The sequence below is a fragment of the Vulpes vulpes genome, chromosome 2 (assembly GCF_048418805.1).
Source record: "Vulpes vulpes isolate BD-2025 chromosome 2, VulVul3, whole genome shotgun sequence".
NCBI classification, from domain to species: Eukaryota; Metazoa; Chordata; class Mammalia; order Carnivora; family Canidae; genus Vulpes; species Vulpes vulpes.
The window spans coordinates 133,658,093-134,151,631 of NC_132781.1; the positions used below are offsets into that span (position 1 = coordinate 133,658,093).

General features: G+C 37.9%; 3 protein-coding genes, 2 long non-coding RNA genes and 1 pseudogene across 14 annotated transcripts; 4 read left to right on the top strand and 2 right to left on the bottom strand.

Annotated features, from left to right (window-relative positions):
* Positions 1–48,795: 48,795 nt before the first annotated feature.
* On the top strand, positions 48,796–70,354 carry LOC112908159 (ribosome production factor 2 homolog pseudogene; annotated as a pseudogene).
* An 83,589-nt stretch (positions 70,355–153,943) lies between these two features.
* On the top strand, positions 153,944–230,259 carry LOC140597954 (uncharacterized). Its single transcript, XM_072750017.1, has 3 exons — positions 153,944–154,929; positions 164,169–164,202; positions 226,868–230,259. Exons 1-3 carry the CDS (start codon positions 154,106–154,108, stop codon positions 226,886–226,888), a joined length of 879 nt encoding a protein of 292 aa, XP_072606118.1. The 5' UTR covers positions 153,944–154,105; the 3' UTR covers positions 226,889–230,259.
* On the bottom strand, positions 155,363–156,912 carry HTR1A (5-hydroxytryptamine receptor 1A). The gene has a single exon (XM_025983124.2). The coding sequence runs from the start codon at positions 156,766–156,768 to the stop codon at positions 155,497–155,499; it is 1,272 nt and encodes a 423-aa protein (XP_025838909.1). The 5' UTR covers positions 156,769–156,912; the 3' UTR covers positions 155,363–155,496.
* Positions 230,260–239,902: 9,643 nt separating the features above from the next.
* On the bottom strand, positions 239,903–298,162 carry LOC140597955 (uncharacterized). Its single transcript, XR_012000028.1, has 3 exons — positions 298,077–298,162; positions 244,789–244,880; positions 239,903–241,096 (listed from the first exon to the last, which is right to left on the bottom strand). It is a non-coding gene; the product is annotated as an uncharacterized lncRNA (long non-coding RNA).
* LOC140597956 (uncharacterized) lies at positions 289,076–294,951 on the top strand. Its single transcript, XR_012000029.1, has 2 exons — positions 289,076–289,262; positions 294,630–294,951. It is a non-coding gene; the product is annotated as an uncharacterized lncRNA (long non-coding RNA).
* A 6,048-nt stretch (positions 298,163–304,210) lies between the features above and the next one.
* RNF180 (ring finger protein 180) lies at positions 304,211–487,368 on the top strand. Of its 10 annotated transcripts, none has more exons than XM_072750025.1 (8): positions 304,279–304,443; positions 335,465–335,599; positions 359,036–359,131; positions 360,751–361,710; positions 444,123–444,348; positions 452,185–452,310; positions 467,276–467,312; positions 486,349–487,368. In XM_072750025.1, exons 2-7 carry the CDS (start codon positions 335,465–335,467, stop codon positions 467,284–467,286), a joined length of 1,554 nt encoding a protein of 517 aa, XP_072606126.1. In that variant the 5' UTR covers positions 304,279–304,443; the 3' UTR covers positions 467,287–467,312; positions 486,349–487,368. The 10 variants fall into 10 exon arrangements, 8 of the variants coding, with proteins under 8 accessions (XP_072606120.1, XP_072606126.1, XP_072606124.1 ...); XM_072750022.1 differs by lacking the exon at positions 467,276–467,312 and adding an exon at positions 329,147–329,264 and having other exon boundaries at positions 304,317–304,443; XM_072750020.1 differs by lacking the exon at positions 467,276–467,312 and adding an exon at positions 307,997–308,086 and having other exon boundaries at positions 304,320–304,443.
* Positions 487,369–493,539: the final 6,171 nt, after the last annotated feature.

The window sequence follows — 493,539 nt, forward strand, 5'->3', positions numbered from 1 at the left end:
ATTCATTTCCAAACATTAGCTATTCAATTTCTACTATCTACCAGGGACCCCACTAGATGATATAGGGAGAACGAAAGTAAGTCTGACGATTGTGAGTCTCAAACCAAATACAATTGTATGAAATGAGATTAAACCCAAGAATTTTATATGTGAAAACATATCTGTCCTCCAAAACTCATCTTAGTTTATCAATTGTTCTGATATACTTTCCTTTTTTTTAAACAACATAACTAATCATCATAAACAACAGGGAAACTTTCCCCTATGTGCAGAGACTTTTAAGTCCTGGGGAAATGAAGCACTTTGAGGAATATGTGATTATTAGTCATCCTCAAAATTCCTGTGTGGCCTGCCTATATTCATCCTTCCACCCACCCCAACTCCTGAAAACCACTGATCTTTTTACCGTGTCCTCAGTGTTTCAGAATGTCTTATAGTATGAATTATACAGTTCATCACCATTTCATATTGTCTTCTTTCCCTGGGTAATATATGTTCAAAGTTCCTTCACATCTTTTCATGACTTGAGGTCATTTCTTTTTAGTGCTGAGTAATATTCCACTGTGGGATGGACCACAGTTAGTATCCATTCACCTACTGAGGGACATCTTGGATACTTTCAGGTTTGGGCAACTATGAAAAAAGCTGTTATAAACATTTATGGGGTTTCTAAGATTTTATTTATTTATTCATGAGAGATATACACACACACACACACACAGAGAGAGAAAGAGAGAGAGAGGCAGAGACATAGGCAGAGGGAGAAACAGGCTCCATGCAGGAAGCCCAATGGGGACTCGATCCTGGGACTCTAGGATCACCCCCTGAGCCAAAGGAAGACACTCAACTGCTGAGCCACCCAGGTGTCCCTGCTATAAACATTTGTAAGAAGATTTTTAGGTAGATATAAGTTTTCAACTCCTTTTGATAAATACCAGAGTGAAATTGCTGAATCACATTATAAGGATATATTTAATTTTATTAGAAACGGTGCAACTGTCAATCTTGAACTCCCACCAGCAAAGAATGAGAGAGTTCCTGTTGCCCTACATCTTCGACAGTATTTGGTGTTGTCAGTATTCTGGATTTTGGCCACTGTGTCAGGTATGTAATGCTACCTTATTGTTATTTTAATTTGCATCTCTCTGATGTCATATGATTAGAGCAGTTTTTCATACACTTATTTGCCATCTCTACACTTCTTTGTTAAGATGTCATTAAGGATGGCCCATTATGCAATCAGATTGTTTTCTTATTATTGAGTTTGAAGAGTTCTTTGTATATTTTAGAAAACAGATCATTATTGGTTATATATTTGCAAATATTTTCTCCTAGTCTGTGGCATGTCTTCTCATTTTCTAGGAAATTTACTTTTCTGTCTGGTTGACTTATACTGGATTTGAAGTCAGCCAAAACCTCTAGAGCAAATGAATTCATTGAATATGAAGACTTTCTTCCCCAAAAGTCTTTCCTGGGATCCACATTTCACTAGAAAGTTTCAAGGACTACTTTCAGAGGCTAATTTCATAAAAATTTAAGTAAGAACAATGTCATAAGTTAAGACTTGAAAAATATGACAAGATCGTGTATTAGGTTTTCAATACACTACTATAAAGTTGTAACACCAAATTTCTAAGATTAAAAAAAAAAAAATTCTCCCAAATGGAAATCCAGAAAGCTCTGTGTACTTCTATAATCTTTTGTAGATGGTGGGATTTCATAAGTTAGTAACAACATTTGCAAGAGGAGGAAAGGAAAGATATTTTTTCTCCTTTTTTATCTTTTCTTTTTCACAGCCAGGACTTTTAAAAATAGCATAACTATACTGCCATATACAGAAAAGAGCATTTTATGAAATGAAAGCAAGAACATTTGCCACCTTGCCCTGGAAAAGGGCAACCTATGTTGGAGGAAGGGGACAGAGATGGATGACACTTGTACTGGTCTGCTTGGGCTGCCATAACAACATGACAGGCTGGGTGTCTTCAACACCTGAAATTTATTTCTCACTGTTCCTAGAAGCCCAAGATCAAAGTTACAGCAGGACCAGTATCTGATGAGAGCTCTCTCCTTGGATTTTGGATGACCACCATGTCACTGTATCTTCTGATGGCAGAGAGTGAGCAAGCTCTGATATCTCTTCTTCATGAAAGGTCACCAGCCCTATTGATTACAGCCCCACCCTTATGACCTCATTTAACCTGCATCACCACCTTGCAAGCTCTACCTTCAAGTTCAGTTACATTGAGGATTAGGGGTTCAAACTATGAAATTTGGGAGAATGTAGTCCAGGATATGGAAAGAGCTTTTAAACTAAGAGAGATGACTGAGGAAAGGTAAAATATAATATTTTAAATAAATTTAAAAAAACAATTCAATGTAAACAAATGAGAATATAATAGCACAAAGGAAAAAGATTACCCTGTAAAAAATGATGAAACAATCCAAGCTCAGTCACTATCAGATGAAAGAGAAAGTCACACATTTAAAATATAAAACTGTACCATCATGGCTAAGATGAGTGTAAGCTGCAAAGGGCAATGTGCTGCATGTGAAGAAGCCAGATGCTCACTGATTTTCTCTCAGAGTTTCATAGGTAGTCGAGTTATAGGTTATGGCTAATTATCCAAAAGTCAGCTGTTACAGAACTGCATGACTACACACATCTGCATAGTGTACTTACACTATCCCTCAGCTCATTTATGTACATTGTCTTGTAAAGGCTGCAGGGACAATGGGGTCTTAGAGGAGAGAGAGAGAGGGAGGGATGGGTAAGAGAGAGAGGAGAGCTGAAAGGCAAAGAGAAGAAGAGAGAAAACAGGAGCAATACCTTTTTGGCATGTTTCCCAGCAGCCTAAACAAAATCATTTTGTAGAGACAACAGAATTGTTCACAATTATTAAATCATGGATGGTGACCTTACAGGACCAGAATACAGCTTCAGTGACAATTATTAAATAATGGGGAGGATGATCTATATATTCTAGCCCCAAAGTAAAATATTTGTAATGATTTTTAAAGTCAACAAATTCTTTGATTCCTCTCTAAAAGGGAGAGTCTAATTTCTCTTCCCTTGAATGAAAATCATGCTTGGTGATCCACGAAATAGGCTGTGGTGGAAGTAAAAGTGCATGACTTCCAAGACTATGTCACAAAAGGCATGTGGCTACATCCCTCCCCACCCCCCCCTCAGATCCTTTTCTCTGGGGAAAGCCAGTTGTCATGCTGAGAGGGCATGTGTCAAGGAATTGAAACTTCTACCAAAAGTCAGGTGGAGGTGGCATCTTAGAAGCATTTCCTCCTGCCCCGGTCAAGCCTTCAGATAATAACACCCCAGCTGACATCTTAACTGCACTCTCACAAGACTCCCTAAGCTTGCACCAAACAGCTAAGCTGCTCCTACACACCCTACCCACAGAAACTGAAATAATAAATGATCTTCATTCTAAGTTAATTTGTAAGCTGCTAAGTTTATTAAGTGAAATAATATATGTCTGTTGTTTTTTTTTAATTTTTATTTACTTATGATAGTCACAGAGAGAGAGAGAGAGAGAGAGAGGCAGAGACACAGGCAGAGGGAGAAGCAGGCTCCATGCACCGGGAGCCCGACGTGGGACTCGATCCCGGGTCTCCAGGATCGCGCCCTGGGCCAAAGGCAGGCGCCAAACCACTGCGCCACCCAGGGATCCCTATGTCTGCTGTTTTAAGCTGCAGTACTATAAAGCTAATATAATATCTAATATACATTATATATCTAATAACTGTTATATATTTTGTACCTAATGACATATCTAATATCTAATAACTAATATAATATCTAATGTTCAACAGAGGGAGGCTCAGTGAATAGAAAGCACATTGAGTACAGTTCCATTTGTGTTTCTGTTATTAACTATACTTATGTGTTTCACTGAACTCTTTCTTCTGACATTCATCCCAGTCAACAGTATCTATCAGTAAGCAAAAGGTGACTAAATTTAGTAAGTCATTGAAATCTTTGCCTTTCATTTTTTTGTAATAGGAAACTTGTCCCATAATTGAGAATCAAGTCACAGAGCAAAAAATCGAACTCTATACTAGGAAAAGAATGATCTCTCCCTTGGACTAATTCTGTCTCAGCCCCAAGAAATTTTAGGACCTTTGATACCATAGCTTAGAGAATCAAAAGCCAAACAGCCTGACTTCTGCTTCTGCTCTAACATTGGTTTTGAGCTTGATTAGGCTGTCCTCTTATTTTTGCTAGCCAAACTCTAGCTATCCTATTTTTTCTACTATTTATGTCTTTGCTTTGGTTTCCTGGATGATTCCCCACTCTTTATAAGATGAAAAAAGACATATTTAATTGATCTCCATTAATTATTGCTATCCTTTCCTTATGTCAACTCCTGACCTTCTTGAATTTCTGCCTGCTGTCTATTCCTCAAACTATCATTTGTTTGGTGGTTAATCTAATTCCCCCAATCTTTCTCATACCCATATGACCAGATCTAAAATATGGGTCATAGTCTCTTATTTCCCTCCTACCTCCTTATTCCTTTCTTTAAGACCCAAAACCTCAAATCAGTAACATTTAAGTAATTTCCCTTACTTAAAAAATTGTTGTTTTTTAACTTAAATTTCATCCTCCAATAATAAGCTTCAACTTTCTAACACACAGTTCTCATGAGACAGTTATATCTTATTATTTGTTTTGTCTTTGGTTAGGTTAGATTTCATTAAGTCTATTATACCTTATTATTTGTCTTGTCTTTGGTTAGGCTATAATCAAATGCAATAATTTTATGGTTGGGAGAATTACTGGAAAAGACAGCATGTATTCCATGTATCTTCAGATCCATTGAAAAGTCAGAATATTGTCAATTGGGGAGCTTCACAGTTATAATTTGAATTGCATATTTCACATTAATATTTATTACATTACACAAGATCCTAAGATGGTTTCTGTTTGTTCTCCATTTAGGTGGCTAGATAAGCATTCTCTGCAAACTGAAGGTTGTCAGCTCTGAACTTGATGGTATGCTGAGGAACAAGGGGTAGAGGAAGCACTAGGAACCCCATTTTACCATGAGATTCTGGCTAAATTCTCTAGTTCAGCTTTATAGGCAATAAATTGAATATGCTGGTCCCCATTTGTCCCCTGTGTGTGTTTTTCAGTGGGTCAAGTATATTACCAGTTATCTTCCTCAAACCACAATAAGGAGGCTTTAGCTCAATTGAAACTTCTATGTGGGAAGAGCACCTAATTAAACTTGAATGTTCCATTAAGTCCTTGGTTTTAATGGGTATATCATTTTCCTACTGAGAATGGGGCCCAGGGGTTGTACAGCCAACCTATTAGTGGGGCAGAGGCAAGGGAAGGCTGAGAGCTACTACCACTGGGTAGAGCACCCTGGGCACTGCGGACAGTAGAACGGTTCAGTTAGCAAATAAGAAAAGGAAGATGGATGAAAGGAGTGGAAAGACCCTAAAATCACAATTTACCATCAATATTCTTTTTTCTAGAAAGAGCTCTTATTTTAAGTAATAGCTAGCATCTCTATTTTTTTTTTTAAAGATTTTTAAAGAGATTTATTTATTTGAGAAAGAAAAGAGAGCATGTACATGTGTGAGCAGGGGGAGGGACAGAGGGAGAGGGAGAGAGAGAATCTCACGCAGACTCCCTTCTGAATGCAGAGCCCAAGGGGGTAACGGGGCTCCATCTCACAACCCTGAGATCATGACCTGAGCTGAAACCAAGAGTTGGATGCTTAACAGACTGAGCCAATAGCATCTCTACTTAAAGAAATTTGCACAGAGGAAAATTCATAAAAACTGTATGGAGTGATCAAAATAACTATCACAAAGGGAGAGTTGCCCCTCCCCCAAAAAGAAACAAACAAAAAGGAAATAAATAATAAAACTTTGAGGAGATTATTTTATGTTCCTCCAAAGCCTTCTTTCTCTTTACCAAACTTACTTACATTTACACAGAATAAGTATTTATTTTTACAGATTTTTACCTTGAGGACTAAAGAGGTTAAGTAGTGAACCTAAAGTTATAGTTAAGCACTAGTGAGCAAAGGACACCAGAGTTTGCTCCACCACCAGTGCTAAAGAAAAGATCCCCCAGCACAACTACTCTCATTGCCCTGGAAACTTGATATTGTGGCTACTACCTTTACAGAATGTATTTTCCTCAGCTTTTGCTTCTTTGTCTGATTAGCTCTTACTTCAAAGACTAGGGTGGGTACATCTTATTGGTTGAGCCTAGGTCATGTGCCACCCCCTAAATTCAAGGGAGGCTAGAAAAGCAAGTATCTGGGGCTTTCAATGTTGATGTTGAGAGATGAACTCTGCCTTCCCACAAGACTGATACAGATAATCAGGACGGTTTCAGATTACCAGAATCCAAAGAGCATAAGTATCCATTATAAATACTGAATAAATTCTTAAAAAGTACTCATTCAGTTATACTAACCACATTTCCAGGGTTCAATAGACAGTTATGGCTATTTGCTTCCATATTGGACATTGTAGATCTAGAACATTTCTGTCATCACTAAAACTTCCATTGAGCAGGGCTGGCCTAGACAAAACCTCTTATTAATATGCGAAGCCAGGGCCCTGGGGGCAAACTGATTTATCAAGGTCCTGGAGCTAGCTGGTGTTCAGTTCAAAACTAGATACCAAATTTCCTGCCTCCCTTTTTATTTGTCTATCCATCACAACTTACTGTCTTTCAACTTACAGTTGTAAATGTGATGTTTGTTTTGGTTCATTTCTCTAATTTGTCAAAAGCTGCTGATTCCAAAATCTGTGTTTTATTGTATTAATTTGAAGAACTGGAAAGCTTCAAGGAGAAGCTTTTAGGGTTATAAAGACAGTTATTAGCAGAGCCTGGATATAACATAGTGTTTTCTGACTCAGTCTTTAAATGATCTGTCGTATAGAAGATTGAGAGAATAACCTCGAAGTTTCTCATTCTGCCAGTCATAAGAAGGAGACAGGGCTCCTGCAGAACACTGAAGGTTAAAGGAAGGACATCTGTGCCTCTTTAGCACAGGTTAAGGAGAGTCTAGACACCCTGCCCATATCTGCAGAGTGGCAGAGGCATTTTCAGCCAGTCAACAGCGTTGATCTCTGCTGTGGAATGTGGCTCCTCAAACCATCCCAAAGGCTAGTGATAGCTAAAGAAACAGATCCAGGAGAAATATTTACACCCACACCCACTCGAAGATGCTGGCTCTCTTCCTGCTTGGAGACACACTTGCTGCACTGCTAACAACTGAGAGCCCCCGGTCTCTTCTCAGGCGACACTGTGGGCGTTCAAAGGAAGGCAGTGACTCTGGGGAGAGGCATACACTTTTCCCCCAAACCCAAAGTGTGAGAGAGTGCCTGCTGCCACAGAGGCCATGTGCTTACAGCACTCTAAAGGTGATTCTGGGGGAGTGGGATTCAAATGTTTTAGTTCTCAGACTTGGTATCTTCAAGAGGATTGAAATGCTCCTCTTCACACTCCCTGGAATACACTGTGATTGTTCAAAAACACTCCTTTATCTCTCTTCAGGCAGCACATAGAACAAGGCTGAAAGAAGGTGGTGAACAGAACACACAGCCTCTCACAGCTGGAGCTTACAGACAGTATGCACTAAGCAAGGGAAAAGAGTAGACAGCCCAGCTTATCTTTCTAGACTCAGCCCGTTAGCTCCTCCCAAGCACTGAGCTATGTCTTTTCCCTGTACTTTAAAAGTATTTCCTAGTCACTCCTAGAATTCCTCTTATTACCCTATAATTGTTAAATTCTTTTGTTTCCCATTATTCATTAAGCCTCTGGAGGGCAGGGAATGAGTCTCATCCTTCCCTCCACCTCCCCCCCACCCCGCCCCCGCTATCTATTCAGTACTATCTGTGAACACTACTCTAAGCTAGACTCTATTCTAGGCTCTGAGTATATAGTGGAGAACAAAACAATTTTCAAGGTCTCCTAGAATTTATATTCTATTAATGGCCAAATACAAATACCCACAAAGGAGTAAGTTTGGGGTGCCTAGGTGGTACAGACATTTAAGTGTCCAACTCCTGGCTTTGGCTCAGGCCATGATCTCAGGGTTGTGAGATCATGACAGACTCTACACTCAGTGTGAGGTCTGAGACTCTCTCTGCCTTTCCCTATCCCCCTCTGAGTGCTCTTTCTTTCTCTTTCTCTCTCTCAAAATAAATACATATTAAAAAAAAAAAAGTAAGGAGGTGAAGAATTGTGGGAGGCTGCTTTTTTAGATAGGACAACCAAGGGAGGTATTTCAGGTGAGATAATGGATAAGCAGAAATCAGAATAAAATGAGGAAGTAAATCATGTCACCTATGTGTGCAAATGAAGAACTTTCCAGGCCGAGGGAACGGCAAGTAGCTGATGAAATATATATTCACTAAACAATATAGTTGCTTGTTATCTAATATGTACCTAATATGTACATATAGGAAGGCAGATCCTGTGAGCAAGCAGATGAATGAGATATGCTAAGACTAAAACCATGGAAATGGAGATGGGTCTTACTAGCCTACCAACAAGTCCTTGTCAATCCTCTTCACAGCACCTCTCACGTTTGAGGGGGTCACAAGCCTTGTCCTTCACAACACCATGTAAATGCCTCACCACAAGGCCCATAATACCATCTGTATACCTAAATATCCAAGTCTATTTCTGTTTACTCAAATGTACATATTTAAAGTCTAGGAAGTGTCAAAAAGTCACTCCTACGATCCATGCTATCACCAACCCCCTAAATGGAAATTGAGTGTAAGACGGAGCATTTTTCTATTTAATATGGTGAATTACCTCAGCAAATCATGCTGGAAGCTAAAAATCAGTCACAAAAAAACACAAGCCAACTTCCACTTCAACTGGAAAATCAGCTAAAGTTTATTTATCCTTATAAGCTAATTTATCATAAATTACTATCTTGCTATCTTCTGCTATCTTTTGTTCCTCAGTGTACTGTAAGCCCCAAAGGACAATTATCACATATTATCACTGGTTGATCCTTGGTTGGTCTGGTAGGCAGTCAAATAATTGTTTATCCAGTGAATGACGCCCTTAGAAAATCAAGTCTTGATTGAGACGTCAAAGTGGGGGATCCGGGAGGGCAAGGAACAGAATGGAAGTTACTGAAGATGAAGAAAAGGAGTCTCATGAAAAAAAATGGGGTGCGATATAGTGGGAGCTGGCTGCATGTGTATGTTTTAAATATTTACTCCGAGAAACTAATGTGGATCACAAAATGGAATGTAATGAAAGAGTTAAGGTAATGCTGTAAGACTTGCCATGGCAAAGTTGGCAAACATTTGATATGCATCTGTTTTTTACTTGCTTATACTCCTGACATCATGTTGATGTCATGTATGAGATTCAAATCCCTGTATCTGAGTCCAGACACAATGCTGTATAACCACACACACAACAAAGATGATGGTCATATACACATAAATTATGATATGGAAAATATATATATATTTATATTCCAACCAACCCTCTATCACCTCTCCTGCTTCTGCTGGTCCAAGCCAGTACCTTTTCTTATTTGGGTTATTGAAATAGCACATCCCCCCGCCTCGCCGCGCATTTTATAGCTCACCTTTGCCCTTGTTTGGTCATTCCTCTGCTCACGACTGTCCAGTGGCTTCCCATCTCACCAAGGGTAACAATGAAAGCCCTGACAATGGCCTACAAGGCCCTCCATGGAGTACCTCTCCTTCCTTTTGATCTCATCTCCTCTTACTCTTTCCTTTCATGATTCTATCTCTGCCACACACCCTTCTTGCCAATTCCTGAATGTACTAGATATGTATTTCCTCCAGTGGAAATGTTTCTTTCTTCTCTCCCATTCTGTTCAAGACAACTCAAATGTCATTGTCAGAGGATTTTATCACTCCGTATAAACAATGACTTATCTTCTTCCTATGTCAACCCCGCTGCAATATTTGGCCTCCCATGTCTCCCTTGCCCATTTCATTTTTCTCTATAACACTTAATACTGACAAACTAAACATTTATTAGCTTGTCTGTTCATTATCTACCTTCCTTCATGAGATTATAAGATCTTAGCATCCAGATTCTATTTTGTTCTAGATAAATAAGTATTGATAAATGAATGAACAGTAAGCAAGTTAAGGAAGTAGGAGTAGAACTTCTACACTTTATACTTGAGACAGTACTAATTCATGTGGCAAACAGAATCAGAGAGGTAAAGTGATTATCATGGTGGTAGTGATGGGAACAATGACAAGGATGAGAATGATGCCAGTAACAACTATTCATTGATCTTTCATAAAGCACTGTCACTGTGCACAATGCCTCATTTAATTCTCCCTCAACTTTATGTAGGTCTTGTTCTTATCTCAATTATAGATAAGGAACCTGAAACCTTAAGGAATTAGATAACTTGCCCAAGAACATAGGGACAGTCAATGTTAAGACCTATGATTTTTAATTCCTATCCATCTCCAAAGTTTTTGTTACCACCTGCTAATCTAACATCTCTGAGATAAGTATGGTGCCCTGCTATGGTCTGCCAAAACAAAACAAAGCAAAAAACGACACAACTGAAAGATTGCCTAAAGCAGCAGTTCAAGAATAAAACCGGATTCATGGAGTTAATAAACAGAGCTCTTGATTATAATGAAAACCTGTAATCCTGATTCATTGAGCAATCCTAATCAAGAGGAAACAAATATAAGCAAATACAGAGGTAACTAAAATACATGTAAAAGAAAATAACTCTCCAGATTGTAATTATTTTATTCTTGGTCTCTACTATCTTTCAAGATGTTAGTAAACCGATCATTTGTTTACTTGTCTTCATGAGTAACTCTTAAGTTTACATTATGTTTCTGCCATATTCAGTTTCTTCATGAAATATGCCAGCATGGCTTCTGTTTCAGTTCAAGTCAATGCCCTTTTTCCGCAGCCACTTTATGGTTGCACCACAAGTCAGGGCTATTGCTGTCCACAAAGTAAGAGGGTGAGAATTACTTCATTTTTTTCAGTTTCACACTGAGAAGGTTAGTGTGAAAAATTTAAAGGGGCAATTCTATTTTTTTCCTTTTTGATTTTATTCATGAGAGAGAGAAAGAGATAGCATGAGAAAGGAGAGAGAGAGAGAGCATGAGAAGGGGGAGGGGCTGAGGGAAAAGCAGACTCTAGAAGAGCAATTCTTTTAATGAAACATTTTCTAGCAGTAGAATAGCAGTTTTTAAAATTAACTATTACTGGTTAGATATATCAAGATGAACGCTCTCATGTCCTATAACTGTAAAAATAAATTGATATAACCTACCTGGGAAGGAGTGTGACACAGTGTTCTTACAATCTAATAACTCAACTTCTACAACTGCAGCCCGAGGTTAAATGTGAAATAGAAAAATGAAAATCTGCACAAACGTGTATACTTTAGCTTATTTATCAAAGAAAAATATTAGCAATAGGAGTATTTACAATAATTACTATAAATATTTCTATTTACAGTAAGAAAAGACTGGCTAAGTGATTACATTACTTAGGATAAAATAAGCACACTGCCAATGAAAGGTATGCTGATGAAGAGTTTATATTCAAACAGGGGAAGCGTTTGTGCTGGCCTACTCAATGGAAAAGATTAAAGGATTCTAAATTTTATAGAAAGTTTAATTTCAACATTGTAAAAACATGCCCAGAGAAAGAGGTGGGGCACAAAAGAAACAGAACGTTTTTGACTCTCAGTAGTAAATGCAAGTGATAGTTGTCATGCTGTATCTTGCATTTCAAAAAGTGTATTAAAAAGGATGATTATATGCAACTGATGAGTCACTAAGTTCTAAAACTAAAAAAAAAAATACTAAAACAAAAAAAAGGATGATTTATTTATATAACTTAAAACTGTTTACTTTTTATTTAAGGAAAAAATGGATTAATAGAAAATGCAACATGGCTAAAATTTCAACAAACTATTTGATCATAGACTCTACCATACTTTCAAATGAGAACACATTTTTTTTTAAGATTTTTTTTATTATTTATTCATGAGAGACACAGAGAAAGAGGCAGAGAAAGAGGCAGAGGGAGAAGCAGGCTCCATGCAGGGAGCCCAGGACTCCAGAATTATGCCCTGGGCCGAAGGCAGGCGCTAAACTGCTAAGCCACCCAGGGATCCCCAAGAACACTCTCTTTCTCTGACCCTGAGATAAACAAGTAGACAATGCATTGTACTAATGCCAAACTGCATTGTTTAAAAAGAGAGAAGAAAGGGAGGGAGAAAAGACAAAAAAAAAAAAGGCATTTTTTGACAAAACGGAGGGGTCATGGGTTCTCCACTGGCTCTGTGAATCTGAGAAAGAAACCAAACTTCCTTGTACTCAGAAAAAGACATTAGATACCTAAAACTTAATGTTTTTAGAAAAATATCATGTGCATAAGCATTATAAAAAAAAGTTAACTTTTGTTTCTAACCTCACTCAATAATTAATCATACTTACTTAACATATCAGTAACCTTCTTCCAGTATTCTCTTACAGTTCTGTAGGTCAAAGTTCAACACGGGTATTACTAGCCTTGAACCAAGGTGTCAGGTGGGTTACATTAATTTCTAGAGATTCTGGGGGAAAATCTGTTTCCTTGCCTTTATAACTTCCAGAAACCACTAACACTCTTCAGCACATGACCCATTTCTCCACCTTCAAAGTCAGTAACTGCAAAGTTGAATCCCCCTCATGCTGCTCTCTTCTGTTTTCTGTAGCCAGGAAAGGTCTCCTGCATTTAAGGATGCAGGCTGACTACACTGAGATTACCACAATAATCCAGGATGACCTTCCCTTCTCACTTTCTTTAACCTCAACCATATATGCAATGTCCCTTTTGACATGTAAGCTAACACATCTATAGGTTTTGAGGCTGAAGGCATGGACATCTTTGTGGCCAATTCTCTGCCTATCACACCTCCCCACCCCATACAAATATAGATATGCAATACAAGCTATACATGCAAGGATCTTACCATACTTTCTCTTTCATTTCCATATAATAAAACAATTTTACAATGTCACAATTTTATCTAGCATAACAGTATTTTTGTCTTAACTATTATCTGTAAGAGAAAGAGAGATTCCACATTTTTGCCATAACCATTACTTATGAGCACACCAGAGCAGGGGCTACATTTTATGACCTTACTTCCAGGATTTATTGGATTAAAAAAGAGAGAGAGAGATGATTCTTGTAGCCTTCTCCAAAATCTATGATAATGCCTCTGCTTTTGCCTCTTGAGGCAGGTAGCCAGGGAAATCCTTAACAATGTACAGGAGAGACTGCTTTCTATTTCTGAATGATGTTTACTCCAATTATCTCCCATTATTTGAGGCATGAAATTCCCATTATGATATAGTCTTCATTCTTAAGGAAAAGGACCATTTTAAGAAAATAAATATATTATCTTAAATGATTAAAACAGTCATAAATACCTTGATCCAACTGCCCTTAGAGAATGGGGAAATAGGTAGTGGGAGTAGAGGAAATGATGTAGAAAAGATATGAAGAAAAGGTTATCAAAGCATAGTTGATTGTAGGCTCTATTAGACCTATTGAATGGGGAAATAGGTAGTGGGAGTAGAGGAAATGATGTAGAAAAGATATGAAGAAAAGGTTATCAAAGCATAGTTGATTGTAGGCTCTATTAGACCTATTAGGCCACACAGGAGATTGTGGAACTTGATGGAAGGAGGAGACTTTAAGAAATATACTCCATGAATTCAATATGTTGCCAGAGAAGGAGGAGTGTGCTAGACACACTCACCTTGGGCCTCAACAAGTTGCCAGAGATTAATACAATGGCTGCTCCTGGGCATGAAATCCTCCTAGTGGAGACTCTGCAGAGCATGAAACCGTATGGGCATTAATGAGAGCAACAGACACTCACTAGTCATCATTCTGTGCTAGATGCCAGCTTCGATTTAGGCAGGTTGCTCTTCCTTTTTAATCCTCAATTTCTGTGTGTGGACAATAGGATTAAAATACCTGCCTTGAAAAAGTACTGTGAGGATTATATGAGGTAATATCCAGTTCAATTAAATGTTTGGTACAACATGTTTGGATGAGAGTAGATGTTGCTATATTTTCTCATCTCCATACTATGTCTCAAACTCACCATGAAGGTAATAATTTATATTCTATGATATGTGGTTTGTATAGTCTTGAGAAAACACCATTACCACCAATAGAAAAAAAGGAAAGGAGGAAGGAGGAAAGGAAGACAAGAAAAAAGGACAAGGAAAACTATAGATATAAAGGCTAAAATGCATACTTATTTTTTCCTTAAAGCAAATTTGTATTTGTACATAGAAAAGTTTCATGAAAAAAATCTAGACAGAAAAGTGGTGTTCTTGCCTCCAAGTATAATTTTATATTAGTTTATAGCCCCTCAACACTATTCAGTTTAGTACTTTAAGCAAAGGTCTTTGGATAGTAGAAAACCCGCAGTGTAAATGTCATGGGCCATAACATTATATCCAATTCCATGCCACATATCTCACACACACACACACACACACACATACACACACACACACAAATCATTTTGGGTTGTGCCAATGTGAAGCAATGGAAAGAATACTAGATGGAGTTGGAGTTAGAATACCAATTTGTTACCTTCTCAGCCAATAGATTTTTGTGTATCCTTGGACCAGTCACTAAGCCTCTGAGGAGCATCTATGAAGGCTCAATTCCCTTATCAATAAACCTGGAAGCTGGGATAGATCATTCTTAATTGTAAAAATGTAGTACTTTCATGCCAAAACAAATCTGTCAACTGAATTCAGTTCTCAAAGCAGTGACAAGCTCTCAAGGTGAATATATATTATAAAGGTAACTGAACTTGAGCACATAATAAGGAAGTCATAGGTAATGAGAGAATAATAGACTTACATTGCACCTTCATATTTCTGATTGTCTTACTACCTTTAAACAATCCCCCAAAGTATAATAATGAGCAACACTTAAAAAAATAGAATAAAGGCTCTTATGATATGGACCGCCCACCTGGGAGGGCTCCTTCTCTACCTGACTACCTAGATCAAAGGTTTTTGAGAATATCTGAGGACTTATCCCAATTTTGCCGAGGCAAAACTCCACCTAAGCTACCCACCCCTTGATAATATTTTGATCACCCCAAAATACCATGATTACCTTTCCTTCACAATTCTTTACCCGCATGTTTTTGCAGACTCCTTCAGTATTATAAGAGAGTCTAAAAAAACCTTAGCATTCATCTTTAACAAAAAAGACTAATATCTACATTGTTTTACAGCTCTCAGGCTGCTTCTTATATAGTCAAGTTTGGTTATTATCACATGAGTTAAAAGAAGAAAATCACTGACCACATTGAGTTGGTCAGAGCAAAGTAAATACATCAATTTTTTCTAACCCTGTCAGATTTGGCTGTGCAAATGCATATGCTAAGTCTTTCCAAGTCCGCCTTTGCTGGGTTATAATCCAAATTTTCAAAGGACACAGTATTTAACTAGATGCATATCATTTTCACAGCCTTCACATAAGTCCCTAAATTGGGACCTTTTGAATCAGCTTCAGCGATTTGATGACTGTGATAAAGTGAATTTAAGTTACAGTTCTCTGAGTTTCTTCCTTATGAAATGGTAATTGTGAAATTTCAAGGTGAACAGGTTCTCTCTCTTTTAAAGAAATATTTATTTGAGAAATAGAGCAAGAGTAGTGGGGAGAGGCAGAGGGAAAAGGAGAAGCAGACTCCCCGATCAGCTGGGAGCATGACTCTGAGCTTCATCTCAGAGCCCTGGAATCATGACTTGAGTGGAAGGCAGATGCTCAACTGACTGAGCCACCCAGGTGTCCCCAGGTTCTCTCTTTAAAAAGTTATCCAACAAGAATTTCCTTCACACCCAGATGTCTCAAAACTCAGGAGTAAGGAATTGGGCTTATGGTGTGAGGATTGGAAGACACATCAAAATGTATTCGCCCATACAAATGTGAGATGTGAGGTTCCAGAAGGAAAACAGATGTGAGTAAAGTACTGTCATGATGGTTTTTCCTACTGGGAAATAGGAACTATGCTTATTCAAGAACAGTGACACCTTTGCCATACAACATTTGTTTAAAATATTGAAATACAAAAGAAAAAAAAAAGAAGTGCTCAGGAAAACACAAATACTGCAGGCCAGAAGCAGGTGCAGTGTTGCCTCTGGGAACAGATGGAAGAAAACTTGACAAGCCAACTGAGCTGGAATCTCAGCATGGTGCTTTGTATTTGCATTCCTCCTGCTGGTCTGGCCTCCTAGATCACATGGCCAGACACTTCCCTCATGGTGCTCATCACCTTGTCTCCAAAAACCTTTAGGACTGTGTTGTACCCAAACTACTGGTTCTTCTGAATTGAAAATCAACACATTAGTTTAAAGCTAAACTCATAGGGAAATGTTACAGCTCATTCACTTCTGCAATTCATTCCATTGGAAAAGATGAGAAAAAAAGCTCATGATGGATTAATAAATAAATCTGAACTAGGTCAGAGTTCACTAAAGAAGGTCTTCTGAAGCCGTGGGCTGTGCTGGAATAACTTTAAATGAGTCCTGTCAAATCCCCATAAAAGGAAGCGGCTTTCTTCCTCTTTCATAGAGAAAGAACAACGTGTACCCAGAGTAGATTCTATAAAGTCACTACTGGAGTCACACATTTCAGTATCCGTTTATATCATTGTTTGACCCTAAATCTGCCTCCTTTATTGTTAAATGCATAACCACTTTGGGGCTCTTGCAAAAGCCCTCAAACTGTTACCTGGTAAGTGGTGATTAAGCAGATTGGAGAGCATTAACCACAGAAATTAAAATAAAGTAAAAGCTGAGATCCTTCCATCTCAAAGGGACATAATGAAAAACCAGGAAAACTATAGACACTAAAAGTCTGGAATCTAATCTCCATATCTGTGATCCTGTTTATGTTCTATCCCATGCTCCCCATCAGAATATTCCATAATATACTCCTGCCTTCATGATAAAACTTAAAGCAACAATTTATTCTGGCTGGAATTTTTTTTTAAAGAGCTGTTCATTTTTCAAACTGCTTTAACGTTTTTTCCATACTGACTTCTCCACTAAGACTTCCCTTCCTATAGCTCTGATATCCAATGGATATCAGAATATTCCCCAATGGTTAAATTCCCATTGTTTCTCACCACCATTTGCCCATTCTCTCCTCCAGAAACTCTCTATTAGAGCTAGTTCCATAATCCAAATCTCTCCTGAATTTTCCTACCTCCCCAGGAGCTCTTTCTCAGAATTATTTGAAAGCATTCTATTTCTGCTCACTCCTTAAATGTTGGAGTACCCCAGAAGCTCATTTAGCTGCATGGTTTCAGATCCCAAAGCATTTTTCTTCAGCTTAGATCTCTCTCTTTAGCAAGAGAATCCAATTTCCTCTAAAAAAAAAAAAGAAATTCTGCTTGTAAATTCCACGAGTATAATATTTTTAGAGCTAAATTTCTCCTTCATTCCCCATCCTACCTTGCATTATCAGTCACCGAAATCAGAGAGATGGCCAGAGCAGTGCTTTGCACAATGTTAGGTACTCAGTAAATGCTTTGTAATACATGTGAATGAATGGGGGGGGGGGGGGGGGGGGGGCTAAAAAATAAAATTCATAGTTAAAGGGTCATTTAAAAATAATTTAAAAATTAAAAGTAAGATGTAGAAATTTTCTTAAATCTAATGTAGCCTAATTTCTACACAGCTAGCTGGTAGCCACTTTTCTAGAACCTAGGTTTTCCATCACTTAAGCTTTTGCTCTTTAATATACAGTAATTGCAACCAGTATTGATATAACAATGGTCAATCATAAATACTAAAAGTTTCTTGTTAAGAATCCTCTCCAGCGATTTCCTGGTCCTTCTAATTATCTGATATACTTTAATCAAGTTGGGGTAAAAATGTATTACGCTTCTATCTATTGGGCACTCGAATGTGTATTCTTTTCATTTTTATACCAACCCAACAATATATTTCCTGTTTCACTCTGTTGGGGGAGCAGAAGTCTAGCTGAGGACAAGGTCCAAGCTCACACCCTGCAAGGTGGAATGTGCGTGCCATTACTTAGCTGCCCTGAGCATTTTTATCAATAAACTAGCTTCCAGAAGGAAATGTAGATAGAATTAAATGTCCTTACAACCTGCAGCCCATTGACAGATACTTGAAGTGGGTAGAGCTTAATATTCCTGCAGGAAGTTCCCAACTATTTTAATGTTAATACCTTGCTAGAGGGAAAAGCAACCTTAACTAGGCAATGGCATGGCCTTTAGAATCTTGTGAATCCTAACATGAAAATCCTTTTGAAACCTCCCCTTTCCTTACTTTTCCCAACCCCAAGCATATTATCAGCCACCCCTCACAAGCCCTGGGCAGCAGCTCTTCCTGCCCACAGGCCCTGTCTTCCTGCTTTAACAAAAACCACCGTTTTGCACCAAAGATGCCATCAGTTCTGGACCCACCCCATGGAACCTCCCCTATGGTCAAAAACTACAACTCCATTTTACAGATAAAGAAGTAAAGTAAGTCACCCAAGGTCACGGTCTTGAGGTTTCCAAGTAGAACACAAACAACATGTAGTCTGTTCTCTTGCTATTATCTTCCGTAGAATAACTTACATCCTTTACTGGAGCTACTCATCCCTATCCTGGTCATATTTCTCATGATTTCTTAGGAGATGAATGTGCCTTTCTGTTTTTAAATAGCTGATTCCCCTCTCAAAAAATCTAAGAAATGTGTTATTCCTCATGATTGCCCATGGTAATGCCAAAGACCAGGAAAAAATTCTTTGTTCCTACAGTTTTGACCAAAACCTCCTAAGAATCTTTAACTTTCCACAGCAAGCTGTAAGCTCTTTTAAATATCCTGCAGAACTTCCAGTGCAAAACCAGTTCATTTACTGAGGATCAGATAAACGAAAAATAAATATCCTTCTAAAAAACTCCACAGCACCCATCTGCCAAGCAGGAGATATCTCTCCAAGATGCCTATTTCGCTGTCCCTACATTTGTACTGAGATGTTTCCTTTTTCATACCTAGTTTCCTGAAAACTCTCAAAAGCCTTTCTCTGACATAGGTATACAACAAAGCTTTTATATAGAGGAAAATAATTTATTTTCATGAAATCACAACTTTATATGTGTCAACTCTTACTTTTAAAACCCTTATAGCCTACAGTTGACTTCTAATAATCTTTTCCTTTTTTATATTCACATCTTATTATTGGTGGGGAAGAAAGCCAATTAACCTTTCCAGGGAAATAACATTACAATTAACTCTTCAGTAAATTAAGTAGTAAAAGCTTTTCAACAATGCATTTTCCTTTTGAATTGTTATAAAACCTTTGGCTAGAAATTAATGCAGCAAATTCACAACAAGATTAAAATTCAAAACAAGCTATTTCTCTTCTCCCATCAATAGAGAAACATAGTTTTGAATCCACATAGAAATTGTAGACACTGAATCCTTCAGCAGCAATTGCCATTATTTTTCAAAACTGTTCAATGCATTCTCAATTTATCTGTATCTTTTATTGAATTATGGATTCATCTCTGATTTCTACTTTTGCCTTAGTAGCCTGCACTTTTAATTTCCTTGTAATACCATCCCTCCAATTTATGCAAGGACATTTGAACATCATCAGAAACATCATCAAGTAAGGCGGAAACGGTGAACTTCTCAGTACTCTAAGAAATTGGCAGAAAGCAGATTTGTATTTTTCATGTCTTTTTCAGACAGGTAACATGATGGGAATGGATTTAGGAAAGGATAGATTCAAACTTGAATCTAGGCCCTGCTAGTTGATGAGGAGAATGTCCTTGGGGCAAGGTCTTACATTGTGTGGAATAACTTTACTCAGGCAAGGTGGGTAAATGTTTTTAAACCTTGAATCTTTCATATGTTAATGGAGCTAATTATAATGTGAGGATTAAATGAGATAACGTTCTATAAAGCCCCTGGTACATGATGGATGCTCAGTAATTACTGGCTCTGTCCCATTTCCTGTTTATATCCCTGTGAACAGAAGCCTATTTAAAGACCAAAAGCAATGACTCTGAATCAACTTCTCAAATCACCTTTTGTGATTGTTCCCTTTGGTGGGAAAAAAAAAAAAAAAAAGTGATATTACATTTCAAATAAGCATTCAGACCACAAAATGTAAAAGATTGACTGTGAGACTGAATGTTATGAGACTAGAGAGATTAATGTGTTATCTCCCTTAGATGGGGAATTTGTGACAATAATAATTATCATGAGAAACATGTTTGAAGCTTAAATATTAAGAAATATTACACGACCATCAGTGTTGTATACATCTGAAGTCTCAATAAAGCCTGTCATCTTCTGAGGAAGCCTATTCCTCCATGACCTTCTGCGTTTTCATCAAGCAAGTCCCTTGGAAATAATGTTTTACATACCTCACCTCTAAAGGATTTAGCATATGCTTTCTTTATCTCATCCAAACGTGAAGCAAGAAATCCAGTAACCACCTACAGACTAAGAAAAGATCATAGAGACCGTCTACTCCAGTCTACAACAGATGGTCACCAAGCCTGAAGACAAGTTCCACAGGCAGGCCTCTAACTTCTGAGTTGGGTTACTTCTTGTGAGTTCTAAATTCTTAGCTCTTGTTCCTGCTGAACTAAAATCTGCCTCATACTCATTTCTTCCAATTGATTCCAGTTCCATCCTGTGGAACAATGCAGAGTAAGAGGCCTCCAACTTTCATTTTATAGTAGCTATCTTCTCTTTCTTTACTTCAGAACACATTGTCCAGGTTTTCCTCTGGAGAATTATCCCTCACCAAGCTTCAGTACATTTAGATACGTGTCGCTGATTGTTACCATCTCCAGGAGTGGGCCTATGATTTCAACATGGATCTAAACACAGTTATCAACTCAGAAAAGAGTATGAAATCTAATTCAGGTCAGGACTTTTTGCTTTTGCATGATTGAGCAAGAGAAACACTCAGTGACTATTTCAGTAGACTTGAAATTGCAGATGCTCTAGCCACCATCTTGCCCATGGGAAACAAGAGCATCTCTGGAAATGGGGCCTACACAGAAAAAAGTAGTACAGAAAGAGTGACAGGGTCCTAAAATATCCAGCCAGGTATGAAGGTAGGGCTAGTTCCCTGCAGTTTCTCCTTATATAAATTAAAACATATACTTTTTTTCTTAAGTTTGTTTGGGTTGGATTTACTGTCACCTGTAGCCAAAACCCTAACCTTAACCCTAACCTCTAACCCTAACCCTAACCTCTACTGACATACAGATATCAACATTCTATGTATTTCTGAAGATTAATATTACTTCCTCTCCATAATCTTCTTCATTATTTTAAACCCACATTCTCAATTCTTTAAATTCTCACTATTAAAAAAGTTTACCTAATGTCTTTTGAAAGTGGTTCTTTTGTTCCTTAGCGTCTCCCGAGTAAAGTAAGAATAAAAACTAAAAAGTTTGTTTGTTTTTTCTTTCTTTCTTTCTTTCTTTCTTTCTTTCTTTCTTTCTTTCTTTCTTTCTTTATTTAAGATTGTATTTATTTATTCATGAGAGACACATAGAGAGAGGCAGAGACATAGGCAGAAGACTCCTTGCGGGGAGTCTGATGCTGGATTTGATCCCAAGACCCCAGGATCATGACCTGAGCCGAAGGTAGGTGCTCAACTACTGAGCCACCCAGGTACCCCACAATAAAAAGTTTATAAACAGTATGTAAAAGAAAAATAGATAGAGAAATTCTTTTCGTGTGTTTATGACAAAGAAATCCTTAATCTACTTTATGGCAAGAATCATTTTCAAAAACCTAAGAAATAGCACATCATGTAAATTAACCTGCCAACTTCAGTCTCTGTTATCTCACCAGTAAATAAGGTTTCCAGAGGACCTCCATTTGGTTACTCTTTTTTAGCACTGAGGTTATTAAAAATTTCAATCCAACTACATTTGTTTGCTAATAGTCCATTATTCTACTTTTCATGAGCTGAAAAAAACCCTGTCTCCAATTAAGATTCTAAGGATTTCTGCTTAACTAATTCTTTTTTTTTTAAGTTTTTTTTTTTTTTAATTTTTATTTATTTATGATAGTCACACACAGAGAGAGAGGCAGAGACATAGACAGAGGGAGAAGCAGGCTCCATGCACCGGGAGCCCGATGTGGGATTTGATCCCAGGTCTCCAGGATCGAGCCCTGGGCCAAAGGCAGGCGCTAAACCGCTGCGCCACCCAGGGATCCCTGCTTAACTAATTCTATACACCTTTTTGTACCATGTACAATTTTGACCCCATATTTTAAGCACATAAAAATAGCTAAGACATAATCCCTTCATTTGAGGATTTTATACTTGCTGGGTTAAAACATTTATGACTCATCATGACCACCATCACCACCAACAACCATAGGGCTCCTATTTATTTACTCAGTACTTAAAATATGACAGATGTCATGCAAAATGCTTTGCAGATAAGATCTCATTTAATCCCCTTAACCTCATGCCATGGTATTATTATCACAAACTTACGGACAAGAAACAGAGATAAGTTGAGAAACATATCCAAAGTCACACAACCTATAGATGACAAAGTCAGTAATGACTACAAATTTAAGATCATGTTTTTACTAATCATATGAGTCTGTCTCCAGTTTCTGTAAGTACTGTAAAGGTCATACAATATGACTGCCATGTTATTATAGATTTTATCCCTATAATACTAGGTGGAACCCATGCAAACAATGTTCTGAGGTTAATATAATGGAAAAAGCAAGCACTTCTGCTTAGTGGTAGGACTTCGTAAAGGAGCAGCATTTTTAATTTAAATTTAATTTGCCAGCATTTAATATAGCACCCAGTGCTCATCCTATCAAGTGCCCTCCTTAATGTCCGTCACCCAGTTACCCCATCCCCCCACCACCTCTCCTTCTACAATCCTTTGTTTCCCTGAGTTAGGATTTTCTCATGGTTTATCTTCCTCTCTAATTTTTTGCCTCTCAGTTTCCCCCAGGACAGCATTTTTATTTATTTATTTTTTTCGGGACAGCATTTTTAAATGAATTTATTTCTTTTCAAACAGGAAAGGTAAATGAATAAACTTAAGAAAAATCAACAGCAGGGGTGCCTGGGTGGCTCAGTCAGTTAAGCACCTGCCTTTGGGTCAGGTCATGATCTCAAGGTCCTGGGATGGGGCCACATCAAGCTCCCTGCTCATGGGGAGTCTTCTCTCTCTGCAGCTCTCCCAGCTTGTGCTTGCTCTCCAAACCCCCTCACTGTGTCAAATAAATAAATAAATAAGATCTTTTTTAAAAAAGAAAACACATCAAATATAGTCTTAGAAGTCATATTTAAAATATATATTTAAAATATTTATGACAATCAGAACTCTGGAAAGTCTGTTCTTCCTAGATTACCTCAGCTGATGGGTGGGGCTAGCCCTGAACTGACTGAAAATATTTCTTTGCATTGGTTTCCTTTTCCAGGTCCCCTCCCCACCCACATTTGCATACTACTGCTTCCTCATTCTCTGAGGTACTCACTTCCTTTTGTTTTTCTTCTTTCATTCCTAAAACAAGCGTTTCTTTATTATCTATCCTAAGGACCGAATCCTGGCATGGCAATCGACACTTTGGACTGGATTTATGTCATCGTTACCAGTCCCAAGGGTTTTAGTCTTATTTCTGCTGGTGAAATGAAAGCCTTTAAAATTTTTTTCAAGCAGATTTTTTTATGTAGAAGGAGATATTGAGGAATGCTTTCAAAGTCACAGTGCATAAGCAATCAAAGGACACACCCAAGAAGTACGCCTGGTGCTCATGACAGAGGGCACCCACCTGCTTTCCTCTCTCTCTGCTCTTCCTCCTTCTGCCTTGGTCCCATTTTCAAAGAGGTTCTTGCTTCCATTTCAGTGGACAAGATGGTGGTCAGAGACCAGACATAGTCTTTCCCAAATCTCCTGGTAACACTATCAGCAATGCTACCAACAAAGATGAGAAAATTTTTCTCTAACTTTGCGTTTTCCACCTCCTCCCTGATAAAGGTATTAATGAACAGTGAAATTGCAAAAGGCTTAAAACATGCAGATAGTTCACCAATTGAATAAAGAGATTCTAAATGAACAGCATAACATAATTTACAACTAGTATTTTGGAAAGGAGACAATCAAAGCATGATATTCATTACTAGGTATGCCAGAGTGAGGAGTACGTTAAAATTGGACAGAGTACAAATTTCAATATATAAATGCAGTATCTGTCAATTAAACATGTTTGAGTTCTTTCTTGTTCTTAAAAAAACCACACATGCACAAAATAAACAAGCAAAGAAAAATTTGGGGTTAAATAATTTTAACCAACTTTCTCCTTGACGTCCTGCTCTCTACAGGCAATATATTCAAATAGAATATTCATGGACAAATTCAAATAGAATAAACTGAAAGAGCCATTTGGGGGAGTACGAGTAATGAATATCAATACTTTACCATACCTGTCTCTGAAACTGAGTCTCCATTTGACATTGTACTAATATTATGAACATAGTATTCCTTTAAAATGTACAAAAGATTAATGTAAGACCTGAAGTAAAGACTTAATACTTTTTTTTAAAAGGTGTCATTTCAAAACATTATGTTCCACCATGACCTGAAAAAAGCTGATAATGTTCTTAACAAGGTCTTGCTGTTTGAAGATTTCCTGTCTGCTAGGACACTTAAGAGATACCACGAACAAAGCAACAAAGGCAGCAAAACAGGGCTGGAAACACATCCTGTCAAGCAAAGCATAGGTTTCTCAAGATTTTGGTGTGCCATGTGTGCATATGCTGCTTTTCATTTGGCAAGCTTTTTTAAATGTCTTCACAGACTGCTAAGAAATAACAAGTGTTCTTTTGTTTGTCAGATTTTAGGCATTCTGGGGGACATTTTAAAGCTACGTGGGTTCAGTTTACTCCATTCCAAGCTAAGAATATAACATCTTTTAAAAGAGCTGCTCCCTTTGATCTATGTATGGAGCAGTATGGAGGCTGTCATCTTTCACTGGAGGTTGGGTTACTTGTTAACAGGAGTTAAACATTCAAATCCTGAGCACATGTGCTGACATAGGTGCCTAATGGCACCTAAGTCCCTCCTGAACAGAGGAATCTCTTCACAAAGTGGAATTAATCTGGTAAGTATTTCTTCTTTCAGGAGCAATAATATTGTAAACCTAGAACATTACCTGACACATACTAGGTGACCAGAAAAATTTTCCTGAAATAACCCATTCCTGCCTTGAAAAAGCCAGGGCTGGAGTCCAAGGGGCAAGGGTGGGGGGCAGGCAGAGGGAAATCTAGACTAGAACTGGAAGAGAAATAATGCTCCTACACCCCACAGGATCTTGGGTTTCAAAAATTCATATTGAAGAGAAATTAAAAATTCCCATGACCACCCTGTTGGATGACATTCACAAGTCCTATGTGGCCTGCTTTAAATGCATATGTTTTTCTTGGAGCACCCCTATGCAGTGCTGATTTAATACAATATGATTTGCCTCAAATATTTTTTGTGTTTAAGTATGCAAATCCATTGTAAGATTTGCAGCAGAGCTCGTACATAGTTCTCATGACCACTAAAGCAGTACAGTAGAGGAAACATAAGCAAATGCTCTCTGGCACTGAACACGAAGGCATCATCATATTTTGCTCTTCTCAGCTGAACAAACACTCACTAAATTTGTTTACCTTACAGTGGCCTCATTTCCCGTCACCATTTTGTTTTCTGATGAACATTTAATCCACACTGGGTGACAGACAAGAAATGTGCCATAGAGACTGCAGAAGTTTCAAAGTGTATCATCACCCTGGATATTAAAATCCAAGTATAACAGCAGCTTTAGTCACTTCCAAGCAATGGTCAAGGAAAAAAAAAAGTAACAATTAGTAGATAACTGTGGATCGATAGAAGTTGTTTATATAATGAGGGGAAATATAAACATCACTGCAGACTTGGAAATTGCTAAACATTATTGTATGAATGAAAACTGGAATAAGCTTTAAATGAAGACGTTAATGTTTCAAAAGATTTGATGACAAAAGAAAAATGAGGCATGATCCTGGGAATACTTCCGCATAAGAACTGGGATAATAAAATTCCATAAAGCACTGATTCAGTTCATGCTTCAATTTCTAGGGTAGACTTCATTCTTATCCTCCCCAAACACCCTGTGGTACGAATATAGTCCTAATTCCCAACACACACAAGAGTAGCAATATAGTAAGTGGTAAGAATGCTAAGGGTAGGGCAACCCAGCTGGCTTAGCAGTTTAGCGCCGCCTTTAGCCCAGGATGTGATCCTAGAGACCCAAGATCGAGTCCCACGTCAGGCTCCCTGCATGGAGCCTGCTTCTCCCTCTGCCTGTGACTCAGCCTCTCTCTCTCTCTGTGTCTCTCATGAATGAATGAATAAATAAATAAATCTTAAAAAAAAAAAAAAGAATGCTAAGGGTATGAAGTTCAAGGCATTTCACTAGATGCCTCCCAAAATAAATGACTTATTTAACAACCTAGCTATTGAGATATATGCATATACACACTAATGTAAACTTGACTGACAAGGAAGCTTCTAGAAATGCTGGTTGACCTTTGGTCACAAATGCCATATCTCAGGCATAAACACCAGTCCACTGAGTTGTATGGTGATTGTTTTCTTTTTATGCTTCCTTTGGTGATTTTGAAACCTTTTCCAGGTGTTTTCCAACTTCAAATACCTTCCCACTCTCAATTTTCTCTGTCAGACCAGGTGGTTTGACTCCTCTGGTCCTAGTGAGTCCCTGGAACATAGGAGTAAGTTTTGAAGTCTCTCACAGGGATGTGATACTAAGACCCTCTCTGTTAACCTCCTTATTCATGGTCTGATGAAATTCCCAGCTAGTGGTGCTTAGTGATTGTCATGTAAATTTTTGTTATTCTGGTATAACATATTTTTATTTTCTAAAGTATCATATTTCTCTTGGCGTATATGCCATTATTTCAGCCATTTTTTTAAAAAACCTGGAGAAACCATCTAGAGAATTGTATTTGTCACTAAAGTTCAAATTAAACAAATTTACGATTTTACAAAGTATTCTTCTATAACCTCCCTCATCTTCAACAAAGTAGAAGGGTTGAAGGAATCCACAGAGCACAGTTTCCATTGTAAGAATAATTCTTATGTAACTCAAAGATCTCTGAACAAGTAAAATAACCACATGACTGTCCTAAAACAGATACAGGGAACGCTGTATAAGAATCTCTCTCCATACATGATGGAAACAAAACAAAACAAAAATATAGTTGAATAAAAACTGGAAATATTTCTTTTGAAACTAAACTACAACTTGATTTCAAAAAGTTTGCAGTTCCTAAAAAAAAAAAAAAGTTTGTCAAAAAGATCTTTAAAATATTCAAACAAATGAAAGTTTTTGAAGAGAAAAATATCAGGGAAAAATATCTAGTATTATTTTGTAACTCTCTTCACCATTGTCCTTCTAGTGTGGAATTGTAAAGGGCTGCTTCAGAAACTGGAAAAATTTATAATACACTCATGACTAAATAATGATGCTACCGGTTCATTTCGTTTTTTAAGATCACACTTTTTCAGAAGTTCAAATAATATATTCTATTGTCAAATAATATATCCCACCTGTATCTATCAAATAATATATTCCAATATATTGAATCATTATTTCATAAATGTATTCCATTTTTAGGATTGCTTTTCATTTTTGGTATGTCTCGTTTTATTTTTAGACTGTTTTATTTTTTCCAAATTTATTCTGCTAATAATCTTCATAATCCATCAGCTAATATTTAAATAGTTTTATATTCCTTGTAATCTTTAATTTTTTCATAAGTTATTGATACCTTTTTTTTTTAGTTTTTATTTATTTGAGAGAGAGAGAGAGAGAGCTAGCATCAGAACGATAGCATGAGTGGGTTGGGGGTAGGCAGAGGGAGAGAGAGAGAAGCAGACTCCCTGCTAAGATCTGGTATCAGGATCATGACCTGAGCCGAAGGCAGATGCATAACCAACTGAGCCACCAGGCACCCTCACTGATGCCTTCTTACACTTGAAATACATTAAGCATTATATGTCATTGGTTTTTTAAAGTAATAATTCTAGACATCATTAAAATAGTATGCCAGCATTAATATCCATACATTCATATTAACATAAAATAAATACTAAAATATTATCTTTTGATGTTGTAATCACTAGATACACATTCTTCCTCTGGTTCTCTTTAAGTTTAGCTTCTCCCAGCTATCTTTATCCCTCTTCCTGTGATATCTGGGCTTTGAGAGAATGCAAAGCAATTCTTTCTCATTTGCTATCAGACAGCTTTGTTCTAGGAGAGAGGAAGGGACATCTGGGTGGCTCAGCAATTGAGTGTCTGCTTTTGGCTCAGGGTGTGATCCTGGCTCTGGGGATTGAGTCCCACATTGGGCTCCCTGCAAGGAGCCTACTTCTCCCTCTGCCTGTGTCTCTCTCTCCGTGTCTCTCATGAATAAATAAAATCTTTAAAAAAATAGGAGAGAGGAAGTTACAGTCTGTCACACGACAGCCATGATGGGCAGGTAGTGAATAAGGAGTTATGAATCAGACATTTAGACCGTATTTTTCTACCTAACTTTCCAAGATCTTTCAATTTTCTCCAAAAGTAGCTGAGAGAATGGCATCTTGGAATAATTTTTGCAATGACCACTTGAAATGCAGTATTTATGAGAGGATCTCCAGGGGATGTCAACATTACATCATCCTCTAGAAAAATCAAAAATAATAAAATTAAATTCTGGATTCTAGAGTGTAAAGTTGCATCAGGTAGGATTCTCAAGTATAAGTAACAGACACCTACTCCAGCTATCTTAAACAGGAAAATTTTAATTATTATGAAATAATGGACTAGCTTGCACAATCTATAGGAAGCTTCAAAAATATTACTCAAAAATCCAGTAGGAATCAAAGAAGATCGATCAAGTACAGGAACCCTTCCATTGGGATATTACTCAGAATACAGCCAGGGTTTTTCCAGGGAATTATTCTACTACTACTGTAAATGAATTCTAAAATCATTCCTTTAATTTTATACTTTTTCTAAGTCCTGATCAGGAACACCCAAATGATAAAGCATAATTCATGTGTCTTCATCCTAGAGGTCTGAGACTGTCCAACTACAATGAAGAAATTCTCTTAAGTAGGAAAGAATGTGGTTGCTTGGGATCCAACTACCACCACCACCACCACCACTACCATCACCAAACGTCCACAGCAAGCCCTAGATTTCTATTCTATCATGTTTGGGCCATTAAAAAAAAAAAAAAACACGGTAGAATTAAAATAAACTGTCATTTCTTGAAGTAGGATATATTTTAAGGCACAACTTGAGAAAGAGCTAACCAGGATAGGGAAGGCAAAATGGTGATGGCTTCAGATTCTAGGAATTGGATGTCAGTGTTCTCAAAATATGTTGAAGATTAAGTCCAATTTCTTGTTTTTTTTTAAGTCCAATTTCCAAGAGACTTGGGACTTCTCTGCAAGATTAAATAATATATTTTTATTTTTATAAAATATTTTATTTATTTATTCATGAGAGACACAGAGAGAGATTGATTCAGAGGCACAGGCAGAGGGAGAAGCAGGCCCCATGCAGGGAGCCTGATGTGGGACTTGATCCCGGGACTCCAGGATCATGCCCTGGGCCAAAGGCAGATGCTCAACCACTGAGTCACCCAGGGATCCAATAATATATTTTTAAAATAGAAAGGAAAGATAATTTAAGAGCTATTAGCAAATATTTGTAACAAAAAATATAACAAAAATGTCTTATTAAATTGTCCCTCAACTTTGCCTTACATACAAATTCACTTCAGAGTAATTATGATATACAAACCCCATCCTATTAGGTATTTCTAGGGATGCCTGGGTGGCTCAGTGGTTGAGCATCTGCCTTTGGCTCAGGGCATGATCCTAGTCCAGGGATCCTCACAGGGAGCCTGCTTCTCCCTCGGCCTATGTCTCTGATTCTCTCTCTGTGTCTCTCATAAATAAAGTAATAAAATCTTAAAAAAAAAAAAAAAGAATTTCTAAAATCATTTCATTACTTTGTGTGAGTTATAATAAAGATCTAAAGTATTTTAGATCAATAAATCATTACAGCTTATACTAATAATTCATCTAATGTGATTTTAGTAATATTCATGACATATGCATTCTTATTTCTACTGTCTAAGGGGGATATTTTTAAGGGCATAATTTATTTAAGTTATTTATGATTTTTAGCTTATTTTTTAAATTTATTTTTGAGAGACAAAGCATGCAAGCCAGGGGGGAGTGGGGTAGGGGTAGAGGGACACGGAGAGAAAGAATCCTAAGCAGACTCCACACTCAGCACAGAGCCCAATGCGGAGCTTGATCTCACAACCCTGAGATCATGACCTGAGCTGAAATTAAGGGTCAATGCTTAATCAACTGAGCCACTTAGGTATCTCTAAATTATTTAGGATTTAAGTAAATCTTAAAATGCCATATTTTTTCATTTTGTTTATATGGGCCAAATGATATTTAAATACAGAATGAACATTCACTATAGTTTTAGCATCAAAAGAAGACAGAAATATGCTTTTATTATATAATACTTTGAATTCTTGTTTTCTGAATTACTTCTTGTAATTACCAGGCTTAGTTTCTGAAAGATAGCATGAAAAAGTTTCAGACTACTATTTGCTAGACCCTCTTATCAAATAACCCATTGAAGATATAAAAAAGTGTTATTTGCTATGAAAGAGTAAAGTCAATATAAATATAGCTTTCTTTTTAACATTGTTTTTTATGATACAAAGATAGCACATGCTACATAGAAATTTAAATCAGATGCATTTACAGATCTGATGAAAAGAATTATCATTTCATGCTCTCTATTAACATGTATTTTGCCATTAGTGTTTCTTTTGTGGCCTTTAAACAAGTATCCTACAAGGAATATAAAATTTTAAATAAATAGATAAAAATTGGAAATGACTATAACTGTGCATGAACTTATAGGATAAAATCCAGCTCACTCCATGTCACCAAATGTGGAATTAATTCATTTAAAAATTATTTTCAGGCAGATGTCATTTTCAATTACTTAAATCAATAAAATCTTGCCTGGAAATGGAAAAATTCTAGTCTCCTTTAAAATTATGTGTAATTTTCTTTCAATAGATTCTACATGTAGTTGTGTAAAAGCACAAAGTCAAATCCTGGACTGCCCTAGGTATTGGAGGCACAGAAATTTACCATCAACCATATCATCCTCAATGACAGGATTATTATGTTTTTGTCTGAGAATCCAGAAATTTCTAAAATAAAATGCATCATGTGTTTCAGGTGAGACTTTCTCTTTTCTCAATTTGCAGAGCTGCATGTATCCTGTGTGCCCACTGCTGACAAGGACGGTCAGTCACTTTTTTATCTCCACCCTTCCTTGTCAGCAATGACAGCCTCACTCCTCAGTGTGGAGAGGAAGCCCATCCATTGTGCAGGTTTTCAGAGACAGCCACCACATATAAACCCCTCCCCACACTTGCTCAAGGAATACAATCTGACCACGTGGGATGACTTAAAATAATGATCCCACCAATCATCAGAAAATTTACAGCTGCATAATCTATTTATACAGAAGTGAGTCCTCTGTATTTACAAATAGTACTGGGGCTGATTCTCAGAACATTAGCATATCATCATCACATAATGATGGAGAATCCTTCATGAGGCTTCTTTATTATTCCCTGTCTGCCTTTGATGTTGCAACGCATGTGAAACTGGTTTTCTAAAAGGAAAGGATGAAAATGATGAAAGCAAATGAAGCAAAAAGCCCCCAAGACTGTGGGTACAGGTAACCAGCAAAAATTTTGCTCATGTTGTCTTACTTCAGCTCACTAATGGTCCTCCTGCTGTGTTAAATGCTCTCTCCTCCCACTTCTAGTGAGAAATGTGGATTTGATTCCTACACATCTGAGCTAGAAAAATTTGCAAATTTTTAAAAAAGTTATAAAATCTGCTAAGCTCATCCCTTGAACAGTTCCAGGAAGAAGGCAACAGATTTCTGTACTTCTGATGCGAATATTGTCTAGAAAACTCCCTGCCCTGAGCCACAGCACCAAAGGGCGGATGAAATATTTCCACTACAATGTGCTCTGAATGGCAATAAGCCATTCTCAGATCATTCCATAATGGGCCTTTCTACACTGAATTCCAAAAAGTCAAGAGTTAAATATGTACTGGTTAGCCCTGGCTTGCTTAATTTCTATTTTCACCACAAAAAGCTAGGATTCATTCAGAGAGATACCATGTCATTTTGTTGTTGTTGTTGTTGTTATTGTTTTTCACTCTATCTCCTATGTCTAGACAGTTCCTTTATCAGAAAAGGCACTCATGAAATATTGATTAGTTCAATTAATGAATTAATTCATGGACAAATCATTGTACTAGAAGTGCTGTCAATAGAACTCTCTGTGATGATGGACATGTTCACATAATGTTCATCTGCTAGAGTAACTACCAGCCACATATGGTAACTATTGAGCACTTGAAATATGTCTAATAGAGCTGAGAAACTGAAATTTTAATTTCATATTTTAATTAATTTCGATTTAATTAGCCACAAGTAGCTAATGACTAACATATTGGATAGGAGAGTTCTAGATGCTAGGGATGTAACCATGACCAAAACACTATGTCTGCCCTCAAGGAGAGCTCCTTGTCCAAAAAGATAAGTTCAAAAATCATTGAAAGTCTTCACAAAAGGAAAGGGATATGAATTAGTTATGGAGGAAAAAATAGAGAATTGAACCTATAGTGAGGATTCAGTACATCACCTGAGACACAAAATGGCATGTCTAAGGGCTTAAGACAATGTTTTTTATTTAGCTTATAATAACTCATATGTAACTATATGAAACGCAGACTTGTTTTGAACATTAAAAGACAGTATTTAAAAGGTCCTTAGAATATATATGTATAGGGACGTCTGGGTGGCTCAGCTCAGGACATGATCCTGGAGTCCCAGCATCGAGTCCCACATCAGGCTCCCTGCATGGAGCCTGCTTAAGTCTCTGCCTCTCTCCTAAGTCTTTCATGAATAAATAAATAAAATCTTAGAAAAAGAAAAAAAAATATAGAGACACATAATAGCTTTCTATATTCTCTCTATATATAATATACATTTATTATTTAAAATTAAGTATAATTCTACCACTAAACCCCATGTTGCTCATCATTAAAAAAAAATTTAACTAGAGGCACTTGGGTGGCTTGGTTGGTTGAGCATCTGACTCTTGGACTTAGCTCAGGTCATGATCTCATTGGGCTCTGAGCATAGTACAGAGTCTGCTTGAGATTCTTTGTCTCCCTCTGCCCTTCCCCCCGCGCCCCATGCTTGCTCACTCTCCCTCTCTCAAATAAATAATCTCTTAAAAATAAAAAAATAGAAAATCAACCATAATTTATTTTAACCAAAATTTATCATTTATTTTCTACTTTTTATGCATATTGGACCAAAAAAAATTATTTTGTTCCTACATGGCATTTACTGGCATAGCTAGCTTTGGTAGTAAGGAAAAGAGAAAGAGAAAGAAAGAAAGAGAAAGAGAAAGAGAAAGAGAAAGAGAAAGAGAAAGAGAAGAAAAGTCAGGGCATGTGATCAGGAATCTCTAGCATTAAGCAATCTTCAAAAATTGTGGTCTAGAATCCTAGAAACAAACACTATTCCTTTGATTTCATTTCTTATAGCTTTAGTTTACAAGAGAAAAGGTTAAATAGCTCCATCTAGAGATACTTGTGGTAGATCTTTGGGATACACAGACTAGAAATCATCACAGGTGCCAAGTCCCGGGCTAATTTCTGTTTTTCCTTTAAAAGGGCTCACAAATAAACCACCCCCACTGATACTAGATTATGTCTACAGCAAATCTGGGAGAAACCCCTAAAACCAGTCACTAGAAATTCATAAAATTTTATGTTATTTCAATGTTAGGTTAAATGAATACAATGCCACTAAGAACAATAAGCCCCAAGAACAAGTGAGATTAATACATCGACAAAGCTGTATAGTGGCTTTCAAATGAGCTCGGTAGCATATACGGATACAACCAACAGAGTCATGCCAAGTTTGCTGACAGAGCAAAGCAAATTGTAATGTCATCCAGGCCTATACTATCCTGTTGCTGAGTGTGTAATGGTGTGCAAGAACAAACACATTTTCTGATTCTAGGGGTTTACATTCTAATAGAGGAGAGAGGCATGAATCAAACACTATAGTACTTAAAAATCATGATGCAATAAGAGCTTTTAGTAACAGTAACAGAATGTAAGGAGTAAAACAAGAGATCTAGAAAGACTTGCCTGAGGAAATGACATGAGCTCAAATATAAAGGTTAAGTAGGAACTAACACAGAGAATAAAGGACAGATGAGCACCGGGTGCAGAGGTAGAGGGAGGCATGAAGCCTGTCACAGAAAGGAACATTAAAATTCAAGAAAGTGAAAATGGACACAGGTGGATGAGCTGAAAAAGTGTGAGAGAGCGAGGAGGGCTGCTCTTCTTTTGTGGCTGACCCTCCTGTAAGATGAATGCATCATGCTTTCTGCTGTGTGCTGCGTTTCCCACTCTGCACTGACATTTATGGAGAGGTGATATACGTATCTTCCTATGGCTCTACCTACTATGGCTTTGGTTTCTTTACTAGAATGAGCAGAAATGTCTGTATCTTTCACCAAAGGGGCTCTGCAAACATGTCATGTGGGAAAACTCTGGGAATATGCAGTAACTACACAATGGGTGGTAGCTTTGAGGATCTGGCTGCCTACCAAAGACACTGAGAAAGAGTGACTCCTCAAAAGGGAGGCATTACAAAGAGCACAGGAAACTTTGGGGGTTATGGATATATTCATTATCTTGACTGTGGCGATGGTTTCACAGCGATTACTATGTCATAAAAAGTCTCAGAATGCAATTGATTTTTCCTCCATGATGAATTTTTAAGATGCTTACCCCAGTATAAAAATAAGAAAACACAAAAACCAGCAGACATGAGGAAAATGTCAATAAAAGTCAACATATATAAAGAATATCATCTCATGAGTAATAGGAAAAATACATATTAAAACCAGAAATCATCCTCACTCATTATACTGCCAAAATATATATATGCCTAAACCTCATAATCTAATCAAGTCCATTCTTCAAAAGTGTGGGGAATATAGACAGAAGAAGGCTGGATTTCATTTTACTAAAAAGGAAAAACATATGAATGTGTTATGAATACATATGTAACCCCCACTCAATTTCTCCAAATGTCAATCACTCTTAAACACTATGTAATATTTCCCCCAAAGATGTCTGCATAATAGGAAAGAATTAAATACCAATTATTTAATTATCACTTAACTCATTAGCAGATAAGTTTGTATACAATATTCAAATATCTTGGTTATGGAGCACTCTTTGCTTCTCATGGCAACAAATATGTACCATAATGTAACTAAATAATGAATAACATGCAAAATACACATAAGATGCAAATGGTACTTTGTGAAACACAAATTTAAATGACTTTTTACTTAATAACCTAATGATCTCACTTTTCTGAGTTTTTTCCCACAGCTTTATTAACAAATGACAACACTGTACAAGTTTAAAGTGTACTTTGTGAAGATTTGTTATATGCATATATTGGGAAATTATGACCACAGTAAGGTCAGTAAACATCTACATCATCTAGAGTCACCACCGCTTCTGTTTGTGTCTGTGGTAAGAACATTCAAGTTCTATTCTCTTAGAAAATTTCAAGTATAAAATATAGTATTTTTCACTATACTCACTAAGTTGTATTTTAGATCCCCAGAACTTATTTATCTTACCACTGAAAGTTTATACCCTTGACCAACATCTCCATGATTCTCCTATCCTCCACCATTAGTAACCACCAATCTTCTGTTTTAACCAGTTCAAATTTTTTTAGATGTCACTAAAAATGTTAAGATCTCACTTTATGAGTGAGATCACGCAGTATTTTTCTCAGTCTCATTTTATTTAGCATAATGCCCTCAGGTTCATCCGTGTTGTCACAAATGGCAGGATTTCTTTTTTTATGGCTGAATAATATTCCTGGATGTGTGTGGACACAGGCTATTTTCATGTCTTAGCTATTGTTCACTTTAAAAAAAAAATAGCTGTGATACATCTAGAAAACGTTCTAGATCCTTTTGCCCTTAATTTTGCTAAAACAATGTAGCATCTTATACTTCCTACCAGGCAACTGATTTAGATACTTGAATTGGGTTGAAAACATTAAAAGTCACTATGGGAATAACTGAAATAGTGACAGGAAATGATATTTACGTTTTTTTAATGATAGCTTTTTGTTTTTATGAAGGTGTAGTAATGAGCCCAAGTATGCATTTTTGGTAAAAGTTTTCATTACTGTTTTATACTCAGACATGTTTATAAAAGATGCAATTATATTGGGACACCTGGGTGGCTCAGTGGTTGAGCATCTCCCTTTGGTTCAGGTCATGATCCTGGGGTCCTGGGATCGAGTCCCACATCAGGCTCCCTGCATGGAGCCTGCTTCTACCTCTGCCTGTATCTCTGCCTCTCTCTCTCTCTCTCTCTCTCTCTCTCTCTGTGCCTCTCATGAATAAATAAATACAATCTTTAAAAAAATGCAATTATAGAAGCTGAAAGTTGAAATCTCTGGCCAGGACCTGGAAAGCAGTTATTTGGAGCTGTCACTGAAGGGCAGATCCATATGCTCTGGAAATAATACTGTGATCAAATTACTATTCTCAGAAAGGGATTTAAGAGTCCAAACAAAAATATGCCAGGCTGGATTTTAATTTCACTAACAAATATTGCTATTTCAGGAATTTCTTTTTTTAATACAAGAAAAATAAAAAAGAAATTTCTTTAACATAAAGCAAACAATTATTTTGCAATATGGAAACTCATTTCCATATGTGTTTGTTTTTCAGGTTTTCTTAAGCAGGAAATAGTAATTTATATAGTTTAACTATTTTTGACTTCAATTAAAAACAAAGAATAAGGCAAATTTGCAAGGCATAACATCATCACAGAGTATTTAGACACTCTGTAAATCCAGGGACCCGTATGGGAAGAACAAGCCCATTGGTAAAAACATATTCACACTTCAAAAATGTATCATATTTGGCACAGGCCTAGGGCCGCTCAGCACACAGTCCTCAATAGAAATTTCTAGAATACAATTTTTCTGAAAACCACTTTAACCCAAGGATTAACTGAAGGAAACTATAATGCTGGCATTTTACATAGACGGTACTTGCCTTTTTTTCTCTGCTCAGGTAGGTTCAGCTAGACTGGGAAAATCTAATGTATCCCTGTCAAATAGAAGTTTCTGATGGAAATGTTCTATATTGCTCCATCCGATATGGCAGCAACTAGTCCCATGTGGCTTTTGAGTTCTTCAAATGTGGTTAGAGAGACTGACTTATAAATATTATTTAGCTTGGGGTACCTGGTGGCTCAGTGGTTGAGCATCTACCTTTGGCTCAGGGCGTGATCCGGGGGTCTGGGGTTCAAGTACTACATCAGCCTTCCGCATGGAACCTGCTTCTCCCTCTGCCTATGTCTCTGCCTCTCTCTCTCTGTGTCTTTCATGAATTTTAATAAAATCTTTAAAAAATATCTTATTTAACTTACATACATTTAAATTAAATAGCCACATGTGGCTGGTGGCTATGGAGCTGGTCAGCACAGGTCTAACAAATGGTCCTTATGACCTAACTAGCCCAAATCTCAAACTACTCTAGACCTCTTGCTATCTCCAAGCTATCTGTCTTTCTCACCTATATGACAGTAGTACTATGGTCTCTACACAGTAGAGATCTATATGGTCTCTACACAGTAGAGATCTATAAACCAGTGTGCTTTGTTCATGGTGTTCTATGTAGACAGGACAAAGACAAAAGCTTAATAAATGTATTACAGATACTTTACTGGTAAAAGACGTGGGTGATGGCACATTTACAACAGTTATTGGAGATGACGTTAAATTTTCATCTTCCACCCAGAATTTGAATAATGAGAAAGCCCTCTATGGCCCTGATATACTCGCTCCCCTTCCCACAGCTTAGATATACTCATTAAAGGGCATCGACAAGAAAGCAAGCCTATTAAAGGAGATTATTAATTTTCGGGATCATTATCCCAACAGTTATTTTTCTCTGTTCTGTCTCAATGAAATATGTGGGTAAGTCTAGCAATGAGGAAGAAGAAAAGCTAGGGGGAGGAAAAAATTGTGGGAGCTGCAGCAATCACACATCAGGACACAGGAGAGGGCCGACAGCCTCTTTCAGGCTAATGACAAATTGTATCAAGTGAGGTTGAAGGGCTGAATAATCATATGTAGAAGGTCAGATGCAAAATGAGAAATTGTGTTTCCAAGAGCAGAGCCATAGGACTGGAATACCTATTAAGTGCTCTTCATCTTAGGCCTCAGCAATACCAGCCACATGACACGCACATTGTGTAAGACTTCAAAAGAACATGAGTTTGAAATATTTGGGAGGAAAATTCTTTTTAAAATAAGTCTCACAAGATAAAAGAAAAAAAAATGCAATGTTACTCTTAAGTCACAGGCTGCCTGTAAAGTCATACATTTCCCATTATCTGTTGATGGCCATAATATGGGTCAGTGTTCCTCGAAATGTGAATATGGATGGCTGGTATCAGGATTATTTGGAGAACTTATTAATGATACAGAATTTTGGGACCTACCCCCAGTTCTTCCAAATCAGAGTCTCTAGGGCTGAATCTTAGGCCTCTCTATATATTTTTTAAGATTTTATTTATTGGTTTGAGAGTGAGAGGAAACAAGTAGTGGAGAGGGCTAGAGGGAAAGAGAAAGAGAAGCAGACTCCCCACTGACCAAGGAGGCTGATGTGGGGCTCAGTCCCAGGCCCCAGGGATCACAACCTGAGCCGAAGGCAGATGCTTAACTGACTGAGCCACCCAGGCGTCCTTAGGATTCTGTATTTTTACTCATATTCCCAGACAATGCCTACGCAAACCAAGATTTGAGAAGCTCCATGGAGAGAGATTTTGTGAGCTTGGAAGCTCACAAAGTTCTCAGCCATTTTATTGGAAGACAAAGAAAAAGGCTTTAGAATTTGTTCAGTAGGTGGATGCCCAAATTTTCAAGCATCGCCACACGGGCTGAAAATTAACGTATATCCAAAATCTTTAAATAATTACAAATACTCTCATAAATTTTCAATAAAATTATTAGGAAACATGATAATTCGTTTTATGTTCAACTTGACTAGGTCACAGGGTGCTCAGATATTAAGGTAACATTATTTCTGGGTGTGTTGGTGAAGATGTTTCTGGGTGAGATTAACCTTTGACTTGGTAGATTAAGTAAAGCAGATGGCTCTCCCCAAGGTGAGTGGCTCCATCCACTCCTCTGGAGGCCTGAATAGTATAAAAGGCTGAGTAAAAAGGAATTCTCTTCCTTGCCTTCCTCAATCTGGGACATCAGTTTTCCTCTGCCTTCAGACTTAGACTCAGACTTGGTTTTCAGGCCTTCAGACTCAGACTGGAAATGTATCGTCGGCTCTCTTGAGACTCCAGCTTGCTGACTATAGATCTTGGACTTCTCAGGGGGCACCTGGGTGGCTCAGTGGTTGGGCATCTGCCTTTGGCTCAGGGGATGGAGTCCTACCTCAGCCTTCTCACAGGGATCCCTCTGCCTGTGTCTCTGCCTCTCTCTCTCTCTCTCTCTCTGTGTCACTCATGAATAAATAAATAAAACCTTAAAAAAATATCTTGAACTTCTCAGCATCCATAATCACATGAGTCAATTCCTATACACCAAGAAGGCAGATTAACTATAAGAAATTATATTCTATTTTTTTACTTGAAATTGCTACTGGTTCTATTTCTCTAGAGAACCAAGATGGATACATATTTTGATACTGAAAGTGGTTCTAAAGGAACAGAATTATAAGGATGGGTATTCCAAATTGGTTCCAGGGTCCCTGGAATTAGCTCTCTAATTTGATTAGATTTAAAGATGCTAATGACTATTTCCAGCAGTAAAGAGAGCATAGTACATATTACATAGTACATAGCATGACCTGGAAATGGAGATATAGAACAAATCTCCATTTGATGGTCCTCATCACTACACGAAGAAGCAAGGAGTTGGGTGACTATGCATATGATACTTTCTAAAGTTTTTTGAAATATAACAAATATTAATGAAATTAGTTGGTTGCTTTTTAATATCACTGAATAAAAGGATGAGTTAAGGATTCGAATCGCCCATTTAGGGCGCCTGGGTCGCTCAGTTGATTAAGCATGTGACTTCAGCTCGGGTCATGATCTCAGGGTCCTGGAATCCAGCCTTGAATCAAGCCCTGCATTGAGCCTTACATTGGGTTCCACTCAGCGGAGAGTCTGCTTCCTCTGTCTCTCTTCCTCTGCCTCCTTCCCACCATCCTGCCCACCCTTAAACAAACAAACAAACAAACAAATAAATAAATAAATTCTTTAAAACATTTGCCAGGTCAAGGACCACATACATGACCTGAACTCTTCTTCTATATGCACTCTGATGCAGATCATTACATTGTGTAACCACATGCTTGCAACTGCTGAAAATCAAATGCAGAATCTCATCCTGTGACAAAATTAAGACACAAGGCAGACTCCCAGCATTGCAGGGTGCCTATTGAGAAAGTGGGGCCATTGACTGGGAAAGAATGGGATACTGTAAATTGGAATGGCCACACTGAGCTTCCAGATTTTGATTATTTTTCTGTCAATAGAAGACCTGCTTTGGTTTAATGTAGAAGAAAAGATTCAAAGGATGAAGGAAACTGGCATGTGAGAGTGTATTTATCATCTAAGACCTGCTGACCTGTACTAGGAGTTTCCAGAAGACATAAGATTCACTAATACTGTAAGAAATACATTTGTGAGGGAGACCCTGGCATCTTTGAGGGATGAAGAGCTCTGTAATAGCTCTTCTCTATAGGCCATATCTTATGATGGGGAGTGCAGGCAGCAATTTGGAGAACCTAAATGCAATGAGAGTAATCAGATCCTGGGGTGGCAGGGGCCAAGGGGCAACACACAACTGCCAAAGGCAAGATGGGAGTGGGTACCAGAATGGACAGCCGAGCCAAGGCAGCAATCAGAATAGTCTGACTCATGCAGACCTATGGCACTGACTAGTTGATCACAGTGTTCCTGAAAGTAAAATAGAAGGAAGCCGACTAAATTCTTACTGGATTGGTATTAAGCAGAAAAGTTCTAGGCCACTTGGACAGAAATCTAACCTGAATTAGAAAAATACAGAACCATGGCGTCTCCGGCAACTCTCACACTTGAGCCAGTTTACAGATCCAGAATCCCTTGAAGGAATGGGATGCCATGTCTCCTTGAGGAAGGAGCTCCCACCTACTGCTGAAAATGTATACTGTTAATCTTACTCCCAGCCTCGCCCCTAAAAATCTTCTACTAGTATCCCTATAAATTGGAGAAAAGGAAATTATCAGACCCTCCAGGGACTACCAGACATTGGCTCTAAACTGGCACTAATTCCTGGAGATCAAAGCTTCAGTGTGGTCCACAGCCAGAGGAGGGGGTTAGGGAAGTCAGGTGATCATTGAAGTTACAGGAAAACCCACTGAGGTTATCATAAGACATCCTGTGGTTATGTCTCCAGATGCAGATAGCATAACTAAAATACGCTCAGCAGCTAACAGAATTCTCACATTTGTACTCTTACGTGTGAAGCAGGGCCCAAGAAGAAGCCACTAGAACTATCTCTACCCAGCAAAATAGTAAATCAAAAGCAATACTGGAGCTTTCCTAGAGGGATTCCTGAGATTAGTGCTGCTCTGAAGTTGAGAGATGCAGGGGTGGTGATTCCTGCCACATTCCCATTAAACTCACCTACTTGGCCTGTGCAGAAGGCAGATTGATCTTGGGAAATGACAGTGCATTAGTGTAAGCTACAAGGTGGGAGCTCCTGTAGCAGCTGCTCTGTCAGATGTGGTTTCATTGCTTTAGCAAATGAACACATCCCCAATTACTTGGTATGCAGCTATTGATCTGGCAAATGCCTTTTTCTCCATACCTGTCCATAAGGTCTAGCAGAAGCACTTGGCTCTCAGCTGGTAAGGAGAGGAATACACCCTCACTGTCCTGTCTCAGGGGTATATCAACTAGACAGCCCTATGGCATAATTGAGTTCACAGGGTTCTTGCTCTCCTTTCCTTTTCACAAGATACCATGTTGGTCCATTACATGGATCACATTATGCTAACCAAAACAGCGAGCAAGAAGCAGCAACCATTCTAGACTCATTGATAAGATATTTGCATGTCAGCGAGCAGGAAAGAAATACGACAAAAATTCAGGGATTTTCTACTTCAATGAAATATCTAGGTGTCCAGTAAGTAAAGCATGTCAAGACATCCTTTCTAAGATGAGAATAAGTTGCTGCATCTGGCTTCTCTGCTAACTGGAAAAAAAAAAATGGAACAATGCCTAGAAGAAGTCTTTGGAATTGGGAGGCAATATATTCCTTATTTGGGTGTGTTATCCAGCCCACGTACCAAGTGATCTGAAAAGCTGCTAGTTTTGAGTGAATCCAGAATAAGAAAAGGCTCTTCCCCAGGCCCAAGCTGCTGTTCTGGCACTTGGGCCATATGATGGAACAGATCCAATGATGACTGAAGATGTCAGTGGCAGATAAGGATGCTGTTGGGCCCTCTGACAGGTTCCTACAGCTCAGTCATACAGCACAGGCCCTTGGGATTGTGGCATCGAGTCCTGGCATCCTATGAAGATATCTACTCTTCTTTGAGAAACAGCTCTTGTCCTTGCTACCAAGTCTTAATAGAGACTGAATACTTAACCATGAGCCACCGAATATTACCATGCAATCTGAGCTGCCCATCACAAACTGGGTGTTATCTTCCTACCAAATAATGTGTGCACAGCAGCACTCTCATTAGATGGCAGTGTTTTGCATATGATTGAGCTTGAGTAGGCCCTGAAGGCACAAATAAGTTACAGGAAGAAATGGCCCCAGTGCCCATGGTCCCCATTCTGGTTACACTGCCCTCTCTCTCTCTTTCAGGGATGGCCTCATGAGAAGTTTCCTACAGTCATTTGACAGGGAAACTAGTTCATAGATGGTTCTGCATTATATGCAGGCACATCTAAAATTGAACAGCCGCAACACTGCAGCTGCTTTCTAGAACATCCCTGAAAGACAGTGTTGAAGGGATATCTTCTCAGTGAATAGAAATTTGAGCAGAGTAACCTGATTTCTCACTCAGTTTGTTCAGGCTGCTAGAACAAAATACCAGAGGCTGGGTGGTTTATAACAGCAGAAAGTTACTTCTCACTGTTCTTGAGACTAGAAGCACAAGGTCCTAGCATGGTCAGGTTCTGGTGAAGGCCTTCAGCTTTACTACTGACTTATTGTATCTTTATGTGGCAAAAGGACAAGGAAGATTTCGCAGGCCACTTTTATTAGGGTACCAAGAAAGGAATGCTTCTATCAGGAGACACAACCATGACCTCCCAAAGGCCCCACCTCTTAATACCTTCACCTTGGGGGAATAGGTGACAACATGAATTTGAGAGGAACACAAACATTTAGACCATAGCACTCACTTTGCTTAAAAGGAATGACAGATGTGTGGCTGGATGCTAATCCGTGGGCTATGTCCAATGGTTTGACTGGACAGTCAGGGATTTAGAAGGAACATGAGTGGAAAACCATTGGCAAGAAAATTTTGGGGAGAAGTATATGGACAGATGTCTCTGAAAGGGCAAAAACGTGAAGATGTTGGTGTCCCACATGAATGCTCACCAAGGGTGACCTCAGCAGAGGAGGGTTTTAATAATCACCTGGATAGGATGAGCCATCTGTGAACATCAGTCAGTCAACCTCTTTCCCAAGCCACCACTGTCATCACCCAATGGGCTCATGAATACAGTGGCTATAGTGGCAAGGATGGAAGTCATGCATGGGCTCAGCCATATGTACTTCCACTCACCAAGGCTGACTTGGCTATGATCACTGCTGTGCCCCAAATCTTCCAGCAGCAGAGACCAACACTGAATCTTTGACTTACTCAATGACCACTCAGCTACCTGGTGGTAGGTTTTTTACACTGTACCACTTCCATCATGGTAGAAGCAGCGTTTCATTTTTACTGGAATAGGCCATTCTGAATATGGAGTTGTCTTCCCTGCATGTAATGCTTCTGCCAAAACTATCATCCACTGGGGATCCCTGGGTGGCTCAGCGGTTTAGAGCCTGCCTTTGGCCCAGGGTGTGATCTTGGAGTCCTGGGATCGAGTCCCATATCGGGCTCCCTGCATGGAGCCTGCTTCTCCCTCTGCCTATGTCTCTACCTCTCTCTCTGTGTCTCTCTTGTGAATAAATAAATAAATCTTAAAAAAAAGAAACCCACAAAACTATCATCCACTGCTTAGAGAATGCCTAATTTCTTGTTGTAGTATTGCACACAGCACTGTTTCTGATCCAAAAACTCACTTTATAGCAAAAAAAAAAAAAAAAGTGCAGCACTGGATCCATTCTCATGGAATTCACTGGTCTTACCATGTTTCTGCCCATCCTGAAGCAGCTCGCTTAGTAGAATGGTGGGATGGCCTTTTGAAGACTTAGTTAGAATGCCAGCTAGATGGCAATACCTCACAGGGTTAGGGCACAGTTCTCTAGAAGGCTTTGAATGCTCTGAATCTGGGCCCAGGATGTGGTATTATTTTTCCCATAGCCATGAGTCATGGGTTCAGGAATCAAGGTGTGGACATTGGAGTGGTGCCACTTAATATCATCTCCAGTGACTTACTAGTAAAAAACACTTTTATCTGATCACAGGCTGATCTTTCCCTACTTGTACACTGCTGTTTTTAGCATATTTCCCAAGGCACATTAAGCTTGAGAACTTTGATTCTTCCAATCATAACTACCACATAAGCTATGGGTGATTTGCTCGCCTTTGAAAATACATTTCCCTGCTCTTGTTACAGAAATGACACACAGAGATGGAAAATCTTTCAAGACACAGAAACCAACTCACTCCAGTTACCTGTCTAAAACAGATACAACAGAGAGAGATGGCACATTTTGTGCCAGCAAGCCAACTTTGGTCAGAATGTGAAGTTCCCACACCAGGCACAGCAGATGTGATTCAGGGTTCAAAGTTATCCTCTTAGCAGACTGCAGGGTGTGTGTGACTGAAGGTGAACAACACACAAATAATGTACACGGAAACCAATACTAGGCAGAGCCAAATGATGAAAAGAGAAATAGAGATATCTGATGCATCCATATACCCAGTTCTGGAAATATGTGATAAGGCCAGGAGTGCACCTTGGGCCCAGAACAAGGTGCAGAGCATGAGTGGTCATCTTGCTTCAAGCCAAGGGTTATAAATACAGACTAGAAATAAATCTTGCCACTGGTATAAGTTGATATCAGGATAGTTTCTTGGTCTCTGTCCAGTTACTAGGTAGGGGAAACTGACTTCCCTGGAGACTGACTCAGAGTATTACTCTGTTTTAGGTAGATTGAATTCCACACCATCCACACATGCCAGAGAACCCAAAGCTTGTACTTAATGTTAAAAAGTAGTTCTGAAAATCAGCTTCTTTGAAAAAAAGAGGTACTTCTCCACTTATGGTACCACTGTTACAGTTTGAGTGCCTGGGGAGTAGACCCTAAGATAAGTATTTGAATGAATAAAGAAGGGAGTAGGTAAAAGGAAGAAAAGCAGGAAAAGCAGAAAAGCCACCCAATTCAGTGCATTCTCAAGTGAGTTTCCCCTCACTTGAGTAAGTGGATCTTATTCCCACAGGGGAAATCTGGGCACTAATCTAGAACATCTGAAAACTATCACACCCAATAGGCACAGAGCTATAGTGCTTATATACTAATTCCTGAGAGGAATTTTTTGAGGTAGGGAGTGTTCATTCTTACTCATTTCTGAATTGCTGTGCTCAAGGTAAGAGTAGATGGTCACAGAAAATTCCTGTACAAAGAGATATAGATTTTGGCTGATAAAAGTTGGTCCTGCATACACAGAAATGGTAAGGCCTGAGAGAATTTTGGCGTGGCACGAGAAGGGTCTGCTATGATCCTGGAGGGACTGGCCAAGTTACACGTGACACTTCCCAGATTTGGCTGCAAAGTATTATCAAGATTAGGTCATACCAAACATGAGATCCCTATCTAAAATTAGCAATCACACAGGAAAACAAGTCAGTATGAGCTGAGTCAATGTAAAGAATAACAGAAGTTGACTCCTAAGATCAGGTGATAGAGTATCATAAAATCCACATTTAAAATGAGTATAAAGAAAAGGTATCAGAAGAATAAGAACACAGAAACAGGCAGATCTCAGGGGGAAAAAATGCCCACTGAAGTTAAAAATTCAATGGATTAGCACATTGGCTAAAATTGAGGAGGTTACAAACTAGAAGACAGAGCCAAAGAAGTTACCTACAAGGGGAAACAAAAAGATAAACAGTTTAAAAATATGACAGAGTAATGAAGACATGTGGAGAACAAAGTGACACGGTCCATGAAATCTCTAAAAGACATTCCAGAAGCCACAAATAAAGATAATTCAGGGAAAAGGGAAAGTCAATATTTTAAAAGATAAGAGCTGAGAATTCATCAGAGTTTATTAAAGAATGCAGCATTCACATTTAGGAAGCCCTGAAAATATAATTTCTTAGTGGGCTTCAATCATTCAAAACAGCCTTGCATATAGGCACCAGTTAACCTTCAATATTGTCATATTGTGAAATCTCAAAGGTAAGTGTTAGTTATTATCTTTCTGGACCTAGAAGCCATATTTGTGTCAGAAGACAATCTCTTTTCCTTGATATGCTTTATGTACATGGCATACTACACTCATCTGATTTTTTGCTATCTCATGGGTCACTTCTTTTTAGTCTCCTTGGCTGATTTCTCCCATGTGTCCCAATCTCTTAATGTTAAAATGTCCTTGAGCCTCCTCCTTTTTCTAACTACACTGTATGAGTTAATGATCTCATCCAAACTCAGGGCTTTAAACACCATGAATATGGCAGCAATTTCCAAATTGATATCTGTAGTTCAGATTTCTTTTCTTTCTTTCTTTTTTTTTTTTTTTACAAAGTCACATATAAAATGACCTACCTACTGGAGTGCCTGTTCACTCAATAAGTGGAGCATGTGATTCATAATATCAAGGTTATGAGTTCAAGCCCCATTTGGGCCTAGAGCTTACTTTAAAAAATAAAATAAAATTAGAATGGAAATTTTTAAAAAGAAAGGAAAGAAACAAAGAAAACCTGCCCATTATCTCCAATTTATTGTCTTTTAACATCTGAAATATGACATGTTCTAAACTGAATTTGTTATCTCCCACTTACTCTAAAACCTTCCATCTACAACCTTTGATATCTCAGTTAATGACAACTCTACTCTTCCAGGTTACTTATACTAGAAACCTTGAAATCATCCTTAACATCTCTCTTTGGCTTAATAAATCCCATTGGTTCTACCTTCAGAATACATCCAGAATCTTATACTTCTTATTACTACCATAGCAACATGTCTGGTCTGAACCCCAAACCCCAAGCCCCTAGTCTGGAAAACTGCAAGATACTTTGTGATAAAATGCATCATTAGCTTCAATTCTTTAGTCCTTTGGCTATGCCTTTTTCCACCATGTGACTTTGTAGGGGAAGGAAGGAAGGAAGGAAGGAAGAAAGGAAGGAAGGAAGGAAGGAAGGAAGGAAGGAAGGAAGGAAGGAAGAAAGGAAAAATTAATTCACTTCCCTACCCTTTGATGTTGGGGATGGTTATAGGTCTTGCTTTGGCTACCAGAATTTTAAAAAAAATGACAGAGGGGACTCACATGGTAATTGTCCAATCAGGATGACTCTTGGACTTTGATATTACCAAGAGAATATACCTACCTCATATTCTCGTCCTAAAGGGAGGATGACAAACATGTGGAGCTCAGTGAGCTCAGCTGAGTCCAGCTTGAATGCTGCAGGTCCCCTGGCCAAACTCAACTACCAGAGTCAGGAGTACATGAGCAATCAGAGGTACCCAGCCAACCCACAGACAGAGGAGACAGAAATCTTCAGTGTTGTGTGCTATGGAAACTTCATGATTTTATTGCTACCAAAGAAAGAGTAGTTGGAGTTTAGCCTCCTAACAGGCCCTCTGACTTCTTCCCTTGACTTCTGAAGTAGTTATTCTATTTTTTTCTAGTTTTGTGTTACTTCTCTTTCCCATAACACATTTGCAATGTTGAAAACAAAAATACAAATACAAGCATGTACTTATTTTGACATTTAATCCATATGTCACTCCATATTTTTGGAATGTTTTGACTATAAAAACAAACCTAACCAGTAGATACAACAAACGCCAGATAACTGTTTTTTCTTCCCAATATTTAAGAGCTGTCAATAAAGGAATGCTTAAAAATCAAATGAGGATCAAAGTTGAGGCACATGTTTCTTTACATATACTAATCCATATAGTGCCTGTTGCAAAACTGAAAACAAAACCACTTTACGTGCAGTCTATTGATATCTGAATTTTACTTGTAGTAATTATCTATTCAAAGATCATAAAAAGGCCCCAGTTCACGTTGTGGTAGCCATGGACACTTTGGATGAAATTGTAAAGCCCAAATGAAAAGAGGCAAGAGATTCCTGGAGAAGAGAGAATCAAAACTCAGTGAAAATATTAAAAATGCTAGGCTGATAAAAAGAAAAACATTACAAGACCATCTGAGGATCAGACATCATTGGAATTCTTTTCAAAGAAGTCAGATCATTCTTTATTTGTGTTTGGCTCTCATAAGAAGAGGCCAAATAATCTAGTAATAGGTCATATGTATGATTACCATGTGCTGGATATGATTGAATTAGGTGTCGAGAAGTTTGTCTCTCTAGAAGATATTAAGAATAGTAAATGTCCCGAGGGAACAAAACCCATGTTAATATTTGCTGGTGATGATTTTGATGTAACAGAAGCCTACAGAAGGCTGAAAAATCTTATTGATTTCTTCAGAGGCCCCATAGTATCAAATACCCATCTGGCTGGTTTAGAGCATGTTCTGCACTTCACTGCACTGAATGGGAAGATTTACTTCTGAAGCTGTAAGTCAGTATTGAGGAAATCTCATTGCAGAACACCAAGGACTGAACTGGATGAGTTGAGGCCCTCACTGGGTCTGATTCTGAGGAGGACACACCTGGCATCAGATGATCTTTATAAATTATCTATGAAAATGCCAAAAGCCCTCAAGCCAAAAAAAAGAAAAAAGAAAAATGTCTCCCATGATACTTTTGGTACAACTTATGGAAGGATTCATATGCAGGATCAAGACCTAAACAAACTACAAACCGGGGAAATGAAGGGGTTGAAGAAGTGACCTGCAGAAAGGATAACAGAAGACCAGGAGAAAAAAATCAAAGACAATTTTAAAAAATTGATAGGATTTAGCCAATGCATCTATAATGTTATTGTAGTCTGTTTTCTTAAGAGAATTATTAGTCATCGGTCATTTCTAAGTTTCTTACAATATTTTATTGTATATTTTTATAACATGGTAATTTAGCTAAACTATGGATTATATATATTATGAACAGTAATATACTAGTATTAAGTTGAAAGTCAGCCTCTTACTTGAAAAAAAGATCATAAAAAGGTCTCAGTTTTTAAAAATAAACTTTAAATGTACATATTAACAACCAAGTAATTTTTTTTTTAATTTTATTTATTTATTCATGAAAGACACACAGAGAGAGAGAGAGAGAGAAGCAGAAACACAGGCAGAGGGAGAGGCAGGCTCTATGCAGGGAGCCCAATGTGGGACTTGATCCCAGGACTCCAGGACCACACACCCTGAGCTGAAGGCACATGCCTAACCGCTGAGCCACCCAGGCATCCCAATCAAGTGAATTTTAAAAGATGTACTCACAACTCTATTTGAAAACAAATGATCTTTCAACTTATTAAAATGTCTTCACGTGGCTAATGAAAACTCCAATGTCTAACTTCTTGGAAACTCAGACTAGACATCAGACACACATAACATGCACCAAAAAGCCTAAGGGTAATATTAATAATCAGCAAATTATAAGGATTAGTTAAAGATTAGGGGGGAAATATCATATTCATAATTAGGAATTTATAAAATGCTATCAAGATACAAGACACCGCTTCACGTTTTGGTGTTTCACCTTTTGTGTAAATATATTTGTATTTTTTCTTTAGGTGTAATATGCCAACACAAATATCAAAGACTTAACTCCAGGGTTGCTCAACTGAGTCAGGGGACATTTAAGCCAAAACTGTAATGTTTAAGGCCATCAGTAAAACTTAGAGAAAGTGTTCAGTTACTTTTCAGGGCTATCACATACTTCTGCCCTAACCGACAGAACCCACTACTTGTGATATTTAGCTATTTGTTTATGTTTTTATTTCATATTTGCCTCCTGTGGGCAAAATTAACCATTGATTATCACCCCTCGGGTCTCTTCCATGTCTCTGACCATTGTTAGAAGATTCCCTGTTTCTGCTTGCCAGAGACTGATTTTTTTTTCACCAAGAATATCTCCCTTCCAGGATTTCACCAACTATTCATTACAGGGCCTGACATAGAACCCCAAGCTAGGGAAGTTATCCAGATAAAACAGTCACGTCCAAGGGACAACTCCAGTCTGACTTTTTCTTGGAAGAGACCAAAAGTAGACGTGCAGGGTTGAGCAATCTGAATTTGTTCTTGCTGAGGAAGGCCCTGGCCTCCAGTATGGTCTGATTTATGATTATCATTTTAGTTAATGCTCAGCCACTTACATTAGAATCACCTGGAGTGCTTTGCATTAAAATGAAGATTCTTAAGAGCTACTGAAGACTTCAGAAGCAAAAATGTCTGAGTGGAGACTGAATAAGTATATATAAAAAAAGGCTTACCGGTAATTGATGCTCATAACAACCTCTCATTTAGAAGTTGTTACAATAGGGAAAACTAACTTGCTATTCAACAAGGAGAACCGGAGAGGATGGCCAAGGGAAGCTCTGTACCTGAAGAAAAATAAACCCTAAGGCATTGTCATAACTTGTAAACTAATCACAAACAGGAGCTGATGCTCTTTGCTATGGTGTGCAAAAGGAAAATAAAGAGTTTCACCAGAAATCTTCCAGCTGTGGCTAATCCCCAGGCAAACGCCTCCAGAATTACATTTATGCTTTTGTTCATGTTCCAGTAAAAATATAATCTATTTTATATGGCTTGCTATTTTCTACAGTCTTGGCTGGCTTATTCAGGCTAACATTTTTTTTTAATTGAATAATTCAAGCATCTGACATAAAATTATAAACTTACTTTGGCAACCAGCAAAAAGCAGAGACTGCATAAAATGCTTAAACATAAAAGCAATGAAGCAAATGTTACAGGGCATGGCTTTATTCCCTACCTCCAACTCCAAGTAGCTAAGCCTGTATTTGCTGATTTTTTTTTCTTTATTTCTCTTTTTGCCACATCAATAAACACTGAGTAATTTATCCAGACACTATTGTGCATCTTTGAAATCAAATTTATTTGGCTTTTGTGTGCTCCTATAAAGTTTCACCTTTAAAATGAGCAATAAGAGTTAATAATAAACAGCTATTGAACCCTGCCCAATGGGACACAGGCAGAGCTCTGGGTTGATGGCTCACTTGGCTTGTCACACTTATTTGAGGATTCATCTGAATGCCCATGACAGTGCTGTTGAGTGTGGGAAAATAGTAATGGGGTTATTCAGGCATGAACTGGATCCATTTAAGTCAGACTTCTGAAAGACACTCCCTACAAAAAGGCCTCACTAAAAAGAGGAAAAATACCCCATTATATGCCCAACACGTACATATAAAAACATATAGGCACCCATTCTATACCCCATCTATGAGACGGACTCCAATATTTTATCTCCAAAACATATAAATAAAAGATTAATACAAATATGTACATTGAAAATGCATTAAATATTTAACTCTATTTTGAAATTCAATTTTGAAATGGCCCAGCCATTGGTCTGGGAGAATCAATGGCAGAGTAACTTTGGCAGAAGAGAAAAAGATCACTGTCACCATGTGTGTGACAAGCCACTTTGCATTTCCCCATTTGCAAAATGGGAATAGTGGCCTGGACGGCAGTTTAATAACTGATAAAGTAAGATGATAAAAGTGAGAGTGGACTTGAAAAAATAACCCAACTAATTATTTTTGCCATTTTTAACATAAGATTGTATTTCTAGAAATGACTAAATTGGAGCTGCATATTTAAGACAAAATTATTTGAGATTGTGATAAGAAGGAAATAAACGTGTTATATTTTGATGGCTTATTCATCTATACCATAATCTTCAACACGTGTGCTTGTGTAAGTGTGTACTGATGTATCAACATATAGACATACATATGAAACTTTGGACATTTACAATAAATAAAATTTTATATCAATATACACATAATGAATACACATCCAAATAGTTCATGGAATTAAGAGAAAATCAAATAATCATGAGAAATGCTTGGCCTAGTCTATAAGACTGAGACTCTTAGTGAGACTACACAGTAACAATATTTTTTTTTATAAATTTATTTTTTATTGGTGTTCAATTTGCCAACATATAGAATAACACCCAGTGCTCATCCTATCAAGTGCCCACCTCAGTGCCCGTCACCCAGTCACCTCCACCCCCCGCCCACCTCCCCTTCCACCACCCCTAGTTCGTTACAACATTTTTAATACTTAATAAATCCAAACAAGGTCAAGGCAGCATTATTGACAATAGAAGGACGAAGTAGAAATAAGAGGGAAAACAAAAGGAAATTATTAACAAAAGTATAGAGTGACTTTAAACAGTAATGCCCTTCACTGTTACATGCTAAATTAAACTTTAATGTGTAAAACGGTATTTTAATATGGTTTTTTATTTTTTAGAAATACCCATTGGATTTCTTCTTTAATATATGGGGTGGAGAATTGGGCAAAAGAAGAGATATGAGGAAGAAGAGAATGAGAAAAGAGAAGAAGTTAAAAAAAAAAAAAAACAATCCCTTTTATTAGACTGATCTCTGCAAACAAATAGATACACACAAACTGATTTAAAGACTCCGAAACTCTTTTCTCCCATCAGAACTTCAACTGTCTCTTCCCACTCAGTAGAGACTCTAACCATCCTAAATTTTATTGCCTTCAGAATAGACTGTACCCCTCCTTAACTAGAGACTGTATCTTGAGCACTGACATGTTTCTAGCACATGGCACAATACCTGGCATATAGCAGGCACCCACTCACTCATTAATTCAACCAATATTTATTAAGCATCTACTGCATGGTGGGCATGTTTTAGGATCTCAAGCGGAATAAATGTCCAACAATGTTTGAGTGGCAACTAGATATTCACTACTGTCTGGAGCGTATCTAATGGTACCTCCTATTATTCCAAACAGATGAACCACTTGCAGACCAGACCACATTGCCGGCTGGACATAAACTGTTCTTGAAAAATACTCTGTGTTCATGAAATCCTGTTATCATTGCTGTGCTATAGCCATCTGCTGTTCTTCTCATCCCCCATCCCCCCTGGAAACTAAAAGCTGGTTCATGTATCCAGGTAATTATATTAAAGACTGAAGTGAATCACAGTCTAAAAGGTAGGGAATATTTTCACTCTGCTTCTCTGTATTTTAAAATAGAGCTCTTTAAAAATCACTGACATTTTTTTCCTCTATGGACTCAAGTTCAACTTTGTGCATAAATCGTTGGCCAGTTTTCAACCTATTGCCTCTCAGCTCCAACTCTACCCTTCATTATCTTCTTTTGATACTTGAGTGGTTCCGCCTTGCCAGCTGGCATGATGTTAAACTTTGTCAGTAGCGGGTAGTAGAAGGACACTGGAATAAAGTGTTTCCTTTCCTACTCCTAGTGAGTTTTGCTTCTTACTGCCCCTGTACTGTTGAGCTGAGGAGCAGAGCACACAGTGCAGCTTACCCCCAAGAGTTCAGAAGCATCCCCACAGCCAGTTTCCAAGTGACCTCCATGGGAGCCCCAGATGGCTTCACAGCAACACTTACTCAGCCAAGGCCCATGGACTTTGGAACATTTCTGGTCCCGATAACTCAGCAAGCCAGGGAACTTCACTCTCTAGTGAGCTGCAGACATATCTTCTCAACAGTCTGTACCCCAGCCTTGGAGAAAATTCCTCTCTTTCCACTCCTCAAACCCACAGCATTCTGCAGAATCCTTTTATTTCCTCTTAGTTATAAGTAGGTAGATGATAGGTAGATAGATAGAATTTTAATCATCTATATTAAAATTTCTCTGTTCAAATTATTGTGTAGTTTCTGTCTCCTGATGGGATCCTGACTGATACAGTATTACAAGTATAGCAGTGAAGCAGACTTAGTTTCTGCAGATTAAAACTAAAAAAAAAATCGTCAAAGTACCTCCATTAGAAGTAGAAATCCATTAGTAATATAGAAAGAATGCCGTTGTCATTCTTTGAATGAAAGTACTATGACCTCATTTATCCATAATTTAAAAATTAAAAATAATGGAAATGCTTTTCAAGGGTTCAGTTATTTGTTTGCACCTGAAATGTCAATAAGTCTTTCATAAACATGCTTATTCAGATGAAAGCATTTTCCTGAGTCCACTTTCAGTAAGAAAGCTCCTAAAAGGCACATACTAAACATTACATAATTTTATACTTCACACATATCTTATGTTTCTCCTCTTACATAGTAATTCAATACACTGACAAAAGTTTATTTTGTTAAATATACATATGACACAGCCATCAAAACCAACCACCGTACAACTTAAAGATCTATCATCTCATTATTGAAGGTGATAATCGTATTAAATCAAAGGGAACCACAAGAGTGCTTTACAGTAAGGTTGGACTATCTAACAAGACATTTTGTGTGTGTGGTTTATTTAATGTAATTGAAATCTATATTAATATCAGGGGATTTTGCCATCTGAATATACTATAAGCAAATGAGATTTGTAGAAAAGGCTCTTGAGTCACTTAATTACCAGGGCTTTGGCAGAAAAAGAATATCTTCACAGTGTCAATCTAAATGCAATTAATAATGTTATAAAGCCATATAGATTATCATAGGATCCTATAATATCTTCATATTTCTGTTCATGCCTTAAACAAATAGTGCCACCTTCAAAGAAGATGAAACAGACAACAACTCTGCCCATAAGGAGACAAAAAAATGAGGAAAATCTTCATATTATTTGAGCTCTATCTTAAAGATAAGCATGGGATTGTAGATGAGAAAATAAGACCCTTTGGAAAAACAACTCTGAGAAATGTGATAGGAAGGGACTGACGGATGAATGAGCAATCCGTGGTGAGGTCCTAGGTAAGGTTCTCTAACCCAAATTTGTAACATAATCAATGATCATGAAAGCAAAGAAAATAGTCTATTAGGATCTTTTGGAATCAGAGGAGGGCAACCAGGAGTAGTAGAAGCTTAAGGAAATAATGGATCCTGGAGCATAAGTAAGAATCACATGGAAATTATAAATAAAGATGAGATTCTGTGTGTGGACACAGAGATAATACCCAGAGAGGATTTCTTGATCAGAAAAAGATGGATTGACAGAGGGATAAAAGAAAAGAACAGGTTCATATAGCAAGAGATAGTTGGAGTTAAGGAGGTTGTCCACAGGGAGAATGGATCTTAGGAGTTAAAAGTCTAATTAATCAAGCAGTGCTAAGTCATTACAAGGACCCAGATGCCCTCACTTCATTTTTCCATTGCTTCAGGGGTCTGGGATGGGAGAGGTGCAGGGAACTGATGTGCCAATTATTCTATTTAACCCAATTGATCCAGCACATGATCTAAATCCATGGGGTCAGAGAAAGAAAAGGGGGTTGAGTTTAGGATTAAGCCAGAATAGCATAAATGTGATTTAGAATAGTTTATGGAAGTCTGAGAAAAAAATATCCTATAGAAGAATTAAAATAAGAGTTATACCCCTCTCTTTGGAAATTATTTTTGGTAACTTTAAATGCAGGGCCTCTAGAACAAAGATCACATCATGAAGTAAAAACACATGTGATCCTGTGGTACAGAATTTGATATTCAACTAACTAAATTTATGTCTGGTTGTTTTACAGATAACATATTTATCTCCCCAACTAGATCATATGCTGTCCAAAGAAAGGGGCCATATTTTCCTTCTCCTCCTACCCATGGCCCCTACTCATAACAGTATATGAAACATAATGAAGCAGGGAAAAGGAAATGGTCTCAGAAGGTAGAGAGTTCTTAACTCAAACCCAGGCACCCCTACTTACTAGCCATGTGACCTGAAAAAGTTACTACTCCTTTTGAAACTTCAATTTCTCCATCCAGTTGAATGCAGATAATAATAATTCTGCAAAGGGTCCCGTGAAATAAGTCCCTTGTACAGTTTCAAGCACATAATAAGTAAAAACTGATTGTTACTAGTGCTGCTACTACACACAGACTGAGCTTAATCAAGATTTTCTGTGAGTAAAATGGCTCATTATAAGCACTAGCTTTTCAATGTGATGATGTGGAAATCTTTGAGAAGTCCAGATTACCTGGTAATTTTTTGCCTCAAAATCCCAGGATGTTTCTAAATGGAGTAGTGGAATGAATTATCCTTATGGTCAAGTTGGCTGTAGAACAAGGCAGGGCAGGGACGCCTGGGTAGTTCAGCGGTTGAATGTCTGTCTTAGGCTCAGGGCATGATCCTGGGGGTTCTGGGAGGCAGTCCCCATTGGGCCCCCACAGAGTGTGCTTCTCCCTCTGCCTATGTCTCTGCCTGTGTCTAAATCAATCAATCAATCTTAAAAAAAAAAAAAAAAGAACAAGGGAGAGCACATTTTAAAGAACTTTTTAAAAAGATTTTATTTATTTATTCATGAGAGACGGATTGAAAGAGAGGCAGAGGGAGAAGCAGGCTCTCCCTGGAGCAGGGAGCCCAATGTAGGGCTCGATCCCAGGACCCCTAGATCATGACCTGAGCTGAAGGCAGATGTTTGACCAACTGAGCCACCCAGGCACCCAAGGCAGGGCAAATCTTCCAGATCACAACATCTGGAGATTCCTGGAAAGCAGCTCTGTCTCACATTGGGGTAACTTGGCCATTTCCGGGCCAGGCTGTGAGCCAGCACTGCCCTTCAAAGCAGATCAGGGAAAGGAGAGAAAATGAGTGAAAATATCAGAGAGGGAGACAAAACATGAGAGACACTTAACTTTGGGAAATGAACAAGGGGTAGTGGAAAGGGAGGTGGGCGGGGGGTTGGGGTGACTGGGTGATGGGCACTGAGTGGGGCACTTGGCAGGATGAGCACTGGGTGTTATGCTAAATGTTGGCAAATTGAACTCCAATAAAAAAAATTAAAAAAAAAATAAAACAGCAGATCAAAGCCAGTGAGTTGTTGGCCACAGCAAGGGGCCCTTCTTTCCTCACTCCAGTGCTCACTCTTCCAACCAACTTGTCTCTCTCTCCATGTTTTCCAACCATCACTTAGTCCTGCTTCCTTCCATCCTGAAATTACAAAAACTTTCCCTCAGAGAAGACATAAGCATATTTTGTAGCCCAACAGATTATTTTCAACTAAACCTCTATTTTAGGGCTGGCCCTGTCCCACCGATGATTAAAAAAAAAGGAAAATAAATCCACCATCTTAATTTTCTGGAAATTAAAGCATATGATGGATGAGTTTTTGGTTTCTTCAGCAGACAAATTGAAGCGAAAGCATTTGTTTAACTGTATTTAATAAAAAAAAACCTAAATAACAAGAAATAAAAGGAAGGGAGTTATAGAGTATGTATATTTGCACAGTTACTATGTTTTGAGTAGCTTCAGGGAATTGTATATAAATTAATCAGTACAGAGACTTGTATTAAACTGATGACAGCTGGGCTTAAAAGTTAAAAATACCTAATAAACAATAATTCTACAAAGAAGATACTTCTCTGGATACATGTCTGGATTTACTATTAAGAAACAAAAAGAAAAGAAAGAAATACACATTCCTTTGCGTACTACTTAATAATTTTCCCCGTATTACAATTACTAGAAGAACAGATTAACCTGCTTACTAAAAATATATTTCTTTAACTTGATGAAATCCCTTGTAGAAAACAAACATAATTGAACAGAATGTGGAACCTCGAAACACAAAGCAAGTTTCACCAGCAAGAGACACAGGAAGGGAAATGCTTTATTTAGCCTCCTAGTATGTAAAATCAACTGAACAGCAATAAAATCAGGGAATGTGAGTCTAGGGCCAAATCTCAACATTTTATCTAAAACTAAATCTTTTTTATTTGAGATAGAAATAGCCCACTCTTGTTGCAAATGAGGAAATACACAGTTGACTCAAAAGAAGATAGCCCTGGTACTTCGGCTCAGGTCATGATCTCAGGGTCCTAGGATTGAGCCCCCTATCGAGCTCCCTACTCAATGAGAGAATTTTCTTCTCCCTCACTCTCTGCCCCTACCCCTGCTCGTGCTCTTTCTCTCTCTCTCTCTCAAATAAATAAATAAAATGTTAAAAACAACAACAACAAAAAAATACCCAACCCTCCTAGGCAGGTTTTAACTTAGACAAGATCTTTCCATTTCTTAACACTGTTTACTTATAACTCTTCTTGGTAATTACAAATGTATGTTGCTTTTATGCAGCAGATGTGTCCTTTAAAAAAAATAAAAGCTGAATAACTTCACATTAATAAATTATAATGCAATGCCTCAAAAGGTTCCCTACTACTTAAAGAGATGTTTTTAGAATAATAATTCCTTTTGTAGAATGAAAAATAATAATAATTACCATAGATCTATCATTGGTATAAATTTCATAGTTTGGAAGGTTTTAAAGCAAGTTGCTTCAATCAGTATCGTCAATTAGTAGAACAGTTTTAAACATTCAAATATAATTGTAGCTGTGAACTATTCTTTTAAATAACTGTTATTAGGGCAGCCCAGGTGGCTCAATGGTTTAGTGCTGCGGGCAGCCCAGGGTGTGATCCTGGAGACCTGGGATTGAGTCCCATGTCAGGCTCCCTGCATGGAGCCTGCTTCTCTCTCTGCCTGTGTCTCTGCCTCTCTCTCTGTCTCTCATGAATAAAATCTTTTTAAAAAATAAATAACTATTATTATATACAAATTGAAATGTGTAGGAAAACAAAAAATAATAAAAGGAGTTTTTTAAAACATGTAAAGACAATGTACACATACACGGTATACAAACAAGCTTATTCATGGTGGACAGTCTTAAAGGGAATAGATAGGTTATAGTCACCATGATATCTGGGACTCATATATATTGCATGATTTATTTTTATTTTTATTTTTATTTTTATTTTATTTCTTTGAGAGAAAGAGAGTGAGTATGGGAAGGAGCAGAGGGAATGGGGAAAGAATTTCAAGCAGACTCTGGACTGAACACAGAGCCTGACAAAGGGCTTGATCTTATAACCCTGAGATCAGGACTTGAGTGGAAACCAAGAGTGCCATGCTCTATCAACTGAGCCACCCAGGTGTCCCTGTATACTGAATGATTAAAACAACAGTAGGGCCACTTAGTGGCCCAAGACATCCAGGGAAGATGTTTGAGATGCTCTTAGACAAACCAATCTGAGTCTAGAAAACATAAGCATCATGACTATTATAGGGGATAAAAGTGAATACGATCATTAAGTCAGTATCAAATTGGCATTAATATTTTCAATAGATCATTCAAGTCTGAAATAAAGTAAATCAAGCCAGTTTTTAAAAAATAATCAAATGAGTTATTGGCCAACCTGAGTTTTACATGTTTAAAGAACATGTTCTTTAAATAAAGTGACCATATTTTTTTTTAAATCCAAACTGGCAAACTTTGGTGTGAAAATGATCACTGAAATGATTAAAGTTAAATAATTTTTGAAATAGCTATTGATTGACTCCAAAATTTGTTTTATTGTAATGATAGCTCTATAAAATATTTTTACCCAAAAATACTTTCAAAGAAATGCTTTGTAAAACCTAAAAATAGGGGGACCTGCGTGGGTCAGTTACTGCATCTGCATTCAGCTCAGGTCATGATCCCAGGGTTCTGCTCCTTTTGGGAGCATCTCCCTGCTCAGCCAGAGTCTGCGTCTCTTCCCTCTGTGTGCTTGCTTGCTCTCTATTTCTGTTTCTCTCTCAAATAAATATAATATATAAATCTTTAAAAGCCACAAACTCAGCATCATACTGGATGCCAGGTCTTGATCTAGCCCTATGCTGTCCTGGGCTCTGGGCTCAGCAGGGAATCTGCTTCTCCCTCTCCCCCCTGCTCTCAATCTCTCTCTCAAATAAATAAGTAAAATCTTTTAAGACAACAAAATAAAAACTAAAATAGCACATTTTTTGTATAAATTAAGGTAGTATTTTAAAAATTATATTGGTTATTGGAAAGTAGCTTTGACATTCTTAGCTCATCCCTCGCCAGAGAGATAGTAGGCAGGTTGCTGAGGAGAAAGATCAAGGAAGATGGAGTAGTGAGGAAGTTGCTGGGGAGCCTTCCATTTTCCTTTTCTTCCTAAGTGAGCAGGGCTGCAAGAGAACCATTCAGAAAGCTTGCCACTTGTTACTAGGGTTTGAGATAGTTCCTGGCTCCTACCAGTAAAAGACAAAACTGTCACAACATGGCTAATTACCACATGTGACAGCAGAAGTGTGTGCCAGGCATGTTAGGAAAGGACTGTGCTTCCCAAGTTTGGAAAGCCAAGAAGTATTGATTTTCTGTCAACAAAGGGAACCCACAGAAGTTATGCAGTAAAGGAGCCCATGTACGAGCAAGAATCCACTAGTGGCAAAACCACTAAGGTGCCCCCACGGCAACACTGCCATTGTTGCTGGATATCTGCCATAGGCCAGGCAATAACATCTGATTATTACCTCTAAAGATCACCCCTGGGGCCTCCTCTGAGAGGGGGCAAGAACCAGCACCTACAAAGAAGATTGGCGATAAAGCATGAAAAATAATCTATCATCCCTCAAATTCACTATCAGTTTGGGAACCTGAGTCAGGGCAGAAGTAAAGAACTGAAGAATAATTTTTAATTGCAAAATATTGAAGTTTTGCTAATAAACTTGACTGGACTATACAGTGTCTAAAAGTGAACAGAAAATCCATTGAATCTGCCCAAGATTTCCCTGAGTAGCTGGGAAGAACAATTCTGCACATAATGGATTTCAGGATTAAAGAAACAGTGCTAAGATAACAATAACACAGTTGTGTTTATCTTGTTCTAGACTCATTTATGCTAAATGATAGTCATAGTCAGTTACATATCAGTGTTGCTGCCATAATAAAAAGTTATGAAATGACTGGGTTTTTTCCCCTCAAAATATTTGTTTAAGATCACCATTTCTCAGATTGGGGCACCGGTACTCCCAGGAGAGGTAGAGTATTCTGAAAGAACAAAACCACAAGATTATGACTTTAAAGCAAATGAATGGTCCATTCTAACCTCTGAAGGGTTAGAATAGATTAGAAAAGCAGCTCCGTGTGTACTGGGGGCCAAGATGGTGATAGAAGGAATGGTTGTGAATAAGACCAGAGAAGCTCTTCCATGAAGCCCACCTGGCTAAAAAAAAAAACGTTACCAGTTGTTTGGAAGAAAATATTTGGAAATTTAACATCAGAACTACACTACATATTATTACATGCCATGGTATCTAGAAATATGTCATTTTGTAAACTATTACCCAATGCTGATTGTTTAGGTTTTTTTTCAGTCACTTTTATCAGATCCTTTTGTTGTCTATATAAAGTTGCAAACTGGAGAACTCCTTTGAATACCTTGATAAATACACAAATGATATTGAAGTCAAGATTCTAATGCCTATTGGTGGCAACGCAGATACAGTGCAACTCCTGCAAATGGCTTCTAGAAATATACCATCTAAAAGACCTAACCAGGGAGAGGGGAGACTCTGGTCAAGCCCTTGCTATACATTTTGACTTTATGTCATGTTTCAAACCTTTGACAATAATAGTCAAAATGTCACAATTTGAATACACAGTCCAGCTCCAAAGCATGATAAACATATCTGAGCCAGAAACAGAATCCAAGGTTGAAGGCCCAGAGCAACAGGCCTATGGCAGCTGGGATGTGGAAACGGCGTGTGGTGGTCATGAGTTCTTTGCTATAAGACAGCAGATAACTGGAGAGCAAGGAGCTCTAAATGAGACAAGGAGCCCTTTTTCTTTCACTGCTACCAAAATTCTCTGTTGTCTTCATCTTTTAATAGTTTGATTATGACGTACATAGGTGTGCATTTGAGTTTCCTTTTCTTGACTTTTGTTGGATTTCTTGGACGTGCAGACTGATATTCTTAAATTTGGCAAGTTTGTGTCATGAGTTCCTTACATATTCTTTCTACCTCTTGCTCTCCTGACCTCTGGAATTGCCCTAATACGTGTGTTGATATGTTTTGTGATATTCTACAAGTTTCTGAGACCCTCTTCATTTTTCTTCATTCTATTTCTCCCATTGGATAATCTCAACTGATGGTCTTCAAGTTTGCTAACTCTTTCTTCAGCAAGTTCAAAGCTTCTGTTGAGTCCCCTTGACAACAGGAAATTTTTCGTTTCACATATTGTCATTTTCAACTCCAGCTTGTCTATTTAGTTTTTTTCTAATCTATCATTTTGATATTTTCTATTTAATGAGATGTCTTTTCCTTATTTTTCTTTACTTTTACTAGGCATGATTTCTTCTTTAGTTCTCTGAGCATGTTTTTAACAGATACTTTAAGGTTTTATCCAAGAAGTTCCACATCTGGGCTTCCTTAGGAGAAGTTTCTATTAATTGCATTGTTGTTGTTGCTTCTTGTTTATGGGCCTCATTTCCCTGTGAGTGTCTCATAATCTTTACTGAAAGGTGGACATTTGAAATAATATAATGTAGAAACTCTAGGAATCAGAGTCCATCATTCCCCAGGGTTTGTTGTTTCTGTTGTTTGTATTTGTTTAGCAACTTCCCTGAATTATTTCTGTAAAGTCTATACTCTTTGTCATGTACAGCCATGTACAGCCAATGATATTTCTGTTCAGACCTTTGAGAATCTTGGGAATTGGTTTAACACAAATCATGAGCAGTCTCAGAACTCCCTGAATGTGTCTCCCCTATTCATTTTCTCTAAACCCAAGAACTTCTTCTCTATTGATCAAAAATTCTCAAGTAACTCTGAAAATGCTCCTACTGCTCCCATTCTGCAAGTAGACAGAATACAGTCTTTGAAAAAATATGGTTGGAAGTTTGCTACTGGGTCCGAGAGAAATTATTCCATAGAGGTATACCTCTGAAAGTTGAAAATAAGCCATCAATGACTGTGATTTCAGTTGTCACCACTGCCTTTCTCCTCAATAGGGAAAATAGTAGGTTTGCAACATGGAGTTCCTAGGTCTTTCTGTGATAAAGGCAAAAAAAAGTCTGATCCTTTAGTGTTAACAGTCTCCCAAATTGATCCCCTGCAGAGTAGTTAATTTTACTTCTTCACCTTTCCACAGGCAGCGCCAAGCTACAAATAGGCATCCACTTTCTAACCAAGTTATAATTTATGGAGACTAGGGCTGGATTGACCCATATAAACATCCCTTTATCTGAAGATCATTTCACATTCCATAACTTATACCCTGGTACCATATTCAGTGCTATAGAGATGGGTCATCTGATCCCCGACATCTCCTGATGTATTTGCCTGAGGCCCCTGAATGCAGGTGCAAGTGACTTGTAGGCAAATGTCAAAGCATCCTTGTGGTTATGTTGGTATAATCATTAGGAATATTTGGCATACTTATTCCCCTGGTGACTTGTCGGTCATAACCCTGAAGTCCTGAGTGTGTGCTACTCATAAATCTCTTCCTAATTTTCTTGAACTTAGAATGTTTTTTTCTTGAAAGAGAGAAATGGTATCTGGGGAGAAGGGGAGGACAGATGCACTGCAGTTCTGAACTATCATCTTGTTTCTTCTCATAGACAAAAAAAGTTTTCCACAGCCCTTTAAATTCCTAAGCACACTGGACACTCTCAAATATGCTTTTCTGTATGCTAGTTGGAAACCAAACAAACTTAGAACCATGCTGACTCTTCAATTTACTTTGCCCAGTTTAATTCCAGTAATTCTTGAATAGGACCCAATCATGCTGGCTGAGGATCAACTCTGACATTCAGTAGCTTCTCTGTAAACCAGAGAAAATGCTTCTATTCTTAGTCTACCATTTCGGAGAATCATGACTACAGTTTGAGCTATTTTTACTGAGTCAAAGATTCACTAAATCTAAAGGGAATTCCTAATATCAGATGAAACACACACAAAAAATTTAACTGCTTAAATAAGACTCTACAATAAAAGAATCTTTACCACACAAAGGGGTCTGAATACCTAGATTATGCAGAGAAAAGTATTACCAAAAAAACTTTTGGTTACCTATAATGACTGTTATCCAATCCTTGCAACAAATATTAAATGAGTACATGAGTCTTATGTGCAAGGTATTATGTTGGGAGTTATGAGAAATAGAAGAATGCAATAAAAAAAAAATAGCCCGTGTTCTTAAAGAGTTTCCAGTCTCAGTGAAGATACATGAATCCTTCATTAATGCCTGTAGCACAAGGGGCCATTACCTTAAAAGTATGAGAAATTAATTGCTTTGAAAGCACAGAGAGAAGGATCATTCCTGGCTAGGGAAATACAAAGGCACAGTACAGTCAAGCAGATGGCATTTGAGTTGGATAACCATGATGAATGGAGGTTGAAAGGAAGTCTCTAACAACAACAAGAATAACAACAAAAACATACTTAGATAGATATACAGATATATAGCTCTTTTAGAAAAACAGACTGTCACAGAAAGTCTAGAGATGGTAAGAGTAATACCAAAGAAATGGAGTATAATACTCATATAGGCAGTGTGAGGTACAGGTTTCATTCAGATGTTAAGGAACATTCATTGATCCATTTGATACTAATTAGCAGCTCTTAAATACCAGGCATCATAATCATACTTGATACAGAAACAAAAGAAAGAAAGAAAAAAGAAAAGAAAAGAAAAGAAGAAAATAAGACATGGCTTCACCTGGGGAAAGCTGATAAACCAGAAGGAAAACATAGGTATTGAACAAAGATGATGGGGGAATGGACAGGACTGGCAGAGAAGGACACCCTTGGGGTTGGGGAGTTGCTATTTGGAGCCAGACCTGAGGAACATGTAGTAACAGAAAGAAGGAGGAGAGCAAGGTGGAACACACCAGGCTGAGAGAACTGCCTGCGGAAAGACCCAGAGCTAAAGTAGAACTTGGGACCTAAAATAAGACTGAAGGTCACAGAGACTCGCTATTGGAAGTAGAATGAAATAAATTACCAGGTAAGCAGAAGCACATGTGAATCATCACTCTCGATTAACCTATTCATGATGGAATAACTTGCATACTCAGATGTCTACATATAGATTTTGCTTTTGTTCACGTTTATTTTTTCCCTTCTGATTCCTAGTTGATTAACAATGCCCATATTTTTATGGCTTATAACTTTTTAAGAATGCTATAATATTAGGAAGCTGCTTCATATAAAACTTTGGTCAAAAAAAAAAAACTTTGGTCACTTGGCATCTGATTTTTTAAAACAATTAAACAAGAAATCTATCTTACCTTTAAAAATGCTAAGAGAGAGGACATGAGAGAATCTGGCTTAGCTGAAGTATTGTCTCAGAAAACAAAGATGTGAATATTCTAGAGAAATTAAAATGGATAAAAATCTCCAGCTGTGATGTTCATTATGGGGGAAAGGTGATGGTGATCTGGATCAAAATTTGAAATAAGCTTAAGGCAAAACCTTGATCTATCATTCAATGATCATTCTCAAAATATTATTGAGTATACCTATTTTTTGACTGAGTACTAAGCCAGACACCAGAGACACAATAATCTTTCAAGAAGGAAAACAAAACCAAACAGGGCGCTTCTCTTAATGGAGCCTACTGTGTCATGGAGAGGACAGATACACACAAAACACGTATAAAAACAAATGTAAAACTGATAACTGCACAAAGTGCCATGAAGAAGCAGCACATAGGGATAAAAATGCATTTAAGAAGGGTATTGGATATAGTCAGAGAGATTAAGGAAGGCTTTCTTGAGGCAGGCATAATAGACTTCAGAAGTAAATGATGAGAACGATATACCTAGGCATTGAGGAGAAGCAGCAGCATCTGAGACAGAGTGGGCAGGAAGTACAAAGGCTCTGTCAGGATCACACATGACAAATGCTTAGGCCTAAAGAAAACCGGAAATAAGCCAGGAATGGACAGGAGTAAACCAGATAGAAAGTACACAGTCAAGACAAGAAATAATGGTGATTTGAACTAGGGTATTGGTGGAATCACGATGGAGAGAAGCAGTCAGATTAGTGATTGTTCTTTCCAATCAAGACCTTTAACTGTGAACTGTCTCTGTCTTCTCAGCATTTCCTTAAGATACTAAGTAAACCGTGGCTAATTGTGGAGAAGGTCATGACACTAAAACAAAATCCAGGGCAGCCCAGTCTTCATGAAGAAAATGGAGATAAGCGAAGTTATTATTGACGGGGTGAGGGACAAGTCATAAAGAGCTAGATGAACCATTTTTAAGACATCTGTATTGTATTTTAAGGGCAATGGAGAGCCAACACAGAAAGTTAAGCAGAAAAAAAACCGCATAATCAAATTTCATCTTTTAATAAGTACATGCGTGTTTATGCTAAACATAAGGAACTACTGAAGGGTTTCCAGCATAACATATTTCTAAGAAAATTAATCTGACAATAATATGATGGTCTGGAGTTGCATATGGAGAAGAATCTAGTCACAAGAGAAACAACTGAAAAGCTATCTTGATGGTCTGGGAGTGAGGTGATTAAGTGACAGAAATTGAGTAGTGACAATGACAACTTTTTTTTTTTTTTAAGAATAAGGGAAGAAGATTCAGGAGACAGATCATTAATTTTTCTTCAGAAGCTTATACAACTGTTTGTCACAGTGTCTGAATCAATGTGCTAAAATATGATCCTGAAGCCTGAGAAAGATCAACAGAATTTATTTAAATTAAATATACATATTTTCTGTAACTACATCAATTTGTCACTGCGAGACCAAGAATGTGTAATACATTTGGTATCTCCATTTTTATTTTAAAATGAACACACTGATATTGCTTGGGTGGGCGGTTTACCTAAATTGAGTTGTGGGTGTGCTTTAGATTCCTGTGGATTCAGCACATCTCTTCTATGCCAGAGAAGTAGGAGTCTCTAATTCAGGAGCAAGGACACTTGGTGAAACTGCCTTATAGAAAGGACAGCTTCTCGAAGGGAGCCCTGGAGCAAGTGTCAAGTGCCTCAGAGCCTGTAAAAGGGCTTTTCATCACAATCCGCCTTTAGAAGACTTCCACTGAGCACTGAGCTGTATCACTGCTAGAGTCAAGCGATGCATCTAAAATTTGAGATAAATGAGAGTCCTTTTGACTTTCAGTTTTGGAAATGAGGACTTCCCTGAGCCCTACAAGAGCAGCAGAAAATCTTAGGAAGACCTTCTGGCAGCCCTCTCCTGTGCTTAGCCTCCTAGACATGGGACAGAGGAGGTCACAACCCTACGGTTTTAGGTGAGCTTAAGATGTTTTTTTCCCCACAGCCAGGGTCTCCTGAGAGCCATGATGTAACTCTACAGTGCTGTCCTAAGAGTCTAGGAACAAGCCCTTGACAAAGGTTCTTTTAGAAGTCCAGTGCTTGATAGAATATCCCAGCAGGCCACAAGTGGCCTGCTGCTCCTATTTTCCCATCCACTGTTCCACATCAAACAAGGATTTGCCTAAGAAGATTACCTTGGTGGGATTTCTCTTTGTTAGATATTTTTAAAATCTTCTTTATAGAAATAACAAAATTATATTTAGGTGGGGAAAATTGCTACTCCACGGGTTCAGTAACTGCTATATACTTACAACATTTTAATACCATAGGAACTCACCACCAGAATCATGGGGAATTCATTTCCAGTGGAGAGCTAGATGAATTTCCTTTGCACTGCTTCTTCGCTAAATTGTCAAATAGAAAAACATTTGAGACTTAAGTTGCTATAGGTCTCATTCTAAAACAAGGAAGAAGTTTGAGATGTCCAGAAAGGAGACAAATCTTTACTAAGGATTACCCTTGCAGAGAAAAAAATGTGGTTTTTCCAGTCAAGAAACAGTAAAATCTGCGTTAAAATCTGAGCAAGTGCTTTGTTTTTTTTTTTACTGATATTCTAATATAAAATCTAGTTAAAATCATTTTTAAAATAGTAAGCATACCAAATGTGTAGTCTTTGTAGTATTAAATATACTCTATGAAAATATGCTTTCAGAGATATGTAATTAAAAATGGAGTAATTAACATTCATTGCAACTTCTCCAGGCACAACTTGTTTTAACAAGACTTTGTATTTTTGTAGTGAGTACTACTCCCAGAAGATAGAATCTACTCAGAAATTCTCTGAGCCAGACCTTATATTATCCCCTTTTTAATAAAAAAAAATGTTTTTTTCACCATCTCTGATGATTCCCCCGATGAAATTAACTTAAAAAATTAACTTATTTCTAATTTTACAATATAAGTGCATACAAACCAGAATTCAATACACATGACTCCGCATTATTTAAATTTAACTGCTTCTAAAATACGTCAATGTCAACGTGATTGATAACTACACAAGATGAGAGTGACAGAAATATTAAAGTCTCCACGCGAGCAACAAACCAAAAGGTAACTTCTAATTTGTCACAAAATGATTAAAAGCTCATTCACAATAGACCTGTCCTTAATGTGATTGAATGAAATTAGCTTCACCTTCTCTATACAGGGAATTGCTTGTGCTTTTCTTATGCACTAATTCCAATTAGAATAACCACCCTCAGATTCCATTCGTCCAATAGCTTCCCCTTGATTGTAGTCATAAAATATTTACCCTTTGATTAAATAGCTATGGCATCTTCTAGCTGTTACAATCCTAATTTAAAGGGGAAATACATCAAAACTGTTCCAAAACATTGAACATTTTGTATTTACATTCCTGACAAAGGGGATGTGGGAAAGAAAATTTTACAGTGTTTTATAATGTGCTAACTAAAAACAGAACCGCGTAGTCAAAGGAAATTACAATGAAAGAAAACCTGAACATATTATTCTCCCAAAGGGGGAACAGAAATTATATTTTTGGATGACTTCGGCTTCTTCTTTTGTCAGGTAATAACTAAAAACTTGACAGGAATAATGAGCTTTTGTTAGGTTTTGTGTTAATTTTAATAGGATGATCAAATAAGAATTGTTATTCCCGATACTCAAGGAAAAATAAAGCTTCTCCATGGCCATAGTACTGCTCGAATATATAGCTCAGGTGGGGACTTCAAATGGCATTGATGCCAACTGCCCCAGAAGTACCAAGTGTTGAGAAAAATCTATCCTAAATCACCTTTCTATGCCCATGGGTGAGGAAACTCATGTCATGATAAATAGCCCAATGGACCACTCATTTATTTATCCACCCAAGCATTCATTCACTCAAAAAGCAATTCTCTAAGGCCTTACATCCAGGAACAGGCACTGGGACATCACAGTGGTAACTGGGATAGAGTCCCTGCCCTCTAGGTCTGTAGGGGGAGGCAGACTTGGGGAAGAACAGTAAGGATATATTGTGAAAAGTAGGTAGGCACGGAGTGTTGTAGGAGCACAGAATCATTTACTCTCTGAGAACCTGAGACAACAAATTGAGCTGTCTTGAAGAATTCCCTCTTGCTTCTTAGCCTCTCAAAAATATGTATATACATACATACATATGTGCATATATGTGGCCTACAGGAGGTAAGCAAATAATTTAAAAGAGTAAGCCTCTGTTCCTACCTGAAGGAACATTGACACTCTACTCTGTGAACTGTGACCTTGCAGGAATGACAGCCCAGCAATACCACACCTCCCAGTTTTCTGGAATAAACCTGAAATCCAAATTTTTACATGCTGGTAACCGATCAATATTTCTTAAAGCCTTGTATCGGGTGAAGGAAGTACCCATAGGCCTGATCAGCCCACTGGTCACTGTTTTGCAGCCTCTGGTTTTTCCCATCTGAATTACAGCACCCTCAAGTGACATAAGGGTAAGGGCTCCCTACGGTGTGTTTTGTAGACTGTTCCTGTCACAACAATCCTGAGCTATTATATTAAAACAAGTTACTCATTTAGGCGGTCTTCCTACAGACAAGCCAAGATGCTCCAGCAATGTGGCTTTTCCAAATACATGGCCCAACGGGAAGAGAGTAGGATTCTTTTTCAGGAGGCTTTTACTCCCAAACTGAGTACTATTTCATTAAAAATATATCTCTTTTGTTTCACATGGCACCAAGATTGAAGGTAACTCCCAAAGCTGAGCAATTCACTCCTTTTAAAGCTACAGATGAGGCCCCCTGGGAGCTATTGATGGAAGCAGCAAGCCAGGTCCTTCTCAGTACCATGCAGCCACCTGATTCACGTTGCTTCTCCATGAAGGCCAGCCTCTTTGGAAACTTAGGAACGACTCTAACTCAAGAAGAAGGAAGAAACGAACCATTTATGGACAATACAGCCTCAGAGGAACAGCGTTACTTGAATTTTCACCATTATAAGCAAAGCAGATGGGCGCAAATCCAGAACTGAGACGCTGGTAAGTGCTCAGCTGTATCAAGGGCCACGGTTTTGCTGCGCCAACCTTACTGTGATTATTAAATTTTGAGTCTTTAGAGAGGCAACGTAAGGGAAAAAGAAAAGCATAAAATTGGTGTAACATCAAACGAAGCACAATTCTAAGGCAGTTTTCGCATAATGTGTGAACATCCCACTCACACAGATGTCACTGAAAGGAACCAGTCATGGTGGAACTGGCTTCTGCAGAAATCCATATGACCACTTAGAAACAAGACTGTATTAACGCAGAAAACAATTTCAGATCCAGCTATCACGTTCTGGAAAGCTGTGAATATATTCATCACAGCTGGTGCTTGACAATTATTCTGTTTGCTCCTCCCATTAAAACTCAGGGTTTGCATTTCAAGAGCTCTTTGCAAATAATAATCATCTCATTGTAGCCTATGATACTGTCTGATTTCTGACTATGATCCCTGGAAACAAAAGTGAAGTGTGTCCCTCCAGGAATGACTAAGGACTTGGTAGACACGCAATATGCGCTAGTTTTGGCAGTAGTGTGGGCAAGGAGTCACTCTTTGCTTACTATTAGGGTAACTCTACGCTGATGGAAAGTTCAGGAAAGATAAGGTGACAGTGTGGATCACAAAACTTTTAAATCTAGTCTTTTAACACAAGTCCATGTCTAGAAATTTCTCCTGCATAAATGATTGAATTAATTATTTATTATAGCTAATAATAGAAAGCCAATTCTCATCGATAATGCATCAGTTAAGTAAATCATGGTACATCCATCCACACACGATAGTACGTCCCTGCAATGAGGTAGGTCCTTAAATGTTATAGTGTGAAGAGCCTACGATACATTGTAAGATGCCCATAATATACTATAAAATGAACATAGTAGCTTGCAGAACCGTGAGTGTGTGTGTGTGTGTGTGTGTACACATTTTCAGGAGGGAAAAACAAGAAGTGGAGAATTTTCATTCTCCTTTACTTAGGGACATTTAAATTTTGTAAAGCAAACATAACCAGTTTATCAAATGTGCTAAAATTGATGATACTATAATAAAACAGTAGTACCATTTTTCTCCTATCACTTCCTTCAGATATGACCTGTGGGGATTTTCCTCTCCATCTTCCAGTGATATTTAGGATGGACCCTCAATCTGTCTTTCTTGTCACTCGGGCATGTAATGATTTTTGTTTTCAAGTTTTAAAACATTTCCTCCATTATAATTCCGAACTCTACTGTGCCATCCTAATAAAGCATCTCCGTCCCCTGGCACAGTTCTGATCCAGCTCGGGGGGGAAAAAGAAGCCTCTTTATCCTCCAGAGTGAATATGAGGGAGAAAGCAACAAAAAGGGACAGAGCAGCTTATCCTAGCTGGTACTGCATATGGATCTCTTGACTGCCCCACCCTCTCCCTCAACTGGCCTCTGACTGCTGCTGTCTCTCACTGAAGGTGACAGTGTATTTTTCAGACTCCTGACAAGGCAAGGACAACCAGATGGCGCCTATGCAGAGAACTCTTTGGCTGACCCTCATGAGTCACCTGCAATCCATTTCTGCTATCTTCCCCTCACCCCCGCAGGTGGCAGGGGTGTTTTTTAAGACTATTGAATGAATTTTTTAAAGAGGATTCAATCCGAGAATTTACCCCAGTTGGCCTAATACAGGCCCTGTTTGTACCTGTCGTCCCAGCATAATTATCAAGAGCACCCCTTTCATTTTCAAAAGTGAATGATTTGAAAAAAAAAATCATAATAAGTAAAATCTTAAAAAAAAAAGGGGGGGGGGCAGCCCTGGTGGCTCAGCGGTTTAGCGCCAGCCCAGGGCGTGATCCTAGAGACCTGGGATCAAGTCCCATGTCGGGCTCCCTGCATGGGGCCTGCTTCTCCCTCTGCCTGGGTCTCTGCCTCTCTGTGTCTCTCATGAATAAATAAATAAAATCTTAAAAAAAAAAAAAAGAAAAATAAATCATATGATCAACAACTGGTAAAATCTGAACACAGGCTGCCACTGATAGTGGTCCTTTATCAACGCTAAATTCTCTGACTTGGATAATTATGCTGTGGTTATGGAAGTGAGGGTACTTATTCATTACAATAAACCCTGAAGAAGCAATAATGGGTAAGGGGCATGATGCAGCTTACTCTCTATTGGTTTGGCATCATACACGGGGCACATGGAGAAAGAAAGAGGAGCAGGAAAGTATAGTTTACAAAAAAAAAAAAAAGCAAGCAAATGTGGCAAAATGTTAACGATTTGGTCATTTCAGGGAAGGGAACACACTGTTCTTTATGCTAGACTGCAACTTTTTTTGGTGAGTTTTAAATTATTTCCAAATAAAAAGCATCAAAAACACTTTATGATTGCCCTACTCATGCCTGACTCCTCTACAGTACCCATGTGACCCAGAGGAAATGCGTACAGATGCGTACTCTATGCCCAAAGTGGCCCTCATCTCACTCTGCCAATAAGCTGCTTGTCAGCCTTGCCACTCAAAAGCCATCTGACTGTCCCCACTGCCCCTAATCTCCATGGGGCGCTTGTCAAACCATTTCAAGTACTCAGCTAGCAGCACAGGAGAGGCCTAGAAGTTACTATAGGCCTGAAAATCCAAGGCCAGTCTTACTTTTTCCAAGTCCTGTGTCTCCATTGGGTTTGCTTAGTTACAAGTGGGAGTCAGAAGGTATAAATAGTTGAATGCCACCATACTCTCTACTCTCAGAAATTCCTCTCAGAATGAATCTCCAATCCTCCTCCACATAGGCTCCTGGAGACAATGTCCCCTGGGACAATTTGATTCACCTCAGCAGTGCCTATATGGACTAACTAACTCTAACTCCTTTCCTCAACTGGAACTTTGATTAAAAATTCAACCCAAGAGGGAAAATCCTATTCCATACCCTGTTACACATATAAGACTAGTGGTACAAGCATTTATAAAGATACTTTGTGGGATTTTTTTTCATCACTGAGGAAGAATACAGTGAATGAGAGATACTTCTGTTTTATTCTACATTTTCTTTCTCCATGTTTCAAGAAGGTAGGGAGGTCTTTCTCTTATTTGCTAATGTGAAGTCTACCTCCTTTCCTGGCACTCCTTTGGGTGAGCCTGAGCTCATTGATTGGATTAAGCAAGAAACAGGGCAGGGAAAGAGTAGCTTAGATGGGGCAAAGAAATGGAAACAGAAAGAGATACAGGTGATATCCCCCCAAATTTTGAAGAATATTGATTTCTGAGGCTCCTACAAGTACTGGAGACTTATATCTGCTTGCCTTATCAATCCTTAGGGGAGTTCCAGGACCTCAGACAGAAGAGTTGTAGGTTGCATCTATAGATATTGGCCTCAAGGGACCAGAACTCTCAGCCTCATCCAGGAAAACTGTCCATCCTCCGTTTTAGCACCAGAACCCAAGAGGCATCTACTTATCATTAACTACATGGGATTGCACAAAAACAACAGCAGTAAACTTGAAGCACTTAAGATTAGAGATACTTCACCTGACCACTTCATAAAGTTCTTGGTGACCCTATGTCCTTTAAAAGATTGAGATTAAATTTCCCAACCAGACTGTCAAGATTGAGTTTCAAAGTGATGTTTATTTGAGTTCAATAAAAGGTGCCAATGCTTGTATTGCTAAGTTTGTAAGATCATTCATGCCAGTGACACTTTTATAATTAGAAAAAAAAAAATGAAGAGATTTCCTTTTTGGTAACAAAATATTTGCTGGTACTCAGTCACATTAAATAGATTTTTGAAATATGTCAGCACATGCCATTGTGCTAGCACATTTATAAAAGTCACTACTCTTCTCGATATGAAAGTCAGAGATAGGAAAAGTGTGATCCCCCCCAAATATATTGCCAAATATGTTAACATAGTAACGAGCCTGTGTGCCTACTTAGAGATGGACTGGTCTCCTTTGGTCTTCCTAGTGCATGTCATTCTCCACATGGTTTGGGGCCATAAGTTTGACTGAAAGCCCATGAAAAGGTGGCTTCTACAGAAAGTTGACTCATCACGAGTGGTTTCACCAGCCTAAGAGAACTCACCTTTGGGCTTGATGTCAGCACCCATCTGAGCATTAGCAGCCTGCACAGACTGCCAGCAGGGGTGGCTCAGCTGACCTCAGAGACCTCCACGATAGAACTCAGGGCAAGAGAGCCAGAAAACAGGAAAAATAAATGACAGGCACCATATGGAAACTAAAAAAAAAAAAGAATTTGAGGACACAGGATTTGAGCACTAGAAGAATGGAGGAATTTCAAAGCAGGTCTGGAAATTCAGGAATAGGACAGAGAAGGCTAGGGGGGGAGGGTGGCGGAAAAGACTGTGAAAGACAGTGTGCAGTGGAGTCCAAAACACAGTTCTGGCCCTTCAGCTACTGAATCTGGACATATTGATTCCCTGATTGAGCGGGTATAAAAGCACGCCATGTCCCCTGCCGTGGAAGAAGTCTGATGAAGTCTCTGGGCATGGCCAATAGAACCATCAACAGCTTCAGGGTCCCCGGTAGGAGGCACGGAGGGGCAGTGAAGCCGAAAAAGGACAGGGAAAGAAGTCCATGGATTTGCGTTCCTGCGCCAACTCCACCATTTACTGACTAACCTTGCCCAAGTCGCAAGAGTCACCTCAATCTGACAAACCTTAATTTTCTAATCTACTAATGAGAGATCAGTAATGATCCCTCTGAAGTTCCTGAATTACTGTTAATCAGTGAATATGCTGCATGTTTGCTATTTTCCAGTGAGCATGGTATCATGGGCCCAAATCAGGAACTCATGAGTTTCTCTGAACCCAAAGTAAGAAGAAACAGATGCTCCCCCCAGAAGAAGGATATGTTAGGACCCCGAGGCGTAGAAATCCAGGACACCACTCTTCACTCTCCACAGGGTGAGGCACAGCCAGGGATGTTCTAGGCAAGAACAAATGTGTGACACTTTCTCCAAGTCAACTCACATCAGAAATGAAATCCTTGAGATTCTTGAGAGCCAAGAGGCTAACAGGAGAATCTGAGTGGAGAAAATGACTGATTGCTGTTTGGAATGAGTATGAGAATTCACTGGAGACTCTGAGGGACTGCTTCCTAATTCACTGTTACCTTAAAATTATGAATGATAGTGAGATTATTTGAGAAACAGCAGAGACCCTTCCTATATCCCCAAGCCCTTGACATTCACGTTGTTTCAGAGAAGAGGCTAGAAGAATGTGAGGCTCCTAAGTGTTATTTCTTTTGTCAGTATTCAGGGTTCGGAACCCTACTGAATCTCTTCAGTGTCTAGCCCTGTCGACCTGACGGCACCAAAGGCGCAAAGAAACAGAATCAGAGATAGAAGCTGCTCTCCTTGAGAAGCCTTTAACATTTATCCAGGAGCTGATCATATCACCAGAGGAAAGAGTCACAGGATACCCTCCCTGGTAGTTTGTCATTGTCAGCAGGCATTTGGTCACCGGCAAAAAGGCGCTTTACTTCTGCTTCCTTTATTTCATTCTGCACAGAAGTCAACAGTACACCTTCCACCCATTGACCCTGAGGCAACACAATAGTCTTCCTGGTAAATCCCAGGATTTTGACCCCCCTACTCCATTTTCTGAGAGTTTCACAAAAAAATGCCACATCACTAAGGATAAGTTAGTAGTAAAAATTAAGTGGCTTCGATTCCACTCAGAAAATGCAAATTCACAGTCCTAAAAAGAGGAATATAAAAGTTCTTTAGGCTTTCCAGACTTCCCCTTTCCTTGGCTGTTACCATGAGTGGTGATTCTTGACTGAAGATTAGGGGCATGGGCTAAGCCAGTGCGTTAGCTTTTGACCCTATTGTCATCTATAGGTTCTCATGAGGCCTAATCAAAAATCTATGACCTCCATGATCTGTTTTCACCATAAGACACGTATCATGTATCACAGTCAGTAGCTTATGGTTAAAAGCAGGGACTCTAGTGTTCAAACTGCCTTCATCTCAATCTCAGTACTACACTTACCAGCTGCTGATCTACAAGTGACTTGGGTCTTTCTGTGGTCATTTCCTCCTATTGCGTATCTGTTGGGTGGGTCTGTCAGTAGAAAGAACGCATGTAGAGCACCTTTAACAGTGACTAGCACTCAGCAAAGTGATCACTGGCAATGGCAATGATTATCCTGATCATCATCATTACTGTCACTGATGACTACAAAGATTAGATAAAATTATAGAGTATTTAAATGCATCAGGAATACCCAAAATGTATTTTAAAAGAACATACTTTGGGGCGCCGGGGTGACTCAGTTAAGCAACTGCCTTGAGCTCAAGTCATGATCCTCAAGTCCCAGGATAGAGCCCCAAATCTCTGCATTGGGCTCCCTGCTCAGTGGAGAGCCTGCTGCTTCCTCTGATCTTCCCCTCTCTTATGCTCTCTCTCTTTCTCTCTCTCTCAAATAAATCAATCAAATATTTCAAAAAATAAATAAGTAAAAAGAACATCCTTTGAGTTTAGAGGCTTAGCAAAACCTCTTATAATGTATTTAACAATATTCAGAATACGAGATTTTTCAAAGGACCACAGCTATACTTGCATGTGTAAGGGCGATTACAAACTAAAAATGAGAAGTTTAATTCTCTTTGCCAGAATTGAGGGAAAAGACCCCAGTCCCTCCGCCTAAAATATTTACTTCCGAAAACTTGTCATTGTTTATTCTTCCTCTGTCTCTGAAATATATGTAAATCTTTTGAAAGTGAAATAAACCTCTTGCCAGTTTTAGGACCCATGAATATCTTTTTTGAGGACCTGGGGACCTTCTCTTTGAAAGAGAGCCCCTATCTCCTCTTTCTTTGGGAGGTGAAGAGCCTGACTTTAGTGTGTAGAAAACCTACCTCAGGTCAGAAAGATATGTGAAGTTTATTTTCCTTTGGATCAAGCTAAGTAGCAAACACAGATGGCATCAGTTAGGATAAGTATGTGTGACAAATGGTGCTATCAAGTCGTCTGTGTTGAGGACTAGTTATTGTTCATCCTGAGAACATGGACACTGGCTTTATCCACTTAGGTATATTAAAAAAAAGGTGAGATTCCTTTCTGTTTGTATTCTCCTGGTGGGCTGCCTCTGATGCACATCACATTCTGGTTTAATTTTTATTCAACAGTAAGTCTGCTTTATTTTTCTTGTACCTTTGTAAAGAGGTTTTCTGACTTGCAAGACATTTTTGTTTTTAATTATATTTCTCCAACACATGTAAGTCAATTAATAGATGGTCCCAGATGGGAAAATTTTTCTGATAACCATCTGACTCACAAAGTATCTTTGACTGCTAACCAAGAACACTTTGGCTTCTCAAACTTTATTGTCTCAACTCCATTCATATTTGGCCAATGACTTTGACAAAGTTGAATTTTCCTTGAGCCTTGTGTTACTGTAAGAAACAAAAACAGGGATGCCTGGGTGGCTCAGTGGTTGAGCATCTGCCATTGGCTCAGGTTGTGATCTTGAGGTTCTGTGATCCAGTCCCCCATCAGACTCCCACAGGGACCCTGCTTCTCCCTCTGCCCAGGTCTCTGCCTCTCTCTGTGTCTCTCATGAATAAATACGTAAAATCTTTTTTTTTTTAAAGAAACAAAAACAAACAACAAACAATGAGGACTAAGAAATCCCCCTTTCTTTTTTGTGTTCTAGGAAATGGCTTACTGCGAAGAACTACCTTCCCCATATGACTTAGATCAGACTTAAGGACACCTCTTTTATTTACTTCAAACAAGGCGAGACATAAACCCTCCAAATTCCCATTCCTTGTCTCAGAAATGATTAGATGACCGGTCTTGTTTCTACTGATCCATTGCAACAAAATACTTCTCAACCAAATTTTGAGTGGGGTTCTCTCCTTCCCCCCAGGTTCCTGACCTTTGATTAACCTTCAGCCTGAGCCAGCACACACCACCTCCTACATAACCCCCTAATGAGAGCAGGCTCATCTCAGAGTAAATCATTCTCTGATCCACTGTCCCATCAAGCAACCTGTACCTTTTCAGGGCCCTCATCCCCACTTCCACCAACAGGATGTTTCTAGCTCTTCCCATTCCTCTTCACTGTTGTGCCCAAGATTGTGAATCCAAGAAACCACCAAGGAGCCGACACCGATGCAAATACACGAGGGTTTATTTACAAGCTGGAGCTTGGGTCCAAGTCCCTGCTCTGCTGTGTCGGGTACACTTGGACCCAAGCTCGAGCTTGTAATTAAACCCTCGTGTGTTTGCATCAGTGTCGGCTCCTTGGTGGTTTCTTGGATAAGTAATCTTGGGCACAACAGTCACTAAAGAAAATCTTTTTGCCTAACCCTTAAAAGCATTGTGGATTTCATCATCAGATGTTCTTTCTATTGCTAAAGTCCCTTCCTCTATTGGAATAGTGCCTCCCCCCGCCCACAGACTCCCCCAAACCGCCCCCCCAATATCCTTTTGAGTAAAGTATCTTCTAAATTTGGATTTGTTTGACAACTTCTTCATTTGAAAAGTCATGCTCCGCCTAAAAAAGAAGCAAACACACAAATGAAAACCATTGTTGGATCTTCCTATTGGATTGCCCTCTTTATTATGATATAGTGTCCAGCTTCATCTATTGTTACAATCTTTGTTTTAAAGTCTAGTTTGTCCAATACAAGTATTGCTACTATGGCTTTCTTTTGAAGTCCATCTGCTTGATAAATAGTTCTCCATCCCCTCACTTTCAATCTGCAGGTGTCTTTTGGTCTAAAGTGAATCTCTTAAAGGCAGTCTATGGATGGATCTTGCTTTTCTTATCTTTCTGCTGCTCTAAGTCTTTTCACTGGAGCATTTAGTACAAAAACTACTACTGATTGAATCTAAATCAAAATAAAGGGACCCAGTTTGCTTTTATTTTCAAAATAAAATAGAAGTGTAATTGTCATACAACTTCTGCAAGTTTGCTTTCACTTTGAATATTATGATCACTTTTTTGCTTCTTGAAACAATAGTTTGCAAGAAAAGATAAATTAGTCAAATGCCTTTTCTACATATGTTTTATCCAGGCTGAAAGATTCTTACTTGTAGTTATCTTCCTTGCAGCCATTATTGACTTTGTTCCATTTCCTTCATAGATGCATTGAATTTATTTGAGCTGGTTGAACACTAAGTGATGAGTAAATTCGATCTTATAAATCCAAATAAAATAACTGATTTACTTTCCAAGAAAGTGATTTTTTAAACACTTTTTAAAATGTAGGTAAATATCCAGGGTGCCTGCGTGGTTAAGCATTAAATTATTGGTATCCGCTCAGGTCATGATTTCAGGGCTGTGAGATCAAGCCCTGCAACAGACTCCACACTCAGCAAGTAGTCTGCCTCCCCTCTCCCTCTCCCTCTGACCTTCCCCCTCAATCATTCTCTCTATCAAATAAAGAATCTCATAACAAAATAAAATAAATGTAGGTAAATATGTGGCTACAGAAAACCCATCAACCTCATTTCATACTGAAAGGAGGTAGTTTGTCTTCAGTACCAAAGAAAGGATGGAAAAGGAAGAATTTTAGAGAAAATGTTCATGTCCATCCAAATCACCTGGAGGGCTTATTAAAACAGATTACTGGAACTCACCCTCAGAGCTTCCCAGCCAGTAGGTTTGCAGGTGTGGGGGAGGGGTTGGCTAACACTTTGCAATTCTAACAAGTTCCCAGTCAGTTGCTAATGTTGGTGCTTTGACTACTACACCACTGATCAGAGCATTTCTTCTTTTATCCATTCCTTAAAAATATTTATTAAGTACCTACTGTGTACCAGGTGCTGGGAAGCACTAGTACACAGGCACTGTTCTAGGTGCTGGGAAGAGAGTATTGAACAAAACAAACCTATTTGTACTTTCAAAAATGTAAGCTGAGAAAGACAAACAGTAAACAAGATAATTGAGAAAACTATATAGGATGTTGGTGATAAGGCTAAGACGGAAAAAATAAATATAGGTATAGAGATATATGTGTTGCAGTAGGTATAATGTTACAGCTGTAATAGGTCCAGCAGAGTGAGTCTCCCCGATGAAAACTTTTGATTAAAACCTAAAAGACTTTCAACAATTGTTTCTGAAACCACCACACATCTACATGCAAATACACGAAATGAGACAAAGACCTTACTGGCTTCACAAAAGTTAACCCAAAATGGATCACAAACCTAAATGTAAAAGCGAAACCATACAACACCTTAAAAACAGGAGAAAATGTAGACGACCTTGGCTTGCTGATAAGTTTGTAGATACAATGCCAAAGGCACGATGCATAAAAGAAAGAATCAATAAACTAGACTTCAGTGAAATTAAAAACTTCTGCTCTGTAAAAGATCACCTCAAGAGAATAAAAAGACAAGCCACAGACTGGGGGAAATATTTGCAAAACACAGATCTGATAAAGGACGTTTATCCAGAATGTACAAAGAACTTTTAAAATTCAACAATAAGAAAACAAACAACCTGATTAAAAAGTGCATCAAAGAACTTATCAGATACTTTACCAAGGAAAACTTACAGATGGCAAATAAGCACAGGAAAAGATGCTCCACATTATACACTCTTAGGGAGATTTAAATCAAAACAATGAGACACCACTACCTACCAATTTTGTATGGTCAAAATCTAAAATCCAGGGCACTGACAACACCAAAGGCTGGCAAGAACGTGCAGCCACAGCAGCTCTCATATACTGCTGGTAGGATGCAAAATGATACAGCCACTTTGGAAGACAATCTCATGGTTTCTTAGAAATGTAAACATATTTGTACCATGAGATCCAGCAATTGCAGTCCTTAGTATTTAGCCAAAAAGAGTAAAAAACCTACATCCACACAAAAACCTGCACAAAGATGCTTACAGCAGCTTTATTTATAATTTCCAAGACTTTCAAGCAACCAATACGTCCTTTAAGAGGTAGTGGATAAAGACACTGTGGTATGTCCAGACAATGGAATACTATTGAGTGCTAAAAAGAGATGAGTGATCGAGCTATGAAAAAACAAGGAGGGACCTTAAATGCATGTTACTAAATGGAAGAAGCCCATCTGAACAGGAGGATGGATGAAGGTGGAGCACAGAAATATTTCGGGGCATTGAAACCACCCTGCATGACGCTGTAATGGTGGATGTATGTCCACATTGGTCCAGACCCAGAGACCATACGCCACCACAAGTGAGCTCTACTGTAACTACAGGCTTTGCGTGATTATGATGAATCAGTGTAGTTGTATCCACTGTAACAAATGGACCACGCTAGGGGACGAGGCTGGTAATAGGTGAGGCTGAGCCTGATTGGGGGCAGGGATAACATGAGAAATCACTCTACCTTCTGTTCCATTTTGCTGTGAACCTAAAACTTCTCTAAAAAATAAAGTTTATTAAAAAGAAAAAAAAACTAAGGGAAGTGAAATACTTGTCTATCACATACCTGAGGGAAGTGCACCCCAAAATCCCAAGGCCAGAAAGAAGCTGGCATGGTTAAAGAATTCTAGAGTGGCTTTGGCATCATGACAAAGGGGAGAATAGTAAGAAATAAAGTCCCAGAGGTGAGGAATGGGGGAGTAGTCACTGCGATCCTTATGAGTGCTTATTATACTTGAGTGAGATGGGAAGACTTTGGAGAATTTTGAACGCATTAAATCTAATTTATATTTTAACAGGATTCCCCTGCCTGCTGTGTGGAGAATGAAGAATACAGGAGAGGTAAGATGAGAGGCAGACAGACCAACGTGGAGGCCACTGTAATAACGATCTGCTGAAGTTTACTTGGTTCACCATAGACCTGCAGCATGCTTCAAAATCCATAGCCTAGTTTGGGCAGCACATGCATGATGGTACAGAGTTAACCTCCTCCCTAAAGCTCAATGTGGGGGACAAATACAAGTGGCATACAACACCTGCTCTTGTCATTGCAAAGTTCATGAAAAAATAAAAATGTACAAAACATACTGAAGTTATGTTTTGAAGTTTGTTACTGAACAGTAACAAAATTATCTGTCCCCGGAATTCAGCAAATAATCCCAAGCCTCTGTCGGTTTCCTGCAGAAGAGAAAAACTGCAACTCACTCCCCATATCGCACCCTTTCACCACCTTCTAACCCTAGTAAGATGAGCAGAGGACAGAAGCCAAAATGCCAATCATATTATAGCCAAATTTCATTTTCATGAGACATTACTGTGCAATATTATTGCTCTCTTATCTTTACCTGAGCAACAAATTCAATATTTTTTTTCAAGCAGAGCTGGATCGTTCTCCATACAAATTGATCTGTATATATGGTATTATCTTATGCTCCAAAACAATGCCTCTAACAAATTTAAACACATCAATTACTTTTGTAATTTTTAATAGTCACAAAGCAATAATTGTTCTATGTCCTTTAGAAACTCTTAACTACAACAAGGACTTTCTCAAGGGCAATCTCCATTTTTTAATTGTTTTTAAGATTTTATGTATTTATTCACGAGAGACACACAGAGAGAGACAGAGGTACAGGCACAGGGAGAAGCAGGCTCCATGCAGAGAACTCAATCCTGGGACGCCAGGACCATGCCCTGAGCCAACGGCAGATGCTCAACTGCTGAGCCACCCAGGCATCCCAGGCAATATCCACTTTAAGAAAACTATCTTTTGATATCTTCGTCAGCCAGCTGAATTATAAATGGACTAAACTCATGAATGGTCAGAAGAACTACATAAAGCTTCCAAAGAGGATTGTCCTCAATGATATTTCTTCCATTTCCAATGGACAAGATTTCACTTGCATCTTTGCCTATTACATGAGACTTAACTTTCCTAATAGGAATTTTAAGGGAAGTAGACCTATGACAAAGTTTCACAGATGTCATATGCTCAAGATACCTAAGCTTCACTACTCACTATGTGTTATATAGATTACTGACTTTGATAATCATACACATGGAAGATATCTCCACATTTTGCTTAAAAATTATAATAGATTATCATTTTCTTTAGCTCACCTCTCTTGTTCATCCTTCAGAGTCCTACAGGATGCCCAGTTACAGTTGAATTTCAGATGAACCAATGAATTTTCTTGTAGTATGAGCATGCCCCAAATATTGCCTGAGGCATATTCATACTGGAAAAAAAAATCATTCTTTATCTGAAATTCAAATTTATCTAGACATCGGCAGTTTTACTTCCTAAATTTGAAACACCATGATTGAGTAAGCTGCTGTCTCAATAACTTTGTAGCCATTGGTTTCAAACTTGGGTCTCAGCAGAAAAAATGGACAACAAATGTCTTTAAAGTAGCCTCCCTCCCCAAGCCTTTCATTGGAGGATACAAGTCAATGGAGTTCCTCTTAACTATTTCTCATAGAAGGTTCACTGAGTTCTTTGAAGACTAAAAAGGGCAGACTGGAGCTGAGCTAAGGCTCATACTGCCATTAATCACTTGCCAGTTTACCGAGTGCTGTGTTATCTCATTTGATCTGCATTGCCCTTGGAAAGAGTGGGCAAGGCCAGGCTCCTTATCCTGCTTCCCAGATAAAGGAATGGAAGTTCTGAGAACTGACTCTCTAGATGCTACAGGACTCAAAACCTCTCCCAATCCAGTGCTCTTACTTTTATAACCAGAAAAATAAACATTAGAAACAACCACCAAAAAAAAAAAAAAATTCTTATAACACCTATGGAGTCACCTCACTTTGTAATCTCCTATTCTTCCTATTTATAATAGATGGGTTACTTGATTCTTTCTCTAGACTCTTCCATTTCAAACATTTTATGGATTTGAAATGCATCTGCCTCATTTCATAGGATGCAGAAAAAGAGTTTCTACACTAATTCCTATTTCCTTATTGTAAACCAACTAGTTTAGTACTATAAACTATCGTAAACACAAGAATAGATGAGGAACTATAAAGTCCCTGACTACTTCAAAATAGATATAAGACAACAATAAAAAAGGGTACAGAGAATATCATATATCTGATATATATCCCTCTCATTTACATATATTATAAATATATATTTATATAAAGCAAGAATATAAAGATATCATGTGTGATAAATATCCTTCACATTTATACATGTATACATATACATGTATAATATAGATGTATACATACATGTATAAATATGAAGGATATATATCACACATGATATCTTTATATAATTTATAATATATTCCATATATAATTCATAATATATAAATATATTTATATTATTCTATATATAAATATCTATTTATGTATTATATAAAATACATATATTATATAAAATTGTATATATTACATATATAAATTATACACATTTATAGTATATAAATCAATGGGAAGGAGAAAAAAAGTTTTACACATTTCAAGTAATATACATTCTTTATTTATATTGATATAAATAAAAGGTATCTTGTACTTGTTAACAAAATAACCCATAACATTCCACCAAATTTGAAATTAAAAGGCTATTTTCCTGATCATTACCAAAGGAGTAAATACAGACAACCAGAAAATGACATTAACCACTTGAAAATCTTAACACATTCTCTTAAATAACCTCTAGATAAAAAAACAAACACAAAGACAACTTAAAACTATCTACAGAGTATTTTATTTTTTATTTTATTTTTTAAAATTTTTTACTGGAGTTCAATTTGCCAACATATAGCATAACACCCAGTGCTCATCCCATCAAGTGCCCCCCTCAGTGCCTGTCACCCAGTCACCCCCACCCCCTGCCCACCTCCCTTTCTACCACCGCTTGTTTTTTTCCCAGAGTTAGGAGTCTTTCATGTTCTGTCTCCCTTTCTCTACAGAGTATTTTAAAAAGAGAACAGTTTGGACAATTATGGGAGCACCTATACATGTATTTATCAATGAAGACTGAAAACACATAAGCTGAGTACTCAAGAAGTTAGAATATTTAGAAAAATAAGACATAAAATAAAATACTGACTGAAAAAATTTAAACTAGAACAGAGTACAAATCCATTAAAAGAAAGTTCCTAATAAAGACCTGCATAATAGCCAATCAATAGCAAACTTAATTACGAGAAAAAAAAAGCAAAACTGCCAAGAATGAAAAACATGTCATAATGAATGGATTAAAATATTATAGCAGATATCTGCAATTCTATAGCAATAGTAATCAACATTTAAGTGCCTGCTATGTGCCTCAGTCTGAGCTCTCAGCATATTATGCATTTAATTATCACTAAAATAAATACACTCTGACATTGACACTTAATCATTTTACACATTAAGAGACTATAATACAGAAAGGCACTCTGAGGTCAGGGAAAGTGGCACCCTCTTTAGGGGAGCTTTAGTTTTGGCACTGTGTTGAAAATAATGGCTCAAGCCTATACCTAAGTCCACTAGCACCTATCTTCCAGCTTGCACTGCAGTCCCAGGGAGGCTGGGACCGCCAGTTGGTCACCTTTAGGTGGGTGCTTGGCACAGAGCCCTGTGGCCTATACTAGCCCCAGGGCAGGGAAGTCTGCAGGGGTTTGGATCCCTACTAGGAGGGATCTTCCTTTAGAGTGGTGGGTGAGTGCTCAAGCTCCCTCCCTCCTCATGAAGCTAAGGGTGGGTGGAAGTGAGTGGAAGTGAGTAGTTGGTGAGTCCAGATGGCCCAAGAGTGTATGCTCTGTTTTGACCTCCAGAACTTCTCCACCTAAGCAGCAGAATAACTGGACAGGGGATCAAGAACCCCAAGGCAGAAGAGGTAAGGAACTGAATAGAGGAGGCCTGTTGCCTTCCAGTGCCCCATGTGCTAGGTTCTATCCATTCCTCAATTTCTCCTTTGAAGTATTTTCTGTCAACCAGCAACAAGGTTTCATGAACCAACTTCCTACCCATACCTCAAAAGCAGTATCAACTCCTCCCTGGTATGCACCCAAATAAATTAAATACTGCCTAACATTAAAAAAATAATAAACTGAAATACAGTTACACAATGTATTTATATAACAAATTCAAACATCTAAAGGATAATTTCTTATTAAGTATAATTTTCCAATACTGGCTGATAAGAGGTAAAAACATTAACAGACCAATAATTACAGAAGACATTGGGAAGGAAATTAAGTACTCATGATTTTAAAAAGTACCAGGCACTGAGAGTTTCTGAAAAACATTAATCTGACTTCTTTTTAAGATTTATTTGAGACAGAGTGAGTGAGTGTGGGGTAGGGCAGAGGGAGAGAGAGAGAAACCCTATAGCAGGATCAGCGTTGAGTGCAGAGCAGGGGAGGGAGGACCTCCATCTCATGACCCTGCGATCATGACCCCAGTGGAAACCAAGATTGGGACACTCAACCCACTATGCCACCCCGGGACCCCTGCATTAATCTGATTTTCAAAGAAAGGATAATTATTGTTTAAGTGATGGAAGATGAAAAGTTTCTTCATTTTGTAAAGCAAGTAACTCCAGTATCAAAACCCATTAATCTAGCATTAAAAAAGAAAGAAAAGTAGAACAGTGGTTTTGTTTTGTTTTGTTTGTTGTTGTGAACTCTGCTCCATACCTGGTATGGAACCCAACACAAGGCTTGTACTCACAACCCTGAGATCAAGACCTGAACTGAGATCAAGGGTCAGATGCTTAACCAACTGACTGAGTCATCCAGGTGCCCCGAAAATTAGAAGAGTTTTGAAAACAATGATGAAAATTAAAAAAAAAAAAAACCACAAAGTTTGAGAACTTAGACTTCTCAGTTTCAAAAGTTCCTCTAAAGTCACTTGAATAAACAGTCTGACTCCAGTTTCTGATGCTTGCTGATATCTTTTAAGCTTCACCCTTCCCTCCTTTTCTTTTGTCTCACATCCAAGCAAGTTGGTAAAAAAAAAAAAAAAAAAAAAAAAACCTGAGCAACCTCTTTGGCAGGAACCAGAAGGAGATTCAAACCAGTGAGTCTCTGCTAACCCCATCCCCTAACTTCAATAAAACCCCCAAGCCAATTTTCTTTCCTTGCTCTCAAGTCATTTTTAAATCAGCTTAGCATACCTGTCCTGCTATGCACAGAAAGCCTATTAACGTGAGAAATGAACTTTTTCCATGTCCTTTCTGGGGTGTGTGTGTGTGTGTGTGTGTGTGCGCATGTGTGTGCACACATGTGGCATCACCCATCTTAACATGTGAACCAAATCTTGAGTATGGGTCCATACTGTTTCTCTAGTGTGGTTAAAAATACCTCCAATCAGGATAGTGCAGTAGGTCATAAGAACCAACATATAGATCGAGGAGCAAGCATTTATGATCCACTGAATTCTGACCAAAAAGTCAAAGAAATTCAATGGTAAAAAAGGCTTTTCAAAAACTGGCACTGGAACAAGTGATTATCACACACAAAAACATGAATTTAGATCCTTCCACTATACCATGAAAGAATAATTAAAAACTAGTTATAGACCCTAAATGTAAGAACTAAAACTATAAAAACTTTTTTAAAAAAATAAAAGGAGAAAACCTTCTTGATCACAGATTAGGCAAATAATTATGAGATACACCAAAAAGTACAATGCAAAGTAAAAAGAAAATTAATAACTTAAATTTCATCAGAATTTAAAAATGGTTGTGCCTCAAAAGATACTAAGAAGATTAAAATTAGTACAGAATGGGTAAAAAATGTTCATAAATTATGTATCTGATAAAGGATCTACAACCAGAATATAGGAGGAACTCTTACAACTCAATAGTAGGAAGTCAAAGAACTCGTTAAAAAAATGTGCAAAACATTTAGATAGAAATGTAACCAAAGAAAACATACAAATGGTCAGTCAGCACATGAAAAGAGGCTAAATGTCGTCATTAGAAAAATGCAAATTAAAACCATGAGACATCACATCATGCCCATAAAATGGCTATAATAATGAAGCACACAGACGATAACTAGTGTTGGCAATGATGTTGACAAATTGGGACTCTCGACTCTCACATGCTGCTGATGGGGATGAAAAATAGTGTAGGCACTTTGGAAAACAGTACAGCAATTTCCTTAAATGGTATGTGTATACCTACCATAGGATTAGCCATTCTACCAAGAAATATGAGAACATACGTCTAGCAGGATTGTAGAGAATATTCATAGCAGCATGTATTATAAAAGTCAAAGAGAATAAAAAAGAAAAAGAAAAAAAAGTCAAAGAGCAGGAACAATTCAAACATCCTGTCAACTGGTAGATAAACAACATGTAACCAATCCATTGTGAAAAACAAAACAGACCCAAAATGCAGTTGTTTACACTGAGTCTCATGTCACCCAACTGAAAATTAATTTATATTTTCAGCATTCCCAGAAATGGAATCTTAAACCAGTTAATCAAGGATCAGCATTAGTTAGGTCATCTGCCTGGAAGACCCCTGCCAAACCCTAAAGGTAAGTAACTTTGCAATAATTGCCCCACATTTTGGTTGGCCTAGTATAGCCTCCTTGTTCCTGCTCCCTTCTGCCTGTAGGAGTCAGTGTATATAGCCCCTGCAGTCCCCATCTTCTAGATCGAATGCTGCCCCATTCAAATTGACTTTTCCACAAATAAACTCTCAAAATTTTAATATTCCTCAGTTTATCTTTTAACAGTTCTGGAGTCAGAAGAGCAAATCAAAAAAGAACCCCTCCCCTGGGACTCTAGGAACTCAGTATCTGTACCTATTCAGTCCTTTGAGCTCACTGCTTTCTTGCTACCTTGAGAAATGATGGGTGAGTCCCTCTAGAATCCTGGTTCCACAGCTTTTTCTTTTTCTGGACTGGGCCCAACTTAGAAGCTGGACTAGATCTTGGTTGGACTGGGTCTGAGTCTTACTAGGTGCAGCAGCTTAAGCTGGATTGAGTCCAGTGTGAGGCGTCAAGTAAATAAAATTTTGTTTTAAAGCTGAAAAAGATTAACCTTACCAAAGGTAATCCTGAATTACACTGGCCACAGTGCAGAACTGTTAACCTAGATAAGCTCATCCATTTATGAGATGCTCCATTGAAAAAGAGGTCTCACCGAAGTTCTCACCATAAAGGGTAGAGGGAAAATTATTTTTCCTCTCCAGTTTCTGGTGACCAAGATGAGACCCTGCCGGGACACCTCATTTTGTGTAGTTCCTCAGAGCTCTTTTCTATCTGCTAGATTGGATGCTGCCTTGAATCGAATCAGTATTTGCTCAAATAAACTTCAAAAAATTTTAATATATCTGTTTATCTTTCAACACCATACAATGAATGCAATACCATTCAGCAAGTAAAGAAGTAAACTATTGGTAACAATGTTACAATATAGATGAATCTCAAAAACATTAAGGCAAGTCGAAGAAGCCAAACATTGGGACGCCAGGGTGGCTCAGTGGTGGAGCGTCTGCCTTTGGCTCATCCTGGGGATCCTGGGATTGAGCTGCTCATTAGGCTCCCTGGAGGGAACCTGCTTTTCCCTCTGCCTGTGTCTCTGCCTCTCTGTGTCTCATAAATAAACAAACAAACAAATCTATCTTAAAAAAAAAAAAAGAAGCCAAACACAAAAGACTTCATACTTTAATATTCTGATATTTGTATGAAATATCCAGAAAAAGGTGAATCTATAAACAAGGAAAACAGTGAATGGTTGCCTGAGGTGGGGAGGGGATACAGATGGATATGAATATTTAAATGTTGGAAAATAGAAACAAATGTCCTTTAGATATGACTGTGAATCAAGCAAATAAAAAATCCCAGTGAAAATGGCATTAAAATTAATAAGAGAATATGGAAAACCTAACTACAAAATATAGAAAAATCCATTATTTCTCTCTGCTAGCACTAACCAACAAAAAATGGAAACACAAAAATATCATCCATAATAGTGACAATTATAAAACATATATGTATAACTTTAATGAAAAGGCGCATGATTTTTTGACCCTTTATAACCTAACGAAAGCATAAAATGGTACTGAAAAACAAAACTTGAGGAATCTACTAATATCTGTTTTTCTGAGATTAATTAATAAATCTAATATGATTTCAGAGTCCCAATTTTTTTTTATTTTAAGCTGTATGAAAAGCAATTTTAAAGGCCATAGATAAAGGAAAAGTCTGTAGGTAATTGAAAGGGTTTTTTTTTTTTTTTTTTTGGAAAAAAAATAGTGTAGGGACCCTTGTCTTCCTCAATTGTAAAATAAACATTAGAATATTGTAAATCATTTGCAAAAGATACTACACTTTTTTAGACAAACAGATCAATAAACACATGGTAGCATAAAAATTTCCAAAAATATAAGACTTAGTATATTACAGATGTGGTATTTTATTTCAGGGGCACAACTGTAATCTGTTTAATTAATAGTGGAGTAGAATCCCACTTCATACTATACACACACAAAAATATTAGGATGATTAAATATTTTAAGGCTAAAAAGAAATACAAAACATTCATATCAAGAAAATTACAGAAACTATTCATACATCTTTGGTGTTGAAAACAAATTTCCTGAGAAAGGAAATTTTGAAACAATATGCCACAGATTACACAAAGTTTTTTAATTTAAATTTTGCCCATAGATAAAAGACAAATAATAGACTGGTGGGGAAAATGCAATCCATATGGCAATCAAAGATGCCACTCCTAATATACAAAGAGTTTCCATAAATTAAGAATAGTAAAATAAAAAGATTACAAGTAGCTAATTTTGAAAAAAAAAATGAAAATTCAAATGCCAGTGAACGTGTGAAAACTTGCTTAGTATAAGTAACAGGGAGATAAAAATCACAATTAAAAATCATTGTAGGGGATCCTGGATGGCTAAGTGGTTTAGCGCCTTCCTTTGGCCCAGGGAGTGATCCTGGAGTCCTGGGATCAAGTCCCACATCTGGCTCCCTGCATAGAGCCTGCTTCTCCCTCTGCCTGTGTCTCTGCCTCTCTCTTTGTGTATGTCTCTCATGAATAAATAAATTAAATCTTTAAAATTAAAAAAAAATTAAAAGAGAAACCATTGTAATTCATCAGATGAGCAAAACCAAAAAATTATAATATTCACTGGCAGACAATAAAAGAAAATGGCACTCATGCACAGCTGATAGGACTAAAATGTTGCATTGTTTTTTAGAAATAACCTGACAATATCTACTGAAATTTAAAAAGATATAATATTCAACAAATTGGCTTTGAGGGCTCTACTTATCCTAGACGTAGACATACAAGAACGTTCAGTCGGTAGACTTGCTTTAACTCTGGGGTTAGGTAAATGAGGTTCAATTTGCCTATACAAAATGTTCTCACATAATACCATCAATTTCTTATAAAAATAGTTAACAGAACTAGGTATATATAACAAGATGTTCATAATAAATGGTATATAGAATCTGAATCCACCTAATGGTAACAGATCTGTCTATAGATGTGCCTTCGCTCTTATTTCCTGCATATGATCCTTGGATACTGAGGTAAGTGGAATGACCCACATTGTTTACATTTTTTTCTCTCCCATCTTAACAGAGATCAAAGTTAACGTCACCAGTAATGGGAGCCAAGAACCTCACATGCCTCCTAAGGTAACACACTGAGTAGGACCTCACGTTACGTGTGTCACACTCTAGTCATACATGCATAACCTGAATCATGGGCAAAAAAAATCAGATAAATCCAACTTGGGTGACATTCTCCAAAACAATAGATTTTTACTCTTCCAAGTGCCGGTGTCATGACAGATAAATAAATGTTTAAGCATTATTTCAGATTAAAGGAAACTAAAAGAATATGACAAAGAAATGAAGAGAGTATGACAATCGAATGTACTTCATGATCCTGGATTGGATCTTGGATTTTGGAAAAACTGCTGTACATAATATTGAGACAGTGGTGAAATTTGCATAAGAGCTATATCTTAGATACTTTTTTTTAATTTTTATTTATTTATGATAGTCACACACACACACACAGAGAGAGAGAGAGAGAGAGAGAGAAAGAGAGAGAGAGGCAGAGACACAGGCAGAGGGAGAAGCAGGCTCCATGCAGTGAGCCCGATGTGGGACTTGATCCCGGGTCTCCAGGATCGCACCCCGGGCCAAAGGCAGGCGCCAAACCGCTGTGCCACCCAGGGATCCCATCTTAGATACTTTTTGATATTAATGTATAATTTCTTGAATTTGACCTGCATACATGGTGGCTAAAAAGTGTGCATTCTCAGGAGAGGCAAGAGGAAATATTTAGGGGTGAAAGAGGTATATGCTGAAGTATTCTGCCCCTTATCTCGAATAGTTGAGAAAAAACTATATAAGTACATACACACATATACCTACACCGGAAGGTATGTGTAAGGTTAAAGTTACATAATTCATCATGCACACTTTGCATATTTTTGTGTTTCAAAATGTCAACAAAACAAAAGTGAGGAAAAAAAGTAGGCAACCTATAACACTTTTCATCATGCTTGGAGGATATAAGTTCCCCCAAGTAACAGGACCAATAGATATCTATATATAATGAAAGAGATAGATTTTAAGGAATTGGCTCATGCAATTGTGGGGGCTGGCAAGTCTGAAATTCCTTAAGCAGGCTGGCAGGCTGGAAAAGAAACCCAAGGAAGAGTTGATGCTGCCAATTTGGTCTGAAATCTGTAGGCTAGGAATTCAGGCAAGATGTCTATGTTGCAGTCTGAAAGCCGAATCTTTTCTTCAGGAAATCTCAATGTTTGCTCTTAAGTCTTTCAACTACCGAATGAGGCACACCCCCATGATGGAAAGTATCTGCTTTATTCCAAGTTTACCAATTTGTATGTTAATCAGATAAAAAAAAAAATACCTGCACAGCAACCAGTGTTTGACCAAACAAGGGGGCACATACACGTTAGGCATCAAAGGGCATTAAAAGCTACAGGATAGAATATATTTAAGAAAATTATTTTTAAAAAAGAAAATTATTGAACTTTTAAGGAATTACATGAGATCTGTATTGTTAAAATCTTCCATCACACACAGTCATTCTCATACACACACACACACACACACACACAATGAAGCTTGACAAAGGTCAGTCTACTCAAGTATCTGTGGTGGTTGCAGTAAGTCTGTACAGGGAGTGGTAGTAGCAATGTCCTCAGAAGCATCCAGTGTCATCCAGGACAATCTACCTTGGACCATCCAGCAAAGTGACAGGGCATTCTTCCTGAAAAAGTCCTAACCTCCAAGTACATTTCCCCAGAGATTGGTTCCCAGAGATTCCGTGAACCACCATCCTAATTTTTTTTTTCCAGTTCTTGAATCAGCAAAAGTCATCTTCTATTGCTTGCAGCTAAGAACACTGACTGATTCTGAATGTCATATCAGGAAAAAGGTGCTAATATTTGACTTTGCCTAAGGGATGAAGATAGGGTTTATGGCAGGGAAGATTCTATTACTATAAAGTTAGAAGTTGGTAAACTTTTGCTATGCAGCTACAAAGTGCTTACAAGCATTGTGAAACAAACAAAAACAAAAACAAAAACAAATTAAAAAACCCAGGATGACCTTGAGAGTTCTGCATGAAGGGAGAGGCTTCTGCCTATAGTGATGCCTGTACTGAAGACAGACACAAGCTTGGGCTGAAGGCTACCTCATTTTATAGCTGAGGAGGAGGAGGATGCAGATTTAGCAAAATATAAACCCAGGGCAAGGAAAAAGCCAAAGCTCCCAAGGACTTCTTAGAGACTCGTGATGGGTTCTCTTATTCAAAGAGGGGTCAATTCTGGTGGCAAAAAAAAAAAAAAAAAAAAAAAAAAAAATCAGATGGTAAAAGGGTATGGGTTTAAATTTCTTTAACAGTAAAGCTATTAAACTAAGGGACCTGTGGCCAGACATCCCAAGTTTCCAGAACCCAAGGGCTCTTTTCTGATCATGAGCCAGGGGAAGCATTTAATAGGAAATATATTAAATTTCACAGGGTCTTCATTGCCAGAGCAGTTTCAAATTTGGACTGTTACCATCTGCAACTCTTCAAGCCCAAAGCAATCCCCAGGTCCCTGAATCTGCACCTAGCTGAAGAGGTTGGTAAAGTTACGCATCCCCTCGAATGGGCATTCCTAAAGCCAAGCATATGTAAGCAGGGAAGTATTCCTCAAGACAAAACCAAATGCTTGCAGATTGCTGACCAAAAGCAAACAAAAATACTACAGTGCTTGGGGAGAGCAGTCTCACTTTTTTATCCAGGAGGATGGGATGTGTGTGTTGTTTCCCCATCTTCCCTTTTACAAATAGAAGTTTTTATTGTAGTTATTCTGTTCATTTATCACTATGGTACACTGAGTGTCTTGAGGTAAATAATGCATTTTTCTGTAGTCCCCTGGACTATGAAGAGTTTTACGAAGACTTGATGGATAGGGTTTCCCATCACCTGAAGACCCTAGACTTCATGTCCAATGAAGAAAATGGATGACCCTTGGAGCTACTTTCCCTTTTATCAAGGGAATGAGGGACTTCACAGAGGTACAGCTATTTAAACCTATTAAAGATGACACATGACAACAGGCACTGAGTGGGCAAGTAACTACATTTGTTCCCTGTCCAGAGTATCATGCCAATTTAAGAGAGAAAGAGATATGGAATATGCAGTTATACACATATGTACATATATGTATATTTTTAGAAAAGTCTAGAGAACAATGTGGAAGGGCACTTACCAGGCTGTAAATATTAGTTACCTCAAAAGGATGAGAAATAGGGGCATTGCTGGAGAGGCTACTTACTTTTTTTAAACACATATTTGTGTTTTCCTGTTTTTACAGTATGCATATGATAATTTATTATTTTAAATAATAAAGAAAATTATTAGATGTCTTAAATCAGCAATAAAAGTTACAATTAAATTAGATGAACTTCAAATGTCCCGTCAGAACTGTGCAAGAGAAAAATAAATATATTGGCATGCATGTTCTATGCTCTCTATATAACCGAAGCACATGTTTTAAATAAAAAACAGAAACACGGCCAGCATACTGACAACCTTCAACAAATGTAGAATCACCCTGCTACCAACTGAAATTAAAAATCTAAACCATCGCAAACCATGACTTCCAAATATGTCTCAAGACTTTCCTTCTTCTTGATTTCCAATTGCGTGCTCAATCTCCCTATTTACCTTCTGGAGCTCCCCTTTTTGGTAAAAGCGTTAAGCAGCAACAGAAAACAGTACTTTTGGCACTTAAGCCTAACACAATCATTTCAAATAGATCTAATGTTGGTATAAGAGGAAGAAAGCCACTGCTCTCTGCAATCTTATTATCCAGCTTCAGAAATAGAAACAGCTACTTTACCTTTCAAATGAAAGTAAAATCCCAAAGATGCAGGTCTCAGGTGAATTAGTTCTAGAAAACAGCAACTTTCTCCTCATAGGAGTGCTGACAACACTGACTCCATCTTTGGCCTTCCCTCCATGTTGTCCATGTCCATGCACTGACCTTGCTGGGGCTACATGTCTCAGGCCCCGTGGAGGTTCAGGTATGCCCTGACTGGAGCATGAGAACACTTGTTTTGAGCTTGCCCAAAGTGGGGCACAGAAGGCTCCACTTTAGATAACTACCCATTGACTGTACCACAATGCCCCTTGCTCTATAAAAGCTGTGTTCAGGCTTGGTGGAGAATAAGGTGGAGAATAGCTGTGGAGCACCTACGTGGTTTGTTTGTCCCATCCTCCCACCAGCAAATTACCCTGAATAAAACTCTGTGTAAACAGTATGAAGGCCTTGCATCATTTTTAGGTCTTAAAGTGTCTTCTCTGTCTGGAGGATACTTTATTAACCCTCCTCCATCTTCTAACACTCCTCCTCAAGGACCAGACAGGTCCTATTTGCCTTCACCTTTTGTCTTGGCAGAGGTGTGTTCCATATGGAATATCCTAGTACCGTAGGAGAGAAAAATGAAGGCACTCAGATACTCTGGCCACAGAAATCCATGTATGGATGGTGACACCCTTAGCCAAGAATGTGCCTGATTTTCTGTTACTAAAAGTGCTTCCTTCCCTTTCCCAAATACTTCCATCATAAAGGAATTCACTTTGTATTGCAAATGAGAGATATTTTGAGATGCCAGCAAAGTACTTCGTCTCTGTAAAAGGAAAAGCACTCTGCCTAAATGTGCCCCATTGCAACCTCTGGCAGGAAATGACCAGGTGACCAGGACACAGAGGTCACGGAAGAAAGAAAACTGCTCAGATGCAATCAGTCACCAATTACAGTTTACCAGCAGGAGAACAGATGTGAAATGAGTTTCTTTTGATTGGCATTCACTGTGTCTAAGTCAGGGGAGACTGCACTCCTCTAAATGAATAAATAAAACCCCTGCTATGCCATTCCCCTGCAACAGTTCAGCTGTTCAGTGATAGGATCATTAGAGGATTCTTTTTTAAAGGCTTTTATTTTTTTGACTTCCAAATATGTCTCAAGACTTTCCTTCTTCTTGATTTCCAGATGAGCCAAATTTCTTTCTCTGTGTTGTGGATCAAAGTTAGGTTTCTATTCTATTGCCATCGTTTCAGCATGCATAAAGCTCATTTCCTTAGATGGGACCATTTTTCCCCCCAGTATCTGATGAACTCATCACAGGGGGAAATCTAAATTCATCTTGAGATTGCTGAATGTATGAACCAGGACTTAGCAACCATCTTTGCAAATATATATATGGCAAATAACATAGAGTTAGCTACCTTTAAAAAAAAGTCTTGATTTATTGTACTATAAGTTTGTCTTCTCTATGTCTTGGATCCAGCCAAGCCACGCTGATAACCAGAAGTAAGTTTCTATTTAATGAGACAATTTTTTGTAGAGCCTAACCCTTGATTAATAACAAGCCACCCTGAAAGGCTAGCTTGGGAAGCTGTTACCCGGGAGAAGAGAAATGTAGCCTTCTAACCAAACCTTTTTATAACCTTGCAATTGCAAGAAGGAGCCTTCTCACCCCTTTGCCCCAAGACTAGATCTATGTCTGCAATAACAGTCCATCAGAGCCCTTTCACACACCAAAGTATGGACAACACAGCCCCATGATTCCATAAAAGATTTGGGCTGACATACATACCAGCTATTGTTTTATTAATTATGTTTATTTTAATATGTACTAAAAAAGCTCATATCATATTAAAAATAAATATAATTAGTACATGGCCATGTGCATATTTTTGTTTACGATATTCAATTATGTAAAATAACTGAGTCAATTTAAAGAAAAATATGAACAATAGGGCATAAATAGATGTGGCATAAATATAAAAGTGATAATCAAGTGGCTGATTGAGGAAATCATGACCAAAACTGTAGACACTCTGCATTGAGGCCACTAAATACTTCTGACTTTACACAGCCTCCAGTAAAATTAATGCATCTTCTCTGACATCTCAAAATTTTTTCCTTATTTTTGCCAAACTCATGCAGGTAGACCAGGTCCCATATCGGATTCTGTGACTGGCTGTGTGGTTTTTAGCAATTATTTAATGCCTCTGAAGTTCAATTACTGTATTAGAACATGAAAATAATTGCAGAGAATAGAAAATAATTGAAGAAAGTAAAAAAGCAGTTGCCAGGGCCTGGAGGGTAGGAGACATACAGAGAGGTCATAAAAAGATTCATATTTTAAAAATAATTCCAATACCTATCTCATGGTCAAAGTGGTAAGGTGAAGATGTAGCAGTGTAGGTAGGGTAAGTTCAGGTCCCGTATATAATGGGCAAACAGTTATTCAGTGTGTTGGGGCATGAGGGCTTGCTGCCAAAGCCTATATTCCATATGCTTGGGGTCACAGGTACTTCCAGTCCACCCCTTTCCAGCTGGTTCAAAAAATGATGACTGAGATTATTTTTTTGATCTTCTATCACAGTAAAAAACTTATGAATGTATTAGTTCTACTTCTGGAAAGTTGGAATAGATAAACTTTTCCATATTCCTTCCACGAGGCACAAATAAAATCCCTGGGTATTTAATATATAGGTGTACATATACATGTTTATAAAGTAAATGTAAGAAGACTCTGGAAGGTAGAGAGAAAGCACACTGGCTTGGGACCTCAAGACCTGGAGAACACCCTATGGTCCTCTGAGTTTTCTTTTTGTCTTAAATATCCCAGATGTATAATTTAAGAAACCAGCAAATAGCAAATGCGAAAGGGCACGGAAAAAAAACAGTGGGCCCCTCATCAAAAAAAAAAAAAAAAAAAAAAAAAAAGTAAATAAAGTCGGTTCTGTCCAGCCAAAGGACCAGGAAAGAGGCAGCCTAACGAGACCTAAAACTTTTAGAAAATAACTGTTCTATTCCAGCTCTGTAAAGCAGACTAGATCCCTCTGAGGCAGTAAATGAGACTCACTCCCCCAGGCAGGATCACTGCAGATCATTTAGGGGGCCTGGACTTATATCCCAGACCCATCAGGAATGGGATGGTGTCAGAGCAGTGGAGATAAAGAATTTTAACCAATCACCAGTGATAATGAGGTGATCAAAATCAGAATCCCAGTGGGGTTTCTTTAGAACTTAACACCTCAGTCTAGAATTCACATAGAAATAAAAGGACATAGAATTGGAAAACAATTTTTTTAAAAAAGACCCAAAATAGGAAAGTTGGTATAATAATGGAGTACCTGATTTTAAGACTTATAATCAAGTTTTGGGAATCTAGACAGTGTTACATTGAGATAAAGGTAGAACAAATAAATCAATGGAGAATAACAGAGAATACAAAAATATATAGAGACAAATGGTTTTTTTTTAAATTTTTATTTATTATTTATGATAGTCACACACAGAGAGAGAGAGAGAGAGACAGAGACACAGGCAGAGGGAGAAGCAGGCTCCATGCACCGGGAGCCTGACATGGGATTCGATTCCGGGTCTCCAGGATCACGCCCTGGGTCAAAGGCAGGCGCCAAACCTCTGCGCCACCCAGGGATCCCAAGACAAATGGTTTTTGACAAAAGTTCGGGAGCAGTTCAGTGGAGACAATCTTTGTGTTCTTGGGTTAAGCAGTTATTCCTTAGATATGATGGCAAAGCATGATTCGTAAATGAAAACATTAACCTCTCAAAATTGAACACTTGTGCTCTCCAAAAAGAATGTATTAGGAGTCAATTCAGATTGGAGAAAATATTTGAAAATGATACAGATGATACAAAGTTATATCTAGAATATATAAAGAACTCTCATACTAAATAAAAAGAAAGCAAACAATCTAAAAAAAAATGTGCTCCTGATTTGAACAAGTTATTTCTCTACAAAAGATATACAAACAGCAGATAAGCACCTGAAACCTCCCTCAAAACTGCTAACCATCAGAGAATTGCAAATTTAAGGCACTGTGAGATCCCACTACACCATCATTAGAACAGCTAAAGTTAAGGAGAAAAAAAGAAAAAGAAAAAGAAAAAGACTAATCCTATAAAGTATCAGCAAGGATGTGTGGGAACTAGAAGTCTCCTATCCTGCTGGTAGGAATACAAAACATCCCAATCACTTTGGAAAGCAGGTTGACTTTTTTTTTTTTTAAGTAGATAAACATACACTTAATATACGAGCTAGCCATCCCTCTCCTAGAGAAACTGTATGTCCATACAAAGTCTTGTATATGAATTTTCATAGCATTTTTTAAATATAACATTAGGTAATATTAAGTTTACTTGATAATAAGTAATAGCCCCCAAACTGGAAACATCTCAAAGATATATCAACAGATGAATGGATAAACACTTTGTGCTATGGTCAGGCAATAGGATACTACTTTGCAATATAAAGAAATGAATAATTGATATATGTAATAAACAATATGCATAAATATGAATCTAATCATGCTGAGTGAACACAGCCAGATAATAAAGATGACAAATTGTATTATCCCATTGACACAAAAACCTATGAAATGCAAGTAATCTATAGACAGAAAGGTTGCCTGGGGAGAGAGTAGAGAGGAGTGGAGTGAGAAGATGAGAGAAGGGACAAAGGGCCACGAGTAAACTTTTGGTGATGATGTGAACCTTGATTCTCTTGTCGACAGTGACAACTTCATGTGCAGATGCATATGTCAAGTATACAAATTGCGCACTTAAGTATATAATATCCATTGTATGTCAGTTAGGCCTTGATAAAACTATTAAAAAATTCTGAACAAAATATCCCAATATTAACATTACACTTCACACTAATTAATCAGGAACCCTCGGTTGTGGGGGGGAGGGGTGGAGAAGAACCATCCAAGATCGAATAGTTTTTAAAGCTCCCCAGGTGGTTCCAGTGTGCAGCTGATGTTGAGATCAGCATTGCGATGTGGAAAGGCCCCAGGAAATAATAAAAGAGAATGTAATAAAAGGAGAGATGTAATCAGCTCTGTATAATCTACTAGAAAATATCATCCATGGACAGTCAAGAAGAATTCACACAATCTGACTTGGAAGACGTTAACATTGACCTGAGAGAGAAGAGACACATGTCAAAAATGCTGTGACTTGCCATGTGGCCAACATTAGCTACTCTGGGTTCAGCTCATCCTTTATTCTAAGAATTATACAGAAAACCTTCAAGCAAGACTCTACCAGGAGGATTCTATTGACTCGGTGACAGAGTGATGAATGACTTATGTTCTATAACAAATTTGCCGAGTGGGAAAACATACACATATATACACTTTGTTTCTATTTTAAGTTTTCCCAAGGAACTCTTACAAGAAAGGAAAATGGTAGTTTAAGATGAAACCAGTTTCTTTACACCATAAGGCAAGTTGCCATAGCTTTTATTTTTTCAATTAAAAAAATTAAGGCAAAAAGTAGACATGTTCATTTTGCTTGCTTTTATGAGACACAGGAGACAAACACAAACGTGAGTATGTTTCTATCTAAAAACCTTGGAATTTCAAAGGATAATGAATGTTATTCAGACATCCAAGAAGGTTACCAGAGGCTTTTTACCTGTGAACTTTGAGCTTCAGAAAATTGTAAACAATTTTACATCGCATGTGTATGTAAATTTTGGAAAAGAGAGAGACCAGAGATTTTATCCACAAAGAGATTGCTAACCTGAAGTGTAAAGAACAATTACCTCAAGACAAGCATATTTAAGCATATTTTTATTCAACAGACTATATTCTTCAATTGAGAAATCATTTCCCTAGAGTATGAAGGTTAGGGTCTAAGTTTATAGGAATGCTTTTGTGGCAAATTGACTGCTATGGTAACCAAACCCACTGAAGAGCTCTTATTACCTAGTTGTGAGGATCCCATTTAATGTAGCAGCGAATCTTTCTGTCTCAACGGAAAGGCATATTTGAGGGATGATGACAAATCATCAGCTATTCTTACTGAGCATCTCCTATGTGCAGTTCTCTGCTGGAGTACTTGGATGGAAACCCAAGAGTCACGAAATTGGAACCTTTCTAAGCAATTTTAAGGGAACAAGTGTTTTAAAAGCTTTTTTCATTCTTCCCACAAAGCTAATTCCTCTATCAAGTAAATGGAAAATACATCTCAATGAGGCCCGTAGAACCAGGTTTTAAAGTAGAATGCTTTGGTTCCTTGAAGCTCAGTGGAGTAAGAGGCAAGTATCTATAGAAAGAGTGTGAGTGTTGGAAGAGGTCATGGAGATGGTCAGCTAGTGAGAAAACAAAACCTTGAGAGCTTGGGAAGAGAGATGGAAAAATTAATCTAAAATAAAGTTCATCCAAGTCTGAAGGAAAACATGAAAATGCAGTATTTTCAGAAATGCCATGCCTTTTATCCACACAGCTCACAAGGGGAGATATTTACAAAATATTTCTCATCCCCAAGCAACACAGAGACCTTCCACATAAGAAACACCCCAAGCCCAAGGCGAAGCTTGAATTTATGGTTCTACTCCCAGCAGGGAGTAACAAACCTCTCTGCATCAATACTATTATTCCATTTCCTTGTAAGTTTCTTCTCTCTCATCTTCAAACTTCTCTGTTTAAGTAAATACAATAATTATCTCACCATATGCACGTTTCTTCTATCTTACTTCCCTTATTACAAGTATTAAGGCAATTAATGCTTTTCAGTCAGGAAATCTGCTCCAGTGTTAAGACAATCATGACTCCCACATTTTTTTGGGGGGGGATGTTCTTTTCTCAACTTTTTGGAAGACACCACATTTTAAAAATTTTATGGAAGTGTCCTACAGTGAATATTAAGAGTCAGCAAAGGAACCACATTTAAATGAGAATGGTAGATTTCTGGGCTTGTGACCTATAATGACCAATGTAATAAAAGCAGCTGATATTAGATAAACATAGTTCTTAAATGGTCACAATTATTAGTGTTACAGACATAGATTTAAGGAATTATTACTGGGATCTATGGCTTTACAATGTTGCCTGATAAATTACAAGGCAAAGAGTAAATGACTTTACTCCTTGAGAATCACAGAGGCAGTGCCTTGGGATTTAGATAGAAAGAACTCGATGGTGATCTTACAAAAACAGGACCAGCCTATACAATTTCAAATAACTCATGACCTAGGCTAATTTAAAAGGTACTAGGGAGGGAACCCTGGGTGGCGCAGCAGTTTAGCGCCTGCCTTTGGCCCAGGGTGAGATCCTGGAGACCTGGGATCGAGTCCCATGTCGGGCTCCCAGTGCATGGAGCCTGCTTCTCCCTCTGCCTATGTCTCTGCCTCTCTCTATCATAAATAAATTTAAAAAATTAAAAAAAAAAAAGTTTAAAAGGTACTAGGGAGAAATGTATTGGGCAAATGGGATTAAGTTCCAGCCATTTCTTTTTCTGACTTCCTCAGTCACTACAGATCATGATATATCACCTCTGCCAGAAGGGATGTATTGAAAATGATTGTTTAAGAGAGTGACCTAGGACAGTGGTTCTCAAGGTGTGGTTCCTGGATGAGCAGCATCACCACCACCTTGGCAATTGTTTAAAATGCAAATTCTCAGACCCCACCCTTCACTCACTGAATCAGAAATTCTGGGGATGGGGCCTAACAATCCGTGTTTCAATAAACCCTCCAGGTAAGTCTGATGCTCTGTAACATTGAGAACCGATAGTCTACAAAGAACCAAGCCATTTTGCTGTTCTTGGTGGATTTAGTTTTTAGTTCTTTGTCTGAAGTGTCTACAGATTAAGTAGAGGCTGTATTTTGTAAATGCCTGCGCTTGAACACCGTGTCCTTCTCCCTAGAGAAAACTGCAGTTGTTAAAACCATATTGCCCATCTGATCCTTATTTCTCCCTCAAACATTGAAGAAAATCTATCTTTTCCATCCTCACTGACACTGATTTTGTTCAGACCCTCTCCCACGAATTTTTACCCCCATCAATTTTTTTGTTCAGGCCCTCTCCCATGAATTTTTACCCCATCAATTTTTACCATTGATCTGAGCTCCTCCATCATTGGTCCACCCTTAGCCCCAACTCTGCTAATCCAAATGCTGTATTTAAAACATAATTTTGATCATTGCCCTATTTCTGCCCTTCCATTGACTTTTCTTGCCCTATGCTCTTGGCCACAGGACAACCAAAATTTCCTGGCACTCTTTTTAACTACCTCAAGCCTAAGTTTCTCACCCTCACCTTGTGGACTACCCTGTTCTTCAAGCACCACCAACATCCTTGTTATTCCTGGAGTCTCCCAAAGCCTTTTAGGTGCCCTGGCCTAGCTAGCTACAGGAATAACTTATACCTGCTGATGGACTTATCTGGTCCCACAGATTCCTTCCTCCTGGCAGTTCTATTCTGTGCCTGTTCCCTCTTCTTTAGGAACTAAGGTTGTATCAGCTAATCTGATATTCTTAACTGGGCCAAAAAGAAAATCCACAGGAAAGTTTTCTCTAATATTTAAGTAAGTTCTCTAACTTTGAGTAAGACCTTATGAGGGAAGGGTCTCTGCTACTCTGTCCATGACCCAACAAGTAGAAATTTCAGGTTCTTTTGGTAGAAAAGGTAGTGATAATAGCATTTTACTGGTGAGGCATATTTGCACCTCCTAGCATAATCTACTAGCTAAGATCACTCCAGTACAGTACAAATGGAATATAGTATGTCAGACAGGTGCATTTGTCATATACCCTGAATTATCCAGGTTAATTCTAATTTCAGAAACTCTTTTCCACAGTCCCTCTATATTACCAATTTTAAGCTTTTGTCATGTAAAATAAATCTTAGATCTTGCATCGCCTGTTAAAGACAATGAAGTCCTTTGAGCTATTGAGTCATAGTTTTTCATTTGGAAAAAATATCTAAATCAAAGATCTTTTGCCTAACACATAAACAATCTCACCATCTCTGAGATCCACATAATGTCAGTATCAGAAAAGCATTTGAGACATCTTCATTTCTCCAATGAGAACAACCTCTCTGTAGCCTTTTTTAAGTCAGCCACAATTTAGGCAGACTATTTCTTACGAGTGTCTCAACAATACTGAATATGCTAGAAAAAATGGCTTTTTAATTTGCAACTTGAAAGAAACTGGCACTAAGCTCAATGGCTAGTGTCACTTTCCTCTAGTCTGTCTCATACAGAGATGAAAGTTGGCAAGGATTTTATTTCCTGCTGCAAGTATTAAAGCTCTTCAATTTTTCAGTGATTTTATTGACAGGATCTAATGCTGATTCCACTCTAATGTAATGATGCTGGTGCCTGAAAACCACAAGATTCACCAGGACTGAACTCTTGTGTCTGCACACTAAGTTCCTTTCTGACCTAGACAATTATTGCTGATATCCATTAAGCCAAAGGTAATGGCTCTTGGTTCCATGGCCATTGTTTGTTGTCGAATTTGAGTCTAACTGGCAACATTGTTTATTGTTGTTTTTTGAATAATTGACCTTTTACTATAATATAAAAAGAAGTCCTTTAAGAGGAAAATGAAGAAAGTGAGAGAGGGTTCTGATAAGAAATCATAAGAGATCCGCTCACAATATTTCTAAAACCATTTGAATGCAAGCTGTGATCAATATCACAGTTTCTCAGCACACATTGCAGGTATTTTTTTTTTATCAATATTTACAGCAATATCCAATATGTAGTCTGGATTCTATGAACCAAGTATTTTCACTCAGAAAAAAAAATCATGATATCAGACACTTAAAAACATCACTCCATCTGAAATCCACTACAGAAAGTGAAGAACTATGTCAAATATATTTTTACAATTTGTACAGTTTTCTTACAAATGAAAGCCTCTTATATTGACATTCTGTTTTCCAGATTATATCAGTAGTTTTTGAATATGTATAGGGATCTAAAGAACAAAAATACAGCTATAACACTTCTGTAATGTGCATAAAAGAACAATTGTTAGGTTATGTGGTGAATGTAGCTACCCAACATAGATGATGGGAGGATACAAGAAGAGGAGGTAGGCTTAAAGCATATGAGGATAACGCTTACAAAGCTTATAGTTGGATAATGCTTATGACATTCATGCACTTATTGCTTAGGGGATTTGTCTGTTACTTATCCCTCTCAAATATTAAACTAAGAAATTATCCTAAATATGGTATCAGCACCTAATTTGTCACTCTTTATTTAGCTTAATTTCATCTGAGACAGAGAGAGTTTATAAAGTTACCTCTGTAGATGAAGCTTTTACTCACTTGTAAGTTAAGAATATAGAAGTTAAATCATTTTTAAGAAAATGGAGGGGAAGATATTCCAACTTAGACAATCAGAAATGTGTTTCAGTTACAAAATGTTGGGGAATTATTGTGATAGATACTTCCCCTTTACCCCTAAAGTCTTGCACTTGATAGTTTCTTGGTATATCTTGATTAAACTTTAGGTTTCCCAAGTTTTTCAAGTTAAGCGATTCTCTAAAAATAAAGCAAAACCAAACCAAAACAACAAAAACAATGCTTTAAGTGTATAAGATTTAATGAATTTGAAATTGCTTCCAGCTCTCTAGTAGCTCTTCCATGCTGCTTGGGTATTTAAGTAGATTCACATAAACCTAAGACATAAACAACTGCCAATAGGGGCCATGCATTCTTAGAACATCTTTACCGTAGGAAGTAGAAGATTATCCAGCAAATCCATTAGCGACATAGCAGCTGAAAGATAATGAGGAATGATCAGAACATGATGTTATTAAACACATTCTATCATACCCATTCTTCAAAGAACTCATCCATACTCCATCTAAATCCTACTACCCTGCCCAGATGTGTCTACTACCCTGTCCCCACCCAGGTGCAAAATGAGTCATTGATTTTCACTTGTCCAGAACTGAATATATGCCAGAAAAAAGGGAAATCTCTAGGCTAAAAGAGTTCTAATAAAAAACACACACACACACACACACACAAAATATGCAGTCTTAAGGGAATCTACTTCAATTCTCTTAAGATTCAGCTGTTAATGACTAATGCAATTTCTCTTTTAATGTAGAAAAGAGATGTTAGTATCACATCTTGATGAATTTTCTAGGGCTCTTTCCTTCCTTCCTTTTTCTATAACGTGTTCCATGTTCCCCTGTCATATTGATATGTTACATTGTTTCTAAAATAAAATCAGATGAAATGTTAATGTCAATTTTGCGAGTATGGATGTGAAACAAAGCTGCTCCTTTAAAAAGGATAGTGAAATACTGTATTGTCATTCATTACAGGTTCAGTGTTGGCCACTGAGTATGCTTGATAAAGAAAGTAGTCAAAGTTTCCAAAATTAATAACATCTACAGTGTAATGGAGGAACGAAGTCAGAGGTTGGCAAACTATGGGCCATGGGTTAAACCTGGCCCATCATCTCTCTTTGTAATAAAGTTTTGTTGGAACACAGCCATCCTATTTACTAGAATAACTGAATTGAGCACTTCCAGAGAAGAACATATGACTCAAAATGCCAAAAATATCTATTCTCTGGCCCTTAAGTGAAGAAGTTTGCCAAACTTTGAGCTATATAATAAACAATAAATATATAATTATAAATGGTGATATGATATGATTAGGAAGGAAACAATGTTGTGATGGAAGAAAATGGGGTTGGGGAATAGGGCTGCTTAGATACAGTGATATTCCTCAGATGGTGACACTTAAACTGGGGGATTAAATGGTGAGAGGAGTCAACCAGATGAAACAAAAGAAATGAGAAGACCAAGCAGGGAGAACAATATTTAAGAAGGAAAGTAACATTGTGCCCAGAAACGATCATTGGGTCAATATCCTATAGCCAACAATTACTAGTGGAATGACCTTAGGATTCTCTTTGTGCCTTGGTCTCATTTATACAATGGACCTAGTAACAGTCTGTATTTCATTTTAAGTACTAAATGTATTAATATATGTACAATGTTGAGGACAGTGACCAGTATATAGTAAACATTAAAAAATATGGGCACCTCGGTGGTATAGTTGGTTAAGTGTCTGACTCTTGGTTTCCACTCAGATCATGATCTCAGAGTTGTGAGATCAAGCCCCACAGTCAGGCTCCACACTCAGCAAGGAGTCTGTATGAGATTGTCTCTCCATCTCCCTCTACCCACCCACCCCAGCCCCTGCAATTTCTCTCTCTCAAAAATAAATAAATAAACCTTTAAAGAAATATTAGCTATTGTTAATAATGTTGATCTTGCCACTATCATAAATCATCATCAAAACATTTTTTGACTAAGAAGATCTAGGCATGTTTAAGGATCTATAAAAAAATTATGATGGATTGAAGTGGACAAGTAGGAGAGAAACAGGAGAAGGGATGGAAGAAGTAGATGTGGTTCATAGTTAATTATATATTTTTAAGCATAATGGGAAGTCACTGAAGGTTTTTAGTCATCGGAGTGATTGTTGCTTATGTTGTACAAAGAGCTTCTGGTTGCTTGTGGAGAATACACTAGAAGAAGATAAAAGTAGAAGTAGGAAAACCAATTAACATAACCCTATAGTAGTCCATATAAGAAATACTGGTGATGTTCTAGGATAAGAGCAGTGGAGATTAAGAAAACTGTATAAATTCAAGATATTTTTAGGAGATGGATTCAACAGAACTTGATAATGAATTTAATATGCTTGGTGAGGGAGAATGAGAAATTAAAAATGCTCCTAGGCTTCTACTATAAGCCACGAGGTGGATTGTCCAATTTTAAGCAAATATAGGAAAAAATGAGAATAAGAAGATAAGGGGTGAAGTTTTCAGCTTTGGATATTTTAGGTCTGAGTTGCTTGTGAGGCACCCAAATGGGGATGTCAAAAATTTAGTTGGATACATGGATCTTAGCAGCCTATTACAACAGGTTTATTTACTCTTATAATAGAGATCTAATACAAGGTAGCAGGAGTTTTGTTAATTGTATTCACTCAGGGTATCAGTCAGCTCAGGCTGCTGCAACAAAATACCATAGACCAGGTGGCTTAAACAACAGAAATTTACTTCCTCATGCTTCTAAAGGCTGCAAGTCTGAGTTCACAATGCCAGCCCAGTCAGGTTCTGCTGAGAGCTCTCTTTCTGGTTTGCAGGTGGCCACCTTCTCACTATGCCTTCAGGTGGTGGAGTGAGAGCTCTCTGGGTCTCTCATGAGGACACTAATCCTATCACATCACAGCCCTCTCTTATGACCTCATTTAACCTTAATCCTTGCCCTACTTCCAATACAGTCATGTGGGGAGTTACTGAAAACTTCTCGATCCCACTGCAATATGCAGGGGTAGAAAGGGGACAGGAAGCCTCAACAGGCTTTTCCATTCAGAAACCAAGAGAGTGGGAGACACACGGAAATATTTGTCTTTGAAAAACCCAAACTCTCACTAGGCAGATATTTTTGAGAGCTCCTTATCCTAGAATTGAGGAGTACTTCTAGATGGGCCCCAATCCTGACAGGGTTTAATACTCACTGTGGCCCGCCACTCCACTCTTGGGGTAGTTCTCCTCCAGTGTCCTCCTTGGTTGTAGCTGAAATAAACATCGGCTATTGTGTCTCTTAGGAGACAACAACTTTACTAGATTGTTCCTGCCTGTAGATGTTTGATAGCTTTTAGTCAGATTAGCAACTTTTTCGACATTAAATATTTAAGCCTTTCTTATCAATTTGATTCAAGTCAGATCCACGTGCCACTAGCCACACCTACACATACTCCTTAAACGTGCTAGTTTATTTTCTCTTCCCCTTGCCTTGTTCCTTCTTTCTCTCTCTCAAATTAATTGCTGGAAACATGGGTCAGTTCAGCTTTAGAGAGAGTCATACCTTTCATGTCCTGTCCTTGAGCAGTTTTGTCTTTTTGAAAGGAAGTTTTAGGTCCTACAACCTTATCTGAACCTTTGTTCTAAAACACCTTAACCCACTCAGAGGTTTAAATAAGGTTTGTGACAGCTAAACCTTTGATTTAATTCTGGCCTAAGGCCATTTCAGTCAGTCTTTGTTGTTCAAAGCCCTTTTCATTTGTATTTTTATTGGTTGGGGTTATGAAGAAATCTCTGGGTCTGCACCCAAAGTCCCTGAATTTTACTTCTATGTTCTCTTTGTCTTGCGAAAGAAGAAAGAAAAGAAGAAAGAAGAAAGAAAGAAAGAAAGAAAGAAAGAAAGAAAGAAAGAAAGAAAGAAAGAAAGAAAGAGAATGCAAGCCTAATTTTTTTTAAGCTCATCGGTTTCTTGCAGCGTCCTGTTAAATGCAGCCAGCAATAACCAAACTTTGAATGTTCTACTTCCAGCCTCTTCTCCTGGAACTCTAAACTCATTGGATGTATGATCTGCCTTCTGAATGATCACAGGCAAGAGTTTCACATGTTTTGCACTCATAACTTATCCTTCCAACCTCCAGTAAAGGTTTCTCCACTACCCAGTGCTTAAATCAACATCACATAGTTAGACCTCTTCTTTTGACACCTCAGGACTAATACCAATTTCAGTATGAAGTAGGCTAGGTTATGCTGTAACAATCAATAACTAAAAGAATCTAAGAGCCTTATGACCACCAAGTTTACTGGAGAATCATAGTTTAAATCTAACGCGGGTCGGCAGGATAGCTCTATTCACGTAAACATTCAGGGACTCGGAACTGGTGGACTGACTGTACGTCCCAATGCTTACCTCCATGATCACTGCCGTCCCAGAAAGATAGTGTCACAAATCATATTAAGGCTCTTAAAGCTTCCACCTGCAAGTAACTCATGACATTTCTGCTCACACTTCCTTGGTTAAAACAAACTACATAACTACACCTCCTGTTAAAGGGGGTAAATAAGGGAGATCCCATTGTGTTGCAAAAATGTTGACAACCCCAAATATCTGTAAACATCACTAATGAGCACTCTTCCAACTTCCTTTATTACAGACAAACTAGCATCATTATTGAATGGCAGCGTGCAGCTTGTGCTCAATAAATGGTGAATAAATTAGTGAAATAGGATTCAATAGATAATTCAATATAGACAACAGTTATGGGGTAAAAATGTTAGTGGACTATATTTACAAAGCTTCATACTAGTCACTGTATATACCAGTTGGACTCTGACTTGAAATTTCTAACACTACATGTAGATGCACAGATGGAGGGCAGATGTAAACAAAACAAAAAATATTTATTGTGATCACATTTTTCCAAATGGTAAGGGAAAATGTGCTCTAATAAATTGAACTTTCAGTAAACTAAGTTTTAAGCACAAAACTCATTCACTTTACCTATTCTTTTAGAAGAATTTTTCATTTTGTTTTGTTGGAACTTCTTGCCTTTCATAATGCATATTCCTTAATCTTTCTGTGTAACTTTCAGGGATTCGCAGTCCTCATTCTAACTGGAAATGTTTGTTGCACCATATAGAAAATGTAGGAGACTGGGATGAATGTATATTCATTTCCTATGATCTGAAACTTGTGTCTTAAAAAAAATTCCTCATTCTTACAGTGTTTAATATAAACTCATTTTCCTGTAAAAAGGATGAAAGTCATTTAAATTGATTTGTTTGGTTATTTAGCATATTATTTTAAGTATTAGTTATTCTGATTGATGCATGAAATATACATGCCTTATAAGTTTTTGTAATCCATAGAATTGCTAGAGAGCTTTTGAGGTGATTGATATGACCCCAAGCCTCCCAAACTCTAAGGAAGCATTCTTAAATACCCAACTCTCTTTAAAAGGAAGCTCTTTGAGGGCAGGAGCTGTATTCTATACACTTTACTTTCTTTTTGAAAATAGTGCCTATGGTATGTTTTCTACTTTTCATTGTAAAAGGTTTGGAAAATTTAAAAAGATACAGAGTTTTATATTACATATGCACTACAGTTATTTTGACTCTTCCAGACTGGCCAGCATGTAGTCTTGCACAAAATAGGTATTTAACAAATGTTTGCTTGGCTTAATTCTAGGAAAGGTTTAGAAAGACGGGAGTACAGATAGCTCAGAAGAGTAAGAAATGAGACATATCCTGATGACCAATAGTAGGTTTTATAAAATGATTGATAATTAGAGATGAAAGGCTCTGGTTTCGTTTAATCCAACCACCCATCTCTTGCTTGAAATCCCCCCTACAAAATCTCCATGATTTAATGTTCCTGTAATGGGAAACTCTTCCTCCCTGAACACTCCTATTCATCTCTAGAAGCAGATGAGAAAAGAGCAAAATATTGAGATTTTGAAGAACAGAGAAAAAAAATGCTGGACAGAAGTCATTAATTGACATGATCCAAAATTAGCAGTTAATTCTTATAAGTGCATTTTGTGGTTTATTTGACCCATACTTTCCTTCCTTTTTTTAAACAGAAAGAGATTAGAGTATAGCTCAAATCAATATAATTGCTAGGTACACCAAAGAACGCAAAAATAAACTACAGAAACATCTCCTATCATTAACTAAGGAAGAATGATTTTAGATTTGACACAATATATTTCATTATATAGTTAGAAAGTTGTTCCATGTGGAAAATGAATGCTTTCATGAAAACACCTGTTTCCTAACCATTTGGTTCTTATTTTTATGATTAATTAAATCACCATTTAAAAGCAGAAATTTTTAATTTAATTTTCTAAGATAATATATAACTTATGAGAATAGCACTTGCAAAGTAAAAAAACAACAAAAAATTCCCTTATTTGAGTACTATCAAACATTTTAAAAAAATACAAAATCACTGTTCCACTCCGTATTTCTCTTCTCCCATCGCTCTTGTGACAGTAAGGAGAATATAGCTCATCTGTTAGTGCCATACTGGATTTATTGAAACCTCTTCCCGATGCTGTTCTTCCCACCTTGACTTGGTGTTGGACAGAAACACCACAAGAGGGCATTTCTCACTGTAAACCAAGATCCTAAAGCCAACTGCAAAATGGCCCCTGGGTGTTCTAACAATAGAAAACAAAAAGACAAATTTCCTAAGTTTGACATTTAAATGGACATCTCAACCCAGCCATTTGAAAAAGAGTTTGGCTTCTTATACCTCCTCACCAATCAGTATACTTGGCAAATAGTGAGTCATCAAGGCCACTACTGGTTATGCATATGAATACCTTTTAACTTTGCAGCACACACAAAGTTGTCAAGCCTCACTTTGGAGGCTGACAGGCCTGGAGCCATTGTACTGGGCACTGAGCTCAGCTATGGGCTCCTGCTTGAGGTTGGTAGGTGGTAGGCCCATTGAGCTGGGTTGAGGGCCTCCTTGGGCTTGAGCTTGAGGACAGGAGGTAGGACAGGATTGGCAATGCCCTCTCCAGCAGGCAGGGACTGTCCTAGGTGGGGATCTACGGCCTGGTGCTTCATCATCAGGGTCATGACCTCATCTATGTAGCCATGGAAATGCAAGTCAGCATGGCAGTCATACTTGGTGAGCAGAAGGTTGAAGAGGACCAGACAGCCTCCCTGACTCAAAGAGCACTGCAACCACTAGAAAAACAGATGGAGGACACAGAGGTAGGTGCATCAAGACAAACAAGCTCAGACCACTGCTAGTGTTTGGATAACTAAGAAGTGGCACATGATAGAACCATACTCAGTGAAAAAAAAAGGTTAGTGAGCAGGGCCATGAGCCAAAAGGGACTTGTCTGGTACACTCTGCAGGCTTGGTACAAGACCTGATATTAGGACACCTGGGTGGCTCAGCGGTTGAGTATCTGCCTTTGACTCAGGGCATGATCCCAGGGTCTAGGGATCAAGTCCCACATTGGGCTCCCTGTGAGGAGCCTGCTTTTCTCTCTGCCCATGTGTCTGCCTCTCTCTGTGTGGTGCTCATGAATAAACAAAACCTTAAAAAAAAAAGAGAGAGAGAGACAGACCTGATGTTTGGCCTAGAAAGATTCAGCCACCAGGGCTATGAGTGACGTTGGTATTGCTCTCTTGGGAATACCAAGATAGGAGATGGAATAGAGGTGGATTGGATACTGTGGGCTTCTTGCAGGATATCTCAACCAAACAGTGAGGACAGATGTTTTTACTTGTCAATAAGTCATTTTCTACAATACGGTTCTAAATCTGCTTGTTAGTTGTGAGTTTAACACAACCATGGTTATTTCCCACTCTACTGCCTGGTTTCCAGACAGCGCTTCAGGGTTATGGAAGCCTAATTTCCTTTCCCCTGCCAGTGAAAAAGCCTGAGTCCTTCATGCCAAAGCCATCTCTGACACCATAATTATCTCACAACTAAAGAAATTGATGGTCATGTCGCAGTTACTTCCTCTCCTTTTTGCCCTGGTGGCCTTAACTGTCCAGCTCAGAGCTACACTTTAATTTCCTTCCACACTTCCTATTGACATTAAGCACCAAATCAGCCTGACAGGGGGGCAGATCCTCTCTCCAATAAAGCACAGCTGACGTCCTTCGGCAACAGAAGTTTACTGAAACTCAGTCCTGATGTTTCTGGGCTATTGATCCCTAGGATGAGAAGTCACTGCTTATAATAATGTATCCCAAGCACTCTGCCATCCCATATTAATGCATAGGCTACAAATATATCATCTCTCCACTGCCAAAGAAAAACTTGATAGGGAGGGTCTAAGATGTTTTGAGAAATCCCCGTTCTGCTGGCCACAATGGCTTTCTATTAATTTCACCACTAACTTGCTGTATGGTGATGACCAGTAGATAGAACCTCTCTGGGCTTCAATTTCTTCATCAATAAAATTAGGATTTCTTTCAATTCTAGTAGTGTGTGATTTAATCCCTCTTGTAGAAAACTTGCCTTCGAGGGATTTTTGTACCCACACCTTAATCCTCACTTCTTTTACCTGCCATATCACTAAGCTTTGCTTTTTTTTCTCTAACTTGATTCTAGTCTTTAATTTTTACACACTGCACATTTTCCATTAATATAAGCATAAAAGGTTACCATACATCTACACATCTGTGTAGATGATATAAACTGTGAACGTTTAGAGAAGGTCTATTTCAGAATCTTTCTTTAACTTGATTATCACCAGAAAAACTAAAAGCCCACCTTTACAAGGGCATCCCTTCCTTTGTTTTGAATATGGCTGGATTAGAGAGAGGAAAAGAGAAAAGCAGTAAAAGGCCTTGAGGTGCAAATTTTGGAAATTAAGCCACAAGTTTTTTTATGCTCTCAACCCAAAATTTCCAAAAGATATACGATCTATTAGAAAATGCTTTGCAAATAGCATTTTTTCCCCATGACTGAATATTCCTACCTTCTTGATCACAAACTGCTGGCGTTCATTTTCAGTGTCTGAGCCAGAGAGAACAATATGGACAAAGGCCTGGAAATAAGAAGGAACACAATGTCATGCAGGAACTGAAATTATTTCAGTATGACTGGAGCACAGAGCACAGGCAGGGAATGCTAAGAGACGACATCAGGAGTAATAGGCAGGGCCCGGTTGTGATGGACCTTAAAGACCATTACAGGAGACCTGCACACAATGGGAAGCCACTACAGGATTTTAAGCCTGACAATATCGTGACCATCTTGGAGTTTAGGGGCAATCACTATGATGTGTGTACAGAAACTGGATTGGAGAGGGGAGGAACTGTTGGTCAGGAAAGCTGTTCCGAGTTGAAGGAGGGAGCCCAGGCAAAGGGCACTGATGGACTGAAGTATTCTTAGAGAAGATGAGTAGAAATGAGACACCTGGAGAGAAATCAGTGGGACAAGCTGATAGGACTTTGTTACTAGATTTTGTGTAAGGAAAGGAAAAGAGAAGAAAAGTCAAGGAATTCACCTTGGCTTTGAGCTGGCTTAGGCAGCTGGGAGGGTGATGGTGCTGTTTACTAAGTTAAGGGTCATAGAAGAAAGGGATAGTGTAGATGGAAGTACACAGTGAGTTGAGTTTGGGGAATTTGAAACTTGAGATTTTGAGACACTCTTTAAGAACCACTACAAGATCTTGGGCAAGGTGTGCACTGGTCTCACCAATGGTGTTCTCTGTCATGATCTCTCTTCCTGAAGTGCACACAAGCACAGTTGTGATCCCCACAACCTAAAGTACCTCCCTCCCCTCCCAGCAGCTACCAGAAACCTGTGCCGTATGGAAACATTGGCTGCTAACCAGATCTCCGCACTCCATACCTACAAGGTATGGTTCACAAGGTAGTCTTGTGGTCATGGCCTACCCTTCTGTCTCAAGAACAAATTTTTCTATGGAATCTCCAACCTATGGAATGCTGTGGAATTCTGTCATAAGACAGAACCACTGTAGTGTGTTTCTAACCTTTGCTGTTTTCTTCTTTGCATCTTTGTGGTGGAGCAAGTAAGACAAATGAGAACATTCCTAACTGGACACTGGAAGCCAATATATTGGGTTTGTTTATTCACAGAATTGGGGTCTGGCTGGGTACAATTTGTGCAGCACAAACACAAACCTGCTTTGCGGCAGGATTCTTTCATTCTATCAGGTCAGCTGTAGCCCAATAGGAAAATCGCCTGGTTTCTTTAGGTCAGACCTCCCCAAGACTGACACTCAGACTCTCACTGTAATATTTAAGATTTGTATGTGGAAAGGATATCAAAAAATCCAAGAATGTACTGTGAGTAGGTGGCATTTATTGATGCATTATAAGCGAGTAAGCAGCCACCCTGTCACAAACTACAGTATTCTCAGAAAGAATCAATTTGCCATGAGTTATTCAGCATTTGGGCATAAAATCATTAGTTATTAAAGCAATAAGGGTCCTTGGAGATCATCTGGCCTGATTTCTTCAGTTAGCACATAATGAAATTGAGCCCCCAAAGGGGCTTTGCTGAGTAGTGGTAGCGCTGTGCATAGGAGCCAGTGCACCTAACTCCACACCTGTACCCTAGGACTGCTAACCACACAACTTCTCTATAAAATAGCTCATAGGCTGATCCTACAGAATCCACAACAGAACATAAAAAGCCAATAGTATATCCATCTCATTCCACACTGTATGTGTTCCAAGAAGGCAATCATCATCATTTAACACTATGAAGACAGTAGTTCCCACCACCATCAATTCATTGCCAGCTGGGCCCTGTCATCATTATTAAGTGTCTAAAGTCACTTAATACCAAAAAACAAACAAAAATATTGTCAATGCACAGTCATGGTCTAGATTAAAGGTTCTCAGCTGGGAGCAACTTTGCCCCCAGAGGACATAACCAGAGACATATTTAGTTGTCACAACTTGAGTGTTGCTATTGGCAACTAGGGGGTGACGCCAAGGGTGGTTCCAAACATCTGACAATGTACACAGCAGCCCCTTCCCAAGAGAAATATCCAGACTAAAATGCCAGTAGGGCTGAGGTGGAGAAACCCTGGTCTAAATTCACTATACAAGCAGTAACTCAAAAGTCTTCCATCACGGGCTAGAGGTAACAGTGTCAGCCAAAAAATTATTCTAAAAATGAGGAGTGGTAGCCAGCTCTCTGGGAACAGGTCAGAGGCATTCCTGAAGGCAAATGCAACAACCTAGTAAAGGATAGACTCTCAAGAGGAAGCAGTAACTGAAGTCATAGAGCTTATGTTCATGTTCTCCTGGCTCTCATTTGTCTGTGGGCAAGTTACTCAAAGTTTCTAAACCTTAACTTCCTCAGCTTTAATATGCAGGTAAAAAAAAAAAAATCAGCCTTCCCAACATAGTTATGACAAAGAAATGAGATGATGTACATCAAGTGCTTATCACGCTGCCTACATCTAATACATGCTTAGGAAGTAGCTATAATTTTCACGAGATTTAGAGCTTGACAGAATTTTTTGCTAAATCCAAGGTTCCCATTTTACAGATGCCAAAGCCAGAAAGGTATAAATATCTTATATCTTCCCTACCATTCCAGAGAAGGTCTACACAGTAGACATTTGGTACATGTTGGTTTTAATTGTTATTAAGTTCTCAACATTGCAGAAAAAGAATAAAAACATTCTGGATATTGTTGTCCCCTTTCACAAATGGGCAACCGAGCGCAAACATTAAGTATCTGACCTAAGGCTACCTTTTTAATAAAGAACCTGACTTGATCTGCAGTCTGTGCATGTCACAGCAGGGTAAGTTTTAAATCGCCTCTGTTTCGTTTTTCAAGGCTTTGATCCTAATTTGGTCATTTGGATCATATTCATTTTCCCCTCAAAGTAGACGCTCCCAAGTGAAAGATGATTGACCAATTGCTGGCAGCATTAACCATTCATAGGCACTAGCTCAGAGGAGGCCCAGTTGAAAACGCATCTTCTTCATACTAAAGCAAATTAATCTACCAGCTCTAATAAAGCTTGCACCAATCCATCTAAATTGACCAAGAATAATATAATATCAGTGGTGACAATACTAATGAGCAAATCCCTTTCCTCACAGGGATTCTAGATTAGTTATGTCTTTGAAAGGGACTCTATGAAGCAGTTCAAGAGCCTCCAAACATGTGACATGCCCTACGTAGTTCTCCAAACTCATGATGGATCAAAAGTTTATCTGAAATCCACAGACAGGAGCTGTGGGAACCCAGGTCAAATGATAAAGTCTTTAATCCTAAAGGAAAATAGTAGGACTCCCTACCCTACTCCATATAGAGAAGGGTCAGAGTTGGTGACTACAGAGGCTGGAACCCAGCAGTTATATTTCTTCCCAGTTGGGAGGGAAATGCAAACATCCAAGAGAGGCCTTGGAATAAGACTTGAAGGCTGTACCTCCTCTGGGAGTCTGTTCTTTGTCTTGTTGACACCTTCGCTGAAGTGTCACCATTCCTTCGACATTCTTATAGCTATAAAAGAACAAAAGACTAGCCCTTCCAAAGGTTGACATGCCACATGCCTAGTTTTTAAACAAGCCTATTGATCCACCACTGTTAATATACAAGGGGATGCAGCCAGTGTAAAGCCCCCATACGGGCAGGAAATCAAGAGAGAAAACATAACCTCTACTGCACTGCTCTCCCTACCTTCTGATTTTCTGCTATGGCTCTAGCCATGGCAAGTGACCCCAATGATGCAGTTCATACCTGTCAACCTCTTGGAGGCAGAGGATGGAGTGGCAAAGGATGGAGATCACAGTTGGAGACAGAGGATATCTGGTACATTGACCTTGACCAAAGTCTCTGGCCCTTTTCACTGTGAGCACAATGGTCAGGACTGCACACCTGGGATCTTAGAACCATTGTGAAACTGGCCATCTGTATGGCCCTAGACAGATTATACCATCTACCCAAGCCTACTTCTTCATCTGAAAATTAAGAAAATAATCGTTAATTTTTACCATATATCTATTATATTCCAGGCACCGGTTTGAGAATTTTGGGTATTTAGATATTAACTCAGTGAATTCTTACAACAAACACCATTCTCATTATTACCTCTTTATAGATGAGAAAAGTAGGCACAGAAGGTTTAGGAAATATGCCTGACCTCACATAGCTAGTGTAATAAATAACAGAGCCAGAATTCAAACTCAGGGAAGTCAGCTCCAAAATTAAAACTTCCAAGCACCATGCCATGCTGCATCTCAGTGACACTCCTATTACCTATTTCATGGGGTTGTGTAAATAAATAAAACAAGTATATGTGAAGCAGTTGGTACTTAACATTTAGGAGGGTTCTCAAGATCTATTTCCTAAAATGAACCTTCTAATATTTTTTAATCTCCCAAGGCTGATTTTTTTAAAATATACATTGGCATCATAGACAAAAAATTTCCAAAAATAAGATTACATTACCATTTTTAGGGGCTCAGGGGAAGGTAGACTGGTAAAGAAGATGGCAATGGTGTGTTCCTCTCTAGTTACAAACAGGCTGAGACTTGATACTGGCCCTAGATGCCAGTTCCAGCCTGCCTTCCTCTACTTCTACTCCAGAATGGGCCAGAACCAAGGTCAAGAAAGTTACTGTCTCAAAGTCTTTGAGGGTTCAGTAGAGAACAATTACATTTCTGAGGCTCTGAGAAACACAGTTCCTCTTTTTGTTTCTGTAACTTTGAGTTCCCACCTTTTTAATTCATCTGCCTTGAAATCTTTCCCCTGCCATGTCACTGATTCGGTGAGACCCAGGTTCCCCCTATTGAGAGGGAATGCCATCCCTCCCCTCCCTGCCCTTTGCCTATGAGATTAAGAGCAACAGAGGTAATATTCAGGGAAAAGAGTCAAGGTGTGGCCTACTCTGATTTTGCTCTACCATACATCTCAGGAGAAGAGGAAAAGGAGAGTCCTAGGGTTTCCAAAGATGCTAGCGCATTTTCCCAGAACTTGAAACCAAAAGCTAGCAGCAAAGACCAAACATTTTCATCCCTGCATTCTTTAGGCTTATTACCTTCCTCAGGAACTCATGAGAAGTGACTGCTGCTCATTAAGATGTTCGAATTTGGCAATCCAATCCAGTTATCTTTTTAAAAAAAGATTTTTATTTATTTATTCATGAGAGACACAGAGAGAGAGGCAGAGACATAGGCAGAGGGAGAAGCAGGCTCCACGCAGGGAGGCTGATGCAGGACTCCATCCCAGGACCCTGGGATCATGCCCTGTCCAAGGGCAGACACTCAACCACTGAACTACCCAAGTGTCCCCCAATCCAATTATCTAATTCCACGTCAAAATAATGTACAAGACACCATTCAGAACCTAATTGTAAATGCCTGAACAGAATATTACCACTTGAAACACTGAGTCCTTTCACTGAAAAATGGCCATGTTTCTCATTAGCATCCTCTGGAAAAAGCAGTTAAGATTTTAGTAAGAAAATCATAGACATACATTCCTAAACCCTTCTGTTTTTTGTGTTCTAAGATTTTATTCATTTATTCCTGAGAGACACAGAGAGAAGCAGAGATACAGACAGAGGGAGAAGCAGGCTCCTCACAGGGAGCCCGATGCGGGTCTAGATCCTGGGACTCCAGGATCACACCCTGAGCCAAAGGCAGACACCCAACCACTAAGCCACCCAGGCATCCCATCCCTTCTTTTTATTTCTTTCATTGTCTTTTGCCAAATGACTTGTACAACCCTCATAAGACCTGCTCTCAAAGGTTCACTTCTATAATATATTTCACTGAATTTTATTTATTTTTTATTTTTTTAAATAAATTTATTTTTTATTGGTGTTCAATTTGCCAACATACAGAATAACACCCAGTGCTCATCCCGTCAAGTGCCCCCCTCATTTCACTGAATTTTAAATGAAAGAAAGCTTCTAGTCAAGAAAGCCCCAAATCTTGATGGGCTATTTAGTTTCCATCTTTGCTCTGCTGAACTTCTCCTCTTCTGAGAGCCGCCCACACCCAGAGGCTGAATCAGAAATAATGTTAAACAATCAAACACAGACATCAACTACAAGAATGACCAGTTGTTCTAGAGGCTCCAGTGATGCCAAATTTAACCTTTCCCTGGTGGGACTAAGAAGGGCTGACAGGGTACTGGGGTAGTGATGGGAACAGGGCAGCATAGAAGGAACTCATGGGGCTTGAGGCCAACAGGTATGGGGCTTACTAATTTTAAAACACAGAAACACCCCTCACCTCTTATCTTCAGTTCAATCAGCAGTATCCACCACCACCACTTATGCTATCATAGACAAGGCAAGTTACAGGTCCTATTCAAAGAATATTTAAATTACTAAGGCTGAGGAACTAGGAATCTGTGGCTTATTCTTGTTCGGTGGTAAATATTACAATATCAAGTAATGAAATAAGAGCTGATGTGTTCAAGTCCTGAGCTAAGGATTCAAAACATGTATGTAAGAACTAAGTCACAAATGTCAAATGATGGGATCAATTTTCATGTCAGATACTAGTAAGCCAAGTAGTTCTCAGCCTCAAATACACGGGATAATCTTTTAAGGAGCTTCATAAAAACACAAATACCCAGACGCCTCTCCAAACCTACTAAACTTGAACCTTCAAGAATATTCAAGGGTAATGCCATTAGGCCATTTTAAAAAAAATAATAATGCTGATAAGGTAAAGACAGCTCCACATATAATTCTCAAGTGCAGCCATGGTGAAGACCCACTGGTGCGGCCAAAATTTCTAAGTATATGCACACCTCTCTCCCTCCCCACTTCATTAGTATTATCTTCCAGACATTTCCAGATCTTGAGTGTTTGGTGTTGGGGAGACCAAAAACCAGGGGCAGGATCTCTCTGAAAAGCTGTTATTCATTCTGCACACCCTGACCCCACCCTATATCCATCACTGGGGCAGAATAGAAAGTAAATACAGCCATAGCAACAATTCAAATAGCAGGTTTCTTTCTTTCTTTCTTTCTTTCTTTCTTTCTTTCTTTCTTTCTTTCTTTCTTTATTTTTAGCAGGTTTCTTTAAAGACTCCTATTCCCTAATGCTAGACTCCTCTTGTATCAACTTTTTACAAGATGTATTTGCAGGAAATCAAAATGTTCTCTGTAGTTTAGAACTATAACAAAAATGGTAAGTCATAATAAAAGCTTTTTACAATCCCAAGCAATAATCAAATAAGTAACATGCACAACATTTTATTATGATGCAGGCTACAACATATTCTTCGTATGACCATGTCATATAAATTTCATGTCTTTTGGGTTTGATATTGTTGTCTATTTATTTGGTCCACCCAACCATTTTGGATCTAGATGGGATGAAAGCATCATTATGTCTGGTATTCAAGTCATGTTTTATAGCCCTAAGTAGAGCAGATGTTTGTGAGAACAAATAATGAGACTGGTCCATGGAGGGAAAAGGAAGTGAAAGAAATGTTGCTAACCTTTCTCTCATGCATGTGAAATGTGAAGACACCATAAGTGTGAAGTGGTGCTTTATTAAACTCAGGGAGTTGAAGTCCATTTTTTTCTGTCATGAAGGCTTAACTGTCTCACTTTAGCCTTGTAGGTGTAGCTCTTGTGGCACTCCATTAGAATTTGAAATCTGAAAACTTGCATATTTCACACAAAGGTGTGAAACAAATGAATCACACAATTAAATGAATCAACCAGAACTCTTCAGCTCTCATTGGCCTACTAAATGGAACCTCCAGTTGGATATTTAACTCATAAATTCTACAAAACTTGGTAATAAAACCAGTTAGCCATGTGTCAGCTAATTTACCCCTGATTTGCTTCATCTTAGACTTTTTTATAAATTTATTTTTATTGGTGTTCAATTTGCCAACATATAGAATAACACCCAGGGCTCATCCCATCAAGTGCCCCCCTCAGTGCCCATCACCCCCACCATCTTAGATTTTTTGAGAGTGAGAGGAAGAGAGAGAGAGAGCAAAGGGGGATGAAGAAGAGAGAAAAGGAGAGAGAGAATCTTAAGCAGGTGCCACTCCAGTGAGCCTGAGATCATGATCTAGGCTGAAATCAAGATTCAGACATTTGATTGACTGAGGTAGAACAAATGTGCCGTCTTACACTTTTGAAAATCAAATACTCAAAACCTTTAAAATCTATCTGTTGGAAATTTGAATTCCAATCAGGTAAGTGTAAGGATTCCTAGTATCTTACTTTCTGGTGATTCACAGTGTTCTGTTTGAGTAATAGAACACATTTCTCAGTAGAATGACTATTTTAAATGTGAAAAAAGTTGAATTGTATATGTGAATTGGTTAGTATTTTACTATCTATGTTACTAGATTAAAGCAAAAATTGTGGTCAACTCACATTTTGCATTACCCCCAAGAATCTTCTTTTTAAACTCACTCTTCCCCTTGCAGCTAACCCCATACCCATTAATGATGCTTCTCAATATAGAATGATAGAACACCAGACATTTAGAAGATTTCTGCCTTATATGGTCTGGATCAAATCACATAAATCATTTTGAGTCAACTAAGCAGAGGAGGAGCAATTTTATTGTGTCAACTAACCATTATTTTTGCTTTGTAAAATCATCCATGATTTTAATAATTACATTTTGGCTAGTCATAGATTTTATTTTGGGGTGGGTTTTTTTGAGATTTTCTGGACACAAAAAGTTCTCACAGAAAAATAAAATAATTTAAAAAATACTCCTTGCTGTCTTGTTTAACTTGCTTGTACCTTACAAATTATTTGTTTGTAAATAATTTGAGGTAGCCTTAAAGAAACATAAAAATAGAATAAAAAAAGAAAGAAATCCTGAGTCCAATAATCCAGAGAAAAGAAAAATAAAATCAAGAAAAGAGAAAAAAAACAAGAAATTAAGTTACAATAGAAACTCCATTGCTGAGAGACAACGATGAACTGGGCTCTGAGCTTTCTAGCAGCCAGAATAAGAGAAAAATTATCAGTTATGTGATCTGCAGTGTTGATAAGACAAAAACAAACTGCTGTGTCACATAATTAAGTGAAAGAGGTGTTAGCTAAGGCCTCCATGGCAATCAAATCGTAATATAAATGTTTCAAATCAATGTGTTGTACACCTTAAGCAGACCATTGTATGTCAAAGATGGGTTGCTCAGAATATAAAACAAAACAAAACAAAACACCTAGTAAGTATTCTTAACGCATAAGAGACTTCTTCCCCTGAGTCCTTAGATAGGAGTCTGTGTAAAATGTAAATAAGAGGTCTCTCAGCAATAACCCTGTAGCAAATACAAAAATAAGATGCTTAGGGCTGTTTCCCACAATGTCCCTCAAGGCAGGTCAAGAGACACACAGGCAAAAACAAGTAAACCCAGCTATGTAAAAGCGGGGAGGGGTGCAGGGGGACGGAGGTTACAAGGATGCTCTACAAACACGCAGATTTGGTCTGACAACTCTTGAATTCCTTGTATAGATCTAGAAGAATAGCCGGACTGTATATCTTTCAAGCCACACTCTAACAACTTTTGATAAATAGTGACCAGTAGCTAATTTAAGATATTATTTCCTACCAAGTAAAAATACAAATAAATGATTGAGTTTCACAGCAGATCCTTATCTGGATTTCATTGAAAGTTGCTATTCATCTAAAGCTTGTGTAGGAAGAGCTGATTACCAGAACTCAGGCCTCACACGTGCCACTGCTCCACATCTGCCCTCCCAACTGTGTGACATGACATGGCCCCTAATTCTCAACGCCTGCCTTTCCCCATCTTCCATAGGAAGATGAAAGACAAGACCATTGGAGACACTAATAAACAAATCTCTATCACCCTATTCATCTTCGTTTTTTAAATTTGGCATTCTGAAATTAAGAGAAAAGCAATATCATAGACTAGAGCACCAAACTCCACTGTTCTTATGCCTCAGGACTACTTGGTGCCAAAACAGTCACAGGTAACAGTTAACAAAGCTTGGGCACCAGATGGTAAGGGCACAGGTTGCTTTGCAAAGCACTAGAAAGCAATTGGAATCAGCCTGCTACTCAATGGGCTGCCCAACATTTGTTCTACCTCCATACCAACATAGATACAAACCCTACTCATCAACAGCTTCTTAAAATGGACCAATATTACTTGTTGGCTCTCTCCTCAGGTCCAAGGCTAGATCCCCATTTGATGCAGAATGAATAATTAGGGCTAAGTCACTGGACAAGTAGTACTTTCATAATGAGCCAGAGGTAGAGTGCCAATTTGGTTGATTCAGTTTTTATAATCCACATCCATTTCACTGAAGTGTTCCTCTCTTTAAGCCCAAGACAACCAGGCTAAACAATTTAAAACTTACTCTTGGAAAAGGACCCCAGTTGATACTAAAAAGTCATTATAAAATTACTACTCGCTGTCCAGGAAGAAATCTGGAAAGAGCTATACTTAAGAGTTGTTCCAAAAGTCAATATTCCCAATTCATCAGCCCAGTGTTTGTGGAAAAAGCCTAATGCTTTAGCACTCCATGTCTTGGAAGGAGTCAGAGACAGGCTCATCTGGGATTATTAAGACAAATTAATAAAGGGACTATTTCTTTGCAGGGGTGAGGCAAGTGTTAAGAGAACACACAAGGGAAGCTAAGAGAACACACGAGGGAAGCTGCAGCCCTCCAAAGCTGTGGAGGTGAGAAACTGTTTTCATCTTCAGGTCCCAAGAGAGGCTAGTGGAGAAAACCATTGTAACCAAAAGCAGGCGGTGTAGACTCCAGCTTTAACTCCTTTATCATCAAGGATGCACTGAGAACCTCATTTATTTAATTGGGAGGAAAAAGGAATAAAGACAAAAAGAGAAGTTTTATGGAAGCATGCTAGCAAAGACTTTGCACCTATATACCACCATTTTCAAATCGGAAATGTAATTTGCACATATTCAGTAAGGAAACATGTTTCAAAAACCAAAGTTAACAGCTGGTCTGAAACAAAAGCTAGCTTTCAAAGTTGTTTTTTTTTTTTTTTTCATGTGAAATGTAAAGTTCGGAAGAATACTTCCTGAAATGCCCCCCAGGACATATATTGTTTGTGGAAATTACATGCTGAAACAGGTCCAGTGACACAGTCCAGCATATATTCACCCAATATTGCTCCTAATGGAGAAAAGGTAAACTAAGATCAACAATAATTTAAAGACATTAAAGCTTCAGAATTATTCCAGAAACCTACACATTCCCAGACTGGAAGTTGAATTGGAAGCCTGTTTTTTCTTACCAGCAGGAAGGTTACCAGGTAAGAATGCTCTACACATCTGTAAAAGAACCTCCTATCCTTAGCAGCTTGCAACCAAGAAAAAAAAATTATGCAATCTATGAATTGCTCTGGGACATGTAAGGTATGTGTTACAACACAATCCTTAATTTTTTTCAGATTAATTAGGAGCTCAAATCCCTACCCCTTCAAATTGGCAGGAAGGCATAGGAGTAATTTTGAGCTCTCTGCACCCTTCCTCGGACTGCCAAAATAAATCTATAGATTGATAGATCAATAGAGAAATAAAACTGACCTTCCAGCCTTTCAGTTTCTGGGCAGAGAAGAGCCTCAGTCTGTGGTTGCCACAGTTGCCATTTGGTCTTGGGGCCACAAGATGCCACTGTGAAGCAGTAGTCTCTTACCATCTGTCCAAGCTGCTGAGCCATCTGTGGACCAAGCCAACAAGCTCTATTTATTGATGGGAAGCAACCTGGCAGCTTCACTCACTTTCAGGCCAAGCTGGGCCATGGGGAGGCTTTGCCTGCCCTTAAGGCCACAACTGTGTCTTCATAGACATCCCCTCAGAATCCTGACCCTCAGAGTCACAGCAACTGAGTTCACACTTTCTATCTCCAGAGAGGCCTACGACCCTTTCTTCCTCTCGCTTCTGAGAGATAAACCTGTTGTTGGAGAGAGAACTAACTGGTTTTCATCTCAGGCTCAGTTGTTCAAAATCATTACTCAAGAGACAAATGATGGTAGGAAAGGAAAGTGGCTTTATTCAGGAAGCCAGCAACCTGGGAAGATGGCAGATGAACAATCCAAAGGAGACTGAGGGTTTTAAAGGGGGAAAGAATAAGACAGGGGAGGGGGAGCAGGGAGCACTACCTGTAGGAGAAGCTGGGGCCCAGGTGCTTAGTCCTATGTTGACATGACCACAAACGGACTCATTGGCATCAGCAGCCATTGTTTTTGAATGTACTCAAGACTTACCTCCTGGGAAAGTTCAGTCCTTCACTCCTTAAGGCTGGGGGTCTGCAAATCTCAAAGAAAGTAGGTTAATTCCGTTGTAGACTAAGGGCCTTAGGTGGGCAAGCAAGGAGAAAGAGCATAAGCATGAAGCAAGTTAATCCTTAGACCAGTTGGAGTTCTGTTACAAACCCAGGTGGACTTTTGTTTCTCCTTTTAAGGCTGTAAACCATAATGGTTTGTCCCTCTCCCTTTTTAGGAAAATTAGACCTGATTGCTTTAATTGCCTTAAACACACACACATGCCACGCAAATCTCAGTGGCTTTTTTTTCAGAAGGTTTCACACTAATCTGCCAGTATCACCAAAGTGGTAGATCCTGAGTAAGAAAAACTCCGGCATTAGGAATCTACAGACATCTGGCAGAGAAAAAAAAAAATCTGTATCCACTTTTGTCCTGATGACGCTGCAAGGGAAATGAAGCACATAATTTTTCAGAAGCTCGCTCCTCTCTACTAACTTCATAATCAATCTATTTGTTCACTCATTATTCAAAAACTATTTCTTGAGTTCCAACTATGTTTCAGGCAGTGTGAAAGGCACTGGAGCTGGAATACTGAGAAAAAGAGTATTGTCCTACTGTTTGGGTTTAGAGTCTCAAAGTTACCAAAATGCAAACCAATGGACTCACCTCTGCAGAAACAGAACAAGTACAAGACATCGGCCCTGTGTTGGAAGGGTGTTTCAACATAGCTAAGAGAGGACACATACCTAGACTTATCTGTGCTAAAAACAAAAGGACAAATGAGAGATTCCATACATAGTTCTAGGAGTGTTGTAACAATTGCCAGATTTCCTGACATGAGACATCATTTCAGGAGGAACGGGCATTTAAGCCAGAACTTGAGAATGGTGAAGAATCTTCAAAAATGAAAAAAAAAAAAAAAAAAAAAAGAGCAAACTCCCAAATTACACTAATTTATGATTAAAAAGTGAGAAAATGCCTAACAATTCAGCATATTCAAGGAGCTTTTAAGTTATTAAAATGCCTAACAATTCAGCATATTAAGTAACTTTTAAGCACTTTAATTTTGCTTTTAAAGGAATGTTTAAAATACATAGACTCTGAGAGTCTATCATTGCATGCTTCAGAGGTTCTACTGTTAGTTATGTTTTCAATCTGGAAGAGTCATGAGTTAGAACCCTGTGTTGGGCTCTGCCCTGATCATGGAGTCTGCTTGAGATTCCCTCCCTCTGCTTGAGCTTTTGCGCTCTCTCTCTCTCCCTGTCATAAATAAATAAAATCTTTAAAAAAAAGTGACAGATGGTAGTTACACTTGTAGTTAACATAGCATAAAGTATAAACTTGTCCAATCACTAGGTTGTACACATGAAACTAATGTAACATTGTGTGTCAACTATATTCAGAAAAAAAATTAATTAAAAAAAGTTTATATAGACCTAAATGTAAAAAGTAAAACTCTCAAAACTCTAGAAAAAAATAGGAGAAAATCTTTTAGATTTTGAGGTAGGCAAGGATTTTTAAAAAAAATATGACACTAAATGTTCAATGCATGGAAGACAAAAGATAAATTGAGATTTATCAAAATTATAAACTTCTACTTCATGAAAGACACTGGTAAGATAATGAAAAGACAGCCCACAAACTGGTAAAAAAATATTTGCAAATCATATTTCCATAAAGGACTTGTATACACAATATATAAAGAACTCTCAAAACTCGCTAATAACAAAACAAACCCCCTAATTTGTTTTAAATGCACAGAAAGTCTGAACAGACAATTAACCAAAGAAAATGTCCAGCTGAAAAATAAGCATGTTGTAAGAGGCTCAGCATAACTAATTATTAATGATATAGAAATCAAAACCGCAATTTTAAATGAATATTTCTTAGAATGCCGAACAAACAAAAACTCTGCATCAAGTTCTGAGAGGATATGTAGCAACGGGAACTCCTGTACACTGCTGGGGAGAATGTGAAATATATAACTACTTTGAAAAACCAGTTTAGTAGTTTTCTATAAAATTCAACATACTTACCAAATGAGCCAGCAATCCCAATCCTAGGTATTTACTCAAGAGAAATGAAAACCTGTGCGCACAGAAAAACCTGTAAAGAAATGTATATGTCAGCTGTGTTCATACTTACCAAAACCAGAAAGCAATCCAGAACACAAAATGTGATTCATACATGCAATAGAATACTACTAAAAATTAAAAAAAAATCAAATTATTAATTCATGCAACAGTGTGGAGGAATCTTAAGTAAATTTTGCTAAGTGAAAGAAGCAACAAGCAGTTATGCGATTCCATTTGAGTGACTTTCTGGAAAAGTCAAAATGATAGGAATAGACAACAGATCAGCAAGGATTCGGGGTAGCGGGTGAAAGTGACCATGAAAAAACAGGAGAGAATTTTTGAGGTAATAGAAATCTTCCATAACATGATTGTGGTGGTAGATACGTGGTTCTCCAGATATGTTCAAACCCATGAAAATGTACACTCCAGAGAGGAAAGTCTTCTTTATGCAAACTTAAAAAAGAACTGGGAATGAAGGGAACACAAAATAAAATATAAATTGTACTAAGTGAACTTAACTGAATTACAAATAAATATAACCACAGTAAAGGGGTTGGGAAAAAAAGAAGTTACCTAATTTAACTTTGAAAAAAATAGTATTTTGACTGGATACTATAAGATTAAACACCAAAGATTTATACATGAAAACAGTACTCCTGCTGGTAAATTTGTTTCCCATGAATATATGTCAGCAATTTCTAAAATACTTGATGTACATCCTATAATTCAAAAAATAGGTAACCATAGATCACAAAAGCCCTATTTCTCACTGTTAGAGAAATAAGTTTCAAATGAGTAAAAGAGGAAGGCTCAGAGGACCCCATGGGACTGCACTGGAAGCAGGGGTGTCAGTATCAACTCATGTATACAAAGAGCTAACAGAAATAAATGATAAAGGTGCATAATACGATATGTCAACATCACCTTTGCCCTGACATGTGGCGCTGAGAAGGGCACGTCATTTCTGTGATGTTCTTACCAAAAATGGATAAGCTCAGTGTAAGCACTGGGAAACATTAGGCAAATTTAAATTGAGGGAAGTTTGACAAAATAACAGACTATTCTTCAAAAGTATGTGGTCAGGGAATGACCACAGAATGAAGCTGACCAAGGAACAATAACAGCTAAATGTAACACGAATTCCAGATTGGATCCAACCACATAAAAGGACAAGTAGTAGAAATACTGATGAAATCAGAACCAAGTCTAGAGTTTAATGAATAGCATTGTACCTATGTTATTTTCTTCATTTTGGTATTATGGTTACGTGGAATTTTAGCGTTAGAGGAAGATGGCTGAAAGGTATGTGGAATTCAGGACTCTTTTAGCAACATAAATCTAAAATGTTATTTTAAACCACTAGGAAGGAAATGACCCCTAGTGGGCTAGGCCACATAGCCAGAATGGAGACACAGCATCTTCAGTCACAGCAGCCAGGCTTATAGGATCATATATAACCTTGACCATTAAAAACTGGGGGTCAAGTTAAGGACAGATATCAAAGAATCAATAGTCAATTTTGTGGCCCAGATAATCAAAGTGTGGCATATGGAATGTGGGACAATTCAAGGGGAGTGTGTCACTGTGTAGTTCAGGAACACAAAACATACACCCAAGTGTCCTTTCATGTGGCGTCCAGCCAGGTCTTCACAGGCAGCCATAATGGACTAATGGGTCACATTACCAACTCAGAACCTGAATGATGTAGCCACTCAGGAAAACTCCACTGTGGATTTTCTTCCTTCTCATCTTCTAGGAAGGACCATCCTTTGTCTTTAAGCTTCATCTCCCATTTTCTCCAGGCTGGTTTCCCATGACCTCTTGTTCTGGAGTCTTTCTGGTCTCCCGCCTTTGGTGTACTAAGTACTGCTGACCACCCCCCCATCCTCCCAGGATGGTTTCACAGCCACCATCATGGCAAACCGTGTGGCTAGCACAGGCCAGTAGCTTTGTCACTGCTTCCTATCACTAGTCTCTTCCCCTGATTCCTCTTCCTTGAAATAAACTTACTAAAATGCCACTTATATCTCATTTCTCCACTGTTCAAAAAGCCACAATAATTTCCTGACATCTATTCCACTGTGAATTATGGATTCATAATGGAATTTATGAATTCTTCTGAGCTTATCCTAGATCTAATCTTATAACTTTATGCTTTTTAATATGCCAACAAAGTCTAATTACATCAACTTCTTTACTTCTTTCCCCATAAGTCATTAATCTCGGCATCCAAGCAGCTCCTTCTCTTATCTGGTGAAGCCAATCCTCCAGCCTTAAAGGTCAACCTCATCTCATTTCATGCATAAGGCATGACAAGCCAACTCCCTGGCTTCTCTATTAAGCTTCTGATGCAAATTGTATCACCTACACCACTTACATTGGGTTATTTATTTTTATTTCATTCCATCTAATCGTTTCCCGTGTATACTCTTGTCTCCACAGCTAACATATTATGGAAATAAATTTTTAATGGATTATCTACAAATAAAATGCATCTCACATGACAAAACATATTTGCTTCAGAATCTCAAAAGTTATCACCCACACAATAGAAATTGTCTGTGGAAATAAAGTATTTCCTATCGTTGATTAAGTTTTTCATTGTTATATCATGCAAGTTGTGAAAATTCATGACAGAAAATATTTTTTAAATCATCTTTAATCCTACCACAGAGAGATAAACATTATTAACATGTACGTATATATTCAAGCCTTTTTCTTATCATATGCCCAAATATTTTTTCATATACATTTTGTAACTTGCTTTTCTCAAAACAGTGCACGCGTGCTTATATACCATTTTGAGTTATTATATAGTATCCTATTATATTGATTACCATAATGAATTCACCCAAACCCCAGTTACTGAACATTTAACCTTTGTCCAGTTTTTCTGTATTATTAACAGTGCTGTAATGAACATCTCAATAAAGGCATACTTGATCAGTGGTCTGGTTATTTCCACAGAAGAATTTTCTAAAAGTCGAATTGCTGACTTAAAAATAACAAACTTGGAAACGTTCATGATATATAGCACCACCTGTCTTCGGGAAAATTGTACCAATTTACATATTATTAACTATGTATGAGTGTTCGTTGTCCTCATACTTTCACTAATAATGAATATTTGTTAGTTTTAAATCTCATTCGCCTTCTATGTCATGGTCTCATCCACTGGTGCATTTCTCAAAGTCATTAGGGGAATTAAGGTTTGACTTGCACTCACTGCCCATCTCCCACCCAAGCCTTGAGCTTGGACTTGGACAAATATATTTTAGAGATGCCATTCAGGTAATTTTTTCACTGGTCTGCCTCTTTCCATCTCCATACATCACTGTTCCAAATCACCATTTCCCAAGGCATCTGGGCAACTCTGAACAAAACCTCCTAAGGGGCCTCTTGTTATATCCCTACTCACCTATGTAGTCCATCTACTGGACAGCTGCCACAGGAACCCTTCTACAACATCCAGCACACACCAGGTCACAGCAGTACACTGCCCCAACCTTACCCTGTCAACAATAATTCAAATGCCCTTGAATATTTTTAAGGTCTTACTTGCTGAACTTGAGCCTCTGACTCAGGGTGAATCCTAATTTTGAGGAACCTAAAATTTATATATTATTTATAATAAATAAATATATTTATTATATATATTTCAAAAAAATCATGCGAAATTAGGTTTAGGGTCTTGTTGGTATTGATGCAGATAACGGACCCTGAAGCTAACACTTTGCTACCTCTGCGGTAAAATGGCCTTTTGATCTCACAGCTAGAGACTCTCTCCTTTCTTTACTCTTCTTTAGCCACATGGACTTCTTTGATTCTTCTTAGCCTTTGCACTTGTCATTGCATCTGCCCAAAGTGCTTTTCTCCAGATCTTCCTGTGACTGACTCGTTTCTATTATCTGGATCTCAGCTCCACTGTCATCTCTTCAGAGAGGTTTTTCCCGACACAATAAAACAAAATACATTTCCATGTCACCACTGCGGGGCCCCCCTCACAGGAATCCTCTTACCACAATATCCTATTTTGCTTTTTATAGCCCTTTATTAGTATTTAAAAGTATCTTGTTTATTTATTCATTAACTTGTGAACTGTGTCTTCCCACGCCAGATCCCAGTAGAATAAAGGTCATGTCAATACTGTGATCTCCAGTGCCTAAAAATGTGAGACACATTATATGCACTCAATAAATATTTTTAAATAAAGTGGGTAAAAGGATGGATGGATGGGTGGATGGATGATGGATGAATAACTGGCTGACTGGCTGAATTAATTATATTCTAGGTATGTAGATGTCGCCTTCAAATTTGGTACTATTTCTCCTACTTCTTTCAGAAATCCCTCAAAGGGGGAATCCCTGGGTGGCTCAGCGGTTTAGCTCCTGCCTTCGGCCCAGGGCATGATCCTGGAGTCCCGGGATCGAGTCCCATGTTGGCCTCCCTGCATGGAGCCTGCTTCTCCCTCTGCCTGTGTCTCTGCCTCTCTCTCTCTGTGTGTGTGTGTCTCTCATTAATAAATAAATAAAATCTTAAAAAAAAATCCCTCAAAACATCTAGCCTGCTAATGGTAGGTTTAGCTCTTTACCCCCACTGATATAATCGATGGGGGTATTTTTTTTTCTCTTTTTTATTTATTGCATTAGGAATTTAAGAAAGGTGCTTTTTCACAACGGGTTTGCCACCAGAACACAGGTGTCGTGAAAACCACCGCTAAACCTAAACCAAAATGGGAAAGGAGAAGACTCACATCAACATCGTCGTCATTGGACACGTAGATTCGGGCAAGTCTATCACTACTGGCCATCTGATCTACAAATGTGGTGGGATCGACAAAAGAACTATCGAGAAATTTGAGAAGGAGGCTGCTGAGATGGGAAAAGGCTCCTTCAAGTATGCCTGGGTCTTGGATAAACTGAAAGCTGAACGTGAACGTGGTATCACCATTGATATCTCCCTGTGGAAATTCGAGACCAGCAAGTATTATGTGACCATCATTGATGCCCCAGGACACAGAGACTTTATCAAAAACATGATTACAGGCACATCTCAGGCTGACTGTGCTGTCCTGATTGTTGCTGCTGGTGTTGGTGAATTTGAAGCAGGTATCTCCAAGAATGGGCAGACCCGTGAGCATGCCCTTCTGGCTTACACACTGGGTGTAAAACAACTAATTGTTGGTGTTAACAAAATGGATTCCACTGAACCACCCTACAGCCAGAAGAGATACGAGGAAATCGTTAAGGAAGTCAGCACCTACATTAAGAAAATTGGCTACAACCTTGACACAGTAGCATTTGTGCCAATTTCTGGTTGGAATGGTGACAACATGCTGGAGCCAAGTGCTAACATGCCTTGGTTCAAGGGATGGAAAGTCACCTGTAAGATGGGAATGCCAGCGGAACCACACTGCTTGAAGCCCTGGATTGCATTCTGCCACCAACCCGTCCAACTGATAAGCCCTTGCGTCTGCCTCTCCAAGACGTCTACAAAATTGGTGGTATTGGTACTGTCCCAGTGGGTCGAGTGGAGACTGGTGTTCTTAAGCCTGGTATGGTGGTCACCTTTGCTCCAGTCAATGTTACAACTGAAGTAAAGTCTGTTGAAATGCACCATGAAGCTTTGAGTGAGGCTCTTCCTGGGGACAATGTGGGCTTCAATGTCAAGAACGTATCTGTCAAAGATGTTCGTCGTGGTAACATGGCTGGTGACAGCAAAAATGACCCACCAATGGGAGCAGCTGGCTTCACAGCTCAGGTGATTATCCTGAACCATCCAGGCCAAATCAGTGCTGGATATGCACCTGTGCTGGATTGTCACACAGCTCACATTGCTTGCAAGTTTACTGAGCTGAAGGAAAAGATAGATCGTCGTTCTGGAAAGAAGCTGGAAGATGGTCCCAAGTTCTTGAAATCTGGGGATGCTGCCATTGTTGATATGGTTCCTGGCAAACCTATGTGTGTTGAGAGCTTCTCTGACTATCCTCCTCTGGGTTGTTTTGCTGTTCGTGACATGAGACAGACGGTTGCTGTGGACAAGACAAACAGTGGACAAGAAGGCAGCTGGAGCTGGCAAAGTCACCAAGTCTGCCCAGATAGCTCAGAAGGCTAAATGAATATTATCCCCAATACCTGCCACCCCAGTCTTAATCAGTGGTGGAAGAACAGTCTCAGAACTGTTTGTGTCAATTGGCCATTTAAGTTTAATAGTAAAAGACTGGTTAATGATGACAGTGCATCGTAAAACCTTCAGAAGGAAAGGAGAATGTTTTGTGGACCATTTGTTTTTTTTTTTTTTTTTTTTTGTGCGTGTGTGGCAGTTTTAAGTTATTAGTTTTTAAAATCAGTACTTTTTAATGGAAACAACTTGACCAAAAATCTGTCACAGAATTTTGAGACCCATTAAAACAAAAGTTTAATGAGAAAAAAAAAAGGAATTTAGGAAAGGTGAGAATTAAATTGGGAACTCAGCTAATTATGAGAAACTAGAAAATTTTCATACAACTTTAAAGTTTTCCATTTTTAATTTAAACAAATTAGATTGGAGGCATGATGGGAACAACCAACAACAACTTTTAACATCAAATTTATTAGGACAGTAAGGACAGGTACACTTCAACAAAATTAACATCCATCATGACACAGAACATGGGCTAACACAGAACACCTTTAAAACTACTCCTGTATTTCCCTCAGGGAATATCATTTGGTCAAATAATAAGCATTTTAAAATACAGTCCTATAAAAATGATGACAGATTAAATGTTTCACTTAAATGAGCCCAGATCTCTAAACAGCTTTTAAAAACATAGTTACCAAACATGTAGGACAGCAGGAAATCAAAATTGTATTTGTCCAAAAGAAACATACCAACCTACCTTCCTGCTCTTTGTTGATATTTCCTGTTTGTTCTTGGGTTATTCCATGGATCAATCATTGTCTTCATTCCACACCTTCAAGAATTGGTTTGTCCTTCATGAACTTGGATTTGAAAACATCTTTGTTCTTCTATAAATTTGATTTGTGCACTATGGATATACACCCACCCCCCACCCCACCCCCGACCCGAACAGTGCATTTTCTGCCAATGACAGGGCCTTGATCTGGTTTTCAGAAGATGATGTTAACCTTTTCATCCCTGGCAGTCATTTTTAACTCTCACAAGATCTAAATTGATGCATTTGTATGATGTAGATATCTGAAATACTGATCACTTTGCTTTTACGTCCATTTAGAGTTAGTTTCTATTCATTCTGAATTCTAACTTGTTCCCTCAAAACATATCTTAGTCAAGGGCATCCTCTGAAAAAGCCACTCTGTGAATTAGGGACAGTGCCAGTCATTCTTTAGAGTTCTGTGTGACTTACTCAACTACTGCTATGCTGGCTTCCAGAAGGCTCTCCAGGATAAGCAAAGACAAAGACCAAGCGTAACAGTGTATTGGCCTTTTCTCACTCTTGCCCAAAGGGTACAAGGTATGCCACATGTCATATACTCTGCTGTAAAGTCCCAGACCCATAAACTCATCATCATGAACCACACACCACATCTTAACATCTGATGAGTTTCTGGGTGCCATCATTTATTCTCTAACCTCTTTGTATTCGTGGTTATCTGTATTTTAGAATCTTTCATTGGGTTTTCTTAGTTTGCTTTGTTTATAACAATTTCTCAGGCTTCACCAGAGACCCAACTAATCAGAATCTCCAAGTGGGGGTGCAACCATTCATATACAGGAATCCCCCACTTTGGCATCAAATCCCTTCACTCTTATGAAAGACCCACGTTAGTACCTGTTGTCACCAACCGATAGAAATCAGAAGAGGATTTTCACTTAAAAAAAAAAAGTGAAGAACAAAAATCACATTCAGCGTTTGTTTTGCAGGGCACCAGTGGTGCCTCCAATCTCCTTCCCTGGAACTACACTCAGGATCCAGCTGCCATAGCTTTGACCTGTGTCTGTGAGCTTCTGCCCTCCGTCTCAATTTACTTTGTGCATCTGTCAGCAAGGTGTGTCCTACGTTCTCAGAAAAGCCTGAGAGGTTTTTTGGGGGGGTCTGATAATGCTCAAATTTTTTTCCATATAAATTAATGATAATTGCTTCTGTGCTTTATGTCATTTTGGCCTAGGAAAGTTTTCATAGGAACGCTGTACTTTCAGATAGCAGATTAAAACCTGCATTTAAAAGCTTCCCTGGTAATTCCAATTAGCCAGGATTAAAAACAACCATTAGAAAGTAAGCACTTACAAACAACCCCCTCCATCTTCAACACAGTACTTCAGGGGATAACATCACCAGTTTTGATCACACTCACTTCCTAGCTATTCAATTAAATAAATACCTTGGAAATGCTGCTGTGGGGTCATTTCACCCTCTGATTTTCCTTCCTCATCTCCTGACCTTTCTCTTAGACCTTGCCCACCCCTCACTAAGCTGTAAATTTTCTCCTGTACATTTAGACATCGTCAGCCCTCATCACTGAAACCGTTGCTCTTTGCTGCTAGATCACCTTCATTTATCTATGGGTTCTCACTCTGGAATTCACTCCAATCTACAGCCAAACTAACCAATGTTTCACTGCAAAGAAAAACTGTGTGAAGACCCTGTGTCTCTCTGGCGTATCCACAGTGCTATATTACACCTCGCAGAAACTTAGTAAATATACTGAGAACAAATCCCTCCTCCAATCTGTAGACCCTAAGTTTCAGGAAAACTTTAATCGAAAAATGAGTGAATTGATAATGCAGGATGGGTGGCTTTGTAACTTCTCTCCATGCATCCACTTTCAAAGATCTGTATGAGTTGGTGGAAAACATTTAAATAAAACCTATCCTAAATGATCAGTATTTATAGAGTTTGGATGACAGCTCTTCTTCATTTAAAATCAATTAACTCAAGTATTAAAACAAGATATTATTTTATAATATTAGCAGGTTCCAAGGGAAAGCTTAAAGGTATTATTTCCTGACCAAAATAACACAGTAAGAGCAAACCTGTGATGGAAGTGACAGTGGATTTCTCCTCCAGGTTAAATATTCTGAAAATCACAGACACCAGTATCGAAGGTTAACACCACAGTTATTAGGCAGCAATGCTAGTTCCATTTCTCATTTAATCCTGTACCCTGACTGATGGCATTCTGTGATAAATGCCTTTATTATTCAATAACTAAAAGAGGAGCCGGAGCTTCCAGAGAAAGAACACAGAAAGGCCATATTGCTTGAGCTGTCTCAGTTTTAGCCTGGCTCCATTAGAATTTATAGGATCCCTTTCGATTTACTTCCCTTGAAACTATGACTATTGCTAAAATAAAATTAGAGTTAATACAATTGAATTCTATGTCAACAGAGATATTTTTAATTAAAAATGATGATCTGAGATTAGTCAGTGTTTAATAAGAGAACAAGTGGCGATCTTATTCCTCTTGGATTTTTCATATTACTGAGGAGATTTTTCATATTGCTGAGGAGACAGGAGAAGCAGAGTGAAAACAGAACAGTCCTTTTTTGCACATTAGCAGTGCTAGCCTGTTTTCCTCCTGGGAAAAAAATCTCAAAAATCTCGGATTCTCAAAAATCTGCCTCTTAATTCCACTCCTACCATCAGACTGGTAGATAGATTTCTGTGTCAGAGGCTTCCACATTCTGTGGACAGGGAACTGGAATCACTAAGCAGTCATATAAACTTAAGATAATCACTTAAATTCCCTGTGTCTGTCTGCAACTATAAAAAGGCATATTTATTTGGAAACTCTTTCATTTCTACATCCCAGGGATGGAATAAGATTTATATGATATTCTAAGTGTTAAAGCTCCTAGAAAAGTTAACGAGCACTTACAAAAACAAGGTAGAATTTATAGCAGTTTTGATCTGGGACTCTTCCTACCTCTTTGTCGGCCATAAAAGTTCCTTAAAATGTTTTCTTTCCGAAACATGAAAAAATGATCACATACCCATTCATCTAGATCAGGGTTTCTCAATCTGGGCACTATGGATATCTGAAGCCATATTTTCCCCATATTTGTGGGGAGCTGTTCTGTGCTTTGCAGGATGTTTAGCAGCCTCTCTGGTCTTTCCCTACTAGAAGCCAGTTGCATCCCTCCGGCAGCAATAATGAAGAGTGTCTCCAGACATTGCTAAATGTCACAGGGGAGGGGCAAAGCAAATAACCCGGAGCTGAGAACCACTGACTTATATTCTATTTTAAACATGTGGGCATAAAAGTTATTTTGTTAAAAGTACCTCATACTTTATAAGACATACTTAAGTATGCCAAATAATAAATTATATGTAAATGCTCATGAAGAAAATCAGGATGTTGTTGCCACACCCGTTATTAGCACATTAGATGTTTTTAAAATATGATTAGGAAGGTAAGATGCATGTTAAAACAAGCTTCATGAAAAGCCACACAACAAAAAGTATCAAGGTGAAAGCATAATATTAGAAATTCATACCAATTAAATAGTTGAATATGATCAGATACCATATCATAAAGCTTAAATGCAAAATAAGAAACAGATAATTAGGTCAATTTGAAGTTAATCTTTTTCCTAAATTGCTAAAGCAAAAATTGTAATGTCATCAGATGACACCAATCAAGTGTGTGTGTTTGAGGTGATCAAGGCTTAATTATTTAACAATGAAGAATGAGAACAATAGTCCAGACTCAACATTTTCTGAATTTCACAGTTGGCCCTTAAAGTGCCCATTATTTGATGACACTCTGTCAGAGCTGAAATGTAACAGAAGAAAAAAAAATATCATTTCCTCACATTTTATGGTTTTATTACTGTTGTTTTGGCAGCTCAAGTATAGCAGCCATCTGGTTCTGGAGCTGGAGAGGCTTAAGAGTGGAAACTGTGTGGTCCACTGTGAACACCATCCTGAATTGAAAGCAAAGAAAAGCTCCCCAACCCCGCAAGAGCTGAAATTAGGGAGCAAAGGAGGCAGAGGGTGAGAGAGAGAGAGAGAACTTCAAGGTCAGGCAAAGGCAAAGCAAAGACAAAAAGCAAAGCAAATCGATGCCACATTTTCTAGTATTTTACCAGTTACCAAGTTCATTCTTAAGTTTTATTAATTATCTTATTCCTTTAAAATAAAAGATCTATTTTATGGACAGTGATAGTGTGTACGTGTCCCCTTACTTCTCCTTCACACATTTGAAAAAGTCATTAGAGACGGCTGGATAAGCCTGACTTCTACTTAACTGTCTTCTGTTTCATGAAATTAAAAAAATAAGAGCATGAAATCTGATATTAGCTACAATTTTTCTCCCTGTTCTCTACGTACAAAAATAATGAACGACCAATCACATGTCCTGCCTTGAGTAGAAATCCAGTAACAGGGATCCCTGGGTGGCGCAGTGGTTTAACACCTGCCTTTGGCCCAGGGTGCGATCCTGGAGACCCAGGATCGAACCCCATGTCGGGCTCCCAGTGCACGGAGCCTGCTTCTCCCTCTGCCTCTCTCTCTCTCTCTCTCTCTGTGACTATCATAAATAAATAAAAATTAAAAAAAAAATCCAGTAACGTTTGTTAAGTAGGTACTATATAACAGAACTTTTGCTAAATATCTCCAGATATTATCTAGTGTAAACTTAGCATGAGGTTAGGAGGAATTGGTTATATTGTGAGAAGTACACTTGAATATGGGGAATCTTTTGCCATGGGATATTAATTTAATAGCCATACCCAGGACTAAGTAAAAGAAGTGAGTGAGAAGGAATGAATGTAAGGCAGTTTAGGAAGCTGGAACAATCAGGCTACCATGAACTAAAGGTATGAACTAAAATCTAAAACTGGAATGTGGGAAATTAAAAAAAAATAGGAAGGGCATATATGAGAGACATAAAGCTAGAGCAATAGGGTGTGGCAGTCAGAAAAGTTGGAGAAGAACCATGAAATAATCTTGGAGTCAGCCATTCTGTGGATCTAGTTTAGTACAAAGCCAGACTGTCTACTCTCAGTGGGTAACTCGATAACTCGGAGCAGCCTGACAGTTTAAGAATCCCTGTTATAAATCACTAGTGAAATTTTAGTTGGGTTAACTGGTCTAGCCTTTATTTACCCTGCCGAAATCATTGTCCTCACTCCTATTACTTGTTACCTTCCTTCTTGAATTAAAGTCAATCAATCAATCAATCAATCATCAGGCACAAATTCTCTCCTGTTTGTCAAAGTTTCAGTAATGAAAGATTCTACATAAGAGGCAATGGTTAAGTGGAGGAAATCAGAGCCACTGCCCACCCTAGAGTATATCTGTATACTTTGATTTCCCATTCCCTTAATTTCAAATCAGGTCAAAGGTGATGAAGGAGCAGCCAGGCCAGGACGGACCAAGAAAGATGTCAAATATACACTAGAGTAAAGATCAGCTCATACTCTGGGGCCATTCTCAACAAGTGCCACTTGCGGCCTCCAACTCCATGCAATTCCAGCTGGCTCCAGGGTAGCAGATTCTCCAGTACAGGTGTACTTTCACTTTGACTGTTGACCTGGGGCAACCAGCTAGACATGTAACTCTGAATGAAACCACTGACAAGTTGACCCTCATATAATATCTTCCTTTCTCCTCAAAGCTGGATTATATCTCTACCTCTTCACACGGTGTCCATCTCCTGTCTCTCAGAATATCTCCACCTCAGAGCTCAACCCTCCAACCTCTTGCCTTCTTTAAGACTTTACTCCTTCACTGACCCCCTCATTCACCAGAACTTTCAGTTCTTCCTGCCTTCAATCTTTCTTCTTTGTTGCTTCCAATTTCCCAGTCTCTAGAGACATACTTTGGCCTCCTTTTATCCAAAAGAAAAATAAATGTGTATGTCATTCAACCTCCCTTTTAGCTCTCACCACAGCACACCCTTTCATGGTAGCTAGTGTTCCTCATGCAATGCCTGCATGGCTTCTCTATGTCCCTGAACCTCTCTTCACAGAGCTGCTATCTTTCTCTTCTTAAGACTAAAATTAGGGGCACCTGGGTGGCTCAGTTGGCTAAGCATCTGCCTTTAACTCAGGTCATGATCTCAGGATCCTGGGATGAAGCCCCTTGTTGGGCTCCCTGCTCAGCGTGGAGTCTGCCTCCCCACCCCCACCCCCCCCCAAGTAAATAAAATGTTTAAATCTTTAGAGAAAAAGACAAAAATTGAATTCTGGACATTTATCAAAGGTCTGTTTCTTCTCTCCCAACATAGCACCTTCTGTTCTTTATTTCCCTATTTCTAGTCTCTTCCAATCTTCTGACATCTTCAAATGCAGGTTCCTCTCCAACACCATTTTTCACACCTAGTCCATCTCCCAGGCCTCTCAGCTCTTTCCTTGTAATTCTCTGTTATTAATCATTCACGTTTCCATCCTTCCTCCATCGTACTCATCTAAACTATTCTACTGCAATAGCCATCTAAGTGTGCTACAGAATTCTTAGATAATCTCATGTGGTAATATAGGAAAGTTTCTTGACCATTTGTCATCTTATTGTTATTGACATATGTATAAACACACGAGCTTGGAAAACTGTCACTGTAAAAGCATGGTGCAGATGCTTTTTCATTCCCCTAGGGATAATTTGCACGTTCTATACCCAATGTAATACACCAAATCACAAGGTGTTCACTCTATAGTTCCTTTGTTTTTTGTATAATGTCATAATAAGTAGTAATATCTATATGACAGAGTATAGAAATCCCCCCTTTCATTTGTCCAGATGACAAAAGGAAAGTTGTCATTGTATTTCATGATTACAGTCAACTTAGTCAACTTTCTGGCCGCTCTTGGCCTGGCTTCTTCCTCCACCACCTTTGGCATGATCCAAAATTGAAAGAATGGGGAATAAAATTTGCAAGTTGGAAATTTCCTTCGGGAGACATGTAGTGCAAATTTTGAGAGCCTAATGGGGAAAACATAATGAAAGAAAAGGGATGCCTCAAAGAAAGGAAAAGCCATTGAAAATCAACTGTGTCTATTTAATAATTTTCCCAAAGACCCAAAGATGTGGCTAGGGGACATTATTGTAAACACACTCCATAAAACTAAAGCCAGAGTGAAACTAAATATCTGAACTGAGGCACCAGTGAGGGCACAAGGCTTCCTGATGGTTACCAGGTACTGTTCAAAATATACACTAAAGGTGTGTCATCTTGGCCTAGGTTCATCTCTCCTCAGCAAGTTTGTGACCTCTCCCAAAATGAAGAGGAGCTGGCAGTTACCTGACTTATCTAAAGATCCAGGCTCCTTACACCTGTGGCCTCATCCTCTTCCATAACTAGGGAGTCCTCTTCATTTACCTACCATGTGAGAAAAGAAGGTCATTCTGGAGGTCTCACCCCCAAAGTGATGATATCAATCTGAACATTTTATGTTAGCCTGACACCAGCCTTATAGCCACACCCTACAAGAAGAAAGTTTGGAAAATGTAGTCACGCTGTCTACTCAGGAAGAAAAGGCCTTAATACAACCACAAACATACTCTGATACCTTTTTAAACCATAATAAGATGTTGTTATAACCAAGTAGAGAGTATGAACACCAATGTTAACATGCTTATTAGGGCTGTTTCTAGAATTGTGGTGACCCACTCAGATCCTTTGCAGGAACTGAAATGCATTAGGGTGTTTCAAACACCTCCACACACAGTCAATCCCTCCTAAACCTTGAACTGCCTGTGCATGCTCATAAACAGGTCATCATTACACATTTGCAATGTGATATGTGCACAGTATGTCTAATCATCACTTAAAAATGATGGATAGGTCCAGTATTATCCCAATATCAAAACTGGACAGAGCTATAACAGAAACAGAAAACTATAGAGTGATATTACATATGAATATAGATATAAAACCCTCAAAAATACTAGCAAACCCAATCTAACAACATATAAAAAGAATTATACACTGTGACTAAGTGAGATTTATCCCAAGAATGTAATGTTGGCTTTACATCTGAAAATAAATTAATGTAATACACCATATTGATAGAATTTAAAAACAAACAAACAAACACACACACGATTCTCTCAGTTGATCCAGAGAAAGCATTTGATAAAATCCAACACACAGTTTCATGATAAAAACACTCACCAAAGTAGGAAAATAAGGAAATTTCCTCAACCTGATAAAGTGCAGCTCTGAAAAACCCATAGTGAACAACATACGAAATAGTGAAAGTCCGGGTGCTTTCCCCACATGACCAGAAAGAAGATAGGCTATCTGGTCTCACCATTTTCATGACATCTTGTTCTGCAGGTTCTAGCCAGGGAATTGGGCCCCCCAAAAATGAAATAAGGCATACAGACTGGGGAGAGAAAAGAAGTAAAACTATTTCTATTTACAGATGATACAATGCTGTATACAGGAAATCCTAACACATTTCACTAATAATATTTTAGAATAAACAAGTTAGCAAGACTGCAGAATAAAAGATCAGTATACAAATATCTACTGTGTTCTATATAATGACTAATTTGAGAAGAAATAAATAAGAAATTGAATGAGAAATAAATAAGCTTCCAGTTATGGAACAAATCAGTCATAGGAATGAAAGGTACAGCAGAGCCAATATGGTAAATGGTATTATAATAGCATTGTACGGTGACAGATAGTAGCTACACTTGTGGTGAGCGTAGCGTAGAGTCACTGAATCACTACGTTACACACCGGACACTAATGCAAAATTGTGTATCTACTATGCTTCAATTTTTTAAAGATTTTTAAAAATTGTTTAAAAAGAAAGCAATATTTTATTTACAATAGCATCAAAAAGAAGAAAATACCTAGAAACGAATTTAAAAAAATGAACGCAGGCTTGCACCTGAAAATCGCAATTAATTAAACAATTAAATTAATTAAATAATTAAATTAATTAAACAATCAGTTAAACAAAAAAGTTAAATTTTAACAATTTAAAATAACTTAAAACAGACTTAAATAAGTGGAAAGATATTCCATGTTCATGAATCCAAAGATTTAATATCGTTCAGATTATGATACTCCTCTTATTGATCTGCATACGTATCCAATGCAATCCCTATTAAAATCTCAGCTTCCTTTTCTTTTTCCTCTGAAACTGACAAGAGGATCTTAGAGTTCATATGGAAATATAAGGGACACAATAACTGAAACATTCTTTAAAAAACCTTATATTCTGAGTTCAAAACTTACTACGAATCTATAGTAATCAAGACTGTATGATACTGGCATAAGGATCCACATATAGATCAGAGTAAGAGAATTCAGAGTCCAGGAATAATCCCTTACATTCATGGACAATTATTGATCTTCATCAAGAGTGCTAAAAATAATTCCAAGAGGAAAAATAGTTGTTTCTTCAACAAATGATATGTGAAGTGCAAACTCTGAAATTGAGTACCTTGTTTACACCACACACAAAAATCAGCTCAAAAGGATCAACTACCTAAATGTCAAAGCTAACAGTATGCAACCCTTAAAAAATACTTGAGTAAACCTTTGTGACCTTCATAGACACAACACAAAAAGCATAAGGAACAAAAGAAAAAAACAGATAAACTGGACTTCACCAAACTTAAAAACTTTTTTGTTGCAAATGATAACCTAAAGAAAGTGAAAAGGCAATAGAACTGAAGAAAATAGTATGTGAATCATCTTCTTCTGCTAAGAGCCGAGTATCCAGAACACAGAAAAAAAAACTTAAAACTCAATAACAAAAAGATCACCTGAGTTTAAAAGTGAAAAAAGAATTTGAATAGCTACTTCTCTAGATAAAATATACAAATGGCCCATAAGCACTTCAGATGCTCAATGATCATTGCTTATTAGAGAAAAGCAAATAAAACCACAATGAGCTCCCACTGCAGACAAACTAGGATGGCTACCATCGAAAACACAGATAATAACAAGTCCTGACAAGGAGACATTTCCCATAGTTGGTGGGAAACAGAAAGGCAGAAAGGTGCAGACATGTTGGAAAACGTTTTCCTTTAAGTTCCTTAAAATGTTAAATATATGGTTGGCACGTGATTCAGCAAATCTATTCCTAGCCTTATATCCAAGATTATGAAAACAATTGCCCACGCAGAAATTTGTACACAAATGTTCATAGCAGCATTCTCCACAATAGCCAAAAAGTGCAAACGACCCAAATGTTCGTTAAAATGGATGAATAAATAAAACATAGTAGATCTATGAAATTAAATGTTATTTGGCAAAAAAAAGAAATAAAGTATTGATACCTAATACAACACGGATAACCTTTTTTTAAGATTTTTTTTTGAGATTTTATTTATTTATTCATGAGAGACACAGGGAGAGAGGCAGAGACACAGGCAGAGAGAGAGAAGCAGGCTCCATGTAGGGAGCCCAATGTGGGACTCGATCCCAGGACTCCAGGATCACACCCTGAGCAGAAGGCAGACACTTAACCGCTGAGTCACCGAGGTGCCCCACAACATGGATAACCTTTAAAACATCATGCTAAGTAAAATAAGCCCTTTACAAAAGACTATATATCATATGAAATGTTCTTAATGGGCAAAAATACAGAGACAAAAAGTAGATTCGTGGTTGTCTGGGGCTCTGGGTTTAGTGGGAAATAAGGAGTACCTGTTAATGGATACAGCACTTATTATGGGGGGTAATAAAAATACTCTAAAATGGATGAAGTGATGACTGCATAACTCCATGAATGCACTAAAACCCTTCAAACTGTATAATGGTATGAAAAGAATGTGAACTATATCACAATAGATCTGTTTTCAAAATAAAACTAATACACAACACAGCAAGGTGTCAGTGGTAGTGTAGTAGGAAGTTAAACGGGCTTGGCTTGCCAAGGCAGTTATTTTTTATTTATTTATTTATTTATTTATTTATTTATTTATTTATTTATTTATTTATTTTTACTACGTAGAGACTATGACAGTTTGGGGATTGTAGGACCATATGAGACTTAGTAAGACCCCCATTCAGGGCTTCTCATGACCTTGCCCCTAAGAAGCTGAATATGAACACTTTCAACTTAAATGAGTTGGCTGTCAAGAACTGAGAAAACTCTAAAATCCGAGCACACAAATCCCTAAATCTTCAATTTCCTGGTATTTCTTGTTGGAAATATACCCCTTGTAGTTTCCACAGTAAATTGTATCAGATTTAAGATGTGTTTGTTCAAGTGCTCATTTTCACCAAACCTCTACCTCAGGCCTCTGATAACTCTCTCAGGTGTCCATTCAAATATTACCATATCAGTGAGCCCTTGCTTGAACATTCTAAAAAAATAGCAACGCTCTTCCCCTCTATCTCAGCACTTGCTGAGATTATACTGTAGTTTATTATTTTTTTCATAATACTGATTACCATCTGGTGTGTGTGTGTGTGTGTGTGTGTGTGTGTGTGTGTGTGTCTGTGGTTTTGTTGTTAATCTTCTCGCTCCTTCTCTGGAATGCAAACTCCTTAAGGCATGAGACTGTATCAGTTAGCCTTTTCAGCATGACAAATTACCTTCCAAATTTAGTGCCTTAAAATAACAACCATCTATTTTGTTCACAAGTCTGTGCTTTGACAATTTGGTAATAAATGAAGGTGGGAGTTTCCTCTGGTGTTAGCTGTGCTCACTGTTGCATGCACAGTCAGCTTCTGAGTCACTTGAGATCTGGCTTGTCCATAAGGGCCTTAGCTAGGATGACTCTTCTCTGCTCCAGGTGATCTCTTGGTCTCCAGCAAGTGAGCTCAGGCTTGTTCACCTGTGGCAGGGCCGGATTCTGAGGGACCATGTGGAAGACTGCAAGGCCTCATGAGTTGCATGGTCACATCGATCTGGCCTGTTTAATTGGTCAAAGCGAGTCACAAGGCCAACCCAGATTCAAGCAGTGAGAAAGCCTCTGGATGTTTTTGTAGGAGAAACGAAAAGTCACATTGCAAAAAAGTGGACACAGGGAGGGCAGTCACTGTGGCATTTCTACAAATAATCTACCACAGGGACTTCATCTGCTTTGTTCACTGCTGTATCCCAAATACCTAGAGCAGTGCCTGGCCCACACGTTGTCCAGAAATATTAGTTGAACCAACGAACGAATCATCTGCCCACTATTTCTGAGCCAGAGGCTGTCCCATAAATTGCCCCTTTTCCATTGCAAATCCTTATAATGCAGCATCTGCTTGCAAGAAACCACATTGTTTATGAATATTTGCAATTGGAGTTCCGTCTCTACTGTTAAAGCTACAACCAACATTCACCATTTGCTTTCTCTAAGTTCTCACAGTGTCAGCCTAATTGTTCCCAGAGACTATGAAGTATACCCTATTTCATAAAATGCTTCTCATCCAAAGACCATAGACAAGTCTCGAAACACTTCCTCCTCTATCTCCACAGCTATACAACCTCTGAGTTAGGTGAGTCCTGCGGTCTACTCCTTCCTTTCCCCATCCCTCCCCCCAGCCAGCCTGTTTCCTTTGCTTTCTTCAAACTTGAATCCAGCTGAGACACAACAGAACAACCACTTGTCAATGCAGGACATCTCCTGGAAATCCTGTCCTGAGGAACTTCCTAGAAGCTGGACAATTGAGCAGTGTTAGAGATCGGCATTGTAGAAATGACTGGATATGCTACTGAAGTATCTGGGGACCCAACTCATCTCCCCATCCCTGTCATTGCCACAAAGCACAGTGAGATGGAAAATAGAAATAAGTCACTGCATATTCTAGCCTCCTGGGTCTAGATTTTCTAAGAATATCTGGTTTAGATGAAGATGAAGATGCGTGTGTCTGGGAGGATAATTGGGATGATGACAACGTAGAGGATGACTTCTCAAATCAGTTACGAGCTGAACTAGAGAAACATGCTTATAAGATGGAGACCTCATAGCATCCAGAAGAAGTGTTGAAGCAACCTAAACTTGAACTGTTCATTAAATTCTAGGACAGAGAACCCAGGATGGAATGCTTAAAAAAAATGTATATTTCATTACCTGTTTGGATTTATTTTTGTTTTTGTAACAAAAAGAATAAATGTTTTGATCTAAAAAAAAAAAAAGTTGTGTTTTTTTTTTTCTGGTTTAAGAATCAAACAAGTCTGCTATGGTTTTTGATAACTGGACTTGGAGAGTAAAGTGGATGGCTCTGCTCTTCACTTGGTCAACTGGATAGACTCAATCTTCTGGGCTCCATGTATCCTTAACACACTGCCCCTCATGGTCTGTTTGGGTTACCCTTTTTTTTAAAATCCTTAAAATTTTATTTATTCATGACAGACAGAGAGAGAGAGAGAGAGAGGCAGAGGGAGAAGCAGGCTCCCTGCAGGGAGCCCAATGCGGGACTTGATCCCAGGACCCTGGGATCACGACCTGAGCTGAAGGCAGATGCTCAACCACTGAGCCACCCAAGCGCCCTGGGTTACCCTTCTGGAAAGGCTGCTGTAGAGCACCTCAGAATTGTGGCCTCTCCAAGAAAACAACGTATTCCACTAAAAGACCAGAAAAATGCATCAATAATCATGGTATTGATCCAAGCATTGTTCTCTGAGGATCATTCCTCGCGTACTCTCCCAAATGACCAACTGTCCAAACGCTGTGACATGTATCAATACCTTTCCCAGCAGGCCCCTGTCATCTGGGCTGGAAATTCTCTTAGCAGAGAACAAAGCTGTTTGATATGTCCAGATAAAGCTAAAAAAAAAAAAAAAAAAAAAAAGCTAACACCTAGGGTAGAAGTAACTCCTGACTTCCCCTCTTCTGTCATTGGCCTCATCTCCTGGGCACAAAGCCTCCTCAGCATCTTCAACTCCCTCCCTCCTCACATGCAGGCACCAGGTCCTGCCAGTTCTTGCTCTGATGTACTTTTTGGAGCCTAACTCGTTTTCCATTCCTTCCGCTGCGACCTCAGTCAGGTCTTCGTTGGTCCACCCACGTCATTGAGATTAGCTCCAAACAGAAGGCTCCTGCCTTCATCCTCAGTGCTCCACACTGACTAAAACTGTAGCTGTAGCCTTTTAACCTGGAATTATAATGATTCTGCATACGATCTCTAGCGATTTGTTCCATATTTGCCCACTGCTACGGGAATCTTCTGCTTTGGCTAAAGTGGTCTACTTGGCATTTCTGCAGGGATCTGCTACCCCAAAGTTCGATGGTATATTGTGTGAAAATCATTTGGCAAAACCTTCAACATCACATAAGTATGAATTATTGTCTTGTACCTACCCCTGATCAATCTTCTGTCGACACTTAATAGTTTCATGATTCTCTCGTTCTGTGTAGGCGGTGCCCTTACTCTGTCGAAACATTCTTCCTCTTCTCTAGTTACCCCAACTGCCATTTCTCTGACTTGATAGATTCATCTTTGCTCTCACTTCCCAGCCTCTGCTGATACAACACACAGGAAGCCATGAACCTGCATCTTTCTCTAGGATCTCTACCTCCTCAACCAACCCAGGCCTCCCAGCATCCAGCAATCCAGTCACAGATTTCATCCCAGGCCCCCACTTGACAAGAAGAAGGGTTCAGGTTGTCTTTGACATCTCATAAAGAATGTCTGCGTTTTCACACCACCCCCATCCATGTGCCCACAGGTCAGTCCTGGATGCTTTATGCAACTTTCCCTCCCTAATCTTTCCTACTCACCCCTAACTTACAGTGACCTCGGTCCCCTGAATTCTTTCAGAGCCAAACTCTTGTGACTTGTCGTGTTCATATGACACTAATGGTCTACCATTAGCATTCGCTTAGCCTTCAGAGCTCGTTCTTATATAGCCCGGTAGGTTGGAAACACCTTCAAGGTGACCAAGGTATCTTATATTAATTTTTAATATATTCTTAGGCCCATATTTCAACATTATTTAATGGAGCCTGATGTGCGGTGGCTGTTAATTTGTTATCCAGGCTTGTTAGTCACGCTGGAAGTGAATGAGAACAGTTTTCTTTCTCAATTGGAGTGTTCCTAGAGACTCAAGGGAGGCCTAGAGAAAACAGAAAGCCATTGTCCCCTTGGAGGAATAGATGCCAGAGCAGAGAACAAGAGCCAAGGGAGATACCCAGAATCTAAAAGATGAATATTCCAAAAAAATAAAATAAATAAATAAATAAAATAAAAGACGAATATTCTAAACACATCATTTTACTCAGGATCAGAGACTCAATGTAACAGTTTTCAGATGAGAAATTCTAGACAGCTTTTTTTCCTCCATTGCCCTATTTTTACTTTTCATCATGGGGAGAACATGTATTTACATATATTACCTGCACAAGGCTTCATGCAGCTTCACAGTGCTCTCTTCTCTGGCCCTTGTATCCCCTGACCCCTGTTTTCCTGTGGCATGTACCTGGCCTCACCATGTGCTGCAGCCATCATTCTCATACCAGAAAGCAGTGGAATTAACAAACATATACCATATGCTGGCAAATTGAATTAAAAGAAAAAAAAAGTCTGGGAAACAAGAGCGTCACTGGTGATTCCAGTAGGGGAAAAGAGAGCATCAAAATTAATTTTAACATAGCAATAGATCAGGACACCTGGACGGCTCAGCTGTTGACCATCTGGCTTCAGCCTACGTCATGATCCTGGGGTCCTGGGATCGAGCCCCGCATCAGGCTCCCCTCAAGGAGCCTACTTCTCCCTCTGCCTGAGTCTCTGCCTCTCTCTCTGTGTCTCTCATGAATAAATAAATAAAATCTTAAAAAAAAAACCCACATAGTAATAGATCTTCCATCTAGAAGCCCACTATCAAACGAGATCCAGACAGAAAGGAAAATGCTCCTCCACTTTTAATTCAGTGACAAACACCAAAACAGTGAATTGCTTTATTTGAAACCAGGGGAGGCTATTTCCTTCTAGCTGGAAGTTGTGGGCAAGACAGAGGAGGGATGTCAGATTGTTCACTGCTGTAAGAGCAGTGGATAGGGCCTTGTTGCCTTCACCAGAGGCTGCATTTCTCTTCTTCATGTCCTCCACCCTGTCCATGTTAATTAGACAGATGTCTAAGTCTTAACTGTAGGTGTCAGTCAGGGAAAATTCATGGTTTTGTGGTTAAACGATGAGATGTGACCTCTTTCCAGAGATAGGATTTTTTTTTTTTAAAGACATCACTCATTTAGAATGAGCTTTAGCACTAAAAACTAAATTTATTTCTCCAAGTGTCACATCCCTGATCTGTATAGTAGAATCTTCTCCTGATCGTTGTATTTTTGAACTCCAATTTTGAAATAATACAAATAAATAAATAGACAGTGATTCTGATTAAAATAGAGATGCAGGTGTTACTGATATCAGTTTATTGTAGCATTACCATTAATAAAGTCCTTTATTGTCACAGAGAAAAGTGAAGGCCGATTTTGATGCATATATATTTTATCTTAATATGAATACTAAAAGAAAGAAAAAGCATTAGGGGCTGTTGACTGCTATGCACTTATTGCCCAAATTTCTCTATTGCCTTGGCAATTATACTCCAATTGGATGCTCCTTCCTCGTTTTCATGTAAGTCCTCCAGAGCAGGAAAAACAAATGTCCAGAAACCATTGCCATACAGTTCTGTAAAAGACACAAATCAATGGAAGACTCAAGACTTCAAAATGTAAAGGTTGCTGGCCAAGGCATAATTTGGATAAGCAAGTTTTGAGCTTGAATTATTATATATATATATACACATATACATATATATATATAATGTGTTCTAAAATTAAGGAAGACATACAGAAAAGTGCATTTTCTCTTCATACAGCTGTCCTGAAATTCTTGTGAGAAAAAAAAAAAAGAAACTGACTTTGCAGATGAATAATTTTTGGGCTGAAGACGTCTACCTTTTCACCCTAGCCCCTTATCAGCCTTACATATGCAAAAACAAGCCATCCACTGAGCGTCCAGAGTTCTTAGACTTTCTCGGTCTTAACAGGATATGATGCTTACTCTCAGTTTCAGTTCGAGAAAGGGATACCAGATGGAGGCTTTGCTATGTTGACAAACAGTAAAAATGGCTTCAGTGATGAAGCTGTCTTGTCACTTGCTTAATCCTAAACGCCAGTGAACTTTCCATCGGCTACTTCTGCAACACCATCCTCAAACCAGCAGACGCAATCATTCCGAAGGTCCAGTTGAAGGGAGAAGGGAGTAAAAATCAATACCTTTGTGCAATTACTGGAAAACACAACCGTTAGTCGTCAGAAAATTAGAGGCTACATCTAACTCACAAACCTCTTGATCCCAGTCCTGTGGTTGGAGATTTACATTCAAACGGAGCACCAAAAATAGCTTCCCTTCTGGGGGCAGTAGAGATTAGAACTGGTTTCTCAGCAGAAGTGGCAAGGTTGAAAGAGGAGCTGGGGGGGAGGAGGGGGGAAGCCTGGAGTGCTCTACATCTTCAAGTGGCCAAGAAAGCGGTGTGTCCAGGACCTGTGGCTCACCCCAGGCCAAGGAGCAAACCCAACCCTGTACAAGCTTCTCAGGGCCTCCCCAGCGAGAGCACCCCTCGCTAGTCTTTGGGGCCCCGTTATTTAAAGTGACTGCCCCATGAGGTCCCAGGCAGTGCTACACCTATGGGGACGCGTTGGGTTGGAGGCCTGGGATTCCTGTTTGGAAAGCAAAGTCCTGGCACCTACGCGCGCTGGACGTGGGGAGCGAACCCGGGGAGCGAACCCCGCGCAGGGGGAGGAGGCGCTTCACGCAACTGTTGCAATCGACGGGACGCGGGGGGAGTCAGGAGGAAAGGGTCTGCACCCTCGGCTGAAAGCGCCCTTCCGGGGTCCACGAGGAGCGCCACCTGCAGCCCGGGCCGCGCGCCCCGGCGTCGCCTCTCTGGGCCACGGCCCGCCCCCCGCCACCCCTTGGGCTTCCCGGGTCCCCTCCCCCCGCCCCGTCCCGCGGGATCCAGCTCCCGCGGCTGCAGCGAGCCCTGCTGACCCGGCCCCCTCGGCCCCCTCGGCCCCTTCGGCCCCCCCGGGCGCCACAGCCCGCGGGAGCAAGCGGAGCCCGTCGGGGCCCAGGGCCGCTGCAGCCTTGCCACCTGCCGTCAGGCTCTTGGGTGGGCGCGCTCGCCGCGCACCCCCGCCTCGCCGGGCCGGACGAGTCCACCCCGAGGCACCGCCCCGGGCCCCGCGTTTGCAGCCCGAGGGAGCGGAGCGCGGGGCGGGGCGGGGCGCGGGAGGGTTACTGAGCAAGTCTACGCAGGCGGCGAGTCCCGGGGACGCCGCGCGCTCCGGGGAAAGGGACCCTCCAGCCTTTCCCGGCTGGCAGACCAAAGCCCGGGACGAGGGAGGGCAGAAAGGGACGTGGAAAGAAGGGATGCAACCGAAATCAATCAATCAATCAATCAATCAATCAATCAATCAACGAAAGTGAGTTTCTCGGGGAGGAGGGCGGGGCAGGGCTGGGGGTCGGGAGTGAAGCAAACTCCTGAACTTTAAACCCAAGTTCTAGCAGCGGGGCGGGCAGGTGGGGGCCTCAGTGGCGCGGCGGCTGCGTGTACGGTTTAATGTTTCTATGTAGATTGATTTTTTTTTTTTTTTTTTTTTTTTTTGCCTTGAACGGCTGAGGCTTCAAGTCCCGCCGAGAAGATGTGGGGCGCAGAGGCGTGGGAGGAGGCCAGTGCGGGGGATCGGAACCGGTCCCGGGGCCGCGGTCTGAGCCGAGGTGGCCCCCCGCACGCCCGGGAGCTCCCCGGGTGCTGCAGCCGCTCCGCTCGGGGGGCCCCCTGCGCGCCGCGCGCTCCCTCGGAGCAGGGGATTGGGTGGAGGAGGAGGAGGAGGAGGAGGAGGAGGAGGGGGAGGGGGAGGGGGAGGGAGCGGGGAGGCGGGAGGAGGGCCGGAGGCCGCGGGGAAGTCGCGAGCTGTCCCAGGGGTGCGCGCCGGAGGCTGCGGGGGCCCGAGAGGACCGGGCTCGTCGGCGGGGGCCCGAGAGGACCGTCACCGTCGGCGGCAGAACTTGCACCTGACGATCTTCTTAAAGGCGTTCTGGAAGTCCTTGTTGAAGTAGGCGTAGATGACGGGGTTGAGCAGGGAGTTGGAGTAGCCCAGCCAGTTGATTATGGCGCCCAGCAGGGTGGGCATGTGGCAGCTGCTCTCGCAGAAGGGCAGGACCAGGGCCACGATGAAGAAGGGCAGCCAGCAGAGGATGAACGTGCCCATGATGATGCCCAGCGTCTTCACCGTTTTCCTCTCCCGGGCCAGGGCCATCTTGCGCTTGGCCTCGGCGTTGCGCTCATTCTTCTTCTCGAAGGAGGCGGGGGCGCAAGGGATGGCGCCAGCCTCGCTGGGCAGCGGCAGGTGCTCTTTGGAGCTGCCCACGCGGTGCACCTCAATCACCTCCAGGGCGGCGCCGTCGTCGCCCCGCCTCACCGCGCCGTTGGTGCACAGAGGCCCCCCAGCCTTGCTCCCCGGACCCTGCCTCCATTCTCTGCCCCCCGGCTCGCCGTTCACGCTCTTCCTGGGCTGCGGGGCTGGCGACACCCCGGAGCGGGCGTCCGCTCCCTTCCTCTCCGCCTTCTTGACTGTTTTGCGGATGCGGAAGCGCGCGGCGCGGAAGATGCGCCCGTAGAGGACCAGCATGAGCAGCAGCGGGATGTAGAAAGCGCCAAAGGTGGAGTAGATAGTGTAGCCGTGGTCCTTGCTGATGGTGCACGCGTCGGGGTCCGAGCGGTCTTCGGGGGTGCGCCAACCCAGCATGGGCGGAATGGAGATGAGGAAGCCGATGAGCCAAGTGAGCGAGATGAGCGCAGCGGCGCGCCGGGGCGTCCTCTTGTTCACGTAGTCGATGGGGTCCGTGATGGCCCAGTACCTGTCCAGCGCAATGGCGCACAGGTGCAGGATGGACGAGGTGCAGCACAGCACGTCGAGGGCAATGAATAGGTCACAGGTGACCTGTCCCAGCGTCCATTTGTTGAGCACCTGGTACAGCGCGGCCATGGGCAGCACCAGCACCGACACCATGAGGTCGGTGACAGCCAGCGAGCCGATGAGATAGTTGGCCACATTCTGCAGGGAGCGCTCCAGGGCGATGGCGGCCACCACGCACGCATTGCCCAGCACCGCGCAGAAAATGAGCGTGCCCAGCAGCAGGGAGGTGATCACTTGGTAGCTGAAGGTCACGTCGGAGATGCCAGTAGCGTTGCCGCGCGTCCCGAAGGGCCCCTCGGACGAGGTGGTGTTGTTGCCCTGTCCGGGGCTGAGCCCCTCCATGCCTGCGCGCCCGGCTGGGGGGGGGGGGGGGGGAGCGGGGGAGGGGGAGGGGAGAAAGAGCGGCGTCCGGGTCCCCCTCGCCCCTCCCCCTTGGGGGTCTCCCAGCCCTCTCTCCGGGGGAGTTGCAGGTGGAGGCAATGCAGGGACTCAAGCAAGAAGTTCTTACTGCTTAGGCGAGGGCATCTCCGGGGAGAAGCTTCCAGGCGTTCCCTGGGCTCCCTTGGTCCGGCGGGCTCCGAGACGCCAGCTGGGAAAGGAGTTGGCCCGAGAACGGCTCCGGGACCTCCGGATGTCGGAGAGGTGGCCGCCACGTCTGGGTCTCACTGTTCATTTTACTTTGCCACTGGGCCGGCTGGCTGCCCGAGCCGGAGTCTCCCCACTAGCAAGCAGCCCTCAATCTTAGAAGTATCTGGAATGGAGAAGCCTCATCGTGCAGGGTCCGTCGGCGACTCCCCTGTGTCTGCTCCCCTCCCTTCCTCTTTCCCACTCTCTCCTCCGGCCTCTTCTCTTTCTCCGGAGCCTTCTCTCCTCCCTTTCCGCCCTCTCGCTCCTGAATCTTTTCGGTTTCCTCCTTTCTTCTCACTCCGCTTTCCTTATCCCTCCGTGTGTGGCTCCGACAGCTCCTCCGACAGTGTCCCTCCCTCCCACGCTAACCCTCCCCTGCTAGCATTTCCCCAGCCCCGAGTGCCTCGTTCCTCTGGGTCCCCGCCCTCCCCGCCCCCCCCTCCCCTCCCTCTGGCTCCGCGCAGGTTCTGGCCCCTTTCGGTCGGCAGAGGTTCAGAACTCGCTTCCACCGCATCTGCCGCCGGTCAGACCAATATCACAACACGTAACTCCGCCTCTCATCCAGCCAAACTCGAGAGGGTGGGGAAAAAAAAAATCCTAACTATCCGTTGCTTCGTATTTCTGTCCAATTATGAAGCGGGGTAAGCAGCACCGGAGTGGCAGTGGGAGATGAGCAAAGGAGCCACACGGAGCCTGAACGGGAAGGTAGCCAGGCCCGGGGTCGTCTGTAAATTATTGTTAACTGATGGAAAGAAGACCAAGTGGTTTTTTTAGCTTTTTTTTTTTTTTTCTTTTTTAAGGAAGCCTGCCCGCCCGTTCATTCTCTGACAGTCCAGCCTGATTCTCTTGGGGGAGGATGTTGCCTGTGGCTTTATTTATTTATTTGCTTTGGGAAATTAGGAGGGAAAGGGCATATCAACGGACAGGTAAATACATCTCAGAGTGAAGAAAAAACTCAATTCCGTATGCATTCTGCACACATAGATAAACACACGCCTTTCCGTTACCATCACCTTTTTTGAATGTCAATGAACATTACCACGGTTCGTAGCTTCATGGCGGAGTATATTTAGGGAAGGGAGTCTTTTGCCTGGATTCTGTAAACAAGGTCGAGCGCTTGATCTGGCCTTTGGCTTGTCTGGCCAGAGCCTGCAAACCTCTAGGGGAACTTGGAATCTCGGATCGCGGGCCCGCGGTTTCCCTCAAGCGCGGATGTCGGCTTCAGCACCTGGGACAGCTCTAGGCAAGAAGGGCGGATGTCGCCACCTTCCGGCAAAGGCTTTGGAGCGCCTCTAGAAACCCTTGGAATTGCAGAGTTAAGCAGGTCCTCCTGACTGAGGCAATCCCATAACCTGGTGAAAGAAAAGAAAATGTGGTTATTAAAAGAAAAGCAAGATGGACTTTCATATTTCTTCTTCAAAAATCTCTTTTATTACCCTCTTTTGCTCTTAATATTGTATATCAAGCCTTGTCCATTCTCTAGCTCTCTTTGAAAGTCCGCAGAACCAGCTGTTGGGAAGTTAGGTCTAGGAATGAGATAGTAATAGACCCAGGCAAACATCATCATCGGCTGTTGTTGGTTTTGTGCTGACAAAGGCTGCACTTTGGAACTCATACGTTTGCACACATTCACCAATTGGGGGGTGGGATGGTTTTGGATTTTGCAAATTGGGATGACCACCTACAAAATAGACTACTACAGGTTGGTTCTAGGCTGTTTCTTTTTACCAGGAAAGGCAAATTTGATCCCATGTGAATAGATAAAGAATGGGGCTCCTAATCTACTAGAGTAAAAAACCATTTAACACAGCAAAGTTCACTGATATGTACTGATTAGATGACTAAAGTGAAGGCAAAGTGCAGAATGCAATCCTACAAGCAAATACGAGTAGGCATGACTCTACTTGACATGCACAGATTCTCCTCAGGTAGCAAAGCAATAGTCATGATATTGTGTTCAAATCTGAGCTGAATTTTATGGTTTTGAGTTCTCCAAGACCAAACAAAAGAGCAATCACCAAAGTGTCAAAGAAAATCTAATTGGGCTGATGCATACAGTAGAGGGCAATGTGTTTAGGGATGGATTGTTTTACAATGAAGTGCTGGGCACAGTTCCCACTCAATCATTTCAGCATGCCACAATAATGAACCTGACATTTATAATGATTCATGGCATTGAAAAGAAAGAGATAAGTATACACAGCAATAGTGGCAACAGACTCTGAAGATGCCTTTTTTAAGATTTGTGAAGGTACTGATTCCCCTTTTAAAATATCCTCACAAAAAAAAATAAAATAAAATATCCTCACAAAAACAGAACTAACTAGCTTTATTGAAGTATAGTTGTGGGTCCAGAAATTATAATGGGAAAATAATTAAAATCTGGATTCTCCGAAGATGAAATTTTGGAAATAGAGTTGATAACATAAATGAAGAGTAAAAATAAAAGGAATTTAAATTTTAAAAATATGTACATATCAAAGACATCCTTGAACAGGAATCATGTTAAATTTCGTGCATATAAATGTATGTCAGTAAACATGTCAGTCTGCAATATGTATTCATCTCTTGGACCCCAATGGTTTAATAACTGACAAATTTATGTTTTTCCTTTTCAGGAAAGCTAAAATGACTTAAATCTGGAATTAATTATATTGATGAGGTCTGGTATTTGCTTTTGTGCTATAATATTCTACAATGCAGCATTTTCATAGGTTGAAAAAAACTTAAGTGCCTCAGGTCTTCCATAGGAATGATGTACATAATATTTCAAACATTACGTTTCTTAAAATCCATAACAAGACTTTTAGGCAATCTAATGAACATTGGGAAGAAAATAGAAATATGAAAAAGATACAGCACTGATTATGTTATCATAACCTTCAAGTGACCAGTAGTTATATAACCTTTCGTTGAACTACTACTACCGTGATAGATACTAACAGCACAATGATAATGCATTTCTTCATGTCCACACGTTGCCATTTCTTCTATATTTAACCTTTAAAGACACAGGATCCCAGATATTCCAGAAGAAAATGGTGCAAACCAAACGTCTGGGTAGTTAGGCTTTTGTTCTTCAAGAAATTAGCCTGAAGAAAAGCTAACCTTAAAGCAGATGTTACTGATGACATCATTTAAAAACAATACTTGCAGTCATTCTGCTTTTATTTCTTGTTTGAATTTACTAGATGCAACTTGTCAGTTATGGATCTGGAGTATGATCCACCATCCATCATGTGAAATTTCTCTAAAATAGTTTATGAGAGATAAAGATTTTTAACATTTTCACAGGAAATTTGATACAAGCCCTGCATTTCAATGTAGTTCTTGGACCAGGGACATAAGATAAAAAGATATTAAGCTGATAATATACTAAAAAAAAGATATTTGCTGTGAAGTCTGAGTGTGCTGTCATTACTGACGGCTTAGTAATGGTTGGGGCTTCTCAGTAATTGATATGTTTATCCATAATCCCTAAATCATGGCTGATTTTTCTATTAATGAGGGAATAACTTATATAGTCAAGAGTTGAAAATGCACTTAGATTACAAACGTGATTTCTAAAAGCTCCTATTTAAAAAAGCTTATATTTTTTTCAAGTGGAAACTAGGATTGATTTTTTTTTTAAATAAAAATGCCACCATTCTGAATTTAATGTTCCCCAGTCATCAAGTAGTAAAGCAATAGAGCAATTGTAGTTCTTCCAGAACTGTGGATTTTTACTGGAAGTCACTAGAGGGAAAAACAAAACAAAACAAACAAAAGACTTCAAAGAGAGGTGTTTGCTTAAATAACTTAGGAAACATGGTCTTCTGATTATCATTGAAAATTAACTTGTCGCCTTTAAAAAAATACAACCAAAATGCAAGAGAAAACATTTTGTAAAACTGAGAATACTTTTTTTATGTGTCAATCCTCACCATCCTCCTTCCTCCAATGGTATCATTCCTTCACTGCTATTTGTACATGTCAGATACCTCTTGAGGCCCAGAACTGCATTTGGTTTTCAGCACCAAAACACAAACAGTGGATCTCAGTCTCTACTCCTGAGAACCACTTAAGATTGACTTGGTTCATTTAACACACAGGCTAAAACCACAGCATATGGAGAGTGAAAAAAATGTAACATGTATTCACTAGGTGGGTGACCTTGGGCTAGTTGATTAACCCTCTTGTTTCCTGGGTAGTAATAGTGATGCAAAGTAAAAATATTAATTCTCTCTCTTTTGACAATTGCTGAGCAATGTGGAGAAAGAGAATTAGGTAGGCTTAGTGAAAGAGCAAGAGCCTGAAAACAAATGAAGGCCCTCTCAGGTAAGAATTTACCGTGAAAACAATTTGACATGGAGGTGACATTTCTTCCTACTCCTTAAAGTATCTGGTAAGCTTACAGTTCTTTAGGAGATTCTGAGTATAAGATAAATGAATAAAGATGGGAGTTTTTCATTCCAGAACTTGCTGACTTAAATAAGAAGTTATTAAAAGGGGAAAAATGTCAACAGAAGCTCAATAATCACTGTTGAATTGGGAGTCTGCCCTTTATCTGGGAGCTTAACCATTTTTTCAAAAGCATAAAATAAATGATTGAAATTCATAGCCCTAATATAAGGTATAAAAGTACGGTAAATAAAAAAACAAAGTCAGTACTTTTGCTATACGTAATTAAGAAATTATAACATCAGGTGTTAGTAAATGTACTTCCTGAACTCAATCCTTCAACGCTGCTTTCTTTCTGAGAATATTTTCAGGGCTCATTTCTGAAAGAATATGAACATAGTAGAGATGAGAAAAATGTTTGGTGTTAGCTCAATATTTCTCTGTTCTTCTAAGGATAGCTGGAAATTAAATTCTGTCTAATGATTATCTGAAACAAAATTCAATTTCGGTATTAATCTAACAATAGTAGGTGGGAAATGCTAACATTTTTATTGGCTTTGGCAAGTAACATTTTTGTTATAAAACTAAAGCCAATATTCATTGCATTATTTTTTAAAGATTTTTATTTATGTATTCATGAGAGACACAGAGAGAGAGAGAGGCAGAGACACAGGCAGAGGGAGAAGCAGGCTCCATACAGGGAGCCTGATGTGGGACTCGATCCCAAGAGTCCAGGATCATGCCCTGGGCTGAAGGCAGGCGCTAAACTGCTGAGCCACCCAGGGATCCCCCTCATTGCATTATTTTAATCTTGTTTTAAGACATACTCCTTATATAAAAGCAACAATTGTGATTACAAAGTACCGATCTATAACTGGGCCATTTTATCTATTGAAACAGTAATATGTTAGTTGATAATAGTGGCTCAGGGGCACAGTTTCAGATTCAAATGACTACTCTGCCATTTGTCAGACTTAAATTTTTCCTTAGTTTTTTTCATTTTATTATGCATTAAATAAGATATACCAAAAATACAGAGGATAGTATAGTATAAAGATTACTACAGTAAATACTTATACGATTAAGAAAATCTGAAGAACCAGAAGAGTACGAGTCCACTGAAGTCCCTGTCTGCTCTAGAATTGAGTGTTTCTCACTCTCATGAATGACTTCGTACTTCTACATTATCTGCGCGCATCACTAAGCAGTACAGAAATGGTATTATTTTCTGTACATTCTTTTGCAACTTTGTTTTTTCCTCAACATTATCTTTGTGAAATTCATCTGTATTGATAGAAGCACCTCTAGTTCATTTATTTTCATTGTGTAGGTTTAAATTGTATGAATAATGCCACAAATTATTTATTTATTCTCTGTCTAGTGAATCTTTAAACCTCCTGTAAATGTTTGCTTTTATAAACAGTACTTCAATGAGCATTCATGTGCATATCTTTTTTTTTTTATCTTAAAGTAAACTAGATTAACACTTTTCAAGCAAAAATCACATGGGGATCTTGCTGAAATGCAGATTATGACATTTTAGGTCTGGGATGAGGCCCAAGACTCTGCATTTCTACCAAGCTCCTGGGTGACACTAATCTTGCTGATTTACAGACCGTACCTAGGGAACCAAGGATCTGAGTATCCAGAAATGGAATTACTGGGTTTTATGATACACCCGGATTCAACTTTGGTACATTTAGCCTAATTCTTCTCCAATCTGGCTGTATAAAATTGCATAAAATTGTGGGTTGAATTGTGTCACCCAAAAGGACAGAAGACTTGGTGTCTGTTACTGTGACCTTTTTTAGAAATAGGATCTTTGCAGAGGTAATCAAGTTAAGGTGAGGTCATCCACAATCAGGGTGGGCCCTGATCAAAACACTGATACTCATAAAATAAGGGAAATTTGGACAAAGACACAAATAGAGGAGAACCCACGAAGACAGATAGACACACAGGGAAGAACACCATATGAAGACAGAGACAGAAATTGGAGTTGTGCTGCCATAAGCCAAGTAACACCAAGGACCATTGACAATCATCAGAAACAAACAAATCTCCTCATTGGAGAGTCTCTGCTGCAGATAGGGAGTTTATGCCGACACTTTCATTTCAGATAGCTAGCATCTGGAATTGTGAGACGATACATTTCTGTCGATTTAACCACCCAGTTGGTGGCACTTTATTATGGCAGCCTGAGGAAACTAATACAACCCCTAAAAATGTGTGCGTTTTCATTGCTTCATCGAGATTGAGTGTTGTTTCGGGTGTCTGTGCTGTGATTTGTTGGATCACCATTTTTGCTTACCTTTAAACTGGGTTCTTTGCTGTCTTTTTTTTTAAACTTACTGATATAAGTCCATTATCTATTATGAATATTAATTTTATGTCATTTATATTATTGAAGATATTTTCTCCCAAACTTTGGCCCAGATTTTCACTTTTATATAAAAGTGCCTGTTGATGAATTTTTTTTAATTTAACATAAATGAGTATTTTTGTTGTTGTTCTGTGCATTTTGTGTTTTGCTTAAAAAGATCTTTTCCTACCTTGAGGCCATAAAGATGAGTCAACAATTTTTTCCAGTTTCATATTTAGTTCATTAACTCACCTAGATTTGGCTTTGAGTATATTGTGTGAGGTAGGAATCTGCTTCAATTTTTAGTGTAAGAGTTCAAAATTATTCAATACCATTTGTGTAATGGTCAATTCTTTCTTTCTCTGCTTTACAGTCTCCTCCACCATATATCATGTTTTCGCATACAGGTAAGTTTGCTAGACTATTCTCTTTAGTTGGTCTATTTGTCAATCTCTAGTCTCAAAATTACACTGTCTTAGTTTTTTGTTTTGTTTTGTTTTTTTAATTTTTATTTATTTATGATAGTCACAGAGAGAGAGAGAGAGAGAGAGAGAGGCAGAGACACAGGCAGAGGGAGAAGCAGGCTCCATGCACCAGGAGCCCGACGTGGGATTCGATCCCGGGTCTCCAGGATCGCGCCCTGGGCCAAAGGCAGGCGCCAAACCGCTGCGCCACCCAGGGATCCCCTGTCTTAGTTTTTAAAGTGAATTTAATATATAATATCTGTTCATTATTCTTCCTTAAAAGTTTCTTAGCTATACTTGGCTCTTTATTGCTACATATTAACTTTGAATCAACTCATCTATCCCACCCCCATATGTCTATCCAAAGTTATTGTAGAATTTTCTTAGAATTCTGATAATTTGGAAAGAACAGACATCTTTATGATGTTGAATCTTATATGTGAATTTTCTTATCCATTTATTTAGCTCTTTCTTGCCTTTCAATAAAGTTTTTATTTTTCTCCATTAATGGCATGAACAGCTTTTATCATATTTCCCCCCCTACATATCTTATTTTGTTGGTATTGTGGTTATGTTTGTATACGTGGTAGCTTTGTGAATCATATATTTTTAAAATCATATTTTCAATTGTTTTAGGCATATGGATAACTTTGTAAATTAGTTTACTTTGGGCAGACTTAATTTTAAACTATCTATAGATTTTCTTTGCTTTCCTATGTTTACAACTAAAGAATCTAGAAACATTACAATGTATCATTCTGTCTAAGCTTTTTTTCACTTAGCTTTTGGTTTCCTAATGAACTGTCTAGAACTGCAGTTTAATATTTCAGAAATGTGGTAATAGAAAGCATACTTATTCATGATACTAGAGATAATTTTTCTAATGCTACACCATATGTTTATTTCTGAAAGGTATACCTAAGCCGCTTGAAGAGTTCTATTTTCAGTTTTATTTCTAGACTTATGTCACTAATATTTTGTTTTGGGTTTTTCATCTAAGTTCACAAGTGAGATTTGTCTACAAATTTCCCTTCTTATACTATCCTATTCTGACATTGATATCAAAAGTTATACCAACCTCATAAAAATGCAGTATTCCCTCAGTTGGTGCTTTTTAGAATAGTTTTTATAAGAATTCCATTATCTGTTTGGTAAAACTATTTGGTAAAACTTGTCTGTAAAAACATTTAGGCCTGATTTTTCTTCAAGAGTATGTGATTAACTCCTGTTGCAATCACCTTAGTGGCTACAAGACAATTCAGGCTTTCTAATACTTCTAGAATCAATGTTAAGTTATAGTTTTCTTGAAAGAAATGTTTATACAATGGAATATTACTCAGCCATCAACAATAATGAGATCTTGCAATTTACAACAATGTGGATGGAACTAGACAGTATTATGCTAAGCAAAATAAGTCAGTCAGAGAAAGGCAAATACCATTTGACTTAACTCATATGTGGAATTTAAGAAACAAGACAGTTGAACATAGGGGAAGGGAAAGAGAAAAAATAAAATAAAAACAGAGAGGGAGGCAAATCATAAAAGACTCTTAACCCTAGGGAACAAACTGAAGACTGCTAGAGGGAAGGTGGGTAGGGGTTAGGGATAACTAGGTACTGAGCATTAAGTAGTGCCCTTAATGAAATGAACACTGGGTGTTATAGGCAACTGATAAATCACTAAATTCTACCTCTGAAACTAATAATATACTATATGTTAACTAACTTGAATTTAGATAAAATCTAAAATAAAATAAAATAAAATAAAATGTACAAACTTCCAGTTATAAAATAAATAAGTAGTAGGAAAGTAATGTACCACACTATGACTATTAACATTGTTAGATGATATGTAGGAAAGTTAAGAGAGTAATCCTAAATTCTCATCACAAAAAAGTTTTTATTTTTACCAAGTTGCTTAAAACAATGAACTTTTCCCTATCTGCAGTGAATATCCTGCTTTCATCCTTAATGTTATTTGTGTGAGACTTTTCCAATTTATTCTTGATCAATATCAACAAATGTTATTTATTCTATTTTACTGGTTTTGTAAAAGATGCAATCTTTATCTTTGTTGATCCTCTCTATTGACTGTTTTTTATTTGCTTTATTTCTGCTTTTATCTTTTTTATGCTTTGTCTTCTTAGGGAATACTGTTGTTTGTTTGTTTGTTTTTTCAAACTGGTAAGTTTTGCAGTTTGCTCATTAAATATGAAATGTTTTTTAACATCGGAATTTATAAATGTACATTTTCTTTGAAACTGCATTTTAGCTACATCTAACAAATTTTGACATAGGCTATTATCATTATTCAATTCTAGTTATTTTCTGTTTTCCATTATTATTTCAAAATTGGGCAATTTGGAAGCATTCTTTTAAATACCAATTAAATGGGAGGAGCTTGGGAAGATGACAGAGTAGAAGGACCCTGAGCTCGCCCTATTTCACACATTTAAAACTAGATGCCATCTACATCCAAGTCAATAAACCAGACTGTAATCTAAAGACTGGCATAACAAACTCCACAACTAAATACAGAGGAGAAGCTGCATCTGAAGGGTTAGGAAGGTCAGAAAGGCAGAGGGAGGCTGCCCACAGGAGACAGAGAGGTGTCTGATGGGGAGGGTGGAGAAAAAAGCCCTTGCACCAGGGAGCTCACACAGGGAAGACTAATCCCTATATCTGTTTGGCTTTTAAACCTCGAGGGGCTGAATTTCATGAGTTTTTTTTTTAAACTTGTGGTACTTAGAGCCTGGAGCTTTACAATTCAACTGATTCAGCACTTCCCGAGCCAGGAGACTGAGTGATAGCTGGGAAGCTGCCCTTAAAAAGACAGCAGCCTGCACAGAGAGGCAACATTAAAAAACAAACCAAAAAAAAAGGCATTTTACACAAAGCCCAGGGCAAACAGAGAACAGATATGATTTTGGAGCATGTTAGAGGACTTTGAAAATGAGGGAGCTGACAGGCACCATTTTCTTCCCCTACTACTAGCATGAACACAGAGCCACCTGCAGGAGGCAGAGCTGCACGGACAATATATCTAGGGCTCAGGGCAAATTTTGTTAAAGCGGCTCCCATACTGCAGTCAGCTACCAGGAGCACAGCTGCGGTCATGTGCCCCACCCAGCTGCAGCTTCCAGCCACGGGCCCCCAGCCACCAATGCACACCGTGTCCAGCCAGGCCAGCCATCATGGCATGGCATGTCCAGCCTTGCACTCTCGGGCACCCCAGCACACAGCCCCTAGTTTCCATAGCATTTCAGGGGACTCAGCATAGGACTAGTGGCCCAACAAATTTTGCAACCACTGCCATGCCTCCTCATTCTCAAATTTCCCAACAGGCATACCATTCTCAGACCTGGACTGCCTGGGTCCCACTAACACCACAGAGAGTAACAACAACCCACAAGAGGCAGAGAGACAGTGCAGAGGACTACACTGAGAGAAAAAGTGACTTCAGACACAATTGCGGGGCATGAGCAGTACACATAGGAAACTCCTGAAGGGCCAGGTTTGCAGGGCACCTCAGGACCTCTCTTCATAAAGTCACTATTTTCAAGATCAGAAGAAAGAAATAGTTGACTTTCCTAATACATGGAAAGAGGCCAAGAAAGTGAGAAGCCAGAGAAATTCATCCATGTGAAAGAATAGGACAAAGACAAGGCCAGAGATCTAAGCGAAACAGATGTAGGTAACATGCCTGATAGAGAATTTAAAGCAATGATCATAAGAATACTCACCGGACTTAAAAAAAGAATGAAAAACGTGAGTGAGACCCTGAACGCAGAGGTAAGGAATAACAGAGGAGAGATAAAAGGCTCAATAAATGAAATGAGAAACGTGCTTGATAGAATAAATAGCAGGATGGAAGAAGCAGAGGAACAAACTAGTGACCGAGAAGACAGTAATGGAAAGTAGCCAGTTGAACAAAAGAGAGAAAAAAGAATTACACAAAATGAAAATAGGCTTAGGAAACTCAGTGACTCCATCAAACATATAACATTCATGTTATACAAGTCCCAGAAGAAGAAGAGAGAGAAAATGGGGTAGAAAATTTATTTGAAGAAATAATAGCTGAAAAATTTCCTAATCTAGGGAAGGAAACAGATATCCAAATATAGGAAGCACAGAGAACTCCCATCAAAATCAATAAAAACAGGTCAACACCAAGACATATTACAATAAAATTAGCAAAATATAGTGATAAAGAAAAAAATCTTAAAAGCAGCTCAACAAAAGGAGTCATTAACTTATGAAAGAAAACTCATAAGGCTAGCAGGAGATTTTTCAACACAAATTTCGCAAACCAGAAGGTAGTGGCATGATATATTCAAAGTGCTGAATGGGAAAAATCTACAGCTATAAATACTCTATAAAGCAAGGCTATCATTCAGACTAGAAGGAGAGATAGTTTCCCAGACAAACAGAAACAAAAGGAGTTAATGACCACGAAACCAGCCCTACAATTAATATTAGGGCAGACTCTTTGAGTGGAGAGACCAAAAGTGGCAATATTAAGGTAGGAAACACAGAAGCACTAAAAATGAATATTTCTGTAAAAAAATCAAATCAAGGAACTCACACGCAGAGAAAGGATATAAAATATAATAGCGTATATTTAGAACATGGGGAGTAGAGGCAAAAAGAATGCTTTCAAACTTAAACAACCATCAGCTTAACATAGACTGCTATGTGCAGAAGATATTATATACAAATGTAATGGTAACCATGTATCAAAAATCACTAATAAACATGCAAAGAATAAAAACAGAAAAATCCAAATACATCACTAAAGAAAATCAGCAAAACATGAGAGAAAGACAAGAAAGGATTAGAGAAAATCTTCAAAAATAACCACAAAACAAGTAATTACTTTGAATGTAAATAGACTAACTGCTCTAATCAAAACACATTGGGTGATAGAACGGATAGGAAAAATAAGACCTGTCTATATGCTGCCTACGGGAGACTCATTTTAGACCTAAAGATACCTGCAGATTGAAAAGTGAGGGGATGGAGAAATATCTACCATGCAAACGGATGTCAAAAGAAAGGCGGAGGAACAATTCTTATATTGGATAAGACAGAATTTAAAACAAAGACTGTAACAAGAGACAGAGGACTCTATATAATAATAAAGGGGACAATCCGACATGAAGATATAACAATTGTAAATACTTATGCACCCAACATTGGAGCACCCAGATACATAAAATAGTTAACAGCAAACATAGAGGAACTGATCTATAATAATACAATATTAGTAGGGCACTTTAACACCCTACTTTTAGCAATGGATCGATCATCTAAACAGAAAATCAACAAGTAAACAATGACTTTGAATGACACACTGGACCAGATGGATCTAAGAGATATATTCATAACATTCCATCCTAAAGCAGCAGAATACACTTTCTTTTCAAGTGTACATGGAACATTCTCCAGAATAGATCACCTATTAGCCCACAAAACAAATCTCAACAAGTTGAAGAAGATCAAAATCATTCCATACATGTTTTCTGACCACAATGCTATAAAATTAGAAGTCAGCCATAAGAAAAAATCTAGAAATACCACAAATTCGTGGAGGTTAAATAACATGCTACCAAACATTGAATGGCTCAACCAGGAAATAAAGAAGAAATAAAAAAAATACATGAAACAAATGACAATAAAAACAAAATGGTCCCAAACCTCTGGGACACAGCAAAAGTTGTTCTAAGGGGGAAGTTTAAAGCAATACAGACCTACCCCAAGAAGCAAGAAAAATCTCAAATAAACTACCTAACCTTACATCTAAAGGAGCTAGATAAAGAACAACAAACAAAACATAAAACCAGCAGAAGGAAGGAAATAATCAAGATTAGAGCAGATATGAATGATATAGAAACTAAAGATCAATAGCACAGATCAATGAAGCCAGGAGCTGGTTCTTTGAAAAAATTCAATAAAATTAATAAACTTCTAACTAGACTTATCAAGAAAGAGAAAGGACTCAAATAAATAAAATCACAAATGACAGAAGAGAAATAATAACCAACACCACAGAAATACAAACTACAAACAATCATAAGAGATTATGAAAAGCAATATGCTAATGAATTGGACAATCGAGAAGAAATGGATTAATGTCCAGGACAAATAAACTTCCAAAACTGAAACAGACAGAAAAAATTTTTTGAACAGTCTGCTAACTAGCAAAAACATTGAATTAGTAATCAAAAAACTCCCAAGAAACAAAAGTCCAGGACCACATAGCTTCACAGATGAATTTTACTAAACATTTAAGAAGACATTTACTAACATTTAAAGAAGAGTTAATATCTATTCTTCTCAAACTGTTCCAAAGAAAAGAAAAGCAAACTTCCAAATTCATTCAAAGAGGCCAGCATTACCCTGATATCAAAACCGAATAAACACACCAAAGAAAAAGAGAACTACAAACCAATACTCCTGATGAACATACATGTAAAAATTTTCAAAAAGTACTAGCAAACCAAATTCAACCACATGTCTAAAAAAAAATCATTCACCAGTCTAGTGTCTACCCTCAACAAAGTAGTTTTAGGGGGAACATACCTCAACATCATAAAGGCCATCTATGAAAAACCCAGAGCTGACATCATCCTTAATGGAAAAAAACTGACAGCTTTTCCCCTAAGGACAGGAACAAGACAAGGATGTCCACTCTCCCCACTTTTATTCAACATGCTACTGGAAATCCTGGCCACAGCCATCAGACAACAAAAAGAAATAAAAGCCATCCAAATCAGTAACAGTAAGTAAGACTGTCACTATTTGCAGATGACATGATGCTATACATAGAAAACCCAAAGAGTCCACCAAAAAAAAAAAAAAAAAAAACTGCTAGAATTGATAAATGAAATCAATAAGGTACAGGATACACAATCAATGTATAGAAATCGTTTGCCTCTTGATACACCAATATGAAGCAGCAGAAAGAGAAATTAAGGTATAAATCTCATTTACAATTGTACCAAAACTAATGAGATATTTAGGAGCAAATCTAATCAAACAGATGGAAGAGCTGTACTCTGAAAAGTAATGAAAGAAACTGAAGGCCACATAAAGAAATGGAAAGACATTCCATGCTCATTGATTGGGAAAAAAAAAATAATGTTAAAATGTCTATACTATCCAAAACAGTCTACAGATTTAATATAATCCCTATCAAAAAACAACAACATTGTTCACAGAACTAGAAAAAAACAGTCCTAAAATGTGTACGGAACCACAAAAGACCCTGAGTAGCCAAAGCAACCTTGAAAAAGCAAAGCAAAATTGGAAGCATCACAGTTCTGGGCTTCAAGTTAATTACAAAGCTGTAGTGATCAAAACAGTATGGTATTGGCACAAAAATAGACGTGTAGATCAATGGAACAGAGCAGAAAATACATAAATAAATCCACAATTATATGGCCAATTAGTCTTCAACAAAGCACAGAGAATATCCAAAGGGAAAAAGTCTCTTCAACAAATAGTGTTGGGAAAAGTGAACATCTACATATAAAAGAATCAAACTGGATGACTTTCTTGTATTGTACACAAAAATAAATGCAAAATGGATTAAAGACCTAAACGTGGGCCTGAAACCATTAACTTCTTTGACATTAGCCATAGCAACTTCTTTCTAGATATGTCTCCTGAGGCAAGGGAAATAAAAGCAAAAATAAACTACTGGGACTACATCAAAATAAAAAGCCTCAACAGGGCAAAGGAAGCAATCAACAAAATTAAAAGGCAGTCTACAGAATGGGAGAAGATATTTGTAAATGACATATTTGATAAAGGGTTAGTATTAAAAATTTATAAAGAACTTATAAAACACAACACCCAAAAAACAAACGATGTGATTAAAATTGTGCAGAAGACATGAACAGATACTTCTCCAAAGAAGACGTCCATATGGTCAACAGACACATGCAGAGATACTCATCATCACTTGCCATCGGGGAATTGCAAATTAAAACCACAATGAGGTACCACTTTACACCTGTCAGAATGGCTAAACTCAACAACCCAAGAAACAGCAGATGTTGGTTAAGGATGCGGAGAAAAAGGAATCCTTGGATACTGTTGATGGGAATGCAAATTGGTGCAGCCACCGTGGAAAACAGTATGGAGGTTCCTCAAAAAGTTAAAAATAGAACTCACCTATGATCCAGCAGTTGCACTACTGGGTCTTTACCCAAAGAATACAAGAATGCTGATTCAAAAGGATACATACAGCCCAATGTTGATAGTACCGTTATTTACAACAGCCAAGATATGGAAGCAGCCCAAGTGTCCATCAATTGATGAACTGATAAAGAAGATGTGGTGTATGTATACAATGGACTATTACTCAGCCGTAACAGCCATAACAAACAATGAAATCTGGCCATTTGCACTGATATGGACAGAGCTATAATGCTAATGCTAAGGGAAATCAGTCAATCAGAGAAAGACAAATACCATACGAGTTCACTCATATATGGAATTTAAGAAACAAAACAAAAAGCAAAGGGGAAAAAAGACAGAGAGAAACACACACACACATAGACACACAAATCAAGAAACAGACACTTTAACTATAGAGAACAAACAATGGTTACCAGAGGGGAGAGGGAGAAGGTGAAAGAGGTGATGGGTATTAAGGAGGGCACGTGTCGTGATGGGCACCAAGCCTGTGTTGGATCACTATATTGTACACCTGAAATCTGCCACACTGTGTGTTAGCTATGCTGGAATTAAAATAAAAATTTAATTAAAAGTAGTAAATGGGGTGCCTGGGTGGCTCAGTCAACGCATCTGACTCTTGAGAGCAGCTCGGGTCTTGGTCTCAGGTCGTGAGTTCAGTCCCCACATTGGGCCCCACGCTGAGCATGAATCCTAGTTGCCTAAGAAAAAATAAAAAATAAATGTCACTGAAATGAGGTAATTCTTAGCTATCTTTTATTAGTGGTTTGTAACTTCATTTTACTGTTGCCAGAGAACCTGAAGTAAAATACACTAGTTCTTTTGAAATTTGAAATTGCTTTTATTGCCTAGTATACAATTAATTATCCTAAGTATTACATGTATAATTGAGAAAACATATCAGTCTAATTGTGATGTGTGGCTCTATTCACATCTTTTCAATGAAGCTTGTTAATTATATTTTTCAAAGATTTTGTATCCTTATAAAGTTTTGCATGGATCTGTCAACTTCTGATAAATGTTGAAGTTGGTAGAGCAAACCAGACTTAGTAGGAATACAGAACGGGATCGGATAAACCTCTCACAATGACAGATTTCTCAACTTCTCCTTGTAGTTCTCCTAATATTTGCTTTATAGAATATCAGGACATAATAATAGGTACATATTTGTTATAATTAGTATATCTTCCTACTGACATAAATAGTTTATCTTCTTTATTCTTAATACCGTTTGTTGCTTTAAGTTCTAGCTTGCCTATACCAGTTCCTTTTTGCAACTATTTGCCTGGTATATCTCACTCCATATATTAACTTTCAACTTTTGTGTCTTCAAGTTTTAGGCGAGGCAGGCCCTTGTAAAAATACTACAGTTATTTTCTTTCCAAATCTGAAAATATAGTGTTTTAGCATAAAACTTTAGTCTTAATTTTACTGCGACTATTCCTATATCAAAAATTATTTCAGCCATGTGATTTTATGTTTTTTTATTCATTCTGTCTCTTCTCTGCTTCCATTCTACTGTCTGAGTTTCAAATTTAGCTTTCTTCCTCATTGTATTAGAAGTTCTAAATTCTAGTCATTACCTTCACATTTTAACGTGGATAAACAACTTAAACTGTAAAGAGCTATTCGTGTTTTTCACTACTTCTCGAACCATACAAGTACATTTAAATACTTTAATACAGATTGTCCCCATCCGAGGTATTGTTTTAAGGTAATTACCTACATAATGATTTTGATTGTTTCTCCCTTAATTAGACATGACTATTGTGCTATACAGCATTTCCTTATGTTTGTCCATATGTTACCAATTTACCTGATCGTCATTCCTTCTGGTATCTCACATATTTCTTTTGGGATTATCTTTCTTCAGCCTTAAAAATATACTTATAATTTTTTTTATATAAAGACCTGTTAGCAGCAAGCTCTCCTAGCTTTTAATCGACTGAAATGATTTTATTTCACCCTCATTTAACTAAATACACAATTATAGGTTGACAGCTTTGTGCTTCTCAGAACTGGGAGATATTATTGGCATATTCTTTGCCTTGTGTTGTTGCAATTGATGAGAAATCTATTGTCAGTTGTCATTTGTGTACAAGCAAACTTCCTTTTCTCTCTGGCTGCATTTAAGACCTCTGGTTTTTAGTTTTTATTGTATTCTACAGGTTGACCTCAATATGTGTAGCTATGAATTTTTTTTCCAGTTTTCCTGGGATTTATTTTGATTTTTAAAACTGAGCATTCATAACTTCCATTAACTCTGGAAAATTATGCTTCCTTCATTCACCATTAATTCAACAAATTTTGCCTTTCCTTTATTCATTCTATTCTTTTTCCGAGATTCTAAATATGTGAAGAGGAGAACCTTCTCTTTATCTCCCCTGTCTCTTAATTGTTTGGTCTTATATTTAATTTTTCTTCCTATACTGCATTCTGGTTAATTATTTCATGTCTATCTTCTAGTCTATTAATTCTTTCGTCAGTGTGTTTCATCTACCATTTAACCAATCCTTTAAGCTTCCAATTGCAACTATATAATTTGCTTTGAGAAGGTTGGTTTTATTTTTCAAATATACCCAGTTATTTAATCAATACTTGTTTCTTGCTCAACTTTATGATTATGCCATTTCTGTTAACACTTCAAGCATGTTCATTTATATTCTGTCTTGGATTATTACCATGTCTGAGTCCCTAATTATTTTTCCTGCTAGTTTTCACTTATCATAGCTTCATTGCTGTTGTGTTTGGTGATTTTATATTCTGAGTTTATATTTGGTCTGTCTCTGTGTATGGGAATCCTGAAAATCTTGGTTCAATGGACTTTCTTCCAGGATGATTTGTTTTTCCTTTTGTTACGTAACACAGTGTACTACTAACCTATGTGAGGGCATCATCTATGACTAGATATTTATCAGAGGTGTCTTTATCCCTGTGTAGGATTCAAGCCAAAGATGCATGTTGTTTTTCCTGAAGTTCCTTGAGGGTTCTAGCTTTATGTCAATGCCTCCATTCCAACCCAACCCCACCTGCCAACACTGCCATCTTCTATATGCCTTAGGATTTGTTCTGGTTCACTGAAAAGACATTAAAACTTCACGATTTATGTACCCGTGATCAGCAGATGTCTCCAAGGTATCTGTAAGTTCCTTTCTGGCTTATTACACTAGTATTTGTTCCCAACATTTTGAGGACACTCACGATATTCCTTAATTTCTCAAGAGCTCAGCTCTGCCTGTTAGTTGCAACTTGTCCGTGATTCCTTGGTATGTTGCAGTGGGAGAAAGTTTAGAATACAGAATCTTCAAGATTTCCCAGAAGGAGAAGATAGGAAAATGTCCACCATATTAGGTTACATCAGGATTAAATGAGAAAACATAACAGAAGAATTTAGCAGATTCCTTTATGTCAGAAGTGTTTGATAAATGTTAGTTAAAAAAAAAAAAAAACTTAGTCTTTCAAAAAAATTTCTGTATTGGGCTTTCTTCATCTTTTCCATTTGTGCAAAGTCTATTTATTCTCCAAAAAGAAATGTTCATTCATCAGCATAAATATTAAATAAAACTTTTGTCTTATACTTTAAAAGTTACATACACATTAACTTATTTAATGTAAAATAAATATAGAGAATGCATACTAAATCATTATTTAAGCTGATAATCAATGACTTAAAAATTCCACAGGAATACATTCTTTGAACTAAAATTAGTAAAAAAAAAAAAATTGCTGTTAATATTATTTATTTATTTATTTATTTATTTATTTATTTATTTATTTAAATAGACTCCACTCCCAACATGGGGCTTGAACTCACAACCCTGAGATCAAGTGTTACATCCTCTACCACCTAAGCCAGCCAGGCATCTCCTATTAATGTTTTATTAAAGGCATTTTCTTACTTGAAATTATCTAAGAACTAATATTTCAAAAATTTGTCTAAAGCTCATTGTTAGCAGTTTAGCCATTTTTATAATGAATAATCTGTCTTCTAAGATTATTCTATTCTTAATGTCCAATTGCATCTTGAAAACTAAAAATAAGTAAATAGAATTTTTAAGTATGAACTATGCCTTTCCATGATTTTTAATGTGAATGGAAGCCATTTATGTGAGGTGCATATCTTAATGGGAAACAAAACAAAAACAGACAAGACAATGATTCGCCAAAGATGCAAATGTTCAAAATATCTGCTCCTGTTACAGAGAAGAGGAGATAAGTGCACCATAGTATCTGATTGTCACTAAATGCAGTGTTGATGTAGGTTTAATGTCAAACAAAATAATATCAATCTTTTTCTATAAGAAATCTAAAATTGAAATTTGCTTCCAGACTGAGTATCTCATGTTTTGGTTTATTTTTGGATTTTGCAGCTTTTCCAAATTGTTTGGGAAACACAGCTGGGCTTATTAATATACTGAGGCACTCAATTTGAAGATGACTGTCATCATGTGCAGTTCTGGATCTCTTTCTCTGGACTTCATAGCCAACTGCTCTGTCTTCAGTAGAAAGAAATGAAATCAAATGCCAGTATTTGGGATTAAATATTTTGGCTTCTAGTTCATAACTGGCATAATGTACTAAAAGTGGTAGCCAGCACAATCGTCTCTTACATGTGTGATACTATGCGAGGCCCTTTCCGTGCACTGTTTCATTTGATCTTGACAAGGGTATACGTCTGTTCAATTATTCAGATAGATAAATGGAAGCCTGGAAAGGCCTTTTGCCTCTTTCTTTCTTAACACTCGAGTACAATGAGGAAATAGAATTTGCTACCCTAGAAAACTACTTCCTACACACCGGGACCTGTTTAGTAACTATTGTTGATCATTCATGAAGGGTCACCACCTAATGAGAAGGTGCTGCTCAGCATTCAGCAGGCAGAGAGAGAGGACAATACAGATCTTAGGTAAAAAGTTCACTCCTCCAGAAAACATGCCCTCAGGGCTGCCTGGCTTATTCTTAGGGATGATGTTTTTAAAAAGTGGCCTCTGATGCCCCTTGGAGGACCCTGACCTGTACCTGAATTATCAGCTTGATAACTTCCTCAGCATCTCCATTTTGACTTTCTGTCAGTGGATATAAAATGATAAGAGACTGCAAACTCTTCTAACCCAAACTTAATCCATTTGCAGAAAAGGAAACTGAAGGTCTTCATGATTTAATAAGTGATTTGCCCTAGGTCATATAATGGATGCCTTATATTGGCCTGACTGCATCAGTCAGAAGACATGCAACATTAGTATACAGCTTTCAGACTAACCTACAGCCCACTCCAGTTGAAAATATCCAAAGGACTTGAAACAGACCAAAGCTTATGTTCAATAATCTTTTCTTTCCTTTCCTCTTTTCTTCCTTCCCCCTTCCTTCCTTCTTCTCGTCATTCATTTATACAACAAGCACTTATTGTCCGTCTACTCTGAGCCAGGCAATATGCCATCCACTAAGACCATGGGAAAGAAAGAATCCCTGCCTTAACTCATTCAGGGAAGCATGCTCCCGAGCTACTCTAGGGGAAGCCTCATCAGGAGTGGAGAATATCCTGGCCCAGTCATTTAGTTTTCCATCAATCTGTTAGGTACTTACATTTTTCCCTAGGCTCTTGGTACATGGTGATGAACAAGGCATGCAAGTATACCTGCACTCAAGGACTTTGTAGAGACAAAGTACAACAGGCAAATAGATAAGACAGACAGATAGATGAGATAATTTCAGGTGCTGATAGTGCTATGAGGAAGATAAAACTGAGTAATATGATAGAGTGGGTGGAAGGTCCTACTCTTGTGCCACTGATGAAGTAAGACTTCCTTCAGGAGGTGACATTTAAAATGGCACCCAAATAATGTAAAGGAGACAGCCACTCTAAGATCTCACTGGTGATATGTCACGATAGCATATTGATCATCTCAGCCTTTGGACAGAGCCTGGGGCAGCAAAGCCCTTGAGCAGTAGCCTCTAGCGTTCCATACCTTTCTCTCTACTCCAGCATGTTGGGTAAATGTTACCATTTTCTGTGTGTCCCATAATAGGAAAAGCATTGTGTGACACTATCCTAGCTGAAGGGAAAAATTCAAGCAGAAGGAAAGCAAATGAAATAGGACTTGGCACGTTGGAAACTGAAAAAGTAGAGGGCACAAAAGGCAAAGTGACAAAGAATGAGGTCAGAGCCGACAGGAGCCAGATCCTGTAATATCTCGTAGTTTGGGTATATGTGGGTGAAAGGTGGATGGGGATAAAGCTTACATTTGTTTACTTCCAAAAAGGAATAGACACATTGCAATGCTAAAGTATATATTAATTCAATTAATCCAAATACAGATTAAAAAGAAATATTGAAAATAATACAAAGCGTGGAGAAGAAAATTTTATCTGGAGTCTGGTGTGAATTTCTGTAACTCAGCACTAAAATTAACACTGAGTTTCCTAGTAGCCAAAATCTAAAATACAATATCATGGACCATATAGACCTTTTGTCTAAAGGAAAAATCAAATTGTATTAGGAGATAAATATTCATACTCGATACTCAAAACGGAAATTTGTCATAATGCTCATGACTATATAATTTAGTAGTTTACATACTCCTTGCCATTTTGCATAAGTTCAGAAATAATTTTCGAAGGTCACTTCATGAAAGTTAAAGTTTTATCTTAGTGAAGGCCTTTCATCAGAAATGGATATATATACCTGTATCCATATATCCATGTACATTGGCTTCTGGTGATGATCGTGAGTCAATTTGAATATACTTGCCCTCTAGGCCTCCCCATATGTCCATGGCTCCACATCATTGCTTACAGTTCCTTCAACTTGGCATATTCATCCCCATTTTCTCCACTAAAAACATCTGTGCCCCCCAAACACAATAATGCCCAAGCCTAAGCAGATAGTAACTGCACAGTAGTTACCTAGTTTACGTAGAAGCTCACAGGGTAGATTTTAAAATAGACAGGTACTACCCCAAACCAGTTGAATCAGAATTTCTAGAGAGGAGGGCCTGGGCATTGGTATTTTTGAAGCTCTCCAGGTGATTCTAGTGCAGAAGTTGTGTTAAGAATTGCTGAGCTAGTATAGAGCTCCCTTCTACTTAGAGTAGGCTCTGAATAGAATGCAGATTTTTTGCCTTTGCTGCCTTCTTCAGATGGGTCTCCCTCCTGAGAGAGGAAAAAGTAAATGACAAACCAACTGCAACAGAATGTGCCACAACAAGAACGTCTTTTCGGTCACCTACCAGGGAAAGTAAATGAGTGATTATCTCCTTGACCTTGCATTTAATGAGGAAAATGGCATAGCAAATCTGCTTTGGTTCTGGCTTTGCTCAAAAGCTGGGCAGAAATAGACCTTTCAGTGAGTCCTTTTCACCTTCTCATTGAGAAAAGAGGAGAACATTTTAGAAAGATTGTAGAAGGGAACAGATTAAAGTGGCTCTCAAACCTGAATGTGCATAAAAGCACATGAAGAGCTTGTTTAAAATGCTGATGCAGGGTCCCCACTCTGTTTGAGTAGTTCTAGGGTAGGTTCTTGGCATCTGCGTATTCATCAAGCAAGCCCTCTGCATTTCTGATACTGTGGTTTACAGGCCAAGGGAAAATAGGAGTTTACAAAAAGCTGCCCTTTTTGATAACATATAAATGCTTCTTCCTGATTCTCAACAAACCGAAGGGCCCTTTGATCACTTTTGAGAGGAAATAGGAAATTAAGAAAATCTAAGTTTGGAGGCAGATTTTAAGGACCACAGCAGAGTTGAAAGGGCAGGAGAGAGAGAGAACCTCAGCTTGCAACAGGAGACAGCTGGGGAGCTGAGGGCCCTAGCATGAGACAAGCATTCAGGTGAGGCCAGTCTGGGTTGGACTAGAGAAATTTGCTGTCAACTAGAGCAGATTCTAGGTGGTGGGCAGGCTTGAGAATAATATCCCAGCTGCTCTCCTGGAAGTCGGATGTAATAATCCTGCCCTTCTTAGCTGCAAACTCCTCTCATCAAGCTGTGAAAAATGTAACTTTGGTCTGCTATTGTCAGCCCAAGGCTAATTCGGTCGTATCCTGGGGCTTCAATTCTGAATCCCTATGGGAAACAAACTGCTTTGAGTTTAGGAAATATGAGCCTCAGGAAGTTTACTTAGACACACTGGGCCTCTCCATGAGGCAGGAAAAGAAAGGGGTGAGGGGGAGCAACCAGAAGCCTAATTTCTGTAGTAGAGCCATTAAATAGATTGTAGGTTGCCAGCATCCATTCTCTTCACTGGAATCAGCAAAACATAACAGAATATGAAGTGTCATAAACCCTAGCAGTGCCAAGTACAAAACTCTCCATTTCATTGGCTACCTCATTTGTTTATTCATCATTTATTCTTTCATTCTAAAAAACATCTTTAAACCCTGAATGTGCCTCAGCTTAATTGCCTTGTAAATAGAATCTGAGACAAAGAATCAGTTATGTGGAGTGTCTTTGGAGGCCAGGTCAAGGAAGTTAGGATGTGTAATGAGAGGGAAAAGAAAAGGAGAAAAGCCAATGGATGCAAGGGCACTTGTGGAGGATATCACTGTGGGCACTGGGAAGGAAGGCATTCTGCTAAAGGTCTCTGAGAAGCATCAGACTCTTTGCAGGGTTGTCTCCCAAAGGACATGAGGATGAAGCAAGTATCCGGAAGGGTTCTAGTCCTCCATGATGGCAAGTTTAACTGTGCTTGAAACTTCTGCATTCAAAACACCCCTTCATTTTCTTTCTCTTCCTAGAACTTACCCCCACTTCCCTTGATGTTATCCCACAGGAAGAAATTTCCATCCATCTGGTTAATTTATTTTCAAGAACCCAGTCATAATTATACTTTCAGCGGTCTATGTAGCAATTTTCTACATCTCTTCACCCAATCACTACCCCTTGAGCCAAACAACTTGATAATTTTCAGTTGTGGTCTGTATTTTACCAACCTCCAATAATGCTTTTCTCCCAAGACAGCAACCTTCCAGACCTCAGCAGTGTTTTAAATACAGCATAATCACTGAGTTATGGTCTTGAACCGAAATGAAATGGCCAGGCATCAGGGATCATTCCATTTCTCTTTCACTATCATTTTATTGTTACAGCTAACTTGTCACAGCTAGGGACAGTATCAGATTGCTCTTAAATTTTTCTGCTTTACCTTTACCTCCTTGCTCTCTTTGCCTCCAGCTGACATTTTCATTTTGTACTTACATAAGAGAGTTATTAAAGATTTTCCAACATCTGGAAATTTCAGGGCCAACTGGAATTTAACTCTGTTTGAAGAAAAATCAGTCAATAGCTATGACCAAAGAAAAAAAAATACATTGTATTTCAAACCTCTGCGTTTGTAGGGCTAAGGGGGGAAAAGGGATTCTTTTCCTCTCTGTAATAGCAATCATCATGAACAATCACTGTTGCTTATTATATGCCAGGCACTGCCAAGGGCCTTTCATGCATTACTTTATTTTTTAAAGATGAGGAAGATGAGGATACTGAGTTCTCAGAAATGTCAAATACTGTGTCTGCTATCAGAACTATAGTTGTTCTGGAGTCTATGCCTTAATCAGACTCAGGGAAGGATACTGATCTTCTTTCTCCATTACTTAGGCCATTAATTATTCTACTTCAGTATGTAATGAATATGAGAAAATATCTTGAAAAAGAAAAGATAACCCAAGTTTTTAAAACGTGGTCTTAACTCTGGAATTTCACAATGGCATTGCATTGATATTCTTGTTCCTTGTCAGTGGACTTCCTGTTTGCTGAATGTTACCAGTCTACTACCCTTTAGCTTTGGGATGTAATGATAGATAACTAGTACTAAAACTAGATTTAAGGTTAATAATTCTTATCAGTTCTCCTAAGAAGAAGAATATAGGTAAGTTGGGCTCCAAGTATAGGACCTAAAAGGTTAGGATTCTTTTTGTTAACTTTTTGTTCACTTTTGGATTCTCTATTAGCTTATCCCTCTGAAGTGCTTCCTATAGAAACTGGGGCAAATACTTCTTTAAAAAAATCTAGCAGCAAAAGAAATAAAAATGAAGCAAAATACAATGTTCACTCCAGTATAGCTGACAGGTTGCATAAAAAAAAAAAAAAACTCCTGATAAAATCCACCACTCATTTGTTATAAAATGATCTATTCAGACTTTATTCATAGGAAGCAAATCCTTTGACTGATAAAATGAGTTTATCCATAATTAATAGCAGTAAAAAGTAACCATTCTACTGACAAAACTCCAACAACATTCTCAGTAAAGTCAGTATTGTACTAAAAGCCCTAAGTGGTGTAATGAGAGAAGACAAAGGAATAGGAGTCATAGTAACTGGAAAGTTAAAAGCAAACAAAACATTACTTTTAGAAAATATCATCTACACAGAAAGTGAAAGAGCATCTATAAATGATTAGTACTAATAAGAGAATTTTGAATGTTATGGATTTCCACCTACAGATAAAAAAATGAGAGTATTCATGTACATCAGTAATAAAAAATATAATGCAAAATATTCATAGTAGCAGTATAGCAGTAAATATATAATGTAATTAGGAATAACTTTAACAAAGGATATTAAAAAAAATCAGCTCCTTATGGAAGAATATGAAAAATGACCCAAATGAATGAAGATAGAGATGTATATGTGATATTAGATGGAAAATCATAATGTCCAAGATGTTCATATTATGCTAGTTAAGTTATAAATTCAATGCCATAGCAATTAAAAATCTCAACACACCTAGATGTAAACTTAACTGAGGCTGAAATTTATGCAAAATTTATATAAAGCAAAAGACTTATTTTATATAAATCTTTAAACTTTTAACTCTATAGAAAGAATATTTATATATACAAATATAACTATACATATATTTATAACCGAGGTTTAATATCCTGAACACAAATAAAAATCCTCTAAGTCAGTCAGTATAACAAAAATAAGTTAAACCACCTCTTCAGCCCCTGGAAAGTAGACAAAGGATATGAACACATAAGGCACAGATTAGGAACCCCTGGTAATATCTAGTAAACACATCAAGTCTGCTTTTAGTTATATTGCAGAGAAACTCTTACACATGTACTTCCAGGGGCATGTACCAAAATGCTAACTGCAATGTTGATTGTAATTTAAATAAATAAATACCTGAAATGGGGTACATTACAATACTGTATAGCAGTTAAAATGAAATGAGATTTAAATATAGTCACTGAAGAGATCTCAAACAAATATTTAGTGAAAATCTATGACAAACATGGTATAATTTAGAAAAATCTGAATACCCACATACCCCAAATATAATACTATTATGGGTAAACCTATGTAATAAACATGGACTTGAAGAAAACATAGTAACTTCAGAACAATAGTCATTTTTAGGAGAAAGGAGAGACATGGGGCTTCTGGAATTCAAATAATACCTGAAGCAAAAATTAGAGATTAATACTTAGTAGTTTCGGTGATTGAATCATGGATATGCATTAAACCATCCTCTGTACTTTTCTGTATCGTTAAATCATTCTCAACATGTTTTAAAAGTGCTAAACATGTTAAATGTGATGATTATTGGCTCAAGACAAATAAAACAAAAAAACCATAAAATGCAATCTACTTTTTTTCCCATTCCTTTTTTCCCCTCATAATCTAAGCGTGGCAAGTAACTATTAATGTAGCTTGAATTTATCTCATGTTGGATTTGGAGGCTTGTAAACATAATTACATTTATCATATAATGCCTCCAGTTTTTCCAATATCAATGAAGGAGAAAGTATCCTTAGCTAACAAAGTGAGCAAGCTGCCTAAGAACCATTGTTTTACAAACTATTACTTCCAAGGGCCATTATCTTTGTTTTTGTTTAATTTACCATTAAGATTGAGTTCTATGATGCAACAGAAATGTACTTGTTAATTTTGAAAACCCCAGGATATCTCAGATTTTTTTTAAAAAAAAAAGCTTGCATTTCGCACATGGGAATCAAAACATCAGCAGCTCAGAAAACCCTCCAAAGCGTCTATGTCCAAAGAGGCCCTTGAGCTCTGTGCTTTTACTCTCAATTTTACTTTACCTAAGATTCTTTCCAAGAAAGGCAAAAATCACTTAGATAAAATTTGTGGGTGTATTCTTTCACTAAAAATCACACTACTTTGAACTTGATGGCATTTGTAGCCAGTCACAACCCAATAATCGGGGCAGAACAAGTCCTTGAACAGAATTCCCCTAAAAACAATCAAATTTATAACCCAGCAAAGCCTGCAGAAGATATTCTCAAATCCTTCCAATGGCTGCAAATGCCTTACTTAATTAATGTGTGTCCATCCTCTGAAAATCATTTTTTTTTTTGTAGTTTTAAAATTTTGGAATAATTTCAGGACTATAGAATGTTGCAAGCCTAGTACAAAGAACCCTTGAACACTTTACCTGGACACATACATACACACATACATGCACACACAGAGATCAAATTATCATAATTTTTCAGAGACTTTTGGCAGTAAGTTTTACAGATATGATGTCATTTTAACCCTACATGTATATTTCAGTGTGCACTCCCTAAGAACAAGGACATGTATTTACATAATCACAGTAAAAATATCAATATTAGGAAACTGGCATTGATATAGTGTTATTTTTAATCTATGAGCTCTGTTAACATTTTGCCAATTACAACAATAATGTTTTCTGTAGGAAAAAAAAAAGTCTGGTACAGAGCCTAGTCCAGTACCACACATTCAATTTAATTACCAGTCTGTTTAGTCTCTTTTAATCTGGACAATTCCTGGTGGTTTTGTTTTCCAATACTTTGTCTATTTTTTTTTTTTAATTTTGAAGAGTATAGGCCAATTACTTGGTAAAAAAATCTTTCTTGATTTGAGTTTATCTGATGTTTCCTTGTGAATATATTGAGGTCATGCATTTTGGGCAGAAATATCAGTTTTGTCATTGCTTCCTTTCCCGTACTTCGGCTCATCCCTTTGTATTTAGCATTTCTGAATGATTTGGTTCAGATTTGGTTCAGATGTGCCCCCTTGTATAAAGTAAGTAGTTGGATCTTGCTTTTTGAGACAAATTGTAAATAGTTTTTCTTTTAATAAATGAATTAAGTTCATCATATTTATTGATATAACTGACATAGTTGGTCTCACACAGTTGGTCTCACCTCTGTCATTTTACTTTATGTTATAAATACTATGCAGATAGTATTTTCTGTGTATTTTCTCAGCAGTTGCTCAGAATTCCTTGAGTTCTTGCAAGTTTGAAATGATTTTTTCTTTAGTCTTTCTTTTTATGATGTGTTTTCATTCTTTCAGTCATTGTCCTGCTCCTTTTCACAGACACTTAAGTTTTAATTTATTATTCACTGGACAAGTTGTAAATTAATCTTTTTTTTTTTTGTATTTCTTCCCTGAAAGACTCATTTCATTTCTTCTTTTTTTTTTCTTTTCCATTTCTGCTCTCAGAAGAGTAACTCAAGCTTCTTTTTTTTTTTTTCATAATGTCATATATTTGAGAATTAACTTGGTCAATAGAGTTTTATGACAGTATTCTTCTGGTTTGTGGTTGCCTTTCAGAGATGATTTTTATCATGAAATGTTTTTGTTCTGATTCTATATTTTCCTCTTAGTGTAGGTGAAGACTGCTGGCATTTCTGCAGTTAGTGACCAGGGATGATTTGGGAGGTTTACAAGATTCCTAGTTCTATATCACCCACTGCTGTCAGTGTAACAATGCAAACAGCTTTTTAGTGTTGGGGCAAAGTGGTGAATGGTGTGTCTTATGATATTTTATCTTTGTGTTTATTTTATAAGATTCTAAAATTTTCCTTCTTGTTTCTTTTACCTTTCACTATGAGGTTTCCAAAGAGCTCTTTCTCCTTGCTTTTACTCCCATCTCGACAAAAGTATGGAGTTTCCAAAATACTTGAAAGCTGTAAGGGTGGAATTTAAGTGGGCTTGATTAAACTGAATTGAAGTAAACATCTCAGGACAGTTTCAAATGGAATCATAGTTATGATCTAGTTCTTGGTAAGATATGCCCACCGTGAATATTTTACCCAGGAAACACCAGTCTGAACTGTGACACTAAATAGTTGGGTAATTTTGGAAAACTCATTTCTTGTCTCTAAACTTCAGTTTTCTAATCAGTAAAATGAGCTGCAGAAATAGATGCTTTCTAAGCAGTTCTTCAGCTATAGTGCTCCTCGGTTCTATGGTTCTAAATAGGTCTCTGAAATCCATCACATGTCACATATAATTTTTTTCCCTAATTTTGTTTCTTGGAAGTTAAATTATCAAGGGTGTCCATTCTAAACACCTATTTGGAATTCATTCAGATTTAGTTCTTATTCACCCAACCACACTTCATTTTTCAACGGTCAGTGTCTAAATTACTATAACTCACACAACACTAAAACACTGTCCCCATCATTAAGCAGAGATTTTATTCAGTGGGATATTATCTCCACCTAGCCACCCAAAAACATTTTGGGCTCTGTTTTGTTTTGTTTATTTCTGGAAACAAGAAGAGGTGACCTAGAGAAGACATTCATTTTGATCAATCTAAATGTATGGGCTGAATCTTCTCTAGTTATGTTGCAGGTGTCACATAGAGGAAAGGGTTTGTTAAAGATAATTAAAGTTGTTTTCTTTTCTCCTGAACTGAGAAACTCTGCTTTGAAACTGGTTCCTCTTGAGTGGAACATATTGATCCAAGGGAGACTCTGACATAGAATGAAGAGAAAGAAATCAAAGTGAGCTAGTGGAAAGAAAATGATTTAAATTTGTAAATTCAGCAGAGGGCATGCACACTAGCTCTTAAGAAGGAATAGAAGCAAACAAGAATAGGAAAAGGCAGCGTGTAGAATGGTTTGCATTATTTTAACCAAAGAGCAAAAAAAACTAACTAGATAGTAGAAATCAGACCAAATAATTTAAGAACTCAGATGAAAAAGCACCACACCTGTTTTGCTCACATTTGCCCCAGAAATTGAACCCTCGACTTATAGCCACAGATTGAAAAGAGGAAAATTACATAAAATGAAGCAAAGAGTTAATTCCTAATGAGGTCTCCTGGAGGAAGCTCTGGGGAAGGATTTGGGCAGGAATTTACAATGTAGAAAATGAGGATGCAATGAAGGAGAAGAATATAATATGTAAAAGTATTCATTTGAGCCTGTATATTCAAACAGAGAAAGATAGGGACTTTCTATTGCTTCTACTGATCACATTGGTTTTAGGTAATAAACAACATATTTACTATCTACACAGTCTGAACCAGCCTACTCATCTACTTGGTTCTTGGAAATAAGCCTCAGAAATCAGGAAGCTGAGATAAGAGAAGATGAATGTCATTCTCCTTGTGGGGAGACTTGGGACAACCTAAGCCTGCCACCTGGGTCATTTTCTGCACCTTTGCCTTCATCCTGGGGGTGGATCAATGAGTCAATAGAGTGATTCAGCAATTGCCATTACAATCTGCAAAGTATACGTTAAGTATAACATTTCTTTAGAATTGGGCACTAAAAAGTCATGTGAAGACAAGGAGCAGGTCTAAAAGCAAAAGGGGAACATATTTCAGTGAGACTGGACTGGCTTTCCATGTTCACCATGGTAGCTCATAATTCTCAGAGCTGCTTGGCCCCCAAGAACAACCTAACCTCAGCAGTCACAGCTGACCTCAGTGACACATGCCATCCACCAAAGGCACTCACTGTCCAATTTGGCTTGTTTTATGGAGCAACATTGCCAACATCTGCACAGGCAGAAAAGAAAAAAGAAAACAAATAAGAGAAATCAGGATGTAGGTTGAAATTAGTTTTCCAATGAACCAGCAAACTTGTTCCATCTAATTTTACTTGTGTACATAAAGTTTGGCAAATGAGATCTTTGAACAAGCTGATAGCTAATTAGAGTCATCTTGGTGTAGTGGCTGAAATATAGATTTTTTAAAAAAATCAAACAGATCTAGATTAAATTTTTGGTTTAGTCACCTTCTAGCTGTGTGATCTTAGACAAGTTATCTGATCTCTCTGAGACTTGACTATTTTTCATGTATAATGAGGATAATAATCCTTCCCTTGCCAGGATTGATTAGGAAATGAGTTTAAAGCACCTATAGAGCTTTATTAAATGGGACCATAAGTGGTAGTAGGAATGATACTAATGGATGTGTTAATATTAGAAGTTGTTTTATTTCTGTTATTTTGAGGATGTCATTGTCACTTTTTTTTTCCAGTGAACTTATTAGTTCATATATAGATATATAGACTGTTCTGATACTGGGTTTGTTTGTTTTTTCCCTGTCTCTTCCTCAGTGCAAAGGGAAGGAGAAGGAATATACTTAAAATCCAGCATTTGAAGGATTCTCGGAGAATAGTTGTCTAGTTATCTTACCTTGTATCTGGATGCTTAATCATTTAAGACTGGAAGTTTCCCAAGCCAAATCCAATTTCCAGTGCCACTAGAATGATAGACTGGGAGAGCGTAGTTTGGTCTCTTCACCAGGGTCTTCATGTAAATCAAGACCTGAAACAAAGAGACACAATATAGTTTTACACTGTGATCATGCTCCAAAGCAATCGTGCTCCAAATGCTAATTACTGTTGAGTATCTTAATGAATAAGTTAGCTTTTCATTTAATGGTAGCATTAGCTTACATAGCAAAGCCAACATAAAATGCCATGGCTGGTACTTAATAGCAACCTAAAAGTGAAAGAGAGACCAGCCAAAACATGCAGGGTGGGGAGCAGGAGTAAACAGAATTGTGACCTCAACAGCACTTGAGAAATAGGGAACAATACACAAAAGAATGAGACAATTCAAGTTCCATTCCAGGAGACTAGAAAATAAGATGAAGCCATCCAGAGTGGAGGAGCGGGTCATGGAGCCCTCTTCAGTGGGCAATGAGAATAATGGGGTATCTCATAGCAGAGTCAGGCTGTCCAGGGGAATTTGTCTAAAAATAAGGTAGGAAAGAACAGAAACTGAGCCCAATCACTGGGATACAAGACTGGGAGTATTGAAACTGGCAAGCAGGCCTTATTCTGGTGGAGAGAATAAGTGGGGAGCTGAAAAATCAGAGCCAACAATATGCTGTCACTCTGTCCTTTATTATTGAAGGACACATGGGACTGTTGCCCAGAGAATTGTAAAAATAAAGAGACTTGCAATCTCAGTCCAGGATCAGAAGTAACATGATACACAAAGGTACCCTGTTCCTGATCCCAGAAAATAGATGGCGTAACTCACAGCTCGTTAAATCCCCAACATGAACAGCTAAGACGGGGGCCAGGCCTAGGGCACACGCACACACAGCTAAACAGGACTCATTTCTGCATTCAGGGGCACCTCACACCTTCTCATTTTGATTGTTCACTGATGGTGAGGAGAAGGAAACATTTTACTCTGAAATGCTGTTCTAGAATCTAGAACATTAGGCTGAATAGTTTATGTTGATTTATGAGTCTCTTTGGGTGCTATTTGGCTATTCATGTTGGAAAAAAAAAAACATTTCCAACCCACAATGTATTATGAGGCACAACTCTCCATCTTCCAAATACGCTAAAAAGGAAAATTATTATAGCATAACTTCCCAGTGTTGAGCTACTGCAAAGCTATTTGGGGGTTCAAACTGGAAGGGAGATTCTTTTGGCTCTCACTCTGACTTCATTCACCCCCATCCAGAGAGATGTGAGGAAATGTAAGTTATAAAACAATTTTACCAAGCATGTGAGAATTTCAATATCTAAATAACTGTTTCTTTGTCCAAAGCAGTTACTTTGGACAGCTCTGTGCTAGTTTTAGAAGGCCCACTGGACCGAAGGTACCAATCATGTCTTCCCATTTCACAGCTCTTCCCTGAGAAACCTATGTCAGCTACAGCCTGGGGATGTGTAGCCCCTATGTGCCATGTGGTTTCACTCTGCTCCTTGGCTCTGGGGATGTGAAATGCAAAAATCTGGCTGGAGTTAGATATGTGGCAAGATAAAGCCAGTTCATCTCAGAGTCTACTTACCGAGGGACTGTGACATGGGAAATTGGAAGAAGCCTTATCAGATACACCTAAACCTTAGCTATGTTCACCAAAATAATTCCTTGGCAACTTTGGTCTAGATTTGGGCCTTAGAACTCCTATGACTTTGTCTTGCAAGTTTTTGCTAACATAGAACTCCAATAGCGAAGGATAGTTTTTCTATAAGAAAAAAAAAAGTCTATACAGTCTTTTTCTTATCTTTAAAAATCATGTAACATTTCATTGATTTGCATTGTATTAATGTAGATTTATTTGCTGTCATATTACATAATATTTTTAATAATATCACGAGTTGAACTTCTTAACTTTTCCCCCAAATCTTCAAGCAAAACTATGGCACCCCTGCTCCCAGGAAAACTTGTCCTATGGACTTTGCATACCTTTGCACCACTGTGTACCACCTAGAAAAGTTATCTGAAATTTCTTGGCACTACTGAAAGAGGAGGGGCAAAGAAAATATAGAAAATGGAAGGAAGACAGTGAACACTACCACACCAAGAAATTACAACTTCATTTTGTAAGATTGAGCCACACAGTCATCGTTTTCTGATATGTCCTAGGGTTAAGGTGACACAGCCTAATCTCAGAGCAGAAGGGAGAGGGTATATCCTGGTTTTGGTTTCTTCCTAGTCTCTGTGAGCTGTAGGTGGAAGGACAGGAACAGGGTCCAGTCTTATCAACTTCAGGAAAATCTCACTCTAACCATCAAAAAGCTCAAAGCTCACTGTCAGTATCAAACCAAATCAATTATCAGTGCCCTCGTCTTCTATTCATTCTAGACAGTCTGCCCTGGAAGTTAAAGCAGCTGAGATACAACCTATAATTTAAAAAAAAAATTGTCCTAGAGGAAGGTTCATGTGAAGATAAAAAAGCAGAAGACAGTGATGCTTCTGCTTTCTACATCACTTTAGTGCCTTATATCAGAGAATCCTGTAGAGAAAGTGACAGCTCCTGGAGCTGTTCTGAAAAAGTGTATCCACTTTAGAAACAATTTGTCAGTCAACTAGTTCTCAAGTGATGCAGTATTTGAATAATACCTTCATGTTACTTTTCTGTTGCCCAGTGTTGATTTCTCTTGTAATGATTTTGAATATTTGGTAAGCCCTAAAGCAATATTGGGCTTTTCAGAGTTCCTTTCATAGCCCTGAAAACAGGCATGAGAAAAGATTTCCCATTACCACCATAGGGATGAGAAGATTAGAAGCAAGAGTAACATTCTTTGAAAGATTAAATAAGAGAAATAGCGGTCTAGCAATTATGAATAATGAATTTTTTTAATATTATATGTTAGCATTTATCTTTTTAGAATTACAACTTTGCTGATAATCCCATTGAGCTGTGGTTCTCTTCATTGGTTGGGCTATTTATCATCTTTGACTGAGAATATCAATTTATCCTTCGAGATCTATTTGGCATCTGCAGATGCCAAAATCCTAAATATCCTGACTCCCAAGGAAAACAAATAACTTTCAAGAGAGGATCAGTCCCTCTGATGTCAGGACTCTACTTACCCTTTTACAACCCAACCCAGTTGGAATGCCTTTTTGGTATCTACTAATTTGGAAATCTTCTCCCCAAACTACCTGGGCCCTGAAGTTCCCATAATAACCTAATCTCTTTGAAAGCATTCCTACTTTTAAGAAAACCTTTCAAGCAAAACTAATGACATCATATAGTGTATGATATATCTGATTATATAGTTATAGAATTGATACAATGAAATTATAAGGGTGGTACTTATGGGGGGAAGGATAGGTTTCTACATCCCTGGCTTTCAACAGAAAGGGAAGAGAAGGGGTTATATAGAATTACCCAGTGAGTTTTCAAAAGTCTCCATGCTATGACAACCAAAGGCAATGAGAGCTCTTTGATGGCATCGATATATAAAGCAAAAAACAAAACAAACAACCATAAGGAATATTTTAGGGACAATTAAGAAAATTTGAATATGGTCTTTATATTAGAAACTATGATTTATCAACATTAAATTCCTTGATTATGATAATATTATGATAATATAGGACAATATCATGTTTAGGTGATGCATGCTTAATTATTTTGGCAGGGGGATAAACTGCATGATGTCTATACCTACATCCCAGTGATTGCTTATAGTTTCATTGAAACACAAATAGTTCCAAAAGCTTGGGCATGTTTGATTCTTTCAAAACAAACAAACAAACAAACAAACAAACAAACTGAAATCTGATTCCCAGAGCAATGTACTACCAGTAAGAGATTTGAGTGAAATAGGTAAGATATAATTTAAAGAAGAAAATCTCTGCACTAACATTTCAATTCATGGTAGAGGGAAAAAGACCAGAGGAGAGAGGCCAGTCCAGGGAAAATTGCTATGGAATCTATTTATGAGATGCTTAAAATTTACCCTTGAGCTGTGATTCTAAAGAATCTAAGTGACTCTTAGAAAGATTGAGGGAGAAGTGAAATTGGTGATCCTGCACATTGAAAGGCAAAGGGAGTTCAAAAGGGTCTCTGAGACCCATTAGACAATGAGTGAGCTCACTTGATAAATGTAGAGAAAAAAACTGCAGTATTTATTTATTTATTTATTTATTTATTTATTTATTTGGCCAACAGCAAAAATGTTGAGGTCTCCCCAAATGACCTACTTCCCCTTTTGTTGCAGTGAACTAGCTCTAAATACTTGTAGTTCTTTGACTCGTTTTATATAAAGAAGTTATATCAACTTGTACCAGCAAGAGAGCGAATTGCTTTCATATGTATAACAGTATGCCATGTTCCACCTTAGATTTCATTTTTCGTCCTGTATCTTTTATTCATCTTGAGGAATCATAACAACCAATCATTCATTGTAAACCCGTTGTGTCAGTCACAGTGCTAGGTATTTTCTATGTGGCTTACCAACACCTCTACCACCAAAGCCAACACCTCCACCACCATCCCATGAAGTAGGGCTAGCTAGCCCACATTTTGTAGCTGAGGAAATAGAAGATTTGGGAGATGAAGCAGTGTGCCTATATCCACCTTAGGAAGTTCTGGGACCAGGACTCGAACCCCAGTCTGCTGTCTATGACTTTGATCCACTAAACTTGCTGCTTCCTGTACGACTACTTAGACTCCCATGTGTTCCTGCCTCCCCTAGCTGGCCTGAGAGCTAACAGACACATATCTTGTATGGCATCCCTCCCTTGCCCTGCACCCTGGCTGCCCTCAGTCTGCCACCAACAGCACGTAGGACAAGCTCCCAGCTTCTCAGAGATAAGGATTCAGGAAATGCAATGACTCATCCCACATATATAGTTGAGATCCCGTCCTTGGAGGAAACAGGAGGCCAGGAGAGGCAATGCCCTAGTACACGCGGCCCTTCTCCAGATCTGCCTGCCCATAGCTGGCTCTATTAATCTTCTCTTCGTAATCATATCTGATATGATTTTCTGCCCTTTAAATAAAGGGGACTTAATCAATGATAATTATAATTCTCTAATTAGTTTCTTAATGATATTTTAATAGAAGAGAGCAAGCAAACCCTGGGCATAGTTTTCAGTAGTTGGAAATATTTTTCTAGATAAACTTGTATGCCTTACTTGCCCTTACACATTCCTGCAGGATATTTTTAGTATTAATTGAGTCATCGAATCAAGTCTATCCACATTTTCCACTCTCTAAATTTCATTAATTTCTTACCTTTAGCATATATTTCTTTGCCAACCTCTCACCCCTGATTAGGTTCAATCACTTGTCTCTGAGTATTTAGCATCACTTCTGCCACTTGCAGTACTTTAGTTTGCTCTTTTTAGTATTATTGACTCATCCATGCATGGCCATGGAATTGACCAATTTTTAATCAAATTCTTAGAGTTAATTGCATTAGACATGCTTAGGAGCATGCTCAATCCCTGATTTTTTTCTCTGAGAGTTATCCCTACTCATGACCTCTGCTGTGGCTGTGTATTCTCTAAGATCCCCTCCTCGGCCATCTCTGATTAGATTGGTGGTGGGCACTTCATCAGGTCAGAACCAATCCACAGGCCAATCTATATTATACACCAAAAGGCGAAAAGAACAGACTTTAGAAGAAGTTAATCCAAAAAAACAAGAATGTTGCAGACCTAGAGAGAGAGATGGAAAGATAAACAATGTAGCCCCAATAAGAAAATCCTAATCACTTCCTGGGTCACTGAGGCTTGGCTTTGCTTCTAGTAGAGGGATACTTCATGAGTGTCTTTGGTCCTTTCTGTAGTTATGCCTCATTCTTTATTTCCAGATAATCAAAATTACTATCATCTATGCCAGGGACAGAGTATAATAGGCCCGGGTAGCAAGGATAAAGCAAAGTAGTTTCAAGAATCTAGATGTGATCACAGCCAGGAGATAAGCCACGATATGGAAGAAGTGTTTTAAATTTAAGAAAAGAAAATGAAGTCAAAACTGGAGTTCAAAGAATCAGCATGAATTTAAAGGAGTAAGTGTGTAAAGTAGGTGCAAGCATGTGAGCCATGCCACGAAACAGTGATTAAGAAAGGCCAGGCCCCAAGCTAGAAGTTCAGGAAGCACAAAAACATGAAGAATTTCTAACTATACAGCAGACAGAGAACACAGCACAAAAAGGCTAACTAACAAAAGCTATAATGGAAGTAGATGGCTCAGGAAACCAAAATAACAGTCAGAATGATCTTAGAAAAAAGCTAGTATGTACCAAGGCCTGGAAGAGAGCACAGCTCGAATGATAAAAAAAAGGACAGAGGCCACAGTAGGGGGTGAGTGTCCATGCTTCAGTCAATTAGGTGGGACGAGACTGGCAAGGCAGACAGATCCTAAAAATTGAGGAAATAGTATGACTTTCCTGTAAATGTCATACCTTGGATGAGTCAGGATCCAGACATAATAGGTATTTGGTCACTGACGATAGGATTGGAGCCAGCAAAGTATAACTCAAGACAAAAATGAAATCTCAGTCCTTATTTTAGAAGTGAATATTTCTTTCCTGGAGAGTCATTTGGGCAGATGAGGTACAGCCAGAAAATTAGCAGTGGCTGTGGTCAGGAGTCCGATGTCGAGTGGCAAGCTTCCGGCCATCTATGTGTCTGTGGCAAATAGTAGTGTGATGAGAGATTCGTAGTTGCATCAAGGCAGGATTGTACCGCACCAGGCAGCAGCGTGGACAAGTGCATAGTGGAACTCGTCCTCAAGGTCAGAGGCAGCATAATCCATCAGAGCTGGTGTTGAGGGGACAACTCTACCAGATTCACAAACATGAACCATACAAGGGAAGGGGAAAGAAAGGGCCTGGTGGACCTCTGTGTTGATGTGGACCAAGCTGGTTCTCTCTGAAGGAACACATGCCTCTTATGCTTCCCAACAACTGGCTCCCTACCTCCATCTCCTACCAGGTCACCTCCCATTCCACCCCAGACTAGAAGGCAAGGGATAGAGGCCATAGTCTGGGGAGAAATAGTAGGAACTGGAAACCTTTCCTCATGGGTATGTTGTGGGCCAGGAAGTAGGAAGCACCACAAGTTCGCTGTACTCTCTCTGTAAGTAGTAACAAGACCTGTTTTCTTCAATGATCTTTATGCCGAAGGATACCCTACTTTCCTGAGTACAGAAGACACTACAAGTTTCAGTACTGACATTCAGTTTTCCCAGAGGCAGTTTTGACCACCTCTCGGAGTCTTAAATGCAAATTAATTCAGCTGGAGAGCAGACAGGCAGTTATTTATGGCACTTTCACACCTCTGCAAATTGTCCTACTCCTCTCCTATCTGGGAAAGGGGTTAGTCCCTCAGGCTTTTAGTACTTTGTCATCTTTAATTAACATCAAGTTCCTCCATGAAATGATGCCTCTGGTCTGTGGCTCAGAATCCTCACTGATGTCACAGACTGCACTGTATTCAGCCTTTCAGACTGTGGTGTCATCCCACAAAGGGGAGGTCTCCTCAGGTTTCTGGTGAAAAAAGTGTAAATAGGACTTCCTCCCTGTCCTGCCCTCCACCCTCCCCCCCCCCCCATCAGTGATACACACACACACACACACACACACACACACTTAACAACATCACCAGTTTAGAAACATCTAGAAGGGAATTATCTCTCCTGTTTCTCCACAGTGTATGTTGGTATACTATGCGCCATTGAATAAGAACTGGTTCTGAACAGGGTATTTTTTTGAGGAGTGACTGAATAGTGACAATGCCGTCTAGCTAAGGTAAAGCTTCTTAATATGTCCGTAGGAAATGCGCTATTGGTAAAAGTTGACAACTGCTCGCCTCCATAGAATCTAAGCTGCCACTCTGTGTTCCCTTGCTTAGTATTTGACATTTTGGGTTTCTTCTCTTTTTGAGACTGGAGGATTCCATGTAGACTTCCCAAACCATGTTTGATACAGAAGCAAGATTGTTAATGTTATGATCTCTCTTCCTCAGGTTTCTTCTCCTCCCTCAATCACTAACCAAACTATTTTACAGCCCCCAAGGAAATGAGGACAAGTGTCTTCTCCGCCCCCCAGCCCACATTTTAGGAGAAAAACATGGTGAATACACAAGGGAAATAGCCAAAAATATTATAAAACAATAATTGCTAAAGGCCAAATGGATTGTCCTCATTATTCGTGGTATAAGAAGAGATCAGAAGTTCAGTTTACTTGAGAAAGGTATATAAAACCAATCGTTCTAGGCTTGGCCTTGAAAAATGGTTAATAAGAACTTGAAATAGGGTGGTAGTTGTGAGAATGTGAAAGATGAAATGAATAAGAAAAACATCTTAGGAGCATAATGTAAAGACTCACAGAATCAGGCAATACAAGTGATACAATATGGATACATCACCACCCAGCTGACTTACATAGCTGTGTCAAAGCCATGGGGAAACACATTGTCTGTAGCACCCAGAAGTCCTGGAGAGCTCAACTCCTGATAATGTCACCATTTATGTATGGTTCAAAACCCTTTAAATGACTCTCCAAGTCATTTCCCAGAATGCCATTGGTTGGCCATGAATCATTCTGCCACTGATTACTATTAACATTATTTGCACGTGATTTTGCTTGGTCTAATGTGCTTCAAATAACATGTGGCCTCATGACCAAAGCAATCAGAAATTGCAAAAGCACAGTGAGGGAGGCTTAATCTTTGTCTCTTGAGCCTGTGGTGCATAGGGTCTCAGAAACCGAATGGTACCAACTCTACACCCAAGGTCCCTGTACTTTAGAAAGCTCCCACCCTCTGGTCATGTTTCTCTGTACCAGTTGGGGAGAAGGCATGAGCCTTTGCCCTCTAGACACATTTTCCAGATACCAAGGACACCAGAATTCCCAGCCAAAATGCCTGAGCTTATTTCCAGAGCCCAGATACCCATGGAACTGACCATGGGGCTGTTATATGCATCCTAATTGCAATGATTCACTTTTTTCAGTAGAGGTGTGTCCAGAGCTTAAGATATGTCCACATGACATATCTCTGCCTGTCATTCCTGACACAGAGCTTCTAAAATGCTTGTAAATAGGCATACTGGGAGAATCTTTTGTCCTAACATCCTTTAACTATGGTTCCTGGTGCAGAGCTCCTAAGACCTTTGAGATTTCCTGAGTGATAGGAGCATCTGACACAAAGCTCCTACATCTTTTGGGAGACCCTCAGTAATAGGAACATGTTTTAGAGGGCTCCTGTGGTGGGGACTGATCACCAGAAACATCAAACTGTGATTATAAGCTTGGGACTTCCAGCTCCACTCCCCATTCTCTGGAGATAGAAGAGGGACTGGAAATCGAGTTAATAATGGATCATACCTTTGTGATTGTGAAGCCTCCATCACAATCCCCATAGTACAGGGTACAAAGAGTTCCCAGATCGGTGAACACATCCACACACCAGGAGAGTGGCACAAGGACAGAAGCTCCCCCCAAATCACAGGGACTGAAGCTCCTGAACTTGAGACCCTTCCATTTATAACTATATATTTTAAGAGGGAACTAACTCATCTTGAACCAGGTTGTTTTCCTGTCATGAATTTAGGTATGGGGAGCTAACTGATGTTTACCATAACTAACTGGGATCTGTTTTGTCCCTCCTTTTGCCTCTTTCTTCAACCCGTGTAAGTGAGCTCCCACTATATCAGGCTAAGAAAGCCTGGCAGAGGTGGAAAAGCAATGGAATAGTGTCCTCTTTATTTAAATTTGTCTGTGTTTTCTTCATTCTAGCTCTCATCCAAAGACAAATCTACAGAGTAAACCATGACTAAAGAGGCCTCCAATAGCTCGATCCAATGAATTAACATTGTGCATACCATCAAAATTCCCCATAGAATGAGGCTGCAACCCCCATGTAATCTAATGAAGAAGCAGAAAGGTCAAATGGATAGGGAGCAGGGAGTCGTGCACATTGTCCGTGAGATGATGGCCAAAAGAATAATTATAACCAGCCTGGCTTTCTGGTTGCAAGGAAAATAATACCATTAACACCAGTAACCTGTCTTTATTGGTCAATAGGAAAGAAGTGAGGGAAAGAGAACAATCTGTGCTTCTTATTGCTTCTAATAAAAATAAAAATAGAATTAAAAAGTTCTAGAGTAATATAGAATATATGGCTAAATTACAATATGTAAGTAAAATTATGAAGGAAGAGGTAAAAATGGACAAGGACAACCAACTCAGGAAAAAGCAACTTTGTTCCATGATTTTTTTTTCCCTAAAATAAAGAATGCTGACTGTAGAACTAGTTTTGAAGGCGATCATATCATCTCTAGCAATAATGGCGGGGGCGGGGGGTACGATCAAAGAGAACAAATTCTAAGCAACTCCAGAGACTTAGAGGGGAGCTGTGTGCTGCACAAGAGCAGGGGTTTTATCATCGTCCACAGGAGGGCGCCCTCTAGATTTGTGCAACAAGGTGCCCTGGCAAGAGACCAAATGGAAGAAACAGAGTCGATTTTGCAGTCAACAAACTTCCTGAATTTGAATATTTTAAGAAATCCTAGCAAGTCACAGGCAGGGCTGAAATCCTCAGTGCCTACCAACTCTGAGGCCAGATCCACAAACGTGCTGTGATACTGACTAAACCAACAGATCAAGATAATGGAGCAATCTGACTTGATTGTTCCATTTTAGGTGGGAGTTTTGTGGCACTTAAACTCCCTAGGCAGTTTTCAACTATGTGGATAACACTTCCTCCAGGCCTCAGTGGCTCTTACTTTATGGGATGGAGGAATTAGGCTGTTACATATCACAAAGCTCATGGTAACTGAATGATCAAATTAATTCAAATTAGCTCAGATGTGAGCAGGATGCTGAATACCAAAGATAGCCTGAAGCACTGGGGGGGGGGGGGGGGGAGGGGATTCTGAAATGGAAATACATTGAGTTACAAAGAGGATTTTAATGTGTTATGACTGCAATCTTATTTAACAACTTCATTCTAATGAACCATAAGCAAGAACAAAAATTAAGGTTACCAAATTTGTAGTGCATGAGGTAAATTTGAAGTCATTAAATTAAAAGAAAAAAGAACATAAAGAGGGAAATTTCAGAAAGGAAAAGTCCAGAGACAAAAAATAAAATTGGATTCAAGAGGGTGTGCTGAAAACATGAGTCTAAGGAGAAGTAAACTTTCAACACAAGTCATAAATCTTGAAATAGAAGTCTGAACTGCCAGAGATTAATGGCCTGGCCACCATGATGCTGCGGTGCCCTTTACTCAGTGTTGACTGGGTTGCTGATGGGGAAGTGGCCCGTTCTGTCCAGTTTTTGTAAAAGACTAAATTCTCACATTTAGTTTGTGAGAATGTGACAGTGGCATCCTATATATTCCCACCTGAGGCTCTCTCCCTCTTTCTGTTCCTGCCAGGCAGCAGACCCCAGTCATCGTCACCCATGGCCTAGAGACGGTCCTTTAACACTCCCCCTCCCCACCTTGAGAGATCAACTGTGACTGTGAACTTGGGTCATGTGCACACAAGGGGTGGATTCAAATTCTTGTCCTTTCCTTCAAGCTGGTCCTGTGAATATGTTAGTTTTATGTGTTTGATTTTTTTTTCTCCATCACGACTGAAAGTTAAAACAAAACAAAACAAAGAAGGAAAGCAGTACTTGGAGGTATAGTGTTTAACCCTAAGGAAGGTGGTTTTAATGGTGAAATTTCAGACACTGTGACAGATTCATGGGGGTAATACACTTGGGCAGAGAGGACTAACGGGCTCTCCTAGAAACTTCCCAGAGACAGTTGTATTCCTTGCTTATGCAGAAACCTGCTGCCTACGTGCTAATACAGAATGGAAAGCAGCTGTCCATCGGAAAGATGAAGCTTTCTTCTGTTTGTCTTTCTTTGTTGGCCTGTTCTACCCTGTTGGAACCTGGACTGTAGTTCATGGCTCCACGTTCTATGTAAAACTCACGTCTAAAATACTCCCCCATCCTTCCCTCCTTACCAAACTGTTATTTACCTCTCAGCGAGATTGGGAGAGGGAACAAGGATGAGAAATGGAGGATTTTGGAACCTGCAATCTTGTCTTTCCAGAGGGACTTCTGAGTCCACTCATTCCCCAGGGCCTTACAGTTTCTTTATTGTCTTCGTTTCCTTTCGATTGTCAAGCTTTCTCCCCCTAGCCTTCAACAGGCAATGATTTCAAGACCACTCAGATGACATGAAGGTGACCCTGCAGCTCATTCATACCATTTTGGGGGTCAGGGATCAGGCTACCAGGCCTCCAGAACAGAGTCACTCACAGACTGTCAGTCTTGGATGTGGAATCTGTCCCATCGTCTTGTTGTTCACTGGTGCATTTTCCCAATCCTCTCTTCCCTTTCTCTGGATCTGCTCTATCAACCTGACGTCTCTTAATCTTCAACAGAGACCACGTTCCTATGATTGCCCACATCTGTCTCTATCTTCTCATCAAGTCCTTGAACAGGTGTCCCAGAGGCATAGGAATGTTGTGATGTAGCCCTAGGACTCCCCCAAAGTGCATTGACCTAAAGGTCTCTGGTAGAGCCAGATGCGCTCCTGGGTAGTGAGTTTTTTGTGCTGTCCATGTGGAAGGTGAAGGTGGGCCCTGCTTGTGTACACACACACACACACACACACAGAGGATCTAAATGCAGTATGAGCTCTATACCAAATACATGTATCATGTCCTGAACTTGCAGCTGTTTACAGTGTTACGTGTAGCGGGCATGTATGCGTGTTTTCGTTAACAGAGTCAACCAGGTCAAGAGAAGAAAGATGACATGACTTGGGTTTGCTCGTTCAAGCTACTTCCACTTCCCTTTCCAGGTGACTACGATAATGAGGAACTTAATTCAAGAAATATAAGGTATGGGAGATCTGGAGATGCACAAACACCTAATGCTAACAAGGTTATTTCTATTAGCTAAACAGCCGAGTGTAAAAACATCCTCGGCCTTCTCCCAAGTTAGGAAGAGCTTTTCGGGTGAGCAAATTTCAGGTCCTCTTTTCAAGGAGAGAGTAGAGGTGTAAGGACAAATGTAAAAATATTGGTAATTTGCAGCTGTTGGAGGGAGGTCAGCAGAAGGCAGAAGGAGGACTGAAGTTGTTGCCTCCAAGTATAATAAATAATGCAGTCAGACTGCAGGTGGGACCGGGCTCCCGGGCCTCGTTAGTACTGTCAGCTTCCACAGAAAAATCAAACATAGTACTTTAGGCTTTTGCTATTTGATATCCTTTCCAAACCCAAACAATGGCATATTACAAGTAAGGAGAGAAGAGGCAGGCAGTGAAACAACTACAGGGAAAACAGACTAGAGCAATTATCGTTTAAAGCAGCCAAACAACGTCGTGAAGCTGTTATTTTTTGACTGGGGCAGCATGAACTCAAGTGTGGAAAAAGAACAAAGTAAAATGCTCCTTTTTTTCCCCAGTGATGGCATGATGCTTTATTTGGCACCAATGCACAGTTTCTTATCAAGTAGCAGTTCTGTGTGTCACATTTGGAGCAGAAATGGTCATTACAGCCCTCGTTTCAAAAAGTATGTGCTCCCCACAGCTTTTTGCCCAGGGTAAAATGGATTCGTAGAACTATCTCGAGTTTCCAGTTGAGGTTTTTCTAAGTGTCATACTCCTGGGGCCAGCTCAATTCCCCCTGCCAGGGAAACAACACAAATTTAATAATGGTCCAAAATGGCCTGACCTCCGTGAGGACATCATGTCACCCTTTAGAATCTGATGTCTCTGCCTGCAGTGTGATGTGAAGAACCCTCCCCGAAGGACCTCAAGTCCCCAACCACTAGGGTGACCCATTTCCTTTAGTTTCTGGGCACCTTCAGCATGCTATACATTACGCCTCACAGGGTAGCACTAAGGAATTTACAAAATAGGACAGCCAGGCCCAGCAGAACCCTGACCCAGGGGACACAGCTCTCGCAGCCTGACCTACTTTATAGTCAGTTATTTACCAAATCTGTGATTCAGTTTTTTTTTTTTTAAGATTTATTTATTTATTTGAGAGAGAGAGAAAACACTAGCAGGAAGGAGGGGGAGAGGGAGAAGAGAAACAGACTCCCTGCTGAGCAGTGAGCCTGATGTGGGGCAGATCCCGGGTCCCTGGAATTAGGACCTGAGCTAAAGGCCTAACTGACTGAGCCACCCAGGAGTCCCTGTGACTCAGATTCTTAATTTGGGAAAGTAGGGCTTTTTTCAGGATCATTTGGCAATGATTTAAAATGCTTTAAAACCTAGGACACCCAGATGGCTCAGTCGGTTAAGTGTCCAACTCTTGATTTTGGCTCAGGTCTTGATCTCAGGGTCATGAGATCAAGTCCCACATTGGGCTCCACACTGAGGGTGGAGTCTGCTTAAGATTCTCTCCTTCCTTCTCCCTCTATCCCTCCTGACCCCCCCCACCCCCATGCTCTCTCACTCTCTTAAAAAAATAAGAACACTTTAAAACCTGACACAATTAAAGCTAAAGAACAATGGCTATTTTTCTTCTTACTATTTTTTTTCTTCTTAATCTCAATATTCAAAGTTTGGTTCTCCAACATTAAAGTGCATCAGAATGTTAAAGTGCAGATTTCCAGGCCCCAGCCCAGCGTTTCTGATATAGTAGATCTGAGGGTGGAGCCTGAGAACCTGTATTTCTAACAAGTTTCCAGGAGAAGCTGGTGTCATGGATCCAGGGACCATAATTCAAGAATCACTGCTGTGAAATGTTAAGACTGAATTTCCCCGGCCACACTTCACAGTGAAGCACTGTAAAAGGAGATGAACATATTCCCAAGTGTGCCCAACATTTGCATCACATCCCAGTTCTTACGTAAGTTCTTATCTTCTTTTATACGTAAATGTATAAAAATCTGCACGTGCTCGTCAGCAAAGCCCAGGATAATTTATCAGCAGAAATGGTGCTCGGTCATAAATCTATCCCTGGGGGCCTGGACCACAGAGTTGACTACAAGGCATCATGTGTGCTGATTTGAAGATAATTTTCTAAGCACTGATTATCCCAAAAGAGGCACACAATTTAATTTGTAATCCTCTGAATTCTCCTGTCATTCAGGCAGAAGAGTTATGTAACAGACAGCTTCCGAAATGGGTTTATCAATCAACAACAAAACAAAAAACAAAAAAAAATGGGTTTATCATTTTCTTTCATTCGCTCATTCTTTTATGTATTCCTTCTTCAAAAACTTTTCAACATCTAGTTTATATCAAGGATTATGATAGAAAGTAGGGGGCACTCGAAATTTTTACCTCAAAGAACCTTCCATTCTGAGACAAAGGAAACATGATTCTGAGACAAAGAAGGCATCATGACTAACATTTGTATGAATATTAAAGTATATAAAGCATTCTCATATTTTACCTCCTGTGACCATCAGTGGATACCTCTAAGGTAGGACTTTTTTAAAAAGAATTTATTTATTTATTTATTTATTTATTTATTTATTTATTTATGAGAGAGGCAGAGACATAGGCAGAGGGAGAAGCAGCTCCTCGCAGGGACCCCAATGTGGGACTCGATCCCAGATCCCAGCATCACATCATAAGCCAAAGGCAGACGCTCAATCGCTGAGCCACCCAGACGTTGATCTAAGGTAATTCTTATTCCTGGCTTTCTGTGCCATTTGGAACTCAAGGCTCTGGAACAATTGACTTCCTCATGCCACTTAGCTAGTCATGAATGGAGCCAACATGCCACCCGGGCCTTAAGATTCCAAAGCACATGCCCTTTGCCCAGCACTGCCGGGCAGTTCTGATCCTACACAGTGCGTCTCAAGGATGTCAGAGAACTGAAGTTAAGAAGAATTCCAAAGAGTCTTGGAGCTAGTGGGAAACCAAAGTCAATGATTGTGGAAATTAATGGAAGATAGCTGCCATGGCCAGGGGGAAAAAAGGCTGAAGCACCCCTCTCCAAAGTGCCATGAACTATGTTTATTGATCAAATCTCATATAAAGTTGTTTCTTCCCACTGTGTCTTGGCCCCATGAAATACAGTTGACTGCCTCACCACCCTTTTTTTTTTTTTTATCAATTATATTATTCTCAGCATAATAGAGAGAAACACAGTTTAAATCCACTGTCAGAGGAGGATTCTGCAAAGGAGCTTTAGTTTCCTGAACGACATAAAATATATTTGACAAAAGTGCCTGTCCCCACCTTCTCTGGCCTGCTAGTTCTTTTTCTATGAAAAAGCTTGCTCTATGGTTTTCCCCAAGGACTGCATTCTCAAATTTCCTCAAAAAAGAAAACAAACGTTGGCCTTAAGTGACCTCAAGCCACTCTGCCTTTCACTAGAAGGCAAGACCTCCCTGGAGTTCCTGAAAATAATAAGTCTGATTCTCTGCTATGCACCAAACAGAACAAAAACGAATGTCCTTCCAAATGCTGAGGAGAGCGCTAAGGTTAAGCAGCTACCTGAGAACAGAGGCCACTCTGATGGCTCTCATGATGTTCGAGTACTTTCTGCAGTCAGCACTCAGGAGACGAGGAGCTCTCCTCCCGGCATTAAAACTCTGGAGCCCAGGCCTTTTCAAACCTGTCTAGTAGGGAAGCCATCCCCCATCAACCCATGGTCCCCTATTTAAATCCAAAGAGCTATCACAACTCAGGATGTCTCAGGATCAGAGAATGAAGGAAGCAGAGATAGGTAATTGTGTATTGACCCAAAAACAAACCAGCAAATAAAATTGGCTGCTCTTCCTACCCCATCTTATGGTTGAGTGAAGATTTAGAGAGATTACGTTATGTGTCCAAGTGGTTGAATTAGGAGTTAAATACAGACCAGAGAAGTCTCAATTAAGGAGGAAGAAGGGACTGAGGAGAAGGCGGTGATAGGACAACAGAGCAAGGGCTCGTTGATGTCAAATAATATTCTCCAAACTCATTCCACAGATTACCATGCCGAAGTGTGACAAAGACTCTGAAACACCTAAGATGCCTTCCTTTAGGGGGACTTCCAGTAAATTCATTGGCATTATCTTTGCATGAGTTATGCCTTAAACTGAGAAAAGACTTCTCAGGTTCAGCTTTCGCTGTTTCTCTCAGACCTTCACAGCTCACCCCCCATTGAACCGGAGCTCCAGTTTCCAGCTGGTCAGAAACTGGAGCAAGCGAAGAGTCAATGCCAAGGGGCTTCAGCTCTTTCTTTCTCCTGTCACCCTAAAGAAGGAATCTCAGCATGTCATCATTCAATAAATTGAGCTCTGTACAGCGGCCTTTACAGAACTATAAAAGACGGGTTCTCATTAAAAGAACAGTCAAGAAGCATCACAGAAGTGAGATCAGTGCTGGAACCAAAGAGAAACGTGTGTGTAATAAAGTACACACAGCTGGATTCATTAGTTTTGTGTTTTCTAAAGAATTATACTAAAGCACCACAGATTTCTCAGCTCTATAAAACATGGAGAGCAATCGTCTTTCCCAATGTCCATTAGTAAACTTACTAGCAAATCACTCGGAAACTTTGGCACGTTCAACAATAGCATTCATGTCTTTCATCATTTCTGACAGTCAGGAGTTTTGGGGGAAGCTTGAATGAGTGGTTCTGGCTTAAGGATTCTCCTGAGGCTATTAGGTGATGGCTGAGACCAGGGTGCTTGAAGACTTCTTACATCATGGCCTGGACTAAGAAGAGCCAAACAGGGTAAACAAGACATAGGCTTTCTTAGGCATCTCTTTGTGGCTCCTCCTCATGGTTGCCTCAGGGTGGTGGCTTCAAGGTGGCCTAGGATATTTTTTTAAGACTTTATTTATTCATGAGAGACATAGAGAAAGGCAGAAACACAGAGGGGGAAGCAGGCTCCAGGCAGGGAGCCCGACACAGGACTCAATCCCAGGACCCCAGGATCATGACCTAAGCCAAAGGCAGATGCTCAACCACTGAGCCATTCAGGCGTCCGGTTGGCCTAGGATTCTTACATGGCATTTAGGGATGCAAAAGTGTGTGCCCTGAGCTGACCTATATTCTATAAGCAAACCCCAGAAGACACACAGTGAACTTTTGTCCACATTCAAGGTCAAGATGGAAAGAGGAACTGCCCAACTTCTCAATAAAGGGATGTCAACATCCCACTGGGAGAAAAAACTGGGATCTTCCATCCTTGGAAAGTACAATCCATGACATGAAGGTTCTTAGAATTCTAAACGGACTCAGTTCAAGTTTACAAATCAAATCCCACCTGTTGATTTTAGTGGGCTGAACTGGATTTGTACTTCTAATTATATCCCGCCATCTGACAGAGGGCTCTATCCAGAGAGTTTAGTTAGTAGGTCTATGGCCTAGCCATAATGCGTTCCACAGGGAAAAGAATGAAGTCACAGGCTGGAATCTAGTCCTTCTCTGACATAAGTAACTATGGGAACAGGTTTAACCACTCCATGCTTTGGCTAATATGTAAAATGAAGATCATACTAACTCCCCTTCCTGTTATCACACAACTCATGAGAATGATCCATGTATTCATGGGCCACACAAATTTGAGGCTCTAAGAGGAAACCTAAATGATAGCAGAACTGTATTCTCTCTATGATCCCATCTATAGAATTTCAGAAACTCCAGCCACATTCAAATTACTCTTAATTAATTTTGGAAGTTCCAGGGAAAGGATTGGCATCCACTGTACCGTTTCCTCCTCTATAGTTCCTGAATGTGATGTTTTAGGATAATGTTATCATGCTCAAGTGGGAATGCCACTAGCCATCTCCATTCGTGCTACTTATTCTCAAAAGGATGTTTTCTCGTGCTCCTGAGGACTCAGCCATCGGGGCTGTGGCAAAGAGAAATCAGACTAGCAAATGCCAGCTGGCTTTCAAAATCACTCTTCCCCTTTAACCACAACCCTTATCCTACAATCAAGCTCTTGTGTCTTGACCCCTCTTACGTTTGGAAGAACTCCTTTCCAGTAAGCTCTTTGTTCCTCCATGTAAATAGAAACACAGCTGTCTGGCCTCATGAGCCCTCCAAGCATGACCAGACTTTCTCAATCCCCAGATTAGGTTAGGTTTTGCTGATTTTATCATTGATTGCAGTTCTAACTCATCAGCCATAGCTGACTGAAATATCCTGGAAGAGGGTATAGGGTCAGAGGAAAGAGCACCTGCATCAGTTAATACCATCTGCCAGAGGTGCAGGAGGCAGTGGATGGTAACAGGAAATATCAGTGTTACCCAAGTTGAGCCTGAACTGAGGCCAGAGGGTGCAGCAAGATCCTAGCCTGCGAATCCAGGCAACTGAAGGTGACGAGTTAGGAGTATTGTCAGGACTGTGTGTATGGCAGCCAGGGGCATGGTGTGAGGATGAGAAGACCGAAATAGCAAATACGCTATGACCCATGAAAATGCCAAAGTGCTTTGCAAATAAAATATTTTTCCTGATTACAAAAATTAATCCGTGCTCAGTATTTTAAAAAAAGCTAGAATGGAAAAATACAAAGAAAATCTAATTATCTTTTAAATATCGATATTTACACCCATTTCTTTGCAGTCTTTTTTCTACGAATATACATAGTTAAATGTTTTCATTCAAAGTTGTAATCAGTGTTTTATTATAGCATCATGTATTTCTTAAAATAAGGAGTTTTGGATAGCACTGTAATCTTTCATTATATGGATGTACCATGATTTCTTTAACCAGTATGTTTTTGTGGGAATTTCTCAAAATTCCTTGTAGTTAGGTAAAGTCATATGACTAGGTTCTGGCCAGTAGCATATAGGCAAATGTATCCTGTGCAGTGAGTGTCCAGTGAGGGTTTTTTTTCTTTTTTCTTTTTTTTTCTTTAGAGAGATGGAGAGGGTGGTAGGGGCAGAGGGAGAGAGAGAGAGAATCTTAAACAGGTCCCATACCTCAGCATGGTACATGACACAGGGCTCAATCTCACAACACTGATTCATGATCAAGGGTCCATTGCTTAACCAACTGAGCCACCCAGACGCCCTGAGTGTCCAATAAGTATTCTTAAAGAGAAAAATATATTTGCTTTTTGTTTCTCTTTCCTGATGGCTAAACTGTGCATATGGTAGTTGTAATTCAAGAAGAAATTTTGAACCTCAAGGTGGAAGCCAGATAATGGATATAGAATAACAACAAAATAGGGAGACCTGGGTATCTAATTTTCATGATGACATTATACAAGCTCCTACTGCTTACTTTGCTTATGCAAGAGAGACAGAGAAAGGTGCTTTGTTTTGTTTACACTGCTGGTACTTTGAGTGAAGCAAATATAATCATAACCTACCATCACCACCATGACCACCACCCTAGACAGAGTAAGGAACCCCAGGCTATCTCTTATGGTAAAATCTTATTTTCTCCAGTTTCCTCACATTGGCATATTCAGTACCATCCTCCAGAACCTACCTTCCATTCTCTCTTTCTCAGTGGGAAGGTGTTGGGAAGAGATAAGCTCATGCCCTGTCCCCAGCCAGTGCCAAGTTCTCGGTAATATGGGACTGCATAGGTCTCATCATTCAAAAGCTAGTGTGATGACCTCTTTTGATGTGATATTGTACAAAATGATCAATGCTGTAGATTTACAAGTAACCCAACAATATTCAGAACATAAAGTCAGGGAGCAGTGACAAGCCAATAAATAAAAGGCACATCTGTGATAAAATAGGGTATTCGATTCAGCATACATCAAGGTGACAAAGTGTTATTGCTATTGAAGATATACACTATGTTTAATTTGAGTTGGTGCATAATTGGGGTAAAGAAAGAAATAGAGGTGTTTCAAGCCCAAACATAATTGGTGGCTGTCATCTGAACACATCTCCTAGGGATTTGTGATAGAGCCACATATGCTTAATGATAGAAGAGAGGTGATTTGGCAAGGCAGCAGGTAGTATGGTTACCACAGATGAGTCCCTTCGCATTAACTCCCTCCCTCAGATACAGGCAAACCTGAACTCACCTACAGCTCATGAAAATATATTATCCAGAGATTCAAGTGCCCAAGTTTATCTGAGTATCATTAGTTTATGCCCTTTTGTGCAAGGTCATTTTATTATTTTTTCTTAAAGAAATCAAACCAAATATGAATCCCTAAGAGAGAGTCCATCTTAGGATTTCAAAGTATTTTTTTATGCCAATACAGCTTGCTGTTAGTATAATAATGACCTTAAACAAGTTAGTATTATAAAAAAGACTCATATAGACAACCTAGAGTTCCAATCCAAGGCAAGTGTTCAAAACCTCACTGAAAACACTATTTCTTATACCCATCACTGATTCCCAGCACCACCCAGGTCTTTTGTTTTATGGGTGCCCTCTATATGAAGATCTTGTACCTGAAGCAAACTGTAATTATAAAAAATGTTTCCTTATTGCAATACTTTAAAAACCTATATAATTGCCAAAAATAGTTTCTATTATGCAGAGGCTGAGTAGTGTTGTCATACTGGAATAACTTAAAAACAAACCCAAAGAAAATGTCATTTTAGTGAATCCTTACAGATACTATTTTCATTAAGCTTTTAAAAATACAAGATGTAACTCCCAGATCATATGAATGAACCCCTGAGAGCTTCTTACCCCCAGATGAGCATCCAGACCATAACATCTGTAATATACTTCAAAATAATACAAGCAGTGTACAAACTTGTCCAAATACCACTCTATAATGTGTGTGTGTTTCCTGAGGCCATAACCTAGGGTATTGTTAACACTTGAAGTTATCAGGAGTCCACACTCCAGGCCTGGGGCAGTGACAAGGCCTTCAAATGGCAACATCTGAATCTTCCCCATGAGTTCATCTATTATTATAAGGAACCTCAGAAGTGAATTTTCACTAGTGAAATTAGTACTGTTCAAGACCTATGCTTGGGTAGGAAAACTATAAAGGCATCCCTGCCTTTGTCCAAACAAAGTCTAAAACTCTGGAAGCCCAGCAGGCTACCACCTTCAAAGGATACGCCTGGTCTGGAGCTCTATTTCCTCCTGTGTCTATCTATTTAATGTCAGATTCTCGTTCCTGATTCAACTGGGTTAGCTGAATACCCCTAACAGAATCTTGCTGTATTTTCCATAATATGGATGATTCACATAAGGTCCTTGTCAAATTTCCTAAAAGAACAAAAGTAGTTCTTTCCAAAAAGAATAGAAACCCTTTGGTGATTTTATAGGAAAAAGTTAAAACAACTTTTTCCATGTTTATTGCCTGCTAGATAAAAATATATATGTTATTTGGTGGGAGAAACTTATTTTCATTTTAACAGTGAAATGCCCTACAAGTTGTACCAGCATTGTAGGGGAGGAAACATACTTCCCTGCTCTCTCTAATTTTCAACGGCTTCCATTTCACCAACGTGAACTGGTGAGAGCAGTCAATTAGCCAAACCAATTTTCAAGTCAAATATAGCATGGAATTTGAATAAAACCCAAGACAGAATTTTTCTGTTTCTCATTAAAGCTGTTTATCAAGTGACACAAGTTGGCTAAATAGGAATTCCATTTACAATTTAGATCTAACACCTGATTTGCTATGACAACTGCCAAAGCGATAGAGATTTACAATCCTCAGGTAACAGCATCACGACTATTTTAATCAATATAATTAAAAATGTAGACCAACACAAGAAAAATCTTCTCCTTCCCCTTCCTTTTCCATGCTTGTTGTGTGATCTAAAGCAAAATTAGATGAAATGAGAGTTTCTGGCCTCAAGATGTCTATGATACAGTGTATGAAGTGTCATCAAAGCGATGTAAGCAGCATTGAGAAAATATAGAGGGTAAGTTGATCCACTGTAGTGGAGGCTTTGAAAGGTTTCATTGGAGGAGAGGATGGTTGAGTTCAACAATCTTTAAGGAGAGGTGAGATTTTATCTGAGAAACAGATTTGGGAAGAAACGTTTATAAAGCACATAGGTGACTTTAGGTGAGCGCACATAACAAAGTCATATATTTCCTTCTGGTTCAACCACTGGCCTGTGTTCAGGTTACCATTTTTATATGTGAATACGGCTACGGATTTATTCAGGGAGCATTTGAACAATTTACCAAGGCCATTTGTGAAAACCTTAATATTGAGACAAGAAAAGTAAAGAGCAGAGACAATCACAGATAGACTGAGACATCTTTATATCTGTTACTTACTGTCTTGATTTTCCCTCCTGAGAGAGGTACAGGCTGGGCAGAGACATGCTGGTATCTCTCGGCAAACAATGAAGAAGACAAGGGGGAAAGGAGGGAAGACGTTGCTAGCATTGTGCAGAAACATCAGCCTATGCTGCTCAAAGAGGGAAAAAAAAGCAGCAAAGGAAAATGTGTCTTTTTCTGTGTTACCATAATGCCTCTATGGAACATCAAATTTACTACCCTGGAGGTAAGAGAGGGAGAGGGTGCCATGGGGTTTCTCTGTATGTGTGACAGTGAAACCCAGACACTTTAATTTTACTTTTTTTTTAATTATTTTTTTTAAGATTTTACTTATTTATTCATGAGAGACACAGAGAGAGAGAGAGGCAGAGACACAGGCAGAGGGAGAAGAAGGCTCCATGTAGGGAGCCTGATGTGGGACTCGATCCTGGGACCCTGGGATCAGGCCCTGAGCCGAAGGCAGACGCTCAACCCCTGAGCCACCCAGGCGTCCCAAGACACATTAATTTTAAAGAGACACTTGTGAGAATGCTCCCTAGAGACACACTGCCCCCCGACATACACACAATACACAAATTGGTATATGTGCATGCACTGTCATAAGCACTGTAAATGTATTAACTTGTTTAATGCCCCCCTGTCACTCTACGTGGTAGTGATTACTAGCACCCCATTTTATTGATGAGTCAACTAAAAAGCACAGTAAGGTTAAAATAATTTGCCCAAAGTTGCTACTAGCAAATGGCAGATCCAAGTTTCAAATTCTAGAATATGCTCTCAAGCCCTTTACCCCCCACCGCATCTATGTGCTTCCCTTCCCAGATGCAGAGCCCCGCACTTGATGGGCCACATGTCTACAAATAGTGTCAAATACACCAGATGATGAGGTGGCCTCATCATAACACTTCCTTTGTCTGAGATCTATCGTCCCTGGTGCAAATAATCAGAAACTACATTTAAATTGCCAGGAGAAAAAATAAATTAAAAGTAAATAAATGAATAAATAAATTGCCAGGAGACTTCAGTCAAAAGCCAGGTGGCACGCTGCAGATAGAGGTCAGGGAAAATCTCAAGTTTATAGAGCCTTAAGTCTTTCTAGACCTAAAATTGTTAATGCGAGCAAAGGAATTGTGCTAAAGAAGATGGAGATCTTAAGCTTACCCCAGGGAGATTAAATTAAGAAAAATAAAAGCTGGCACGTACCAAAAATATACGTGGTCAAAATTGTAACAGTCCTAGACTATTAGACACAGTTTTCAAAACTTAAATCTTCTACCAGAAAAAAAATGAAATGATATGATTTTGACTGTCAGAAAGTAATAAAAACAATAAACGTGCCTGAAAAGTGGTACTGGCTGTGAAATCTTCTCAAGAATTCAATAATTGAAGTAAAACTGATAAAAATAGCTGGCATATTGGAAAGTGTCAGAATTAATAAGCTTTTCTAACTAGTGTTATAAAATCAGAAGAGTTGGTGAGGCTGTTTCCTGGTGCTTTCAAGTAATCGATTAAAAAAAGACCTGAAAATTTAACAATCTTGGTACTCAGGTACTTAGAGAAAAAGAAATTTGGTGAAATATTAGATAATAAGAATATAAGTGCGGTTTGGTGATTTTCTGACTCTATGTGTGTGAAAATTATTTCCTGGGATGAATAAAAATCAATATTAATACAAACCCCATTCTCAAGGTAAATTATTGCTATTTCCACTACTAGAAGCATCTGTGTAATAGGTCAGAAAAGATGATTTTGATAGCAATAATTATGTAGATAATTATAAACCCAGTGCCCTCCCCCCCAAAATAAATTATATCAAGACCTTGGGGCAACCACTTGATTATAATATCATTGTATAATTATCATTTAATCTGCAATTATGAATTATAGTAGCAATGAAGCCTTAGCATGGAATACATACTGTAAGGCAGAAAAATATATCACCTACCTTACATACTAAAAAGAGAAGATAGTGAGATCCCTAAATGAAGTGGACACTGGGCATACTTTTTTTTTTTTTTTTTTTTAGGGGAGGAAGAGAGGAGTGGAGGGAGAGGGAGAGAGAGAATCTCAAGCAGCCTCCATGCCCAGTGTGGAACTTGTAATCCTGTTAGAGTGATGAGACATATTCAGGGACATCTAAAGAATATAAGCAAATATTTGTGCAAAAGTGAGGAATGCAAATGCTAAGTGTTCAAAATGACAGAAATCAAGGAAAACATAAATTCGAGTGACCTATAAGGTTTCAGGGATGAGATAGGGCCTAAGGAGGATCCTGATGCCCAGGTAGGGTTAGATAAGTAGATGGACAGGAGTATCCTTTTCCGAACCAATTGGAACAGTGTGAGCTGGGAGTTGGCCCCGTCGTCCTCACGGGACAGGAGATGAGCTGCCCAGCTCACCCAAAGTTTAGCTTGGGAAGCTTCAATAACCCATCTTGTTGTCAGTTCCTTTCCTCCAGAGACGTTCACCTCATCTCAATCAGCTTTCAAATTTCCCTCCCCAGCAGGTGTGCCAGCTGGGGTCCTCCTCCTCTCAAAACTGCTCCCCACCCTGATAAAATGTGTAAATGGAAACAATAAAATCAACCGCTCTGGGCCAGGACTTTGAGATGTATCAGAATCCCTACAGGAAGGACCTGGAATGGGGGATTCTGAGAGCCTGTCCCTATCTGAGACTATCTGGCATAAATGAATCCTACAGAAATCCATAAGCCAAACACCAGCACCACATCACTAGAAATCAGATATATGAACAGATCTGAGCACTAGAACCTAGAGAAGAGCTGCATCCCATGGTGTGTGGTCCCCACAGAGAGCAGAAGACAATCTCAGGCCAAAGGCATCCATGCATGGTACCAAATAATTCATAGATGAGCCCAGAACACTGAACGTGTATTCAGGACTTTTTGGCACAAAATGTGACCTGCGCATCTGAAATTACCAGTTTTTCCTTCCAGGGGAATTCACTCCATCTGCATCTTAACACAGAATTATAAATGACAACCGACCTCTCAAAATTGTGGCTTTGGTTATATAAAGATTAGTCTCATGTGGAACGTGGACATGTCTGTTGATTCTGAATCTGTGATTTCGCCTCAGCTACACACCCTTACCAGACAGGGTGTGTGTTTAGGAGTTGCCCTCCCCTTGCAGGCAGCCGTGCAGGAAGTGTGCAAGGGAGAAGGGCAATGTTGTAGAGAGCTCCAGGTCGCTGATATGCATACCCAGTGTCATGTTTCCATCCTTAAATGAATGCAAATTGCCCTAAGTGCTTTTAGACTAAAAATAAACATTAAAAAATATGGTAATGGGTGTGCTTCCCTTTGTCTCTAAACATCTTGCTGCTGACCCAGAATTAGGAGGGCACACACGTAAGGCCAGTTTGCCCCCCTGGCAGTGATGGATTTGCGGATTGTCCATGGACGACAGCACGCATTTTTCATTTGATGGGCCAAGAAACAATGCAAAACAGGCCAACCTAAGCACAAATGGAGCTTAGGACATGGATGGTACTTAGGGGTCACAGCGAGACTCCACCAACCCCTTCACCCCTGACCTCACCCTCAGCCCAACGCCACCCCCAAGATTTGGAAATACAAGGAATTCCATTGTCCTTGGAGATTTCAGCTCTCATATTAACACACAGTAGCACAGAGCAAGGAGATGTTGAGTTTTTTTTTAGTGAGAATGGTCTCCGGGTCTGTAGGATCTGTAGGATCTATAGGATCTGACTGTGCTGGAATCAAAATTGGTAGACTTCTCAGTCATTCAAGCACAAGAATTTTTTCGCTTTCTGGTTCAGCTTCCCCATGGTGTCCGCACACATCCATCCTGTAAGGAAGTTCTTTGGCCGACTGCCCAGGCTTAGAGTGTCACAGAAAAGGAAGAAGAAGGTGAGAGAAGCAGATCCAGAGAGAGGAGGAAGAGTTGTTCGCTTTCTGAGTGAACACCGAGGCTTCCAGGCTCCCTGTCTTGTGCAGAATCTGGGTAATAGATTAAAATATTGGACATTTTTTTTAAAAGAAAATTAAGTAAAGGTCTGGGGATGGGGCAAAAGGTCAGAGAGAAAGAGGGTTTCATAGGAGTCTCTGGATTTGCTGTAGGATTCTAGAGAACTGGGAAGGCAAGAGAGAAGGTTTTGAGGAAGGTTACGTGACTCTTGGGTTGAATCCCATTTACTGTTGTTCTGAGAGATACAGGAAGAGAAGGAAATTTATTTTTCAATTACTTCTGGTTACCGGACAGTGCTTCTTTAAAGGGGACTCTATGTGTGGAATGACAAGGGAACCTTTTATAACTAGCTCAGATTAAACACCTTAATGTATTTAAAGAAAGACACGCATCTAAAGTAGGACTAGTCAGTCACAAAAACACAAGAAACCAAAAGGAGACAGATGACTGGTGCTCACAGAGCCCTATGACTGTCCAAGAGAGGAAGGCCCTGGCCCAAGGACTGCCCTCTCCAGCTCCAGGGAGAGAGAGCTCTTTTGGATAACCTGATAATTAAAGTGATCATAGTCTAATGTCAGTCATAGGTAAATCCTATAAGTCATCCCCCTTGTTCTGATTCCATGCTCAGGAGCCAACGTGTTCTATTCAGGCCTTCGACACATTGGATGAGGCTCATCTGCACTGGGGAAGACATCTGCTCTACTCACCCTACAAATTTAACTATTATTTCTCTTTGGAAAACACCCTTGCAGGCATACCCAGAATAATGCTAACCAAATATCTGAGCACCCCAGGGCCCAGCCAAGTTGATACAAAAAAGTTAGACATCGGAGTGGCTGTGTTAGCCATTAAAATTGTTCACTAGCTATGAACAGTTATATTTCTGGTGGGAAATTAATACATTGGTCTTCTGCTTTATGTGTTTATTTGTTCATTTGATTAATATGAGACAATATCTGAAAAAGAAATTTGTTTCCAGCGTGCTGATGATTTTAGAAACAGAGCCCCCAAGACTGATGTTTACTTAGCCACTGGTACCTTCATGAAGATAACTAATACTATCTAAATAGTCAGATGGCCTTTCTCTAGGGAGTCTTACTTTGCTATCTGCATTCTCTTCATCAATACACGTGCTAGCTTAAAGACCTCTTTTCAAGGGGCACCAGGGTGGCTCAGTTAGTAAAATGTCTGCCTTCAGCTCAGGTCATGATCGGGGGCTCCTAGGATGGATCCCTGCCTAAGGCACCCCACTTAGCAGGAAGCCTGCATCTCTTTCTCCCTCTGCTTCTCTTCTTGCTCTCTCTCTCTTTCTCTCTCTGTTTCTCTCTCATCCTCTCTCTCTCAAATAAATAAATAAAATCTTTTTGAAAAAAAACCTCTCTTCAAAATGAAACAAGGGATCAAGCAGCTACCCAGTAAATGTCAAACAAAGGAGACAATCACTCTGAATATTTGAAGTGCCATAACCCAAGAGCTGTTAACTTTTTTGTAATGAAATTCAGTGTAATGAAAAGAAGGCAATGAAACTTTGGATCCTGCAAATCAAATCTCTCACCAATATTATTCCAAAAGAAAATGCATCCTCTTAAAATTATATCATATTCCTGTCAGATGGGAAAAAAGCAGATGAATTATGAATTACTTGGAGGCACAAATACATATTTAATATTTCTTGATGTTGAGCTTTCACATACTTTTTCATCTCTAAGACAGGAAATCTCAAATTTGACGGTCAGCTATAAATTATTACATGTTGGATTAAGAATAATTTTTAAAAGTCCTGAACTTCAGTTCTCTCTGGTTGAAAATACACGGACACTGTAATTATCTCTTCATCTTTTTGGACTCCCTTAGTTCCAGCCCTGGGAATTAGAAAGATTCCTTATCTTTTTCTTGGAATTATTCTGTTCATGAGTGCAAGAGACCCTAGTGTAAGGGGTTATGCAATGCATCACCAAGGGCATACCGAGAAGGGTTATTATAAAAGTTCAAGTGAATACATTGCTTATATCAAGGAATTTATATAATAGGGTTATTTTTCAAACTCTCTGAAGAATCCATGTTCGGATCCAATTAAAGAATTAGACTGTAGATGCTAGATTATAATAGCGTCAGTGATATAATACTGTTACGCTTGTCCCTCTGATACCCATTTCCCCAGCCTAGCCCTACAGAAGCCAGAAGCAGCAGGAAAAGGATAAGAGGAAGGGCCTTTTAATGCCTGAAAAGGAGCTATAATTATGGAGACTGTATTATAACAGAAAATTACGGAAAAGCTAAAGCATCTTTCCAAAATATCATAGGGGCAGGGGAAGGAGATTTAACAGAATATGTTTGAAGGCACTGGTTGGCCAAAAGTAGGTCATTTCCTTTTTGAACCCTATCGATTTCAAATCGTTCCATTAAAAAAGCCACCTATACACACATATTATATGGGCTGCTGTTTTCATTTAATACTATCATGAATATTTCTCATGGCATTAATATTCTTCAATATCCTTTCTCTGGCTTTATAATATTTCATAAATATTTCATAAATACATGATAATTTATTTAACTGATTCCTTATTATTAAATATTTAGATATTTTGCCTACATTTGATGTTATAACCAGTGCTGTCATAAATTAATAAATAACTTTACCTATAAAGCTTTGCCCATAACCATGATGAGTTCTGTGGGCTATATCTTCGGAAGTGGAATTACTGGATCAATGATTATACATGTATTGGAAGTTTTGGATATATATTGTCTAATTTCAAAATGAGTAACTCCTCAGTGAATATGTCTTCTTAAAATCGTATCAGTAACTCCTCAGAACCTTCTAAAGTTTATATGCATTTTATTTGCCAAAAGTAAAAGTTGAAAATAGGATATTCTAAATACCCAAAATTGTGTTGTACAGCATTTAGTTAGTAGAAAATATCCAATGTGAAATTTTAAAACTTTTATAAACAGTAAAACACGTCAAGTCAAACTACCACCACCTTCATAATAAAAACCAACCACATATTTATTTAATTTCCAGGCTTTCAGATAAAATTGTTTTAATGATACCCACACTAAATATCTATGTGAAATATTCTCACCAAGAAACCTCTGGAGAAAAGTCTTTCTTCTGTGAGCAGGGGCTTTTTGGGTAATAGTTGGACTTCGTGAATACTTGGGTTAAAAATCAGAGCCGCATCCAGATGACCAAAATCAAAATTATGAGCCTTAATATAGTCCTCCCACATTTTCTGGGGGAAGAAAAAAACTTAACTGAAATCTGACATGGTTAAACTAATTGCCAAATATATAAAGTCTTGGCAATTAGTCTTGTCTTGGCTTCTGAACTTAACACAGTGTATAGTTCAATAGTCATAATTATTACTCTGTGAGTGATAATAAGAAATACTTTAAATTAATATTGTTTATAAGGAGTGTTTAAAGCATTTTATACCATCTCATTTGAATGTCATTACACTGATACAGGATAGATTTGGTTTTCTCATCTTATACCAGAGGAGCCAAAACTCAAGAAATTCGTTGACATATAGCCCTGGTATGAACATAGCTATTCATCAAAGATGTGTCTTAATTTCAAGTCCATTATTTTGCTACCATGCCATTCTGCTCTCAGCTCAGGTGGTTGGTTGTTCATTCACTCATTTATTCAATAGGTACCGAGCATCAGTATGTGCTGTATCCTTTCACAACTTGTGAGCATTGGAGTGATAGCAGGGGCAGGGAATGGTGGCAGGAAAGCAGTAATTCAAAATTAATTTGTAATATCTCAGGGAAAGGTAAGTGCTGTGAAAACGAATCAGGGTTAGAGGAGAGAGAAGGATGAAAGATGCTATTTAAGATTATGCTCTCAAGGAAGTCTCTCAGATAAAGTTAATTTTTTTTTAAGATTTTATATATTTATTTGAAAGAGAGAGAGAGGAGGAGGAGAGGGAGAAGCAGACAACAGGATCATAACCCAAGCCAAAGGCAAATGCTTCACTGGCTGAGCCTCTCAGACACCCCAAGGTTAACTTTTTGAGCAGTGATCTGAACCAAATGAGGGATCAAGCTATGCAGACCTCAGGGGCAAGAGATTTGACAAGGAACATAGAAATCTACCTGCTTTTTAACATTAGTAGCTATCCTACAAGAACAATTAAGGCAAGGCTTGCCTTCTATTAGCTTGATTAATAACTCTAGATGCAGAGATAATGCATTTTGCTTAAATAAATAAAGACATGTTGAGGAGGGACAAAAACCAAATAGCATATCCACCACACAGAAGAAAAAAAAAAAAGAAAAGAAAGAAAACTGCTGGGCTTTCAACTCTGTCTGACATGTTTTTTCACTATTAAGAGCTTTTTTCTCAGGACAGTGTTGGGCAGTATAGCTTTTTATTTCATTCTTTTATCTTGCACGTTCAATATAGAATCAGATCAAACGAAATTTCACTCACAATCTTGTAAGTACCTTTTAAAGAGATCAAATAAGAGATGGGAGGACTTTTTTTAAATTGTATATATTTTGTTATTTTTTATTAACATGTTAAAAAGGGATTTTAACCATTTTCCCCTAGGGTCTGATGTCTTTACCGTTAAGTAATGAGGTGCAATATTACTCGCTTGCATTGCATGCGATATGGGAGATCTTGGTCATCTAACTATTTGGGAGAACTCAAATAAATTAAGGAAGGGATGCCGGGGTGGCTCATTGGTTGAGCATCTGCCTTGGGCTCAGGGTGTGATCCTGGAGACCCGGGATCGAGTCCCACATTGGGCTCCCTACATGGAGCCTGCTTCTCCCTCTGCCTATGTCTCTGCCTCTCTCTGTGTGTCTCTCGTGAATAAATAAATAAAATCTTTTAAAAACCCAAATAAATTAAGGAAGAATTCTAATAACTTGGGGAAAACCTTATAGAAATAACTTGCAGCTAGTAAGCAAAAGAATTGTCAAGAGATGCCAAAGACTTAATTTTATTATACATCTGACCTTAGGATAGAGAGCTTGGGTAGCTGCTGAAATCCACCCCCCCACCCCCCTCCACCCCCGTAATGATTGCTATCATTTTTTTTTTAGCTCTGTCTGCATAACAGGCCACACGCTGAGCACTTCTCATGCATTATGGTAAAAACCTCTAAAGGTTTTATGAGGTAACTACCATTACCATTACTCACTGTATTGATGAGGTGAGGTTGAAGTCCCCAAGCTCATGTGACTGGTAAAATGGCAAAGTGAGGATTTGGAGAACCAAGGCTCTCACAGAACCTGCAAACCTGACATGGTACCAGATTTCAGAGTTGAATTCCAGGCCACTCTCGTGGAGTTCCAACTACCTCAGTGTGGATTAAAAGCTGCATGAGGTTTAACAGCCACACGTGGACCCTCAAGTCAAGACACCTCAGAATTCAAGGATATCTTGAACAGCTCAGTGTATGGCAATTAGAAAGACAAAAGCTTGGCTAACTCTAGTAGTAAATGAGATTGGCTGTGCTTCTCCAAAGCAGGAGCTCTAGACTAGAGCAGATTTCTGGAAGGCATAGCCCTACCCTTCTGCTTTAATGCAAACAGGGTGACAACACTCTGTCCTTTACCATGTCTGTGATGCCTGGGACATTCATAGCCAGAACCTGTCTGACCAATAAAAGGAAGGGAGGAAGTACTGAAGCTCTTCTAGGGAAGACGAAACCTACACACAGGATGAGACTTCACATCACTTGTGAAGCCACTACCTGGTACAGAACTAGCATGAGGGTAGGTCAGCTGTCCTAGGGAGCTTGACCCAAACTCAGGGGCAGGAACCAGCACCAGCTGGCTGAGATTACAATAACCAGCACCAGATAACATCAAGAACCAACCCAGAAGAGGCCTGCAACAGCTTTGGCAACTCCCCACTTCCCTGTCAGCGCGTGGCGTGACAGTGTCTCCTCCAGGCACCAGGAAGTGTTCTGACAAGTTTTTATCATCTGTTAATTATTGTCTTTCCCCTAAAGAGAAATATTTCCTGACAAGTTAAAAACCTCTCTCTGTAATAAAAATGTGTTTGGCCTTTCTGAACCGTCTCTGTTTTTGAAGACGATCTTCTGGAAAGATGCTGCAGTGGAATCTTCCAGTCATTTGTCAGGCCAGTCTCTGTCCATCAACCAGAAGTTGCAGTTACTACTTAATGCTCAAAGTGGGATATCAGCATAACCCTTGACAACCACAGAGAATTCTTAGTTTCCCCCATCCTGGTCCCTGATCTGATAATGCACAATTGTAAGAGAGAAACCCAGGACAGAGAAGGGTCTCATGTATATGTCTGTATGTTTGTGTCTGTGTATTTTTGTGTCTATGTCCCAAACTTTTTCCTTTACTCTATGTTGCCTTTGGAGAATGACAGATTATATATAATTTGTACAGCCATATTACCAAGGACTAGAACAGGACCAGATGAGTATTATGAGTGGTGAATGATGATGAAGACTCTGGAGGAACAACAGATACTGGAGAAAACAAAGGGGCAGGAATGTCTTCTGGAGAAAATGAACTTCAAAGAGCATCAGTAGAAAATAAATGTCCTGAGAAACCAACAAATGTGGTGAAAAGAAACAAAGGCACAGAACAACTAAATACAATGAGCAAAATTTAAGAAGATTCTGCAATTTGAAAAAAAAATCTTAAAATATATTTTGGGAACAATTGGTGAACTTTGAATTTTTAAGACCATTCCATAATAGTGTTAATCCAAGGAAAATTTTAGATTCAAAATCCAATATAATTGTTTATATAGAAAACAAGTAAAAATGCTTTAGGAATTCTGCTTAGCTTCAGTGCCTGTTTTACTCCTAGAAACCAATTCTTGGAATAACACTTGACCTGTATTACCCACCCTACCCCAACTCTACCAGAATCATGAGAGCTCTGCAGAAAGCTAGTGAGGAGCTCTCGCTTGTTGGGGTGGGGAAGGGGAGAGAGGCATGGAGATGAGTCTGAGAGTGCAGTATATGGCTAAATGAGAAAGACCTAAATAACTAGATGTATGGCAAAAATCACAATAAGCCCAGAAGAAACAGAACATTGATTCAGTTCCTATCCGTGCAGTACAAAGAGCCATGGTCTCTGAACAAGCCTTGGGGTATATTGTTAAAACAGGCTGAGGCTATAAGTAGTGATTATAGCACAACAGATTAAAAACAATCCATGGTTCAGAGCAATAACAAAGGAAGTGAAGGGGTGATTTTTTGTTGTTGTTTTTTTGCGAAAAAAATAAGCATTGATCTAGAGATACTTCTTCCCACCCCACACAGCCATGAGTTGGCCAGGTTGGCCCTGGTTGGGGCTGCTTTGGCAAGTGAGAAAGAAATTGAGAGCACAGTTGTGGCGACAGGAAGAAAATGAGGGCAGGGAACCTGGTAAGACCCGAAACACTGGAGAAGCATGATCTTTGTTCCTCTTCCTTTGATGCCTTTATTCCAAAAGTTACTCTATGTTCTCAGTGATTTGTGGGGCGTGGGGTCAGGTGGGGGAAGGAGGGGTTTTGTCTTTTCATTCCCAACTATGTGCCCACAAGGCTTTGCAAGAGAAAGACCCACCCAGTAAATAAAACATGGAATGTAAATAGATAAGAACACTATAATAAAGCTTTTTTGGGGAAGATCCTGTTCCTGGAAAACGTGTTTCCTACAAGTTTCTGTGATAGCACTAAATACCAGTGTTTATGTTTTGCGCACATAAACCTCTATAAAATCAGAAGGAAGAAGGTTTCCTCGTGAGCTGGTAGGAGAAAACAACAGCAAATATTTCATTTTCCACTGTGATTGTTACTATGGGCAGACTTGGTCTGTGCCAGAAGGAGATTTTTCCAAAGAGTAAAAAAAAAAAAAAATCAACCAGGATTATACGAAAGAACGAGTTTATGACCTTACCAGGCAGGTGAGGTTTATGTGGTATCAAGTACTGTCTTATGGTTTCTACTCAGTGACTTTTATTTTTATTTATTTATTGTTTACTCAGTGATTTTTAATTGGGCATCTCTACTATTTGGCAAGCATGTGCTTGATGGACATGCACGTGCAAGCATACACACACACACACACACACACACTTTTTTTTTTTCAAACAAAAGGAGGAGGAGGAGCTCTTTTTTTTTTCAAACAAAATATATATATAACCCAGGAACAACAAGCTTCTCCAAATTCTTCGCAGGAGATGTAAGGTTGTTAGGAACTTTTAAATTCCCTGCCCTGTGGCAATGCAAAACCTCAGTGCAGGCTACCCATGACTTCCTGGGGCTAGATCAAACATGGTCTGGTTTTTCTTGGAGCTTTCTCTGCCGTAAATGCTGCTCTAGTTCTGTGCTGCGTTGATGTGAAAACATCTGCGTCAAGATTTTCAACACTCATCATGTTAACACAAACCATTTGGAGTTAAATTATTTTCTAACAAAAACATAAAGGTGCATATTTGAAAGTTCTCCCCTCTAGAAAGTTCTTTCTGTTGTTCCTCTACAAGGGAATGTCCCACTGACCCTTTACCCCAACAGAGTTTCCAATCTCATACCATCTTGTTGACTTTTTTTTCCTCCCTCCCCTTTCTCTCTCCTTTACCTCCTGATCACCTCCCCGCCTCAACACTCCACACAAAAGAATAATGAACAAATAAAACATTCTTCATGTAAATGAGAAATAAAAAAATTCTCATGTAAAACAGTTTAACTGTCTGTTTTTTTTACCTGGGCTCCTGCCATCCCTAATCTTCTGTCTCCATGGAGTATATCAAAGTGTTTTCCCAACATAGGCAGCCCCTTTATATTTCCTTTCCTAAGAGGAATTCTCCTGGCAGCTGTTGAGAATGTAATTTTCATTGCAGTGCATGCGGAAATTCAAACAGTGAAGTCTCCTCCTTGAGGGAGGTCTGGAGGGCCCAGAGCACACCTTAACCCAAACCACCTCATCTCCAGCTGCTGAAACAAGTCAGCAGGCCTAGAAGTCCTGGGTAGACCATCATATTAAGCATCTGTCACCCAGCAGAGAGCAAGTCCTTAAGGGATGGAGGCACAGAGGTAAAGACTGGACAAAGACCTAAAGGACGATGGGATGCCCTAAAGTAAGACAAGGGTGAGCTGCTGGGGGGAAATCTGGGGAGGAGCAAACTTTAGGACCCCGGATGGGGATTAAGACTGGAAAAGGGTTGCCAGCATTTGTCTAGTGCTGGTTCCATGCCAAGTACTCAATACAAAAGTTATAGGAAGGTCTTGATCCTTAGCCTACAGGTATCCCCATTGCATAACCAAACAGCTCTGTCAGGTATCCCCATTGCATAACCAAACAGCACACAAAGCAAAGCACTTCAGACTATAGTGTGAGATGTACCTATATGTGGTAGAAAAGATAGTTGGTGAAATATGTAAAGATATTTCTGTAATATTTATATTTCGTGTTTTCTGTTTTATGATAAAAAATAATGATGGTCCAAATGGGACAAAAGAATACATTAAAAGAGTCCAGGTGGTCTTAAACTCATTGCAAGAGTTTGGGGAGTCTTATCCTTTTCTGTCTTTGTGTTTGTGGGTTTTTTCCTAGCATTCATCATAATCTAAGATGCCATAAACCTCCTTCACGGTCTCTTCTTTCTCAGCATCTCATTTGTGGCTGGTCTGCAGACTACATCACCCTACTCACATGGACTATTCAAATCTTAATTTATTCCACAAACATCTGGAATCAGCCTAAAATAGTGGAGACAGCAGTGTCTTGGCTAGAAGTGTGGACTCTGGAACCAGACAGTCCAGGTTTGGTTTTCAGCTCTAGCACTTACCAAACGTGTGACCACAGGCAATTTACTTAACTGTGCCTTAGTTTTCTTCATCTGGAAAATAAAGAAATTCTTACCTTAAAAGAGTATGTTGATAGTTAATTGGGCTCATATTTGTAAAGTGCTGAGATCAGTGTTTGGCTCACAGTAAATGGTACATTAATGTTTCTGTGGAAGACATTATGTTAGCTGGTGAAAAAATGACTTGTTTTCATGGAGCTGACATTCTGATGACTTCCCAAGGTCTACAAATAACTAACTACAGAGGAGTCCCTTTTCCTAGGATAAATGGTACCAGGAAAACCTTCTTAATGTGAGGAACAAAAATTCAGAGTAAGTACAGTTGTTTTTTTTTTTTTTAAGTTTTGGCCTGGATTTAATCTTTATAAAAGGAAACTTGGGCAGCTCCAGTGGCCTAGCAGTTTAGTGCCGCCTTCAACCCAAGGTGTGATCCTGGAGACCCAGGATCGAGTCCCATGTGGGGCTCCCTGTGTGGAGCCTGCTTCTCCCTCTGCCTGTGTCTCTGCTTCTCTCTCACTCTGTGTCTCTCATGAATAAATAAATAAAATATTTTTAAAAATAAATAAAAAAATAAAAAAGGAAACTCAAAACATGAAAGAAATGTTTATTTTATCGTTTGTTTAACAAAATAGAGGATATAATTGCAACAAAGAATAAATCACATGTTGAGTTTTGTACTTTTCCTACAGAAGGTACAGTACGATAGTTTTGCTTTCTATTTAAATTCTTATAACACTATCATAAAGTGGACCTCCTTTGTAAAAATGTTAGCCAGCTTCATAAATTTTCCTAATGACTGCAAATTATTCCTTTAATACTCTTGTCATCATCTTTGTCAGTTTTCTCTCAGCCTTTCATCTTGTCAACAGTTTGGGAGTGATTTTCGCATTTATCTGGACTTTGTGATTTCCACGGGGTTTTTTGTAGTTCTTGAAATTACACAGCAATGTATTCACATTGTTTCTGAATTGTATTAAATGTTTGCAGCATCTCCCAACCAGAAGGAAAATATAAAGATATCATGGTGAGAGATAGAGATCATTTATGATACAAGGAGAAAAGCATTGGAGTTATTATAAGTTTTCAGCTAATTAGTGACTATTCTCATTCTTTATTATTTCTATTTTCTCTTACAGACTCAGAACTTCAGAGAGTAAGATGGTAAATAACCTGCTTTCTTTATTAATGTAAGTCCAAAAAAACCAAATATAACAACCACAGTATACACCGAGTTCTATAGGAGGAAGCTTGGAACAAGTGAATCTGTACCCTGAAGAAGTCTGTATCTTAAGCTAAGACTAAAAGATTGGGCAGGATTTAAACAAGGCAAGGACATTCCCAAATTGATGAGGGCAGAAAAATTTGTGGTACTTTTAGGGAATAGTGGGCAATTTGGTAAAGTTAGAGAGCATATGGATTGTGACCAGGATATAAACATGGATTTGGGATGGGGGTGAGTGGTTAGGAAGTGGCAAGAGCCAATGGAGAAAATAACTCTAATTGCGGTGTGAAGATTGAACTAGAAAGAGAAAATATTGGAAGCTAGAAGTCACATCAGCAAGCTATTTAATCATCCTATCAAACCTGAACCATCACTTACCTTTCTCTGTTCTTGACTCTGCTTCTTCCTCCCTCCTTCCATCTCTCTTATTTCCTCCCCACCCCCATGTCCCACCTACTTCTACATATAACTCGGAGCCTTTCAACTCTAAACATCCCGTAGGCACACAAGGCCCAGGAAATGGTAGGAAGGAAGGAACAAAGGCTGCTAATAACCTCTCGGCCACCATGTGCAGGGTTTGAAGGGAGAAGGAAGCAGAGTTTCGAGGAGCATCTATATACCAAAATCTACCCTGGCCCTTGACATATCTTATTTCACGTAATCTGCACAAGCCTATGAGGTAGGGAGTCTTAATTTCATTGTTACAGGTGAATAAACTGTGGTTTTGTTGGGAACCAGGAATTCCCATCTTGCTCCACTTGTCACCAATCCATGCTATTTCCACCGCATCTGTACTAAGCAGTGAAGAAAGGATGGGCAAGATGAGAACTCTGGTGAGAATGATGGTGGGAAAGAGCAATTTAGCCTGTAAAAATTACATGTACATGACCTTCCTAGTCACAAGGTCCTTACTAAGTTACTGTTCCTCTTGATTTCTGGGGTGTTGTTGTTGTTGTTATTGTTTTCACAAGCCACTCAGATTAGTCTGAGTCAGGTGTCTGAATCCACTCCCTCCATGGGATTTCTCAAGAAACTACCCCCAAAGTCCACATATTGAAAGCATGACCACTTGCCAATTCCTTACCCATCCCAGGCTTATACTGTTGTCAGACTCAGGCAATCTTTCAAGAAGCAGAGCATCCTGAACTGGGTTCCTAGGGTGAAAATTTTGGAATTTTGGAAGGAAGTCAGAATAATACATTATATTTAAATTCATGAATTAATCCATTCAATAAATATTCTGAGTGCCTAAAATGGGCCTGGCATGACATTAAACAATGGGGATAGAACAATTATAAAACAGTCATGATTTCTTTATTTGTGGTGCTTGTGTTTGGGTAGAAAAATGACATCCCAAGGCAATATAGTAATATTGATAATGGAAAGGAGCGAAGGGGAGGAGTTGGCCATCCTAACTTGAGGGAACTTGAGCAGTTAGAATGTGTTTCTACCTCCAGTTTTCCATTTCAGAAACACCCTCCCTAAGCATTCATATATTATAGGAACTGCTTGAAAAGTCCCCATCTATTTGCTGTTCAAGGTCAAAGAGAATCAAGTCATCTACACTCAGGATTAAGTTAATTCCCTTCAATGTCATATAATTTTTTGAGCACTCACTATGTGAATGATCTCAAATACTGAATTGAGGTTATGTTGGTCAAAGCCATAATCATTGAATCTCAAGCAGTTATTTTGACATGGAAATAACACAATATGGAAAAAGTAATAACTTCTTGCATCCTGTTTCCAAGAGAGCAGAGGGAGAGAGGCTTTCTGCTTGTGGCCATAAAGAAATAGCAGAGAGCCAAGTACATTATAACTCCTCAAGAATTTATCTCTATTAGGAAATTTAGACACAACACCAAGTAAACATTATTCTTCGTTTTCATTAAGAAAAGCAGAGCAAGGTATCCTACCGTGCTAATGGGAAGATATATGTTTGCTCCTGACACCCAGGAAGTGTTCTAGCATCAGTAATATCTGTTGAAAGTAGAAATTGAAAGCCTTATTTGCCCTAGATAGTATCTATTTTGAATTGAAGAGACTGAAATATTGTCTACAAGGCCTACCTAGTGTGTACCCCCAGTGCTTATCGTTAGCTCACCCTCTATTCTTGTTCTCTTGTTTGCCTGATTTCAGCACCCCTGGCCTCATCTTCACTGTCCTCAAATACACCAAATCATGCTCCTGCCTCAAGGTTTTTTTCACTTGCTACTCCTCCTGCCTGGAACTATCCTCCCCAAACTATCCGCATGGCTTATTTTCCAATTTGTCAGACCTTTGTGCAAAAGTCACCTTGTCAGGGAGGCCTTCCTGGTCCCATTACATAAATTGCAATCCTTTTCCCAAGCTTTTCCAGCTTTATTTTCCTCCTTAGCACTTGATCAGTATCTAACATGTTATTTACCTTGTTTATAATCAGTCTCCCTACTAAAAATAGGCTCTACAAAGGCAGGGATTTTGCCTGTTTTGTTCACTGCTGTATCCTCACGAGCCAGAACAGAGTTTGGCACATAGCATACACTCATTAAATATTTGTTGAGGGAATGAATAAATACCATAGCCAGCTCCAGCTGGGAAAAGGCCATGGTGAAAGCACTTCCAGCTTAGTGTGAAACCATCTGAAAGTAATGGTTTCAATAGCTGTGAACACCTCCTTGATAAAGAACTACTGGCCTCCTCAGCATTCTTCAAACATGCCAGCTAATAAAACTTTTTTGAAGCCAGTCTGGAATATGAGTAATGTTATGTCCAGTTTACACCAATAAACAACCCATTATTATGAAGAATATTTGTGTAAGAACATGAATATTTGTCCAACCAGTTCAAAATAAAACTATTCTATATAGCCCTTCAATTATGACTAGCATAAAATATAAATCACCCAACTAGCGCAACTCTCCTAAGATCCCAATGAGCTCCACACACTGGGGGGTTGGTATTTTTTAGTAGCAATTCCAGGCGGAAAAAGCACATTTGCAGTGAAGCATTAAATTGGCTATAAAGCAAAGGTAGTTATGGCACCTCTCAGTGAAATAAGATGATGCAATTATTGCGAGCACACCGCTTCATCAGGAACAACAGCCATTCTTATAAACATTTGATTTACGCTGTTATGAACAAACACATAAATAGAAAACATAAATCTATGACTTTCAAATGGACTCATATATCTAATAAAAAGGTGTTATCATTCAATGTTCGATGTCCATTTAGGGCTTGGCTTCCCTTGTAGCTAGTTTAAGAATAGTTGCATGAGGTTATAAGGACCGTGCACTTAAAAAAGTACAAACGCAAAAAAAAAAATACAAATGCAATGATATTTCCAGCCATCAGTGATCTTTCCTCTGGGTTAGTGTAAGCAGAGAAGAATACAATCAATCCACCAGGTGTTCCCCCAAATAACTGCTCCATTTATTGGCTTTTAAAGCCAACATATTGGGTATAAATTCCATTAATAGAGACAAATCCTTTCTTGCACAATTAAGCATCAAATTTCTAAGCAAATATCCTGAGAAGAGTAACATGTAAGTGCACCAAAGTAATGCCTGGTAGCAACTCTTTTCCTCAGAAAATCTTTTGCTAGTATAGAGAATGTAAGGAGTTCTTCATTCTTTCTTCTTACTTTTACTCTCCTTTAATGTCTTGGTAGTGGGTGTTAGGAAAACAAAAATACAGCTTGTTCTGTTGTCAAAAGAAGTTGAAGAATAAAATCAACCACTGTGAACCTTCCAGATATGTGATCCTGGCTGCAGGTGGAAATGAATTGATGGAAGATAAGAGACAGGGGAAAAGTCGAACAAGATCATAAATATAAGAATACCTTGTGAAGCATAAATACAAATGTGGGGGAGTTTCTAAAACACATTAAATAATTAAATATTATATGTTTTAATAATTTAAATATTAAAGAAGAGATTTGGGAAGCTAATGATAAACTTCATTAATTTTATTTATTTTTAATTTATGAGATCATTCCCTTTGTCTAAGTGCCCTAAAACTTTTTATTTCCTGTACGGCCAGTAGACTGTATCTGAAATTATAAAATGGCCTGTTTGGACACGCTTTCAGCTAAGATTTCAGCTTAAGATTCTGTTTGCTAGAAAGATGCCCAAACAAGATGACCACATAGAGCAGTTTCTCCCTTGTTGTCCTGACCGCCACTCCCTGGCACTGTAGTCAATTAACTTCTATCTCTTAAAAAAATTTTTTTTAACGATAACCACATATGAGAAGGACCGTACTCTTTGACATTATACATCACCAGAATTAAGGATTGAGTTGGCTAAACTGCTAACATGAGAGGTACCTTACATTGTTTCTTACCTGTCTTTCTGTCCCTTCCTCTCTTATCTGAAACCATCAACTGTGACCATCTCTCAATCATTTCATTGCTCCAGTGTGGCTATGTAGAAAGAACATGAGAGTCCCGTCCTCATGCCCAGCCCCACCTGTGTATAATTCAACAACCAAACAAGTTATTTGTCCTTCCCTGGGTTCAGTCTCTCTTCCATAAAGTAAAAGTTTTGCTTTCATAGCCTACCAGAGAGAAAAACAACCAATTGTTCTATACCCTGCTTGCTTAGAATAGAAAACTGTCAGATTTACAAGAATGAGTCTGGAAATTTAGAAAATCATTTTTCAGAAATCTGTCTCATTGTAAATCTTCCTGAGGCACTCTATGAAGTAAAGTAGTGCAAGACATATGTGAAAATAAAAACGAGCACATTCCCATTTATATGTTTTACATGATGTAGGCAGAGAATTGGAGAATAAATGTTAAAGAGCTGATAGTTTATTACTCCTTAATAGGACACTGTGACAAAATCAAGAAAGTCATTGAAATGAGGTAATTTCTGCCAAATGAAACAAATCAAAATTGTTAACTTGAAGTCAGTGTCCACAAACTTCATGGGCCATTTAGTGGTTTGTAACTGGGCATTGAAGATTGAGAATGTAAGTATGGGGCATTCAGGAGTGCTCGGTGCCCTCCCCTGACTTTCTTCATCCCAACATTCTCTGTGATGTAACACAAAAACTGGAAGAGTAGAACCAGTGAGGGGCCTTCAGAGGTCACCAGCTATGGTTAGTCAGCCATAACCTCTAGGTGAACCGGCATGAAAATTGGTGAGAGAGAGAAAGGAGCTGAATATGAACATGGTTCCTTTGGGCTATTCAGGAGGCAGAAAGGCTGTAAGTCCCAACAAATAGAAGTTGTACATCTACCTGCAGCTGCTTGTGGATTGCTCTGGGAGGCTTAGCCCAGTGGACTTGAATGACACCTGCATTGATTAGTGGAATTGATCTCAGGATCAGGTGTGTGGAAAAGGCTGAAGGTTGTCTTCCCACCATATTTACTCCTCAATGCGGATTTCATTTTCTTGGCTCTAGAGAGCCTACCAGCCTAAGGTGCTTTCAGAAAACCATGGGCAGGTAAATAAAAATTAAAACTCACTGAAGGAAACATAATCTGATGGAGGAAGACTGCTATTGTTTGAATGTCCCCCCAAATTCAAAGGTTGAATACTAACTCCCAAAGGTTATGATGACATTAGGGGTTGGGCCATTTGGGAAGTGGTTAGGTCATGAATGGGATTAGTGTTCCTATAAAAGAGACAGTACAGAGACCCCTTGCCTCCTTCCACAATGTTAGGACACAGTCAGAAGGCTCTGGCCAAGAACCTTGGAAGAGGACTTCACCAGAATACAACCACGCTGGCACCTGGATCACAGACTTCCAGCCCCCAGAATTGTGAGAGATAAGTTTCTGTTGTTTATAACTGTTTATACTCTGTCTGTAGTATTTTGTTATAACAACCTCAACAGGTTAAGACAAAGACCAAAAAAAAAAAAAAAAAAAGACAAAGACCAAGCTAAACATCTAGAAGAGGTGAATCCCACTGAAGAATTGATAGAAAAGATATAATATGAGAGCTTTTCTTTTTTAAATGATTTTATTTATTTATTTATTTATTTATTTATTTATTTATTTATTTATTTATTTAACAGAGATAGCACAAGCAGGGAGAGTAGGAATAGACTCCCTGCTGAGCAGGGAGCCTGATGAGGGACTCGATCCCAGGACCCTTAGCCCACTGAGCCACCCAGGTGCCTCACAAAAAAAAAAAAAGATTTTCTAAATTAAAATAAATTTCTTACTTTACATGTAGATAGATAATTAAGCAAGAGGATATTTGCTGATAGAAACCAAATTTGTATTCTAGGAAAGAAAGTGGAAAAAATGTCCCAATATATAAAAAAGCCACAAAGGTAGGAAAATTATGAAGGAAATTATAAGATATGGGAAGGGCTGATGAAAGAGTAACAGAAGATCCATAATAGAAGAGAGAATAGATGGGAAGTAATAATTAAATAAAAAAAATAGATAAACAGTCTGGAGTTGGGCTGAGATCAGGGCAACTTAGTCATTGAAGTTGTGCTGTCCATTTTCCATCCGGATGAGATATTGCAGTGTGGAGGTCTACTTCCACCTAGGATGGAGTAAACAATCTCTACCCTCCCCCACCACACACACACACACACACTGATTACAACAAAAAACCTTGAATAGGATGCACAAGACAGCTATCTGAGAACTCTGAGAATCAGAAAATCTGAAAAGCAGGAAATCTGAAAGAAAAATAAGCAGATTAGGGAAAAAAATCAAAATACCAAGAATACCAATATGGCAGATATTTTCCTGGATTTCTTTCCCCCTTCTATGCCTCTAAGCATAGACCCTAGAGCACCCAGAATTATGGAACAAAGAGGTGGATACAAAAAATTCTGAAATTATTTTTCTGGCCTGAGGACTATGAAGTAGGTTGTAGAGGTCACTGTAAGACAGAGGCTCTGGGAGAAATCCCTGTGGTGACCCTACATTTTTCTTATCTAATCTTTGCTTCAGGCAAGTCTTAGTCATGAAGCTACATGCAGCAGCCAGTACCACACAAATACCTAAATACCTGAGAGAAAAATCTGAGAGACGAGATAAGGATTCCCTATTGTCCAGTGAGTGTACAGAAGGAAATCATTCTTTTCCTTCCTCTCTTTTCTCTGGCAGCTTTACCTCAACACACAGCCAGAGAAATTGCACAACAGCTGCTATGAAGCTAAAACCCCCACTTTTTTGTTCAGAGGACCAGGACAAGGGGCTATAGAGAGTTACATTGTCAGAGGTAGTCATGATGAGAAGATAATCAGAAAAGGAACCCCCCCCCCAAAATATTATAAGCTCTGGGCTCATCCCGGAGCTAACATTTGTGGAACTGACCCATTTCCCCACTAAAAATGATAAAGACCAGATAGATGTACAGTTGAATTCTAATTTTTTGAAGAGCTGATAAGAAAAACAAAAAGGAAATAAAAGAATTACGATCAAAAAGAAAGATGTGTCTTATTAGAAAATGAAGAAATCTGACAAATTATTAGAATCAATGAGAGTTCATCAAAGATTCTGGATATAAAATCAATTTTAAAATACCTATACACTAACAAAGACTTGGAAAATGTAATTTCTAAAAGACATAACATTTGTAACAAGTAGCAACATGTATCACTTACCTGTTCATTCACTATATAAAGAATGGAATTAACAAAAGATCTCTAAGACATGTACAAAGAAATGTTTTAACCTTATTGAAAGACAATATAAAAGATATTTATAATCTGAAGGGCTTACTAGGTTCCTATACAGGAAGATTCATTATCATTACTTTTCCCCTAATTAATCTGTATATTCAATTCAGATTGAATTCTAATCAAATTTGCACTGGGTTTTTTCATGGAATTTAGCAAGTTGATTTTTAAAGACTTTATTTATTCATGAGAGACACACAGAGAGAGGCAGAGACACAGGCAGAGGGAGAAGCAGGCTCCTCATGGAGAGCCTGATGTAGGACTTAATCCCAGGACCCCAGGATCATGACCTGAGCCAAAGGCAGACACTCAAACACTCAGGCACCCAAGCATCCCTTAGCAAGCTGATTCTAAATATTCACAGAACAGCAAAGACCCAAGAATAGACCACACAGATTTGAATAGTGAGATAGACTATGCCTACCAGCAATCAAAATTTATTATAAAGAAGTAGTGATTTTAGAAGGGTGGTATGAGTACAGAGATAAACAATTAATAAAAACTAACAAGTAAATGGGTGACGGGCACTGAGGTGGACACTTGACGGGATGAGCACTGGGTGTTTTTCTGTATGTTGGTAAATGAACACCAATAAAAATTAAAAAAAAAACTAACAAGTAATTAATAAGACACACACACATATATATAGAAGTGATGTGTTTAAGTATTTCAAAGAACTACAAATAATGGTGCTAAAAGAAAAGGTTATCTAAACATTAACAATAATCATCATTATATATTACCCCAACCACATGCTAAATGGATTAATAATTTGTGAAAAGCAATATTTAAAAATTTTTAAAGAACATAAAGATTATTAATTCAGAGTTTGAAATGACAGGAAAATCATAGGCAACAAAGGAAAGGAGTACCACATTGACTACATTAAAGCAAAAACTTCTGCAATCAAAAGCCACTATGAACAAAATGAAAAGACAAGTCACCAAGGACTAGAAGCTATTTGCTTGGTACACAATCAAAAATAAAACAAATATTATCCAGACCCCCCCCCCCCCCAAAAAAATAGTTTTTTCAAATTAACAAGAAGAAGGGGACAATACAACAGAACATGTAGAAATGAATAGGGAAGTCAGAGGAGGGAAAAACTAAATGCAACCTCAGGGAAATGCAACTTAAAACTTAAAAACATGTGACTTCTGACTGGTAAAAATGAAAAGGGCTAAAAGTACCTGATGTAGAGCAACAGGGCCACTCATATACTGAAATACTACTGATGAACTACTACTGTGTGTGTGTGAAACACACACACACACACACACACACATTTATTTATTTATTTACTTATTTATTTACTTATTTACTTATTAAGGAGAGAGCAAGCACAAGTGGAGGGACAGAGAGAGAGAGAGAATCTCGAGTGGACTCCCCTACTGAGCACCCAGGGCTTGATCCCACTATCCAGAGATTATAACCTGAGCCAAAACCAAGAATCAGATGCTTAACTGACTGAGCCACCCAGGTGCCCTGGGAATGTATATTTTCAACAGCAATTTTGACAGCAATTTGGCCATTTCTAGTAAAGTGGAAGAGGTATATCCCAATAGTCCACCAATTCAACTCCTAGTAATATATCCTAAAGAAATGCTCATACTTATGCAGAAACAAACAAAAACCCCATGAGCCACAATGCACTTGGCAGCATCATCTGTAATGTGAAATTGGACGCCCCAGAAATAGCCATCAAGAGTGCACTAGAAACCCTGGGAATGATGTCATCAATATGGCAAAATAAGCATTTTCTACCATCTTTCCCAAAAAAAAAACACCAGAGGGACTTTGTGTAAATCCAGGAGCCCAGTGGGAGAAGTCCCAGCCTGCTGTTGGAGGGAGAGAGAAAATCTGAGATTGGATATGTCAAAGAGGGTAAGAAATCGTTTTACTTTACCTACTTCACCACGCCCAGCAACCCTCACAGAGCACAGCTCATTTGGATGGAAAATCTTCAAGAAAATCATGACCATAATACTGATCCTATTGCTCAGCATCACCGAATGTCATTATTTAAAATAACCTCAAAGATCATTCTGTGGTTAGCTCACCCGGATGCAGTTATGAAATGTGCCCCTCTGGGCCGGGCACCGTGCTTAGGCTATAATGGTAAACAAGTCCCAGACCCTGTCCTGAAAGTAACAGCTCGCCCCAGACTAAATAATGAAGTGATAAGCAAATGAATGAGGACACAGTGAGGAGGGCAGGTGTATTCTGGGGCAGGTGTCAGTGGGTGCAGCTGCTGGGGGTTACAGGCCTAACTCGCTCACAAGAATGCCCTTTCACATGTGCTGGGAAGACAGGATCCTAGAAGGAATGGTGAATTAAAGCCAGAAAGTAAGCAGGACTTTGCAAACTGTTAAACAATTTTCAACTTTACCCAGAGGGCAACATAAAACTTCAAGGGATCTTAATTAAACACTTAGTCCTATTTTTATTTTAGAAGATGGCCCTATCAGCAATGTTGGGAGGGATCACAGGGAACAGGGCTGCAAATTTGTAACCCAGGTAAAAAGAGGATGATGCTGGAAGTAGGAGGTAACAGTAAGGACGGGACATCTTGGGGGGCAAAGACTTATAAGACCTGAAGAAGAGAGTGCTAGAGAGGTCAGAGGAGGGCCTGGGGGTGAGGGCACAATGGAAGCGAGAGAGGAAGTGTTCCAGGAAGAATAGCGCACAGTACAGAATGTTTCCAAGAGCTCACATTAAATAATGATTGAATTGTGCTTAATGGATTTAGCAAGCAGGGTGGGTGGGTCACCCTGGCAAGAGAAGGTACAATGGAGTGAGTGGGGATAGAAGTCAGCTTGCTGTGGGATGAGGCGTTTGAGGGAGGGGGCTCTAAGTAGCAAGGTCACTTTTAGCCAGGAGAAAAAGTGGCTAGGTGCTAAATGCAAGTGGTGAGGTGCTGATTTGTAAGGGGCTAGGTGCTGATTGTAAGGGGCAAGGTACTGATTTGCAAGGGGCTAGGTGCTGATTGCAAGGGGCAAGGTACTAATTTGCAAGGGACTAGGTGCTAATTGCAAGGGGCAAGGTATTAATTTGCAAGGGACTAGGTGCTGATTGTAAGGGGCTAGGTCCTGATTTACAAAGGGTGAGGTACTGATTTGAGACGGGCTAGGTGCTGATTTGCAAGGGGCTAGGTGCTGATTGCAAGTGGCAAGGTACTGATTTGCGAAGAGCTAGGTGCTGACTTGCAAGGGGCGAGGCGCTGATTTGCAAGGCACTAGGTATTGATTGTAAGTTTGTAGTTTTTCAGGTAGATCCAGTTGATCGCTGCCTTTGTGCACGAGGAAACCAAGTCACAGGGAGGCCATAGGGAATATTCAGCTCTAAAGAGGCTAAACAAGGGACGCCTGGGTGGCTCAGTGTTGAGCATCTGCCTTTGGCTCCCGGGCATGATCCCAGGATATGGGATGGAGTCCCACACTGGGCTCCCTGCGTGGAGCCTGCTTCTCCCTATGCCTGTGTCTCTGCCTCTCTCTGTGTCTCTCATGAATAAATAAACATAATCCTTTAAAAAAAAAGGTTCAAAGATTAGTAAGTTGTATTGAAATATTAGTGGTCCTTTCTGATGCCTAAAACATTATTTGGACCAGTGAGTCAGTCAAGATTATTCAATAAGTACAAGAAAAAACTTTTCTTATAAGGAGTTGTGATGCTAAGAAAGGAGAGAAAGCAAAATGAACCTGCAAAGGGGGTGCTGCCTGGAATCAAGGAGAAAGGTCTACAGCAATTTAATAGTTGTGAGAAGGCCAAGCAGTGCTTTCTGCCTTCAGAGGCTTTGGGGAAAAACATCCCAAAGTGCCAGCAGGTGGGGACAATACTAAAAACGAAGGTGCTGGTCGGACTGCTAGCTTGTCTTCATCCCCAACCACGGGAGTGACATATTAAAAGATTAGCTACATGGTGCCACGTGAGTGTGTGCCAACAAGTGTGAAATGAGTTCTATATTTTCCCAGCAGGAAGAGGATTCCTTTTCTTAAAAAAAAAAAGAGAGAGAGAGAGAGAGAGAGAGAGAGAGAGAGAGAGAAAACACCAATTGTATTAGACTGAGTAATTACAAATATATTTTGGCTTTTTCTCCTCATCCCCAATTGTCAAAATGTGGTTACTCTGTTTTTATAATTAATAACAAATAAATAAAAAGAAGGTGCAAATGCAATGAGGCATCCCCTCCCCAACACACTGTACCTCTAGAGATTAATTGAAATACATTTTAAGAGAAATTGTGGTCCTGCTGGTGTTTCTGATCTGTGCTATTAAGATGTGTGTAGACGTGTATGGCATTTGTGCGATACATTTGCAAGCTACTTCACTTAGATTTGGCAAAAACTTTATCACAATTAGTGGGACACTGGGATCCCTGGGTGGCGCAGCGGTTTAGTGCCTGCCTTTGGCCCAGGGCGCGATCCTGGAGACCCAGGATCGAATCCCACATCGGGCTCCTGGTGCATGGAGCCTGCTTCTCCCTCTGCCTATGTCTCTGCCTCTCTCTCTCTCTCTCTCTCTCTGTGACTATCATAAATAAATAAAAATTTTAAAAAAAGGAAAAAAAACATTAAAAAAAAAAACAATTAGTGGGACACTGAAGACATATTTGCATGCTCAAAGCAGTTTTGTTTTGTTTTGTTTTGGATTTTTGTATAAAACTAAGTTGTAGTTTAAGAAGCATGTCCTTTGATTTGATTTTTGAAAAAAGTGGGAATGAATTTCGTTGGGTGTCGGCTTCCTCCTGGGCAGGCACCTGGGCCTCTACCTACTAATGGCTAGCCTCTGCAGACAGTCCACTCCTCAAGCCCGTGTCTTAGGGGAATCAGCTCTTGTGATTCTTTATTTTTTTTTAAGATTTTATTTATTTATTTATGAGAGACACAGAGAGAGGCAGAGACACAGGCAGAGGGAGAAGCAGGCTCCACACAGGGAGCCCGATGTGGGACTCCATCCCAGGACCCCGGGGTCACACCCTGAGCTGAAGGCAGACACTCAACTGCTGAGCCACCCAGGGATCCCTCTTGTGGTTCTTATTAGGATTGCAAGACGCGCTTCAACATGCACCCAGGAACTGTGAAAAAAAGATTTATTCTCTACAGGTACCCAAGGGCCACATGGCGTGAGGGAGAGCAGAGGGGTGCCTTCCTTTTTTAGGGTACAAGGATGGGATGCCTTTGCTGAATTTAAAACTTAGGGGTTTTAAAACTCTTTGAATTTAAAATTTAAAACTTAATCCCAATCCCAGATTGAGATGTGGGAAGGGAAAAGCAGGATTGGGGGGGGGGGGGGGGCTGGTGGTCACTACTGTGGTCGGTTTGCAAGGTTACCCAAGGGCTTTCTAAGAGGGGAGCTTCATGGGTTGGGGCCGCCTGGTTTCTTATCTAATTGTTTTATTAGTAGCTGTGTCCTAATAGTTGCCAATATGTTGATTCCAGATGGACGTTTTTGGAATGGATGCCTTGATTATCAAAAGCTAAATGTTAGGTGTTCACGTTATAGGGTATTCGTTGATGAGGGATTTGTACATGTGTCTGTTTAGTTCTGCTCTTTGTTGTCTTGCCTAAATAAATCTTGCACAATTTAGTGGTAGGCATACTGGCCTTCTAAAAAGGTGAAAAGCTGAGGTTTCTAAATAGAATTTTATTGGTATGTGGTTTGATTGGATTGGTGGGTGTTTGGGGGCTTGTAGGTTGACTTTTGCTGAAATCAGTCTGTAGGTTTACAGGGATACCTCACCCGAGCCAATTTTGTGTAGCATTTTCAGAGAAAATGCGTTTCTAGAGCTACTCTAATTGAATGATAAGAAAGGTCTGGTAAATGAGTGCCTGAAATGATATGTGTGAAAAGAAACTTACCAAATTTACACAAAACTAAGATTTTTTGTTTGTTTTGTTGTAAATATAAAAATTCATGTATAGAATATTAAAATCACTTTTATGGATTCATGTCTGGTCTGGAGGGTCCGTGTCACAGGAAATAAAGGTGGGGTGCAATGGGGAGAACGTGTGCTCTGCAAACTTCTTTACCTAAAATGGAAGCTCCAACTGATATCTGGGCCAGCTGCTGTTCAGTTTTGCTTGATCAAACCCGGCAATTATGTGGAAATGGGGTAATGAGGCTACTACCAGCCAACTGGGGGACATTTTTTACATCTGGTTTTTAAAGAAAGCAAAAGAATTCTACCAAAGCAGATTAGAGCTTACAGTATGGTTCCATTTTTTGCTACTTTAATAAATATTTTCGGTCCCTTCGTCTCCTCTGATCTTTCCGCTGAGCGCCTGCCTGCTTCATAAGCATTCACCAGCAGTGGAACCTGTACCACCATCCAGGGGGATAGAATGTTTTTAACTTGGAAACCTTTGTAAAAACAGACAGGACCCCCAAGCAATGATTTTCAGCTGGCTCACACTGTCAACGACAGGTGGGAAATAGTCCTCTTCAACTCTTCACAATTGCCTCATCAGCAGGTGTCCCGTGTTTGTTTTCTTGCCAAGTCAGAGGCCTGAAAAACACGTTTCCTTAAAATAATAATAATAATAATAAATTAAGAAAATAAAAATTTAAAAAAATTAGCCCTGGTGTTTAGTATCATCATCACTGTAACATTTGGTTTCTCTTTGTCACTCAAAGAAGGTAATTGTCTGGTATTCACAGCCCAGCATCTTGCTGAAATGTTAGCACGGCTGCCCTGTGTCCATGAAGCACAGGCCTAGAGAGTTCAGGTGGAAGGTCTTTCTTGTTGGATTCCATTGGATGAATGCTTGAGGCTATGGGTTTTGAGGTGATTACCACAAAACCCATCTTCTAAACGACCTCATGTTCTGTTTAAATGTGTTTTAGATGTTCCATTGTGTGGAAGCTTAGGATCTCTGGAGGGGAGGGCCCAATCAAAGCAGTCTGATCCTATAGCATTTGATCAAGGGATTCATTACTTGTATTTAAAATTCCAGATAATTGAATGGAAAGGAAAACCTTGAACCATCTAGAAGTCAGCTGGCAGATGGGAGATTTGCACAGTGTCAAGAGGTTTCATGAGGAGAAACAGCTGTGATGCCTTTTTCACAGCAGAGCTAATACCAGAAAAGTCCTACTCTATACAACGGGAGGTGTTATTTCTAACATTCTGAAATATATTCCTTGGTTGTAATACCTGTGAGAGCCCCTTGTCGTACATTAAATGAATAGGGCGTTAGACATAATAACACTAATTAGAATAGTAATTCCTAATGCTTCTAAATTACTCCTAATATATCACACTGTGGTAAGCATTATATATATTTAGCTTATTTAACTTTTACAACACAAAGTAGTTGCTATGGTTACCTCATTTTTTTTTTTTTGAAATTGAAGTATAATGATGGGCACCTGGGTGGCTCAGTGGTTGAACGTCAGGTCGGGATCTGGGGTCCCAGAATCGAGTCTACATCGGGCTCCCCGCAGGGAGCCTGCTTCTCCCTCTGCCTATGTCTCTGTCTCTCTCTGTGTGTCTCTTGTGAATAAATCAATTAAAAAAAATATGTCCATGCTTATGGGTATGTAGTGATATCTTGTTTTGCTTTTAATTTGAATGTCCCTGATAAATAGTGATGTTGACCATATTTTTGTTCACTTACTGACCATTTGTCTTCTACTGCAAATCATCTGTTCTTAAAGTCCTTTGCCTATTTGCAACTGAAACTGTTTGTATTCTTATTATTGACTAGTAAGGGCTCTTTGTATATTGTGGTTACAAATCCATCGTCAGAAATAGGTATATATATATATATATATATATATATATATATACACACACACACAGGATATATATTTTTTTTTCCTGCGTGTGGCTTTTCTTTTCTTTTTTTTTTTTCTTTCTTTTTTTTTTTTTTTTTTTTGCTTTTCATTATTTAACAGAGTATCTTACTGAGCAGAAGCTTTAAATTTTGATGAGGTCCAAATTGTCATTTTTTTTTCTTTCAGCTTGAATGTTTTCAGTGTGCTAGATAAGACAATTTTTTTCTACACCATGATAATGAAGAAAGTCTCCTATGTTTTCTTTTAGAAACCTTATAGATGTGACTTTTATGTTTTGGCTTATGAGCCATCTTAACTTTTCCTTTTCTCAGTATAGTATCAAGTAGGTGTTAAAGTTTTGTTTTTGTTTTTTTTCCCCACATAGAGATTCAGCTCTAGCATCATTTAATTTAGGGGGATAAAAAGCACGACTTTACCTTCCCCTGTTGGAATTAATTGCCATAATGCCTCTGTCAAAAGTTAACTGACATCGTAACAATGGCATGGGTCTCCTTATAGATTTTCTCTTCGCTTCCACTGAGCTCCATCTTTCTTTATTCTACACTGGTCCTTTTCTTTCATAACTTGAACACTGTAGTTCCACTGTCTTCTTGCTTACATTATTTCTGATGAGAAAGAGAGTTCATTCTTAGTGTTCTTCTCTTATATGAAATGTGTTTTTTTCTCTAGCTTCTGAAAATGTCCCCTTCATCTTTGATTTTTAGCAGTTTGACTACTATGTACCTGGGTGTGGTTTTCATGATATGTAATCTACTTGGGACTTGTCAAATGTCTGGGATCTTTGGGTTCATGATTCTCAACAAATTCAGAGAACTATGATCATTATTTTTCAAATATTTGTCTTCCCTTTGGTCCCTGTCTCTTCCCTTTATGGGACTCAAAATTCATATATGTAAGGCCACTTGATAATGTCCCACAGGTCTCTGAGTCTCCATTTTATTTTATTTTATTTTATTTTATTTTATTGGATTTTGTGTTGTGTGTTGTGTTATGTTATTTTTTGTCCATGCTTCAGGTTGAATGCTTTCTATTAACCTGTTGGCAAGTTTCCTGATCCTTGATCCTCTGGTATCTCAAGTACCAATGAAAGTATATTCAGGAAAATTTTCAATTCGAGTAATGTATTTTTTTCTTTGAATAACATCATTTGCTTTATAGTATTGATTTCTCTGAGATTCTCTATTTATACCCACATTTTTAAACATTCTTAGATATTGTAGTAGTAGTTTTAAAGTCCATGTGTACTAATTTCAACATCTGTGACATCTCTGTGTCTATGTCTATTGATTGTTTATTCTCATTATAGATGACATTCTTGCTAATTTGTGCCAAACATTTTCAATGATACGGTTTTGAAAGCGAATTTATCTTACTTAAGAGAGTACTGAGACTTATTGTGTCATATAGTTAATATATGGACAGATCCATTTTATCCCTGTGGAAACTTGGTTTTTAGCTTGTTAGAGCATCTAAAGTATCCCTGACTCTAAGACTAGATGAACCCTAGTCATATGGTAGGCTTTTCTGGGATAGCAGTGAAATGTCCAGGGTTTTCAGTGAAGTCTCTGCACTAATTCCAATCTCAATGTTTCCCAGAACAATATCTAGAACCTATATTCACCTCACAGTCCCCTATTAGCTGTTTTCCAGATCTCATGGGATCTTGTTCTGACCTGACATAGTTGAGTATTCAGCCAAATATTCAAGGGGATCCCTCAGTGAGTTTATGTACCCAGCTCCTTCTACTTTGAATTTGTGTCCGACAAATCTCACTCACCTTAGCATTCCCAAAACCCATCTCTTTATTTTGCACAATGAGACTATTGATGTCTGTTTGTTTTCCACTTAAAAATGCTAGTTGGGATTTAAAAAAAAAAAAAATACTAGTTGGGAAAGTGTCTTCAAGCAGAGAGCTGGGATGAAATATTTCATGTGTCTTTCCATTACCCATAGACCACAGCATTCTGCTGTTGGTTGTCCAATGCCCCAAACAGATGTTATATACATTTTTCCATTATTATGGGATTTTTTTAGAGGATCTGACTATATTTAGAATCAGAAGTCATTTTATTTTGACTTCAAAGCTGAGTAAACTGAGACAAAGAGAGGTTTAAAAATTTGACAAACATCCTATAGCTTGGCAGAGCCAGGATCTAAATTCAGTCTGTCTGGCTCCAGAGTTGTGTCCTAATGAAAAGCCTGACAATAGTGTTTTGAGATTTATTTTTTCAGGGCTTCAATTTCCTGAAATGAAATTCAAAAGAATAATGTTCTGTGCTAGGTCATGGGCTCTTCCTCTCCAGCAGAAAGTACAAAAGACAACAGTACATAATTTGGATGTTTTGTTTTGTTTTGGTTTTTTTCCTGACTTTGTGGCTTATTCAGTCCATGCAGCCTTACCGTAAGTACTCAAGATCCGAGGCCCCTCCATGAAAAACAGGAGACGCTGAAGAGCAGCAGCTCAGTCATTTGTATCCTTGATGTCCCTTATCCTGTTTATTGGATCAGAAAAAATAGAAACCATTAGTGAAGGTAACTTCAGGAAAGCTGATGGCCTTTCTGTTAGTCTTTTATCCTAGTCCTTTATTGTCCTGGCTAATAGGTCCAGTCTCAAAATTTTACCAGAAAATACTTTCAATACTTTCATGGGGCACCTGGGTGACTCAGTCGGTTGGGCATCCTACTCTGATTTTGGCTCAGGTCATGATGTTGGAGTCCTGGGATCAAACCCTACATCTGTGCTTAGTTCAGGGGGAAGTCAGCTTGGGATTCTTCCCCTCTGCCCCTCCCCCTCACTTGCACTCTTGCTCACTCTCACTTGCTCTCTGTCTCTCAAATAAAGAAATAAATCTATAAAAAAGAAAAAATCCTCTTGTAATCAGTTTCTCCATAAACTTCAAATTAATTGGAGTTCTAGAATTTAAGCAGCCTTAGAGATACTTCTCACAAGATTACCAGGCTCATAAAAATTTCTAGTAGCATTGCTCACAATAACATTTTTGTTTCTTGTAATGAAGCACCATAGATAAAACAGGACAGAGTTTCTCCTATAAGGGGGAATTTAGATTTTGGCTTTGGCTTTGTTTTTAGACTCTGTGAGCTCAAGTTTTTATTGCTAACTTGAATTTTACTTGATTTTGGTTTACTAGTAATAAATCAATATATATTTGATACTAGATGTCCCAGAAGCTTCCCTCAGAAAGCAGAAAAATACTTCCATATGGTCTTTACAACCATCCAAGGTGATATGCATTATATCAGTTCTTTCTTAAGGGAAAAAACAGCAACCTTGGTATAATCCCAACTCTGAACACATATTATTCATATTTTTAACAGAAATGACTGTAGAATGATTAGAATTATAAACTAAGAAAGGACAAAAATTATTACTTGCAACAATATTTATGACATGTATGTTGGAGATGAGATCTTTTGCTAGCTTAATTCATTAGTTCTTTATGAAAGAAGGCAATATATAATGCTTTGAAGTTAGCTTTATGCCCTTGACTAAGGTTTTTTACTAATAGGAAATTGACTCCTTCAAATGCAAAAAGCTAAACCTTTAAGTGAGATTAAATATAAAGAAGGTGTCTGCCTCCCCATACACTCTTCACTGGGAGTTTGGAGGACCCCACTTAGAAGCTGGAGACCACTACAGCCAAATATGGACTGTGTGACCTCAACACGACAGCTCCTTGAACTAGGAGTAACCATCCGACTTACAGTATCTAATTCTCTAACCAGCTAGCAATCAATCACATTCTCTACACTTAAACTAAAAAGTGCTATCAGGGAATAAATAATATGTACAATTGACTTCGGTGGCATGGAAGTTGGCCTGAGACAGTGACTTTAGTTATGTGTATGCCTGCCTCTCAGTAGAAAAAAAGAGATCTGCATATAGGTGGAGAAAGCACTTAGAGACAAGCAGAAGGTAAAGACCAAAAGCTCCATAAAAGGTGGATAAAATTTTCTCATTTCTCAAGTCCTGGTTTTATAAGTATAATTGTATTTCAGTCCTTATACCTTTGAAGTTGCCTGTGGGATCCCTGAAGTTATCTCCCTTCACTGAAACTAGCTTGGATAGCTAGATTTCTTGTAACAAATACTCCCTGACTTAAGATGCTTAACTGCCAAGGTCCAATTTTCCTTAAAAAAAAAAATTAGAATGAACTGGCCTAAATTTTAAAAGTCTCTTTGGAAATGATTATCTCCCAAAGCAAAGGGTGGCCCATCCACTTACCTATTTAAGATCTGTGGCGCCTTTGAAAATTAATGAGCCAAGCTAATGAACCATGTTCAAGAAATAAGCAGCTATTTTGTATTACCGGGGTGATTAAGAAATCAGGACCAAGAGACTGATAATATTAAGTAGCTGTTGGTGCTTGAGAATCAGCATAATCAAACCAAACTCAATACACTAAAATGGAAATGGAATCTGCCCTTTGGTTTCTGGTAGCATTTGTTAATTACCTGTCCACACAAGTTATATTAAAATAGCAATAATTCTGTCTCTTATTCTTACTGTGACATATATATAATCTTCACTAACAGGGCTTTTTATGTGTATCCTCATGACTCTATTAAGTTTAGATTTTGCTAAACATTAATGTACCAAAACAGAATTGGAAATTATTTATTTCCTTTACCTTACTAAACTTTCAAGCATTAGAAATAATCAGTGTAATTGGCTATTTGTATCAAAAGTACCTCCCCTGAGATTACCACATCGACTAATTCTAAATCGAATATAATCTCTTGTTTATACAGCATTTTAAAGTGTTTCGGGTGCTGTCCCCTGCATCTCATTTCGTCCTCAGTAGTAGACTGTTTTGCAGATGAAGAGCTAAAGACCAGAGAAGTCTAGTTACCTGTGGGCAGCAGCCCCAAATTACCACAATAAAATGGTCTAAATAACACAAATGTATAACTTTACCATTTCTGTAGCTGGTTAATCTAACACAGTCTTACTGGGCTAAAATGAAAATGTTGCCAGGGCTGCATTCCTTTCTGGAGCGTCAAAGACCATTATCTTTTTTTTCTGTAGGTTTTTGGCAGAATTCAGTTCCTTTTAATACTGAGCTGCTCTGACTCCCACTGGCTGCCAGCTGAGGGCCTTTCCTGGTTTGCAGAGGCCAAGCACTAAGGTTTTCCTTAGACCTCATCAATGCCAGTCACTATGCTTTCATAGTGCTTCCTCCCCCTTTGTTTATTGTCTCTGTAACCACAGTGTAGATGTATTTCTGATTTTAAGTGCCATTTTAGGTTATCCAGTTAATCCAGTTACCTGGATAATCCAGGCAACTCTTCCCATCCCAAGATCTTTTTAAGCTTAGTCACATCTTCAAAGTCCCCTGTGAGATGTAAGACAGAGCTTTCAGGATTAAAGCATGGATGTTCACACGGGCTCTGGGATTAGGACATGGACATTTTTGGAGGGGCCATTATTCTGTCTACTATGTTCAGGGAAGGCTAATGCACGTCCCTGGGGTTTCCTCCTGAGCTCAAAAATTACAGTAGTTGGGGGGTCCTTGGGTGGCTCAGCAGTTTAGTGTCTGCTTTTGTCCCAGGACGTGACCCTGGAGTCCCAGGATCGAGTCCCATATCAGGTTCCCTGCATGGAGCCTGCTTCTCCCTCTGCCTGTGTCTCTGCCTCTCTCTCTCTCTATCTGTGTCTCTCATGAATAAATAAATGAAATCTTTTGGGAGTCCCTAAGTGGCTCAGTGGTTTAGTGCCTGCCAAAGATATCTCTAATAACATATGACTCGAGTAGCAGAGCTGCTTGTACTGCAGCCTCAGCCTACTAGAGCCTTTGCTTGTTCTGGACCTCACCGAAAACTAGCAGAGGTTGACTTTACCTAATAAATGGTCCTAACAGGACTCGAAAGTGCAACATCAAAAAGCCCTAGATGATTACCAGGCATTTTGTTGATCTCTTAATAGTAGGAGATCAGGTTGTAGCTAGCATCTTGTCCTTCACATTGCAGAGGACGTCTCGGCATACATTAGCTCACATCTTTACCAGTGTAGCAGCCTTCTGAGTTACTGTGAGATTTTATATGTGTGCTTTACCAGGGCATTTTGAAGAGTTATAGTAGGCCATAAAAACTCTGAATGAAAGTAATGGCCTATAGAATGTCCGACCTGCCCAGTTCGCATTCAATTGCATTCTATAGCACATGGAAGAGTTAGCACTGACCTGGAGATAGACCGTGAAGTATGCTGTTGGCTGTTAAGTAGAAAGACAACTTCCTTCTTATTCTTCCTGGTGAGTATGGGAAAAAATACATTTACAAATGAGTAGATCCAAACTATGTACTAGGGACTTCAATTGGTGCTGCTACTTGGTTAAGCGTGTGATAATACACTGACACAGGTCATGATCCATCCAGGTTTTGCAAGTGATGGACCAGTAAACTGAATGGAGGTCTGATTGAGAAAGCTCTCCTTGCATTCTTTAAGCCTTTTAGTGTGGTGGTAATGTCTGTAATTTTCCCTGAGATAAGTTATTACTTACTGGATTGGCAGGAGGAGGAAGGGCATATCTTCAGGGGATCTAGTTGGGCTCTCGAGCTTGGGTTTAAGGAGTCAAAGAACAAATGTGTGAGTTCAATTTTGAATATATACTTAGGAACTGGGGACATGGACCTAAAGAACCCACTGTGAGATGAATGTGATGACAGCTCCATTTATTACTGGACCTTGGTATGCCCCTATTCTAACAGGGGGTCAATGACGGTTCCCTGGTGTGGTTGATAGTATGGATCGTGTACCCAACAGCCTTCAAACGGTATGGGTATTCCCTTTTCCCTGGTTTATTTTTACCTTTAATAAATGGCTGCAAGTGTCTTTTGGGGGAGTGCTGGAAGAATCAAGTATATACAGTACTATATATTTTTTTCATAGCATTGTAGGATCTTTCCTCATGAAGACCCAGTCTCTCCTTTAGTTGGTGGATTCTGGATTCAAGAAATGGTTCAGAGAGGAAACTGTTTAAGAGATCATGACTTGCCACTGGCTAGCTGACCTCAGTCTTCTACTCATGTGATCTTCCAGAGATGAGTATATGTGGTGTCAAGTCTAGCCTTGGTCTGACCCATACAACGGTGCAGGCTCTGGACCATTATAATCCAATAAAAGCATAATGTGTAAAAAGAAACAGGTGAAATTCATTTTTAGCATATTTTATTTTATTTTATTTTTATTTTATTTAATCTCAAATATACACAGTACTGTCATTTCAATGTGTAATCAGTACTTTAAAAATAATGAATGTCACATTTTACATTCCTTCTTTCTTAGTAATTTTTTGAAATCTCTGTATCTTTTACTTCAAACACATCTCAGTTCCAGCTGGCCATGTTCAAGGGCTCAATAGCCCACATGTGACTGGAATACATGGGACAGAACAATTTTCGAGCAAAATTGTACCACAGAGTTGCCCTACCTTGAGTCAAGGGCACTTGGGTACCTCTACATTTGTCAGTTGGGAGGAAGTAAGGGGAAGTAGGTGTGAGACATCCAACATCCTTAGATGTTGCTTGCAGAAGTGGCTCTCAGGAGTCAAAGGCAATTCGCTGAAAAGAAATAGAAGCCAATACCACAGGACTTGGAGCTGTTAGGGAATAGGTGTGTTGGCTGAAAAAGGAGGTCTGCTTGGGAGCCATATGGTGTCTACTACCCTAAGTTAATTAAAATCATTTCTGTTCCTTGGATCCAAAAATCCTAAGATGTAACAGAATATCTGAAATGTGGCTTTTTATCTCCTGCCCTTATTTTTTTAAAATATTTTATTTATTTATGAGAGACACAGAGAGAGAGGCAGAGACACAGGCAGAGGGAGAAACAGGCTCCCTGCAGGGGAGGGGTGGGCGCTGATGTGGGACCGGATCCCAGGACCCTGGGATCAAGCCCTGAGCCAAAGGCAAACTCTCAACTACTGAGCCACCCAGGCAACCCATGCCTTTATTTTTAAGAAGCCTTCCCAATGTGAGCTCCCAGAATCACCTGGAAACTTGTCAGAATGAAACGAACAGGGGCTAGTAATCTCTGGTATAGCCAAACCTCCCCAGTGAATCCGATGTATGTTCAAAATAGAACCACTGAGTTAAATGCATGCTCCCTTGGGGAAGGCAGCCTCAGCCCTAGCACAGCAAAGGGAGCCTCAGGAAATACTGAGGTTTCTTGACCCCCTTATGAAAGGCTGGCAAGTGGCCTTTATGTACTTTACATGAGAGATCCAGAAGGATGGGATGGCCTTCATACCTGATGCATTCATAATTAAGGTAGCATAACTTGCTGCTTCTGTGTTGTAGAATGCTTGAGGCTAGTGTCCTATTTTCAGGGCTTAAAAAATGATTTTTGAGTTTTCATCTGATGTATTTCTGTGGGAAAGAGGAGCCCATTAGAACACCTGTTGGTGCAATAGACCTAACACATAGTGTCAGAGAAACAAATGACAGCCAAAGACCCACGCCTAACTCCTCTGCCGAGCTGCCCTAGGCTGACTAAGATTCATGGCCAGGTAGATCTGGAGCATTCGTGAAGTACTGATGAATTTGCTCTTGCGATGCAAGGCTACTGGCTAAGTTGCAAAGAACAAACAAGTGAGCAGGAGATAAAATAAGTTCAGTGAGAGGCCAGACCCTGAAAAGTCCTCAAAACCAGAGGCAAGGGACCCAAGATACTTTGAAGACAGTCCTTAACTTCAAGTAAAGAGGATTTTATTTACTTGGTATTTTGCTGACTAATGTCACCAGGGGGTCTTGAGGATGGAGTCTGAGAAGCACCCCAGGAGAAGTCTAGCATGGTTGGCCTTCCCTTGTTGTGACAGGGATCAGATGTAGAAGAGCAGATGCTGTGATCAGCGGGCAACTCTGTTGGGTAGCGTGGTCTTCCAGGTAATCTTGAACAAGTGTGTATTAATTTGTTTAGATTATGAACAAAAGTAAAATCATTTAAAGCATTATCACAGAAAATTTGGAAGCCTCTCCCACAGGAATGTCTGTGAAAGTAGCTAAATTCTAAAAACACCATTCTGAATGATTTTCTTTGCTTCCCCCCACACACATGCACTCTCTGAAAATTTAAGCATCCTTTATTGTGAAGTTTGTCCTAGAATTACAAGATTAAGTTAATTTCCTTCTGCAGTCTCTAGTGTGAATGGTAAATTTCTTTTCTAATAAAGAAATACCCATAGATGAAAATGTGGCAACTTGATTATAACAACTAGGACAGAATAATGACAGAGTGCTTAGATACTGAATTTAATTAGTATAATGCCAATTCCTGTTCTCCCAGTTGTCATCCCTCACTGTCTCACTCCAGTTCCAATCCATTGTGCAATTACAAAAGTCATTGCAAACATTTGCAATTGTTTTTACACGAAATGTTTACTAAAATGTTAAAGAGGCAATACAGTATTAAAATGAGCTTTTTCTACATAAAATGCTTCTGGTGGCCTTCATGATGGCCCTCTTCCGTACGGTGGTTCACTAGACACTGATAGACCTTGTTCTATGCATCTTGGCTTGTTTAATCATTTTCAAAGAACTAGAACTTCCTGCAATGTGTAACATTTAAAGGCTGTAATGAATGTATGTGTATGTGTGTGTGAGAGAGAGAGAGCATTTCAGGTACTAGCATGATTACTGGTATCCCAGTAGAGTACTCGTATTAGAATCATGGCCATTTTCTGTGATTGTGCTGTTTATATGGTGGTGCCCATTAGTAGAGATTCCATTTATTTTAGAATCTGCATTACCTCCATTTACCAGTTGCATGGCCCTGAGCAAGTTGAGTTCTTTGCACTTAGTGACCCTCTCTGTAAAACAGCAATAATGGTAGTAGCACCTGTTCAGGTGAAATAGTTTGAAGAGTATGTGACACAAGGTAGGCACTCCATTAGAATGTTGGGTATTGTCAATAAAATACCAGGACATATAATTTCCTCTATATTTTTTTTTTCTAGAGAGGTGTATATAAGCCACTTTGAAGCCAATTTTTTTATAGTCTCTTAAGACATGCTTTTGGATAAGATGGGAAAATAAGGCTAAATGACATTTTAATGAAATGAAGTCACTAAAGAACGAAATCGTAAGCAATTTGATGAGTGGCTCGATCACCGATCAGAGAAATCTCTATGCTACTTCTCAGTATTCACTGTCTGCTCCTGGCCTGTTTAATATGCTTTCTCACCAATGCATACAAAGACTCCTTTTTCTCCACATCTTCCCCAACACCTGGAATTTCTTGGCCTGTTGATATTAGTCATTGCCTCTGGTTTAAGTTGGTATCTTGTTGTTTTGATTTGTATTTTCCTGGTGATTAGTGATGTTGAGCATCATTCCTTGTGTCTGCTGGCCCTATATGTGTCATCTTTGGAAAAATGGCTATTCGGGTCTGCTGTCCGTTTTTTATTCTGAGTACTTTTTATTTTTGGTGTTGAGTTGTGCAAGTTTTTTATGTATTTTAGCTCTTGACCCCTTGCAAAATATACCATTTGAAAATATCTTCTCCCACTTAGGGTGCCTTTTTGTTTTGTGAATGGTTCCTTTGCTGTGCAAAACCATTTGTTTTGGTGTATTTCCACTGGTTTATTTTTGCTTTTGTTTCTCTTGCCTGAGGAAACATATTTAGAAAAAAAAATTGCTAACAATGATGTTCAAGAGATTACTGTCTACATTACTGTTTATATTTTCTTCTATAATGTTCATGGTTTTTTGGTTTTACATTTAGTCCTTTAATCCATTTTGAATTTATTTTTGTGTGTGGTGTAAGAAAATGGTCCAGTTTTATCCTTTTGTATGTAGCTGTCCGGTTTCCCCAACACCATGTGTGGAAGAGGCTATCTTTTCACAATTGTAATACTATCGCTTCCTTAGTCATAGATTAATTGACCATATAGACATGGGTCTATATATGGGTTCTCTGTCCTGTCCTATTGATATGTGTCTGTTTTTGTGCCAGTATCATATTGTTTTGATTACTTTAGCTTTGTGGTATAGTTTAAAATCTGGGATTGTGATACTTCCAGGTTTGTTCTTTTTCAGATTGCTTTGACTATCCAGGGTTTTTTCTGGTTCCATATAAATTTTAGGATTTTCTAGTTCTGTGAAAAATGCTATTTGTTTTTTGATAGGACAAATTTGACATTAAATCTTTAGAGTGTTTTGGGTAGTATGGGCATTTTAACAATACTGGTTGTCCAAATCTATGAGCCTGGCATATTTTTCCATTGTGTGTGCTCCAATTTCTATAATATATATCTTATAGTTTTCAGAGTATAAGTCTTTAACCTCTTTAGTTACATGTATTTGTAGGTATTTTATTATTTTTGGTGTAATTATAAACAAGTGTAATTATAAACAAGATTGTTTTCCTACACTCTCATTCTGCTAGTTCATTATTAGTGCACGGAAAGGCAACAGATATCTGTATGTTAATTTTGTATCCTGAAACTTTACTGAATTTATTGATTGATAGTTTTTTGATAGATTCTTCAGGGTTTCCTACATACAGAAGCATGTTGTGTGCAAAGAGTGACAGTTTTGCTTGTGATTTATCAAGTTGGAGGCCTTTTATTTCTTTTTTGTATGTGATTACTACCTCTAGGACTCCCAGTACTATGTTGAATAAAAGTGGCAAGAGTGGACATCCTTGTCTTGTTCCTGATTGTGGAGGAAAAGCTCTCGGTTTTCAACCATTGACTATGATAATAGTTGTGGGTTTTTCATATATTGTCTTTAAGTACATATGCCTACATAGAGGGCATATGCTGAGTGTTTTTGTCATGAACAGCTGTTGGATTTTTGTCAAATGATTTTTTTGCATATATTGAGATACTAGTTTTTATCTTTCCTCTTATTGATGAAATGTATCACATAGATTGATTCCTAACTATTGAACCAAACTTACATCCCGGGAATAAATATCACTTGATTATGGTGAATGATCCTTTTAATGTATTGTTGAAATCACTTTGCTAATATTTTGTTGAGGATTTTGTATCTGTATTCATCAGATATATTGACATGTACCTTTTTTGTTATTGTCTTTATCTGGTTTTGGTGTCCACAATACTGATGTTGTAGGGGCACCTGGGTGGCTCAGTGGTTGAGCATCTGCTTTTGGCTCAGGTCATGATCCCAGGGTCCTGGGATGGAGTCCCACATCAGGCTCCCCTACCGTGAGCCTGCTTCTCCCTCTGCCTATGTCTCTGCCTCTCTCATGAATAAATAAATAAAATCTTTTTTAAAAATAGTGACCTTGTAGAATGATTTTGGAAGTTTTCCTTCCTCTTCTATTTTGTAATAGTTTGAGAAGAATATGCATTAACTCTTTGTTAGGTACATAGTAGAATTTATCTGTGAACCCATATTGTCCTGGACATTTGTTGGGAGTGTTTTGATTACTAGTTTAATTTCATTACCAGTATTTGGTCTGTTCAGTTTCAAAAGATTGCATGTTTCTAGAAATATACCCATTTCTTCAAGGTTATCTAATTTATTGGCATATGATTTATCATAATCTTAGAATTCTTTGTGTTTCTGTGGTGTCCATTATTTCTCCTCATTCATTTTTTATTTTACTTTATTTTTTATAAGTTTGGTTGAACGTTCATCAATTTTGTTTATCTTTTCAAAGAACTAGCTCTTGGTTTCCTTGAGGTTTTCTATATTTCTTAGTTCCTACTGCATTTATTTCTGCTCTAATCTTTATTATTTCCTTCTTTCCACTAGCTTTGGGCCTTGTTTGTTCTTTTTCTAGCTTCTTTGGTTGTAAACTTAAGTTATTGGAGATTTTTCTCCTCTCTTGAGATAGACCTATAACACTATAAACTTCTCACTCAGAACTGCTTTTACTGTATCCCAAAGATATGGGATCCTAGTTTGCATTTTTATTCATCTCCATGTATTTTTATATTTCCTATTTGATATCTTCAGTGACCTATTGGTTATTTAGTAACATGTTGTTCAGCTTCCATCTGAATGTGGGTTTCTTTTTTCAGTTTTTTCTTGTAATTGATTTCTAGTTTCATATCACTGTATCAGAAAAGGTGTCATCTCAGCTTTCTAAAATTTATTGAGACTTGTTTTGTGGCTTAACATGTGATCTATCCTGGAGAATATTCCTCATGTACTTGAAAAAAATGTATATTCTGCTGTTTATGACTAGAATGCTACCTATCTTTTGGGGCCATATGGTCCAGTGTATCCTTCAAGGCACTGTTTCATTGATGATTTTCTGTCTGGCTGATGTATCCATTGCTGCAAGTGAGGTGTCAAAGTCCCTAGTATTATTGCATTACTGTCAAGTTCTTTCTTTATGTATGTTAATAATTACTTTATGTATTCAGGTTCTCCTATGTTGGGTACATAGATAGTCACAATTAAATCCTCTTGTTAGATTGATCCCGTTATCATTATGTAATGCCCTTCTTGTCTCTGGCTAAGTATTTGATCAACTGATTGATTGGTTGATTGATGGTAGGGAGGGTCAGAGTGAGAGAGAATCCTAAGCAGGATCCATGCCAAGCAAGGGGCCTGACATGGGGCTGGATCTCACATCCCTGAGATCATGACCTGAACAGATCCTTAACTGACTGAGCCACCCAGGTGTCCCTATAGTATTTGTTTTATATTCTAGCTTTTTGTGTGTGTGTGCTTCCATTTGCATGCAACATCTTTCTATTCCTTCACTTACAATTTATATGTGTCTTTAGGTCTGAAGTAAGTCTCTTACAGGCATCGTAGAGATGGTCTTATGTTCTGTTTATCCATTTAGTCTTTTAATTGTAGCATTTAGTCCATTTATATTTATTTTTTTAAGATTTTATTTATTTATTCATGAGAGACACACAGAGAGAGAGAGAGAGAGAAGGCAGAGACACAGGCAGAGGGAGAAGCAGGCTCCATGCAGGGAGCCTAATGTGAGACTCGATCCTGGGTTTCCAGGATCAGGCCCTGGACTGAAGGCAGGTGCTAAACCATTGAGCCACCCAGGCTGCTCAGTCCATTTATACTTAAAATAATTGGTATGTCAGTTATTGCCATTTTGCTCATTGTTTGTTAACTGTTTTGTAGTTCTTCCCTGTTTTTTTTTTTCTTCTGTTGCTCTTTTTCTTTGTGGTTGATAGCTCTCTCAGGTATTAGGCTTGGATTCCTTTGTCTTTATTTTGTTTTGTATCTATTGCAAGGTTTTGATTTCTGGTTACCATTGAGTTCATATGTAACATCTTACATACATAGCAGTCTGTATTAAATTGATGGTTGCATGAGTTAAAACACATTCTAAAAGCATTATATTTTTGCTCCCATCCCCCCCCCCCCACATTTTATAGATATGATGCCATATTTTACATATATTTTGTGTATCCTTTGACTCATTTTTGTAGGTAGAATTGATTTTACAACTTTGTTTTAACCTCCATACTGGCTTTATAAGTGATTGTTACCTTTACTCTGTTTGCTTTTACTTGTGAAATGTTTTAATAATTTTCTTCTGGTTTTGGCATTTTCTTTCCACTTAAAGAATTCCCTTTAACATATCTTGTAAGGCTGTTTTAGTGGTGATGAGCTCCCTTAACTTTTGTTTGTCTGGGAAAATCTTTTTATCTCCTTCTATTCTGGATAACCTTGCTGGATAGAGTATTATGGTTGAAGGGTTTTTCATTTTAGCACTTAAATATATCGTGCCACTAATTCTGGCCTGCAGTTTTTGCTGAAAAATTAGTCAGTAGCCTTATAGGGTTTCCCTTGTGTGAAACGGTTTCCTTTTCTTACAGTGCTTTAAAATTTTTCTTTTTTACTTCTTTTTGCAATTTTATTATGTTTCTTGTTGTGTTCCGGGGATTGATTTTGTTAAGGACTCTCTGTGCTTACTAGACCTGTGTTTGTTGATTCCTATGATTCTGGAAGTTTTCAGGTACTATGTCTTCAAATAAGTTGTCTGTCCCCTTCTCTTTTCTCCTTCTAGAATCCTTGTAACATGAATGCTACTATGCTTGATGTTGCAGAGTTCCCTTAACTTTTTCTTTTTGCTGTTAAATTTAGTTGTTTTCCATTACCCTGTCTTCCAGATCACTGACCATTCTGCATCCTGTTGATTTCCTCTAGTGTATTTTTCATTTGAAACATTAGATTCTTCAGCTCTGACTGGTGGTTGTTTTTTTTTTACCTTGTGGAAGTTTTCACAGAATGCATGAACTCTTTTCTCAAGTCCCATGAGTATCTTAATGACCATTATTTTGAAGTCTTTATCAAGCATATTTTATCTTTATTTTATTTAGGCATTTTACTTTAGTTTTTTGTCTTCTTTTTATTGGGACTTATTCCTCTGTCTACTCATTTAATGAACTCTCTGTGTTTGTTTCTATGAATTAAGTAGGTCTCCTAGTCTTGAAAGTAGTGGCTTTGTATAAAAGAGGTCCTGTAGCCCAATCTTTCCTAGTCACCAGGACCAGGTGCTCCAGTGGTATCCTTGTGTGAGCTTCCTGTGGGCTCTTGTTGTAGTGGCCCCATGATTACCTTTAGCCCCACCAGCTGCAATGATCTGCTTTGCCTTCTGTGGGTCTACTGGGCAAGGTTTGCTCTCTTTGCTGTTAAGAGCCCAGAATGTGGTGCCATGGTTTCATTTCTGGACAGGGCCCACCCAACAGCCTATGTGACAGCAATAAGCTTCTCAGCCACACTGCAACTTCATTGAAGAGCAGAACTTCCTCCTTGTGCAACCAGCTAAGAGGCTGACTAGAGGCAACACTTTTAGCCTAGATTATTCAATTACCTCCCTCCACCTCCTCCAGAGGTGGGAGTCTCTTTTGAGTGGTGGTGTCCCAGCTGGGACTGCCTGATGAGTGTAATGGGGCTGGAGCTGCTGGAGGCAAGCCTACTAAGGTGGGCAGGTGGGGTGGGTAGTTGTTAGGGAAGCATGGCATAAGGGCACATAGTCCTAGCAAAGGAGACAAAGAATCTTAGAACTCATTCCTATAAGCATCTGGCTATCTAAATTGCAGGAGGGGAAGAAAAAGTGCCCACCCCACTAGCCCTTTTGTTCCTGAAGAAATCTCCTGAAGATCCCTTCCCTTCCAGCACATGTTCTAAGTTCAGTCAGTAAATCTCTTATACATAAACTCTGAAGCTTTACAAACTGTGGATTCTGTGCTGTGTCTGAGGCTGAGTTATTTAGTCTAGTGGCCCTTAAAGAGCAAGGTCTCTGTTTCTTCTCACACCCTGTCTCCCTGAGTTAAGTCTTGCTGGTGTTCAAAGTCAGATATTATAGGCATTCATCTTCTAAGGGGGGATCCCCAGTAATGCAGGTACCCAGTATGTAATATGGTTCTCTCACTTCTCAGTGCTATTGATAACCTTTCCAGTTGTGTTTAGTTGCCATGGTGGCTTGGTTCCCAACTGTTTCTCTGTCCCTCCAACCCTTTACAATGCTTCCTTCTCTCTACAACTAGCTGTGGAAGATCAATTTTACCAATCTTCAGGCCATTTACAGAGCTGCATGGATAATAGAGGTGGAGGGGAGCAGTGAGGACAAAAAGCTCAGGATCCTCCTACCCTGTTATCTTCCTGAAAGCTGCAGACTTTTGTTAGGGATAATATATCCTCTTGTTGATTGGCCATTTTAATTTGGAGTTTCTAGCATCTGTCATCAAAAGCATCCTAAGCAATACCTTATAATTCTACAATAAGGCAAATTGAAGCTCTGAGACATTGAGTTACTTGTGTAAGCTCAAAATTCAAAACTATTTCAGAAGATCAGATACATGGATATACACATCTGGGTAGCTTGGGAAAGGACTGGAAGCAAAGATGAAGAGATAAGGAATAGCTTAATAGAAGTTTGTGTGAAGAAGGCCTAAGAAATTCAAGTGTCGTATAAGTCAACAGGATGGCAAGCAGCAATAAAATGGAGGATAAAAGTTTAAGGCAATCTAGTTCTTTGTCAGTGATGACGTGGAGCATAAAGCAGGAAGGAAAATGTTTAACTGTATTCCACTTGAGTGTATTCTGTTCTCATCTACTGCACTGTGTGGCCCATTCTAGGTACTCCATTTTCATGAAGACATTGAAAATTGAGAGCATGTATAACATAGTGTGACTCAGATGAAAAGGTTTGATAGTCATGCCATAAAGTTTTAGATAAGAAAAAAATGACTCAGAAAAATATAATTGTATTGCTCAAGACTCTTTAGGGGCAACCAGTAGAAACACAGACTGGCTTAAGCATAATTTTCTGGTTTACCACCTAAAAGGTCAAGAAGCAACATAGCTTAACCAACAGACTAGCTCTAAGTGTTTTAACAACGTGGTCAGAGCTCTGTTTCTGTCTTAAGGCTCTGCTTTCTTTGTGTCACCATCGTTTAGTCATGTGGGCTGTCCCCACAGTTCCAAGCTCATATTCCAGCATTTTAGCAACTCCAAAAGATGGATATTTTTCATAGAAGTGCTGGTATAGAATTCCACTGGAGCAACTTGGATCACTAGCCTGTGACCAAAATAATCACTGTGGCCAGAGGAATGCTGAGTATGTTGAATGAGAGTAGCCCTGTTATTTGCACATCCTAGAGATTTAGGAGAAAGAAACATTTCACCCCATGGTAAACCATATCAATGGAGAATAGGATGAAGAAAGTTTCCCACTGGAAAACTAGAAGTGGTTCCTAGGTAGGCAAAAATAGAGATGATGACTTAAAAAATACCTCTCCTCAAATATTTGGTTCTCTACAGATTAAAAATATAACCCCCTTATTTAGTGAAGAGTAACCTGACATAAGAATTAATGTGTAGAAGTTGCTGGGAATGTATTTCTAAGCAACACAAAGAACTGTCTGATCATTAATAATGAATAGGTTGTACCAAAAGGGGAGGATGTCCTATCGTAGGAAGTTTGCAGGCCAAGGTTAGGCGGCCACCTGTGAATGCTACAATACAGAATATTTCCTGGTAGGGAGGAGGAACAGAAGAAATCGAAGGCCCCTTACAACTCTAAACCTATATATTTTATGATATAGTCTATATATCTATAATAAATATAATTTATGCTCTATATTATATCTATAATATAAAATATATGTGATATAGTCTATAAATGTTCTAAAAATCATCTGTTGTTCTTTTTGTTCCTTTAAATAACTCCTATAAACTGGCATTTCTGGAAGTTCTTCAGCTTATCAGAACACTGGATAATGAATTTTGACCAGGTCTTCTGTTGTTATAGTAACTAGAGAAAGACATCACAAAAAGGATTAGCTTGTGATGAGAGAGTTTTTAAATAGCCATTGCCACAAATAGAGAGTTGATATATGTGGTAAGGCCAGAAGAGCACTGCAGATGACCCATCCCTTTAAGAGAAAAAATTCCAGATGAGATATACAACCATAAAGCATGACAGAAATTTCAAATAGAAAAACCTGAATGAAAAGGAAGGAAGATAAAAGAGCTCTGAGTAGGTACTGGTACAAGATCAGGGTTAGAGTTCATAAGAGGAAGTTGCTTTGAATAAGAAAGCATGGTATTCTTTAACATACCAATTCAGAAAGAGCATTTCTATCTAAATCGGGATTTAGTTGTAAACTCAAGAACCATTTGGAAATATGTCGGTGGAAAAAAAAAAAAAAGGAATTATGTCGGTGCCACGTGAATAGAAATGGACTCTTTCCTGTGTGCGCAATGTCTCCATCTAACTGGGAGAGAAGAGACGGGTGGTCCTTCTGTGTCAGTCAAACATACCTACTGACTTGACAAAACACAACTAAGTCTGATCAATTGTCTTAATGGGTCAAAAGTGTCTGCATGAGAAATAAATAATTTTAATTTAGTGGAAATTGAAATTAAGCTTATTTCAGCATAATTGTTAATAACCTCTGCTTTGAATAAATCTTTTCCCATATGTTTCACTGTTTTGCAAACACATAATTGTTGTGCCCAAGATCGCGAATCCGAGAAACCACCAAGGAGCCGACACCGATGCAAACACAGGAGGGTTTATTTACAAGCTCCAGGTGGGTTTCAGCTTAGTTTTTTATAGACTGGTCTAGGGGATCTTCAGAAGGGGTGGAGGAATTCCTCAAGTTCTGTTTACATTTTGATATGGGGCTTTCAAGGGCATTGAGCTCTGTTCTCATTCTAATAGGGGCTTCCTGCCCTTGGCTTGGGCTGTTTTTATTCTAATATGAGGCTTCCTAGGATGTTAAGCTGTAAAATGTTTTCTTCCTATAACTGAAGTAAGGTAAAGTTCCACTCTTATTCACAGGGGCCTGGGATGGCTGTACTTGTGATAACACTAAACTTGAGGTGGAATGGCCTTGATTTTTCTTGGCCTCCACAATAATAAGGACTGGACTACATTTGAAACTATTCCATGACAAGGCACGGTGATCTCTGAACTTTGTACAATTGTATACAAAGCTGATGTCTCTTAGCTTTTGCTCAGAGAAGATGCTCCATAGTCCTCACCAGATTTGCACAAAGAACTATGACCAAGAGCACTAAGTGATCTTTTGACACAAAATTAGCTGGGAAACATGTACAATGAATCCTGTGATAACTCCAATATTGCTCTAAAACTTATAAAAAGGGGGAAAAGATAAAGCTAATGGCTTCAATGAAGTGCATCTCTAATGCACAGATTATCACAGGATGTTTTCACATACTATAGCTGGCATAGAAAGATTGGAACAGCCAGTCTTAGACTCTTAGACTTCTCTCTTAGATAACAGAGGAGGCTCTCTATGAATTTATTAATAAAAACATTGTAGAATATATTTCTCAGTATTTTTTTCTGCAGGTTTATTCATCACACAGGCTTTCAGAAGATCAAGTAGATAAGCTACAATTCAAGGCAGTGTTACCTACAACACTGAAAATCAGAAAACATAAACATTTCATAGATTTTTTTTTTCATTTCATAGATTGTTAAAAAAACTTTAGACTTTTAAGTTTTCCAAAAGCTAAAATTGCATTTGTTTTTTCTTTTAAATCACATTAATACTTTTGGTTAGGCAAATGGCTGTAATTAAAATAAATCTAGGGGATCCCTGGGTGGCTCAGCAGTTTAGCGCCTGCCTTTGGCCCAGGGTGTCATCCTGGAGTCCTGGGATCCAGTCCCACGTCAGGCTCCGGGCATGGAGCCTGCTTCTCCCTCTGCCTGTGTCTCTGCCTCTCTCTCTCTCTGTGTCTCTCATGAATAAATAAATAAAATCTTTAAATAAATAATAAATAAAAAAATAAATAAAATCTTTGTGTCATTAAGGAAAATAATAAAAATATGACAGGAAAAAAATGTTCCTGATGCATGTGGATACTGAACACACATGCTTCTGATAATATCCATTTCTGCATGGCCTTGCCACACAGATGCCATTTTATAAAAAGTAACCTATGAACCCGCATGTTTCCTGTATGTCATAAAATTTCCTTCACCAAAACATTTTTCTGGGCATTATTGACTATGAATTGCCCTCATGGCTTCAGCCATGACTGAATTTAATCCCAGTCTAGATGTATGTATATTGCTGAAATTCCAAACTCAATTTCCCCAGTAACAAGTCCTTTTCTTTTGCTCTGAGGCCTTCTTTGCTCTTCCTGTTAACCAAGCCCTAAAGTTCTGGCATGCTGCAGCTGCCCAAAGTCTCTGAGACCCCACAACGCACCAGTGAATGATTGCCATTGACATCTGGAGACTTCAACCCCAAGGCAGATGAGGCTGCACTTTCTTGCCCCTTTAACTGAGACCACCATACTTCTTCCCAGGCCTGATTGCCATGTAAAATAGGAAATCCGTCTGTCTCTGCTCCAGGACCCCTCTGTGATCATTCAATTAATGTGTACCATCATATTCTGGGGACTAAAGATCTCCAACTACTTTCTGCCTTTGTTATTCTTTCTTGCTACTTTTTCTAAAATATCTTAAAATATTAAAAATTAGCTAAGCCAGATCAATAAAAACATATGGCAGAATGAGTTTTCATGTCCTTAAATTTACACCATTACTGACATACTTGATTTAGTAATTAAAACACTTAGAACTATCTAAGGGTACTAGCCTTTTTATACCATTATTAGACCTAGCAGTTGTTTCTCATCTTGTAGCTGAGCATTTTTTTTTTCTTAAAGGAATAAATCAGTGTCTTAAACTTAAGGAGAGTATACTTAACATCTTCCTTTGGCCTAAAAATCTGAGGGGGGGGGGACAAAATGTTTTCTTGCCCTATATATATATAAAATATATATAAATATTTAATAAATATTTATAAATATTAAAAATATTAAAAATAATTTAATAATATATTTGTAAAAATAAATATATAAAAAATATATTTTTACCTATATATAGTATCTATATATATTATATACCTATATATATAGATATATTATATATAATATAATCTATATATAGATATTATATATCTGATATATATTATATATATATTATATATTCTGCTGAAAGGCAGAATGATGTACACCAAGAAGAATGCTCAGCTTCTTGCAGGCTTTTTAAAATTTACCTCTGTTCTCTGGAAGTAGCGGTATTGCCTACCTTTACTGCCTAGAACTATGTTACTCTGAACCTTCACTCCAAAACAAGCCCTTCCTGTCTCTATGCTTACCAAAAGAATTTTACTTTTGGAATCCCTGGATGACTCAGCGGCTTAGTGCCTGCCTTCAGCCCAGGGTGTGGTCCTGGAGTCTCGGGATCGAGTCCCACATTGGGCTCCCTGCATGGAGCCTGCTTCTCTCTCTGCCTATGTCTCTGCCTCTTTCTCTCTCTCTCCCTCTCTCTCTCTCTCATGAATAAATAAATAAAATCTTTAAAAAAAAAAAAGAATTTTACTTTTTAGCATCACACTCCCCCAAAGGCTATGTAGTGCCACAGTTCTGAACCTCTTCACCTCCCCAATTCTTACCTAGTTATTTTCTGGTAGAAATACCTTTAATAAGAGTAGTAACTTGGTAGGGAGAAATAATACTTGAAGATTTGGTAGTGGGACAGAGAGACAGTTGAGTCCCCTAGGGAGAGAGGAACAACTGCCTAATTTTCCAAGTGACTTAGATCCTGTGACCCTGGGTCTACGAACAGGCTGTAGTAATGGTAGGAAGGGTCTTGATGCAGATATTTTTAGATATACTCTTTTTCATAAAGGTGAGCCTAGATAAGTCATGAAAAAGAACTCAGTATAATATTGCTCATTGCAAAAACAAAAACAAAAACAAACCAAAAAACATACTGCTCATTGCCCTCAGTTTTTGGAGGGGATGAACATTTACCTTGTTTCTTTTAGTGGAAAGTGGGAGAAATAGAGGCCATAATTGAGGCTTCTAGATAAATGCTGTATTAAACAAGGAGTCTCTTGTGGGAGCTTATCTTCTCAAAGCGCCTTTGAATTTTAATCCTTTTTACTCAAGCACAAATAATTTTTTCTAAATTTGGTGTTTTTCTTGAACCTGATTACTATGCATAGCAGGTTGTATTTTTGCAAAGATGGTCAGAAAAATATTTCGCATTTCACATGCATTTCTGCAATGTGACCTTGATGATATTCCCTCATCAAGAGGTGGAGTTGATTTCTCCACGTCCTTGAATCTGGGTAAGACCTGTACCTCTTGAGCAATAAAGTATAGAAGAATGGGCCTGGCACTTTCCCATCTTGTTTTTTGGAAAACATTCTCTCTGGAAGCTCATTCTGGAAAGTTAGCTGCCATCTTAGGAGAAGCCTATGCTACCAAGAGGAAGGATACATGTAAGGTGCTCCAAGGCCAAACCCCAACTGACCTCCCAGGGGACAACTAGGATCCTTGTCACCATGAGAATGAGTCATATGAAATATCTAGCCAAGTAGAGCTTTGAGATTATGCATGCCCCAGCAGCTATGTGATGATTTCATTTAATATGAGAGCCTCAATGTAAAAACGACCCAGCTGAGCTTATCCATAGAACTGTGAAAGAAAAAGAGATACTTTTGTTTTAAGCCACTAAGTTTAAGGTAATTCATTAAGCAGTAAGAGATCATTGGAATATTATCTTAAAAAATTTTTTTTAAAAAAAGAATACTATCTCAAATGGAAACAGATCCTGTAAATCGTTGTTTGTTTTACTCTCCTGAAGCTGATCTTGAGCTTTCAATAGTATTTTTTGGAAAGCAGAAGGTGAGTCTAAGTAATTTTAAGACTAAGGATAAATTGAACTAATAATATGATAATGGTCCAAATAGTGTATAAACGTTTGTTGGTATGTATATGTATGTATTGGTTGACATACTAGTTCACTAGGGCTGCTGTAAAAAAAAAAAAAAATCACCACAAAACAAGTTAGTGGATTAAAACATTTATTTCACAATCCTGGAGTCTCTAAGTATGAAATCAAGGTCTGTGCTGACAGGGACATGCTTCCTCTGATAGTTCTAGCAGAGAATCCTTCCTTGCTTTTCGAGCTTCTGGTGCCACTTAACATTCCTTGGCTTCCTTGGTTTGTGGCTACATCATCCAGTCTCTACCTCTATCTTCATGTCACTCTCTCTTCTATGTGTGTGTCTTCTCTGCATGCTCGCCTCTTTTCCTACCTAGATAAGCCAGGATTATATCATCTCAAGACCCTTTACTAAAATATATTTGCAAAGATCCTCTTCTCAAATAAGATGCTGTTCACAGGTTCCAGGGATTTGATATGTTTATCTTTGGGGGAGGGGGCATATTTAGGCCAACAATTGGTATGGGAAGCAACTAATGCAAGCAAGTCCCTACAACCTTAAGGGAAAGTAAATAAAGCTTATAATTATCAAGCAAGTGGATGAGTTCATTGCCTAGAGTTTCAAAAACAGATGGTAGTTTATGCTGCAGTGTGAGTTCTTTCTGTAAAATTGATGACCAAGTGTGGGATACTGTGTTTGCCTTCTGTTCAGTTGTTATGATCACTGACACTACATATATTAGTGTGAGATAAATGTAAGCTGAATGAGTATTTGTAAACGTATTTAAACGAAGCTCAGTTAAGGGTTACATGGATACTAACAAGGTTAACTTCATCAAACAATAAGGGATAGCTTTTGTTACACCCCATTGGGATCCCCCTGCAAAATGCTTTATACTGATCCCATTTTCATAGGCATTTAGCTGCTTTCTTAGTCATCTTCCTCTTTTATCCCCCCTTCTATAATTACCATAGATATATTGCTTATCTCCTTTACTTAAAGTCTGATTATTTTCCTTGGCACTGTTCCAGACATATACTGCTACTTAAAAACAATCTAAGCTTCTTATTCATCTTACATTCCCTAAAGGACAAGATCTCATAGGAAAAACTCATAGCTCATATTCTCACACTAAAAAGCATAAGAACTAGTTAAGTGAAATGCCAACTAAACATGCCAGTAGTATTGGCAGGTGGTATGATGCCTGGTGGCAAAAGCATGAAACATCCAAGTCAGTTAATGTTGGCATTTGCTTTATCAGATGTTTATGATTTGTAAATGCAATTACTATTGATTGAAATTGTGCGGTATCTGAGCCAAGATTAAACAGATAATTAAATTCCTCTGCTGAGCTATCCATGTAATCCATTAAATACTTCTACTGGTCAAAGTTGATTTTGAAATAGAGAATGTTTAAATATACTAATTCCCTCTGCCTCTCTATCCATCTCTGTCTCTTTTATACACACACCCACACTGATGGAGAAGCAATGGTCATGATATGATCTTTGAGAAAAAAAGCAATGCAGAAAATAAAAGATGTCAGAATTTTGAAATTCCTGCTTTTATCTAATTTTAGAAAATAAAGGCAAATGGAAATTTAGACATTTGTTATACTACATTCATCTTCTAGTCTACAAATCTGATTATCGGGAACTATGATCTCAGTCAACACCTAAGCAGTTTTTTAAAAATACCAATGCTATGAAAGGAAGCCGTCACTTGTCTTGGAGCATATTCAATGAGATTAATGACACATGTAGATATGTATAATACAGGGGGTCCCAATATTGCATGTATAATCAGCTTACTGAACAATCTGAACAAGACAGTTTTATTTTCCACCGCTACTCCTTTCAAACATAATTTATGAGATCTACCTTCCATTGTCCCTAATGACCTCTCATTCCCATTTTAGTGAGTACAGTACCATTTTAGGTGTGAAAAGTACCATTAATCAAAATGAAAACGAACTTTGTACATGGTCTCTAATTTTATAATTTTAAACCAATAAATATCAGGAGAAGAGATGTTGGTCATACCATCTTACTCTTCCCTATATTCCTACTCCTTACAAGAAGTTCTCTTAGGACCTCTCTTAATTAGAAAACCACTATATTAGTTTGCCAGTGTTGCCATGACAAAATATCACTGCCTGAGTGGTGGAAATAACAGGAATTTATTTTCTCATAGTTGTATATGCTAGTACTGGCCATCTATATAACCCCTTTGGGGAAAAAAAATGTCTACTCAGATCCTCTGCCCATTTTTTAATTGGGTTGTTTGAGTTTTTTTATTGTTGAGTTAAGTTATTCAGACAATTACATTCTTCATATACTTCATATCATATCAAATATATCATTCATAATATCTTCTCCCTTTCTGTAGGTTGCTTTTTCTTTCACTGATGTTTTCTTTTGCTATGCAAAAGCTTCTTATTCTGGTGTAGCCCCAATAATTTCTCTTTAATTCAATGAATAATCATTGAGCCTCCTTAGAAATAGGACATTATGCTGATGTAGAGTTACCTATCTTAATTACTACATTACTCAGGGTTTGTGTTTTTGTTACTGTCGTTTTTGTTGATTTTGTTGTTGTTGTTGTTGTTTGGTTGCTAGTAACAGAAACCCAATCCAAACTAGTTAGTATTTAAAACAAAACAAAACTAAAAACTCCTGGCTCACAACCTGAAATATCATGCAACATTAGGATAGTTCCAGTTCATTATTAGTGATTTTTCTTCATCTTTTGGTTCTTCGTTTCTCTTTGTTAACTTTGTTCATCGATAGGTCTACCATTCATTGGCTAGTTTTAAACTTAAAACAGAAGTTTTAAACTTAATGTCTATCAGCTTAGGACCTCAGTGAAATGGGAATGCTTTTCCAAGAGCACCGACTAAAGTTTCTGGGCCACTGTTTATTGGCTTTGATAAAGTGAGTTTATGTCATGTGATTACCTTTGAATCATCACTGTGGCCAGAGAGAACCAATATACTGATTCATCCAGTTCAGCTCTGCTCTTGACACCAAGAAAAAAACTAAGCCCCACCCAAATGACCAAGAATAAGGGCCTCATTTTTCTCCAATTAAAAAGAGGGACTAGATACCCAGGAATGAAAAGAACACTGACCTGCTACATCCAATCTCAAGAAACTACAGAGTACAATAAAATATAAAGTACATAAACAGCTGTTTCCACCCTCTTTCTCTTCTTTATTCTGTCCCTCTCTCCCTCTTTGTCTCTCCTTCCTTCTGTCCCTCTCTCCACCCCCCATCCATTTATGCATCTATCTCCACAGATACGAACAATGATATGATGGTAAATGTCTAACTAGCTTTCTAAGGGAAAAACAAAATCCCTGATTTGTAGTGTTTGCCAAATCAGAGGTGTACGTGTTCCTACCATAGGTGATTTCAGCCTATCAATATGATGTCCCTGATTCTGGAATTGGAAAGAGATGCATTTTCACCCTTGGCTCTTATGATCCAGTATGACCTATTGATAGTACACCACTGTAATTATTAAAGAATAGGTAGGATTTTCATTTGAGGTAGTCAGAGGTGGCTTAATATCGATGTAGTATATGATCCAACCTTGAAAAGATCCACAGAATATTTGCAAGTTCATTGTATGTGCAGTAGAATTAAAAAACAGAGATTTACTTTATTTCAAAGAAACAGGAAAAAGGAGCTATTACAGGATACTTTGGTCTGAAATGTTTAGGATATATCTGTTAAAGCCCTATATCAAGTTAGCCTTGATGTAACATTTTTGGGGAGGAATGGTTATAGTGGGGGAGATGAATTTTTGATTCTAAAGGTCCCATCAGTAGAATTGTGAAATCATTCCAACACTTCCTCCATCTTCTAAAATCTCCTTGTTTTATTATTTCAACTTGTTCATGTCAGACCTGATTTATGTGTGAATGTAACTACAGGCCTTTCAATTAAAAAAAAAAAAAAAAAAGTCCAGTTTCCTCAAGAGAAGTGACCTGGGAGAAATAACATTAAGATAAAATTAGCATAAAAGAGTCATAGAATTCCACTTTCATCTCTGACCTACAAAGAGTTTGGAAGTTATAACTACTGTCCTTAAAACAAGAAATAATTGAATAAGCTGAAAAGCAATTACTTTTCTTGGATCTCCATTAGGAAATAGTGGTTATAGGACAAACCATCATCCCAAAATCTGGAGAGAGAGAAAAAAGTCCAGAAAGTCATAGCCAGTATGTGCTTACCTGGAGCAAAAGTGGCTAGATCCATTAACTAGTAGGAATACTTAAGTGGTAATTTTAATGACTTGCTGGAGGCTGAATGTGGATTAGTAAGAGAAAGAGAAACTCCTGGGGGTCACATTTTTAAGGTGAACCGATGTTGCGCCAATTTACCTCCAGCTTCCCCACTATGTTCTCACAGTAGGTACCTGACAAAGAGCAAGCACTGTGCAATAAACCCAAAGAGTGGGCTGCCCAGGTGGTTCGGTGGTTTAGCGCCTGCTTTTGACCCACATCAGGCCCCCTACATGGAGCCTGCTTCTCCCTCTGCCTGTGTCTCCGCCTCTCTCTCTCTCTTTCTCTCTGTGTCTCTCATGAATAAGTAAATAAAATCTTTAAAAATAATAATAAAAAATAAATAAACCCAAAGAGTTCTCTATACCAAGGGCCTATGAAGTAAAAGGAAAGGCTCCCAAAGCCTTATCCAAATTGAGAGAAGGGCATTCCTTACCCTCTTGCGTACTCTAGCTTTCTGTCTTAGTTAAGGGGGAAGTAAAAACTACATTATGGGACAAGAATTGTGAAGGTCACATACTTAAAACACAGGACCACAAATAATATCATAGAATGCATTGCCTCTCCTCTAGTTTGCCACTACATAAAGCTGACTATAGCTACAGTGAATTGAAGCTCAAAGAGCTGCAAGACACAATCTGAGGAGGTGTACTTTAGGGAAACCCAAAGTGAGGAGGGGAGATAACACAAGGACCCTAAAGGAATTTCAAGACAATGGCACTTACACCTATAGTAAACATTAAACAGCACAATTCCTAGCCAGATAATCACAACTCCTCACACAAAAGTCTTATTTAATTCAAAGCCTGTTATCTGATGTAAAGATGTCTGGCTTTCAACAAAGAGGTCACATGCCATTCCAAAAGATAAGGCAAAAGCACAAGAAACAAGGAAATCATAAAAACCTGACTCAGATATGGCATAGGTGTTACAATTCTCAGAAAGGTATTTAATTTTTTTTTAAATCCCAGTGTAGCAAACATACAGTGTTACATTAATTGAAGGTGTACAATATAAATGATTTGTTAATTCCGTATGTCATCCTATTTTCCGACTCAAAATTTATCCCAGTGTCTAAAAGAAATAAAATATTTTTTATAACTTTGAGAATTAGCATCTTTTTGAAGACTTTTTGCATGATGTTAAGTGTAATATCTAATTACAATCACCTATTTCCCCCATCCCACCCCTCACCCGCCTACCTCCCCTCTGGTAACCATCAGTCTGTTCTCTATAGTTAAGAGTCTGTTTCTAGGTTTGTCTCTCTCTCTCTTTTTCCCTTTGTTCATTTGTTTTGTATCTTAAATTTCACATATGAGTGAAATCATATATGGCATTTGTCTTTCTCTGTCTGACTTAATACTCTCTAGCTCCATTTATATAGTTGCAATGACAAAACTTTATTATTTTTTATGGCTGTTATTTCATTATATATATAATTTATATATTTTTATGGCTAAGTGTCATTTCATTATACATATAATTTATACATAATCAGTCAATGGGACACTTGGGCTGTTTCCCTCTTTCCCCTCCTAGATATTTTATTCTTTTTGGTGCAGTTGTAAATGAGATGGCTTTCTTAATTTCTCTTTGTGCTGTTTCGTTATTATTGTATAGAAATGCAACAGATTTCAGTAAGTTGATTTTGTATCCTGTGACCTTACTGAATTCATTCAATTCTAGTGCATTTTGATGGAGACTTGCGGGTGTTCTTATATATATTATTATGTTATCAGCAAGTAGAGTTTTACTTCTTCCTTACCACTTTGGGTGCCTTTTATTCATTTCTCTTGTCTCATTGCATGTGGCTAGAACTTCCAGTACTATGATGAATAAAAGCAGTGAGGGTGGACATTCTTGTTTTGTTCCTGGCCTTAGGGGAAAAGTTTTCTGTTTCTCCCCATTGAAGTTGGGTTTTATATAAGGCCTATATCATGTTGAGGTAGGTTCTCTCTAAATCTACTTCAGCAAATGTTTTTATCGTGAATGGGTGTGCTTTGTCAAATGCTTTTTCTGGATCTATTGAAATAATCATATGATTTTTATCCTTTTTATTATTGATGCGATGTATTACATTGATTGATTTGTGAATATTGAACCACCCTCACACTGTGGAAATAATTTTACTTGTTTTTAATAGATGATTTTTTAATGTATTGTTCAATTTGATGTGATAAGATTTTGTTGAGGATTTTTACATGGATGATCATCAGAGATTCTGGCCTGTAGTTCTCTTTTTTGTGACATCTTTATCTGGTTTTGCTGTCAGGGTAATGCTGGCTTCACAGAATTAATTTGGATGCTTTCCTTCCTCTTCTGTTTTTTGGAATATTTTGAGAATAGGTTTTAACTCTTCATTAAATGTTTGATAGAATTTGTCAGTCAAGCCCTCTGGTCCTAGAATTTTTTTCACTGGGAGTTTTCTTATTACTGATTCAATGTCATTGCTAGCAGTCATGATTTTCAAATTTTCTCTTTTTTCCTGCTTCAATGTTGGTATATGTTTCTAGGAATTTATTCATTTCTTCTAGGTGTCCGATATGCTGGGGTTTAATTTTCATAATGTTTTCTTATAATTGTATTTCTTTGGTGTCTGTTGCTGTTTCTCTTTCATTTCTGATTTTGTTTGAGGCCTCTTTAATTTTTTTAATGAGTCTGGCTAAAGAGTTATCATTTTGGTTGATCTCTTCAAAGAACCAACTACTGATTTCACTGTTTTATTGTTTGTTTTCTTAAATTTCTATATGATTTATTTCTGCTCTACTATTAATTATTTCCTTCCTTCTGCTAGCTGTCCTTTTTCTAGCTCCTTTATGGGTAAGGTTAGGTTGCTTGAGATTTTTGCTTCTTGAGGTAGGCCTGTATGGTTATAAACTTCCCACTTAGAGCCACTTTTGCTGAATCCCAGATATTTTGGACCATTTATTTTTCATTTTATATTGTTTCCATGCAATTTTTTATTTCTTATTTGTTTTGTTGTTGTTGTTGTTGTTTTGTTTGACTCATTCATTGTTTAGTAGTATGTTATTTCGTTTCTGTATATTTGTGTTCTTCCCAGATTTTTTTCTTGGGGCTGATTTCTAGTTTCATAACATTGTGGTCAGAAAAGATGCATGGTATGACTTTGATCTTTTTTAATTTGTTGAGACTTGTTTTATAGCCTAATAAGTGATCTATTCTGGAGAATGTTCCATGCACACTTGAAAAGAATGAGAATTCGGCTGTTTTAGGAAGGAATGTTCTAAATATATCTGTTAAATCCACCTTTTCCAGTGTGTCATTGAAGGCCACTCTTTCCTTGTTGATTCTCTGTTTGGATGACCTATCAATGTAAGTGGGGTGTTAAAGTCCCTACTATTACTGTATTCCTACCGATTACTTCCTTTATGCTTGTTATTAGCTACTTTATGTACTTGAGTACTTCCACATTGTGTACATAAATATTTACAATTGTTATATCTTCATGTTGGATTGTGCCCTTTATTATTATATAGTGTCCTTCTTTGTTTCTTGTTACAGTTTTTGTTTTAAAGTCCATTGTGTCTAATATAAGTATTGCTACCCTTTCTTTTCACTTCCATTTTTTTGTTTTGTTTTGTCTTAAGTATTTTATTTATTTATTCCTGAGAGACAGAGAGAGAGAGGCAGACACAGACAGAGGGAGAAGCAGGCTCCATGCAGGGAGCCCGACGTGGGACTCGATCCTGGGACTCAGGATCATGCCCTGGACTGAAGGCAGGCGCTAAACTGCTGAGCCACTCAGGGATCCCTTCCCTTCCATTTGAATGGTAAATGCTTTTCGATATCCTCACTTTGCATCTGCATGTGTCTTTAGGTCTGAAATAAATTATTGTAGGGAGCATTTTGATGGGTCTTCATTTTTGTATTCCATTTTGTCACCCTATGTCTTTTGATTGGAGCTTTTAGTCCATTTACATTCAAAGTAATTACTAATAGGTATGTATTTATTGCCATTTTGTTAGTGGTTTTACGGTTGTTTTTATAGTTATTTTCTGTTCCTTTCTTGCTCTCTTCTCTCATGGTTTTCTGACTTTATTTAATGATATATGTGGATTCCTTTCTCTTTATTCTTTGTGTATCTGTTACTGGTTTTTGATTTGTGGTTACCATTAGGTTTCTATACAATATCTTCTGCATGTAGCAGTCTATATTAAAGTTGATGGTCACTTAAGCTTGAATCCATTCTTTACTCTTCTCCCAATGTTTTAGGTATATTGTGTCTTACTTTACATCCTTTTGTTTTGTGAGTCCTTTGATTTTTTTTTTATAGACACTGATTTTTACTGCTTTTGTATTTCCTACTTTTCTTACTCTGACTTAAGGTATTTTCTTCCCACTCAGAGTGTCCCCTTTCACAATCCTTACAGAGTTGGTTTAGTGGTGATGAATTCCTTTAACTTTTGATTAATTTTATAATCTCTCTTTTTCTGAAGGCTAGCTTTACTGAATAGAGTATTCTTGGTTGCATGTATTTTTCTTTAAGCATTTTGAGTATATCATGCCATTCCCTTCTGGTGTGCAAAGTTTGTGCTGAAAAATCTGCTGATGACCTTATGGGGTAATAACTGTAACCATCTTCTTTACTCTCACTGCTTTTAAATTCTGTCTTGATCACTAATTTTTGCCATTTTAATAATTATGTGTCTGGTTTGGACCTCCTTGGATTGATTTTTGTTGGGGAATCTCTGCCTCCTGGCTGTGAACTTTTGTTTTCTTTTCCTGATTTGGGAAGTTTTCAGTAATTATTTCTGCACATAATTTTTCCAACCCCTTTTCTCTCTATTCTTTTAGGATCCTTATAATGTGAATGTTATTATACTGATGGAGTCACGGAGTTATCTAAGTCTATTCTCATTTTGCATAGTTCTCTCTCTCTCTCTCTCTCTCTCTCTCTCTCTCTCTCTCTCTCTTACCTGCTTAGCTTGATCACTTTCCATTTTTCTGTCCTCCAGGTCATCAATTTGTTCTTCTGCTTCCCTAATCTATTTATTTCATCTAATGTATTTTTTATTTCATTTATTGTGTTCTTCATTTCTGATTACTTCTTTTTTATCTGTTAAGGGTCTCACTGATGTCCTCCACTCTTAAGTTTGGTGAGTATCTTTTTTACTATTGTTTTTAAATCTCTATCAAGCATATTACTTACTTCTGTTTCACTTAAGTCTCTTGTGGTTTTGTTCTGTTCTTTCATTTGGAACATATTCCTCTGTTTCTTCATTTTGTCCAACTTTTTGCATCTATTTCTCTGTGTTAGGAGAGTCAGCTACATCTCCTGCTCTTGAAAGTAGTGGCCTTGTGAGGATGAGGTCCCATAGTGCCATGCAGTACAGTGTTTCCTGTTTACTGGAATCTGGCATTTCAAGAATGTCTCCTATGTGTGTTGCTTGTACCCTGCTGTTGGGGCCAAGCCACTTTTTCTTCAATCTAGTCATCGGCAATTATTCTTTCACACAATCGAAGAATAAAGAATATACATAAAAAATGCCTTTGATGGTATCATTAGTGTACTGGAAATCGCCATAGAAAGTATCAGTATGGGACACCTCGGTGGCTCAGTGGTTGAGTGTCTGCCTTTGACTCAGGGCGTGATCCCAGTCCCAGGATCAAGTCCCACATTGGGCTCCCTGCTAGGAACCTGCTTCTCCCTCTGCCTGTGTCACTGCCTCTCTCTCTCTCTCTCTCTCTGTATCTTTCATGAATAAATAAACAAAATCTCAAAAAAAAAAAAAAGAATGGATGAATCAGTATGGAAGTGTTGAATCACCGTATTGTACACTTGAAACTAATATTACACTGTAAACTAACTAGAATTTAAATAAAAACTTTTTTTAGAAAGGAAAAATAGAATCAGTATGCTTGAAGATAGGTCAAGGAGTAATACACTCAGAGCTAGGTCTAAGCATTGGATAGTCCACTTTTTATTAAGAGCCCAGTAAGGTGTCCCATCACTACCTAGTAATTTCCAGGGAAGAACCATTACCACTTCTAAACCAAAGTGATAATTCAAAGGAGTAAACAAAGTAAAATTGGGCATTTAAATGCAATCATTACATAATCTCTGAAACTTTTATTAGGCATTTTTAATTTTATGGAAATAATGTTATATTATCTCTTTTGGACTATATTTGTATTACAAACTTTATACAATTGTGGATTTAAAGGATTGCCTCCAATGAAGGAAATAACAGACCCTAGGGAGGAAATTAGAGATGGAGGGCTTTCTTATTAAACCTAGAATTACGAAAAAAATAAAATAAAAATAAACCTAGAACTACAAGAGCAGAAGATAGCAATACCAGGAAGGTGAGCAATAGGATAGTGTGCAAGATAAGGGGTGGGGTGAATGATGGAGACTAAAGAGCCAGGGCTTCTGTAGTATCAGGACAACTTCATTAAGTTTTACATCCAAGTGTAGGAATAACCTGGAGAGAGTTTCAGGGAGATTATAAGTTCAGAAAAGAGAAAAATCAGATCCTGTGTGAAAAGGTTACATAAATTTGGATTGTTCAAGCTGAGAAAATAGATGGCAATAAATATTTTTAACATCAGTAAGTAAAAAGAAAATGGTGACCAGCTGGTCTTTTTCTAGATGAAAGAATTCAGGAAAAGGCTTTAGAGTATAATGTAATAGATTCAGAGTATATATTGTTACACATTTAAATGGGCTGCCAGAGAATTGTGGAAACAGAAGCAATTCTTATTAACTGTGGATGATTTCATCTTTTACTAAAGGCCAGAGTATATACTTAAAATTAGATCCCAGACCTTGATAAGAAGATTTGTCCTGGCCTGCGTTCTTTTAACAGTTTGTTTTTGTTTCATAAAAAACAATTGCCAACTAATTTGTTCATTTGTCAAATGCAAATAGAGTAAAACCTCTTTTCAAAACCATTCACTTCAGTATCCGTTTCATAAAGAAGCCAGCCCTTTTTAGATCCCACCCAAAGAGTGTGTCAATACTGACAAATCAAAGGACTACATTATAAGAGGTTCTTATCTATTAAGCATTCTATGGCACACACAACTCCAGGATGATGACACTGTGTGCCTGCACTGAAAACACCTTACTCAGGTAAATAGAGTCACTACTTTGCTGTTAAGTTCTTTGAAAAGAGAAAATGGTTTTTTAACAGATAACCAGTCCCTATTTCACAACATTCAGCTGACTCACTTTCTAGACAAGCTTCAACTATAATATTGCTTTGGTGTGTTCAAAGGACCAACAATTTATTCAGTAAGTGTTGAGGATAACTCTGTTTCTTACACAAGAAGAAGAGGAAGAAGATACATAGACCTGCTCAGGTTTCACCTAGTGACTTGGTTTCTTAAGAAACTGTTCATCTTGGTCTTTGTCACTCTTCTAAAATTGTTGTAACTGGAAGACCCATTTCAGTTAACTAAGTAATTATTTCATATAGAATCCAAGTGTTTTTCAAAATCAGTGATGTTTCATTTTTATATACTACCCAAACATTAATGTTATTAACCTCAAATCAATACCAGTCTTATAAATATATCTTAAGATTCTTAGCCAGTTTTCTTAAAATCACAAATTCTGATAAAATGGACAATTGTGAAAGTTTTACAAATCTTATGCTTGGCTCAAAATCTATTCAAGCCTTCCCCTTCCACTGTAATGAGAATGATATATCAAAAGGACAGAAAAAGTGAAAGAAGATCACTAAACTTGAACATGAAGCAAAAGATAAGATTTATGAAATTTTCATAAACACTACAAGAAGCATTGAGAACAAATGATGATGAGAGGCAATACCTGGAAAAAATATGTAGAAGTAATTTCAGGAGAGTTTAACTGAACGTTCTTCATTGCTGTCTATAGCAATATAGTGGCAAGTGAAGGATAGTAACAGTAAATCTAGCTTTATTTACCATATTATCAAAAACAGTCTTGAAATACTAGGACATTGACTGCTTATAATAAATAGGCACACTTTGAGAATGCACAGGGACTGAGATACCTGTTAATTTTGCTCAGATTATTTAAACTGTAGTGTTCCCTTGTTGGGTAGTACAGATATCCCAGCATGGCCAACAATTGCCACTGCTGAGTTAACTAGATACTAACTTCAAACCTACACTTACCCAGAATACACGAAGACAAGCATGTTTATCATAATTTGCATTAAATCTTGTTTTGGAAATAGATATAATAGACATAAATTAAAAACAAGTTAGCCAGCCATAACAAAGTAACCACCTAAATCAATTCTTCCAAAGGTGATTGAACAACATGAAATAACGGACAGTACATAATGAAGGGGATTCTTATTTCCCATCCTACCCCTGCTGCTCTGGGCCTGTTTCTTCATGACCTTTACTGGAGTTGTTGTTAGACTAAGGATCCACAAAGAAACTTCAGGCTTTAAAATCCCATGGCCATAGACACTGCTGTACTAAAATAACTAATATTTTTTCAGGGTTTTGTCACTTACACACTGACTCCTTACAATAATCGTATGAGACAAGAGTTACCCTCTCCTCTCTATTAATGAGTAAATGCAATTGAGGAAAATAAATTAAGGAAGAAGGTGGCCAGGGTCCAAGGGTTTATAATTGTAAAGATAGGACTCGAACTCAAAACCAATGATGTCAAATCGCATGTACTTCTCAATGCTTCACTCTGCATACCTGGCATCTCAATAATAATACAGGATACAATTTCAAAGCCCTGAAGTGATCCATAAAAATGCTAACCAATGGAAGGAGGGTTAGCTAACCCTTCAGACTCTGTATATGATCAAGACTGTAACTTTTCTGTGAGAATACATACTCATGGATGGAAACTCCCCCCAACCTTATTTTTTATGTAAAACCCAAGTTTGTTTACACTCCCCATTTCAGTGTCAATCCTATCATTGTCCTTTATTTCACATTTTCACTTCTCAAGACACTTAACAAAATGTACCAATTCTGTTGACTTACTTTCCACTCATTTAAAAGAAATATTGTACATAAAGTGTTATATAAGTTCAGGTGTACAACTTAGCATAATGTATCAACTTGTCAATTCACTATGTTTATCTCAAGTATAGACACATCTGTCCCATTATATCTCTATTACAATACCTTTGGCTTTATTTCTTATGCTCTGCTTTTTATTTTTGTGACTCACTCATAACTGGAGGCCTGTATCTCCCTCCCCTCTTCACCCATTTCTCCCAACCCCCTACTCATCTTCTCTCTGGCAACCACTCATTATTCAACCCATGACAATCTGGCCTCTATCCCCACTGATCCAATAAAACCTTTCACATAAAGACTATCTTTGAGCAGTTGACCCCAAATTTTTATATTCATCCTTGACCTCCACGTTTGACGACTGATGTGACATTGTCTCAAATTCTGATGTCCAAAATCTTCCAGTTGATCTTCTTCCTGTATTATCCAAATAAATGGCTAAATGCACAAGTTACACAAACCAAAAGGCTTAGAGGCATTCTTTTCACTCTGCCTCAGCCCTCCTAACCAGCCATCGCTAAATCCTAAAAATTTTATGAATCCATTCCTTTCTCTTTATTTTCACTATCATAACATTAGAAGTCTTAGCTACTATTGTCTCTTCCTTGTACTACTGCAGTGGTTTCCTAATAGGTACCTAATACTGCTCTCAATATCCTCAAACAAAAGGCCAAAATGTCCTCTTAAAATGCAAGTCTTACTACACTCATTTTTCTTTAAGTATGACCACATTTTCCTATTCGTCTTAAGACACAAACAAATCCCCCTATTACCTACAGTGCTGCCTGATTTGACCCTTACCCATCTCTCCAACCTCCATTTATACCACGCTGTTTCCTCTCACCCTTTCCATTCCAACCACATTTGTCATTTCGTTGTTTGTGCCATGCTCATTCTTAACACAGGACCTTTGTACTAGCCATTCTTTTGTCCCAGGAAGCTCTTTTGTCTTCATCTAAGTACTTAATACCTACATGTTTTCATCTCTCAGTGGTGTCATGTGCATAGAATATTACGAAGACAATAGAGGAAACATAGAACCTATCCTGGGAGGAAACCCAAGACTTCCAAAAAGTCCTAGGCCTTCAGTCTGATACACAAAACAGCTGAGTCAGGTGAAGAGGTAAGAACAAGTATTCCTGGCGAGAGAGGAATACAGGTAATGGAACAGAGGTAGTGGTGCTGTTAGGGCCACAAGTTAAGGTAGGGGTTGAAAGGAGAAGTTGCAGACTTAGAGGGGCTCACTTTACATGGGGCTAAAGGGGTTAAACTGTGTTCTGTAGCCTATGAGGAGGGGTTCTTAAAGGGTTTTAAGAAGGGGAAAGTATAATAGATTTACCTTAAGTTTGGTGAGCTACCAATCGGCACCACTTAGTTAAAGAAGCTCGACTTAAAGCCTCAGTTTAGTAACACTCAGACCTTTGTCATTCCACAAACCTGGAGTATCAGTGTAACCTGAGGGCTTGTTGACACACAGATTGCCAGACCCTACCACCAGAGCTGGAGTGGGTCTGGGCTGGGCTCAAGAATTTGTATTTCAGGGGATTCCTGGGTGGCTCAGCGGTTTAGCGCCTGCCTTTGGCCCAGGGTGTGATCCTGGAGACCCAGGTTCGAGTCCCACATTGGGCTCCCTGTATGGAGCCTGCTTCTCCCTCTGCCTGTGTCTCTGCCTCTCTCTCTCGGTCTCTCTCTCTGTCATGAATAAATAAATAATAAAAAAAAGAATTTTTATTTCATATTAAGTTTTCAGGTGCTATTGATACTTTTGGTCCAAGATCTATGCTTTGAGAATCAGTGCATTAAACCCTATCACTTAATAAATTAAATATAGGGCAGTTCAAAGAGGTTTGGATGTAAAAAGAAAGAAAAACCTCAGCCACAGTAACAGCAAAACAATGGGTAACATAAGAATCCTTTATATTTAGTTGGGGAGCATTTTTTTTTCTTTGCAGTAAACATGACCTTAGTCCTTGCATTTCATTCCCTTACTTATAAAATATGGAACCGGATGAGTTCTAACATCTCCTCCAGTTATAAACTTCTATAATCTCACAAATTAAGTTTTTAAATTATATTTTGCTAAGGTTTTTGTTAGATTACTTGTTACTCTTTAAATATCTATGTAAGTACAAATAAGGTGACAACAGTCTAAGAGATTCCTGGAAAGTGGGTTAGAGTTAAGACTGGGATATTATTTATGACTGACGAAAAGAGGCTGGACCATCATATTAAACATGCATATTATTAAGGATGGTCATCAGTGAAATACCAAGACAAAATTGTGATTTGCTAAAATTCTTGAATTTTGAAATATTTAAAAACTCAATCTTTTGAGGCATCGTTCTAAATGATTCTTCACCTGAAACAGAATCCAAATGTTATCTTCCCTTAACCAAAGATCTCAATAGCCTTCTTCACCATCTTATTAGCTAAGATTCCCATGGTGAGACAAATTTTTAAGTACCACACAAATCCTAAACAACGTCCAGAATCTGTGTAGTATTATTGGGTCATTTTCTTTCCAAAAGCAACATCAAAAAAAAATGTTGTAATAAGACTTTACATAATAACAATTTTCTTATTTTTTTAAAGATTTTATTTATTTATTCATGAGAGACACAGAGTAGAGAGAGAGAGACAGAGAGGTAGAGACACAGGCAGAGGGAGAAGCAGGCTCCATGCAGGGAGCCTGACATGGGACTCGATCCCAGGTCTCTGGGCTGAAGGCGGTGCTAAACCACTAAGCCACCAGGCTGCCCAATTTTCTTTTTTTGTTGTTGTTGTTGTTGTTGTTCAGTTTCACTACCTTGAAATTGATTAAGACCATCATACCTTGTTAAATTTTTATTTCTTACTGATTATGTATTGGGAATTAAGTTGTATCCAGTGTTATCGCTGTCAGTTTTGATTTTTCTGTCCTCTAGATAATTATGTGTTAATTACATTAACATATTCAGCTAGGTTGTAAACAAATGATAGTAACCTTATTATAGCTCTAAAATTTGAAGAAAAAAAAAAAAAAGCTGCAGGACCAGAGAATCTCAGATGACCTAGGAGACTGGAACCAGAGGCCCAAGAACAATGAGTTCTCTCCCTTCCTCTCTGATCTGTGCTATTCTTTGTGCAACTTCATGCTGGCCTACTGCAGGAAGGCTTTCTCCATACTGTAGGAACATGGCCTCAGGCTACTTACTAACTCAATAGGAAAAAGAGTTTTCTCCTCCAGCTTTAATCAAATGTGTAGGAAGGGACCCAGACTGTCCTTGGTTAGCTCACATGCCATCTCTTGGTCCAATCACTTCAGCAAAGGTAACATAGGATTATGATTAGCCCATTTTAGGTCATGTACCACACTTAAACTGGTTAAAGTGTCCAAAGAGGAAGTACCTTGGTTGATAGCATCCTTGTTACACTAGAGAAGTCAAATAAACAGGATATTTTCTCAAATACATAAAACAATGTGTCCACTACTATACTATTACTACTGCAATGTAACAAGACGTCCCAAGGATGAATAGCCAAACAGTAGATTTTGGCCATGAGCAATTATTCTCTACATATTTAGTTTGTAATGATAGAATAACAAGCCTTATCCCAAGCAGATCATGTCCTGTGGAGACCTGTGAGAAACTCTGGGCAGCAGCTCCTTTGGGTACTGACTCCATGATGGTAACGTAAAGGTGCAGCAGCTTCCAGAAACAACAGTTCTGACTCTCCTTTCCCTCAACAGCTTCTACTTCTCTCCAAACAGACACATTGCTCAGTGAAATTCTTCTCCCAAAGGGAACTTCACAGGTAGTTCACCCTAGAACTGGGCTGGGCTGGCAATAACAATGCTCCAGAACTCTTTTGATGGATTTGTTCAAAGTGTCCCAGGATTGGATTAGCAAAGCCTGCCCATGAAATACACCTGGTGTCACAACTTAGCTGCCTCTACAGCATTCTCTTACTGTGCCCTGAGAAAGGTACAGATTCAGCTTCTTCAAATCCTTAAATGCACCCAAAGGCTGCAGTGTTGGAAGCCATACTCCACAAAAAGAATGATTATCTGCATCCAAGTTTCCAGAAGACTCTCCAAAAGCCAAACTTAGGTTTCATTTGTCTCCACATAGGCTTGCAGATTCTATTTTCCCAGCCCAAGATTAGTACATGTGATACATATCCAGAAGAGCATATTAGAAATTAATGACGTTCTGAACTTGAGGATATTTTTAAACATTCTATATCCTTTAAAATGTAAATATATTTAATAAACACTGAAGGCAGTATGAGTACTTTCAATTTATAGCCAAAGTATTTTTAAATAAAAACTACAAAAGGTGCCTTTCTGCTATTAATAAAAATAACAACAAAATAATAGAGAGAAAGACACTGGGAAAACTGATGGCTACCTTAGGAGATGGTGACAGACTGTGCTTAACCCAAGGACAATGAAGGCCAACTACACATTCATTTCTTTGACGTATTCAGCAATGAGATCAGATAGTCAATTATTAGCGGTAGTGCTGAGACAAAAGGCCTTAAAATTTCTTTATGGTTATTAAGTTTTATTTGGTGTCCTGTTACCTCAAGTTGATTTTGTGTTGATTGCTTCTGACCTCCTATTACTATTCTGGATATGCCAAATATCCATGAATTAATTTCTAAAGAATTTCTTGATCAACATGATGAAGGAAACTTTCTCCAAGTGCCTCTTTGAATATAATTTTATTTCTAGCTTGCAAAATTGATGATAACAGATAGATCATCCTATAAAGAGGCAAATCTTTTCAATCCATCCTTTAATGATGCAGTGTGAAGAATGCATCTTGGCCTGCTAAAGACTTGTTCTTTTATTAACAGCAGTTAGATATTGTCATTAATACTCTATAATGTTAAAAGGGTTCACCATTACTATCCTTTTTATTTTTGAATAATCCATCTTAATCTTTTATCCTCTAGTGCTCCTTTGATATATTACCCACCTTTAATAAAGTTTCAAAAAGTGCTCTGATTTTTATGCTTATTTGGTGCTCCTTCATTAAAAAGGAATACAACACTAGTGCTATCTCATTGTAGTTGTGATTGTATTTCTCCCATGATGAGTAATGTTGAACATCTTTTCATTTGCTTGGCATTTGTATGTCTTCTTTGCCAAAGCATCTGTTCATATGTTTTGTTCAATTTTTTGTTGCATCTTTTTATTATTACTGAGTTTTGAGAGTTCCTGAGTTATCATGGATACAAGTCTTTCATCAGATATGGAACTTAAAAATATTTTCTCCCAGTCCGTGGCTTGTATTTTCACCCTCTTAACAGTGCCTTTGAAGAGAAGTTCTTAACCTTAATTAAATTATATTTTCATATTGATCATACTTTTAGTGGTGGACATGAGAAAGCATTGCCTAACCCCAGGTCACAAAGCTTTTTGCCTGTTTCATTTTACAAGTTCCAGTCTATACATGTATATGATGCAAAGTAAGAATCAAAGCTCATTTCTTGCATATGGCTATCCAATTCTTCTAGTAACAACTGTTGAAAATATAATCTTTGCTCCACTGAATTGCCTCTGCACCACTAAAAATTAGTACTTTGTTCTTGGGTAGACCTATTCTGGACTCCCTGTTCTGCTTTATTGACAGGTTTCTCTTTGTGGCAATATCACACAGGCTTGCTTATGGTACCTTTGTAGTAAATCTTGAAGTCAGGCAGTATTAATCTTCAATTTTGTTCATCTTTTTCAAAATTGTTTGGGCTATTCTAGTAGTTTTGTATTTCCATACAGATTTTAGAATCTGATTGTAAATTTATAGAATATTTTGACAGATTGCATAAAACTGTATTGGGAGATCGGGATTGGGAGAGAGATGGCCTATTTCTTCCATCTCATGAACACAGTATGACTCTCCATTTGTTCAAGGCTTCCTAATATTCTCTCACCAATGAGGTGTGAGCTTTGATGTATATGGCAAGGGCTATAAAAGGATACAGGATGAAAACAAAACAACAACAAAAAAGGAGCACTAGGCACTCGCCAGGGACATCAAGGACTTCCAGAGGGCCTGACACACAAAGTGAGTCATAAGGGATGTGCAGAAATTTTCTAGTTGAACAAGATGTGGGAATGGGCCAAGCATGGCAGGCACTGCATAACACTGCCAGTGTTTGCACCTGTCTTCACATCCTATAACTGCTAGCCAATACTTGAATTACAATGAACTAAGAGGGAAAAGTCAGAGGTAGAATTAATTCAAAAAGAATAGAGTCGTGCCAGGTGAAGACCAGACAAAGTGAGTTATGTGAACTCTGGTTTCGTAAACGTTCAAATAAAGAAAAATAATAGGAGAATAAAGTCCTACATCCCATAGCAAAATGGGCATTTAAATCTCAAATGAAGTTGCACCCTTGAAGTCAGAACCATGTTCACATTGCAAGCGACAATTCAGTTTTAGCATCAACTTCTGCCACATTGAATTAATGTTCTTAATTTGATCTCATACAGAGTTACAGCTCTAAATACCATCTATCTATAGGCTGTTATATCACTACCTTAGATTTCTATTCTGATCTCCAATTTGGTATATGTCCAATAGACATCTCAAACAGAACACTCTCAAAGAACTACTTTGGTTTTCTTCTCTACCTGCATCCCTCCGACCTGCCCTTCCCAAGACGTCTCTGTCTCCATAAACGGCAACCTCAGCCATTTGTTTGCTCAGCCATCTGGTTGGTCGCCATTGAGCCTTCTCATTTTCTTTGAGCAAATTTTCTACCTTCAGCATATACCCAGAATTTGGCCACATCTCACTGCCTCCACTCTACCGTACTGGGCCAAGTCAGTGTTGCTCCTTACCTCCCTGTCCCTTGCCACCCCTGCAGTGTATTCATCAGATCATCCTCAGCGTGATCTATTTCAATATGACATGTCATGTCTCTCTTCAAGTCAAAACTCTCCATTAGCTTCCATGATTCAGAGTAGTGTGTATATTTTATATATATAGAAATTATACCCTATACATGTGTAGTTGACCAAAGGTCCCCCCTATGCAGTCTGCTCCCCTCTGTCTACTTCACTTAGCTCTCTGAACTATGGCCTCCTGCTCTCCCCATCATTCACTCTGCTCTAAAGCTTCAGCCACACAGTCTTCTTAATGTTACTCAAACATGCTAAACATCTTTCCACCTTACTGGGTTATTTTGGTCCTTCCCTTCTTCCCTTGTGTCCCTTAGGTCTCAAAGAGAACTTTCTTGGCCTTGTCGAAAATTTAAATGTTTTGCTCACTCCTTATCTCCCTTCTTGGCTTTATTTATTTTTGTGAAATTCCTGACTTACTACATACTTTATTTATATATTTCTTGTTGGTCTCCCGACCACCACAACCACCCCCAGCTAGTATATAAGGGCATAGATCTCTTTTATTCACTGCTGTATCTCCAGAGCTCATGCCTCTGACGTACAGAAGCCACTTAACAAACATTACTTAACTTCAAAAAAAAATTTATGCAGCTTTTCATGACACACTAGCCTTCGGAAAAGTACATGATTAAAATACAATTCCAGAATTCATTAAACAAATATTTATGGAGGCTTGAAACCAGCAGGGGGCAGCAAAGCGTCACCAGCTCAATAGGTGGCCACCATATGGGGTCAGCAATTCAGAAGGGACAGCAGAACGGTAGACCCAGATCACAGTGAGAGTCAGAGTTGAACAGAGGTCAGAGGGCTGGTTGGGACTATGTCCTTACCAGGAAGTAGGAAGAAAGGTAAGAAGAGAGAAAGACAGAATTTTTCTAAGGAATGAGACCCCCCACACACACTAGGGCTCTATGGCATGAATGGCTGGGATGATAGGGAACCAGATCAGGGGTCAGAGAATTAGGCAGACTAGCCCAGAAAAGTCATGCAAACCTGTGGGTAGTGGCCCCAAGGGGTATCCCTCTCAAACACGTGCCAATTGATCTTCGTAGCCAGAACCTAGAGTCAAAATGTACGTACTGATCAAAAGACAGATGGAGAATTGTGCAGGTCCCAACACCTGTGGTACCTCTCCCCTGAGGGCCATGTTTCTTTTGAGTCTTTGAAATGTTTGACATCTAATATTTTGGTAAATAAAAACAATAATGCCAAGTGTTTGGGTCCACATTGCTGCAGAAGAAAACGAGATACAGGTGGCTTTGCACTATCAAAGCAAGTTAAAATAATTGTAGCCACACATGGTCAGAAAAATATGGGGGCTTTTCCCATTGTTCGCTCAGACTCTTCATTTACCCCCCCCCACCCCCGCCCGATAAATCACCATTTCTTGAAGCAGGGGAAAAAAATCTACCGTACTTCTGTCAACCCTGTGTCTATTCTCTTCAAGCCCTTTCCCAAGTTCCTTTGTCCTCATTTTCCATTCAGCATTCTTCTTGTTTGTTTTGCATGAGTGACTCTGTTTAATATGGTAACTTGAGCATTTGAAATGTGCCTAGTGTGACTGAGGAACTGAATTTTAAATCGTATTCCCTTTTAATCAAACTACATTTAAAAGCTCATACTTGATTCAGTTATTGGGGAACTTTTAACATACTTAAGTTTGGAATAACTTGAGTTATGTGAATCTACTTTTGACTGAAGGTGATATGGAATTCAAATATATACATATTTCCGATGAAAACTTAACATCTGAACTGAGATGTTCTGCAAGTATAAAACATAAACTGAAGTTGGAAGACCTAGTGCAAATATATATAAAGTATTGTATTAGTGATTTTCATACTGATTGTTGAAATGATAGTATTTTAAATATCTTGGGTCAATTAAAATATATTATAAAATTAATTTCCTCCACTTTTCTTAGTGTGGATGCTAGAAAAAACTTAAATTGCACCTAGGTCTTAGATTTTTATTGCACCACTCCAGTATAAAGTCGTAGTGCTGGAACTGTGGTCTGCATATCAGCAATAAAGGTGTCCTCTTTGAACTTCTAAGAACAGCAGAATGAAAATCTGAATTTAAAAAAAAATTCCCAAGTGACTTACCCATTAAAACTTGAGATGCATTGATCTAGACTGCAGCCACCACCCATCACTCATCCACTCTTCCTCCTCATCTCTGGCCCACGGAAGCTGCTCAATCAGTACTACTTAATTTTAAGACAATTTTGCAGCTTTTCCTTACACTCTGGCCATCTCCCTCAAACGGCCGATGTACCAGACCCTGGTCAAGCTATCTGCCAAACAGCACTGGTCTCAAGAAATTGTTGCCCCTACCTTCCTTGGCCTTCTCTGCCCTTCCACTACTCTCTATTCCTTCCACCTACTCTAATCATAGATGCCTATCATGCTGGAACTATGTGAGGACTGTCAGAGGTTCATAGCCCTTGAAAGCAGAGCCTGAGACAGGGATTTCTGGTCAAGTGATTCATTCACAGAGTGAGCTCAGATAAAAGTTGAGTACCAGAAGTAGAATAGGACAGGGTGGAAAATACACTGTCTTGTATGAATGGAGCTTTCTGTGATTTGTCTTGCATAACGGGCCACCTTGACTTTCAGGAATGCACACAGGCTAAAGAATGTAGTTTGTGAGACTTGTGCTGCCTAAGTGGCCTTGGGAGCTTGATTAGTTGACATTAGCTGGCTTCCAGGTGAGAATTTGCCCTTCTGATCTGGATGCCTAGATCTACAAGTTCTGCCTTATATCCCCTCCAGCTCCAGCCTGGGCTGTCCCCCCAGAATGGAATCTGGAGGGGATGCAAACACACCTAGTCCAGTCTCCTTGGAAAATGTAAAGGCATGGTAACAGGAATGCAGCTGGCTCCAAACTGCACATAGGCAAACAAATGTTTAACTTCAGACCCCATCCCTTGTTCTATAACTACAGCCCTCATGGTGATGGTCAGAGAAGTCTCACCTGAGTGGAGGCTGCTCCACCCAGGCCACTTCCTCAGCTGATGATCTAAGTCTGTCTTATTTTACTTTACTGCTTACCATTGCCCTCATCTATGTGCAGATTTCCCTTTTTTCTTTCAGTTTCTTTTTAATGTATGTATGTTTATTCATTCATTCATTCATTCACGAGAGACACAGAGAGGCAGAAACATAGGCAGAGGGAGAAGCAGGATCCTCACAGGGAGCCTAATATGGGACTCGATCCAAGACCCCAGGATCACAACCTGAGCCAAAGACAGACGTTCAACCACTGAGCCACCCAGGTGCCTTTTTCTTTCTGTTTCTATTAGATTTTAATAATATCAATAAAGTTGTTTTTCCCTTCAAAACAGAGTACGGCTGCCACGAATCTTTTGTTTAGAACCAACACTAAGAAAGGAGACAAGAGTATCCTGATCCTATATGGATGGTCTGGAACCCAAATTGTACTATAGCACTGTTCTCAGCTTCAGGCAAGGGTGATGCTTTTCTATCTTCAGGTGAGTCAGTCATTGGCTGAAGCCGTGGCTCAATGCACAGCCTCCAGGTTAGGTGGCTCCTTTTAGCTGAAATGTTCTCTGGAAGAGGGCAGCTATGAGCTGTTACCAGCTAACTCACGGCATTTGGGGGAAGGATACACTAAATGGAATTGGGTTGAGAACTGACAGTACCAGTTGTGGTCAAACCCATTGCGTGACAGATTTACTTGCTTTTCACATTTCGTTTACTCCATCTGAGCCTAGCTGCTCTAGGATTCTGGGAGGACACAATGAAATACATTCCCAGCTGTTGCTTGGTCTTGAGGCTAATACTCATACCTTCTGCCACCACCATCACCATTCTAAAATCCCTTCCTTTCAGGGAGCACTTTGTTTTTTTTTTTTTTTAATTTTTATTTATTTATGATAGTCACAGAGAGAGAGAGAGAGAGGCAGAGACACAGGCAGAGGGAGAAGCAGGCTCCATGCACCGGGAGCCTGACGTGGGATTCGATCCCCGGTCTCCAGGATCGCACCCTGGACCAAAGGCAGGCGCCAAACCGCTGTGCCACCCAGGGATCTCTCAGGGAGCACTTTGGCTGGTCCTGGTGGCTTGCCTAGGAAGTTGGCCCCAGACCTTTGTCCTTGAACGGGGAGAGATCCTGGCTTCCAAGAAGCTGTCAGGCCGTGATGGCTACAGTGCTCATTTCCAATTACAACTGGGCATAGGGGTGTCAAAAGAAGCCCCAGTAGATCACCTGAATATAAACATATCCCATCATGTTCTCATTTTATAGTAGCATCTCTACCTCCTCATGATGGTCATGATCAATTATACCTACCAGCATAGCATGTCCTTTCTTCACTTGTCAACTATCATGGGGATCCCATTGTGTCAGAAGCTATAAACTGAAGTTTACGTGTCTCCTAGAATCTGTGCCTCCTAGGAACTAGGACCACTAAAAACCCACAGATCCCAAAGATTATACCCTAAGTGAGTCACTGGAGTGGCTTTCACTTGAACCTCTTGGTTTCTGAATCCATGTTTTCTATCTACTGGTGACACCAATGATTAAAGATAGAAACTGCATTCTGAGGACAGTAGGTCTTCCTGCCATGGTGTGATTCTCAAGTTGGTAACTCAGTTGTATCTTCAAGAAGCCATTTCTTTGCTTTACCCTGGGTCAGAAGGTGTGAAATCCCTAAAAAATATTACACATGTGGGAGATCCCTGAATCTTTGTGTAGTTTATCTCCATGGTAAGATAGGAATCTTAATGTGCTTGCCTCATGTTTACCAGATCTAATGAACGTATCATCAAGATAGTGGACTAATGTAAAATTCAGCAGAGTGATCAGGGGATGGAGGTCTCTTCAAACTCTATTAGCAAGAGAACATAGGCCTGGGACGAGACCACATCTGTATTCTGTTCTCTGCCTCATGTGAATGCAAATTGCTTCTGGTCCTACTTCTGATGTGGGACCTCCCAAAGGATGTGTTCATTAGATGGCTTTTCCATTTTTAAAAATAATGGAACTTTTCAAGCAGTCCCGCTTCTTTAAGCCATTTGATCCCTTCTTCTACAGTTTGCCACTACAGCGCAGCATCTCTACGTTATCTCATGCATGTCATTCCAGAAATGTATTAGAACCATCACTTACCAATATTGCAAAGGGTTTAAATTCTAATGACAGCAGAGTGCTCTCATATCATCAAACTGTCTTTTACCCAGTTTTGGAGTCTTGCCCTCAAAATTCAACATTGGGATCCATTCTAAGGCATAATCTCCTGGTTTGGGTTGGCATATGTTGGTGCTAGGAGCTGCAGCACTTTTGACACATAATTTCTCTGGTTTCTTGACCATAACTAACACTTGTCCACTTAGAATATGACATTCTTAGAGTCTGGATTCCTAAAACCACTTCCTAGACTCATAAAATGTAAGAGCTCCAAGATGCTTGTCTTACACCATTTCCTTGGAAGTAGAGCCTGAGGGCAGGGATTTCTGTTCAAGTGATTCTTTTTTTTTTTTTTAAGATTTTATTTATTTAGTCATGAGACACACACACACACACACAGAGAGAGAGAGAGAGAGAGAGAGAGAGAGAGAGGCACAGGCACAGGCAAAGGGAGAACCAAGTTCCATGCTGGGAGACCAACATGGGACTTGATCCCAGGTCTCCAGTATCAAGCCCTAGGCCAAAGGCAGCGCTAAACTGCTGAGCCACCCAGGCTGCCCTGTTCAAGTGATTCTTAATGAGTACTTTGAGGAGAAGGAGGGAAAGAAGATAAGGCTTGTTCAAATTGCACCAGAGAATTGATCCTCCCCTGAGGTTTGCCTGTCTACCATATGCCAATTAGTCATTGGTGAAGGGTACGCTCTGCTGTGGGTCAGGGATTGGGGGGTGGTGGTTTACATAGCCTCCCAGGCAAGGTGGCTTCCATTTCCCTGAGGATTTTCCTTTAGTGAAGAAGGCATTGTGAGTTCTATGAACAGACACTGAGAACAGCTGACAGGTGAGTGGACCAGCCAGTAAAGGTGATCTGGGCAGGCACCAACAGCATCTACTACAAGGCCTTAAAAAGTACCTAACTCACTGATTTTTAAAATTGTTCCCTCTTTTATATCATATGCTACTTTAAGAAGCCATTGTATGTTGTGAATCCACCCCATGGAAAAATATACACACATTCTCATACTTGCATATACTGAAAGGAGGTTGACAGATAAGACTCAAAGAATTTATATGACTCACCCAGAATTTATGCTGCAAGTTAGAGCAGAATGAGATGGCCAGACAACCAAAGTTGTAAGCACCAAAACTTTTTCATGAAAAAATGTGTATGATGCATTGTACATAACTGAGGTATTAAAGCAGCAAGATAACTGAAAAGCTACCTATTGCATAAGTTCACAGATATGTTTAGTCCTACACAAGATCCTCAGTTTTTTGTATTTAAGTGTTGCCGTTGTACCTTTAAAACAATCAGAAGGATTTATGTAGAAGGAGGGGTGTTGTGCTAATGGGATTAGTGGAAAGGATAAAAATTAAAGTATAATCAGTGCTCTAAAGTGCCTTGTTTTTATCAAAAGCACAAATATTAATGTTTTTTGCTTTCATCTTCATTAATACCTAAAGTAAGAATTAAAGTTTATGGGCTCAGGTATTTTAAGAATGCCTGTAAGTTTTATTGTATTTCCTGTTTTCTCATCAGTGGTGTTCTAGAATGTTAAAATGTAAGTACTGTTATAAGACAAGGAAGCTTTGGTTTTTATTAAATTTTTTTTAAGGTAGGCTTAACCCTAACACAAAACCCAACACAGGACTTGATCTCACCACCTTGAGATCATTGACCTGAGCCAAAATCAAATGCTCCAAGGAAGCTTTTTTTAAGAACTTTTAAAACAGGGATCCCTGGGTGGCGCAGCGGTTTGGCGCCTGCCTTTGGCCCAGGGCGCGATCCTGGAGACCCGGGATCGAATCCCACGTCAGGCTCCTGGTGCATGGAGCCTGCTTCTCCCTCTGCCTGTGTCTCTGCCTCTCTTTCTCTCTCTGTGACTATCATAAATAAATAAAAATTAAAAAAAAAAAAAGAAAAAAAAAAAAAAAGAACTTTTAAAACAGGTTTTATTCTGTGTTAGGCTATTTTTTTTTTATAATGAAAGGCTATTGACTAGTCCTTTACAAATGGCTTTCGGGTGTCAGTTTGCTACTTTGGGAGTGAAAAAGGGAAGATAAAGAAAAAACATATTATATTCCTAAAATATGGCTAATTTGACTGACAAATTGAGCTCTTCAGGATCTTAACATTTCTAGTGTGATATTTGACCTCAAGGTAAATAATTACCTGTTTTTAATAGGTAATATGGATTTGAGAAGAGGTGACGGTTGTAGTTTCAGAAGGGTGGTTGAGACCCAAGGAAAAATAGTTCTAGTGCTAGCATTTAAAATTACAAGCTTTGGCTACCTATAAATACAGTATATTTGCATGCATATTATTCATACACACTTGACTCTTCTTGTCGTTTGTATCCTTATACACCTCAGGACTGCCCTACTGTTTTTTGAAAGGACCTAGCAGATAGTAATATTTAAGGAATACACTCAATGTATGTTCTTTTATCTCCCAGCATAGAAAAGCATTTATTTTGTCCAATACTAGAAAACAATTGAATATAATTTATTTCATTAGTCTGAACCTGATAATTTCTTTTAATTCCTGTTGCGTTTGCAACATTTTCTGTTTGATTTCTTCAAATTCCCTGTTTTTGTTCACCTTAATTCCTCCTTGGGCTCTTTCTCAATTGCAAATAAAAATGCAGAAATGAAAAGTTTCTGTCCTAAGGACAGGCACGGTATTTATAAGGGAATTTCTCCTTACTGCCCTCAGCCTTAAACACCTGCAAAAAATTAACTTGAAACTAAAAAATCTTTGCCAGTCATATTTCTAAAAGACTGGATCCAAACTCTGAATCCATTTAGAAATCAAAAGTCTAGCTCTAAAGAATTATTTAGAATGATTTTTTTGTAAACAACTTTCAAATAAATAACTAAAAAATAAAAATAAGAATTTTTTTAATCCCCAAAATATGCCTACTTCACTAAATGCAACTATTTACTAAATACCCCTATGTGTTTTTTTTCTTGGAATTGGTTTATAATCCTGAGATTTAATAAATAAGCACTTAAAGATGTTGATTATATCGTAAACACTGATAATTGACTTAAGCAAATTTTAATTATTAGATACTTTTGATAAATAGCAATAATCTCATTCAAAAGAGATAATAAAGTCTTTTTTTTTAATAATAAAGTCTTGCTGCCAGATGGAATATTACAATAAAAGCAAGTCTCCAGACAAAATTTGCCCCAGCTTTAAATCCTTGAGAAAAAGTAGCCCCCCACCAAAAAAAAAAAAAAAGTGACAATGGAATAATAGCCTTATAAAGGAAGGAAATTATGATATATGCTATAACATGGATAAAGCTTGAGGACATTATGTTAAGCGAAATGAGCCAGTCATAAAGAGAAAAATACTGTATTACTCCAATTACACAAGATTCTTAGAGTAGTCAAAATTATAGAGATAAAAAATTGAATGGTGATTGCAAGGGACTGGGCAAGAAAGGGGATAATAGGGAGTTATTCAATGGATACAGAGTTTCAGTTTGGGAAAATGAGAAAGTTCTGGAAATGGATGGTGATGATGGTAGCACACTATTATGAATGTATTTACTGACACTGAACTGTCCACTTAAAAATCATTCAGGTGGTAAGTTTTGTTGTGTGTAATTTACAAGAATACAAAAAGAAAAGTGAGAAAGAAAAAAAGGTGACTAACCTATTGTGTAAACTCACTGACATCCTTGTCCTCTATCCTTTAAAGCACTTCGTAAGAAAGATTCACCCAAGGCAGAGGCAGTAATATTCTAGTTATAGGATTCCGTCAACTTTCTGGTAAGCTCAGATAACATACATCTCCAGAAGTGTCTACGCACCTGACCCAGTGGAGTCCAGAGGTTTCGGCTTAAGCTACTCTCAACAGCATAGTCTCCTGGGATTGGAAGATTTTTATTACCTATTCATGCAAGCATGGGAGAAACTGTGAAGGGGTTTCTTTGTTTCTTGTTTTGTTGTTGTTGTTGTTTTGCCAGTCTGTATACTGGGAACACCACTCTGACAACATGAATAAAGAATCATTTCTAACATTCGTGTACTAATTATCAAAATTTTTGGTGTGGATCACTAATAAAGCTAGTCCTTCTGATTGATTTTTCAAACATCTCATGGATATGGATTCCTTATTAATTTTCTCAGCCATTAACCAATTGTCCTGGAGTATAGATTAAAACTAGTATGCATATTTATCACACTGTTTCTCTACTTGGAGATTAATAGCCTTACTAGTCACTTGATTGCCCTTCATTAACTCTTTTCAAATAAAATAGGTTGTGATGTAGCGAAGCATTTTCTAGGCATAAATTGTCTAAATTCCTTACAACCTCTCCAAATAATTTCCCATATTTCTTATGTTCCCCTCCAGTCTAATCTGTGAGTATTTTAGTGAATAGCCTCTACATTAAATCCAATCTTATGTTCCTCTCAATACTATCCTCTTCCCAGGGGTGGCATTGAGACATTAAGAGCCTGATTTTCCTTCTATATAATAGGAATGAGAACATGTTGTAAGTATCTCACATAAAAATACTCCTTATAATTCACAGTCTCCCACTACCCTAGGAGAATGGGCCCTAGAACCTGCAGGGTCCTTTGTTGGTGAGCTCGGGTGAGGTGTGAAAAGTTAGAGCTAGAAACTAGAAAAACACTAAATTGCTCTATAGAAGAAACATCAAGAAGCAGAGATAGAAATTCCTGAGGACAAAAGGGCTAAGAGCACAGAAACCAGGAGGTCTGAGCTCAGAGACCTGTAAGATGCAAGTATACAAAGATGAGTCTAGTGAGGGTGTGGCCAGAAGCAGGGACTTGGCCTGCAAGTCCAAGGGACAGCAGAGTGAGATTTTGAAAGAGGTATTCTGGGTGGGAGTGGGGGGCAGTGTGATCCTGCTGGGATCCACAAAACTGCAAAGATTGCAATATGCTTGGTGAGATTTGATTTCTTGTGGAAATAGAGGAAAGAGCTGACTGAGAAGAAGGTGGACAGCTGACCTCTGGGTTATGTAGAGATGCATAAAATGCCTTTGAATTTGGATGTGTGTATGAAGGATTGGAATTAGGAATATCATGTAGGACAATGGAAGAGATGGCGCCACATTCTGATAACTTTATACTAAATCCCAGAGCAGACACACAAGGAATCAATAAAAGAAAGAGCCTAGATTTACCAAAAAGCACTCAATATGCATGGTTACTATGTAACATTCTTCATTTAGTCATTTTTCAGGTAAACACTCAAAGCATTCAGTACCTTAATGTATTCATTTTTCTCTACTTTTTTAGCTACCCAATTCTAACTTTTCAGTCGACCATACCAAAAGTACACAGCAGAAATAGGAAAGACACATATACCAAGAAGGAAGAAAATAAGAAGGCATAGGGGCGGCCAAAAATGTAAAATATATGCTAATAGCCCAGAGAAAAGTCACAGCTTGGAGAGTGCTAATTCAAGTTACAGTCAGTATCCACTTAGGATCCAAGGTTTCTAAACTGAGCTCTTGATGAGGATTTAGCACTGTCTGGTTTAATAGGCACCAAATTGGAGGAATACATGGAAAGCACATTACCAAATTTCAGAGGGCTCAGAAATAAAACCCCTAGAATAGCATCACAATTTTTGGAACTTTGGGAGATACGTGTCCTAGAACAAAACAATGTGATGATGAGAAGCTATATAGTTTGCTCATTAAATGGAGACCTGTCTTTTGAGCTCTAGATCCACACTTCCATCTGTCTTCTTGACTTCTCTTCTTCGATATCTTTACGGGAAATCTTAGGGTTTCATAGAACCAAATTCATGATCTTTCTTTCTAAAACATGTTTCTCTTAAAGGATTCTACATTTAATTTGAATGCTACTACCAATGAGCCAATTATGCAAACCAGAAATAGAGTGCACTGCCATAGGCACCAACTCTCTCTTTTGTGACACTTTCACCTCAAGATCTTTCAAAGAGGAAAGTCACTCTCTTTCTTCCATAATCCCAACATCTCTACTCAGGGATACTACAGTAGCCTCCTAACTGGTTTTCTTGAGTCTATTATTAATTCCCTCCAATTTATTCTGCACACTGTCGCCAGACTGGCATTTTCAAAACACATTACCTGACCATTCACACAGCTGCTTGAACTCCTCAGTGGATTCTCACTGCTTTGAAAATAAAGAACAAAACTTTGACCATAGCCAGTGAAGAAGCTGTGCATGATCTAGTTGTTTTTCATTTTGATAGCCTCGTTATACCTTGCACTTTTATTCTTTGGCTCTGTATCAGCCTTAAGGGCTTCTTTCCAGTTTCTTGAAATAACAATTCATGGTTCATCCCCAGAGCCTTTACACACTCTTTCCTTCTTCTGGAATGTTTTAAATTTCCCATTTCACCAAATTGCCCACGCCCCTCCCCACTCCCCCCACATTTATCTTATTTATCATTTTCTCAGAGAAGCTGCCATGAGCACCACACTTAGCCAAATTCTCCAGGTACAGTCTCTCATACTACCTTGTACCTTCCTTACATAGCACTTAGCATAGTAAGTTGATTTTTATTTCTGTGACTATTTGTTTCCTATATTTGGCTAAAACTCCCAGAGGAGAAGAAACCATTCTTAATTGTATTGACCATTGGATTCCCAGTAAGTAGCATGATATTTAACACAGTAGGTGCCTATTAAATATACAGTGAATGAAAAAAAAGGATAAAAGTTGATAGTTATAAATGTATAAACCTGTGTTCTGTTCTAAAGTCTTAAAAGAATTGAATTTGAGTTTACAACAAACATGAGTTATTAAGAAAGAGTATGGCTACGACCTTTGACTACACTGATGGGCATATACCGCAGTGGTAAAGGAAGATAAGAGGGTCTCTGTACTCTGCACTCCCAGGCTACGTGTGTAGTAACGGGCCTTTGTACTGGCTGCTCCTGGAGTATGTGTGCCCTCGTGTAGGCACATGGCTCACCTTTATCTCTTTCACATCTGCTCAATTATCACTGCATCAGTCAAGGTCCCAACAGGAAGCAGCATACTTGGAAACAAGATACTTCATGGGAGGTGTATGACCTATAACCCCACCCCCACCCTCAGAACGTTTTGTTTGCCTTCCCTGCTTTATTTTTCTCCATAGGGCATCTTACTTTCTGACATACTAGTAGGTTTTACTTACTTATATGTTGTTGTTCCTTGTGAGATTGGAAGCTCCCCAGGGGAAGGACATTTCATCTGTTTGGTTGGCTTGCTATTTCTTCTCGCCATAGGTATACACAGGAGAGATTCTCAATTAAAAAAAAAAAAATCTCTGGAGTGAATGAATGCTCTAAATTCTGGGCTCAACATTTTTAAGAAGGGCATCAAATATTAGAGGAGAGCACTAGGATAATGAAGTGTCCAGCCTGCGTGTGCCATAAATAGCTGAAGGGCCTGATCACACTTAGCCTAAAAATGAAAAAGCAGTGGATTGCCTTGAGTTTTTAAAGGTTAGCCCTTTGAAACAGACAACGCTGTTACTATGTTCCAGCAACAGATAGAATTAAAGGCAGTAGAGCAAATGGTATTAAGAGGATGTCAGGTGATAAAGAATACTTGATTCATTAGAACTATCTACTAAAAAGACAAGGAAAGTTTTGTTTTGTTCACAAGTAGATTACTCATCATTGGAAGAGCCCTAACAGAACTGAATGGCTTTCATCCAGGATATAATGGAAGCAATGGCTGAATTGAATGGAAAATTTAACTGAATTTCCCATTGCAGTGCACCAGATATACATTCTGGTTGAACAACTGAACTGATATAAACATATCAATATTTGGCCAAAGTCAAGGCCAAACCTCAAAATCGCCATCATAGAATGAATTCTTGAGTAACAGAATAAAGCTTAAAAAGTATTTAAAAATATTCCTGCAATGTTGGTTTCAAATTATATTAATAATTTTAAAAGTTTAGTATTAAAATCATCATGGCTTAGTTCTCAGCTGCTAGGTGCTCATTACAGTACACATTTGTGATTCTGAGTGCTCGAGATTGGTAGAGATGCCAGACATGTTTCAGCTAGTGCTGTCAGTACCAGATACTGCCATTATGTCATTAATCTTTCCTTTTTCTCTGACAATAAGCAACCAAAGTTATCCATTCTTAAGTCTCCTAACCTGTGCCCTGTTAATGCTCTGGACCCAAAGATTCTTGGATGCGCTTATGCTGACATTCCCAAACATGGAAGCCTCATTCCCTGACTGAATAAAATGCTTCCTAGGGGCAACTCTATTAACTTTTGTTTTGTTTTCTTTCTTTCATGTACTCATTGCTTTACAAAATCACTTTAGAGAATTTTTTTCCATTAAATTTTGAATATAGTAACATAGCAAAACAGTAATGGTAATTGGTTTTTAACATAAAGATGATGTCTGTGTTACACAAATGACACTCTAGTCAGCATTTGGCTTTTTGGGCCCTCTGAAGACTAAGGCTGAAGCTAAGGCCAAGGAGGGGTTTGTGCCATAGCTAATGCCACTCGCTGCATATGGGTAAACCCCACAGAAGTAATTTCCGCCTCATGACCCTGACTGGAGAAGGCAGGGCTAAACTATCCTCAGTATTCAGAGTGCCTTCCAGTCCTACAATTCTAGGATTCTGTTATTTTATAGATAAGGAAACTGAGGTTCAGGCAGATTAAGTGGTTTGACCAGAAGCAGCACAGACAGTGAACAAGCCAGGCTTAGCTCTTGCATCAGAGTGGCATTCATTCTCTTGCATGGTGCATTATTTCAAAGGATAAAACTGTGAAATAGCTAATTAAATTGCCCAGTTTCATGAAGGCACTGTGTCTAGAACTTCGATCTCTAGGTAATACTCTCAGAGCAAGTCTCTATCCATGATCTTTTTTTTTTTTTTTTTTTTTAAGAATCACTGACATGGGCATCTTTACTTACAGTAAGTCTGCAAATGAAACTATAAGCCTGTTAATATTCAGAGTGGATGCCACTTTTGTCCTTTGATGAAGGATTCACAAATTTGCAATTTATGGGAACACAGAGCTATATGAAATGATACGCATCAGCATATATGATGCCATTTTGGTAAATTTGTGAATTTCATATCCTCAGTTTATCCCAAGACCATAAACTTAAATATTAGGACACACTGCAAGTTGAATCTTTTGCAGGGAAAGTCTGATACATTCAGACTCACTGTTGCTAGAGTGAGCTAGAATAAAAACTGTCGTGCTATTTATTTATTTATTTATTTTTTTAAATTTTTATTTATTTATGATAGTCAGAGAGAGAGAGAGAGAGAGAGAGAGAGAGAGAGAGGCAGAGACACAGGCAGAGGGAGAAGCAGGCTCCATGCACCGGGAGCCTGATGTGGGATTCGATCCCGGGTCTCCAGGATCGCGCCCTGGGCCAAAGGCAAGCGCCAAACCCCTGCGCCACCCAGGGATCCCCTGTCGTGCTATTTAAATGGTTATATTTGCTTGAATTATTTTGGCAAGGCAACACCTTTTTTTCTTCTTCTCTTTCTTCCTCTTTCTTACTCCCTGACGAGTAACAATTGCTTCGTTTATTTTTTTTTAAAGATTTTATTTATTTATTCATGAGAGACACAGAGAGGTAGAGGCAAAGGAAGAGGGAGAAGCAGGCTCCATGCATGATGTGGGACTCGGTCCTCTATCTTTAGGATCACACTCTGGGCCGAAGGCAGGCGCCAAACCGCTGAGCTACCCAGGCATCCTGCCAATTTCATTTAAATCCTGAAATCAGGGGTACCTAGGTGGCTCACTGGGTTGAGCTTTCCACTCTTGACGTCAATTCAGGTCATGATCTCAGGGTCCTGGGATGGAGTCCCACATCAGGCTCCATGATTGGTAGGGAGTCTGGTGGAAATTCTCTCTCTCCCTCTCATTATGCCCCTCTGCACATGGGCTCTCTCTCTCACTCTCTCTCTGTCCTTAAAATAAATGAATGAATCTTTAAAAATGAATACATTCTGAAGCCTAACAACTAACATTTGGAATGGATCTCATAACATTTGAAGATGGAAGAGATTTGTAACCTCTTTGAAACAAGTAATAGTCCATTTCAATAAATGGATTAGGTGTACTGATTCTGATAAACCTATTGATTGAAAAATTGCTTTGAATTATTAACTTAGAAAACCCAGCTCAGGTGTGGGGCAGCAAACTTTGGGAAGTTACCTCAATAATCTGGAAAGAACTACTTAAATGAAGAGTTAGTTTTAAAATGTGTATTCTTTATGAGTAGGCTAGGGATTAATGTTAAGTCTACCTAATGACTATTGTAGTAGCTACCTAAATTGTAAAATGTTCCTAATAAAAAATGACCTATTTAAATGATTTTGTTGTCAACAAGACACCATCACATGCTGTTCACATTTGATAATCACAACAGGACTAAGACATATGATTTAAGATAAATCAGTTTGATAAGTAAGTTATGTGTCTTGCACAAGATTATATAGCTAATAAATCACAAATCTCAAGTCTTCTTTGATATTTTCACAATATCATGCTTTTCTTAGAAAGAAGGCTTTTCCTATTAGTGTTTTAAAGATTAGGAAATGAACATGCCTGGTAAAAAAAAATTGTTGTAAATTTAATAATAATTTATTCAACCTATATTTATGATAAATACATATTGCATATTTTAATTAGTATCTATAACTATATTACGTATAGTTATAATTGGATATAATAACTAAGTCTCTGATCTAGTGTCACAAAATGTTTTGAACAGAGACACATTTCATTCCATCAGTAATAAAATGCAAATTAGTGTGTATTGATTTTTTGTAAATACAAAATCAGACTTATTCCACTTTTTCAGATTTCATTTGATGTCAGTTCAATCTGTAGCATGTCCATAGTCTTACACATCACAAAGGTAGAGAGTAAAAGTAAAAACACACAACTACCTTTTCCTGAGAGCTTTTCCCATCTCCATTCCTGTTACCCATAAATCTCTAGGAGCATTGCTTTGCTCAATAAATTCAGCATTAGTTGTATAATATTTCTACCGCAGGAACATTCAGATATGTAGAGATTACTCTGCCAATGTCTTTTTGGCCTTGTTACATCCCTGTCCAATCTGAAACATCTATTCCTTCGAGCTTTGTGCTTTGGCCAAGCCTGAGCCTTGTGTACATCATACCATTGGACCGGTTTTGTTTTTCTTCCTAAGATGATGAGCATTTTGAAGACAGTCTCAAAACTTACATTCAGATTTCTACCATCATTCAAGCTTCAGCCTGACTCTTGCTTTGATGTCCAGTGATCTTTTATTCTGTGCTCAGTTAACTACACGCCACTTAAAATACACATTTTCTTTATTTTTGCCTGCCTAAATATCCACTTCCATATTCTGATAAAAGTCCCCAATATTCCTTTGGGGGGGGCTATTCCCCTTCCACTTTCATCCTTTTTGGTCTAACTAAGGAGGCTAATTCCACCCAACACCCACATGTCAATACACTCACACATGAGTGTTGTGGGTGAGAAAAACAACACTCAGCCAACTTATTAGTTCTCTCCATCTAGTCATAGTGATTGATGAGAACGGGCATGCGATCCAAGTCTGTAAGCTGTGCCTCAGTTCTAAAACGTTGCCACAACTCTTGGGAAAGAGGTATTCTTTTTGCATCGCAATTGCTAAACAGCTTGAATTTCAGCCTGGCGCTACTGGAGGCCAAATCTGCCACTGCAAAGGCTGATCTTCCCTAAAAATAAAGCCAACACAGAAAAAATAATGCCAGAAGATTGAGATATCCTGCTGATGGCAACATTTGAGCACTTAGATCCAAATATGCATGAAACCATAATGGACTTATTCCTATGAACTACTGAATATTTTCCTTGGGTCAGCTTGAACTGGGTTTGTCATTTCACGACAAAAACGAGTCCTAACTAAAGTACTATTATACAGAAACTGTTTTCATAAAGGTTGTCAATAATACTAGCCATAACAGCTGGTATTTGTTGAGAACTTACTATGAGTCAGATATCACTTTAAGGACTTTACATACGTAAAATCATTGAAACCTCCTAATAACGCTACAGTATCTCTGGCCTTAAATCTCTATGACATTCCATTTTGTCTCATCTTTCTGACTTCAGCTGGAGAAGGTTTTCTGCTTCTAAAGAATTGTGTGATTAGATTGGGCCTACCTGGATAATCCAGGATGATCTTCCTATTTGAGTTCGTAACTCTAATTACATCCTTTAATTTAATGTTCGTAACATCTAATTACAGTCCTTTTTGCTATGTAATGTAATGTATTTACAGGTTCCAGGGATTAGGATGTGGACATCTTTTGAGGGCCACTGTGCCTCCCACGGTTGGCATGGGTGCACATTTCATTTCTCTCTTCTAGCAAACCCTCACATCATCCCTTGGTTGTGACAGAGCACATTCTCCAATTGTTTTCTGAGAAAAGATGCATGAAAAGACGATTTCAAATTTTGCACATCTGAAATACCTGTTTTTAACTTCGTGTTATTTTCTAGGTTGGAAATCATTTTCCCTCAGAAATGGTCTTTTGTGTTTCTGTCCAAAAGTCCAATGTCATTTTAATTTCTGAATCTTCATAAATGACCTATATTTTTCCTCCCTGGAATTTATTAAAATCTTTTCTCTGACTCATAGGCTTTGAAATTTCACAGTAAGACATCTTGATATAGATCATTTTTGTCCATTGAGCTGAAACCTGGTGTCCTATTGCCCTTCAGTTCCGAGGACTAGGCTCTTGGTTTTCCTCAGTGATTCTTTGTCTTCTATTTGTTGTATTCACTATTAAGGTATTTGACCTTTCCAGCCTAATTGTCCTAGCTAAAACCTGCAGTACAAAGTTGAAAAGAAGTAGGGAGAGAGGACGTTCTTGTCTTATTCTTTACTTTAGGGGAAAGTATTCATTTTTTCACCATTAAGTATAATCTTAGTCTTGGGCTTTTTATGGATGTCTTTTAGCCGGTTGAGGATGTTCCCTTGATTGAATGTTTTATCATGAAAACGTGTTAGATTTTATCCAGTGCTTCTTCTTGATTTACTGAGATGATCCTGTGGCCTTTACCTTTTATTCTAAGAGTAGTTCTTGACTAAACCAACTTGCATTCCTCAGATAAATCCCTCTTGGTCATGTTGTAAAATGCTTCTTCTACGTTGGATTTAGATTGCCAGCTTTTTATGGTGGATTTTTGTATTAATATTCAGAAGGTATATTGGTCTCGTAGTCTTCTGTTCTTTTTTTTTTTTTTTTTTTTTTTCTTTTTCTTCTTCTTCTGTTCTTTCTTTGACGTCTCTGGTTTTGTTATCGACTGCCTTGGCTTCTCCGGCGGGAAATCATCACATGACTTGGATGTCCCGGGCTTGGACAAGAATCCAAATAAGCCACTTCAGCTTATTTGGAAGCAAATGGAGATTTCCAACTCGCGGAACAAGCCACACAGTCTTCAGAGGTTCTCCGCTTAGAGCTTCCTTCCCCTTCCTCCAGCCAACTAATACAACTTAACTTTTTAAGTTTCTGAGCCGTATGTATAGTCTTTGGAAAATCATCTCTTTTCCTTGCTTTCATGCGCTGGTGACAGGTCAAGATTTTCCCCAAGGGCCCCCTCCCCTCCCCGATTAAGCGCTTTTGACTCGCCTCGGGCCGTCAGCTCACCTGCCAGGTGTGTGTGGCCGGGAGTGGGCTCAGCGGCCCAGGCCGGCGGCGCGGAGAGGCCCGGGCGCCCTGGGCGCGGCCCCGGCAGGTGGCCCCGGGGCGGGGGCGGCGGGCGGGCGCGGGGCGCTGCTCGGGGCGGCCGGGGCGGGCGCTGGGCGCGGGGCGCTGCTCGGGGCGGCCGGGGCGGGGCGTCGCCCACGCGCGGCCGGGGCGGAACCCACGGAGGTGCGCGGGCGGGGCGCGCGCGGCGGGAGCGGGACCTGGCGGGGCCCGAGCGCCTGCCGCGGGGCTTGCTCCAGTCGCTCCCCGGCTCCCCGGACCGGCAGCGCGGCGCCGCGAGTCCCGAGAGCCCCGAGCCCGCAGCCCGCAGCCCGGAGCCCGGAGCCCGGAGCCCGGAGCCCGGAGCCCGCAGCCGGGAGGGGGCGCGGGCCGCGGACGCACACGCAGGTAAGGGCCTCCCCGCCCGTAGGCCCGCGGCCGCGCTGCTGCTCGCAGGGCTGGGGCTGCAGGAGCGCCGGGCGGGCTGGGGCCCGGGGCTGGGCCGGGGCCCGGGGCCGGGGCCGGGGCTGGGGCTGGATGTGCTGGGCTGGGGCTGGGCCGGGGCTGGGCCGTGCTGTGCTGGGACTGGGCTGGGCGGGGGCTGGGCTGGGCTGGGGCTGCAGCTGGGCTGTGCTGGGGCTGGGCCCGGGCTGGGCCGGGGCTGGGCCGGGGCTGAGCTGGGGCTGACGCTGGACCTGGGCTGGAGCTGGAGCTGGAGCTGGGCCGGGACTGGGCCCGGGCTGAGCTGGGGCTGAGCTGACGCTGTGCTGGGACTGGGCTGGGGCTGGTGCCGGAGCTGGGCTGGAGCTGGAGCTGGGCTGGAGCTGGGCTGGGGCTGAGCTGAGGCTGTGCTGGGGCTGTGCTGGAACTGGGCTGGGGCTGAAGCTGAAGCTGGAGCTGGGCTGGAGCTGGGCTGGGCCGGGGCTGGGCCGGGACTGAGCTGGGGCTGAGCTGGGGCAGCGCTATGCGGTGCTGGGCTGGAGCTGGGCTGGGCCGGGGCTGAGCTGGGCTGCGCTCAGCTGGGCTGTGCTGGAGTTGAAGCTGTGCTGGGCTGTGCTGCAGCTGGGCCGGGCCAGAGCTGGCCAGAGCTGAGCTGAGCTGAGCTGAGCAGGACTGGGCCAGGCCAGGGCTGGGGCTGGGCTGGGCTGGGCTGAGCTGGGTTGGGCCAGAGCTGGGCGCAGGATTGGGCCTGAGCCGGGGCTGGGCTGAGCTGGGCCGGGGCTGCGCCACCCCCTCCCCGGGTCCCAGGCGAGGCGGCGGCCGCGGCCTCCCTTTGGAACTTGCAGCCGTGGCCGGAGTCCCCGGGGCGCGACCCGAGAGCCGCCGGGTGGAATTACATCGGGCCTGGAAGGGGAGCCAGGGCCGCGAGGCTCGGGGCCAGGCTGGGGAGGAGCAGGGCCCGGGAGGGCAGGGAGCGGGAGGCGGCGCCGGGGTGGTCGGGTGCCCTCCAGGTGGAGGAGGAGCTGAACCCCGTCCCCGGGGAGTGGTGGGCGCACACACCCCCTTCCGTGGCCCGTTGCCCCTGCACAGAGCCGCTGTCTTTTGTCTGGTCCAGTAGGTATTGGCCTTTCAGCTGCTTCCGTTGCAGCCTTGAATCCGGGGTGTCAGACCCTGGTAGGCCGAGGTTAGGAGGGCGCTTGGGGAGGGGGGGGCACCAGGCCCTGTTTAGCATGAACGTGGCCGCATCGGCGTGTCCTCTTCCAGGCAGTACTCAATACTTTGGCAGCATCTGATAGTTTGAGGCCATCCCAGACGGCGTTCATTAGTGAACTTCAAAGGAGAGTTGTGTGGACAGGATCCTATTACCCCATTTTATAGACCAGACAGCTGAGGCACCCACGCGGAAACATGATTTTATCACACCTAAGCAGTCAGCCCTTGTGGAGGCTGTGATTAGCACTTGTCTGGTTGAGAGTTATTCTCACTCAGGCTCATCCAAAATGTGGGGCTTACAAGTGCCCGTCAGATACTCTATATGTCTTTGTAAGTCATTAGGTACTAACACCCCTCATTAAAAACAGAGTCGGATCCTTTTAGACTCCTGGACTAGCACCCCTAAAAAGTGATACTGAAAAGACCAGAATCATCTTGTGGAAACCCAAGCGCAGCTGCCTGTGGCTGGAGAGACCAACAGTGGAGAGAGGACTTTTGTTTGGAAAGGAATATGAGCTTTATTCAGGCGACCAGCCACCTGGGGGAGAAGGCCAATTCTGAGGCTGCTGCCTGGCCCAGAGATTTTAAAAGGGGGTTTTAATCAGTGAAGAGAGTTCAGTGGCCTGTGACATTTCTTGTTTACATCCAGATGTGGTAATACCAGCCACAGAGTTATCTTGGTCTTTGGAGGCTGTGCAAGAAGATGTGGTTCCTTGGTACCCAGGGTGGTTGTACAAGAGTACTCTCTTCTTTCTGCAGTGGAGGACAATGTTGACAGATGCACAAAGGGAAGTCAGTAAAGTCTTTCATGTGACCTTAAAAATGATTTTTTTTTTTTTCTGAAAGATTGCTGGACGAATGAGAAAGTCAAGATGGCTTCAAGGGTACTTGCTGGCCTCTGTGGCCTGGGAAAGTTCTAGTCTCTTACTCCCCAAGGCCAGCGGTCTGCAGATCTCAAAGAGAGCAAGTTCTGTTAAAGCTCAAGGGCCTTACATCAGCAGGCAAGGAGTGTGCTAACTTGAAGCAAGTTAACCCTTAAGACCAGCTGGAGTGCTGTTAAAGTTTCAGTTGTCGAATAGGATCAGGAGAGTAGTCCTAAGGCCTAAATTTGCTTGTCAGATCTTGAATAGTCTATATAAATATGATACCAGTGGAGGCCCTCAATGTTTATTTAATAAATAAGTTGATTGGGAGAAGTGGACTCATAGGTGTTCTAGAATATTGAGCAGCAAGTTTTCTTTACTCAAACAGAAGAATCAAACATTTAGGAGAATCCCCATTTTAATAATTTCAGTGAAATTTAACTTGTAATCATGTGCATTGATGTTGTTGTACTTAATTAACTCACCAGAACCATGAACAGCTCACCAGTGTCACTAGGATTTGCTCTTAAGTTTGTTGACAGATTTTACTGCCCGTTTTTCTTTCTCTCTTTTACTTATATATTTGGTTTTTCAAAGTGAAGGTATTTTTTCTTCTAAAATCAGATATTTAGGGGCACCTGGATGGCTCAGTGATTGAGCATCTGCCTTTGGCTCTGGCTTTGATCCCCGGATCTTGGGATGGAGTCCTGTGTTGGGCTCCCTGCAGGGAGCCTGCTTCTCTCTCTGCCTGTGTCTCTGTATCTCTCTGATGATTCTCTCTCATGAATAAATAAATAAAATCTTTAAAAATCAGGTATTTAAAAAAAACAAGCATTCTTTTTTTTTTTTTTTTTTTTGATGAAGTAGACTCCAGTAGGACATTTTTGAGTGTATTTTAAGGTAGACACCAGCCTCTTTAATAAGCAGCTGTCATACGTCAACTAAGAAGTCTTTCTGGTAAGTATGCAATGAATTAATGATCATTTTAATAGATGTCTGTAATATTTTATGACACATCTACCTCGTTTAATGCCTTTTTATCAAGCAGCATAAAGCTAAAACATTTCATTTAAATTTTGCTAAATATATAGCACAAATGTTAGGGCACAGCATGCCTAGGCTCAATTATCAACTCATGAAGTAGACAAAATTCCTTCCTTACTCTATCTTCATTCAGCCACCTTAAAAAGTGATAATCTGGCCTTTCTCTTATAAGGGATATTTGGAGAATTATTGAATTAAATACTGTTAACTGTTAAGTAAAGATGCCCTGTTACTGCAAAGTGTGACTACAGAGTCATGAAACCCTGTCCTGCCAGCCCCCCACCCCCCCACCCCAAACATGCTGTTAGTTATTTTTTAATACAGTGGTCATTCCAAATCATCACTGTTGCTAGTCACACTTACTTTGAATCTTTTGAAATTTGTAGTGAATTTACAAGTAACAAAAACATGCTTTTAGGATTGCTTTTATAAGTACTGGCTTTTGCTGGTATTTTTTTAATCAAAAAACTATATAACTCAGCTTGAATTTGTATTTTATTGCTCAGCTTAACAAAATGATTTCTGCATGATTGTGAAACTCATTTTTTCTACCTTCAAGATTTTACCACTATTAAGGCTGTTTAAAAGATTATGTGAAAGGCTATGAAAGTAATTTCCAAAGGGTGATTTAGAAATAGTTTTAAATAATGGCAACATTGTTAGAATTACTTTGCATCCTTCCCAGAGTGACTACTCTGCAGGGCCCAAGGCTAAAGTTCTCTATCTGTGTGTATATTTGTACACAGATATATTTATTTCTGTGTGTACATTTGCGGGTTTGTAAATATTTTAAAACTAATGATTCATACCGTACTCTAACAGTTTATAGTAGTCCACAATAAAATGGAGACATAAAAATATCCACATTAAAATATCTTGTTTTGGGGCACCTGAGTGGCTTAGTCAGTTAAGCATACAACTCTTGGTTTTGGCTCAGGTCATGACCTCAAGGGCCATGAGATGGGGCCCCATCTTGTCCCCCCCAGACCCCGCCCAGCACAGAGTCTGCTTGAGATTCTCTGTCTCTGCTCCTTCCCCTACACTCCAGCACGTGCACCTTCTCTTTCAAATAAATCTTTTTAAAAAATACCTTATTTTTGCCCTAGTATATGATAAAACATATAAAAATAGAATCATATTGATGAAAGCTAAGTATTCTTGGTAATCTGTAAATAGCAACCACTTAATTAACAAGGTGTTTTATTGCTTTCTTAGATTTTGAAGCAATCTAAGGAAATGAATGGCAAATCTCTTAGAAAAGCTGGCTAAGGAAATTAAATCCATTGCATATCCTTATCCTGATAGGTTTCTCTGTAGCAAGCAGAAATATTAGAGATGGTTATATTAATAATAGAATTCTGTAATCACTTTATCTGATTAGTTCACTGATGGTTTGATAGCTGGAAAACTTCAGAAAACAATCAGGAGATCATTAGCACACATTTTTAAAGCAGCTTCAAAACATCCTTCATAAAACTGCTGAGATAAGCATGAGATTTATTCTGAATGAGAATCGCTTGACCTATTCAGAAGCCTATTAAAAAAATTTATCCAAGGGGCCAGAATTGAAGTATGGACACCAGTGTAGGCAGATTTTCATGAATAGGATAGATATGTGTGTCAATAATACAAGGAGTAAATTGAGGACTGTTTACTTAAAGTTTATTTAATAGAGATAGAAATTAAAATGGAAGTGTACTTTTCTGACCATATTCTCCTCAAATTTTTGGTTTTAAGGCAAAAACTATACTTGTATTTTAGAGAATATATAAATTATATAATAAATATTTATAGAACTACACTTGTCTGACTTAAAACCAGCCAAGGCTGTATAGTCCTAAATAAAGTTTTCTTTCTTCTAGTCAGGCATTATACTGTTTGATCACCAAACAACCATATACTTTCCAACTCAGTATTTTGCCTTACAGTATTTTCCTTACTCAAAGGAAAATACTTACCCATTTTTCCTTACCCATTTTTCTCTACTCTTACTTGACTAATGCTCTCAAAATCATCTCTCTCCTTTAAGACTTACCTGTAATACTGCTGTTTTCCACAAAGTTTTCCCTGACTACCTGGTTCTTGTCTTATTTTATTTTATTTTATTTTATTTTATTAAGATTTTATTTGTTTATTCATGAGAGGAACAGAGCGAGAGAGAGATAGATGTAGAGACACAGGCAGAGGGAGAAGCAGGCTTCACGCAGGGAACCTGATGTGAGACTTGATCCCGCATCTCCAGGATCACGCCCTGGGCTGAAGGCGGCCCTAAACCGCTGAGCCACCTGGGCTGCCCTTGTTTTTAGTTTACCACGTAGATTTGTTGGTTACTTTCTGTATTTTTTATTGTTTGATTTGCTTTGTCCTTGAACTTGTTCTCCACCTAGACTTTTCCTCAAAGGCACAAGTCATACCTTAGATATATATTTTTTCTGAATCATATACAGCAATTAGAAGATCTGATGTTAGCAGGATGTATCAGCTTATAACATTACATCTACAAAATAAATTTATTAATCAGATGCTCAGGTAAGATTTCTTCAGGCTTCATAATTAAAAATCGCTTAGTGTTCTAGTAGAAAATGGATTGCAGTCTCGAAGGGGGTAATGGAGAAGAGTTTAACTTAAAAGTGTGCCTGGGGGATCCCTGGGTGGCGCAGCGGTTTGGCGCCTGCCTTTGGCCCAGGGCGCGATCCTGGAGACCCGGGATCGAATCCCACATTGGGCTCCCGGTGCATGGAGCCTGCTTCTCCCTCTGCCTGTGTCTCTGCCTCTCTCTCTCTCTCTCTGTGACTATCATAAATAAAAAAAAAAAAAAAATTAAAAAAAAAAAGTGTGCCTGGATTAAAATCAACCAACGGTGGATGGTGAAGCATCCCAGGACTAGCAATGTTGGGGAGCCCTTCTGAAGGGCTAAGAGAAGGGAACCATTCCTAAAACACAAAGAAGGGACCTATGTGGAAAAGGTTGTCAGCTCTGGCCTCTCTGTGATCAGACAGGGAAGGAGTGGGGAAATAAATACTCTCTTGCAGTCCTCTGATGTCCTGTGGTTTTGTGGGTTTTTTTTTTTTTCCTAGTCTGATTTAGTTACTAAGATGCAAGGACACTTTATGAATGATGCATTTCATTTGAACCACTCTCCTCTTTTTTTCCCTTGTGATGTTAGCTGGCATGGTATTATTATGAATGCCTTCTCAATTATTTGTTTATCTGATCATATTTTGTGTTTTACCCTTACATCATATAGGTAGGGACGTAAAATTATCTGCATGGTCATTGGCAAAACTGTCCCTTTACCATTTCAATGACGTGATTTATCTGAATCAACCAAAGTTGCTCACTGTTCTCTTGGTGCCATTTCGATAGGTCATTGACTTTTCAGTCTTAGTGTATCTGGTTCTCAAGACAATGATTCTGATTAAAGCAGGTTTAGGATAAGGCTTGAGCATCTGTTCTTTTATTTGTGTATTTTTTTGAGCATTGGTTCTTTTAAAAAGTATTCATATATTTCAGATACACAATATATAAGAAACCCTAGCAAAAGTAATCACTTTGACCCAAAGGCTGTGGTTTTGCATTATTAGCACTGTAATTAAGGCTCAAATGCAATTCTAAGGTTGATTTATGTACTTTTGAAAGCAAAATAAATATTTTAGATATTTCACCTTGAGAAATGCTTATGATACAGAATGCAAGATATGTGGTTTCCATGTTATTAATAAAAAATTTGAAGTTTAGAAAAATCATAGAACAGTTCAAATAACCAATATAGAGAATGATGCAATGAACACTCATATTCTCATTACTTAGAAAAATTAATATTTCACTATTTTGTCTGATTTTTTTTAAAGATAAGATTTAAGCCCCTTCAGATTCCTTTTTATGGGCTACCATTATCCTAGACTTGGTGTCTTTTATTCCCATCCTTATTTTTAAATTTAGGCTTACCTAAGCATGTATCTGTAAACAAATATAACATTCTTGCACATACCTTAACAATTTTTTGTAACTTTTACTATGCTATGTGTGTGTCTTTCTAAAATGGACATATTTCCACAGCTTTTTTCCTTGTTTAACATAATTTGGAATTTTTTTCTGGATAAATGTACCTTTCTTTTGCTTTTATTGCTATGCAGTGTTAAATGATATCAAAGAACAAAGACTTATTTGTCAAATTTATTGATGACCACTTGGTTGTTTCTAGTGTTTGCTACTGTTGCAAAGTGTTGCTGAAATGAGTGTTCCCATATATATATATATATTTTTATGTATAAAAACCTATATATAAAACTATAAATCAGTAGATGAACATTCTCTCTTACCAGATTTTGCCAAATTGCTTTCCAAAATAGTTGTGCCTAGTTGTACTAACACATAGCAGTTTAAGAGATTCCTGATGTTTCTCTGTATTGTTTTTACGTGTGGTATTGTCAGATGTTTAAACTTTCCCCCGTGTAATGGTCATGAAATGGTATTTATTTTAATTTTAATTTTCTCAATTTCTGGTGAAATGGAACACTTTTCATATGGCTGCTAGACATTTGGATTTCCTCTTCTAGAAATAAGTGTTCTCTAGGTTTTGCAGCTTTTTACCTTACTAATATAAATTATTTCCAGATAAGGAAGGTTATAAGTGAAGAAGTAAACATGCCATTTAGTTTAACACTGGAACATCCATAAAATTATTAGTCTTTTAACAAGTTGTACAAAAGTTTCCCAGTTCAAAAGTGGCATCTGAATAGCTGCCTCCAATGTAGTTTTCTCATTTTTCATCGGGTTCCTATGAAGACGTAGAATAAAAATGAAAACACAACATAAACAAAAACCCCATAAAACACAAAAGCCAGGAGGAAATGACCTTAAGAAGCAGGCTGTCCTCTGCTAAGAAATTCTTCTTACATTAGCACCTTCATTCTGTGCAGTTGATCCTGACCTTGCCTGTTGATACTGACTGCCTGAGAAATACAAAGAGGCTTCGCTCTGTCTTTCAGTCAATTCCCTCAGGTAGGTAGGTCCTCTACCAACTAGCAAACTGGGAAGACATCCGTCTCAACTTCTCAGATACTGCTCTGAAACTCCTGGGTGTTCGTTCACTTTCTGTGCTCCACGCACATTTCAGCAAATGCATCAGCAGAATGTAGGCAGTTTGTGATGGGTGCACAGCATTGGGAGATCCGAAACACTACCCTGCTGATACTATATGGCAGCAGGTGCATTTGTACCTGTTTTCATGGGTCCTGTCACATTCTCTCCCAGGGAAATGGATAAAGGGTAGTACTTGATGCCCCCTCCGAGGAGCAGAATAGAGAACAGGGATCCAGTTTGTGAACACCTGCTAGAGATGGGGAAACCAGAATGAGTGCTGTGTGTATTAGCAAGCTCTGGCACCATAGATCTGAGTAGGTGGGCAGAGGAGTGACCATGGTCATTTTTTTACTTTGTTTCACAGCAAGTCTAGTCAGGTCTTCTTGTGATCGCACTATATAAGAATAAAAAGAAATAAAGCAACCTAAAATGAAACCTCTGAAACACTGTGGAACAAAGGAAGGTTTATTATTAAGAGGGATTGTGATGTAACATTAATTTCAAAGGCTTACTAGGTAGTAGGTGCATGAATACTGTTTTGTATCCAGAGTTCTCTCTCTATGCTTCAAGGGTTCCAGTAATAATGAAATATTAAGCTCTTCTCTTCTTTTGTCAAGTTGATATTTTGGAATACCTCCCAAGGTTTTGTATGAGAGGAAAAAGTGCTGCTGCTGCTTTCTTAAGTACTGGTATTCTCAAAAGAAATTTCATAAACTGAATCAGTTTCATTAGACAATTTACTAATAACCATTAAACATTTCGTTGTGAAATTATGGCTGTTCAAGACACTGAATCACGAGTAACTGCGCAGAATGTAGGATAAATTAGTGCATCACAGGTGCGGAAACATTTAAAGAAGGCAAGCTAAACCATATGTTCTTCAGTAGCCTCTAAGGGCGCCAGTGAAGGGGAAGCCAGAAAAAACAACTAGTGCAGCTTGGCGTTTTGGGATTGTCATAAGCCACATCTTCTTGGTTAAGAGCATCGCTGAATTTCAGAAAGGTGCATGCCAAAGGACTGTCCAGGTAGACAAGCATGTGGCTCTATGTAGACAAGCATTTGCTTGCCAGACAGTGGTAAACTGGAGAATAAGTGATAGTCACTTCATGATGTGAAGTATGCAAGGTCAATGCAAATGTTAAAAGCGAAAAGGTACTAACATCCATCTGGTAAGCTAGGAGTGTGTGCAGTTTTTGTAGACTCTGTTGACTTATTGGACCCTGTTTCATTGTGTGGATGGTCAAAGGAGAGTACTTCCGATGCCACCCAAAAGCTGATCAAGACTGAAAGTAGACCTTGACGCTTCTAACTAGTTACTGTTTCCATGCCTTCCCTTCTGCATTTCTTAACTGTAGTCATGCCAGTGGGGAGGGGGAGCAGGAGTGGGCAGCCAGTGAAGTTTCTGCCTCCACCGTCCCAGTAAATGGCTTAACAGAGAGCCCTTTGCCCCATCCCAACTTTGAACTGTCTGTGAGGACTTCAATCCACTTCACTCCTCTCATCCCTATACATCTTAAGACTCAAGAAAATAAGAACTTTGTCCTCACAAAGCGGTGAGAATAGCTGAGGAAGTTACTTAAGTTCTCTAGGCCTCACCTCCCTTATCTATAAAATGAAATGAACAGTTCTTACTGCACAGGAGTGCCCTGATGATTAAAGGAGCTAATGCAATTTAATAAGTACCATACTCAAAAATACTAGCTAGTACTTAAAATAATACCAACTCTTTGACTTCATGTTGTATATGCAGAGATTTTGCTTTAAGAATATCCAGAGCCTATCTCTTTCTGACCCTTTGCTAATTGAAAAGAGAAAAAATACAACTTTCTGATGGATTGCTCCAGAGAGGTTATAAATAATTTGAATACATCCAGTAACACCTAGTCCTCAAACCACATATGATATCATGAAGCTCAGACTATGTTCTAAGATGGAGCCTCTAAAACAGTCAGTCTCCATAGCAGCTTTATGAGGCTGAGACCAGCTTCCTTTGGGGTGTTGGCCAGAGTTGCCTGGTGATGCCAGTAAATTGTGGCTTGACTTTAAACAAGGGAAGGAAGTGATTTTTTTATTTTTTTATTTTAACTTTATTTATTTATTTATTTATTTATTTATTTATTTATTTATTTATTTAGGTCTTGCCTTTGCTTACTTGCTTATTCACTCATTTAGTCAACTGACTGGTCCCCAACATGGTGTCAGCACTACAGAACCATCAAGGAGCTTGCAACTCAGCAGGGGAGACAGACATAGAACAAGTAATTAGAGGTGTGATGAATGTTCTGAAGGAGAACTGGAAAGGTCTTTGATGGAAAATAATATTTTATTATCTCTACCCCTTCAGAAAGGGGTGTTTAAGCTGAGACTTGAAGGATGTGGAGGTGCTCCCTAGAGGCTGGAGGTAAACTTTCCAGGGATCCAGCAATAGGAATAGGACGAGGGAGCCAGTGCAGTGGAGGATCTGAAGAGGCCAGACCTCAGGCCTGTCGAGCAGATTAGGGCAGAGTGTGGGCAGCAGCTGGATCAGCAAAGCACTAGGAAGCCTCTGAAAGAAACAGGAGAGTAATGATTTGTTTTGCCTTTTCAACAGACTCTTCCTTCCATGTAGAGAATAAAATGTTTCTGATTTTCATAAAATTTTGGTGACTAGAAACCATCATTTCTGGCCTAGAGTTTTTGAGGCCACATATTAATTTACTGTTTATAGAATATATGGGATGAAATGTCTTCCTTTCCCCACAGTTCTTCCTTGCTCTGTTAGAGAGATTCTGTTCCATTCTACCCTTTTTTTTTTTTTTTTTAAGATTTGAGAGAGAAAAGAGCATGTGCGAGTAGGGGAGGGGCAAAAGGAGAGGAAGAAGGATGAGCAGACTCCTCACTGAGCACAGAACCCAGTGCTGGGCTCTATCCCAGGACCTTGAAATAATGGTATGAGCAGAAATGAAGAGCCAGACACTCAACTGACTGAGCCACCCAGGCGCCCCTCCATTCTACCTTTTTGAAAGAACTGGCAAGGGAGCTTTTGTCCTCAATCCACCTTAATCCTTTTCCCTCCCCTTCCTTTCAGGATTTTGAAGTTTTCAGCGCAAATTCTAAGAATCACGACTATAACTCTGAGTGACATTGCCAGATAACAGGAATAAGAAGTTTTCCTTGGAATAGTTAACAGAAGAAGAGGCTTCCGGTTATGATAACCTGAAAACCTAGAAGTTGTCTGGAAATGTTCGATTATGTGTCGTGTAGATTCATAGATGAAATTGTAGCAAAGTAAAAGAAAGCGGAGGAGCCAAAAAGAACAAGGGTGCAGAGAGCTTGGAAAGTGGGCACATGAGAGAAACTGTCCTTGCTCTTAGGGTGAAGACACCTAGGCTCACTGACAAGGGGGCTTGTTGTTTTGTTTTGTTTTGTTTTGTTTTGTCCTAGGAGCGTGGGTTTCAATACTCATAGTCATCCAGGAGCCCAGTTGGGGACACATGAGGGCAGGGAATCAGCAGCAGAAACTTCCCAGGAAAGCCAGAACATTCTCAGTATAATGGCTCAGAAAAAAAAAAAAAAACAAAACCATCATGTTCCACTGACACAGAGAGATTATAGTGAAGTCTACATTGGCCTCGTCTGTGAGCAGAACATGGAGGAGTCTCATCTAAAAATGCTCTTAGATTTTTTTTTAATTTATGAAAAATTTCAAACATACACAAAAGTAGAGGAATGGCATAGTGAATCCTCATGTATCTATCAGGCAGCTTCAATAGCTATTATTCTTCCATTCTTCTATTTTCTACATTGTGTAATTTGTTTCTACATTATATAGTTTCTCCTATGAATAGCCAAAGTTAAAATATTTATCTCTAGCCTGAGTACCTTTAAAAAATGTAACAACAGCATTTTATTATCATGTTCACAAAGTTAACCATTTTTTAATAACATCCAATACCTAATGTGTAATTTTCTTCATTTGTCTGAAAAACATTTTTTTGGAGTTGATTTCTTTGAATCAAAATTCAAACATCAGTTACATATTGCATCTGATTGATATATATATATATTTTTAAGATTTTATTTATTCATGAGAGACATGGGAAGAGAGAGAAAGGCAGAGACTCAGGCCGAGAGAGAAGTAGGCTCCATGCAGGGAGCCAATGTGGGACTCGATCCCGAGACCCCAGGATCTGGAGTCTGGGCCAAAGGCCGGTGCTAAACCACTGAGCCACCCAGGCATCCCTAACTGATTATCTTATATCTCTTGAGTTTGTCTTCCCTCTTAAGAATTCATTTGTTTGGGGATCCCTGGGTGGCGCAGCGGTTTGGCGCCTGCCTTTGGCCCAGGGCGCGATCCTGGAGACCCGGGATCGAGTCCCACATCGGGCTCCCGGTGCATGGAGGCTGCTTCTTCCTCTGCCTGTGTCTCTGCCTCTCTCTCTCTCTCTGTGACTATCATAAATAAATAAAAAAAAATTATAAAAAAAAAAGAATTCATTTGTTTGTTGAAAACCCAAGTTATTTGTAGAATTTTCCACATTCTGTATGTGAGCAATTGTGTCCTTATGGTGTCATTTAACATGTTCCCTTATTCTTAATTTAGTAAGTAAAATAGTTCTTAGATTTAGGTGCTTACTTGATTTGGTTCTGCTTCTTATTTTTTTTTAAAGAGTGTAGATAGCACTGACTACTTTTGATCGCGTTATATCGGGAGGCTCATGTTTGGTTGTTGTTATGGGCTGAAGTGTGTCCTTACAAATATATATCTTAAAGAGCTAATTCCCAGTACCTCAGAATGTGACTGTGTTTGGAGATAAAGCCTCAAAAGAGGGGCTTACGTTAGAATGAGGCTGTTTGAGTTGGCCTTTATCCAGTCTTCCCAGTGTCCTAGCAGAGGAAATTTGAATACACAAAGAGATGTCAGGATGGGTGCCTCCAGAGGAAAGGCCATGTGAGGATATATGAGAAGGCACCCATTTAAAACCCAAAAAGGAAGACCTCAGAAGAAACCAATCCCTGTGGTCCCTTGGTTTTAGACTTCTAGCTTACAGAACTGTGAGAAAAATGTCTGTTGTTCAAGTCATCCAGTCTATGGTGCTTTGTTATGGTAGCCCTGGCAGATGAGTACAGTTGTCCTCTGTTTCCTTATGATTGTTTAGTTATGATGTTAAGGTTGATCTTTGAGTTCATGTGGTTCAGCCTTACACATATATTATAAAATGTTCATCATCCTTTTTCCTAATGTTCTTAGTGTCTACTGGTAGCCTTTCTCCCCTAAATCTATCATGTTATTAGGGGTTGAAGATGATGATTGTATTAATCATCCTACATTTATTAGCATGATGCCTCCTGAGCTTTTCTCTCATTAACTATTTGGTTACTCTAAAATAGTCTGTATCACGAAGGTGGAGTAAGTGCTTAATTGGATTCTTTCCCTTTTTCCATTTTCAGATTCTCATGTCCCCTAATTGACCTGAGAATCCTTAACTTCATATTTTAGGTCTTGAGTTTATACTAGCAGGCTGAGTCAGGGACCCCCAAACTGAGAAACCTACCTAAAGAATGTTCTTGTGCTGACAACGTCCCTTCAGCACCTGTTCAGTGTGAAGCCGTTTCTCCTGGGGGGACAGGTCCTCAAACAGCATCCCGGACTTGTCTCATGGTGGAGTTTATATTGGAAGATTGTAAAACTCAGGAGGAAATGAGGTGAGAATTAATAGACGTGACTAAGAAGAAATTCAGATCTCCAGAAAGTTAAAGTGAGCCCAGAGGTCAGTATTTGGTTATTTTCCATACTTAAAACCTTGTAGATCTTACCCATTTAGAGGACCCTCCCACACTGCAATCTCTTGCTCAGACGCTCTTTACAAGGCAGTTTTCTTGAATCCAGCTGTGTACTTAATAGTTACATTTGAAAGTCAAATAGGCATCTCAGATTTGATCCGAACTGAACTCCCCATCTGCCCCTTCTCTTGCATCTGCAGCCTTTCACATATCAGTTGATGGCAGTTCCATCCTTATAGTCACTCATGCTAAAAAAAATTTGGAGCTATGCTTGATTCTTCTCTTAGACCTTGTATTCAGATCTGTCTGGAAGTCCTGTTTGCTCTATCTACAATAGATATCCAGAATTTGATCCTTCTTTACTACCACTACTGCTACCACTCTGATCACAGTCTTGTCTTTTGGCTAGATTACGGCACCAGTGTTTTTCCATTATAATGGAGTTTATCTGTTAGAAAAGGTAATAGTTTTAATAACCATATTTCTGCTTTATACATAGATTTTTATTAAAAACTTGAGGTGCCTGGGTGGCTCAGACAGTTAAGCCTCTGCCTTTGGCTGAGGTCATGATCCTTGGGTCCTGGGATTGAGCCCCATGAGGCGGGGGGTGGGGGGGGGTGGGGGGTGGGGGGTGGGGGGGGTGTCCCTGATCGGCAGGGAGTCTGCTTCTCCCTCTCCCTCAGCAACCCCCTCCCCACTCATGCTTTCTCTCTCTCTCTCAATTAGATAAAGTCCTTAAGAAAAAAAGAATTTTATCTAAAACTAAATGTTACGCCTTTTTCTGGGGAGTTTACAGCTTATAGGAAGAAACAAATGTATGCATTAGCATAATACTTGGTGGTACAGTGACTTGAATACTAATCAGAGGCTTAAGTAACACGTGAACTATTCAGAGGTAAAGGCTGCTCAGGAAAGAACAAGCAGTAAAATACCAGAAACCCTCTTGGAGGGAAGATGATGGGATAATTAAGTAAAATAAGCAAGCCCAGGGTTTTTGGCTTCCAGGTCAGTGCTTTATCCATTGAGACATACCTACCTTTTTTTCTTTTTTTTTTCTTTTTTTCTTCTTTTCTTTTTGTCTCAGTTATCTAGCAATCTTTAGCAGTAACCTAGTATATAGCTGCCTCTGTGACCAACAAAAAGCCTCTCTGTGTAACCATTCCTTTTGCCCAGAAGAAAAATGGATTTTGAAACCAGGTCAGTGTGCTTACCTTTGCCTCCACTTTGTCGTCTGAATCACCTCTTGGTTGTTGATATTTGACCCATCAAAAAGAATATAGCCATCCAATAAAAAAGCATGGCAAGTTAGACAACTACTTAGTACCACCTTTTTTTTTTTTTTTTTTTTTTTTATGATAGTCATAGAGACAGAGAGAGAGAGGCAGAGACATAGGCAGAGGAAGAAGCAGACTCCATGCACCGGGAGCCCAACGTGGGATTCGATCCCAGGTCTCCAGGATCGCGCCCTGGGCCAAAGGCAGGCGCCAAACTGCTGAGCCACTCAGGGATCCCTTAGTACCACCTTTTGATTAAGACCACGGTTCATATCACATTAACATATTCCACATAGAGTAAATACCTTAGAGCCCTTACTTACCTTCCTAAGAAATCAGTCTGAGAAGCATTTGGGGAAGTAAGACTCCATTTAACCTCAGGATCAATTTTTTATTGAGATGTTTCCCTTCTAGAACCCTGATAATTTTGTGTACTGTCTCCTACCCAGCTGGCTTAGAACCCTCTCACCTTCTCATCTGTCTTCACAGTATTTGTTATTCTTTGTGTTCCCTGACAAAGTAGTAGGGGCTTGGCAAATACTGAGTGGATGAATGAATGAATGAATATCTGTGGCTTCAAAGCACAATTTACAATTAATCTTAAACAATCCCTTAATTTTATTTTCTTCCTCCTACTGTCTCGTCTTGGTCCAGTCAGGAATATTATTGGCACTTTTATTTAAAATACACTTAGACATATTTTAGATGTCCCCAAAATGCACAAACCTATTCCTTGCAACAAAAATGGCAGACTTATTATACAGTTATTTCTAATATTTACATATGAATACCAATATACACACACCATTTATTTGTAAAGTTTATTTTGTTTTCCTTATGGTTCTGTTCATTCTGTATGTAATTTTACCTTTTCTTAGATTCTCTCCCTAGGAAGTAGCCTGTGAGAAATAAGTGACTGTATAGGTCCTATACACTATTATTTTCATTCCTCTTTAAAATTAATTTCTTCTTTTTAAATTTTTATATCTGGGATTCCTGGGTGGCTCAGTGGTTGAGTGTCTGTCTTCAGCTTGGGGACTGATTCCAGATTGAAATTCCATTTCAATTTAAAAGAGTCCCGGGATCGAGTCCCACATGGGCTCCTTGCCTGGAGCCTGCTTCTTCTCCCTCTGCCTGTGTCTCTGCCTCTCTTTCTGTGTCTCTCATGAATAAATAAATAAATAAATAAATATTTTTTAAAAATAAAAAATAAATAAATTTTTGTTTATATTTATATTTTGAGAGAGAGAGAGAGAGCACATGCATGTGCAAGAGCAGGAGGATTGGGGGCAGAGAGAGAGGGAGAGAGAGAATCTTCAGCAGGCTCCACGCCCAGCACAGAGCCAATTGTGGGGCTCAACCTCACGACTCTGAGATCACCACCTGAGCCGCAATCAAGAGTCAGATGCTTAACTGACTGAGCCACCCAGGTGCCCCAAATTCATTCGTTCTTTTACCAGAGAATGGTAGCAGTTAAAATGGAAAGAACTAATCAAAATGGAAAAGTTAACAAAATGTACTTCAATGATTTTTTTTTTTTTACAATTCTCAAAAGTGTCACTTATATTGATAAACTGCAGTGGCCATTCAAAACTGAATGTCTGAGGTACGTTTGCAAGAGAAAAGGAAAAAAGGAGAAATTTAAAAGAATAAAGAGGTAATGTTGCATTGAAGTATGTAGCTTAAGAAGCTATAGGAGAGGGTAGGAAGTCACTGGTAGCTACTACAGCATCAAATTCCTCTTAGCTTTTCTCCTCGAGGTTGAATATCTTTGCATCATGGCTAAGACTTGAGCATTTCCCAGAGAGGGAGAAGAGAAGATGGGTAAGAGGTAACTAGACGGAGGTTAGGTAGTTTGAACTACTCAATACTTGGTTAGCAACAGAAGCTGGATGCTTTTCCAGTAGGATGTTCCTGGATGTGAATACCATAGTATATGTAGCACTATTTCAATAAAGTTGCTGGTCGGTTTTATCGTGTTCCAAACCTGAAATGTATGACATCAACAGCTACTGAAGAAGACTGAGGTCTCTCTTTCTGATTGATGACTTAGATATTTTTAGAATTAATAATTTGCTGGCTCTAATTGCCATTTTAGTCACTGTAGCTACCAAGTCTCGAACTGCAGAATTGACAGTTTAGAAATTCAGACCCTTGAGAAAGACTGAAAACTAACAGAAGAGGAATGCTGCATTGTAAGCTAGCCTTCACTAAATAATGTGTGTTCTAGAAATAGCTGTTGAGCCACGTAGGGGATATACACTCCATAGGAATCCAGTCATAGCTGGAGGACCACTTTTAAATTTCTGCTTTAACATAGGGTTGCTTCCTGGGTCCTGATGTGTTACTGTAGAGGTCACAAACAAATGTAGTGACCGTTTACTGCTCTGAACACTAGGTCATTTGTTTTTGTAAGTTTTCACTGACAATTGATTGCAGTGTATTAATACTTTCTTCTTTGGCCTTTTATTCTTCTCTCTTCACAACACACATTAGATCAACCATCAGCAAGGGGAGCTGTCATGGCATCAGCATACAAAATGATACCTGTGCAGGTTACTCTCATTACTACATATGGTGTTCTCTCCAGCTATCACAATCATGGTTCCAAAGCAAAATAGTGGTGGCTCACTTCTGGGGTTACTGTGTCCTATATAACAATAAGATTTCTCTTTCATTAAGAAGATTCTATTCTCTTATATTACAAAAGGAGAATAATCCTCCTCATTTTATGGAGACAGACTGTTCCAAACATTTCCAGTAGACAACCTTTAGGTGACAAACTATGCCTTAGGCTAAAAGCTAAAAATATACCATGAGGCTTTTAAGGAAAAAAAAAATCATATACACATATTTAAGTCCCCAGAGGATATGACCAGTGTATTTCTAAACCAGTAGTGGAATATACCTATTTTGCAAGTCATTTTGCCTCTGATTTTAGTAGTCATTCTCTAAAAAATCCTTCCAGACATCAGTATATTTTGATTAACCTTATATTTACAGGAAAGTCACATATATAAAAGAAATACTCAGCACCTGGGTGGCTCAGTCAGTTAAACATCTGCCTTCAGCTCAGGGCACAATCTTAGGGTCCTGGCATTGAGACCCACGTTAGATTCCATGCTTTTTTTTTTTTTAATCTTTATTTATTTATGATAGTCACAGAGAGAGAGAGAGAGGCAGAGACATAGGCAGAGGGAGAAGCAGGCTCCATGCACCGGGAGCCCGATGTGGGATTCGATCCCGGGTCTCCAGGATCGCGCCCTGAGCCAAAGGCAGGCGCCAAACCGCTGCGCCACCCAGGGATCCCAGATTCCATGCTTAATGGGAAGTCTGTCCCTCCCTCTGATCATGCTCTGTCTTTCAAATAAATAAATAAAATCTTAAAAGAAAAACCTTTTCAAATTTCTTTTAATAGTTTCAATTTTTTACTATTGTCATCACTGCAACAGAATAAGACTGTCAGTCCATCTGGATTTATTTATTTTTCTCCAAGGTGTCATTCCTTTATAAGAGCTGATGTCTGTTTAGGTTGTACATTAAAGAGGAATCCTATCTCTTCCACAGAAAATATACTCCGTTTGGCATATTTATCTATAGACCTACTGCTTCCAAGCCAGTCTTCAGCAGACAATAGGAATATAGATGCTTTTTCATTTAGATGACATAATAGTAATATGGTACTGAGTTGACATAGTATTATTGAGAGTTGAGGTTGACATCAACACTTATTGTAGTTTCATTAGCTTTTTCTTAAAAAATAAAAAAAAAAGGTTAGAATATTATTCACTCTGAGGTGGTCTGAATTGGCTAAATCAGTTTAGTGTTTTCTCATTTGGTTTGTGTTACTCACACAACATTTTTACCAGTGTTACATCCTTTGGTGCTAATTGTTAAGAAATTCATAAATAATTGATAGGAGATCTCTAAATTCTTTGGCTGTCTGACTTTTTGATATTTCTTTCTTATTCAGTAACATAACTTTTACCTTTTGAGGAATTACGAACTAAATATTTTTCTCTTGTATGCCATAACTTTTATATGTTCTTTAACAGTAAACACATTAAAACTTGAGCACTCTAATAATGTCAAAGTTGAGAAGACTGGCTTGGGTTCTCTAGCTACTGTTATGGATTGAATTGTTTCCCTTCCACCCCATATCCATATGTTGAAGCCCTAACATAACTGTGTATCGAGGTAGGGACTTTAAGGAGGTAATTAAGGCTAAATGAGGTCATAGCATCAGGCCCTAATCCAGTAGGAATATTGTCCTAATTTCTCCAAAAAGAGATTACCTTTGGATCTCATTAGCCTTCTCTACACATACAAAGAATAGAGATGAGATTATCCCAGCAGAGACACTGCCAGTTTGAACGAAAGGGGATAGAGGAAAGAAAGACTCTTAAATTTATGGGATCCTACAAAATAGGACAAGAGAGCTACCCAGCTGCGAACATATCTTATCCTTCACAGAAAAGGCAGAATGACTGTGAGGGTAATTGAGAGATCAGCAGGATTGCCCAGGCCCCAAGGACACAGGCTCAGAGGGCAAGGCTATCCCCACCTCTGCAGTTTCATCCAGCCAGACTGTCATTGCTCAGAGCCTTGGGGGCAAGACTGCCTCCCATGGCTGACGGTGCCCGGCTGCCTGTGCAGTGGACAGAACACAAAACCACCACCTCGGTGGGTCCTTAAGGGCCGAGCATTGAGCCCAAGAGAATTGTTGTTGAGCCTTAATATCCAAGAAATTTAACTTGCTAGGTTTTGTACTTCCCTAGGCTTTGTCTGGTCTTTTCTTTCAAATTTTTCTCTTTGCATTGATTTTTTTTTTAACAGCTTAACACATCAGTCCGACAACAAAAAACATTTTTGTATTTCGTGCATAGAACTATGTCTATCCCCTGACTATCCCACCACTTTATTTTAGAAGCACATTATTTTTCTGGTTTCACAGATTCACACCTGTACAAGAATTTTGCCCCAGGAATACTTCAAGTGTCACTCATACTTGATTTAGATGCTACTTGAGAATTGGAATTGAATCTGGATTGGGTTAAGATTTTTGGACCTGTTAGGATAGAGTGAATATATTTTCCTTGTGAGAAGATTGTGCATTTTGGGCACCAGAAGAAGAAATGTTATGGACTGAACCCTGGTGTCCAACACCCCATCAAATCCATGTGTTCAAATGCTAACCCCCAATATGATGGTATTTGGAGATAGGGCCTTTAAAGATGTAACTAAGGTTGAATGAGGTCATAAGGGTAAGGCCATAATCTAAGAGGACTGGTACCCTTATAAGAATGGGAAAAGGCTCCAGAAATGTACATGCACAGCCAAAAGGCCATGTGAAGATATGGGGGGGAAAAGCAGCTGTCTGGAAGCTAGAAAGAGAAATCCAAATTTCCGGCATCCTGATAGTGGATTTCTAGCCTCCAGACCTGTGAACAAATACATTTCTGTTGTTTAAGCCACCCAGTCTGTGGTATTCTGGTACAGTATCTCAAGTAAACCAAAACAGGTATCATACTGACAATGTAGAAAATTTTCTCATATTTTAAAAAAAATATTTAAAAAAATAAAATAAAAAATAAAAAGAAATATTTATATCAAATAGCAGAGGAAGAGCTATTTTTAATTATTTAAATAACCAAGGCAAAAGTAAATTGACCTTATTTTGTTAGTACTAATAACTTTGAGTAAATAATGCTATTATTAGATATCAAAATAATTATATGTTTTTAATTAAGGCACTTAATTTTTCAGCAGTTGTAGCTTTACAAAAAAAATTTGATCAGAAAGTAAAGAAAGCTCCTATGTATTCCCTCTCCACCTGCAGTTTCTCCTATTAATATCTTTTGTTGGGATCCCTGGGTGGCGCAGCGGTTTGGCGCCTGCCTTTGGCCCAGGGCGCGATCCTGGAGACCCGGGATCGAATCCCATGTCGGGCTCCCGGTGCATGGAGCCTGCTTCTCCCTCCGCCTTTGTCTCTGCCTCTCTCTCTCTCTGTGACTATCATAAATAAATAAAAATTAAAAAAAAAATCTTTTGTTGGTGTGTGCACATGTCATAATTGAACGGATGTTGATATATTATTATTTTTAAAGATTTTATTTATTTATTCATGAGAGACAGAGAGAGAGAGAGGCTGAGACACAGGCAGAGGGAGAAGCAGGCTCCATGCAGGGAGCCCGACGTGGGACTCGATCCCCGGTCTCCAGGATCACGCCCTGGGCTGAAGGTGGCACTAAACCGCTGAGCCGCCTGGGCTGCCCAGATAAAATATTTTTAACTAACTTCATTGTTTACATAAGGGTCTGCACTTTGTGTTATATATAGTTTTGTAGATTTTAACACACATATAACGTCATGCATCCACTATTACAATATTCTAAACTGTAGTTTCACTGCCCTAAAATTCTCCTGTGTTCCACTGGCTCATCTCTCCCTCCCTCTGCTCAAATATTAGGTGATAATATATAAAGATGATGAAACTACTGGAAGTCACTACTTTAAAACTTTCTTTACCATTTTGGTACAAAAGGGAGAATATATAGTTCTATGCATGAAGTACAAAAAATTTTTGTTGTCTGATGTGTTAAAAGAAAGTGAGTGTGAAGAGTTTGCACATTGTGAACTCTTATGCTTATGTGAGAGGTCTTTACATTAGATCTTTCTATCTTGACCTGTTCCAATTTGTTCAGGATTTGGATTACAAAAGGCTTCTTTAGCATTTAACAAATTCTTTGGTGGTGAAAGGGGCTAGGAGCATTTATCCATGTATAAATTGATTTTTGACATCTCAGTTTTATAATGAGAGAGCAACAGGGGCACACTCCTGCATTTTCCGCACTCTCCAATTATTCCCTTGGTAATAGGTAGTCCCCCTCTAAGCAGAGATAGGAAAACACGTCTTTGATTCCTTGTCCCATTCCCATTGGAATTGCTTGACTTCTACGAATCACAAAAACTGACCTTGTAACCAGGACTAGATGAAAGTTTCCACTGCAGACATTGCTCCATATCAAGCATTCTTCACCACTGTTCTCAAATAGGAGCAACCATGGGATTATATGATAGGGGAGGGGGAAGCATGGACTGACTTTGAAATCACTGCAAGCTTTTCAAGGAATTTTTATATTGAAAGTTGTTACATAGAGAAGAATAAATGAACCATAAGTGTACACCCTGGTGAGTTTTCACAGTGAGTACATGTACCCATAAATAGGTGCCCAGATTGAGAATCCATTACTACGTTAGAATTAGTACATTTACTAGTACTGCATTATCTTATTTTAAAATGTAACATGGTGTCCCAGCAGATTTCTTTCAGCAGCATGCTATGTCCTTCAAATAAGGGAACAGTGTGGGAAAATATTTTTATGATTTTATTCTTACCGCATAAACTGGTAAGAAATGTAATTGGGGAGGGTGTCTTTCTGCTCCTTAGTAATACTGGGAGTACTGAATGTAAATCAAAAAGTCGAAGTTAGGGGTGCCTGTGTAGCTCAGTCTGTTAAGAGTCCACTCTTAATTTTAGCTCAGGTCATGATCTCAGGGTCCTGAGATCAAGCCCTGGGTCAGGCTCGGTGCGCTCAGGGTGGAGTCAGCTTGGGATTTTCTCTCTCCCTCTTTCTCTGCCCCCCCCCCCCCCGCCCATGAGTTCATGCTCTCTTTCTGTTTCTCTCAAATAAAAAAATAAATAAGTAAATATCGTTTTAAAAAAGTTGAATTTAAACATTATAAACCAAATACATATACCAACATATGAAAATTTTATATACAATACCAAGTAAATGAAAGTGATGTAGTTGAGATGAAAATCAAGAGAATGAGCAACGTGGTAAGAGAACAAAGAAGTGTGTGTGTATGTGTGTGTGTGTGTGTGTGTGTCTGTGAACATGATACAAATGTTTATCCATACATATTTTCTCCTCAGTATCAAGCAACAAGGAACCTGCTAACCACTGGGATTCATGTAGTCCTAAGAAGATGGAAACCTCTGCAGCCCAAAAAAGAAAAAAAATGATGTCATGAAGAGGAATTTAGTTTACTTTTCACTTACTAACTCTTCAGTCCTCAAACCTTTTATTTACTTTCCTTCTACTGTGTTAACTAGTAGTTCTGTTATGAAGTTGAATTATATGGTAAATAGTGAGCATCATTGTCTTCTTTCCTTGATTTTCAGGGAATGCTTTTAAAGTTTCATGATCAAGTATTATAATTGCTAAAGTTTTCAATAAACTTGTCAAGTTAAGGGAGCTTCCTTTTATTTCTACAATGCTAAGTATTTTCATTTTTTAATGATGACTAAGTGTGGAATTTCACCCCAAGTTTTATTTTGCATCTTTTAAGGTGGTTGTGTGCATTTTTTTTCTTTGAATCTTTTAGTTTGTTGAATATATTGAATAGATTCATTTTCCATTTGTACCTTCCTTGAATTTCTGAAAATAATCTTATTTGGTCAAAATACTTTGTTCTTTTCATTGGTGGGTTCTATTGACTAATGTTTTATTTAGGCTTCTAGCATCTATGTTTGTAAAAAAAAATGGTATATAATTTTCTTACACTCATTTTATGTATCTTTGTCTACTTGGTACATCAAGGTTACATTATATTTTTGGAGCTAGTCTTTTTACAGCTGTTCTTTTATAATAAGTTATATAGTTGCATAAGTTATAAGGACTATTTCTTAAAGGATTGGTAAAGTTTGTGTGGACCTCCCTTCCTACTCTTTATGGGTTTTAGAGAAGATATTTTGAGTTCTGTTTAAATTTTTAAGTTGTTTTTGGTTTTTCATGTTTTCTAGTTTTAGATTAATTTTAAAAATGGATAATTTTGTTTACTTCAGGTCCAGTTTAAACTTAAGAACAACTGAGAAGGTGGGGAATCTTGAAGACCCAGGAGTGTGGAATTATTTCTGTGCCAAATGCTGATATTTTTCTCTGAAAAGTGGTAAATAACAAAAGGTAGAAAAAGGAATAAAGCTTTTTTATGGAGTTTATAATTTAGTTGTTAGCTTTACAGAAAATTTCACCTTATTTCATTACTAATATAATTCCCCATCAGGACTCATAAATCCTTCTTAAATATTTTAATTTTTCATTTATTTATGTTTTTATTTATTTATGACAGTATGAGAGAGAGAGAGAGAGAGAGGCAGAGACACAGGCAGAGGGAGAAGCAGGCTCCATGCACTGGGAGCCCGACGTGGGATTCGATCCCAGGTCTCCAGGATCGCGCCCTGGGCCAAAGGCAGGTGCCAAACCGCTGCACCACCCAGGGATCCCCTTCTTAAATATTATAGGCAACATTTTGGGGACAGTAGCTTTACATAAAGTAACAGTTCTCAAAATGTGGTCCACAGTCCCTTGTGTCTCTAAGACCTTTCAGAGAATCTGGCCAAACTGTTTTCTTGGTAATACTAAGATGTCATTTGCCTTTTTTAATGTGCTAACCTTTTTATTAATGCAAAAGCAATAGCAAATAAATCTGCTGGTCCCTTAGCAGAATCAAGGCTTTGGTGACAAATTGTACTAGTACTCATTTTATTTTTTTTACTGCTCTCAGATGCAATTAAAAAACTGTTTACTGAAGCAGTACATATCATTGATCTTATTAAATCTTTCTTCTGAAATACCTTTCTAATACTCTCTGTGAATAATAAAAAAAGAATGCATAAAGCACTTCTGTAGTATGCTGGAGGCTGATGGTGGTCTTGAGGAAAAACCCTTTTGGATGTTTTAGTTGAGAGCTGAACCATACACTTTTCCATGACATACCGTTTTTACCTAAATGATTGACAGACCATGGACTTGCATATTTGGCAGTATTTGCTCCAGGTGATAGAATTTTAGCTTTAAAGAGAAATGAGCCTTTTGGAAAACTTGTATCCACCACTATGAACTTGACTATGGCCCAATAGTTAAATAACTATTTTTTGCTGGGGATCGTGGTGATGTTAACTCATGCAGCTGTCTTTGATATTCTGTAATGAAATGTGTTGATATTTGGGAGATATGCATAACTCAGGAAAACATTATTTTCCAAATTTCCAAGTATATTGAAGAAATACCAGAAAGTAGCAAGAGTATCAGGTTAGGTGGTGAAGGTAGCCAAGGGGAAATCTCTGAACAGGTAACATGGAGAAAGTCAAGCAGATATTAGCAGCTAGCTTGGTCCAAGAGACACAAGTGGGGTAGGAGATAAGAAGATTAGCATGACAAAGCCTGTGTCATAGGTGGGAAGAATTAGGGGAGCACTCCATGTTAGAAAAATGTGTGTATCTGATCTGATGAGAACTGGAGTAAGAAATGAGGAATTTGTGAGAAAAAGCAACCAGAAAGTATTATACCTGAATTCCTTTTTTTTTTTTTTTTTGGTTTACTTATTTATTTTAGAGAGCTAAAAAGGGAAAGAGAGAGAGAGAGAGAGAGAGAGTGCAAGCATGAGCAGGGAGTGGGGTAGGTGGAGAGAGAGAGAATCCTCAAACAGGATCCCCACTGAGCGTAGAGCCCCATGCAGGGCTTGTTCCCATGACCCTGAGATCATGACCTGAGCAGACATCAAGAGTCTGAAGCTTAACTGACTGAGCCATCCAGGTGCCCGTAGCCCTGAATTCCTAAGGCCTTACCCACTTGTAAGTTGCACTGCAGTCATATGAACAATAGTATTAGAATTCTACAATTTGGGGATGCCTGGGTGGCTCAGAGGTTGAGCATCTGTCTTTGGCTCAGGGTGTGATCCCAGAGTCCCGGGATCCAGTCCCACATCAGGCTCCTTGCGGGGAGCCTGCTTCTCCCTCTACCTATATCTCTGCCTCTCTCTGTGTGTCTCTTACGAATAAATGAAAATAAAATCTAAAAAAAAAAAGAGAGAGAGAATTCTACAGTTTGTATCTGCATCTGTTGACTCAGAACCCAGCCCCCCTGCACACACCCTGCGTGTATTTCTGAGCATTGTGAGACAGCCATATGTACTCAGCAGTAAGTTTATTTTTGTGTTATACTGTTTCCCAAGATCACCTGTGTCTATTCTGTTTGTTTCAGTAGTATTCTAGTTGCTACCCCCAAGTCCTCAGAGATTAAAGCCATGTGGTGTAGATGTCTGCTGCCCAAAATTGTTAAGACTTCAGTGTGTCAGAGTTCAGAAACCAGTTTTCAGCTATTTGCTTATACAGTTCCCTCTTCCTAAAACCAATACTAATATCTAGGGTGCTGAGGTCGGATGAGCCAATAGACGCTGTGTTCAGATTTATCCAAAGACCACCATTCTGTTAAATAGGTTCATTTACCATATTTGACTCTTTCTTGTAGCATAAATTCTTTGACAGAAGCTACCTCAGCTCTTATATATCACTTTTGGGTAACCTCCAGTTCTCCTTTTAAGCTTAGATATATATAAACATAGCTTTATTTCTTGGACTCCTCACATCCTTGCAAAAGGATTTCTATTTGGTTTGTCCCACTAACAGTTGGCCAGACATCCTAACCCATGATAATGGAAAAAGACATTTTGTAAGCTGAACTGTCTCCCAGATCTTGTTGATTTGATTTCAGCAAATGTTTGTTGAGTGTCTTTTTTTGGTACCAGGTACCATGTTTGATTGGAAAGATATAGAGTTGAATAGAATACTGTGCTTTTTAGGAACTTGTAGTTACTGATAGGACACACATACACAGAGGTAAGTGTAGTACAGCATGACTAGTGCTGCTGCAGAGGTGCTGCAAGGTACTATGAGAGCATGGAAAAGGGGGTAATTGTGTTTTCCTGGGGAGTGTCTGTGAAAGAAAAATTTGAGTTCAGCCTTCAAGGGTAAAAAGTACTTATTAACCTAAAGTCAGAGGAAAGAGAAATGATATTACAGAAAGAACAACAAATTTGAAAGTATGAGAGTAGAAAAAATAATTTTAGGGAACTGCACAAAGATCTGTATTAGTGTTGGTGGTAGGGTACTCATGGAGGGGATGCCAAGGCTTGAGAAACAGGTTGGAGTCAGATCTTAAGGGTGTAAAAAGGCTTTGTTTTTTGGTTTTGGGATTTTTTTTTTGAAGAGGAAAGGCTATATGATACTCTCATTCTCCTTGTAGAAAATATTCCTTGTACGAAGAGGCAATCAAAAAGTATGCAGAGAAGAGGCATTATGGAGGATTATATGTCAGGACATTGAATTGGTAAAAAATACTATGACCTTGTAAAATTTTGAGTTATTAATATATATAGTAAAAGTTTTTTTCTCACTTTTTATTTTGAGATAGTTGTAGGTCTGTGAATTGTGAATTGTAGGTTCGTGGTAAGATCTGCATACCCCTTCATACTATTTACTTTATTCAGATCTCACCAGTTACGTGTGCTCTTTTGTGTGTTTGTGTGTGTGTGTGTATTTACCTCTGGGCAGTTTATCACATGTATAGATTCATATGAACGCCACTGCAGTCAGATTCACAACAGTTCCATCACATAAATCCCTTGAGCTACCTAGGGGACCATGTTTGACAAAATATGGAGCACAGACTGTATTGTGTAGGATGGTATCTCTCAAAGTGTGGTCTTTGGATCACTCTAATAATAACCTAGTATGCTTGTTAAATATGCCAATTCCTATTGTAGAAACACTGAACTAGAATCTCTGGTAATGTGGCCCCGGAACCTACATTTAAATAAGCTCCCCCAGGTGCTCAGTATACTATGCTAAAGGGGGATGACTTTGAGCCGAGATCTGAGTGAGAAGGATCTGACCTTTGAGGAGGAGGTCTGGACAAATCTTATCCAAATGTAGCATGACACAAGTCGCATATGTAATTTAAAATTGGTAGTAGTCAAAAGAAAAAGAAACAAGTGAAATTAATGTTTACACAATAGTTTACTTGACTCAGTATATGGAAAATATTTCAACATGAAATCAATGTAAAACTATTGATATTTGGCATTGTTTTTCTCCTATTAAGTATTCAAAATCCAGTGTGTACTTTACATTTTCTGCACATCTCAGTTGAAATTAGCCACATTTGAAGTGCTCCGAATATATCTGACTAGTGGCTACCATATAGGGTAGCATAGATCTAGACAGCAAACAGCCAGTAGTACAGAGGCCCTTGAAAGAGATCCATTTGGAGATATGCAGTTGCCATCTGGAATTTAAAATTATTTCTCTAGAGCTTTGGAATAAGCTAAAAATTAGATATATAGATTTTAGAAATCATCGATATAGGACTTGTCACAAAGTGCAATTTTCAGTGAAGACTTAGTAGACTCATCTACAGGGTTTTTTCTAAGTACATGCTTGCACCCCAAGAAAGCATGGAAAAATCTGGATACGTGGGGGAGGGGTGGAGAAACAAGGAGATGTGTGTGGATCTTGAGGAGAGAGGGAGCATAGGCAGATTGGGAGTTTCTCCATCCCTGAGTCTGATAGGACCCCTCCTTGTAGTCCACATTCCTGGCTGAGAATCACTTGTGGTTAAGAGGGACATGAGAACATAAGACACTAAAAAGAATATAGAGAGAAGGAAGGAGTGCCAAAGGAGTTAAGTAAAAGAGAGGGTTTCAACAATGAAGAAGGGCACATCAAGCAAGAGGAATTAGGACATTTGCAAATTAAGATATTGCGATTGTTGAGGACATTGTTTTTTTTTTTTTTAAAGATTTTATTTATTCATTGGAGACCGAGAGAGAGAGTATGAGCAGGGGGAGAGGCAGAGGGAGAAGCAGACTCCCTCTGAGCAGGGAACCCAATGACACAGGACTCCATCCCAGGACCCAGAGATCATGACCTGACCCACAGGTGGACGCCTAATCATCTGAGCCACCCAAGCACCCCGAGCACATAGTTTAAACAGAGTAGTCAGCTGGACTGAGATGGGCTCTAAGGATGTCCATGGAGACAAAACTAGGATTAGCTACCTGAAGGTCAGAGCTAGACAGGCTGCAGGAGGGGCATGCCATGCTCTCCCAGGCAGGGTTCCTTAAATCCTTTCAATTTGGTTAAGGTTCATCTGTGTTCCCTCTTTTACAGCCCTTACATCTGTTGCAGTTTAGTCAATAGCTGTGTAGTACATCTCTGCCTTCACCCTGACCATACTACAGGATCGCCTGGGGATCTTCTTTAAAAGTCCCCACTCCTCACTCCCTCCCCAACTCCACATAAGCTAAAATTTCTAGGAGTGGGGCCTTGGCATCAGTTTTTAAAGCTTCCCAAGAGGTTGTGATGAGCTGGGGTAGAAAACTGTTGAGCTATAGCACAGTGAGCACTTCCACGAGAGAAAGTGAGTGTTACTCAGCCTGTCGCCCCCAGAGTTTGGCCCACTGTGTGGCATTTGGTTAGCTGTCAGTAAATGTTCAATGAATGAATGAAAAATGAAGAAGTGTGGCCGGGGAACCTGTCAGTCCCTTCTGGATAGCTTAATAAACATTTCGTTTCTTCCTAATAAATAGTTATCATGCAGGTTATTAAAAATACTCCATCTATTTTGGGATCCTTATTAGTGTGAAACTCTTCTGCCAAACTGGTCTAATTTACATTATTTACATAAAATCTCCAGTGTAAAAATAGACTACAAAATTGATAGGAGTGTTCTCTAAGTTTTTTTGTTTGACTACATCCACCACAAGATGTAGTAGAGTAACGGTTCCACTGAGTATAATATACAAGAGAAATTACTGCATTCAGGATAAAGAATTTTTGCCATAAATTTTAAGTAAGTAATTCCCATTTTTACATAATTAACTACAACTCAATAAATTGTATTATATTTAAATTTTAATGCTGTGGTATTTAAAAATCTATTTAAAAGAACATGTCTAGTTCTTTGTTACGACTCTATTAATGCCACTGTACTAACTTATTTAATTGAGCCTTCATCAATTGCCTTTTATGACTTTTAGTGAGAGAAAGATGGAAAGAAATAGATGTAAAAATCTCTACAAAAGTGAAATAAGTTGGTAGTCAGTAACAAAATGCATCATCATCATAATTAAATGGAACTTTCAATCCAGGGCATAGTTTATAGAGGGCTGCTAGCCTAAGACCTGGTAACTAGTAGGTACCTCAATAAATGATAATTCTCTTTCTTCTGTTTCCCATGTAGCTAGTATTGTGGTGAGGGTTTAGAAAAATCAAATTTAATCTGTCACAGTTCAACATTTTAAAAGTGTATTATTTTTTCCACAGATGAAAAGAAGTGAAGAATTGATCACTAGAAATCATAATCAAGAAGACCTAAGTTTTCTTCGTTGTTGGAAATGCAGAAAATGTATAGCAAGTTCTGGTTGTTTCATGAAATACCTTGAGGATCAGATCTTTACGGTAAGTAGTGTGAACTCTGGTCTTCAAACAATTTTCTCTTATCTGAATGCCATGAGCATGTGCACAGGTGCACACCTATCCCTTCACACTCGGCTTAGGTTATTTTACCTTATTTGACTTTACCACTGAAAACATTTCAAAGTGGTATTCAGAAGACATCCCATCTTCCACGGTTAAAAATAATTTTACCTTTAGCTGCTGACATTAACATGCCCTTAAAGTTTTAAGTGGAATATCATAGATGTAAGTTGAAGATAATGGTCAGTGTTTTTCTTATCCCCACCATGAATGAACCTTAGTAGTCAGCACACAATTAAGTTCAATATCCTAGTAGTAAATGGAGAATCTATTTTTTATGTATATGTATAAATACATATATATTTGCATGTGTGTGTATGTATTATGTATGTATAAATAACATATGTCTGTGTGTATGAACATATATATTTAGTATTTAATGTGGGCCTAGAAGAGGAAGTTCATGGGTGATTTGAAAGTCAATAGGAAAACCTGAATAATATTTAAAAGCATTTAATTGAGCATCCTGGTAAAAACAAATGCTTTTCAAACAACAAAAGTAAGATCTCTAAGAGTATTATGAAACTTCTCTAAGAGTATTATGAAAGAGGCAGGATGAGAGAAGTACATACTAGATACTGATCCATAGATTTTATAAGGAGTTCTCCTTCCAGCAGAGAGGCTATAATCACCTGTCATTGTTTGCTTCCCCTTCTTTGAGAGACATTTGGGTTTTAAAACATTCTTATTAGTTGTTTTTTTTTTGTTTGTTTTTTGTTTTTTGGTTTTGTTGTTGTTGTTTTTTTTTTTTTTTTTTTTTTCTGGTCTCAGCCATGTGTGGTTGTGATTATTTCCTGGAATTGACAGTAGTAGATAATTTGGTTGCATACTTACTGCCCAAAGATACTTTTTAAAAACGGATAAAACATTGTAATTGGGGAAAAAAACCTTGTAATGTTAGGAGTATTTTGCTTTGTAAATAATACATAGAGTTAATAAAAAAGTAAGTGTACAACTTGGTAAATGTTTTCAGTCCTTCCTGCTGTGAATCAGATCAAGGTATAAATTCCCATCACTCCGGAAAGTTGACTTGCCCTGTTCTAGCCACTTCTCTCCCTCTCGTAGCACCTCACTATACTGATGTCTGTCACTGTACAATAGTTTTGCCTTTGTTCACATAGAAATATATAACGTCTACTCTTTTGTACTTGACTTATTCTGCTCAGTGTAATGTTTTAGAGATACATTTATGTTTTGTATTTATAGTTTTTGGGGTCTTTTGTTTGTTTGTTTTTACTAGGGAATATGCCACTTATCACTTATGGATCTACTACAGTTTATCATTTTTCTCCTCTGGGTGGACATTTGAATTTCTGGTTTTGGGTTATGAATAAAACTGCTATAAATATTCTTGTAAAAGACCTTCTGTGTTTGCGTTTTGTGTTTTCTTTTTTGGTATATATGTAAGAATGAATTCTGGGGGCCCACAGAGCAGGTATTTTTTTTCAATCTCTTTGTCAAATATTAGTACAACATGCTATGCCAGGCATTGTTTCTAAATGCTTTACAAATATTACTTCACTTTATAGGCTTGCGAATCTCAACTGCAATCCTAAAAGGAGGCAACGAGGCCTTTTGAGGCCTTTCCTGCCTTTGTCCATCATGCAAAAATCTAAATTAGGGAGCTTTCCAGGGTTCTGTTGGGAAGTCAGTCACAGCCCCCTTCATTCAAGTCCTAAACTGCATCCTTCTAAACGTCATTGGTCAGTATTCCTTCCTGGGTCATTAGAATAGGTAGATTTTAATTTCTTTAGAAACACTGCCAGTTTTCCAAAGTGAATGTTTATTTCCAACAGTAATGATGAGAATTTCACTTGCTCTCCATCTTTGTCCATGCTTGATATTTTCAGACTTGTAATTTTAGCCATTCTGGTAAATGTATATTGGTATGTCATTGTAGTTTTAATTTGCATTTCCCTACTGATTAATGATGTCAAGTACCTTTTGCTAGGTTTATTGGTTAGGCATTGCTTTAAATGTTTTATATTATTCCTTATAGTATAAGAATAGATTGTCTTGAGGAAGATAATCTCCACTTCATACATAAGGAAACTGAGGCACAGACAATTAAACAGTTTGCCCCAGATTATACTTTTTCTAAGCAGTACAGTTAGAATTGGACTTAACGTCCAGGGTCCAGAGCAAGTACTCTAAACTCCACTCTCTCTTTGCTGCCTTTGTTCCTCCCTCAGAATATGATGCAATTTCACACCTCTTTTTTTAATCAATCAATCAATCATTTAATTAATTATTTTTAATAATAAATTTATTTTTTATTGGTGCTCAATTTGCCAACATACAGAATAACACCCAGTGCTCATCCCGTCAAGTGTCCCCCTCAGTGCCCATCACCCATTCACCCCCACCCCCGCCCTCCTCTCCTTCCACCACTGCTAGTTCGTCTCCCAGAGTTAGGAGTCTTTATGTTCTGTCTCCCTTTCTGATATTTCCCATACATTTCTTCTCCCTTCCCTTCTATTCCCTTTCACTATTATTTATATTCCCCAAATGAATGAAAACATATAATGTTTGTCCTTCTTTGATTGACTTATTTCACTCAGCATAATACCCTCCAGTTCCATCCACGTTGAAGCAAATGGTGGGTATTTGTCATTTCTAATGGCTGAGGAATATTCCATTGTATACATAAACCACATCTTCTTTATCCATTCATCTTTCGATGGACACCGAGGCTCCTTCCACAGTTTGGCTATTGTGGACATTGCTGCTATAAACATCGGGGTGCAGGTGTCCCGGCGTTTCACTGCATCTGTATCTTTGGGGTAAATCCCCAACAGTGCAATTGCTGGGTTATAGGGCAGGTCTATTTTTAACTCTTTGAGGAACCTCCACACAGTTTTCCAGAGTGGCTGCACCAGTTCACATTCCCACCAACAGTGCAAGAGGGTTCCCTTTTCTCCACATCCTCTCCAACATTTGTGGTTTCCTGCCTTGTTAATTTTCCCCATTCTCACTGGTGTGAGGTGGTATCTCATTGTGGTTTTGATTTGTATTTCCCTGATGGCAAGTGATGCAGAGCATTTTCTCATGTGCATGTTGGCCATGGCCATGTCTTCCTCTGTGAGATTTCTCTTCATGTCTTTTGCCCATTTCATGATTGGATTGTTTGTTGCTTTGGTGTTGAGTTTAATAAGTTCTTTATAGATCTTGGAAACTAGCCCTTTATCTGATATGTCATTTGCAAATATCTTCTCCCATTCTGTCGGTTGTCTTTTAGTTTTGTTGACTGTATCCTTTGCTGTGCAAAAGCTTCTTATCTTGATGAAGTCCCAATAGTTCATTTTTGCTTTTGTTTCTTTTGCCTTCGTGGATGTATCTTGCAAGAAGTTACTGTGGCCGAGTTCAAAAAGGTGTTGACTGTGTTCTCCTCTAGGATTTTAATGGAATCTTGTCTCACATTTAGATCAATGCCCAGAAGTCAGTGGCATTTCTATACACTAACAATGAGACTGAAGAAGAGAAATTAAGGAGTCAATCCCATTTACATTTGCACCCAAAAGCATAAGATACCTAGGAATAAACCTAACCAAAGAGGTAAAGGATCTATACCCTAAAAACTATAGAATACTTTTGAAAGAAATTGAGGAAGACACAAAGAGAAGGAAAAATATTCCATGCTCATAGATTGGCAGAATTAATATTGTGAAAATGTCAATGTTACCCAGGGCAATTTACATGTTCAATGCAATCCCTATCAAAATACCATGGACTTTCTTCAGAGAATTAGAACAAATTATTTTAAGATTTGTGTGGAATCAGAAAAGACCCCGAATAGCCGGGGGAATTTTAAAAAAGAAAACCATATCTGGGGGCATCACAATGCCAGATTTCAGGTTGTACTACAAAGCTGTGGTCATCAAGACAGTGTGGTATTGGCACAAAAACAGACACATAGATCAATGGAACAGAATAGAAAATCCAGAAGTGGACCCTGAATTCTATGGTCAACTAATATTCGACAAAGGAGGAAAGACTATCCACTGGAAGTAGACAGTCTCTTGAATAAATGGTGCTGGGAAAATTGGACATCCACATGCAGAAGAATGAAACTAGACCACTCTCTTTCACCATACACCTTCTCAATAGAGTGGCTGATACTCTCATTTACCTGCAGAACTCCCAGTCATTAATTCATTTAATAGTGAGTGAGAAAATTTTAAGTGCTACTTTGGGATGTATTGGGATGGGTTGTGGAAGAGTGATGCAAATACAAAAAAAATTCTTGCTCTCTAGGAGCTTTATTTTGTTTTTATTTATTATTATTATTTTTAAGAGCTTTAAACTGTAGTTGAAAACAGGCCAAGCAGTGTATCCTGTTTTGATAGGTATAGTAACAAAGGGATGTGAACAAACTGTTGCCTAGGCTAGTCAAGGAAGACCTCTCAGGAGGACCAAACACACACACACACACACACTTTTTAAGTATAATTTGTAAACCATGAAATTTACTCATTATAAAAATGCAGTTAAATGGCTTTCAGTAAATATTTGAGTTGGGCAAACACCACTATAATACAGTTTTAAAGCTTGCCATTATCACAGAAAGATTCCTCAGGCCCATTTTCCCCGCACCCATGCCTGGCCCCAGGTAATCACTAATCTGCATTTGTCTCCGTAACTTCGTATTCTTAAATAAGAATATACATATATATAACTATTGAAACTGTCTTACAAAATAAAATACATATAAGAAAACTTATGTTAAATATATACTTATAGAAATGAATAGATATTCACTGTTTGTATTTCTATAAAATATTAAAATATATAATTTGCATGTAAAATAACACATACATATATAAAACTAGGTTTAAGAATAAATCAATATCATTATGTCTGGGAGGAAGGAGAAGTCTGTAATGGAGCATTTTGAGGGCGCTTTTAAAGTAGTGGACTAGCGCTGGAGACCCAGGATCCAGCCCCACGTTGGGCTCCCTGCATGGAGCCTGCTTCTCCTTCTGCCTGTGTCTCTGCCCCTCTCTCTCTCTCTCTCTCTCTCTGTGTGTGTGTGTATGTGTATCTCATGAATAAATAAATAAAAACTTAAAAAAAATAAAAAAATAAAGTAGTGGTCGTGTATTTGTTAAACTGGATAATGGGTATAGTGATATTTGATTCTCTTTCAATCTTTATTTAAACTATAGAAATGCTTTACATTTTTACAGATGGATTTTATCAGATGCTATGCTGAAAGAATGCTACTTTTATCACCTATCAAATGATCTTTATTTCTGATTAAATTAACTATACAATTAAAAACACCGTGTATAAAATAAGTTTGTTTCTGAAAGGGTTGTGTTGTTTTAATTTCTGTAAATGAAATCACATTGCAAGTGGGTCTTCTTCCAGAAATTGGTGCTTTCACTTAAATCACCCTATTTAGTATAGTCCCCACTTATTCTCACTTTGGTGTAGTGTTCTGGTATATTAATAAATCATGGTGTATAATTCATTCCACCCTTGATAGGCATTTGGGTTTTATCTTGTTTTGCTCGTATAAACAGTGCTATTATGAGCTCTTTTGTACATACTTTGGCACACACGGGTAGGAGTGTATTTCTAAGAGTAAAGGTAAGAGCATCCTAGGGCATGTACATATGCAACCTCATCGGGCAGCACTAAACTGTTTTCAAATGACAAGGCTATGAGTGGTGGTTGAGCATTGCTGTCATCCTACATCGTCACCAGCATTCAACATCTCATCTCTGAGACTGTTTGTGTTTTCTGTAAAATGTCTTTTTTTGTTGCCTGTTTTTGGTAGGTGGTTTTGCTTTGGTTTTTTTAAAGTTTTTTTTTTTTTATGTATTCTAAATTCTACTCCTAGATTGGTTTTTCTAATGCAAATATCTTTTGCCAGTTTGTGTAACTGGTATTTTGCTCTTTGTGGTAGTTTTTAATGAACAGAAGTTCATCATGTACTGTAGTTGAATTTATTAATCATCTCCTTCATGTCTTGTACTCTTTGTGTAAAAAATTCTTCTGTGCCCTAGGGAGGATTTTTTTCCTTTCCTTTTACTGAATACCAGAGTTGACATTAGCAAGTTTCCTTCTGTATTCCTCTAAGCAACGGATTTATTGTTCGTTCACCCTTATACTGAAATTAAAACCCAGATTTATGTAGGAGGTCCCCCTTAGAATCTCCTCACCATGAGTGAACCTCGGACTATGTGTCCTGTCTTCAACACCCCATGCAGACTTGAAATGGCCCTCAGAACAACATAGAGGATCAGGAAACTGGGGAGACAGCATCCATAGCTTTTTGCTCAAGGACCACATTTCTTGAGCCCCGTCGAATGCCAAGAAATGAAGGTCTCACACTCTGCTTCTCAGTCCCACCAAACTGGATACTGGGATCACAGTAACTTTCACTGAAAAATAACCAAATACCTGCAAAACAAAGCTTGCTAGAAGAAACAGCACAAATACAGTCATCATTTCTGCTTTCATAAGACTGAGGAGGTATATCAGCTTGGTGGAAGCTATCATGTGTGAAATTTGAGCTGTAAGGGAATGTGGGATATTTGAACTTTAGTTTTCTAGCCACTGGCAGGTAGTAAGGCATGCAAGAGAGAATTTGGAATGGAATTTTGAGACAGTTTACAATGTTCATAGGGAGAAAAGGGGTTTCCTACCCATTCTTCAGGCCTGAGACACATGAAGTAGGATCAAAAATGAAAATAAAAATAAAAATAACAGCAAAAATGAAAATCAAAATAAAAATAACAAAATCCCTTAAAACATAAAAATGAATTGACAGAAATGCTCTCCCATCGTGGAGTCTTGGCCAATGCCTAGGAATGTTGTTCTCAGTTTTAGTTTTTTAGTCCGTTTTGTTATACCATTGGACATGTCAAGTTTTTGTGGCCTGTAGAACATTCCAACAGATTTCTGGGGGGATGCTTATTCTAAGGATATGGGATTAAGAACAGAGATGTGAACTAAAAGTGTGGATTTGGGAGTCATCAGCATTCAAATGGAGAGTGCCACTAATGACAGTGCATGAGATCACCATGCAGAGTGTGAATGGACTGAGAAGGGGGCCTAGGAGCATTTAAAGGATCAAAGCTCACACAGTAGAAAAAGAGAGGAACAAGAAAGGTAAGACTGAGAATCTGGATACAGTGTTACACAATTCAATGGATGGGTATTTTCTAGGAAGAGGGATTAGTTAATAGCATTGGGTATTGTGGGGAGTGGTCAAAGACCAGACACTGGCTTCAATGTATAGGCTGTACACTGCACAGTTCTGTAGGGTGCCAGCCTGGGAAGGGTGTCTCCTTGATTTGGGTAGAATTGCCATACAGACTGGCCATATATAGAGACCCTGCATGACAATTAATAGTGTGCATTGGCTTTAGCAAAGAGGAGATCATTGGTCAGCATTCATTGTAGTTGAGGGGGTAAGAGGGGCAAGTACCAGGTTCTAGTGAGCTGAGGAAAATGGGGACTGAGGAATGGTCCGACACTTATTTTAAAGGATTATAATTATTTGGCTATGACTCTTTTTCAGTTATAGACTATCAAGTGGTTCAGCTTTAAAACTTCATTGCCAGTACCATTTGCCATTATATGATCATCGAATGTTGCATTGAGTATTGGATTATATACCTTTTTTGGCTACATATTTTGCTCATTTTCTCTCTGACTTTATTAACCTGATGACCTTTTTTTCAATGGCTATAATATGGAAATAAATCATATTTATATTGCTTATTTTAAAATACTTTTATGTTCCCTTTTGTTGATATTAGCATATATTTATCTCATACTTAATCTTTTCACATGCTATATAGACGTAATGGTATCGCCTCTACAAGTTCATGGTGAAGTCTTACTCCTCAGTGTGCCTGTATCTAGAGATACGTCTTTAGGAAGTAATTTAGGTTAAATGAAATCTTAAGGATAGGGTCCTAACTTGTAAATAGTGTAGCCTTCTAAGCAAAAGAGAGATACCATTCTTTTTGTCCAGCATGTGAGATCTCAGTGAGAAGACAGCCATCTGCAAGCTAAGAAGAGAGGTCTTACCAGTACCTGAGCATGCTGCCACTTTGACCTCAAATTTCTAGCCTCCAGAACTGTGAGGAATAAATGTCTTCTGTCGAAGCCACACAGGCTATGGTATTTTGTTATGGCAGCCCAAGCTGACTAGGACACAACCAACAGTTCCTGTAATAGACTCTGCAAATCGAAACCAGAGCAGAAGAGAGATGCCCTGTCCTTGTGAAGCTTCTGATATAGTGGTCAGTTATAAATATTAATTTACTGGCCATGCAAATGGCAAAAAGGAAAAGTATAGGGAGCCATAAGAACAGAATTTATTTATTTATTTTTTAAATTTTTATTTATTTATGATAGTCACACAGAGAGAGAGAGAGAGAGGCAGAGACATAGGCAGAGGGAGAAGCAGGCTCCATGCCCCGGGAGCCCAACGTGGTATTCGATCCCGGGTCTCCAGGATCGTGCCCTGGGCCAAAGGCAGGCGCTAAACCACTGTGCCACCCAGGGATCCCAAGAACAGAATTTAGAGAGGATTGAACCTACCTATATCAGGAAGGCTTGTCTGACAAAGTGACTTGCATGAGGATATGGTGGATGAATAGAGACAGCAGTACATGACATAGAACATTCTCAGCTTTGGGACCAGCATGTTGAAAGGCTCTGTGGTGGAGAGAATGTGGACTGTTTATGGAACTAGATGTCCATGACTGGAGTTCAGAGATCAAACGGGTAGTTTGGCAAGATCTGAAGCTAGAAAGAAAAGGATTAGTTAGATCATTTATGGTCTTGTAAGCCAAATTAAGGCCTTTGATCTTTATTCTGAGAGCTGAGGAATTACTGAAAAGGAGTGATAATGACCATTGAATTTTAAAAAGACTACTTTGGCTGTTGTGTGAAGAGTGAATTTTTAGAAAGTTGACAAGATTGGATGTAAGAGACTGTCAATAATTTTTGCATTCATTCTGACCCTTTGAGTAAAAAGAAAAGTTTCCACCATGAAGTATCTTCTTAGAGTACAAATAGACAAAAAAAAAAAAAAAAAAGGCAGTATAATAGAATTTGGTTCCTTTACATTTGTGACACTTCAAACATTTAATTAATAATGTAAATGACAAAAAATAATGTAAATGATATATTTGTTACCCAGTCTTTTCTTTGTGTTTATAGCCATATAGTTACATGAATTGTTGGCTCACTTTTAATGAATTAGCTGAGGGAGTATTAATGCTAACATGGGAAATGCCAAATGTTAAACATCTTTCAAGATATCGTATATTAAATTGTCTGAGTCAACTTTTAACATTAAACCTTAGTTAAGAATTTTAAAGATCATTAAATAACAGAAAGAGAATGCATAAAATTTGTAATTTTAAAATTAAATGAAGTTCTCCCTGTACTCAGCAACCAGAAACATTCACTACCCTTGAGGAACAAACAAAATAACAATGCCTGAGCTCCCCCTGCTGCTTAAACAAATTATTTCATTTACAAAATATTTTGGCAACATTTCTCTGACAGCATTAAGTGAAATTGGCTGTTAGTTACTTTCTCCTTCTTCCCTTCCTTCTTTCCCCACTGATAAATTTGAGACATGAAACAACTGTCTAGGGGGACGTCTGGGTGGCTCAGTGGTTGAGCGTCTGCCTTTGGTGATCCTGAGATCCTGGGATCAAATCCCACATGGGGCTCCTTGTGGGGAGCCTGCTTCCCCCTCAGCCTGTGTCTCTGCCTCTCATGAATAAATAAATAAATAATCTTAAAAAAAACTGTCTAGTAAGGTTTTTTTGAAGCCCTTAATAATAGTTTTTCTAATTCTCAGTTGAATTTTTTTTCCAGAGGAGATAACCTCTCGTGCCATTACTTTAAAGGCTTTAAATCCTTAAAATCAGATTGCTTCCATTTTAGTCACTCATCTTAAAATAAATCTGTTAAAACTTGTCTTATCACATATATTTCTGATTTTTAAAAATAAGGGCCAGTAGACTTATAAACTTAATAGTGTGGTATGTCCTACTTTACCTTTTAAACTATATTGGAAGTAAATATCATGAATGTTATATATATTTTCCAAGACTGTGTGTAAACACAACTGAAGTAGTTAGTCGGCAGTCTCATTTATAATTGAGGCTTCTTTGTTTACCCTGGCTGTCTTTGTTTGCCATATCTAAGTTTTCTGAAGAGGAAACAGAACACTGTACCTTCTTCACCCAGCCTTTTGCATTCCTCTCACCTGTATCAATTGCCGTAATTGATTTTCCTCCTCTTCTGTTGATGTGAAACTCTGCTTAACTATTTAGAGAAAAATGTGTGCTTGCTTTGTGTTAGTAGTTCTCAAAGATCACGTTGGGGTCCCGTATCAGAAGCAACTGTAGAATGTTTTCCAAATCTACCTTTCCTCTTGTACAAGTTAGAATATCATTTTTTGTTAATTTAAATATAAGGCAAGCCTCAGAGTTTCGTTTTGTTTTGTTTTTGTAAGCCTAGGGAAAAATAGTGTCATGGCTTAAAACATACTCATGCCAAAGATATCAGAAAGTTGATGGCCTGAAAATGAGAATATTCCTTTGATACAGGAAGTAACAGTGGAAGCTCAGTGACCGAGGACAGAAGTTTTGAAGCCTAGTGGCCTGATGGAAATCCTTTTTTAATGCTTATATGACCGTGGACAAGTTACATAAAAGTTACTTAATTTCTCTTCTCTTAGTTTCCTTGTCTGGAAAATAGTGCCTGGGAATAGTAAGCATAGTATAAATGTTGGTGAGCTAGTAAAAGTAAGTGCTTCCTAAAATATCCTTCACCTACCTAGAACTATAACTCCAATTTATTCTCACAAGAATGTTCAAAAGGCATCTCTATAATTTGTAGTGGTTTCTTACTTATTATGATCAATCTTATGAGATTAAATATAATCACTTTATATGATAAAATAATGGAATATGCACATTGAAATAACAAAATAACAAATGTAAGGTACCTGGCAGTAGTCCCTGGCATGCATATATGTATGTGTGTGTGTATATATATATATATATATACACACACACTTATATTTTTATGTATACACACACACATATATATATACAATTTTTCACTCCCTTTATATGGTTAATACTGTGTCTAGTAATCATTCAGTAAATATTGATAGGTTGATTGCCATTAACTTAATTTAACATTAAGTCAAATTAATGTTCTTTGTACCAATGTAGAAATACTAAGTTTATATATCGATAGAATCCTGAACAGTCAGAGCAAGTCTAATAACAAAGTAAAGGTGATTTTATTTGTGCACTCCAGTTTGTATTCTCGGTAACAGTCTTTTAAAAAGAATTTATCACTGCTAGACTAATCTGAATAACTGTCAGCTCCTAATGTAGGGGGCTAATGTGTATGTTTGTGAGATCAATTCTATTCTGCAAAAATGTCATCCATACCTTCATTTTGTTTCTAAGGCAAAGCATTTAGGTAAAGCTAGACCATTTATTGAGTCATTTTCAGTGAGTTTCCCAAGGTTCTTTAACAAAAAAGATTTGTATAGTCTGTTTAAATTTGTTATGATGAGCTTTGGCTCATATATGACCAAATTGTTAAGAATTCAGATTTTTAAAGAAATTTTTTCTAAGAATACAGAAAGTAAAAACAAGCACACTTGAAGTTGATTCATGTTGTTTCATATATCAGTAGTTGATATCTTTTTATTACTGAATATTACTCCATTATATGGATCCTATAGTGGTTTATCCATTCTAGAGTACCAGTGCACAGTAGGGGCAGGCTTCAGTAGCTTAAAGAAATACTTTAAAAACTACAGGGGCTGGGAAAGGTAAAGGTAATGATTGCAATGAAAAATCAATTAAAACTCACACAATAAGCTTTCTTTCATTCATCAAACGTTTAATAAGTGCCTACTGTATTTCACACGCTGTCTTTTTCTGAAGATACAGAGAGGACTAAAGTAGTATATGTCTTAAGCTTACCAACCAAATTTTATGATTCACAAGCAATTTTTGGTAACTTTTCTTTTTTTTAAGATTTTATTTATTTATTTATGAGAGAGAGGCAGAGACACAGGCAGAGGGAGAAGCAGGCTCCATGCAGGGAGCCTGAAGTGGCACTCGATCCCGTCTCTCCACGATCATGGCCTGGGCCGAAGGCAGGCGCTAAACCACTGGGCCACCCAGGGATCTCTGGTAACTTTTCTTAAGGACACTATTATTTAATATTTTTTAAATCAATTTTATTTAGGTATAATTTACATGTAGTAAAATGCACATTTCAATGAGTTTTGGAAAACATACACATACTCATGTACTTGCCACCATTTTCAAAATGTACAAATTCAGTCTTTTCTAGTTTGGGTTTTTTTTTTTTTTAAAGGTTTTGTTTATTTGAGAGAGAGAGAGACAGAGAATAGAGAGAGCATGAGCAGGAGGGTGGGTAAAGGGAGAGGCAGTTTCCCCGCTGAGCAGGGAGCCCAATGCAGGACTCGATCCCAAGACCCACAATCATGACCTGAGCTGAAGGCAGATACTTAACTGACTAAGCCACCCAGGCACCCTTTTCTGCAGTTTCTATACATAGAAACTATATATAGAGAGAAAATATATGTATATGTAGAAACTATATACAAATGTAGAAATTATATATGTAAATGTATATATTTAGAGTGAGACAATATAAATGTATTCTCTTTTTTTAAAAAAAGGTTTTATTTATTTATTTATGAGAGACACAGAGGGAGAGAGGCAGAGACACAACACAGGCAGAGGGAGAAGCAGGCTCCATGCAGGGAGCCCGATGCGGGACGCGATCCCAGGTCTCCAGGATCACACCCTGGGCCTAAGGCAGGTGCCAAACCACTGAGCCACCCAGGCTGCCCAAGTGTATTCTTTCATGTGTGGTTTTTTATGTTCAGGATGATGTTTCTGAGATTGATTCAAGTTGTTGCATGTATCAGTAGTTATGTTTTTATTACTGAATATTACTCCATTATATGGATCCTATAGTTGTTTATCCATTGGAGGGATGCCATAATTGTTTTGGATGTTTAGGGTATTTGCAGTTTGAGCTATAATAAAGTTAAGAACATATGTATACAAATCTTTATGTGGACATATATTTCCATATTCTCTAGGAACTGCTAGGTCTTATGGTAAGTGTAGGCATAATTTTTTAAGAAACTAACAAACAGTTTTCGAAAATGACTATACCATTTTGCTTTTGTGCTGGTGACATATGAGATTTTTGGTTGCTCTTTGTCGGTACTGATGTTGCTAGTTCTTTTCTTTTCCCTTTTCCTTCTCCTCTTTATCATCCTCCTCTCTTTCTTCCTTATGAAGCTTTTAAATAAATGTACATTGGAAGAATCCATTGTGGTTTGAATTTGCATTTCTCCAGTGACTACTATTTTGCCTTTTTTAAATGTGGTTTTCAACATTAATATGTCTCCTTCTGTAAAGCATCTGTTAAAATCTTGTGCTCATTTTAAAAATTGTATTTTCTTCTTATTTAGTTGTAAGAGTTTTTTTTGTATATATATATATATATATATATGGATAAAAAGTTCTTGTTAGATACAGGTTTTATTAATTTTCTTCCAGTCTGTGGTTTGTGCTTTTATTTCATTAATGATACTTTTCGAACAATTGATTGTTTTAATTTTTATGAAATCGACTTTATTGTTTATTGTTCTTTGTGGATTGTGTTTTTTTGTGTTCTGAAAATACATTTCCTATTCCAGGGTTTCCAAGGTTTTCTCTTGTATTTTCTTCTAGATGCTTGCTACTTAGAGCTTTTACTTTTTAGGACTGAATCCATTTTTGAGTTATTTTTGTGTATGGTATATGGTAGGCATCAGGGTTTTTTGCTTTGGCTTTTTTGGTTTTCTTTTAACCTCGTACAGTGATCCAGTTGTTCCACCACCAATTATTGGGAAGTATATCTTTTCTCATTACCTTAGCATATTTACCAAGAATTAATTGACCATATGTACAGGTCTACTTTTGGGCTCTACTCTGTTCCAGTGATCTAGTAAGTGTTGAAATTAGATAGTATATGGCCTCCACCTTTCTTCTTCTGTTTTAGAATTTCTTGGACTGTTTTAGGTAATTTTACATTTTCATATAAACTTTGTACTTTATCAGTTTCTACAAATAAGCCTGCTGGGATTTTGAGTGGGATTGTGGTAAATCTGTAAATTAGTCTGGGAAAAATTGATATTGTAAAAACATGATATATTCCTTGGTTTAATTAGGTCTTTTTTATATAGTGTTCTGTAGTTTTCAGTGGACAAGTCTTAAATATATTGCATTAAATTTATACCTAACTAGGTCATATCTTTGGATTCTCTTCTAAGTGATATTTTAAATATTTTTGCTTTCCCATTATTTTCTGTTAATTTACAGAAATGTGATACGTAGAAATTTATATATTGACCTTCTATGCTGAAATTATGCAGATTTATTAATTTAAAAACCTTTCTGGTGAATTCCATAGTTTTTCTTCATATTATGTTGAATGTGAATTAAAAAGTTACATTGTACTTGTTTAAAAATGTGTGAAAAAAATAAATAAATAAAAATTTGTGAAAATATGCATAATATAAAATGTACTACTAGTGATATTTAGTGCATTTACAATGTTGCACAGCCATCATCACTGTCTAATTCCAGAACATTTTCATCCTCCCAAGAGAAAAGCTCATGCTCATTAAGCTAACCCTCTCCATTTACCCTTCCCCCAAAGCCCAGACATTTGCCCATCTCCTTTATGTCAATAAATGGGCTGGCTGGACTCTGAATATTTTATTTAAATGTAGTCATGCATTACGTAGCCCTCTGTGTCTGGCTTCTTTTACCCTGCATAATGTTTTCAAGATTTATCAGTATTATAGCATGTATCACTATTTTCTTTCTTTCCCTTTTCTACTCATGTTCTCTTTATTTTACTATTTTTTTTCTTTTTTATTAGTCATCTTAATGGATAAGAAGTTGTATCTTGTTACTTGATTTTTAACCCATGTGTCTCCTTTTGTTTTCTTGCTGTACTTGCTGACTTGGACCATCAATACAATGTGGTATAGAAACAGTGAGAATGAATTGTCTGTGTACCATGTCTTTATCCAGTCATCTATAAATCAACACTTAGGTTGCTTCCATATCTTGGCTATTATAAGTGAGGCTGCAATAAACATAAATTAGTGTATCTGTTTTTTTGAAGTAGTGTTCATTGTTTTTTGGAGAGGGCAGGTAAATTATCCATTAGAGGAATTATTGGATCATATGGTATTTCTATTTTTATTTTTTAAGAGCCTCCATACTGTTTTCTGTGGTACAATTTATATTCCCACCAACAGTGCCTGCTGAGTTCTTTTTTCTCCACCTCCTGTCAACACCTGTTATTTCTTGAGCTTTTTATTTTAGCCATTCTGACAGGTATAATGTAATACTTCATTGTGGTTTTGATTTGTGTTTTCCTGAGGATTAGTGATGTTGAGAATCTTTTCAGATGTCTGTTGGCATCTAGAAAAATGTGTTTTCATGACTTCTGCTCAGGTTTTCATTGGATTGTGTTGGGGGTTTTTTTGTGTATAGAATTAGGTAAGCTCTTTATATATTTTTTATATTAAACCCTTATTGGTTGTATCATTTACAGATTTCTCTCATTCAGTAGGTTGCCTTTTGGTTTTGTTGATGCTTTCCTTTGTACAAAAGCTTTTTATTTTGAAGTAGTCCCAATAGTTTATTTTTTGCTTTTGTTTCTCTTGCTTTAGGAGACATATCTTGAAAAACATTGCTATGGTCAATGACAGAGAAATTACTGCCCCTGTTCTCTTCTAGGATTTTTGTGTTTTAGGCAACATATTTAGGTCTTTAATCCATTTTGAGGTTTTGTGTGTGTGTGTGTGTGTGTGTGTGTGTGTGTGTGTGTGTATGGTGTTACAATGTGGTCAGGTTTTTATTCTTTGGCATGTAGCTGTCCAGTTTTCCCAACATTATTTTTTGAGGAGACTGGTGAGATCTTGCCATTTACCACAACATGGATGCACCTAGTGAGTACTATGCTATGTAAAATAAGTCAGACTGAGAAAGACTAATACCATATGATTTCTCTCGTTTGTGGAATTTTTAAAAAATGAACAAACAAAAAGAACCATACCCATAAATACAGAGAACAAACTGATTTTGCCAGAGGGAAGTGTTTGACAGGATGGGCAAAATGAGTGAAGGGGAGTGGAAGATATAGGCTTCCAATTCTGGAATGAGTAAGTCATAGGGATAAAAGGGACAACATAGGGAATATGTTATATGGTGACAGACGGTAGCTACACTTATGGTGAGCCTTGCATAACATATAAACTTGTCAAATCACTGTATTGTATGCCTAGTATAACACTGTTGACACACAATAATAAAATAATCAACTATAATCAAATATAATTATAATATCAACTATAATCAAATAAAAGCATGAAAAAAATTCTAGACCCAGAACTATACCCAGAAAGAGGAGGAACACTGAGATGGCTAAAGACCCACTAAGACCCAAGGGACACAGTGTGTGCTGATGGAGACAGGAAAGGAAGACAAATATAAAGTAGAGCAGAGCAAGGAAAAGCTGACAACCAAGAGGATGAATTGAAACCTAAGCCACTTTTCATTGTCTCTGAACTTGATAGTGTGAATATCTGTCAGAGAAACTAGGCCTTTGATCATAGAGTTAGATCCACATCTCTCTGGTCCAGGAAATGGAGAAGCTTACCTGGGATTCAGGGAAAGCTGAAGTTACAGGCTTGTTGAACTAACTGTCCCAGTTGAACAAGGTGAGTCAGAATAAAACTATGCAGATGGAGAACAGATCAGAAAGTAGGGAGGAAGATATTTACTAGGTTGGGTCAGCATGAAAGAATTTGAGGAAAATAATGGAACTGTTTTGTCTCTTGATTGTGGTTATGTATAATCAATCCAATGCATTTCTCAAAACCCAAGGGACCGCATACTACAGAGTAATTTTACTGTACATAAAATGTTTTAAATTAAGGTGCATTAAAGACTATTTCACACAAATAAACTCTAAAAGAACTTATCAGTAAATTTTTACTATCAAAGAAAGTTCTTCAGATACTAGGAAAATTTCATCAAATGGAATTTGGATCAACACAACTGAATAAGGTGATCTTGAAATGGTAAATGTGTTGGTAAATGTAAAACATCTATTTTTCCTTTTCATTTTCTTTATTTTTTTAATTTTTTTTAAATTTTTTTTTTTTTATTTATGATAGTCACAGAAAGAGAGAGAGAGTGAGAGGCAGAGACACAGGCAGAGGGAGAAGCAGGCTCCATGCACCGGGAGCCCGATGTGGGATTCGATCCCGGGTCTCCAGGATCACGCCCTGGGCCAAAGGCAGGCACTAAACCGCTGTGCCACCCAGGGATCCCCTTTTCATTTTCTTTAAAGGACAATTTACTTGTTAAAGCAGAATGTTAGCAGTGTATCATGGGATTGATAAGTTCAAAAATAAAATACATGAAAGCAATAATACAAAGAATAGGCAGCAAGAAAGGGAAATATCCTGAGTAAGCTTCTTACTCTGTACAGACCATGGTATAATATGATTTAAAGGAAGACTATGATAAATTAAAGATGCATATTATAAACAAAAGAATAACCACTGAGGGCAAAAAATGTACTGTAGAAAGCCAACAGAAAACACACACACACAAAAAAAATTCCAAAAAAAAAACTTAACCCATATAGATAGTAACAGAAGAAAAACAAAGAAAAATGATGAGACAAATAAGAAATAGGATCTTGGATTTAAATTCAAACATATTAAAAAAAATTCAAACATATTGATATTTACATTTTGATACATTACATTAAGTGGCATAAATACTCCAAATTCAAGAATATCAAGCTAGACAAAGATCAAACTATATGTTGTTTATAAGAAATACATTGCAAAGACACAGGTTAAAATGAAAGGATAAAAGTTTTTATCATGAAAACATAAAGGAGAGCTGAAATTGCTATGTTATTATCAAAGTAGATTTCAGAACAACAAATACTATTAAGAATGAAAAAAGAACATTTTAATAATTATAAAAGAATTGATTCATCAGAAAAACATAACAACTGTAAGTATGTGTGCACCGAATAGCTAAACTTCAAAATACTTGATGCAAAATAGAATTTAAAGAAGAAATGGAGGAGGAAACACTGAATGGGAAGTCATCAGAGAGGGAGAAAAATCATGAGATTCTTAATGGTAGGAAACAAACTGAGGGCTCCTGGAGGGGAGGTAGGGGATGGGGTAATTAGGTAATGGGCATTAAGGAGGGCACGTGATGTGATGAGCAGTGGGTGTTCTACACAACTGATGATTTATTGAATACCACATTTGAAACTAATAATGTACTATCTGTTGGCTAATTGAATTTAAATATTAAATAAATTTACAAAAAATAAAAAAAATTTAAAAATAGGAAATGATACATCCATAATTATAATTGGAAATTTCAGGATTTGTTTCATAAATCTGTAGAACAGAAAGACAGAAACTCAGTAAGAATACAGGACATTTAGGCAACACCGCTGACATGTGTGAAATGTTATTACCCAACAACAGCGGAAAAGGTATTTGTTTAAAGTGTACATGTAATATTCTCCAGGATATATCATTTGTTGGATCGTTATATAGTTTTGAAAGAAATGAAGTAATATCAAATGTATTTTCTGACTTCAATGACATTAAATTAAGAAATAATTGCAGAAAGTTATCTGAAAATCCCCAAATATTTGCAGATTAAAAAGATATACCTCTATAGAACTTAAGGTCAAAGAAGAAATCACAGGAGAAGTTAGAAAATACTTGAAATTGAGTGAAAAGGAAAATGCACGTAAGAAATTTTGTGGGATGCAAGTAAAGGCAATGCTCACAAGAAACTTTGGAGTGTAAACACTTATATTTGAAAAAAGAAAGGTTTAAAATCAATACTGTAAGCTTCCTACTTGGGAAGGAAGCAAGAAGAGCAAATGAAATCTAAAGTAAGCAAAAGGAAGAAAGTAACACAAGGTAAAAAAGGAAATTAGAATGAAATTGAAAAATAATTTTCTTAAACATCAATGAAATTAACATGTCACAAAGTAGAGTGAAAAGGAAAATAGAGATAAACCACAAATGACCAATTTTAGGGAAAAGAAGAGATATAATTACAGAGGTAGTGACATTAAAAGAATAACAACAGGGGCACCTGGGTGGCACAGTCAGTTAAGCATCCGATTCTTGATTTTGGGTCAGGTCATGATCTCTGGGTTGTGAGACTGAACCCCAAAGTCAGGCTGCACACTGAGTGAGATGCCAGCTTAAGATACTGGCTTTCTGGGGCGCCTGGGTGGCTCAGTGGTTGAGCATCTGCCTTTGGCTCACGTCGTGATCCCAGGATCCTGGGATCAAGTCCCACATTGGGCTCCTTGTAGGATGTCGGCTTCTCCCTCTGCCTGTGTCTCTGTCTGTCTCTCTCTCTCTCTGTGTGTCTCTTATGAATACATAAGTAAAATCTTTATTTAGAAAAAAAGATCCTGTCTTTCTGGGCACCTTGGTGGCTCAGTCAGTTAAGTGTCTACCTTTGGCTCAGGTCATGATCACGGGGTCCTGGCACATGTTCTCCTTCTTGCTGTTTCAGCTCCCCCACCCCCATGCTGTCAGTCACATGCTCTATCTCTAATACAGAAATAAAATCTTTTTTTAAGACTTTATTTATTTATTCATGAGAGACACAGAGAGGCAGAGACACAGGCAGAGGGAGAAGCTGGCTCCTCGCAGGGAGCCCGACATGGGACTCGATCCCTGGACTCTGGGATCACGCCCTGAGCCAAAGGCAGACACTCAACCACTGAGCCACCCAGGCGACCCCAGAAATAAAGTCTTAAAACAAACAAACAAAAAAGATTCTTTCCCTGTCTCTAGCTTAAATGAATGAATGAGTCAGTCAATCAATCAAAAAAAGAGTCACAACAGAGTGTAGTGGACAGTTCTCTTATATCTCACCCAGCATGTGTTCTTACTGGTATTCAACCAAAGATTTAGAGGAATATCTATGCAGTTATCTGGAACTTTTTCTTAGTAGGCTTATCCTTGTCTATACAGTATCCTTTAAACTCTATTTAGCCCTCTATACACTTCTATCTTATTTTATCAGCAAGGGTGCTGTGTTCTTGGGTTCCTTCTCCCTACAGCAAGATTCTGAAAGTTCCCTAGGGCAGAAATCAAGGGTGATTTTTAGGCTCATCTTATTAGGTTTTTTCTCTCAGGGATCACAGTCCTCCAGTTCTTTTGTCCAGTGTCTTAAAACAATTTTTTAGTATGTTTTACCTAGTGTTATCTATTGTACTGCTGAGAGCATGTCTGATATCACTTCAGCATTGCCAGAATCAGAAGAAATCCATTTATTTTATTTTGACTTGAAATCAATTTTTAAATACAATTTTAATTATATAATTTCATATATTCTCCCATTAAAGCAATAATGAGAAAGTTAAAGTTCCCTTTTAGTAACTCCTAATCTTGGTGTTTCTTCCTTCAAATCTAACCGAGTTTATCACCTTGGTACATGGCATTTTAGGTATTATTTCTATTTATTTGTTTCTTTTTTTTTTATTTGTTTCTATAGCAAAGTTGTAATACTGCTTATTTTTAGGTTGTATATGCTTTTATAGCATAGCTCAGAGTGCATTTATTTCTCTTTCACTTTTTTAAAAGAACAAACAGTATGTAATAGAGATGTATCTCTACTAGTTGAGTGACTTGTTGCTAAATTTATTTTATTTTATTTTATTTTTTATTTATTTTTTTGTTGTTGCTAAATTTTAAATTGAATTTGGTGAAATCTTATTGGTACAAACAGATCTAGTTCACATTCTCTACATGTCGTGCTGCTATATTCAGCAAGAATAGAGATTGGTCCTAGATAGCGCATCTTCTAGACTTGCCGCAAATGCTTTCCATTTTTTCTAGGAATTTCCACGTATCCTGGGATGTCGCCCTACTTCTCTCTTGCCCAAGTGCACCTCTTGCCTGGAGACGGACAGACTTCCCTTCCATCCCTGAGAGTAAACCAGGGCCTTTTTTGTTTCTGGTTTTCACTGCTTTGACGTGGACCATTCTTTGTGGTGCTCTCATCTATCTTGAACTTGGAACTTGGATACCTTGTACTGCTGTTTGCTCGTTGATCTTCCAGAGGGTCCTCATAATTTCTGGTTCAGTAAAATCTCTTGTATTTTCTAGTTCAGTTATTGGTTCCTTTTTGTAAATGTCTCTTATAGGCTCATTGTTTTGAAAGGGAGAATAGACTAGATTATGTACTCACTTTACTATGTTGAAACCAGTAATTACTTCCCTCTGCCTGAATTTTTTCTTCTTTTATTTTATGAGAATCTAGAATAAAATGTCTGCCTGACACTCTTGTGAGGACACATGTATTAGGGAGCAGTAAGACAAGTGAGCCAGAGACTGATCCTAGTATCTCCTCCTTTCTTCCCAACTTTGCTTCCATTCAATAATACCTTTTTCATTTTGACATGAACTTGCTTTGTCCTTTGTTATTATTCTTACTGTTGACTTGATAAGTTGCATTCTGTTTACCAGATTTAGAGTTCAGACGTCATTAATAAAACTATAAAGTTTCTCTTTGGTCCACTATAAACCTTTCTCAGTGGACTTTGTGTTTGCCCTTGAAATATTTTCAACCTATGTTGTAAATTTTTAAAACCTCAGAAATGGAAAATTTTCAGACCTTTTAACAAAAGTACTTTTTTTCCTCTGTTACACTCTTGAATTAGGTTCAGTGTTGTTGTTTATAGTATATAAAATACAGTTGTCTCTAGTATACAAAATAATGAAATGTGGTCTAACATATAATAAGAGCCCCTTTTAATTAGTTTGTGATTTGGGGGGGAGCATGACAGAAATTGGATTAAGATGGTTTCCTTATAGATCTTTCTGACATGTAAATAAATCATACTTAGGGACACCTGGGTGGCTCAGTGGTTGAGCATCTTCCTTGGGCTCAGGTTATGTTCCCAGCGTCCTGGGATCGAGTCCCACATCAGGCTACCTGCATGGAGCCTGCTTCTCCCTCTGCCTGCATCTCTGCCTCTCTCTGTGTGTCTCCCATGAATAAAGAAATCTTAAAAAATAAATCTTACTGAAACTTTTCTTGTATACTGGGCTACCATTTAGTATCTTAAGATGTATTCATGGAAGAGAAAAGTGATATAGTGCCCAGAGGAATCAATTTGGGAAATTAAACCTAGAAATCCTGGGTGATCTTGGTTCCAAGTCATAATCTAATGTAGATCATTCAGCAAATTGTTCTTAAAGAAGTTCAATCTTAGTTCATTCTAATCACTGTGAATATAGATTTAGTAGGTATGTTTAGTAATTTCCTTGTTTATTTTATTAATGTAATTATAGCCTCTGCTGGGGAAGTCTAAAAAATGTTGTACTTTGGCAACTTGGAAGAGCTGCTTTTATGTAAAATCTGATCCTGGGAATAAGAAGCCTTATTTTTTCCTGTGTTTCACGAGAAACTCTTTTCTGTCATCATAAAATGAAATTTTGTATACTCATAAGGGATCTTAGAATTATCTGGAAGTGTTTTACAGGTGAAGAAACTGAGACTCGGAGAAGTAAAGATAAATTGGCCTAAGGTTTACTAAGGTGATAAAGAGTCCTCTATCTCCATACTGGCCTGCCCTGCATTTTCCTTATATGTATGCAGTTTTGCCTATATATCACCTTGATTTCTACACATCTGTTTCAGAAAGCCAAAAGTGTCTTGCTCTGAAATTTCTTTTTCTAATACAGCTGATATTTAGTTGGGGCTTTTCCAGTTATCTATACAATTATCCTTCTCCCCAGTCCTCTTGTGCTTTTCTTGAGTTTCTTGATAGATTATATAGCAATTTCTTTATTCTATCATTAGTGGGGTCCACATGGAATCAGAGATTAAAAGCCTGGGAAAGTTGTCATGAATGGCATTATTTTTTTTCCTCACAGGAAAAAGAATAGGGTGCCAAATTTGTCTATTGAGTGACTTGTGGCTAAATTTTAAATTTAATTTGATGAAATCAATGAAATGCAGGACTTTTTTTTTTTTTAATTCAAGAGCAGTTATTTCCTGATTTTTTTTTTTTTTTTTGCTTTTGTGGGTTTGTTTTGGGGATGGGAATAAGGGGAGCCCAGTGTATATTTTCATCCTAGGTAAAACTGAATTTATATTTTTGTATTTTACTCCAATAAATCTGGAACTGGTACTAATACCATGCATTTTGATACAACAGGATAGACATCATTCTGCTGATGATCAAAGTATTTGTCATGTGTGGCACATGGACATAGAAGCTCTTCCAGAATGGATAAACTGCCTAATACAAAAAGTAAGTTCCTTGGTTTCTGAGTAAAATTAAGAATTTGCTACCTTCAGGATTTTTTGTCCTCATTCTAGAGCTATTTTTCTTCAGTATACTGTTTCAAGAGATAAGAAAGGGTCTGTAACTCTTGATTACACCAATGGCTTCTTCATTATTACTGAAGTGTTCCAGGTATTTTTCTATCTCAGACTTTAAATCATGCTATTTCCCCTTCCCTGATTGCTCTTCCCACAGTTATTTACCACTTCCCTTATTTCCATAGGTCTTTATTCACAATGAGGCATTGCCTGTGCAAAGTACCAATTGCCCTTCCCCAGTATTCCTATTCTTCACACTTCCTTTCTCTCTTCTCTGGTTTTATATAGCTATTTTAGTTTTACATACATATACATACAATAAATTATATATAGTGCTTCTAAAAATGCACAGGCATATATGACATATATAATTACAGACATAAATACACACACACATATACACTTACCCACATACATATATGGCTAGCTGGTCTTATTAGTTGCCTAGCTCCCCTACTAGAATAAAAACTCCATGAAGTCAGACGGTTTTCTCTTTTGTTTATTACTGTACCTCCAGCACTGAGAACAATAAAATGAGGCATTGTAAACAAAATACTACTGAGTAAACAAAATAGCCTATATTACTCGTGTGTGCATACACCTATAAAATAAATGGATGATTAATGATTCCCGGTGTACAGTCAACACCAAATTACCATGTTTTTTTAGGCTCCTTAATGAAATATTATAAGAGCCGGAACCCACCTTGTTAACAGTATGGTATTATTATTTCTCACAACTCAAAGCAACTTAATGTATTAGAAAAGTATAAGTAAATGATTTTTGAAAGAAATGTAGTTGCTATTCGCCACTGACTTTTTTTTTGTTGTTAAAAAATAACATTTGATAGATACCCTTTGCATTCATTCTCACATTGTAATGACCTCCTGGGAACACGCCAATGCGCTGGTTTTAAAGTGTCCAGAACTTTACAAAATGTATTAGAGGCTGCAGATATTTCACTACCTCTCTTGAAAAAAATAATTTTAAACCAGTTCATTATTAATTTCCCACTTGAATATAGAAAGTACACTCTTATGTATGCAACCAATATCTTTGGTTGTATGTAAAAAGGCAGGAAGAGCTTTATTCTGTTGGTTGGGTAAAGTTCCCTCCCACAGTGTTTGGTATGCAAGAAGGGTATCAAAACAGACACTTTTCTGTGAGATTTTACTTGCAAATTAAGCTCTGTAGACTGATTTGCTTCCTGGTTCCATAGTGTATTTTTCTTTTCATTAGTTCACACTGTATCCATATTCAACCTATTGTTTAAGAGGCTCTTTTAGAACGCTTAGGAGTATTGTTGAGTTGGGCGTGATGTGCAATATGTTATCATTCTAGAACTTCGGAGTTGCTTATCTCTATTTATTAGGAAACTTGTTTCCCTTTACTGTTCTGTCTACCAATCAGAAAACCGAAAGCCAGCCTTTTCTGTGGCATAGAAAACTTTCATGTGGTTGGCTTTAAAAAAAAAAAAAAATACAACTCACATGCTCTTTGATTACTTTACAATGAAATCATTGTCTTACTTTCCTTTATTACCTGTAGGCCCAGTGGACAGTTGGAAAACTGAATTGCCCTTTCTGTGGGGCCCATTTAGGGGGCTTTAATTTTGTCAGCACTCCAAAATGTTCCTGTGGCCAGCTTGCAGCTGTACATCTCTCTAAGAGCTGGACCGATTATCAGCCAACACGAGCAGGCCGACTAATGAGACCATCGCTGAAATACTTGTCACATCCTAGAGTTCAGTCAGGTTGTGACAAGGAAACTCTGCTGACAGGTGGCGCCTCCAGAAACAGAAATCACGGGTTTTTAAATATGGCCCAAAATAATAATGGCCCTGGAAGATTAACAGAAGCACTCTGCCTGGAGGTACGGTCAACATATTTTCAGATGAAGAATGAAAGACTGCTCTTCAAAGCATCAGATCCAAAATACCAGCTTTTTGTTCCTCAGCTTGTGACGGGCAGATGCACTACAAGAGCTTTTCATAGGAAGTCACATAGTTTGGATCTGAACATCAGTGAGAAACTGACTTTATTACCCACTTTTTATAAAATACATAGTAAGACTACTGCCTGTCCCAGGCTAAAGGAAACACAGCCTATTCACCTCTCGGGCTTGCCTGTAGAATCTAGTAAAAATAACTGTTCCTTTCAGATTTCATCCAATTTTGATCCTAGCATGCTGCTGCAAAGATTTTCAGTGGCTCCCCGTGAGACCCAGACACAAAGAGGAGGAGAATTTCAGTGTGGTCTAGAAGCTTCTGCAGGGTACTCTGACCATGCTAGCTCTAACAACCTGACTTTCCTGATGGACCTGCCCTCAGCTGGCAGGAGCGTGCTGGAGGCCCCGGACCAGGAAGAGCACCTCTCTCCCCTGGACTTCCTGCGCTCGGGCAGCTTCTCATTGGGTGCCATTAATCAGAGGCTCAGTAAGAGAGAAAGGAGCAAGTTGAAAAATCTGAGAAGGAAGCAACGAAGACATGAAAGATGGCTACAGAAGCAGGTAATTTTTTGAAGAGCTTATTAAACATTCTGTTTTATAAATCTCAGGGTTTGGAGAGAGGAGCTAACTGAATACCTATACTACAAAAACATGGCTTTCATGAGCATTAAAATGACATTTCTGTCTGGGTGAACTTAATAATCATCACCTCTCTTATCAGCGGCAAGTCTAAACCGGGCTCTGTGTTCACATTTGTTTAGAGAGTGTCCTTTTGTGAAGTTTTTCTCAATTCTAACATTTTACATGAATATTAATCGCATGATAGGGAGATGAGATTGTCATATACATTTTAAATTTATTCACGGTGGCAGGATTTGCAGTGATTTTCTTTCAGGTTAGGTTGGAACAAAGAAATTTTTCTGATTCATTCTAGTGAGAAATTCATTGACTATCACCTCTTCTAGCTTAAGTGGATATTTTCAAGGAGCATTATGTAATTATGTGCTCATATGATCCAGATATGGTAAACTCTACTAATTTGTGAAATTCGTTTTAATAATAATTGACCCTTACTGTAATTTTATAGGAAAGAGTTCTTCTCTATGATTTAAATTCCTGTACCTATAATGATATGTTCAAAAGTGGTTACATGAAGGTACTGAACAATAAATTGCAGGTGCTCTGGAGACCAATTAAAGCCAATGAATGAGGTGCTCGTGAAAATTTGAAGTTTGAGGACCAGTATATTTCTATGTAAACTAGTTTTGCAAATCACCTTTGTTACATACTTGTTTATAATAAATAGCAATCCTTATTAATCAGTACGTTGAATATTAACATTGTCTTCAGAGCTTAAATATAGAAAGCTGCAACTTTGCATAATAGTTCATTTTTTAAACAATTAAGTAAACTCATTGCTTATGATCCTAGTCATAGACTGAATAGAATAAAATTACTACATCGAGTGCTTTAATCAGGTTAATTATTTTTCATCGTTTGGTTAGATAGTATAATCATAGGTAATTATTATATTTTTTCACTGGATGCTGACAAGAGCATTGTAGTCTGGTTTATTTGCAAGTGATGGTGTAATGTGGCACCAAAGCATATCTTCTAGAATGTAAAGAATGAATATATTTTAGCATCATTATAATATACTTCATGGTTAATTTATCAAAGCTGTAAAATACAATATTTTTATTGAAAATTTGGCTTAAAGCCACAGATAAATTGGAGATGATCATACATTAAATGAATATTCAGAAAGACTAATTTAAAAACAATGTGGAGGGCTATAAGATAATTCTCTAATAAATAGAAATTTGAAAGAAGTATAAAAATAATACTTGCTCTGTACTCTAAGTATATGCAGAATACATATTTACAATTTAAAAAATGTGTTTAATTCTTGAGCTGGGTACTTCTGAAACCTTCAACTGTATTATTATTTTTCAGCATAGGAACACTATTTTATATAGTTTAGAGCTAAGCAAGACCGGTATTTTTTTTTTAAAGAAAGTTACTTGTATTCATTCATAAGCATGTGATTTAGGCAATCTGCTGAGCTAACATCAGAAAGAAGGAATTCTAGCCAGATCTGTGGCAGGTCAATCAGGGAGTCATATGGCAGGAATCTGGTAGGTTTGGTTGGTTGCACAGGAAATACTGGCAAACAAATGCCAAAGAAAATTAGCAAAGAAGATTTAAAAGTCTGTAGCAGCATGGAAATGACACGAGTTAGTGATGTGAGTGCAGACCGCGGTTAAAACCCAAAAGCAGAATTTTTAACAGTTTTGCTAATTCAAGCAAGAAGATAAATCCTGGAAAGATTTAATATTTGAGATCAATTAATGGCTTAGATCCTCAGCTCATTTCATGTTTAGTTTGTTTATTTAAACATTTTATTTTTTTATTCATGAGAGACGCAGAGAGAGAGAGAGAGAGGGAGAAGGGAGGGAGAAGCAGGCCCCATGCAGGGAGCCCAATGGTGGGACTCGATCCCGGGACTCCGGGATCATGTCCTGGGCCAAAGGCAGGTGCTAAACCGCTGAGCCACCCAGGCTTCCCTCATTCCATGTTTAGTAAGGAGTAGTTATCTCCTTAAATATTAATCAAATACATGTTTCACATACCATGCGTTTGAATAATGACTTCAGTGCAGATCCTGCCCTTTTGTATTTTTTTAAAGATTTATTTATTAAAATTAATTTATAATAAAAAAATTAAATAAAGATTTATTTATTTATTTTAGAGAGGGAGTGCTCATAGAAGTGGAAGGAAGGGCAGGGGGTGAGGCGGGGGAGAGAGAGAGAGAGAGAGAGGGAGAGAAGCAGACTACCCACTGATGTAGAGCCCAAAGCAAGGCTCGACCTCAGGACCCAGAGATCATAACCTGAACTGAAGCAATAGTCCGACACTTAGCCAACTGAGCCACCCAGGTACTCCCTGCCCTTTTTTTAAGTAAAGGAAGATAAGCATACAAGATATAAAGGAAAGGTTACCTCTTGTTGATGATAATTTTCTTAAGTTTAAAATAATTAGTTGGAATATCTAGATTTCTGACTTTCATTTGGTATATTTAATAGGTTTTTTGTTTGTTTTTTTACAAACTAGACACCTTTATGTGGCAGGTACCGTGATAGAAAATGTTAATGACACTAGAAAAGTTATTTAAATTTTTGAAGCTTAGGGGTATAAATGAGTTTAATATCAAAACAGAAACTACAGCAGATTTTCAGTGTTTTATTCAATAGATGTTAATTAAGCTTCTACTTTGGGGAAAGACAGTGCTGAGCAAACCTCTTTTTTTATTCGCCAGAGTCTTATTGGGTTTATGCTTTAGTTTTTATAATTATTATGCCTTTGTTCTTGGCATATAGCTCTATGACCTAAACACACAGATAGATTCATATAACAACCACCATGGAGGGGGGAATACAGAACACTTCCATCACCCCCCAAATCTCCCTTGTGCCTGTAACTGTTCTTTGATTATATCTTCATAATCATATCCTTGTCCTGTCTCTAATCTCCCCAAACCATTGATCTGTTCTCTATTATTTTAGCTTGTCTTTTTGATGATGTTATAAAATAATAATATAATGTTATAAGATTAGACTCATATAGTATGTAGCATCCAGAGACTGGCTTCTTTTATTCAGTACAGTTACCTGTGAGATTCATCCAAGTTGTTGAATATACTTATGGTTTGTTCTTTTTTGTGACTCAGTAGTATTCTATCGTATTAATAAAGCACCGTTTGTTCATTCACCTTTTGAAGACAGGTGAGTTGTTCCAGGTTTGGACAATTGTAAATAGAGCTGTTAAAAACATTCGCACACAGGTTATTACGTGGACCTAAATTTTCATTTCTCTAGGGTAAATACTCAGGAGTGAGAATACTGGGTCATATGATAAATATATACTTAACTGTATAGGAAACTGTCAAATTGTTTTCCAGTTTGGAAAATGGCTATATCATTTTGTATTCCAAGACACACTATAGGAGAATTTCCTTTGCTGTAAATCCTAACACCTGGTATTCTCAGTATTTTTAAAATTGTTATATAAGTAGGTATGTAGACATATCATATTGTGGTTTTAGTTTGCGTTTTCCTGAGGCATTTTCCTAATGATGCTGAACATTTTTCATATGCTTATTTTTCCATTTGTATATGTTGTTTAGTGAAGTGTCTGTTTAAATATTTTGGTCATTTTAAATTTGGCTGCATTCTCTGTGTTTTATGAGAGTTCCTTATATATTTTGGATATAAGTTTTTCATCACATAGGTGATTTGTAAAGATTTTCTCTGTAGCTTGTCCTTTTATTCTCTTAACAATTCTTCTCCTGTAGGGCAAACATATTGAGTTTTGATGAAGTCTAATTTCCAGTTTTTTTAATGGATTTTGCCTTTGGTGTCATACCTAAAGAACTCTTTTGCCTAACTCAAGTTTATAAAGGTTTTTTCCTGTGGCTTCATCTAAAAGTTTTATAAAGTTTTATAAGTTCCACATTAAGAATTATGGTTATTTGGAGTTTATTTTTTTAACAAAGTATGAAGTTTCAGTTGAGGTTCATTGTTTTACATAGAGATGCTTGATTGTTCTAGCACCATTTGTTGAAAACACTGACTTTTCTTCATTGAAATGCTTTTGCAGCTTTGTCGAAGACCAATTGGCTGTCTATGTGTGGGTCTATTTCTGGACTATCTATTCTCTTCGGTTTATTTTTGTGTCTCTCTCATTGCCAGGAGTCCTTTTTCTTAATTATTGTAGTTTTAATAAGTCATAAAATAGGATTCTGTGATTCCTCCAACTTAATTGTTCTTTTTCAAACTTGTTTTATTTATTATAGTTTCTTTGCCTTTGCATGTAAAATTTAGATCAGCCTGTTTGTATTTACTTAAAATCCTGTTGGGATTTTGATTGTAATTATATGAAATCTATAGATCAACTTAGGGAAAACTGAAATTGTTACTATGTTGATTTCCCTAATCCTCAAAAATGGTATGTCTCTCCTTTTGTTTAGGTCTTTGATTTCTTTCATCCATATTTTTGCATTTTTTAGCATTCAGAACCTGTGCATGTTTTGTTAGATTTATACCTTTTTACTTTTTGATGATGTTGTTAATTTTTAAAAAAACTGTTTAAAATTGTATATTGCTAGTGTACAGAAACACAATTGCTTTTTGTTTTGACTTTGTATCTTGTCATTTGAAAGTGTAAGTCTTTGACATCTTTTGTCAGATTTATCGACAAGTATTCATATTTTTATACTGTTGTAAAATCATATTGTTTTCCTAAGTTTCAATTTCCAGTTGTTCATTGATAACATGTAGAAATAAAATTGCGTTAGTATATTGATCTTATAGCTTACAACCTTTCAAATCTTACCTAGTAAGAATAATAATTGTTTAAAGATTCCATTGTATTTTACTTAGGTGGTATCTGCAGATAAATACAGCATTACTTATTCCTTTCCAATCTGGAATTTCTTTTTCTTTCTTTCTTTCTTTTTTTTTTTTTTTTCTTTTTGTTGTTGTTGTTATTGAAGTAGCTAGAACATCCAGTACAGTATTGAGGGGAGATGAGGAGCACAGATATCCTTGTCTTTTTTCTGATATTAGGAAGAAAGCATTCAGTCTCTCACCATTAAGTATGATGCTAGTTATAGTTGTTTTGTAGCTGCCCTTTTCCAGGTTGAGGAAGTTTCCTTATATTCCTAGTTTGTTGCAAGTTTTCTTATGAATGGGTGTTGAATTTTGTCAAATGATTTTTCTTATCAATTGATAAGATTATATGTTTTCAGTGTTAATACTGATTATCGAATACTGAGTCATTCTTTCAGTACCGCAGCAAACACCACTTTATTATGTTGTGTTTTTCTTCCTATATATTACAGGCTACTATTTTCAATACTTTTTGAAAGTTTTTTTTCCCAGCCTCTGTACATGAGGGATATTGGCATGAGGTTTTCTGTATTTTTTTCCTGCTTTTGTGTGGTTTTGATATCAGAATAATGCAGGCCTCTAAAATGAGTTGGGAAGTCATCTTTCCCCTTTAGTTTTCTGGAAAATATTTTGAAGAATTCATGTCATTTATTCGTAAATATTTGATCATGAAACTTCCTGGGCCTGAGGATTTCTTTTTTGGGAAGTTTTTTAACTATAAATTCAATTTCTTCAGTAGTTACAGGACAATTTTGTATGTTTCATTTTGGGTAAGTTTTGGTAGTTTGTTGTTTTCAAAGAATTATCTAAGTTCTTGAAATGATGTGTTAGTATTGTTCATAATATTCCTTTAAAATCGTTTTAGTGTCTCTTGGGTCTACAATGATATCCCCTTGAAAATCCTTATAACGATTGGCAGTTTGTATCTTCTCTCTCACTCTTTTTTTTTTTTTAGCTTTGCTAGAAATTTATCAATTTTATTGATCTTTTCAAAGAACCAGTCTTGAGTTTCAACTATATTTTCTGTTGTTTGCTACTTTTAAGTTCTTAACATCTGCTCTTAACCTTTAATATTATCTTTCTTTCATTTTCTTTCCTCTTAGTAAAAATACTTTGTGATAGAAACTTATTGAGTAGAAATCCTTTTTTCTCATCCACGCATTCAATGCTGTAAAATTCCCTTTAGTTACTGCATTAGCTACATCCTATGACTTTTACGTTGTACTTTTATTATAATTGAGTTCAAACTATTTTCTAATTTCCTTTGAGACTTATTTCTTTTGGCCAACCTTGTTTGTCTAAGTGGTTAGTATAATCATGAAAAGATTGAAATACTAGCATTTTGAGGAAATTAATCAAAAATCGCTTTCTGGGGAGAATATTTCTTCCTCTGGATTGAGGGAAAAGGTGTTTCTAGTATAGTTGCATAATATTTTTAAAATCTTTTAAACCAGGGGCAGCCCGGGTGGTTCAGCAGTTTAGCGCCGCCTTCAGCCTGGGGTGTGATCCTGGAGACCCGGGATCGAGTCCCATGTCGGGCTCCCTGCATGGAGTTTGCTTCTCCCTCTGTCTGTGTCTCTGCCTCTCTCTCTCTCTCTTTAAAAACGTCTTTTATAACAGCATTTTATTCTATTGTGTTTTCATTTTTTAATATTACATCTATTTAATATGCAAATAAATGTAATACAAAGAAAATATATCTTTAAAGCCCACAGGAAATTATTATGAATAGGGAGTTTACCTCATTCTTCTTTGGAGTGTTATGGATGAGAATATGAAATAATTGACCCAATATCATAGCTTGTAATAAATCATTGAACTATCTACAGTGACTATATTATTTTGTTCCCAGTGAATTAAGACTACTTGTATTATTATAAAGGTGTTATTTAGGCACTGGGGAGAATAGAAGCCGATAAATTATATTAAAGACCTGCTTATTTGGATTTATCTAGAAAAGAAACATATTTTCCACAAAGGCACTAAATTTCATTGTCATGGATTTGTACATAGTGATCATTTTGAACTTTCTATAGATTTTAAAGGAGTGCATTTAATTTTTTATCACTTGATTCATCATCTTCAAATTATGCACAAATCATATTCCAAATTGTCCCCTTAAAGGAGGAATTTTTGTGTATCTGGACTATAATAGTAATCTACATATTGAACAGATATTCCTCTTTTTCTCTTCCTTCAGCAGAAAATTGATGGTTTATTGAGAGAAAATGCCTTAGTGATGAAAATCTGACAAAGCTACATGCCACAGATTTTATTGGTTTCATTAAACACAAAAACTTAGTCATGAAATGGTCTTTTAGGAAAGAACATCATGACATTTAGTCATATATGGAGACACAGTGATATTTCTCAGTCTGCTTTGTGTCAGTTCAGTTCATCACCTTCCTTATTTTTTATTGAAATATAATTAGCATACAATGTTATTTTAGTTTCAGGTGTACAATATAACAGTTCAACAATTCTGTACATTGCTCAGTGCTCATCAAGATAAGTACACTTTAAATCTTCTTCACCTGTTTTACCCATCACCCCCCCACCTCCCCTCTGGGCAACCACCAATTTGTTCTTTGTATGTAAGAGTTATTTTTCTGTTTGTCTCTTTTTTCTTTGTTTATTCATTTATTTTGTTTCTTAAATTCCACATACAAGTAAAATCAAATAGTGTTTGCCTTTCTTTGACTGACTTGTTTCACTTAGTATTATACCTTGTAGGTCCATCCATGTTGTTGCAAAAGGCAAGAACTCATTGTTTTTATGACTGAGTAATATTCCATTATGTATATATATTCTGTGCATATATATACATATACATAAGTATGTATATGTATACATACATATACATGTACGTATACATACACACCACATTTTCCTTATCCATCTGTTTATGGATAGATGGACACTTGGGTTGCTTTTCTAACTTGGTTCTTGTAAATAATGCTACAGTAAACCTAAGGTTATATACATATTTTCAAATTAATGTTTTTATTTTCTTTGGGTAAATATTCGTTAGTGGAATTACGGGATAAAATGCTACTTCTGTTTTTGATTTTCTGGGAAACCTCCATACTGTTCTCCCACAGTGGCTGTACCAATTTGCATTCCCACCAACAGCCCATAAGGATTCCTTTTTCTACATATTCTCATCAACATTTGTAATTTCGTGTCTTTTTCATTTTAGCCATTCTGACAGGTGTGAAGTGATACCTCATTGCATTTTTGATTTGCATTTCCCTAATGATTAATGATATTGGGCATGTTTTTATGTTGCCTCTTGGCCAACTCTTTTCATTTTATTAATGAAATAACATTTAGTGCTTGCTCAGTAAGTTGATTCTTCTGAATAGTTTCTATGTTCTAGGAAGTCATCATCTAGTGAGATAATGGGATATACATAAGCAGTCAATTTAAGTAAGCATAAAGAAATACCTTAACTTTGTTTTCCTGCTATTTCAGTTGATTTCAAAATATAGATTAATGAATAACTGTGGAGAAAAATTACATTAAATTGATAATTCCCTTACCTTAAGATCTAAATTTTCTAATGCTTAGCACAATATTCTGAACACAGTAAGTGATAAAGAATTTTCTTTAATAAAAGCTTTTTATTTTAGAATAGTTTTAGGTTTATATAAAAGTTGTGAAGCTAGTACAGAGATTTCCCATATGCTCACACCTACTTTACCCTATTATTAGTAAGTTATGTTAGTGGGGCGCCTGGGTGAATCAGGTGGTTAAGTGGCTGGTTCTTGGTTTTGGCTCTGGTGATGATCTCAGATCCTGGGATTGAGCCCGAGTCAGGCTCCCTGCTCAGCAGGGAGTTAAATTGAGAATTCTCTCTTTCTCTCTCTCTCTCTCTCTCTGTGCACTACCCCCCACCCCCCGCTCACACCTACACTTTCTCTCTCTATAAAATAAGTAAATAAATATTTTAAGAGAATAACTTACTATGGTACATTTACAATTAGTGAATCAGTATTGATACATTATTATTAGCTGGTTTATACCTCATTCACAATTTCTTAGGTTTTACCTAAAGTTCTTTTTTCTACTCCAGGATCTCATCCAGGGTACCACATTACATTACATTTAGTAATTATGTCTCATTAGGCTCCTCTTGCCTTTAACAGTTTCTCAGACTTGCCCTGTTTTTGATGACCTTGACAGTTTTGAGGAATGCTGATTAGCAATTTTGTAAAACGTCCTTCAATTACAATTGCCTGATAGTTTTCTCACGATTAAACTGGGATTATAAATTGTGTCCTGGGTCCCCAAGACCACCTCCACATTCGATGATTCACTAAGAGAACTCCTAGGACTCACCCTATAGTCATACTCACAGCTATGTTTTATTACAGTATAAGGATACAAACCAACATCAGCAAAAGGAAAAGATGCATAGGGCAAATTCTGGAAGAAACCATATGCAAACTTCTATGGTCCTCTCCTCATTGAGTTACATAGAATGAATTTACTTCTTCCATCAACAAGTTGTGACAACACATTCAATGTTATATACCAGGAAAGCTTATTATAGACTCAATGCCTACAGTTTTTACTGGAGGGTCCCCTAGGCCCACAAACATAGTATGTGATCTAGATCCCAGTGTCCATGCTGTTAACCATGATACCATGACCTCTCAGGAGGGATTTTCCTCATGTTTTATCTTTCTTAGATGATTAAGAAAACATTATCACATACCTTTATTTTTCTTTCCTCCTTTTCTGCATTTAATGTTCATTGGGTAGGTCACTCTTGGTCAATAACTGCTAAATATTGAGGATACAGCACTGAATGAAATATGATTCCTCCACTCAGGGACCTTTGAGTGAAGCAGAGAGACACATAGGAACATCAGTAATCTTTTTTATTAGGCGTTTGCAGGAATGTCATATCCTAGTGAATTTTGGCCAACCACTTATTTAATCTAGCATTGTTTTGGCCAAGACATTGAGATGCACCAGAGAATCCCAGAGCGGTCACAAAGAAGCCAGAGTGATTGGAAAAAGGTAGGAAGTTTGTGCAGAAGTGGGAAGATTGGTGGCAGAAAAGAGAAGAGAAATAATAAGCTGAAGAAGAATTACGAAGGAGTGGTCAGAAACATGTTTGGTTTTGAAGATGCCATGTAGCTGCTGAGTAGTTTTAGGCTAGGTGTGTGGTAGGAGCTCCTTAAGTGGTTGCACACACAGTACATGAATTGCACAAATAAATGAAATAGCCAATGCCTCAGGCACGGAAGTGATTTAAAGGTCCTGGCTAATATTGGTTCCTTAACCCTGGCCGCAGGTTGGAATCCTCTGAGGAACTTCTCAAACTGCTATTGCCTGGCCTCTGTCAGCTTATACTTCAGTTGATCTGGACTGGGCATCACCACCTGTGTTTGTGTTGTTGTTTTTTTTTAATTTAATATATATACATAGAATATATCTTACTTCTCAAGCGATCCCATCTACCAAGATTTGAGAACTGTTGAAAAGAAGGGAAATCGACAAAAGGCGATTAAAAGTAGGTCAGAAATACAGAGGAAAGGCGGCTGCCTAGAAGCAGGCCAAGAAGGGATTAGATAAGAACCCTACTGTAAAAGACAGGCTATTTTGATCTTCTCTTCTAACACCTAATATCACCCCTGGCATGTAGAAAAAGACCGTACAAATACATCTGTCCGAGTAACGTTTGGTATATTCACGTAGCTTTTCTTAGTCTGGTATTAAGAGGATGAGAGTTTTGACTAAGCAAGCTGGAGGGAGGGGATGGAATGGAGAGTGTGTGGTGGTGACAGTGATGGTAAGAGCAGTTGGAAGTTTATGCTAGGTGCAGGACACTGTTTTTCTTGGATCGCCTATTCCCCATGAGCTCTTAGCTTGCTAGAGCAGGAGGGAACTGGGGGAAGGAAGATCTTGGACAGGACAGGGGAGCATGGAGACAGTGACTCCTTCACACACTGAGAGGAAGAAGCAGCAGATGTAGGAGAGTGGCAATGATGTGTGCTGTCCTTTCCCAAATTTTGTAAAAGCCTGATTTGTTTGGGGAAGGGAGGAAAAAAAAAAAAAAAAACAGAATCATCAGTAAGCTATTCCCAGAGTGACACTTAGAGAAAATTGGAGCTTAACACGTAGGACTGAGCTTAGTGCTAGGTGTGTTGTATGAACAGGACTAGACTGTGCTTTCAGCTCTTGGGGCCTTGTGTGCTCTGGGAAGACTGCCCGGTTTTCATTCTAAAACTCCACATTTGGCTTCATTGACCACATTAACCACTGTGCTATACACTGTCCACTGGTGGTCCCTCAATATCCCGTTTCTGTACTAACTAGTTTAAAAAAAAATCATAGGGCCTTCTTGTCCTGCTCCAACCTCCTTGAAACTGTCCAGTGTTGAGACATCCATCTCACCCACTCTTCTCATGCATGACAACCTTACAACAGCAGCTTCCATGTGCCCCCAAACTGGGGAGGTGGCTAGCATCCTCCCCCTGGCTCTGCATGACCGGTGGTAACTGCTGTCCCCTGGGCCTTCTGGAACAAAGTCATCATTTAAAGGTAATTTTTAATTTTAGAAGCAGCATTAACAGTGTTAGAGAAAGTACAGGAAACTAAAAAAATAAAATAAAATAAATACGTTTACATGCCAGTCATTTAAACGTCAAATTGAATAGAGTCAGTACTTCTGAGAGGGAGGGAGACTATGATTGGAGGTGCTATCTAGGGGGCTACAACTCTGTTCGTTATGTTCTGAAGATGCCCAGTATTTTCCACAGATGTTGTCTTAGGTTTTATCCTATTTCTTATGTTTCTCCCATTTCGTAACGCAGCTGAAGAATCAATTATAAATCATACCACCCTAATAACATCACCCTTTTAATCCAGTACTTGTGCTGCAAAATCTTAAACCATTCATCTTTGTTCTCCTATTTGTAAAGCTAGATGCTCCAACCAGTAATACAGGCTAGGGGTCTTCTAACTACGAGGCTCAGGTTTTTAATAGTACTTGTCTAATACTCTCTCAGAATAAACATTGAGTGATAAACCAAGAGCAAAAATTTCCATTAAAAATAACTCCGGATCTTTATAACTACGTATCTATATACCCTTCCACTGGAAAGTAACTGTGTGCCTATGTTGGGATAAGCTGGTCCAGTCCATGAGTGTTTTAATGACCCTCTCCAGTGCCAGTGTGTAAAGGTGACGGTGTATCCTCTAGTCTTCCAACAGCAGAGGGCACCAAATTTCCTCTTGCGGGAAACAATCAAAACTATTTCTTTCTGTCGAAGAATTTCATATGCTGGCTATGAGTATGGAATGGTATATATTTTAGCCTCTTGTCAGATCACAGCAGTAAGAGAATTTGTGCCTCGTGAGAAGGAGTTTACAAAATAACAGGCATGCTTTCCTTGCTGCCACCAGCTAGAAATCGATCATTGTCACTGGTACTTACTATGTTGGAATAAAACAGCTGCTCCGTGATAATGTTTGGGCTAAAGAAGCTATAGATACTCTTTGGTTTAGGTTTCCAGAGGCAGGTATCGTTTCTCTGGAAATGGGCGTGTCCCCTAAATTCAGGATAAAATCAGTGGCATGGGATACTGGCAGAGGGGAGTGCAATGATATAAGCTAGTAGATCACAACAAACCATTCATACCTTGATGTTTAGCAGAGTTTTGTTGACTTCCGTCTGATAAACCATCCTTCCCTTATTCTCAAATAAAAAAATATCCAGAACAAGGCCATACCAGCCAATGAATTCTTTTCACTAATTGTATGTTTTTGCCCAGTTGAACATTGAAAGATAATTTTACAGCGTAAGTGACATTATTTATAGTTGTTTATATCTTTCTTTTTCCCTTGTGTCTCCTGGCACAACAATTGTTGATCATCTGTCTATGTTGTCTAATTACCAGCAAATACAAATGAGGCAACTTCTTTATTTTTTTTTTTTTTTTTGAGGCAACTTCTTTAAAGCAGCAGCATAATCCAGTCGGAAAAATACCAAGCATGTATTTTAAGGAAATCAGAGTGCTAGCTCCCTCTGTGTAGCTTGATGGTGTATTCATTTCCTGATGTTACTATAACAAATTTACACCTATTTAGTTACTTAGAACAACACATATTTATTATAGTTCTGGGGATCAAAAGTCTGAAATGGGTCTCACGGGGCTAAAAGCAAAAGTGTTAATAGGGTTGCATTACTTTCTGGAGGCTGTAGGAGAGAAACCTTTTTATTCACCTTTTCTAGCTTCTGCAGTCCACATTTCTTGGCTCATGCCTACCTTTCATCATCAAAATCAACAATGGCTTGTTGAGTCTTTCTTATAATGCCATCTCTTTGGTACTGACTCTTCTTTTGTCCTTTTTCCATTTAATGACTCTCGTAATTACATTGGGGCCACCAAATTAATCCTGGCTAATCTCCTTATTTTCAGGTCATCTGATTAACAAATTTAACTCCATCTGAAACATACCCACAGAATCCAGGGATTGAGATATTGACATCTTTGGTAGAAGGAAGAGATTAGATTACTCTGCTTACCCCATACAGTTTTAGTGGAATTTATGAGTTAAGTCAATCTTGAGAGAGAAGAAATAGCGATCATAGATCGTGAAAGCTTAAGGGAAAATGAGTGTTTTCTCTGACCTTCCCTGGAATTTTCCACATTGCTCATTTCTGTAGTTTCCTTGAGTTTCTGAAAATGAATATGTGTTCCAGGGGCATAATTAATTAATCCTATATTAGACATTACTATCATAATTTGATAGAAGCAATTATATTAGTCCTTTAGGTCTTTCCTAAGTTGGTGAAAGAGCAACTAAGTTTGGATGGAGGAGCAAAAAAAAAAAAAAAAAGTTTGTATGGAGGAGCTGAATCAGAAAAAAAAAAAATAAGAGGCACAATGCATTTTTAAAAAGGTTTGGTGGGCTCTGGACAGAGACAACAGCTTGAGAGCAAGGACTTGTTGGGTCAAGGTATGGTACTGAAGGCAGTATTGGTCTATTCTTACCTCATGCCTGCGAGTTCCTGACTAAAGGAACTTTGAACAACAAAGTGCTTCTTCTCAGCACATAAATAACTCCCAAGTAGCACAAGATTGTACCTAGGCCTCAGACTACTAGGATCCATTTCAGACCATAGAAACAGTAGTCACAGACTACAGGTGTATCAATGATAGAAACGATAGCTTTCATTTTGGATGTCCATGTTAGTTTTTTGTACTTACTGACATCCCAAGTACCCTGAAAGACCAGTTTTCCTAAAGTTGTTTTTTATATTATTTGAAACAACTAAGTGCCATGTGAAAGAAAGACACTCATAATTTCTTCTCAGATGGTGTAAAGTAAATGGGAAAGAGATGCCACAAATATGCTTAGTTTGGTAAGAGTTCTCTTTCAGTTAACTCATTAGTTATCTAGGTCTCTAAACATTATGCTAGATATTGAAGCCAGAACTTTGAGTTAGCCTTTAAACTAACTAGTAATAGGTTGAGGGAATAGTGTACGTTGTGATAGGATAAAGAATCCCTGCTTACTCGGAAGTAAATTGCTGAATTTTGCTCTTCTCGCAGGTTCTGAAGCATTCCTTGCAGTCCCTCACTTTCATGCAATGCCATCATCTAACCTAGATTAGGTGAATGCATTTACTCCTGGGTTAAGCCTAAAGAGGAAAGAAAAGGAAACAATGTGCCAGCCCATCCAAGAGAGCAGATAGCCTTTGTAGCTGCTGTTAGGTAGTTGCGAGCCAAAGAATAGTGCTCATTTTAGCACACTTAAAATTATAGGAACCAATCCGTTTATTTTAAAGTGACTGGTTTCAGCTTTAGGATATTTTGCTTTTTAACAACACTTAGATTTTGTCAAAGTTCAGGGCTGCGTACTTGAAAAGGAAAAATATCCTTGTACACAATGCTCGACTGGCACCTGGTAGGTGGTTGTTGTCATACTGAATGCCAAGAGTCTCTTTTCCACGAGGCAGTAATAAATATTGAGGATATAATGACTTATTTTGCACAAGGTTCCCAAAGCATAAAGGTTTATATTTTTGGCTTCTTGATACACTTTGATCTCAGTAACATGTTTAGAGAAGAGAGAGAGATTTTAATCTCTCTAGATAGGTTTTTCTTTATGCCTCAAAGAATTACATAGTATGGTGGTTGTCAAATGCTCATCGCTGGACCAGCTGCATCAGGATCAGCAGGGGAGCTTTTTATAATCCCTCAGAGATTCTGGTGTCAGAAGTCTGGAACAGGACCCTAGACAGTTTTTTTTTTAAAGCACCCTAGTTGGGATCCCTGGGTGGCGCAGCGGTTTGGCGCCTGCCTTTGGCCCAGGGCGCGATCCTGGAGACCCGGGATCGAATCCCACGTCAGGCTCCCGGTGCATGGAGCCTGCTTCTCCCTCTGCCTGTGTCTCTGCCTCTCTCTCTCTCTCTGTGACTATCATAAATAAATAAAACTAAAAAAAAAAAAAAAAAAAAAAAAAAAAAAAAAAAAAAAAAAAAAAAAAAAATTTAAAGCACCCTAGTTAATTCCAGTACACAGAATTGCTAACTTGTAGATGCTCATTCTAAAGTTAAATGAAGATGAAGTTTAAACCTCTCTCCTTGATGTCACTAGACTACATCTATCAAAAGTCATAAGATCAATATTGATGAAAAAGCTAACAAACCTCCTTAAATGGTATGTCACACTTAAAGGATTGATTTCTAGTTGGTAATAGATTTACTTTGGAGTCAAACAATGGTAATGATGATGAGCAACAATAGAAAACACATAGCACTTACCCTGTGCCAGGTTCCGGCCCATTCCCTTTCAATACATTATTCATGTAATCTTCACGGCAACCCCATGAGGTAGTTACCTTATTATTGCCATTTTACCAGGAAAAGTTAGATATCTTGTCCAGGGTCACCCACCTAATAAGTGGTGGAACTGGGATTCAAACTGGGGCTGTGAATGCAATGAAACGTCGGGACACCTGCACCCCGATGTTTCTAGCAGCATGTCCACAATAGCCAAACTGTGGAAGGAGCCTCGGTGTCCATCGAAAGATGAATGGATAAAGAAGATGTGGTTTATGTATACAATGGAATATTACTCAGCAATTAGAAACGACAAATACCCACCATTTGCTTCAACGTGGATGGAACTGGAGGGTATTATGCTGAGTGAAATAAGTCAATCGGAGGAGGACAAACAGTGTATGTTCTCATTCATTTGGGGAATATAAATAATAGTGAAAGGGAATATAAAGGAAGGGAAAAGAAATGTTGGGAAATATCAGGAAGGGAGACAGAACATAAAGACTCCTAACTCGGGGAAACGAACTAGGGGTGGTGGAAGGGGAGGAGGGCGGGTGTTGGAGGGGAATGGGTGACGGGCACTGAGGTGGACACTTGACGGGATGAGCACTGGGTGTTTTTCTGTATGTTGGTAAATTGAACACCAATAAAAATTAATTAAAAAAAACAAACAAACTGGGGCTGTGAGGCTTAGGAATCTCTGCTCTCAATCACTGTGCTCTATCCACTGCTTTCCATGTTATCTCATGATTCTTTTAGGCCTTGGAGCCCCATTTGTAGAATGGGAACTAGTGCAATAGGGTGGTTGAAACCATGGGCTTGTGGGCAGACTCTGTACAGTACTGGCCAGGTAATCACTTAGGTGAGTTTACTTACCCTCTCTGGGCCTTGATTTTCCCATGCAAAAAGTTAAAATATATTCTTTATAAGGTATTGGTAAGACTAAGGAAATGTTTGTACAATATTGCGCACATGCATTTTACATAAGGAGCAGCCAATAATTGGTAGCTGATATTATTATCATTATTGTATTATAAGTTCTGAGGTGTCAGTCAAGCCTAAAAAGTAAAATATTTTGGCTAACATGACTTTCTGGAATTTGTTGGCTGGTTAGATTTTAGCAGTTACAGCAGTATATGGATAATCTAGTAAAGAGACACAAAAAGTCTAGTTTGCTGTACAGAAAAAATCTAGAGACCGATTTAAAGCATCTGTATTTTTAAAGACTCTTGTGGCTTGGATAATAGACATAGATGATGTATCATGAAAGCTAAAACCAAAGATCTAAGCACCAGGGTACAGGTGGTGTATGCCTAGGGACTCTGCTTCAGGGGAGCACTGAAAAGCCCTGGGGGAATTCAGTGGGGTACCAATATTGTGTCTCCTAAGATTTTAGTAACCAATGGATAGAGCTCCCAAGGAGCAGAGGATTTAACTGAGAAATACAGCCTTGGGGCATTTCTTGGCGCCCTTTGGTGACAAGCTGCATTATTTCCTTTCCATGCAGTCACCTTGATGCTGAGCAGTAAGGAGGAGAAAAAGCTGCCGGAACTTGACAGCTTAACTTAAAAGTTATTTTTCTGAACGCTGGTGCATCTGAGGAGTTGTGCCCAGCATCATCACACCACTACCTGTGGAAAGCCTCCGTGTCCTTAGGACCTTCCCTTTGCTTTTATTCATATACCTCCTATATCACTTCTCTCTCTTGTTACTCCCAGGACTACTGTTTATTACAGCAATAGATAAGATTCTTTGCATTTGGATGATTTCAGCGGCCTCCCAGCTGTCGTCTCTTACTTTTCAATCTCTATTAATTTGTTTGTAGCTCCACATTTGTTCCTTTTACCGTCATCTCCCCAAACCTCTTTGACTACAATTGCCTACAGGAAAAATAACTGTCTAGGGTACCATTCCATGCCTTTGCAGATCTACTGTCAGTTGTGTTCCAGAGTTTCTATGAATCTACCATATGTTCCAGCCAAGTTGGACTGCTTACTGTCCTCTGGAAATTTTTCATCTCTTAGTTTTATTCTGTGCTTTTATTTACATTGCCTGTCTTCCTGGAACCAGAGCATCCTTTTGTAATGCTGATCATCTCTTAAGGCACAATTCAAAGAACTTTTTTTTTTGTTTGTGTCTTGGAGTCTTTCATACTTATTTAGGCAGAAATGATGGTCCCTATAGCTATAACTCCCCAAATTTGTCTAATATCCTCTATTATGTTAAATGTTCCTAAAAGTCAGTGAAAAATGACCCAAACCAAACTTTTTTGGATAACATCTAAGACATGCTTTGTATATAGACAATAAGTAATTGTTAAATGAATTTAGTGAATTTTTGCAAAAAAGGCAATATATTGAAAACCTGACAACATTCCGAGTAATTTTGTGGATTCACCCAAATATATACTTTGTGTTAGGTGACTATTAAAAAGTTTTGAGACTTAAGAGTTTTCTCATATAGGAAGTGAGAAATCCATACACTTTTAAATGTTGAATGTGCATTAAATGATATGAAATTATTTTTACAGTAGTTTGTTCTCTGGTATAAAAAGTCTCTTCTTACATTTTGATCTTATATTTCAAGTTGTAATCTAAATATATGCTACTGAATTATAAACAGTAAGACTAAGTTTGCAAAATTATGCTTTTTTTCCCCTCTTGCCTTTTTAAAATACACAAGCAGGTATTTAGAACACATAAATACTACTTTTGGCGAAGTAGGAAAAACTGTATTACTTTCTCTTAAATATTTACTATGTCCATTAAGACTACTGTATTAGTTATCTCTTGCTATAATGCTCCCTCAAAACGTACTGGCTTAAAGCAACATCTATCTTTTTCTGTTCCCAAATCTTTTGTCCAGCAGTTTGGGCTAGGATCAGCCAGTTACTACTAAAGCTTGTCTTGCCCGCATAATCTGGCACTTAACTTGGCCTGAAAAGTCCATGATGGCCTAACTCACTCATTAGGAGGTTGACAGTGTTTGAGTTCTCCCTCTTTCTCCATGTGATCTCTTATCCTTTAGGATTTTCATATGGCAGCATTGCCTTCTAAGATGGCTAGAGTAGAGCTGTAGGCCACTTGAAACCTAGTCTTGGAAGTCACTGAACATGACATTTACTATATACTCTTAGTCAAAGCAGATCATGAGGGTGGAGCAGATTCACAGGTGAAAAAGCAGATTCTTCTTCTTGATGAGGAACATTCCTTCCTCACATTGAGAAGGAACATGGAGACAGTCTTAGGAGGAGTTATTAGGGCCATCTTTGCAGACAATCTATATTACAAGTGTCGTGCACTTTAGAATGTTAAGAGTTAATCCTCAGTTGTCTTTTGTTTCGTCCAAAAAACTCCGTGGGAAACTGGTTGTATCCAAAGTGTTTACCCTCTGATGACTTTTCCCCCTTTGGCTTCCCCCTTTGGCTTAAATGGACTTTTGTTGGGGAGATTTTATTTATTTATTTATTTATTTATTTATTTATTTATTTATTTATTGAGATTTTTAAATAATACCTATATTCAACTGCCCTCCCTGGGAATCCTATTACATTCATCTAGAGTTGTCCTAGTCATTAGAATGTGTAAATAGCTCTCTATGTTGTTTTAATAATGTACAGCCAGGATTTTGAACCACTATCTTAGTTTTCACTGTATACTGCTCATTATCTCATTTTTTTTTTTTTTAAGTGAGCAGTACCTGTGCTGGTAGATCAGAAATTAGGTGAAACAATTGATAAAGAGCCGTTCACGGCCTTATGGATTTTTCTTTTTTTTTTTTTCTTATGGATTTTTCAAATTATGCTTCTAGTTTAAAGCAATGTGAAGTACTAAAATAGGAAATAGCCAACACAGATAATTTTTTAAGGAAACTAGAAACGAAAGACATTAAAAATGAGAAATTAACCATAATTACCATTCAGAAGCCTTATAGTTATAAATGGCATAGTGGGCCACATTTTGCTTGTGGGCCGTTGTGCATACTCTCCACGAGCTGATAGGAGAATTGCGTGCAAGCCTCTGAGAAGAGACCTGCAGAGTCACAGATGTTAGAACTGAGAAGGCCCCCTGGAATCACGTAGTCTCCCACTCTGCCTGCCCTGTTCTTCTTCATGGCCACTGGAATTGGGACTTACTGCCGTGAATGATCTCCTTGCATTCCAAATGAATACCCGGGGCCTTTTCAGAAAATGTGTCATTCTTTGTGGTTTATACTGAGGGGGGCAGCATAGCATACTGGAAACAGAACCAGAAGTCCTAATAGACTAAGATTTAAAACCCTGGCTCCACTGACAGTTTAGTAGTGTGCTCTTGTGCAAGCCTTGAACTTGTACACCGGAACCTTGATTTCTTCTGTGCGTAGAGCCTCATTCGCAGAAAGTCAGAATTTGATGGATCGATGCTACTAATGTCTCTTCCTCCCCATTTGTTATTCAACTAGTAAGGAATTTTCTCCCTTTTAGTTAAAGATTAATAGGGTGGTCAGTGGCATTACTATGATACTAAACTTTCTAACTTTATGGTCTTATATACCTGGGCTTTCTAAATAGCAATAACCCTTTGTCATTTTACCGTTAATTCTCAGAGGATTTGTGCTTAGTTAATCCTTCAAAAGGTTATGTCATAAGATTAAATGGAAACAAAGCAGGGTATGAAAAAATATGTAGATAATTTGATCACAGTTATGAAAAACATTGGAAGAAAACATACTAAAATTTTACCAGTATTTACAAAGATCTTTCTTTTTGCTCCCAAATATATTTTTTTTAAAAAACCTATGAATTGCTGATAAAACAAGAAATAAATGGCACACCCAGCCCCTCCTTAACCTTCATATATATATTTGCCAAAGGTAGCCACACTCTGAGAAAGGTTTATGCACTTATTTTGTGAAAGACACCTATTACTGTAGTGACTAAATCCAGGTACAATTCTGAAGTTTTCCAAAATAGACAACCCCAAAGTTGAAGTTGTTACCACTTTTTCCAGATATTTTATCTAACTTTATAGCATCATTGAACCAGTTGCCAAAACTAGAAACCTGGGAATTTTCCATGATTCCGTTTCCTTTGTTACCCACATATTATTTGTTATCAGACTCATAATTGGTTATTAAAGTTGATTCCTTCTATCTTTAAATGATCTCTTTCCCTCTGCTCCCATCGTGTGAGGCCCTGTGTTAAGCCCTTATCCTCTTCATGAATTACAGCTAACACATACCTGGTCACAACAGTCTCTTTCTTAAAAATCTATGAATCCTTCATATGAATCCTATGAAAAATCTATGAAATCTATGAATTTCATAAAGTAGTTTCTAATTTCCTCCTTGTCCTCTTCTTTTATGATTGACTTGAATGGTTTTTCACCGATCACTTACGAATCATAAATGTTCAAATAATGAAAAGTAAAATAGCTGAGAACAGGTGTGGCTGAGTTTATGCATGTTGGAGAGCTTTCTCAAATGGAATATTTACTCTTACTTTTATTATATGAAAAAATCCCACATAAAATTCTTTATTTCAAAAACCTGTATTAGGATTTAGGATGGTGCCATAGTTGTACTAATAGTAATAATTTTGCTTTTGACTACATTCAAACCCCTAAATCCCAAAACTACTGATTATTCACTGTGTGATTAAGAGAAGAGCATGAGGCACTTTACATATATTGTTTCTAATTTGCACAATAACCATGTCACATAGGAATGCTTATTTTATAGATGAGGTGAACTATTTAATCTAAGTCATGTAGCAAGTATGTGGTAGCATTGAGATACAAAAGCACTGTTGTTAATGTTTTAAAATGATTGTTATTGACATAACCTACAAATAAGGTTCACATAGTTCCTAAATACTAGTCTGTAAAAGTAGATTCTTATCTATAAATTTATTATAGAAGTAGATTCTTATCTATAAATTTATTATAGAAGTAGATTCTTATCTATAAATTTATTATGTTTTTTAAAAATCCAGCCACCATTCCCACCCCCCCACCCTACATACACACACACACACACACACACACACACACACATACACACACACAGATTGGTCCTTATCACTGCATTTAGCCCGTGGGCCTCATTTGGCAGCCATCTGTCTTGCATCTACTAACTGCTACTATATGTCTTCCTTTGAGTCACTTATATTTGGAATTAAAAACGATGCTCATATGTTACAAGTTTTTACAGATACTGTCCTGCATCTGCATTTCTTTATTTATGATATAAATATCAACATAATATCAACATAAATATCAACATAAATATCAACATGTTTATATGAGTTTCTGACTGTTCACATGTTTCTGATATTCAGGTTTTAGAAAGTACTTACTTTTCAGGTCATTTGTGTATTATGTAAATAATAACTTACTTTGCTCAAATCTCATCAAAAATATTTATTCTTACTGCTAAAGAAGCAAAACATACCAAAGAACAAGTATCCTTCCAAATTCTACTTTTAAATAAAACTTCTTTTATTGCTTTTTTAGAATTTATTAAGATATATGCTCTTACTAGGTTTGTTTACATATTTTATAATTTCCTCAGGAATGAATTTTTTTCTGAAAAGTAGCTAAGATTATGTTTAAAATAGCAAGGTGACTTTGGATGTGAAGGTAATATTTGGATGACTAAATGATGTAAGCTTTTTGTTGCTGTTGTTAAACTGGCAATCAGTGCTCCTACTCATTAAAACAAAAATATCCAGTGATGTATACAATTAGGACTGTCTCAGGAAGGTGGAGTTTACATAAAAATTAATTGTTCAGAAATGAAAGCTCAAAAGCTAATCTTTACAAAATTAAAAGAATATAAACATATACATTGTATGCACGTCTGCATAAATGTACTTCTTATGCAGTTAGCAAATTAGGAACATTTTCCGTGAATTGTATACCAGGTGCTATGACTACAGTGTAGGATTCAACTTATATCAACCACTCACTTTTATAAAGAAAATCAAATTCATTATAGGTTTTAAAGTAGAACTAGGGGCTTCGTAATTAAGCATCTGCCTTTGGCTTGGTTCATGATCCCAGAGTCCTGTGATAGAGCCCCATATTGGGCTCTCTGCTCAGTGGGGATCCTGCTTCCCCCTCTTCCTCTGTCCCTCCAACCCACTCGTGCTGTCTCTCACTATCTCAAATAAATAAATAAAATCTTTAAAAATAAATAAATAAATAATAGAGCTTTCTTTTGCACTGTAGCTAAATTAATTATAGTATTTGAAACAGTTGCAGAGCTTCTGATAGTTCCTAAAGAACCAAAATTAGTAAATACGCTTATCCTTTACACTGGTGGAATTTAATAGAATAAGATTAGAGCACACCTGAAGAAAAGTGCATCCAGCAAATAGATTGCATAGCTGGGATCGTAACACTATAGCCCAGATGAGGGCATGGCACGATCCATGTGAAGTGGCAGGCTGTCTAGACAGACTCTTCAACAGGCCGGACTGGGTTGAAGGCCAGAAGTAAGCCAAGCCAGCATGTGGTCACGAATGAAAATAAATCCAGAAAAATAGTTAAAAGGGGCTAAGGGTGGAACACGGTGGGGAAAGCTGCATTACATGGGAGACCCACAGGAAGGACTGAGGTTTCAGTTCTTGGGAAAGAAAACTGGGGAGAACAAGGCAACATCTAATATTTCCAAGGAGTGCTTCTGGAAGATGGCAGTGGGAGGGAAATGGACCATGGCCCCAGTTACAATTGGAGAATATAGAAGAGCCCAGCCTGCTGATTTAAGTGATTTTTTTATTGCAGTCGTAAATCAATATTGCTCTTTGCTCAGGGCTTGGAGGTATTCTTTCATTCTACATGCATAAAAATAGTTAAAAGGAAGAGGTTTTTTTTTATGTCTCAAGGATACATGGTCACTGTCAGAATTATTTGTCAGGGCTCTCTATACTCTTTTGACCTGCTAAATTCATTCCTTGACTCCCTAATAGGTCAAAACCCACAGTTGAAAAAACACTGCTTTGATGGTTGGTTGTTTGTTGATGGATAGTGACTGTTCCTCTTCATCTCAAACCCTACATCTCCTGTTCAAAAGGAGTCAGTCATTCTTTGAGCGTTGAGAGCCCACTGACTGGTCTACCACTGTTGCTGCTTTTCCTCAGCTTTGCACAGCAACACTTCTCAGTAGAATCATCTCACAGAACAAAGAAGAGAAAGATAAGTGGCTGAAAGGAGTAATTGAGTTCAATACAGATTTGTGGAGCAAACCCACTGCCATCTGTCAGGCACCGTACTTGACACTGAAGATATGGGAATATATGAAGCATGACTTGTTTCTTGGAGAACCTAGGTTACTGAAGGGAGAAAATGGAAATAAAATAATCATGGGCATTTCATCAGACCAATGGGGGCAAAGTAATCAGTTCTACCCGAGAAAGACAAACTATTTCATAGGAGACATGGTGCTTGAGCAGTCTACTAAGTTATCTTGAAAGATGAAAGGTTTTTGCAGTTATTCAGGGTGGTGAAGAACAGCCTAGGCATTAAGTGTAATGTAAAGAAAGGTCCAGAGACAGGGATTAACCTAGTTCTTTCTTGGAATCTTAGATAGTTCAGTATGACTAGACAAAAGACTTGATAAGGTTGTGGGCGAGGCTGGAGTGGACTCAGGGTAATGCTGAGGAGGCACTGATGGTGGTTTACATTTTAGTGAGATTACTCTTCAGGGTACACTGGAGACTGAGGCAGGTTCTCTGGAAATCAGGAGATCCGAAAGAGGAATATCAAATAATCTGGTGAGGGCTTTATAGAGGACGGCATCTGTAGGTATGAGGAGACCCAGAAAATAAGTGGCAGAGGAAAAAAGCCGAGGTAGGATTTAAGTAATGACCTCCTGAAGAAAAAATGTTCCAAACATGAATTATCCAAAAAGTACAATAATTGAGTGCAGGAGGGACTGACAATCGGTCACCTTTAGCAATCCATTCACATGCCATATTACCCAGGGTATTTCCTCAGCTGCAGATCATGATGCTTTTGCCTGAGTTTGATATTATTCATCTGTTTAGGTCTTTTGATCCATTCCTACAAAGATTGGAGGCAGAAAAAAGATTATATTTTTAAGCAAGGAAATGTGGAGAAGGACAAGCACAAATAAATAAGATGAAACCGTTGAGTAAATACTTAATACATAAAATCGACACAGCCAGGACAAAGAGGGAAAAGACTAGATACATAGATAATAGTGCCCGTAAAGTAAAAACCATTTGGGAAATGAGTATTTTTGGTATTGCTGAAAAGACGTCTCCCTTAAACTCCTCACAAAGAGGATTACTTGAAGTGGTGAGCCATGTTCTCGATGGCTCTCTTTACAGGGAGTAGAAAAATACATTTGGGAGAGATGTTTTTTGATGAGCCTTGGTGTAAGTCCACAGCCTCATGCCAGGACTACAGGGCGCCAGCGTTCCATCGGCATGTGTAGCTCTCATCCGTTCATCCACATAGTGTTTGAGGACCTGCGTGGAACAGGCTGTGTGCCAACCACTGGGGATGCAGCACAGCCCCAAGCAGCCATGTGGCCTACCCTTGCTGGAGCTCCCAGTCTAGCACTGAAGACTGTAAACAGGTAAATACCATATGGTTATGAAGAATGTTGTGGGAGGGGAGCCACAGTGCCTATTAACATGCAGCAGTGAAGTTTATGGGTCCCAGGCAGAGACCTGAGGAAATGATGGTGCCCTGAAGGAGGCAGTGTTAACTGGTGAAGAAGAAAAAAAAAAAAAAAAGTTGCAATCAGGGAGTTCAAGATTATAGTCTTTTGCTGATACTCTAGGCACCAGTTAAACACAAGTCTGTGGGCTTTAATAGTCAGCCAAGCTGGAGGTGGGACCCCAGTAGGTTAATTAATTTAGAGTAGTTTAAAACATAAATAATAATGGTAACTTTCAATCAAGTAATCTCATCTTTCAAGGTACCTTTAGATGTCTCAGTTTATTCTCAGAATGCATCCCCACATGCCCTTGTTTTATGGAAGTGAGGCTATCCTGAAGCCAGAATGCGGGATCTTGTTTTCCATTTGCTCTGATGACCACGACTGCTTCAAGGACATATGAGGATGGGCAGGCGTCTCTAGATGCCAGTTAGCCAGGAACAGGTAACATGAAGCATCACAGATGGTACTGGTTATATAGTGTTTACTTCATCACGTGTTTCTGCCTTGGTTTACTGTTACTGCGTTCCTCCCTGAGGACGCTTTGTCCTCCCATTCTTCCTTATACCGGTTTATGCCGAAGTTTCCTACTAGGGTGCTTTTAGAATCTACGCATACCTTTTTCTGCCTTGGACTCTTTCTCCCTCTACAAGAACTATCAGTTCATTTAAATATCTCTCTGTAACTAGATTTATACAGATAAGCTGTTAACTAGTTTTTATTACAATACAGCAAAAATATGGGCTCATTGTTAAAGCAAAAAGAAAAAGAAATCAGCAGTAATAACTACTGTTAACATATTTTTATGCTTTTATTTTATTATAAAGATTTTATTTATTCATGAGAATACACAGAGAGGAGAGAGAGGCAGATGCAGAGACACAGGCAGAGGGAGAAGCAGGCTCCGTGCAGGGAGCCCAACATGGGACTCGATCCCGGGTCTCCAGGATCATGCTCTGGGCTGAAGGCGGCGCTAAACCGCTGAGCCACCCGGGCTGCTGCCCTATGCTTTTATTTTAATGCCAATTAGGTAACATACAGTGTAATATTAAATGGTGGTGTATAATCTAGTGATTCAACATTTCCGTATGTCACCTGACACTCATCACAACCAGCACACTCCTTCATCACCATCACCTATTTCACCCATCTGCCCACCCACCTCCCCTCTGGTAACCCTCAGTGTGTTCTCTGTAGTTGAGTCTCTTTCTTGATTTGCCTCTCTGTTTCTTTTCTTTATTTCCACTTTGCTTGGTTATCTTTTAAATTCCACAGTAGCGTGAAATCATATGGCATTTGTCTTTTGCTGCCGGGCTTATTTCACTTAGAATTATACTCTCTAGGTCCATGCATTTCATTGCAGATGGCAAGATTTCAATCTGCTTTTTATGGCTTGGTAATATTCCATTGTATATATATATATAATACGCAAAATATATATACCAAATCTTTTTTTTTTCTCAGATCTGGGATTAGGGTTCAGTTTAGCACTAAAATGAGGGTTAGGATTAGGGCTACAGTGAGGGTATGTGCCTATTATCCTGCAGTTCAAGGACATCTCCAGAAGGATAAGTTTAGGGTTAGGGTTTCTGTTAGAATTAGGTTTAGAGCTAGCATTAGGGTGAGGGTATGTGCCTCATATCCTACTACTGTTAAAATCTTTATAAATTTCTTGTAATTCCAGCTTTTTGTACATTTTCTGTCACTCCTTTGTACACAATGAAGTCAAATTTATGTTATTTTTAAAACTGCTTTTCTAAAAAAAATAAAAAATAAAATAAAACTGCTTTTCTTTTGGTAATCATACTAGGATACCTTTCCATGTTAGTACATTCACTTACCTCTACAAAGTTTTAAATAACTGAATAGTATTAAAATGAATTATCAGAACATATCAAAATATATTTAATTGTTGGGCAATTTTTGAAGATGTTTAAATGACAAACTTATACCTCAAGTTGTTGTGCTTATCCAGGATTATTTCCTTAGAATAAATTCTAGAAGTAAAATGATTCATCAAAACTTTGCAGAATTTTAAGGCTGTTGATACTTAACACGGAACTGCCTTGTGGAAAGATTGTCATGTGCTGTCTAACTGCATGAAGTATCTTTATAGACTATGAACTACTAAACTATTTTAAGTCTTCCAACTTGGTGAAGCATCGCCATTTTGAGGTAATAATAGAAAGCAAAGCTAAATAGGATTAAATGATCACACATTATTAAAATGGCATTACAGAAATCAGTAGTATTTTTGGAAGTGTAAAAAATGTGTGGCATCGGCTTGTTTATACAATGCCTATCCTATAAATGGTATTTCTAATTTTGTAGTATTCTGCATTTACTCTCCATTTACATATGAAACAACTGGAATACAAAGAGACTTAAAATGTACCCAATGTCCTACAATTGCGGTATGGCAATGCTGTGATTCCAAACCCAAATTTGTCCAATTTCAAGGTCTCTGTCTCTTCAACAGAAAAGTGCAAAGTAACTGCCTCACAAGGTTGTTGAAGTGATTAAATGATACATGCCCTACACAATAGAGGCCTTCAGTAGTTACAGTTGAAAAAGAGAGCCGAAGTAAGAAATTGAGTAAGCCCCTGACAGTTGAGAGGGGTATAAAATATTGGGACTTGAGTGTGACAGGTAAGTGTTACCAGCTTGCTTTTGTTTTGCCCCCTTTCCTCTCTGTCTCCCTAGTAGCACCAAGTAGTTACAACCTTTGTTTCCGAATTTTATCATTGCCAGAGTCTTTGAAGCCTTTGGAAGTATTCACTAGACCAAAGGAGAAAATTCACAGATCTTTTTCAAGTGATTTGCACAGAAATACAACTAAGAGTATATGATAGGATCCCTAAAGTAACAAAAATGGTCTTGTGCAATGATGTTACATGCTTTATGTATACCGTAACGATAATAGTAGATTTTTTTTAAGATTTTATTTATTTATTCATGAGAATACACAGAGAGGAGAGAGAGAGAGAGAGAGGCAGAGACACAGGCAGAGGGAGAAGCAGGCCCCATGCAGGGAGCCCGATGTGGGACTCGATCCCGGGTCTCCGGGATCACGCCCTAGGCTGTAGGCGGCACTAAACCGCTGAGCCACCAGAGTAGTAGTAGATTTAAATGGCGTTATGATGGTGATAATTGTTACATCTCCTGGGGCCTTCTGTGCCAGGTCCTGCTCTAATGTTTTAGAGGACTACTGTTTAAACGGATCTGCCTTTCGGTCTTCTGGTAATAGACCCTATGGAAACTACAGTGCATAGGGCACTGGCTGCTTATTCATTAAAGGTCAGTATTGGGTCCCAGGAAAAGGAGCTGATGGCTGTCTTTAGTTTATTCCTAACATAGTGAAGCAGTGCCTTGTTCAGTTCATCCTAGTTTTCCTAACAATTCGTTATGGAACAACTATTATTTATCTAAATATTTTAAGCTCCTGATGGTTCCATATGCTTGTTACACTTGAAGTACATTAATCTATTCATATTTCAATTTGTGATTCTCAGATTTTTTAAAGAATGACCTCTAGTTATTGTTTTTGGTGGTCAGAATACGGTAATGGTGGTAAGCTTGGGTCCTGGACCCTGTCTGTGGGGTTTAATCTTAGTCTTTCATCTATTATTTAACTAACTTAAAATATATTTAAAGTCTCTGTACCTCTCCTTTCTTTGCTAAAATCGCTGTGAGGGTTTAATGACTAATAAATATTGAGTACCTAGAGCAGAGTAAACACTTACCAAAAAACACTTTTAAAAAGTTAGCTATAATAGCAATAGATAACCAATATAATATGATCGATATAATAATAAGGGAGAACCAGTAATAATCTTTTTTTTAAAAAAGATTTTATTTATTTATTCGTCAGAGACAGAAAGAGAAGAGGCAGATACACAGGCAGAGAGAGAAGCAGGCTCCCTACAAGGATCCTCATGTGGGACTCGATCCCAGGACCCCGGGATCACTCCTTGGGCAGAAGGCAGACGCTCAACCGCTGAGCCACCCAGGTGTACCAATAATCCTTAATAAAAAGCAGTTCTCAATGTTCTTTCTCTAAGGCTTTTTACTTTTTAAGTAAATGTTTGCTTTGATTGTCTGAGAGAAAGCATTAATAAGGAATCTACTTTAACCCCTGGCATGAACAATGTGATAATACTTCTGAGGGAACCTAACCAAGAGAGAGACTGTTGAGAGAGGAAATACCTAAATATACGTCTTTTCCTTCACATGAGAAAAAAAATGCAGTGATTAGAGTAATTAATTTGAGATGATGAAGCCTACTGTTCACATTTAAATTATTTAACATATATGTTTTGAGGTTTGCATGTAGACAGTACAGTTAATTTGTATTATTATGGTATACACTAAAAAACTTTGGTTTTGGGGGTTCTTGGTGGCTTAGTCGGTTAAATGTCAAACTCTTGCTTTTGGCTCCAGTCTTGAGCTTGAGTCCCACGAGGGGCTTAGGCTTGAGATTCTCTCTCTCCTTCTCCCTCTGCTCCTCCCTCTACTCCATGCTACCATTCTCTCACACTCTCTTTCTCTCTTTTCCCTCCCTAAAATAAATAAATAAATCTTTTTTAAAAATTGGGTTTTCTTTTATAAAAATAAATAGAATTGAGTAGCATTTTCTCCCTTCTCTGTATATAAATGCCCAGTCTGAGCCACCCTAGGGAGGCATCGCTTATCATTTTGTGGCAGTTTTCACTACAGCTCCTTGCAGGCAGTGCCTCTTTTTCATTTAAATCTTTACCTGGCCTCTATTAGGAGCTAAATAAATATTGAGCAGATCTGGTAAAGGAGAAAAACACTTGAAAAGCATTAGAATGTCACTTTTGAGAAAAGTACATTATTAGTTTTCAAGTATAAGAAATAGTACAGCATGCGTTACTGTAAGGAAACTCACAGCTTGATCTTTAGATGTATTCTTACAGCTGCTGCCTACATCCTGAATGAGCCTGAGTAAAGACCCAAATAAATTCAGCTTCATTTATGCCTTTATTTGGGAGTATAAACTATCTCCTGAATACTCAGATAAAGGAAATATCTGACAGGGAATTTTCTTTTAAGTATTAAATCCTCATTTTTCTTTTAAAATATTAACTTCCTCCAAGCTCTCCTATCCATATTATATTCAAAGTCTTTAAATTAACATCGAGTCTCTAGTTTTATCTTGCATTCTGTATAAAGATATGTTGTTTTTCTCAGCCATATCCCATTGTTGAAAACTTAGATTGTTTTACAAATTTTCTTTAATATAAACTGGCCTCCTCAGATCTAAATTCTTTGCGTTCTGGGTATCACTGCTACCTTCCCTAAGCTAAATTCCTAGGAGCAGAATTGTTAAGATTTTGGCTTAAAACATACTACAGAATTATATCCTAGGAAGATCGAATGAGTTTATCTTTTTATTGGCAGTTTATGAATAGGCATTCTGCATGTTTAAAATTACTGGATAGTTATGTACACAGTTCTGCTTTGCCTGCTGTTTAACCACTTCAGGATATTTTTTCTCTCATTAACACTCTTTGCTCTGCTAGTTATCTCAGAAGGTCTCAGAGTTAGTATATGGACTCAGGTGCCAAAGCAGAATAGTAATGATAACGTCGTCTCAAACATGGCATCAGCAAGAGACTAGTCCAAACGTTAAAAAAAAGAAAGAACCACATTTTAAATAGTCCTTACTGTGCAAGGTTCTCTTGAAGCTCCTTGCGTCTATTGGCCCATATTCATCCTTGCAGCCACCAGGTAAAGCTTGTGATGTTATTATACTTTATAGGTGAGGAAACTGATTCACATACAAAGAGGTTAAGTAGTTTACTCAAGATCTGAATTTGTGGGGTAAAACTCTACAACCCCAATATTTGTACCAGAAAAAAAATGCATTTATTCATATGCTCTTATTAAAGTAATCCTTGTTTGGGGGGAAAAACAATATTCAGATAAGCAAACGAACATGCAGAAACCTCCCAGATATATCATGATCTACTACTCCAGAGTTTGTACTTGGTTAAGTGGCGTAATTTTGCACATAATATGCTCTAGCTTTTCTTCTTGGTAACAGTGTTGTGTTAACATGTTCCCCTGTGGTTAACCATAGATCTATCTAAACATTCTACTGGCCACCTAATATTGCATTTTATGGATATACCATAATTTATTTAACTAATCCCCTTCTTTGCTAACTTTGTTAGTGGACAGTTTTTGGCTGATACAAACTGATCTAGACGTACACCTTCAGTCTTGTTATTTCCTTAGGATAAATTCCGAGAAGTGACTGTTGGTAGGTATGTGTTGCTTAACTTCATACCTTCAGTCCTGTCCAAGTGTTACACTGTCATTATCCTCTTAGTGACAAACAGGCCTTTTAACCAAAGTCCCCAGCCTTCAGCTGGGAGACTGGCATCTCCTCAGTAAGAAAGCTCAGAGTTCTTAATATTCAAATTAGTCTCTTTTCTTCCAGTCCCAAATACCAACCAGTTGAAATCTTTATAATTTTGAAGACTAACTTTACCATGGTGATTGGTGCTTTCTGGGTATTTTGTTTGATTTTGTTTCTAAAGAACTTACTATTGCATTCTCTTGCCAGTGACACATAATATGTTTTAAGGAAAGCCTTTGAGTATTATTTTGACCCTTGTAATGTAGTTCTCACAACAGCATCGCAGTTGTCGGGAATTTATAAAACAGTATGTGTTAGAGTTTTCTTTGGAAGTGGGGTCCATGAACAAGTAGCACCGGCCTCACCCAAGAACTTGTTTGAAGTATACTATTCCAGGCCCCACTCTCCCTACTGAATCAGAATCTGCATTTTAATAAGTTCCCCCCAGGTGATTCATGTGTGCTTTAATGTTCGAGATTCATTGCTTTAGGCTGTCTTGTACCTAGCTCTCATTTGTCATCCATAGACAGCTCACTTTGCTCCTTGTACTAATTGCTTTTGCTGTATGTTGCATTTTCCTGTCTGCTAGAAAATACTGCCCTTTCTTTTTTTATGGGTCTGGCTCAAAACAAGAATGGAATCTATTTTGTAAAGCAATTGTCTTTTAAAGTATTGTTGCTCACTTGAGTTAGAAGCTGTTGTATTGATTGTGGCATTTTAGAGCAAACTGAATTATTAATTTGGCTTCATTTGGCAAATAGAAACATTTTAAAATCAGTGATCTTATGAAACATGGTGCCCTCTGTCATGGAACTGTTATCTTTCTCTTAAAGATATGCTAGTGCTTATGAATATTTTATAATGTGTCTGCCTGGATATAAATAAATAACAATCATCTTAAAAACAAGCATTATATTTATCTGAAAACGCTTACCTTGCAGATTTAATTGTTTCAAGGACAACAAATGTACATTTAAAATAAGAAACATGATAAAAGTTTTACTTGAGATTACAGTTTTCTGCTGAATATAACAAAATAAGTTTTTAGATGTTATCTTTTCAAATGAGGGCTGAAACCGCTAAGGTACTATTCATCCATCAAAATATGCAGATATCCATCACTCTTTAAACTCAGGAAGCAAATAGATTTGAGCACATTTTTGGAGATGCACATTTTCTTTGTGTATTGTTGCTTCTCACTATCTGAACTCAGGAACCAAATAGGTTTGAATAGCAAGTGATGCTATATTTTTCTTACACATTAACTATCAGCATAATAAAGACACACAGGACTATAATATGTAGAAAGTATTCCATAGTTAGCTTTCCACAAAAAGTTAACTTCTGTTTCTATAGTATATTAAGTATGGAAATACTCCATAAATTGTGCCCTCTTTTTGGATGCTCAAAATACAGATCAGTCTGGATGGATCCTCTATGTAATAAGTCTCTTAAATCTTACTTAATCCGACATTGCTAACGTACCAAATGGACTGGCAAACCATATGCCAAAATGATGAGGCCATATTGTATTCATAATAAAGGCTGTAAGTGCCTTAACTACCGTGAGCTTCAGAGCCCTCATTTGTAAACTGGATTTTCTGCTGATGTGTATTGGAGTGCCTGGTATACCGCCCCTGGTTTTACATCCCTTGCTGACAGGGCTGCTTCAACCAGTGATTATTCACTAAAAGTGAGATCCACTGTAACACCCTGCCCTGATGCTTGGCCTTCTCTCTGGTGGCTTCAGCACTCATCCTGTCATTCACTCAGCTGTAGCCACACTGGTCACGTCATTGTCTCTTATGCACACCAACTGCTTGAACCTCCATCTGGAAGGATCTGCCCCCCAGGTGCCCACATGAGCCTCTCATCTCTTTCACATTCTACTCAAATGTCACTTCCCTAGAGAAACCCTATTTGACTACCCTAAGTGCCCTGCCTACCCCACACTTACATTCTGTATTTTCTTAAAGTTTTTTTTTTCCCCACAGTACTTATAACTGCCTAATATATATTTATCTTATTGTTTCACTATCACCATCAGACTGTAAGCTCCACAAGAAAAAAATCTTTACGTTGTGTTTACTACTCTACAAGTAGGAATTCAATGCAAACGAGTGAATGCATGAGATTTTATTAAGTATATAGAAATAGATTTATATTTGAGCCTATCTCAGTTATATTTTTAATATCAGAATATATAATTTTGAGCTATCCCAAGTGTAATTGTGGCAGACATTGTTAGTTCTGTAATTTAGCATCTGTTTCCAGCCTCCTTCTTCCTTGCCTGCCTTTACTTTGGAGGACCCCCCAAAATAAAACAAACCCTAGGAAAAAATGCCATCCTGACTGTGTGGCATGACAGAGATGAGTGGAAAATAAGCAGAATCTTCAAGGACCTTCTAGGAAAAACTTTTAATTGTGTGCACACGGGTCCAATGTGTCTGCTCTAGACATTTCTCCTTCCTGTCTTAAGAACACAATGCCTGGAGCTATGGAAGCCATTTTGCAGCCTCTAATTTCAGACTCCTTAGTGCCTGAGAAAATAAGGCCTTCTTTGTTAAAAGTACATAAAATAAGTTATTCTGTTTATTGCATTTGAAAGGTTTCTTAACTCATACAAAATTCTGCACAAGGAAAAGATAAGGAAGCTCCTTGCCTAGCACACAACGATGATTCTGCAGCAAGTATTATATTAATTTATGCCTTTGAATGTTAAGGTTGAAGAATGGTCACATTCTAAATACTTTTAACAGCCTAATGAACTTTATATTCTTCATTTTCAGTGCAATCTTACTTTGTAAATTAAGGATGTAAAAAAATTAATTTAACTTTCCTAGGGCTGTGGTTATCATTATATAATTTAAGAATTATAAAAGTCTCAGTGAAGCAGATAATCTTACAAACTATTAACTGAGGCTCTCCTCCTTTGTGTCCCTCCTTGTTTTTCTTCCACTGTTCCCCTTGGCTGCTTTCTATACATGCATTGTCTACAACTAGAGGGCAAACAATTCAGAAAAAAAATGAACCAATGAAGTAGAGCTTCCAGGAGTTTTGTTCTTGTTTTTTGGGTTTTTTTGTTTTTTGTTTTTTGTTTTGCTTCCTTAATTGTTTTGTTGTTGATGATGATACAATGTTTTTAATTCTCTGCAAAAACAATTGTTTTGAAAGCAAATGTTCTTAATTTGTAAGAACTAGGCCTCTTGACAGAAGAAGAGTTAGAGAGAATCCAAAGATAGAGTTTTAAAGGCGTTGAACATGAACTTTATGCCATAAACAGTTGATTGAGAAGAAAACTGATATAGAAGCTTATTTCTCTGGCAGGTAGCAGATGAAAATCTTTCTTATGCTGTGGGAAGGAGACCTGCACTACCCAGGCCAGAGCCAGTATTGACAGAGGACACCCTCCTCCCTCCCACCTAAGACTCCCTGTTCATGTGAGCTCTGGGACTCCCCAAGTCCTCTGAGGGACAAAGGGTGGATGGAGGGAAAGAAATGATAAAAGGGTAGAATCTTGACTGTTGGCCATAAGAGACTGAGCTTTAAACTGGATGATTTTCCCTGAAGATTGCTGTCCTCGTCTACACAAAGGAAGTGAGAGCTAAATAGGTTAGATTCACTCACTCTTGCACATATGAATTTGGTGACCTTGATATTTATGCTTGCTAAACTATAAACATGAAGCTCTAGGGTTCCATTCTATAAGTTTTTATTTCTTAATGCCAAGAGTTTAAGGTATGTCAGTGGATTTTATGTTTCCTGTAGATATGTTATGGTAAATTTGTCAGTTGAGCCTTTGATTTCTAGAATTTTTTCACATCATTTATATCTGTCATTTAACCATCATAACTAAAGTAATACTCTCTATAAACTACTGGAATACTAACATTTCTTCTTCTTCAAAGAAAAAAATTAAAAACTAGAAAGTTTCAGAGATAGCTTTTTCTAGTTTTGAAGAAATAAATGAGGTAAAATTTGATTGCCTAGGGTTTAACATTTTTGTTACCAAAGTATTACTCAGAGTGCAATTTTTCAGTCTGTAGAAATACTTTCTGATTAAGGATTCTAATGTGTTTTTATTCCATCAACATGGTAAATTCATTGATGTCCTAGAAGTTTTATGGACAGAGTTCCCCTATAAAGATAGGGAAAAACCCTGAGTTAAAACAATACAGACATATTCTACTTTTAAACAAACTTAATATGTCAAAATCCGAATTTATGTTATGGCTGAAATGAGGACAAATTCTTTCTTTTGCAAAAGTATTTCCCATAGGTTTCCTTGAAATAGCAGACTTCTGTAATCCAACAAAAATAGACACTTTCTATCAACCAAGTATAATGTCTTTATATGTCCTCAGTCCATTGGTTTCCATTTTCCACAATCACATCATCACTGTCACTCGCCTAGACCACGGTACCAACTCAATTTATCTTCCTGCTACTGTGCTTGCCCCCTCACCATCCACTCCGCACCCAGCCTCATAGTAGCCAGGTAACTCAGAATATGTTTCTCCTCTGTATCAAAATGTCCTATGACTTCCCATTGCTGTATAATGAATATGCTGTATAATGAATATTCTTAGAAGAAACTAAGAATTCCTCATCACAGTGACAGGACTGTAATGATTTGCCTGAGTTCTTGACCATTCCTCCACCACTCTTGCCCTTGCTCACTTCATTTTGACTCCACTATTCTTGATGGTTCCAAGTTATATTCAAACCCAGTCCCACCTTCAGGCTTTGCCTCTGCTCTTGGCTCGTTCTCTAGATGGCTGGCTGTGCTTTTTTGTCAAATGCTACATTCTCAGAGAGGCCTTCTCTAACCACTCATAGGTCTCAGGATATCTATTTTATTTTCTTGACAGTACTTATCTTTACTTGCAGCGATCTTATTTTTTCATTTGTGTGCTTGTATATTATCTCTCATTTCCCTTAGGAGGTAAGCTCTATGGCAGAGAGTGTTGTACCTTTTTTGCTCCTGAAACCCTAGTGTGTAGAAATGTGCCTAACACATTATAGCACCTGATCTAATAAATATAAGTTGAATGAGTAAGTTCTGGGTGTGTGACTGGAAAGAAAAAAATATGCAAAGTACTGCTTATAAGTCAAATTGTATTACTAGCATTAAGTGTAAAGTCTCTTGGTCATTTAAAATGCTATTTACTTTATAAATCTCTCTCTCTCTTTTCCTTTTTCCACATTGCATAGGACATTACTGAGCACAGAATGTCACCTGGGAAACCTCTTGACCTGTCAGTCTTTCCTCCATATTGCAGCCAGAGTGATCTTTAAAAACCCAGACACCTTCTCCCGTCTTAGGAACCCTCCATAGAAGTCTTGCTCTTAGGATGAATATCAACATTCTAACATGGCTGGAGAAGGCTAACCTGGCCAATGCCCATGTGGCTCTCTAGCATCATCCTGCTGCACTCTCTGCTAGATCTGTGTTCCTTCCACTGGGACTTTGTAACCTCTGTCTGGGCCCCTTCCCACCTCTTTCCTCATTTTACCTTTTTAATCCTGCTCATCCTTCATAAGTCAGCTAAAGGATCCCTTCCTTGGAAATCTTTCTGCACACACCAAATCAGATCAGGTTCCTTTGTAATTTGTTTCTATGATCGTATTTCTTTCCTTTGGAGGAGTTATCTCAATATTTACCACCATGTATATTTAAAATTTCCTTTTCTTGTGATGAGAATTTTCAAGATAGATTCTCTCAATAACTTTCAAATACACAATTCAGTGTCATTAACTATACTCAATGCTGTACCTTATGTACCCAGGACTTACTTATTTTATAAGTGAAAGTTTGTACCATTTGACTACCTTCACTCATTGTTTTTTTTTTTAATTACATATCACATGGTTAAGAATCTAAGAGGTTAAGCAGCTTAGCATAGTGTCAGCCCAGAACCTGGGCCCTGGAATCAGAACGATTTTGCTAAGTCCTGGCTTTTCCTATTAATAGCTGTCAAATAACTCAACATCTCTGGGTTTTAGTGCAGGTCTATAAATTGGAGATAATATGCCCACCTCCTCAGGTTACTGTGGGGATTAAAGGAGATAATACACTCTAATTTTAGGACAGTACTTTGCATATGGTAGGCATTTGATAAATGTCAAGTATTATTATTAAAGTTATTTTCTGTATTAAATGTCCCCTTGCCATTAGGTGTGTATCTTCTCTTCTTGGACTTTAACATTTCTTAATACTTATATACGACTGTTATTCCAAAAGGTAAAATTGAACATTTAGGTATTCTGACTTGAAAACTAGACCCTTTGGGGATCCCTGGGTGGCTCAGCGGTTTGGCACCTGCCTTTGGCCCAGGGCACAATCCTGGAGACCCAGAATCGAGTCCCACATCAGGCTTCCTGCATGGAGCCTGCTTCTCCTCTGTCTGTGTCTCTGCCTCTCTCTCTCTCTCTATCTGTGTCTATCACGAATAAATAAATAAAATCTTTAGAAAAAAAAAAGAAAGTTAGGCCCTTTGATAAGTGGAAAATATTTTAAAACTGTTTAACTACACAAGCTATATAGAGAGATTATGTATTTATAGATCTATTTCTAGATCTATAGATATTATATATGTGGATTTTCTTTTAAAATCAAGATTATGAAAGGTTGTCACTTCCTAGATTAAAGAGAGATCACCCCTTAGGCAGCTAAAACCTTTGGAGAACTAAACTCATCTGAAGCCCATCCTTAGCTCTTTTCTAGGAAGTAGCTATTTAAGAAGGGTCAGAATGCTGATGAATAGGGCCTGATGACAAAATGAAGGTGAAATCCGTAGAAATAGTGTTTCATCTAATGATTCCTTCTCCTCAGGGATTGACAGAACCATATCGTTGTCTTGTTTCTGGTAATGTATGGCTCTTCAGAATGGTTTACTTTATTTCTTCTTTCTGTTTAAATAGCAATAAAGAATTTTATACCTTGGGGACATCAGAAAATCTTTAGCATTTTGCAACATGCTTTTTGTAACGTGTCATGTTACAGAAAGCATTTAGGAGAGTTTGAACTGGAGGAAAATGAATTTATAAATAGACTCATCAAATAAAACTAGGTTTTGTAATGATGCAGTCATAAAGCATGCCATAGTAAAAATATAGGACAGTCTCTTGTGATCATCCATCCTTCTTATATAATCTTTTTGTTTGGATATTGTACACTGTAATGGACTTAGCTAACTATAGAATATAGCAAGCTTCAAGCATATTGCATAAAACAAAATGCCTAAGAAAATGTACAGAACATTAAATTAGAAAATTTAATTACCATGTTTTTCCCTAGACATTAATATATGCCCTACCCTAGATTCATGTAAGGGACCTTTGAAAGTCATTTGGTAAGTATATCTGAGCCATCTGAAATGATACCTGATACCTTGCTATTTAGGGAAGGAGAACCCATACTATCAGAAGTCAGCTGCTACTGTTCTATACTAAATTTTCCCATAAACAAATCGTATTTCCCATATTTCTAAAGGAGGATCACAACTTTTGAACTAAATTTTTCAAAAACGTTCCTCAAAAACGTTCCTCAAAAACGTTAACCAGCCTCTAGATGAGTTATAGATCCTTATTTAAAAAAAAATACTTAAGCCATTCATCTAAAAAGTAAAACAGGTTGACAATGGGTAAAGTTCCAAATGTTTTGATAAATTTCATTTATTTACTAATACTGAACACTACTCTTAGGAAAGTAGATAAAGAAAAGGCACAGTGCTTGCCCTCTAGGAACTCACAGTCTAATAGCTGAGATGGATGGATGTAAGGCAGTAATGACATAATAATATTGGCAAGTGCCATAAAAGAAATACAGACAGGATATTGGAAAAGCAGACAACTCTACACAGGAGAGTTGAAGGGTCAGAAGATATTTTTGCCTGGGAATCCTTGCATGAAGTCTTGTGAGATAGGAGTTGAGGCAGAGAAGACTGAAAGGAGAGGAGAGCACATGGCTTATAAAGAGACTAACCAAGAAAATGGTAATGTTGGAAGTAGGGTATAAGGGGGGGGGGTACTCTGACCCAGAGTCAAGGTGGAAAAGTATGTAGAAGCCAGAACTAAAAGAGACAATTTTATGCCCTGCTAGGAACTTTAAAAACAAAATTAAGAATGACCTCATCAGGTTGTGTTTTAGAAGTCAGCATAACAGAAGTATAGAGGGAGAAAGGAGGAAGATAAGATTTAGAAAGGATAATCAGAGAAACTAGTTAGGAGGCTGCTACAGAAATCCTGGTAAGGGAGCTTAAAATAACATTGGATATCAACAAATCTGAGAGACACTGAGTGCCAGCAGTACTTGAGAACTAATTAGATGTGATGGTGAAAAAGAGAAAGAATAAAGGTTGGTGGTGGATGAATTGAACACGTTATTTCCTTGATCATAAGTGCAGGTTAAGGAGCAAATTTGGGAGGCAACAGAAGTAAGGAATTAGGTAGACATGCCAAGAGTGGCAGGTCTGTGGGATATATAGGCAGATGAAGTCAATAGTTGATTTTGTATATATGGCTTTATATATCTGAGTTAAAAGATACATATGGGGGGGCACCTGGGTGGCATAGTTTGCTGGGTGTCAGACTCTTGGTTTCAGCTCAGGTCATGATCTTGGGGTTACGGGATCAACTTTGCAACAGGCTCCGTGCTCAGCACAGAACCTGCTTGAGGTTCTCTCTCCCGCTGCCCCTCCCACTCATGCTCTCTTTCTCTCTCTCTCAAATAAATAAATAAATAAATAAATTTTTTTTTTTTAAAAAAAAGATCTATTTGGACTGAGATATAGTTTGAACAAACCCCTTCTTCGGTAATTGATTAGATATGGGAGACTAGTTCTACAGCAAGATAATGGATCAAATGACAGGGAGAAGCATTGTACGTGCAACTAGAGAAACATCACCATTAAGGGATCTAGGTCTGTCAAAGTGGGCTTTTTGAGTGTGAAAGTACAAAGGTAGGATACTTCTAAGTGATGGAGCAAAGGGAAGAACCGTGAGTAGGAGAAGAAGCTTCTATAGCCACATATGAGCATTATTGGTGGGATTTTTGTACACTAGTTTGGGAAGACAGAACATGAAGACTCCTAACTCTGGAAAACGAACTAGGGGTGGTAGAAGGGGAGGAGGGTGGGGGGTGGGGGTGAATGGGTGACAGGCACTGAGGGGGGCACTTGACGGGATGAGCACTGGGTGTTATTCTGTATGTTGGCAAATTGAACACCAATAAAAAATAAATTTATTATAAATAAATAAATAAATAAATAAATAAATAAATAAATAAATAAAAAGTGGAAAAGCACTAACCTGCCAGAGGAACTGAGGCTGGAGAATACCAGCACCACTTTAGGAGGAGCAGTCCTTATAGGAAAGCTGTAGAGGTGATGTGCTGAGGAAGAAGTGTTCAGGCAAGGAAGGAGGTATCTGTAAGTCTATGAAGAGGCTGAGAAGAGCTTAGTCACTGTGTCACCCCGAGGACAAGTGAGGAGTATCCTGGGAGAGCCACAATAAAAGAATGAGTTGGAGAGAGAGTGCACAGGATGAGAATGTTTGCAAGAGCTCAGTATGTGGAGGAGCAGACAACTTTTCCTGAAGCCTATTCTGATGTAGAGATATTTTCTTGGTCCTAAGAAAACTCAAAGTAGTCCATTCAGATATCAACCTTGTGACGTTTAACATCGCAGATACACACCTCTGCTCTCTCTCTACTCACCAGGCATCATAGGGACCTAGTCCTGTTGTCTGACCTTCTCACATAGCCAGAATTTGTTTCTTCAAAATTAAATTTCCTTTTTGCTTTATTTATGATTATAAGGGTTCTCTGTGCTCATTATAAAAAATTAAACACTGAAAAGAATAAACATCTCTGATAATCCTATTTCTAGAACCAAAAAACAATTACTCATCACATTATGGGATTATCCTTACCTCTTTTAGACTTTACATATATACAATTAAATAAACACAAAAAGTAAATAAATACATGAATATAGTATTGTGTCTATATGCACATCATGTAATGTATATATTTACACACATAGAGTTTATGTCTTAATATATGTCTAAATATATATCTAAATATGGACATTTTGCTGAAAAGACTAATTCTGCATAGACTCTAATAAACTGTTTTTTCCCTCACTTAACCTCATGACAATTTTTCCAGGTCTGAGACCTACATCATCATTTTTAGTGGCTATGAAATATTCCACTGTATAGTTATGCCCTCATTTATTTAGTTGTTCCCCTATCGATGAAGTTTCATTGTTTTCCACTGTCTTATTATAACCCACTCAGGTGGGTTTTTTGGGGGGGGGAGTTAGAGCTGATGCATAAAGTCACATCAGTTTGAGGTGTACAACATAATGATGCAGTTTCTCTCTATGTTATGCTATGCTCAAGTGTAACCATCATCTGTCACCAGACAACACTATTAAAATATGATTGATGATATTCCCTAAACTGTGCCTTTTATTCCTTTTTTTAAAAGATTTTATTTATTTATTCATGAGAGACACACACACACAGAGAGAGAGGGGCAGAGACATAGGCAGAGGGAGAAGCGGGCTCCTCACAGGGAGCCTGATGCGGGACTCGATCCCCGACACCGAGATCACGCCCTGGGCCAAAGGCAGACGCTCAACCACTGAGCCACCCAGGCATCCCTGTGCCTTCTATTCCTATTCATTCCATAGCTAGAAGCCTGTATCTCCCACTCCTCTCCACTCCTTTTGTCCATCCTCCCAACCTCCTTTCCTCTAGCAGCCATCAGTTTCTTCCTCTGTATTTACAGGTCTGATTATGGTTTTTATTTGTTTGCTCATTTGTTTTATTAGATTCCATGTATAAGTGAGATCATATGGTATTTGTGTTTCTCAGTATGGTTTGATATCAGAGAGTTATTAGTCTTTCTTTTGAAGTGAGTTACTTCATATTTGAGTAAGAAAAAAAATAATTTCTGCAATCTTTAGTTAAAAGCTTTAGATTCTACTACTAATAGTATCCGACTTATCTCATTTGCAAATTTATCTATTGATTTAGAAAAACCATTTCCTCAATATCTTGCTTTGGATTTCTATCATTTAAGGATTGAGCACTCATCCCACAAAATAAATAGCTGTATGACTAGGTCAGGTTTATTTTTCATCTCCTCTCTGAGCCTTTGTTTCCTCATACATAAAAAAAAAAAAAATTTCTGTGCTTCTAATGGATTTATTTAATACATGCAGAAGTAGCAGATTTAACAGTTTGGCTTTCTAGTGATGCTGCTGTAAGCTCAGAAGTCATTTAACTAATCACCTAGCATATCATGCTTCTGCCCACAAGAGCAACCTTGGATGGAAGTGACTTTATTTATCAATTGTGTTTTTTTACATACTTCGAATACCAATATTTTTTACTCACTCGTTCTCAGGATATTATAATACTTAGATTATAGGATTTTTTCCCTTTTTTCTAAAAACAAACAACAACAAAAACACAAACACCCTTTTAGGCACAGTAACCTCACTGAGTGCCCCTTCCCCTGTTCTTTTTCTTTCTGAAAATGCCATTATCTGATTAAATATTGCAAATATATGCTTTAAATGGTTATTTCTTTTCCGTCTCTTGTTAATGAATACCACATGGAGATAAACGAAGATCATCCAAATGCGAATAAGCAAAAGCTATTTATTTTAAACTTGCTACAGCATGGGAGTTAGCCACCATCACTTGCATTTGGCAGACTCAGAGGCAGGCAGATGAATGGGATTTTTTTTTTTCTTTTTTTAAGTAGGCTCCACGCTGGGCTTGAACTTTCTTTTTTTAAGAGGCTCAGTGCAGGCTTGAACTCATGACCCTAAAATCAAGACCTGAGCTGAAATCAAGATTTGGACATTTAACTGACTGAGCCACCCAGGCACCCCAAATGGGAAATTGTTATGGTGGAAAAAAGGAAAGCTTCAGCTGTACCCCGATTAGACATTGTTGGCATAGAGAAGCTGTAACTAAAAGCAAGGTATCCCAGGTGATTGGTTAGGAGTGGATATTTGTCCTAAGTTGGAAGTGGGGAAAAAATTAGAGAGGGTGTTATTAATCAAACCCTGCCCATTTGGGGGCACCTGGGTGGCTCAGTGGTTGAGCATCTGCTTTTGGCTCAGGTTGTGATCCTGGGCTCCAGGGATTGAGTCCCCCTGTAGGGAGCCTACTTCTCCCTCTGCCTGCATCTCTGACTCTCTCTGTGTGTCTCATGAATAAATAAAATCTTAAAACAAACAAACAAACAAACAAACAAACAAAAAACCCACAAAGCGCTGGCCTTTTGGGGCCAGTTGTTTTGAAGGTTATTGCTTGGCTTTCTGGATTGGTTGATAGAGATAGTAGTCTGAACTCTAGGACTGATACTGTAGATAATGAGTGTTAGTTCATAGTATAGATAGTACTTTTAGACATGTATCACTTAATATGGTAAAAATATAAATTAACAAAATATATATTCCATTATTCACGATGTTAAATATTCAAATAACTTCTTCATATTTTCCAGAGACACTGGTAGTTAGGTACAAAGAGTGAACAATAAAAAATTACTGTGATTTAAGCACATCATGATTAACATATATTTATATTCTTGGAAAATTTAAGGCATTATCCATAAATATGAATATTGAAATAGGATAAAGTGAAAATAATAACCATGTAGCTTTTACTGACTTCTGGGCACTCATCTAAACACCATATTATTATTAGCTAATTTAACTACAGCACCATCCCATGAGGAATGCACTTTGATTCTTCTTCTTTTGCAGATGATAAAACATAAGCATAAAGTAGTTAAATCATTGTTCAGGGTTACTCAACTGGTAGTGATGGAACCAAAAATTTGAACTTTGGAAGCTTGGCTCTTTTTATCTTGGTTATTTATACTGCTTGACACTAGGATTGCATTACTTAGTTGATGCAATTTGAGAGTCTTATTGACCAGAAAACAAAACTATATTGTTACAGCCAGTCTTATCAGTACACTCAAGAACATCTTTTGAACTATCACTTTATTATTATTCTTTAAAATTTTTTCTGCTTTTAGATTACCTTAGCAGCTTATATACCTCAGGTAGTACCCACCCCCACCCATAGATCTTCCTTCACTTACAGTGAGTGGTAAATGTCACTAAGTTGACACAGACTGTTTTAATCAAATAAATAGAAAGGTAAAGGGAAAATTGATGAATTTATTTCAAAGCTAAATATGAGGTTGTTGAATTATCCATTCTTTAAGATATCCATTCTTTTTTCCCTTTGCTATATACATAAATAAGTAAAAGCAATCTGGGGGAAGTAGAACAAGACCGTTGCTTACTCAGTGTCACCTATGTGCTGGGCACTATGCTATATGCCTGCAGAAACCAACTTACTTATATACTGCCCTTTTCATGTTTCAAAAAAAGAACTTAACAGCTGAATTAGCACCCCTACTCTAAGGTATTTGTAGAGATTGATGACTCATTCCTGTTACCATGCCCAAAAGTTCAAACAACCAATAAATGTGAATTTTAAATACATAGTTTACTAGTAACTATTTAATCATGAGCAAAGTCTCAGTTAATTGCTTCATATTTCTTAAATAGGGGAATACTTAGCAGTAATTTTTAGAAACACAGTGGCGTTGAGAAACAAACCCTCTTTTCAGACACCTTTTTATGAGTAACAAAGGGTTTTTGTTTCTTTCATACCTGTCACGTAGAAAGTTAATTTTAGCCTTGAATGATTTTTTTTTGAGGAGTAAAGCCCTTTTAAAGGGTCCTCCCAACATTTACGTGAGCAGCAGATACTTTCTCCCCAGCCCCCGACCTTCTTTAGGGTCTCCAAAGGAGTGTTTGTCATACACTGACAATGACGTCTCTGCCCAAACAAAATTCCCAGTACATGCTAAGGGCTTCTGTATAAGCTGCTAGTTCAAATATCCTGTGCTGTGGGAGTACCAACAAGATGTAAAACTGGGAAATAGATAGGATGGCAATGAAAATGACATTGTAGAAGAGCACTGTAGTTAAGTCCTGGCTTTGAAACTTACTCTCTCTGTGACTTTGAATCAGTTGCCTGCCTGAGAATGGGTTTTCGGGGAAGAAGAATGAGAGGTACATCAGGGCATTAGTAATGTTCTATTTCTTCATATGGATAGTGGTTACACTGGTGTTTTCAATTTGTCAGAATTCATGGTGCATTTATGAATTTTCTGTATGCCAGTTATACTTGAATAAAATACTTCTCTAGGCAGGAAGTAGGAGGTGGTGAGGAGCCCTGACTTGGAGCACTTGCCAATTTACATGGTATAAATACTCTCACCATGGCTGATCTCAAGCAATCAATATGAAATCAGTGAATGAAGAATTGAAAAGATGGGTTCACATTTAGCTATTTGAGCTGGTTACTATATGTAAGGAACCTTTTAACCACTGACATTTTCTAATTTATTCTGTTGTATTTTGGTTAACAGCTATGAAGTAAAAAATCAACTGACAGAGTAGCTTCATGAAGACCTGTTAGCTTTCTTTTTTAAAATCTTTTTTTTTAATGTAAAACATTTCTTGTTTTTCTCAGTTGCTCAAAATTGGATTTTTTATAGAACATGACAAAATATCATCATTCATTTATGCACAACATTTACTTACTTTATCTTAATTTACTTATTTGGAGTTTTTTTAAGTATTAATGATTTGATGAATTCTCATGAACCCACTGTCCAACCCAGAACTAGAGTATCCTCTGTTACATATATGTCTTGGTTTGTTTTAGTTTTATCACAACACACACACACACACACACACACACACACACACACGTGTGATGAATATATTATTTAGTTTTATTTATTTTGAATTTTATAGAGCAAGCCTACCATTCTGAAATTAATATTTTGATTTAACCTTGCATTACTAAGATTCATCTACATTTTTTTCTAATGTAGCTTATTCATTCTTATGGTATAAATCTACATACCTTTTACTCAGTGTTTGCCATGCTTGGTTTACAACATTATTGGTATACTAGTTTAATTTCCCAACAGAGCAACTGTATTCTTTTGTTTACTTATTTTACATGCCTTTTTTCACAAATTGATGGATTATAAAATGTCTTCTTTTCTATTCTTGCATTTTCTTTCCAATAGCTGTATTTTTTGGTAGATGTGTTTTCCCCCAAGTGGGTCATACATCAATAGAACATCTTAATATGTGTCAGTGCCACATAGAAGAAAATGTTCAGAAAAATTCTATTATGGTTACTAAAGATGATTTATTAATAGCTAAACTTAAAGTTGAAGTTCACATTTCAACCTCAAGTTGGTTAAGGATTGTTGTAACTAGAGTAGTTATAATATACTAGCTCCTCCTCTATTATAAAGTTCTTATGATTAAAATGTATATGTGTGGTATATAACTGATGAATAAATTGTTACTGAGAGAATGAGGCCAGAATATTATAGGTGACTAGTAGCCAGAAATACCAGAGTCCTCACTAAAAGGGATGTTGCTCACTCAGAACAAGAACCTATTGCCAAAATTTCATCACCTGATTTCTCTGAATTGTAGAAAAAGACCTGATGGCTTTCTACTACAAGTTGAATTGCTATAACCGAATATCTAAGAAAACCTTATTACTAACATTCAAAACTTAAGAGGAAAAAAAGCTATTAATTCACAATTATGGAGTGGAGGAGTAGATGTAGATAGGGAGAAAGAGCAGATGAGTATTTATTTATCCACAACAAAAATAGGACCATAACCCCTTATCACAATTCCAAAATTCAAAGAACTCTGAAAACTAAAGTTTTTTAATTTTCATAATTCATTTGATCACAAAACCTACCCTGATTAGAAGGCATTTGGCATTAAACCTGACTTGAGGTAATGGGAAACTGTTTATTGCTTTTATTTGTTCCACTTGGTGTATATTTTCATATGTTTTGCTGAAGAAATAGTATGTTTGACTCCAAAATGCTGCCCCAGACTGTGCTGGCAAATTACATTATATGCAGCTTCTCCACCTCTCTGAATTTTTTAAAATTCTGAATTCTGAAATACATCTGGCCCAAAGGGTTCTACTACTAGACTGTGAACCATGGTAAAGTAAATTATTTTTATTTTATATTTAGACCATGAGTTCTTTACCATTTTTGTGCCATGGACCTCTCTGGTGAACTGGTAAAGACTAAAGACACTTTCTTTAAAAAATGTTTTAGATGCATAAAAGAAATAATGAAAAAGTTATCAAAATGATGCAGATTTCTGATCTAGTAATATATATGCTTCTTTGGTAAGGCATTAAATAACAGAGTCTAGCGGTGGGTCTAAATGTTACTGTAAAGTCATCATAGTAATAAGTCTGAAAGGTATTTGTGGATATCTGTTGTAACCGTCATGTCGTATCAAAATATCTTTGATTTCTGTTGGTGACAGTGTCACAGGGACTGCTAATATTGCTGAGGTTTGTCTTCTACTTTATTTTTGAAGGGAGTTGATAAATTCCAAATAGAGGTTAGAAAAAAATAGGTACATATTCATGCCTCCACCCTGATCCACCCTGATTCGTGTTACCTGCCCCCCTCATTCTATCCATGGATCATAGGTTAAGAAACCTTGGCTACAAATGCTATTCACCATTAAGTTTTCTGTCTTCCTTATTGGCTTTCAGTGTTGATTAGTTTTGATTCAGGAGGTGATGAAGCTGGAATTCACGTCGTGCCCTTACTTTGAGCTAGAATTAATTTTTAAGGTTCCTACCTTATTCTGAGGGCTTTTTTTCCCCACACAACAGACAAAGCATCAGAGTGTTTGTTACTTAGAGATTGAATTCTAACTATGCTACTAGTTCTTAGGGTTTTCTCCCTCTAGCCACATTGTAAATTAGGAAGCAATGCAATATTTGTATTAAAATCTTTGTTCTGTTTTCCTGGTGTACATGACTTTCCACTTTTTTTTAAAGATTTTATTTATTTATTTGACAGAAAGAGAGCAGAGGGAGGGGCAGGGGAGAAGCAGACTCCCCATGGAAGAGGGAGCCCAACACAGGGCTCGAACCCAGGACCCTGGGGTCACGACCAGAGCCGAAGACAGCCACTTAACTGAGCTCCCCAGGCCCTCCCACATTTTTCTTTTCTATTATAAACTTCCAAATGTCTCAGGTAGAGAGAATCTGCATGGAGGGGACAAAAAACTCTCTGTATATCCTCTGCTGACATTTCAACACTGACATTTCTGATACTACCATCTAAGTGACTTTTTTTTTTTTAACTTTTAAATCAAAGTACATCTTCTACATGGAGGAGGAGAACTCACCAAAGTAAGATTTTTGAGATTTTTAACTTCTGAGAAGCATCTGATTAATTCCAAAAGAACTAATATATTCTGATTTACTGGCTAAGAAAAATTTATCATCTGCTGTTGCCCATTTGTCTACAAACGCTACAGCCAAAAACTTGGTCCAGCGCGTTGTTATCTTATATTTGGACTGCGGCAACAGCCTGGAGGAAATGTGTCCTGCCTTGAGCCCCTCTTAACTTCTGTCACTTGTACGCAGAGCTGGCCCCCCCTTCCTTAAGCTCTCCCCTGTGTCACAGGAACCGTCCCTTGAAGCCTGTCCTGAGTCACAGCACAGCATCAAAATCTTCCATCCGGCCACCGCCAACCCACAGTGATCTATTACTTCCTCTATTATCTTTTGTTGCATACCTGGATTCCCCCAATCCACAGCCCCGTTCATACCATTCTGAGGCACCCATGTGCCCTTTCTAAGTAGTTGGTATCTTTCAGTTCCTTGGAGGGATGATTCCAGACAACCCATCCAGTGAAACATCATTAAATTCATTCCATCCTACACTAGTCACTCTTGGGATGTGCTTTACTTTTGTTACGCTGTCTTTGTTCATAAATCCCTACCACTTATTGAAAACTATCATCTCTCTCTTTCACAATTTTTAAGAGGAGATGCATGATCATTTTGTTTTCCCTGAAATTTCTGCTGTGATAGTCTGTCGTGGGGGGCAGCACCCCACGTGGAACAAATTTGAGTGACCTCCTCTGTGTTTCCCTGTGCCTCCTAGAGTACTGCAGCCTCTCTTCCATATCCTCGTGTGCCCAGATCAGAGCCTGAAAATTAATAGTTCCTTTCCAAGCGAAAGGGAGAACAATTTTCAAAAATTCTTACTAAAGGCCTAATGTATTCCTCTGAGCTAAAGTGCTCTCCTAATACAGTACTGTTCAGCTGAGCTGCAGGGTGCCTGAGTAAATCACATGTGCCTTTAGAAACTGGGATTAGTGTCACAGTTGTTCACCTTTGACTTATTTTCTAAGTCTATTTTTGAAATAAAGCTGATTTTCCAATGGAGCATGAATGGTTTTGTCACATATGTGAAGTAATGACCCACTTTTAGAACTTAGAGACACCCATCGCTTTTCCCATGGTGTGGGCATTCAGCGCAGGCAACAGGGCCTGGTTGAAACCCAGGGGCCAGGTAGACCGTGCCCCCCTGCGGTGCGGTGGCATGCTGACAAGAGTTTCCTCCTCTCCCCTCTCCCTTCCGAACACAGGCACAAAAACAAAAGACTTCTTTAGTAGTTTTTGTTTTGCTTCCTTTTGTTTTTAAGGAACTAATATATTTTCACAGAAAGACTGAAAAAGGTGTCTTTGAAATAAATAGGCAAACTATTGCATTTGTCCTGCATTCATCACATTTTAGAGAGGATAACCAGCCAATATTATTATTGATAACCAGCCCTGCCCAGCTGAGGAGAAAATAAATGGTTTTACACCACCAAAGCAGCATATGCTTCTCTCTTCAATTTGACAGTAAGTATCTAGGCAAGGAAAGGGGAACGTAACTGAGTAAATGCAGTATTCGTTTCCCTGTACATGTGTCTAACTAGTAAGCAAGTTACAGCAAAATATTCTTTTTTTTTTTCTTGTGTAAGAATTTGAGGTCAGAGCCTGGATTATATTTGCTGGGTATGCCCACGGCTATATAGGGGTCATTTATTTAATATGTCTTGTGTCAGCTTCTTTGTTGGGGGCTTCATGCGTAAGAGCTCGGTTAATCTTTACAAGAAATCTGTGAGGTGAGTGGTATTATTCTCATTGTGCAAATGAGTAAACTGACTCAGAGGTTGAGTAATTTATCTAAGATCACAAAATGTAGTAAGTGGCAAAACTGGGAATTGAACTTAACACCAGCATGAATTTTTAAAGATTTTTTAAAAGTGTTTGTATATTAGCTGTAATCAATTTTTTTTTTTTAGCTCTTAGTCTGTTTTGCTGCCCCAAATTAGATTTTGAGCTGCTGAGGAAAGGATATAACGTAGAAATTTTGTTTATACCAAAAAATTATCTGAAGGTAAATTCAGGTGATTTTGATGAAAATAAAGAAGAGCTTCAGGTGTGACCATAAAATAACTGATGTATTTTTCTTTTTATTGATCTTGTATAATTGAGATATCAGCTAATGGTCTTGCAGATCTTTCAACTGATTCCTTTAAATGTAATTTCTGGCTTTTGATTCCTACTAGGGTTGAAAGAGGCAAAACAAAATTGGGCAATAAAATACTTAATATGAAGGAATCTGGAATTTCATGTGCTTGGCTTTCTAAACCTGTGTACTAATCTGACATAAAGAATAAATAGATGAATTAGTAAATGGAGAAACTGAACTGTTACTGGGTATGCAGCACATTATTGTGTTAAGTCATTCATTAAAAAAATCACAAATTGTAAGGTGTACAAATACATGCTGTTGGTGTTTTCTGCCATTTTAACTATGCATAACCCTCCTTTTAATAGTGAACATTTGATGTAGTAAATGGGTATGCTGCTTTTGAATATTAAATGCAGTTAATATACAGGACTTTCATTTAGTTTTTATTTATACTTCTGTTTTTGCAACCAAAGTATAAAAAGTAATTACTTCATTGCGCTAGTTACTACTGTTACTCATTCAATTAACATTTAAGTTTACTATGTGGAAGGAAGGCATTGTGCTAGGAAACATAACATAATGATGAGGAAAGCTAGACAGAGTGGAAGTTGTAATTTTGTGAAGATACATAAAACATTGTGAAATTACATTGTGATAAATTCTAGGAAGGAGAGATTCAGAGTGCTGTGAGAGTTGTATATGCTGTGTTGAGATATTTATATTTTTATGACTGAATGTTTAAGCTTTGTGTGAAGGATTTTTCTTTGTGTTTCAAAAGCTACCCAATGGTAATACATCACAGAGGATTTTTGGAATATTAAAAGAGACTACACATCCCACAGACAAAGTATTGTGGAGATTCAGTAATATTTCTTCAAAAACTAATGACAGTGCAATGTAAGATTTGATTTCACTTTCCATTGATTACAGCACTTAAAATGCACTGTGCAGTAAAATAGGATTTCTCAACCTTGTCATTATTGACATTTTGGACTGGATAATTTGGTTAAGGGGACTGCCTGTGCATTACAGAATATTAGCAACATTCCTGGCCTCTAGACACCAGATCCACAGGTTCTAGTAGCCTTCCTACATCCCCAGTCACCCAGTTATGTCAATAAAAATTACTTGCAGACCTTGGCCAGTGTCCCAAAACTTTATAACAACCACTACTCTGTAAAATTTTGCATGTTACGAGGTTAAAAAAGAATACAAGTTTACAAAATTCACATTGGGAAAACATGTGTACTGTGATCTTATTTTTGTAAAAAAAAAAAAAAAAAAGTATGCACACACCAAAACCAAAATTCAAATAACAAAACATTAACCATATTTGTCTTGGTTATCAAGGAAACGTGTTATTTGGTATTTTATTTCCCTTTTTTTGGCATTTATTTCCTCTTTAATTAGAACAGTAATGTACTTTATATAATATTCAGCCTTTAAATGGATCATATGGATGTCTTCATCTGCTTCGGCTGCTATAATAAAAATATCAGACAGGCGGATTAAACAAACGTTTATTTCTCACAGTTCTGGAAGCTGGGAAGTCCAAAACCAAGGCACAAGCAGGTTCTGTGCCTGGTGGAAAGCCTGCTTCCTCCTTCATAGAAGGCCATCTTCTCATTGTGTCCTCACATGTGGAAAAGGGCAGGGGAGCTCCCTGGGGCCTTTTTATAGGGACACTAATCTCATTCATGGGGGCTCAATTCTCATAGTTTAAGCACCTCCCAAAGGCCCCACCTCCACATGCCATCATATAGATTAGGATTCAACCGATGCATTTGAGGAGTATACAAACACTCCATAATGTACAGTGATTTCCACAGATCACAGATAGATCAACATTTTAAAATTTAACTTAGAATATTATACACAGCATCATGTTTGAAGAGCTGAAGTAAATATTATGTGAACTGAATTTTTATTGATGTCCCTGACACTGGAATAAAGCAAAATATCAACATAGTTGATAATTTCTTCTTTTGTGTAACCATCAGTATATAGAACATACTATCCTGTAAACTTGAAGCACTATTTTGGAAAACTGGATTGTTCTACTTTCTGCCTGCTATAGTTACTTATCAAAAAAACTTGCTTATTCCCACAGGGGAGGTTAAAACTAGGACACCATAGAGTGGATACAACAGAGTGAATAAAATATTACTTCCTTTTGTCACATGTTCCTGATATCCTAAAGAGGCATGTCTTAAGGTGTCCTAAAATTATTTCTTTTCTTAGGCCTTTAGGTTTTATTTTTTAAAATAAACAATGTACTAATTGGCAGTCTAGAGCAGCAGTTATCAGGTGTGTGTGTGTGTGTGTGTTTTCCCTTATGGTGACACACAAAAAAGGAGAATTTCACACACATTCTCAAGAACATCTCCAGGTTTATACATAGCTCTCAACTCCCCAGCTAAAATCCTTTCTCTTTTGCCCCAATCAAGAAAGAAAATCAGAATGCAAATAGATTTAGAGTGCAGGGATAATAAAATAGAATAGATTAGAAATAAGGAATTTAAATAACTAACTTATTTTGAAACAATGGTAATTTATTTTTTTAAAACAAGGGTAATTTATTAAACACATTCCGCAGATACCAATTGAATGGCTGCTACATAACAGGCAATGTATCAGGCACGGAACTGAAAGTCTAGTGGATGTGCCACACCTTAATCAAGCTCTCAACACACAAATACATGAAATTCAAAGTATGGTATATGCTGTGAAAGGGAAGTATATGTTGCTATGAGCGCATGTAAATGGGGGATCTATTTTAGATTAAGGAGTCAGAAAAAGCTTTCCTGAAAAAGTGTCTTTTTAGCCAAGATCTGATAAATGAGAAGGAGATAACTGGATGAAGAGGTATGAAGGCCCAACATCCCAGATAAATAAACCACTGCATGCCAAGATTTGTATCTTGAAGGAGGATGGTACACTTAAGGAAGTAAAAGGAGGACAAGCTAGATAGACCTCAGAGAGTAGTAACACGGATGGTGAGCAATTAAGTTGGTGAGGTTGGAGTAGAGAGGAAGGACTATGGTATAGATATTGGCTCTTTAGCCTGGGAGCAAAAGGAAAGCATAGGGAGTTTCTTTCGTGTGTTTTTGTTTGTTTCTTTGTTTTAAGTAGGTGCCATGCCCAGTATGAACTCCAGCGCAGGGCTTGAACTCACAACCCTGAGATCAAGACCTGAGCTGAGATCAAGAGTTGAAGCCTTTACCAACTGAGCCACCCAGGAGCCCCCGTTGGAAGTGTTTAAACCGTGGTGTTGTGTGATAAGAATGGCAATTTGAAAAATTATTTTGGCAAAATATGCAAAAATTGTTTTTAAGATGCAAAATGAATATAAGAACCATTTAGTAGTTTATTGAAGTAGTCCAGCTGAAGATTGTAAAGAATTTTATCTTTTTCTAAGATAGAAATGGATTAAAGAGAAATTTAAGGACTGGAATAAATAGGATTTACTAATAAATTCGGAAGAAATATCAAGGATAACAACTAGAGTACTGGCTTATGCAGCTGGATGGATTCAGTAAGTTAGAATTGACTCAGTTATGGAGAGAAGGTTACAAATTCAATTGGAGGCATATTGAATTGAGGTGCTTTAAGACATCACAACAAAAGTACCAAATAAACACTAGATACATAGTTTTAGAGCTCAAAGTCATCTGTATAAGGTATTAGTGGAGGCTGTAGGTCCATTGCCTAGGGAAATGGTAAAGATAGGAAAGAAAAACACAAGAAGGCTGTTTAGGTCTAAACATTAAGGAGCTCCTCAATTTGTGGGAGGAAAGAGGGAGATGCCCTTGAGGAACAAGGAGAAAGATAAGAAAAAGAATGTTGTAGTATATTTTTTACATTTTTGTTGTCATTTTACTTCTGGTTGGTTAACATACAATGTTATATTAGTTGCAGGTGTAAGAATGTTGTATTATTGAAATCAAAGAGAAGTGACACCTATTTCAAGACATTTAAAAATGTTTAGGAAGGGAATAATCAGTAGTGTCAAATTCAAGAGATCAAAAAAGATGAAAACTGAAAGATATTTTTTGGATCTAATAACGGTAACCCAACAGAAAGGAGTTGAAGAATATTTGCAGAAGTGAAAAAAATTAGGAAAATAAGTAGAGGCAGTTCTTTAAAATTCTGCTGTGATAAGAAGGAGGAGGAGGGTAGCTGGAACAAAATGCAAGACAGAGAATTCTGTGTGTTATGTGTTTAATGTGAGAAGCCATCAGAGAAAGATAAACTGTAGATCAAGGAAGAATTTGAAAGGAATGGTGCAGGTTTTAGAAAAGTCACATGAGAGAGCCAGTCAGTGACTTAGTAAGCCAGAAAACAAACAAAACAGATTAGAACTGTTCCCACAGATTTGACAGTGGAGTTGGAAACCACCAGACTAGAAGAGTAGACTGCAATTTAATTATTTGAGAAATGTATGAAGTATTATTTAAAGAAATTTTTAGAAAAGCCTTGATTGTAGTACTGAAGTAGGTTATTTTCTAAAATTCCGTAGAGCTCTATTTGCTGCTTGGTAGGGTTCAAGGAAGAGTCTCTACCTTCTTTAAGCTGAAAAGCTTAAAGGTTTGCTGTTCTGTATGTTTCTTTTGGCACTGTTTTAGCAGTTTCGTAATTTTATCTTTATAAATTTTTTTTATACTTATTGTCTCCATTTAGGTTTCAAATTTGCTCTTTTTTTAATTATATTTTGACTATATCTTGTTTGTGCCTTATTGATATTCTACTTTTAAAATCTCTTTTAAATGCACTTAAAGTTTCTTATATACTTCTCAGTTATGTTCAAGTTAATTCCTCCTATAATACATCTACTTGTACTTTTTTAGTTAGCAGTTTGTTTTAGGGCATCCTTAGCAGTTTTTGCTTATAAACTACCTTCAGTAGGAATTGGTTCTCTTTGAATATCAGGTGCCTTGAATGGAAAAAAACCCTTAAGGCCAATTTTGTGTTTGGCCTTGTTGTTATCTTATCACTTTCAGGATACAGGACTTAACTTTATATTATTTTCTCTATTCAAGGTTTCCAAGCTTCTTTGGAAGCTACTTGCGACCTCACATCAACAAATAGTGCAGGTTGGAAGTCCTAGTATCCTTCTGCTGACTCTTTGTCCAGAGTAGCTGATTTCTGTACCACATTCCACAGACCAAATAGCCTTCCTGGCTTGCTTGCTATATATAGAGCCTAGAGTTTTGACTCCTAACCTATATCCTCAACATATATATAAGGTTTTTGAACATTTTACCTAGCTTTTATATTTAATTAGCACTGGAGGGAGGCTTACTGCCTTGGCTTGCTTCCCCATATTGACCAAAAGTCTTTTTTGGCAATACAAAAATCTTTTCCAGTTGTTTCTTAAAATAAATTTCTGATGACCAATATGGAAGGTAGCATATGTTAGAAATTCAAAACTGTCAAATTTGGAATATGTATTTATGCAAATGTAAAGTCATTATTTTGAGACTAGAGATACAGATTCTTATGACACAACAATGACATTTTTAAAATGTGTATTTCTTTAAGAATCAGAAATGAAAAAAGTTCTATAATATATATGTCTATATATTTAAAGTAGTCGCTATGTTTCATTTCTTAATCACTGATACTTTCCGATAACTTTAATATCTAAACTTTTTCCATGACCTGGCATACTTTGTGTTAGGCATTAAAAAAATGCAAGAGAATAAAATTTAGGGAAAGGTAGATGTACTTCAATTTTATGAAAAGAGTTTAAGTGATATAATGAAAAGATGAGACAGGGAGGTATTTATTCAAGGAATGAATCATAGTCCACAAAGTCACATATTCAGGAAATGCAATTTTCCTTCATCTATAATAAATATGTAGTATGTATTTTTTGAATAAATGAACATATGAATGAATGAATGAATGAATGAATGAATGAATATTTTGAGCCTTTTTCTACTAGAGGCTGCAAACTAAATCTTAATTGGTACAGGCCTTTCTCCCTTTCTTTTCCCACTTGGGTCTGTATCCTGAATTTCTAGAGCCTTCCAAGTGTCAACATGTTGGCACATGGGATGGATATTTGGCCTAGTGGTGCCTACTGAGCTATGTACCTAGTCACATTACTTTTCTTTGTATTATCTTAAAAATCCTTACTACCCACTCTGCCCAATAAGTGCCAACCTCTCTCTGCTTCCTTACTACACTAAGCATGAAAGAATTCTGAGACCTGACAGGTTTCCCTGTTATCAAAACTCTAAACCTGATGAGATTTTCTGTCTTGTCCATCATCCCCCCACCTGGGGATGATGGTATGAAGCCTGGGTGAATATGTTGCCAAGTGCTTTCTCAGAGTTCCACCAGATTCTTGCCCCAGTCCCATAGAATCTTCATCTAGGGTATCTTGAGCACAAGGAAACAGGGATAGGAAAAGCAGAAAAAAAAATCTCCCAAATCTATTTCATACTCAGAACCCTAGTCTCTTGAAAATCAAATGCCAAAAGTTTAATGCTGAAATTTATTTTGGGGGCACCTGGGTGGCTCAGTGGTTGAGCATCTGCCTTTGGCTCAGGTCATGACCCCTGGGTCCCGGGATTAAGTCGCACATTGGGTTTCCCACAGGGGGCCTGCTTCTCTCTCTCTGCCTGTGTCTCTGCCTCTCTCTCTCTCTCTCTCTCTCCTCCCACCCCTCTCTCAGTGTCTCTCATGAGTAAATAAATAAAATCTAAATATATTTTAGGGCAACTGAGTGGTTCAGTTGGTTAAATATCTAACTTTGGCTTCAGCTCAGGTCATGATCTCAGGATCCTGAGACCAAGCCCTGCCTCATGCTTCCTGCTCCACAGGAAGATTGTCCTCTCCTTCTCCCTATTCCTCTCTGCCTCCCCCTACTGCTGTGCACGCATGCTATCAAATCTTTTAAAAAGTAATTAAATGTATTTGTTATCTACCTGCTGCTGTGTCATCCATTCCTTGAAACAGGGAAATGATACCTATTTCTGCCTGAATGGAGAAGCATCATGGATACCCAAACTGAGAACCAAAGATACTGGTTAATATATAAATGGCTTTCTACTACAAAGAAATAAAGGAGAAAGGAATAAGGCAGAAAAAGAAGCCCAAATGGTTAAGTTGAGAGAAGAATGAAAGATCTCTCTATTCTGTAAAATAAAATGTGACATGCTGTGGCTTAGCAGTAGCTGAGTTCCCTGGCTCTGGAAAAGCTGTCAGGTGCAAGGATTATTGCTGGAGGCTGAAAATGGCTTGTGTTATGGAGCTGTGTTCTCTCTCAGTGGTAGCCCCATGGGACTTTTACCTGCCTGGAAGTCAGGAAATAATATCTTGGACTTCTTTTTAAAAAAATCTTCAAAAGAAATAGGGGTATGCAAATAAAAATGTGAACTCAAGAGATATGATTATTTCAAGGCTTACAAGGAAAAAACCAGAATGGTTCATTATAAAACCAATATATCCTCCTCCACTCAAATAAAAATTAGCTTCTACTGATTTTGGTTTCAAAATGTCTTCAATTCCCAGTTCAAGAACTCTAGGTCAACCCTTGGTGTGCTCCATTCTGTAATTATTCCCTCTTTACTACTTAGTGGTCCAATTCTTGAAAACACCTCTTCTTGACACTTCTTCTTTTTTAAAGAATTACTTTATAAGCGTTGCTTGATATGTTCACCAGCAACATCCCTAGTACCCTTTGTATCCCTGCTCTGTGCTAAATTGTGCAACCCCCACACACACCTCCATATGTTGAAACCTTAATCCCCAATGTAACTGCATTTGGAGATAGGGTTTTTTGGAGGTAAGTAAGGGTAAGTGGCTACAAAGGTGGAGTCCTGATCCAACAGATTGGTGGCCTTATAAGGAAAGGAACAGAGAGATTTTGTTCCACGTACACATGACGTCCAAAGGGAAGGTCATGTGAGCATAAGGGAAGAAGGCAGCATGTGCAAGTCAGAGAGCCTTCACCAGAACCCAACTATGTTGGTACCCTGATTGTGGATTCCCACCTCCAGAACACTGAGAAATAAATGGCTCCTGTTAAAGCTACCTGGTTCGTGGTATTTTATCATAGCCCAAGACCACTAAAAAAATCTCCAGAGCCTGTAATAATTCTTAGCTGACTCAACAAATATTTGTTGGTTGTGGTGGAAATTAATATATTACATTCAGAAACCTGATGAGGCTTCTTAGCCTGGCAGGTAATGGCCTACACTGTAGACTGTGCTGAGTAAAAGGGTCTCTGTCCCAACGCCTTCGTTGCCATACACAGTACATGGACAAATGACCATGGCTATGTTCCAGTGAAATTTTATTTACAAAAACAGGCAACAGACTGTATTTGGCCCTTAGGCTATAGTATGACCATTCCTTTCCAGTAACAGTAGCCCACACCTACAAGGGTCTTAGAAATGTCACAGAGGGAGACTTGTAAACAGTCAACATAGGTCTTACGGAAGGTGTGAAAAGAATAGTTAAGGGCACAAAGGAAGAATTGGAACATTTTACAGTGGGTATAGTAGTAAAGTGGGAATGATCAGGCTTTGTAGAGGAAATGAAAAGGCATAAGATGGGATGCTGCAAGAAATGAGGTGGGACACTGGGCAGAGGATCAAGACCACAGAGGGCAGGGAGGGGGAAGGCAATCAAGAGAGGAAAAGGGAAAATATGAAATATAAAAAGCATTTATGAGGCTCAGTGGTTTAGCGCCAACCTCAGCCCAGGCATGATCTTGGAGACCCGGGATGGAGTCCCACGTCAGGCTCCCTGCAGAGAGCCTGCTTCTCCCTCTGCCTGTGTGTGTGTGTGTGTGTGTGTCTCTCTCTCTCTACATTCTGTGTCTCTCATGAATAAATAAATAAAATCTAAAAAAAAAAAAATTAAAAAATAAATAAAATAAAAAGCATTTATGAGATTGTAATGTTTATGTATGTAAAATATGTATGTATCTAGGTTTAAAAAATAAGAGGAAAAGTCATTATCCACTAACATGATATGTTGGTAAGTGATATGTTGACAGCAGAGTATTTATGTACACATGTGCTTTTATATTTGGTATGAGCCAAAAGAAGGAAAGGATTCACCAGTGTTGCCTCAGGGATGGTTGCATCTGGAAGCTAGGGAGTGGGCAGGCAGCACGGAGATGGTTATTGTGAGTATCGCCACAAATAAAATAAACTTGACAACAGCTTGATAGGTCAGTGTTTATTTTTGTCATGTAGTAAGTCTAGAGATCGTCGGTTTCTGTGATCAAGGGTATGGATTCTAATCTTGCCTCTACTTCCACTCTTATGCATGTTGCCTCATGTTGGAAGAGGGCTGACGGGATCCAAATTTTGGAGTCATCATGTTCAAGGGAAAGGAAGGGACAGTACCAGCTATTTCTAACCTTTTCATACAGAAATCCAGACTTTTACCAGGAATTTTCAGCATATTTACTTATGTCTCATTGGTCAAAGTTGAGCCAACTCTAGCTGTAAGAAAGCCAGGGTAAACAACTATTTAAGCTTTCTGGCTCCTACAATGGAGGACAGTTCTCATAAAGGAAAAAAGGGTTGAGAACCTAAACAACCAGTAGTGTCTGCCACAATGTGCTTTGCCTTTATGAGTTATTATATTGCTTCATTTGTTACCATAAGCATGTATTCCTTTTATTATAAGAAAATCTCCAAATTTAAACTTGCCACCAGTCACCAAGCTGGCCTCTCAACCTAAAAACATCACGTTTCTAAGCATTAGAGTATCATGTGAAAAAGAAAAGGAGGATGGTGGCAGGGCTTGTATCCTTGACCTAGTGCCTTCAGCCACCAGTTAGTAATCATGGTTTGAGCAGTTATTTCTAAATTGATATGACCTGATTGTGTATTCTCTGTCTGAGGCTGGGTGTAAGTTTCTTGGGACTGAACAGGATGGTGAAAAATTTCTCTTGCCTGTAAGGAATATAGACAGCAATGTATTCCATGTTCCTTTTAGAAAGATCTGTCTGTCCAGGGCAGACAGACAGACTTGGGTGACTCAGTCAGTGAAGCATCTGCTTTCAGCTCAGTTCATGATCCCAGGGTCCTGGGATCTAGTCCTACCTGGAGCTCCCTGCTCAGCGGGGAGTCTGGTTCTCCCTCTCCCTCTGCCCCTCCCCCTGCCTATGTTCTCAGTCTTGCTTTCTCAAATAAAAAATTAAATTAAATTAAATTAAATTAAAAAAGAAGGATCTGTCTGGCAGCAGTATAGGGCATGAACTGAAGTGATCATTGAGGAGGAATAGACTCCAAAGACAGGCAAGAGATTATATGGCCTGGACTGAGGTGTTAACAGTGGGAAAAGAAAAGGATAATAAAATATGAAGCTTTTAAGCAATCTATGTAAATTGATTGCTGATAAGATACAGAAAATGAAGACAAAGGGAAAATCTAAAATGGTTGCTAAATTTATTTCTTGGATAAATAACAAGTAGATTATGGTAACAGTAAGGTTTTAAGTGAGGTGCAGATTTAAGGGAAAAGTGAAATTACCTTTGAACACACTGTTTTCCTGTCCCTGGGTGGCAAAATGCACAAGGAGGTAGATATCTAATAGATGAGTGGATAGCTAGAGAATAATGGATTTGGAGTTCAGAAGAGTAATCTGGGCTAAAGCTAGAGATTATTGAGTCATCAGTATAACAGGTAGTAGCTAAAACTATAAGAATGAAAGATGAGGTTGCTTAAGGGAACAGGTACTGTTGAAAAAGAAAAGGTCCAAGACTGAGCACTCCCGAGAATACCGACATTCCCGTGGGTAGCCAATGGAAGAAAAGCCAGAAAAGGAACCAGGGTAGGAAGTTAAAAGGAGGCTCCATTCCAGTGGCATTCTTGAAAATGACAGTTTTTAAGAGAAGAAATTGGCTGAGAATGTTAAATGCTGTGGAATTATCATGTATAATGAGAACCGAAAATAATCTGTGAAATGTGGCAATTGGGTCATAGATGACTTTTGGTTAGAGCAGTTCTGGTCTAGTAGTGGGTTGCAGGAAAGAATGGACAGAACTGATGTTCTTTTCTTTCCAAGGACTTGACTCTGAAGGGAAAGAGAAAAGTGACTATAGCTAGATAAAAATGTAGCATCAAAGGAGAGATGTTTCTGTTATGTTTAGTGGAAGAGATTTGTTGTATGTGCATCTCCTTTAGAGAAGAACATGTTGAGAGAGGAAATCTTAATTTTTAAAAATATTTTATTTATTTATTCATGAGAGACAGAGAAAGGCAGAGACATAGGCAGAGGGAGAAGCAGGCTCCATGCAGGGAGCCTGTTGTGGGACTTGATCCTGTGACTCCAGGATCACGCCCTGGGCTGAAGGCAGACACTCCACTGCTGAGCCACCCAGGCGTCCCAAAATCTTATTTTTTTTAAAGAAAAATTTAAATGTGTGTTTATACAAAGGAAGAATCTAGTCATGCATGTAGCATTAGTGATTGTTCTGGCAAATGGGTGGCTTTCATTTTCACTGTGTTTTTGTCTGCATTTCTTAATTTTCCACAATAAATATTTATTGAGACTTTAAACACATGTGAGACTAGTTAGAGTTAGCTACTTCTACATTCTGTTGGTAAGCTAATGAGGGGTTGACTAAGTCCTTCTATTCTCAGTATCTCACCTAAAAAACAGTCTGTCTTCCAGTGACAAGTAATCTGTCTTTTACACTCATTCATTCAACCAATATTTATTGTTTCCTGCCCCATGTCAAGCACTGTTCTTGGCACTTGGGGTTACATCAGTAAGGAAAACAGATAAAGGTTCTTGTTCTCTTGGATCTTCCATTCTAGCATAAGGGTCATACAATAAACATAATAAATAAATTTACGTATATATTGGAAGTTGATAAATATGGAAAAAAGTGGGGCAAACCAGAAATGTCAGAAGGTGGGGTCAGGCTGTGGTACTAAATAGGGTTAGTTAAGGTAGGGATTACTGAGAACACGAGAATTGATCAGAGACTTGAAGGAGGTGAAAAAAAACCATCTGGAAAAAAAAAAAGCATTCTAGACATAACAGTAAATGTAAAAGTCAACACACAAGTGTGTTGATCTAAGATAATAGTAGGACCAACAAGCAGATCATCGTGGCTGGAGCATGGTGAGAGGGAGTTAGTGGTGGAAGATGAGGTCAGAGAAGAGTGGTTGGGAAGATCGTGGAAGACCTATGGGCCGTTGTCAAGACTACAGGTTTTTTTTTCCGAGTGGTTTTATGAACCTGGTAGATTTAAGCAGTCTTAAAACATGATGTGATATTTTAAAATGACCCCCCTAGTTTCTGTGTTAAGAATAAACTGTGGGGAATATAGAGGGAGGAAAGAGAAATATATACGTGTACCAAGAAGAAGTAGGGAAACCTAGCTGGAGGCTCGTGCAGTAATCTAGGCAAAAGATGATTGTGCCTTGGACCAGGATGCGTGAATTATATGAAAAAGTATAGGAAAAACAAAAAAAAAATTGTGATTGAGAGCACAATGTTGAATTTCATGGATGTACTACAAAGAAGGAGTTCAGAGTTTTGAGTTTTCAGGTTAACCAGATCTGTGGCTGAAATAAGTTATCTTGACCTTAACCTTACTCAACCACTCTGAGCCTCCGATTCCTAATTTCTGCAACGGGGATTACCCTAGATGGGCTACTGTGACCAAATACCATACATTGAATGAATGGCTTAAAAAAGACATTTACTTCTCAGTTCTGGTGGCTAGGAAGTCCCAGATCAAGGTGCCGGCTACTTCCACTTCCTTGGTGAGCTTCCACTTCCTTGGTTGTAGACTGCCACCTTCTTGCTGCTCATGGAATTATTGTCCTTATAAGAAGAGAAAAACAGAGTTTAAGATTTGCCTTTTCCCTTCAATTTTTAAGACACTGTGGATTGATAGTTTAATTAATAAAGCCTTTGGAAGGGCACCTGGGTGGCTTAATGGTTGAGCACCTGCCTTCGGTTCAGGTCGTGACCCCGGGGTCCTGGGATCAAGTCCCGCATCAAACTCCCTGCAGGGAGCCTGCTTCTCCCTCTGCCTCTTTCTCTCTCTCTCTGTGTCTCTCATGAATAAATAAATAAAATCTTTAAAAAAAAAAAAAAAAAAGAAGCCATTGGAGAGAGATGGGAAGATTTTCGAATGAAAGAACTGTATTGGGTTAAAATTGTTTATGAGGGATCCCTGGGTGGCGCAGCGGTTTGGTGCCTGCCTTTGGCCCAGGGCGCGATCCTGGAGACCCGGGATCGAATCCCACATCGGGCTCCCGATGCATGGAGCCTGCTTCTCCCTCTGCCTGTGTCTCTGCCTCTCTCTCTCTTTGACTATCATAAATAAATAAAAATTTAAAAAAATTGTTTGTGAATTTCAGAAATGTTAAAATGTCAAGAGAAACCAAATCACAATCATGGAGATGTATAGTCAGACTATTTTGATTGGAATCCTATTGGGTATAAACATAGACAATGTAAATCATTGCCTGCCCCAGCATTGCCCAACTCGGTCTCACATTTCATCTAAACCAGTCCTACCCAAGCTTGTTAACTTAGGAGGTACCAGAGGCAGGGTCAGACATTGTCCTGCTACCAGGTATGGCCTGTGGCCTTCCTTATTTTACTCATGTTTCAGCTTGTCCTAGAGCTCTGATTCACTTAGCTGGTGCTGTAATAACTTTGCGGCTATCTTTTCTTCTTCCTGTGGGTGTTAGATGCTTTCATTTTGCCTCTACTTTGCTTGTCTAGTGGCTTACTTACCTCAAACACATGGAAACTCTGAAATGCCACAACTGCCCCCTTTTTAAATTAGAAATACCTTTTTTTCTTTAGAAACTAAACGTTTGAATTTAGATATAAAGGACTTATTAAATGTGCTGAATTATGGAAATTTTCATAACATCATAATCTATTCATGTATTTTCTAGTTCCATAAGTAAGACACATGCCCTCTGTTTGTTGAAAGGGCAGTCTCATTTAGAAATAATTATATTTTATTTACATTGCACTGATCCATATAAAGTCTCGCTAATGATATTAAAATGAGATAACCTCTTTTCACCTGGATAGTAGAGATGGAAATAATGAGACTAGTAAGTGTATTATTCATTCTGTACATAGTCAATAATTATAGAAATGTTTGTTACCCACATAAAATTGAATGATAGAAATTTCAGGTAAGAAGTCTGATTGCAAACATCAAAAAACAAGTGCACCAGAAGAAACCGAGATGGAAACAGCCAAGAAATGACTTATATTCATAAAATTTTAAAAATACTACAATATATGTAAAAATGCTCTTAGCTAACCATGTCTTTAAAGTGTTGAACTGGCTTCCTAAACATAATTTTATATGAAATAAGATTCAGAGACACTAATAGACCATTAAATCTTAAAATATCAGGATGCAAATATTGCTTAAATGTCACTTCGCTCTTATCCCACATTTTGCACTTCACATTTATGAACTAGGTATAGTTTTTAGTACTTTCCAGAAACCATATGAAAATTTAATTTCATGTATGATAAAATTGTAATTTTTTGGTCTATGATACTTACACTATAAAGCTAATTACCAGCCAAACTATTGAGTACATAGATGTGATTTCTAAATCGTAATACAAAAGTGTCTTTGTTGGTATAGATTTTTTTTTTATTGAAGTAGATTTGACACATGATGTTAAATTCATTTCAGGTGTACAACATAGTGATTACATGACCCTCTACCTTATGCTGTTTTTACCACATGTAGCCACCATCTGTCATCATACGCTATTACAGTTCTATTTGAACTTGTATTTTCAATTTCAATACAGCACCTTTCATCCTCATGGCTTACCCATTCCATAACTGAAAGCTTGCACCTCACACTCCCCGTCACCTTTTTTACCCACCCCTCAATACCCTCCCTTCTGGCAACCATCAGTTTGTATTCTGTATTTATGGATCATTTTCTGCCTCTTTTGTTTGTTTGCTCATTTGTTTTTTAGATTCTACATATAAGCGAAATCATATGGAATTTGTCTTTCCCAGTCTGACTTACTTCACTTAGCACGATATCCTCTAGGTCCATCTGTATTGTCCCAAATGGCAAGATCGCTGTATTTTTTTATTCTATACAGTGCATCTATTAAGTGCATCTATTATATACTACATCTTCTTTATCCATTCCTCTGTCAATGGACAGTTAGGTCACTTCCATATCCTGGCTCATGTAAATAATGCAACAGTGAACATAGGGTTGCATGTATCTTTTCGCTTTCTTGGGTAAATACCCTATAGTGGAATTCCCGGATCATACAATATTACTATTTTTAATTTTTTTAAGGAACATCCATCTCTTTTCCACAATGGCTATATCAGTTTACATTCCTGCCAACAGTGCATATGGATTCCTTTTTCTCCACATCCTCGCCGACACTTGTCATTTGTTTTTCATTGTAGGCATCCTGGCCGGTGTGATGTGATACATCATTATGGTTTTAATTTGCATTTCTTTGATGATTACCGATGTTAAGCATCTCTGCATGTGTCTGTTGGCCATCTGAATATCTTCTTTGGAAGAATGTCTATTCAGGTCCTCTGCCCATTTTAATCTGATTTTTGGGGTTTTTTTGTTGTTGTTGTTGAACTAAGTTATTTATGTATTTTAGATACTAACCCCTACCAGACATATCATTTGCAAATATCTTTGCCATTAAGTAGGTTGCCTTTTCACTATGTTGATGGTTTCCTTCACTGTGAAAATGCTTTTTTTTTTTTTTTTTTTTTGGTATAGTCCCAGTAGTTTATTTTTGCTTTTATTTCCCTTGCCTCAAGAGACATATCTAGAAAAATGTTGATAAGGTCAGTGTCTAAGAGATTACTATATATGTTTTCTTCTGGGGTTTTATAGTTTCATATCTCTCAGTTAGGTCCTTACTGCATTTTGAGTTTATTTTTGTGTGTGGTGTAAGAAAGTAGCCCAGTTTCATTCTTTTGCATGTATCTGACCAGTTTTCCCAACACCACTTACCGAAGAGATTGTCTTTTCCCCACTGTGTATTCTTTGTGTATTCTCCTTTGTTATAAATTAATTGATGGTATAATCATGAGATTATTTCTGGGGTTTCTATTTTGTTCCATTGATCTACATGTTTATTTTTGTGCCAGTAGCATACTGCTTTGATTGTTATAGTTTTGTAGTATATCTTGAAATCTGGGATTGTAATATCTGCAGCTTTGTTCTTTCTCAAGACTTCTTTAGCTGTTTGGAGTCTTCTGTGGTCCCACACTAACATTAGTATTATTCTAGTTCTGTGAAAAATGCTGCTGATTTTCTTCTAATCCACAAGGATGCTATGTTTTTCCATTGTCTTTAGTTTCTTTTTCCCTGTTTTACAATTTCCAGAGTATGAGTCTTTCACCTCCTTAGTTAAGTTTATTCGTAAGTATTTTCTTTTTGGCATAATGATAAGAGAAATCATTTTTTTAGTTTCTCTTTCTGCTTCTTTGTTATTAGTATTAGAAATGAAACAAATTTCCATCCTTGTTTCCTTGAAATAGACCCCCCTTGATTGTGGTGAATGATTCTTTTCATGTATTGTTGAATGTGGTTTGCTAATATTTTTTGAGGACATGTGCATCTGTGCTCATTAGGGATAGTGGCCTGTAATTTTCTTTTTTTGTAGTGTATTCGTCTGGTTTTGGCATGAGAGTAATGCTAGCCTTGTAGAATGCATTTGGAAGCTTCCCTTCCTCTTCGATTTTTTGGAATAGTTTGAGAATAGGTACTAATCTTCTTTAAATGTTTGGTAGAATTCACCTGTGAATCCATCTGGGTTGAACTTTGGTTTGTTGGGAGTGTTCTTATTACCAATTCAATATTGTTACTAGTAATCAGTCTGTTCAGATTTTCTTTGTCTTCCTAATTCAGTTTCAAAAGATTGTATGTTTCTAGGCATTTATACATTTCTTCTAGGCTGTCCATTTTGTTGGCAGATAATTTTTCATATTAGTCTCATAATCATTTGTATTTCTGTAGTGTTAGTTGTTACTTCTACTTCATTTCTGATTTTATTTGGATTGGCTCTTTTTCCTGATGAGTCAGGCTCAAGGTTTATCAGCTTTGTTTATGCTTTCAAAGAATGAGCTCCTGGTTTTCTTGATCCATCCTATTGTTTTTTGTCTCTATTTTATGTATTTCTGCTCTAATCGGTATTATTTTCTTTTACTGGCTTTGGGCTTTGTTCTTCTTTTTCTAGCTACTTTAAGTATAAAATTGTCTATTTATTTGAGATTTTTCTTGTTTCTTGAGCTAAGCCTGTATTGCTATAATCTTCCTTCTTAGTACAGCTTTTGCTGCAACCCAAAGATTTTGCACTCTAATGTTTTCATTTTCTGTCTCCATGTATCTTTTTTATTTCCTCTTCGATTTCTTGGTTGACCCATTCATTATTTAGTAGCATATTATTTAGCCTCCATGTATTTGTGTTTTTTCCAGATTTTTTCTTATGATTTATTTCTAGTTTTATACCTTTGTGGTCAGAAAAGACACGTGATATGATTTCATTCTTTTTTAATTTATTAATACTTTATTATCTAACGTGATCTATTCTGGAAAATGCCCCATATGCACTTGAAAAGAATGTATATTCCACTGTTTTGGGATGGAATGTTCTAAATATATTTCTTAAGTTTATCTGGTCCAATGTGTCTTTCAAAGCCACTGTTTCCTTGTTGATTTTCTGTGTGGATGATCTATCCATTGTTGTAAGTGTGGTGTTAAAGTTTCCTACCATTGTTATACTACTATCAACTTCTCTGTTTGTTAACATTTACTTTATGTATGTAGGTGTACCTATGTTGGGTACATAGATACATACAATTGTTATATCCTCTTGTTGAATTGATGCTTTTATCATTATATAATGCCCTTTTTTTCCTTCTTGTTACAGTCTTTTTTTTTTCTCTAACTTAAATCTTTTTAAGATTTTATTTATTTATTCATGAGAGACACACAGAGAGAGAGAGAGGGAGAGGCACAGGCAGAGGGATAAGCAGGCTCCATGCAGGGAGCCCGACGTGGGACTCGATCCCGGGACTCCAGGATCATGCCCTGGGCTGAAGGCAGACACGCTTAACCACTGAGCCACTCAGGCGTCCCTAGTCTTTGTTTTTAAATCTGTTTTGTCTAACAAAAGTATTGCTATCCCAGCTTTTTGTTTTTTATTTTTTGGGTTGTTTTTTTGGTTTTTGGTTTTGGGGGTTTTTTGCTTTCATTTCCATGATGAACATTTTTGTCATTCCTTCACTTTCAATCTCTGTGTGTCTTTAGATCTGAAGTGAGTTTCTTATAGGCAGCATGTAGATGAGTCTTGTGTTGTTGTTTTTTTATCCATTCTATATATTGGTACAAACTTTGCATGGAGATAAAGGCTGTACCAAGCTGTTGGCCTCATATCTTTTAAAAGTAGAATCTCAGGCTGTTTTGATTGCCAGGAGCAAGAATTTATTCAGTAACTAAAGTAAATAAAGAACAAGGAAACCTGGGTTAGAAATATTTTTGTCCTCAGCCCTGCTGGACAGAAATGATGTATATGTGTGTTGCCTTCCATAAAAAGACCATAATAAAATGCTATACTGATAAACAATTTTAGATCACGTAACCTTTTCATATATTATGTATGATATTATAATAGCTGTGAGTATACTGAGAAGTAGATTAGGCAAAGGCTATTACTTAGGAGAAGATGAAACTTAAGTGGTTTGGCCATTATTGTCTGTTTTTAAATTTTTTTTAAGATTTTATTAGAGAGCGTGATCGGGGGAGGAACTGAAGGAGAGGGACAAACAGACTCCCCACCGAGTGGGAACCCAACACAAGGCTCAGTCATTATCTTGAGCTGAAGGCAAATACTTAACCAGCTGAACTACCCAGACACTCCTGTCCATTATTTTCTAAACTCAGTGATAAAGTAAGTGTGAGGTTTGGTATGTGCATTAGGAGATGGTGGTGCTGCTTTCATTTAGATAATGTCTTGTGGGTAGGACTCTGAAATAATATTTGAGCTGAGACCTAAAGAAACAAAAAAAGAACCAGCCATTCACAGAGATAAGCAGCATTTGAGGCAGAACAAATAGCAAGCACAGAGTTACATGAAACAGTTAAAAAGAGAAAGGCAAGTACTCTAAATAGCTAATAATTGGAGCTTATTTAAGCAAACCATATAGTAACATTATTATAAATATTTTTACATACGTACATACATATACTTCTCAGTACATACAGTGAAATATAGAAACCTTAGATGTTCATCTACTATTTTAACAAATACACACACCTGTGTATATATACACTAAGATATAAAAACCTTACATCATTCCAAAAAGTTTCCTATTCTTCTTCCCAGCCAATTTCTGTTTCATATCCTGGAGCCAACTATTCTTCTGATTTTTTTTTTTCAACCATAGAGTAATCTCACTTATTGTAGAATTTTACAAAAGTAGAATTATGTGCTAGGTACTCTTTGGTGTAAGGCTTCTTCCATGATGATTTTGATGAATTGATGCTTTTATCATTATATAATGCCCTTTTTTTCCTTCTTGTTACAGTCTTTTTTTTTTTCTCTAACTTAAATCTTTTTAAGATTTTATTTATTTATTCATGAGAGACACAGAGAGAGAGAGAGAGGGAGAGGCACAGGCACAGGCAGAGGGAGAAGCAGGCTCCATGCAGGGAGCACGACATGGGACTCGATTCCGGGACTCCAGGATCATGCCCTGGGCTGAAGGCAGACACGCTTAACCACTGAGCCACTCAGGCGTCCCTAGTCTTTGTTTTTAAATCTGTTTTTTTTGCAATTCACTCACGATGTTTTGTGTATAAGTAATTTATTTCTTTTTATTGCTGAATTATATTCCCCTATATGAGTATACTAAAGAGTATTTATCCATGCCACCATAAATCCCCTTTGCAATATTTGTTCTGGCCTAGCTACTGCCTTGGAGAACAACTCAACTTTGGCTCTGTCCAGCAGCTACTCCAGCAAGCGAGTTAGCAGCCTTTGCCTTGTGGGTCTTCTCTATTGTCACTGAAGCATTAGATGCAGTGAGGCCCACTTAGTTCTTATGTGTATGTAACCTGGAAGTGACGGGGTGTTAATGCCCAGTTTGACACATTTTAGATCAATAGGAGATGGGCACCAGCAGATAACGTTTTTCTCCCTTCATCCTTCAGCAGACTATAGACCCCATTACATGTAATTGGGACACAATAGTTCATAACCCTCTCCTAAGACTGTATTTGATACCAATTAAAGGCCTACTCAGAAATCTATCCTTTCATATTTTCTCTCCCTCTTTACCTCACTTATTCTCTTTTACTCTCATGCCTGCACTCCCTAATCAAGTAATAGCATATAAACTTTTTCCATGCTTTGGGTTCTGGAAAGCCCCAGCTAATGCAATCTATCTGTAGAAATTGATGTTATTTTAATCTTTTTTCCTTGTATTCACCTGAAGTGTCTTTCTGGGGTCTTTCCAGTATGACAAGTACATACTTCTCTTTTACCAATCTTCCTATTCTCTAACTTAAGTCATATATACTGAGCATCTTCTATATACCACACATTCTTCTAAGTAATAGGAATATAGTGATTAAACATAATATTCATTATTCCTTTTTGAGCCAGAATTTATATAGAAATGGTTTGAAGAAAAAAAAAAAGAAATGGTTTGAAGGCTATTGATTAGCCATTTCTAGTCACTTCTATTGCCTTGGTCCCATTGCTTTGCCCTGATAATAGCAGAAATAATAGTATCTTTAAAAACATGAATACTGGTATATTTTTAATAATTTTAGATTCAAAGACCTTTATGCTTAATGTGACCCCAGGCTATTTTATTTTATTTTATTTTATTTTTTAATTTTTATTTATTTTTTTATTTTTTTATTTTTTTAAATTAACTTTTATTGGTGTTCAATTTACCAACATACAGAAAAACACCCAGTGCTCATCCCGTCAAGTGTCCACCTCAGTGCCCGTCACCCATTCCCCTCCCCAGGCTATTTTAGATTCCTATGGCAGGGACTTGCAAATGGATGAAATGTCCTGTGTAGAGAATCTGGAGGACACTTTTGATCCACAGAAAGTATAGTCTCTCAAGTAGGGCTATATCAGGATTAGCCTCCTGGTATTCATCCCATATTATTTCCCCTGAATCACTTAAGGCCAATTGGAATGCACATTTGGGGCTATACGGGGAAGGGTGAATTTCCCAATTGAAAAAAATCAATAAATTGTTGGCAGAAGATGGGTGGAGTGGATGCTGCAGAGGTTTCCCCAAAAATGTCCATGAAACCAAATCATGTCAGATCTGAATGGCAGGAATGGTGTAGGAATTAGGGGAAGAATAGAGATGAAAGAGTACACAGAAGGAACAGCTTGTGCAAAAGTCACAAAAGCTGTGAGGAATTTGGTGTAATTGAAAAATAAAAGGATAATTTTTAGAGATGTCATTTGGGGTGCTGAGTTGATTCTTGCCTAAAGCTAGATGTACTTCTAGATTTTCCAGTTACTGGTACCAGCAGATCGTATTTTAACTTTTGAGCCACTTGGAGTTGGATTGTCTGTCACTTGTAACAAAAATATTTCTAACAAGATCTTGACTTAAATGCCACTACCTCAAAGAAGCCTTTATGGACCCCAGACTAATTTGAGTTCCTCTGTTTTATGCTTTCTCAGCATCCTTTTATTCTCTGCCACAAGACCAAAAGCTCCATAATGGGCCTGGGAAAGTGGCTAATACACAGTAGGTGCTCAATAAGTATTTGTTGAGTGAAGATAGAGATAAAAACCTGAATTAGAAAGTGGCAATGAGGGACACCTGGGTGTCTCAGTGGTTGAGCATCTGCCTTCAGCTCAGATCGTGATCCTGGGGTCCTGGGATTGAGTCCCACATTGGGTTTCCTGCAGGGAACCTGCTTCTCCCTCTGCCTATGTCTCTACCTTCTCTCTCTCTCTCTCTCTCTCTCTCTCTCTCTCTCTGTGTGTGTGTGTGTGTGTGTCTGTCTGTCTCTCATGAATAAATAAATAAAATATTTTTTTAAAAAGTATCAATGAAAATAAAGGGAATCATGGTTGAGGGGAGTACAGGGGAACGTTGAAACAGTTGAAGAACGAAACCTGGCAAGGATCAGATGTAGGAGGTGAGGAACAAGAGTCAAATCTGGGGGAGAAGTGATTTCAAGTTAGAATATATTAAGATTGGAGTCCTAGTATGATCATGTACAAAAGGCAGTTAGAAATTTGTATTTGGAGATTAGAAGAGGGATAAGATTAAACAAAGATTTTGCTGGCATCAGTACTAAGGAAGTAGATTCTGAGGACAGTAAGAAAGGGTAAGTTCATCTAGGGAAATAGAAAATGCAGAACACCAGCTTTGTAAAGACCATTACTAAAAGGACATTGACAGAGAAATATGTATATATAAGAAGCCAGTAACAATAAACAAAATGAGAGATATCCATACAATGAAATATTATTCCATCATAAAAGAGAATGAAAACTTTGGAAACCTTGAGTGAAAAAGCCAGATACAACAGGACTTGTTTTGTATGATTCTGTTTATATGAAATGTTCAGAATAATCAAATCTATAGAGACAGAAAGATTTGTGGTTGCCAAGGGTGGGGCACCAGGAGGGGGGGGGGAGAGAAGGAAATGGGAAATGACTGATAATGGGTATTGCAGTTTCTTTTTGGAGTGAGGAAAATTTTCTGATATTGGATGGTACTGGTAATGACTGCACAACCTTATGAATATACCAAAGCCCCTGAATTGCACACTTTAAAATGATGAATTTTAGGGTGTGTGAAATGCATGTCAAAAAAGGTCAGCAAAGGGACACTTGGGTGGCTCAGTGGTTGGGCATCTGTCTTTGGCTCAGGTCATGATCCTGGAGTCCCAGGATCTAGTCCCACATTGGGCTCCCTGCATGGAGCCTGCTTCTCCCTCTGCCTGTGTCTCTGCCTCTCTCTGTGTGTCTCTCATGAATAAATAAATAAAATCTTTCTTAAAAAAAAAAAAGGTCTGTAAGAGGAATAAATTGTATATAAGACTTAAAGAATAAGGTAAATAAAGCAGATGGACAATTACAGTGAAGCCAGAAAAGACCAAGTAAACTCATTCTCTCTCCAACATTGAAACAAAGTAAAATGTCTTCCATAGAATAATGATTGCATTTTGTAGTGTTTAAGAACATGGCAACTAGTGCCTTTTAACTATGTGGTTGTGTATTAGCAACTATAAGTGTGAATAAAGATTTAATATCTATTTATTTTCCTTTTGGAGCTAATCAGTAACCTGGGATTCACATTTTTCTTCCTTTAAGTCAACATGACTTTGTAAATGAGGTGAAAACATCCCAGAATATTAGAAATGTTAGAAATGTTATGTAGCAAAACACCCTTCCTTTAATTTCAGACAGGATAGTAATTTTTTTAGTGTATGTGATTATTAAATTTAAATGCTTCCACGAAAATATGCATGGAATATATACTGCATCATTTATCATTTAATAAAGATGTATTAACTTGTACAGAACATGTAGTATTTTTAAAATAACTACTAGCATAGCCTTGGTTTTCAAACTAAAAACAGAAGATACTTTCAAAAAGTGACCAGCACTACAAAATATTGCAAACATTTTATTTCAAATGCCAAAAATGGGGGTAGTGAACAATGCAACAGATGTAAAGCGAAAGTCATAAGTTTTTCTCTTAAAAAAAAAAAGTACATTTTAGAGCTCATATGTACTCAAAAGAGAGCCAGAAATGGCAGATATATACTCTTTGAGTTTTGCTGAAGAAAGATTTCCATTCTAATGAATTGCTTTTAGTCCCCAAACCAAAGTAATTTGGGGAAATTTATAAATCCTAGCCTGAGCATTTGCAGTTGGTTACTGTGAATATGGGTCATTCTCACTTCTTCCAAGGCTAGGACTGTTCTCTAGTTTTTGTTTTTGTTTTTTTTTTTTACTTCATTTAACTTGATTTTCTGTTTTATAAGTAAATCAAGTATCATTTTGGTTTAATATTCATATTTCTTAGGAGAGCAAGTAAGCTGCACAGAGTTGCATTCTGGAGAGCTTTTAATGGGATAAATAGAATTCTTCCAATGGCCAGTAGAGGGAAAAATGACAGTATGTACTTCTCTGGAATTTTCTATTTTATACATGAATCTAGTTCCATCAGTATATAGAGTGGAGCCCTGAAGGGACTTTATTTACGAAGCAACATAATGAATAAACGGTCTCTGAATAACTCTGTATCTGATGGCCTGGGCGATACTGAGTATTGTATTAATCTGCAAACATACAGAGAAGTATGATGGTGAGTGGGGAAAAAATATTCTAAGCCATCACTGGTCACCTCTTGGAGACATGGAAAGTCTTCATTTAGTCTCTTCCTTTCTATGGTATGCTGGTAGATTACAGGAATAAATTGTGGGAAATTTCCACTCAGAATTTTGGATTATAGCAGCCCCAGTGTTCATTTGAGACCCCACAAATTCTGTTTTTCCTTTACTACAGGTTGTAGGGATTTGGTGTGTTTCTTCCTTCATAGCTACTAACTACTGACATTCACTCTAGACCTTGGGATGTTATTTTGGATTTTTTTTAAGTGAAACAAGCACTCAAGCCAGGACAGCTAGATCTTTTTGACATAGATTCCTAGAGTTAACTCTAACCTAAAGCTCTATTTCTGTCTTGCAAAGTGATTGCTATAAAAAAATGATTCAGATATAGTAATTTTCAATCTATTTAGAAAAGCTTATTAATGAGGTGTTCTTAATATTTGTATCAAGCAACCCCATATGAATTGCCAATTATCAAATAATTATAATGTAGAAAGTATAACTAAAACTGTATCAAAGATCACCTAATCTTTCCTTGATGCTTTAGAGGCCACCTCAGAATATTACATAGTAGATCTTGCTTTTCATTTTAAATGACATTATTTATTGAGATGCCTGAGTGGCTCAGTCAGTTGAGTGTCTGCTCTTGATTTTAGCTCAGGTCATGATCTCAGGGTCACGAGACAAGCCCTACCTCCAGCTCCAGAGTCAGTGTGGAGTCTCTTGTCCCTCTCCCTTTGTTCCTCCTGCTGCATGCACATATGCTTGCTCTCTCTCTCTCTGTCTCTCAAATAAATAAATAAAAATTTTAAAAAGATTAAAATAAAAACCAAATGAAGTTATTTTATCATCTAATAGAACTCTAAACATTAAGCTGATTGGTTTTTCTCTTGATAATATGATGCATCTAGGTGTGGCTTTTTGAAGTAAACACTAAATACGTTCTTCTTCTCCTTCCCTACACTGTCCCACCATTTTTTTTTTTTGGATGCCTTAGAGCTTTTATTTCTTTATTTCTCAGATAGATGAGAACTCATCGTAATTTAGACCCCATTATATTTTTTCCCTAAATTATCTTGTTTAGTAAGATGAAATTATTGCCAATATTACCAATTCACTAAAACTTACATGCTTCAATACAGTATCTAATACAAGTTTTTGGCCGAAACCACCTTGCTTTCTACTTCCTAGTGCATTTGTTCTCATACTTTTTGGACTCAAGATCCCTTTAAAATCTTAAGGTTATTGAAAATCCCAAAGAATTTTTGTGTATGTGGGTTTTAAATATCTACCATATGATAAAACAGAAAAATTTTGAAATATTTTTAAATTCATACACAGGTAATAATAAACCATTATATGGCATCATAAAATATATTATAAAAATAATTTATTCAAAACAAAGATTGAGAAGAATGCCATTCATTTTAACTTTTGCAACTCTCTTTAGTATTTGACCTAATAAACAGCATATTGTATTCTCACATCTGCTTCTGCATACAGTCTGCTGCAATATGTTGTTTTGATTGAAGTACATGAAGAAAATCCAGCCAGACACATAGCCAAAAAAGAGAATGTATTACAATAGCTTTTCAAATGATTTGGATAGATGTCTTTGATATTACACCAAAACTTGACAAGGGCTAGATTATTAAAGACTAGTTGCAATGTGGAATCTGACAATGTGAATTCTATTATATTAAATTCCATTGGTCTGTCTTTACTCTTTGAGCCCTTCATTTACTTAAGCATAATTTTGTACTATCGTGCATTAGACCTGGAAACTATTGGTCCATTGAGTTATACAGGTCATCTTAATGTCATATTTCTCAAGCAATATAAAAAAATTGTTAATATCTTCTCTTCAGAAAAGTCTGGAAGTATTGGGAAGCGATAAGCATATAGAAATTTTCCAAAATTTTTATTTTTGCTTGAAAGCCCACATTTTATCACTTTATTTGGCAACAAATACAATCAGGGTTTTTTTCCCTTGAAGTGACAGATTTGCTTTCTTCATTTTTGTGAAAATGCCTGAGAAATAACTAGATCTGAATAATAAGTTTCCCTGGCCATTGTTTATTACATAACTATGGTATTCAATGGAAAAAACAGCTAGTTCAGCTCACAATGAAAACAATAATAAGCATGCTTTTTCTTAAAATAACATTGTGCTTTGGTATGCAGCAGAAATGCTCTCTGTGTACTTCTTGTTTCTCTCACATGGAGTAGTAAAAGATAAATCATCAATTAATAAAAATTAATCTTTTTCCTTCATCAAGGGCATTCTTAGCAGAAACTGGCTTTGGCTTTTTTTCTCCCCTTTATGTGGGGTAGAAAGAATAAAAGAAGAATACCTTCTCTGGAGACAGTTTTAAGTGAAATCCAATTATAATGTTGATTTCACCTCATACTTTTAAAGAAAATAGAATTATAAAAAATATATTTTTGAAAAGAATAAAGAAATACCACAGCTGGAAAATAAGACAACATACCATCAGTGAACTGTAGTCTTTCAGGAATATCTAAAGAGTGGATGGCAGTTTGTATCGATATAGAAAATGAAGAAATTTTTTTTTTTTTCAAAGGCCAAGACATAAATTGATGTAGAATTAAGAGCAGTTCTCATTTGAGACCTGGAGTAATTTCAGGATCATTTAGGAGGAACTTTGAATGTGTATTGCTAAGTGAAAGAAGCCAGTCTGTAAAGGCTCCATCATGTGTAATTCTTCTTTTAACACTTTCTGGGAAAAGAACACTATATACAGACAGATCAGTAGTTGACAAGGGATTGGAGACAAGGTCAAAGGGATGAATAGGTGGAGCACAGGGGATTTTAGGGCAGTGAAATTATTCTATAGGATATTGTAATTGCAGATAGATGACATTCATTTGTTAAAACCCATACAATATACAAAACCAAGAGTGAACCGTAATGTAAACAAACTATGGACTCATGCTCGCCTCAGCAGCATGTATACTAAAATAATAATCCAAGGACTTCAGTTAATAGTAATATATCAGTAATGGTGACAGAAGGTGAAACTGTGTGTGTGTGTGTGTGTGTGTGTGTGTGTGTGTGTGTGTGTTGGAAGGGTGTATGTGGGAATTCTTTGTACTTCCTGTACGATTTTCCAAAAATATAAAACTTTCAAATACAGTATTCTTAAGTATAATGACAGAGCAAACACATTCCAACTATTGTTCTGAATGCTTTATATATATTAACTTTTTTAATCCTTTCAACAACTATGAGTTAGGTACTGTTAGTATCCCCACCTTACAAATAAGGAAAAGGAGAATCCAGGGAATTAAGTAATTTGCATAAGGTCACACAGACAGTAGTGGTACAGCCCAAACAGGCTCTGGAGTCTTGCTCTTATTCACTGCCCTACTATCACTTTTAAAAAATAGTAAGTTGGAGGAATAAGGCCAAATACAGCAGTAATCACAGTATTGTAAATGAACTAAAGGCACTGCTGTTTGTTGTCATTATTACTAATAACTCATAGACTTAATTTTTGTGCTAATTTTTACTGATTTTTTTTGAAACATTGCTTTATATTATTTATCAGTTTAATCTTCTCCTCATCTGAGACTGGAAGCCCCTAGAAAGGAGTTTGAGAGACTGTGTTCAGTTCTTTGTAGAATAATTCCCCTGGAGCCAAGAGTAGTTGTACATCGGGCACCTATTATATTCATCTTTTAATTTTAGTAACAATCCCTTAAAATTTACTTCCCTATAGATCCTACCTAAATTTGTCTTTTTCTTTTAACCTGCATCATAATCATCACCCGTTAACATTTATTATTTGGTAAGACATTTTAAAGTCCATTAACTCACTTAAGAATGTGGTAGTGACGAAGAGTGCTGCTCCAGATCCATACTGGCTGGATTGAAATCCCAGCTTCACCATGAGTGGTGTGAGTTAATGAGGAGCTCACTGTTCCTCACTTTTCTTTGTTCTAAAAAATGATGATAGTAATAATACCTACCTCATAGGGGTTTTGTGTTGAGGAAAAAGACAACTTTGATTGCCTTGTTTCTAAGTCCCAAAGTATTTCATGGGGAATACAAGATAAATGTTTAGCTCCATGGCACATGCGCTGTATGAGAGGAAACTGGTTATGCTGGATTCATGTCATTTTGGTTTATAAATAGATATGTCTTTTATGATCTATTTTCTTTTAACATCCATTTGTTTTTAGATCTAATCATGAAAACTACGCAGAGGAAAATTAGGATCACTCTCATACAAACGCTTGTTTATCTCATTTTCTGAATGAGTGTCCTCTATCTTTTTTTTTTTTTTTTTTTTTTTTTTTTGTCCTCGATCTTTTAACAGCACTTGCCTGGGAGGTGGTTTCAGAAGTCCTGCTGCCCTGGCCCTCAGTGTTCCTATGGATGACTTTAGTTTGTCTGTGTTCCTTAAAGGAACTGCAGATGTGTTGTGATCCTTACACAATGAGAGACACATTAACCCACACTGTCCTGTGCTTCAAGTGTTCAATTTGCTTTTTAAGTAACCACATCATATACTGAATTTCATTAAGTCAGTTAAAATCCCGAGCTCTTTTTACATAAATTGCTTTTAGCTAAGGTTTATTCATCTTCTACGTGTGCAGCCTGTTTTGGAGTCTTCAATTCGGAATTTATAGGTATCTCTGTTAAATTCAATCTTGATTTCTGCCCAGCCACCTATTGAGACTGTTATTTTTTTCATCTTGACTCCACCAACTGGGTTAGCGTAATTTACAATTTTCTATTATTTGCTAATGGCATACCTTGTTTCAGAAGAGATTTTGGCTCTTAACTAGACAGCTCTCTTTTCTATCCATTCCCCCTACATTTCTGATAAACATTTCTGGAGTTTGCATCTATGACAATTGAAATATTGAGAAGAGGATGAGTTCATAGACACACCTATTAAAAACCTCTTTCTAGGTTGGCATTGTTCCATTAATGAGTAATTAATCTTTAAAACATAATTGTCCAACTAATGAGAATTTAAATAAAAACTTAAAAAAATGTAACTATCCAGGGACGCCTGGGTGGCTCAGCGGTTGAGCATCTGTCTTGGGCTCCGGGTATGATCTCAGGATGGAGTCTCACATGGGGCTCCCTGCAGGGGGCCTGGCTCTCCCTCTGCCTGTGTCTCTGCCTCTCTCTCATAAATAAATAAATAAAATCTTTAAAAAAAATTAACTATCAATCCAACAGCAAATTTACTATTATGCAACCCTGCGTCTCTGCAATTTGGAGAAAAACTCAGTAGAATTCTATCCTTGAGGTAATTTGCTGTCTTCTTGTATAACAATATTAATTAGCAGATAGGTGCAGTTTTCTGGATTAATAAAAACTCTTAAGCCTTTTAACTCCTTAAAACATAGTGAACCCTACAGGTCTTTGTATATGTTATTTCTATTGTGAGGATTGCTTCACTTAGCTTAAATAATAGATGAATAGTTGCAACCTCACTTTCTATTTCCAAACTTAAGTTTATTTTCAAAATATTGTGTTTTTTAATAACAAAGATTTTATTTCTTTGTATATTTTACTGAAGTCTAGTTACTTTTGTGGTATACATAGAGGCTAAGTACTTCATAGAAATAAAATACTGCACAAATATTTAGGTCACAATTTGAAATGCTTTAAGAGGTTCTACAAATTATGGTTTTTTTTATGCCATGGGTTTCTTCAAGGTTAATTAGTTCAAATCTCAAGGCACAGTCCTGTGAGTCTAAAGCAAGCAGAATAAGCTAGCATCATGGAATAAAATTTAAGTCAGTCAGCATCTAGGTCCATAGATGTTTTTATGTGTGATGCCCAGTTCAGTGCTAGTTATTTACCTATACTTTTTGTTTTGTAAATATCTTATAAGTCTAGGAGAGAATATTTATATATCAATAATGTGCAAAAATTATGGATTTTGTTGCCTTTCCTGCAGATTTTCTTTATTATTGTTCAGACCATAGCCACAAGCTTTCTGTTGGTGAGAGACATTTATTTCATATCCTCTCTGTATTGAACTTTGTTTATGTTACCTGAAATTTCATGGAATGTTCGTTATCTAGTTGATTACCTCATGTCATCCTCACATCATCCTCACAGATGGGAAATTGTTAGACTAAGTCAAAGAATTTGGTTACCAGACTTCATACTGCTAATGTTTGAACATACTCCTCTTTCCTTCGTTCCTCTTTCTTACCTCATCTTTTTGGGAAATGGGAAGGGACTCATCCTATTTTCCAACTATAAGCCTGATCCCAGAATTACCACAATTCCCTTTGCCTTGTCTACTTCCTGACATATGTTAGGCTTTGGCCATTTCTGGGCCTTTAGGTCCACAAAGGGACAAAGTATAGAGAATTCATGCATGGTATGAGGATTAACAATGATATCCTGTTGCCTTTACTTTTCATCATATACACATGCCCATAGAAAGCTCTATAACCTCATGACAATCACTTTATTGTTTTGGTGAGAAAGGGAAGTGGGATAGATGGGGAATCTATAATCCTGGGACTAGCATATGTGACACTTATTTAACTAGTACTGGTTAAATAGATACTGGTATACTTCAATACGTTTGGGTAAGGTTTAGCATTTAGCATTATATAAAAATATTAAAAAGAATAATTAAGACTTTTGGATTTTTCATGTATGTTTTGAGTTTCTTCTCATGTTGTAAGATAGCCTTTCTGTCACTTAGAATATGTCACCAAAATAGATATTATATGCTTCTCATAAATATTTGTATTCATTTTAACAAAATATAAAGGCAGTCCTCTTTCTCAAGGAAACCAATCTCATACTGAAATAGGAAAAATTATTTTTGCTTGTTTTGCAGACCTTGAATAATGAGATGAGTACAGATGATGACAATGAATATGCAGAAGAAAAGGAAAGTTACATCTGTGCAGTGTGTCTGGATGTTTATTTCAACCCATACATGTGTTACCCTTGCCACCACATCTTCTGTGAGCCCTGCTTACGGACTCTTGCCAAAGACAATCCTGCAAGCACTCCCTGCCCATTGTGTCGGACAATTATTTCCAGAGTCTTTTTCCAGACAGGTAACTCTTCTCTTTCATTAACAGAATTTCCTGATTTTTCTGACTCCTGTTTTGTTCCAGTTCTAAAGGTACTTTATAAATTATTATGAGAAATTATAAATTATTTTGAGAAAGTTATTGCAAACCATACAGAATAATTTATTACTCTCCACGTTATAAAACAGTGCTTCCTCAATTCATAGAACTATGTGAAAATCATAGAATCCTCGATAAAAAGAGATTCTCATGTCTAATTCCTACTTTATGATGAGATCTTTTCTAAGACATTCTAAGGGTTTTAGACATCTCCAATGTCAAGGACATTCCATTAAAATTTGAAGCAGCCCTGTTGATGATTCATTCCTCATAGCTGCCTTTTACTGCTACTCATTCTTTGGCCCTTGCTATTTCCTCTGGAGTCTTAGAGAGTAAATCTGTAAATAGCTGAGGAAAACTTGTCTTTCCTCCACACTCCACATCTTCTCAACATCCTTATGGTTCTTGAAGTCTTCCTGAATGAAAAGTAAAACTAGAGCAAGGATTTGTTTACCTAAGTATTAGTAAAAATGGAATATAACATACTATCTAAAACATACTAATGGAGAGAGGAAAAACTAATGAATTGCTAAGAAAAAGTGAAGAATAATAGAAGTAAGCAGAGCCAATACTTACTGAGTGCACAACTATGTGCCAAAATTAGGGGGAAATATGCTATTTCCACATTCTACAGATGAATGTGGATGGACAGGATACATAAACCATATGACTGTACATAGGAACTATAATTAGATGAAGTATTTGGTTTTAAATATTCTGACACCTAAGGAAAAATTAAAGTACACAATTATATGATTCTCATGATTCAGTAAAAGAAACACCCCACTTCCTAAGAATAAGCAACCATTTTTCTGGCAGTTGAAATGGAATTTTTTATGTGATTTCTCTTCTAGGGCATATTGAAAAACGGAGTAGTCAGTGTCCTCAAAAACATCCTCAGAGCAAATGCAGTATCAGGTTTCCTGACACTGTGTCTTCTGGTATACTCTGATAAAAGCTGAGGAAATACCAGAGTATAAATTAGGGAAAGTGACATTGCTAGTAGCCAAAACATTATGGTCTAGTTTTCTTACAGAAATAACTTTTTAAATCATACACGTAATCCAACTTCATTAGAGAAAAATCAGAACATCCAGATAAAACTATAAACTCAAGATTGTCTATAATCCTAACATTTAAAGACCACCTTGAATGAGTATCCTTCCAGAATATTTTATATATGTGTACTTAATTATCTTTCTTACAGAAAAAGAAATGTAATTATATTATACATAAGGTTTTTAACCTGCTTAGTTTTACTTAAAAACTTTTGTGATTATATCATGATCTACTTAAGCTACCTACTATATGGAACAGTTAGTTTAGTTATTTGTTATTATTTGCTGATATATGGGGATAAATAATCACACAATCTCTATTTCTTTGCAAGGGATTTCCAGAAGTAGAACTGGTAGTTAAAAAGTCATTGTATGTTTTACAGCTATATATATGTTGCAAAATTGTGTTCCAAAACTCCTGTAAGCAGCATTATGCAAGGGCTTATTTTCTCTAAACTCTGGGCATTTTTTTTTTTTGTTTTCTTTTGTTTTCTTTTTAAATCTCTGGCCCTGACCTTTGCTGATTTTTCTTATGGTTTATTCATCTTTTTCTTGTTTATTAACAATAAGATTTTTAAAAATTAGTGTCAGCTTTTGTCACATGTGGTAAATCATTTTCCTGTTTGTCATTTGTACTTTAGTTATGTTTATTGTGTTTTATGAATGTACAGAACTTTTATATTTTTATGTAGTCTCATGTAGCAACCTTGCTCTTTATTATTTCTAATTTCAAAGCTAGGTATTAAAAGGTCATACCCACTAAAGAAGTATGTAAACATTTTCTGTTCAACATTTGTTGAATGAGCCACTTTTCCTATCCTAATTGAATTGCCATTCTTTAAAAAGTAATAATTACAAAAATATGTGTGTTTCTTGGCAGCTGTTCTTTTCCATTCACATTTCTATCTTGCCCTACACCATTACTTTACTCTTTTTTAAAAGACGTCATTCATTTTAGAGAGAGAGAAAGAGAGTGCATCTGCAAGTGAGGGGAGGGTCAGAGGGAGAGAGAGAGAATTTCAAGCAGTCTTCACACTGAGCATGGAGCCCTTCCAGGGGCTTGATCTCAGGACCTTAGATCATGACCTAAGACAAAACCAAGAATCAGATGCTTAGCCACCCAGGCATGCTCCCCCATTACTTTACTCTTTTTTTCTTAAAGATTTATTTATTTATTTGAGAGAGAGGGTGCGTATGTGTGTGTGTGTGTGTGTGTGTGTGCACATGCCCAGGTGCAGGGGGTGGGGCAGGAGTCTGCTGAGTGGAGCCCAGTGCCAGACTGGATCCCAGGACACTGAGATCATGACTTGGGCAGAAACCAAGAGTTGGACACTTAACCAACTAAGCCACCCAGGCACCTCCCTTATTAGTTTACTCTGAACACTATTCTATGTTGTATGTTTAATAATTCAAAAGTGACTTAAAAGTATAAATTATGTGGGGCTAGTTCATATTTTTAATTGACATTGATATAATATTGAGTGATTATTATTATGGCATATCACCACTCAATAAAGTTCTGAAATTTCCTTCTTAATATCTCTCCACAATTCTTATGAGCTTTCTGCCTGTGTATTTTTGTTGTTGCTATTATAAATGAGATTTTTTTCCTTTTTTGTTTTCATATGCTTTTGGTAGTACTTTAGCGAAGTTAGTTTACAGTCTTAGAGTATTCCCTTAATCTTACTGAACCCTGATAGTTATTATTAAGTGAATGAATCATCTCAGTCACTGTTCTGATTGTGGACAAACCAGTTACACTGGTTTGATAGTTACTATCAAAGATCAGAGTGCAAAAGCTATCATTTCCTAAAGGTACTGAAGATATTTGGCCAATGAATAAGGGGTTAGTTGTGACCATTCTGTTATAGTAGCTCAATGGATAGAGATAATGAGATTCCCCCAGATTTATTCCATAGAGTATAATTCATCAAAATGATTTTAGCCTGAATATTATTCAGCTCCCCAACATAGACCAAGTGGCTTCTGGGTAGCAGACCCTGCCCCCCTTGACTCCTTGTTAACCTATCCCCTTTGCCAGTGATTGGTTCACAATTCAGCATGTGGTCCAGTTCTGACTAATGAGATGAAAAGAAAGTTTGTCTTTACTACTCTTAAGAGATGAGATGGAGAAGAAGCCCTCTCTCTCCCATTGGACATAAACAAGAAAGTGTCTAACAGGCGTAGCTATTGAAAACCGTCTTATGAGTAAGTGGGGAACCAGCTTAGTATGAAGCCTTTATTTTTGATGGCAGAACTGAGGAAGGAAAGAATGTAGGGTCTTAATGGCATTGTTTAACTGCTAAGTCAGCCAGCTTTGAAGCCCACCCTACGGATTTCTAGTTCCATTAAATATTAATTTTATGAATTAACTAATACAGTTTGAGTAAATTTTCTGTTAATTTCAACCAAGAGTATCCTAACCAATAAAAGCATATGAATAAAGGTAGTCAACAAAGAAACTAAAAATGATAGTATGATTCACAAAATCTTGAGAGGTTAAAAGGAAAGAAGATAGTATGAAAAGACCTAAATCCTCTTATATGGAAGTCAATATTATTTAAAGATAATAAATAGTAAAGAGGTTTCTGGAAGGGTGGTATGAGAGGCTCAATCCTCACCCGAGCAAAACCACCATTTAACTGATGAAAATGATGTTTTTAAATTAAGGCCTCTGGAAATGGTTCTCTAAGGATACAGAAAATAGAGAAGCACTTAGTTTTTTAATCTAATATATACCACTATTCTCAGGAAGAACACCAAGACCCTGTAGCATTTGGATACCCACACACAAAGAAATGTGACTTTGGAACCTTACCTTACACTATTTACACACACACACATGCACACACACTAGTTAAAATGAAACAAAAACCTAAATGTAAGAGCTAAAGATATAAAACTCTTAGATGAAAACATAGGTGAAAAATTTTTGAAATTGGATTAGGCAATAATTTCTTAAATGGGACACCTAAATCACACAAACAACCAAGGGAAAAAACAGACAAATCAAACTTTATCAAAGTTGAAAACTTGTGTGCTTCAAAGGATATTAAATTTTTTTTTAATTTATGATAGTCATACAGAGAGAGAGAGAGGCAGAGACAAGGCAGAGACATAGGCAGAGGGAGAAGCAGGCTCCATGCACCAGGAGCCCGACGTGGGATTCGATCCCAGGTCTCCAGGATCACACCCTGGGCCAAAGGCAGGCGCCAAACCGCTGTGCCACCCAGGGATCCCCGCTTCAAAGGATATTATCAACAAAGTGAAAAGATAATCACAGAGTGAAATAAAATATTTATAAAATACATATGTGACAAGGACTTAGTATCCAGAATATAGGAGGAATTCTTACACCTCAACAATAAAAAGAAAACCCAATTTCAAAATGGGCAAAGAGTTTGAATAGACACTTTTCCAGAGAAGATGAAAAATGGCCAATACACATATTTAAAAATGCTCAACATCATTAGTTATTAGTTGCAAATCAAAACTCTGATACCACTTCACACTCACTAGGATGGCTACAATCACAAAGACAGTAACAGATATTGACAAGGATATGGAGAAATTGGAACTCGTGTGTTTTTTGTTAAAATATAAAATGGTGAAGTCACTTTGGGAAAAAGAAGGATAAGTTTGGACAAGGCAGACTCTAAGCTTCCTGTGAGATTGGGAAAAGTTCTAGTGTGTCCTAAATTAATTAGAGTGCTTTTATCTTTGAATATGGGAAGGACACCAGTGTAGGCAGGTCTGAGGAATAAGACGTCTGAATAGGTGAGACCCTTCCCATTCATTGACTGACAACCTCACCACATCCTTTCAGACCCAGAGTCCCCACATCAGCAGCACCCCAATGCTAGGTCTATTCAGGGAGGTGCTGTATGCTTCATAACAGTATCTACAGGCCACCTCAAATCAGCAGGCTAAGGACAGGCAAAGGCTGTGGTTTACAGGCATTAGGTGGAGTGGGAGTCATCCAGGTGACAGAGGAGGAATACCCCAGGCAAAGATATCATGGTTTCATTGTGAGGGAAGGTATCATATTTTCTTGAATTGCCTTTCTGACTGAAGCCTTCAAACCAAGCCAGGCACTTCCCCCACTGTGGATTGACTGGAGGATCCTCCTGTAGGCAATCCTACTGCAGACCTCTATCCGTTGTTCAGGGATCATAACCCATGGTTATATCATCAATGGGAGTGTCTCAGGTATTGCAAAGGGAGCCACAGGATCAGTATAACCTATTCCCCAACTGTGAAATCACTCAGCACCATGCCTCGTCCCCATTCACATGCACCAAACCTCAGCTGGAAGGACTCCTGCTCTTGTTCCACTATTTTCACCCATCAAACTCCGGCTCTCTTTTGATGCCCCTGCTGCCATATGCACTACTCTTGTGTCTTTACTTAGCAGAAGTAGGTGCTGATGAGCAGATAAACTGGTGAACTCCATTGGGGAAAAAAAAATTAAATTCTACCTTGTGTATAGAAGTCCCTAACTAAATAAGGAAATGACATTTAAGCTAATCTAGGACTTTAAGCGTGGAAAAGACCTATGATTTTTCACCAGGATATTTTGGCTGTCTCAATAATCGGAGGATGATCCTGGCATCTAGTCAGTGGGGGCAGTGATGACAGATATCCTAGAGTGTTTGGGCCAGTCCTACACAGTGAAGAATTATTCTGTGTTCTGTCTGACATTCTCATGTCCTGCTGGGCTTTATCCAGGACACACAGCTCATCCAAAAGAATATCACACTTCTCTTTTTATCTACTGTGACAGTCTATTATGGTCTTGGTCTATTATCCCTATTTCCATTAAGAGCATTTCACACTTCCTCTTATTCTCCACCAGTAAGTCTGGTCTGTTCACTCTTATGCTAATAGTGGTTTTTTTCTTGTGTCCATCCATGCCTCCACTCTTATTTTTTTGTTTGTTTGTTTGCCTTGTACAGAATAGTCATTGAGCCAGAAATCCAAACTCATTCTTTTTGTCGGTAAGAGTATCTGACTATGCCATGATGTTTTCTGTTGCAGTCATCCTTAGGCTTTAAAATGTGGAAATAAATTTTTTATTATGAAAAAGAAATATCAAAGTAAGCATATTTAGAGCAGCTTTTTTCATACTCAGTGAAAATCCACAAACTGTCTTAAAATCTTTAGGGCTTCATAGGCAATGCTTACTTAACATCTGTGTAAGAGGGGCAAGAAAGTGCCATTTGCAAGGGACCTTAATTCTCTTGGTGAAACTCCTTTTGTGCCCATGTGAAGCACCCATGTGGTACCATTTTTACAATTTTTACTGTATCCATGTACCACCTGAATTATTTTGTTCTTAAGAATTTTCTTTGTATCAAGACTTGTTTCCTTACTTACATTAGCCTCATCCTTAGCGATCTATTTGTGAATTTGTTTGATCTAGTTTATACATTTCATCTAATACACATTAAATAGGTAACTTTGTCATGTTTAAACATTTTTATGCAATCTCACCCAAAATCATTTCACATATTGTTAGTGCTTTGCAAACCAAGTCTTGAAAACCACTGACTTTCACTTAAGGAGGTTAGTCTCCAGAAAAAAACTGAAAACAGAAACACTTAAACAGTCCCTAGGGATTGGAAGTGGAGACAGAAATAAGAAGTGGAACAGATCATTGTTGTTTCATTTTGTTTTGTTTTTGCCCTGTTGGATTTTTTAAACCACAGATATGTGTGACTTTGACAGTTTTTAAAAATTATAAACCAGACTATAGTACTGACTGTGCTGTAGTGGGCAGGGAGGATGGAACCTGATTTCTTTTCACACAGAACACAGAATTATGGTTTCTTGAAACCAGGAATGGATGCTGTGATAACCTTTTGAGGATCCAGCAATATACCCCTGTCAGAAGCCTTCCTCTTAATCTTAAAATGTGACTTTACATACAAAATAATAATGGTATGCATCATCACAATATAAAGTACTTAACATTTTGTCTTTATCATAGTATAAAACCTCAGTAAATGTGATGGTTAAACTGGGCTTCATTTACTGAATCTCCTCCTAACTTTATTATTCTTCTAGCAGAGAGTGAACTATTTACTCTTGGCTGATGAAACAGTTACTAAAATGATTTGTTCAGTGCTCCAAAGTCATTAAAGAACCTCAGTAAATACAAAGCGAACACCACTGCTTGAGGTGAAATCTTGGGTAAGGGCTTTAACCTGTGAAAGTCTTATAATACTAGCAGATTTCTCCTGGGCTTGAAGGGTTAAAAAAAAAAAAAAAAGAAAGAAAAAGTGCAAAAAAGTTTTTCCTTTTCATCATCGCTCCTGAACCATGATTGCACTCAACTTGTTCTGTCGCTATACCTAGAACACATTTTTCCCATCTTTGTCTACCTGTTTGTTTCCATCTTTTCATCTCTAGTCTTCTTGAGGACAGGGACTGTGTCTCATTCTTGGTTATATCTGATATAGCAAATGATGTAGGAACAAACCAGGAGATATATATTCTATGTGTAGGTACATCAAAGTTCCCATCAAATGTGAATTTGGGGGAAATTATGTTTGCTTGAGTTAAAATTACAAAGTTGACTCCACTTTTGTCTTCTCTCTTAAAGAGGTCTGAATTTATTATCGAAATACTGCAATAGTAATTTTTCATAGTTTTGCCCTTTTACTCAAATTAACATTTAAATCTCCTGTTTTCTTTACTCTAGAACTGAACAATGCCACAAAAACATTCTTTCCTAAAGAATATTTGAAAATAAAACAAAGCTTTCAGAAATCCAGCTCTGCAAAATGGCCCCTACCAAGCTGCAGAAAAGCATTCCATCTTTTTGGAGGTAAGGAAACTAATGCAAAAAAAAGTCTGGTAACTTTGTCCAGGGCCTCTTTTTTTAACTAAAATGTTTGTAGAAACATAATTCTGCATCGGTGAGTTTTCAGTGAAGATTTTGCTGAGTATCTTCTTGCTAAAAGCTTCCATATGTATATGAAGAAAATAGAAAGTATAGAATAAGAACAAAATTTGAGAGAAAACATGATTAAATTTACTTTGCCTTGCTATCAATAATGTTTAATATGTAGATAATGAAATTCATCTCAAAAGTGACAGATTTGACTAAAGCACTAATGTACTTTATAAAGATTCTGAATACTTCATTATTACAGGTAAGTTTATCTAGTTTTAATATTTTATAGTTGTCCCACAAGTTTAAGACAAGTAGAAAATAGCAGAGCCTAGGTGTACAGAGTGTCTGAGAGGTACTGGAATAGGAATCCTATTTCTGGGTTCAGGTCTGACTAGCTGAATGACCTCAGAGGTGTCATAGGAACCGATTGTTCTGTTTATGTTTTCTCATATATAAAGTATGTATATATGTGCAGCCTAATTAATATAGTTGCAAGGATCAAATGAACAAATGTGAAAGCACATCCTAAATATAACTAATTGTACTATACAGATACAGGGAATTTTCAAAATAAGGACAAAGCAATCTCTAATACCTTTTTTCACTTTTGAGAATTTGTTACTGTAAAAAAATAATCATACAATATGGACATAATATATAATTTCTCTTTTATAAAAATCATGGCCAGAACATGAACTACGGTGCAGTTTTAGCATTTACCACTTGTGATATTATGGAGTCTGGAAAGCTTCAGATATGGGGAACTCTGATCTTCAGGAAGCCAGGATGGGGGGAGGCTTCTACATAAGACCTAAAAAAAAATCAGTACTGCAATGACATAAACCAAAAAGAGACAGAAATGGAGACTATGTGGTTGAGGCAAAAAAATAAGATGATTTATGAAACCCATGAGGTATGAAGAAAGTATTTCAAGGACAAATATAACTTTATACAGTAGTTTGAATAAAGAAAATAGTTTAAAGACATTTTATAAATGTGTATTATTTTTATGAAATAGTAATTAACTGTAGAAACTCATCCACGGATTTGGTATAGATACATTTAAACAGAATATGAAAGCAAATGCAAGAAAATCAAGCTTACTCAAAAGATTTTGTAACAAAAAAGAGAAAATTTATAAAAAGAATTATATGCTTTAAAAGATTCCATTGTTTCCTTCTACTGTACACCCAGATTTTAAAAAGAATGATGCAGCTTTCTGATAACCTCACAATTTCCTTCACCTTTTTGTATCCCGAGATACTAAAGCTATGATTTAGACACTTGCTTCTTTGTGATTTCATATTTGTCCTCCCCAAATGATTCCACAGAACTTAAGTTGTTATAAGTTTTACGGAGGAGGTTCAAAGTAGCTTTATTACACAGCCTAACTTAAGAAATACATTACTTTCAAAAAAAAAAAAAACAGAAAGAAAGAAATATATTACTGTCAAGAGTCTGCTGAGCTAAACAAAAGCTGAGCCTCAGAATTGAAAGAGTTAAGCCTTTGATCGCTTGGTGCAGTGCTATAAACAGAAGTCTAAAACTGGAGGAAATGCTGATGCCCCTCAATCCCATTGCATTTTCCCTTTAGGAACAGTGCACTAGTCCAGGGTTGGGAGATTGGCACAGATGTGGGTGTCATTTCACTGTTGAGGGATCCCCAAACAAAAGGCACTGGCAGTTTTGTGAGCACCAAGGGTCGGGGCAGGGTGGGAGCTTGGAGAGGAAAGGTGGGCAGGATGACAAACGCCTATGAGCAGAATAGCCCTGAGTACTAATTACGAATTCAGAGTGGGTGGAAAAGGTTCCTTGTTCTGCCTCTTTAAAGAGGCCACAGTAGAGGCACCTGAAGAAGTCCTTTGACCAAGGCTTCAGATAAAGAACCTAGGAATGCAGGTGCTAGGCATAGGTATGTAATATGTGAAGGAGCATCACAGGCCAGGGAGACCTCAGGGCAGTTTGTCCTGTGAGGCCAGCCAGGTAAAGCATCTGTGACTGCCTAAGGTCAGGCCTGAAAAACCTTACATGGGATTTTAGTCATTAACCCTACATGGGATTTAGTCATTTTAGTCATAATACATACTTCTCATGTATCGGTATTCCTGAATCATCTTCTGTCCTTCTTTGTTCCCATCCTGTTCCCCTGAATTTTGCATTATCATCTCTCTGTACAAGTATACAAGTATATAAGTATATTTAATCAGTATTATTTAATCTTGCTTGTTCTTGAATTTCTGTAGTGCTAACAGGATATATATTCCTCTGCATTTGCTTGGTCGCTCAGCATTATGTTTCTTGGATCCATCCATTTCAGTAAGCATGGGCAATATTCATTTATTTTTATTGCTATACTATAGTCTATTATATGACTATGGCACAGTTAATCCATTCTCCTGTTGATGAATAATAGAGTTATTCCGTTTTTTTGTTACTACAAACAGTGCTCCTATCAACATTCTTCTCATGTTTAAAATTCCTCTAGAATTGGGGATCCCTGGGTGGTTCAGTGGTTTAGCACCTGCCTTTGGCCCAGGGTGTAATCCTGGAGTCCTGGGATCAAGTCCTGTGTCGGGCTCCCTGCATGGAGCCTGCTTCTCCCTCTGCCTGTGTCTCTGCCTCTCTCTCTATCATAGATAAGTAAATAAATCTTAAAAAAAATTTTTTTAAATAAATAAATAAATAAATAAATAAATAAGATAAAATTCCTCTAGAATAAATGCCAATAGAAAACTACTAGGTCATAAGAAAGGTACGTTTTTAACTTTATTACCTAAACCAAACCAGTTTCCTGAACATATTGATTTATCATCACCTTTGTCTATCACATTTGATATTTTCAGGCCTTTAAATTTTTCCAGTCTGATAGGTATAAAATGGTATCTCATTGGGTTTTTAATTTCAATCTCCTAATCACTAATGGGGAATAAACACAGCTTTATATGCATATTGACAATTGAGTTTCTTCATCTGTGAAATTCCTATATAAATTTGTTCATTTTCCTGTTGATTATATTTTTCTTGTTAATTTTTGAGAGTTTTAAAATATTTTCTGGTGACTTCTTTTTCTCTTAGTTGTATAAATAGTAGCTACCATCTCCCAGTTGTGGTTTGTTTTTTGTCTTTACGGTATCTTTTAATAAATCATGGCTTTGCGTTTGTTTCACCATCTTTCTGGTCTGTATTACCTGCCTTATGAAATTCTTCTCTTTCCCCAATATCAAAAAGATATCCTCCTGGTATTTTTCAAATAGTTTAAAGATATTTGGAATAGACTTGTGTTGTTGTTTTTTGAATTTTGTGAGGGTTTTATTGTTTTTTTTGCTATATTGTAGGTAGGGATCCAATTACCTTGGGATTTCTTCCCATTTAATCTTTTTCACTCACGATTTATTGAAAATAATTCATCATTTCCCCACTGATGTACACAAGTCTGTCATAATTTATATTTCCATGTATGTGAGCCTGTTTCTGAGATCCTTATTTGTTTCTCTTGTCCTAATGCCAAAACCATACTTTTTTAAATTAAGTATAGGTGAACTACAATGTTCTATTAGTTTCAGGTGTACAACATATTGATTTGACAGTTCTGCTCTATAAGAGGATTCTTGGTTGTATATCTTTTTTCCTTCAGCACTTTGAATATATCATGCTACTCCCTTCTGGCTTGCAAAGTCTCTGCTAAAAAGTAGCTTTATGGGGTTTCCCTTGTATGTAACTATTTTCTCTTACTGCTCTTTTTTTTTTTTTTTTTTAAGATTTATTTGTGAGAGTGCATCCACATGATGGGGGAGGGGCAGAGGAGAGAATTCAAGCGCACCCCTTACTGAGAATAGAGCCTAATGGGAGGTGTGATCTCATGACCCATGAGATCATGATCTAAGCAGAAACCAAGAGTTGAATGCTAAACCAACTGGGCCACCCAGGCACACTTCTCATAATGGTTTTAAAATTCTCTTTATCATTACTTTCTGTCATTTTTACTGTTAATGTGTCTTGGTGTAGTTATGAGCTCATCTTGTTAGGGACTCCCTGTACTCTCTAGACCAGGATATCAGAGAAATTTTCAGCTATTTTTTTTCTTTAGATAAGTTTTATAACCCCATTTCTCTCTCTCTTCTCCCTTTGGGGTCCCTATAATGTAAATGTTATTGCTCTTAATAATGTCACAGAGTTTCCTTAACCCGTTCTCACTTTTTTTTATTAATCTTTTTTCTTTCTGCTTTTCAGCCTCATTGCTTTCTTAGTATCAGTGAATAAAGCTCATATAAACTTTTACAGAATTCATTCAGCCATGTCTACTAGAATAGACCTATTCCCTTTATCCTATTAAGTGGTATATTGGAAATATTGATGAGTCAAGCAGAATTTCTTTTTCTTTTCAAATTCTTATTTAAATTTTAGGTAGTTAATATATATTATAATACTGATTTCAGGAGTAGAATTTAGTGATTCATCACTTACATGTAATACCCAGTGCTCATCATAACAAGCACCCCCCTTAATACCCATCACCCACTTAGCCTATCTCCCACCTCCCTCCCTCCATCAACCCTCAGTTAGTTCTCTGTCATTAAAAGTCTCTTGTGGTTTGCTTCCCTTCCTCTGTGTTTCCCTTCCCATATGTTCAGATGTTTTGTTTCTTAAATTCCACAAATCATATGGAATTTGTCTTTCTCTAAGTGACTTATTTCACTTAGCATACTACCCTCTTGCTCCATTCATGTTATTGCAAATGGCAAATTTTCATTCTTTGTGATGCCTGAGTAATATTCCATTTTGTATATACATACATACATGCACTATATGTTCCTTATACATTCGTCAGTCAATAGATATTTAGGCTCTTTTCATAGTCTGGCTAATGTTGACAATGGTCTATTAAACATCAGGGTGCATGTACGCCTTCAAAGCTGTATTTTTGTATGCCTTGGATAAGTACTTAGCAGTGCAGTTGCTGAGTTGTAGGGTAGTTTTATTTTTAACTTTTTGAGGAACCTCCATACTGTTTTCTAGAGCAGCTGCACCAGTTTGTATTCCCAAGAACAGTGCAAGAGGGTTCGCCTTTCTCTGCATCCTCACCAACATCTGTTGTTTCCTGTGTTGTTAATTTTAGCCATTCTGACAGGTGTCAGGTGGTATCTCATAGAGGTTTTGATTTGTATTTCCCTGATGATGAGTGACATTCAGCATCTTTTCATGGATCTGTTAACCATCTGGATGTCTTCTTTGGAAAAGTGTCTATTCATGTCTTCTGCCCATTTCTTAGTGGATAATTTGGGTTTTGAGGGTTGAGTTTGATAAGTTCTCTATAGATTTTGGATACTAAACCTTTATCAAAAGTTATTTGCAAATATCTTCTCTCATTCTATAGGCTGCCTTTTAGTTTTGTTGATTGTTTCCTTTGCTCTACAGAAACTTTTCATCTTGATGAAGTCCCAATAGTTCGTTTTTGCTTTTGTTTTCCTTTCCTCTGACAGTGTGTCTAGTAAGAAGTTGCTATGCCAAGGTTAAAGAGGTCACTACCTGTGTTCTCCTCTGGGATTTTGATGGTTTTCTGCCTCACATTTAGGTCTTCCATCCATTTTAAATTTATTTTTGTGTATGATATAAGAAACTGTTTCTGTTTCATTCTTCTGCCTGTGGCTGTCCAGTTTTCCCATCACCATTTGTTGAAGAAACTTTTTCCCATTGGCTATTCTTTCCTGCTTTATCAGAGATTAATTGATCATATAGTTATGGGTCCATTTCTGGGTTTTCTATTCTGTTTCATTGATCTATATGTTTTTGTGCCAGTACTATACTATCTTGATAACTACAGCTTTGTAATATAGCTTGAAGTTTAGAATCATGATATCCCCAGCTTCACTCTTCTTTCTCAGGATTACTTTGGCTATTCGGGGTCTTTGTAGTTCCATAGGGATTTTAGGATTGTTTATTCTTGCTCTGTGAAAAATACTGGTGGTATTTTGATGGGGATTGCATTACATGTCTAGTTTGCTTTGAGTAGTATAAATATTTTATGAATATTTGTTCTTCCAATCCTCAAGCATAGACTGTTTTTCAATTTCTTTCATAAGTGTTCTGTAGTTTTCAGAGTATAGATCTTCTACCTCTTTGGTTAGGTTTATTCCCAGGTATCTTATGGTTTTTGGTACAACTGTAAATGGGATTGATTCCTTGGTTTCTTTTTCTGCTGCTTCATTGTTGGTGTATAGAATTGCGACGTATTTCTGTATGTTGATTTTGTATCCTGTGACTTTGCCAAATTCATGTGTTAGTTCTTGCAAATTTTTGGTGGAGTCTTTTAGGTTTTTACAGAGTATCATCTCATCTGTAAAGAGTGAAAGTGTGACTTCTTCCTACTAGGTTTGGATGCCTTTTATTTATTTTTACTGTCTGATTGCTGAGGCTAAGACTTCAAGTATGTTAAATAGCAATGGTGAGGGTGGACATCCCTATCTTGTCCCTGATGATTGTAAGGGGAAAAGCTCTCAGTTTTTCTCCCTTGAGGAGTATATTAGTTGTGGATGTATGTGGCCTTTATAATGTCGAGGTGTGTTCCCTCTATCTCTACTTTGTTGGTTTTTATGAAGAGTGGATGCTGTACTTTGTCAAATGCTTCTTCTGTATCAATTGAGAGGATATGGTTCTTACCCGTTCTTTTATTAATGTGGTATATTATGTTGATTGATTTGCAAATACTAGACCAATCCTGCAGCCCAGGAATAGGTCCCAATTGATTGTGGTGAATAATTCTTTTAATGTATCATTAGATTCGATTTGCTAGTATCATGCTGAGGATTTTTGCATCCATGTTCATCAGGGATATTGCCCTAGCATTTTCTTTTTTAGTGAAGTCTTTATCTGGTTTTGGAATCAAGGTAATGCTGGCTTTGTAGAATGAGTTTGGAAATTTTTCTTCCATTTTTTGGGGGGAGGGGGAAATTTAAGAATAATAGGTATTCTTCTTTAAATGTCTAGAAGACATTTAACATCTGGAAAGACATTTCCAGTGTCTGGAAAGCCATAGAGCCCTTGTTTCAAGTTTGTTGGAGATTTTTGATTACTGATTCAATTTCTTTGCTGGTTATGGGTGTGTTCAAATTTTCTGTTTCTTCCTGTTTCAGCTTTGGTAGTGTGTATGTTTCTAGGATTTTGTCCATTTTTTCCAGATTGCCCAATTTGTTGGCATATAATTTTTCATAATATTATCCTAGAATTATTTGTATTTCTTTGGTGTTGGTTGTGATCTCTCCTCTTTTGTTTCTGATTTTATTTGGGTCCTTTCTCTTTTCTCTTTGTTAAGTCTGGCTAGGGGTTTATCAATTATATTAATTCTTTCAAGAACTAGCTCTTAGTTTCATTGATCTGTTTTTTTTTTCTGTTTTTATATTTTTTATTTCAGATCTATTCTTCATTATTTCCCTTCTTCTGCTGACTTTAGGCTTTATTTGCCATTCTTCTTCTAGCTCTTTCAGGTGTAAGGTTAGCTTGTGTATTTGAGACTTTTCTTCCTCCTTTGAAGTAGGCCTGTATTGCAGCATACTTCCCTCTCAGGACTGCCTTTGCATGCATCATTTTCATTTGTGTTTGCTTCCATATATTTGTTTAAAATCACTTCTTTAATTTTCTGGTTAAATCTATTCATTCTTTAGTAGGATATGCTTTAACCTTCATGTATTTGTGGTCTTTCCAATTTTTTTCTTTTTCTTTTAATATTTTATTTATTTATTCATGAGAGACACAGAGAGGCAGAGACACAGACAGAGGGAGAAGCAGGCTCCTCACAGGGAGCCCAATGTGGAACTCGATCCTGGAACCGGGATCATGCCCTGAGCCAAAGGTAGATGCTCAACTGCTGAGCCACACAGGCATCCTTTTCCAATTTTTTTCCTATAGTTGACTTCAAGTTTCATAGTGTTGTGGTCTGGACATATGCATGGTATGACTTCAGTTTTTTTGTACTTGTTGAAGGCTGATTTTTGACCCACCAAGTGATCTTTTCTGGAAAAATGTTCCATGTGCACTTGAGAAGAATGTATATTCTGCTACCTTAGAATGAAATGTTCTGATTATATCTGTTAAATCTGTCTGGTCCAGTGTGTCATTCAAAGCCATTTTAGCCATTCAAGCCATTTGCTTGTTGATTTTCTATTTAGATAATCTGTCCATTGTTCTAAAATGAGTCTCTTGTAGACAGTGTATAGATAGGTCTTGGTTTTTTATCCATTCTGATACCTTGTACTTTTGATTAGAGCATTTAGCCCATTTACATTCAGAGTAATTGATAAGAATTGATAAGTAACTGATAAGAATCAGTACTATAGTGTCACCTGTAAGGTTGGTGTTTCTGGTGATATTTTCTGTTCCTTTCTAGAATTTGTTGCTTTTGTTCTTATTTTCCCCTACTCAATATATCTTGTAGGGCTACAAACCCCGTTAGTTTTTGTTTGTCTGAGGAACTCTTTCTCTCTCCTTCTATTCTGAATGACAGCCTTGCTGAATAAAGTATTCTTGGCTGCATATTTTTACCGTTCAGCACATTGAATATTTCATGCCACTTTTTTCTGGCCTGCCAAGTTTCTGTGGACAGATCAAAGCAGACATGTTTTAAATGTTTTTCTTCCTACAAATCCATATTTTATATTATAAAATGGGTAATGTGGAAAGGAATGGAAATATTCTAGATAAATATGAGCTAGCACTTTATGTCTCTTCTCAGGAACTAGTGCAACTAGTCAGTCTTTGTTCTCTTATCTGAAGTGTCTACCATTTCCAGGCATTGTATCCTCAGTTTATCAGTATCCTGTTAACATGATTTCCAGATATTCCATGATGGGTAGTTCCCTAAGAAAACACTTTTACATAAATATACATGTAAAGCTAACTAAAGAAGAGGTTTTACCAAGATCTTTTGCAGAAAAGAAAAAGTTCCATGTAGATTTTTTTTTTCTGAATATACTCGAGTCAAAGAAATGAAAAAAAAAAGTGATGATTTATAAATCTATGTCTTATTTTTTCTGGCAGATACAAAACCATGGAGGTGAATTTCAGGCATCTGAGATCTATTTATGACCATTCATTTCTTGTAAAAGCCTGGGGAATTGTTTTATTTGTTCATAATTTTATGCAAAGGTGTTAGAATAATTCTGCAAGTTTATACATGTTCAATATAAATAAGGAATACCCACATGGAAAAGAATGCCTATCCATAATAGAAAACAAAACGGTACATGCTCAAACAGCAGGAGTTTGAATATAACCCAGAAATCTGCCTTCTCAGAAAGTTAGGGGTAAGTCAAGGAAATTTTCAAATATGCTACAGACTCGGTGATGCCTTATAGCAGAAAGTGCATTAACCTTTATGTTTCCTCTGAAACTGGAAGAATTTTATTCACAATTTTTTGAAAGAGCTTACAAATTCCAGTGATTCTTTTCCTTTTTATTGATTTTCCAGGGGCAAAATCAGACCCTGTTCCTGATGTAGGATTTACTCAGGAGTTTTAAATTTATTTCAAAAGCCAACCAAGTATCAAAGCCTGACAATATCATAGACTACTTTAAAAACAAGTATTTACATGCATTCCCACTAAAATGTAAAGCATAGATTATAAGAAGCTAGAGAGGATACATAACTGCTCCAAACAGTACACAAATAGTATCAACAATCACACTCAGTGACAGACTTCTATGTTTTTCTTATCACATGCAATGTCAGGGAGCTCACTACCTGAAAAAGCAAGTTTGTACATTTTAACAACTCTATCAGGCAAATTTCTGTTTTGAATAAAATCTCCCTTCTCACAGTTTTTTTTTATTGGTTCAGGTATGTCTTAATCCTGCTTCATGTGACTGTTCTTATAATATACAAAGACACATTTGATGTTCTTTGCAAGTCTTCATTCCACAGGCAAAGTATTCACATTCTTTATGGAACCTGGTTTCTAGGTCCTGTTTCAGAGATAGTAAGAAGACTGGAAACCATGCCAATTGGAAACTGGATACTAATAAACTGAGGATGAAATGTCTAGAAATAGCAGTTTTCAAGGGGAAAAGACTAAAATTGACAGAGTCATGTCTTCAACTAGTACCCGATAAAAGGTGTAAACTGTTAGCTCACATTTATTTAGAAAATTTCCATCCCTTTTCGCATGACCCAGTGTTATTCTGGTGTTGGGTCACTGAATCCATGGTCTCTAAGGCAGAATAGTTTGGTTAGGCATTGGATTCAAAATTAGAAATCTTTTCTGTTTTAAGAAATGAGTTATGATCCAAATGAATTGTAATACAGATCATACATTTTGTTCAAACATCACCATTCCATAGCTCTTATCTTAAAAACTACCAGCACTTTCATTCTCACTCTTTCTCTCAATATGCACACATACTCACACAAATGTCATCCCCTTTATTGTTTTGCTTGTATAGAAATTGCTTTATTAATTCCATATGAAGTTGGATGTTGGAAGAAAATACTACCTTCATTTACAAACACTTGGATATATAACATAAATGTATGCATATGCACATAAATTTAAAACCCACCCACTGACCACCAGGCATCTGAAATTAGCACTAGAGACAGATTCTCATGGTAAGAGAGGGTGGCTGCATCTGACCTTGGCCCTGAGCTGACAATTTTAATTGCTTACCCTAATACCACTGCTTTCCCTAACTACCCTGTACAATAAACTACACAAAGTTAAACTGTTGAAACATAATAAAGATGATTCTGGTACTGGACAGACACTGGGTTTTTTGAATCTCTGATTGAGAAAGGCTAGAAAGAAAGTGAAGAAACTCTGCACAGCTCAATTCAAATGGACTGTCAATGTCTAACAAATGGTGTCATTTAATTTAAAAAAAAGATTTCAGCAGTTTTCAAGTATTCTAATGTCTGACCACTCCATGGTGACTTTGTTGGGGCAATGAGCAGTACACGTATTGGTTATGAATCATTCTGGGAAATTGTGGTCAATTTTGGAATAAAAAATTAAGATTAAGGAGGTGGACCTTAAGAAAAGTAGTGGAAAATTTAATCCATCACTGGGAGACCTAGTGATGACTTTAACCTATCATGGCGTGTGGTATACTCTTTTGAGTGATGAAGAGATAGGGAGAGTAAAGGTACCCTGACGGTGATTCTGGGTCTGTGCAATAGCTGTGCAACACAAATATTGTTTATATTGTATTACACCTTTTATCCCAAATGATCAGGAAATGTGAAAGATTTTAGTAGACCTCCACTGTATTGTAGACCTATTATATATTTGAGATATAGTGACAAAATGGAATTCAGGGCTGTTCTCTCTTGGTTTAGCATTGGAAGAATAGCAATCTCATTTGATCACCAGCAAAAAAAGGGGGGAGGGGGAGTTCATGGCGCCTGATTCAGAGCACAAAAATGAGAAAATAGCCAAGAACCCTGAAAAATAGCAGAAATAATAAGTCAAGCTTATTATTTCTGGTAATAACAGCAGTAGAGATTTCTTCTTCTGGGATATAGAAGATATAATAAGATAAATTAAAGTATAATTAATTATAAGAGTAATCAGTATCAATGATGCTATCTTGGGGGGATGATAAATTACAAAAATCATATTAATAAATCAGAGAGCTGTGGAATTTTTAAAAGGCTAATTGAATTAAAATTCCATTGTGGGGAAAGTCTTCCAGGAAAGTTCATATTGCTGACTCTTTGCTTCATTGGGAGTGTTTACTAAGTCTGGGGATTATCTCAGGATCAGTCTTGCCATAGGCAGAGGACTCTACTAGGAGTAAGAGAAATGAGCAGAAGTTTCAATAACCATATGGACTGGCATGCCAGATTGGAAAAACTGTCCAAACATATGGCAGATTTTCCCCATGAGACATTTGCTAAGAGCTGTGGCAGTACCAAGGACTAAGTAGTTGGCCCCAAAAAGCAATTTCCTGAGTCTTACAGAGTTGAAGAATCAAGTTATAGTATAGAAAGGGGCCTACCATAAATATATAGTAAGAATTCTCCTTAGGAAATTTCCCTTAATTTTAATTTCATTTCATCTTAATTTCAGTATAGTTAATACACAGTGTTAGTTTTAGGTAAACAATATGGTAATTCTACAATACTCTCAAATATTCAGTGCTCATCATGGTAAGTATACTCTTGATCCCCTTCACCTATTCCATCCACCCCATCCCACCTCCCCTTTGGTAACTATCAGTTTGTTCCCTATAGTTAGAAGTGTGTTTTTTGCTTTGTCACTTTTTCCTTTGTTTTTGATTCTTAATGAATTATATGAGTGATATCATATGGTATTTTTCTTTTTCTGTCTTATTTCACTTAGTTTTACACTCTCTAGTTCCATCTATGTTGTTGGAAATGGCAAGATTTCATTCTTTTTGTGGCTGAGTAATATTCCATTGTATATATATGTGTCACATCTTTTTTTTTTTTTTTTATATGTGTCACATCTTTATCCACTCATCTATCAGTGGCCACTTGGGTTGCTTCCATAATTCTGTAATAAATCTAGGGGTAATAATAAACATAGGGGTGCATATACCAGTAGTGGAATCAGTGGATCAAATTGTAATTTTATTTCTAATTTTTTGAGGAACCTCCGTAGTGTTTTCCACAGTGGCTACCACAATTTGCATTCCCAGTAATGGTGCACAAAGGTTCTTTATTCTCCACATCCTTGCCAGCACTTTTTTCCTTGTTTTTGATTGAAGCCATTCTGACAGGTGAAGTGATATCTTATTGTGTTTTTGATTTGCATTTCCCTAATGATGAGTGATGTTGAGCATCTTTCATGTGTCTGTTAGCCATCTATATGTCTTCTTTGGAAAAGTGTCTTCTGCCCATTTTTAAGTTGGATTGTTTGTATTGTGGGTGTTGAGTTGTATCAGTTCTTTATATATTTTAGATACTAACCTTTTATCAGATGTCATTTGCAAATAGCCTCCCCCATTCAATATGTTTTTTAGTTTTGTTAACAATTTCCTTTGCTATGCAGAAGCTTTTTTTTAAGATTTTATTTATTCATGAGAGACACAGACTGAGAGAGAGAGGCAGAGACACAGGCAGAGGGAGAAGCAGGCTCCATGCAGGGAGCCCGAAGCAGGACTCAATCCCGGGACTCCAGGATCATGCCCTGGGCCGAAGGCAGGCACTAAACCTTCGAGCCACCCAGGGATCCCCTATGCAGAAGCTTTTTATTTTGATGTGGTCCAAGTAGTTAATTTTTGCTTTTGTTTTCCTTGCCTGAGAAGACATATCCAGAAAAATGTTGCCATGGCCATGTCAGAGAAATTTCTAGCATTTTTATGATTTGATCTCACAGTTAGGTCTTTCATCCATTTTGAATTTATTTTTATATATGGTATAGGAGAGTGGTCCATTTTCCCTAACACCATTTGTTAAAGAGACTTTTTCCCATTCCCAGTACTATTTTGAATAGAAATATTTAGAATGGAAATCCTTGTCTTGTTCCTAATCATAGGGGGAAAGTTCTCCGTTTTTCACCATTAAGTATGTTAGCTGTGGGTTTTTCATACAAGGGATTTATTATGTTGAGGTATGTTCCCTCTAAACCTAGTTTGTTAAGGGTTTCTCTCATGAATGGATGTTGTAATTTGTCAAATGCTTTTTCTGCATCTCTTAAAATGATCATATGGGTTTTATCCTCTGTACTGTTTTTGTTGAAGGCCTGTATTGCTATAAGCTTCCCTCTTAGAACAACTTTGGCTGAATCCCAAAGACTTTCATTTTCATTTGACTCCATGTATATCTCTTCTCTCCTGGTTTGGTGGTTTTCTTTAGTGATATACTTGGATTCCTTTTTCTTTATTTTTTGTGTCTATTATTGGTTTTCTTTTATGGTTACCATTAGGTTTGTATATAACGTTATTAAGTTGATGGTCACTTAAGTTTGAACTCATTCTTTACTTCTCTCCCACATTCTAGGTATATGGTGTCATACTCTACATCTTTTTATTTTGTGTCTCCCTTGACTGATTTTTTAAAATACATTTAATTTTAGTGTTTTTCTGCTTCCTACTCTTCTTACTCCTACTTTTATGGTCTTTCCTTTCTACTAGTGGTGATAAATTCCTTTAACTTTTCTTTGGGAAACTCTTCATCTCTCTCCTTATATTTTGGTGGGTTTTTTTTTTAAAGATTTATTTATTTATTTATTTTATTTTAGACATAGAGAGAGAGAGGCAGAGACACAGGAGGAGGAAGAAGCAGGCTCCATGCAGGGAGCCCGACGTGGGACTCGATCCCAGGACCCCAGGATTGCGCCCTGGGCCAAAGGGAGGTGCCAAACCACTGAGCCACCCAGGGATCCCCCTCTCCTTATATTTTGAATCATAGCTTTGCTATATAGAGTATTCTTGTTTGCAGGATTTTTTTTCTTTCAGAATTTTGAATTTATCATGCCACTCTCTTTTGGCTTGGAGGGTTTCTGCTGAAAAATTTCTCTGTGTCTTCTGGGCTTTCCCTTATATGTAACTATTGTATTTTCTCTTGCTGCTATAAGAATCTCTCCTGATCAGTACTTATTGCTACTTTAATTACTATGTGTCCCGATGTGGAACTTCATGGGTTAATTTCTGTTTATTTCGCTAGATTCATGTCTTCAGATGAATTTTCTGCCTTTTCTCTCTCTTCTCCTTATGAGATCGCTATAATGTGAATGTTATTATGTTTGATGATACACTGTGTTCCCTATGTTATTTTTTTGTTGTTGTCTCCTATTCAGCTTGATTTCTTTCCTTTATTCTTCCTTGAGGTCACTTAGCCATTCTGCTGCTTCCTCTAATCCACTATTTTATCTAGTATGTTTTTAATTTCAGTTATTGAGTTCTTCATCTCTGACTGGTTCTCTTTTGTTTTCTTTTTACTTAGGGCCTCACTGACATTCTCCACTCTTGTCTTTAGTCCAGTGAGTATCTTTATGACCATTACTTTAAATTCTCGGGCATATTACTCATCTCTGTTTTATTTAGTTCTGTTGCTATGGTTTTGTCCTGTTCGTTCATTTCCAACATATTCTTCTGCCTTCTCACTTAGTTTAATTATCTGTATTTGTTTTTTTTGTGTGTGTGTGTGTGTGTGTTAGGAAAGTCAACTACAACTTCTTCTCTTATAAGTAGTGGTCTTATGGAGAAGAGGTCCTGTAGCATCCTACAGTGCAGTGTCTCCTGTGTGTGTTGGGTGTGTCCCAGTGTTGTGGGTCAGGAGCCATTGCCTTTCATGTGCAATAGTTCTCTTTGCCTGTTTTGGGCAGTGTTTGGTCCTTGTGTTGTTAGTGAGCTAATTTGGTAGCCACTTTGGGCTTGAGCTGAGTCAGAGCACATGTTTACCAGAGATAGGGTAGCACCCAACTGCAGAGTGCTTTCCTTGTATTGTCCTCTAAGAAGCTTCCATTGGTTGGTGGGACCTGCAATCTGACCAGATGTCTGCCCCCAACCCCCTGCTGGAGCTACAAACTGGTATGTGTGGTTGTCTTCCCCTTTCCTCATGGCAGGAGTCACTGGAGTAGTGCTGGCTTCTGGCAGGGCTGCTTGCTTACTTCCAGGTTTGTAGATGTGCCCTGGATGTGCTCTGGCCATGGGAGTATGAAAGGAGGCAAATCCTTAGGAGAACACAGGGATGGAGCCTATGCTGTTAACGAGGTTTGTGCATGTCTGTTGTGGGACAGGATTTGGAGTTGCTTTAGCAAACTCCTCTGGCAAGGCTGGAGGGGGAAAATCTGCAGGAGAGGGCGGGGAAGGGTATACAGTCCCAGCAAAGTTTGCTATAGGAGGGGACCTGCAGTTGCCCAGACCTCCTGCTGAGGCCAGCTGAGTTGGAGGGGGTGGATCTGCACACATGCATAGCGGCAGACCACCCTGTAAGTAAGGTAGGTGGAGAATGTTGGCATTGTGCTGGTTCCCATATGTGTCAGTGTATCTAGGCTGGGGAAGGGAAACAGCACCCACCAGGTCTTTTGTTCTTGGAGAAGTCTCCCAAATATCCCTGCCCCTCCACCACATTCTCTGAGTTTAGTAAACAAACCTCCTTCACATACACCCCATGTGTTTTTCAAACTGCTGCTTCTATGCTGTATCTCAGTGGGGCTATTTGTTTTGCTGTCTCTTTAAGGGTGAGGATTCATTTCCCTCTAGCCCTCCCAATCTCCAAGAGCTGAGCCCACTGATTTTTAAAGTCCCAGGTGTTAAACCACCACGGGTTATAAAAATTCACAAAATTATGCCCCTCTGGTTTTCAAAGCAAAATTTTGTAGGGATTTGTTCTCCCAATACAGGTTCCCCATATCTGGGGTGTCTGGTGTGAGGATCTGTTTCTCTTCATTCTCCGAGTCTGCAGCATCCATCCCTCCTACAGACAGCCCCATGGGTCTACTTAGCTTTCTACCATGTCTCCACCCATCCTACCTTCTTTGATGTGGCCTCTTCTTTACATTTAGCTGTGGAGAGCCTGTGCTGCCAGTCCTCAGGTCATTTTCTGAGTTATTTACACTAATGTGGGTGTTAGCTAGTTGCATTTGTGGGATGAGGCGAGCTTAGGATCCTCCTACTCCATCATCTTCTGCAGAAATCTGACATTTCCCTTATTTTAAACTTTGTGGGATGAAAGGATAGAGTTCCATTTACAACCTCTTAACATTTACAAAACTCTTAACTAAAAACCCAAAGAACCATGTTCAAGAGATCAAGGCCTGGAAAACAAGAGTACAAATTTCCTGTGGTCCCACAATGAAATCCATGAGCTTAGGAGATAACGTCCCATTAAAGGAGTGCAAAAAACACAGGATAGGCCACATCCTTAAGCCATTTGAAATCAGAGGTAGATTGAGTCTAGTGAAAGCTGCAATCTAGCTTCACCTCTACCTCAGCTTATTAATTATTGGGTTCAGGTGATCAGCCTCTCACCCTCTCTGCCTGACAAAGGAAAGGGTCAACCATCTTGGGAGGAAATATCTACTTCAATCTGAATGAATCATTGATACAATACAAAATTATGAGATAACAGAAGGTTAGGAAAATGTGATCAATAAGCAAGAGAAGAAGCAGAAAATAGAAGATCCTCAGTGATCTAGATGTTGGAGTTATCAGATAGGACTTTAAAATAACTTTTAAAAAATTATAAATAAATAAAAAAATTTTAAATATAAATAAATAAATAAAATAACTATTTAAACAAATGCTAATGAAAAGAGAAAAAGATGGGCAACAGGTAAAAGAGTAGACAATGTCAATAAAAAATGGAAGTTACAAAAAAAATTAAAACTGGGAATTGTCAGTCACTGAGTCCTATGTTATTAGAGGCTCAGGCCTCTTTGTTCACAGCCATGGCCTTGGGCTGGCATGCCTTGTTTTCCTCCCGCTTCTACTTTCTGAACTCAAAAACAAGGGGTGCCCTTGCATTCTATCTCTGAAACCAACAAGGACCTTTCTCAGCCAATCCACTATTCTTATTCTGTCTACCTTTCATAGGTTGAGTAATACAAATCTGCTATACTTCTCTGAGTTCTATCTACTTCATCCGTGCAACTGAGCTGATGAAGTAAACTGAGAGTTCAGTCTGTCGCCTTAGTTCTGCTTCTCACTCTACATACAGATCCCAAATTGAAGACCAGAGGAAGAAGCAAGCAGCCAATTATTCTTTTTTTTTTTTTAAGACTTTATTATTCATGAGGGACACAGAGAGAGAGAGAGAGAGAGAGGCAGAGGCACAGGCAAGGGAGAAGCAGGCTCCATGCAGGGAGCCCGAGTTGAGACTCGATCCCAGGACTCCAGGATCATGCCCTGGGCTGAAGGCGGCACTAAACCCCTGAGCCACCCGGGCTGCCCCCATTATTCTTTAAACCAGTCTACTATAACCCCAGATTGATGAAATTACCTGGTGATTGTATTAATGAAGCAGTGTTTTGGGATCCCTGGATGGCACAGCGGTTTGGCACCTGCCTTTGGCCCAGGGCGCGATCCTGGAGACCCGGGATCGAATCCCACATCGGGCTCCCGGTGCATGAAGCCTGCTTCTCCCTCTGCCTGTGTCTCTGCGTCTCTCTTTCTCTCTCTCTGTGACTATCATAAATAAATAAATAATTTAAAAAATTTAAAAAAAATGAAGCAGTGTTTTATATCTCATTTAGCTAGTGATCCGTTCATCAGAATCTAGATAATATAGTTTAAATGGCATAGCTTACTCTTCCTCAGTTTGTAGCCCCTGAAGGGATTCACAGAGGATTCACAGAGGATTATCTACCTGAGTTTACCTCCTAGAGTCTTGTAAAAGCAGTCAGAACTTTGAAGTCAGGAATGCCACAGTTCAAAACACCAGGACACACCTTTTCTATAGCTGTGTTTTAGAAGGGTGCTTTCTGGAATTCTGCAGTGCACAGCATAAGTGAATGTATGTAGTCATTCCATATCTTGTTTCTTTTCATGATAAACAGAGCTTAGATGTACAGGTGTGGCTACTTGACCCTTAGGACAGTCTCTACAATGAAAAAGATAATTATCCACAGGAGTATTTCATGCCTCTTGGATACTTATGCCTCCACACATAACTTTATTAGAAAGCACCATAATAACCTTAATATTATTACAAGAGAAAAATAAAGTAATAAAGTAACAAGGAAGTGCTCATTTAAATAAAATATTTTATAGATGGATTGAAGAGCTGGAATCTATATTCTCAATGATTTCTTAATGAAATTACACTGAGTGCTCAGATGTGAAAGATTTGAAAACTAGAATTTCTGTTTAAAATAGGGCATATCCAACCAAAAGCATTCATACCACCTGTCATGACAGATGCAAAACAGAACAAATTATAAACAGTTTGCATTTCCTCATATAAGTATATATAAATCTTCAGGATTTTTGTTAGTCTAAAATAAAAATTTTTTAATTTGCATAGTAAAAATACTGTTTTCAAAGTGACATAACCAGCTTCTAGGGAATTTGGTTTACATTATGTATCCTATACACTATCCCAGAAAGTAAAATGTAGTCTATTCATACTCATTCTAATCAGTCAGGTGAGCATTTAGCTTGATCATACTAATAAAAAGATAAAGAACTTCCGAGAGAGATAATCATCAGTATTCATAATCTTAATCCAGAATTTCAGGAATTGGGCTTCCTAAAATAGAGCAACTACATAATAAGACCATTATTATGAAACAGAACTTCTCATCTCAGAAAATTTCCAGGTCCTCAACTGACTTTGACAGATGAAAAATATTTTTTTTTTTTGGATGAAGGAAGAAAAGAGCTAAAGTTTTATTTTGTTTTCTGAAGCAAAAGTTTCTGGGAGTCAATTTCTGTTATTTCACACTATGACCTTAAATGAAGCCTGGTGCCCTGGCCATATCCCAGATCAATTAAATCAGAATCTCTTGGAGATGAATCAAACATCAGTATTTAAAGTTCCCCTAGAGATTCCAATGTGCAAAGTACCAAAGTTGAGGTATGTTACTCTAGAAGCTACTAGGACTTGTAGCTATATAGCAGTACAGAATTATGGACTCAGTATGGGAAGATACCTAAAAAGTTCCTTTTATTTAATTTTCTGACTTCCGGGAAGTAACATATTCATCATATTATGAAGAGTAGATTAATTAGATGGAATGCAATGCTATAAATAACAGAGATGGTGTTTGTTTTACTGAAATGAAATTAACTCTGGTACAGTGTAGGAATAGTTTAATAGCGCATGGCAGTTGTCCATTTGTTTTGGATAGTATACACAAACTGCACTGAAACTATACTGCAAATTTAAGAAATCTGCAAATAATTGCATAAATAAGAGTTTAGCCCAGTATTTTGAGAACACTTCCTTAAGAAAAATGCTGTGACGTTTGGGGAGACCATGAAATGGTTTAGTACTTCCATATTGTATCCAAAGCACTAAGTGTTTGTTCATCTGTACTTTATATATGTAAAATATAAAAAATGTAAAAAAATGTATCTGTCAAAAGAGGAAATTGGATTGAATTGGCTATCAAGGTAGTCTCAAAAGAGCAAACAAATTCTAATACAGAAATAAAAAGTAACAAGTGTCTAAGGAAGTCCCAACTTGTTTCAGGGGACATGAAGAGTATGCTAATAATCTGAAGATACACTTGGAAGTTCCAGCTCTTACCCTCTGGCACAAATATTGCTATGATTTACTATACCACAGGTGTAGCTGTGTCTTTTAATTTTGCAGTGCACATGAAGTAAAAGGGTTTATTATAGCTTAAAATAGATGAATATGAAATGAGATGTATACCAACAAATTTTGACAGCTACTAAAGTATGAGCTCATTAAAATTAACAGGATAATGTGAAAACATTTTAATGTTTCCAGATTTATAATTTGCCATTGAGAACTTTCAAATGCCTGAACAGATTAAAACTTCAAATTTTTACCTTACCAGCATTAGGCTTGTGTTACAGTTAACCAGAGCAGCTTTAGATACTTAAAACAGAAAAACTTCACAACTGTACTGGTATTGAAATAGCTGAATATATTTTATAGGTATACTAGATACAATACAAGGTTATATAAAAAGAGAGATTTTTTAGTAGAATCTGATCATCTGAAAACATTTAGCTTCTATCCCATTATTTTTTCATTATCACATTTAAATAACCTTTTTCCTAAAATACAAAAGAGAGAAAACAATAACATATAGCACAGGGACGGCTTTTTCTTTCATTACTTGTTTCTGGTCTGGGAAGATGAAAGACTATAAGGGTAATTTCCCAAAATATACCAAAGAGAATTGAAAGAGACTGACTAAATGATTAGAAATTTTGAGTTCACTCAGAAATACATATTATGCTTTCAAGTTATTTTATTCTACATTGCTTATGTGGTATGTCCTAAGAGTTTGCAAAGAACAAAAAATAATGAGGTTACTAGTTAATCGTTCTTAATTAAATTATACTTAACATACATGCAGTGTTGGTTTCAGGAAGAAAATCCAGTGATTTATCACTTACAACACCCAGTGCTCATCACAACACCCTCTTTAATACCCATTACCCATCTAGCCCTTCCCCCACCCACCACTATCAACCCTCAGTTTATTCTCTCTCCCCTTTGTTTTCCCCATTCCCATATGTTCAACTGTTTTCTTTCTTAAATTCCAAATATGGGTGAGATCATATGGTTTTTGTCTTTCTCTGACTTATTCTGCTTAGCATAATACATTCTAGCTCCATCTATGTCATTGCAAATGGCAAGACTTGATTCTTTTTGATTGCTAATTTTCCATTATATATATAATATATAATGGAATATATATATATATATATATATATATAATGGAAACATTTTATATATAATGTTTTCTTTATCCATCCACATCTTCTCTATCCATTCATCTGTTGATGGGCATATAGGCTCTTTCCATAGTTTGGCTGTTGTGGGAATTGCTGCTATAAACATTAAGGTGCATGTGCCGCTTTGAATCAGTATTTTTGTATCCTTTGGGTAAATACCTAGTAGTCCAATTGCTGGATCATAGGGTAGTTCTATTTTTAACTTTTTGAGGAACCTCTATTCTGTTCTCCCTCCCTACTGTCCTCCAGAGTGGCTGCCCAGGTTCGCATCCCTACCAACAGGGCAAGAGAATTCTCTGTATTTTCACCAGCACCTGTTGTTTCTTGTGTTGTTAAGTTTAGCCATTCTGACAGTAAACCATAGAACTCTTAGAAGAAAATATAGGGGTAAATCTTCATGATCACTGGATTCTTAGATATGACACCAAAAGCATGAACACTAAAAAAATTAGTTGAACTTCATTAAATGCAGCCTACATAATAGAAAATATTTATAAATCATATTTCATAAGAGCTTAATACCTAAAATATATCAAGAACTCATTAAGAAGACAACTTAATTAAAAATGGGCTGCAGACTTGAGTAGACATTTCTCCAAAACTATACAAATAGCCAATAAGTATATTAAAAGAAGTTCCACATCATTAGTCACTAAGGGAATGAATGCAAATGATAACCATAATGAGATCACACCTATTAGAATAGCTACAATAAAAAAAATTTAACAGGGATCCCTGGGTGGTGCAGCAGTTTGACGCCTGCCTTTGGCCCAGGGCGCGATCCTGGAGACCCAGGATGGAGTCCCACGTCGGGCTCCCGGTGCATGGAGCCTGCTTCTCCCTCTGCCTGTGTCTCTGCCTCTCTCTCTCTCTCTCTCTCTCTCTCTCTTTCTGTGACTGTCATAAATAAATTTAAAAAAAAATTTAACAGAGCATAAAACGTATTGACAAGGATTGTGGTAAAGTAGGAAGCAAAAACACTTTAGAGTTTTCTCAAATGCTAAATCTAGAACTCCCATGATTTTTCAGATCTACCCCTGAATATATATCCAAAAGAACTGAAAACAGGGATTCAAAGAGATACTTGTAGCCTACTGTTTACTGCAGCATTATTCATCATAGTCAAAAAATGGAAGTAATCCAAGTATCCATACAAATCAATGAATAAATAAATGTGGTATATACATAAATGGAATATTATTTAGCCATGAAAAGAAATGAATTTATGATCTCACTCATATGAGATACGTAGAAAAATTCATTGAAACAGAAAGTAGATTAGAGGTTATCAGGTACTGAGAAGAGTGGGAAATAGAGAAGTTATTCTTTGATGGCTACAAAGTTTCTCTTTGTGATGATGGTGGCACAACTTTAATGCGATTGAGTTGTATACTAAAAAAATGGCCAAAATGGCAAATTTTGTGCTGTGTATTTTTTTGCCAGGATAAAAAAATATTTTTAAAAAGAAAACCATTTCTTTTTAAAAACCATGGTATTTGATTAACAAAAACAAAACATTATAAATTTTTATGATTTTGTCTGATAACTTTGTAAACTACAGTTGACCCATGAACAACACAGATGTTAAGGTTGCCAACATCCCCACATAGTTGAAAATGTATACTTAAATTTTGACTCCTCCAAGATTACTAAAAACCAACTGTTGAGCAGAAGGCTTGTTGATAAGGTACAGTCTATTAACACATATTTTGTATATGTATTATCTACTGTATTTTTACTATAAAGAAAGCAAGAGAAAATGTTAAGAAAATCATAGGGAAAAGAAAATACATTTACATTACTGTATATATATATTCATTGAAAAATAAATCCACTTGTGGGGCACCTGCGTGGGTCAGTGGGTTAGGCATCTAACTCTTAATTGCGGCTCAGGTCATGATCTCAGAGTCATGAGATCAAGCCCTAGATACATCAGGCTCCATGCTCAGCAGGGAGTCTGCTTAAGATTCTTTCCCTCTCCCTCTGCCTCTCCCCCTGATCTCTTTCTCCCTCCCTCCCTCTCAAATAATAAATCTTTAAAAAAAAAAATCCACTTCTAAGTGAGCCTGCACAGCTCAAATCCATATTGTTCATGGTTCAACTATATATTGAAAATATAACTGATGTTACAGAATTATAAGTAATCCACACATATTTTAACATATTCATTAGAAAAAATTAATTTTGCAGGATTTATACAATTGATTCTGGTATCCTAAAAATACAGGAGATAAAGATGACATTTAAAATCCATTTTGTATTAGCTTTTCAAGTCTATTAACAGGGTGACTCTATACCTACCTTTGACTGTAAAAATATCACTCCACCTCTGCTAAGGCCTACTTATATCAATCAACTTGGCACTATAAATGTCTTATGTAATATGAAAAAGACAGCAATAAAATACCATGCTTCAACCTTTTGTCTGTCCCATCACACATGAAGGATATCACATGCCTCCTTTTTTTTTTTTTTAAAGCATCTAGCTACATGTAAGATGTAGGATGGGTAAGGCTGGAAGGTATCTTATTATCCTCATTCATCATCTCCAGAAACTGAGTAAGAAAGGTGAAGTAACTTTCTCAGGATCACCTAGTGTTCAACTAGCAGAACTGGGAATCAAACCATCCCCTGGTGAGAGAGAAGAAACTAGGTTCAAATATTAATACAAGTTACTTTACCTCGCTTAGCCAGAATTCCCTTATTTATAAAATGTTGATAAATTGGATGCTTACTGCCATGACTGTAAAATAAGAATCAACTAATAGTATTCTATCATTGTTGTTCATTCCACCAGATTTTAAAGCTCTGAGTGTGCAGATAGTAAGTATGTCCATCTTGCTCAATGATATACCTGAGGGTTTTATCCAATGCTTAGCATATGACTGAGAGTTCTTTTCCTTTTAATACAAACTTCAAAGTTCTCTAAGCTAACCTCTAAAGAATATTTTTTCTTAAGAACTACAAAATGCATCTTAAATACATTCATAATAATAATCCATTCCTGCTAAAAATATATTTGGGAAGCCTGATTTGAGACATTCTCAAAGGCTAATTATTCATTATATTTCTAATATCTTTCCTTATATACAGGCACTCACTCATCCATCCATTCAACAAACAAATTTAGTACCCAGTATAAGCACTCTGAAAGTTGCTACAATTGAAAAAAATGTATGAGATAATTGTTCACAATCTTTATGGCTCTGAAAGAGTCTTCAAAATAATGGAACCTGGGGATCCCTGGGTGGCTCAGAGGTTTAGCACCTGCCTTCAGCCCAGGGTGTGATCCTGGAGTCCTGGGATTGAGTCCCACGTCGGGCTCCCTGCATGGAGCCTGCTTCTCTGTCTGCCTGTGTCTCTGCCTCTCTCTCTCTCCCTCTCTGTGTGTCTCTCATGAATAAATAAATAAAATCTTAAAAAAAAAAATAATGGAACTTACTTTATGATCTTTGATGGTGAACATAAAATTGAACCATATGGAGGGTGCAGGCACTGAGAGCCTTTATCTTCTAGAATATGAGAAAAATCCTTCTGAAGTAAAATAGTTTTTATAAATTAGATTTTATAAAGTGGCAGAAGTACCTGTTTGAGATTCTAAAATGCTGGTTCTTCTTTATATCCTTTCTCAACCTGATGGTGACTTGGAGATTTTCTTCACAGTCCTTTCTCACTATAATTTCACACAATGAAATTTCTCCAAGAGCACTTTCCCTGTATGAAGAAAAAAAAAAAAAAAGAAAAAACAAGTCAGATTAACTTTTGGAGTTATCACCCTTTCCTTTAATAGTTATATAGATCACTATGAATTCTGATTGAGAATAACAAAGTAATGTTAAAATAATTTTCCTTTGACTCCTGAGTACTCTGCTCCACATTGTCGTAAGCTTTATGACTGAAGCTGACCGAGCAATCTCTGTCTGGTATATTGGTGGTTGCTAAGGAAGATGAAAAAAGACTACTATAGCCTCTCAAATTGATAAATGCTATACCCAGAAGCAATGGACAATATTTTGTTCAAACAATCATTTTCATTGGTTAAGTCTCATGGCCATGCTTAAATTTCTAAGGGACAGGGAAGTGCAAAATAAATCAGGAGATCAGATCATTTGTGCAGAGCCCTAAATACCACAATTATGCAAGTTTTAGTCCAATGTGTTTGAAAATCTTCATAGAATGAATAATGTATAAAAATTCCAAAACCAACTCAAGAAAAACTTATAAAACATGAATAGACCAGCAATTAATAAAGAAATTGATACAACATAAATAATTGGTATTTAAAAATTTACCCCCATACCTAAAAAGAAAACAGGCCCAAATGGTTTTACAGGCTAGATTTAGCAAAGCATAAGGGATTTTAATTTTATGCATATTGTGTCAGAGAGTAAAATGGACAGGGTCTGAGATTTACCCTATTTGCAAGCTAACAAATTAGTCTTCCACTTTCCTGGATGCTTGCAAAAAGTGTAAGATTTTCCTGGACCAGAAACAAAGGACAGTCTGTTACTTAGATCAATAGCCAAAACAGCCCAGTTGGTGATAGATACCTGAGCCTTTCTCATAGGATGTTACAGATAGGGCCAGGTGATATCTACACACAGTGGGGTATGTTACAGGGAGAGCTCTGAGCTTATAAAATTCAATTATATTTTATTGTTATTATTTTTTAGAGAGAGAGAGAGAGCACACAGGTGGGGGGTGGGTACAAGAGGGAGAAAGAATATCCTAACCAGTCTACATACTTATCCCAGAGCCCAATGCAGGCCTTGATCTCATGACAGTGAGATCATGACCTGAGCTGAAATCAAGGGTCAGATGCTCAACATCTGAACCATCCAGGTGTCCCCAAATTCATTCTTTTATAACAGCTTTAAATATACTATGTTCTAAGGCTACAATCAAACCTTCCCAGAAGGGGACATCATGCCTACTAAGACTATGTGCTATAAGAATATCTTTCAAAAAAATAGTACTGAACAGAGGCAGTCATTACTTTTGTTTGCAAGATATGCAGATACCCATGTAGAACTGTCACCTATTTGCCAACATATTTTATAAAGCCAATAAAATCATGGTAAACCAGGGAAAAATAACATTAAACAGAAAATTATACACCAATCTTCCTTACGAACATAGGCATAAAAATTCCATGTAAAATTTATAAAGCTGAATTCATCAGTATATGAGAACGAGTATCATGAACACATGGAATTTATTCTAGGTATGAAGGCTTGGTAAAATATTGGAAAATATATCACTTTGATCCATCACTTCAATAGATTTTAATTATCCAACATTTTTAAAAATCTGTGTGAATCCACCACATTAGCAGATTAAAGAATAAAACCATATGAACATCTTGCAAGATACAGAGAAACTATTTTGACTGACCAAATGGTTATGTTTAATATTGGCACAGAATCCAAATTTTCCGATCTCTTGATGAGAATGATTTTCCCTGCACTATGCTTTTTTTTTCCCCCACCATAATATGTTGGGGGAAAAAAAGAGTATGAAGTTTGTTTTTACTGTGTTCTTTTTTTAAATATTTTATTTATTTATGAGAGACACACACAGAGAGAGAGAGAGAGAGAGAGAGAGAGAGAGAGGCAGAGAGAGAAGCAGGTTCCATGCAGGGAGCCTGACGTGGGACTCGATCCTGGGTCTCCAGGATCACACCCTGGGCTGAAGTTGGTGCTAAACCTGCTGAGCCACCCGGGCTGCCCTTTACTGTGTTCTTTATTTTAAAATAGCATAGTTAGAAGGTACTAATATTATAATATTATTAGATACTTTTTAAACTATATCTGAATGCCAGACTAATTATTATTAGTTTGTCATCCATAGTAGGTTGAGGTTAAGTCCATATAAAAGTGAATTCCTGGTACAGAAGCTTTCATTCCATTAATTCCAATCCAAATTCTCTTGGAATAAAGTAGTTGCCCATATTATAATATATACATCGACTATTATGATAGTTTTTTAGGCATACTATCTCACAGGCCATGCATTTTAAATGAGGGCAAAGATTGGTTTGGGGAGCCACCAAAAATCCTAGATAGTATGTAGGTTTGTGGCCCTCAAAAGCTTAACTCTACCTGACAAAATCTTATTCCTTCCTATTTATTTTTTCTCATTAGGAAGAAACTAGGTTTAAGTTAATTTATTGATTAGAATACTCAAATTTACCTTATTTTCCCCTTATGGGGTTGCTAATTTTTTAAAAAACATTGAGAAATATTGTTCCAGACTCAGTTCCTGTTTCAAGAAATTCTATGTCTTAGAATATCTTTAAATCCTCAGCCACTAACAGATAGTAAATCTGTTACTCTCTGTATATATTGAATAGATATATACTATCTATCTATATATATATCTATATGTATATAGATAGATAGATATATTTACTCTCTGTAAATATTGAATAGATCTCATAGATTCAGTATCTGATACCCTGACCATCTACTTAAAGCTAGCCACTGCCTTGAAGAAATCAACTCACACTTTAAATAAACATTTAGAAACCATTTTGTTTGAATCATCAATGGTCAACTCATTGATTTGTTCAGAAAAGATAGACATAATACAAAGAACAAGCTCTGGCAAGAAAAGGTAGCTTCTTCCTCATATTAACAGCAATACTAATGATAATATAAGAAGAAAACTCTAACATTCACGGACTCTTTATAATGGACCAGGCCTGTGCTTTGTATGTGTTAATTCATCTAATCCTCAGGATAGCCCAATGAATTAGATCCTTTAGTGTGATCATTTTACAGTGGAATCAGTCACCAATTACTAGAATTAATCACTGGTTAGTATTCTGGCAATTTTCCTCATGTCAGTTATCTACTACTTACCAAGTAAAGTATCTAAGAGGTGATTTTCCTTTTGTCAGATTTTGATTAAGAAATTGCAATCATCCCATCCAATTTATAGCTTTAGAAATTCCAAAATTGTTACAAAAACCTACTAACTCCCCACTTAGAAAAAAATTAAGCCACCTGGGTAGCTCAGTTGGTTAAGCAGCTGAGGATCCACCCTGGGCATGGATCATGCTTAAGATTTTCTCTCTTCCTCTGACCCTCCCTACACTCCACTTTCCCTCTCTCTCTCACAAAAGAAAAAATAATAATAAATATTAAACAAGCAATGATCATTATCCACCTTACCTATAAAAACTTGTTGCCTGAGCCATCCTGGGTCACCATCACTTTCTGGTGTTCAAAGCTGAAAATAAGCATGAATGAGGAGACTTTTAGAATGAGAAGGGCACTACTAGTTGTTATACCAGGCTAACAAAGGTAAACTGAGATTGTCCTGAGGAAACCAGCATATATGATCTCGCTACTCATAATGCTTTATCTTTTGTGCCATTCCTTCTTCTCTTAGCTCTACTTTTTTCTTTCTTTTTTTCTTTTGCTTGACTTTTTTCTATGGCTATTCCATCAATAACATTATTCCTTTGACCCAAGCAATTGAAACTTGAATCTGAAAAATCTAAAGTTTATGAATAATCCTTTAGGTCAGAAAAATCACTTTTTTATATGATACTAATTTCCAATAACAAGGTTACCTGTTCTCCAGCCACTATTTGTGATTTGTGAAGAAGCTTTTGAAAAGGAGTATCAACTATTTTGGGAATATTTGTGTTTATGTGTAAAGTTAATTTTTGAAAGTGAGAAAAACTCTTCCCACTTCTCTCCTACACCAACAGAAAGGCCCTTTTTTTCTCTTAAAATAAGCACTTGGTGTTTCCATCATCTTAAGCTATTGGGATTGAAATCCCCTTACTACAGTCCCCAAAAAAGAACACCCCCAAGTTGGATACAAAGCAATCTACTAGAATGTGAGAAGAGAACATTAAAAAGTATATTCTGTTTATCTAAGCTTTACTAATATTGAGTGACGACTAACAGTGGCATTCTTACATGTTATGAGGGCACACAATTTTGGCTGAGGAAAACTGGGAGTCTAATAACACAGAAGGGCTGACTTCATTTGTGTGTTTTGTATGTGTTACAATATGTGAAAGTTGGCATATGCCCAGTTAAGTGGATTTTACATTATACTCTCTAGTTTTAGATAAACTAGCAGCACAAAGTACACAAGAGACTTAAATATTCTGTAAAGAAATCACATGAGAGAGAATACTAATAAGGCAAACAAAAAAAAAAGAAGGGAAGAAACATCATCCTGTGTAAACATTATGTAAGCTATAAAAATTAATAATTAAAAAATAAAATGTGATAGGAAGTCAGCCAAAAACATTATAAATTATTAAAAACCTATTTGAAGTATGGCCCTCTAATTTCTTCTAAAATATCATTTCCCCTTTATCTCATCCTTTTTAATTTCATGTTTTAAATCTACATAATACAAGTAAATATAATTTACAAAGACTGAGAATTATAAAATATTGATGAAAGTAATTGGAAAAGACAACTATTGGAAAGCTATTGCATTTACATTGACTACAAAAATTAATAAGATGTCCATACTACCCAAAGCAATAAAAGATTCAACATAATCCCTATTAAAACACCAATGGCATTTTTACAAAAATAGAAAAAACAATCCTAAAATTCACATGGACACAAAGGACCCCAAACAGCCAAAGGAATCTTGAGACAAAAAACAAAGGCATCACATCTCCTGATTTCAGATTATATTGCAAACCTGTAGTAATCAAAACAACATGGTCCTGGCATAAAAACAGACACATATACCATCAACTTACTTTCAGTAAGGGTGCCAAGAATACACAATGAGGAAACAATGGTCTCTTTAATAAATGCTCCTGGGAAAACTGCATTGCCATATGCAACAAAGGAATGAAACTGGCCCCTATCTTGTACCATACACAAAAATCTATGCAAAATAGATTTAAGAACCATAGAAGTCTGCCAGAAAACACTGAGGGTAAATTCCCTGACATTCAGCTTTGATAACAATTTTTTGGATATGACCACAACTCAAGCAAGAAGGTAAAAAACAAACATTTAGTGAGATTATTTCAAACTAAAAAGCTTCTCCATACGAAAAGGCAACCTACATATGAGGACAAAATATTTGCAGACCATACACCTGAAAAGAGATACTGGAAATCTGCCAAGAGATTTTAGGTGCTCTCACAACAACAAAAGGGTAAATATGTGGAGAAATGGATATATTAATTTGACTATAACTAATATATATATATAATGTTTTACCCCTTAAATATGTATAATTTTTATTTTAAAATATAAAATACATAAACAATCATCTAGAATTGTCCTTGTTCAAAGAAGTTTGACCTTAAGGAACCATACTACCCAAGTGAGTGACTACCATCCTGCCATCAAAATAAGCAGCCTGATCTTAGAGCCTAATATTTAATATTCTATTATTAATAATAGAATTAATAATATTCTATTATTACAATAGATGAACCAGAATCTGCTTCAAGCTTGAGCCTCACAGAACCTTTATCACCAGTCACTAGTAGCTACCAAAATTATAGCTTTCCCATTGTTTATTGTATTGTACCCACTCACTAACACTAATAAGCACAAAAGTACTTAAAGTGGGCATTAGCAAGCCAAAACCAAAGATTATGACCAGATTATCAGTCCTTTGAAAATTGATTATTTTTAGAAACCTTTGAAACTATATATTGGTCAGCCAACAAAAAAAGGTTGCCATTGGGCAAGCTTATACTCAAGCTCTAAATAACGAACATGTACTTATTACAAAGCAAAAGAACAGTATTTCACAAGGAGATATAATATTTCTTAGAAATATATCCATTTAGTCATAAAAGAATTATCACTTTTTTTCAAGGTGGATGCCAATATATATATATATATATATATATATATATATATATATATATATATATATATATATATACTGCTTCAAAATATCAGCCGGTTCACTTCTGGGCAGGCACCCTGGGAGATGAGAGATTTTGGATTTCCTCACCTAAGGCCCACATGTATGTATGTTTTCAAAGCATACGTGTTCACAGTTTGCAAGGAAGAAAAAAAATTCCATATTTGCCAGTGAGATATTTATACACAAATACATCTGTATCTCCATCTCTATTTACACTCACCTCCATAGGTCTATCGTCTCTATCTCTCTTGTAGGTATATATATACCTAGTCCTAAATTCCCTCCATGTGTCTCCTGCCCTACTCTGTCCCTCCAGATTGTTATATGTATAAATCTACCAATGGCTTCTGTAGAGAGAGTGGAAGGGTTTACTTCACTGCCTGAAGATAGAGGGCTATAATGTCCGAAACATGTCTAGCCAGGTTGGCCTCAGGACAAATGGGATTTAGCTTTGTCTAGAGAAGCCATGTGCAAGAATGGCTCCCTTAATAAGGCGGGAGGTAGGCTGTGTCAGAGTGTTTGGAAGGCCTTTGTACCCTCAGGGTGGCACTTCTGCACACAGTACATAGAGCTGCGTGTGGGGCTGCAGCCACACTGGAGTCCAAGGCCAGCCGCCCCAGAGGAGTCTCAAGTCCAGGAACCTGTACTGTCAATGGGTGGACTGTGCCATACATATCTGCTAGCTAGCAGGGCACACTAGCTTCTGTGTTAACAGTAGCCACCACTCTATAAAACAATCTGTCAGAGAAGGTGTCCAAGTGGAAGCTGGGAGAACTGTGGCTAGGAGGTTGTTAATAGTAGCATTTTAGGGTGAAGCCCCAGAGGCTTTGATCTGCAAGGATATCCTCACCCAACTGTACAACCACCAGGGTCCCACAAAATATTCCTATCACCCTCTGGTCACCCTGGTCTGGGAATTAGGAACCAGGATCCTAATGTCTACAGGACATCCTCTTTGGGACTTGTAGGCTGTGTCCAGTCTTGGTGATATCCACCCTCAGGCACTGACTGAAGGTGACTACCTTCACCATAGGGACAAAAAAAAAATTCTACAAAATAAGCACAAAGCAATGCAAATGGCCATTTGGCCTGATCAGCTAAAATCAGGACTCAGCACTTGGACTGTCTTGGCAGCTCTATTGTTTCCAGAAATGCTCTGCATTTAGGACCCCACCCCCAGTAAAGATCTGTTGCACCCTTTGTAGAGTCCCCCTGAGTATTCCTTTCCTTACTCAGTAAGGCAGCTCTCACACCTCAGCTAAAAACTGAGTTCGGAGAGCCACCAACTGCCTGGAAAGAATCCCATGGTCGTGTTTCCACTAGATATTCCTTTACCTGTATAGTTGATGTAATCCCTTAGCTGAGGCCAGTGGTTTTTCTGGTACCAAAACATAAGCACTGTCAAGTACACACTCTGAGACACAAACTCACACCTACCATTATTAAATACTACTTGACTACATTTAATTCCTGATATAATTAGTCCCCTTACCAAAAACCTCTCATCAGCTCCATTTGGCTTGTATAGTACACATAGTTCAGTTTCAGAGCCCTGGGTGGCGAAAGGATACAGTAGGGGATTTTTGGTATGTTTGTACTTTTTTTGTTCAATGGTTGGTTGGTTGGTCTTATAATTTGCTGGCACTTGGAATCCAGTGAAATGGCTGACTGGTTGCATTTCTTCATTTCCTTTCAACCACTGAAGTGACTTTTACTATGCGAAGAGGGTTTTTTGTTTTTGTTTTTATAAAAAAAAAACCTTTTAATGAAATATTAATTGGCACTTTCAGTACTCTCATGTTCTTGGAAAGGTCTTCTCCTTCTCCTATATTCTTAAGCAGTGCTTTGGTTTTAGAGCTCATGCCTCTCTTGACATCCCCTGCAAAGCAGTCAAGAGCATGAAAAATCAGCTAGAGCCAATTCATACACAAAGTGATGGAATATAACAGAGAACAAACTATTTCTGTATGTGAAAACTAGGGAGACCTGAATCATTATCAGACTGGGAATAGAATTATGTCCATTGCAAAAGTCCATTGGCAGCATCTCTACTTACCCTAATATTCCACATTCACCCTAATAATCCCATGGATTTTCTTCAAGGGTGTTGCTACATTATCACTTTACTTTTGAGATTTGCTTTTTATGTGCCAATCTCAAGTAGGCCCATGCTTTAATATCTATAAAGATTAGAAGTAAATTTCTTCAAAGGTGTACCGTTTTGTCTATGCAGTTTACTCAATGCTAAAAATGAGAGACATTTTTCTCATAGAACTTTGCTCAAATAACAAATTCTCAAGGAATGAGATAAAAGGTTAAATTGGTGATCAGAAGTTAAAAAGAAAAAAAGCAGTTGTGACAATACAACCTGAATCAAGTTTAAATTTAGAAATTGCTCTCATGTGAAAATAATTTAAAAATTTGTAAGGATCAAATGTGATTATTAGATTGCATCGATGAGCGATCAGAGACCCAGAGATCCAATAACTTGCCCAAGAAACTGACAGAACAAAAATAGTCTCCTGACTCCATATCCCATACTTTATGTTAATTTTACTGCCCCTGCCCTTGAAACCCATAACTAAGAGACTTCTGACAGTTTGTTATCATTGAAAAAAAACTCTCAGGAATACAACATACCACTCAGTGACATCAAGATACGCTCGGTTTATGGTACCAGTGTTCATAATGCAGCTTCCTTTTTGAGCACGTATCTTAATTCACTGAGCTTTAAAATATGTTCATGCATCTTTCTAGGTTTCCACAGACATGCAGCTCCTGTTACAAGAAGGCAGTTCCCACATGGTGCACATAGGATGGATTATCTGCACTTTGAGGATGATAGCCGTGGATGGTGGTTTGACATGGATATGGTGATCATCTATATTTATTCAGTGAACTGGGTCATTGGATTCATTGTGTTCTGCTTTCTTTGCTATTTTTTCTTTCCGTTTTAGGAATTTTCATACCTTACTACAGTTGAACAATCACAAATGATGTAGATAACAATTACAATTAAACCTTTTTAAAATGTGCTTTGAAGTTTTTATAATGGTGCATTATATAAACTGTTGGTGTTTATAGAAAGTATGAGAATAACGGACTTATTTATTAATGTTTTTCATGTAACAAACTAAAGTTTATTCAGGAGCTAGTCTGTCTAGCACTTAGCAACAACGCACTATTAATTTCATAATTAATTTCATAATTCCTCCTGGTTTAGGATTTATGGGCTCTAATGTTATGATACCACTTTTGTACTGAAATTGTAAAGACTGAGGCTTTTCTTCCACTTAAAAGTAGTAAAAATACAGAATGAAATGATAATCTGGGTAGATGGTATCTTTGCTGAAAAATAATTAGTCAATCACCACTTATTCTTAGGCAAATTATGTGCATTACAGATAAATTTCATTTTCTGGGAACTAATCTAGCAGGGTGTATTCAGTTTTGGTTTCCAATTATCTCAACTTCTTTCCTGTTCTATTATCAAGAAAGCAGGCTATTCTTTATACAGACCTAATAATAGCATTAGTGCAACATTTTTAATTATTATATGAACAGAATAGTAAATGCAAAAAACTTGAGACCGATCCCCACCAATAGAGAAATACATTATTTGCAGGATTACTCACCTGAAGAAATAAAAAACTTGCTGATTTTCAGTAGTTCAAAAGAGCAATGCATGCCCAAAATGTAACTAATTTAGTGATTTGTTTAACACAGAGATTGTCAAATATATTGTAAATGTGCAATAAAGAGTGGCTTTTAAATTTTTTTCTTTGTTATTATATAATTTAATATCTAGAATAAGGAATTGTTGGAAATAGGCTTATAGATATATATAGAAGAAAGCTGGCATTTCTTTTTACTTATTATTATAGTATTATAAGCCTTGGAATTGGTTTTCCCTTAGTTGAAAAAAAAAAAAAGGAAATCTGAATTATTCCTGTAAAAGAAACAGCACAAGTATCCCAAGTTTCCCAGAAGTGAGAGAACTCAAGCGCAAAAAAAAAAAGTGAGCTTCTTTATTTCCATCACGAAGGTGGTCTTTGTGTAAGCTATGAGCAAAGTGTTGATTATGAACTACTAATCCAACATTCCTACCCTGTGTCGTCACATATCTGATAATGCAGTAAGTGTATTTTGACACAAGCTAAAATATGCCTACCACATTAAAAATAGCACCATCCAAACAAATTGCGATGAGGCTTCAAGAGTTCAGGCTAGGAGACATCCAAATGAAGCCTTATTACTACTAATTGTATTTCAATAAAAGCACCTATCTGATGGTACGTGATATTCCAAGAAATATGATTAGAATAATACAGGTTTTTATTCTTACACTGTTATTATTGTATTTAAAATTATATCTGTGAAAGAAAGTGGTGTACATTAGACACTATCAAAGATAGAAAGCAGAAAACCACAGTTTATAAACATCAACTTCTGCTCATGTATCAAAATAGATAAATTATGCTTATAATCTAGTGACATATAACTAATATCTTGGTAAAATGATGTTTTTGACAAAGCTCAATGTTACCTTACAGAAATAAAAATTGGTGTTTATAGTAACTAGTTTTTTTTTTTTAATTTTTATTTATTTATGATAGTCACAGAGAGAGAGAGAGAGGCAGAGACACAGGCGGAGGAAGAAGCAGCCTCCATGTACCGGGAGCCTGACGTGGGATTCGGATCCCGGGTCTCCAGGATCACGCCCTGGGCCAAAGGCAGGCGCCAAACCGCTGCGCCACCCAGGGATCCCAGTAACTAGTTTATTGCTCAAAGTGGAAGTAATACATGTCACGACTGAAAAATTAGCAAAACACATCTAGAGGGGCAATATTTTAAGAACTTTAAAATGAACTGCAACCATTTCCAACCAACACCTGGCTTTCATCTCTATCAAATATGCTTTCATTCATTCCTAAATTTAAGAGTTGATTATAGGGGCACCTGAAGGCTCAGTCAGTTAAGCATCCAACTCTTGAACTCAGCTCTGGTCTTGATCTCAGCAAATTAAATATAAATAAATAAAAATAAAAGTCAATTATAGTTTATACATGAAGCAAAGTTACTAGTATAATAGATATAGATTTCTCAGAGAAACAAATTTCACTTCCAATATGAATGTATTAGCTCAGTGATAACATCAGTCTATAGATCTGTATCCAAAAACTACCAATAGAGATAATACCCTTAAATAAATAAAATAAATACCTTTTAAAAATAAGAAAGCATCGTCTGGAGAATGGCTTATACAAATCTTCTAAGCCACTCCAAATGGCTGATACAAATCTTCATAACTTAGTCTGAGAATAACATCATTTGGCATATTAAAAGTAAATTTAGAAAATTATACATTGCTAATTTTACTTTAAAACATTTAAATTGTATGCAGATGAAGCTAAAAGCTGCCAAATATTAAGAAGGGCAGCATTTCCTAGAGCCACCAGTTTATTAGAAGCCAGCTAAAACCTGAGATGAAAAGAAACCATTTTCTCCTGGTATCTGTCAAACAGTAGCCATCCAATAGATGATTAATGAATTTATAAGGAAAAAAACTTAAGAAAATAAAATTATAAATATATGCATGAGCTTAAGAGTGAAACAAGAAATTATATGTTGATCTTGTGTAGTGATTTCTCACAAGTATTGATCATGTAGAAACTCATTTTCCAATAAAGAACAAAGGGGAAAAAAAGAAAAATCCTAAAACTAATCAAGTACAGTAATAATAATTATTAAATAATATTATTTAATAAGATTTCAATTTCTAACCTATCACTATCAACAATTTGTGTTTCTACTGAGCTTAATTACTGTGAAGGTTCATTTTAAATACTCTCACATATGCATTTTATAAGTGCCCAAACTTAAGTCACATTTCTGAATTCTTTCAGTAGGTAATTATTTCTTGATTTAAAAAAAACAAATTCACAAACTAAAATCAGTTCATTTTATAGTCAGTAGAAGCTAGGGTAATCTAAATTAGACAAAACATAAGAATCAGAATTTGTACAAAGAATCACCAAATTCAAGAATAAAAAAAACCAATATTTCTCAGTCTGCTATTAATATAATAATGCCACCCTAGTATTAAATGCTAAATATAACAGCAAAGCCGTTTCTGCCTTGGAATCTTGCTTCTAAAGCACTTGGAATGGCACGACAAAAAAAAAAAAAAAAGCCAATAAATAGAATTATCACTTATGCCTTCACTGTGGCTAAATGAAGATAGAAGTTTTTTAAAACTTGATTTTTATCTGGATCATTTGTTAAGGAATGCCTTAGAGAAGAGAACATTAAATGGAGTGACAGTTTCTGAATCTTCATAGATTCTGCAGTTGAATGCAGAGCACACTGTCAAAAAGCACAGTGTTCCTAAGGTTCTGAATATTTCAACATGCTCAACTTTGACTTTCTTGAAAAGTTTCCGATTTTCAATAATTCTCAATGTAGGCATTAAGTTCTGTCAGTGTACACCTTTCTCTGGAAAGCCTTTGTTTCCCTTTTTTACTGAAGACAACACTATAATAAACATTGCTTTGATACATTTTCATTTTTATATAGATCTTATGAGAAACATCACTGAGAGGTATCTTTAGGCCCTGGTATCAACATCCTATGAGAATAGCACATGTCCACTGCAATGTGCATTCACTTATCTTATAACCATGCTTCTATTACAGGTTCAGAAAAATAAATACTTTGCCGTTCACAATCTCTCACATCGTGCAATAGATGTACTTTGAGAATCATTTTTTTATAATAACACTTCTAAAAACAGTTATTGGACCATTACCAAGTTTTTGGTTACTTCTCTTTACATATGTCACTATCAATAAATTAAATACTGTTAAGACACAGTCCTCAGTTCTCTTACTCTTTCACATCTTTATAAGCCTAAGAGCTTCACCCAAAAAATATCTAGTAAGTACAGACTGCCCAGTAAATTGCATTTTTATTATTGACAGCATAGCAAGAGATGCTATTGCTCTTACAAGAAACTGGTCAATATTTTAATTGCTTTACACGTGTCACCTTGTCTACCAAGAAAAGCATTAAGAGGAAAAGGGAAGTGAGAGAGGATGACATTTATTTATGAAATTTCTCCATCTTAGATACTTAGTGGGTCACATTCACATATTAACTAATTTAGTTTCCTCAATACTCTTTGAATAATGATGTTAACCTCATATTATAGTTGAGGATGAAAAGTAACGTGACCAAAGTCACAGAGCTAAAAAGTGATTGATTTATCTTCATATCTGACCTATTTCAAGACTTTCAAGACCTGTGTTCTGTGCTGTCAGTAGTATCAGATTAAAATTTGATGAAGTTGGATAGTCACTGAAGACTCTCTGGTAATAATACTGCTAAAGGAGCTTTGAGAATATGAGAGATGATCTGAATCAAGAGCGAACTACTCTCACTTCCTCTGTAACAATTTTCATTGCTTGTACCGATGAAAAACTTTTGCAGGACGCTATTTAATACGCAAAACTACATTTGATAAGAGCTTCCATCTTGTGTGCAAACTTAGATCAATTTGTCATGGTTACCTTTATTAATAAGGATTGTGAGGCTCCATCTTGACACCAAGAAGAGTGCTCTGATCCATTGGTGATGTCCCTCAAATATGGGCAAAGGAGACTGATAAGGGAAAATCGATCCACATCAAGTATTTAGATAAGGGTGCAGAAAGGCATTCAGGTTTTGGAAGCAGGTCTTGCCATCTGTTGAGGAAAAAGAAGTGTAGTTCGGTGACCATAATTGACAACACATGATATATACTAATTAAGGCATGAAATATAACTAATTGTAAACTACAGCCCTTTACTTTTTTTCTTTTTGCCTCAAAACAGAAGATTAATAGGCACCTACTTGTGCATTCCAGAGATTTTTAAGACATGATGATGTAGTTACAGTGTAATTTAATTTTCTCATTTTAGAAAAATTTTCACCTGTCATTTAAAAAAAAAAAGTATACAGTCCTGATTCACAAATTCTACAGGACTAAATGGATGCTACTGGTAATGTCTATTCTGATCCCAGTATTTGAAGGTAAGTATATAGTTTAACAATCAACCTAGATCAAAAGTCAGCCTCAGCATTACTTGTTAAATCTTCATAGGCTCACATTAAATCTTATTAAATGAATAGTTTTCAGAAGGGGTGGGATAGGCTTGGGTATCCACATTGCTGATAAGCTACCAGGTGGTATGGCTCTGCTGGCCCAGGAGCTACACTTATAGAAAAGCAAGAAAATAAAACAACCTCAAATGAATCTGGCATTTCTGTCATTACAGTAACTGTTACTCATTTTGGCATTTGAGAATTATACTATACCAGTTATCCAATATTTAGGAATTGTAGTGAGTTGTGCTATAAGCAAGTTTAAATAAGTCAATTGAATAAACTTCTGAAATTACTTGGTGGCTGCAGTGTGTTGTTTATTTAAAATCCATAAATCCAACTTTCCCCCTTTTTTAAGGAAAAAACTTACTTCTCCTCTTTTTCCTATCTTTTCCCATTACCCACCCTTTGGCCTTCATATCTTTATCTGGAATCTAATTGAGAACAAATGTGAGATTATCCTTATCACTAATAGCATATCTGGAGAGACATAATAAAATATACTGTGACTTTTCTTCTTACTCAAATTTTTACTATCCATTACATTTGCAAAAATCAAGAGAACTCCTTACCATCTTGAGTTATACCACTAAAATTTGCTTAACCTTTCTTTCCTCATTTTCCTCACCTGTAAAACTATGCTTCATTTAAAAATTTAAAAAAAAAACTATGCTTCATAAAACAGACCTTCACAGGGTTCTTCTGGGGTAAAATTCAGTTCACAAGAAAAGGAAGAAACAGATCTAAAAGTTCTTTGAGGAAGACAAAGTTCATGCAGAGACAAAGCAATATTTACCAATTTTTAGAAATAGCCAGGTTATTTAACCTCTCTACTTTTGTTTCTTCATTTGTAAAAAAGTAAAGGAAAAATAGTATTGTGGATTAAGAGATAATGCCAGTGAAAGAAAGCAGTCAGTAAATGTGTTTCTCTTTTATTTTTAAAAGATTTTATTTATTAATTTAAGAGAGGGGGCACAAGTTGGGGAGTAGTAGGGGAGAGGGAGAAGTAGACCCCCTGTGAGCAGGGAGCCCGATGTGGGCTCGATCCCAGGACCCCAGGACCATGACCTGAGCCAAAGGCAGACAATTAACCATCTGAGCCACCCAGGCATCCATCCTCCCCCTTATTTAAAATCTTATTTTCAAAAAGCCTATAGGAAAGGTCTTTTTTTAAGATATTAATAAGGTACAAATGCGTTATTATTGTTCATGCACAACTAGAGCCTTTAATTACCACCAACTAAATCTTACATTCCCTTAAGCTGACAGCCATAGTATAGCAAAAAATTGAGTCATTAAGTGGGCCATTAGGCAAAATTGGATTATAAATCAAGTTTTCTAGCCAACAGAATGAAGAGTTGCTTCTATTCTTTCAGGGTCTCACTCTCTTTGAGCCAGAGATTGAGTAGCATCATGGCACTTGGCTGCTGGCACATGGCCACACCAAGGAAAGCATTTTACTGAGAACCTGATGCAAATGTTTAATGCTATATTCATAAAATTATTCAGAAGGTTGAGGAATAGGATTTCCCATTTTTGATGTTATCCAGGAAGTTTTATGTTGGATAAGAGAAACATTGTGTTCAGCGTTTGTTTTCTTAACATTTAAAATGATACTGATGATACCTACCTACAAAATTTGAATCACAGTGTTCTTTTTCTTGTAGCAGCTAACATAAAAAGCACTTGGTTTCATTGCCATAAACTCAGTCCTCAAATAGTGTTCTGAATCATTTTTTGCACTTGTACCTTTTTGATGCAGCAAGCCATTCCATACCAATCTAGAGAAAATGGGGCTTCATTTTA

What these genes read in the sequence shown, in the direction of transcription:
- RNF180 (XM_072750019.1), top strand. Translation starts at nt 335,465, where the DNA reads ATGAAAAGAAGTGAAGAATTGATCACTAGAAATCATAATCAAGAAGAC. An exon ending in TAAACTGCCTAATACAAAAA is followed by an intron (nt 359,132 to 360,750) that starts GTAAGTTCCTTG and finishes TATTACCTGTAG; the next exon opens with GCCCAGTGGACAGTTGGAAA. An exon ending in CAGAGTCTTTTTCCAGACAG is followed by an intron (nt 444,349 to 452,184) that starts GTAACTCTTCTC and finishes TCTTTACTCTAG; the next exon opens with AACTGAACAATGCCACAAAA.
- LOC140597954 (XM_072750017.1), top strand. Translation starts at nt 154,106, where the DNA reads ATGAGGTCCCAGGCAGTGCTACACCTATGGGGACGCGTTGGGTTGGAG. An exon ending in CAATCAATCAATCAACGAAA is followed by an intron (nt 154,930 to 164,168) that starts GTGAGTTTCTCG and finishes TCTGCTTTACAG; the next exon opens with TCTCCTCCACCATATATCAT. An exon ending in TATCATGTTTTCGCATACAG is followed by an intron (nt 164,203 to 226,867) that starts GTAAGTTTGCTA and finishes TTTCTCTTACAG; the next exon opens with ACTCAGAACTTCAGAGAGTA.
- HTR1A (XM_025983124.2), bottom strand. Translation starts at nt 156,768, where the DNA reads ATGGAGGGGCTCAGCCCCGGACAGGGCAACAACACCACCTCGTCCGAG.